This window comes from Leucopleurus acutus, assembly GCF_964270905.1.
Source record: "Leucopleurus acutus genome assembly, chromosome: 8".
NCBI lineage: Eukaryota > Metazoa > Chordata > Mammalia > Artiodactyla > Delphinidae > Leucopleurus > Leucopleurus acutus.
Genome location: NC_139151.1, coordinates 54,394,712 through 54,950,503, shown reverse-complemented (window position 1 = coordinate 54,950,503; position 555,792 = coordinate 54,394,712). Strand labels below are relative to the sequence as shown.

General features: G+C 39.5%; 8 protein-coding genes and 2 pseudogenes across 19 annotated transcripts; 2 read left to right on the top strand and 8 right to left on the bottom strand.

Annotated features, from left to right (window-relative positions):
* Positions 1 to 99,166: 99,166 nt before the first annotated feature.
* AQP11 (aquaporin 11) lies at positions 99,167 to 112,051 on the top strand (the record flags this gene model as incomplete). The annotated part of the gene is made up of 3 exons (XM_082845624.1): positions 99,167 to 99,785; positions 107,116 to 107,232; positions 110,589 to 112,051. 3 exons carry the CDS (start codon positions 99,167 to 99,169, stop codon positions 110,666 to 110,668), a joined length of 816 nt encoding a protein of 271 aa, XP_082701750.1. The 3' UTR covers positions 110,669 to 112,051.
* On the bottom strand, positions 106,612 to 140,200 carry CLNS1A (chloride nucleotide-sensitive channel 1A). 4 transcript variants are annotated; one of them, XM_082845626.1, is made up of 7 exons: positions 140,008 to 140,200; positions 134,514 to 134,650; positions 130,070 to 130,171; positions 129,307 to 129,414; positions 127,370 to 127,543; positions 123,877 to 123,966; positions 106,612 to 106,808 (listed from the first exon to the last, which is right to left on the bottom strand). In XM_082845626.1, exons 1-6 carry the CDS (start codon positions 140,130 to 140,132, stop codon positions 123,899 to 123,901), a joined length of 714 nt encoding a protein of 237 aa, XP_082701752.1. In that variant the 5' UTR covers positions 140,133 to 140,200; the 3' UTR covers positions 106,612 to 106,808; positions 123,877 to 123,898. The 4 variants fall into 4 exon arrangements, with proteins under 4 accessions (XP_082701752.1, XP_082701751.1, XP_082701754.1 ...); XM_082845625.1 differs by lacking the exon at positions 106,612 to 106,808 and adding an exon at positions 117,836 to 121,472; XM_082845628.1 differs by lacking the exons at positions 106,612 to 106,808; positions 127,370 to 127,543 and adding an exon at positions 117,836 to 121,472.
* Positions 140,201 to 149,404: 9,204 nt separating this feature from the next.
* On the bottom strand, positions 149,405 to 315,405 carry RSF1 (remodeling and spacing factor 1). Of its 4 annotated transcripts, XM_082845554.1 has the most exons (17): positions 315,056 to 315,405; positions 275,388 to 275,479; positions 222,993 to 223,085; positions 221,450 to 221,655; positions 201,426 to 201,580; positions 183,611 to 185,361; positions 181,674 to 181,880; positions 177,219 to 177,323; positions 175,669 to 175,748; positions 170,903 to 170,957; positions 169,610 to 169,719; positions 163,401 to 163,468; positions 161,766 to 161,973; positions 159,876 to 160,096; positions 157,400 to 157,588; positions 155,180 to 155,299; positions 149,405 to 154,643 (listed from the first exon to the last, which is right to left on the bottom strand). In XM_082845554.1, the coding sequence occupies exons 1-17, from the start codon at positions 315,240 to 315,242 to the stop codon at positions 154,624 to 154,626; spliced, it is 3,867 nt and encodes a 1,288-aa protein (XP_082701680.1). In that variant the 5' UTR covers positions 315,243 to 315,405; the 3' UTR covers positions 149,405 to 154,623. The 4 variants fall into 4 exon arrangements, with proteins under 4 accessions (XP_082701680.1, XP_082701679.1, XP_082701681.1 ...); XM_082845553.1 differs by having other exon boundaries at positions 149,405 to 155,299; XM_082845555.1 differs by lacking the exon at positions 155,180 to 155,299.
* A 250-nt stretch (positions 315,406 to 315,655) lies between these two features.
* On the top strand, positions 315,656 to 348,821 carry AAMDC (adipogenesis associated Mth938 domain containing). Its single transcript, XM_082844532.1, has 4 exons — positions 315,656 to 315,777; positions 324,053 to 324,202; positions 346,733 to 346,828; positions 348,647 to 348,821. Exons 2-4 carry the CDS (start codon positions 324,071 to 324,073, stop codon positions 348,785 to 348,787), a joined length of 369 nt encoding a protein of 122 aa, XP_082700658.1. The 5' UTR covers positions 315,656 to 315,777; positions 324,053 to 324,070; the 3' UTR covers positions 348,788 to 348,821.
* A 6,097-nt stretch (positions 348,822 to 354,918) lies between these two features.
* On the bottom strand, positions 354,919 to 468,130 carry INTS4 (integrator complex subunit 4). Its single transcript, XM_082844524.1, has 23 exons — positions 468,040 to 468,130; positions 462,162 to 462,356; positions 449,157 to 449,274; positions 443,065 to 443,171; positions 421,409 to 421,594; positions 420,737 to 420,787; positions 416,275 to 416,363; positions 414,991 to 415,111; positions 408,750 to 408,821; positions 406,807 to 406,981; positions 401,937 to 402,142; positions 391,760 to 391,902; positions 389,038 to 389,153; positions 386,461 to 386,594; positions 384,309 to 384,466; positions 376,597 to 376,690; positions 373,666 to 373,746; positions 371,688 to 371,818; positions 366,071 to 366,130; positions 364,155 to 364,314; positions 363,786 to 363,929; positions 358,999 to 359,119; positions 354,919 to 355,254 (listed from the first exon to the last, which is right to left on the bottom strand). The coding sequence occupies exons 1-23, from the start codon at positions 468,091 to 468,093 to the stop codon at positions 355,076 to 355,078; spliced, it is 2,895 nt and encodes a 964-aa protein (XP_082700650.1). The 5' UTR covers positions 468,094 to 468,130; the 3' UTR covers positions 354,919 to 355,075.
* LOC309964867 (cytochrome b-c1 complex subunit 6, mitochondrial-like) lies at positions 379,206 to 379,523 on the bottom strand (annotated as a pseudogene). Its single transcript has one exon. The product of its transcript is annotated as a cytochrome b-c1 complex subunit 6, mitochondrial-like (transcript).
* Positions 417,330 to 418,106, bottom strand: LOC309964687 (peptidyl-prolyl cis-trans isomerase A-like; annotated as a pseudogene). The gene has a single exon. The product of its transcript is annotated as a peptidyl-prolyl cis-trans isomerase A-like (transcript).
* An 8,913-nt stretch (positions 468,131 to 477,043) lies between the features above and the next one.
* Positions 477,044 to 482,555, bottom strand: KCTD14 (potassium channel tetramerization domain containing 14; the record flags this gene model as incomplete). The annotated part of the gene is made up of 2 exons (XM_082843742.1): positions 482,445 to 482,555; positions 477,044 to 477,706 (listed from the first exon to the last, which is right to left on the bottom strand). Exons 1-2 carry the CDS (start codon positions 482,514 to 482,516, stop codon positions 477,044 to 477,046), a joined length of 735 nt encoding a protein of 244 aa, XP_082699868.1. The 5' UTR covers positions 482,517 to 482,555.
* Positions 482,556 to 509,398: 26,843 nt separating this feature from the next.
* On the bottom strand, positions 509,399 to 517,935 carry LOC309965952 (NADH dehydrogenase [ubiquinone] 1 subunit C2-like). Its single transcript, XM_082845817.1, has 3 exons — positions 517,617 to 517,935; positions 512,299 to 512,442; positions 509,399 to 510,453 (listed from the first exon to the last, which is right to left on the bottom strand). The coding sequence occupies exons 1-3, from the start codon at positions 517,783 to 517,785 to the stop codon at positions 510,404 to 510,406; spliced, it is 363 nt and encodes a 120-aa protein (XP_082701943.1). The 5' UTR covers positions 517,786 to 517,935; the 3' UTR covers positions 509,399 to 510,403.
* An 8,129-nt stretch (positions 517,936 to 526,064) lies between these two features.
* Positions 526,065 to 554,949, bottom strand: ALG8 (ALG8 alpha-1,3-glucosyltransferase). 4 transcript variants are annotated; one of them, XM_082845768.1, is made up of 13 exons: positions 554,851 to 554,949; positions 549,760 to 549,838; positions 543,311 to 543,504; positions 540,029 to 540,138; positions 538,732 to 538,799; positions 535,305 to 535,431; positions 534,935 to 535,038; positions 534,019 to 534,139; positions 531,211 to 531,350; positions 529,857 to 529,996; positions 528,407 to 528,504; positions 528,019 to 528,091; positions 526,065 to 526,653 (listed from the first exon to the last, which is right to left on the bottom strand). In XM_082845768.1, exons 1-13 carry the CDS (start codon positions 554,943 to 554,945, stop codon positions 526,422 to 526,424), a joined length of 1,581 nt encoding a protein of 526 aa, XP_082701894.1. In that variant the 5' UTR covers positions 554,946 to 554,949; the 3' UTR covers positions 526,065 to 526,421. The 4 variants fall into 4 exon arrangements, with proteins under 4 accessions (XP_082701894.1, XP_082701895.1, XP_082701897.1 ...); XM_082845769.1 differs by having other exon boundaries at positions 529,857 to 529,962; positions 531,211 to 531,309; XM_082845770.1 differs by lacking the exon at positions 528,019 to 528,091 and having other exon boundaries at positions 526,457 to 526,653.
* Between the last annotated feature and the right edge of the window lie 843 nt (positions 554,950 to 555,792).

The window sequence follows — 555,792 nt, the reverse complement described above, 5'->3', positions numbered from 1 at the left end:
CGGAGTGGGGGGGGGGGAGCAAGCTCCTCGAATGACGTCATCGGTGCATGACGCAAGAGGCTGGGGAATCACCCGGCCGCCGCGTGACGTCATTGCGCCCGCGTCTCACCTCGAGCCCCGCACAGTATACGGGGGCAGGCTCCTTGGACGCAGGAAGGCTTTGGGACGGTTTCTGGGGGCGTTAGTGGTGTGTCGAAGAAGATGGCTCACCCCCCAGTCTTATGGTCCTCTTCAGGTTATAAAGCACCACGGCATCTTTTAGCTCTTTGCCAAGCGCTGAATTTGGAAACTACCCCATCTCCTGGGACCTCAGAGCCAGACATTTATACTGTTTCTTTTTTTTTGGAGGGGGTAAGGGGGTAAAGAAATGATAATGGAGGTTTCAACTGCTGTTACAGACAGAAAAGAATGGGCTTCTTGTCCCGCTTTTCTCCTACCTGAAGGCTACATTCAACGCAAACCTTTTTCCTGAGCTCGGGTTCTGTATTTCCCAGTGCCTCTTCTATTTTCCAATGCAGTGCTTCCATACCCCACTGTACCTCAAATTCCACATGACCCAAACTGAAACAACATTAGTGACGAAGGGTTTGGAATCAGATTGCTTTGCTTCAAATTCCAGCTATACAAATGTTAGTGACAGGACCTTAACATTTCTAAGCCACAATTTCTCTATACGAGTGTATCCTTAACTTGATCTCTTTAAGCCTCAGTTTTACCATAATAATAGCAAGTGCAATTTAGCATGTATTAAGCCCTTTGAAATGTTGGCTCTTCCTACTACGTTTTTTCCCCCAAGCTTGCCACTCACGTTACTTTCTGGTCTTAAGAGAACAGACTGCCATCCATCAGTCCACTGACCCAGAAACCTGAACATAGCCCCCCATTCTTCCTCTCTCAACACTCTTATCAAATTGGTCACCAAGTCCTAACTATTTCTCAAGTCCTTGCCCTTCTCTTCACTCACTACCATCACCTAGACAAATGGAGCAGCTTTCAGTCTCTCCAGATTCAACCCATTCCTACTGGTGACCAGAATGTCCTTTTAAAACCACAGATCTGATGTCTTCCCCTGTTTAAATACTCTGAAAGGGTTTTGTTGCTTTCAGGATAAAATCTAAACTCCTTAACTTGGCACTGTACAACCTTGGTGCTTACACCAGCCTTTCTAGCTTCATCTCACATGGTATATCTTTTGTTCCAGCCACACTGAAATGATACTTAATGTTCTTTGAACACACATTTCTTCATGTATCTAGCCCTTCTCTCTTTATCTCACTGGCCAACACCTATTCATTCTACAAAGCCCAGCTCAAATGTCCTTTTCATTTGTTCATTAAACTAATATTTCTTAAGTTTCCCTGACCCTTCACAATGCTGTAATCTTATAATACTTCCATGCCTTTAATGGCATGTAGCAGACAGCATAGTAACTTTCTTTGTGTATCTGATGCCCCGAGCTCCTTGAGAGCAAGTCATATTCCTATCCGTACTATCCATATCCCCAGTATCTAGAATAGTGCCTGACATATAGTAAGAATCAGTGTTATGAAAATGTATTTAAAATGCTCACAAAGTACTTACCTTGTGCCAGATACTGTTCTAAGCACCCTCTCTTTTAAACCTCTAACAACCCTTTGAGATAGACTACTGTTATCCCCCCGTTTTATTGGTGAGGAAACAGGTACAGAGGAGTTAAGTAACTTAACCTAAGATCATAACCCAGTAAATTAATTCTAATCTAAACTGTTTTTGCATGGTCTCGGTGGTGGGCAGAATAATGGCTCCCTAAAAATGTTCACATCCTAATCCCCAGAGCCTATGAATATATTACCTTCAACGACAAAAGGGATTTTGCAGGTGTGATTAAATTAAAGATCTCGAGATGAGGAGGTTATTCTGGATTGTCCAGGTGGATTCAGTGCAATCACAAGGATCCTTAAACGTGGGAAAAGTAGGCAGAAGAGTGAGGAAGAGGCAGATTAGACTACGTAAGAGGTCAGATGTGAGATGTGATTCAATGTGAGGAGCACTCCATCCACCTTCTGAAGACAGAGGAAGAGAGCTACCAACTAAGGAATAAAAACAACTCCAAAAGCTGGAAGAGGCAAGAAAACAGATTGTTCCTTGGAACCTCCAGCAAGGAACAGAGCCCTGCCAACACTGTGATTTTAGCCCAGTGATACTAATTTCAGACTTCCGGACCACAGAACTGTAAAATAATGAATGTTTGCTGTATTAAGCCACTACAGTTGTGACAGTTTGTTACAGCAGCAATAGGAAACTGACACAGTCTCAAGTCAAGGGTGACTGCTTATGCTAACAAGTGGGAAGGGCTCCTTGTTAGAGGTGCCAGATTCTCAGTTGCATCCACCCAAATGTCTCCATCCCAGGCCTCATCCCACTCCCCACAGGAACGCTGACTTTAGCATAAGAGAACAGTCAAGGGGTCTCTGAAACCCCAACTGTTACATTCTGGGCCTGATTTTCAGCACAATCTGCTCTCTAGCTGCAGGAAAAGAGGGTTTTAAAAAAACCTTCCATGTAGGTCTTCTGGATCTCATACATGTCCTGAATTGATAGGTGGATGACCTGAGCCTGAATTTCTCTTTCTTCAGGGCTTTTAAGATAGTTCCAGTCAATTCCATGAATTATAATTAACATTACTCCCATCCCATTCAAGTGCTAGAGCATGCATTCTCAATAATGACAATATCAGCCTCCAAGGAAGTGAAAACTTGTTCTTAGTTGGGCAAAACGCATCTTAGATTTTATAATGGTTTGTGTCCTCCAAAGCTCAACCCTCTTTGACAAAATCTTATTCCTTAGTATTTCATTTCCCTGGCTAGGGATAACTTATTGAGTTATAATTGATATACAACATATTATTCATTTTAGGTGTACAACATAATGATTTAATACATGTATATATTATGAAATGATTGCCACCGTAAGTTGTTAACATCCATCACCATATACAGTTACAATTTTTGTTTCTTGTGATGAGAATTTTTAAGACATACTCTCTTAGCAGCTTTCAAATATGCAAAACAGTATGTTTAACTATAGTCACCATACTGTACATTACATTTCCCAGACTTATTTATAACTGGAAGGCTGTACCTTTTGATCACCTTCACCTCTTTTGCCCACCTCCCACCCAGAATACTTTAAATTAATTTAATTTTTCTCCCTAGGGGGACAATATTTTTTTAAATGGCTGAGAATCCCTGTGCTAGAGCTATTACATAATCTGGTGTATTCCTTCCACTTGTACTTCCAGTCTTCCACAGGTGAAGAGTTTAGTCGTTGTGACTGCACAGCATATCAGGGGTTATCACTGCTCAACTTATCATCAACAGCAGAGTCCTTGTTGCCATCTGATCAGTGAGTGATTCAGTTCCAGAATCCATCTTGAGGGTGTTCACTCTGAGGTCACTCCTGGTATCAGCTAACTAAGTTTAGATTTCCCAAAAAGCAGAGCCTAAGATAAATACTTGGGTTCAGGTAGTTTATTTGGGAGGTGATCCTAGAAAACAGAAATGAGACAGGGGGAAGGGAAAACCAATGTAGAGTGTGTTATTGAGGGTCTCACTTCTGCCATAACCTCAGAGAAACATATAGAATGTCTCCCAGATTAGAACCATCTGAGAGGACTTCCCTGGTGGCTCAGCGGTTAGGAACCTGCCTGCCAATGCAGGCGACAGGGGTTCAAGCCCTGGTCCAGGAAGATCCCACATGCCGCAGAGCAACTAAGCCCGTGTGCCACAACTACTGAGCCTGTGCTCTAGAGCCCACGAGCCACAACTACTGAGCCCACGTGCCACAACTACTGAAGCCCGCGCACCTAGAGCCTGTGCTCCGCAACAAGAGAAGCCACGGCAATGAGAAGCCCACGCACCGCAACCAAGAGTAGCCCCTGCTCGCCACAACTAGAGGAAGCCCATGCGTAGCAACAGAGACCCAACACAGCCAAAAATAAATTAATTAGTTAATTAATTTTTTTTGAAAAAAAGAGGGCTTCCCTGGTGGCGCAGTGGTTGAGAGTCTGCCTGTCGATGCAGGGGACACGGGTTCGTGCCCCAGTCCGGGAAGATCCCACATGCCGCAGAGCGGCTGGGCCCGTGAGCCATGGCCGCTGAGCCCGCGCGTCCGGAGCCTGTGCTCCGCAACGGGAGAGGCCACAACAGTGAGAGGCCCGCGTACCGCAAAAAAAAAAAAAAAAAAAAAAAGAACCATCTGAGAGATGAGAGCTTTTATCCACAGGCTTCCATCCCTATTTGAATGATGATTGCCCCCAGGGCTGTTGACTCCCAAGGACCTTGTGACTTTGCTTGCAGGGCTACAGGTATCAGAGAAGGTCCTAAGGCAGAATAAGGAAAGATGTAAAGTGTATACTTGAGGTGACACACTAGCACCATGAGGAGAGTTGGAACTGTTTTCCAAAATTTCAGCTGAAATTAGATGTGGGTTAAAGGAATGTGACAAGTACCAGAGATATCTGCCACAGACTAAGTGGGTTTCTTTTATAGTTTCACATTATAAAACCAACTTTAGTAGATAACACCAAACCTATGTTCCAAAATAATTGAACCAATTTACACTTCCACCAGGAATGAGAGTTCCAGCTGTTCCACATGCCCACCAGTACTTGGCATTATCAATCTTTATTATTTTAATCATTTGGTGGGTATATAGTGATATCATATTATGTTTATCTGCATTCCTTTGATTACTAATCAGGTTGAAAACCTGTTCATAAGTTTGTTGGTCATTTGGATATCCTATTTTGTGAAGTGTCTGTTCAGATCTTTTGCTCAAGTTTTTAATATCAACTTTATTGGAGTATAAATTACATGTGATAAAAATACACCTATTTTAAGTGTTTAGCTTGATGATTTATGACAAATGTTTATTCCTTGTAACCACTACCATACCCATTCTGACCCAGAAATTTCCCTTGTGCCCCTTTACTGTCAATTCCCTACCCCCTGCCCCACCCTGGCAACCAATGATCTGCTATCACTGTAACTTAATTTTGCCTATTCTAGAATTTCATGTAAATGGAACCGTATGTACTTCTTTGTGTCTAGTTTCTTTCACTCAGCATAATGTTTTTGAGATCATCCGTGTTGTTCATGTGTCAGTCGGTATTTCCTTTTTATTGCTGAGTAGTATTCCATTGTATGGATATACTACCACTAGTTTATCCATTTAACTGTTGATGGGCATTTCAAGTTTTTGGCTATTATGAATAAAGCTACTATGATCATTCATGTACAAGTCTTTATGTGGATATATATTTTCATTTCTTTTGGATATGAAATGAATGGGTTGTAGAATGAATGCATATTTAACTCTATAAGAATTGCTAAATTGTCTTCCAAAATAGTTATACCACTCAGTGTCCTTTTCACATGTCCCCATCTTTCTTTGAGCACTTCCTTGCTTTTTGGCCCAAGATGTTCCAGGCTCTTCTTGCACTTTCTTTGACCCAGTCCTCAAATAAGTCATGTCTCCAAAGAGTTCTTATTCCTTTCATTGAAGAACAGTATTTACAAGCCAAGATCTATGCACTAACTGAGTTCATTACTGAGGAGAGTCACTGTTCCCAGGTGCTCTCGGTATATATAAGACTCCAAGCAGACTCACTCTCACTCTCCTTCTGGCCTTTGAAAAGCATGGCACCAGGAATTCTATAGCCACAAGGAAATGAATTCTGCCAACAACTTGAGGGAGCTTGGAAGCCTCTGATGATAATGCAAACTGTCAACACCATGTTTGTAGCCTTCTGAGACCCTGAGGAAAGGACCTGCCTAAGTCGTCCACAGACTTCTGACCCACAGAAACTAAGATGATAAATATGCGTTGTTTTAAGCCACAAAGTTTGTGGAAATTTACTGAGCAATAGAAAACTAATACAGGAGGGGTAGGAAAGAAAGCTCCACCAGTTAAAGGCACTCATGAAAGTTTGGGAAGGCAGAAGTGAGGCAGAGGTCATCTTCCTGCTGCCTTGGCTACTGCTGCTGGAAAGAACAGCTATGGAGACTTTGGGTTTTTCTGTAACAGTATCTCACTGGCTACTCACTAACTTTGCGCTTATCTCGAGGTAGTTGTTGTCGCAGCAGCAGCAGCATCCTGACCCCTCAGTTGTATATTCTTGAAAATCAGTAGTTCCATTGGTGGGCTTCTGATCCCCTTGCTCCCTAATTGTACAAAAGGTGGCAGTTCCACTGGCAAGTCAGTTTGGCAGTGTTGTTCTGAGAGTTATTCCTGAAGGTCCAGCCTATACCTTACTCCTCCTAAATTTGCAACAACTTTAAAAGTACCTCATTTTTCTTTAAACCGTTTTCTACTAACAATAGCTTGGGCGCTTTTTGTTTCCTGCATCTAAAGCTTACTGATATACCCATCTTTGCTTGAGCTAGTTTAAAAGGCTTCCTGTTCCCTGTAGCCAAGTGATCCCAATCTAAGATACCAATGAGGCCACTAAAATTGATGGTTGCAACAAGCAGGGGAGGGGAACTGAGGAGTTCAGTGAGGCAGGGCTAGGGCTAATTCATTCAACCAACACATCTCATCCCCTGCTCTTTGTTGGGGCCTGGAAATAAAGAGATGGATCATGAATACCCTTGCCCTCAAAGAGCACAAAATCTAGTGGGGAGACAAACACATACATGAGTAAGTCATAGTACAACAGGTTATGACTTGTAAAGGAATTAGTTAAATGTAGTGAGAGCCCAGAGAAGACAACAATAATTCTGCCTCCCCAGGGGTATTGAGATGGCCTTTGAGCTGGGTCTCATAGGATGAGTGAGTCTAAAAAGAAGGAAGAGAAAAAAGATCCACTACCCACAAGCCTTGCTGAACCCAGAGTAAGTCAGTCACTTTCAATCCATCATTCCATTTAACCTTCACAACATCCCCATATATAGGTATTATCTCTTTTTAATAAATAAGCTGGGCCCCAAAGAGGTTAATAATTTGACAGTGTCACACAACTGAATATAATAGGAAAACAGTCCATAGGATCTACTGTAGAAAATGGATAAAAATACAGCATAAAATATTTATTTCAGGGTATGAAATCATTTGAAGAATCATTGGGAATGCTAAAGACTCCAGGCTGAGCTTTCAGGAGTGACTCCCAAGTCCTACTGGTGGGAGCCACCAACGGAGCTGTTGCCCTCCCACAGAAGCCTCTCTTAAGGCTGCTGGCTCCAGAACCGTGCCATCTCCTGCAGTTCATACCAGCACAAATGGTTACCTTTTGTCCTGCCTCTCTCCCCACTTAACTCAGTTCCAAACTCAAGTCTTGCTAGGATACATCTTATTTGTGAATCCTAGTTGGAAACAAGTCTAGGAAATGTGATTTGGTTTTCCAGCCTCCAGTACAGGAAGACATACCAGAAGGCAGCTGCATGGGATGTTGAATAAATCAATCCATAATTTCTGCCACATTTAGTTTGATAGGCTGAAGAATATTGATTCAAAAAAACAGTAAAATGGGGACTTCCCTGGTGGTCCAGTGGTTAAGACTTCGCACTCCCAGTGCAGGGGGCCTGGGTTCGATCCCTGGTCAGGGAACTAGATCCCACATGCCGCAACTAAGAGCCCACATGCCACAACTAAAGATCCCGTGTGCCACAACTAAGACCCGGTGCAACCAAATAAATAAATAAATATATATATATTTTTTAAAACACTAAAATGATTAATAATGCCAATCATATGTACACTCTTATATACTACCGGTGGAAGTGTAAACTGACATACACTTATTGGAAGTTACTTTGAAAGCATCTAATAATATTTAAAGCATGCATCTACTATGGCCCAGCAACAGCACTTTTAGGATTCTATCCTACCAAGGGAAAAAAAAATAGGAGAAATACATGAAGTTTAAGAATGCTTACTGCAGTACTGTGACTACATAAATCTGGAAACAACCTAATATCCATCAATAGGTGACTAATTAATCGAATGATACATCCATACAGCAGAATACTATACAGGCATTAAACAGAATTAAAAGGATCTGTATGTACTGCCCTAAAAAGATGTCCTTTATTGTTGTTGAGTGCAAAAAAACAAGCTGTAAGAAATTTGTATAATATAATCTCATTTTTTGTTTTTTAAAATGAAGGTAAATGATATATCAGTATAAGTATAGGAAAAATTGCTAGTAGTGCTTACTCTTGGGAATTGGAAAGGGGACGGTAGGGGGACTGGACTTTTACACACTTACATAATTTTTTAAAACTGAGGATTATAGGTCAGATTTGCTTTTCTTGGTTTAATTTTCAGTATTTTTCTTATATATATATATATGTGGGGTGTGTGTTGTGTGTCTTTGAAACTTTTTTCAAAGGATAATCTAATACATTTTTAAATTTTTTAATTGAAGTATAGTTGACATAATATTATGTTAGTTTCAGGTATACTACATAGTGATCTGACAATCAAATACATTACAAAATGATCACCATGACAAGGCCAGTAACCACCTGTCACCATACAAATTATTACAGTATTATTGACTATATTCCCTATGCTGTATATTACATCCCAATGAGCTATTTATTTAATAACTGGAAGTTTGTATCTCTTAATCCCCTATCACTTATTTCGCCCCACTTCCCTACTTCTGACAACCACCAGTTTGCTCTCTGTATCTGTAAGTCTGTTCCTGTTTTGTTTTTTTGTTTGTTTTGTGTTTTGAGATTCCACATATAAGTGCAATTATACAGTATTTGTCTTCCTCTGTCTGACTTATTTTGCTTAATTTAATACCCTCTAGGTCCATTCATGTTGTTGCAAATGGCAAGATTCCATTCTTTTTTATGGTTGAGTAATATTTCATTGTGTATATATACCACATCTTCTTTATCCATTCAGCTATCAATGGACATTTAGGCTACTTCCTAGAAATAAAAATAAAATCTGAAAGGTGTGGTTCTCCAGATGGTTCTCCTGATTCTCCATGTAGGTAGAAAGATCCATGCTGAGACCCAAATCTGCAGGGTCAGTAAGAGTTAATCTAGCTTGACTCTGCCCTGCTGGGTAGAGGAACAAGTCGGGGGTGATATGCATTTGGGAATTGAGTGAACATCTACAAGTCCGTGGAGGGGAAGGTGTGCCCAGGTCCTTATGTCTCCATAGAGATGAGTCTGCCATGAGGGCCTAGGCATGGTAATAGGCCCTAGGGTTATGAAGATAAGTAATATAATCCTTGTTCTCAAAATGTTTACTGCCCAAAGAACAATAATACCAATGAAAATTTATACCTGAAATCATAATTTTTACATAGATCTGTATAGCCCTTAACAATTTACAAAACACTTTTCTTCTCCCTTGATTCTCTCAACAGCCCTGTGAAGGAGCCATGGCAAGAGTCATGTCCCCATTTCACAGATGAGGAAACCGAGGCCCAGAAGAGAAAGTGACTCATTCAAAGTGCATATACCAACTGCATTTTACCAACTGCTTTTATAATCATTAATTAGTTCACTAGGGACAAAGCCAGGCCTAAGAGAAGGGTATGGGGAGAGTGGTACTGGGCTCCAGTACTGTGTGTAGTGTGTTCCTGTGATGCAGCCCATTCAGCTGCTTGATCCAAGAATTCCATCCAACTCAACAACATGTACGGGGCCCGTTATGCTCTGTTCCAAAGGACAAGGCTGTTCAGCCATCAGTATGAGAACAAAAGGATCTGACTGCTAGTCCTACAGTCCTGTGTTATTTTGCATTTTCTGACTTTGCACTAGTGTTCACATTGTTGTATTCAAGTGTTTTGTTTTGCTTCTCACTAGAATATTAATCCCCATGATGGTAAGCATGCTTAATTATTTGGTGTCTTCTAAGACTGTGTCTCTCTCTCTTGTTACTTTTTTCAGCTGCCACCTTCAGTAAAACTGCAATTTATACATGTAATGGAAACAAGTTTTATAAAACAGTACTTATCCTTAATCTGAGCAATGTACCCTGATATTTTGTATTGTATTCTATAGAATTTCACTTTTTACTAGTCTCTTAAACATAATCCAGGGTTGGATTCCGGAACAGAAAAAACATTAGTGAAAAACAGGTGCAAGCCAAGTAAAATCTATAGTTTAGTTAATAATATTGTACCAATGTTAATCTCTCAGTTTTGGTAAATGTGCCATGGTTATGTAAGATGTTAACATTTTAGGGGAAGCTGGGTGAAAATATGTAGAAACTTTCTGAAGTATCTTTGCAACTTATCTGTAGATCTGAAGTTACTCCAAAAGAAAAAGTTTATTAAAAAAAAATACCAAATGTGTGGGGTAGGAGGTGGTGAAACAGGTGAAGGGGGTCAAAAGGTACAAACTTCCAATTATAGAATAAATTAAGTCGTGAAGTATAATATACAGCCTGATGACTGTGGTTAATAACACTGTATTGTATATTTGAAAGTTGATGAGAGAGTAAATCTTAGAAGTCCTCAATACAAGAAAAAAAATGTGTAACTACATATGGGGATGGATGTTAACTAGACTTATTGTGGTGATCATTTCACAACATATACAAATACTACAACATATACAAACACATTTCACACCATATACAAATATCATTATACATGTATCATTTCACAACATATGCAAATACATTGTGTTGTATACCTGAAACTAATATAATGTTATATGTCAATTATACCATAATAATAAATGAATAAATAACTTACATAACATGAAAAATAAAAAGTTCTAGCTTGACAATTTAAACTGATTTCATGACCCACTAATGGGTTGCAATTCACACTTTGAATGTTGTAGGTGTTTGCCATCATTTTATTTATTTATTTACTCTCTTTTTTTTAAGATAGATTTTATTCATTTTATTTATTTATTTTTGGCTGTGTTGGGTCTTCGTTGCTGCACGTGGGCTTTCTCTAGTTGCAGCAAGTGGGGGCTACTCTTCATTGTGGTGTGTGGGCTTATTGCAGTAGCTTCTCTTGTTGTGGAGCACAGGTTCCAGGCAGGCGGGCTCAGTAGTTGTGGCTCACGGGCTCTAGAGCACAGGCTCAGTAGTTGTGGGGCCCGGGCTTAGTTGCTCTGTGGCATGTGGGATCTTACAGGACCAGGGCTCGAACCCGTGTCCCCTACATTGGCAGGCAGATTCTTAACAACTGCACCACCAGGGAAGCCCTTGCTATCATTTTAAATAATGCTGGTGGGAATAGTTGTGGTGATCTATGAAAGCCCATGATCGTTCTTTCTCTGACTCTCATCTCTCCCACAGCTGACCCCTCTCCCAGTCCTTGGCCTTGTCTATCTTGTCTTATGCTCATTTTTGTCTATATGGCCTATCTTTGAAGGGGTCTCCTTGCCTGACTCATCTGTGGGCCTTCAAAGGGATACATGATATATATTTGTTAAATAAATGTCTGAAGGAATAGCTGTGTTTCAACACACTTGCTTGGGAATTTTTCTGCCTCTTCAAATTGTAGGAAATTTTTGTGTATACATAGAAATCTAGTATAAAATCTTTTCTGAAAGCTTTATGTGAAACAAAGATTTCCAAACCTGGCAGAAAGCCTTTTCTGACAAACAACTTCATGACCATCTTTGGGACTTCCTTTTTTTTTTTTTTTAAATTGGGGCATAGTTGTTTTGCAGTGGTGTGTTACTTTCTGCTGTACAGTGAAGTGAATCAGTTATATGTATATATATATATATCCACTCTTTTTTGGATTCCCTTCCCATTTAGGTCACCACAGAGCATTGAGTAGAGTTCCCTGTGTTATACAGCAGGTTCTCATTAGTTATCTATTTTATACATATTAGTGTATGTATGTCAATCCTAATCTCTCAATTCATCTCACCTCCTCGTTCCTCCCTTGGTGTCCATATGTTTGTTCTCTACGTCTGTGTCTCTGTTTCTACCTTGCAAACAGGTTCATCTGTACCACTTTTCTATGTTCCACATATGGAACTTTCAATAACAAAGGAAGAACAGCTCCTCTGAAAAAGGTTTTAAAGTTTTTTAAACTTTTATTATTATTTTATTTCACAAGTGACACACATTCACTACTGGAAAAAAAAATAATAAAAATGGATGAAGGGCTTCCATGGTGGCACAGTGGTTGAGAGCCCGCCTGCCAATGCAGGGGACGTGGGTTTGAGCCCTGTCTGGGAAGATCCCACATGCCATGGAGCAGCTGGGACCGTGCGCCACAGCTGCTGAGCCTGCGCTCTGGAGCCTGCGAGCTACAACTACTGAGCCCACATGCCACAACTACGGAAGCCCGCGTGCCTAGAGCCCGTGCTCTGCAACAAGAGAAGCCACCGCAATGAGAAGCCCGCGCACCACAATGAAGAGTAGCCCCCACTTGCTGCAACTAGAGAAAGCCCGCGAGCAGCAATGAAGACCCAGTGCAGCCAAAAATAAATAAATAAAATAAATAAATTTATTTTTTTAAAAAATGGATGAAAATTAAAAATGAAATTCTATAAGGTCACCTATAATCCGACCATAAATAGCTATTATTAACATTTTAGTGTATAACCCCTTTTATATCATATACATGTAAACACATATACTTTTTTTTTTTTGTTTTTGCAGTAAGTGGGCCTCTCACTGTTGTGGCCTCTCCCATTGCGGAGCACAGGCTCTGGACGCGCAGGCTCAGCGGCCATGGCTCACGGGCCCAGCCGCTCCGTGGCATGTGGGATCTTCCCAGACCGGGGCACGAACCCGTGTCCCCTGCATCGGCAGGCGGACTCTCAACCACTGCGCCACCAGGGAAGCCCAAACACACATACTTTTAAAATAAATGGTGATATTATTCATACAATTTTAGAGGTATCTTTGCTCAGGCTGTTCCCTCATCCCGGAATGCATTTCCTCCTTTCTGTTCTTCATCTGAATATTTCCTGCTCATCTTTTTAGACTCAACACATGCTAACACCTCTGGGAAGACTTTTCTCACCCTCTCTTCTTTCTTCTACCCTAGATGGATTAGGTACTACCTCTTAGGTTTTCCAATGAATCTTTAGTTCTTTATTTTTTCTTTTTAATTAATTTATTTATTTTTGTCTGTGTTGGGTCTTCATTGTGCACAGGCCTTCTCTAGTTGCAGTGAGCGGGGGCTACTCTTGGTTGCCATGCGCAGGCTTCTCATTGCGGTGGCTTCTCTTGTTGCAGAGCACGGGCTCTAGTCTCGTGAACTTCAGTAGTTGTGGCACGCGGGCTCAGTAGTTGTGGCTTGTGGGCTCTAGAACGCAGGCTCAATAGTTGTGGCACACGGGCTTAGTTGCTCCATGGCATGTGGGATCTTCCCGGACCAGGTTTCGAACTCATGTCCCCTGCATTGGCAAGTGGATTCTTAACCACTGCGCCACCAGGGAAGTCCCTTTAGTTATTTCTTTATTACATTTTGTATCTTAATTCATTGTTTACATGTTTGCCTGTCCCAAGAGTCAGAGAGCTCCTCAATGGCAAGGATAATGGCCAGAGTAGGTTTGTTGAATGGTGTGTGGATGGATGAAGGGATGGAAAAATGGGCGGCCAAATGAATGATGCACGGAAAGAGACACATGCATGACTTTTCATCTGCTAAGGAGAGCTTTTTGGCCCTTTAGCCTCAGTCTCAGCTACGTTGCCATGGAAGAGTCATTGGTAGAGGGAATATGGATGATGCCATCATCTTATTACTGGGGCTATAAAGACAACTCGAGTGCTTGTCACCTCCACAAGGAAATCTTCCAAATCCCATCAAAGTTTTGTGCAAAGTCCTGGACTCTGGCCCTTCATTCACTGGAGAGGCAGCAGACCTGCTCAGCCATCCTGAAAACTAAGCATCAGGAGACCCAACTTTCAGTCTCAATTATGTGATAAACTTGCTATGCATGGCCTTGGCCATGCTGCTCCCCTGCCACAGGCCTCAGTTTTCTCACTTTACAATAAGAGGAGTAGACTGAGTGGTCTCTAATTCTCCTTTCAGCACTCACTTTCTATGGTCTTATAATTTACTCACTGTTGATCTCACTCAGAGAAGAGACAGGATAGAGAGCATTGCCCATCTTACCTAAACTGTGCTCACTGCCATTATCTCACCAGATTCCCTTGGGCAAATCTCTACTTCCCAGGGCCCCAGTTTCCTCATCTGGAATGGGAAGATTGAGCCAGATTTTACACACTGAATTTATACCCAGGGTGACTATAAATGCAACTTATGCAAGTCCCCTGATACAAAGAGAATATTCCATTTAAAGATGAACATTCAGAGTCTCTGAATATATAGTAAGATTGCATTAGTTGATGTTCTCTGCTAAATGTATTCTCAGAGGCCACCATGTTGAGCTGAAATAAATGTTTTAGCTTTTACAAAAATCACTCTGATTTTGGGCAAAGCAGTTCCCAAACTCATTGCAGAGTCAGATCACACTGATTTTCAGAGCTTCCAAAAAATAAGAAAATGGCTAACATCAATACTTCAACTGCTGCTAAATTCTCAGTTGCTTCAGAACTTTTCACCTTTTATTCATAAAATGACAAAATTTAGAGTCATCTAAAGGTTGGAGTTCACTATCAATATTATTATAATATCAAGCTTAGACCTACTTTTCCATTAGAAAATACCATAGTTATTACATTAATTATAATAGAAATTATTAGCCATCAATATGAAATTTCAGTAATGAGCAAAAATTTGGGGAAGCGTTTTTCCCCATATAGTAAAGGGTTAATATATACATATAAAGAACAGGAAAAAGAAAGGAAGAAAATGCATAAAACTCTTAACAACATATGAAAAGTTGCTCAATATCATTAGCCATTATGGAAATGCAAGTTAAAATCATGATAAAATACCACTATATACTTTTTAGAATGTAAAATATTAAAAAGACTTACCAAACCATGTGTTGGTGAGAATTTAGAAGAGTGGTGATGTATACTAGGTTAGAAAACAGTTTCTTAAAAAACAGTTTGGAAGTGTCTTAAAAAGTTAAAGGTATACCTACCAAATGATGTAATAATTCTAATCTTAGATACTTACTAAAGAGAAAACATATGAAAGCTATATCCATAGAAGTTCTCTTACATGAATATTCATAGTAGTTTTATTTGTAATAGCCAAACACTGGAGATAAACTTTTGGTGGTGATGGGTATCTTGGTTGGAGCAATGGCTCCACATGTGTATATGTATATCAAAACTTATGAAATTGTACCAATGTTCATCAACAAGTGAATGGATAAACAAATTGAGGTATATTCATACAATGGAATACTACCCAGCAATAAAAAAGAATGAACAAGTTATGAATCTCAACAAATTATGCTGAGTGAAAGAAGCCACATAAAAAAAGAATATATAGCATATGATTCCATTGCTAAAATATTCTAGAAAATGTGAACAAATCTATAGTGACAGAAAGGACATCAGTTGTTGTCTGGGTTTGGGAGAAAGAGTGGGAGGGAGATCACAAAGGGCACCAAAAACTCTGGGGGTGACGGATATGTTTATGATCCTGATTGTGACAATGGCTTATTAAAACTAAACTAGGGCTTCCCTGGGGGTACAGTGGTTAAGAATCTGCCTGCCAATGCAGGGGACACGGGTTCGAGCCCTGGTCTGGGAAGATCCCACATGCCACGGAGCAACTAAGCCTGTGCACAGCTACTGTGCTCTAGAACCCACGAGCCACAACTACTGAAGCCCATGCACCTAGAGCCCGTGCTCCACAAGAGAAGCCACTGCAATGAGAAGCCCACGCACCGCAGTGAAGAGTAGTCCCACTCACCACAACTAGAGAAAGCCTGTGTGCAGCAAGGAAGGTCCAACGCAGCTAAAAATAAAATAAATTAAAAACAAAAAAACCTAAAGTTTATTTTATTATTAACCCTAGTTTAAAAACAAAAGACAAAGGGAATAAGACTCAACCATTCTCAGTGATTATTTGTGAGGAAAATACAATAAGGTATTTTACATGTTTTTGTGGAGGGCCTGCTCTATGGGGAAACTCACACATAGACTTATGAACCAGGAGTATTCATCAAACCAGCCAGAAGTGGGAATGTTAATTTATGTGAGCTGATATGGTCCTGAGTTCATACTGCTCCCTAAAACATTGAGTTGATATGTGCTGCCACCACACACACACACACACACACACACACACACACACACACACCACTGTACTTTCTGGCATTTGGGGCTTTTACAGACAGAACAGACACATCCTCGTTGATGTATCTTGCCCTCTTGACTTTTTCTTGCACTCGCCTTGCAAATCCACTATCCTGCATCAGCCAGCACTTCCATTCTCTGCTTCTACACCTGGCTCTGAGAGTGACTGGAAGGCCTTTGAATGCACATGTGTAAGGTAAGTGAGTCTGACCATAAGTGAGTGAAAGAACTTTGTTCACTTGGAAAAACTAGTTGTAATCACTTCATAAAAGTGAAAACCTGTGAACACAGATTCTTATAGCAAAGATGAATGTATGTAAGTCAGTTCAGTTGGGGACCCTCCTCTGCTGAAAGGTTGAGACAAAATTGGCTTAAACTCCTCTTCTCTCCAACTCCCTATCCTGTGAAAATCCAAAGCCCTCTTCAAGATTTCAGTTTCTTCCCAGTGATCTTCTGTTATCATAACCACCTGGCCTCTAGGCTCCTGGCTCCACACCTCTTCCACTGTTCTGCATGGATCCAGACTCAATCCTATTCTGTTTCAACCCCAACTATTCTGACGTCATCTGTTGTGCTGCAATTTCAATTCTGACACTAAGCAACCAGAGTTATTGTCAGACTCCACAGCTGTAAGGCCACAGTCTCCAACAAGACTGCCCCCACTCCAGACACCAGGAGCAAGGACGGGTCCAGGCCACCCATACTCCCAACCAACTGGCTACAAATCCAGAGGGTTCCTCCAACCCCGCTCAGGTTCTATAATTCAGCAGAATGACACAAAACTGAGGATAGCACTATACTTACAATTAGAGTTTTAAAGGATACAAATCAGACCAGCCAAATGAAGAGACACATAGGGCAAGGTCTGGAAGGTCCTGAACACAGAGCTTCTGTGCCCTCTCCCCATGGGACGAGGGCACCTCACCTTCCCAACATGAGTTCACCAACAAGGAACCTCCACTGAGCTTTGCTGTCCAAAGGTTTATTGGAGTTTCATTGATTAAATCATGGACCATGCACTTGAACTCAATCCTTCTTCCCTCCCTGGAGGTTGGGCTGGCTCAAAGTCCCAACCTTCTAATCAGTGGTTGGTCTTTCTGGTGACCAGTCTCAATCTTGAAGCTATGCAGGGTCCCACCATGAGTGCCCTCATTAGCATAAACTCAGGAGTGATCCAAGGGACTCATGAATAATAAAGACACTTTAGTCACTCAGGAAATTCCAAGGGTTCTAGAAGCTCCATGCCAGGAACTCTGCAAATTATCTTTGGAACTTCTAAATGACTTGAGCAGGGCTGACCCCAGCCTATTCCAGTGATCCGAACAAGTGACGAAACCCAGATAATCCGTACATTCCATCTCCCTGGCCAGACTGCTATTCAGGGATAGGCTTGAGAGAACTCTTGGTGAGTGAAGGACTCTTACCCCTGGGGTCACTGAGCTGGTAGAAAGGTCAGCCTAGCATTGCTAGTGCCCATCTTTGCCAGCACCAGTGAAGAGTCTGCTTGAGAGTGAATCAAGACAAAGGAAAACAAAATCAAGAGATGGAGAGAAAACGCAGATATGGATGACAAAGTTTGACTTCCTGAATCCAACCATGTCTAACTAGATATCTGGGTTTTCCCTTAAGCCACATTGAGTTAAATTTCTGTCATTTGCAATTGCAAGAGTGTTGACCAATACCTTCTTTCTTCCCCCTCCTTTTCACAAGCAATAAACCATGTTCCTCTCTTTGTTTCATGCAAAACAGCTTCCCCTTGTCTGAGCTGGGCATCTGCTGACATCTGTGTCTGCAGGGCATTTCAAAGAGTTTTCATAAAGATAGTTTCCTCTATGTGAGATACATTGGTGTCATCCATTTTTTTCACTCTGTAACAAAAATATTTATACAATCAAGACTGTACTGTATGTATAGTTTCTTATCTGCTTTTTTCAATTTTCAGTCAACAAATATTTATATAAAAACTGTATACTAGTCATATATTAAGCAACTAACACTCTATGTTGAGAATTTTCCCACATCATTAAAAAGATTTTGTAAATGTAATTTATTATTAACCAGCACAGAATATACAAGCACATAGACAGGTTTCTTTTTTAAGATTTTCATTTTTTTAGAGCAGTTTTAGGTTCACAGCAAAATTGAGGGAAAAGTACAGAGATTTCCCATATACCCCCTATTCCCTTATAGATAGTTTTTAAACTGAACGTTTATTGTAAAATATTTAGCTTGTTTCCAAGTTTTATGAATAATGATAGACACATAACACCATTTAAATCTCTCATCATTTCCTTAGAATAGATTCCCAGAAGTAGAATTTCCATAAGAACTTCATTTTTTACCTCCCAAAAATGCAGAAAAAATTTACTAATCTCTGTTGTAGTAAAGCGTTTATCCCCTCTGACCCCACCTTGCCTGGAGAGATCTGGCCTAAAATACCTTCAGGTAGTACAAGAATCACATTCCTTGAGAGCTTCCTGTTTCCTCTGAGTGCCCCTCCTCAGCCGTCCTTAAAGGGCTGGGGACTGACCAGGCAGCAGGCAGCCTGTCAACCTAGCAGACCTCTGGAGGCATAGTACATATAACTGCTTTAGGAACTGCTGAAAAAAATGGCATTCAGGGCAAGCCTGAAAGGGAGCTAGATGCCAAGACAAGAAAGTCAGCACTAACCATGACCCCATTTCCATTCTTAAGTCTCTTTTTCCCTACTTTATTTTCCTTAAGAAACATATGTGATTTATAATGGAAAATTTTAATTTATTGGTAAAAACAACAACAAAATGAGTTTCTCAAATTCAGTGTGGGACTGGAGATAATCTTCTGGTTCCTGGAAAAGCAGTTGTGAGCTATCTAGCTTGTCAATGCTTCCTACAAATCACTGGCTGACTCAGAAAAATACATATGCACTTTAGTCACACGAAGGACAGGGTGATTCCCTCTGGGACCACCACAAAGGGGAATTGATGACTGTCTTCCAGACCTGAAAGAGGGTTCCAAATTGCAATGTGTGAAAATAAGGGGTGGGTCTAAGAACTGTCAGTGGGAGCCTCCAAAACAAAGATTTTTGACTCATTGCAAGAACCTTTTAAGAGGCAGAGTAGCCCAAAGATAAAACCAGCTGCTCCAGGAGGTGATGACCTCCCCATCCTGTGAAGTACTAAAGCACAGACTGGAGGCCAGTTGTCCTGGGTGGTGTGGCAGGGATCCAACTGCAAGGCAGGACAGTGGTTTTCAATCTTTTTGGTCTCTGGACTCCTTTACACTCTTAAGAATTACTGAGGATCCAAGGAACATTGTTTATATAGGTTCTATCTATCAACATTTACTATATTAGAAATTAAAACTGAGAAAAATTTAAATACTTACTAATTTATTTTAAAATAACATTAGTAATTCCTTTCTACATTAACATAAAGAAAAGGTTTTACAGAAAATAACTATATTTACTCAAACAAAAAAAATCTAGCAAGAAGAGTAGCATTTTTTTAAAAATCTTTTTACTATCTAGATCAATGGAACACAACTGGATGATTATATCTGCTTCTACATTTAATCTGTTGCAATATGTTCTTCAAGGTTTGTTGCAATGTGGAATCTGAAACCATATCAAGGAACTGTGACAGAGATCATAGAGCCTTGTGCCCAAAGAGATCACAACTGAACAATAATAAGGGAAAACACTTATTGAGTGCTTACCATTATCCAGGTTATATGTCAAGTATTCTACACACATTACTTCAAACAACTTGATAAAGGAAATTTACCTATTTTTACAGATGAAGAAACGAAAACATAGAGAAGCTGTATACCTTACACCAGGTCACACAGCCTGGTGAAGCCAGGATTTAGAGCAATTTAGCCTAACTGTTCTAATCTTGGCTCTAAATCCTGGCTTACTTTACCTAGCACAGTGTTTTCGAGGTTCACCCATGATATACTTCATTCCTTCTTAAGGTGGAATAACATCCCATTGTATGTATATACCACATTTTGCTTATCTATTCATCTGTTGTTGGATGCTTCTTAGGTTTTAAATAAACAATTACTACGTTCTGTAATAGAGGCAAGCACAGGTTCTAAGACGGAGAGACAGAGGAGGAGCCACCAATCCAGCTTGGGCTGAGGCAACCAGGGGCTGGTGCCTGAGCAGAGACTTGAAGGATCGGTGGGCGACATCCAGGAAAAAGACAGGAAAGGGAGGAACCAAGGGACGTGTAAGAAAGAGAACCATAGCCAGCCCCATAGGGCTGAGTCAGGTTTGTGTGGAAGAAGGGCAAGAAGTAAGGCTAGAGAGGCAACAACATTGACATTACAGAGTATTTAAGACAGGCTGGGTGCTGTGCAAAGCCTCTTAGATGTTTTAACTTATTTAAACATTACAGCACCGTCTAAAAGAAAACCAGCCTTCTTGAGTATATACTGAGGACCAGGCACTGTTCTTAGTGCCTTGTGTGCAATAATAAATTTAATCCCCATAACAACTCGACGTCAGTACTATTATCATTCCCATTTTATAGATGGGGAAGTAAGGCATGGGAAGGATAAAACAATTTTGCCCAAGTTTATGCTGGTAAGCAGGGATGTGAACCCAGGTTTCAGCAGCTATGCTTATATCCTGACAGCTGAGAATATGAGAACAAGGTAAGGAATTTAGACTTTCACTGGACAGGTTTAGGCAGAAAGCAACTTGTCCGGATTTGCATTTTATAATCATTCTAGCGGCTGTATGGAGAGTGATAGGCAGGAAGAAGACTGGAGGCAGAGAGACCAGTTAGTAAGTCAAATGGGAAAGAATGAGAATGGGGCAGGGCAGTGCAAATACAGACAAGTGGAGGGTTGTGAGAGATATTCAGGACATGTAATAGTCAGCCGATGGTGATTTGCTGAAGCAGGGTCAGGAATGATTCCGAGTTTCTGAGAGGATGACAGTGCAATCACAGAGATGGAAGATGCATGGGAAAAACAAGTTTGAGGTTAGGGAGAATCAAGGGGTGAAGATAATGAGATAATTTGGGACATCTGAGTCTTGGTAGGCCCAGGGAGAGCGATCTGGGCACATAAGCTCCATGAAGGCAAAGATCTCTGTTTCGTTGACTGACATGGCCTAGTACCAAGAACAGTACTTGGCATAAGACACCCAGTAAAGACAACCCAGTATGTAGTTGTTCAATGAATGAATATGGGTACAGAGGAGAAAAGAGTGTGGCCTGGAGGTTAGGAAATTGTGTCAGGAGTTGGAGCTACAGAGATTGTCAATAGTACATAAAGTGAGGAGAGTTATAAGGACAGAACTCTGGGGACACAATGCTTACAAGACAGGCAGAGAAAAGCCAACCGAACCTTAGAGAGACTGAGTGGCCACAGAGAGGGAGAAACTAGGAGAAGGGAGGTTGTCAAAGGCATCTCAAATTTTTAAGGTAAAAGAGACTTTGAAGTGCTTCCCAGTTTATAAACCATACTTTCTCAGATTCTTCTTTTACTTTTTAGTATAACATACCTTTTACTAAATTTTTTATTGAAGTAAAAATTACTTTTATGATAAAGTGCAATCATCTTAAGTGTATATTGCGATGAATCTTTGCATCTTTATGCATCTGTGTAACCCCTATCTGGATCACAACAGAGAAACACTCCAGCACTCAAATGTTTCCTTCACACCCCTTCTCAGTCACCACTCTCCTCCCCACTGGAGATAAGCATTCTCCTGGCTTCTATAATCTTCCATCAGTTCTTGAACTTGTATCAGTTCTTAAATTTCATATAGATGAAATAATACAGTATGTATTATTTTCTGTCCGTCTTCTTCCACTCAATATAATAGCTGCGAAATTCATGTAATGTTTTGAGCATCAGTAGTTTGTTCTCAGGTATTTTCAAAAATGTAATTCTCATTGAGGATAATAACATCTACCTGTAAAGGAATTAAATGGGATCATGCCTAGTAGCCACCCTACAAAATGAATATTTATTGATTACCTAGCTTTGGTTTAATATCAAAACAATTTAATGCCCATAGAGGAATCATTATTTCCTCTTTGCAGAATTTGGTGATATTTTGGAGGGAAGGGAAGAATGAAACAATGGTATGCTGGTAAGCCAGTTTTCTGGGGGGGTTGGGGGGAGTCCTTGACTTGGAGAATCTATAATAAATAGACATTCTTCCAAAGAAAACAGACAGATGGCCAACCGGCACATGAAAAGATGTACAACATCACTAATTATCAGGGAAATGCAAATCAAAACCACAACTGTTATAATGGCTATTATCAAAAAGACAAGAAATAACAAGTGGTAGAAAGGATATGGAGAAAAGAGAACACTTGTGCACTGTTGGTGGGAATGTAAACTGGTGCAGCCACTATGGAGATTCCTCAAAATATTAAAAATAGAACTACCAGGACTTCCCTGGTGGTGAAGTGGTTAAGAATCTGCCTGCCAATGCAGGGGACATGAGTTCGATCCCTGGTCCAGGAAGATCCCACATGCCACAGAGCAACTAAGCCTGTGCGCCACAGCTACTGAAGCCTGTGTGCCCTAGAGCATGTGTGCTGCAACTACTGAGCCACATGACACAACTACTGAAGCCTCTGCACCTAGAGCCCATGCTCTGCAACAAAAGAAGCCACCGCAATGAGAAGCCCACGGACTGCAGCAAAGAGTAGCCCCCACTCACCACAACTAGAGAAAGCCTGCACGCAGCAATGAAGACCCAGAGCACCCCCCCAAAAAAATAGAACTACCGTATGATCCAGCAATTCCAGTTTTCCCAAGAAAACGAAATCACTAATTTGAAAAGATATATGTGCCCCCATGTTCACTGCAGCTTTATTTACAATAGCCAAGATATGGAAATAACTATGTCCAATGATGAATGGAGTGATAAAGAAATTGTTTTATATATATGGAATATATATATTCCATATATATGGAATACTACTCAGCCATAAAAAAGAATAAAAAAGAATGACATCTTGCCATTTTTGACAAATGGATGGACCTTGAGGGTATTATGCTAAGTGAAATAAGTCAAACAGAGAAAGACAAATACTGTATGATTCCACTTATATATGGAATCAAAGACCAAAATGCGTGAACAAATAAAACAAAACAAAACTCACTGATACAGAGAACAGACTGATGGTTAACAGAGGTGTTGGGAGTTGAGGGATGGGAAAAATGGGTGAAAGGGATAAGCAATATGGTGACAGGTGGTAACTAGACTTATTGTGGAGATCACTTTTTAGTGTATATAAATATTAAATTATAATGTGCACCTCAAACTTATATAATGTTATATACCAATTTTACCGCAATAAAAAAATTTTTAAACCATCTAAAAAAAAATCCCTGATTTGTAGTGTTTGCTGATTTTTGTAGTGTAATACTCCCATTGTTGCTGATATCAAGCTACCAATGGCTTAACAACTGGCCTGCAGAATTCTTGGAAATTTAACCATGAGCTCTCCAACACCGATATGAGCCAGTTCCAGCACACCACTGAGTGATTCGCAGACTCTCAAGCTCAGTCCAGCTAAGATTCTTGCTCAAGGTCTCAGACCTGGAAAGACCAGCCTTTTAAGACCAGCCTCTTCTGACCCTAATCCTCTCTGCTTTTCCCCCTATGTAAAGGATTCTTTAAAAATGAGCTGGCATCTACTGATGGACGTGAGTCTTACTGATGGGCCTCAAAATGACTCCAAAATTCAAAATTTTATAAACTTTCATTTTCATTAGTCACCTACTAAGTGAATTATCCATTAATAAAATGTGATATTCATAAACTAAAATTGGGCGGCTACTAGAATTTATTAAAGAGTCTAAATTCAGTATTCCACTAAGAAGTCTGTCTGCCAGGCCAATCTTAACCCTGATTTGCCTCCTGCTGCGCATTACCTCACCCAGATAGCTGGAATGCTCTTAATTTGGGGAATGGACTCTCTGTTATCAGAGTATTAAATCCTCATTGTAGTATTGTCTTCAGTTTGTTGTGATTTTCAATTGCTAATATTCTTCCTCTTTAATTTAAAATTACTGTTAGTTTAGCTCCCTCCTTTTTGTTTGTTAAGGTTGTTAAGTGTTAGAGAACACGCAGTGACACATATTTGCACCAGCAGCATTTTTGTCCTATAATTTTCTAATAACTAGACTTTAAGATATGTATACCTCATGGTTCAATCATGACTCATCCATACCCTCATTGCTGAAGCTGATGTAAATATCATCTCTCTAAATTTCATTTTTGCACTCACAGTTCTGTGGTGATGTGTGCGGCTGCCTCTGAAGTGGTGCTGTTTAAACAACTTGCAATACACTCTCAATATAAATGCAATTAAATTACTGGGTTATTATTAATTTACAAGGTGTTGTTTATAATACAAAATTATATGAAAGTACATGTTCCCCCATGTGGAAATAATAAATGTAAATCCAACTATACCTATGCCTATATTCTTATATGTGGGAACAAGAGAAACAGGGAAGTTTACTGAGGTTTAGGAACAATTTCCACATGCCGTACCAGGCAGTAAGGTGATATAGTTGAAGACAGAGGCTTTGGAATCAAAATGACTTGAATACATTTTAGCCATGTGACCTAGGGCAAAACATTTCTCTTTGTCTCAGTTTCCTTGAGTTTAAATGAAGCAAATGCCAACTACCACAGAAAGATATCTTAAAGATTAAATGCATAAAAACAGGCACATAGACCAATGGAACAGAACCAAGAGCACGGAAATAAACCCAGGCACGTTTGGTCAACTAACATTTGACAAGGGAGCCAAGACTACTCAACAGGGAAAGGATAGTCTTTTCAAATAAACGGTGCTAGGAAAACTGGATAGTCACATGTAAAAGAATGAAATTGGACACTTATCTTTACATCATTAACAAAAATTAACTAGAAATGGATTAAAAACTTAAATGTAAGACCTTAAACCATAAAACTCCTAGAAAAAGAAAAACACACGAGGACAAAGCTAGTTGGCATTGGTCTTGGCGACAATTTTTTGGATATGACACCAAAACACACAACTGACAAAAGCAAAAACAAAGTGGGACATCAGACTAAAAAGCTTCTTCAGCAAAAGAAATGATCAACAAAATGAAAAGGCAAACAGTGGAATGGGAGAAAATATTTGCAAACCATATATCAGATAAGGGGTTAAAATCCAAAATATATAAGGAACTCATACAGCTCAACAACAAAAAGACTAATAATTTGATTTTAAAATGGGCAGAGATCTGAACATTTTTCCAAAGAAGACACACAGATGGCCAGCAGGTATATGAAATGATGCTCGACACTCTAATCATCAGGGAAATGCAAATCAAAGCCACAATGAGATATCACCTCACATGTGTTAGAACGGCTATCATCAAAAAGACAGGAAATAACAAGTGATAGAGAGGATGTAGAGAAAAGGGAACCTTTGTGCACTGATGGTGGAAATGTAAATTGTACAGCCACTTTGGAAAACAGTATGAAGGCTCTTCAAGAAACTAAAAATAAAACTATTACATGATTCAGCACTTCTACTTCTGGTGATATGTCTGAAGGAAATGAAATCACTATCTTGAAGAGAGATCTGCACCCTAATGTTTATCGCAGCATTGTTTACAATAGCCAAGACATGGAAACAACCTAAGTGTCTGTCAGTGGATGAATGGATAAAGAAAATGTGACACACACACACACACACACACACACACATTTTTTTTTTAATTCAACCATAAACAGATGGAAATCCTGCCATTTGCAACATGGAGGGACTTGAAGGTATTACACTAAATGAAACAAGTCAGACAGAAGGACAAATACTGCAATATCTCACTTACATGTGGAAAAGTATACGTTTGGCTTAAAGTATATGTTTTAAGCCAAACATATATATATGTTTGGCTTAAAAAAAAAAAGCCAAACTCACAGAAACAGAGAGTAGAATGGTGGTTGCCAGGGACTAGGTTGGGAAGAATGAGGTTGATCAAAGGGTTAAAAATAAATAAATTTTTTTAAAAAATTAAATGAGATAATCATAGGCCCCCAAAAAGTAAATGATGTTTATTATTATTTTTCTCTGTGTGGCCTCCTAGCAAGTAAAATCATAGACTTCCCTTCCCTATTGCTTCTCCAAGATTTCACCAGATACACAAATATTATATTGGCAGGTTGACAATACAATCGGTCATGCAGCCGAGATATATCTTTTCTAGAAAATCTGAGTAGAATTCATTCTATTTTTAAAAACTGGTCACTCTTGTGGACTTGTTTTCTTATCCCACGTTAAGAACTTAAAGGTCCTACTCTTTTCAGCCGGAAGATGCACTATATGCTAGATATAATTGGCAGAGAGTTAACTCTCCAAAGGAGCATTTTTTAAAGAGAAAGCTGTAGCTTCAGGAAGGAAAAAAAGATGGGTGGGTACTGGTTGTAAGAAGTGATGTTGCGTAAGAAGAGAGTAACTCTGTTGAGCACCATAATATGGCAATTCAGACTGAGGGTCATGGAGAGTAGAGTGGTGGTTACCAGGACTTGGGGGATGGAAGTTAGGGGGAGATATTGCTCAAAGGGTATAAACTTCCAGTGATAAGGTGAACAAGTTTGGGGATCTAATGCACAGCATGGTGATTACAGCTAATAATACTCTAACATATACTTGATACAGAGTGTATCTCAAATGTTCTCACCACAAAAAGAAAATGGTACCTATGTTACCGGATGAAGGTGGTAACTAATACTATGGTGGTAATCATTTTGCAATTTAAAAATGTATCAAATCAACATATTTTAAACCTTAAAATTATACAATGTTATGTGCCAATTATATCTCAATAAACCTGGGGGGAAAGTTGTTTTTCTTTTTTAAAGAGTGAGGGTCAAGCGAGGCCTGCACTTTTCACACGTTGCCTCAGGGAACACTCGCCCAATGAAGCTGAGGGTAAAGGCATCACCGCCAAAGGAGGAATGAGAGTGACCTGACACCAGGAGGGAGACCCCAAAGACGCCGCAGCCACAGGAGGCCGGAGTCCTGGCTGCTGTCGTCTTCCCCGAGGGCTTCGACCGGCCCCCTCAGGTCGCGCAACAGATGAGTGCCACCCACCTCATGGACCCTGTCCTGCCTTGTGTCATCAACACAGTTGCCCTGTTGCCAGAATGAGCTGAAGTCTGAAAATTGCTCAGCGGGACCAGGCATAGCACGGGCCTCTTCTCTTGTGGTTTCACTTGCCAATGACCACTATCTTGATAACTCCATGTGACAGACAGGGTCTTGGTGCTCCGGCCTCATGTCAGGCCTGAGCCTCTGAGGTGGAAGAGCCGAGTTCAGGACATTGGTCCACTAGAGACCTCCCGGCCCCTCGTAATATCAATCGGCGACAGATCTCCCAGAGAATTCCGTCTCAACACTAAGACCCTGCTCCACTGAACAACCAGCTAGCTCCAATGCTGGACATCCCAGGCCAAACAACTAGCAAGACAGGAACACAACTCCACCCATTAGCAGAGAGGCTGCCTAAAATCATAATAAATTCACAGACACCCAAAAACACATCACTAAACACGGTCCTGCCCACCATAAAGACAAGATCCAACCTCATCCACCAGAACACAGGCACCAGTCCCCTCCACCAGGAAGCCTACACAACCCACTGAACCAACCTTACCCACAGGGGGCAGACACCAAAAACAACAGGAACTATGAACCTGCAGCCTGTGAAAAGCAGACCCCAAACACAGTAAGTTAAGCAAAATGAGAAGACAGAGAAATACACAGCAGATGAAAGAGCAAGGTGAAAACCCACCAGACCAAACAAATGAAGAGTAAATAGGCAGCCTACCTGAAAAAGAATTCAGGTAATTGAATAATTATAATGATAATAATAACAGTAATGATAGTAAAGATGATCCAAATCTTGGAAATAGAATGGAAAAAATACAAAAAATGTTTAACAAGGAACTAGAAGAACTAAAGAGCAAACAAACAATGATGAACAACACAATAAATGAAATGAAAAATTCTCTAGAAGGAATCAATAGCAGAATAACTGAGGCAGAAGAACGGCTAAGTGACCTGGAAGATAAAATAGTAGAAATAACTACAGCAGAGCAGAATAAAGAAAAAAGAATGAAAAGAATTGAGGACAGTCTCAGAGACCTCTGGGACAACATTAAATGCACCAAAATTCAAATTATAGGGGTTCCAGAAGAAGAGAAAATGAAAGGGACTGAGAAAATATTTGAAGAGATTATAGCTGAAAACTTCCCTAATATGGGAAAGGAAATAGTTAATCAAGCCCAGGAAGTGCAAAGAACCCACACAGGATAAATCCAAGGCACATATTAATCAAACTATCAAACATTAAATACAAAGAAAAAATATTAAAAGCAGCAAGGGAAAAGCAACAAACAATATACAAGAGAATCCCCATAAGGTTAACAGGTGAATTTTCAGCAGAAAATCTGCAAGCCAGAAGGGTGTGGCAGGACATATATGAAGTGATGAAAGAGAAAAACTTACAAGCAAGATTACGCTACCCAGCAAGGATCTCATTCAGATTCAACAGAGAAATTAAAACCTTTACAGACAAGCAAAAGCTAAGGGAATTCAGCACCACCAAACCAGCTTTACAACAAATGCTAAAGGAACTTCTCTAGGCAGAAAACACAAAAGAAGGAAAAGACCTACAATAACAAACCCAAAACAATTAAGAAAATGGTAATAGGAACATACATATTGATAATTACCTTAAGTGTAAACGGATTAAATGCTCCAACCAAAAGACGGGCTGAATGGATACAAAAACAAGACCCATATATATGCTGTCTATAACAGACCCACTTCAGACCTAGGGACACATACAGACTGAAAGTGAGAGGATGGAAAAAGATATTCCATGCAAATGGAAATCAAAAGAAAGCTCAAGTAGCAATTCTCATATCAGACAAAATAGACTGTAAAATAAAGACTATTGGACTTCCCTGCTGGTGCAGTGGTTACGAATCCACCTGCCAATGCAGGGTACATGGGTACAAGCCCTGGTCCAGGAAGATCCCACATGCCGCAGAGCAACTAAGCCCATGTGCCACAACTACTGAGCCTGCACTCTAGAGCCCATGAGGACAATTACTGAGCCCTCGTGCCTAGAGCCTGTGCTCCGCAGCAAGAGAAGCAACTGCAATAAGAAGCCCATGCACCGCAACGAAGAGTAGCCCCAGCTCACGGAAACTAGAGAAAGCCCGCACAGAGCAACGAACACCTAGCAGAGCCAAAAATAATAAATAAATAAAATAAATAACAAAATAAAGACTATTACAAGAGACAAAGAAGGACACTACCTAATGATCAAGGGATCAATCCAAGAAGAAGATATAACAATTATAAATATTTATGCACCCAACATAGGAGCACCTCAATACCTAAGGCAAACGTTAACAGCCATAAAAGGGGAAATCGACAGTAACACAAAAACAGTAGGGTACTTTAACACCCCACTTTCACCCATGGACAGATCATCCAAGATGAAAATAAATAAGGAAACACAAGCTTTAAATGACACATTAAACAACATGGACTTAATTCATATTTATAAGACATTGTATCCAAAACCAACAGAATACACTTTCTTCTTAAGTGCTCATGGAACATTCTCCAGGATAGATCCTACCTTGGGTCACAAATCAAGCTTTGGTAAATTTAAGAAAACTGAAATCATATCAAGTATCTTTTCTACCAACACACTATGAGACTATTATCAATTATAGGGAAAAAAACTGCAAAAATTACAAACACATGGAGGCTAAAGAATACACTACTAAATAACCAAAAGATCACAAAGGAAATCAAAAAAACCTAGAAACAAATGACAATGAAAACACGATGACCCAAAACCTATGGGATGCAGCAAAAGCAGTTCTAAGAGGGAAGTTTATAGCAATACAATCCTACCTCAAGAAACAAGAAACATCTCACATAAACAACATAACCTTACACCCAAAGCAATTAGAGGAAGAAGAACAAAATAAAACCTAAAGTTAGCAGAAGGAAAGAAATCATAAAGATGAGATCAGAAATAAATGAAAAAGAAATGAAGGAAACAATAGCAAAGATCAATAAAACTAAAAGCTGGTTCTTTCAGAAGACAAAAAAATTGATGAACAATTAGCCAGGCTCAACAAGAAAAAAAGGGAAAAGATTCAAATCAACAGAATTCCAAATGAAAAAAGAGAAGTAACAACTGATACTGCAGAAATACAAAGGATCATGAGAGATTACTAAAAGCAACTGTATGCCAATAAAATGGACGACCTGCAAGAAATGGAAAAATTCTTAGAAAAGCACAACATTCTGACTAAACCAGGAGAAATAGAAAATATAAACAGACCAATTACAAGCACTGAAATTGAGACTGTCATTAAAAATCTTGCAACAAACAAAAGCCTAGGACAGATGGCTTCACAGGCCAATTCTATCAAACATTTAGAGAAGAGCTAACACCTATCCTTCTCAAACTCTTCCAAAATACAGCAGAGGGATGAACACTCCCAAACTCATTCTACGAGGCCACCATCACCCTGATACCAAAACCAGACAAAGATGTCACAAAGAAAGAAAACTACAGGTCAATATCACTGATGAATATAGATGCAAAAATCCTCAACAAAATAGTAGCAAACAGAATCCAACAGCACATCAAAAGGATCATACACCATGATCAAGTGGCATTTATCTCAGGAATGCAAGGATTCTTCAATATACACAAATCAATCAATGGGATAAACCATATTAACAAATTGAAGAATAAAAACCATATGATCTTCTCAACAGATGCAGAAAAAACTTTCGACAAAATTCAACACCCATTTATGATACAAACTCTCCAGAAAGTAGGAACAGAGGGAACCTACCTCAACATAATAAAGGCCATATATGACAAACCCACAGCCAACATCATTCTCAATGCTGAAACACTGAAACCATTTCCAATAAGATCAGGAACAAGACAAGGTTGCCCACTCTCACCACTATTCAACATAGTTTTGGAAGTGTTAGCCACAGCAATCAGAAAAGAAAAAGAAATAAAAGAATCCAAATCCGAAAAGATGAAGTAAAATTGTCACTGTTTGCAGATGACATGATACTATACACAGGGAATCCTAAAGATGATACCAGAAAACTACTAGAGCTAATCAATGAATTTTGTAAGATAGCAGGATACAAAATTAATGCACAGAAATCTCTTGCATTCGTATACACGAATGATGAAAAATCTGAAAGAGAAATTAATGAAACACTCCCATTTACCACTGCAACAAGAATAAAATACCTAGGAATAAACCTACCTAAGGAGACAAAAGACCTGTATGCCGAAAACTGTAAGACACTGATGAAAGAAATTAAAGATGATACAAACAGATGGAGAGATATACCATGTTCTTGGATTGGAAGAATCAAGATTGTGAAAATGACTATACTACCCAAAACAAACTACAGATTCAATGTAATCCTTATCAAACTACCAATGGCATTTTTCATAGAACTAGAACAAAAAATTGCACAATTTGTATGGAAACACAAAAGACCCTGAATAGCCAAAGCAATCTTAAGAAAAATGGAGTTGGAGGAATCAGACACCCTGACTTCAGACTATACTACAAAGCTACAGTAATCAAGACAGTATGGTACTTGCACAAAAATAGAAATATAGATCAATGGAACAGGATATAAAGCCCAGAGGTAAACCCACATACATATGGTCACCTTATCTTTGATAAAGGAGGCAAGAATATAAAATGGAGAAAAGTCAGCCTCTTCAACAAGTGGTGCTGGGAAAACTGGACAGCTACATGTAAATGAAATTAGAGTGCTCCCTAACACCATACACAATAATAAACTCAAAATGGATTATAGAACTAAATGTAAGGCCAAACACTATAAAACTCTTAGAGGAAAACATAGGCAGAACACTCTATGACATAAATCACAGCAAGATCCTTTTTGACCCACCTCCTAGAGAAAGGGAAATAAAAACAAATATAAACAAATGGGACCTAATGTAACTTAAAAGCTTTTGCACAGCAAAGGAAACCATAAACAAGACCAAATGACAACCCTCAGAATGGGAGAAAATATTTGCAAATGAAGCAACTGACAAAGGATTAATCTCCAAAATATAAAAGCTGCTCATGCAGCTTAATATCAAAAAAACAAACAACCCAAACCAAACATGGGCAGAAGAGGTAAACAGACATTTCTCCAAAGAAGACATACAGACTGCCAACAAACACATGAAAGGATGCTCAACATCACTAATCATTAGAGAAATGCAAATGAAAACTACAGTGAGGTATCACCTCACACTGATCAGAATGGCCATCATCAAAAAATCTACAAACAATAAATGCTGGAGAGGGTGTGGAGAAGAGGGAACCCTCTTGCATTGCTGGTGGAAATGTAAATTGATACAGGCACTATGGAGAACAGTAAGGAGCTTCCTCAAAAAACTACAAATAGAACTACCATATGACCCAGCAATCTCACTACTGGGCATATACCCTGAGAAAACCATAATTCAAAAAGAGTCATGTACCACAGTGTTCATTGCAGCACTATTTACAATAGCCAGGACATGGAAGCAACCTAAGTGTCCATTGACAGATGAATGGATAAAGAAGATGTGGCACATATATACAGTGGAATATTACTCAGCCATAAAAAGAAAAGAAATTGAGTTATTTGTAGTGAGGTGGATGGACCTAGATCCTGTCATACAGAGTGAAGTCAGCAAGAGAAAAGCAAACACCATATGCTAACACATATATATGGAATCTAAAAAAAAAAAAAACAATTGGTTCTGAAGAACCTAGGGGCAGGACAGGAATAAAGATACAGATGTAAAGAATGGGCTTGAGCACACAGGGAGGGGGAAAGGTAAGCTGGGACGAAGTGAGAGAGTGGCATGGACATATATACACTACCAAATGTAAAATAGCTAGTGGGAAGCAGCTGCATGGCACAGGGGGAATAACTCGGTGCTTCGTGACCACCTAGAGGGGTGGGACAGGGAGGGTGGGAGGGAGACCCAAGATGGAGGGGATATGGGGATATATGTATACGTATAGCTGATTCACTTTGTTATACAGCAGAAACTAACAACCATTGTAAAGCAGTTATACTCTAATAAAGATGCTAAAAAAAAAAGGGGGGGAAAGAAAAAACAAAACCAAAGAAAAATCATATTAATGCCTTTATTTTATTACACGTTAAAGTGAAAATATTTAGGTTATATTGGGTTAAATCAAGTATATTATTAAATTAAAAAAAAAAAAGTAGTGACGGCCACAGAGTCAAGTGTCCTGGGTTGGAGTACAAATACGTAAAATCCAGCCTTCTGTGTGCCTCAGTTTTATCACCTAGAAAATGGTGATAATAATACCTAATAGTAATAACTAATACAGTTGACATGAAAACTAAATAATTTAATATAGGCGTTCCCTCGTGGCGCAGTGGTTAAGAATCCGCCTGCTAATGCAGGGGACACGGGTTTGAGCCCTGGTCCGGGAAGATCCCACATGCCACGGAGCAACTAAGCCCGTGCACCACAACTACTGAGCCTGCACTCTAGAGCCCACGAGCCACAGTAACTGAAGTCCACACGCCTAGAGCCCATGCTCCGCAACAAGAGAAGCCACTACAATGAGAAGCCCGAGCACCGCAACGAAGAGTAGTCCCTGCTCGCCACAACTAAATAAAGCGCACAGGCGGCAATGAAGACCCAATGCAGCCAAAAATAAAATAAATAAATAAATTTATAAAAGAAAAAGAAAATCATCCCCTACTTGTGATTTGGTAGGTTTTGTTTTAAAAAATAATAATAATAATTTAATACATGTAAAGCCCAACAGATGTACTCAGGATATAGTAAACACCCAGTGAATGTTAGCTGTTATTGCTATGCATCAGGTCTGTTCTAGGCACTAGGGCATAATGAAGTATAAGATAGACGAGGTTATTGCATTAAAGAGCGTAACTTCTAGGCAAGGGATGTGTCAGATTTCTTGTTTGTTCTCCAGATCCACTTTCCACACTTCTCCACTCTGCTCAGTGCCTCCAGAGCTGACTGTAAGACCACATGAATGAGTTCCCCTGTCTTCTGGCTTCTAATTGTGTGCCCATGCTACCCACATTTTTTCCCAGAAGATTACAAATTCAGGGGTTCCCACGATCCCCTGCTCAGGTTTGATAATTCACTAGAATGATACATAGAACTCAGAAAAGTGCTATACTTTCTTTTACAGTTTATTATAAAGGATACAAATGAATAGCCAGATGAGGATACAAATGAATAGTACATAGATCGAGGTCTGGTACATAGGAACCTCTGTGCCCAGGGAGTCAGGCTTTGCCACCCTCCAGAAACATGATGTGTTCACCAATTCAGAAGCTCTCTCAATCTTGTAGTTTAAGAGTTTTTATAACCCAATCTCCAGTACCCATCACTATCCAGGAAGTCAGAGAGTGGGGATGAAAGTGGAAATGAAATTGGTTGCTGTTTCAGCTGACCAGCCTCTATTCTAAAGCCATTTAGGAACCTCATTCTGAATCATCTCATTAGTATAAACTGAAGTGTGGTTGAAAGGGGCTCCTAATGAACAACAAAAGATAATCCTATCACTCAGGAAACTCCCATGGTTTTAGGAGCTCTGTGCCAGGAACTGGTGACAAAGACCAAGTATATATTATACCATAGTCTGTATGAAGTTGTATACACATCCAAATCAGGACTCACTTCTCATTTATTTTACTGAAACTTTTAAAAACATCTTTCCAAATTTCAGTTAAAAATGATATATTAGGAAAAAATGATACATTAGAGTTTCATCAACTTTTTGAATAAATTCTCTTCATTTTGTTTGTGCCAGGTTTCTCGTCCAAGTTTTGAAAATATATTTTAGAGTCCTTAAATATTTCTGTATCTATATTGAAAGATTTGAACAATTTTATAACAGGTAAACTCTCACTACCCTTTAACTCTTTAAAGAAAAATCCACATTAGTATGTGTGTTTAAATTATCCCAACTGCAAAACAACACAAAAAAGAAACTGTTATAATTCAAACCATTTAATTAGTATCCTCATAGAAAACAGAGCATTGACAAAATAAAAACAGGATGTTATGAAAAGGAAAAAATATTGGAAATTAAAAATATAAATGCCAAAATTTTTAACAAAAGAGTTGTAAGATGGAAAAGAAATCTCCCATAAAGATGGGGGGGAGGCTTCCCTGGTGGCGCAGTGGTTGAGAGTCCGCCTGCCGATGCAGGGGACACGGGTTCGTGCCCCGGTCCGGGAAGATCCCACATGCTGCGGAACGGCTGGGCCCGTGAGCCATGGCCGCTGAGCCTGTGCGTCCGGAGCCTGTGCTCCTCAATGGAGAAGCCACAACAGTGAGAGGCCTGCATACCGCAAAAAAAAAAAAAAAAAAAAAAAAGATGGGGGTAAAAACCTGTACAAAATGTGAGACAAAAATACGAAGTCTAACATTTGACTAACAAGAGATCCAGAAAGAGAACAGAAATGGCAAGGACGAAACTGACAGAGAACTAATAGAAAAGAAATACTTGGAGCTGAAGGACATGAGTCCTCAAGTTGGAAAGTTCACAAAAGTTTAGCACGATGAGGAACTCAAAGTCCATACTTAAACAGATTGTTGTGAAATAGTAGGACCACAAGGAAAAAGAAGGGAAAATCAGGTCAACTGCAAAGGATGACCTGGATACCAGAAGACTATTGACAATGCCTTCCAAATTCTGAGGGAATCTGACTACAATTTAAAATGAAAAGAGAAAATCACCGAGAATAAAATAACATCCACATATCCACCATTCAAAATAAATACAGTTAACACTTTTTCATTTTTGCTTCAGAAAATAAGTGAAAACAGAGCACCCCATACTCCAAAGCAACCATTCTCATAAATTAGATGTGTACCTCCTAGTCTATGCTTTCACACTTTTACTACCTGCATGTGTAGCTATAATCAATAGATAGTGAGAGTTGGGTATTTGAAAGGTATTTGAATTGAAATCTTATGGTATATATCATTCTGCAGTTTGTTTGCCATCTTCTCTGTTCTATCTGCAAGCAATGCACTGCCAGGGGCACATCCAGGCTTCGTGGGGCCTGAAAGTTAGAAAATTGGTGGCGGTGTGTGGAGGTGGGAAGAGGGAGGTCTCTTTAAGAAAAGAATATTAAATTATGAATACAAAATTATATCTGACAGTAAATTTTTATGTAGAGTGAGAAAAGAAATTACAAGTTTTAAAAAGCTGACACACCTCCATACACTTTTTCCCCTACAGCTTTTAACTGTTTACTTTTTTGATAACCTCTTCATAGGACAATGATCTTATAATTTTCAATAGGGAGAATAGAAAGATAACTCAGTCTTGTCTCTATGGTTGATCAAAATTCATTCTCTGTAGCTGATAGTTTAGAAAAGTTTCTTTCTGCCTCACACATAATTATCGGTTAGGTCATATAAATTGTTAGGATTATTGTCAACTTTGGGAAAGCCCTGATTTTGCACTCTGACATTTTCCTTTTTAATACCAAACTGTTCTTATTTTGTGGCTGCACCATCTTCTATGAGGATACTAATTAGATGATTCTTTTAAATGTTTATTTCATGTTTTGGTCTGTTCCCCTGAGTTATCTCTGCTTCCTTCAGTATTATTATTTTATCTGTTAGTTTATCTTGTCCTTTATGCTTAGTCATCATTGATTGTTTATACATGCTTGAGAATGAGGAGAGAGGAGAGCTTCCTGGGACTTCTGCGTGGGAGGGTGGTTGGGAGGCTGAAAGTTTTGTTTTATAATGAGCAGGCAGAGAACCAGCCATTATACTTGGAAAGTCTACAATCCAGACACAGGGACTTTCCTGGTGGGCCAGTGGTAGAGAATCCACCTTACAATGCAGGGGACGCGGGTTCAATCCCTGGTCAGGGAACTAAGATCCCACATGCCGTGGGGCAACTAAGCCCGTGTGCCACAACTACTGAGCTCACGCGCCTCAACTAGAGAGCCCGCCTGCTGCAAACTACAGAGCCCACATGCCCTGGAGCCTGTGCGCCACAACTAGAGAAGAGAAAACCCACACGCCACAACTAGAGAGAAGGCAGCGTGCTGCAACAAATGATCCCTCATGCCTCAACGAATATCCCATGAGCCACAACTAAGATCCGATGCAGCCAAAAATAAAAATAAAATAAATAAATAAAACCCAGACACAGAGGATAGTCCTAATTCATTCTGTTTCTTTAGAATAAACCACCAACGTTCCTGCAAGCTTTGGGGAATATCCTGGCAACCAGACCCTCTGTACCCAGAGATGGGATGGGAGGATTGATGATTAAGGTTTCAGCTCTATAGCTCACTTCTACATTAGGCCAGTGGTCACAGAAACATTGAGAACACAGCATAAACAACATCCCCTCTTATTTACCTCTAAAACTCCTCTATTTGTAGAGCTCTACTTTGCCATCTTCCTTTCAACATGTGAAGGTAAATCTCAGGAAGAGCTATGCCTCTGGAATTTTGTTTGAGCTGCTCAATGCCCTCAGCCACAATGCCCTTCCTCCTCCATATGCTCACAGCTCAGAAAACACTTCTCAATGCTCATCCTATAGGAGTGCGAGCAAGGTGCAAAGATGTGACAAATAAATGGCACATTTTTAATTTTTAAAAACTAGGTCAGTCACAGACGTGAATAGCACCAAAACACAGCTGCTTTCAAGTTTCTTTTTTTTTTTCTTCTGACAAGGTCTAATTATAAGCTGCAAGAACTAAATCAGAAGTGTGCGTTTGATTATAATATGAGCATCACCTGTGGCAGGTGGCTTTTGCCTTGACTATATGGCTCCCAGTTCAGAGTGGGAGTAGCCTCCAATTTGACTTAGAAACACAGAGCCCTAAACCCACAGAGTTTGCAATTTGTAATATGCATAAAAATGTGGGGTGTTCCACCATCATCCCAACACAGAGGTCAGCTTAAACTGGTTTTGTCTATTCCCACTTTGACAGCAGGGTTAGGATTTCCTTTCAGGACATCATAACCCCTCCAGGAGGCCATATCCCCTCTCCCTATGTTCTGAGGCTGACAAGAGTCAACGTTGCTAACATGTGAAAGGTCAGATGGGGAAGGAAAGCTTGCCAAGCCCTCCAGGGCAAAATAACTCATTCCAAATGAGATACTCGGGGGCAGCCCAATTCTGTAGGCTGAGCATGGTCCACTCCAGACAACAGCATGAGGGACAGCTGGTCACTGAAGCAGTTCCTACTTCATGGTTCCTCCTCCCTTCAAACCTGCCGAACCACCTCCCCCCATTTCAGATCTCTCCACATCTTCCTCTTCTGTGGTCCATGGTGAATGCCACCCCCACCCTTTTCTCATCCTGCTCTGGCCTGTGGTCATTTATCTGGTCTCTGAGCAGGAAAATCTGCAAGGTTGCAAACCAAACTTTATGCCTGGAGCAGAATTTCTAGCCTTTGTAGGTAGATGACTCATGTCTGTCATACGAGCCAGGAATGGGGATGGGAGCCACCATTAGGGATGAAGTTAACAGTTTTGATGATCTCAGTGGCACTAGGAGGACATGGTGAGGGAAGGAAAGATTGTATTTTTTTTTTATGATTCCCTGCTTTTTTTAATTAATTAATTAATTTATTGGCTGTGTTGGGTCTTTGTTCCTGCACTCAGGCTTTCTCTAGTTGCGGCAAGCAGGAGCTACTCTTCGTTGTGGTGCATGGGCTTCTCGTTGCAGTGGCTTCTCTTGTTGTGGAGCACGGGCTCTAGGTGCATGGGCTTCAGTAGTTGTGGCATGTGGGCTCAGTAGTTGTGGCTCATGGGCTCCAGAGCACAGGATCAGTAGTTGTGGCACACAGGCTTAGCTGCTCCTCAGCATGTAGGATCTTCCCGGACCAGGGCTCAAACCTGTGTCTCCTGCATTGGCAGGTGGATTCTTAACCACTGCGCCACCAGGGAAGTCCTAAGATTCCCTGCTTTAATCAACTTTTTTGATCAATTGACCAACTTCTAGTTAGATAAAGGCGTCCTACTATACTATAACTAGCCACAGTTCATTGAGTACCTGTGTCAGCACTCTTACATGCTTTTCATTATTTCTATTCCTTTCATAATTCTTGCAAGGTAGGCACTTGTATCTGCATGTTATAAACAAACTGAGGCTCCCAGAGGCTGATTGCCTCACTCAAGACAACTCTGCAAGTTAAATAATGGAATAAGAATTTGAGTATTAGTCATTTCCACTGGAAGACTAAGAGGAGACCGTGTGCAGGGTCAGACCAATGGGCTATCCAGACTAGAGTCTTTGTGATGATAGCACAAAGAAAGTGTTGAACAAAGGCCTACTTGCAATTCCTCAGCTCATAGGTTAGCTGTGTGCCCACAACATTCCTACCTACTCATATTCACTTGTTAGAAACTAACATTTATTAGGTATTGACTATATGCCAAGTACTGTGCTGAACACTTGACACTTTATCTCATCTGTTTCTTGTTACCACCTATGAAATGAGAATCATTACCCCCATTTTTCTGATGAAGAAATTGATCCTCAGAGTTATTGTGTAAGTTTCCTGAGGTCAAAGAGCCATGATTTGAACCCAACTTGAAGAAATCCCAGAGCCTCCTCCATGTGGCCTCCGTGATTTGGAACCTGTTCCTCTTGAAGGCATTCCAACGGCCCCTTTAGGCTTCAGGACAAATCATTTAGTGACTAAATATAAGATGATCTCTGTGCTGATGCATTCCAGGCCTTCAGGATGAGTTACTCAAATGCTAACTGAGAACTTGGATGACATAATGGTGTCAGTGTCTAAAAACATCTAGAAAAGTTTCCATTTACATTTGTGAAAATCTGCTTCAGCTCACTAAAGGGCAAGTGGAGCCAAAAGCAGGCAGAGAGTCCTGTGCTCGTCTTCAGCTTCTGGAGCCAGGGACTATCTCATTCATCTGTTTCCATAGCCCCCAGCAAAACAACAAGCATACCATAATTTTTGCCATTTGTTGCGTACTTACTATGGCCCAGATAACCCCACTTAATTTCTACAACAATCCTGCAAGGTAGATATTATTATCTCTGTCTCACAGATACAGACTCTAAGGGTCAGAGAGATTGAGCAACTTGCTGCTGAGTCACAGAACTGGTAAAACTCAGGCTACCTCAGAGGAGATCGATCTGGAGGAAGCACTTGAGGGAGGAAAACAGAGAAAAGAACTTCTAATTAGCAGCAGCAGGCCCAGTCATAGAGACAGGAAAGAGCAGTGGTCTTGCTCATACCTAATTCAACAGCAACCTTTTTTTGTTAATACATCTTTATTGGAATATAATTGCTTCACAATGCTGCGTTAGTTTCTGTTGTACACCAAAGTGAATCCGACATTATCAAGCCTTTCCAAAACATTCTATTTAGTTTTCATAGAAATAATAGCTCAATCTCTCTTTACACTCATATTTCACAGATTTACACTTTATTTAATTAAATCATACCATGTGTGCCTGGCAAAAATTGGTTTGCTAGCAAACATCACTGACTCCTGGTAAGCATCTAATTGGTGCTGAGTTATTTAACTTCCTCATGCTATATTTTTCTCACCTGTAAAATGGTGGCATTGTAAGGATTTAATGAGTTAATCTATATAAAAATCTTGTTAAGCACTCAGTAAATGTTTGGGCACAGAAGCACACAGGTATGCCTTTGTTGATAAGTTTTCCAGGAGGAATGGAGAGCATCAGTTAATACTGTGAGTTGGTTACATGGAGGTACCTTAAGAGCTTCTCCTGTATTGGGTGTGATTTTATTAGATAAAAATGCCTGTTGGGGATTACAGAAATCTCCCCCACTCCAAATACTGCCTTTTATTCCCTGATTTTCTAATTAAATGTGCACTTTGTCCTCAGTATACTTGACACATACCTTATCCAAGAGCCTTCTTATTCACAGATCTGGTCTGAAGGCAAAAAACAGAACAAAAGCAAGTTACTCCTTCAACACTTGAATGGCGGCCACAAAAATAAACAAATAACATCCTTTTTATTCTCCCGAAGAGACACTTCCGATGAATTTCTTAATCTCCCTCCACTACAGCAGATATATTCTCAGGACTATCAGGTTGCAAGGTATACACAAATTCCAAGAGCACTTCTGGGAACAAAATATGCCACACTCTCTGGCATTAAAGGACTCCCACTGTTGGTTCCATTTCCCAGTCACTGGCAGCCAGGCATAAGCATCCTAGACATGCCACACCTCTAGGGGAAAAGCTAGAAGGTATGGTCCTTAGAGAAACATGACAGAAAGAGGAAAGCCTTTGGAAGCAGACATGTCTGGATCCAAATTTATGCTTTGCCATTTGTTAGCTGTGTGATCTGGGCAAGCCACTTAACCTCTCTGAGCCTCAGTTCCCTCAACTATACAATCAATAATCGTTGCATTAAATTCTTGAAAATATTTAATGTGTTAAGGCAGGAATGCACCTAGCACAGGGCTGGGCACATAAGAAGCAGTCAGTGAATGGTGGCCATTATTATTGATTATTCTCCAGGATAACTCCAACATTGACCTTTAGGTATAATGAAGCTCTAGAATGTTGTGGTTAAACGCCAAGCTAGTTGGGTTTGAATTGCAGATCTTCTATTTCTGAAGTGGGTAAACTTTGGCAATTTCCTTAACCTCTCTGGGCCTGATTTTCCCTATCTCTAAAATGGAAAAAGTAACAGAACCTATATCAAAGGGTTGCTGTAAAAATTAAGTAAGTTAGTATATATAAAATGTTTAGAATAGTGCTCGGAACATATTAAGCACTATGTAAGTGTCATCTATTATATTAGTACTGTATCATAACTGTCTCTTTAACTGTAGACACCTTGAAATAATGATTGTCTTTTTTTTTTCCTGTATCTCCAGGGTGTCAAAGTGACTGCAACACCTTAATAAATGTTAATGGAATGAATGAAGCATCTCACATGCCATGCTAATTAAGACTTTCTCTGGAAATGACACTAACCCAATTCAAACTAAGGGAGAAAAAAAAGACAATTTGCTCATATTTAAATTATCCAGGAGTTAATCTTGCTTCTAGCACAGTTAGAACCAAAGGGTCAAATGGTTTAAGGACGACTTTCTTTTCAACTGTTTCCAGCATTTCGGTTTTGTTGGCTCTCTCCATGTGAAGGGCATTGTAGCCATCAGCAACCCAAGCTTCACAGCCAGCCACTTTATCAACTTAATGCTTTTTCTCCAAAAGATCTGGCTGAAAAATGGCTAGAATTTAATGGGCCCAGCTAGAGTTATGTGCCCATCCATGTATTAACTTCTGTGTTCAAGGAAATGGGGTAATCCGACTGGCTAAGCCTGCTCACCCCATGTAGAAGAGAAGGGGCAGACCTATGCAAACAGACAGATTTCCTCAAAGTAAAGAGTATTCTATTATAAGGAGGAGGGAAAAGGGATGCTGGGCAGGCAAAAATGCCAGATGCCCTGACATAGGCCAAAAGATGGTGCTCAACCTCATTAGTCCTAGACCACTCCAGACAATAAGAATCTGCCCAGAATTTTTAAAAAATATGCAATTCCCTGGTGGTCCAGTGGTTAGGACTCTGCACTTTCACTGCCGAGGGTACATACCCTATCCCTGGTCAGGGATCCCACAAGCAATGTCGTGTGGCCAAATTTAAAAAAAAGAAAAGAAAAAAAAGAATCTGTCCAGCTTTAATAGGTCTTTTAAGAAAAATATCTTAATATTTCTAAGTAATTATTCACAGATTTCAACCTCCTCACATGAGGCTCTTCCTCAAATCCAATCTAATCTAAATTCCTTGAGTTTCTAGTCAAAGTATTTTTCTTCTTGTTTGTAAAAGGTAAAAAATACAGCTAAGCAAATGCTTTATAATCTAGTCTGAAGATGTTTTTGAGTAGGAGTTATTTTGTAGCCAAGCAGGACCCTACACGGCCTTCCCAGAACAGGACCACCCCATCCCCCCAGACATCCTCTCCCTGCCTCTTGTCCATAGAAAAACTTTAGCCTCCTTCCCTAAGTTTCAAAGAATAAATTTAATCAGAGAAGTGACAAAATGCAGAAAGAAAGGAAAACAGTCAAGTAAGAAAAAATAATAATAGTTTAGCCATTAAACAAAGTCAAGGACTTTTAATTCCTTTTAGTTCCTCCTAAAGGGCTATAGATAATATTCTGAGCCACATCCTTTGAGCTGTTTTGCAGATACTGAAACCCCCACCAGGTGGAAGAAGTTACCTGGATGCTGACCCACAAGCATGTAGACCTCAGACCAGTTGGAACCAAAACGCTGATGATGTTGATTCCCAATTACCTTACCACCAATCAATCAGAAGAATGTCCACGAGCTGATCATACACCCCACAGCTCTCTTTCCTCACCATGTCTTTAAAAATCTTTTCCTGAACACAAGAGGGAGGAGATATGGGGATATATGTATATGTATAGCTGATTCACTTTGTTACACAGCAGAAACTAACACAACATTGTAAAGCAATTATACTCCAATAAAGATGTTAAAAAAAAATCTTTCCCTGAAAGCCATTGGGGAGTTTGGGTCTTTTAAGCACTAGTTGCCTGGACTCCTTGCTTGGCCCCTGCAATAAATGCTGCCCTTTCCTTCACCACAACCTGGTGTCAGTAGATTGGCTTTACTGCGTGCAGACGAGTGGACCCAAGTTTGGTTTGGTAACAATTTCATCAATATGGTGCTACCTGGAGTAGTATGGCAAGCAGAGCCCAGAGAAAAAGCAATCTGTGATCAATTTGTGACGTCTGCCTGTCCCAGGTTCTGGAATGGAGAGGGGCCACACACTTGGCTGAATTTGCATCCCTGAGTTTTGTAATCCTTCATCAAAAAAAAAAAAAAATTTCTTCTTCCTTTACCCAGCACCCTTACTCAAACAGGGCAGGCATGGAGGAAATGTCAGGAAAAGTGGGATATCGGCAACATGCTTGCTAAACTCTTCCAAGTTCCGATTTCAATCTTGAGATCTACTTACAGGACTAAAAGTCATTCCTCAGTGAATCAGCAAAGGCACTGAGTGTGATTAGCAGTTTTTGGATGCAAAAGAACATTGCAAACTGCTCTGTACTCTGCTTGGCTGTGCTGAGGTGCCATTTCAGGTGTTAGCAAAAAAAAGAGACGTGAGAGAGAAAGAACTGTTACACCCACCAACAGCCCTTCCTTTGGCCATGACCACATCATCCAAGGTGTGATCACTGACATCAGGTTGTTTTACCACATAGTGTGAGCTGACAACTAAAGAACAGCAAGTTAGTCTGTATGACAAAAACTTTTCCCATTTATTTGCTCCATTGACTTTCAAGGGTTAGGCTGAATTATCATCCAGAAGATTTGTATTTTGCCTGTTCCCACTACCTTTTCTTAATACAAAAAATTTCAAACAAATAAAATTGGAAAGAATATTATAAAAAATACCCATCATTCAGATTCAACAGTTGTTAGGATTTTGCCACACTTGCTTTATCTATCCTTCTCCTTTTTCTGTGGAAGTATTTTAAAGCAAATCCCAGCCCTCGGGACTTCCCTGGTGGTCCAGTGGTTAAGAATCTGCCTTCCAATGCAGGCGGTGTGGGTTCGATCCCTGGTTGGGGAACTAAGATCCCACATGCCGTAGGGCAAATAAGCCTGTGCGCTCTAGAGCCCATGCACGACAACTAGAGAGCCTGCGTGCTGCAACAACTGAGCCCACGTGCTCTGGAGCCCATGTGCCACAACTAGAGAGTCTGTGTGCCACAACTAGAGAGCCCGCATGTCTCAACTAGAGAGCTTGCACACTGCAACGAAGAGGCTGTGTGCCACAGCTAAGACCCGACGCAGCCAAATTAATTAATCAATTACTTTTTAAAAAAATCCTAGTCCTCACGTTATTTCTTCTCTAGATACGTCACTTCTCATCTCTAAAATATATGAAAGGATTGGTTTAAGATGGCAGAGTAGAAGGACATGTGCTCACTTCCTCTTGTGAGAGCACAGAATCACAACTAACTGCTGAACAATCATTGACAGGAAGACACTAGAACTCACTAAAACAGACACCACACATTCAAAGACAAAGGAGAAGCCACAGGGAGAAGGTAGGAGGGACACAATCACAATAAAATCAAATCCCATAACCGCTGGGTGGGTGACTCACAAACTGGAGAACGATTATGCCACAGAAGTCCACCCACTGGAGTGAAGGTTCTGAGCCCCACATTAGGCTTCCCAACCTGGGAGTCCGGCAATGGGAGGAGGAATTCCCAGAGAATCAGACGTTGAAGGTTAGCAGGATTTGATCGAAGGACTTCGACAGGACAGGGGCAAACAGAGACTCCACTTGGGGAGGGCACACACAAAGTAATGTGCACATGAGGACCCAGGGGGAAGGAGCAGTGATCCCAGAGGAGACTGAACCAGACCTACCTCCTAGTGTCGGAGGAACTCCTGAAGAGGCGGGGGGGTGGCTGTGGCTCACCAGGGAAGGACACTGTCAGCAGAAGTTCTGGGAGGTACTCCTTGGTGTGAGCCCTCCAGGAGTCTGCCATTAGCGCCACCAAAGAGCCTGTAGGCTCCAGTGCTGGGTCACCTCAGGCTAAACAACCAACAGGAAGGAAACTCAGCCCCACCCATCAGCAGACAAGTGGATTAAAGTTTTACTGAGCTCTGCCCACCAGAGTAACACCCAGCTCTACCCACCACAAGTCTCTCCCATCAGGAAGCTTGCACAAGTCTCTTAGATAGCCTCATCCACCAGAGGGCAGAGAGTGGAAGAAAGAAGAACTACAATCCTGTAGACTGTGAAATGAAAACCACATTCACAGAAAGACAGACAAAATGAAAAGGCAGAGGACTATGTACCAGATGAAGGAACAAGATAAAACCCCAGAAAAACAACTAAATGAAGTGGAGATAGGCAACCTTCCAGAAAAAGAATTCAGAATAATGATAGTGAAAATGATCCAGGACCTCAGAAAAAGAATGGAGGCAAAGATTGAGAAGATGAAAGAAATGTTTAACAAAGACCTAGAAGAATTAAAGAAAAAACACCTAGAAGAATTAAAGAACAAACAAACAGAGATGAACAATACAATAACTAAAAAGAAAAATGCACTAAAAGGAGTCAATAGCAGAATAACTGAGGCACAGAATGGATAAGTGACCTGGAAGACAGAATGGTGGAATTCACTGCCACAGAACAGAATAAAGAAAAAAGAATGAAAAGAAATGAAGACAGCCTAAGAGAGAGCTGGGACAATATTAAACACACCAACATTCACATTATAGGGGTCCCAGAAGGAGAAGAGAGAGAGAAAGGACCAGAGAAAATATTGGAAGAGATTATAGTTGAAAACATCCCTAACATGGGAGAGGAAATAGCCACTGAAGTCCAGGAAGCATAGAGAGTCCCAGGCAGGATAAACCCAAGGAAAAACATGCCGAGACACATAGTAATCAAATTGACAAAAATTAAAGACAAAGAAAAATTATTAAAAGCAACAAGGGAGGACTTCCCTGGTGGCCCAATGGTTAAGAGTCCACCTGCCAATGCAGGGGACATGGGTTAGAGCCCTGGTCTGGGAAGATCCCACATGTCACGGAGCAACTAAGCCTGTGCACCACAACTACTGAGCCTGCGCTCTAGAGCCCATGAGCCACAACCACCGAGCCTGTGTGCTACAACTACTGAAGCCCGCACGCCTAGAGCCCATGCTCCACAACAAGAGAAGCCACCACAATGAGAAGCCCATGCACCACAACGAAGAGTAGCCCCCACTCACTACAACTAGAGAAAGCCCACGCATAGCAGTGAAGACCCAATACAGCCAAAATTAAATTAAAAAAAAAAAAGCAACAAGGGAAAAACAACAAATAACATACAAGGGAACTCCCATAAGGTTAACAGCTGATTTCTCAGCAGAAACTCTACAAGCCAGAAGGAAGTGGCAGGACACACTTAAGGTGATGAAAGGGAAGAACCTACAGCCAAGACTACTCTACCCGGCAAGGATCTCATTCAGATTCGATGGAGAAAGCAAAAGCTTTACAGACAAGCAAAAGCTAAGAGAATTCAGCACCACCAAACCAGCTTTACAACAAATGCTAAAGGACCTTCTCTAAGTGGGAAACACAAGAAAAGAAAAGGACCTACAAAAACAAACCCACAACAATTAAGAAAATGGTAATAGGAACATACATGTCGATAATTACCTTAAACGTGAATGGATTAAAAGTTCCAACCAAAAGACACAGGCTCACTCAATGGTTACAAAAACAAGACCCATATATATGCTGCCTACAAGAGACCCACTTCAGACCTAAGGACACATACAGACTGAAAGTGAGGGGATGGAAAAAGATATTCCATGCAGATGGAAATCAAAAGGAATTTGAAGTAGCAATACTCATATCAGGTAAAATAGACTGTAAAAAAAGAATGTTACAAGAGACAAGAAGGGACACTATATAACGATCAAGGGATCAATCCAAGAAGAAGATATAACAATTATAAATATATATGCACCCTCGATATATAAGGCAAATGCTAACAGCCATAAAAGAGGAAATTGACAGTAACACAATAATAGTGGGGGACTTTAACACCTCACTTACACCAATGAACAGATCATCCAGACAGAAAATTAATAAGGAAACACAAGCTTTAAATGACACAATAGACCAGATAGATTTAATTGATATTTATAGGACATTCCATCCGAAAACAGCAGATTACACATTCTTCTCATGTGCACACAGAACATTCTCCATGATAGATCACATATTGGGTCACAAATCAAGCCTCAGTAAATTTAAGAAAACTGAAATCATATCAAGCATCTTTTCTGACCACAACGTTATGAGATTAGAAATCAATTACAGGGAAAAAAAACCCGTAAAAAACACAAGCATGTGGAGGCTAAACAATACGTTACTAAATAACCAAGAGATCACTGAAGGAATCAAAGAGGAAATTAAAAAATACGTAGAAATAAAAGACAATGAAAACACAATGATCCAAAACCTATGGGATGCAGCAAAAGCAATTCTAAGAGGGAAGTTTATAGCAATACAATCCTACCTCAAGAAACAAGAAAAATCTCAAATAAACAATCTAACCTTACACCTAATGGAATTAGAGAAAGAAGAACAAACAAAACCCAAACTTAGTAGAAGGAAAGAAATCATAACAATCAGAGCAGAAATAAATGAAATAGAAACAAAGTAAACAATATCAAAAATCAATAAAACTAAGAGCTGGTTCTTTGAGAAGATAAACAAAATTGATAAACCTTTAGCCAGACTCATCAAGAAAAAGAGGGAGAGGACTGAAATCAATAAAATCAGGAATGAAAAAGGAGAAGTTAAAATGGACACCACAGAAATACAAAGCATCGTAAGAGACTACTACAAGCAAGTCTATGCCAAAAAAATGGACAACTTGGAGGAAATGGACAAATCCTTAGAAAGGTATAACCTTACAAGACTGAACCAGGAAGAAATAGAAATATGAACAGACCAATCACAAGTAATGAAATTGAAACTGATTAAAAATCTTCCAACAAACAAAAGTCCAGGACCAGATGGCTTCACAGGTGAATTCTACCAAACATTTAGAGAAGAGCTAACACCCATCCTTCTCAAACTCTTCCAAAAAATTGCAGAAGAAGGAACACTCCCAAATTCAGTCTACAAGGCCAGCATCACTCTGGTACCCAAACCAGACAAAGATACTACAAAAAAAGAAAATTACAGACCAATATCACTGATGAATATAGATGCAAAACTCCTCAACAAAATGCTAGCAAACAGAATCCATCAACACATTAAAAGGATCATACACCATAACCAAGTGCAATTTGTCCCAGGGATGCGAGGATTCTTCAGTATATGCAAATCAATCAATGTGATATACCACATTAACATATTGAAGAATAAAAACCATATGATCATCTCAATAGATGCAGAAAAAGCTTTTGACAAAATTCAACACCCATTTATGATAAAAACTCTCCAGAAAGTGGGCATAGAGGGAACCTACCTCAACATAACAAAGGCCATATATGACAAACCCATAGCAAACATCATTCTCAATAGTGAAAAACTGAACGCATTTCCTCTAAGATCAGCAACCAGACAAGGATGTCCACTCTCACCACTATTATTCAACAAAGTTTTGGAAGTCCTAGCCATGGCAATCAGAGAAGAAAAAGAAATAAAAGGAATCCAAATTGGAAAAGAAGAAATAAAACTATCACTGTTTGCAGATGACATGATACTACACATAGAGAATCCTAAAGATGCCACCAGAAAACTACTAGAGCTAATCAATGAATTTGGTAAAGTTGCAGAATACAAAATTAATGCAGAGAAATCTCTTCCATTCCTATCCACTAACAACGAAAGATCAGAAAGAGAAATTAAGGAAACAATCCCATTCACCATTGCAACAAAAAGAATAAAATATCTAGGAATAAACCTACCTAAGGAGGTAAAAGACCTGTACTCAGAAGACTGTAAGACACTGATGAAAGAAATCAAAGATGACACAAACCAATGAAGAGATATACCATGTTCTTGGATTGGAAGAATCAATATTGTGAAAATGACTATACTACCCAAAGCAGTCTACAGATTCAAGCAATCCCTATGAAATTACCAATGGCATTTTTTACAGAACTAGAACAAAAAATCTTAAAATTTTTATAGAAACACAAAAGACCCCAAATAGCCAAAGCAATCCTGAGGGAAAAAAAACGGAGCTGGCAGAATCAGACTCCCTGACTTCAGACTATACTACAAAACTACAGTGATCAAGACAATATGGTACTGGCACAAAAACAGAAATATAGATCAATGGAACAGGATAGAAAGCCCAGAGATAAACCCACACACATATGTTCAACTAATCTATGACAAGGATATATAATAGAGAAAAGACAGTCTCTTCAATAAGTGGTGCTGGGAAAACTGGACAGCTACATGTAAAAGAATGAAATTAGAACACTCCCTAACACCATACACAATAATAAACTCAAAATGGATTAAAGACCTAAATGTAAGACTGGACACTATAAAACTCTTAGAGGAAAACATAGGAAGAACACTGTCATAAATCACAGCAAGCTCTTTCTTGATCCACCTCCTAGAGTAATGGAAATAAAAACAAAAATAAACAAATGAGACCTAATGAAACTTAAAAGCTTTTACACAGCAAAGGGAACTATAAACAAGACGAAAAGAAAACCCTCAGAATGGGAGAAAATATTTGCAAACGAATCAATGGATAAAGGATTAATCTCCAAAATATATAAACAGTTCATGCAGCTCAATATTAAAAAAACAAACAACCCAATCAAAAAATGGGCAGAAGACCTAAACAGACATTTCTCCAAAGAAGACATACAGATTGCCAACAAACACATGAAAGGTGCTCAACATCACTAATTATTAGAGAAATGCAAATCAAAACTACAATGAGGTATCACCTCACACTGGTTAGGATGGGCATCATCAGAAAATCTACAAACAAATGCTGGAGAGACTGTGGAGAAAAGGGAACTCTCTTGCACTGCTAGTGGGAATGTAAATTGATATAGCCACTATGGAGAACAGTATGGAGGTTCCTTAAAAAACTAAAAATAGAATTACCATATGACCCAGCAATCCCACTATTGGGCATATACCCAGAGAAAACCATAATTCAAAAAGACACACGCACCCCAATGTTCATTGCAGCACTATTTACAATAGCCAGGTCATGGAAGCAACCTAAATGCTCATCAACAGATGAATGGATAAAGAAGATGTGGTACATATATACAATGGAATATTACTCAGCCATAAAAAGGAACGAAATTGGGTCATTTGTAGAGAGGTGGATGGACCTATAGTCTGTCATACAGAGTGAAGTAAGTCAGAGAGAGAAAAACAAATATCGTATATTAACGCATATATGTGAATCTAGAAAAATGGTAGAGATGAATCAGTTTGCAAGGCAAAAATAGAGACACAGATGTAGAGAACAAATGTATGGACATCAAGTGGGGAAAGTGGGGTGGGGGTGGTGGTCGTGGGATGAATTGGGAGATTGGGATTGACATGTATACACTAATATGTATAAAATAGATAACTAATAACCTGCTGTATAAAATAAATAAATAAATAAATAAATAAATAAAATTCAAAAAAAGAACCTGAAGGTTTTGGGTTTGTTTGTTTTTTTAAATAAAATAAAATATATGAATATCTTCTTATATAGCCACAGTGCCAGTAATACACCTAACAACAGTAGTAATTCCTTGATATCATCTGATTCTTAGACCATTTTCAAAGTTCCCTAATATCTAAAGAAATGTATTTCTTATAGTTGGCTCCTTAGAATCAGGATGCAGGCGAGGTCCACACACTGCATTTGATGGTTATGTCTTTTGAGACTTTTATAATCTAGAACAGTTTCTCCCCCTTGCCCCAAGTTTTTATTTTTCTTTATGCCATTGACTTCTTGATTAAACTAGTTCAGTTGTTCTATAGACTCTCCTATATTCTGAATTTATCCATTTATGTCCTGTGGCATCACTTAAACCTGAGCCTCTACCTCCTGTATTTCATGTAAACTGGAGGTTAGTTCTAAAAGACTGGTTAGAATCAGGTTCTGTTTTCCATAACGGGGCATTTCAAGAAGCACATATTTTCTGGTGGTCCCACTCTTAGGGAAGTTAAGATTGATCAGCAGATTCAGGTGGTGTCAGCTAGATCTCTCCACTGTAAAGTTCTCTATAAGCTGTTTTTCTAGGGAAGTGCCAAGATGTCAGAGTAGGAAGATCCTGAGGTCACTTCCTCCCCCAGGCACACCAAATTGCCACTATTTACAGAGCAACTATTGATGAGAACTACTTGAAGACTAGCAGAAAAGATCTTCTACAACTAAAGATATAAAGAAGGAACCACAATTAGACAGGTAGGAGGGGTGGAGCCGCATTATACTCAAGACACATACCCCCAGGTGGGCAACCCACAAATGGGAGGTTAATTACAATTGCAGAGGTTCTCCCCAAGGAGGAAGTGGTCTGAGCCCCTGCCCAGGGGTCCTGCAACAAGAAGATGGGGCCACCTGAACGTTTGGCTTTGCAGGCCAGTGGGGCTTACTTTCAAGAGAGCCAGAGGGCTGTAGGCAATGGAGACTCCACTCTTAAAGGGCATACACAAAATCTCACATGCTCCGAAATACAGGGACACAGCTCTACCCACCAGCAGGCCAGCTGTGCAGTTTAGCTACTTAGCCTGCAAAATCCCAGGACTGGTGCCCACCAGCTGGTGGGCCCCTCCAGGTCCTGGGACTAATAAGCTATAGGGAGGACTCCAAAATGGTGCCTGCCAGCACCAGTGGCCTCTTGATAGAATGAGCTCCCAAAAAAGTGATGCAAGGAGAAAAGCTACAACCAAAAATACCCAGCAAGGCTATCATTCAGAGTTGAAGGAGAGATAAAGAGTTTTACAGACCAGCAAAAGCTAAAAGAGTTCAGCATCACGAAATGGCTTGAAGCCTTTCATCTAATGCTTTCATCCTTTATTGATCTTTGCCTTAAATTATATCATTAGGATTATAAAATGGTGATTTTTCTAATTCTGTCATTCCTTTCACATATATTAGCTGGGAATTGTGTGTAAGGAAGAACTTTTCCTCATTAATTAGGGCTTTTTGGTCATCCTGAAATGCAGATTGATTGGAAAAGCAGGATAACGTTTACTTATTTCTCTTAAATTGCCAGTTTTCAGAGTAAGGGCTCAAACCCGTGTCCCCTGTATTGGCAGGAGGATCTTAACCACTGTGCCACCAGGGAAGCCCACTGGTTCCTTTAAATGCAGAATGTCATTTAGGGACCACAGTCTGGGCACTAGAGGTTGCCCATTGCCCATGGGGTTTTAATGCTTCTAGGCCTTTCTGAAAAGTATAGAAATAGAAGAAAAAAATCATAAGCATATACTGATATTTCTAATTCAAATTTAATATTAAAATCTATTTAGGGACTTCCCTGGTGGCACAGTGGTTAAGATCCTCCTGCCAATACAGGGGACACGGGTTTGAGCCCTGGTCCGGGAAGATCCCATATGCTGCAGAGCAACTAAGCCCGTGCGCCACATCTACTGAAGCCTGTGCTCCACATCTACTGAAGCCCATGCACCTAGAGCCCCTGCTCCACAGCAAGAGAAACCACTGCAATGAGAAGCCCACGCACCGCAATGAAGAGTAGCCCCCGCTTGCCACAACTAGAGAAAAGCCTGCGCACAGCAACGAAGACCTAACGCAGCCAAAAATAAATAAATAAATTAAAAAAAAAAAAAAGATCTGAACTCCTCAGTCTGGCATTTAAAGCCCTCCCAATCCTGTTCAAAATAAATAAATAAATAAAATCTATTTATATGAATGCCTTTGATTTTATATTTCTCTTCTCTTACACTAAAAATCTTGGTTCCTAATAGCATTAATATTATTACTTTGTGCTACACTACATAAAAAATAGTTTCAAAATACTAATGTAGGGCTTCCCTGGTGGCACAGTGGTTGAGAGTCCGCCTGCCGATGCAGGGGACACGGGTTCGTGCCCCGGTCTGGGAGGATCCCACATGCCGCGGAGCAGCTGGGCCCGTGAGCCATGGCCGCTGAGCCTGTGCGTCTGGAGCCTGTGCTCCGCACCGGGAGAGGCCACAACAGTGAGAGGCCCGCGTACCACAAAAAAAAAAAACAAAAAAAAACAAAAAAAAAACTAATGTAAAGACCTACTAGTGACATAACTATTGAGTGCAGTGTTAGATTTCTTTGCAGCTCTATTCTCCCTTAAAATATATTCCACTACGTATGTACAGCAAATATACCACATTGTAGAGTCACTTGAAATAATTGTCCTCTCTGTGCAGCTACATAATTAACTTCATATACAGTTAAGTTCATTGTTTTTGGTTTGTTTTAAAATCTTAGGAATTGTCCGTTTAAATTAAATTTAATTTTGAATGCGTAAAACACATTTATATGATTCCAAAGTCAGAAATGCATAATAAATATATTCAGAAAAGTCTCTTTTCCATCCTTGTCTCCTCTGCCCTGTATTATGTTGAATTGTATGAAATTGCTAAAGATTAACCATTTTATCAGCAAAAATGGCAATTTCTGTGGTTGAACCATAAATATATCCCCACCTTTCTTACAGAATAGACAGGTGCTACACATACTATTCTCTATTTTGCTTTTTTCGCTTATATATTCTGGAGATCATTCCTTCCCCTTCATTCAGGTGCATTGTCTTCCATGTGTGTATTGATGTACCACGATTTTTATTCAATCAAACCTCTATTACTGAACATTTGGATAGTTTCCAATATTTTGCTATTAAAAATAATGCCTCCACAAATAACCTTTTATGTCATTCCATATTATAACTCAGTCCATATTTTAATTAGTAGGTATAAGGCCACCCTATCTGTAAGTGACCACCCCATGCCATACCCAGCCTAAGTCATTCATTCTGCTAAACATTTGTCCTGGTCTTTTGGTATCCACTGCCTTTTGAACACCCTTCTGATGTTAGGAGAATTTTCCCTTTCTGAGTACCACTAAGTTAGAACGCAAAATGCTCATTCCCGTCCCTCTCCTTTGCAGTTAGGACACAGGCATGTGACTTATGCTCCTCTAATCAGATGCATTTGTGTGAGATTCTGGTGAAGAAAGTGGCAGTGAGAGGGGAAAGGCTGCAGAGTGCACTCCTTTTGCTGGTAAGGGGGTAGCAGAGCTATGTGGTTTGGGGAAACTGGAATGGTCTGTAAGGTTGAGTTCCTGGTACAGAAGTAACACTGATGCCTTTGGCAGCAGTGGTTGCAGTCAAATTGAGTTCCTGGCAGCATATGGTTACTGAGTGGTGACAGGGCATTGGCTTCAGTGTGCTTATTAGGCCAGCTGTGCTACTAATTTGGGGGGATTTTCCTGGAAACTTAGCCTCATAATTGTTTCCTCCAGTCTTCCCAACAATTCTATGAGTTACCCAATATCCTTTAAATAAATCCCTTTTCTGCCTAATCTGCCAGCATCAGCTTCTGTCACTTGTGGCCAGGAAATAATTTATGTAGCAGATGCTGAGAGTCAGAGAGGGTAAAGTTTTAGCTACCACAGGGGCCTGATCATCCTCTGACTTGCACTTTCACCCTTCTTCCTTCCTCCTAAGAGTGCTTGTGAGTTCAGGGACAGAAGGTCTGTGGTCTAACAAAATTAACTGGGTCATTAGGGGCCCAGAAGCTCTTTTGCAGGAAGCTCCTTTGACAGTAGTCAGTCATAAGGAGTAGAAAGTGTTTTCCTGATTGCTAGAGGAGAAGAAGAAAGACAGATGTCAGTGATGGGAAGGAGGTCAGCAGTGGCCCAGCAGAGCTCCTGGGGTCAACAGAGCAGAAGGATGGTGAAACCAACAGACAGAACAGAGGGACTAAATGTTAGGAATCTTACCCTCACTCTTAACATTTCTCAAGTGAATAACTGGGGCAGGAGATCTAGAGAAAAAAATACAACTTCCAGATCATATGATATTGCTTATATGTAGAATCTAAAAAAATGGTACAAATGAACTTATTTACAAAACAGAAATAGTCACAACCAAAACAAACTTATGGTTACCAAAGAGGAGGGTGAGGGAGGGATAAATTGGGAGTTTGGGATTAGCAGATACAAACTACTATATATAAAATAGATAACAAATAAGGACCTACTGTATAGCACAGGGAACTCAGTACTTTGTAATGACCTATATGGGAAAAGAATCTAAAAAAGAGTGGATATATGTATATGTATAACTGATTCACTTTGCTGTATACCTGAAACTAACACAGCATTGTAAGTCAACTATACTCCAATAAAAATTTTTTAAAAAAGAAGATAGAGTCTAAAGAATCTCAACTTGGTGTCACCTTGTGAGTGGACCCATCCGGACCCAGTGACAATCTAGACAAGACCATGTGTATTAAAGCTACTAAACTATTGTCTCTCATAGATGGTAACTATTTCCCCCACCCAGTTTATCATTTGTCCTTTCATTTTGTGTTTGTTGACCAAAAAGTTTTAACAGCATATACTTGATTTTATTGATACTTTTCTTTGTGACATTCTCCATTGCTTTTATGTTTAGGTAACATATTCCCTTTCCAAAAATATGTTCAATATTATATTTTATTTTAGTTTTTTATGGTTTTATTTATTCATATGTAACCCTTTATTCCATCTAGAACTCATTTTGGTATATGGTGTGATCACCATGTGTCTCAGTGGTTGGATAAAGCTGACAGGATAAAAAAAGGCAACTTTAGGGCTTCCCCAGTGGCGCAGTGGTTGAGGGTCCGCCTGCTGATGCAGGGGACACGGGTTTGTGCCCCGGTCCGGGAAGATCCCACATGCCGCGGAGCGGCTGGGCCCGTGAGCCATGGCCGCTGAGCCTGCGCGTCCAGAGCCTGTGCTCCGCAACGGGAGAGGCCACAACAGTGAGAGGCCCGCGTACCGCAAAAAAAAAAAGGCAACATTAGACATTCTTTTCAAATTAAAATAATGTTGTGCAATAATGAGATACAGTTTTGTACCTTAAAAATTATCAGGTGTTAAAAAAAAACAACCTAGTGAAGGTGAGCATGAAGGAAAATGGCACACTTAAAGTGCTGTTTTCAACTTAACCATTCTGTTATGAGTCTTTAGTTAAATAAATAACAAGCAAGGTAAGAAAAAGAAAAAGAGGGAAGCTATTAATTAAAGAAAACGTATACAACCCAATACAAATGTGGACTTTAACTCATGATTCAAATAAGCCAACTTTAAGAAAAAGAGAGACAGTTGGAATTTGAGCACTGACTGTATGTTTAATGACAGTAAAGAATAACCTCTTATTTTGTTAGTTGTAATAATTATGGATATGTTTTTAAACAAGTTCTTATCTTTTAGAGATACATACAAAAAGATCTGATGTCTTGGATTTACTTCAAAATAATGCAGTGGTTGGGAAGAGGAAAGGATATAAATGAGACAAGATTGGCTGTAAGTTGTTAATTGTTGACATTGGGTGGTGGCTATATGAGGGTTTCTTATACTACCCTTTCTATTTTTACATACATTAATATTTGGATTTTTGCATAATAAGAAGTGACAAAAATGGAGATAAAAAAACATAGTGGCAATGACGCAGCAGGGGGAATTGTTAAATATTCCTAGTTAGGTAATGAAACTCCAGTTTCTTGGAGTGGCACAATTGGGCCAGACCATGGCCTCACCTAAGCTGACTGCAACTTACCAGTGTCCATGGAATTTCAAAAACAGCAAATCTTTACTGAGAGACTTCTGTATGTCAGGTCCAATGTCCTTCCACTGTGAAGCAGAAAGAGATATGCAAAGTACCATTTACAAAAATAGTATAATGAAATCATTGCTCCCACAAAAAGTCCATAAGAGTCATCTAAAATAAACATATGTCGTTTGTGGAATTTTTTAAATACATTTTTATTAAGAAAAGAATAAACCAATCAGACCATGTCATATTGCCATTTAAATTGATCCACAAATTTTCTAATTGTCATCAAGACAAACCTCCTTAGCCAGAACTACCTCAAGCCCCAACCCTGCCTCCTTCCCCAGCCCCGTCTCCTGCTTCTCATCCCATACACCTTAAACTTCAGCCATTGGAAGGAACTTGCAGTTCCCAGAACATATCTCATGGAGTCTATGCTCTCCTGGGGAAGTTTCATTCATTCATTCAACAGCATTCATTGGTCTCCTCATCTGGCCCAGGCCCTATGCCATGCTCCATCTCATCACCACCAGGTCTGTCTTTCTCCCCCATCAGTTCATTCTTCCAGCCTCAACTTACTTGCTTGTTTACGTGTTTCTCTGAGAAACATTCTTTGAACCACTCAACCTGAACGAGGTGCCCCTCTTCTGTACTTTCTATATATGAGGGTATATGGCGGGCAGCAGGGGAGGAGAGGGGACATGTCTTATTTCTCCCACTAGACTCTGAGGGCAGGGATAAAATCCTATTTAGGCACAGTATGTAGTTTAAGGTCTGAGTTGTATTAGAAGATCAATAAATGCTTGTGGAATAAATGAGTGAATGAATGAATGAAGCTTCCCAACTAGCATGTAAACCCACAAAGGCAAGAATTTTTGTTGTTTTCTTCTGCTTTATCCTTAGCACCTAGGACAATACCTGGCACATTAAATATTTGTCAAAATAATTAAAGTTACCTGTCAGGGAAAAACGAACAAGGAGTTGTACATTAAGTCTCATGTGCAAACTGCCCATTTGTTGTGGTCGACCCCTCTGTCGCTGGCAAAAGACTGATTCAGGACTAAAAAAGGAATTAGAGACACAAAGTGTTCTGGAGGTCAAATGCAATGAATTGAGTTAGTACCTTGTATTTAAAACCTAACTCTAAGTGCAAGAAAGAACAGTACATTTATTTTTTTTACATGCATTGTTTTAAAAGTCACTAAGCAAAATGTTGATTGCACTTCACCTAAAAGAAAAGTCAGCATTTTGGGGGCTTAAGTAGATTCTCATCTGACACAGGTCATCTTCTATGTGCCCATATTGCCTATGGATCTGGAGAAATATATCCAGCAATGGGGTAGCACATGATCTCCTACATCTGGAACAGCTGGAACCCAAGGAAAGCCATACGTCATGAATGATATCACCCTTATTGATCTAACTTTTAAAAGACAATGGAATAATTTCTTCTTGCCCAAACCTTACTACAGTGGTTTGGACCAGCAACTCCATAGCGGGATGATGGGAGGGCTGCATGGACAAAGGACAATTGTTGAACTCCCACAGCAGAAGGATGGTTTACAAAGTGATCTTTCTTAGGAGTTCTGCCTGGGACTATTGTACACCACATGGCAGGTGCTCTGACATAAGTAAGGCCAAATTGGATTCCATTCGGATTTCTTTTCTTTTTGAAACCATCCTTCTCTAGAATTGTCCTCTCTAAAAGTCACTAGAACAACAGGGGGGGAAAGTGAGATCTTGAACTCCCCAGGGAATCAAGGCAGACTTTCCTTCCCCTTTCTTTACTCATCCACTTTTCCACGGCTGCCATTCACTGGGACCTCATTTGAGAGGTTTTATTTCCCTGTTTTCTCTCAGGATTCTGCCTCAAATAATGTTCACTGGCTTTTCACAAAGAAAACTAGGACTCCCATTTATTTTATCCAATACACCGCTACATTCAACCTTGAAAACAGTATGCATTGCATTATTCTCTAACAGGAACAAATAGCAGAATGGAGCCTGACTATTTTCCATGAGGCTGATTTTTGCTAATCAAACACATTTATTCTCTGAACACTTTCAGTGCCTGTTGAGAAATAAGTGGTACCAGAAAGGGCATATCTTCCAGAATGCAACTTAGAAATGTATAGAAAATAGATAATATTGAGGTCTTCATGTGAAAGTAACTCAGTAACTTGTAGAAGGGCAGTAGGGCCATTTTGTAGTACCATAAAGATACGCACTACACACACTCTTCCACCTAACAATTCTGTAGGATTCTATCTCACAGAAATGCTCATACCTGGGAATAAAGGCATATGAATGGCACACTGATTGAATCACATGTAGGAGCCACATGAACTGACAAAAAGAGACACACTATATATTGTAACGTGATAGAAGTAAATTGCCAAGTAATATGTAATGTAAGATTCCATTTTTGTTTTAAAAAAACCCACACTGTATGTATGTAGATGCATATTCCTATATATATTTATAGATATAAAGAAAAAGCCCAGAAAGATACCAACACCAAACTGTTAACAGTGGTTCCTTCCTCTGGAGAGTAAATTGGGGGAGTATTACTTAAATTATTTTAAAAAAACAATAAAGGAAATAATTGGATTAGTATAAGGTAGTTAACATTCACAGAGTATTTATTCTGTGAGGGGCACATGATGGACACTCTGTATATCATCTCACTTATTCTGCAAATCTTCTGAAGTAGGTAATATTATCCCTGTTTGCGGATGAGAAAACAGATTCTGAGAAGTGAGTAACTTGTCCTACCTAACAGGGTTAGTAAGTAGCAGAGCTGGAATTCAAACCCAGGACTTTCTGACTCCAAGGCCTAAGATCTTCCCATTGGTGCAACAATGCTATCTCCTGTGACATAGTCTTGGCTAAGTAGATGGGCTTATAAACATTGCCACATGGCTGTTGAATGTTGGGTTTATTCTTTAAAACTTTTTCTTATGGAAAATTTCAAACATACACGAGAGAGGAAGGAATAGTATAATGAATCCATGTGCCCATTATCATCCAGAGTCAACAATTATTAATATTCTGCATTATTGTTTCATCTACCCCAACACACACTTTTTAGGAAGCATTTTAATGCAAATTCAAGACCTCATATCATTTCACCATTAACATTTCAATCTCTGAATATAAGAACTTAAAAAAAAACATAATTGTGTTTTGTAAATCAACTATACCTCAATAAAATAAAAAATAAACTTTAGAAAAAAGAACAATGGTGTGATAATCACTGTTATCAGACATAATAGTTCACAATAATTCCTTAATAATATCAACACCCAATCCATGTAAATTTTCCTAGGTTGTCTCAAAATTATCTTTTTGTTTATTCAAAATTTATGTCTCAAATCTTTGTTTCCTTGAATTCTGATTTTCCCCTCCCTTTTTCTTCATACAACTTATTCATTGAAGAAATTGTCATTTGTCTTATAGAATTTCCCATCTTTTTTTTTTTTTTTGGCCACACCATTGCAGCATGGAGGGTCTTAGTTCCCTGACCAGGATTCGAACCTGTGTCCCCTGGATTGGAAGCGCACAGTCTTAACCACTGGACCGCTAGGGAAGTCCCAAATTCCCATCTTCTTGATTTGATTTCTCATACCTCAATGGGGTCATTTAACATGCTCCTATTTCCTTTATATTTCTCACAACATGATGATTAGAGATGTTAAATTCAGGTTCAATTCTTTTGGCAAGACTGTTTCTTAAGCAGTGTACTTCCTACTGCATTTTATCAGGAGGTAATTAATGTTTGACTGTCCTGCTTTTAGTAAATGCTAAGATTGAACAGTGGATTCAGCGGCTGCCAGTCTGATACATATGTTCCTCATCAACATTTTACCTAATAGTTTTAGCAGCCATTCATGATTTTTTTGCCTAGATCCATGATTTCATTAGGAACTTAGGTTCATTTAAAATCCTATAAGGGGGCTTCCCTGGTGGCGCAGTGGTTGAGAGTCCACCTTTCGATGCAGGGGACACGGATTTGTGCCCCGGTCCGAGAAGATCCCACATGCCCCGGAGCGGCTGGGCCCGTGAGCCATGGCCGCTGAGCCTGCGCGTCTGGAGCCTGTGCTCTGCAATGGGAGAGGCCACAACAGTGAGAGGCCCGCATACTGCAAAAAAAAAAAAAAAAAAAAAAAAATCCTATAAGACTTAGGTATTTTTAAAAATCATCCTAAGATAGCAATATTATATCTTAGTTTTGAGTCAAGGTATCAAAAAAAAAATCTCTTTTTATCTATTACCTATCATGGTTCTTTTGTTTTGGGATTTTTTTTTTTTTTTTGCAAGAGTAATTGAGTTTTTAGGCATTTTCCTAAAACCATCAGTATTCTGCAACCCTCTATCCCCCATGTGGGACCATTTTGCTAATTAGATTGACATTTTTATTAACCTATCATTCAGAATTTTTATCATACTTCAATTCCTAAGTAATTCATAAAAAAGAAAAAGAAAAGATATCCTCTTCCTCTATGATAAATACCATAGTAGGCCAGTTAAACATCTCTGAATCATTTTCAATTCCATGCCCAGGGTAACCACCTGTTTACATTAGAAAAGGTTGTTATTTTCAGTGATTTTAAGTCTGTTCTTTTTCATTCTACATTCTTGTGGCTTCTGTCCTGGGCCAACTTTTGAAGCTAAAGAGAGGAAAGGCCCAGGCCCCATCCTCCAAAGATTCACAATCACCTACACTGATAAAATAAAGAAATGTCCAGAAGGTTCTTGGGGTGTAAGGGAAGAGGCACCCAAGACTATGAAATCAGGGAAAGCTTCTCAAAGGAGGAGATGTTTAGCTGGGTTTTGAAGGTTGAGCGGAAACTAACTAGGGGAAGGGCATTCCAAGAAAAGCAAAGCCATACAAAGGCACAAAGGCAGGAAAGACTAGGTCCTTTCAGAGCACTGCACATGGTTTTGTATGGCTGGAGAATAAGGTGTATAGGAAGGGGTACCTGTGGTGGAGCAGCAGCAGGGCCAGGACGTGAAGAGCCTTGTTTGCCATGCTAAAGAGTTAGGAAGTCCCTGAAGGATTTTAAGCAGAAGAGTGACGGAGTCTGATGTATGTTGTATGTTTTTCTCCTCAGTAGATTTTTTTCATTTTTCTTTTTTCTCTGTTGAGGCGAAATTCATATAACATAAAATTAATCATTTAAAGTGAACAACTCAGTGGCATTTAGTACATTCACAATGTTGTACAACCACTACCTCTATCTAGTTCTAAAACATTTTCATCTCCCCAAAAGGAAACCCACACCCATTAAGCAGTCACTTCCCATTCCTCCCTTCCTGCAGCCCCTGGAAACCACCAGTCAGCTTTCTGGTAGATCTACGTATTCCCTCAGTACACTTTTATTTCTAAAAATTATATAAGTAATATGGATTCATGATAGAAGAATCAAAATACAGGTGAGCAAAAGAGGAAAATAAATAATGCTCATAATTTTAGCATCTTAAGTAACTTTTGCATACTGTGTATCCTTCTAAAGAATTTTCTCTTGAGTTTCTTCAACGCATGTACTTTATGGGTCTCCCCAACCTTTGAGATGGAAAAGAATTCTGCTCAAACCTCTGTCCTACGAAAGGGTGTGAAGCCCAAGTCCCTACCAATATCTCTGAGGGTTCTTGGGGGGTTTTGTGGAGGTGACGGTGGGGATATGTTTCTTCTGATTACCTCTAGCTCTGATTTTCTGCCTTGATCTCCACCGCTCATTTCACTTTCTGGGCATGAAATGTCCCTTCTTCATTTCCCCAACCCCTTCTCTCCCCAGAATATGGCCTAAACAAGGTGGTGTGTTGGCAAACTTTTAGGGAAAATTTGGGAGCAAGAAAGGATGGCTTATATTGAAGCTCAGCTTAGAGAATAACTTGAAACTGCATGTTAAGAGAGCAGTTCTTTTAAGAGTCCATTAGTCATTCATATCACTGGAAAATTCTCATTGACCATCCCTCCAGAGGCAGTACAGCAGCAACAGCTGCCCAGCTTCTCTCCCTGAGAAGGTAATGAATATCTTTTTCATTTTCCAAATTCAACCCCCTCTAGCTATAAACTCCAAAGCAATCATTTCCAGTTCTCATCCTCTTTTGCACAAGGCAATTCAAAGCTTCTTCTGCTTTATTCTAAACTACAAAGAGATAAGTTATTCTGCTAAATCAAAATAGTCCCTCCCTATGAGAACTCTGGTGTCAGGTTGTCAAAGTTACAACTTCTTTCCCCCTACTGGCTGCATTTTCATTATTGCTTTGTTATTTTAAATATCTTTCCTGAAATATTTTTTGTTCCTAAATATTCTTCTACATCTTTTGAAACGGCTGCATACATCCCTTGTTTTTGGACACTTAGGTTGTTTCCAATTCTTTATTATTATAGAGAGTGCCATGTTATATATTAAGGAGATATATATATATATATATATATATATATATATATATATATATATATTTTGGCAGTACATTCCTAGTAGTAACATTATTTTTTTGCTGTACATTCCTAGTAGTAGTATTCCTAAACTAAAAAGTAAATCCTGTCTTATGGCTTTTATACCCTCTAGAAGAACTGTATAAGTTTATATATCCAGTAATGTTTGAAAGGGCCTGAATCTCCAAACTCCTCTTAATTATGGATATATTTATTCTTATTTTTTTCTTTATGGTTTAAATTTGCACTTCTTGACTGATAGTGAAGTTGAACTTTTTATGTTTATTGAGCATTTGAGGATTTTTCTTATGTCAAATACCTTTCCTGGTCAGTTGTGTATCTTCATTTTTCTTTTATTGATTTGAAGAAAGTCTTTGAACACTAAGGATACAAACCTTTGGTTAAGGATACTTTCCTCCAATGTCATTTGTCTTTTAATTTGGTTTGTGGTAAATCTTGCTATATGAAAGTTTTATACCTTATATAATCATCTCTATCATCCTTTATACTTTCTGCTTTTAGTTTCATGTGTAGAAAATCATTCCTTACTCCAAATTTTGTAAATATTCCTGTGTATTTTCTTCTACTAACGTTAAAATTTTTAATCCTTCTGGAATTTATCTTAGTGTACTGTGTGAATTTGGGTTTATTTTAACAGTTAGACAGCTTTTTTTTTTTTTTAAACTTCTGGCTGCACCGTGGCATGTGGGATCATAGTTCCCTGACCAGGGATTGAACCCCTGCCCCCTGCACTGGAAGATGGAGTCTTAATCACTGGACTGCCAGGGAAGTCCCCTAGACTGTCATCTTAACACTCCCCCCACTGAATGAGGCACTAGCTTTATTATATACTAAATTCTAATATGTACTTGGATATATTTCTGAGCTATTTTTTTACATAGAACAGTAATATTTTAATTACTCTATCTTGCTGACTTATTTTAATATCTGATAGGAAAAGGCCTTTTCACTACTATTTTTCCTAAAGATGTGCTTGCTTTCTTCATTTGTTGATTTTTCTAAATAAACGAAAACATAGATTTATTTCACATTCTAAAAAACTTCCAGGTGTTTTTGTTGGGGTTTTGTTAAATTTATAGGCTTTGCTTGAGGAAAATTAATATCTTTATAATATTAAATCTTCCAGTACAGTAATGTAGAATGTCTCTCCCTTTATTCAAATCTCCTTTTAGATTCCATGGCAAAGTTTTGAGATTGGCACATTTATCTTTAAGTTTATTACTGGGTACTTTGATTTTACTTTTTTACTTTTATTTATTTATTTTTTTTCGGTACACGGGCCTCTCACTGCCGTGGCCTCTCCCGTTGCGGAGCACAGGCTCCGGAAGCGCAGGCTCAGCGGCCATGGCTCACGGGCCCAGCCGCTCCGCGGCATGTGGGATCCTCCCGGACCAGGGCACGAACCCACGTCCCCTGCATCGGCAGGCAGACTCTCAACCACTGCGTCACCAGGGAAGCCCTGATTTTATTTTTGATTGCCATGATATGGACCCTTTTTTTTCATTATCTTAACTAACTGTTGTTGATACATAAGGAAACTATTAATTTTTAAATATTTCTGTCATAATTGCCAATCCTTCTGAACTCTCCCACTAGTTCTAATAGTTTTTTAAGCAACCTTATAATCTTTAAATAATGATAATTTTGTCTCTTCCTGTCAGATATTTATACCTCCTTCACTTCTTTTTCTCATTATTGCATTGATTAGCACTTCTAGGAAAATTTTAAATAATAGTAATGACACTCAAATTATTAACTTTAATGAAAATGATTCTAATGTTTAACTGCTAAATAGAATACTGGCTGTTGGTTTGAGATCAATATTCACTGACATATTAAGATTTGCTTAAATCAAAAATATATGGTGATATTTATCAAAATATTTTGGCATTCTGTTAAAATGATCATATGATTTTTTCTCCCACATGCTGCAGAACAACTAAGCCCATGTGCCACAACTACTGAGCCTACGCTCTAGAGCCTACAAGCCACAACTACTGAGCCCATGTGCCACAACTACTGAAGCCCACGTGCCTAGAGCCCTTGCTCTGCAACATGAGAAGTCACCTCAATGAGAAGCCTGCACACCGCAGTGAAGAAAAGCCCACACTCAACACAACGAGAGAAAGCCTGTGCACAGCAACAAAGACCCAATGCAGCCAAAAATAAATATATAAATAAACTTATTTTAAAAAATATTAAAGTGCTGATTATTTCTGGGGGGGTAGATACAAATTTAGAAAGGTAAAAGTGAAGAAGCTAGTCAACCAATGCAGCCAAAAATAAATAAATAAATAAATTTATTTTTTATTAAAAGATTAAAGTGCTGATTATTTCTGGGGGGGTGGATAGATACAAATTTAGGAAGGTAAAAGTGAAGAACAGACTAGTCAACCAATGCATGTCCTAAGTGTCCATTGACAGATGAATGGATAAAGAACAGGTGGCACATATATACAATGGAATATTACTCAGCCATTAAAAGAAACGAAGTTGAGTTATTTGTAGTGAGGTGGATGGACCTAGAGTCTGTCATACAGAGTGAAGTAAGTCAGAAAGACAAAAACAAATACTGTATGCTAACACATATATATAGAATCTAAAAAAAAAAAATGGTTCTGACGAACCTAGGGGCAGGACAGGAATAAAGATGCAGATGGACACTCAGGTTGCTTCCATATCCTGGATATTGTAAATAGTGCTGCAATGAACATTGTGGTACATGACTCTTTTTGAATTATGGTTTTCTCACGGTATATGTCCAGTAGTGGGATTGCTGGGTCCTATGGTAGTTCTATTTTTAGTTTTTTAAGGAACCTCCATACTGTTCTCCACAGTGGCTGTATCAATTTACATTCCCACCAACAGTGCAAGAGGGCTCCCTTTTCTCCACACCCTCTCCAGCATTTATTGTTTGTAGATTTTTTGATGATGGCCATTCTGACCGGTGTGAGGTGATATCTCATTGTAGTTTTGATTTGCATTTCTCTAATGATTAGTGATGTTGAGCATCCTTTCATGTATTTGTTGGCAATCTGTACATCTTCTTTGGAGAAATGTCTATTTAGGTCTTCTGCCCATTTTTGGATTGGGTTGTGTTTCCTTAATTTCTCTTTCAGATTTTTCATCATTAGTATAGGAATGCAAGAGATTTCTGTGCATTAATTTTGTACACTGCTACTTTACCAAATTCACTGATTAGCTCTAGTAGTTTTCTGGTAGCATCTTTAGGATTCTCTATGTATAGTATCATGTCATCTGCAAACAGTGACAGTTTTACTTCTCTTCTGATTTGGATTCCTTTTATTTCTTTTTCTTCTCTGATTGCTGTGGCTAAAACTTCCAAAACTATGTTGAATAATAGTGGTGAGAGTGGGCACCATGTCTTGTTCCTGATCTTAGAGGAAATGGTTTCAGTTTTTCACCATTGAGAATGTTGTTGGCTGTGGGTTTGTCATATATGGCCTTTATTATGTTGAGGTAGGTTCCCTCTGTGCCTACTTTCTGGAGAGTTTTTATCATAAATGGGTGTTGAATTTCATCAAAAGTTTTTCTGCATCTATTGAGATGATCATATGGTTTTTATCAATTTGTTAATATGGTTTATCATATTGATTTGTGTATATTGAAGAATCCTTGCATTCCTGGGATAAACCCTACTTGATCATGGTGTATGATCCTTTTGATGTGCTGTTGGATTCTGTTTGCTCGTATTTTGTTGAGGATATTTGCATCTATGTCCATTAGTGATATTGGCCTGTAGTTTTCTTTCTTTGTGACATCTTTGTCTGGTTTTGGTATCAGGGTGATAGTGGCCTTGTAGAATGAGTTTGGGAGTGTTCCTCCTTCTGCTATATTTTGGAAGAGTTTGAGAAGGATGGTTGTTAGCTCTTCTCTAAATGTTTGATGGAATTCGCCTGTGAAGCCATCTGGTCCTGGGCTTTTGTTTGTTGGAAGATTTTCAATCACATTTTCAATTTCAGTGCTTGTAATTGGTCTGTTTATATATTCTATTTCTTCCTGGTTCAACCTTGGAAGGTTGTGTTTTTCTAAGCACTTGTCCATTTCTTCCAGGTTGTCCATTTTATTGGCATACAGTTGCTTGTAGTAATCTCTCATGATCCTTTGTATTTCTGCAGTGTCAGCTGCTACTTCTTTTTCATTTCTAATTTGGTTGATTTGAGTCTTCTCCCTGTTTTTTTGGATGAGTCTGGCTAATGGTTTATCAATTTTGTTTGTCTTCTCAAAGAACCAGCTTTTAGGGCATGCCTGGTGGCGCAGTGGTTGAGAGTCTGCCTGTCGATGCAGGGGACACGGTTTCGTGTCCCGGTCCAGGAAGATCCCACATGCCACGGAGCGGCTAGGCTCGTAAGCCATGGCCACTGGGCCTGCGCGTCCGGAGCCTGTGCTCCGCAACAGGAGACGCCACAACAGTGAGAGGCCCGCGTACCGCAAAAAAAAAAAAAAGAAGAACCAGCTTTTAGTTTTATTCATCTTTGCTATTGTTTCCTTCATTTCTTTTTCATTTATTTCTGATCTGATCTTTATGATTTCTTTCCTTCTGCTAACGTTGGGGTTTTTTTTGTTCTTCTTTCTCTAAATGCTTTAGGTATAAGGTTAGGTTATTTGAGATATTTCTTCTTTCTTGAGGTAGGACTGTATTGCTATAAACTTCCCTCTTAGAACTGCTTTTGCTGCATCCCATAGGTTTTGGGTCATCGTGTTTTCATTGTCATTTGTTTCTAGGTTTTTTTTTTGTGTGTGTGTGTGTGGTACGTGGGTCTCTCACCGCTACGGCTCCTCCCGTTGCGGAGCACAGGCTCCGGACGCGCAGGCCCAGCGGCCATGGCTCACGGGCGCAGCCGCTCCGCAGCACATGGGATTCTCCTGGACCGGGGCACGAACCCATGTCCCCTGCATCAGCAGGTGGACTCTCAACCACTGCGCCACCAGGGAAGCCCTGTTTCTAGGTATTTTTTGAATTCCTCTTTGATTTCTTCAGTGATCACTTGGTTATTTAGTAGTGTATTCTTTAGCCTCCATGTGTTTCTATTTTTTACAGTTTTTTCTCCCGGAATTGATATCTAGTCTCATAGCGTTGTGGTTGGAAAAGATAGTTGATACGATTTCAATTTTCTTAAATTTACCAAGGCTTGATTTGTGACCCAAGATATGATCTATCCTGGAGAATGTTCCATGAGCACTTGAGAAGAAAGTGTATTCTGTTCTTTTGGGATGGAATGCCCATTAATATCAATTAAGTCCAGCTTGTTTAACATGTCATTTAAAGCTTGTGTTTCCTTATTTCATTTTGGTTGATCTGTCCATTGGTGAAAGTGGGGTGTTAAAGTCCCCTAGTATGATTGTGTTATTGTCGATTTCCCCTTTTATGGCTGTTAGCATTTGCCTTATGTATTGAGGTACTCCTATGTTGGATGCATAAATATTTACAACTGTTATATCTTGTTCTTGGATTGCTCCCTTGATCATTATGTAGTGTCCTTCTTTGTCTCTTGTAATAGTCTCTATTTTAAAGTCTATTTTGTCTGATATGAGTATTGCTACTCCAGCTTTCTTTTGATTTCCATTTGCATGGAATATCTTTTTCCATCCCCTCACTTTCAGTCTGTATGTGTCCCTAGGTCTGAAGTAGGTCTCTTGTAGGCAGCATATATACAGGTCTTGTTTTTGTATCCATTCAGCCAGTCTATGTCTTTTGGTTGGAGCATTTAATCCATTTACATTTAAGGTAATTATCAATAATGTATGTTCCTATTACCATTTTCTTAATTGTTTTGGGCTTGTTATTGTAGGTCTTTTCCTACTGTTGTGTTTCCGCCTAGAGAAGTTCCTTTAGCATTTGTTTTAAAGCTGGTTTGGTGGTGCTAATTCTTAGCTTTTGCTTCTCTGTAAAGGTTTTAATTTCTCTGTCGAATCTGAATGAGATCCTTGCTGAGTAGAGTAATCTTGGCTGTAGGTTTTTCCCTTCCATCACTTTAAATATATCATGCCACTCCCTTCTGGCTTGCAGATTTTCTGCTGAAAGATCTGCTGTTAACCTTATAGGGATTCCCTTGTATGTTATTTTTTGCTTTTCCCTTGCTGCTTTTAATATTTTTTCTTTGTATTTTTTTTTGATATATTGATTAATATGTGTCTTGGCGTGTTTCTCCTTGGATTTATCCTGTATGGGACTCTCTGTGCTTCCTGGACTTGATTGACTATTTGCTTTCCCATATTAGGGAAGTTTTCAATTATAATCTTTTCAAATATTTTCTCAGACCCTTTCTTTTTCTCTTCTTCTTTTGGGACCCCTATAATTCGAACATTGGTGCATTTAATGTTGCCCCAGAAGTCTCTGAGACTGTCCTCAATTCTTTTCATTCTTTTTTCTTTATTCTGCTCTGTGGTAGTTATTTCCACTATCTTATCTTCCAGGTCAGTTATCCGTTCTTCTGCCTCAGTTATTCTATTGATTCCTTCCAGTGAATTTTTAGTTTCATTTATTGTGTTGTTCATCATTGTTTGTTTGCTCTTTAGTTCTTCTAGGTCCTTGTTAAACATTTCTTGTATTTTCTCCATTTATTTCCAAGATTTTGTATCATCTTTACTATCATTACTCTGAGTTCTTTTTCAGGTAGACTGCCTATTTCCTCTTCATTTGTTTGGTCTGGTGGGTTTTTGCCTTGCCCCTTCATCTGCTGTGTGTTTCTCTGTCTTCTCATTTTGCTTAACTTACTGTGTTTGGTTTTCCTTTTCACAGGCTGCAAGTTCATCGTTCCCGTTGTTTTTGTTTCTGCCCCCAGTGGGTGAGGTTTGTTCAGTGACTTGTGTAGGCTTCTGTTGGAGGGGACTGGTGCCTGTGTTCTGGTGGGTGGGGCTGGATATTGTCTTTCTGGTGGGCAGGTCCATGTCTGGTGGTGTGTTTTAGGGTGTCTGTGAACTTATTATGATTTTAGGCAGCCTCTCTGCTAATGGGTGGGGTGTGTTCCTGTCTTGCTAGTTGTTTGGCATGGGTTATCCAGCACTGGAGCTTGCTGACCATTGGGTGGAGCTGGGTCTTAGCGTTGAGACAGAGATCTCTGGGAGAGCTCTTGCCAATTGATATTACGTGGGGCTGGGAGGTCTCTGGTGGACCAGTGTCCTGAACTCGGCTCTCCCACCTCAGAGGCTCAGGCCTGACACCAAGCCAGAGCACCAAACCCTTTCAGCCATACAGCTCAGAAGAAAATTGAGAAAAAAGAAAGAAAAAAAATTTTTTTAATAATAAGCAAAAAAATATATAAAAATAATAATAAAAAAAAAGAAGAAAGAGCAACGAAACCAATAAACAAATCCACCAATGATAACAAGTCTAAAAACTATACTAAGATAAACATAAAAATCAGAAACATGTCAGTTGCAGACAGTAAACCCCAAGTCTACAGTTGCTCCCAAAGTCCACCACCTCAATTTTGGGATGATTTGTTTTCTATTCAGGTATTCCACAGATTCAGGGTACATCAAGTTGATTGTGGGAATTTAATCTGCTGCTCCCGAGGCTGCTGGGAGAAATTTCCTTTTCTCTTCTATGTTCGCACAGCTCCTGGGGTTCAGCTTTGGTTTAGGCCCCACCTCTGTGTGTAGGTTGCCCTCAGGCATCTGTTCCCACCCAGACAGGACCTGGTTAAGGCAGTAGCTGATTAGGGGGCTCTTGCTCATTCAGGCATGGGGGGAGGGAGGGGTACGGAAGTTATAATTGGAATGCAGGGTGAGCCTGCAGCAGCAGAGGCCAGCGTGGCATTGCAACAGCCTGAGGCGCACCGTGTGTTCTCCCAAGGAACTTGTCTCTGGATCATGGAACCCTGGCAGTGGTGGGCTGCACAGGCTCCCAGGGGGGTGTGGATAGTGACCTGTGTTTGCACACAGGATTCTTGGTGGCTGCAGCAGCAGCGTTAGCATTTCATGCCCATCTCTGTGGTCCAAGCCGATAGCCGCACTTGTGCCCATCTCTGGAGCTCATTTAGGCAGTGCTCTGCCTTCTTTTGCAAAGTCTGAGGTCTTCTGCCAGCGCTCAGTAGGTGTTCTGTAGGAGTTGTTCCACATGTAGATGTATTTTTGACGTATTTGTGGAGAGGAAGGTGATCTCCACGTCTTACTCCTCCGCTATATTGAAGGTCCCCCCTACTTTATTTTCTTGAAAATTGTCTTTGATATTATCATAGCAATTTATCAATTAAAGTAAATATAGTACAGAACTAATTCTAGAGGAAAAACAAACTGATGAATACCCAAATTACTGCTATTGACTTTCATATGCTTTGTCATGTGTCCAAATTTATGATGGAAAAGCATTGACAGGAAATTTGACTTCTACAGAAAATAACAACAAAGAAATCACCCTATGAACTTAAAATTTAGAATACAACAGAGGGAATTCCCTGGCAGTCCAGTGTTTAGGACTCCGCGTTTTCACTGCCAAGGGTGTGGGTTCAATCCCTGGCCAGGGAACTAAGATCCCTCAAGCCATGCAGTGCAGCCAAAAATAAAATAAAATGAAAGTAAAAATACAACAGAGAAAATGAGGGGTTTTGGTTAGAAAGCTTGAAAAAAAGCATAATTTAAAGCAGTATTCATTCCAGACACAGTACATGAAGAGACCATGACGTTCCTTCAGCTGTCCTAGGGATTTTCATGTGATGACCACAGCATGATGGGGAGGTCTGTAACCAGAGTCCAGCTCCGCTGCTTACTGGTTATGTGTCCTTGGTCAACTTATTTAGGCTAAGTCTTAGCTTCTTTCTTTTTAAAATGGAGATGTAGATAACACACATCATGAGATGGTGGTAAGACTTAAACAATATATGGCAAGTAAAGCAAGCACCTAACACCTTGCCTGGTAGGCAGTCCATGTTCAGCATGTGCTCATTCCCTTATCTCTCCATTCCCTTCCCAGAAATCTGCCATGTAAAAGTGGATCTAACAAATAGAACTACCATATGACCCAGCAATCCCACTACTGGGCATATACCCTGAGAAAACCATAATTCAAAAAGAGTCATGTACTAAAATGTTCATTGCAGCTCTATTTACAATAGCCCAGAGATGGAAACAACCTAAGTGTCCATCATCAGATGAATGGATAAAGAAGATGTGGCACATATATACAATGGAATATTACTCAGCCATAAAAAGAAACGAAATTGAGCTATTTGTAATGAGGTGGATAGACCTAGAGTCTGTCATACAGAGTGAAGTAAGTCAGAAAGAGAAAGACAAATACCGTATGCTAACACATATATATGGAATTTAAGAAAAAAAAATGTCATGAAGAACCTAGGGGTAAGACAGGAATAAAGACACAGACTTACTAGAGAATAGACTTGAGGATATGGGGAGGGGGAAGGGTAAGCTGTGACAAAGCGAGAGAGAGGCATGGACATATATACACTACCAAACATAAGATAGATAGCTAGTGGGAAGCAGCCGCATAGCACAGGGGGATCAGCTCGGTGCTTTGTGACCGCCTGGAGGGGTGGGATAGGGAGGGTGGGAGAGAGGGAGACGCAAGAGGGAAGAGATATGGGAACATATGTATATGTATAACTGATTCACTTTGTTATAAAGCAGAAACTACCACACCATTATAAAGCAATTATACTCCAATAATGATGTAAAAAAAAAATTAAAATATATTAACAATGCAAAAAAAAAAGTGGATCTACCTTTGACTAAGTTAATCATCAGGTCATTAATACAGTAATACCATTTACCACTTATTGTCTGCTTACTAGGAAACTCAGTGCCTGGCACATGGTAGGCTCCCAGTAAAGATATGCTTAGTGGTTGGATAGTTGGATAAATGGATGGATGGAGGGATGGATGGCTTAATTTCTATCTTGAGATTCCTAGAGAAAGAGATACTGTGTTTATTCTATATATTACTAAAGAATACAATTGGGACCAGAAAACACAGTGGCATTCCCTATTAATTTTTTGAGCAGAAAAACTGGGCTTGGCTAAGCAACAATCTGGCTATTGGACAGGAGCCCTTGGGAAGAACAGAAGTGAAAAGGAGGCTTCTCTGAGCAAGACACATACTCTCCAGGTCTTTGGACTCTGCTGTAAAGAGTCACCCTCTTCACCCCTGGGTCTGAGAGGACAGCAGTCTGCCAGAGGTGTGTTGCTTGCTTCCTTCCTTCCCTGGTGTTCTGAGGGTCAACAATGCTTAGGTCATAAGGGAGGTGCTGATGGGCAGGATAGCCCAGAGTAGTGGGGCTCCCACTGATGCCACCAACATCCTTGAGTAATCAATCTTGTATAGAAGGCCTGACTCAGCCACACCAGGCCTCTCACATGCCCAGGCCCAGATGCAGTGCATGTGTTGTTTTCACTTAGTTGCCTTGTAGTGAAAGCTAGAAGGAGGCAGAGTTTCACAAAATCAAGAAAAGCATTCTAACAAAGCTGTCCAAACATTGAAGAGGCTGCCTCAGAAACAGTGGGTTCCTCATCACCAGACCCTGGTCTGGAAGGAATGTTGCTATGGTTGTTGTTATGTTGGAGAGGGAATTCTAGCTTTAGGTTGATGACTGAGATGAGAAAAAGTCCTTCTAGCCTGAGATTTTGATTTCATTTGAGACACGCTATCAAAACTAGGCTTTCTACTGACACCTAGAGGCTTACTTATAAATATTATTACAACTCTGAGTCCGAGGAAAGCTTCTTAGTTCAAATTTTCAACTTCATTTGGGCCTATAGGCTCTCCCCATCTCCAGATATTCCCAGGGGAGGAGTCTCAGAAAAAACTAAGTATTATGATCTTGCAGTAGCACCATATCTTGACACACCTACAGGACCAGGACAGAAACATAGTCAGAGGAAGGTCCTTGTCCTTCCCAGCCTCAAGGAGAAGGAAACAGGTCATATACATGACAAAATAAGTTACCACGTGAGGTGGACTTACCCAAACAGCTAATGTGGGTGATCAGTGCCATGAAAATTGAGTAAATAAAAAGATGGGGTGGAAGGGCTTTCAGGGAGGGTTTGAAACTAGAGCTGGTTCTAATGGAGAAATAACTCAGGAAGGTAAGGCAGGGTAGGAACAGATGGCAAGTGAGTGTAGCTCAAGAGCCTGGGCTTTGGAGTCCAACCGAACTTTGTTAAATTCTTGCTTCTCCAGGACTTCCCTGGTGGTCCAGTGGTTACGACTTCGCCTTCTAATGTAGGGGGTGCAGGTTCGACCCCTGGTCGGGGAGCTAAGATCCCACATACCTCACAGCCAAAAAACCAAACATAAAACAGAAGCTATTATGTAACAAATTCCATAAAGACTTTAAAAATGGTCCACATCAAAAAATCTTTAAAAAAACATTCTTGCTTCTCCTCATTAGCCAGTACTGCAACTAGTCTCTTAGAGTCTCTGACATCAGGTTCCTCCTCTAACAATGGGGATACTCATGCTTTCCCTGAAAGCTTGATGTATGGATTAGAGGTAACACATGTAATTTGGTTTGCTCAGTTTGGGCACATAATAAGCACTCCAATGGCAGCTTGTACTGCTGTGGATTTGACACAGGGATGGACCTGGTATGTTCAGGGAATATAACATGAGACAATTTGACTGGGACAGAGTGTTTGTGTAGAAGCATAAGAAGTGAGCCTGAGGCACGTTATATGCTAGACAGAACCCAGAACTAGGAGTCAGGAGACCTCAGTTTGAGTTCTTGATCTCATTTCACCAGACAAGTCACTCTCACTTTCTCTGAGCCTCTCTTTCCCATCTGTAAAGTGAGATATTAGTCTAGAGAAGTATTTATCTCCCTAGCTACATATTAGAATCATCTAGAAAGCTTATAAAAATTCCAATGACCATGCTGTACCCCACACCAGCTAAGTCAGAACTTCTGGGGCTGGGACTCCAGACAGCAGACTTTAAAAAAAGAAAAAACAACAGCTTTATTGAAGTATAATTGCTATACCAAAAAAAGTACATACTTAATGTATTCAATTTGATGAGTTTGGACATATGCACACACCATGATATCACCACCAGAATAAAGGTAATAAACATGTCCATGACCTCCAAAAGTTTCCTTGTGCCCCATTATTTTGTGGGTGTGTGGTAAGAATGCTTAACATGAGATCTACCCTCTTAACATTTTAAAATGCACAACACTGTGCTGTTAACTGTGGGTACTATGTTGTACAATAGGTCACTAGAATTTATTCATCTAGCATAACTGAAACTTTTACTCATTGAACAACTCCTCATTTTCCCCTTCTCCCAGCCCCTGGCAACCACCATTCTATTCACTGCTTCTATGAGTTTGACTATTCTAGATACCTCATATAAGGGGAATCATACAGTATTTGTCCTTATAACGCTGGTTTATTTCACTTAGAATAATGTCCTCCAGGTTCATCCATGTTGTCATAAATGGTAGGCTTTCCATCTTTTTTAACGCTGAATAATACTCCATTCTATGTATACACCACATTTTCATTGTCCATTCACCTGTTGATGAACATATAGGTTGTTTTCATATCTTGGCTACTGTGAATAATGCTTCAACGAATATGAGAGTGCTAACATCTCCTCGACATCTTGATTTTAATTCTTCTGGATATATACCCAGAAGTGGAATTGCTGGATCATATGGTAGTTTTATTTTTAATTTTTTGAGGAATCTCCAAACTATTTTCCATAGTAGCTGAATCATTTAAATTCCCAGCAACAGTGTACAAGGGTTTCGGTTTCTCCACATCCTCACGAACACTAATCTTTTGGGTTTTTGTTTTCTTTTTTTAAGTTTTTGGCCATACTATGTGGCATGTGGAATCTTAGTTCCCCAACCAGGGATCAAACCCGCATCCCCTGCATTGGAAGTGCAGAGTCTCAACCACTGGGCGGCCAGGGAAGTCCCGTAATCTTTTGTTTGTTTGTTTTTCAATAGCCATCTTAACAAGTGTGAGGTGGTATCTTATTGTGGTTTTGATTTGCATTTCCCTGATGGTTAGTGATGCTGAGCAGCTTTTCATATACCTGGTGGCCATATATATATCTTCTTTGGAGAAATATATTTTTTAAGTCTTGTCCCATTTTTCAATCAGGTTATTTGTTTTTCTGCTACCAAGTTGTAGGAGTTTCTTGTGCATTTGGGATATAACCCCTTATCAGATAAATAGCTTGCAAATATTTTCACATTCCATAGATTGCCTTTTCACTCTTGTGATTGTTCCCTTTACCTTAAAGAAGTTTTTAAATTTGATGCAGTCCCTACTTTCTCACCCCATGCACAAAAATAATTCAAAATGGATTAAAGACATAAATATAAGACCCGAAACCATAAAACTTCTAGAAGAAAACATAGGAGGTATGCTCTGTGACATCAGTCTTAGTAATATCTTTTTGGATATGTCTCTTCAGGTAAGGGAAACAAAAAATAAACAAATGTGAATACATCAAACTGAAAAGCTTTTGCGCAACAAAGGAAACTATAAACAAAACAAAAAGCAGCCTACTGAATGGGAGAAGATATTTGCAAATGATTTATCTGATAAAGGTTAACATCCAAAATATGCAAAAAACTCATACAACTCAATATCTAAAAAACAAACAACCTGCTTAAAAAATGGGCAGAGAACTTGAATAGGAATTTTTCCAAAGAAGACATAAAGATGGCCAACAGGCACATTAAAACATCACAAATCATCAGGGAATTGCAAATCAAAACCACAATAAAATATCACCTCACACCTGTCAGAATGGCAATATCTGTTATCAAAAAGACAACAAATAACAAGTGTTGGTGAGGATGTAGAGAAAAGGGAACACTTGTGCACTGTTGATGGGAATGTAAATTGGTACAGCCTCTACGGGAAACATTATGGAGTTCCTCAAAATATTAAAAATAGAAGTACCATATAATCCAGCAATTCCACTTCTGGGTGTATATCTGAAGAAAATGAAAACACTAATCTGAAAAGATATATGCTCCCATATGTTCATTGCAGCATTATTTACAATAGCCAAGATATGGAAGCAAACCTAAGTGCCCATCAGTAGATGAATGGATAAAGATACAATGGAATATTACTCAGCCATAAAAAAGAATGAAATCTTACCATCTGTGACAACATGGATGGACCTAGAGGCTAAGTGAAATAAGTCAGAGAAAGACAAATATTGGACTTCCCTTGTGGCGCAGTGGTTAAGAATCCGCCTGCCAATGCAGTGGACATGGGTTCAATCCCTGGTCCAGGAAGATCTGACATGCTGCAGAGCAACTAAGCCCGTGTGCCACAACTACTAAGCCTGCACTCTAGAGCCCACAAGCCACAGCTACTGAGACTGCGTGCTGCAACTACTGAAGCCCACGCACCTAGAGCCCATGTTCCGCAACGAGAAGTGACCACAATGAGAAGCCCACGCACCGCAACGAAGAGTAGCTCCCGCTTGCTGCAACTAGAGAAAGCCCACGTGCAGCAACGAAGACCCAATGCAGCCAAAAATAATTTTTTTTTAATTTAAAAAAAAAGAAAGACAAATACTCTATGATTTCACTTATATGTGGAATCTAAAAAACAAAACAAACAGAACAAAACAGAAACATACTAATCGATACAGAGGACGAACAGGTGGTTGCCAGAGGGAAGAGGGGAGGGAGAAGAGAGAAATAGGTGAGGGAGATTAAGAGGTACAGCTTCCAGTTACAAAATAAATTAGTCAGAGGTATGAAATGTAAAGCCTGGGGAATATAGTCAATAATTATGTAATATCCTTGAATGGTTACAAATCATAACTAGACTCCTTGGTGACAGTTTTAAAATGGAGAGAGGGAGTTCCCTGGTGGTGCAGTGGTTAAGAATCTGCCTGCCAATGTAGGGGACATGGGTTCAATCCCTGGTCCAGGCAGATCCCACATGTCACAGGGCAACTAAGCCTGTGCACCTCAACTACTGAGTCTGTGCTCTAGAGCCTGCGAGCCACAACTACTGAAGCCTGCATGCCCAAAAGCCCATGTGCTGCACCTACTGAAGCCCACGTGCCTAGAACCCCTGCTCCACAACAAGAGAAGCCACCGCAATAATAAGGTCGCACACTGCAACGAAGAGTAGCCCCTGCTCGCTGCAACTAAAGAAAGCCTGCACGCAGTAACGAAGACCCAATGCAGGCAATAAGTAAGTAAATAAATAAATAAATAAATTAATTAATTAAATTGATAGAAATATTGAATCACTATATTGTATGCCAGGAACTAACATAGTGTTGTAGTTCAATTATACTTCAAAAAAACCCAAATAAACTTATAGAAAAAGAGATCAGATTTGTGGTAACCAGAAGTGGGGGTTGGGGAGAGAGGACTTGGATGAAGGTAGTCAAAAGGACCAACCAGTTATAAGATAAATATGTACTAGGGATGCAATGTACAACATGATAAATATAATTAACACTGCTGTATGTTATGTATGAAAGTTGCTAAGAGAGTAAATCCTAACAGTTCTCATCACAAAGAAAAAATATTTTTCTCTTTTTCTTTTATTTTGTATCTATATGAGATGATGGATGTTCACTAAACTCACTGTGGTAATCATTTCATGATGTATGTAAATCATATCATTATGCTGTACACCTTAAACTTATACAGTGCTGTAAGTCCATTATATCTCAATAAAACAGGAAGAAAATAAAAAGAAATTGAAGATGACAAACAAATGGAAAGATATACTGTGCTCACAGATTGGAAGAATTAATATTGTTAAAATTGCCATACTCCCCCAAACAATCCACAGAATCAATGCAATCCATAACAAAATACCAATAACATTTTTCACAGAACTAGAACAAATAGTTCTAAAATTTGTATGGAAACAAAAAAGACTATAAATAGCTAAAACAATCTTGAGAAAGAAGAACAAAGCTGGAGGTATCACACATCCTGATTTCAAACTATACTACAAAGCTACAGTAATCAAAACAGTATGGTACTGGCACAAAAACACCTAGATCAATAGAACAGAAGAGAGAGCCCAGAAGTAAACCCACACTTATATGGGCAATTGATCTACAACAAAGGAGGCAAGAATATACAATGGGGAAAAGACAGCCTCTTCAATAAATGGTATTCAGAAAACAGCTATCTGCAAAAGAATTAAATTGTGCTACTTTCTCACACCATATACGAAAATAAACTCAAAATGGATTAGAAACCAAAAATGTAAGAGCTGAAGCCATAAAACTCCTAGAAGAAAACAGGCAGTATGATCTTTGATATCGATCTTAGAAATATTTTTTTAGATATGCCTCCTCATGGAAGGGAAATAAGAGAAAAAATTAATAAATAGGACTACATTAAAATCTTTTCACAGCAAAGGAAACTATCAGTAAAACCAAAGGCAGACTACTGAATAGAAGAAGATATTTGCAAATGATACATCTGATAAGTGGTTAATATCCAAAATATACAAATAACTCATATAACTCAACATCAAAAAAAAAAAAAAAAAAAAAAACCTGGGCTTCCCTGGTGGCACAGTGGTTGAGAGTCCGCCTGCCAATGCAGGGTACACGGGTTCATGCCTCAGTCCGGGAAGATCCCACGTGCCGCAGAGCGGCTGGGCCCATGAGCCATGGGTGCTGAGCCTGCGCATCCAGAGCCTGTGCTCCGCAACGGGAGAGGCCACAACAGTGAGAGGACCGCGTACCAAAAACAAAAAAAACAAAAAAACCCTGATTTTAAAAATGGGTAGAGGACCTGAACAGACATATTGCCAAAGAAGACATACAAATGGCCAACAGGTAAAACGATACTCAACATCACAAATCATCACAGAAATGCAAATCAAAACCACAGTGAGAGACTTCCCTGGTGGTCCAGTGGTAAAGAATCCGCCTTACAATGTAGGGGACGCAGGTTCGATCCCTGGTCAGGGTCCCACATGCTGCAGGGCAACTAAGCCCAAGCGCCACAACTACTGAGCTCGCAAGCCTCAACTAGAGAGCCTGCATGCCACAAACTACAGAGCCCACGCACCCAGGAGCCTGTGCTCCACAACTAGAGAGAAGCCTGCATGCTGCAAAGAAGAGCCTGCGCACCGCAGTGAAAAGATCCCTCATGCCTCAACAAAGATCATAACTGCTATAACTAAGACCCAACGCAGCCAAAAATAATTAAAAAGAAAGAAAACACACACAATGAAATATCACCTCACACCTGTCAGAATGGCAATATCTGTTATCAAAGAGACAACAAATAAGTGTTAGTGAGGATGTGAAGAAAAGGGAACCCTGTGCACTGTTGGTGGGAATGTAAACTGGTGTACCCACTATGTAAAACAGTATGGAGGTTCCTCAAAAAATTGAAAATAGAACTATGATACCATCCAGCAATCCCATTTCTGGGTATTTATCCAAAGAATATGAAAACACTAATTTGAAAAGATATATGTACTCGTATGTTCATTGCTGCACTATTTACAAAAGCCAAGTATGAAAGCAAACTGAGTGCCTGATGATGGATGAATGAATAAAGAAGATGTGGAATATATATACAATGGGATACTACTTAGCCATTAAAAAGAGAAATCTTACTATATGGGACAACTTGGATGGATCTAGAGGGTATTATGCTAAGTGAAATAAGTCAGAAAAAGACAAATACTGTATGATTTTATTTGTATGTGGAACCTAAAAACCAAAACAAATGAACAAACATAACAAAACAGAAACAGACTCATAGATACAAAGAAACAGGCAGTTGCCAGAGGGGAGGGAGGTAGGGAGATGTGTGAAAGACGTGAAGGAGATTAAGAGGTACAAACTTCCAGTTACAAAAAGAATGAGTCACAGGGATGAAATGTACAGTGCGGGGGAATATGATTGATAATTATGTGATATCTTTGTATGGTGAGAGATTGTAACTACACTTATTGTGGTGATCATCTTGTAATGTATAGAAATAGCAAATCACTACATGTGTGCCAGGAACTAACATAGTGGTGTAGGTCAATTATACTTCAAAAGCAAACAAACAAACTCTTAGAAAAAGAGATCAGATTTGTGGTTACCAGAGGTGGGGATGTGAGGAGAGGGAACTAGATGAAAGTGGTCAAAAGGTACAAGCTTCCAGTTATAAGATAATTACTAGATATGTAATGTACAACACGATTAATATAATGAACACTGCTGTATATTATGTATGAAAATTGTTAAGAGAGTAAATCCTACGACTTGTTGTAACCAAGCAGGACCCTATGGAGCCTTGCTGGGGGCAGAGCCCTCCCCCATATCCTCTGCTTTAGGTCCTCTCAGAAGTACCTAGATAACAGTATCTGATGCATGTTTCCTGAGTTGTTTCACAGATGTGAAAACCCCCCACCAAATGGAAGGTGTCAACTACTTGATGACCATGAGCACATAGCCCTCAGGCCTAAGGACTGATAATGTTAACCCCTGTGCCACCACCCTGTTACCTCACCATCACCCACTCAGAATTGTGCAGGAGCTGATCGCATACTCTAGGACACCCTTCCCTCACCTGGCCCTTAAAAATGCTTTGCTGAAACCCTTCAGGGAGTTTGGGGTTTTTTGAGCTCAAGCCACCTGTCCTCCTTGTATTGGCACCTTTACAATAAAGCTGCACTTTCCTTCACCACAACCCGGTGTCAATAGATTGGAGATTGGCTTTACTGCACATGGGTGAGCAGACCTGAGTTTGGCTCCATAACATTCTCATCATAAGGGAAAAAACCTTTTTTTTCTTTTATTTTGTATTCCTATGAGATGATGGATGCTCACTAAATTTATTGTGGCAATCATTTCATGATGTATGGAAGTCAAATCATTATGCTGTACACCTTAAACTTATACAGTGCTATATGTCAATTATATCCCAATAAAACTAGAAGAAAAAATATTTTTAAAAATTATGTGCAATCATAGATAAATGTATTATAGCCATTAGCTATGACTGGATTAGGGTAATGCTAGTTCTGCAATAGGTAGGTAGATAACTAGCTAGATAGCTAGATATTATATAATGCCTACTATTTATTGAGTGGTAAGTGTCAGGCACTTTACCAAGAGCTCTTTATGTGCTATTTAATATTCACAATGAACTTAAGAGGTAGGGAATTTACCGATGAAGAAATTGCACAATACCATGTAGCTAAAGGTGGGAGATAGCATTTTAACACAGATCTCTCTGACGTCCCAGTGGAAACTTGACCACTACATTCTACCGTGTCGCATAACCCCACACATCATTGGAAATGGTTTCTTTTATCCTGCTCACTTGGAGGCAAATGTCAAGATCCCAATGCCTATCAATGGATGTATTTCTGGGAACTTAGGAACTTTTAGACTATTTCTCAACAAGTATTTCTGGTTAAGATAGGTCAGTTTCTAAATATCATCTATAAGTGATATATTACTTTTTATTCAATATTTTTATACTGAAACAGTTGGCCACAGGAGCAGGAGAGGCCCCCAAACCAACGAGTAAGATGTTGACACCTTGTGGCCTTTTTTATAAGGCCAGGTGTGCAGTCCAACACTGAGGATTGATCGCCCAGGACAAAATTCTAACCATGCCGGCCACTTTGCCATCCTTCTGTTGTCTTCCTACCTGTAACATCATTTTGTTTCTCCAAATATAATATTAGGAATGAATCAACACAGCAACATAAGAAAATAATAAGAACTGAAGACAAAATAATAAAGTTATCCTCTCCTACTATTTACTAGTAGCATATCACCTTTATCAAGTTACTCAACTTTTCTGGGCTTGAAATTTTCTTATCTGCAAGATGGGGACAATAACACTCATCTTGTGGTACTGCTTTAAAACAAAATTAAAATATAAATGTAAAGATCCTGGCAAATTGTGGCCATGTGACAAATATTAGTTCCTTACTTCCTCCTTCTCTTTCCTAATCCTTCTTCCTTTCCTTGATTTCTAAGCTCTTCCCACTTAAGATATCCTAGTCTTCTGTTTTCTATTCACTTTCCTAAGTATTTTCTCCATTGTTCTTTCTGTTTCTGACTCCACCCTATCCCCTCCCCCATCACACACACAGAACAGTGTCCATTAGTTAACCCTTACTTGGGTAAGGTCCGGCTCGGTAAGCCTCTCTATATTATCCAGCTAATCATCCCAAAACATCCCCCACTGGATTTCACTGAGCAGTTTTCCCATTACTAACAGCATTTTATGATCCTGAGTCTGGTACCCTCAGATTCTGCTTGTCCCTTACCTCTGACTCTTTCAATCCAACCCTGAGAGACCTGACACACACACCTCAACTCCCTCCTGACCTCACTCAGGCCACGCTCCCTCTCTCATTACTCACTCTGCTCTGCTCACTGGCCTCCTTCCATTTGCTGCTCCATTTGGCTGAAAGGCTGTCCTGGACATTCACACATGGTTTAATCCCCCACTTCTATAAATTCCTGCTCAAATATCACCTTATCAGAGACAACTTCCTTGACATTCTGTGTAACTATATAAAATAGCACAAACACACAAAACCCCAGTTTCCATCCCCTTTACCCTACTTAGTTTTATAGTACCTCTTACCACCCATAATATAGTTGCTGCACTAGAGCAAAGGTAAATGAGTTGGTAGCTCCTTAAAGCGTTCTTCTGTGGGAGGCCAAGGTTCACTGTGTGGGGCATTGGGTCCTCAGTAGTGGATTATTCCTGGAAACATTAATTATTACGTATGTTAGCTGATGATAACACATGTAAGATAAAGCTATAGAAACTCACTTTTCATTCTTGCTGCTGCCACTCCTAAGCACTTAGTCTACCTTCCCCTCCATATATCTTGGAATGTCTGCTCCTTCAGACATTCCAAGATATGAATTTATCTTGGCATTTATCATTTAGGGTGGGAATTCTAAACCCAGAGTTCATGAAAGGGCTTCAAAGGATCCATGAACAACTTGAAATTATTAGTTAAGTTTTGGGGACATATTTGTTTTCTGGGGCAAGATTGACAAGATTCAAGGGGTCTATGACTCCCTCAAAATAAAGATTAAAAATCATAGTCTTAGGAATGACAGCACAATATTCCCCTAACTTAATATGCATAACATTTAATCATTCTGTAGTATTATCCTCTCTTTCTCAATAGCCAAACACCAAGAGTAATGGGATAGTAGCTACTCATTGCTAGCAGACTGGCTGGCACCTAACTGATTCTCAATAAATACTTATTGAATGAATGAAGACTCCATGGTGGTAAGAGCCTATTAATTAGTCATTCTGTCCATAATCTTCATTGAGCAAGACTTGGGTGTCTTGATAGATCCAGTTAGATTATTCACCATCTACAGATAAGGGAAGAATTAATCCTACTGAAAAACACAAATCTCACTTTTAACAGGGGAGAGCCAGTCACAGTGCACACTGTAGGAGAAGTAGATTGAAGATGAATTAGCTAGTTGAACCTCAGAAAGGGAACAGTGAATGGGAAGTTAGGTGGAGTGAAATTCAGAAAGAGGTAGCTCCCATAACCAGAATTCAAAGAGTTTATAATCCTGGCAAGAATCAGGCTTGTCCAGTTAAATCCAATACTAGAAATTTAGGCATATGTTCAAACTACCTGTCCCATCATTAGAGACAAAAGGAAGTTGAAAAGCCAGTTGGCTAAGGTTTATATTTCTAATAGATTAAGTATAATAAAAGGGATTTCTGGTATCTGTGTATTATGTTAGTTTTTTGTTTTTTTTTTTTTTTTTGCGGTACGTGGGCCTCTCACTGTTGTGGCCTCTCCCGTTGCGGAGCACAGGCTCCGGACGTGCAGGCTCAGCAGCCATGGCTCACGGGCCCAGTCGCTCCGCGGCATGTGGGATCTTCCCGGATCGGGGCACGAACCCGTGTCCCCTGCATCGGCAGGCGGACTCTCAACCACTGCGTCACCAGGGAAGCCCTATTATGTTAGTTTTTAAGCTTTATATAAAAAAATACACTCTTTGACTCAGGTCATTAAGTTGCATTTACTGTGTGTGTGTGTATTTTATAGATTTTTGCATCTTATATTGAACAGATTTTAAAGAGATTTATAGATAGCAATAAGTACCCTTATTTTGTAGACCCCCTGTTTTTCAGGCAACAGCATCCTTCACAGTAAATAAAGGGCTGCAACAAAAGCTACAAAACAGTGGTTCTTTGGCTCTGCTTCCATTCATTCTGCAGGAAAGCCAAACTTCCTTATTTTCTCTCAAATTGTTCTGTGAAGCCCCAAGTTCACCTGCAGAGCTCCTGTCTTCACCATTTTTTTTCCAGCTTGCTCTAGCTCTTGCTCTCTGCAGAAACCCCACTGTTTCTATTGAGGCTCAAAGGGCAGATGGACCTCTGGTACCTGCCCACATGTGCCTGCCCCAAGGCTATTAAGGTCCTACTTGAGGCCTTTTCTTTCTAAACCGTTGCTGAGGACTTCACCTTCTCTTAACATTGCCAAAACCACCAGCGCCAACTCCAAGCTCTGCTGAAACTTCCTGGTGTTTCAATACCACTTAAAAAAATTAAGAGCAACTTCTATTTTGTGTGTATGATATATTATTTTTAATAAACTTTTTACTTAAAACACAGACTTTAAAAAACAAAAAGTTACAGAAAAATTACAAATACAGTACAGAGAGTTCCTGTATACCCTATACCCAATTTTCTCTATTATTAACATCTTACATTAATATGGAACATTTGTCATAATTAATGAACCAATATTAATGTTATTATTAGCTAAATCCATATTTTACTCATATTTCATTAATTTTTACCTGATGTCCTTTAGCTGTCCCAGGATCCCTTCCAAGATACATTACATTTACTCATCATATCTCCTTAGGCTCCTCTTGGCTATGACAGTTTCTCAGACTCCCCTTCTTTTTTACGACCTTGACAGTTTTGAGGAATACTGGTCAAGTATTTTGCAGAATATCCCTCAACTGGAATTTGCCTTATGTTTTTCTCATGATTAGACTGGGGTTATATGTTTTGGGAAGGAAGCCACAGAAGTAAAGTACCATTCTCATTACCTCATATCAACGGTACATACTATCAACATGACATCACTGTTGAGGTTAACCTTGATCATCTGGCTGAGGTAGTGTTTGTCAGGTTTCTCCACTGCAAAGTTACTCTTTTCAGTCTTCCCCTCTCCCCCTCTTCCAGACTAGTCTCTTTGAAAGGAAGTCAATATACACAACCCACACTTAACCAGTGAGAGCTATGCCCAGCCTCCTTGAAGGCAGAGTAGCTACATAAATTATTTGGAATTCTTCTACACTGGAGATTTTTATATTCCCTCCCATTTATTTATTTATTCAATTATTTATGTATAACAGTATGGCTTTGTGGATAATTAATGTATACTTTGGGTATAATCCAATACTACTTTATTTATTGTATTGCTTAAATGGTCACTTTGGTCAGCTCTTTCAGTTGGCTACCATGTCCCTTTGACATAGCTCCATCTTTTTTATTTTGTTTTAGAACTTTTACTTTCTGGCACTAAAAGATGTTCTGGCATTACAGATGCTCCTGTATATTCCCTGCCCCAGTCCTTGAATCTACCGTTTCTCCAAGGAGCCCTGGTTCCTTTTATGGGAGAATGGTATTAGAAACCAAGATCTGGGCAGTAGGTGCACTCATTGCTATTGGGGTATTCTTCCTTCTAGGCCCTCCCAGCTGACAACGTAAGGAAATGTATGTGTGTATGCTAACCCATATATATACACACATAACTATAAATATTTCTGTATGTAACATCTGTATCTATATTAAGCTACACAAGTTCATACTGATATCTCCAACTGTAATTCATTACCATATGGAGCCTTCTAGCCTCTTCCCCTTGATTATCTGTAAACTCCCACTCCAACAGTGAGAAACCTAGCTCCCACAATCTGCCATCCATTTACTTAATTATTCAGTTCCAGTATATATATATATATTGAATTCAGATTTGTTAACTTATACCCCATGGGTACATAACTTTTTCAACTAGAGTACAGTGCTGATGTACAGTTCCTTTGGCATTTAATTTTACAGACTCCACTCATTTCCAAAGTTACTTGGGTCAGTACCTTTTCTCCCACCCCTGTCAGTGAGACTGTTTCATAGATTGATTGAATGATTTATTTTAAATAAATTTATTTATTTATTTTTGGCTGCATTGGGTCTTTGTTGCTATGTGCGAGCTTTCTCTAGCTGTGGCGAGCGGGGGCTACTCTTCGTTGTGGTGCGTGAGCTTCTTATTGCAGTGGCTTCTCTTGTTGCGGAGCACGGGCTCTAGGCACACGGGCTTCACTAGTTGTGGTGCATGGGCTCAGCAGTTGTGGCTCATGAGCTCTAGAGCTCAGGTTCAGTAGTTGTGGTGCATGGGCTTAGCTGCTCCGCAGCTTGTGGGATCTTCCTGGACCAAGGCTCAAACCCATGTCCCCTGCATTGGCAGGCAGATTCTTAACCACTGTGCCACCAGGGAAGTCTCATGTTTCATAGATTTATAATATAGTTAGATTATTTTGTCCCATCCTTTATTCCATCTTGGGATCCTCCAATCTCCTAAATTATTTAAAAATTTTGCATATATTAAGGTTCTATGGGTATATGCATGGTATCATATACCCATCATTACGGTATTATACAAAATGGTTTCACCACTGTAAAATATCCTCTGTGCTTTACCTATTCAATCCTCCTCCCCAATGAATCCCTACTGATCTCTGCTAATGTATTTTATGGCTCTATAGTTTTGCCTTATCTAGAATGTTCTATTAATAGAATCATATAGTTTGTAGCCTTTCAGACCTGATTCTTTCATTTAGCAATATACATTCAAGATTCATCCACGTTTTTGCTTAGCTTGATAGCTTATTTCTTTAAAAAAAATTTTTTTGTTTTAATTGTAGTAAAATACACATAACATAAAATTTACCATCTTAACTATTTTTAAGTACACTTAGTGGTATTAAATATATTCATATCGTTGTGCAATTCATCATCCATCTCCAGAACTCTTATTATCTTGCAAAACTAAAACTCTATGCCCATTAAATAATAACTCCCCATTCCTCCTTCCCCAGTCCCTGGCAACCACCATTCTGCTTTCTGTCTCTATGAATTTGACTACTCTAGGTCCCTCATATAAGTAGAATCTTACAGTATTTGTCTTTTTGTGACTAACATATTCCACTTAACATAATGTCCTCAAGGTTCATCCAACTTGTAGTATATGTCAGAAGTCCCTCCCTTTTTAAGGCTGAATAATATTCCATTGTATGTTTATACCACATTTTGCTTATCCATTCATCTGTCAATGGACATTTGGGTTGCTTCCACCATTTGGCTATTGTGAATACCTCATCCCTTTTTCTCAGTGAATAGTATTCCACTGAATGGGTGTTTCCCTTTAGTTTGAATTTTTTTTTTTCAATTGCAGCCCTTTTACCTTATGACAGAAGCATGAATCCATGGAGGCTGAGCTGAAGGCTGATCTAAATGACAGAGACCATGATGCTTTCACCATTTTTTCTCCTTTCTGACAGTGGCTCACATCCTTGAACCAGGCTTGGGGACTCAGCTCTCTCTTAGCATGGCTTCTTTCCTAAGATACTCTAGGAGCTATATATAAATAGAGTCCTGAAGTCCTGCTCCACCAGTCCTCCAGCAATGCTTGAATCCTAAGGAGATATAGCATAGGCTCCAGCTGGGACCCCTGATGGAGAAAATGGAAGCACAAAGCAGTAGTCATTCCTTAGTGACTGTTATAGACCAAATTGTGTTCCCTCCCCCCAAATTCATATGTTGAAGCCCTAACCCACAGTGTGACTATATTTGGAGATAGGACCTTTAGGGAGGTAGTGAAGGTTAAATGAGGTCAAAAGGCTGGACCTCTAATCTGATAGGACTGCTGTCCTTTTAGGAAGAGCAGAAGACACCAAAGATCTCTCTCTTTCTGTGAGAACACAGAGGAAAGCCACGTGAGGACAGAGTGAGAAGGCCACCGTCTACAAGCCAGGAAGAGAGATCTCACCAGAAACGAACTCTGGCACCACAGTCTTGGACTTTCAGTTTCCAGAATTGTAAGAAAATAGACATCAGTTGTTTACGCCACCCTGTCTATGGTATTTTGTAATGTCAGTCTTAGCGGATTTATACAGTGGCAGAACTGCACCTAGTACTCAACCTGATTCCAACTTCAGAGTTCTTTCCATTCAGAAACATTGTGGGTTTTTTTTCTTTTCTTTTTTGATTTCTATCATTTATTTATTTTTTTAAAAAAGGCATATATGCAGAACCAGTGTTTCTCAGACAGACTGCAGTGACTGTGCTTGTGCTATCTCCTAATCCCTTTCATATCCCCTAGGATGATCAGAGAATCAGTCCATAGGTGTCCTCAGACTATAGATGTCAGTTCCCAACATTGAAGATAGGTTGTACAACATCAACATTAACAAGCCCTGATTTTCTGCTGCCATGATGGACTGAGATGAAAAGATTTCCCTGCTCCCAGTCTCTATTTTACTGAAAATAGGGAAGCTAATTTTATTTTTTAAATCTGAGGCTGTCTCATTTTTTCCTCAGATATCTGTTTTATTTTCACTGAAATTCACAAAAACAAAGTTCTAAAATAATTCCACATCAACAACAAAATTCATATTTATTAATTATTGGAGATTGTCGTATTGAATTCTAAGAAGTTACAGAAACATTGCTTTTCTTTTCTTCTATTAGATAAATATGAAAATAGAGATACTCACCTCTCCCACCCCCATGATACCAGCTCACAGGACCTGAGCACTTCAGCTGTTTATAAGTTATCAATACTTTTTTTGTTCAAATAAATGTAAAGTTTGATGAACCTTCCCTCCACACAATGGGAAAAGAGCAACTTTACAGTATAGAAACCTGGCAGACAATACCTTCATCAGGAGCTCAAAAGTAATTAACATCAGTAATAGGACAAACTGAAATCATGTCATCTGATAGGATACAATGTGAAGAGCATCCCATCATTTCTGTGGTATTCCTGTCAAAGATACATAACCTGAAACTAACGTCTAGGCAACATCAGACCAACCCAAATTCAGAGAGGTGCTACAAAATAACTGACCTGTAATCCTCAAAACTGTCAAGGTCTGCAAGTCAAGGAGGGACTGAGGAACTTTTCCAGACTGAAGGAGATTAATGAGACATAATGAGTAAATGCAATGCATGATTCTGAACTGAATCCTTTTACTATAAAGGACAGTGCTGGGACTATTGGCCAAACTTGAATGGAGTCTAAGGGATAGATGGTAGAAATGTAAACAATGTTAATTTTCTGATTTAGTTGATCTTATTGCGGTTACATAGGAGTATGTTGTTTGAGGAAATAAACATTAAAATATTTAGGTTAGTGGGACATCATAATAACATCAGCAACTTGCTTTCAAATGGTTCAGGAAAAAACAGTTCTTTGTATATACTTGCAACTTTTCTGTAAGCTTGACATAGTTACAAAATAGTTTTTTTAATGTAATGACTCAGATCTCTTCCCTAACATTCAGAGTTTTAAAGTTTCTGTCCCTGATAACATCAAGCCGAAGGAATTGCCTTGACAATCTCTTAAACATCCCATCTCCCTCTCTGTTTACAGATGCCACTGCAACGTAATTCTAAATTTTGGTGAGGTTTTCTTCCACCTTCATTTCTCTTTATCTTATGTGAGGCCTCAGTGCAAAATTCATCATTATATAACTTTCATCTGCTTGAACTCCATTTCTATATATTAGCCTTTATTAAGCAATAACTATGTGCTGGCCATGTACTAAGTACTTTTTAGTACTTAACCAGTATAGCATTATCTCATTTAACCTTGATGTCTTGCTACTTCCCTCTTCACACCCCAGCCTAGAGTAGTACCCTGACCACCCTGGGCTTTCTCTCTGGGATTTTACAAACTGCACTGGCTCTGTCTCTCTTTCCTTTCTCTTGACCTTTTAGTTCCTACTTATCCTAAAGGGATCAGCTAGAATGACTCTTTTTCCAAGGAGCCTTCCCTTAAGTCTGAGTAGGACGCCCTTCCCTGTGCTCCTACAGAGTAATGTCCTCTTTTAACCACAGTAGTTTTACACTATATTTTAGTTTTTCTTCTCTCTTTTGTTCCCTCTTGTAAGGTAGGTAAAATCAAGGACTACATCTTCACTGTTATTTCACCAAAGCTAACAGGGTATGTTACACTGAGTAGGTCCTCAAAAAAAAAACACTTATTGAGTGAATAACTGTAAGCAAGGGAGGCTAGATGACTGGTCTCTATTGAGGGTCACCTTGATGAATCCACCATAGTCTAGGGTTATTTCTCAGTGTTGCAGGTCTGAAAACATAAGTGGATCAATATCCAGAGTTGAGCTCTCTCTTCTCCTAAAGTTAAACTTTATCACACTAACAAAATCCAATAAAGGCCTAAAGGAATCAATGAAAAGGGGCTCTCACTGACCTAACGTAGAAATAATAAATAGCATATCAGAAATAATAATGATTAAATGTATTGAAACATATCAAATATATAAAAATCCATGAGTTCATCATGGTAACAAGGTAACTAGTCATAATTAAAGGCTGCTGGGGCACTAACTCATTCTGAATATTAATAAAGGATATCGATTAAATCCTGGATTTCCTTTACAAACTGAATTTTAGAGTGACCAAATTGTTACTACGGGAAAATTCTTCTTTATAGAAGAAATTCAGCTGATAAAGGAAAAGGAATGAGGGATTCAGAAAATCACCAATTTTCAACCCCTAATAAGTTAATAGAGCTATGAAAATAATGGATACTAAAAAGTGGAAGACTGATGGTATATATATATTTTTTTTTTTCTTTTTTTTTTTTTTGCGGTACGCGTACCTCTCACTGTTGTGGCCTCTCCCATTGCGGAGCACAGGCTCTGGATGCGCAGGCTCAGCGGCCATGGCTCACGGGCCCAGCCGCGCCGCAGCATATGGGATCTTCCCGGACCGGGGCACGAACCCGTGTCCCCTGCATCGGCAGGCGGACTCTCAACCACTGCGCCACCAGGGAAGCCCTGATGGTATATTTATAGACCACTTGATCAATCTTAGTATTACCAAAAGTAGAACTATACATTATATGCCTTAAGTACACAGTGACACTTATGAAGTATTTTGCCTTAAAAAAAATAGAAAAGAAAGAAACTAAACTTAATTAAACATTTAAATGTAGCTACCAGTTTGAAGGAAATGCAAGGGATAGAGGAAAAAGTTAAATGACACCATGTAGAAGCAGTCAGCCAAATCCAGAATGTGGGACATTTTACAGAACAAATGACTTGGTTTCTCCAATAAATCAACAACATAGACTAAAGAAAACTAAGAGGTGCAATAATTTTTAAAGAATGGGTTTTGTTTGGATCTTAAACCAAAAGACATGTTTTTAGTCAATTGGAGAAATGTGAATTTGGACTGGGTATTAAATGATATTTAGAAAGTATCGTTAATTTGTTACATGGGACAGTAACATAGTGTTTACATTTTTTAAAAAATATCTTTATCAATTAGGGATGCAGCCTAAAGTATTTATGTGTAAAATGACATTTCAGTCAGGTTTCTAGCAGAAAACAGTAGCAATCAAATCAGGTAATTTAAAGAGAATTTAATAAAAAGGATCCTTTTCAAAGATGCAGGAAGACTGTAGGGAAACTAGAAGGGATAACCCAGTACCCCTGGACTAGTAATAACAACTGTTAACACCCCTAGGCCTAGGGGTGAGGAAAGGGTGTGGTTATCAGAACCCAGAGACAGAGAAGTCTTGTGACAAGAATTTGTGACATTTGGTTGAAGGATACACCTGGCTGCCACAAACCCTCAGAAAGGGAGCCAGAAGAATAGTACCTCAAGGTATTAAGCTCCTGGTGATACTATCCATTAGCAGAACCCAACTAGATGATATTGGATAAGGAAGTCCTTATGCTATTGGGTAATGCAGTCCTTATCTGCATTCTATACAGATAAGCCTCAAGGGAATCAGAGCAGGGAAGAGAGGCAGAGAAAGAGTGGACTGGGAGGGGGACACAAGAGATATCTAGGAAAAATGACAAGATGTATAGAATTTGCTTTAAAATACTCCAGCCTCCTCCCCACCAAAACTGAATAAATGAAACAAAATTGGCAAAGTATCGATAATCATTGAATAGTATATATAGTGAAAACTATATAGGAATTTACTATATATTCCCTCTGCTTTTGTATGTTAGAAAATTCTTATAATTAAAAGTTAAAAAAATGACTTAGTCCCTTAAGCATGAACTGAAATATCATTCAATTATTTAACGTAAATCATATTCTTTCCTGATAGTTGAAATTCTTGCATCCTCTCTCCAAGGCTTCTTTTTCGTGGTATTAAGAAGCATGCGCCAATGTTCACTGCAGCACTATTTACAATAGCCAGGTCATGGAAGCAACCTAAATGCACATCAACAGATGAATGGATAAAGAAGATGTGGTACATATATATACAATGGAATATTACTCAGCCATAAAAAGGAACGAAATTGGGCCATTTGTAGAGACATGGATGGACCTAGAAACTGTCATACAGAGTGACGTAAGTCAGAAAGAGAAAAACAAACACCATATAGTAACATATATATGTGGAATCTAGAAAAAATGGTACAGATGAACCAGTTTGCAAGGCAGAAATAGAGACACAGATGTAGAGAACAAACGTATGGACACCAAGGGGGAAGTGGGGCAGTGGTGGTGGTGGTGTGATGAATTGGAAGATTGGGATTGACATGTCTACACTAATATGTATAAAATAGATAACTAATAAGAACCTTATTAGTTCTTATTAATTAATAAGAAATTAATTAATTAAACTAAATTAAATTAATTAAATTAAATTAATTTAAATTTAATTAAATTAATTAAAACTAAAAAATTAATTAAATAAAATTCAGAAAAAAAGAAGCATGGGCAGTCAAATTAGTACATAACATGAAATCGGAGCAAAAGGAAAAAGACAATCTAGAGGGCTTTTTCAAACAAGTCAACTTCTGTAAAAATCTGATCTTATCCATTATATGTTGATTCAGTTAGTCCAAATTTAAAGCATTGGTGATGCCTTAAAATAATTTTAATTTATCTGCACTCTTCTTCTTCCACCATATTAAATGATATCTTCTCTATTTTTTTTTAATCCTCTCTTGACCTATGTAAAGCAAGGCTAATAATATCCAATGTTTGGCACAAAATAGTGCTCAATAAATATCACATATTATTATAAGATTGTGTTATTGAGGCAGACTGTGTCTTATTAATGTCTGTGGCTCAACAAATATTTTTTTTAACTGAAATTAGAATTAACAGGAAGATAGGGAATTCCTTGGCAGTCCAGTGGTTAGGACACGGTGCTTTCACTGATGGGCCCAGATTCAATCCTTGGTTGGGGAACTAAGATCCCAAGCAAGCAGCATGGCACAGCCAAAAAGATAAGGAAGGAAGGGAGGGAGGAAGGGAGGGAGGGAGGGAGGAAAGAAAGAAAGGAAGGAAGGAAGGGAGGGAGGAAGGAAGGAAGGAAGGAAGGAAGGAAGGAAACATATTACTGAGATAGAAGCAAAAAGTTCTCACAAAAATTTAACTGATTATATGTGACAGAGCACTAGATAAGTATCTTCCATTTTAGGATCCACTGATTGCTATGGACCTGTTTAAAGTTACAGTTTGGGTTTCCTCTCCACATAGGAAGCAGTGTATATAATAATAAGACATAACTGTTTCATATTATATTTAAATAATTCATGGCAAAGATTATAGAGACAGTCGCATTATAAATTTAGGACTTCATTTCTAAGAATCACCACTCAAAATAACTGATAATTTGTGATGGCTACACAACTCTGTGAATATAATAAAACCACTAAATTGTACACTTTAAAAGGGTGAATTTTATGGTATGTGAATTACATCTCAATAAACATTTGTAATAACTCTTTACAAAGCACTTCATCTGTATTCTCATTCGATCTTCACAACAAAACCCTAAATTAGTTATTTACCATAATATTATGATGAGGAAACTGAAGCTCAGAGAAGTTTAATGATTTAGCAATTTCCTCAAGATCTCACAGTAAGCATGGCGTAAGATGCAAACCCTCATTTTCAAATGCTAAATCCAGTGCTTTCACCAAACCTAGTATTATGTACTTCCTGCCTCACAGAAACAGGATATCTCTGAAATGCACAGAAGCAAAGTGGTTAAAATGGGGCCAACATTGCTGAGGAAGCCAGACTCTTCTAATCTTCCAACCTATGGAAGAGTCGTTCTTCCTCATGAAGACACTGGTCTTAGAACTGGAATTTTGAGATCTGGGTTTGCAAGATGCAGCTCTGTCACCCATACCAACAAACATTTATGTTGAAGGAAATGGGGTGGATTAATTAGTGATTTCTTGTTTCTGAAAACAGAGATTCATGTGATGTGAAATAATCACAAGTAATTAATTGGGTTTATTTTGCCCTTGTTCTTTAATTGAAAGAATTACCAAAATCCTTTTAATGACAATGTATATTATAATGTTATTAAAATTTCTAATCGAAGTCCAAAAGGCTAGTTTTCTACATGGCTTGTGCTAGTAAAAGTGAATTATCAGCAGAGCAGTAAACAAAATATATTCACATTAATGAAAACTCAAGTGACTTCTAGTAAAGGGGAGCGATAAAAGCGTTACACTCACAGGATTGATTTAAAAGCAACCTCTTTCAACAGCAGTGAGCAAACAATAGTTTTAATTTACTCTAAATTCTTTCCTGATCAGGCACCAACACAGGAAAGAGGAAAGGCCTTCATCTTTCTACATAGTTGTGTGTTTTCTGAAAAAATTTATATTTTTTAATTCAGAGAATACCTACTGGCACCACAGAAAACTTGGGAGTTAAGAAGAGAACTTTCATTAGTTATTAGACGGCTTCCCTGGTGGCGCAGTGGTTGAGAGTCCGCCTGCCGATGCAGGGAACACGGGTTCGTGCCCCGGAAGATCCCACATGCCGCGGAGCGGTTGGGCCCATGAGCCACGGCCGCTGAGCCTGCGCGCCCGGAGCCCGTGCTCTGCAACGGGAGAGGCCACAACAGTGAGAGGCCCGCGTAACCGCAAAAAAAAAAAAAAAAAAAAAAAAAAAAAGCTCTTTCATTAGTTATTAGAGGACAAATTGAGACTGGGAAGGAAAGCTGAGGAGAATCAGCAAGAATGACAGGGACGGAGTAAAGGGACAAAGTAGGTAATTAAATAGTTAATCCCACTAAAGGGACTGTAAGTAAAGAAAAAATATGTGAGACCTCTATAAGTTAATGATCACTCAAGAAAGGAGGTCTGCTTAACCACGAAACCAAGCAGGCTTGCATAGCAACCGAAGCAGGAGACATGACCCAAAACAATAAAACAATGGTGGCATGAGACTCACATCCTGCCCAGTGAACTCGGTAAGTTAATGACCCCTAGGACATACTCTCTGCACACATAAAAAACAATACTTTATGGAAAAGTGACATTTCAAAGTGAAAGACCCTCACTGTACTGAGACCTGAAATAATTTTTCCATAGTGCCATGACAGTCCTGGCTTGACCATGTAGGGACAAGAAAACTCCCCTGCCCAACCTGCAGGAGGAGGTGATGATGGAAGCTTGACGTCTACTGAAGAATGAGGAAGAAGGCGGTTTTTCCCCCCCTCCCCACTTTTCCTTTGATTATAAAACTGTAGCCCACTAAGTTCTCAGGGCACAGCATCCTTTCGCCTGCCCACTTGTAAGCCTCACAAGCATCCTATTCTAATAAATCACTTCTTATCTACCACTTCGCCTCTGGCTGAATTCTCTCCGTGCCGAGACATAAAGGACCCGAGCTCCTTGGAGCCCCCCCAGAGATGCCACCTAGTGGTGTCAAGAACACCTTCCAAGCGCTCTATCACTTGAAGCTCGGGCTAATTATTCCTCTCATTTTAGCTCTTCTCTCACTTCTCTCCAGCCCTCAGAAATGTGGACTTGTGTTTCAGCAGAGCCCAGGGGAGGCAGAACTGAGGCTGGAGAGTGCTAAGGAATTTGCACCCCTCTCCCCCAACTAAACCATGACACCCATTCCATTGGCAGAAAACCACGACAGGTGCAAGGTCTGAGGAATCTCAGACATTCCCTCCCAGCTGCACCCACAAAGGGCCGCCCAAGGTGGGCGAGCTGTTGGGAGTGGGGGGCGGTGGCAAGACGTGCTCTTTCAACTTCAGCCTAGCACTTCTTGAACACTTCCTGTCTGCCAGGCTCTGTGCTACTTGCCTTCCATGCTTTTTTAAAACAAATCGATGAGGTGGGTCGTCTGATCCACAACTCTACGAGGTAAACGTCACAGGCAGGTGAAAAAAACTAAGGCTCAAGGAAACCCAGCTGCCTGCCCTTCTTCACACAGGTCAAGCCCTGGTTCGCTCTGAAATCTACTCCCCGCAAACCACCACCCAGCCCCACCCCCGACCTCCGCGCTGCACCTCCGTCACTTCCCGTCTTCTCAGTCGCCCCATAAATTAAAAACGAGGTGGTTGGCCGAGATGAGCTTTAGCGGTCTTTCCAGCTCGCCGGCTTTACAGTTTTAGGAGCGGGGAAGGAAAACCCCTCAAGGTTCCCACGTCAAGGCACCTGTCCAAGCGCAAGGGGCGCGCGCCCTCCCGCTTAGCACTGGGAGAAGCGCGCCCGGCGTCGCCAGGGGTCCGGCGGTCCCAAGTCTAGCCTCTCGCAAAGGCGCGCGGGCCGCCGCGCGCATGCGCAATGGCCTCCGGACGCGCGCCTTCCCTCCACTCCCTGCCCCACCCGCGCCTGCTTCCAGTTCCTGAGGGAAGCGGCGAGGGCGTGCGCTTGTCCGGCTCCTGCTGACCTTTGGCCCCTCAGCCCGTGCCCTCACAGAGCTGTCCTCGTCGCCCCTCCTCCCCGGCTCTGGTAACAACACCCTAGCTCAGAGCCGGGGAGGGGAGGAGCCTTTCGCGTAGCGCCCCCGGTGCCTCCAGTAAGCCTAGAGTCGGCCCGCCCCGAGGGGCGTGAGGGGGCGGGCCTGAGGACTTAGGACTCCGGCCCATAGACCGCCTCCTGCCGAGCCAGAGCAGGCTTCCCAGTCTGGTGTTGAGAGAGCCATGACGGCGCTGCGGGGGCTCTGGCCCGAGATGCAGGACACCTGTATCTCGCTGGGGCTGATGCTGTCGATCGTGCTGTTCATGGGGCTGGCCCGCGTGGTCACCCGGCAGCAGCTGAACAGGCCCACTGCCCACGCCTTCGTCTTGGAGTTTCTGGCCACGTTCCAGCTCTGCTTCTGCACCCATGAGCTGCAACTGCTGAGCGAGCAGGAACCCCTGCACCCCACCTGGCCGCTGACGCTAACCTACTTCTTCTCGTTGGTGCATGGCCTGACTCTGGTGGGCACCTCAAGCAACCCGTGCGGCGTGATGATGCAGATGATGCTGGGGGGAATGTCCGCTGAGACGGGTGCGATGAGGCTGTTAGCTCAGCTGATTGGTGCCCTGTGCAGCAGGTACTGCATGGGCGCCCTGTGGAGCCTGGGACTGACCAAGTATCACGTCAGCGAGAGGAGCCTCGCTTGCAGGAATCCCATCCAAGTGGACTTGCCCAAAGCGGTCATCATAGAGGCCGTCTCCTCCTTTATCTTCCACAGCGCTTTGCTGCACTTCCAGGAGGTCCGAACCAAGCTTCGTATCCACCTGCTGTCAGCACTCATCACCTTTTTGGTCTATGCAGGTTTGTTATTCCCACAAAACACTTGGCATGTCCGGAGCTTCTATAACTTGAGGCTCTAAGTTCTTTGCCAAGATACATTTTAAACCATTATGCCTCTGTGAAGTCAATATTGGTATCTCCGTAATTCTAATCATTTTGCAGCTCATCCTTTACCGATAGGGTCGAAATATTGATCCTCCATTCAGTGCTTTTTTTTTTTTTTAACACCCAGAGAAAGCCACTTCTGTGCTGAAACTGAGATCATGTGAGATATTGCCAAGGGTTCAAATATCCTACAAAGGGATTGTTGTAATGGTAGAAAGGAAAGATAACATCAGCTACCTCTTGCCAACTTGGTATAGATCCTTTCTGAGACTCTCACTGAAACATGATCCTGGGTGTCAAAAGTTCCTTCCAATTTAAAGCACAAGCTACCTGATTGGTTAGTAGTAAGAGTGGGAAGTAGAAATTCTGTAGTTCTATTTCTTAGTTCTTTTTCTACAAAATTACTTAATATCATTTATCTCCTTAATAATTCATCTTGAGTTATAAGTGAATTTTTAATGGCCTATCAAGAAAGATGTTTTAAAATCAGAACGTGCTTGAAATCAAAGACGCTTTTTAAAAACTAATAATTCTTGAGAATCTGTTGATTTCTTGTAAACCATTTGTTCACCTTGACAGATCTCAGATTCAGTGGATAATCTGAATATTCCAAATGGGACAAGAAAATCCAAAAAACAAAAGTTTGATGATGAAGTGTGTTATTTTAAATGATCACGACAAAATATTTCATTAGGACTATATCTGAATTCTAAGATGTTTTGGAGGCAGGAATCTAATAAAAGGAATTAGTAAGAATCAGTCTTCTGCCCACTGAAAGGGAAACTATGAGTAGACGCAAACCTCAAGATAAGGAATTTTAAACATATGCTCGACTTCCTAGGTAGAAATGAAAGAATTTCCAATCCATTTCAACTTCTTTAGATCTAGTACCATTTTTTTTGTAGAGGCAGATGGAAGTAAATGGTATAGGAGAGAAGGAAGGATTTATGCATATCTGAGGGGTTGGTGAGTAGTTGTTTATTAAAGTTTTAGGTTTGGGCCAAAGCAGAAACATCCCTTGAAAAAAGTTATGCCACAATTTAGCTCTGTACTTATATAATTAGAAGTGGTAAACATTTAAAAGTTGTTTTAAGTTAATAAATTGTTATACACAGTTCCTCCTCCCTCTCTTGATTATCTTTAAATTGGTATTCTTCCTATTTTTGTACTTTTAATACATATTTATGATTTCATAATAATACTGTATATATTAGCCAATACCTATTTTATAAGTGACAAAGATTTTGAGAGAAGAGAAACAAGATAATAATTGAAGTTATACATAAATATAAGGAGAGTTATTAGAAAGAACCCATAAAATAACAATTTAAGGTGTCCAAAAACACTGCTCTTTTTCTTCCCCTCACACTATTGACATCGACATTGCTGAAATGAGGATACTAATTGGTAGGGGAGGAGGAGAGAGTGAAGGGATCACTACAGCAGTGGTTCTCAACATTCTCTCTGCATTACAGTCACCTAGGGAGTGTCTTAAACATACCCATATCTGGGTGCCAAGATTAAGATTTAATTGCTGTGGGAAGGGGCCTAGGCAATAGTAGATTTAAAATTTTCCCAGGTGATCCCAATATGAACCACTGCTCCAGTCTAGACTTCGCTGGCCATTTCAGTAGCCACTAGTCACATATGGTTATTTAGGTATAAATCAACTAAAATTAAATATTTACTTCTTCAGTTGCTATAGCCACATTTCAAGTACTCAACAGCCATATGTGGCTAGTGGGTACAATATTGGGCAGTGCTGGAGGCTGTTTGCAGGGACAGAACCTAACAATTATTTAGCACTGTTACAAAAATTGATACCCTATTATGATCTTCCTTTTCTGCCAATATAAGGGAGATAAGAATATTCATTGGGCAACATGCCAAACATGTAGGAAATTTATATGAGTTATCCTAGTTAATCCTTACAGCAACCCACTGATGAATACATTATTCCCATTTTTATGTAAGTGAGGCTCAGAAAAGTGAAATGACCTGTCCAAGGTCACACAGCTAGAATGTGCCGGAACCATGGTTTAAACTGACACTAAAGCTTATACTCATTTCATTATCAGCATTTCTACAGCATATTCCTCAAAAGTAACAAAAATATATACATACAATTGAATATTGTTCAGCCATGAAAAGGAATGAAGTTCTGATACATACTACGATAGGAATGAACCTTGAAAACATTATGCTAAGCAAAATAAGCCAGACACAAAGGGACAAATGTTATATGACTCCACTTACATGAAATATTCAGAATAGGCAAATTCATAGAGTCAGAAAGTAGAATAGAGGTTACCATGGGCTGGGTAGCAGGGAGGAATAGGGACTTTTTGTTTAATGGGTACAGAGTTTCTGTTTGGGGTGATGGAAAAGTTTTGGAAATAGTGGTGATGATTGAACATTGTGACTGTAATTAATGCCATGAATATACACTTTTAAATGGTTAAAATGGCATATTTTATGTTATGTATATTTTAGCATAACTTAAAAAAATTTAAGTCACAAAAGGATTCTGTTGCTAAGTAAATTTGGCAAACACTGGATTAAACAGATTTTCTAATTTAAGACTTCACAGAGCCTTTACTATGCGACTGTTTATTGTGAAACTCCAACAAGAGAAGCATGTGGAACACAGTTTTTCAAACTTATGGAATCCTTTTGTCTAGGAGTGTGCAGCAGAAGAGAACATACTTTGGGAAGTGCTGCACGAAGCCATGTCACTCCCCATTGTTTCTATGGATATAAGTCATAACTTTAGATCAGTTATTCTAAATAGAGTGAACTGTTTGGGGACTAGCTGAGTGTGTGTCTTACCAGGCAGAGGTGAGGCTTTTGTAGGAAGGAGTTAAGAATGGATAGGGAAGGAAAGTCAGGGGAAGCATCTGCTAAATCAGGCATCGTTACAAGTTACTTTGATATGTCTTTTTTTTTTTTTTTTAAACTTCTAAGATACTATTAGTACTGGTTTGGCTAAGTTGCATGCTGGGATATTTCTTTAATCACTTGCATTTTGAGGACACTAATACAGGTCACATCAAAAGAACTGATCATTTAAGATTACAGAACATAACTGTCCAGCAGCATAGCCACAGGCTCCTTGGATAGCCAATGATCAAGCGTCTGATTGTGTAGTTATTGATTTAGCACCCTGCACTTTGATGTGCAGATGGAGGCCACTGATGTCATTACCACTTATCATGTATTTATTGACTTCCCAAATAAAGTAAAAAAACCTGTGATTTATTAACATATTAAAGCTATAAAACTATTAATGCAAATTTCAAGCAAATTTTCCTTAATTTAGGTTTTGGGAGAATTTGGTTCAATGACCAGGGTAAGAGAGAACTGCATTCATTTTTAAATTAATTACATATTGGGAAAAAAATCTGTTATTTTAGATATTCAAATAGGCTGTCTTTATTACTGTACCCTGTTCATTTCCTTTGTAGAATTTTTAAATTATATACTTGTTTTCTGATGTAATGCCTGTCTTCCTCCACCAGACAGTAAGCTTTATGAGTACAGAGACTAAAATTGTTTTATTCATTATAAGTTATAACTAGGACTTAGCATGGTGTCACCTGTTACACATAATTACTCATTATTTTTAGAATGAGTGAATGAATTAGCAAATACTCTATTCATTTAAAAATAGAAAGAAGTAATACATATCTGGGTATTCCATATTTTGTCTAAGAGCTTTCAAAATAAGCCTAATATATTGTTTGAAGTAACTGCATTTTTACTTCATTTCATTACTCCATTCAGGAGGTTTTTGTATCCTTCTAAGTCACGAAGAATTTGGGTAAGATTATTTGTCAAAGGAGAAGGGAACTAAGTCCTTTACATATGTTTATTTTTAATACAATAACCATATGAAATAGGTGTCAATTTACAAATGAAAAACAGCTTCAAACGAAGGTCCAAAACTTTTTTTTTTTAATCATGCCAGTATAATATAGTGGTTAAGCACACAGCCTTGGAGTTGGACTGTGTCCATAGGAGAGATAACTTAATTTAGGTCTCAGTTTCCTCATCTTTAAAATGGAGAATAATACTACCTATCTCTTCAGACTATGATGAAGAATAATGTATTCCAAGTTCTTCCCAAAGTAACTGGCACAAATGTTCTGGTCACTGGAAAGGCCTAGCTTCCATTATGAATTAGTTAATTGACATTCTAGCTTTTACGAGTCTTACATGATTTTAACTAGTGTCATTCTGTCACAGAGAATTTGATTCCCTTTAGGAGTACTGAGAAACATTAGTGCCTATAATTATCAGATTTGGGACTCAGTCTTTGTGGTAATTTCACCAAGGTCATACTGTCTTCTAAAACTCTTGGCAGTCAGCCAGCTGGATCTCCCTGTTGATACCTCTTCTTCAACATATGTTATGGCTTCTCCCCTCCAGACATCAATAAGTAGTAACTCATTTTTCAAAGCCATTTTCTGTAAGTTCTGTGCCTGATGGATGATTCTTACTTTTTAAATAATTCACATTTAATTACACAATACATGAATGTGTTATTTTTGTAAAAAATGGAAATATTACCAATGAGACTTTTGATTGCCATCCTTCATGCCTGTCCCCTCTCCTTCCCTGCCTACTTTCTCACCAGTGTAGTCCTCTGTGCGTGCATGTGTCCTTCCAAATTCTTATGTGCATTTATTATACGTATAGATAGGACCCTATAGAAACTATTATGTGTTCATGTTAACATGAAAGGTATCATACTTTACTTTCTGCAGTTTGCTTTTTTTAGTGGTGTGGTTCAATGCTATTATCTTGGAGATCTATATTAGTAAAGAGATTTCACTTATTTCAGTACTGAATGGTATTCCAAATTAATAACTAAGTTGTATATTTAGCTACCTTCTTCTGAATGGACATTTAGGTTTTTCCCAGTTCATTGCTACTATAAATAAACAACCTTATGTGTGTCTACTAGTATACAAGTACCAGTAGTTCTCTAGGACAGTGGTTTTCAATGCGACAGTTTTGCCCCCCGCTGCCCCAGGGGACTTTTGGCAATGTCTGGAGACATTTGTGGTTGTTACAAGGTGGGAGATGGATGTGCAACTGGCACCTAGTGGGTGAAGGCTAGGAATGCTGCTAAAAATCCTACAATGCAAAGGACAACTCCCAACAAAGAATTACCCAGTCTAAAACATCAAAGCCAATGCCACATTTTTGGGCCTTTTGTTGACACAATGGATGTCTGAATCAGTTAACTTATCCTTAAAATAACAGTAATTTATTATTTTTCATGACTTTGTGAATTAGATAGGAAATTCCTGAGATCATATAGCTGGACAGTTGGTATGTCTGGAAGAGCCAAGGTGCTTCACTCGTCCAGCAGTTGGTACCAACAGCCATCTAAGATGCCTCAGTTTTCTTCCCTGTGGCCTCTCATCCTCCAGCTCACTTACATGGTCAGGACATTGTTCCAAGAGAGTAAAAAGTGGAAACCGACGATGGCTTTATTGAGACCTGAACCTAGAATTCACTCAGCGTTGCTTCTCACATTCAGAATTCACATAGCATCACTTCTGCTGCATTCTATTTGTCATTGCAAGTTGCAAAGCCAATCCATATCCACGACAGGGGAATAGACTGTACCTCTGGGTAGGAGGAGCAGCTTCTACCAATTCTACCAGCAGAATTGGTGATGTAAGGGTTAGAAGGTAAGTGTGAAGTAGCTGGAGTTTTAGAATGGTATAAAACTGACTGACAGTGTTCTTAGACCTAATGGAGATACCAAAGACCTAATGGGAAAACTGAAGCAAACTAATTATGAGGGCAATGATTCAGTCTATTTTTATTGATAAATGCCGAAAAAAAATCACAGGTCACTTATATTATCACCGCACATATTATATTATAAAGATCTGTGTGAATCCTTATATTTTTATCCATGGTGTCCAGAACATAAGAACTCAATAATTTTTTGTGGAATTAAGCTGAAATGACCACATGCCAACCAAACAATTCTGTTGGCCCTCGGCAGTTGCAGGTTTAACATTCCAAGATTTGACTATTCAAGAGTGGTCCTGAAGGTCCATGATGTGATGTCATTTATAATTGCTGAGGCATAAATATGAATCATGCTGTGAGGCTGGTATGCTAAAAAGGACTCTTAGCCATGGAGTGAACTCAGTTCAGTGTCAACATCTTTACCTCCACACGGCTTCAATGTTTTCAGCCTATCAGGAGTGAAATCTCATTAGTGAAATCTTATGAAAGGGTCTCTTAATTTCCAAATTTACTTCAGTGCATTTTATAAAGACAATTAACATGCTATAGTGGCATATGTCCACGTAAAATTTGTGAAGATCTCCGGATCTGTAGCTGTGGCTGAGTCAGAGGCAGACAAGTGTGCCAAAGCTTCCACTTGGAACAACCACCAGAAATGTCTCTGTCTCAGGGATACAATTAGAATATGTTTTGAAAAGCTGAGCCACAGTTCAGGTGAGAACCACTGGACAGGCAGTCCAACCTCTTTTGCCTTTCCTTACTTGCTATGTAGCCAGAACTATAAGCTCCTGGGCCCCATCTCAGAGAGAGACCCTGTGCAGAGCTGGACCATGAATCCTGAAAAGTAGTCAACAGTTAGAATTTGTGCTTATCTTTCACGACTACTCAGTCACTTTTTTTTATTTTTAAAAATTTTGTAACCACTTTATTGAGGTATAATTCACATGCCACTCAGTCACTTCTTCAGGGCTCTGCTGCCAAGTAAAAATGGAGTCAATGATAATGCTGTGGTCCATTTTTTGTTTTCAAAGCAAAGGTACTTCTGCTCAAGAGGATCTTGGGGTATTGTACCCATTTTAAATGTACTTTCGTCTTATTTTTATTATTATTCACTCATTTAAGTTGATGAATGTTAAGAAGGGCAGCCAAATCTCCTGTTTTATAAAACTGTAAGAACAATAACAGAGCAGGTTAACTTTCAATGTGCATTTTATAATATACTATAGGAAAAGCATTGGATTAAAATTCTTAATGTCCTTTGTCCCCCCCACCCCCGCTTTTTTGCACCTGGCATATTGTAATCTATAATCTATTTTTATCCTCTATGCCAGGTGATTCTGCAAAGGAAGATTACAGAATAAGAATACTTAAATACCTAAAATGAAATAGTTACATTTAGTAATCCCTGTATTTCTAGTTGCAAGAAAATGTAAGATATATGGTTTGCTATCATTCTGTTTAAAATGTATTACAGGAGGAAGTCTAACAGGAGCTGTATTTAATCCAGCTTTGGCACTTTCACTACATTTCAAGTGTTTTGATGAAGCATTCCTTCAATTTTTTATAGTATATTGGCTGGCTCCTTCTTTAGGTAAGCATATTTGTATTTAATATAATTAAAAGATTAGAATATTTTAAATATGATATGGAATGTCACTGTAACATGTCAATTTCCAAAGCCAGAATAGGGACAGAAAAGAAAAAAGGTAGGAAATGTTATGCCTGAAGTAACATTTTATTTTGTGCAGTATCCTTTAAAACTGTTTTTATCTTCAAAGAAACAAATTACCTAGTTAAGGATAGTCAGTTTGAGGTCTGATACCACTTTAAGAAGCCCTCAGATATGAGGGCAAAAAAGTGAGGAGTAATTACTTCCTTTAAAAAATAATCTTTTTTCTTTGCTAAAGGAATTTGTTTTTTTCAAGTTTGTGAGCGCCAAATAAAATACTATTTAGTTCATTTGACTCATTTTACAGAAGGGCATCTCATGAAACAATGCAGAACTATAATAAATGTAGTTTTAAAATTTTCCACAAGTTGCATTCCTGTTATCTCTATCTGGATCAGATATGTAAAACTCCTCTTTTCAGGTAGGTCAAATAACATAAAGAAGTTATAAAATAACTGTAATCATGATATGCATTTCCTTATGTAAGTTATCAGCATTTCTTGATTTTGTTTAGTCATCTGTTTTAAGCCTGACTACAATTCATAACTATAAATGAATATGAGGATAGCTGGCCTTCTGTTAGTTCATCCTTCTTTTTATCCGGTTTGCATTTTGTTTCTTGTTGCTCATTTCTTTAAAAAAAAAAAGGGGGTGGGGAGGAGGGTACTTATAGGAGAGAACACAGGCATAACAGGTTTGAATAGCCATCATACTTCACTCCTTCCATTCCTTCCATTCGTTTCATTTAGGAATTTTCCTCACATTTAGTATCTATTATGCTCAGCAATATCTATAGGCCTAAACATGAAGAATATCAGAGAAAACCTGTATTTTAAAATGCTAATAATGGTAGCTTTTTCTCATCTATTGATTACTAGTATTTTCCAATAAGTTCTTTAAATTTTCTCTGCTCTTAATTTTTAAGAAGTAAAAAAGGTCACTGAAGTTCATGAAGAAGTTAAAAACATCACTAATTGGACTGGTCTACTGAAGTTTTTATATGGAAAAATTCTCTTAATATGTCTTATTTGAAATGAACATGTATTATTAACATTATATATTTGTTAATGTGCTCCAACTACAATTTTAACAGTAGGCCCATGATACTAAGGAATTATGTCATTCACTACTTGAAAAACAACTAAAAAGTAGGCCTTTCCAAAAGAATTTTAAAAGAAAAAAGAAACAGAAGTCATTGCCATTCTCTGTAAAAAGACCATGACTTTTTTAAACACATTTTCTAGCCTAAATCACTTGATAACTTCTTCCTGGAAGAACATACTGGAAAAAAGTCTCATGACAGATTAAAAAAAAAGGAGCAATTACTTCTGCCCCTTTAGCAAATATACAGACCAGAGAGTAGTAGGGTAGGAAAACAGAGTATATTCTCTTCCTGACAGTGTGGTGCAAACAGGAAGAGAACATTACTTGTTGCCGTTACCAAAACATTTTAAAGAACCACTTATCCAAAAAACAATCCAAATACGTAAATGAAAGACAAATACACTTTTATTTCTTTACTTCCTATCCAAGGGATCTTTTAAAAATGGGATTGGGATCAAACTTTTCTGCAATTATGTATGGCCCTAATTAGCCTGTTGAAAATATACATTCAAAGATTCTTCCTTTGTTAACCTAAGCTTTTTAACCTAGCTTTGTTAAGCTCTGTTAACCTAGCTTTTTGTAAACAGACCCAAATAAAATTTCTGTTCTAGTTTTTCATTTAAAGGGCCATGTTCCTATACTGCTTTCACAGGTTTGTGAATGAGAAACAATATAGAAATAATTCGATAGGTGTGGATAAAAGACATGTGACTAAATGGCAGTTTTTAGAATACTGAATTCTGGCTTGCCACTGACTTTTGTCATACACTGAAATTACATTCCCATTGGGAAAAGGAATGGCCTCAAATGAAATAAGGTCACTATTAAACTCAAAGAAGGATAAGAAAAATAAATTTTATTTTTACAAGAGTCATTCAAAGAGCTAAGTAAGAGATGAGGAGTCAAAGCAAACAAACACTAGGCAGTGCCACAGAGTGCGACAGAGGAGCGTAATTGCAAGATACCTATCTTCTTTCCCTTCTTGACCAAGCAGGGAGCACACTATTCTTGGAAGACATGGTCCTTGTTCTTTCTTGTTTCTCTTCATAGCGGAGATAATTATAATTCCTTTAATGGGCCCTGCCATCTTCCCCAATTAATAAAATGTTAGAAATGTGACTATAAGAATGTATATAGAATTAATTCTCTAGCTTACACATTTCATATAATAAAAATTTGCAAATTCTATTTGCTTCTATGAAACTGCAACTCCATTTTTAGAAAGTTTTAAATGTAATGTCTTATTTTCTAGCTCTGACTTTATAAAGAAAATGTCAAATTTTGTGGATTTATTAACAGACTGTTTCTGACTTTTAAAAAAATCTAAAGCCTTTGTTTGCAAATCAGATTCATCTTTCAAAAATATGTTAAGCTATCCAAATGCTAGTCAAACCTTAAGGTTTCCTCTTGTTAGCAAACAGGAGTAAACTATCAAATCTGCATGTGACAAAAACACATTCTTAATCTAAGTTTAAACTGATTTAGAGCTTTAAGCCTACATACCTTCAGATAAAAACATTAACCACTGCAGACTTCTCTGTTAGACAGTGATTTGAGTCCTGTGCCTAAATCTCCTCTGTCCCTATTTCCCACTGAAAAATTTTAAATCTTAAAAAATGGTTTTTAAAAAAATCACACTGTTTACATATATATACATATATATATATATGCTAGTTTAGATTTATCTGGCATGACCTCAAAAATGAAGATTTGCTAATGTGATTTTTTTAAAAACATATTTATATTTAAGATTTAAAACGTCAACTGAAGTTTTCTTTCAGATACTCTGCTTATTAATACAGCTCTAAAAGCTATTAATCGTTGAGACTAAAATGGAGACACAAGTCCAGAGTTTCTCACTCAGCAAGTCAGTAATGAAGCCAGAACTAGAACTCCAGATCTATTTTATTTATCCTTTGAATTCATTGTTTAGATCCTATTGGTTTTTCCAAGTACATACTGTTTTTAAGGATTCATCGTTGAAGAAAAATAATGTGAGAATATTATATTTTAAAATACCTACATGCTTCATGTAGAACTGATGTAGCTAATTCTCTTAAACATAGCTCTACAAATCTCTAGGTATGTAACTGTATATAATCTTAAATTATAACCACTGAATGATTATGAACTTCCTTAGGGATTGTTTTGTTTTTACTGTATTTTTCTTTCAGGTATATTGCTGATGATTTTGATGTTCAGTTTTTTCCTTCCATGGCTGTATAACAACCACACAATTAATAAAAAGGAGTAACTATTCTAAAAGACTCAGACTAAGTTTCAGGACAGTCAAGATGGATGTGATAAAGATTTTATCACCTAATATTCACACACTGGCTGCACTGGATTCGTCAATGTTATCTTCCTTTGAAGAAACTGCCTTAGAGTTTTCATCACTGGGACTTAAAAAAAATTACTGTGAAAATGAGGTATCCTGTGTTTTTCAGTTAAGACTTGTTCTTTTAAGCGTGTATTAAATGCTGCTAGAAAAGACTCTTTAAATATAAATCTCAAGTGATAATTGTTAATTTTGATGAAAAAGAAATTGAGTACAGGGTGAGAAGGGAAGGGAAGGGAAGGGAAGGTGATGGTAGGACCAAGAAAGAATACGTGTATCATGTGTCACCTGAATGAACAAGATTTTTAACCAAAGTTCAAACAGTCATGCTTACAAAACTGGAGAGAGGATACTTTTCAGCCACTACCTCACACAGTGATACCATCAGCAGTGTCATCTTTCAATAGGAAAGTTGCTTTTGGAAGTAGATTATATACCTACTCATACTCAAGGGGGTTCCTGAATTTTAAATATATTCTAATCTAAAATATTTTCTCTAAATAGACAATCTCACTAGCTTTAGGCAAACTGTCATTCTTTAGTAGAATAAAGCACTCATACAAGGTGTAAGCTTTTCACATTCTCATCGGACTAAACAGCTACCTTATGAAGTAGGCAGGGCATGTATTTTTAATCTCCAGTTTACAGATAAGGAAAGGAAGTCTAGAAGGGGGTTTACTGCTTTGCCCAAGGTCAAATACAGCCAAATACCATCTTTAAACTTCTACTTCAATACAAAAAAATATTCTCCGTCATCATTAAGACTAAAGAAAAATTGAAGATTTTAAAGAAACATTAAATACTTTATAATGTTACAATCTGTTTAGGAATTAACAGCGGGTTTTTTTAGGCTTAAAGAACCTTCAAGTTTTCCTCTATTAGAAGCTTTCTTTTATTGTATGTCTACTTTTTATTAAAAGTTCAGATGATAAAAGGTTAAGTATGTTTCTCTTCAAAGGAATTCCATTATCAGAGTTAAAACTGAAAGCAAAAAAAAAAGCGGGGTGGGGGGCGAAATAAGATCTGTTTGAGTAATAATCAATTAAGCAACTGATAAACTGCCAGGTGATCTAAGTGCTGCTTGGTGATCAGCCTGTGATAGTCACTCCCTTTACACCTGCAGACTGAACCAGACTGCTGCAGGCTACCCAACAAGGCAGCAAGTTTGACAGTCATGGACTTTGACTCTTGAACTTAGGAATACATACCGTAGTATTTTCTATTTTAAAAAGCAGAGTTCATAAAATTGCAACAATGGCTAAATGCAGTCTCTGACTTGTTTTATTTGGCCTGCACAGTATTTAAAACAAAATAACAAGCTAGTTATTTTAAGCTTTTAAACCACACAAAAATCCATAGTTCTAGCTTCTCTTGAAAAAAATCAAAAGATCAGTCAATATTAGGCCTGACTTCTGCTATTACAAGCACACAAAATGACTGGTCCCTTTAAAATAGTCCCTTTGCCACTCCCTATGTCTCTTCCAAACATGAAGCTGAATTTCACTTATTTCATGGCTGTTTTTCTTATAGGAATTTTTTTTTATTCATGTCTCTTTATCATGAGACTGTGGTTTAAGAAAATTGAGTATTAATTTGTGAAAATGCCCAGCCCTCTAAACTGCACTTGTCAGAATTAGAGGTTGTGACTTCTGATGACACGGCTTCCCCTGCAGCCCTCTCAAATGGTAGCTTAGCTGTTTTCTCTATCACACCTCTTGATACCACTGGGCCTGGAGATGGAACAGGTCCCTTTCTCCTCATCTATTCTCTGCTCCCCCCATTAAAAACATGTCATCAGACCATGCCACCTTCTACCTGGGTACTACTTATTGCAGTTATCTACTGTACAGTCCCCTCAATTCCCTCTTGATCCTTTAGGAATTTAGTTCCTGTCTCACTCTCACTCTCCACAACACTACTCCAGCTGTATTTGTTGGTGATTTCAATACTTACAAAGACGATCCTTCAGTATCTTGGCCTCCAGGTCATTGGCTGAACTTGAAAGGCTCTTCAATAATTTTTCCCTTCTCTTCTGCCTCAACTACAACTTTGGTTATAACCTTGAGCTTGTCATTACCAATAACTCAAACTCTTCTCTGATCTCAAATACCTCATTCCCCAACCACTAACCCCTCTCTCCAGCTCACTCGCCCTACTATCTCATCTCCAATGATCCTCTGAACCCCCATGGGGAACTTCTGTCCACCGATACCACCACGTTTTCACATCTTTCTCCCCTCAATTACTCTCGTCTCCTTCAGCAGCTTAAATTACACTCTTGCATAGAATCTTAACTCCCTTGTTCCTTTATCTCATCATACTCACATGGCTTAACCACAATTTGATTAAATCCAACTGTCTGCTTATTCCATGCCTGCACCCAAACATGAAATAGAAGAAAAACTGGAGATAGCAGCAGGACAGCTCTTTCAAAGACTTTTGCTGTAAGCAAAGAAAACGTGGGGGAAATTGGGTCAAGAAAGAATTTCCTTTTTTAAGGTGGGAAAGACATCAGCATGTTTACATGCTGAGGAGAATGATGCAGTAGAGAAAATAATGATGTAGGAAAGGGAGGGGAGATTTCCCAGGTCCACAGTTTTTAATTGGCTAGCAAAGATGGAAGCAAGTGCACAACTGAAGGGGCTGGCCTTAGCTAGAAGCACAGACAGATCATTCATAGTAACAGGAGAAAAGGTAAGAATATATGGGCACAAGAAGAGTTGGTTAAGCAGATGTGATGGTGGGAGTCTGAAGAAGTTCTTCAGTTTTCTTCTTCCCATTTTTTCTTGAAGCATTCTAGTCAGCCCTTCAACTCTACCATTCCACTGAAATTCCTGCCAAGGCCATCAATGACTTCCATGCTGTTAAATCAAGTTCTCATACTTCTTACCTATCAGCAGCATTTGATACAATTTATTGCTTTCTCTTCCTGAATCACTTCACTTCCAGAAAATTATTGCCTTCTCAGTTTATTCTTCCTCCTTTCCCCAAACTAAATGATAGAGTTTCCCAGGGCTCAGTCCTCTGAGCTCTTTTCTATTTATACTTACTCCCTTGGTAATTTTATCCAGTCTTGTGGCTTTATGGCAACTATATCCTAATAACTGCCAAATTTCTGTCTCCAGCTTGTACAACTGTCCTGAACTCCAGACTCATATCCATCTGTAAATGTAACTCTATACTTGGTTGTCGAACATATAACTCAAGTTAATACATGCAGCTCTAGTTAATTCAAACTGCATAGTTTACCCATTCTATTGATGGTATTTGTACTTACTCACTATTAAATCAATGCATGTGATAAACATTCTTGTGCATGTCTTCTTGTGTACATGTGTTTTTCTAGGGTAGTAGGCTTTCATACTTTTCATTATGGCCTACTAGCATAGTTTGGTCAAGCCTCCATCTACTTACTCCTGTCCAGATTATTGCAATAACTTCCTGTTTCTATTACCAGAGTGATCCTATTAAAACAATCAAATCATGCAACAGCTCTCTATTTCAGACTTAAAGGCATATATTCTTCGATTTAACTATAACAAACTGTACACAACTGTTGGTGCAAAATATTAATGTGTTGGGAAAAACTGCACATGAACCAATGTGATTTCTGGGTTATACGGACATCACTGCCTTACTCAGCAATCATTTGTGAGCTAGTTCACATTATTTAAAAACACGCTGTAGCAAAACTGTATTAGAATGCTAGGGCTAGAATAACCACACTTTAAAGCATCCTACATAAGGAATAATTCCTAGCTTCTAAAAGCACACAGGATTCCACAACTTCTTGCTTTTAAAAGACACTGTAAACAAAATGAAAAGACAAGTCACAGACTAGGAGAATGGAATCTAGAATATATAAAGGACAGATCAGTAAGAAAAAAATAACTTAAAACTGGGCAAAAAATATGGAAAAGTCAAATGTACAAAGCAGGAAGGTGTTCAATCTCACTAATAATCAGGAACATGGAAATTACAATCCTGATGAAATTCTACTTCCATATTCATCAGGTTGGCAGAAATTCAGGAGTCTGGAAATATCAAAAATTGATGAGGATATAGAGAAGCATTATTCCCTAATGGTGGAACTGTAAATAGCTACAATCGTTTTGGAGAACAGTTTAGCAAAATCTAGCAAACTTTAAGATTTACGTAAGTGGGGCTTCCCTGGTGGCACAGTGGGTTAAGAATCCGCCTGCCAATGCAGGGGACATGGGTTAGAGCCCTGGTCCAGAAGGATCCCACATGCCGCGGAGCAACTAAGCCCGTGCACCACAACTACTGAGCCTGCGCTCTAGAGCCTGCGAGCCACAACTACTGAGTTCATGTGCCACAACTACTGAAGCCCGCGTGCCTAGAGCCCATGCTCCACAACAAGAGAAGCCACTGCAAAGAGAAGCCTGTGCACCGCAACAAAGAATAGCCTCTGCTTGCCACAAGCAAAGAAAGCCTGCACGCAGCAAGAAAGTACCTAATACGGCCAAAATAAATAAATAATTAAAATTTTAAATCTTAAAAAAAGTAAATAAAGTGCTTAAGTAGGAAAAGCAGCAGAAAGATTCAATTAATAAAAGTTAAAAAAAAACATGCAACCCAATACTATATAGTGTTTATAGCATACATATACATTTAGCAAAAATACAAACACATACATAGTTATGATCAATACCAAATCTGGGATGGTGGTTACTTCTGAAGAGGAGGAAGGGGACTGGGATCTGGGGAATACAAAGGGAGCTTCAACTGTATTTGTACAATTTTATTTCTTAGCTGCATGTGAGTATATGGGTATGTGTTACATTAGTATTTTTTTTTTTAACTGAAGTATAGTTGAGTTACAATATTACATTATTTTCAGGTGTATAGCATAGTGACTCAGTAGTTTTGCAGATTTTACTCCATTATAAGTTATTACAAGATAATGACTATAATTTCCTGTGCTACACAATATATCCTTGTTGCCCGTTTACTTTTTACATGATAGTTTGCATCTGTTAATCTCATACCCCTAATTTGTCCCTCCCTCACTTCTCTCTCCCCTTTGGTAACCACAAGTTTGTTTTCTATATCTGTGAGTCTGTTTCTGTTTCGCATATACATTCATTTGTATTATTTTTAGATTCCACATATAAGCGATATCATATAGTATGTCTTTTTCTGACTTATTCCACTAAGCATAATATTCTCTAGGTTAATCTTTTTAATATGCCCAAAATATTTCAGAACACAAATTATTTATAAAGTTAGGTAACGATAACCAACTTTTCCTTTACCTGCAGAGTTTTGCATTTAAACAATGAATAATTGTAAATTTTTTAATTCTTTGAAACTCTAAACTACAATATATAGCCCAGATCCCTATTCCTCAGATAAAAATTACAACCATGCAGGAGATGTGTTAGTTTTCTAGTACCACCATAACAAAGTACCATAAACTAGGTCGTTTAGAATTACAGAAATTTATTCTCAGTTCTGGAGGTCAGAAGTCCAAGCAAGGTGTCAGCAGAGCCATGATCCCTCTTAAAGGCACTAGGGAAGCATCTGTTCCAGACCTCTCTCCTAGCTTCTGGTAGCCTCAGGCATTCCTCTGCTTGTACATGCATCACTACAATCTCCCATCTTCACATGGCTTTCCCTCTGCCATGTCTGTCTCTGTGTCCAAATTCTCCCTTCTGATAGGGACACCAGTAAATATTATATTAGGGCCCATCCTAGTGACTTCATTTTAACTTGGTCACCTCTGTAAAAACCCTATGTCCAAATAAAGTCACATTCTGAGATGCTGGAGGTCACGACTTCAACATATCGTTTTGAGGGGACACAATTCAACCCATGAACACGGGAAAAATACTCATCTCCCTCCTACCCCAGTCCCCTACTTCTCCCCCAAACAACTTTCTTATGCACATGATACGTATAATCCCCATTGTAACCTCCAGCCCCTTTTCTTCTATACAAATATCTGTGTCTTGTTTTTTAATCTAATGTTATCTTGGAGCTTATTCATTATTGGTACATAGTATATAACCTTTTTTTTTTTAACATCTTTATTGGAGTATAATTTCTTTACAATGGTGTGAGTTTCTGCTTTATAACAAAGTGAATCAGTTATACATATACATATGTTCCCATATCTCTTCCCTCTAACCAATTCTTTTTAAGGGATACAGTTTTCCACTGTACAGAGGTACTGTAAATAATTGACCCAGGCTTAACTATAGACATTGAGGTTGTTTTCAGTCTTTTACAAATAAAGTTGCAATTAATATCCTTGCGCTTATGACTTTTCCTAATGTGCAAATTTATCTTTTAGATAAATTCCTTTAAGTGACGTCTCTGGGTCTCTCATGTGCATTTTAAGCTTTGACAAATATCAACAGTATGTCCCTCAGTTTCTATAAAAACCTTTCTTTAATTATATACAACCCCAATTTATAGTTTTTGTTGTTGTTGTTTCTGTTTGTTTGTTTTTTAAGGTTTGGGGATGCAGTAGACAGCTGTAAATTTTTCAAACCAGCATCCAAGCCTCCTTTCTATTTGGGATAATCCACTACTGTGAGAATCTGGGCAGGGGCAGTGCCCTTCCACTACAGAAGCTGAAGGGGCCAGACAGTCCTGTCTTCTGGCAACACACACAGTGCCAACCAGGACCCTGTGGTGACTCAAAGACACAGAAGCAATTCAATCAGTCTAACACCCAGAGGAATCACAACATCTTATGTAAACCAATCCTAGTTCCTAACCTTTTTCTGAGCCTGGTTTATTTCAGCTTTCATGTCCATTTTGTGAGCTACCAGATAGCCTTTTTTTTGCCTTTTTTTTTTTTTTTCTGCTTAAATTAGCCAGATTTGGATATTTACAACCAGAATTTAGGCTGATAATTTTGGTCATACTTTTATGAACATAAATTGCTACACTACTCTCATATCTGCATTACACGCTATGAAGGCTTAGACTGCTATATTTTGGGGTAATACATATTTGCTTTTCTTCATAATTCTGTCAGCTGTTTACTGCTGCTATTAATATGCCTGAGGCAACCACCCCTTTTCTCCTTTTCTAACCTGTTACATGCCTAGAAACTAGATGAGCAAGTCCATTGGACCTGTTTGTAGAGCAAGGGTAGAGACCTGCAGTGAAGGCCTGAAGGGCCTTCGAGAAAAATGCATAATTTTATCACATCTGTTTTAATTGCTCAGTGGAATTTTAAATATCAGCCATCTCAGATGTATTCTAAGAGCTGAGTTAACATTACATTTGTAGCTGCTTCTTTCTGTTATAGAAAGAATTAACTACTATTGGTAATAATTAACATTTATTGCATCATCTTCTAGACACTGTTGTTAGTGATTCATACAATCTTCAAAATAATCCAAAAATAAAATCCTAAGAAGAATTCGTCTGTATACACTTTTATTTATTAGCCTTCTCATCCAAGTTATGTATTTCTATTTTATCTTCTTAAAATGGTGTTAAAAACAACAATTCTAAGTTCACTGCTCTCTCCCCAAAGTTGTCCTGATTTCTCATCTGAAGTTATTAAGTCCCTGACATTAGATATTGATTTTATTTACGTAGATGGGGCAGACAAAGCGAGACGCTAGTGAAAGTATTTTTCAATTTCAGCTTCTTTGTCAAGGGATGGTAATAATTCTATCAGAATCCTCATAAGAGATTTTCTCAGATTTTAATTACTATCTACTAGCCACAGAAGATGGGTACCAGATGAAGATTCACCCATTCTAGAAATACTTTAAAAATATGATTTGTATGACAATTAACTATATAGTGATTCTATCTGAAATCCTGCAGATAAATAAAATTTTATCTAAAATTTCTCTGAACAATGAGTAATCACACTTGTCTTCTAAAAATAAAGGGCTATATACTATGATCATCTGTGCATAATCCCTCATCTTTAACAATACCGGCAAGATCCCAACAAGAGCTCAAAATACACAATCAACATTTAAACAAGCCTATCTGAAAAGTACCAATATCTGACAAAGTGACCTGAGGGAGGCAGAAATCCACTGGGATATTTTAATGAATACATTTTTAAACTACAGAACCTAGATCAGACGACCACTAACCCTAGCTATGGGGCGAGAATGTCTATGTCTTTTCTTAAAATTTCCTCTACACCAAGAAGCAGTAAACAAAACAATTCCAGCAACCCTAAAATTAAGTTCAAATAGAATCAAGAAATGTTGGCTTGCTGATCATTATGAATTTTATTTTTAAAAAGTGTGACCTGATCTTTTCTTCTTTCTCTTATTTTCTCAAAGCTATGGGTACACCTGCCTACTATTACAGAATGTTACAGTTGACTCTTTTTAAGTCATTTAGACTTTGAAAGTCTAGTCCTCTTATTTTACAAAGATGAGGAAGTAGGTCCAGAGAGGTTAAATATCTTGTCTGCCAAGTCAGAACTAGATGCTTGGTCTCCTGCATCTTAGCTGACTGCATTATCCACAATACCAGGCTGACCACAGCAGTGCCTACAGGAAACACAGTGCACAGAATCTCAACATTTTGTTGATATGTTATCAAAGAGCACTTTATGTTTCACTAAAAGTCATGATTACAAGTATGTAAACATGACTTTAAAAAGGAATTCAAATAGAATTGCTAAGATTAGCCCATAAGAATACCCAGACTGCTTACTGAAGAATGGATAAACGTCTAGCATAGAATTATGAGTGCTGCTGAGATTGGCAACAGAGAAATTTGGGAACTTCCTGTGCTGTCTATTGAAATTTTAGCACTGAAAACCCTGCAGTAAAAAGAAAATGTGCTTCCTTTCAGCTGCTGGTAGATGGTAAGGCTGAATGGTATTTGGGAGCACAGGCTTAAAAATCACAGCTCCCTATCTATGTGACCTCAAGCGTTACTTTACCTCTCCCTGTATAACTCAGTTTCCTCATCTCTAAAGTGGGATCATAAAAGCACCTATAACTCATAAGGTGGTTAAGAATATTATATGCATAATGCATGTAAAGAACCCAGAACAGTACAGAGAAGGTCTCAGTAAATTTCAGTTCCCATTTCCAAGCGGCCTTTATCTTTGCTTGTTGTAACAAATTCAGTATTTATAAGAGTCTGGTCAGGAAAAAGAATATTCGTTTTTTTCAGTCTACCATGCAAGATGAGGGAAACCAAGTAAAAGTGCTGAAAAGAACACTGGGCTTAGTGGTGACACACTAGTCACTAATTAGGCAAGTAACTGTGAATAGCTTTCCTAACCTATTTTTAAGGTCATAAAGTCCGAGTATAGGGACTTCCCTGGTGGCGCAGTGGTTGAGAGTCCGCCTGCCGATGCAGGGGACGTGGGTTCGTGCCCCGGTCTGGGAGGATCCCACATGCCGCGGAGTGGCTGGGCCCGTGAGCCATGGCCGCTGAGCCTGCGCGTCCAGATCCTGTGCTCCGCAACAGGAGAGGCCACAACAGTGAGAGGCCTGCGTACCGCCAAAAAAAAAAAAAAAGTCCAAGTATAAACCTGTAATTACAAATCAGCCTGATAACTACCCAGGTGTCTGTGAAAACAGAAAATTGAGAGTTGAAAAGTATGCCCTGAGAAATTACTCCTGATTCAAGTGGAAGCAGAAATCCCTTTGAAATGTGTTATGACCTTGTCCTACTAAACATCTGGCTGAAGCTCTAACTATACATTTTCTTACTTATTTCATGTTCATGTTCTCAACAAAAGTCAAACAAAAATAAGACCAACAAGATTCTCAGTTTTTGCCAACACTAATTTTTTAAGAAATGTTTCTCATTAATGGTTTTAGGCAAGAATGAAAATGGGAGGGAAGTCCAAAAGGGAGGGGATATCTGTATGTGTATGGCCGATTCATTCTGTTATGCAGTGGAGGCTAACACAACATTGTAAAGCAACCATACTCCAAGAAAAACGAATTAAAAAAAAAGGATAAGAGCACAATAATATAGAAAACCTAGATTTATTTGTTAAGCTATTACAAAGACAAAACAATTATCTGAAGTACTTTGAGAACTTCACCCCAATTTCACTTGTTCTTTTACAGAAACTGACCTAAGAGGTTGGGAATGGAAGGATATAACCTAAGAGGTTAAAAGAGAACAGACTGGTGAAACACGGTGAAAGGAGCAAAGGCTAGGCAAAAGCACTTGTGTTAGTGGTAGTATGTGTGGCTGGGCTGTTTCTGAAGAGGCTCCCTAGAGTTAATTAATCTGGGTTCCCAATTAGTAAAAAGAAAAAGACCTTTAACCCTGCGGAGACTGTGCATAGGCCAGGATTTATCTGAGATATCTGTTTTTCTTTTTTTAAGGAGTAAGGGTATTCTTAGGCCCTAAGGTGTATATCTTGTATTCAGCCCCTCTCTTTCCCATGCAGTCTACCTACACCTTCAAGTGCCAGTGCATTTCCACCATGTAGTCCTGCTAGGTTATGAGGATGCATATAGTGAAGGCAGGAATTATAAGCCTACGGAGGGTACACCTAGACACAAAGTTTTGGAGTAAATGATAAACTACAAATACCCTCTTGGTTAAGTTAATTCACCTTTGTTAATAAAGGTCATAGTTTCTTGTGCTGGCGACAACTTGTTGTCTCAGTATAATCTGTCTCAAGAAAGAACTGGTTCAGGTAAGTTTTGGAGAAGGAAAAAGACTTTCATCAATACCCACTCCACAGTGGAAGAGGCACCAAGTTCTCTCCTAAGGTTATGAGCAGAATCTGAAAAACAAAAGGTTTACAGTGTTTATAATAATAATAGCTAATTTATTAAATGCCTAGTCAAGAGTGCCAGGGACTTAGATATATTATATCTCAGTCTTAGCAACAATCCTGCCAGGTATTTACTATCATCCTCATTTTTCGGAAGAGGTAACTGAGAATTAGAGAAGTTATACGCCTGTCCAAAGGCACACAGCTGGTACGTGGTAGAGTTGTGATTCCACTATTCATGTGCCTTCCCCTCCACCCTATCTCATGCATTGAGAAGTCCTAGCTCCATTATCTTGAAATTTTTAATAGTTGCATACACACTCTAATTATTCCTTGTTCACTCCTCAAAAGCAAATGTAATTTTAAATGATTAAAAATTTACAGACATTGTTTGGAATTGAGGTCAATTATCCAGATGAAGAACTTATATAAACTTTATGAATAAAGTATCTCTCTGCTCCAGCTGTAGCACAAAATGAAAGGAAAACAAATCATCAGCTCATTAGAAAGTTTGGGCTATTTTACAGTTATTTCACCATAAAATTGCATTACAAAGAATGCTAAGAATTCTCGCCAGGAAATGCTGTAACATCCCATTTGTGTAACCATTTGTGACATACCGAATAAGTTTCTCAATCTTATTAGTAGAGTAGTTGGTGTTCTCTGAATAGTCTGTTTTCAAGAAGAAATATGTTAAAGCCAGATCAAAAAATCTGTTTTCCAGTTTCAATAAAAGTTACTGAAAAAAATCCACACGCTATAAAGAATGTAATAAATAAGAATCTGAGAAATAAGGGAAGAAGGCTTATATTGGTACTGAAAGATTTCCCATGAAGTAGAATAGTGAAATACTGACATCTGGAACTGTGAGATCTGAAAATTAATGTTAACAGAGCTCCAGCTAAGTGCAGAGGAGACATTGCTGATTTTAGACTATATGGCTACCAATGACAGAAATAAATGTTGTGGAAATAAATATTTAAAGAAAGAGATATTAAATCACAGAACTCTTAAGATTATTTTTTAATAGTTCCACTGGCATCTAAGAGGAAGGCAGAGTTCCATTATCACAATTCATGGTTACTATAAGAAGCGATGTTATTTTCACAGTGGCAATAATCTGGAAGGTAAATGGAACTTGAAAAACAAGGGATCTTACAACCTAATTGGATGACTGACAATGGTATAAAACTCAAGCCAAAAATACATAAATCTTGCCACGTTATTACTATATGCTTTAATAAAACAAAGAACCTGGGTATAAGTACTCAAAGAATGGAAAACAGCTAGTATTCAAGAAAATGCTATAAGGTCAGCAGTAGAAGGACGTTGTAAAGGGGACAGTGGAACAACAATTTAACAATGTAAAAATCTTAACAGTTTTTTTTTTGGGGCCACGTTGTACAGCTTGTGGGATCTTAGTTCCCGGACCAGGGATCAAACCCAGGCCCTCGGCAGTGAAAACACGGAGTCCCAACTGCTGGACTGCCAGGGTATTCCTGATCTTAGTTTTTAAAGGAAGGACTGCTAATTACTAATCCTAGCTCAGTATGATATAAACTAGTTACATGACCTTCAGCTAGTATTTAACATACAGTTGAGATACTCAAACTGACAAAGGACAATTTATTTCTCAGAGTAGCATGTAACAAGTAAACAGTCAGGAACAAACTTCAGGCAAAGCTCATGAGAATGTGTCAGAGGAGAGAAAATTGGCAGTGAACTCATGTCCGTCAAGAAAAGCAGGAATGAAGCAACTTGGGAAGTGACAGCTTTTGGGCAACTGTACGTGGACTTGATATGGTTTGGCAAATCAGCCTTTAACACTGAAGTGCCCAGGACCTTGGTCCTCCATTATACTCAAAACGAGGGAAACTGATACAAGATTATGATTCAAAGCTTAAACTCAGATTGGAATGACTTCTACTTCCTCCCTCAACTGAAAAGTAGTGAGTTGCAGCAAATCTCTGCTTTGTGTTTTTTGATGAGTATGTTAAGGTTTCAAACATCACAAGTGGGAAAAGGTGACTGAGCAGAGCAGGACATGACCTCAGGCTCTGTTGTTCCCACCTGAGCCAACCAGGGATATCTCTGTTTCTGAACAAAGGGTAATATCCTTCTCCTGATTCACTGAAGATGGGTATGTCTTATTCTTCCATGTACTCTCAATGCCTAGCATAGTGCTTAGCACGTAATAAGTGCTCAATAAATGTTAACCCGAATATCACCATGTTGGCAGATCTTGATTTCTTAGGGAAAAAACCTACACGATTTTAAATAATTTCATAAATGAATAACTAACATTTTTCCACAACTGCTAATTTTATGGAGTTCTCCTCAATTATGAAAATAAAAATCAATTATTTCACATGATTTTCATGTTCAGTGACAAGGGAGAAAATAAACTACTCACCCTAAAGCAGCATCAATCATTTTCAGTGATCAACATCTGCATCCTCAAACTGTCCAGCAACTGTTGGTGTAGCATCTACCTCCATCCCATCTGAAGAAAAAATTAACCACTGAGCAACAGTCTACTAAGCACTTCAGATAGGTAAAGATTCAGCTCAAAGTTAGACCAGAAGGAAGCTAGTGCCCCCTGCTTGTAGGAGTTGCAGTTTCTTTCTCTTTTGAAAATTAAAAGTACCAAGGAACAAACTGAGAAAGAAAAATGCCACCTGTGGATTTAGGCCAAGTTAAAATTAGTCTATATATTTAATATTTACTTCGCAATTCTCAACCTGAACACTGAAAGAACACCAGGTAGGGACTTTCAAATGCAGTAAGCATCCATTGTTCTCTCTTCACAGAACAGTGCTAGGTGTTTACTGTGTGACTTTTTTTTATGATATGAAGTCCTATCTTCATAAGCTTACGACATAATTCAGGAGAGAAGACTAAATAAGTAGAGCGAGGTTCTTACATATCTCTTTTTCTTATCTCATTGAAAAAAAAGGAGAGGGGAGGACAAGAAAAAAAAAAGCCCTCTGGAAAGAGTTGCCTAAAGCTGCTTTCTCCACTTCTTCACTTCCCACTCACCCCTCAACTCTTTAGCCCACCACAAACTGGCTTCTGCCTGCAGCCCACTGGCACACCACCACCTTGATATCCAGCAGGGCATGCAAAAACAACACTTATCTAAAATTAACTCATCATCTTTCCACGTAGAAAATGCTTCTCTCTCCAAAGAGTTTTGCAAAAGGATACCTTTTACCTGCCCAACCCAGAAACCCCTACCATGTCTCTAACTTCTGTTGCTTCTCTCTCTTAAATATCTCTCAAATCTGTTGTCTTTTGACACGCACTGCCACTACGTAATTTAGGCCTCTATCTCTTATCTAATTTAAATCATAAAGTACTTAACAGGGTTTCTCTTCTTTCCTCTAGTATTTCCCTCTGCAATTAATTTTTTGTTATCATAGCCAGAGTCATCTTCTGAAACATTAATCAAACTAAAATTCTTCACTGGTTTCCCAATGACCTACGCATAAGTTGAAATTCATTAACACAGCTTTCAAGTTCCTTTAATATACAGCCCAGTTCACTACTCCACCTTTATCTGTTGCTATAATAACTACCCTTCACACTCAGAGTTCCAGACATATGAACTTTCAGTTCCCCAAAGCTAAATGGTCTCTTGGACCTTTGCACATGACTGATCCTTTTACCTGCCTCTCTCCCCAAACTGTATGCAATCCCTCTTCACTTGGTTCATTTTTATTCATCTTTAGATTCTGGCTTAAATGTCACTTACTCCATGAAGTTTGACTCTCTCCCTGACTATCCAAGCTGAGTGACAGGCCCAGTCTCTGATTCCACACTTCCTCAAGTCTCCCCTATATCTCAATGCTGTATCACAATGTACTATAACTACCTAATTAGTTAATTTATTTTTCTCGCCACTAGATTGTCATTGACAGATATAACCGCATCTCTCTTGAGCACTCCTGTATTCTCTGTACCTGGCACTGTAGCTCAACAAACACCTCTTACATAAACAAACACACAAAGCACTGAAATGCCAGCAGTAGAAATTTCACCATGTATATATCTAAACATTATGTTGTATACCTTGAATATATACAATTTTTATTTTAAAAATAACTTAAAAAAAAGAAAATGCACAGGTCAAATAAACAAATAAATGGCAATAGAGTGATATGGGTACCCAGGACTTTAGAAGATAGAGAATGGTACAGGCTGAAGAAGTTTTATATATAGGCAAGTCTCCATACGCTAATGAGGCTTAGGAATACAAGTCCAAAAATCTCACTTTAGCAACAAGTGTTTGTGACCTTAAAACCACTTGCTACAAAGCATCAAATAAGGAATTTTACAATTAAAAACAACAAAGAAACTTCAGTGATGAAAGATTTTTCACTGTCCAAGGGTACTCTTCAGTTAATCATTATAATAAAAAAATATCTTGAATTCTTTCAGCTAAGAGTTTGGCAGAGCACTAGAAATCACCTGAGCCATCTCACCCTAAAGCCTGTGTTAGAGGCTCACCACCTAGGGCTTAAAATGGAGAGGAGACATAAGGAAAAAGTGTGACCCAAAGCCTAAGTTTTTCCAAATTAAATATCCCAGAACTTCAGGACCCCCAGGTCAGAATGCTATGTGCATGGAGATACTGATCACAACATTATGAGAGAAACTTAAATGTACCAATAAAAGAAAAACTGTGGTAACCCTCTTTAAGAACATTCTCCATCACTAAAAATTAGAAGTATTAAGATTCTGCAGCAACATAAAATACTGAAATGAATATATATAAGATGTAAGAAATGCTCACAACAGTGCCTGGCATATTGTTTTTGCATATTAGTTCATTTAATCCTCTTACCACTTACTAGCTATTGCCCTCAATCAAGTTATGTGACCTTTCTGTGCCTCAGTTTCTTCATCTGTAAAATGGGGATCATAACAGCATCTACCAGACGGTTCTTGGAAGGATTCAATGAGCAAATACATATAATGTGCTTAAATCAGGACCTGGCAAATAAGAGCACTATCTAAATGTTTTATTGAGGGTAGCAGGAACAAGACTGGAGACAAGTAGGGCAGAGACACAGCTGTCTCTTCAGAGTCAGAGAGAAGAGTTTGAACTTCATATGGTGAGTATCAGACAATCACTGAGGGGACATCCTTATACAGGGAGGACACAGAGTGTTCTCAGAAGATTAATATGGCACAGTGAGCTGGAGGAAGGAATGACTGAGGCAAAAAATTTACTATTGTAAATCCAGTGTGAGAAGAAAAGGGGCTAGGTTTAAAGGATAGCAGTAATTATAGCAAAGAGATCTGAAAAGTCATTTAAAGGAAAAATCCATAGAATTCAGTATTGGACTGGATAAGGGAAAAAATGGTAAAGGCTGAGTCAAAAGAAATACGTTAAGATTCTAACTGAAACAGGACACTTAGAAAAGGGAACCAGTCTAATAGGTAAAATATTTACAAAGCGGCTTACAAATATGAGACAAATGAAACAGTTAAAGCCACTTGTGTAAGGTTCAAATGTCTGTCACTAAAAGAAATCCCAAGTTTCTTGAATGCTGTCTAGCCCTCTTAATCAACTGACTAGTTTTGCCCATAATCATGCAGGAATTCATTTAAAAAATTAAAATGGCAGCATCAATGTGTGCCTGCACATACACTTACATAGCAAGCAAACAAAAAGACTGGAAAGATATGCAGCAGGAAAGTAACAGATGTCTCTCAATTAGAATTCTACTTGATTTTTCATTTCTTCTTTGCCTGTGCCCATTAAAAATTTTTTGACTATGAACATAGACTGTCTTTGTAGTTAGGGAAAAAAGTTAAAAAAAAATTTTACATAGAATTCCCATTCTATGTAATTCTACGTTTGTTTCCTACACTATAAAGAGTTAATTCTGTGTACTCACCTTCATAATCTCTTACTGAATCTTCTGTCCGGACTCCAGCCATGTTATACTGGCTGCTCACAGACTGAGAAAGCATTCCTTCTAATCTCTCCAGTGTGGCTTGGCCTTCTGCTGTTAAATGGGATAATCCTTCTTCATAGGTATAAAATGTAGGGATGTCCCCCTGCCCTTGTTCTAAATAAATAAAAAGCTTTTAAGCTACTAAAAAACAATTAGAAAAAAAAAAAGATAATCAATAATGCACTTACTGAAGGTAAGCTAAAATGAGAAAAGGCTTCCAGGAAAACACTCAACATTCATTTAACATACATATATCAGCCATCTGTTGAAGACAGAGATACAAAGAAAATGTCTCTACTCTCTAGGATGAGAAGGGATTCCAAGACATAACAAGCCAGTAAACAGCAATTCCCAAAGAATCAAATGTCCAGAGACTAGAAGGAAAAGAGGGTGTTCCTAAAGTTAGGGAGTCTTGTATTATCCCAAGGTGGGAATTTTACATGTGAGTATTTTTTACTGATAAAAATACATGCTCCTTTTAAAAAATCAGAAATTCTGAGGACTTCCCTGGTGGTCCAGTGGTTAAGAATCCATCTTGCAATGCAGAGGACGCTGGTTCGATCCCTGGTCAGGGAACTAAGATCCCATATACCGCGGGGTAACTAAGTCCATGCACTGCAACTACTGAGCCTGCACCCCACAACTAGAGAGCCCGCATGCCTCAATTAGAGAGCTCGTGCACTGCAACTAATGAGTCAGTGCACTCTGGAGCCCGTGTGCCACAACAAGAGAGAAGCCCATGCGCCACAACTAGAGAAAAGCCCACACACCACAATGAAGAGCCCGCACACCACAACTAAGACCCAACGCAGCCAAAAATTTATTAATTAATTTTTAAAAAATCAGAAATTCTGGAAAGTACAGGATTAAAAAAATTAAATTGGGACTTCCCTGGTGGCGCAGTGGTTAAGAATCCGCCTGCTAACGCAGGGGACACGGGTTTGAGCCCTGGTCCGGGAAGATCCCACATGCCGCCGAGCAACTAAGCCTGTGTGCCACAACTACTGAGCCTGTGCTCTAGAGCCCATGAGCCACAACTACCGAGCCCGCATGCCTAGAGCCGGTGCTCCGCAACAGGAGAAGCCACTGCAATGAGAAGCCCGCACACCCCAACGAAGAGTAGCCCCCATTCGCCACAACTAGAGAAAGCCCACGTGCAGCAACGAAGACCCGATGCAGCCAAAATAAATAAATTTATTTAAAAATTTTTTTTAATTACCCCAAAATCTCAGCAAAGATGAGAATGTATTTAGATATATAAAGGGAAATCCCAGAAATGAGTGTTCTCAGGCCAGGAAGTGGTATATATGGAGGAAAAGGCTTCAGAGAGCCAAACTTGTATACATGAGACTAGTGGGAAAAAGAAAAGAGAACAGCAGGCACCTCAAGTAACAAGACTCTACACCAAGCTAGTGACTGCACTATGCTCTGGGGAGGTAAAGGGAGATATTCTTAGATCAATCAAGTATGGTTGTGGGAAAAAGAAATTACTTTGGCAATGAGGTGTTAGATGGAATATGTTAAAGATGTAGATGATACAGGTTCCAAGCAATGGAGAGAGAAGGTTTGTTTTCTGAGAGCAACTTCATCAACTTAAAAGACTCTCCTGACTACCCACTATCCTATCATTTTCCTTCCTTCCATTTATCTCTATCCACTTTCTCCCCTGAGTAATCTCTTATTTTTTGCTCTCAAGCCTCGGAAGCCCATGAAATTTTCTAATTTGGCTGAGACATGAATTGTGCCATTTGCTTTTATTAAAAACCAAGCTATATGGATACTTAGAGATATAAAGAACTATAATCCCATATCCTATACAAATAGATGCTTAAAATGAAACACATACACAAACACTTTAAAAAATCCACTTCACTAACCATGTGCTTCCACATCATATTCTTCTCCATCGTAATCATCTGAATCTTCATCCTCAGGATCTGGATGCAAAGCCTGGCATTCACACATTGCAGTGAACATGGCCTCCACTGAACAAGTAAATTAAAAATTCCTAATTAATTTTTTTCTGACCAATGTACAATAAAAATTTAATAAAATAACCATCAGGGCAAATAAATTTAATGAGTAGACAAGAGGTATACTAGGGTCACAACATTTACAAAACCTGCCAAATTCCGAGGAGAATCAATCTTGAAAAGTGCTTGATAGCAATGGACACGCCACAAAATAATAAGAGTTCATTTCAAAACATTATTGACATTCCTTCATGCCTGGCTGGATTTTTCTAAAAAAAAGTGTCAGTGTCCTGGTCAGACCACTGGCCTCAGGGTGAAGCCCCTCAGCTGGCAGGGCTCTTTCCAGCTATCCTGGCATCTTCCACTTTAGAAATGCCATGAGTCCTCTGTCCTCTTTCCAGTGAGATTCACAGTCAACAGCATCAAGTCCATAAAAATAACATATTCCTCCACTCACAAAACATACCAGGCAACACGGCATCTACTGTACTATCACTTCATTCACAATCTTTATATTAATAGTTATCTGGTCCTCAGTGATATTACAGATGCTAAAATGAAGAAAAAGCAACAGAAGAGAGGTAATGAGGGTGAAGGTAAGTGTGTGGGGGGAGGGATGAGGGAATGCTTCGTACTTAAAGGGAAAAGAACTCCACAGAGTACTCACAGGCTGATCTGTCACTAGGCACAAATCTAAATTCAGCAATAGGTTCAATATCATCATCACTGTCTTCCTCTTCTTCATCAGCAACAGATTCTTTTGATTCTTCTAGAAAGGGAATAAAAAATAGCTTTTTAATGATGTTTATTTGTTTTCAAAAATAGAAGCCTAAATTAAAGGATGCTTACTGATATATCTAAATACTGCAATTTTTTACTTCAAATTATAAGAACATTGTTATTTTAGAGCTAAAAAAGACTCTGGATAGTCTCTCTGGTCTAGTCACACTGTACTTTGAGTCCTAGGGATTCCAAGCCCCAACGTCATGGTGGGGGTGAGGAAACCTGTACAGTCAGGCCTCTATCAAGTAGAGTTCTATTGTCATGTCTGTTTCTTTCACCTTGAAACAAGGGGTTCAGCAGCAGTTTGTAAACCACTGATGTGATTCATCACCAACAATTCACAGATGAGAAAACTAAGGCCCATGAAAGTTAGCTGACCCAAAAGATAAATTAACAAAGTCTGTTGGCAAGAAAAAAATACAAATGTTCAATAAAGAGAACTAGCACATGCTGCTGGTGGAAGTAGAAATTGCTAAAACCATTCCAGACATGTGTTTATCCTACTACCCAGAAATTCCTCATTTAAGTACATATTATGTACACAAGGAGTTTGTATGTGAATGTTTACTGAACTACTATATGTACTATAGAAAACATAAAAAGTAAATGTTAATTAAAAAAAGGAAATAGATGTATTGTAACCTGGTCATACTATGTTTGAGAGATAGCAGCTGAAAATGACTAAATGTGATTTATATGTACCAAAATGAAGACATTTTAAAATATAAGTGAGTGAAAGAGCTCGTTGCAGAATATATATAATACCACTTACATTAAAATTTTAAACACAAAAGAGAACCATTATAGTGCTTATGGGTATATACATATTCAGTAAAAATCTAAAAGCATAGACAAGAAGGACATACACCATCTTTAAGATGAACTCTGGAGACAGAGTTAGGAACGAAATGGGGAGGGATACAAAAAAGATTTCAGTAGTATTAATATAGTTTATTTCTTTTAGACTAGAATAATTATGAAAAATGTTAGAATTTACACTGGACATTAAATAATGGAAATTTTTTATTATTCTGTACTTTTCAATGTTTGAATTAGTTCATAATAATAATTTTTTTAAAAATGGTCAATAAAACACTTAAAAAGACCCCCAAACCACCAAAACATGTTCAACCAATCATCTTAAAAATGTAACTTTTGGGGCTTCCCTGGTGGCGCAGTGGTTAGGAGTCCACCTAACGATGCAGGGGACACGGGTTCGTGCCCTGGTCTGGGAAGATCCCACATGTCGCAGAGCGGCTGGGCCCGTGAGCCATGGCCGCTAAGCCTGCATGTCCGGAGCCTGTGCTCCGCAACGGGAGAGGCCACAACAGTGAGAGGCCCGCGTACCGCAAAAAAAAAAAAAAAAAAATATATATATATATATATACACACACACATATATATATAAAACTTTTGTTTAGCATATTACAGTTACCATTTTGAAAAAATGTTAATTCTCCATATAGATGAAGATAAGGTAGAGAGGTATTGAAAGTATAAACTTTCTGGAAAGCAACTTGACAATATATGTTAAGAGCTTTAAAAATATTTACTTTTAATGCAGCAATTCTACTCATAGAAATCAATAATAAGGGGGTATCCACTAAATTTTTTTTACCTTTGTTAAGTCATACAAGTTCACTGCAGAATAATGAAAAAATACAGATAAGCAAAAAAGGAAAAAAATTTCAGTGGCCACTGTTAGCAGTTTTAAATAGCAGATTTAATAGGACGTTTTCTGTCCTGTTTCTAATGTTATTAAATTGTCAAATATAATAGAAGTGTCTTCTGTAAAAAGTAAAATACAAAAATATTGCAGAGTTCCAAACAATTCTAAGGAGTTGAATACATTATGGTACTACCAAACTTTTTCAATGCATTTAAAAAAACAGAATAGTATCATACTGTAATTATTATTCTATAACTGAATGGATATCACTTTTCAAATTATAAAAGTAACTCAGACCCAGCAATCCCACTCCTGGGCATATACCCAGAGAAAGCCATAACACAAAGAGATACATGCACCCCAGTGTTCACTGCAGCACTATTTACAATAGCCAGGACACAGAAGCAACCTAAATGTCCATCAACAGACGAATGGATAAAGAAGATGTGGTACATATATACAATGGAATATTACTCAGCCATAAAAAGGAACAAAATAGTGCCATTTGCAGAGACATGGATAGACCTAGAGACTGTCATACAGAGTGAAATAAGTCAGAAAGAGAAAAACAAATATCGTATAATATCGCTTGTATGTGGAATCTAGAAAAATGGTACAGATGAACTTATTTGCAAAGCAGAAATAGAGACAGATGTAAAAAACAACCTTACAGATACCAAGGGCGGAGGGGGAGCAGGATGAACTGGGAGATTGGGATTGACATATATACACTACGATATATAAAATAGATAACTAATGAGAACCTACTGTATAGCACAGGGAACTGTACCCAGTGCTCTGTGGTGACCTAAATGGGAAGGAAATCTAAAAAAGAGGGGATATATGTATATATATAACTGATTCACTTTGCTGTTACAGCAGAAACTACACATTTTAAAGCAACTATACTCTAATAAAAATTAAAAAAAAAAAAGTAATTCATGCTGGTATAAATATAAGTAAAAGAGTCAAGACGGATTCAAAGGAAAAAGTCCCTACCCTCTAGTCCTCTCCCTAGAAATAACTACTATTAATTAATACCTTCTTTTATATCTGCAGGAATCTATCTTAAGGCAGTAAACAGAAATGTAATATAGCATTTCTATAATTAGGAAAAGAAAATACTACCATGACAAACACTCATCATCTCATGCTAGATCATAGTAGTGTGTGCCATACTGTCTCCTTAAAACTTTCTAAATTTTCAGAAATGGGAATGTATTTTTAGTCATTTTAAAAATAATCTAATGTTCTCAACAATAAGCCGATGGTCCACTTTAGAGGTTAATGGAGGTAAGCCAAAGAGGAAAAAAAAGTCTGAATCAGGACGAGAGGAACAAAGGCTGGGAAAATAGGATCCACACCTGTATAACAATATAAATGTTCATCTTATATCTGAAACCCTATTAAAATCTCAAACTGAAGGAGCAATAGCTCAATAGGCAAATTCATGGGATTGTCTCTTATGTGCTATTTCAAAGAAAAGCAACCCACTATTTTAAAAGAAAAAGTTTACTAAAGATGTGACAATTGTCTTTGCAACCCCTAAGTTCATTTCTACAAAAGATGAACATATTAAACTAACACAATATACTATATAAACTTCTTATTTAGTTATACTTACAAAATTCAAGCACAAGATTCTATTTCGTGCCTAACCTGTTTCTCATTCAGAATTCTTACAACTTATTGTGGACAGCCTAAAAAAATGGATTTTTAAAATCTTTCTTGCTTCTTCTTTCATCAACTACACTAGATTTTTATGAATCTTTGTATTTTATCCAAGACTTGGGAATCCTGTACCCTAGGGTTTCTCAACCTTGGCACTACTGACATTAGGACTGGTTAATTTTTTGTTGTGGGAGCCTGTCCTATGTGCACTGTAGGATGCTTAGTACCATTCCTGGCCTCTAACTAGATGCCAGTAGCACTCCTCTCCACCTCTAGTCATGACAATCAAAATGTCATTGCCAAAATGGGGGGAGGGCAACATGTCCACCACTGAGAACCATTTCTGTAACAAAACAAAATATGTTCTATCCTAAACTCTTAGAAGCAAAGTACACTGATCCAAGCCTCTAAGGGTGCCAAATATAAATGTCTTTACAAAGAGAAAGAATGAACAGTTAAACTCAAGAGGAAAAACTAGAAATACAAACGCACAATAGCTAAATAATTCTAAGTGCAAGTATATGGAAAATACAAGGCAGTGCCCATGGGCTTCCCTGGTGGCACAGTGGATAAGAATCTGCCTGCCAACGCAGGGGACATGGGTATGATCCCTGGTCCGGGAAGATCCACATGCCACGGAACAACTAAGCCCGTGTGCCACAACTACTGGGCCTGCGCACCTAGAGCCCGTGCTCCGCAACAAGAGAAGCCACTGCAATGAGAAGCCCGTGCACCACAGCAAAGAGTAGGCCCCGCTAGCCGCAACTAGAGGAAGCCCATGTGCAGCAACAAAGGCCCAACACAGTCAAAAATAAATAAATAAATATATTTTTTTAAAAAGGCCAAACTATTTTACTGTGCTGAAATTTTAAGAAAGTATTATCCAAAATAAGTCAATAGATTATTACATTGATTATGATCAGAGACTGCTTTTTGAAATATAATATACTACCAAAGGAAGCTCAAGGTTAAATAGTACCATACATACCTCCAAATTTGGCATTCACCATAACATACAAATGCTCTCGTGGATAGGCATTTAGGTCCCTGGACACCGCATGCAAACTAATGGTGGGGTATTCCAGTGAGAATCCTAATCCGGAGCCATCTAACCAAGACAGGCGGCTGAAAAACATGTTTTAAGTAGATTATTTTCAGAACTTAAATCCTAATTTAACGTCCTAACGTTTATAAAAGTTCAGCTTGGACACTTTTATACATGTGAATAAATTCAAGCATACTGTTTAGAAATATTCCTAAAATAAGAAAATTCAACAGCAGGAATTGAATTTCTTTAAGACCAATTCTGTTATTTTCCTCTACTCAAACAGATTTGAAATGCAGTTTTTCTTAAGTCACAGAAAAGTGACTGTGTGTTTCTATGCCTTTTTATGCTTGTTCGTATTTGGAATGTCTTCAGGCACCTTTTTTGCTTTTGCAAATCCTCTTCATCTGAATAAGTGTCAGCCTCTCCAAGAGCCCTCCCTACAATTATTCCAGTCCATAATGATCTCTTCTTTTTCTAAACTGTACTTATGCTCAGTAATATACTATTGAGCACCTAACTCTGTGGTAAAGAACCTTATATGTACCCTGACAGAACGTGAGCTACTCGACAAAACTTGTCATATTCCTTTATTTAACATTCTTCAAAACCACTACCATAGTGCTTAGCATGTAAGTATGCAATAAATACCTAGGAATCACTAATTTCTTCACTAATCCTACATTAAATGATATACACATGAAATGGCTGTAATCATACCACAAGCTGGAAAATAATCATCACATTGAAAGGCAGACTTTATGAAGCCTTTCATTTATTCTGCAGCTTTAACAGAAAACCACAAATAAGCAACATCTAGTTTTCCCTCAAAAGTGGTCTAATGCAAATATTTCATTGGTATAACAAAGGAAATATATCAAGAAAATCTGTACGTTGAGTTTTGAGCAAGGACTGGCTAATTTTTTGGTAATACTTCACCACTTAGCAGGAAAAAAAGTAGGAAAAAGATGCTTAAGAAACCACAAAAAAAATGTTAATGCAATATAGTGGTTGCACAGGGCTGGAGGAAAATAGAAAGTGACTGCTAATGGGTGTCAGTTTTTGCAGGGGGAATGAAAATATTCTAAAATTGATTGTATTGGAAATTCCCCGGTGGTCCAGTGGTTAGGACTCATCACTTTCACTGCCAGGGCCCGGTTCAATCCCTGGTCGGGGAACTAAGATCCCACAAGCTGCGTGGCGTTGCCAAAAAAAATAAATTAATTAAAAATTAAAAATAAATAAAATTGTGTTGATGGCTGCACAACTCTGTAAATAGATTAAAAAACATTTAATTGTATACTTCAAATACATGGATTGCATGCTACGTAAATTATCTCAATGCAGCTTTTCTTTTAAAAAGAGGTTAACGCAATAAAACCCCCATATCGTTCTATTTTCTATACAACTCTAACAAGCCTGGTGGTCTTATTTCTAATGAAGCAAAAACAAATACAATAGTAGAACCTAGGACTCCCTTGTGCAGGAACAATGACAGTACAGCAGTTTGAGAGCATTCATATCCGATATAAGGCAAGGTTGAACTTTATACCTTAGTCCCTAAAGGAAATCAATGTCTAATAGCACAAGTGTGTAACACTTGACCCTCACTTATCAAAAGCAAAGGCAGAATTAGATTGTGGTAAAATTGTACAACTCTGTAAATACATTAAAACATAAGGAACTGTACACTAAAAAAAGGAAAAGCGAAAAAATATGCACTGTCATTTAGAAAGATTTCCATTCAACATGCTTATTAAAAAAAGAGAAAAAGAAAACCTGGGAAGCTTAAAGTGATAAATCTTGAGATGCTTAAAGTTGGTAAAAGCTCTACAAATGATTTTGCAGAATGACTCATCCCATTGGGTCCAAAGAAATAGATTTTATTATTGTAATTGGATTGTGTGTGTTCTATGGGCCTTTCCTCCACTGTTTTCCTCTTAATGTGGAGAAGAAATAGTGCTTATGTATCACAGAAATATTGCCAGTCCCTTACTAAAACTGTATTACTTTAAGCAAATAAACTCCTTTTTCTCAGCTCAATAACCCCCTGGCATTATCACAAGTCAGAAAGGAGTATTCCAAATTTCGGTGTCCAAAATGATTTGAAATACCAAAGCCACAAAACTTTCTTTAGTGACTCAATTAGGAGATGGAAAAACTGAAATATAAGCATAGATTCAGTGCCTATAAATTATGGCTTTCACTTTAAAAAGCACATAATAATTACTCTGTAGTTCCTTACTGCTGGCAGAACACAAATGCTACCTCACCACAGCATTTCCTATGGAGCTCTCATAACCTTATACAGGAACATGGATTATGTACTCTACAGAAGAAAGTTTCAGTTAAAAGCAACGTTCACTCTGATTACTAAGTTTTCATTTTTATTCATTCTCTTTTCATATATTCTAGAAGAAAAGCCCTCCAAACCAAAATATCTAACTATACCCAGTCCCAAAGAAACCATGAGTCACATAAGGGAAAATCAAGAATTAGGAAGCCAGTACTGGTGGCGCAGTGGTTGGGAGTCCGCCTGCCGATGCAGGGGACACAGGTTCGTGCCCTGGTCTGGGAGGATCCCACATGCCGCGGAGCGGCTGGGCCCATGAGCCATGGCCGCTGAGCCTGCGCGTCCGGAGCCTGTGCTCCGCAACGAGAGAGGCCACAGCAGTGAGAGGCCTGCGTACCGCCAAAAAAAAAAAAAAAAAATGAATTAGGAAGCCAGTAAAGGTGCAGAGGAATGTTTTGCTAACCTCCAATGCTTTGCAGAAGAATATCACTGTACTTTATTCCTGGCATGGGGAGAAAAACAGGACAGAAAGGTAAGAGAGGTCTTGAATTTGGACTGGCTTAATTATTTGGTTTTAAATTAATTTTGGAATAAGATATAAAAAGAGCATAATTTATAAGTTTAAGATACCTATTTTTAATTTAATTAAATATTTTATTTCACTTGTTTCAAATGATCTATTTTGAATGATTCATGCCTCTGTTCCCTTATTTGGAAAAAAGTCAACTTTCTATGAAAACTAAGCTTTGAAAATAAGCCCAAGAGTTCTAAATCTCTCAATACACATCTGAAAAACTACCTAAAACCAAATCAGATCCTGTTCCTCTTTGCCTAAAATCCTAAAATAGTTTCCCCAAAACCTTTGGGCTATAAGCTAAGCTCATAAACATGACTCCCTCCTTCTCCAGCTTTATTATGTTTCCACTCTTTCTCCCTCGGTCCCTCAGATGAAGAACTGCTGAACTGTGTGTGTGCATGTGTGCACACAGATATATACCCTGGCACACACAATACTGTTTCTCACCATTCCCTCTGAACATCCTGTTTCTTCTAATTAGAATGTTTCCTCTTAGCCCCACCTCATTCCCCTGACTGTTAATCCTCATTTGTCACATCCTCTAGGAAGCCTTCCCAGTTTGTTGAGATCTTGAGTCTATCAAGATTTGGAAATGCTAGGTGGGAAAGAACAAAAAGGGAAAGAGACCAAGGAGGTAACGCTAACAATCAGTAGAGGGATGAACAACAGTGTCCAAGGTACTGGTAATATTCTATTCTTAACCTGGAGGTGTTATGCAGGTGTTAGTTTAATTATAATTCCTTAAACCATATATTTATAATTTATATTCTTTTTGTATGTATATTTTATAAAAATAATTTCTTAAAGAAAAAGATTTGTTAGTGAAAGGTTGAAATAAGTAAATTTTTTAAACAGATAAGAGCTAAAAAGGAGTTTGTACTTCCTCAGTGTGATAACTGTATTGTGGTTATACAAGAGAATGTCCTTATACTTAGATTTTTGCTCAAGTATTTACATGTGAAGTGATGACGTGTGTGCAACTCTCAAAAAGCTCAGAAAAAAAAGAGAAAGAGGTAAATGTGGCAAAATGTTAACAACTGATGGATCTTTGCAAAGGAGCCATGGGTATTAATTAACAACGCTTGCAACTTTTCTTTAGGTTTGAAAATTTTCCAAATGGAAAGACAAGTATAGGACCTTCCCAAAACAGGATTTATATTATAGAAGAGCGAATACACAGAGAAGCCATGGAGAAAAAGGGGATTGAGTAGGGGCTAGGAACATATCTGTGTTCCACTTTCCACCCCTTAAAAGAAATTGCTCTTCCAAGATCACTGAAAGTCTCCTTGTCAATACCCAATAGATGCTTTCCAGATATGATTTTATTTGACTGCTCCTCTCACTTTTCTCAAGTCTATTCTTCTATAACCTACCTCTTAGTGTAGATGTGTCCCCAGGGTTCTACCCTTGGTCCTCTTCTCTTCTTGGGTATCTAATCTATCCATCTTTAACACCACTCTCCCAAGAAACATGCTCATATGTGCAACTAATCCACACATATACAGACCAAACTCATTCCCCAAACTTGCTTTTCCTCCCATCCATATTTCCTATCTCAGTGACTGGCCAAAAGCGTAAGCTTTGCTCAGTGACTAGATTTCCTTCTAAACCAAGGGTTCTTTACATCTTTTTGTGCCCTCTGTGGTAGTCAGAATTTTGGCCCCCATGACTCCAATTTCCCCTGGTGTCAAACCTGTGAATGTGTTATGTTACAAGGCAAAAGGGACTTTGTGTATGTAATTCAGGTTACTAATCAGTTGACAATAAAATAGAGAGATTATCCTGGATTATCTGTGTGGGTCCAATATAATCATGTGACCTCTTAGAAGCAGAGAATTTTCTCTGGATGTAGATAAAACTGATGCAGAAGTCAGAGAGATGTGAAGGACAGAAGGATTCAATGTGTCACTGTTGGCCTGAAGATGAATGGAACCGTGTATCATGGAAATGGGAACCTCTATTCTACAATCTCAACATTTAAGACAAGTCTATCTGACTGTGAAAGTACAAAGTGCCCCAGGTACCCAAATAAAAGGGCAATTCCTTCTAGGAATGAAAATGAGAGTCAGGTCCCTCTGGATATAACCCCAACCTGCGTGGCGTTGAAGGTGTTCCTCTCCCCACCCATACCTACAGAAGAAAACCTACACTCCTTAACCAAATTTTAAAAATACTGCACAATCTGCTCTAAACCTACATATCCTGCTCAGGGTAACACCTCCTGCTCCTGTTCATCGAGAAGGCAGGCACACTGATGACTCTAACTCAGGGCCTGGAAACTCAAAACCTTAAAATGAGATCTTGAATAAAGAGCAACACCCCACCAGACCTCCGGTAAACAGGCGGGTAAAAAGCATAATGAATGAGGAGAAAAAAAGGCTCCGAACAAACGACACTGGAACAGTCAAATCTTACCCCCAGCAGATGCACCCCCAAGGGAACGCGGAGCACGCGCTCCCCCGCCCCGCAGCCCCAGAGGTCTTGGTGTCGCCCCGCTCCTCCGCACCGCCCGCGCCCTGGGGGAAGGAGGTGCGCAGGAAGCCAGCACTGGGGACCAGAGAACCTACCTCTCAGCGATATAAAGGGTGCCGGTGCCGAAGCTTTTCCCGTTTAGCACGGCCTCGGTATCTGGCTGCTGCTGCCGGAGCCCCTCAGCCGACCCAGGCGGCGGGAAACTTTTGAGAAAGCTCATTGCAACAAGGAGCGCAGAGAAACCAGTCAGCAGCGAGCTAAAGAACAGCACTCTAGCCTCGCCGCGTCCCGCCCCGGAAGCGGTAGCAATTACTCAGGAAGAGCAAAGTCTTTGCCCCGGAAATTCCAGCGCCATCTACCATAGAAATGAGACATTCTAGGACAAACTCTCGGAGGCCTGAGACGACCGAGTTTGTCACGTGACTCCTTTTCCTCTCTCCCTCCCATTTCTGAGGCTTCAGGCTTGTAATAACGGACTGTTGTCTCTCCGACCTCCTACCTCAGGGTCTTCACAGCAACCTGTGAGAGAGGAAGCACCACAAATAATAAATTACTTTTTCTGCAGAAGGGGAAACGGAACCGTGAGACAGGGAGTCCTTGCCTGAGGTTGCCTAGGAAGTAGAGAGACCACACTGATTTACAGGTCGGAGGTCTCCTAACTGGGTTCTACCCGTCTCACCTGCGTCCGCCTCACCTAGGCCTGTTCACGTCTCAACAGCCACGCCCCAGACATCAGTCTAGGTCCCAAGGCCGTCCTAGTGCACGAGCCACATATCCCCTGGTCTCAGACGGGCAAACGAGCGCAAAGAGGTAATTAATTCTAGGTGAAGAGCTAGTTATGTCAGTAAGCAGATGGGGCGCTGAAGGGAAAAGAATTAATCCACTAGATTTGGAATTTTTTGCTTTATTTCTTCGTTAGGCGCCGAAGAGCAAAGTAATAAGAGCAATAAAAACTTCTAAAATAATCTTAATAGTAGCTAATGGTAACTGGGTGTTATGTGTCAGGCACTGTTCTAAGCACTTTACCCTTGTTATTTCTTCATTTCCTCTTAGTGACAACGATGTGGCAAAGATGGAGTTGAAAGAAGGCGAACTAGTGGAAAGTATGTACCAGGAATAGATAGATCCTGAGATCCTGAGGCTTCCTTACTGACATGCGGACACATGGTGGCTGTCAGCTAGGCCCTCTGTGGGAACTATCAGCTGGAACACATTTACATAGCCTCTCCCTGTGGCCTGAGCTTCCTCACAGCACAGCAGCTGGGTTTCGAAGTTGAGTATCCCAAGAAATAGACTGATAGAAGCTGCATGGCCTCTTCTCACTTAGCCTTGGAAATTACAGAGTGTAACCACAGGTAGGATATGCTGGATTTTTCATCTTTTTTTTTTTTTTAATGAGCTTTGTAGTACTATATATGCCTTGAAATGCTTGCATCCCTGTCTAAACATCTTGACTGCAGGTTTGGGACAAACTTTGAGGCAGAGGCACCCAACCAAACTGTGCCCAGATTAATGACCAACAGGAACTGTGAGATAATAGCTGCTGGGTTTTTGTTTGGTTTTGTTTTGTTTTTTATTGACCGCACCACGTGGCATTCGGAATCTTAGTTCCCTGACCAGGGATCTAACACGAGCCACCTGCAGTGGAAGTGCAGATTCTTAACCACTGGGCCATCAGGGAAGTCCCAAATAGCTGTTGTTTTAAGTCACTGAGTTTTGGGGTAAACACACCAACAGATAATTAATACACTAACTAAAGAGAAGAGAAAGAGAAAGAACCTTGAACAGTATTAGCCACTGTGCTGCTCCTTAAACACTTGACTTGGCAAGCTTATCCATGCCCATTATTTAAATTACCCTGTGTGAATCATTCCCAAATCTGTATCTCCATCCCAGAACTGTCTCATGAACTACAGACATTTACACTCTACAGCCTACTAGACATCTCCACTTGGAAGTTCCACAGGAACCTGTCATTCAACTTATCAAAAATTGAACTTATAAAGTATGGACTTTGGGTGATAATGTGTCAATGTAGGTTCATCAGTGGTAACAAATGTACCACTCTGGTGGAGGATGTAGATAATGGGGGAGGCTATCATGAGTGGGAGGGAGGTATATGGGAATCTCTGTACCATCCCCTCAAACTTGTCGTGAACCTACAACTGCTCTAAAAGAATAAAGTCTTAATGAAAAATGTTGCATTTACGGGAGTTCCCTGGTAGCCTAGTGGTTAGGATTCCGGGCTTTCACTGCCGTGGCCCGGGTTCAATCCCTGGTTGGGTTACTAAGATTCTGCAAGCAAAAAAAGCAAAAAACAAAGTTGAATTTACAATCTTCTCAATTCTGTTATTTCTTCAATGTCCTGTTTTATGAAAAAATACCACCTTCCATTTAGTTGCTCAGGTTAGAAACCTCGGACTTAGCCTTATTTCCTTCCTCTCTTTCACTCTTCATATCCAGTAATAATAACAATTATTATTATTATTATTATTATTTTAACAAGAAAATAGCAACTAACACTTACGGAGGGCTGTGTGCTAGGTACTAACTGTTTTAGGCACTTTGTATGTATCAACTCATTTAATCTTCACAGCAACCCTAGGAAATAAATGCTGTCATTATTCCTATTTTACAAATAAGAAAACAAGTAAGAAGGTTGAAGTAACTTGTCCAAGGTCCATAGCCACCAAGTGGCAGAGTATGATTTAGAACCTAAGCTGCTGGGCAGCACAGCGTACACCCTTCAACCACTACATTCTAATGCCTCCAATCAACCAAGTCCTGTCATTTCTTAACTCCTATCTCATGACCTGACCCCTCACTCTTCCTCCAGCCCACTTCAAGCCATGTCACCTCTTAAGTAAACTGTTGTAAGAGCCTCCAAATTGGTCTTCATTCAGTGAACCCAGAGGCCCCATAGTCTTTGGGATAAGAGATACAGGAAGGATTATAATCTTGTGTGGTAAGTGTGGTACTGAAGTCTGCACAGACCCAAGTGCTATGGGATTGCTCTGAATGAGAATCCAGAGAGAACTTCATGGAGACCTGGGACTTGAGAGTGAGGAGTTCAAAGACAGAGAAAGAAAAGAAGGAGTGGAGGTGATTCCACTCAATGGTACAAAAGAGGCGTGAGATGCTTGAGAACTGCAAGAATTTGTGTGTGGCACATGATGGCATGGTGGGGCTAGAAAGTAGGCAGGGACAATCTGGGAAGGGCTATGTACAGCAGGCCCTTGGCATTCATAGATAGCCTGCCACAAATTATCCCTCAAATCTGTAACAAGTTCTAAGACAGATGGTGAGGTGATAAATGAGCCCAGGTGACATATCTTAGTGTATAGTATTAACATTTTAACTGTATTAAGTCTTCCAATCCATGACATGGGATGTCTTACCATTTATCTGTGTCTTCTTTAATTACTTTCAGCAACATTTTGTAGTTTTCAGTGTACAAGTCTTTCACTTCTTTGGTTAAGTTTATTCCTAAGTAAAAGATTATTTGTATTTCTATACATTAGCAATGAACGACCTAAAAATAAAATTAAGAAAAACAATTCTATTTATAATACCATCAAAATGAATAAAATACAAAGGAATATATTTAACAAAAGAAAACTACAAAACTTTCTTGAAAATTAAGGAAGACCTAAAATAAAAGGAAAGACATCTCATGTTCATTTATTAAAAGACTTACTATTGTTAAGAAACCAATATTCCCTCAAATGATCTGCAGATTAAATGTAAGCCCTATCAAAATTCCAATTGCCTTTTTGACAGAAATTGATACACTGAACCTAAAATTCATATGAAAATTCAAGGTACCTAGAACAGTCAAAATAATCTTAAAAAAAAAAGCCAAGTTGGAGGACTCACTTCCTGATTTCAAAACTTATTGCAAAGCTACAGTAATCAAAACTGTGTAGTAGTGTCATAAGTGGAATCAAATTGAGAGTCCAGAAGTAAACTCATACATTTTTGGTCAATTAAGTTTTGACAAGGATTCCAAGATAATTCAATGGGGGAAAGGACAGTCTTTTCAATAAATGGTGCTGGTACAACTGGATAGCCACATGCAAATAAATGAATTTTGATCTTTACCTCACACCATATACAAAAATAACTCAGAATGAATCAAAGATCTAAACATAAACTTATAAAACTCTTACAAATATATAACATAAATCTTTGTAACATTGCATTAGGCAATGGTTTCTGAGGTAAAACATCTAAAGCACAAGCAAAGAAAACACCCAGAAAAAAATTGGATGTCATCAAAATGAAAAACCTTTGTGCATCAAAGGACAACATCAAGAAAGTAAAAATCTAACCTGCAGGGGCTTCTCTGGTGGCGCAGTGGTTGGGAGTCCGCCTGCCGATGCAGGGGACGCGGGTTCGTGCCCCGGTCCGGGAGGATCCCACATGCCACGGAGCGGCTGGGCCCGTGAGCCATGGCCGCTAAGCCTGCGCGTCCAGAGCCTGTGCTCCGCGGTGGGAGAGGCCACAGCGGTGAGAGGCCCACGTACCGCAAGAAAAAAAGGGGGAAAAAAAAAAAAAACCAACCTGCAGAATCGGAGAAAATATTTGCAAATCATATATTTGGTAGGGGTGTGGTATCCAGAATATATAAAGGACAGTCAACAATTTAAAAGACAGGTAACCCATGGGAACATATGTATATGTATAACTGATTCACTTTGTTATAAAGCAGAAACTAACACACCATTGTAAAGCAATTATACCCCAATAAAGATGTTAAAAAAATAAAATAAAAGACAGGTAACCCAATTTAAAAATGGACAAAGGATTTAAATAGATGTTTCTGAAAAGAAGATTTACAGCTGGCCAGTAAGCACACGAAAAGATGTTCAACATCGTTAATCATCAGGGAAACGCACATCGAAACCACACTGAGAAACCACTTGATATCCACTAGGAGAGCTATAACAAAAAAAGACTGACAATAAGTGTTACTGATGTGGAGAAATAGGAACCTTCGTGCATTGCTAGTGGGAATGTAAAAAGATGCAGATACTGTGTAAAAGAGTTTAGCAGTTCCTTAGAACTTGAAACAAAGAGTTACCATATAATCTAGTAATTCCATTCCTAGCTATGTACTTAACGGAATTGAAAACATATGTCCACACAAAAACTTGTACACAAATGTTTATTATTCATAATAGCCCAAGAGTAGAAACAATCCAGTATCTCTCCACTGATGAATGGATATACATGATTTGGTATATCCATAGAATAGAATATTATTCATCCATGAAAAGGAATGAAGTGCTGATTCATGCTAAAATATAGGTGAAATCATGAAAACATGCTAAATAAAAGAAGTTAGACACAGAAGGCCACATATTGCATAATTCCATTTATATCAAATGTCCAGAATAGGCAAATCCTTACAGACAGAAAGTAGGTTACTGGTTGCCAGGGACTCGGGGGGAGGGATGGTGAGTGACTGCTAATGATATGGGGTTATTTTGGGGGGTAACAACAACCTTGTGAATATAGTAAAGACCACTGAATTGTACACTTTAAAATGGTGAACTTTATGGCTTGTGAATTATATCTCAATTTTAAAAACTAAGAAGAAAGATTTAAAAATAAAATTGACAAGAACATTTATTTTGGAAACCATTTCATAAGCACATCCAGACTATTAAAAGTGGCTGTGTCATGGAGAGGACAGTCATCCTGAAGGCTGCTTCCTAGCCTTCTCTCCCCTTCCAAAGTGCCTTCTCTGGTTGTGGATCCCTGCCTTTCATCCTTGCCTCTTTGGCACTGTCCTGACTCTGCGTGTAGTACCTCCCAGTAAAATTTCAGCCTTGCCTTCTCAATCAGTCTGAATCTGAAGCCAACTTTCTGATTTTCTAGAATTGAGTCAGCTTGCTTCTCCTTGATGTTGGTAAGCCCTACTTAACCTCACAATTCATCCTTAAAAAAAAAAAAAGATGCAATTACTGGCATCCCACTAGCAAGCAATAATGCCAAAGAGAAAAGAAAATGGACATTTCAAAAGAAAAACATGAAACAAGTGCAGGGAAAAGGGAGGACCCTCTCCCATATTGTAAATTTCAGCTTTCTAGAACAATTGTTCCTCATGATGGAGTTCAGGTATGTTCTTGAGAAGCCTGCTAGGGTCCTAGAGTTTCTCTTCGGAATTTCTGACATTTCAGTGAGAGTTTTCAAATATAGTTTAACATTTCTATAACCTATTTTAAAGACTGGTAGTCAAGTAGGAAACAGATTGGATGGGAGACAGGATGACACTTGTTTTCCATGATAAGGGAGAGTTTTGTATCGAGAAAGTGAATATAGAGGGATGGAGGTCAGAGAGAAATCAATGAGATGGGAAGACCCAGAGCAGGCAAGAGGGAAGGGGCCAGATCAAGGACACAGGCAGAGGGGATGTGGCAAAAAAAGAGGTGACATCTGTTCCTTGGAGACTGGAGAGAAGGACGGGTGCTCGAGTGTGGATAAAGTGGCTCTGAAATGGGCAAAGAGGAACAATAAGGAAGCTATACGTGACCTATACCATGAACTAGTAAGTTCCTAGTTGACTTTGTTTTGGGGATGACTTTACGTGTAAAACTAATGTTGCAAATATGAATTCACATTTCCTTAGAGTGTTTTTTTTTTCATTTTAGACTTTTAGGACCTTAAAGAACTTATGTGAAGTGACTGAAGAATCAAAACGACACACAAGCATTCATCTCACCCAACATTTAATTTAGTTTCACTAGAAAGTTTTCATTACTTTTTATAATTCTACCGCTACTAAATGATCACAGTATAGTAGACCAATTCTTCAGTTTTTAAAAGAAAAGAACTCTTTTACATTCTCTGGTCTCATAACCTGAAAGGGATGTGGGTCGACAGTCATGTTCTGGACCCCACTGTCAGCTCCAGAAAAGAGCTCTCTCAAGGCTGCCACAGCGCTGTCACCCTTAGCCTCCAACACAGCATCTCACTCGTATTTGACCAATTCAGTTTAAGTGAACATTTCAAATAAATCACTAAGAAGCACTGTAGCTGGTCATTTCTTGCCAGCATAGATCAGCTTTCACTCCACTAAGTGAAATTCTGATCGAAAAAGTTCTTTACCTAAATAGTTTATCAATATTTTAAATCAGAATTGCAAATAATGAACTCCACTAGTTTGCTGGGGAAAAAAAATGAGTTTGTTGTGCATCCTACTGTATTCCAAGAGTAAGGAAAATCTATCAAATCAACATTTGTAGATGAGAATTATACTCAGGATTGGAAGGGCCCCTTAAATGTCTAACCCCTTTTTATTTATTTTTATTTTTTTAACCCCTTTTTAAATGTGTTGATCTATTACAGTCCTGCCAAATGGCAGTTCAACTTAAACCCAAACATCCCCTATTGGTGACAGTTCACATCCAAGTTATTAGAGAACTCTGTAAAAAAGAATTTCCATAGAATAAATAGAAAGCTTTTGCCTATGGCTTCTGCCCTCTGGCCTAGTTCTGTGGCTCCCACAGGGCCACACAGAACAAGTCCAAGGCCTCTTTAATGTGTCCGTTCTCCAGAGGCTAAAGATAGAAATCAAGAAAGCTTTCTAATATCTATAATTCACATCCTTGGCAAATAGCCTTAAACGTTATTTTGGAGAAATTGATGCACTTGCAAATTTACTTTCTAGATAGTAAGGGAACAATTCATCTATTCCTGAGGTGATAAAAATTTTCAACCTTCATCAACTGTTATTGAAAATTCTTAACTTTCTATGTGCTACAAAGTTTAAAATAAACTAAGTTTGCAAACACATCATGCTAAATACGTCAAATTATTTAATTTTTTTATTATCACAATTGACATATATTAAGTGAAAGAAATGACAGAAGTATTATAATAAAACATTTTGAAAGAAAATTTACACAATTAGGCCAATAGCCATCAAATAGCTTTGGGCCTATCTTAAAACACCAAGAGTTTTGATCAGACTATAGTGAGACACTGAACATTTCATTAACAAAAATATTGGCATGAGCCACAATGTATTCTGGTTGTCACTAACAAGGAATATTGTATTTAAACAACTATGCACTGCAATTCTAACACACTAGGTGTTCATACACTGCAGTTAACCCCTGAAGCTTTAAGCTACCAGGAATTCCTATATTTTCTATGCACAAAATTTACTTTGTGCATTATTGGAATCACATTTCCAGTTTTCAAATCTCTTCCCCCCCCCGATACATGCAGTATGTCATACGTGGCAGAGAGCATGCCAGCTTCTCCTGTTTAACTAATAGCACATTCCTTATTACCTCAAGAGTTTTATGCTAATCTTGGAGTTTCTGCTTTAGCTCTCATCTCCTAGAAACAAAATAAAGCATTCTGAGAACCTATTCCAGGAATAATTTTTTATGCATAGGAAAATAAAGCAATCCAAGAGGCATTCTGATTAAACACTCCCTGGATCCTAGCTACTACTTTAAAATTAAAATGAAAATCTAACATAAGCCATCTACAAATTCTTATCTGGAATTTGTATTCTTTGCCTGGAAATAAATGATTCCCAGGCTTCATTTCTGAATGGATGAGGAGAGCAAAGAAACTGACATCCTACATTAACTGACAATAGATACAGGTAACTTAGGTAGAAGTTTATGGATTTAATTCTTTACAAGAATACACTTGCGCTACAAAGGTGAGAAATTAGAATGGTAAATTATCAGATGGCAAAAAGTAATGGCACTTAAACAAAGGTGTCAATATAACTTATGGTAAAATGTGCCATATAAGGCTGCTAGAATCAGCAGATTTACAAGATTTCAAAATACTTTTTATCAAGTAAGAAGGGAATTGGAATTTGAACCTGATATCCCTTCCTGCCATGCCTCCAGCAGACAAATATTCCTGTGGAATTAAGTCTACTGAATTGAGTCTACAAGAACCAAATCAAACAATTCTAGTTTCTCCTTCTTTTACAGATTGAAAAGAAACCAAGCTCTGTTCCACTCCCAACCCCCCCCATCCCAGCACAGGACACATCCTTTCAAGCTGTATACAAAACCTCCTGGCATGTTTGGGCAAGCTATAATTCAGATACCATTATCAAGACTCTACTTTGATACGAGAACAAAACATCAGACCAACGTTGAGAATACCCTAGTTAGGCATCACGAAAATCACGCACTTAAAGAATATGCTGCTAACTGCCAAATTTGGGCCATTATAGCTGTTCTTCAATTGAAAATTTACACTAATATAAACTAGATCTGTGTATATATGTCTACATGTGTGTATATGTGCGTATGTGTGTGTGTGTAATTTTCATGCAATGATCTTAAAGCTTTGGAGACAGGGTTATTAGCCTAATTTCAAGGCTTGTCCATATAGCAGTACTGATGTGCACCAACTCTGCTAAAGGGCAGGATAATGAAAAAGACCATGGCACAAATTTTTAAACAATTTTAGGTTTAATTACATAATGCACCTGTAGATGTTCTAGCATAAACACAATTGTAAAAATCTACATCCTATTTTAGGGTACTTTTCCACCTCCCCTCCCTTAAAAGCTGTACATTTATAAAAAAATGTGACTCTCAAGCAAAATAAACTTTTTTTTTTTTTTGCAACATACAAAATAAGTTAAATGATTCAGAAGGTCTTGAGCCATTAAGTTTCCCAATGATTGTGTTCTGGGCCATTCATAAGCACGACATGCAGCTAGCTCCTGGTCTAAGAACAGAACTCAATAAATACATGTCAAACAAAATCCCAAACACTTGAATTAGATTTCTTTAGAAACTGATGAAAGTCAAGAAAATATATAGTTAGGGTTAACAATTCCATTCTTAACTTACATCATCCAGTGGCAAAATGAACAAGGCAGGTCACTCAGTCCCTAGTGCATTTTCTAGCTTGTACCGGTTTGGCAAAAAACACAAATGTAGTTCCTTTAAAAATGTTTTTTCTCATTCAAAATGTCTAAGGAGCTTAATTAATAAATTTCTACTTGTCCAATAATTTGTTATGCCCTCTCATATAACTTATGCATAGGATAGACATCTTAGTTATTAAAATAAAAATCTTTAACTGAAATCACTACAATGTGTCAGAATTGGGTTTGCAGCATTTCCCAGAGCAAAATGGTATAAACATAAAATGAAAAAAAATTGAGCTTACATGACAAAAATGAAAAAATTCACTAATGGAATCATATCCTAATCAATTTCCGAGAGGGTTTATATGAATTTTTAAAAAGTGTCGAGTGTACCATCTAGAGTAGCTATATACCAAGAGCACTACATTTTTGCTTATTAATGACTGCTTGCTTGCTGGAGAATGACAATCTTCAATATACGTTACATAGTTACTTAGCAATTCTTGGCACTCAAAATGTTAATGATAATTTAAGAGTGAAATATTTTGAAAACAAATTATTAAGTATACACATAACAAAATAACTCAGTTTAAATACATTGATAGCAAAGGGTCTTGTCTTTCAGGATTGGTATAAAAACAATGAAGTAAATCAGCAGTTAGCTTGCCACTTCCAAGGTAGGTTTACAGGTACAAACTGGGAATGGTGGATAAAATAGGAATGGAATTTATTCTAAGAAAGTTTAATAACAGATATTAAGCAGAGGACTAGGTAGATACAGAAGGTATGCAGTCTTGGCATTCTTGCTTCTTGGGAGAACCAGGATGTTAAACCAAGAAGAGGAACTTCACTATTTTTCTCTAGGCTTTGTGTAATTAAATGATGTTCATAATTTCACATCAGTTACAATTATGTCTTATTTTTTATAGTGTCAAATAATTTCAAAGGGTTCATTTTTATTTCTTCTAACATCTAAGATATGTATATACATATTAATTTATATATATATATACACACATACATATATATGTTTATTCCATTTAAAAAAAGATCTGGGTCTTTGAATACTTGTCCTATCACTGTGAGGCAATGCCATGAATCAGGGACCTGTTTGTTCCACTGTGTTGGTGAAGGGCAGTTCACAACTTTTTCTGAATATTAAACTTGTAAATTCATTAGGTTCCTTTCAATTGTATGGTAGAACTAGCGAACGGTTAACATCTCTTATCCCCACAAACATAAGCTAAAAAGGCATTCCTTGTGACAGAGGAAATTCCATCAGTCCCACTTAAAAATAGCTACATTTCCCCACCTTTTAAACTCTAAATAACAGTAAACACCTACATTTTTCTTAATATATGTTCTTTGCCCAAATGCATATTATGGGATGGGTTCTATCAACCAAAAAGTAAAAACTGGAGTTTGTAATGTCCTGTTAATTTATTTAAAAATCTTTTTTTCAACAACTTCTTTAGCATTTGAAGTCCTTGATTCTTTGGTAGATCATTTAAAAAAATTATCAGTAGACATGAATTTATTCTAAATGAAACTCCTTTTAATTCTCGGAATCTGCAACCTTGACCAACTGGAAAAAGATGTGTCAAGGAAACCTGACCTCAATAAATCAGGTATATTCTTGAGAATGTCGCTGCCGTCATTCTCTAGTAATGTGCCAACAACAGAAAATGTTTACACGAAACACTATTTCATCAGCACAAGTCTACAAAACCAAAACATGTTATTTGCAGTCTCAGTTCTTTTCACGTATTTTAATTCAAAGTTTCTGCTTTGTGAAAATTTGTCTAGTTTTCAACCCTTTACAGAAACTGCAAACTAAATATTTTCAGTATTAAACTACATCTCCCCTTAATATATTTGCTATAGACTGTGGAGTTTGATACTGGGAGTCCAATTTGTATTTCCAAAAAGGGGGTTTAAAGTATTAAAGCACTCTATTACATGGCAGCTATTGGGAGCCTAAATCCATGGTTAGTACTCTAATTACAAGGATCCAAAATGTTCTAAACTCTAGATGAATTGCTGCTTTCCTATACGCTGTCCAGTTCCTAATGACTGAATTATGTCTTTGGAAATAGAAAATTCACTTTTTCCTACATTTTGTTCTTTTTAAACTTCTTCAAAGCATGTTCAGAGTTAGTATTTCAGCAACCACAGACTCTTTGAGGGACTGAATCTAAACACCAAGCAGCAGAATTGTTCTTGAACTGTTCAACATTTAATCAGCCATAATTAACCTACCTGCATGATAGCAATTTGTAACTATCAGGTGCTTAGATTGCACTCTTTGTAGATGAAGCATAGTTAACTGGTTTAATCAGAATGTGAAGGGAATTCAAAGGGAAACACTATCAAGTTCACAAACACTGAATTCAAGTTTGGTAAATAACAGGCAGCAAAAATGGTATCAATGTCAGTGGGACATTTGCTAAATAGAATACTCAGTCCTTACTAAGATAAAAATTACCTTTTGCTCTCTATAGCAGAAGAGTAAAAAGAACTCCTTATTTCACATTAGGCATCCTGTAAAATAAATAATCTACCCATTTAATACTACTTCTTGTCATTTGCTTAACTGAAGAAAACTAATAGGCTGAAGCAGAAGCTGGTGTGTCCAGAGGTAGAGAGAGGGTACATGGGAGTTTCTGCACCTTAGTGGCTTTACCCAGCGGGACTAAAATGGTAGCGGGAGACTGGGGGCAGGATAGGCCACCTGCTCATTCTAACCACTTACCTTGCATTAATAGGAATCCTTCTATTGCCTGCCTGTTTTAGATAGTTAAAAAGGCCAACATTCTTAACTGACTTTCAAATAAACGAAACAAACCTAGCCAGAAAGCAGGCTTGGTAAGTGAATGTGGCTCCTTACATAGCCCTACTTACTGTCTGTGAATATAAGCCCTTCCCTCCCTTCTGGTGGAACACTGTCTCAAAATAAAAATCACAACTTGCTTGGAACCACATGCTATTGGTGCATCCTATTTTTAGGCTGCTTTCATTCTTTTATTTTTTATACAGATACATATACACTGCTAGAATCAAAGCAAAAATATCAATGGGTAGGTACTACAGAACTAAAGTGAAACAAAACAAAAAAAACCAAGAACCAACAAGTGAAAAACAACAGCTATAAACTTTCAAGGCCAAAAGATAAGATTTAAGGGCAACACCTGTGGAGAGAGGAAAAGGAGTATAAAGTTTCTAGAGAGGTATTTATAATGCAAGTCTAATGCCAGCTTTTTAATAATAAAAAAGAGAAGTGCTTTACTACACACTGACTAGCACATATAATGCTTAATTTGGAAAGAAAAATTAATGAAGTTCCTTGGGCCAGCAGCAGATATGGTGTGTCCATTGCCGGCAACAGACACAGCACTGGAACAGAAAACCCAATCCCAGGGCAAAAGTATTCACAGAAGTAATGGCTGAAGGTTTCAGAATTTGACAGGCAAGGTTTAATCACAAGTGCTACACTTTGTACAATGTTATTTATGGCTCTGCCTGAAATTTTACAGCTGTAACAGAAACTAAGACAAGTTCATATTTTAGTGTCAATTACATGTTAGATATTTAGTTAGTTACAAACCCCTTTTTCTTGAAACAAAGGGCTTTATCTTTCTTTAAAGTGTTGAGATGTTTGAAAAGGATGTCATACCTATTGAGTACATTGGCGGTTTTCAATCAATTCTATATTGGTCGTGTGACTATTAATGAATTTTAATAGAAGTCTAATGGCCAAAGGCCAAAACTACATTCAAACCCTGCTAATATATCCAGGCAGATAGGAAATTCCAACACACACACACACACACACACACACACACACACAAAAACTCAAACTAAAAACCTCCCAAAGGAACTGCTTTGTTTGTAGACTTCAATTTGAAGTAGATACTAAGGGCAAGAATAGACCAGTTAAAATTCACCTGAAAATCCTTTCCCCTTCTACAAATGTGCTAAAATACTGCGGTCAGCTTAGCATCCATCTCTTCATGTATGTTATGTATAGATGTACTTGTTTTAAAATGATATTTCAGATGTTTAAATATTAAGTGGCCAGAAGACAAGAGTTACACTATCTGCAAAGTTTACAGTCCACCCGGTCCTTATGAAAGACCACACTCATTTCACTAATAATTCTCCATGACAGCATATTAAAGGCCACCTCATCACCACTGCATAAAGCTGGTTTAAAAAATTTTTTACTAGCACAATCTGGTTGTCAAAGCTTCATTATACATTTTACTGCACAAATGCTTTTCAGATGATTTTTGTTTTAAACAACAAACTCCGCTATAAGAGAAACTTAGGTTAGAGTTTTTTACGATGGTACTTTTTCAGTCTCTTTATTAAGTGTGGTTATCTCCAATAGTAAACAAGCTGATTTCATGAATGCTGTTACTAAATGACTTATGTATGATGTTATCTACAATTCTCAAACTGCAATAATACAGACTTGAACTTTTAAGCAGTTTGTTAATCATCATCTATGCCATGAATGTTTAAATATAATATATATTTAATATGAAAAAGCTAAAGCACAAGTGCTTTCTCCCACCCCTAATTCTGTTTTTGGGCCCTCACAGATTCGGAATGCATTCTTATCCACCCTTTTCACAAAGTCAGGAGAGCTCAGGAAATATAAAGTCAAAAATATACAAATCTTTGTTGTTACAATAAGATTTTTTTCCCACGACTGAAATTACCAAGGACCATGAACTTGGAAAAAGAAAATCAAAAGGAATTTACAGCAATTTATCTTCAAAGTTCAAAACTGGTCACTTCACAGAAAGACTTCAAGGTCTGTTGAAATTTTTCTTCTAAAAAGTCATTCTGTAGTGGAGTTTTCTAGGAAAAATAAAACAGCTTTTAATAACTGGCCCGCTGGTGTGAGAGCTACCGTGGAATAAATTAGCACAAAAATGGAAAAAAGTCTTATAACTGTTCACTGTTACAGACATAATCAACAAGGTCAGTCACTCTCAAAAGCTCATCTTCCTCCTCTTCTGGTGCCCCTGCCTCCTGCCCACCACTTGTCCCATTGGGGGCCAGGCTTGCACTGGTTGTGCTGTTGTCCTTGGGGGTCTGAGGCTTCTCAGTTGGCTTGCCAATCAAGTTCTCAATGGCTTTGCCAGGACTCTGTCCATTGGTGGAAGGTAAGTCCACTAAGCTATAGTCCAAAGGGCTCCCCACCTTGCCTACATTTTCAAAGTCCTCTTCCTCATCACTGTCTATCCGATAGGGCTTTTTGGTGCTCTCTTGTTCTGAGGGCAGAACCCTGGGCTGGCTGTCATGGGCAGGCTGATCTGCATCTCCATGAGCATTGTCACAACTCTCCTCTTCGTCTGTCTCGATCCGGTGTAGCCGTTTTCGGGATGGTTTACCTTCCTCTTCCTCCTCATCTGCTTCTGAATACTCATCTGTGCTTCGACCCCGCTTTCGAACTGACCGCTTTGATTCTTTAGCTAGCTCATCATCTTCAGAATTCTTGGATATATAGCTCTCTAGAATAAACAGCACATTTAAGCCATTGGCACAGTTAACCATTAACAGAGCTAAGTAATTCTCCTTTAACAGATTTAAGTAATTCTCCTTTTCCTCCCCATATTCATCCCATGTCCTGCTTTCAGACTTGCTTGTACATAACTATTTCGCTTCAATAACTGGCCTTATTTCTCTCCTCTCAGTCCCGCAACAATGCCCAATGTGATTCACAGTATACTTTGCCCGTGATTTTAGGAAAGAGCAGAATCCTTAAATTAAATGAAGATAGGCTGGTCACAAACTAAGCAACTCCTTCCCACTAGCCCTCAAATTAGGGAGTCATGTAAACATACTGATAAGGAAAGAAACTAAGCACCCAATTCAGGACATCTGAAATACTGCGCTAACTCTTATTCCATGTTATTCAATGTCCTTGGTGGTCCTTAAACGTCTTCTCTTGTTTATACTTGACTCACCTGGTCTCATCGCTTTGCATACCATCCATATGCCAATGACTCTCACATTTGTTTTAGGCAACCAATCCATAGGTTCCAGACTCATGTATCAAACTGCCTGCTCAACATCTATGCCTGGATTTCTAAACAGGCAGAACCAAGCTCCTAAACTTCTTCCTCAAACCTGCGCCATTCTGGTCTCCACCACCTTAGTTATTGGCAACTCTATTCTTCCAATCGCTCAGTCATCCGTGATTCCTTTCTTTCTCCCATCTAAGCCAGTAGTAAATCCTATGGGTCTACTTTCAAAGTATATCCATAATTTGACTGCTTGTCACCCCTTTACTGCTACTGCTCTAGTCTCACCCACCATTATCATCGCCTGGCCTATTTCAATGGCCTCCCAACTAGATTCCTAGATTTCCTCCCTGTCCCCTTCAATGTACTGATAATACAGATACCATAGCAAATTAAAATGTAAGTCAGATCATATCACTCCTCTGCTCAAAATCCTCCAATTATTTCTCATCTCACACAGAATAAATTCCAAAGTCTATACAATGGTTTACTGTACTATCTAATATGGTACCCACTCATCACATGTGGGTATCAACATTTTTTTCAGGTCTTTACTAAAATGTTGTCTTCTGAGTGAGGCATTCCTTTGGTACCCTATGTGAAATTTCACCTACGCTCCTTTTCTCCTTTACTTTTCTCCGTAGCATTTATCTCCACCTAATATATCATATATTCTGCTTATTCATCATGTTTATTGTCTCTCTTCCCCCAACTAAAGTAAGAGTTACATGACAGAGTTATATGTTTTTGGTTATTCTTTTCACTCTTCTATTCCCAGTGCCATGGACAGTGACTAGTTCAGTATTTATTTTTAATAGCTGAATTAATGAATTTATATCTGTCTTTAATGACACATGAAGATAAATATACATTCACCCAGATGTTTATCTCCCTCCTTTAATCTCCCATATCCAAACATTTTTTTCCCATGCTCTCCTGGCTTGGGCTCAAACTTAAATGACAAGGATCTATGAAAGCAAATAATCTTCAAAACAGCCCATAAACAATGGAGAATTAAATATACAAAAAAGAAATGGGGGAAGGTAAGGGTTAGACTCATTTAAAATGAACTTGGGAAGAACTCTGGAATAACTACAAAGACTAAACGGATATCACAATTTCATATTTTAGATCTTTTCCTGTACTTCTGGTATGGGACACAGCTAAAGCTATTAAGAAATAAAAGTTTACCAACTAAAGCTCACTGTTACGGTGGAGAGAGACAGTAGGCACCCTTGGTTTGGAACTGTTCAGGTATTCAGGACATAGGAGGTTATTTCAAAATGAGGGCCGTAAATAATAAGGGAGCAGAAGAAATCTTGTTCAGATCATAATTTTCTGATACTCTTCTAGTTTCAATGAAGAATTTAATTATTACAATGAAGACCTTAAAAGTTAGTATCTTATCAAGTATCAGTTATTTAAACTATAAGTTGACCAGGCATAAAATAATGGGTTTTGTCTCAAAGATATTACGGGTTATATTAAATTTCTAAGAAATGGTACAGAATCATCATCCTGAGTTCACTTTATAATTTGTACTGCTGCCTTGTCCAAACTTCTGTAAACTGGAGAGCTATTCCTTACCTTCACTCTCTGAGCTGGAAAGCCTACGCTTGTGAACTCGTCTGATTTCTTTACCACGTCGTAAACTCTTCTGGGAACCATCACTTTCTGAATCTTCTTTGTAGTTAATTTGTCTTTTCTGGTTCCTCCTTGACCGCCTTCGACGAGTTTCTACAAAATCATCACTAAAACCATCACTAAAATCACTTTCTGTTAAAAAAAAAAAAAAAAAAAGAGAGAGAAAGGAAAAAGAAATCAAGCACATTTTTAAAAAAAAATTTATTTCTGGCCGTGCCATGCAGCACATGGGATCTTAATTCCCTGCCCAGGGATTGAACCTGGGACTCCTGCATTGGAAGTGCAGAGTCTTAACCACTGGGCCAGCAGGGAAGTCCCATCAAGTACAAATTTTAATTCCACTAAATAGAAAAGTAGTTAGCTTAAGTTATAAAAATATAAAGCTATTAGGCAGAGTTCAGTCATAACTTTTAAATGAACAGTAACTTTCATGTCTCTCATTTTCTTCTTAATAATATGAGTACATCTGGGGGGGCTTTAATGCCAAACCTCACAAATGTATCCTATTAGCAGTCAATCCTCAAGAGTAAAAAATGTTTTACAGGGAATTCCCTGGCGGTTCAGTGGTTAGGACTCGGCACTCTCACTGCCAAGGGCCTGGGTTCAATCCCTGGTGGGGGAACTGAGATCCTGCGGTGCGGCCAAAAAAAAAAACAAAAAAAACAAAAAAACAAACCCTTTTTACATAATCCTTATCTCATACAACCTAAAGCTACCCAGTGAGCTGCATGGCTGCCACAACTGCTCTTCTTGGTGGATAGTTACTATTATGCCTCATGATAATCTGCTGTTTCTATATATATGTAGCTGTATGGCTACAGTCATAGCTTCACAATGTACTGCAGAGGTTAAACTTTCTAACCACAAAAAACTGATAAGCCTGTTTCAAATAAGTACAGAACTGGAGTTATATGTTTGCCTTTTTTCCACACGGAATTAAAATCTGCTAAATACAGCTCATGGGACTACTTTAACTTTCAAAGCACTGCTAAATAGCACTATTCTTGTCATGTCACCTCTGATCAATAAACCAAAGTCACACTATGGCATTGTGTCAGAGCAGTTTTTCAGGAATGCTAACAAATTCCACTGAATCATCATATCTAGCTTTGTTTTCTAATGGATTTCAAATATTTCAAAACAGCTAGCCAGTAGTTTAAAGGGGTCCCCACTGGCCAAATCTAGGGCAAAGTGTATCAAAATAGTGATGGTAACATATCATATCCACCGACTGAAATAAGAATCTGTAAGTCCACACTGATACAAAGAAATAAATATATAGGGGAGAAGAGAAAGCTCTTCCTTACAGAACACCAAGTATTAAATATAAAAGGAAGGAAGGAGTTAGAAAACTCATGAATAAATGCTAAAGCTAGTGGGTGAAACATCTGATAAGGAACAGGATATTTACAGTCTCAAAATATCTTCCTATGAATTATTTATTAATTACAAAGGGAAAATAATAGAGAGACCTGGAGGACATACATTAACTCTGTGATATTCTTGCCAAAAATGTGTAACTAGAATCTAATCACAAGGATACAAAAACACAAATTAGGTATGTTTTACAAAATAACTAGTGTGTATTTTTCAAAAATGCTACAGTCAACAAAGTTTGAGGAATATTACAGATTAAAGGAGACTAAAGAGACATGAATAAATGCAATATGTAATCCTGAACTATATACTTGACCAGGAAAAGATGTTTATATAAAGGACAATATTGGGACACCTGATAAAATTTGAATGTGTACTGTTGATTAGATAATAGTATTTTATCAATAAAATTCCTGATTCTGATATTGTTCTGTAGTTATGTAGAACTCCACAAGCCTGGCCCAAGTTGGGGATATAATACTCCTGTCTGTGGCACTTCCTCAGTAAGACGACAGCTACCTATCTGCTAATCCCATAAAGCACTCCTATCTGTTCTTTTACCTGCTGTGCCTCTCACTATTTATTTAGTTAATAGAGATAAGCATAAGCTATAATAACATCAACCACTGATAATTTATAAAAACTAAGAATCATAATCACTGATCATGATCTAAATGTTAGAGATAATTGGTGATCTTTCTCTAATAGCTAGACATCTGAGAAAAATGTTCTCAGATTATTAAGAATGATTCCCAAGAAACACCATGAAGGTAAAGTCTAGGCATGGAAACACTTGGCACCAAAAGGATTCATCACAATCCTAAATGAGTCTGGCATGAAGTTAACATATCCATCTGCATCTACCTTCTCAGATGTGCTTTATGTGAAAGATTTAATTAGTGGTGAATCATAAGAATAGAACTCAAAGTTTCATCAGAAAGCTTATATTACAATTGAATGGAAATTTATTTTAAGAAATCTTAATTCCAGAAGTCGTAAGAATTTACTGACTTGGTGAGATGTGGATACAAATTATTTTTACCAGAGTCTCTACTATTCTCCTCAGATTCCTCCTCTTCATCATCATCGGAGTACTTTTTCTTTGGAGTCTTTCTCCGCAAACGCCTGCTTTGCCTCATTGGCCGGGAGGGATGTCGCCTTAGTCTTCGGCTACAGAAATCAGTGTCGCTGTCATCATTAGATGGTGGGTCTTCTTCACTTTCATCTGGGTTCTCATCAGATACTACAAACTCATCTTGAGATCTGTCCAAGAGAAACCAAATGAATTATGATGGTACACTTAAAACCGTGAACCCATTTTTGAGTTCTGAGTTCAAATTCTAACAAGTCCAGTGAATTATTAAGTAACGTTTCATGTAAAATATCCAGTTAACTGTATCAGTTTCCCTGTTTATAAAATGAAGAGATGTTTTGCCCCCTCTCCTTTTTTTTGAAGGAGTTATGAACATGAATGGATGCTGATTTTTGTACGTAAATTGCTTTGGCCTCTTGGGAAGTCCTCCACATACCTCAAATTCAACATGCCCAAAACTGACCTCATTACTTCCTAACCTACTCCTCTCTTCGGTTCCCTAGCCTGGTATTTGGTACTGTCACCCATCCAGTAATTCAAAGCAGAAACATGGTATTTATCCTAATTTCTTTCTCCCTTTTCATTTCTCACATCTAATCAATGACTAATTCCTCCCGAGTCTATCTCATAAAGATAATATCTCAAACCTGATACCTCTTCTCAGTTCAGGCTCTCATATCCCATCTAAACTACTACAGCAATTCCCCAAAGTCTCTTTAATCTCTACACTCATTTCCCCTCAGTAAATCCTCCGAACGAATGCCAGGATGAATCTTTCTAAAACATAAACCTCATATTAGTCTGGTATTTAAAACCATTCAGTGGGTTTTCATCATCTTCAGGAAAGAGTCCAAATTCTTATGCATGACAAACAAAATACTCCATCATCTGGTTCCTTTTTATGTCTTGGCCACATTTCCAGCAGGGCACTTTCCGCTGCTTCCTCAATTCTTCTTATCCTGACACACCAGGAGTTTCCTAAATATTCTATGACGTTTTATGCCTGGCTGCCCCGGACAGGATTTCTCTGCTTAGAATACTTTCTTTACTTCACTGCTTCTAATCTCAAATTCATCAATCTGCCCAATTCATTCTTCACATTTCAGATAAAGCTTTATTTCTACTCTGAGGCTTTCCTTGACCTCCCTGGATTGATCTGGCCCTTCTCTGTACCCTGACTTATGTTTTAGTAGCGATCATGCAGCATGACTTTTTTGTGGTTTATATGTTTGTTTCCTCCACTAAACAATGAGAGGAGAAACTCTGTGGTATTCTTTCTATACCTGTTCTGCAGGGAAGCCTTTCCTGATCTTCCATACTGAATTACTTGCCCCAACCCAAACCCCTATGGGTCACGAGAGAATAGTTTCTAAATACTCATACCTGTCCACTTCTCACATTTGACTGGGAACCTCTCATGGTCATGGTGGCAGAAGGTGGCACAGAGGTACACCACAAATGAATGCTAACTGCTGTTCATGAAATTTAAATACAATGTTGAATATTAAACCAACAAGCATAGGGACTTCCCTTCCCTGGTCCAGTGGTTAAGACTCGGCACACCCAATGCAGGGGGCACGGGTTCGATCCCTAGTTGGGGAACTAAGATCCCACATGCTGCATCGTGTGGGCCACCCCCAAAAAACAAACAACCCATAAAACTTCGTTTTAATCTAGAAAGAACCAAAATCAGCATCGCTGAATTTGTTTAAAGTATACTGAAAACAGATTGTCTGTGTGCATGAAGAACAAAAGCTCCATCAGAGCAGGGCCGAGCTTATCTGGTAGGCCTGTTCAAGCCTGGACGTAGAGAATGGGATCTACTGACAGACCACGCACCCATCACTGATCTTGAATTCATCCTCACTCTCTTCTTCATCCAGGTTGCTGTCACTGTCCAGATCATTTAGTCGCCGGCGTTTCTTCCGGCGAGCAGCAGCTGCCCTCTGGGGTCGTTTATTTTCTTTTCTTTCTTCATCCAAAATAGTAGAGATATCTTTTCCACGGTGGCCAGTGATAGTGGAGATATCTTTTCCTCGGCCAACTCCTGAGTCCAGGGGGAAGGGTGTAGGGCAGGTGAGGGGAAGAGAGGGAGGGAGAGAGAGAGACAAGTATATGTTTATTAAAAGCTTCCCTTTAATATCTACAGATTGTCCTTAGCAGATTTTCATTCGATTTCTTTATTTTCTTCCTACAGATATGCAATTTTCTCACAACTTTAGCTGACAGAGCTCTCTTTTGTTTATTCTACTAAATAGAAGTTTACTATGTAGAGAACTTGCTTCTTCAAAAATTTTGGTATGATTCATGTACTATAATATTCACCCTTTTAAAGTGTATAATTCATAGGTTTTTAGTATAGTCACAAAGTTGTGCAACCATCACCACTAATTCCAGAGCATTTTTATCACCCAAAAAAGAAACTTCATACCTATCAGCAGTCACTCAAGAATCTCTTCTTGGGGCTTACTGGTGGTGCAGTGGTTGAGAATCTGTCTGCTAATGCAGGGGATGCGGGTTCGAGCCCTGGTCTGGGAAGATCCCACATGCCACAGAGCAACTAGGTCCGTGAGCCACAACTACTGAGCCTGTGCGTCTGGAGCCTGTGCTCCGCAACAAGAGAGGCCACAATAGTGAGAGGCCTGTGCACCGCAATGAAGAGTGGCCCCCCTTGCCACAACTAGAGAAAGCCCTCGCACAGAAATGAAGACCCAACACAGCAAAAAGTAAAAAATAAATTAAAAAAAAAAAAAGAATCTCTTCTTGAAAGCTGTCTTTTGGATGTGGCTTTAGAAAGAGGCCAATCCATTTTTAAATTTTTTTTTTAAACTGTGTTTGCAGGGCAGAGAAAGTGAGAATTTAGCAGCAAAGATATACATAAGGCACACATGTCTGGAAAAGCTAGTGACTTCTTCAGTTTTACTACAAACAGCCTACTTATTATTAATCCTTTCTAGAGCTTTCATAATAACACTGGAGCACTGGTGATTTCCTACATAGCTCTTCAATTAAATTATCTTCAAATTCTTCTATTTTAATGTCACCCATTAAAGACTATGAAATTAATAAACTGATTTTTAATTTAAAGCAATCATTTAGATTCTGATTATCCATAATTTTTGTGACTTTGCAGCAGCAGTGATCTAAAAATGGAAAGACAACAGCAAACTTTTCTGTTTGGAAGCAGAAGAAAATTTTTTAATCTAGGGAAGAACATTTAACCTAGGGAGGAACATTTATGTTTCATATCAGATTACAAAATACTACTACTTTTAACATAATTAGAAGCTCTGAGTCTATACATTGACACCGTGTCCAGAGATTATTTTCAGTCTCAGACAGTTAACATCAGTAGTGATCGTGATACATACTGAGGAGAATAAGAAAATATGCTTGCTCACTGCTTCTAATCAGGGCATTTTAGTTAACATATTGGCCGAGTTAGATGAAAAAGAGAGAATGATAAACACATACCTCCTCCATCAGCCTCTTTAATATCATCTTCTATAGCTTCATCAATTGCTTCGTCAAACTCATCAAATCTAAAATACATACAACAATCACATTACAGCCTGTCCTGGCATACGGGTTAGGAAAATTGCCTCTGAAGTGAAAAAGGGCTGAATGTGAAACTGCTCTCTGCTACTTTGGGGCTGTGGGACTTGGATTAGACCATCTCAGTCCTGTTAACCTCAATTACTTTGGTAAAACAGAGTTTTGTAAATCAGTATCTAATTCTAAGTTGTTTTTCATTTTCAAAGATCACCTATACCAGGCAGCAACAAATATTTTTGTAATGGGCTTTGTAGACTATACAATCTCTATCGTAACTACTCAACTCTGCCATTGTAGTGCAAAATCAGCCACAGACAATATAAGTGAACGAAAAGTAGCTGTGTTCCAATATAACTTTATTTATAGACACTGTGATTTGAATTTCATGTAATTTTCAAATAATTTTATCCTTCTGTTTCTTTTTTCAACCATTTATAAATGTAAAAACCACTCCTAGGTCACGTGCTATACACAAACTGGCAGTGAGCTGGATTGGCCCACAGGCCAACCCGATTATACAAATCATATGACAAGGTAAACTGAACAAAATTCGTATTCCAGAAATAATACTAAGTGTGAGAAGTATACTACTGTTGTTATTAAAGATTATATTATTATTATTATTACTGAAATTCATATACAGATGGTCAGAATTTTAAAACTAGGTAAACATACTTTATCTCACAAGGGCTATTTCCTCCAATTTAAAGCAAAAAACCAAGACTAGATGATTCCTAAGAGTTATTCACATACAAAACTCCTTTCACTTTAGAACTGAGGTGACCAAAAGATAAAGTGACTTGAAGATCATGCTAAATATGGTAATTACTAGCCACATGTGGCTATTCATATTTAAAATAATTAAACTAAAAAATGCTGTTCCTCACTAGCCATATTTCAAGTGCTCAAGTGCTCAGTGACATATGGCTACGGATTGCCACACTGGACAGCAAAGTAACAGAACATTTCCATAACCACGGTAAATTGGACAGCATTGGATTAAAGTTACACAGTGATTAACAACAGAGTTAAGACCAATAGCCAGGACTTCCCTGGTGGCGCAGTGGTTAAGAATCCGCCTGCCAACGCAGGGGACACAGGTTTGATCCCTGGTCCAGGAAGATCCCATGTGCTGCAAAGCAACTAAGCCCGTGTGCCACAACTACTGAGCCTGTGCTCTAGAGCCCGCGAGCCACAACTACTGAGCCCGTGCGCCACAACTACTGAAGCCCGCAAGCCTAGAGCCCATGCTTCGCAACAAGAGAAGCCACCACAGTGAGAAGCCCACACACTGAAACGAAGACCCAACGCAGCCAAAAAGAAAAAAAGAATAAAATCAAAAATCCTTAAAAAAAAACCAATGACTAATAGCCAAATATTTTGCCTTTTGAGTTGAGAAACTCATTACAGCTATAGATTTCCTCTCTAGGAAAATATATACCTACACAAGCATAACATTTTACATATAATTTCAGAGGATTCACAAGTTTCAGGTTAAGAACTCTTCTACATATTTTTACATGCAACAGTTTACTTCCAATTTTTTCATGATTATAAACAATGCTATGAAAAACATCCTTATAGATATAGCTTAGCTTTTCCTTAAGATAAATTCTGAGAAAGTAAAAATCGGTGTATCTATTCATCAGGCTAGAATAACAGATTCAGATACAGCCAGATATAAAGTTAATGGAAAACAGGATTTCTCCAAAGGATAAGATGCAGCTGTAAAGTGCCATAACAATCTATTTCTTTGAGCCACTACTACTTTCTTACTGAGACACTCTGTTTTCTAAATTCAGAGACCATCAGAACCCTTGGACGAAGGAAATTATAGCAGTAAGAATGAAACACCCACCCCTGCCTAGAGGATCTAAGTCACTATTAACACAAATAAGCAGCCTTGATTTACATTCCAGATTCAGAGTTTGGATAAGGGGTTGGACACAACACTCCACACTCTATCTTCATTGTTTTCAAGTAAACAGGACCCTGTGTCTACCATGCCGTACATATATGATACTGACCCTTTCACAGTCCTGCTTTGCTTTGAGCCTTACTCTTCATTTAAATTTCATCTAAACTCTACCATTCCTCAGTATCTTTTCATAACTCTATCTTTTCTTTTGTTTGGTGAGATGCCCCTTGGTTCCACTATGAGATTTTGTTGGATTATAGGTTTGTTCCTGGTATTCTTGCTACAAATAAAATTGTTGGCTTAAAGGCATACAAATTGTTCTTCAAGGGTTGTAGCAATTTAAAATACAACCATGAAGTGAATTTTACCATTAAGATTTTTTTGCTAATACGGAAAAACAAAATTATTTTGTTCCTTAATTTTAATTTGAATACCCAGTAAAGCCAATATTATTTTCATGTTTACTGGTCATTTTTACTTTTTCATTCGCAAGTACTGGTTTGTGTCCTTTCCCCATTTTATTAGCCAGTATATTCATCTTTCCTTACAGATCTGTAAGAGCTTTTTATGTATTAAAGATTTTAACATCTTTGTCATATGTTGCAGTTATTTCTATCCAAAGTGTATTCCTCGCCCCCCCCCCCCTTTTTTTGGGCCATGCCGTGGCATGCGGGATCTTAGTTCCCCAACCAGGGATCAAACCAATGCTCCCTGCAGTGGAAGTGCTGAGTCTAAACCACTGGACCACCAGGGAAGTCCCCAAAGTATATTTCCCCTTTAACCTTTGCTTATTTTTTCAAGTTTTGAGACAGGAAAACTGACACTTTGTCCTGCTATCATTACAAATATGTGCCCATCCCATCCCCAGTCAGCATCCCTCTCAAATAAACAAACACAAATCATGCTGTCTAGTTCTAGTCTTCAAAATACATGGAAACTTAATTTTTCTTAAGGAACTGATTTCCTAAGAAAAATGGCTTTTTATCCTTGACTTCAGAAATGTTAATGTCTGAAGTATGCAACAGTCTTTGCAGACACCATGTGGAAAAACTATTTCCACTATGAAAAAAACTATATACTCACTGTTATTTTAAAAACTCATAAGCCATTCCTTTTGAATTTTAACTCCTTTACAAAATTTCTTTGCAAGCAAACATTTTCTTTTGTAAGTGCTTTTTGTCTGAGTCTTTCTTAATTTTATATAATCAAATTTCCTTTTCACTATTTTTTCTGTGTTTGGTGTTATACTTAAAAAGTTGCTCCTTACATAAGAATATGTATCTTCCTTACCTCCTTTTGGGAACTAGGCAGGGTATAAATAAATGAATCACACAATACATATTATGATAAAAAACATAGTTTATATTACTGTTATATAATTTTAAGATGAAGGGATCATCTGGGTTAGTTCACCATCATAGGTATGTCAACCAAGACCCAGGGAAATGGACCAACCACTCAAAGATACATGGCTAATTAGTGGCGTGGTGAGGGCTATAATCTGAAGTCTTCTGGCCCCCAATTCAATGCTCCTTCCAGTCAACTTTGACATCATCCTCTGTTAGGAGCTATAAGAATCCGATAAACAATTATTAAATGATAGTAGTGATGAAATTTTTTTTGGGGGGGAGGGTTTCTTTTCTGTGTTGATATATTAAGTGCTTTAGATTTTATCCTCACAACAGTCCCATTGCAGCCCATGTACAAAGTAAATTCTAGGTGTATTTATTAGCGCTTGAATATGACAAATAAAATTAAAAAAATATATATTAGAGGCTTCCCTGGTGGCACAGTGGTTGAGAGTCCACCTGCCGATGCAGGGGACACGGGTTCGTGCCCTGGTCCGGGAAGATCCCACATGCCGCGGAGCGGCTGGGCCCGTAAGCCATGGGCTCACTGCTGAGCCTGAGCGTTGGGAGCCTGTGCTCCGCAATGGGAGAGGCCACAGCAGTGAGAGGCCCGCGTACCGCAAAAAAAAAAAAAAAAGAAAAAGAAAAAATTACTAAGAAGCAGAAGGAAAAAAGAAAAACTGAGAAGAGACATACAAATGCCCAACAAGCACATGAAAAGATGCTCAACATCACCAACCATCAAGGAAATGCGAATCAAAATCATGAGACATCACCTCACATCTGCTAGGATGGCCGCCATGAAAAAAACAAAAGCAGACAAGTGTTGGCAAGGACGTGGAGAACCCAGAAACCCTGTACACTGCTGGTGGGAATGGAAAATGGTGCAGCTGCCATGGAAAACAGCATGGCGGTTCCTCAAAAAAAACAAAAACAGAACAACCATATGATCCAGCAATCCCACTTCTGGGTATATACCCAAGATGAAATGCTAATAAAACAAATTTCTTCTCCCACTGAAAACCACAATTACATCAGGATTGAAAGACAATACAGTTCCCCTATGATGCTTGTTCTGATAATGTAAATTTGTTCCAACATAACTGATATATTAGGAAATAATTCAAGCATAACATGTATTTCATACTTGCTTATATATAATTTTCCTTGTGAGAAACACTAGGTAAATGTAGAAAACTGCACCAGCTGTGTAGGAATACACAAAACAAACACGTGCACACATCTCACAAATATTTACCAGCTACCCAAGCTCATCATGTGTGTTATAAGCTAGAGCCATCTGCATCTGGTATTACAAGTTTCTGGCTGATTTCAAGTAACTCTCCTTCTACCACTACACAATAATTTACAAACTGCAACTCTCCTCACAATCACTTCCACAGACAAGCTTCAGGTCTTTTTTCAACATAAAATGTCATATTTATTGTAGTACTTGTTATCTCTTAACCACTTAAGATGTGTCAAATGGTACTCCCATTGTTATCTTTTTTTTTTTAATGTGTCACTAATGAAGTTTTTGAGTGTGTGACCCTAACTCCATATTTCCCATAAGCCCTATAGTTTTTGTGCAATTTTTCACACAATGGTAATTTTTAGGAATGCATTTGTTGTGTTTTAGTAGAATTGACTTTAACACTTGCACTTTCCATTAGTAGGTTTTGACTTCACTAGTTTTAATGATTTTATTAAAAACGGTACTTTTAAAAAGTTTTTTTTTTTTAAGGAATAAGATGGACACCATTCCCCTAAATATTAAGGATTTTACTCTTACTGATCCTACTGCATTTTATTTTATTTATAACAGTTTATGGAAAAACCCAAACAAACTTTTCGGCCAACCCAAAATAAAGTTTTAACAATAACAACAGAAACTACACAAGGGGAACTCTTTCATGATCACTGACAAAAGTTTATAAACAGGAAACAAGCTTAAAGTTCTATAAAATCAACTCTGTTTTCCATCTCCAGTTATTCAAGTTAAAAGACTGTTTTGGTGTTGTCTAACAATGGTCTAAAATAATTAAAATATCATTTATTTATTATTTGAGTGAGACAGGGTGGTTTCGTGGAAAGAACACTAGACGAACAAACAATTAGAAGATAAGGTTTTAGTCTAGGTTTAGCTACTAACAGAGTGACTATGGAAAAATCTCTCTCTGATATTTCTGGTGGCAGATGGTAAACCAGACTATATTTATTGAGTCTCTCAATAGGTACTGATGGAGCACCATGCTAGCTGTAAAGAACAGAGGGATGCATAACACGGACATGGTACTTACCTTCATGTTAACAGTATAGTGCGGGAGAGCAATATTAATCAAAAAATTAAAATCACGATTGTTACAAATATAGAAGTACTTTCAAGAAAAAAGACTGGTTGCTATGAGGGCATATAATAGAGGGGTTTGATTAAGAGAGGATTGTTAACAAGGTAAAAAACAGGAGGGAAATTCAAGTAAACAGTCTACACAAAGGGACCGAAAGAAGACAGTGTGGCTAACCTGAGAGAGTAAGGGAAAATGTGGATGAGGTGGAGCTGAAAGGCTAAGTGCAGGGCAGGCTATGCAGTGCCTGTGGGCCTTGTTAAAGGCATCGGTTCTTATCCCCAGAGCTACAGAAATTGGACAAAGTATGTTAAACAGAAGAGGATAACACGAGCAAATTACATTTGGAAAAGATGATGTTGGCTGCTCTAAAATTCTATGATTCTAAAGACGGCAAGTAAGAAATATATATACAATTTCTAATCATCACTGTCATTGTAATGGGAAAAGCATATACTTTGGGGTCAGGTTGTTTCAAAAACATTTTCCACTCCTTCATTCTCACAGATTTCATACCTGTAACTTATACATTTCCGTGTTCTTGTTGACCTCCTTTCAAGCAAGTTTGCTTTGGATTTTTTGGAATCTTTTTTCTTTTCTTCATGATCTTCAGAAAAATCTGGCTCCTGGTTTAAAAATATGATAATAAGTATATAGGTTATTAATCACAACAGAACAAAGTTCCTTGGAATTAATAGCTTTCTAATGTCTATCTAGGCAGCACATGTGAAAGGTTTAAAAAAAGTGAAATGATTCCCATAAAACTGAATAAACATGGCAACACTAAGTACAGAGATTAAAAAGAATATTGGTGATCAAAGGATGAAAACACTTCTGTATTAAACTTATGCTTTTGTGAGTTTATAATTACCTCTTTTAAAACAATCATGATGAAGTCTATCCACCGATAATGAAACTTAACACACATAAATCAAAAGATATGCTGAATAAATGAAATAATGGGTTTAGAAGAAGAAAGGGGCAAGGTGCTCCAGAAAAATAACTAACCAAGACAGGTTATTTCAGTGTGTGATTTAATTAAGCCTGAATGAAACTGCATATGAAACTAAGAAAATTTCTTCATTTCAAATAAATATCATGTTACATATACTTTCACTCATGAGATAGCTTTCTCAATTATAAATTAGATTAATAACTGCAAAACAATGGTATCCCTTCAAAGAAACTGAACTGTAAGAACACAAATTGAAGTTTCTGATAACCCCCAAAGCAGGGAATTAAAAACCAAATCTCCCTGAACTATTTTTTAGTCACTTCACATAAATAGCACATAAAGAAGCTAAAAACGTATTACCCAATTTAGGGTACAAAAAAAAAAAATAGAACATAAACTCCGTGGGGTGAGCTTTAAACTTGGTTTGGATGTGATATTACATTTTGGGGCTATCTGCATACACATAATTTTAATCATGAGGGAAATGGGTGATTTCTTTTTTTTTTTCTTTTGTGGTATGCAGGCCTCTCTGTGGTTGTGGCCTCTCCCGTTGCAGAGCACAGGCTCCGGACACGCAGGCTCAGCGGCCATGGCTCACGGGCCCAGCCGCCCCGCGGCATGTGGGATCTTCCCGGACCGGGGCACGAACCCGTGTCCCCTGCATCGGCAGGCAGACTCTCAACCACTGCGCCACCAGGGAAGCCCTGGGTGATTTCTTTAAGGTGCTAAATTTTCATTTTTAATAAAATAGGTATACTATATATTTAAAACCACTCATATTACATAAAGTGAGTTAAATTTTAGAACAATTTTGGCAGTCTCCTCTTTAAAAATGCTATAAGCCAGAAACTTACTTGTGGAGGAATGATGTTTTCAATACTGATACCCACATACACCAAGCGTTCTTTCCTTTAAGTAAAAAACAAAAAAGCACACAAAGTGAGATTTGCTAAAAATAAAATTGTTATGAAAACATTACTAACACAGATAATACTAAAATTATGATTCATGGTAACAGCAGAAGCTAGGTCACAGACATGTTAGTTATTATCCATGAAACTTATAATATTGGTATCTGTGGCAGGCACAACACTTCCTAAAGGTATGAAAACTTAGCTTTAGAAGTGACTTATGCCAGGTAAAATAAAACCTGTAAGTGAAACAGACAAGGAAATCTGATGAAGAGAGTCATGCTTGTGACTCACTGATGAAGTGATTAGATGGAACACCAACTCTGGACAAACTGGATCTTTGTTATGCTGGAAGTTCTCAGTAATATCGTATGTGAATGATTCTAAGACCATCCACTTCTTGTTTGCAGAGAAGAAAACCAGCAATACAGCCATATGTCTCTGCACTCTAGGATGCTTACAACAAAGATATCTTCAGAGCCAGTTAAGACTTCTCCAGAAAATGTGGATTTATGGACACTAATGACATAGAGTTTCATTTCAAAGAAATCTTTGTTGATTTTAATTCAACAAATTTTACACAACGAATTGCTATACAGAACAGAAGCTTTCTCTGGTTCTCCCAAAGTTAATTCAAATACACCAAGAACAGCTGAGCTTTTACATACATGCCAGTGTATGTTCAACTAAACAGAAATAGTAACCACTCGTCCTCCCTTTATTTGTGATGTCCCATATAGGACATTAATGATCCAGTTGTGTGGGTCCTTTAGAACACAGCCTTTACTGCCCCATAAACCCTGGGCTAACAAGAATTTTATAGTCTTTTTAAGAGATGGGTTATGAAGCTATTAAATAAAACTGGCATGTAAGAAAATAAAGTTATTTTAATCAAAACATTTAAAAAAATTAGTACAGTTAATGAACTAAAAACTAGGAAAGGAAGAACAGTACTAGCTGAAATTAATAGGAAAGGCTACGTGGATAATTCAAAACTTCAGCTCTCTGTTATTAAATATGTTTGACATGTCCCTCTTTACATTAACCAAGTTTATTGTGGTATCAGTTTCCTCAAAAGCTCTATTTTCACTTGACCATTATTTCTCTTCTCAACTCAATGGAAAAAACACTTAGTCATGTTCCATGTTAGGTCTTGACTTGTGTCAGGCTTGGAAATCGAAAGGTAAATGAGACATAGTTCTTGCCCTCACAATTATTTAACAGCTAACTGTAGTCCATTACGAACAGGTATAATGGAAATGAGAAAAAGGAATGGATTTTCTCTGAAGAGCTGAGAAACTCGGGAAGGCTTTAAATAGGTGGTAATATCTGAGTAAGATCTTGAAGGTAGGTATGATTTCTCATCAAGGCATTCTCTTGCTCAGTAATCTTATGGAAAGTCACATCTTCCATTCTATCTCACCACCTAGCTCAATGATCATATTGGGCCCAGACCTTATTATTACCAATAACCACACCCTTTCTAAAATTTCAATTTCAAGGAACCTGTTCTCTGACTTCTACTGACTCACTTTCCAGCTCACTCCCTCTGTTACACTGATTTCAACCATTCCCTGACTCCAGTGGGACCTCTATCCATTGACCCTACCCTTTTTTCACTGTCCGGCACTCCCTTTGTGTCCTTACTTTCCCCCTTACCTGGCTTAGACTCCATGGTCCATCATTACAAATACTCCTTTGCATACACTCTCAAATTCCTTGTCTCTTTCTCTCCTTCCCTCTGTTATATTACCTGGAAAATTCCAACCCTGATTAAATCCAACTCTCTGCTAGCAAAGCACTAGTAATAGTACTTTGGAAGTACATAGCTATTTGAATTCGCAATAATTTCTGGCACCAAGTCCAGGAAGGGACATTTACATATCAGCTGAATGGACTTCTGAAACATGAGATTTCACAGAGCATCACAGCTCCAGCTCTACAGACAGTTGCTGGCTAGTTACTAATTACTCACTGACACATCCTTCTTTTCCACCATACCGTAGAGCCACATATCATACACCTCATGTTGATTACACTGCCCAGCATAAAGCAGGTGCTCAATAAATGTTCATTAAATGTTGACTAAAAGAACAAACAAGGGGAAAGATGCTCTAGCACTATGACATAGACAGTAAGCAAGGCTCTAAGTTGTTAGGATGAATGCTAGAGAAATTATTTCACAGATTTGAAACAGGATGAATAAAAATGCTCACTTTTAAAAAGAGATGAAGTCACCTGTATTTACAGTTAATATATTATTTACTTTAGAAACATACATATTTTGCTATTTAGAGCTCCTAATATATACATATATTAGGAGTTATAAATAATGAAAGCTTTGTTAACCAGATTTTTGGGGGAATTCACAGACAACAGTAACAGTTAACTTGCCTTGTTAGAATGGTCTCGCATAGGATTTAGTGTGATGTAAAGGCACAATAACAGATGTCCTCTTAAAGGATGACATTTAAGTAAAGAGGATTACCAAGGATAGAAGAGAAAGTAGATGAACTAGTAAATGGGAGACCAATAATATAAACAAATGTGGCACATTTTAACATAAATTTCTAAAACTGAAAGTATTTCTTAACTGCAGCAGCATATTCTAAAGTGTGTGAGGCAAGAGTAAAATATACGTTCACCAATCTTTCCACATAGAAAATGTACAAGCATCACAGGCCTCCAAAGAATAAACGGATATGATGTGAGTATGAGACAAACTCTTAGTGGTTTACATTCTTGGCTTTTAGAGAGAATCTACTTTCTTCCAAGTCCTTAAAGGGTGAGCCTATTAGCTATCTACACTGCTAAGTCAGATCAGCTTCAGAACATGAACTCATTTCTCAGAAGGGCAGGCAGATTGCAGGAAGACCGAGTCTAATTTTTAATTATGATTTAATTTGAAGCATCCTTAGATAGATCTTTTCCAGTGTCAAAAATTATGACAGGAGCAGTTCGTACATCAAAATAGTCCTAATAACTGTATACAGGACTGTTAGTTCCTAAATATAAAGGTATTTAGACAACCAATTAAAAAAAAAGTACTACTTTTATCTCCTAGTGAACTTCAGAGATAAACTTTGCCTTTAAACTAAGCAGCATACATCATGAGCCAGAGAGAGCTCAAGGTGAGCAGTAAAGAGGAAAAAGGATCTAGAAGTTGAACTCATTTTTAAGGTTCAACTTGGCACAAAGTGTGTGGACTATGGAATGAGCAGACTGTCTCAACGCAAACTAAAGTTTTGAGGGGAATACTATGTGACAGGAGGTAAGAGTTAAAGTAGCAGCAAATGAAGGAGCAATCAGGAGACACTGCTTAGATTTTTCTCAGATGGGCATCAAGTCCTACTGATTAATCCTCTGAAAATTCTCTTCAACCTCTCCACTGTATTATCATGATGACTGCTCTACTTCAGGCCTCACTGGCTCTCACAGACTTTATTCCAACAGCCTCAACTCTAATTCCTTCTTCTTACTGTTACCAGGGCATTTTTTCTGAAATAAAAGTCTGATTATGCACATCCCTCCTTTGATGGCTCCCCCATGCCTCTAGAGAATAATTCAAATTTCCTAGCCAGTTATGCAAAGCTGTTCACAATTTGGCCTCAGTTTCCTTTATAGCTTCATCCCCCACCATTCTTTTACACTCTCTCTGCTTGTACTGTGCTCTTTGCCTGAAATATCCTTTCTCTGCATGCCCACCTATATAACCCCTAGTTATCTTCCAAGGACTTCCCTGATAACCCCAACTCCTAGGAGAACTAAAGTGCTCCTCCACAATGTTCTAGTATTGCTCTAAATATACCTCGATTTGTCTACTTTATTGAGTCACTGGTTCATACATCTGCATCCTCTGGTAGAAGGTGAGCTCCAGGTAAGCAAGAGCTTTGTCTTACTCATCTTTTCTCTTCAGTTTGGAACACAGTAGGAATGAATGAATGTTTAGCAATAGACTAATCAACAAAGGTACATATAAATATAAATATATACAAACTTACTGTCTTGATTTTGAGCCCCCTTTAAAGATTAAGCTCAACTCCAATCTTACCTCCTCCAAGAAGCCTTCTTCAACTGCTTTAGACCACACTGCAGTGGCATATTGAAAAGGGAGGCATTGCTTACAGTCAGTAGGACACAGTTCAGCATTTAAATGCTCTTTATTTCACCAGTGTTAATTCTGCCCACCCAAAGAGATGACATGGGTAACTAAACTGTAGACCAGTTCTTACAGTTTTCTTACTCCCTACATACTTAGCTACATATACTCCACAATACTTGGGTCAATACTTATTCAGAGTAGGTTCTGATATACATTTTAGATCAGGGATTGGCAAACTTTTCCTGTAAAAGGACAGATAATAAATTAGGTTTGGGTAATAAGGTTGCTGTTGCAACTACTCAACTCCACTGCTGTAGTGCAAAAGTAGTCACAGGCAACATATAAACAAATGAGCATGGCTATGTTCCAATAAAACTTTATTTATGGACAATGAAATCAGAATATACAATTTTCATGTGCCATGACATATGATTTTTGGTTTTTTTCTAATCATTTAAAAAAGAAAAAAACATTCTTAGCCGGGCCATATTTGGCCCACAGGTCAGAGTGTGCCAAACCCTGCTTTAGACAGACACATTAGTCTATACAGGAAGACAATTCTGAGGTCAAATTCCCAAGTAAAACATTAACACACATATCACAATACCTGCGTTCAGCACGCTCCTTCTTCTTTAAGGCAACATCCAAATCCTGCAATTGTTCCTCTAATTTTTCACACAGTAGTTTCTGAAAAAATAAAACACATGAGTGTCATTTTACACACCTTTCCACAATCATTTATCTCTTGCCTATTAGCTACAGATACCATGCTATTGAGAGCTGATAAGGGGCCACGTAGTGAACACTGAAATGTTCCTTATATTTAATTAAATAAAGACATGCTGCTTCAGTTCATCCACTGAACTGAAGATGAGCAGGGTATCTTTAAAGTAACACACATGTTAAAGAAACTTATAGCTTTGCCGAGAAACATGTTCAATGCCTATCTTGCTGGCAGTAATCAATGTTTAAAATAGCATTTGGTTCACTGTATATACATGACAGTGATTAAAAAATTTTTTTAAATCCTAAGACATTTTTAAGGAAGAAGGTTTATGTACAATAAAATACAATGGTGCCAATCACTATTTTTTAAAAAAGAGAATGGAAAAGAATTTACAAAACCATGCCACATGGTTACTGGGTCAAAAGAGAGCTGAAGAATGTAACTGCTAAAGTGATGCTAAGCCAAAAACATTCCACTTTACTAAGAAATGCAACAAAGGCCATCTTTTTTGTTTTTTGGCTGCACTGTGCGGCTTGCGGCATCTTAGTTCCCCAACCAGGGATCGAACCCATGCTCCCTGCAGGGGAAGCGCGGAGTCCTAACCACTGGACTGCCAGGGAAGTCCCAACGCCATCATTTTTAAAGTAAAATGAGATTGGGCTTGTGAGAGAAAGGACCTCTTGGATGCAAAAAAATACCCTGCTCTTCAGTTTTAAAAGAAATCCACCTGAATCGAGATACGAGAGAAACAGAATCCATGTTTCTATTCATAGTAACATTATAATGGTGCATAATTCATAATACCATCTATAAAACTGACAAAAAGAAGGTAGGCAGAAATGAAAAAGAGAATGAAACAAAGGGATAAACAAAAGGAAGAAACTTATTTCTTCCCTTGTATATTATCTTAATTTGGGGGGTTTTTGTGCCTTTAATGAATGTGAGAAAAAATAAACCAGAGATTATAATTCTACAAAACCCAGAGGTCTTCTAAGAATTGCTTTGGAAAAAAAATAAAGGGAAGACCTAAAAGACACTAATAAAAGGTAGTTGTTTTTTTGGGTTTTTTTTGCGGTACGCAGGCCTCTCACTGTTGTGGCCTCTCCCGTTGGGGAGCACAGGCTCCGGACGCGCAGGCTCAGCGGCCATGGCACACGGGCCCAGCCGCTCCGCGGCATGTGGAATCTTCCTGGACTGGGGCACGAACCCGTGTCCCCTGTATCGGCAGGCGGACTCTCAACCACTATGCCACCAGGGAACCCCTAAAAGGTAGTTTTTATCAATAGTCTCTAATTTCACAGAAATTTAAACAAGAGATGAACAATATCTACAAATTGAAGATTAAAATGTTTAGTGGCTGTCAAGAAATATTATTAATTTAAACATAAAATCAAAGACTGGAAAAACAAAACTGTGCTGGGTCATCATACATGTTGGCAAGGGGGGCAGAACCATTCTCCATCTGGGATGATCATGAGAGGAGGGCGAAGGCAGGCAGTGTGGTATCCACTGTCACAAGAGTCGCACAGGAGAATCTGAAATAAACCACAGATTGTCAACCTAACTCTATGACTAATATTCAATGACTCAAGTTAAAATAAGGACATTCTATATTTCTTAGCATAAAACTAAGTAATATACTATACTATACTCTTTATCTGCATATAGCATAATAATAAAAAAGCTCTGCTAATTAGGATCCTAACATGTCTTTTTTTTGGGGGGGGCCTCACTGCACAGCTTGTGGGATGTTAGTTCCCTGACCAGGGATTGAACCCGAGCCCTTGGCAGTGAGAGTGCGGAGTCCTAACCACTGGACCGCCAGGAAACTCCCAAGATATAATTTTTTTTAAAATTTAGAACCAAAAAAAATAAAATGTTAAGCTAATAAATTAAGTGAAAAATAACAAGTCTTTTCTGAACTAGAGTTACAATCCTTTTTTTGTACGCCATGAGGAATATAACACATTCTTTATAACAGAGTTTTATAGCTGAAGTACCATAAACTTCCCTACCACACACAGGATTTTTAAAATACAAATAATTTCCACTGTAAATAGCATCTCAATTACGTATCTGTAAGAAACATTCATGGCTCCTTTTATCATGTAAATTCAAACATGAGAGGAATGGAACTACACTAAGGACAATTATGTTCAAATAAAAAAGCTATGAATAATTAATCTTAAGCTGATTATTTTTTGCTATTCGAGTTTCAGATGACCAGTTCTCTAAAACTTAAAATGGTACACACTCATGAACTTAAAAAAATCATTTATTTTAAAATAATTTTAGATTTATGGAAGAGTTGCCAAGATAGGACACTAATGTTAATATCTTACATAACCATGGTACATTTACCAAAACTTAAGAAATTAACATCAGTATAAAACTATTAACTAAACAACAGACATTATTCGGACTTCACCAGTTTTTCCACTATTGTCCTTTTTTTGATTCTAGGATCCAACCCAGGATATTACACTGCATTTCATCATCTCTTCTTAATTTCCTCTGATCTGTAACAGTTTCTTGGTCTTTCTTTGCTTTCCATGACTTTGACAGTTTTGCAGAGTACTACTCAGATATTATGCAGACTGCCCTCAGTTTGGGTTTGTCTGATGTCTTCTCATGATTAGACTGAAGTTATGGGTTTTTGAGAATACCATAGAGGTGAAATGCCCTGCTCACTACATCATATCTGGGGGTACATGATAGTGTAACAATTTGATAACTTACTGTTCAAACTGTACAATATGACTTATTACTGGTGATGTTAACTTTGATCACTTGGTTATAGTAGTGTCTATTGTTTTTCATCACTGTAAAGTTACTTTTCACTTTCTATACTCTATTCTCGTTAAAAGTGATAACTCCAGCCCATACTCACGGGGAAGGGAATTAAGCTCCACTTTCTGAAGAGAGGAGTATCAAAGAATTTGTAGAGATAAGTTAAAATCACCACAGTAATTAATAAATATTTGGGGGGAAGATATGTTGAAGTTATGCTATACCCTGGTTTTCCTTACAGCTTCCTTACAGCTTCACCCACGAGTTTTAGAACTCATCAGTGGATCTTGCTGCAATAATTATTACTGGGAATTCCCGGGTGGTCCAGTGGTTAGGACTCTGCGCTTCCACTGCTTGGGACCTGGGTTCGATCCCTGGTCTGGGAACTAAGATCCCACAAGCAAAACAAAACAAAACAATTATTACTGTGGTGTTCTAATGGTGATTTTCTGTTTTCCTCATGCCCTCAACATTTGCTATTTGGAATTCTTCTGTAAAAAAAAAAAAAATGTCCCTCCCCCATTACCCCATTTTTTTTGTTTATTCAATTATTTATTTTTATCAGAATGAACTAATGAATATTATTTTATTCTTTGGGTTATAATCTAAAACAAATATTTAATTTATTGTTCAAATTGTTCTAGCCATTGATATACTAGGAGTTTTCAGGTTGGCCCCTGTATCCTTAGGACTCATTTGCATGCTTTTATTTTTTTTTAAAGCACTTCCTCACTTTCTGGTAATACAGGATACTCTAGGCACATCTTACATTTTCCTTGCCCAAGCCTTAGAATCAGCCATTTTCCCCAGAAACACTGGTTCCTTTATTGGAGAATGGTATTTAGAAATTGAGATCTGGGTGCTGAGTGCTCACTGCTCCTGGGTATCCCTGATTCTAAGTTCTCACAGAGGACAGAGCTAGGAAATACATGTATGTATAGTACCCCATGTATATACATATATCTATATTAAAATAAGTATGAGTTCATACTAATAACTCACCATCTAATCCAGCACCACAGGGTTCATTCTAGCCTTCAGCCTTATTTGTAACTCCTTTAACAGTGAGAAAGCTGGCTCCCATTATCTACACTTTATTTATTTGTATATAGTTTTATTTGTATATAGTTATATATAGTTTCTGAATTGCTAACATGTACCATGGGGAGGGTTTAGAGTGGGGGATGGAATGTGCACACATTTTAAAAGTGGAAAACTCCCTTCTCCGTTTGCTACCAATAGCCAGAATTCAATTTAAGTTATATTAACATTATACTTCAGTTATGTGATTGATTGCTTACATAGGCATATGTGGACTAACCTGGGCACCTGATTCTATTTATCACATCATTTCTATGTTAAAACATAATCTAAATTTCAAATAACAAAGTTAAAAATAAACTTTTAGAATTCAGTTTATTTCTAAAATGATGATTGTCTCTATTCTTCAAGAAAGGTAAAAACCCATTAAAATAAATACTACTATGTGAGATTTCCAAGTTTCAGGCAATGATCCACTTATTTTCACTAAAACATCTGAAAAACCCAATAGAGTTCTATACTCATCTATGAATTTATTGCTTTTCTGCTGTAAGCTCAAAGAGAACAAGGACCACATCTAATTCACCATCATTTCCCTACCACTTAACACACAACAGCTGCCTAATATTTTTATTTGAGGATTATCCTTAAATATCTAGCATAAGAAATCCACCATATTTGGGATCTTCAGTTTCCAATGTCTTTCTCTTTGGCACAGTAACCAGCAATGGGATTTTCAGAGCAGTTATTAAGATAACCAAACAAAAACCCTATGTGTGTTCCAAGAAGGGCACAACTTTCTCCATCTCCTGGGTGTCATTTCTGCTCACCTCATTTTACTTTTCATTTCTTCACACCCCTTTGTCATTGACGTCTATTGCTGCCCCAGTCAAAATGCATTCTCTCAGTATAAAAAAATATTAGGAAATGGTAGGGAAAGAACACAAATATTGATTTTTACTTGATTTAGGGGCAGAAAAGACCACTATCTCAATCTTCTCTTTGCCTTTCTCCACACGAAAGTCTTTACCTAACTTTTATAGTTTGATGATCATAAAAATGCTTAGAAGGGTCTTCTCAGTGTACTTCTGACAACTGTTCTTCTCGGAGCTAAAGTTATTCTCTGGGTCTAAGTTACATCTTTTACTTGAACCCTCTGCAACTACTGGGATTTGATGAACTTCACTGATTTGGTTTCCAGATACGATTTTCACATGTAGGAAGAAAACAGCTTTACCCCAGCACACAACAGATTATCAGGAACTGTGCTTGGCAACTTTACATAACTTATTTCTGCTCCCATACAACTCAACCTATGTGGAAGTTTCTTTCTTTATGTCTCTTTCTGCTTAATAGGTGGACCTTGCTTTTAAAGTCAAATCTATTCAAAAGAACAGAACGGTTGCATAGAATTGAGCATAACAAGAGTGTTTCCTCAATAGGTTCTTTAGAAAGCACTTATGAACTGCAAAAAATACATATATAGGTTAGGAACTGGTTTTCCTGATTTAGGCAATCTTTGAAGAACTTACTTCCTAAATAAGGAAGTCCCATGTAAATCTGTCACTATTTTTCTGAATATATCTAGTCTATAATTATCCTCTTAAAATTTTTTTTACAACTGTCCACTTTCTAAAGTTTAAAGCCCTACTAGGTTACTACTTGACTTACATGTTTTTACAGAAAGGCAACAGGCCCTTCAGGTCTTACTTATTTAAAGCTGCCACTTCAGAAATATCATTATAAAGTAACTTAAAAGAAAAGAAGAAAACTTTAAAGGAAAAAAACAGAATAGAAATATTTGAATAAACTAATTGATCTGTGAGAAGAGATTAGAAGTGCATGCTTAAGTAGAGGAACTATCAATATAAAGCCAGGTAAGAATGAAAGCAAGATCCTAATCCTCCCTAGAGTTGGGTTATTATCTGAGAAACAGAAATAAAGGCTATTTTGCACACATAAAACTGAAATCATGATCAAACCCAGAAGTTAGGCTGCTTCACACCACAGCATGCCAATAATTTGAATACTGTCCATTTAGATCAGGTACATACTAGTTCAGGATGGTTTGGAAGGCCACATTTTTTGCATGGTTCATCATCATCTGCTAGGATGGCGTCTTCACTTTCCTTTTCTTCCTCCTCTTCCGAAGCTGCAGATGATTTTTCATTGTCAGACCCTTCACTTTCATCATTGCTGGAATATTTCCACCTGCCACGTGTTCGAGAACCAGTCCATCGAACTTTGCCTTTGGGTTTTACCTTGTATAAAATAAAACATTAGGATAATCTGATGTAATAAGAATGTTAAAAAAAACACTTCTGATTACATGTGCATTGTAGAATATTTAGTGAATACACAAAGAAGAAAAGAAAAATTATTGTGGCTTCATCCACAGATATACCTACTATTAAATTTTGGTATATATTTCCATTAATTTTTTCTACTTTTTGGAAGGGAGAATTATAATGAACATTCTGTCTTACAACTATTTTCCCTAGTTATAAAATAGTCTCCTAACATCATGTGTGTGTGTATATATATGTATAAGCCATCACATAGCTATATTTATCTAATCCACTACTAGACAGACATTTAGGTAGTTTTCCATTTTTCACTTTCATAAACAGTGTATCCTTGCAAATACAAACTTTTACACACACTTCTGTGGTTAGGATAAATTCCTCGAAGAGGATTCTGGGTCAAAGATCATGCACTTTTCAAAGGCTCTATAATAGAGCGATGACTATATTGTTACATAAAAAATTTAATTCCCGTATTAGTGATGAATTTAAAAAATTTAATGGGTCGAAAATGCATACAAAAATCCTGACAAACTTAAAAAATATTATTCAGAGAATAACTTTATAATGTTGGGAACTGCTTTTTATTGGCTGGCTTCACAATATTTTAAGTCATATTTCTGTTCACTCCTACAGTGTAAGTCCCCACCAAAGACCAAAATAATTCTAACAACAGAAGGGGAAATTTTTTTTAAGTAAAAATTTAGTATTTCAGTGGACAAAGGATCACTTGCAATTAAGAACAATCTGACCACTTAAATATATCAAAAACAAAAGTAGCACTTTGAATTACAACAAACTCCCATAGGCTAGCCAAAGACTTGTACTAGATTTTGCTTAAAGTAAGAGGGTCATAGAAAAAAAATTCTGGCTCTATGACTAATGATTAAAATGGGGACACAGAGGCACTCTCAAACACTGGCAATGAGAAGGTACATTAACTGGGCCTTTTTTGGAGGGCAATATAGAGAAAGTCATCAGAACTTAAAACACATATGTCCCTTGACCCAGCAATTCCAATTCTAGGGGTCTATTCTAAAGAAATACTCACTCATGTCCAAAAGGATCTTCAATGCAGCACTGCCTGTAATAGTGAAAAATTGGAAACGACCTAAATGTCAATCAAGCAGGGAGTGGTTAAATAAACTGAGGTACACCCACACTATGGAATACTACGTGGCTGCCAATAACCAAAAAGTAGACTATATCTACTGATATGTAGAGTTCAGACACACACTGTTAAGTGAAAAGCTCATAGAAAAATAATTTGATTCGATCTATTTTTTAAAAGAATGGGAAGTATTTACGAACATGGACATGAATATATGGAAAAAGGACTGCAAAGAGATGAAGCCCAAACTGTTAATAGTGTTTCTAAGGAATTTTCATTTTTCAATCATACAGGTTAGGTATTACTTGGATAGTTTACAATACAGAGAATATATTTCTATATTGCCTATAATAGAGAAAAAGTTTAAAAGATGACAAGATTATACAGTCTGAAATTTAATGTCTGGAGATAACTACTACGAAAAAACATCTCAGATATAGGAAGAGAGGCTTTTTTGTGGTGGTTGTTCTTTTAGTTATCTTTGAATGAGTTAATTTAGCCAAAAGCAAACAGCTACAAACACTCAGAGCCAAGTATTTCTAAGAAAAATTAAAACTCAGAGTAGAAGAAATTTTACCTTGGTTACTTTAGAATTTGTATCTTTCTCTGTTTTTTTCAAATTTTCTTTTTTCTCAGTTTTTTGCAAAGCTGTTGACTCTTCTTCCACTTCATCTTCTTCCCCTCTTTTTTTATCAGCTTTCTGATCTCTGATTTCAGCTACTTTTGCTGTGGGTCTAGATATTCTTGGAGACCTCCTTAAAGTACGACCCACATTTGTTTTCTCTTCTTCCTTTTCTGTCTTCTCTTGCTTGGTTTCTGGCTCTAGAATTTTGGGAGGAGAATCTGGCTTCTTCTTCCGACTGGATATCCTAATTGTTAATTTGATACCCTCTTTCTGCCTTTCAGAGGTTATTTCTGTGTTCTCTGAGGCAGTGGTTTCTTCTTCAGGAATCAACTTATATTTAAATTTGCTTTTTTGCATAGAACCCTTTGTCTCAGAAGGATCACCTGTGCCAGAGGTCTGGGCATTGTCCAGATCATCCACTTCTACCTTGGTGGATTCAGCATCCACTTTTAAAATTTCTGGGTCTATTTTCTCCAAAGACTGACCTTCAGTGGAACTGCTATTCTGACCCTCTACCACTTCTTTTTCTGAGGTTAGTTTCTCACAGTGGACAGTCACGTTAGATGATGGAGAAGTTTCAGCTGTCTCGGGAAACCCTGCGTTTACTGATTCTACAGTACTCTTTGGAACCTCCTCTGGTATCGGACTCAATCTTTGTGTGTCTTTATCAAGAAAAGTCTTTTTGGACTTCTCTAACTTTTCAAGACATTCTAGGACTGGTGGGCGCTTATCCTTCTTACTTTTGGGAGACCTCTCTTCAACTCTCATGCTACAGGATTCAGTGGTAGATAAAGGTAGATCCTTTGCTATTTCAGAAGTCTCAAGAGGAGTTTCCATTTCTGGAGGACCAGTTTCCTCTATGTGCCCTTTGTGACTCTGTGTCTCTAAGGCTGATATTGAACTATCTGCATCTTTCCCTAAAGTGACCACTTCTTTCTCAAGATCACCTATTTTCATACTCGTTATGACAGAATTTAAAGACTCTGCTCCATTTCCCTCCATGATGACACTTCTGTCTTTAGAGGGGCTACAGCTATCTTCCTTTGTATCATAAAACTTCATCTCCATCTGTTCTGTCTTAAAATTTGGAGTTACCCTTTCATCACTAACTTCTCCATTTACCAGCTGTTTCCCTTCATGACCAAAAGTAGTGATTGTAGAGATCCTTTTACAAGTCTCTTCCTCTTGTTTTATTTCATCTTTCAAAAACTCTTTTGTTGGAGTAACTGATTTACACAAAGGTCCTTTGATTGGACTGTCAAAATCATCACTCAGTTTAATTTCTCGTTTTTTTAGTGGTATCTTGGCCTGCTGGTCATTTTTAAGTTTCTCGGTTTCTTCAGTAGACTTCTCAGTGATTTCTTGAGAAGATTTAACATTGCCAGCAAAATCTAGCCTCTCAGGCTCTGGCTTCTCCATGCTACCTTTGATATCTCTAGGATCTGCTCTACATTCCTTCACTTCGACTTTTACGGGTTTGACATTTTCCTTGAAGGAATCACTTTCTTCTTTGATACTCTTTTTTTCTTCGCTTTCTGGCAAAGGTTTTTCTAGCTTCACTATGACAGGCAGTTTTACAAGTTCCTTTTCATCTTCTTTTTCTATTTTCACAGTAGTCTCTTCTAGAGCATTGGGTGTAGAACAGTTTTCTGAATCTACTCGCTGCTCAACATTTTTCATCTTTTCACTTTCCTTCCGTTGCTCTAAAAATCAGAAAACGTTCACATGAATCTAAGCATTCAAGATTATAAAATATATAAGGCAAAACATAAAATATATATCCAATCAAAGTTTCTCTATTAAAAGAGGTGGCTTCTGTCACTGGACATCTGACAATAAAAAATAAAATCACACAGTAAAGAAAATTACCAAACTCTGAAGTACAACTTTTAGATATTAAAAAAACTATTATTTAGAAAAACTCAGGTTTCTGCTTTAAACTTTTAGCTTCAATGTTCTCAATGAAATGTAAATATTTATGCATCTCAAATAATTTATTCAAGCTCCAGTGATGGCTCAAAAATATGAAACTAAGAATATATCATAAAACATTTCCAAAAGACCATATTTGTTTTAAAACCTGACAACTGTTCTTTGCAAGTCACTGAGCACTTCATTTAACTGAGGTAACATGAGCAAGGCAGTGGGAAAATGTTTTATGTTTTATCAGGTTATAAAAGTAACAATTCTGTACAGAAAATGAAAAACAGAGAAACAAAAAACATGCCCATAATCCAAATACCCAGAGGCAATCACTATTAATATTTTATTTTAGGTTACTTCCTTCTAGTCTTATATATTTTTGAGAACACTGGGATCATGCTGCCCCATTTTTCTCACTGAAACATTAGCATTTTCTTATGATATTAAATGCCTTTACAGAAATTGGACTTAATTATGTAACATCCCTCAATATGGTTATATTACAGTTTACTTTATCAAATGCCATTACTGAACATTTCAGAAGTTAGTATTTTATAATGAAACTGTGTTTATCTGTCAACTCCTCTTTTTACCTTATCGGCTATATATTTCCAACTTTCATGGAGTATCTAATAGTGCAAATTTAAATATAACAAAAGTATGGAGCTTCCCTGGTGACACAGTGGTTAAGAATCTGCCTGCCAATTCAGGGGACACAGGTTCGAGCCCTGGTCCGGGAAGATCCTACATGCCGTGGAGCAACTAAGCCCGTGCACCACAACTACTGAGCCTGCGCTCTAGAGCCCGCGTGCCACAACTACTGAAGCCAGCGCACCTAGAGCCCAAGCTCCACAACAAGAGAAGCCACTGCAATGAGAAGCCCACACACTGCAACGAAGAGTAGCTCCCACGCACCGCAACTAAAAGAAAGCCCGCGCTCAGCAACGAGAACCCAACACAGCCAATAATAAAATAAATAAATTTATTAAAAATAAATAAATAAATATAACAAGAGTCATATTTAGTAAATACCATAAATCTTTGAATGGAATTACAGAGAATGCATATACGCTTTAAACTTGTGCTCAGGGAATCTGAGCAGTGTTTTCGGAATTCTTTAACTACTAATTTTACCTAAATTTTCCTCACCCTATCCTTGCAACTGAAAAACCTCACTTCTTAATCAAGTTTTACCAAGATAGGAATTAAAAACTTTTTTATGAACAGATTCTTGCCAAGTTGATACACCAGTTTCAACGTTTTCGTGGGAATAAAATGTAATAGACAGAAGTGAGATGAAGTAGGACATATTCTTTAAACTGAGAATTCAACATTTCTTTTAAAAAGTTAAGTACTTTTATTACAAACCACCATTTCTTTTATGTTCAATCATACTGCAAATAAAAAATTCAAGAACCACTGATAATTACTGAGAACCTGAGATTAGAGTATTGTGCCTCCCTCTTTAACTGTCATATACTTATTTAACATATGCATGTCACTAAGAAAATTAAAGACATGGCAGAAATTATCTAGTTTGAATGTCTTCCCTTTCCCATTGATTAAGTAGGTTTAGTAAATTCCTATTCATTGAAATTGGTTAATGTATCAGGAAGTCTAATTAAATAAATATCTTGGTTAACAATTAAAATACAGATTACCATCTTTATAAATAACTTTAGCCTAATACAAAGTATACTAAACACAATTTCATATTTTTTCTATATATTTTGGTTCAAAAAGCAACTCAGGGGCTTCCCTGGTGGTGCAGTGGTTGAGAGTCCGCCTGCCGATGCAGGGGACACGGGTTCGTGCCCCGGTCCGGGAAGATCCCACATGCCGCGGAGCAGCTAGGCCCGTGAGCCATGGCCACTGAGCCTGCGCATCCGGAGTCTGTGCTCCGCAACGGGAGAGGCCCGCGTACCGCCAAAAAAAAAAGCAACCCAGGATTCTCACTGTGACTCCCATCCAAGCTAAAATGACACTTTGCTTTTGGGGTGGTGAATGAATAAGTCCTTTAAACTGATTTTGATTTGAGTAACAACGTGGCAAAATAAAATGAAGAGTAACATTAGTTTCAAGACTCCTAGGTTCAGTAATCCTAATTCAGCTAGTGGTATATCTTTAGATATGTCACAAACCCTCTGATCCTCATTCCTTCATGTATAAATAAAGCAGCTGGACTAAGTGACCTCAACAATTATTCTTCACTGGCTTATATTTCTCTTAACCCCAAAATATTCAATATATTTTTTTGACTTAGCTCTTATAAGAGAAAAACATAACAACAATTATATCTCTAGCTCCTGTAGATCACATGGATGTATCCCTAAAACCGAAGACACAAAAATCATGAAATGAAATGAAATTTTAAGCACAATCATAATTGGTAAAAAGGTCATTCAGTTATACAAGCATTTCTAACAAGTTCTGTCAAAAGGAAACTAACTGTAAAGGAAGATGCAAATAAGTTTAAGAGAGGAAATTTGAAGTAACAAGACTCAAGGAAAAATTCACCTCTAAAATCACAATGCAACAGCAACATTGCTTGACAAACTTAAGGTGATTCAAGACAAGTGTTACTTACTGTGGGTTTTTAAAGCACATTTACTCAACAATTATCTATTAATCACCTATTATGGACTTTCCCACCCATCCCAATCACTATGTAATGAAACACTGAATGTCTATGTAAGTTAACACTGAAGGACATTGCTAGTTACCTATCCAGTATCAATCTCCTCTTCTTTCTTACTACTACAACTCTAATTTTGTTCAAGAAAGTACTTGCCTCTTCAGATACCTTATAGCTAAGGGTCATGTGAACCAATTCTGGCCAATGAGATGCATGAGGAAATCTGGGTGAGACTTACAAAGTTCAGTTGACCTATGCCTTCTGCCTCTTCCCCTGCTTTTTTTTTTTTTTTTTTTGTGGTACACGGGCCTCTCACTGTTGTGGCCTCTCCCATTGCGGAGCACAGGCTCCGGACGCGCAGGCTCAGCGGCCATGGCTCACGGGCCCAGCCGCTCCGCGGCATGTGGGATCTTCCCGGACAGGGGCACGAACCCGTGTCCCCTGCATCGGCAGGTGGACTCTCAACCACTGCACCACCAGGGAAGCCCTCTCCTGCTTTTTGTCCAGAGCCTGCACACAATACCTGGAGAGGGAACAATCAAAGCCACATGCTAAGGATGGCAGATTAGGAAGGGTACTTGACGGCTTCATGGAGCTGCTGAACCAGACCTGAACTGCTTACCACATGACTTTTTATTACAAGAAAAAAATTTAACTCACACTTGTCAGAATGGCCATCATCAAAAAGAACACAAACAAATGCTGGTGAGGATGTGAAGAAAAGGGAACCCTCATACACTGCTGGTGGGAAAGTAAACTGGTGCAACCACTGTGGAAAACAGGATGGAGGTTTCTCAAAAAACTAAAAGTAGAAATACCATATGACTCAGCAGTTCCACTCCTGGGTATATATATCTAAACGAAACAACAACACTAATCTGAAAAGGTACATGCACCCAATGTTCACAGCAGCATTATTTACAATTGCCAAGGTATGGAAGTAACGTACGTGTCCATGAACAGATGAATGGATAAAGAAGATGTGGTAGATATATGCAATGGAATACTACTCAGCCATAAAAAAGAATGAAAGTTTGCCATTTGCAGCAACACAGATGGACTTGGAGGGCATTATGCTAAGAGAAATAAGTCAGACAGAGAAAGACAAATACTGTATGATATCACATATATGTGGATTCTAAAAAATACAACATATAGCATTATTGATATATATCAATAAATTTAAAAATCTTTTATTTTATGTTGGAATATAGTTGATTTACAATGTTGTGTTAGATTCAGTGTACAGCAAAGTGATTCAGTAATACATACACATATATCTATTCTTTTCCAGATTTTTTTCCCATTTAGGTTATTTTAGAATATTGAGATCTGTATGCTATACAGTAGATCTCTATTGATTATCTATTTTATATATAGTAGTGTGTATATGTTAATCCCAAACTCCTAATTTATTCCCCTCCCCCACCTTTCCCCTCTGGTAACCAGAAGTTTGTTTGTGAGTCTGTTTCTGTTTTTTAAATAAGTTCATTTGTATCACTTTTTTTTTTTTTTTTTTTGCGTTACGTGGGCCTCTCACTGTTGTGGCCTCTCCCATTGTGGAGCACAGGCTCCGGACGTGCAGGTTCAGTGGCCATGGCTCATGGGCCCAGCTGCTCCGTAGCATGTGGAATCTTCCCGGACCAAGGCATGAACCCGTGTCCCCTGCATCGGCAGGCGGACTCTCAACCACTGTGCCACCAGGGAAGCCCTCACTTTTTTTTAGATTCCACATATCAGTGATATCATATGATATTTGATCTTTCACTGTCCAACTTACTTCACTTAGTATGATAATCTTTAGGTCCATCCATGTTGCTGCAAATGGCATTATTTCATTCTTTTTGTGGCTAATATTCCATTATATATATATATATATATGTACCACATCTTCTTTATCCATTCATCTGTTGACGGACATTTAGGTTGCTTCCATGTCCTGGCTATTGTAAATAATGCTGCTATGAACATTGGGGGGCATGTATCTTTTTGAATTACGGTTTTCTCCTAATTTATGCCCAGGAGTGGGACTGCTGGATCATATGGTAGCCCTATTTTTACTTTTTTAAAGGAAACTCCATACTGTTCTCCCTAGTGGCTGTACCAATTCACATTCCCATCAACAGTGCAGAAGGGTTCCCTTTTCTCCACACCCGCTCCAGTATTTACCGTTTGTAGACTTTTTGATGATAGCCATTCTGACTGTGTGCGGTGATACCTCATTGTAGTTTTGATTTGTATTTCTCTAATACTTAGCGGTGTTAAGCATCTTTTCATGTGCTTTTTGGCCATCTGTATGTCTTCTTTAGAGAAATGTCCCTTTAGATCTTCTGCCCATTTTCTGATTGGGTTGTTTGTTGTTTGTTTTTTTTTTATATTGAGCTGCATGAGCTACTTGTATATTTGGAGATTAATCCCTTGTTGGCCGCATCATTTGCAAATATTTTTTCCCATTCTGTGGGTTGTCTTTCCGTATTGTTTATGGTTTCCTTTGCTGTGCAAAATCTTTTAAGGTTAATTAGGTCCCATTTGTCTATTTTTCTTTTTGTTTTGGCCACACCCACGGCATGTGGGACCTTAATTCCCCGACCAGGGATCAAATCCATGCCCCCTGCAGTGGAAGCAGAGTCTTAAGCACTGGACTGCCAGGGAAGTCCCTGTTTTTATTTTTGTTACTCTAGGAGGTGGATCCAAAAATATACTGCTGGATTTATGTCAAAGAGTGCTCTATGTTTTCCTCCAACGGTTATATAGTTTCCGGTCTTACATTTAGGTCTTCAATCCATTTTGAGTTTATTTTTGTGTATGGTGTTAGAGAATGTTCTGACTTCATTCTTTTACATGTAGCTGTCCAGCTTTCCCAGCACCACTTGTTGAAGAGACTGTCTTTCTCCATGGTATATTCTTGCCTTCTTTGTGGTAGATTAATTGGCCATAGGTGCGTGGGCTTATTTCTGGGCTTTCTATCCTGTTCCATTGATCTGTATTTCTGTTTTTGTGCCACTACTATACTGTTTTGCTGACTGCAGCTTTATAGTATAGTCTGAAGTCAGGGAGCCTGATTCCTCCAGCTCCATTTTTCTTTCTCAAGATTGCTTTGGCTATTAGGGTCTTTTGTGTTTCCATACAAATTTAAAAACTTTTTTGTTCTAGTTCTGTTAAAAATGCCATTGGTAATTTGAGAGAGATTACACTGAATCTGTCGATTGCCTTGGGTAGTACAGTCATTTTGAGAATATTGATTCTTTCAATCCAGGAATGTGGCATATCTTTCCATCTGTTTTGCATCATCTTCGATTTCTCTGATCAGTGTCTTACCATTTTCAGAGTACAGGTCTTTTGCCTCCTTAGGTAGGTTTATTCCTATGTATTTTATTCTTTTTGATGTGATGGTAAACGGGATTGTTTCCTTAAATTCTCTTTCTGATCTTTCATTGTTAGTGTACAGAAATGCAACAGTTTTATGTGTATTCATTAATGAGCTCTAGTTGTTTTCTGGGCTCAAAATATTGAAATCATCATTTGATATTACCAACATGCATTTAATGGACAAATAATAGGAGCTGCCTTCACTAAAACATCAGTACTATCATTTTATTGCATGTTAAAGGGATACGAACTGGTGCCAATTCTTTTGTAACTTATTTAAAAATTGATGATATCAACATGGTTGATATCTGCCAAAAAGGTATCAAGAAGTTGTTTATAATTAAGTATAACAAAATAAAGCCACAGGGCACTTCCCTGGTACTCCAGTGGTTAAGACTCCACATTCCCAATGCAGGGGGCCTGGGTTCAATCCCTGGTCAGGGAATTAGATCCCACATGCCGCAACTAAAGATCCCACATGCCACAACAAAGATCCCACGTGCCTCAACTAAAAGATCCTGCATGCCGCAACTAAAAAAAAAAGATCCCACATGCTGCAATGAAGACCCCACGTGCCACAACTAAGACCCAGCGCAGCCAAATAAATAAATAAATAAAAATTTAAAAAGTAAAGCCACCCACAGAAAACAAATGAACCACTTAATAAATTATTAGAAGGCAAACAGGAAATAGAACCCTGTCAGCACCCGAAAAGCCACACACAAGCCTTTTCCCAATAGTAATTCCCTCTTTAACAAGTATAACTATTACCTTGACTTTTATATTAATCACTTCCTTATTTTGCTTTATAGTTTAGTTTTACCTTTTACTTTCTTTTTTAGGTCTCTTTAACCTACTATTGTTCCTCCATCCTTTATTTTTTTTGCAATTTATTTGAGTCACCAAATCAAGTAATTTGATGGTGACTCAATTATATAATTTCTGGATTTTGCTGACTGCATTCCCATATTCCTCTGTCCTTTTTTCCCCTGTAAGTCATCACTTTAATCTATAGTCTGCATCAGATTCAGGTTCAATTTCTGTGGCAAAACTACTTCAGTGGTGGTATGTTCTTTATCAAGAGGCATTAATGTGTGATCATCTCTTTTAGTGATGTTAAGAGATGTTAATGCTGAGTATCTAAAACCTTTTCTTATTAGGGATTACAAAATGATATTCCCATTCTGTCAATCTTCCATTTGTGATTATAAACCCTATAAAAATAAACTTTACTAATTTATTATTTTGTTATACAGTGGTACAGTTAATACTGAAAAGTCAGGATTAAAGTTCAATTCTTTTTGTTTATTTAACAATTTTCAAAATAATAATTTGGTCTCTACTGGCATCCTCCAAAGGTAACCAGTTTTTCTATTAGTATTATGATGAAGTCATGGATTTAAGACATATTCAATGTGTTTTAATCCACTACAGTTATTATCCTTGTGATGCTTAAATTGTCCCATCTTAGACAATGGACACCTTTTTAAGTTGGCTCTTGAGTCTTTCTGAAATGACTTTGATACAGTCCACACTACTTGGAATGACAGGATGTTTCTTGGCTCATTATGCCCCAGAACTGGAATCAGCCACTTTTCCAAGACGCCTTGGTTTACTTTAATGGGAAACTGTATTTCAAGACCACGATCTGGGTGCTAAAGGATGCTCACTGCTACTGGGTTGGCCATTGTTTTTAAGTCTTTTCAGTGGACAGAGCTAGAAAATAATAAAATTAACCCATGAGTTCATAATGATAGTTGTTTTCCTTAACTTTTCTGTCTTACATCTTATTTCTTTTTCCCACACTGAGAATCTTGGTTTTCAAGGATACCACAGATGATATAATTAGAATATCAGTTACTTTTTCCTCATATTATGCATGTTTTCAGAATAACAATGACACCACCATCACCAAAGTGATTTAATGAAAGGTTCACAAGTTTTTGCATGTACTCTTCCCATTCTTTCTCCATTTGTTTTGTCTTACTATAGCTCCACTGTGAAAACACACAGCCATTAAAGACTACATGTTCTCTATATCTGTCATTTAGATTTAGTTACATGTAACTACCAAGTTAATGCTCACCCAACATTCTTTTTTAAATCTTTATTTTGAAATAATTTTAGACATATAGATGTGTTACAAAAATAGTTCAAGTACATCATCACCCTGTTTTCTCTAAGTTAACAACTTACATACTCACAGCACAATTATCAAAACCAGGAAATTAACATTAGTAAAATACTATTAAACATAAACAGATTTTATTTAAATTTTGCCTTTTCCCCCAACCCCCCACCAGATCCTTTCTGTTTGAGGATCCATGTCTCATTTTGTTCTTGTGTTTCCTTAGTCTCCTCCAATCTGTGACCATTCCTCATTCTTTCCTTGTCTTTTCTGACCTTGACAGTTATTTTGGAGAATACCTCTCAATTTGGTCTTGTTTGATGTTTTCTCAAGATTAGATTAAGATATACATTTTTGATGAAAATTTCACAAAAGAAGTGTTGTGCATTATATCAGAGGCTACATGATGATGTACATACCTTGATCATTCAGTTACGGTGGTGTTGGCTGCTCATTCCACTGGAAAGTTAACCATTTCCCCCTTTGTAACAGGTAAATGTCTTGGAGAGATACTTTGAGATTGTGCTAATATCCTGTTTCTCCACAAATCTGCACCCACTAATTTTAGTGTCTGTCAGAGATCTTGCCTGCAACAATTACTACTGCAATATTTCCCTAATGGTAAATTTGTATTATTCTCATTCCTTCTACACTGCAGGGAAATGTAGTCCCTGCAGTGCAAAAGGAATTAATTGACATTCACCTGCAGGGAAGACCTGTCCCTTCACCTCCATTTATTTATTTATTCAATTAGGTACTTATATAAGTAGGAACTTATAGATATTTCTTTTATTCTAAGATTTAAAATCTATCATCATATAAATTTGTTGCTAAAACAGTTCTGCTCTCACCACTGAGAGCTCCTTCCAGTTGGCACTGTGTACTACTGAGATGCCTAAATTATTTTTTGAATATGTCCCTAATTTCTGTCATTCTAAGATATTCTAGGCTTATCCTGTATTTTCCCTGCCCATCTCCTGAATCAATCTTGTCTTTAAGGGGCACTAGTTCCTTTTAATGGAAAACAATATTTTGAAATAAAAATCTAGAAGCTAACGGTGCTTATTACTACTGGGGTATCATTGTTCTTAGATTCCTCTCATGAACAGAGGTAAGAAATACATGTATGTATATTAAACCGTACAAATGAATACATTTATATTTATTTCTATATCATTGAGGTTTTGTTAGTCTTTTTGGCTATCTGAAGCTCATTCACTAGAAGATCCCTATAAAAAGACTCATGGGAAATTAGGTCTTCGATAGCACTTTACCTGCAGCCTCTATGTAAAAGTCAGTTTGGCTAGACATAAAATCTCTGGTTCACATTTTTCCCCCTTAAATATGTTATGGCATTTTCTTCTGGCATAAGTCATTGCTTTCAAATATAGTGATGGCAGTCTTATATTCTTTCCCCTATAAGTTACCTGGTTTTTTTGTCAGGATTGCCAAAGTACTTTCTTCAAAGCCCAATAATTTTACTAGAATATGTCTTGATGTTGGTTGTTCTGGGTTGATTTTCCAAGGTACACAGTGTCTTTTAAATATGTAGTCTCATATCCTTTTTCTATTTCAAGAAGTTTTGTTAAGCATAGTCTTTAGCATTTTTGCCTGATCCCTTGCTTTGGTTCTTTTTTATGGGCCTCTGTTGGATTTACATTGCGTATCTTCAAATCCTTATCTCTTCCTCTCAAATCTTTATCTCTTTCTCTCAAATCTTTATCTCTTTATTCATTTGTTTTTGTTTTTAACTTTTTTAAAAAACACACACCTTTCCATCTGCTATTTATTAAGGGCACTAATTCTTGTGTTTGTTGACTGAGATATTATTCATAGATTTTTGAAAAATCATAACTCTACCACCTATTAAGTTTTCATATGTTTAGTAAGAATGTCTTTTGGGTAGGCTTTCATTCTCTGCAGTGATGTTATTCTACTTCTTATTCTCTTTTGTTATTATAATTCTGTGGGATTTGACCTGGATCTTTTTAAATTTTTTAGTTGCTCATTTTTACGGCAAGTAGACAGTTTTTCTAATTTCACAGCTATAGAGCTCTGCATTTTTTATATTAAAAATTAAAGTGATTTATTTTATGAGGTCACCTACCTCTAGCCTTCTCTCATACTTTTATTTGCACCTTCTTTTTTGCTTGTCTCCACTGTCCTTATTGTACTTAATTTAGATCCTATTCCCAGCAGATTGCACAAAGCTGTGTGGAGTTTAGTCCTGGAAGGGAGCTTTGGCTGGAGAAGTTTGAGAAGTCATAAGGCCTAGAGTACCCAAGTCCCTTTAAGATCTTAATTTCACATACTGTTTATAGTTTTTTATTTTTGCCGTCAATATGTTCCTTTTATAGGGGAATCTGTAGAGAGTCAAAAACCATGCCACTGACATTTTCCAAAAATTATGAATGATAACTTAAATTATCACCTTCTGATTCTAGGCACAACAAACTCAATCAGAAAAGAAAACTTCAACAGTTTCTCTAATCATGAAACGTTTCTTTTTCTTTTCTTCTTCTTCCCTTCTCTCCCTTCCTTCCTTCATAGAGTGGAATGAAGAGCTAGTATAATACTAAAAACTAAATAATGATGGTATTCAATTACAAAAATTATATGAATATCCTGAACATAGATGCCCTGTATACAAAACTATTCTTTAAAATTCTATCAGGCGGGGCTTCGCTGGTGGCGCAGTGGTTGAGAATCTGCCTGCTAATGCAGGGGACACGGGTTTGAGCCCTGGTCTGGGAGGATCCCACATGCCGCGGAGCAACTGGGCCCGTGAGCCACAACTACTGAGCCTGCGCTCTAGAGCCTGTGCTCCGCAACAAGAGAGGCCACGATAGTGAGAGGCCTGTGCACCGTGATGAAGGGTGGCCCCTGCTTGCCACAACTAGAGAAAGCCCTCGCACAGAAACAAAGACCCAACACAGCAAAAATAAATAAATTAATTAATAAACTCCTACCCCCAACATCTTGGGAAAAAAAAAGTGTTGTGAATATCATAAACAAATTTATTAAAAAAATAAAATTCTATCAGGCATTTTCAAATTGATAGAATATTAAAGAATGGTTTTGTATATATAGGGCATCTACATGCAGGATATTCACATAATTTTTGTAACTGAAGGTCATCATTAAGTTTTCAGTACTGTACTAGTAAACTTTGGTTTACTAGTTTGGTTTACAGTAATTTATCCTGTAGCTATTCTCTCCACTCTGTCAATATTACTTCAGGAAGGCAAAGTAAACAATATTAATTATTCTCCTTAAGACTGAATTCAGGGCTTCCCTGGTGGCACAGTGGTTAAGGATCTGCCTGCCAATGCAGTGGACACAGGTTCGAGCCCTGGTCCGGGAAGATCCCACATGCTGCGGAGCAACTGAGGCCACGCGCCTAGAACCCGTGCTCCGCAACAAGACAAGCCACCACAATGAGAAGCCCGTGCACTGCAACAAGAGTAGCCCCAGCTTGCCACAACTAAAGCAAGCTCACGCACAACAAGGAAGACCCAATGCAGCCAAAACTAAATAAATAAATTAAAAAAAAAAAAAAAAAAAGACTGAATTCAGAAAACCTATTTTGGAATGCAGGCCATAACATCCATTTCTAGATACCAAATGTAGTATAGGAAAGTGTGCCAGATTATCCCTTAACTGCTACATTTCCTATTGAACCAATTTCACAAAAAATGAATAAATCAACTCATAACCTGCAATATCAAAAATGTTTCCATTATATCACCAACCCAATAAATTGGAGTCTTTGGGAAATATTAATTGATAAGGTAAAGATCCTTCCCTGAATGATATTAAAAGTTTTAATCCCTCCCCCCACCAAAGCTTCTTAGCATCACACCATGACTAGGCCATCTATGTTCCATGGGCTAAGAAAAGCTTTTTTCCTTCTCCTGAGAACTTGACTGTTGGTTAAGTTCTGCTCCTTTTATAAACCAAATACTGGAATGTCAACTCAATCACTAGGCCACAGAGCTCATGTTATCAATAACATCTTACTGACGAACTAAATCTGGATTGAGAAAAGAAAAAAGTAAGGCACTGAGAACAGTGTTGGCACATTGTGATGATATACGTGTCAGCTATTTTATCCACTACAACGTAAGCTTCACAAAAGCAAGGATTTTAGTCTGCCTCGTTTACTAAATTCCCATGCCTAAAATCATGTCTGGCACATAGTAGGTACACAATAAGTATCTGTCGAATGAATAAGAATTATTTTGCTGTTAGAATAAGAGAAACAGAAGAGACACTATCTAAGAGAAAGAAAAAAACCAGAGAACTAAATGTCTTGCTCCTCCCCTCCTTTGCTTTTCCAAGAGATGTCCTGCCCTACAGACTTTCTTTTAATTGTACTGAGAGTCAGAACATCAGCATTCACTGAGAAATATTTTCAGAAACAGCTGTATGAAAGCCTTTGTTGTCCAGTTGGCCCTCTGCATCCTCAGATAGAAAATATTCAGGAAAAAAAATCCAGAAATTCCCAAAAAGCGAAATTTGAATTTGCCATACACAGGCAACTATTCACATAGCATTTACATTGTATTAGGTATTATAAGTAATCTATGGATGATTTAAATGAAGTACACGGGAGGATGTGCATAGGTGGTATGCAAATACTATTCTATTTTATATAAGGGACTTGAGCCTTCTTGGATTTTGGTATCGGCAGAGGTTCTGGGAGCAATCCCCAGAGAGACCAAGGGATGACCATATTTGTTTTCAAGGTTAGGAGAAGACTGCCTATTTATAACCTTGATACTCAAACTGTGGTCCTCTGACCAGCAGCATCAACTTGGCCTCTGTAAAAATGGTGCATCAGGTAAATCACTAGGTAAACATCATGCATATTAAAATTTGAGAAGTACAGTTCTAGATCACTCTAGTTAAGGGCGTAGGCTTTACAAGAATCAGAGTTCAAATCTAGACTCTGACACATGATTATCTATATGACTTGGGCAAGCTTATAACCTTCCAAATTCCTTCATCTGTAAAACTGAAATAATAATAGTAGTACCTCAAAGAGCTGCTAATCCTTTTATTAAGAGGATTAAATAAAAATGCACATGAAGCATTTGGTAGGCTGCAAAAAAGCAGGACAGGCCCAATAAATGTTAGTTGGTGTTATTGTTGAAATTCCCCCCAAAATAAGGCCCCCAACAGTGAAATTTTGAAATTAAATACAAGAAAGAGCTTTACTTTATTGAGGAAATAGTTTGTTTTTCTTTCTAATTTAAACTATACAATGACACCCCCCCTTCAAAATCAGTGTAAAATTTAAGTTCACTTAATAGGAATAATTGCCTCTTAAATTTCTATTGCCTTGACCTCTTTGGTCTTGATTTAAATACATTGGAGAAGAAGCAAACACAGGAATGAATGACCAAATGAATATTAAGTCTAAACTCAGAACTAATCCTTAGGGATGCTACTAAAAAAATCTGGAAAATTCAATAACATTATATAGTAAACTTGAAATTTGCTAAGAAAGTAAATCTTAATGGTTCTCATCACAAGAAAAAGTTTTTTGTAACTTTGTATGGAGACAGATAATTACTAAATTTATTGTGGTGATCATTTCACAAGGCATACAATGTCAAATCATTATGTTGTACCCCTGAAATGAATAATAATGTTATATGTCAATTATACTTCAATTTAAAAACATCTTAAAATTCAATAGTGGGTTTAGAGTACTTTAAAATTAAGTTTTACTGATGTAGGCTACAAACTGAATTTTAAGATATAGAAAAGAATTTTTCAAATCAGAAATATGGCTTATGAGTAAGACCACCAAAGATATTTGAAATCATATAAACACTGGTCAAAGGAGGACAGTAAACAGGATTTTTGCTAAAAGCAATGCTTAATATGTACGAACATTATAGCCTACATTAAAAGGCATAATTACTTGTTTTTATACAATGCTTGCAGCTAGGGGATGACTTTATGGTTAATTCCCTCAAAGCAGCGAATAAGGTAAAAACATATTGCTTTCAGATTCTAATCAAAACAGTAAAGGAAAACTAACAGTAGAGGAAGAAAGCATAATAAGGAGAGCAAATTCTCTCCCCTGTCATTAAAAGGTATGTTATCAACAAAAAGTATTAACTAAAATGATGTTAGACAAAATTTCAGTTGGTTTCTCTGCTTCTAGAAAAGTTAGGACTTGGTTCTGTCCTTCTGAAGAGGTTACGATTTGATCTGGTCAGTTAAGCATATTAGGAAGCTCAATCAGGAAATCAAGTTTAATAATTATAATTCTTGGAGACTTAAGGATTTGCTAAGGGCAACCCAAAACAAAACAAAGAAAACCAATCCACACCACACACACACAAACAACTGAAGAATTGGCAAAGAACTTGAATAGATATTTTTCCAGAGAAGATATACAAATGACTAAGTACATGAAAAGGTGTTCAACATCATTATAGTCATTATGAAACGGCAAATCAAAACCACAGATAGGGCTTCCCTGGTGATGCAGTGGTTGAGAGTCCGCCTGCCGATGCAGGGGATACGGGTTTGTGCCCCGGTCCGGGAAGATCCCACATGCCGCGGAGCGGCTGGGCCCGTGAGCTATGGCCGCTGACCCTGCATGTCCGGAGCCTGTGCTCCACAACGAGAGAGGCCACAGCAGTGAGAGGCCCGCGTACCGCAAAAAAACCACCACAGATACCACCTCACATCCATTAGAATGGCTATTATTTTAAAACAAAGAAAAGAAAAGGAAGTGACAAGTGATGTGTACCTTGTGAAAAAACTGGAACCCTTATGCATTATTGGTAGGAATGTAAAATGGTGCAGTGGCTGTAGAAAATGGTATGGCAGAGCCTCAAAAAATTAAAAACAGAACTATCATCAGATCCAGTAATTCTACTTCAGGTATATACCCAAAAGAAGTGAAAGCAGATATCTATACACCCACTTTCATAGCAGCACTACTCTCAATAGAAAAACGGTAGAAGAAACCCAAGCATCCAGTGACAGATGAATACATAAAATGTGGTAGATACACACAATGGAATATTAGCCTTAAAAAGGAAAAATTCTGATACTTGGACAATATGGATGAACACTGAAGACATTAAGCTCAATGAAAATGAGACAGTCACAAATGGACAAATACTACCATGATTTCTCTGAAGTAAGGTTCCTAGAGTTAATCAAATTCATAGAGAAAGAAAGTAGAATGATGGATGCCTGGGGCTGAGGGGAGGAGGAAAGGGGAATTAGTGTTTAATGAGTACACAGTTTCAGTTGGGGAAGGTAAGTCTGGAGATGAATGGTGGTGACAATTGCACAACACAAATGAACTTAATGCCATGGAACTGTACACTTAAAAATGGTTAAAATGATAAAATTTTGTTATGTATATTTTACCACAATAATTTTTAAAAAGTTCACTAATATTTTGTACTCTTAAATTAGTAACAGATATTATGTTTTGATGATATGAACATTTTTTATTTAAATGTTTTAAATGTTCAATATAAAAGACCAAAGTCCTCAATGGTTTTTTGCCGCTGTTTCTTTTTTTTTTTTCATTAAATAAAAGGAAAATGTACCTCCTTTTACAGGAAGGGTTAAAAATTTTCAAATTGAGGGAATTTCAATTTATATAGCTGGGAAGAGGAGTAGAAAAGAGAAGAAATTACAAAACAAAGCAAAACAAAACACACAAAAAAAACCTTGTTTAGGTGTTTCTTCCTCCTTTTTAGTCTCCTCATCCTCTAAGCTGGGACTTTCCCGGGAAGAGTTGTCCTGTTGGCTAGAGTTTTTCAATAGTACAGGATCAATTTGTGCTTTCAGGAGCGCAAGAGTCTCAGCCAACTCGTTTCGATTTCTAAAAAAGTGGAAAAAAAAAAAAGACAGCATAAAAATCTTTCTTGTTTTCTAAGACCTGTGTTGCCAGGGGTTGGGGGGGAGGGTCAGAGAATTGGGAGCCTGGGGTTAGCAGATGCAAACTAGTATATATAAGATGGATAAACAACAAGGTCCTATTGTATAGCACACGGGACTATATTTAATATCCTGTGATAAACCATAATGGAAAAGAATATGAAAAAGAATATGTATAACGGAGTCACCTTGCTGTACAGCAGAAATTAACACAACACTGCAAATCAACTATACTTCAATAAAATTTAAAAAATCTTTCTTCTGTTCTAAAGAGATTTCAGAATATATCTACTAGAAATTAAAATTGAAAGAAGAAAAACATATTAAGAACATCAAAAAACACTAGTACAGGACTTCCCTGGTGGCACAGTGGTTCAGAGTCCACCTGCCGATGCAGGGGACACGGGTTTGTGCCCCGGTCCGGGAAGATCCCACATGCCGCGGAGCGGCTGGGCCCGTGAGCCATGGCCTCTGAGCCTGCGCTCCGCAACGGGAGAGGCCACAACAGTGAGAGGCCCGCATACCACACACACACACAAAAAGAACACACAAAAAAACACACTAGTACAGCTAACCCTAATTAACCTTAAATTTTAAAATTAAGTATTAGGAATGAATACATATTAAAATAAACTCTTCCCCAAAGAGGGGAATAGTCTTAAGACTATTCTATTGATTTGAATGGCAATGCAAATCTCTTTGGTTAAAAAGAACAATAGGAACAAAAATTAAACAAAAAGCTAAGTTGGATAATTTTTTTTAAATACTATGCAATGTCTAGGGAGTACAAAATCAATGGAAAACTTCCTTGAAGAAGAATTTTTTTTAAACTAAATGATTCAAGTTTTTGATTCATATGGGAATAAGAACTCTTTTCCACCTACAGAGAGAATAATATTTGAAACTGCTAAGGAAGTCTACTAACACAGTTCAAAAACCCAAAATTTTAAGTTATGGATGCTGCTTTGTCAATTAGAGTTTACAACTACAGGAAGGGAATTCATTTTGAATAAAAATTACAAGAAAATCCCAAATAAATAAGATACCAATCTACAAATTATCTGTTTTTTCTACCAAATCCGCAGGTGTAGTATGGTCAATTTTAATGCCACTTACAAACAAGAAAACTAATTTAAATATTTTCCTGCTCAAATAAACAGGGTGTAACAGTGAAAACAAAAAGGAAACCCTGGACTAAGAGTTGAGAAACTTAGTTCTAGATCTGCTACTAAGTTAATTAAACAGCACCATGATCTTCCCATCTGTGTCATCAAAGCACCGTGCATGCACCTCTAATTCTATGTAGTTAGTATTAAGATGAAACTACTTGTTTTCTTATCTGTCATGCCACATATGTCCTCTATCCTCTGTTTCCACCTCTGTGCTAGCTGCCTTATGAAGTAGGCTCTAAAAAAATGTTTAATGAATGAATAGAATCCCTGTTCCTAAACTAAATGGCGATGTACCCCTGGACAGGTCATATATCTTCATTAGCCCTGAGTTTCCTTATCTATATAAGACTAGATTCTCTCAAGTATTATTAAATTGGCTTCCAAAGAAAGTAATAAAATTGCCAGTGATTGACATCTTTCAGAAATTAAAATGACAACCATTTTGTCATTGTATATGACAATGAACACAGGTTTATACATATTAAAAATATTGTGCATGGAAATGAATACATGTTTATATATAACTATCACATTAGCATATACAATAAAATGAATAGTTTTAGGATTTTAATTACCTAATAGTAGAAGGTCAGATTAGATGCACTTTCAAGATCATGTCTGGTACTACATCCACTTTACAAAAAAGGAAAATTAAAACCTAGATATGTTAAATAAATTAATTTTTGGCTAAGTTTCTATCTCTGAATTTCAGTAGACCAACCTGATTCTAACCTAAGCCTCTATCCACTTAATGTTATTACTATGATATTTCACTGAGAATTCTATTTGTTATTTTTTGAGGTCATGCTGGGAACTGCATGACCTCAACCCATTTGTTATTTTTTGAGGTCATGCTGGGAACTGAAAAAAATATTGAAGTATTTCACTATACCTATTTTTAAAAGCTGCTGAACATTACAAGAGTGCCAATATTGCTAGAAAATCCATGTCAATTACTTCCACTACTCTAAGCAACAAAAAAATTTAGCAGAAAAATTAATTAAGAACTCCCCTAAAGGCTTTTAACCTGACTACAGTATTAAAATGCAAACCTAAAATAGCCATTATATGAAAACAGAAAACTACCCATCTGGATTTCTCCTGTTTCAATCTTACAATTAGATTTAGTATGCTAAGTAATTTTTAAAAAACCCTAAATTAGAACTAGAGGGTATTTTAATAAATATACATATATTAAAATTATATCCAAATTTCTTACAGGACCTTTTATTTTTAGTACGATTTTTAAAGGTTACTTTCCATTTACAGTTATTACAAAATATTGGCTATACTCTCCATTGTTGTACAATACATTCTTGAGTCTATCTTACACCCAACAGTCTGTACCTCCCCCTCCCACTGGTAAACACTAGTTTGTTCTCTATATCTGTGAGTCTGCCTATATTTTGTTTTATTCACTAGTTTGTTGTATTTTTTAGATTCCACATATTAGTGATATCATAAAGTATTTGCATTTCTCTGTCTGACTTATTTCACTTAGCATAGTGCCCTCCAAGTTCATCCATGTTACTGCAAATGGCAAAATTTCTTTCAAGACTGAGTAGTATTCCATTGTGCGTATATGTGTATGTGTGTTTGTGTATATAAATATATGTAAACCACAACAGATTCATGTATGTTAATTTTGTTTCCTGCAACTTTTCCAAATTCACTGCTGAACTCCAGTAGTTTTCTGGTAGCGTCTTTAGGATTTTCTATGTACAGCACCATGTCATCTGCAAACAGTGGCAGTTTAAGGCAGTTTCCTCCTTTCCAATTTGTATTTTTTAATTTCTTTTTCTTCTCTGATTGATGTGGCTAGGACTTCCAAAATTATGTTGAATAAAAGTGGTGAGAGGGGGGATCTTTGTCTTGTTCCCGATCTTAGAGGAAATACTTATAGCTTTTCACCATAGAGTATGATGTTAGCTGTGCGTTTGTCATATACAGCCTTTATCATGTTGAGGTACGTTCCTTCTATGCCCACTTTCTGGAGTGTTTTTATCATAAGTGGACGTTGAATTTTATCAAAAGCTTTCTGCATCTATTGAGATGATTATACGGTTTTCATTCTTCAATTTGTTAATGTGGTATATCACACTGATTTGCAGATATTGAGAAATCCTTGCATCCCTGAGATCAATCCCATTTGATCACAGTGTATGATCCTTTCAACGTTGAGATTTTTTTTTTGGCTACGCCACATGGCATATGAAATCTTATTAGTTCCCTGACCAGAGATCGAACCTGCACCCCCAGCAGTGTAAGTGTGGAGTCTTAACCACTGGGCCAGAGAAGTCCCCTTTTAATGTATTACTGGATTCGGTTTGCTAGTATTTGGTTGAGGATTTTTGCATCTTTGTTCATCAGTGATATTGGCCTGTAATTTTCTTTTTTTATGATATTTTTGTCTGGTTTTCAGATCAGGGTGATGTTGGCCTCATAGAATGAGTGTGGAAGTGTTCCTTCCTCTGCAATGTTTTGGAATAGTTTCAGAAGGATAGGTGTTAACACTTCTCTAAAGGTTTGGTAAAATTCATAACTGACCCACTTTGCTGTACAGCAGAAATTAACACAACACTGTAAATCAACTATACTCCAATAAAAAAAATTAATTAAAACCAAAAAAAAAAAAAAAAAGGGGGGGTTTGTAGAATTCTCCTGTGAAGCCATCTGGTCCTCTACAGGACCTTTTATTTTTTTAAATAAATTTGTGGGGTTAAAAAAAAAATTTATTTATTTGGTTGTGTCGGGTCTTAGTTGTGGCAGTCAGGCTCCTTAGTTGTGGCATGTGCACTCTTAGTTGCGGCATGCATGTGGGACCTAATTCCCAGACCAGGGATTGAACCCAGGCCCCCTGCATTGGGAGCATGGAGTCTTAACCACTGTGCCACCAGGGAGGTCCCTACAGGACCTTTTAAAATAGACTGTGGATTCTAACAACCGTTCAGTTGTTTTGCCCTCCCTCTCTCCATTGTTTTCTTTTCTTTAAAACATTTCTTCACTGAAGCATATTAAATCAGATATATTCCTCCAAAATGCCATGTTCTCTTATGATCTCAGGTGTTTACATTTCTGTTCTCTTCAGTCCAAAGTGCATTTCAGACTAACTCCAATCATTATTTCAAAGACAAACACAGAATGGATAAACGTGGTATATCCATACAAGGGGGAATATTATTTAGCCATAAAAAGGAATGGAGTACCGATTCTTACTACACAGATGAACCTTGAAAATATTATGCTATCTGAAAGAAGCCAGACACGAAGGCCACATATTGTATGATTCTATGTATATACAGTGTCTAGAAAGGCAACTTAGGGAAACATAAAGTAGACTGGCAGCTGCCATGGGCTGGGGAAAGGGAAAATGGTGAGTAAACGCTAATGCACAGGGTATGGGGTTTCTTTGTGGGGTGAGGAAAATGCCCTGGAGTTAGATAGTGGTGATAGCTTCACAACTTTGAGAATATACTAAAAATCACTAAATTGTATTTTTTAAAAGCGATGGTGACTTGGACAAGAATGTAGTTATGAAAGGAATGAGGAACATTTAAACACTGGATCCATTTTGCATAGAGAGCTGACTGGATTTGCTGCAAGAATGGATGGGAAGTGAGAGAAAAAGAAAAGTTAATGATGTGCCTCCCAAGTTTTGGATCCAAGTAAACATGGATGTTCTTAACTGTGATGGGAGAAACATATTGAAGTGGAAAGGCTGGAAGCTCAAGTTATGGGCAGACTGACTGATGTTGACTTAATGGATTCTTAACTATCTGTACCTAAAGTTAATCTAGACTTGAGTGAAGTAGAACATACCATCCTAATTGTATAATATATATATAATATATATATGATTGGAATATATAATTATATATTCCTATCATATAATGTGGAATATGATTTTTCTTAGTCTAAGGGATGTTCAGAGTTAGAATTAGTGGTAGGGATAAACCGTTCAGAAGCAATTGACCTGATAGCCCATTCAATTAAAAAAAAAAAAAAAAAAAGGGCTTCCCTGGTGGCGCAGTGGTTGAGAGTCCGCCTGCCGATGCAGGGGATGCGGGTTCGTGCCCCAGTCTGGGAGGATCCCACATGCCGCGGAGCAGCTGGGCCCGTGAGCCATGGCCACTGAGGCTGTGCTTCCGGAGCCTGTGCTCCACAACGGGAGAGGCCACAACAGTGAGAGGCCGTGTACCACAAAAAAAAAAGACAAAACAAAAACACAGCCAAGCATAGGTATCATCTGCCAAGTATGGGTTAGGTATCTGGTTCCTCCATAGCACACTGGAGTGATCTCCATCACAGATCACATTTATGACACTATATTACCATTTACTATTTCCCTGTATCTTTCTACCACAATATGGAGAGCTTAGGAATGGCATCATGTCTTTGTACCTCCAGAGCACAGGACAGTTAGTTATACAGGAAGTCTTTAGCAAACACCTGTAATATATGATTCCAAGGTTTACCAATAATTTTCCATCTTTTTCATGCAAGTCCAAATTACTGAGTAGACAAAAAGGAGGATAACTGAGTATGACAGTATTCCTTAAGGGGGCCAAGAAACTGAAGGAAGGTATTAATGAGTGATATCAAAGAAGTTAACATTAGTGAGTGATCACTATGCTCCAGGAATTACTCCAGAAGCATTACATGAATTAATTCATATAATTCCAATATAATCTGATTAAATAGGTACTATTATTACCCCCATTTTATAAGACTAGGAAAGTGAGAACATGCAGAAAGGTACAGTAATTTGCTTATGGTCACAGTTAGTACATATTAAAGGCAGAACTGAATTATAGACAGTCTGACTTCAGAGACCATCTTTTCAATCACTGTGCTATATTAGCAGCATGTCTTGACAGATTTTCTAATTATGGGTTCATGAAAACTCGGTATACTATTTAGAAATCAGCTCTTTGAAAATGATTGTCAAACCACTATCAATACTTAAAATATTTTTATTGAGGTATAATTGACATCCATTGAAATGAACAGACCTTAGGTGTTCAGTTAATCAGTTTTGACACATGCATACATCTGTGTAATCCACACATCTATCAAGATAAGGAATATTACACATCACCCCAGAAAATTCCCCCCTGCCCTGTCCTCCTACTCAATCCCTCTCCTCCACCAAAAGCAAAAATGAATTACAGTTTTGAACACTGTAACCATAGATCAGTTTAGTTAATTCCAGAACTTAAATGGAATAAAACAGTATGTACTTTTTGGCTTCTCACACATGATAATGCCTTTGAGACAAATCCACAGAGTTGCATGCATTATAGGTCATTTCTTTTTATTGCCTAGTAATAATCCATATATGGGGACCATTATGAACAAAGATGCTATGAACATTATTATACAAGGTTTTTTGTAAACATTTGGTTTCATTTCTCTAAGATAAATACCTAAGAGTGAAATCACTGGGTTATAGGGTAACAGTTTGTTTAACATTCGAACAAATGGCCGAAGTGTAAGTGGTTATACCATTTTACATTCCCACCAGCAAGGTGTTTAAGAGCTCCAGTTGGTCCACATACTTGCTAACATTTGGTACTGTAAGTCATTTTCATTTTAGTCATTCCAGTGGACGTAAAGTAGTATCTCATTATGGTTTAAATTGGGAATTCTCTGATGAATAATGGTATCAAACATTTTTTCATGTGAATATGGGCCATATGTATATATTCTTTACAAAGAAACTGTTCAACAGTCTGCATAAAACTTTATCTTTCTTAGCAGACCTAGTATAAAAGCACTTTCAGCAGTCGCTTTCTGATTTTGAAGAATCGCCTAATGAAGTCTGGTCTAAGATGTGCTAAAATTCTCTGATCATTAATAACCAATAACTACCACTTCATGGTATTCATATATTTTGCTCATCTTTTACATTCCTAAAGAAAATTGCTTGACATATCCCCTAGCATAATATCACTTATAGCATGTTATTTCGTCAGACATAGAAAATATTTTTCTGTACTTTATCCTCTTTCATTGAGGACTAAAGTAGTGATGAAATAACTATAACAAATACTATTTTTTCACAGCAATTATGTTTTGAACATTAGTTGAAATGAGTGGGACACTGGCTAGAGCTCAAACATTTTTGTTTGTTTTTTACATTTTTGTTTTTGAAACATAATACTTGGTTATGCCATACATAACTGCCGGTTTGATAGGTTAAAATGTTCAAATGTTGGCAATTTCATTGCCAATGTTGGTTAAATGAAACTTAATGATTTTTACTATTTTGTAAGTAACTTACTAAATCTAAGTGTTCAAACTTAAAATACAATTATATTTCAGTTAACCACTTCCTATCTATCCATCTCATATACATTTATATTATAAATTTTACACACACAGGAATGGAAATTGCAGAAGTTTTTAAACTATGATGTTATAGCATTAAATTTAAAAAAAACTTAAGAACTTCATTTTTTTTTCTTTTTTTTTTTGCAGTACGCGGGCCTCTCACTGTTGTGGCCTCTCCCGTTGCGGAGCACAGGCTCCGGACACGCAGTCTCAGCAGCCATGGCTCACGGGCCCAACCTCTCCGCGGCATGTGGGATCTTCCCGGACCAGGGCACGAACCCGTGTCCCCTGCATCAGCAGGCGGACTCTCAACCACTGTGCCACCAGGGAAGCCCAAGAACTTAATTTTTTAAGAGCAGTTTTAGGGTCTAAGCAAAATTGAGAAGGTACAGAGATTTCACATGTATTCCATGGCCATGCACAGCTTCCTCCATTCTTAAGATTATGTTTGTTACAACTGATGAATCTATCCTGACACACAACTACCACCCAGAGTCCATAGTTCACGTTACGGTTACCCTTAGTGTGGTACATTCTACGGGTCTGGACATATATATACCAACACTCATCCATCATTACAATAGTATCAGACAGAGTAGTTTTACTGCTCTGAAAATTCTCTGTGCTTCACCGATTCATCCCTCATTCCTCTCTAAACCCTGACAACCACTGTTCTTTTTACTTTCTCCATAGTTTTATGTCTTCCAGAACGTCATATAGTTGAAATCATACAGTTAATTTCAGACTGCCTTCTTTCTTTTATTAATATGATTTAACCTCCGCGTCTGTTCATGGCTTGACAGCTCATTTGTTTTGTTTTAGACAATATACCATCGTCTGGATACACCTCAGTTTATCCATTTACCTACTGAAGGATATTCTTAGTTGCTCTCAAGTTTTGCCAAGTTATGAGTAAAGCTGCTACAAACATTCATGTGTAGGTTTTTGCATAGACGTAAGTCTTCAACTTCTTTGGGCAAATACCGAGGAAGATGATTGCTGGATCATATGGTAATGTTTAATTTTGTAAGAAGCCAGCAAACTGTCTTCCAAAGTGGCTGTGCCATTTTGCATTCCCATCAGCGATGAATCAAAGTTCCTATTGCTCCATATTCTCACCAGCATTTGGTGTTATCAGTGTTCTTGATTCTGGCCACTGTAATAGGTGTCTAGTAATACCTCACTGTTGTCTTAATTTACATTTCCCTGATGAAATAGGACATGGTGCATCTTTTCCTGTGATGATTTGCCATCTGTCTGATAAGGTCTTTGGCCCATTATAAATCAGGTTGTTTGTTTTCTTACTGTTGGACTTGAAGAGTTTTTTGTATATTTTGAATAACAGTCCTCTATCAGATATGTCTTTTGTAAATTATTTTCTGCCATTCTGTGGCTTATATTTGCATTATGCTGACACTGTCTTTCACAGAGCAGAAATTTTTTAATTTTAATGAAGTTCAGAATATCAATTCTTTCTTTCATGGATTGCACCTTTGGTATTGCATCAAAAAAGTTATCATCAAACCTGAGGTAATCTAGAATTTCTTCTATGTTACCTTCTTGGAGTTTTATAGTTTTGCATTTTACATGTTGGTCTGTGATTCATTTTGAGTTAATTTTTGTAAACGTTGTAAAGCTCTGTGTCTAGATTCAATTTTTTGCAAGTGAATGTCCAGTTGTGCCAGCACCATTTGTAAAGACTATCTTTTCTCCACTGTATTGCCTTTGCTCCTTTGTCAAATGTAAGTTAACTATATTTATGTGTGTCTATTTCAGTGCTCTTTATTCTGTCCGACTGATCTACTTGTCTATTCTCTTGCCAATACCACACTCTCTTCATTATGATAGTTTTATAGTAAGTCATGGACTCAAGTACTGTCAGTACTTCAACTTTGTTCTTCTACAACACTGTGTATTCTAGGTCTTTTGTCTATAAGTTTTAGAGTCAGTTTGTTGATATCCACAAATAAATTGCTGGGATTTTGATTGGGATTGCGGTGAAATCTACAGATTAAGTTGGGAAGAAGTAACATCTTGACAATATTGTGTTCTTGTCCCTGAACATGGAATAGCTCTCCATTTATTGATTCTTCTTTGATTTCTTTGATTAGAATTTTGTTTTCCTCGTATACACTTTTTCATATTTCGTTAGATTTATACCTAGGTATTTCAGTTTTAGGGGAGCTAATGTAAAGGTACTATGTTTTTAAATTCAGATTCTACACATTCACTGATGGTATATAGGAAAGGGATTGACATTTGTGTATTAACATTTTATCCTGCAACACTGCTATAATCACGAATTAGTTCCAGGAGATTTTTTGGTTGATTCTTTCAGATTTTCTACATAGAAAATGACGTCATTGGCAAAAAAAGACAGTTTTATTTCTCCCTTCTCAATCTGTGTATCTCTTATTTCCTTTTCTTAACTTACTGCATTAATTAGAACTTCCAGTATGATGTTGCAAAGGAATGAAGCGAGCAGATACCCTTGCCTTGTTCCTGATCTTAGTGGGAAAAACTTCAAGTTTCTCCTCATTAAATAGATGTTACATGTAGGTTTTTGTAGCTTTTTTTAAAAATAATTTTAAATTAAATATTCAGCTAACAAATCTATTAGATGCCCCTTAACTTTTGTTGAAAGCCAAGTACTGGAAATCCTCCAATTCTGATTAGGATTTATTCTCTGCCTCCATAGCAAATCAGTTTGTTTGTTTTTTGGGTTTTTTTTGGCCGCGTCACATGGCTCGCGGGATCTTAGTTCCCCATCCAGGGATGGAACCCAGGGCCCCAGCAGTGGAACTGCAGAGTCCTAACCACTGGAACGCCAGGGAATTCCCAATATATATATTTTTTAATCAAGGAAGTTTCCATCTCTTCCTACTTTACTAAGAGTTTTAATCATGAAAGGGTGTTGAGTCTTATCAAATGATTTTTATGTATGTATTGACATGATCATGTAATATTTTCTTCTTTAACCTGGTGATGTGTGAAAACTGGTTTTCAAATATTGAACCAGCCTTGTATATGTGGGATAAATCCCACTTGGTCATGGTGTATTATACTTTTTATGCATTGTTGGTTTTAATTTGCTAATATTTTTTGAAAATTTTTGTCTTTATGTTCATGAGAGATACTAGTCTATAATTTTCTTTCTTTATAATATCTTTGTCTGGTTTGCATATTAAGGTAATACTGGCCTCACATAATTAGGAATTATTCTGTCTCCTTCTATCTTCTGAAAAAGACTGAAGAAAATCGGTATAATTTCTTCCATAAATGTTTGGTAGAATTCACTACTGAACCCATCTGAGCCTGGTGTTCCATTTTAGAAGGTTAATTACTGATCCAATTTCTTTAATAGAGACTTGTGCATATTACCTATTCTTCTGTTGTGAGATTTAGCACATTGTCCTTTTCAATTAATTGGTCCATTTCATCTAGGTTATCAAATCTTTGGGAATCCAGTTATTCACAGCATCAGCATTCCTTTATTACCCTTTTAATGTCCATGGGATATACAGTGATGTCCTCTTTTTCATTTCTTTTTTTTTTTTGCGGTACACGGGCCCCCCACTGCCGCGGCCTCTCCCGTTGCGGAGCACAGGCCCCGGACGCACAGGCCCAGAGGCCCTGGCCCACGGGCCCAGCCGCTCCATGGCACGCGGGATCCTCCCGGACCGGGGCACGAACCCACGTCCCCTGCATCGGCAGGCGGACTCCCAACCACTGCGCCACCAGGGAAGCCCTCTCTTCACAAAGCCTTCCCCAAAATGAGAGACCTATATGGATAAAACGGTTCACTACATTTGTCCAAAATAGTACTAGTATGTCAAGTTAAAGCTAACTGAAATACCGTCGTGTCACAGGACACATTGAGAATCTATCGAAACAATGGTACTTCCCCGGAAAATACACACATTAATTACAACTAAGAGCTACTACTTAAAATATAAAGGATTCCAAAGGTGCATGAAGCTCATCTAGAGATGTCAGAGCTGTACTATTCACTACCATATTCCCCATTGCTCAACACAGAGCCAGTTACACAAGTAGGCATGTGATAGAAATCTATTAGTTTAATAAAATAAAGGAACATTAGTGTGACAATCAGGTGTTTAGAATTTGGCTTTAATTACCTGAAATCAGAGTCAAAAACCCAATGTTTTATTAATGATCCCAAATATTACTGCATATTTGGGAAAAGTTGCCTGGCAAATTTGCCCTTTTTTCTTCCTGCTGATAAATATTTCTTTTATAAAGAAACTAAGTTTCAATCTTTGGGGATAGAAGTTGTAAGAAAAGACAATAGTTTAACTGGGAGAAAAGGAACAAATTTTTATCAAGCATGTACTATGGCCCTAGTATGATTTCTCTTATAGTTCTCAGAACAACTTAACAGGGAAGTATTATCATCTTCATTTTAGGAAAGAGTATCAGAGAAATTAAGTAAGCTGCCTACAGATGATAAGCAAAGGAACCCAGATTAGATTCAAACAGTTATTAACTATAAAATCAATGCTCTTTCTCTCACATCATGCACTGGGGTATAATCTACTTAAAACAGTGTAAACTAGAAGTTGTTTTAAGCGTGTATGACTGATTAATAATAACCATAATTTTTTTCTGCCATATGTTCTTCATCTACAAAGCAGAAGACAGTATGTCTTTAACAACTATGCAAGTTTGATATAGGAATTAGCAGTGGTGGTAAAACATAACGAACAGAACCTCATTTAATGTATGTTTTCATAGGGAAAGATGGAGAGTATATTTTATTTCAGGAACATTTTGTTGATCTTAATTTAGTAAATTAACTACATGGAAAACCATATTATAATATGAGGAAAGGATGCTTATAAAACAATCCCCCAACAGCTCATTTAATGTTTATCCTTAGGCTTATCCTGAGTCTCCCTGACCCAAACAATTATTAGGAATTTCTACGAATTATCTCTTCGAAACATTAATAAATGACCACTGACAAAAAATTGCTAAATATGAGCAGAAACAAAGACGAGTTACAGTTAAAGGAGTTTTTCATAAGCCAGTGGATATATATCTATTACTTATCCCTACTGTAGTTATAAATCCCGATATTTTCAAACTTAATATAAATTGTGAGAATTAAAAGAATAAATTCTAAATAATTCATTACCAAAAACAGAAAATTGGACACACAAAGATTCTGAATAACAGTCCCAGTCACTTATCAATTTAAAAGAAAGTTTTATTTTAAGGTTTTACATTAAATGTTTCCATTCAAATATATTTGTCAGTACAAATATAAGAAATCAAGGTTTTTCGAAAAAGATTAGGGGAAAGGGTCCAAGATGTTGGACCACCAGAGACCTCCTGGCCCCATGTAATATTAATTAGTGAGAGCTCTCCCAGAGATCTCCATCTCAACACTAAGACTGAGCTCCACCCAACGGCCAGCAGGCTCCAGTGCTGGATGCCCCATGCTGAACAACTAACAAGACAGAAATACAACCCCACACATTAACAGAGAGGCTGCCTAAAGTCATGCTAAGTTCACAGACACCCCAAAATACACCAGCAGATAAGGCTCTTCCCACCAGAGGAACAAGATCCAGCCTCATCTACCAGAACACAGGCACCAGTCCCTGTGCAAGAAAGCCTACACAAGCCACTGAACCAATCTAACCCACTGGGGGCAGACACCAGAAATAAGAGGAACTATGAACCTGCAGCCTGTGATAAGCAGACCCCAAACACAGTAAGTTTAAAAAAAATGAGAGGGCAAAGAAAACATATGCAGCAGATGAAGGAGCAAGGTAAAAACCCACCAGACCAAAGAAATGAAGAGAAAATAGGCAGTCTACCTGAAAAAGGATTCAGAGTAATGAGAGTAAAGATGATCCAAAATCTCAGGAAGAGAATGGAGAAAATGCAAGAAACATTTAACAAGGATCTAGAAGAACTAAAGAGAAAACAAACAGTGATAAACAACACAATAAATGAAATTACAAATACTCTAAAGAAATCAACAGCAGAATAAATGAAGCAGAAGAACAGATAAATGACCTGGAAGACAGAATAGTGGAAATAACTACCGCAGAGCAGAATAAAGAAAAAAGAATGAAAAGAATTGAGGACAGTCTCAGAGACTTCTGGGACAATATTAAATGTACTTACATTCAAATGATAGGGGTCCCAGAAGAAGAAGAGAAAAAGAAAGGGTAAGAGAAAATATTTGAAGAGATTATAGTCAAAAACTAGTCAATCAAGTCCAGGAAGGTCCAGGAAGTGCAGAGTCCCATTCAGGATAAACCCTAGGATAAACATGCCAAGAAACACATTAATCAAACTATCAAAAATTAAAAAAAAGAAAAAATATTTAAAGTAGCAAGGGAAAAGCAACAAAAACCTACAAGGGAATTCCCATAAGGTTAACAGCTGATCTTTCAGCAGAAACTCTGCAAGCCAGAAGGGAGTGGCAGGATATATTTAAAGTGATGAAAGGGAAAAACCTACAACCAAGATTAGTCTACACAGCAAGGATCTCATTCCGATTCAACAGAGAAATTAAAACCTTTAAAGACAAGCAAAACTTAAGAGAATTCAGCACCACCAAACTTTACAACAAATGCTAAAGGAACTTTTCTAGACAGGAAACACAGAGAAGGAAAAGACCTACAAAAACAAACCCAAAACAATTAAAATGGTAATAGAAACATACATATTGATAACTACCTTAAATGTAAATGGATTAAATGCTCCAACCAAAAGACATACAATGGCTGGATGGATACAAAAACAAGACCCATATATATGCTGTCTACAAGAGACCCATTTCAGACCTAGGGACACATACAGACTGAAAGTGAGGGGATAGAAAAAGATATTCCATGCAAACGGAAATCAAAAGAAAGCTGGAGTAGCTATTCTCATATCAGACAAAATAGACTTTAAAATAAAGACTATTAGAAGAGACAAAGAAGGACACTACATAATGATCAAGGGATCAATCCAAGAAGATAAAACAACTGTAAATATTTATGCACCCAACATAGGAGCACCTCAATACATAAGGCAAATGCTAACTGCCATAAAAGGGGAAATCGACAGTAACACAATCATAGTAGGGGACTTTAACACCCCACTTTCACCAATGGACAGATCATCCAAAATGAAAATAAATAAGGAAACACAAGCTTTAATATCAGTTAAGTCCATCTTTATCAGTTAAAGATGGACTTAACTGATATTTATAGGACATTCCATCCAAATACAACAGAATACACTACCTTCTCAAGTGCACACGGATCATTCTCCAAGATCATAGCTTGGGTCACAAATTAAGCCTCAGTAAATTTAAGAAAATTGAAATCATATCAAGCATCTTTTTCAACAAATATGCTATGAGACTAGATATCAAATACAGAAAAAAAAACTGTAAAAAATACAAACACATGGAGGCTAAAGAATACACTAAGAAATAACCAAGAGATCACACAAGAAATACAAGAGGAAATCAAAAACTACATAGAAATAAATGACAATGAAAATACGACAACCCAAAACCTATGGGATGCGGCAAAAGCAGTTCTAAGAGGGAAGTTTATAGCAATACAATGCTACCTCAAGAAACAAGAAACATCTCAAATAAACAACCTAAATTTACACCTAAAGCAATTAGAGAAAGAAGAACAAAAAACTCCCAAAGTTAGCAGAAGAAATCATAAAGATCAGATCAGAAATAAATAAAAAATAAATGAAGTAAACAATAGCAAAGATCAATAAAACTAAAAGCTACTTCTTTGAGAAGATAAACAAAATTGATAAACCATTAGCCAGACTCATCAAGACAAAAAGGGAGAAGACTCAAATCAACAGAATTAGAAATGAAAATGGAGAAGTAACAACTGACACTGCAGAAATACAAAGCATCATGAGAGACTACTGCAAGCAACACAATGCCAATAAAATGGACAACCTCAAAAAAATGGACAAATGCTTAGAAAAGTACAACCTACCAAGAATGAACCAGGAAGAAATAGACAATATGAACAGACCAATCACAAGCACTGAAGTTGAAACTGTGACTAAAAATCTTCCAACAAACAAAAGCCCAGAACCAGATGGCTTCACAGGCGAATTCTATCAAACATTTAGAGAAGAGCTAATACCTATCCTTCTCAAAAACTTCCAAAATACAGCAGAGAGAGGAACACTCCCAAACTCATTCTACAAGGCCACCATCACCCTGATACCAAAACCAGACAAAGATGTCACAAGAAAAGGAAACTACAGGCCAATATCACTGATGAACACAGACGCAGAAATCCTCAACAAAATATCAGCTAACAGAATCCAACAGCACATTAAAAGGATGGTACATGAAGATCAAGTGGGGTTTATCCCAGGAATGCAAGGATTCTTCAGTATATGCTAATCAATCAATGGGATACACCTTATTAACAAATTGAAGGAGAAAAACCATATAATAATCTCAATAGATGCAGAAAAAGCTTTTGACAAAATTCAACACCCATTTATGATAAAAACTCTCCAGAAAGTAGGCATAGAGGGAACCTACCTCAACATAATAAAGACCATATATGACAAACCCACAGCCAACATCGTACTCAATGGTGAAAAACTGAAACCATTTCCTCTAAGATCAGGAACAAGACAAGGCTGTCCACTCGCACCACTATTATTCAACATAGTTTTGGAAGTTTTAGCAACGGCAATCAGAGAAGAAAAAGAAATAAAAGGAATCCAAATCGGAAAAGAAGAAGTAAAGCTGTCACTGTTTGCAGATGACATGATATTAAACATAGAGAATCTTAAAGACTCTACCAGAAAACTACTAGAGCTAATCAATGAATTTGGTAAAATAGCAGGGTACAAAACTAATGCACAGAAATCTCTTGCATTCCTATACACTAACAATGAAAAATCTGAAAGAGAAATTAAGGCAACGCTCCCATTTACCACTGCAACAAAAAGAATAAAATACCTAGGAATAAATCTACCCAAGAAGACAAAAGACCTGTATGCAGAAAACTTTAAGGCACTGATGAAAGAAACTGAAGACAATACAAACAGACGGAGAGATATACCATGTTCTTGGATTGGAAGAATCAACACTGTGAAAATGACTATACTACCCAAAGCAATGTACAGAATCAATGCAATCCCTATCAAATTACCAATGGCATTTTTCACAGAAGTAGAACCAAAACTCTTAAAATTTGTACGGAGACACAAAAGACCCTGAATAGCCAAAGCAATCTTGAGAAAGAAAAATGGAGCTGGAGGAATCAGACACCCTGACTTCAGACTATACTACAAAGCTACGGTAATCAAGACAGTATGGCACTGGCACAAAAACAGAAATATAGATCAATGGAACAGGATAGAAAGCCCGGAGATAAACCCACACATATATGGTCACCTTATCTTTGACAAAACAGGCAAGAATATCCAATGGAGAAGAGACAGCCTCTTCAATAAGTGGTGCTGGGAAAACTGGACAGCTACATGTAAAAGAATGAAATTAGAACTCTTCCTAACACCATACACAAAAATAAACTCAAAATGGATTAAAGACTTAAATGTAAGGCCAGATAGTATAAAACTCTTACATGAAAACATAGGCAGACCACTCTATAACATAAATCACAGCAAGATCCTTTCTGACCCACGTCCTAAAGTATCGGAAATAAAAACAAAAATAAACAAATGGGACCTAATGAAACTTAAAAGCTTTTGCACAGCAAAGGAAACCATAAACAAGACGAAAAGACAGTCCTCAGAATGGGAGAAAATATTTGCAAACGAAGCAAGTGATAAAGGATTAATCTCCAAATACACAAGCAGCTCATGCAGCTCAATATCAAAATCAAACAACCTGGGCTTCCCTGGTGGCGCAGTGGTTGAGAGTCCGCCTGCCGATGCAGGGGACATGGGTTCGTGCCCCGGTGAGGGAAGATCCCACATGCTGCAGAGCCGCTGGGCCCGTGAGCCATGGCTGCTGAGCCTGCGCTCCACAATGGGAGATGTCACAACAGTGAGAGCCCCGCGTACCCAAAAATAAATAAATAAATAAATAACTCAAACAACCCAATCCAAAAACGGGCAGAAGACCAAAATAGACATTTGTCCAAAGAAGATATATAGACTGCCCACAAACAAATGAAAGTATGCGCAACATCAGGAATGATTAAAGAAATAGAAATCAAAACCACAATGAGGTATCACCTCACACTGGTCAGAATGGCCATCATGAAAGAATGTACAAACAATAAATGCTGGAGAGGGTGTGGAGAAAAGAGAACCCTCCTGTGCTGTTGGTGGGAATGTAAATTGATACAGCCACTATGGAGAACTGTATGGAGAGTCCTTAAAAAACTAAAAATAGAAGTACCATATGACCCAGCAATCCCCCTACTGGGCATATACCCTGAGAAAACCATAATTCAAAAAGAGTCATGTACCACAATGTTCATTTCAGCACTATTTACAATAACAGGACATGGAAGCAACCTAAGTGTCCATCAACAGATGAATGGATAAAGAAGACGTGGCATATATATATACGTTGGAATATTACTCAGCCATAAGAAGACACGAAACTGAGTTATTTTTAGTGAGGTGGATGGACCTAGAACCTGTCATACAGAGTGAAGTAAGTCAGAAAGAGGAAAACAAATACTGTATGCTAACACATATATATGGAATCTTAAAAAAAGGGTTTCTGAAGAACCTAGGGGCAGGACAGGAATAAAGACGCAGACATAGAGAATGGACTTCAGGACATGGGGCAGGAGGGGAAGCTGGGATAAGGTGAGAGAGTAGCACTGACATATATATACTACCAAATGTAAAACAGATAGCTAGTGGGAAGCAGCTGTATAGCACAGGGAGATCAGGTCGGTGCTTTGTGACTACCTAGAAGGGTGGGATTGGGAGAATAGGAGGGAGACGCAAGAGGGAGGGGATATATGTGTACATATAGCTGATTCACTTTGTTATACAGCAGAAACTAACACAACATTGTAAAGCAATTATACTCCAACAAAGATGTAAAAGAAAAAAAATTAATTAAGAATAGAGAGACTTCCCTGGTGGCACAGTGGTTAAGAATCCACCTGCCGGGCTTCCCTGGTGGCGCAGTGGTTGCGAGTCCGCCTGTCGATGCAGGGGACGTGGGTTCGTACCCCGGTCCGGGAAGATCCCACATTCTGCGGGGCGGTTGGGCCCGTGAGCCATGGCCGCTGAGCCTGCGTGTCCGGAGCCTGTGCTCCGCAACGGGAGAGGCCACAGCAGTGAGAGCCCCGCGTACCGAAAAAAACAACAACAACAACAACAACAACAACAAAACAGAATCCACCTGCCAATGCAGGGGACATGGGTTCGATCCCTGGTCTGGGAAGATCCCACATGCCACAGAGCAACTAAGGCTTTGCGCCACAACTACTGAGCCTGTGCTCTAGAGCCCGCGAGCCACAACTACAGAAGCCTGCACGCCCAGAGCCTGTGCTCTGCAGCAAGAGAAGCCACCGCAATGAGAAGCCCACGCACTACAACAAAGAGTAGCCCCTGCTAGCCACAACTAGAGAAAGCCTGCGTGCAGCAATTAAGACCCAACACAGCCAAAAATAAATAAGTAAAATAAATAAATAAACGAAAGAAATTAAGAATAGAAAAAAAAAGATAAGGGCAAAAAAAGTAGAATGTTCCTCAGATTTCTTCAGACCTCAGTAAAGAAATGTATGCACAGGAAAAACTGAAAATATAGTTAAGTGTCAGATGAATTAGCCACATTAATGAGTAATAAACAAATAATGCCTAGTAGAAAACTATATAGCTAAACAAAAATCAAATAATGTTTTTCTGGGAATTTCCTGGCAGTCCAATGGTTAGGACGCTGGGCTTTCATTGCCGAGGGCATGGGCTTGATCCCTGGTCCGAGAACTAAGATCCCGAAGCTGTGCACCACAGCCAAAAAATATATATATAAAGTTTTTCTTACATTTCTTTCCAACGATGAGTTTCTGTGTGCATATTACCTATGCATCATTATTTTTCAGATTCCAGCTTTCCAAAGTACAAGGTATTTGTCCTGATATGGACCACACTGCTAAATATATTTATTTGACAAATAATTGAGCACCTGCTTTGGGTATTATGCTGGGCACTAGGCTAGGTCCTGGAAATTCCCAATCCCATAAAAAGAAAAGGATCACCCAGCTTTAGAGATTATATTCCAATAGAGAAGAGATCAAAGTAAGAAACATGCAAATAAACATTAAAAAAATTCCAATAAAAGATACCTGACGATGCACTTCCATGAAGAGCCATCTTGATCATCTTGTTCTTCTATATACATTCTGACATTGTGATCTTGATCCAACTGGTACCAGTACATGAGGCCATCTTTGTCACGGCCAATTGGCTGGAGACGCATGGTATCAGCATCCTCCTCATTGATAATATTCTTGAATTTGAGATTGTCATCAAACTGACACTCACAGAGGTACTGGAAAATAGTCATGACATGGTTTAAAATACCCCATAAATGTTTCTCCATGAAAATAAATGTGATATGTTCAACCAAGGAACAGATTTGGGGATAGAAGAATACTTTTAGTTTTATCCATCTTTCACTTTCCTCTCTCCCCTTTTGTACACTTATTTTACAGTAACCAACTTTAAAACATAAATTTCTAAGTTAACATTTAATTTTTGTATTACAGAAATTTATAGGTTTAACCCAACCAATGACACAAAAGTGAAGTTATATTTTAAAGCAATGAGTCTGTTTGTACTAAAGTTTCCCAAATTTGTTCATGGTATAAAATTTTCAATCACTCCTTCTCTCTTAAAGCTTTTAGATGAACTTCATTCTTGAAATGGCTATCTACTTTTGAAAGCTTGAGACATATACAGTTTTTAAGGAAGGCAGTCTTATTGATAACTTACTCTGCGGAATTCTCTTTAAAAAAAAAAAAGACATCACCAAATTGGAAGAACTGATTTTTAATTAAAATTTTTGTGTATGATTAGTGTATAAAGTCAGATTTCTTCCCTGAACCTATCTGCCCAGGCAAATAATACATGACGTTCCTATCATAGCCTCTTTGCCTTTGCCTGTGGTGTCTAGGCCCGTAGACTCTCTTCTATAAAGGTAGTTTTCCCCTTCATTGTGCTGACCACATTGCTAATAATTAGGGCCAACACTCTGAAGCAAGCAAGGAGAAAAAGGGGAACTCAAACTTGAAAATAAATCTATACTTTGAGAAGACCTATTTTAATTAAGTAGGTTTGGTTATGTGAGACTTTTATTAAGTACACACTGGCATGCCCCATGTCATCTGGAAAACTAATGATCAAATTACTAATTTATAAATCAGTAAAAGATTAACCACAGTTTACCGTATTTGTTAACAATGACTGTGAAGGCTGCAAATAATGCATAAAATTAATGTGGGGTTTACCCATTCTACTATTGTCCCTACAAGCAGAGATCATTAAACCCAGATATACTTGTATATTGAAAAATAACCCAGAACAGTAATTTAAAGAACAGTTTTATCACCAAACAATAAACAAGAAAAAGAAAAATCTATTGTCCTTTTCCGCTAACAGTGAAAATGTCTACTTGGGGACTTCCCTGGTGGTCCAGTGGTTAACACTCGGTGCTTCCACTGCAGGGGGTGCAGGTTCGATCCCTGGTCGGGGAACTAAGATCCCACACGCTGCAGGCGTAAGCCCCCCACCAAAAGTCTACTTTCTAGTTATTTCCCAATTCAACCAGAAGGAGTCAAAAGTGAATTTTTTAATTAAAATAACTGTAACAAATAATAAATTTATTACCTTTAAGAGTGCTAACTTGCATTCAACACTCATTTCAAGATAGCCTTTCTTCTCCATCTCCCATGCCCAGGTGCTGTTAAACTCTTGACATATCTGTCAGAGAAAGTTAAAGTCTTAATACATAAAAGCAATTTAAATCTACATTGGTAGTTCTGTTGTACAATTATGTTAACAGTTTTGTTAATATATAAAGGAAAAAGTTTATACCAAACACAACTGAATCCAATCCCACCCTGAAATGCCTATTACTTAAATATACCAGAAATGTTTACTACTGTCTGATGATTGAATTTAAGGTAAGCAGTGATCCCTGCAGCTTTCTCCTCTGCTCTCAAGAATTTTATATACACTTTTGTGGCACATTTTCCCAAATGCAAGTAATTATCTGATTCCACCTCTCCAAACAGCCTAGAAGTTCCCTGATGGCAAGGACAATAGTTTATTCATCTCTATGCCTACAACAGAAGCAAGCTAAAAAAACCATGCCAAACTGTAGGCACATTTTTATTCAAGTAACTCTCCAACTCAAAATCCTCCTAATTATGGGTAAAGATTCCACTGCTTGGCATTTGAGACCTTCTATAATGTGGCATTAACTTAAATTTCTAGGCTTCTCTTCTCATACAAACATTGCAAGCAAACCAGAGACACGTTAAAAGGATGAGGAAAGAAGATCTGGATAACCATTCCACTTATCAGGCGATGCACCGTGGGCTTTATGACCTCTGTGAGCCAGTTTCCTCAGCAATAAAAGGGGAGCAGTAATAATACAGACCTTAAAGGTTGTGAAATAGGTATAAAAAATGATAAAAAGTACCTAGAAACTTCATGCTCTTTTTCCAATCCAAGGAACAAAGAGTATAATGAAGGCCAAGGGAGAAGAACCAATACAAGGCACAAAATTATCTGGGAGCTTGGGCAATTAGCTAGAAACACTGGCAGGAGAAAAACAAACAGGTAAGTGAAACTGCTTTATATAACCACCTCAACCTAGGAATAAGACCAGGCTGGCCCTCCTGGGAGGGCTACCCTTTTCCTCTCCTGTACCAGTGTCATCTTTTTTTTTTTTTTTTTTTACCAAGTTAGGACAGAATGCAGTATGGCAAGGAACTATATCATGGGGGATCTTCAAAGGCAAAAAGGAAGAATAAGCTCTCCATTCTCTGGAATACCATACTTCCTCTGACTGATAGCACTACATTTTGTAGAGAAAAAAAATTGAGATATACAGAATAAGGGAAATTTCTGGAATATTATACAAGGAAGACCTCAAATGATTATATTAAAACCTAAAGGTCAACATGTGAATAGACACTTTGCCAAAGAATATATATAAATGGCCAATAAGCACAGGAAAAGACAGTCAATGTCCTTAGTCATTAGGGAAATGCAAATCAAAACCACAATGAAATACTACTTCATACCTGCTAGGATAGCTGTAATCAAAAAGAAGGATAGGGGCTTCCCTGGTGGCGCAGTGGTTGAAAAACCACCTGCCAATGCAGGGGACATGGGTCCAAGCCTTGGTCCGGGAAGAACCTACATGTTGTGGAGCAACTAAGCCTATGCGCCACAACTACCGAGCTTGTGCTCTAGAGCCCACGCACCACAACTACTGAGCCCACGCACCACAACTACTGAAGCCTGCGCGCCTAGAGCCCATGCTCTGCAATAAGAGAAGCCACTGCAATGAGACGCCTGCTCACCGCAACGAAGAGTAGCCCCTGCTTGCCGCCAGCTAGAGAAAGCTCACGCAGCAACGGAGACCCAATGCAGTCAAAAATAAATAAATTAAATAAATTTTTTAAAAAAAGGATAATAGCAAATGATGGGAATGTAAAATGGTGCAGCCGCTTTGTAAAAAAAAGTTTAGCAATTCCTCAAAATGTTAACACTGAGTTACCACATGACTTAGCAATTCCACTCCTCGGTATGTACCCCCAAAAAATGAAAACATCACAGTACAATAGCCAAAAGGTGGGAACAACCCAAATTTCCATCAACTGATGAATGAATAAAATAATACATGGAATATAAATACAATGGGATTTTATGCATCCATGAAAAGGAATGAAGTAGTGATATATTGTACAGCACGGATGAACATCAAAACACGATGCTAGGGCTTCCCTGGTGGCGCAGTGGTTGAGAGTCCGCCTGCTGATGCAGGGGACACGGGTTCGTGCCCCAGTCTGGGAAGATCCCACACGCCACGGAGCGGCTAGGCCCGTGAGCCATGGCTGCTGAGCCTGAGCGTCCGGAGCCTGTGCTCCACAACGGGAGAGGCCGCAACAGTGAGAGGCCCGCGCACCGCAAAACAAAAAAAACAAAAAACCCCCCAAAAACCACGATGCTATGTGAAAGAAACCAGACATAAAAGGTCACAAATTTATGGAAGTTTGTATATGGAATTTCCACAGGAGTCAAATCCATATAGACAAAATTCATTAGCAGTTGCTAGTGGGTAAGCAGAGGGAGGAACAGACAGTGGTGGCTATGGGCAGATTTCGTTTCAGAGTAACAAAAATGCTCTATAATTATGATAGTGTTCTACAGTTAAGATAGAGCACATCCTTGTGAATATGCTTAAAAACACTGAATTGCATATTTTTAAAGAGTGAATCTCACGGTATGTGAATAATATCTCAATTTAAAAAAATCAGACAGAGGGACAGCCAACAACACAGAGCCAAGCATATGATTTGGATGAAGCATTTCTTGAGTGCTCTACTGTATACCATACCCCTAGAAGATGTAGGCTAAAGCTGAGTGTGGGGAAGTTCAGTTTCACCAAAGGGGCTGAGAATGACACAGCTCCAAAGCATGGCCGACAGCTCACAGCGTCAGACACCAAATATAGATGAACAACTGTTGATTATCATTTACTGTGTGAAAGGGGAGGAAAGAGAAAGAGAGGTAGATATAGAGATAATTAAGATATAAGCCTCTGCTTCCTCACTACTTAGCTTCAATTTACTGAACTTCATTTACAATGCTTAGGGTGTAAAACCTCTGTTGTGCTGATATTCAGAGATAAACACGCTATTCATTTTCTGTTTCTTTAAGGGCAATGTAGACATACTACTGTGCCATTTGAGGTACTCCCCCACTCACCAAAGGCACATTAATTAGATTTGCCCAAGTAGCCCTAACCTGTTGTTACCATGAAGTAAATACTGCAAATAAAACCTGCAAATAAAAAAGGTACTCTAAATGACACTTAAATAATTCTTATGCAGGACTATATAATCTCACCAAGAGTCAGCAAACTTTTTCTAAGGGACAAACAGGAAATAATTTAGGCTTTGTGACCATATGGCCTCTTTTTCAACTATTCAACTCTGCTGTTATAGTGCAAAAGCAGTTACAGAAAATACATAAACAAGTAAGCTTCACTGTATTACAATACCACTTTATAAGGAAATTTGAATTTCATATAATTTTCATATGTCAACCATTCTCCCAACCATTTAAATATATAAAACCATTCTTAGTTTTCAAGCCATACATAAACAAGCAGCAGGCCAGATTTGACCCAGGGGCCACAGTCTGCCTAGAGAACCAGAAATTAGCTTTGTTTATCAGAGACTGTCTAGACAGTTATTCTTGGGACCTTAAAGCAAGGGGATCCCTAGTAGACTGGTAATTCACATTAACTCCCCATGTTCCAACTTGATTCTAACCAAGCAGCCTTGTATCAATATATAATAATAATTTGGTTTTGCATGCAATTCCTCTTTAGAGAATGTTCCAATATCCAAAACATTCATTTATCACCATAAGTTATAATTCCATAATACTGGTTTTAAGTTTGACTCTCTCTAAATGTAGTTAATGAGCGGTCACATCTTGTTGCGACCCCCTGTATGGTGCCTAAGGAACAGTCTTTCTAATACACACACAAAATCAAATGTCCCGGACCTGCAAGGCTGAATGCCATTCAGCCTGGGAGACCTCTTGGCTGGCTGCCCGCTATCACTCCAAAACTCCCTGTGTCTGTTCTTAACTTCTTCTACACAGAGAAAAACAAGGTTGAGGATGAAAAATAAAGGGGAGGGGGCGTGGGGGGGCATTTAAAAGTTCACATCACCTCAATATTTATAAGAAAGGTAGTTTCACATGATCTCAGTGAGATCATTAACATATTAATCTTAGATTCATATACACAATGGAAGTACCAGTAACTCTTCTCTTTTTGGCAGTTCGAAAGATAAGGCATTAAAAAGGAGGAGGGGTACAGAAAAACTGCAAAAACTCTCAGCATGAATACCCAAACACCTGCACTGAGAAAGCAGACCAAACTCTAGCATGGCTTCTATCAGCCTAAGGACACGTCCCTAGCCAACCCTGCTCCTCCCTCACTGCTGTCTAGAAAACTCAAGGTTGCCAAAAGAATTTATTGTTTGTTCCAGCCAATACCTGATCTAGGTCCCTCACCTCCTTTTTTTCTTTTTAGCATGCTGCGCAGCTTGCAGGATCTTAATTCCCCGACCAGGAATCGAACCTGGGCCACCGCAGTGAAAGCGCCAAGTACTAACAACGAGACTGCCAGGGAATTCCCCCATTAATTTTAAAAATAAACTTAAAATTGTAAATCTTTCCTCTGTCCCTCTGAGATGTGTATGTATCTCCTACAAGACAGGGTGTCCTCAAGGACCTGAAAGCCATTCCTTTTGTATGTAATCATCAGACTCTGTGGGAGGGCAGAAGTCTAGTAACTTGCATAGTTAGCAGGCACAAAAGCCCAAATCAAGCTAACTTTGACCAACTCTCATACCAGGTGTTTCTGATTTTTGAATTTCCCTAACCCTGCTTGACCCCTTTACTCCCTCATTACCATCTCCCCAACTCCCTCATTCTCCCTTTAAAACACCAGCCACCTCTGGGCAAATTGAGATTAAGCTCAAGCTCCATCTACTACTGTAACCGAGTAGGACCCCATGGGGGCCTTCCCAGGACAGCCCTTTCCCCCATATCCTCTGCTTTAGCTCCTCTCTGAAGTACCTAGGTAACAGTATTTGATGCACATTTCCTGAGTTGTGAAAACCCCCCACCAAATGGAAGATGTTAACTACTTGATGACCATGAGCACATAGGCCCAGGCCTCCTGGAGCCTAAGGACTGATAATGTTAACCCCTGTGACTCCACCGTTCCCTCACCACCAGCCAAACAGAGAATTGTGCATCAGTTGATCACATACCCTGGGAACCCTACCCTCAACCTGGCTTTTAAAAATGCTTTGCTGAAACCTTTCGGGGAGCTCTGGGCTTTTTAGGGCTTGAGCCACCTGTCTACTTGCGTGGCCCTGAAATAAACCTTTCTCTGCTCCAAACTCCGATGCCTCGGTGTGTTTGGCCTCACTATGCGTCGGGCACATGAACTTGCACTAACACTACCACCGTAGTTATTGAATAAAATCAGTCATTACAGCCTTTAACTACTGTCTGCCATTGTTTACCTTTGATGGGGGAGTCCCTGAATATCATTCAGATGAAAACCTTTATTTTAACTGAGAGACATGAAATTTAAAGAGATTCATTTATCCAGCGATTCCACAAATATTTATTGAGTACTTGTTCTATGGCAGGAACTAGCCTAGGACCTGGAATACCACGGTAAAGAAAACAACCAACCTGCCACCATGGAGCTTATATTCTAGGAGGCAGTCAAATAGGTGAACATAAGAAAATATCAAGTAGAGACAAAGGCTATGTTGAAAATAAAATAGAATACTGTGAAAGAGGAAAGTCTGAGTGCTACTCTGCATTGGGTGCTCAGGGGAGGCCTCATTTAAAAAAGTTGACATTTGACACAAAAAGTTGAGACATGACTGATAAAACAGAAATCAGCCACATGAAGACCTGGCATACGAATATTCCAGACAGAAGAAACAGCAAGCACAAAGCCTTAAGGTTTGGCATATTATAAAACCACAAAACAAGATCAGTATAAGTGAAGTAGAATAAGAGGGAGAGCAGCAAAAGATAAAGTTGAAGAGGTAACCAAAGGCCAGATTTATGTAGGCCAGGGTATGAAATTAAAATCTAATTTCAAATGTGATGGATTTTTTACAATTTTGTGTGTGTGTGTGTGTGTGGCGGGGGGTGGGTGGGGGGAGAGCATAGCTCATACAGAATATTGTGTTAAATGGTGGAGAGGTTGTGTTGAAAAGAGAACACTCCTACACTGCTGGTGGGAATGTAAACTGGTGCAGTCACTATGGAAAACAGTACGGAGGTTCCTAAAAAACTAAAAAGAGTTGCTATATGATCCAGCAATCCCACTCCTGGGCATATATCCAGAGGAAATTCTAATTCGAAAAGATACATGCACGCCTAATGTTCACAGGAGCACTATTTACAACAGCCAAGACATGGAAGCAACCTAAACGTCCCTCGACAGATGAACAGATAAAGAAGATGTGGCACATATATACAATTAAATACCACTCAGTCATCAAAGAGAATGAAATAATGCCATTTTGCAGCAACATGGATGGACCCAGAGATTATCCTACTACGTGAAATTAGAAAGAGAAAGACAAATACCATAAAATATATCACTTATATGTGGAATCTAAAATATGACACAAATGAACTTATCTATGAAGCAGAAAGAGACTCACAGACATAGAAAACAAACTTATGGTTACCAAAGGGGATAGCAGGAGGGATAAATTAGGAGTCTGGTATTAGCAGATACAAACTACTATATATAAAATAGATAAACAACAAGGTCCTACTGTATAGCATAGGGAACTGTATTCAATACCCTGTAATAAACCATATGGAAAAGAAGATGAAGACCATATATATGAATCTCTTTGCTGTACACCAGAAGCTAATACAACACTGTAAATCAACTATACTTCAATTAAAAAATTAAAAAATATTGTGTTAGTGTCAGGCATATGCCCAGGAATGGGATTGCTGGATCATACGGTAGCTCTATTTTTAGGTTTTTGTTTGTTTGTTTTTTGTTTTTGTTTTTTGCTGTACGCGGGCCTCTCACTGTTGTGGCCTCTCCCGCTGCGGAGCACAGGCTCCGGACGCGCAGGCTCAGCGGCCATGGCTCACGGGCCCAGCTGCTCCGTGGCAAGTGGATCTTCCTGGACCGGGGCACGAACCCATGTCCCCTGCATCGGCAGGCGGACTCTCAACCACTGCGCCACCAGGGAAGCCCCTATTTTTAGTTTTTTAAGGAAATTCCATACTGTTTTCCATAGTGGCTGCACCAATTTACATTCCCCCCAACAGGGTAGGAGGGTTTCAATATGATGGGAGGATTTTACATGGGGGAATAATTAGATCGGATTTATGTTTCAAAAATGGCTGCTGTGTGTAAAATAGATTGCAGAGGGAAAAGAATGGAAACTAAGAAACCAATTTTAAGGCAAGAGATAATGATGACATGGCCTATAGTGGTAGTAGTGGCAACAGAAAGAAGTAGACAGCTGTATTTCAAAGGTAGAATTATCAGGACTTTTGAAAGAACAGATATGGAAGGTGAATGGAAAGAAAAACCAAAGGTGACATCTAACTTCCTTGCCTTGAACAAATGGAAGGATGAAAGTGCTTTTAACGAAGATATAAAGGAATACCTGAGAGAAAAGAGATCTCTTTCGTACCTAATGAGTTTGAGGTATGTATTAGACATCTAAGAAATATCCTTCTCAAAGTTAGTGATTGAGCTGAATCTTGAAGCTTATGACTCCTGGTTCAGAGATCTTTCCACTGGATCATATACAGTCTTTTTTTGTGTGTGGTATGCAAGCCTCTCACTGTTGTGGCCTCTCCCATTGCGGAGCACAGGCTCCAGACGCGCAGGCCCAGCGGCCATGGCTCACGGGGCCAGCCGCTCTGCAGCATGTGGGATCCTCCCGGACCGGGGCACAAACCCGTGTCCCCTGCATCGGTAGGCGGACTCTCAACCACTGCGCCACCAGGGAAGCCCCATATACAGTCTTTACTTAAACCTTTTCAAATCTGAGTCAAGAAGAATTTTTTGGCTGAGCTCTGAGAAGTCATCTTTGTATCCCTAGCTTGTGACAAAGTATGAGACACACAGCAGGTACAAAACAAATATCTGATGAATACATGAAAGACATAGAAAAACAATGTTTTTACCTTAATTTAAAATACTATTATTTTAAGATAACCACCAATAACTTCTATAGGCAACACAACACATCTCAGAGAACATTATAAATTCTTATCAGGATAATAATAAGAGCTAACATTTATTGTGTGTTTACCATGTGACAATACTATTCCAATTGCTTTAAAATATTAACTCAGTCAATTCTCACAAGCCTTAGATGGGTGTACCGTTATCCTTAGGAGGTTCTGTGCTTCAGCCAAGAAATAGGAGTTAGTATCTCTAGTAATTTATGGTGAAATTAGTAATACATTTAAGACACCAATTAGGTCAGTTATCACCAACCAAGCTATGGAAAAAAGCTAGACTGAGAATTAGAAATCATTCAGCTCCTTTATTATACTCAAATTACACCTCACCAAGTCCCCCTGATCTAATACTTAAATATGTCCGACTATTTTGTATATAATATTCTTTCCAGAGGACTAAATGAAACATTTACTGAGCACATTTAGTATTTGGAGGGCAAAGATAAATTAACAGACAGTCTCTGCTCTAAGAAGTTCAGCATTCAGAGAGCGAGATGGTCATGAAAACAAATAATTATAGAGGCAGAAAGCAGTCAGAGTCATCTACAAACTGAGTAACTGATATATCTATGAACTACTATGAAAATACAGAGGAGAGAAACCCTTATACAGCCAATGGATGAAGGGCGATCAAAGAAGTTTTATTCAAGTGGTGACATTTATGCTAGGACCTAAAGGATGAATGAGGTTTTACCAGAAAAAGAGGTAAATAAAGAGTATTTCAAGAAAAACAGATTATGAAAACCAATGGGGATATGAATATTTTGGTATGTTCTGTCAATGTGAAGGCGAATAGAGGAGCTCTTCATGCTGAGCCCTTAGAATCCTAGATCATGAGTGCTGGGGGGTGGGGGTGGGTAGAGACAAGGCCATGAAAGTAGGTCATGGCTCATAAATATGAGGATTCAACAAGCATCTGGAAGTACTGATGAAAAACAGTTCTATTGCACTGCGCAAGACAGACAGGAGTATAGATTCCGAGGTCAAGGAGACCCACTAAAGCCTGTTTTGCAATAATTCACGGGAAAGGTGATGAAGCTGCAGCTAAGCCTGGCAGAGGATACTCAAGGAAGATTCAGATTGTTAGTACACATATCTTACAAAGCAACAACAAGCTTTCTGCCTAGTATATTACCAAGTAAATGTTTTACTATTTACAGTAGAACTTTCACAAACATTATTTCATTTGGGGTGGATGTTCTGTAAAACTACAAGATTTTTGAAAGCAAAAACAAAGTCTGATTCATCTTTCTATTTCCTACAGTATCTCCCAAGTTCAGGGCCTTGCTAATAGTGGACACTCAGTATTTACTGTATCAATGTTCTCTGATATAACTACAGAGTCAACTTACTATTATGACGGCCTATCTGGGAACACTGCCTATAAGAATGTATATTAAGAGTTATACAGAATGGATGTTTCTTTAATTCCTTAAAAATATACAGGAAATAAAAGACTGTCACTTATTTCAAGTTGGAAGGTGTTGAACCACCATGGAGAAGACAACTGTTTTGCCTGTTTGGGGGCTGGAGAGGGTGGGTGGGGGTTACTGTTATACTTACTTTAGTGCTGACTGTATGCAGGTAAATGGACAAGGTCTGTCGTCTGTTTAGGGACCTGTTTTGTATTCTCCCAACCCTACACCCATTTTTCTTTCTTTTTTTTTTTTTTTTTTTTTGCAGTACGCGGGCCTCTCACTGCTGTGTCCTCTCCCGTTGCGGAGCACAGGCTCCGGACGCGCAGGCTCAGTGGTCACGGCTCACGTGCCCAGCCGCTCCGCGGCATGTGGGATCCTCCTGGACAGGGGCACAAACCCGCGTCCCCTGCAACGGCAGGCGCACCCTCAACCACTGCGCCACCAGGGAATCCCCCTCTTTTCTTTTCTTTTTTTAAGATGTTGGGGGTAGGAGTTTTTATCAATTAATTTATTTATTTTTGGTGTGTTGGGTCTTCGTTTCTGTGCGAGGGCTTTCTCTAGTTGCGGCAAGCGGGGGCCACTCTTCATCACGGTGCGCGGGCCTCTCAGTATCGCGGCCTCTCTTGTTGCGGAGCACAGGCTCAGTAGCTGTGGCTCACGGGCCTAGTTGCTCTGCAGCATGTGGGATCCTCCCAGGCCAGGGCTCGAACCCGTGTCCCCTGCATTAGCAGGCAGATTCTCAACCGCTGCGCCACCAGGGAAGCCCCTCTTTTCATTTTTGAATGTACTTTTTTTGTTTTTAAACTAAGGTTGTAGAATTCCAATTTTTTTTTCAACCTTGGAACCTTAAGTAGAATGCCCTCAAACGGACGGATTTTAGTCCTTAGAGAGTCAGTGTGTGTGTTGCTGCTTATTTAAATACAGTTCAGATGGGGCCCCAAGAGTGCCAAGGTCCTCCCTCTGCTTTCCAGATGCGCTTCTTCTTCTAAAACCAGGAGAGGTGAGCACCTGAGCAGGGAATCGCAGGTGACTTAATTTAGTTCATCGGTGCCTACTCTGAAGTGCTGGGTGTCCGTTCTTGAAGAAACAAACTCACCGGAAGGGCGTGTTTCCTTATTATATACTAATAACTTCTCATATTAATTTGTACCAGAAGCTCCTTGACTGTGACTTATGCCAAGTAATTATGAAGATTTTTTTTTCCCCCGAGTATTGAATGAAGGCTACCAAGTTGGAACAGGCAAGTCCTGGAATGTGAAAGCTTTAATTTATCTATGTCATTCATGTGTTATTTTTGTAGCTATAATCTCTATTTTCTTATTTGATGACCGCTGAAGTGTTCCTAGGCCCTGTCGTAAACCTAAGAGTTGATGTATTGGTGCGAGCAGCTGGAAGTTCAAGATGTTGTTGTGATTCTTTTTTTCTTAATCCCCCTTTCGTACATGTGATATTAAGCAGATGATGAAGCGTTACTCTTGAGATTTTAACAAGGAAGGAGAAAGAAAGACCCACATTTCTGGGGGAAGTCTTTGCCCCTCTATGTGGAAAAGTGGATTGAGACTGTTCTCAAGCCTGTCTCTTGGTAACTGCACCTGACTTTAGGATCCAAAAAAAATTTTTTTTTGTTTTGCCAAGTTGTGCCTTTCCTTCTGGAATTGTAAGTGAACACAATAATAGTACCTATTTACACTGTGAAGTGGATATTGTTACAGAAAACACACCAGAGGCTTTCTCAGTTGTTAAGCTAACAATGCCTTGTGAATGTATGATCTACGGAGAAACCCCTGTAGTTTTTACCTGCTGATGCCGTCTGTCAGAGAATAAATTTTGGATGGTTCTTTTTTTCACCAAAAAAAAAAAAAAAAATATATATATATATATATACACAGGAAATATTTCGATGGCAAGATTTCTCTAACAACATGGTTTTGAAAATCAAAAGAACACAAAAACCCCAACAACTGACAAGAGAATAGGTATGTATCAGTTAATTAGTTCATTCCACAAACAGGATAAACAGTCCATTATTAGGACTTTATTGTATGCCAGACACTGTGCTTGAAATCAGGATAAGTAAGACATTACAACTCCTGCTAAAGGAACTCTTAGTGGGACAGGCAGCTGGAATCTGTTAACCTACAAATTTGGCACATTTACACATGTCAAAAATTTGAGAAGCTACTCTCAAAAGTAGTCTTTTCTGAAGTCTTAGTTAAGGAAAAGGTACCTTGCAAGTATCTGACAAAAATCCAGCAAGAAAAATAAAATCTCTACCATAGCTATTTTGTATCATAGGTAAGAATAACCATATACCTAAAATAGGCCTAAATGGAAAGTGTGATTGGTAAGTACCTCTTTCCAAAAGATCTACTTTATATCAATAATCTAAATAGAAAGGGAAATAAGGCTTTAGTATAAAATAGATTGAGATTCAAATCCAGGCTCTAACAGCAGTGTGATCTTGTCTAGGTCAATCACCTTTCTAAATTTCAGGATCTTCACCTGTAAAATGGAGGTTTTGTTGCTAATAAAAGAGATGAGATTAGGAAGATCAGATACTCACAGTGCCACAGCTACTTATATAAATGCAAACCTGAAAATGGATCCAGAAAAACACCACAAGAACCAACTGGAACATAGCAGAAAATACACAGAGAATTAAGAGCTGGTAGGAAGTATATTGGTATTCTTCAAACTGTACATAAACATTGTTTCATGACACTTTTGTTTCAGATATATTAAAAAAACATGCCATATTTAAACAAAATTATTGGTGACTGATTTAATTCCCTACTTTTATTTTCTGGGTAATTAACCTTATATTATACTGAATGGCTTGCCTTGTTATACTCTGTATCCAATATGATAGTGAATATATGTTGAAGCTAAGATCACTGCCAGATCTAGAGAAAAGTCCCTAACTGCTGCCTTTTTAAATACTGTGAAATATATACGAATTTAGTATACAGAGATATAATGTTTACATATAAATAAACATAAAATTTGCCATTTTAACCATTAAGTGTATAATTCAGTGGCACTTATCAGTCACATTCACAATGTTGTATAACCATTAACACTTTTTATTTGCAAAAGTTTTTTTTTATTATCCAGACAGAAACTCTTTTTTTTTTTTTTTTGGACATGCCATGTGGCTTGTGGGATGCTAGTTCCCCGAACAGGGATTGAACCCCGGCCCTCAGCAGGGGAAGCGCAGGGTCCTAACCACTGGACCTCCAGGGAATTCCTTCCAAACAGAAACTCTTTACACTTTAAGCAATAACTCCCCATTCTCCTCCCACCCTGCAGCACCTGGTAATCTCTAATCTACTTTGTCTCTATGAATTTGCCTATTCTAGATAGTTCTTATAAGTGGAATCATCCAATATTTGTCCTTTTGTGCCTGGCTTCTTTTACTTAGCGTAATGTTTTCGAGGATTGCCCATGTGGTAGCACATATAAGAACTTCATTCCTTTTCAGGGATGAAAAATATTGCATTGTATGAATACACCACATTTTGTTTATCCATTCATCTGTTGATGGACACTTGGGTAGTTTCAACCTTTTGGCTATTATGAATTACGCTACAATAAACACCGGCATACAAGTACCTGTTTGAGTCTCTGTTTTCAATTCTTTTGCGTATATAGCTAGGAGTAGAACTGATAGGTCCCACGGCAATTCTTTGTTTAGCTTTTTGAGGACGTGCCAAACTGTTTTCCACAACAGCTGCACCATTTTGCATTCCCATCAGAGTTTCAATACCTCCACAATCTTACCAATACTTATTTTCCATTTTTAAAAAACAGTCATTCTATTAAGTATAAAGTAATATCTCATTGTGTTTTTGATTTGCATTTACCCAGTGACTAAAGATGTTGAGCATCTTTTCATGTGCAAACTATTAATCTTTGTATATCTTTAGAGAAATGTCTACTTAAAAATTTTGCTCCTTTTTAAACTTGGGTTGGTCTTTTTGTTGTTGAGTTTTAGGAGTCCCTTATATAGTCTAGATATTAAGTTCTTATCAGTCATACGATTTGCAAATATTTTCTCCCATTTTGTACGTTGTCTTTTCACTTTCTTCATAACGTTATTTGATGCACAAAAGTTTTTAATTTTGATAAAGTCCAATTTATCTATTGTTTTTCTGGTTGCTCACATGCTTTTGGTGTCAGATCTAAGACTCTACTGCCAAGGCCAAGGTCGTGAAGATTTATCCCTATATTTTATTCTAAGAGGTTTATGATTCTAGCTCTTTTAATTAGGCTGTTATTCCATTTTGAGTTAATTTTTGCATATGGTATGAGGTAGGGTATCTACTGCATTTTGCAAGTTGTTAAATCTCAAGAAATACATATTTCATACTACAAGCAACAATCAAAAGAAGTTCTAAAAATACTACAATGAATTCTCAATACATCTTATATACTCCATCCTCTCATTTTCAGCTCAGACAAGAATCAAGACACATACACATCGGGCTTCCCTGGTGGCACAGTGGTTGAGAATCTGTCTGCCAATGCAGAGGACATGGGTTCGAGCCCTGGTCTGGGAAAATCCCACATGCTGCGGAGCAGCTAAGCCCATGCGCCACAACTACTGAGCCTGCACTCTAGAGCCCACAAGCCACAACTACTGAACCCGCATGCCACAACTACTGAAGCCCGTGCACCTAGAGTCCATGCTCCGCAACAAGAGAAGCCACCGCAATGAGAAGCCCATGCACTGCAACGAAGAGTAGCCCCGCTCACCGCAACTAGAGAAAGCCCGCGCGCAGCATGAAGACCCAACGCAGCCAAAAATGAACAAATAAATAAAAGACACATACATATTATCATATTTTTCAATGGGTTCCTAAAGCTTCTTATACATAGGAAATTTTAGGAGATTTTATTTTTACTTCCCAGGTTTATCTTAGTAGCTAAAGCAATGAGATATAACTTTAAATTGGTATTTTTATGTAACTTCTTTCAAAACACACTAATACTACAATTATAGGTATGTTTATTAAATAAACAAATGTGGTTATGAAGGAGCACTACTCCTGAGTATATAATTGAGAGGTTATGACCAACACAAGTGTGCACACTTGAAAAAAAATCTCTGGAGGGGAAAAGCAGGTTTCTTAAGTCAACTACAAGGGCACTCTTGCCACAGGTCTTCCCAGCCATAATTAAGGCACTGATCCCTTCTGACTGGAAAAGCCTGCAGGTATACTATCAACATAAAACATTCACTGGAGCACCTGAAGTTCACTAGAAAACTAAAGAAAATGCAACCCAACATTTCCATATCCACAAGTATAAATAATTTGGCCCAAGTTGCTAACAACCAAAGGAATGCCAGCCACAGGAAAAAAAAAGTAAAACTGCCATTGTTTCTCTGATAATTTATTATTAATATTTAAACAACATTTGCTGAGTTCCAACTATTTGACAAGACTATGCTGAAAAGTATTCACATATACTTTCATGAGAAAACAGAGCAAAGAAGTAACTAAACTTATGCACCTAGTAACTAGCAGAGTTCAGGTTTTTCCCCATTAGAAATCCAGTGCTCTTCGTACACCACCGCATGCAATTCATTTATGAGGGTACATTATGGCTGCTTACACATTACCACAGAGTAAATGGTACTCTTTAAGGAACATTTTGCAAAGTTAAAAAGTATGTGAAAATGCTTTCCAATAAATAAAGCATTAAGTATTCATTCTGTGGCAACAAACTTATGTTCAACCCTTGCTTCATCATCTACTATCCATGTGACCTCGGGAGTTATTTATTCTCCATGATCTGGGCTGTACTATGAATTAAATGATAATGTACTTAAAATAGCATAGGATCTAGTATATAGTAAGTTCTCAAATATTAGCTCTTATCATTATTATTAAAATAAAAGCTTTGGAGAATTGAAACCCTCATAAATTGCTGATGGGAATGTAAAATAGTATAGCAACTATGGAAAACACTTTGGCAGTTCCTCAAAAAAATACCATATGACCCAGTAATTATACTCATAGGTACATAGAGAAATGAAAATACATGGCCACACAAACACTTGTATACCAACATTCATAGCAACATTACTCCTAACACCCAAAAAGTGAAAAAATCCAAATGATCATCAATTGATGATGAATAAATAAAATGTGGTATAAACCAAACAATGGAACAGTGTTTGGCAATAAAAAGGAATGGAATACTGATATATACTATAATATGAATAAACCTTGAAATCATTATGCTAAGTGAAAGAAGACACAAAAGGCCACTTATTTTATGATTCCATCTATAAGAAATGTCCATAATAGGCAAATCCATAAAGACAGAAAGTAGAATGGGGGCTGCCAGGGGATTTGAGCAGGAAGGGGTTTGAACGGAACGGATTGCTAATGGGTACAGTTTCTTCTTGGGGTGACGGAAATGTTTTGGAATTAGATAGTGGTTATGGTTGTACAACACAGTGACTATAGTAAAACTCAATGAATATACTAAAACTCAATGAATATATTTTAATATGGCAAATTTTATGTTGTATTATTTTATGTTGTATGAATTATATCTCAAATAAAGTAAAACACAAATTAATATTAACAAGGCAAATAAAAATGAAAGGTAACAACCTTAGTTTACTTTTGACAACAGTATTTATGGCAGTACAGAAATAACTAACCCTTGTCAAAATATATCCAAATTAGCAAATGACAAAAGATGACCCTTATGACTTGCTAACACATGACAAGCTTCCTAAGGAGTAAAGGAGTAAAGGCAATGGGCTTTACTGAAATTGTCATTTAGGTTAAAGGCATCTATTGCCAAATTTATTCACTTTCCAAAGAGTTCTAAACCTGTTACTAGAAACCAAAGGACAGAGATTATCTCTTATCTTCCCTTTACTTTTGAGGGACAAATGAGGTCATTTTCTGTTAAGTGGTGGATAGACACCCCAGAAGAGACACATTAGGTTATTTTCTACTGAAGGTCATTATCCCTCAAGTATTGAGCACCAGCACATACTCTTTGCTTATTGTAATTAGCATATATTTTTTTAATATTTTAACATTTCTTAAAATCAAGAGCCTTTTAAAATCCATGGTAACATTCAATGTGACAGTATTTCTTTTTTCATTGAAAAACTGTCTCTAAATCACTGGTTGTGGCATGCACTGAAGAAATCATAAAATTTAAGAAAAATAGCAATAATAAATTACCATCTGTCTCTTAGAAATAATTCTGAGGCTAAAGGAAATCCACTCCTTTAAAGGATAATTTATTAAAAATTAGCTTTCCCATTACTTTTTAGGGCCTCTTTATTGCTGTTTTTGGGCAGGAGGCAGGGCAGCAGGAAAGCAGAGGCACAGATAATGAATTTGTTGAAGGCACATATCTGTTTATTGCCATGGTGGTATTCATTATCCACGGCTAAGGTGTCTGAAATTGCTCACATGGTATCTAAAGTCATTAACAACCACAGGAAATAGAGGAGTTTCACGGAGGCATAAGAGTTCACTGGCAGAGAAATTTCTTTGTGACTCACCAAAAGGAATCTGAAGCTCAACAAGGCCAAGGCCTATCCAATGAAGCAAGACGTTAACGGGTCATCGCAGAACTGCTATTTTAAATTTCTACTCACTGGGTTTCTTTAGGAGGGTAACTCCACCTTAAAAGTAAAAAGTCACCAGCTAGATTTTCAGGTTCCTTTACATTCTGGATGAAATTGGGAAATATATGTTAGCAAGTGCAGGATATAGCACAACAATGAATGCCGTTCTTGAGGTGAGCTGTTAGACACCTCTCTCTTTCCCTCTCTATCAGTTACAAAGACTTATTGACTCTACCTCCCAAAAAGCTCTCACATAAACACTTTTCTTTCCATACTTACTGCCAAAACCTTAATTCAGGCCCCTTCATTGCTCAGTTGGATTATTACAGTAACTTTCTTTCACGTGAACCCTAGGCCTCCACTCACTCCCTTCTCTCTAGGTACTTTATATTATAGTGAAGCCAAGCTATTAGTAATTTCCTAACAAGCTTCTGCTCATTCTACAGATCTCAGTTCAACTGTTTTAGGGAGACACAAACAAGACAAGACAAACAGATGCCAATGCTGATGATTTGTGGTGGCAGTGTAGTCTGCTAAATCTAGACTGGGCACGAAAAGCTTAGATTGGTAACATCTGCTATGAGCCAAGGAACAAGGCCTAGCAGATGTCAGATATTTGCTCTGGATTTAAACAGAATTTTATATTAATTATGTTCCACTGACTTCAAAAGGAAAAGAAAAAGCTCTCCATAATACATATGCACAATGGTACCACTAGGAAAAAGATAAAAGGTCAAGAGGCATGTTAACTGGGAAGGTAAAAATTCCACTAGAAAATTAATGTAACCAACTAATACAACTAAGAAGTAAATACAGAGTTAAGCTTATTAGCAGCCAAATGAAAGAAAACTGAAAATGTTTAAGTGATTAATTCATCTAATATTGAGGCATAAAAGATGCAAAAAGCATTCAAGATGCTTAGAATTTACAACAAAGACAAATAGGAGGGGCAATACTAGCGGTGTTTTAAAGCACTGGATTCACAAAGTCCTGGGCTTCAATGCTGGTTCTGCCATATCTAGCAATGAGAGACTGGTCCAGTTATTTAGTTTCTTAAAATCAATTTCCTTGTGCATAAAATGAGGATAATATTTACTTCAAGACAGAGCTATATAAGGAAAATATTAAACACAGTGCCTGGTACATAGTGAACATGCAATATAAAAAACATAGCCGGGCTTCCCTGGTGGCGCAGTGGTTGAGAGTCCGCCTGCCGATGCAGGGGACACGGGTTTGTGCCCCGGTCCGGGAAGATCCCACATGCCGCGGAGCGGCTGTGCCCATGAGCCATGGCCACTGAGCCTGCGCGTCCAGAGCCTGTTGCTCCGCAACGGGAGAGGCCACAGTGGTGAGAGGCCCGCGCACCGCAAAAAAAAAAAACAACCAACAAACAAAAACATACAGTAGCTTCTAAAATGGAGTTACACATAAATCCATGGAGGAACATCTTCCTGAGAGAAGAAAGGTCTCAAGAAGAAAGTAATTCTTGAGGTGAAAGCTAAAAGATAAATCTTTGCCAGGAGAACAAGTTGGTGGGAAGGCATTCTAGGCAGAAGATACAGTACATGCAAAAACTCTGAAGAATGAAAAAGATAGTATTTTCTGTGAATGACTCAGAATGTGAGTCAAGTAGCAGGGTACACAGGAGTGAATGTCATTAGATGTGGCTAAATCATTAAGAGCTTTGAATGCTAAGACATAGTTTAGATTTTTAGAAGAAAGAGAATCACTAAGTAACTGTAAGTGATATAACAGTTACTTTTAAACCTTTGTGTTTAATGACAGAATCATGGCTTGGGCTCACCAAGTTGGTGGTGACGTGAATACATCATGGATTCAGTATGTATAAAAGGATTGAGGAATAACAGAATTTAGCTTTTGATATATGTTGAGTTTGATTTGCTTACATCAAACCAGTTCACTAAGCAGTCAGTTGGATACAAATGTAGATGTTTGTAATCCGGTATAAGAGATATATGTATACATATAGCTGATTCACTTTGTTATACAGCAGACACTAACACAACATTGTAAAGCAATTATACTCCAATAAAGATGTTAAAAAAAGAAAAGCCTGAGCTAGAGCTAGAGCTTTGGGAGTCACCGTCTGTAAAACTTTTTCTAGTAATAAACTCTCAAGGAAATTTATTGCTTAGACTCCATACAAATACATTTGTTCAATAATTCAACATGCTTAGAGCTGGGTAAACTGTGGTCCAAAAGGTAGACATAGTTCCAATCTGCTTACGAACCAGCAGACAACTAATATGAGAGATAATAAAAACAGGCAAAAGCAGTTCTGCAGCAGGTACAGATGCATTCTTTGCTCATCCTTGTCCTTTTTATCTGTCCAACACCAAGTGGCTTTTTGGTATTCTAATTTCATAAACGACAGAACTAAGAGAAATAGGTGGTTAATGTGTTTTCTAGACCAGGTGTCCAACCTTTTCTATAAATGGCCAATAGTAAGAATTTTAGGCTTTGTTGACCATACAGTCCATTAAACAGACCACTGAACTTGGCACTTGAGCATGAAAGCAGCTGTAGATCATCGGTAAACAAACAGATGCAGCTGTGTTCAAATACTACTTTTTCACAAAACCAGGCAGCTAGCTGGATTTGGCTACAGTGTGCCAACTCCTCCTCTAGACTATCAATAGCTTCCTTAACAATGCAGAAAGAATGGCTAAAGAAAAAAATTCCTGATATAGCTTTTGGCCACAATAAAACTTGTACTTTGATTTTTAAATTATATTTTTAGAAAAGCTATAATGTAACATAACTTTACATTAAAAATGTTTATTGTCAAGTATTTATCAATTATACCCAGTATCCATACTATTATCAGGTTTCACATAAAATGTTCACTCCTGGTGATTTGGAGAAGAAAATAATATACGCAAATAATTATAATGTTCCTTTTTAAACACAACTTAAGGGACTTCCCTGGTGGTCCAGTGGGTAAGACTCCACGCTCCCAATGCAGGGGGCCAGGGTTCAATCCCTGGTTGGGGAACTAGATCCTGCATGCATGCCACAACTAAGAAGTCCACATGTTGCAACTAAAAAAAAAGTCCTGCATGCCTCAACAAAGATCCTACATGCCGCAACTAAGACCCAGCACACCCAAAATAAATAAATACTAAAACAAAAACAAAAAACAACCTAAGGATTTCTTTCTTTTTGCCCATAAAGAGAACTTTATTGTTTTTAAGGCTATAAAGTCAGAAAGATCTAGGTTGGTAACTTGGCTTTGTGTCCTTTGCAAAGTTATTTATAATCACTATTCATTCATTCATTCAACAAATAATAATTAAGCACCTATGTGTCAAGCACTGTGCTAGGCATACCAAGGGTCAGCAAACTTTTTCTGTAAAGGGCCTGATAGTAAATATTGATATTTAGGCTTTGCTGGCCAAGAGGCTAAATCAAGGATCTTATACAGGCACCTATGTAACAAGAGAGAAAACATTTCCACAATATGTTTTTTTTAAATTGTATTTTATTTATTTATACAGCAGGTTCTTATTAGTTATCCATTTTATACATATTACACAATATGTTGTTTTGTTTTTTTAATCTCCAACTTTTTATTGGTCTTGCTCCATACCACTGATGCAGCTACATACTGGTGATTTTTGAATGTCCAGATTAAGAGGGAAAAATGTGTTTGAGGGGTATTCCACCCATGGGTTCCCCACTGTACTCTGAATCTTACCAAAGTCTGCTGGGGAAGCTGTACATGTCTTTAGTCTTGCTAGGTCACGTCTAGAACCTTAAGGCCTGAGAGCACAGGCTAGAGGATTCAACCCTGCAGGCAGGAGGCCACGAGGAGAAGCAGCTATTCAACGGAAGCAGATTTGCTTCCTGACAGTCAGTGAGGACTCACAGTGTCCTTGGCCATGCCTCGTGCCAGCTCCTGAACTGTTTCTTCTCTGCCTTGATTGAAGTTCCAGCTCGTATTACAGCCTGGCTGCTACTTCGAACCCTACCCAGGCGTTATGTCATAGCTGGAGTACTGTTCTTGGGAGGAGGTGTGCTTCTCTTAATTCAATTGGTACCTTAGCTGGGTGGTTCTGCCTCACGGTTTCTCATGAGGTTGCAGTCAAGCTATTGGCTAGGGCTGCAGTGATCTACAGACTCAACTGATACGGAAGTTGCCGCTCACAAGCTCACTCACATCAGGTCAGAGTGCCTCAGTTCTTCATTGGCTGTTGGCAGGCGTCTTCATTCTTTGCCATCACCTGGGACACTCAAAGGGCTGCTTACAACATGGCAGGCAGCTTGCTGAGCCTAGCTTCCAGCTTGCCCGGGTTCCGTGCTGGGCCAGCGAGCTTGGCCTCAGACGCTGCCAAGGTCGCGAGCCTTGCGGCCTTCCTCAGCCCAGCCAGGGCTCCTTCAGATGTAAACTCAAGTATGGGCCCACCGAGGCCCGCCGAGGCCGACTCCGCCCAGGGGCTGCCTCCACAATATTTTTGATGAAATTTAAAATATAATAACTACATGTGAAATGTGATATGCTATGTAGTATATCATATACATTATATGTTATGTGTAATATATAATAATTAAGTACAATTTTTTTGTAATACAGGTGTATTAATGAGAAGAAGAGAACTATTTGGGGGACAGATAATAGTTTACTTAATTGGAATTAAAGCAAGTACTCCCTCTTTCAATGAACTGATTTCAAATGTTCTTTGCAAAAAAGTATTCTTGGCTCACAAGCCTTATAAAAATAGGCAGGGGGCCATAATATAAGGACTTTTGATATACATAGAAGTGAATAAGGCACACAGGGTCTAGCTCTCGTGAATTCTGGTGAGGGACAGAGATTTTTAGAAAGGCAATTACAGCTTCCTAATCTGTAAAATGGGGATATCAATATATGGATCTACTCTGCAGGGTCTGGGTAATAATTTGCATATGCATATAGAAGGTACTTTCTCCTCCCTTTTTTATAAAGGACTGTATTTAAGGGTATTAAAATGTAAAGACTAAAGTGGCCTAGACAGCCAACCAACAGATACAAATTTGATTCCCTAGTCATTAGGGAAAGGACATTTCCATGCTGAGCATATCTTGATTTGTCTTCCTGTTTCATTTAAAGCCATCTATTTTTACCTTCAGAATTTAGTAACAACCTACCATTCCAGTAAATACTTTAAGAGTTTTTGTGGTGTGGTACCTTCTATTAACTAAATTACCTTAATATTAGCTTTTATATATCTTAAAAATTAGGTAAGAATGTAAGCTTCAATAGTATCTTCAATATTATATTTATCTTTAATAATAGTTTTCTTCTTGAAGCCAATATGTGAAGATGATAGTTTTGAGTGCATTTCATACATTACTTCATTAAATTCTCACAATTCTGCAAGATAAACTGTTAGTTTCTCCATTTAATAAGACTGCATTTTCCCAGTTTTACAGATCAGTCAGCTTGGGTTCAGACAAGTGACAAAGTTTCCTGACATCAACAGTGCTGAGAAGCCAAGAATGGAGCCCAGATTTCCTAACATCAAAACTCTGTAACTCTTTCCAGCTAACCTATTGGGTTGGCCAAAAAGTTCAGTCGGGTTTTTCCGTAAGATGCTATGGAAAAACCCAAATGAACTTTCTGTCCAACCCAATACCTCATTTAGTACCAAAAAGTAAATCTGTTTCATGTTTAGCATCAGGTTAGATTTGGAGTAAATAATTAAATGCACTAATCTGAGAATTTCATGTTCTATTTCTGGCTTTTACAGGAAAAGAGCACATTTTTGATGAAAATGAAAGATGTAAAAATATTTTTGCAAGGAATTCTTTTAAACTTCCAATCATATGTGAGTTTTCTCATCAAATTATAAATCCTTCATTCATACAATAAATCTGTATTAGTTTTCTACTGCTGCATAATAAAATGCCACAAATTTAACATTTTAAAAAAACACCTATTTATTATCTCACAATTTCTATGGGTTAGAAGTCCTGTGTAGTCCGGCTTGACTGGGTTCTCTGCTTCGTCTCATGAAGCTGATATCAAGGTGTTAGCAGGGCTGCGCTCCTTCTGGGGGCTCTGGGCAAAAAAAACCACTCAAGCTCATTCAGATTGTTGGCAGAATTCATTTCCTTCTCATGCTTTCCACATAACCCTCCACCTTCAAGCTGGCAGAAGTATGCTGAGTCCTCACACTGCATTTATCTTTGACTTCAATGTCCACCTCTTCTGCTTGTAACAGCTCATGTAATTTACATTGGGCCCATTTGAATAATTCAGGAAAATCACCCTATCTTAAGGCCAACTGATTAATAAATATAATTATATCCATGAAGCCCCCTTTGCCAAATAACATATTAAAGAATGTAACATCAAGGAACAAAGGCCATAAGGGTCCAACTTTTGTCTACCATACAACTCATATCAACTGTTCTAAATGCCTTTCATAAAAAAACCACTGAGTGACCACTTCTCGAAGTATGCTTTCATGTCGAACACTTCCTATCTCACAACTTTGGTCTACTTATATCTTCCACATTATTTTCCTAAGCATTGCTCTTTAGAAAGAAGGAAAGCAATCAATGATTATTCATTTTTTATGAGTCAGTCTTTACTACAAACACTGAAAAGATGAGAAAATTTTGAGTATATCTGCATACCCGCAGATGACTTTATTCCTGATACCACACCGCACTTCTGCTTGGCACTTTATGCATTTGTATATCTGTTATTTTCTTCCTTCAATGAACTCCAGACTCAAGAACATCAGTGTCTTATATATCCCCTGTAATACCCTACTGAGTCCCTAACAGAGCCGGCCATCAAAAACTATTTACTGATTAGGTGGGTGAAAATCTACTAGCTTTAGTAGCTGTGGTTTCTTAGCTAACCACATTTATGGTTAGAAGCCGCATTTAAATGACTGATTTTAAGGAATCTTCCAGCTTTTCTACTAGATGATTCTGTCTTGTGTACTACTCATGAAATGTTCAGGGGTCAAAGAGAAGAGCCAGCAAAACAAAATAAGAAACCACACAACCAGAGGAAGAAATCAAGAAAAGCTGAGAGAGATTGAAAAAGGTTCAAATGTGGAAGGCTGATAAAGTATTTACTTTAGAAGAACTAAAGAATGTCCACTGGATTTGATAACACAGCAAGGCTCATTTTGACAAGACTTGGTTTTGGTGGTGTGGTGGGGTCAGAACCAGATGGGGAAGATTCAGTAGAACTGAAATATTGAATACAGCACATGTGGGCAATTCTTTTTTCTTTTTAAAATCTTTTTTAGATTCTATACATTTTTTAACTGATAGAAGGGCCTTTATTTCGTTTTTATTTATTTACTTTTGGCTGTGTCGGGTCCTTGTTGCTGCGCACGGGCTTCCTCTAGCTGTGGCAAGCCGGGGCTAATCTTTGTTGAGGTGCACGGGCTTCTTACTGTGGTGGCTTCTCTTGTTGTGGAGCACAGTCTCTATCTAGGTGCACAGGCTTCAGCAGTTGCGTCACGCGGGCGTAGTTGCTCCGTGGCATGTGGGATCTTCCTGGACCAAGGCTCGAACCCATGTCCCCGGCACTGGCAGGCGGATTCTTAACACTGCGCCCCCAGGGAAGTCCCTGTGGGCAATTCTTAAGAAGCCTGACTATAATAATACAATGAAGTTATAAATTCAGGATTACTATTTTTAAACAAAATGTTACTCAAAAGTTTCCAAATGGACATTCTATAAATTTTAACAGAATAGCATTTTATTTCAAAGAAGAGCATGGAAGTAGCTGTTATTATTACAACAATCATGGTGGAGTGGAATTTCACATTATGTTAGAAGTTATCCCATCAATAGGGACAAGAGAAAAATTACCACGTGGTTTCTCCTTCTAACATTTTTATTTTGGAGGTAACCACTTACCAAAAACTATGCAATAATGTGAGTGAATGGGATAATTTTTCTTGCCAACAGAGTTTTAACATACATTGAAAATAAAATAAATCTTTTGTTTACCTGAGAAATTCCAGCACATTACTGGTGAAACTCTCAATTTGCATTTCCATGAAGTTTACTTTTCCAAGTACTTTCGCACCTATGATCACTACATGATGATTCCAATATTGAGATTTGGGGCATTCTTTTTTCTCAGTATTATTTTATGTTCTACTTGGAAGTGCCGAGTCACAGAAATGTGAAACTTATTTATCCAGCAGAGCTGGAACTCTTTGATTTCTTTTTTTTAATTGAAGTACAGTTGATTTACGATGCTATGTTTTAGTTTCTGGTGTAGAGCAAAGGGGTTGAGTTACACACACACACTTTTTTGAAAAATTAATTAATTAATTAATTTTTGGCTGCACTGGGTCTTCATTGTTGTGCACTAGTTTTCTCTAGTTGCGTCGAGTGAGGACTACTCTTCTTTGCAGTGTGTGGGGCTTCTCACTGTGGTGGCTTCCTTTGTTGCAGAGCACAGGCTCTAGGCGTGTGGGCTTCAGTAGTTGAGGCATGTGGGCTCAGCAGTTGTGGCTCACAGGCTCTAGAATGCAGGCTCAGTAGTTGTGGCACATGGGCTTAGTTGCTCCACGGCATGTGGGATCTTCTCCGACCAGGGCTCAAACCCATGTTCCCTGCATTGGCAGGCGGGTTCTCAACCACTGTGCCACCAGAGAAGTCCCACATATTCTTTTCTATTATGATTATAGGATACTGAATATAGTTCCCTGTGCTATACAATAGGACCTTGTTGTATATCCAGGAGTATCTGCTAATCCCAAACTCCTAATTTATCACTCCTCCCCCCATCCCCGGTTATCCCCTTTGGTAACCATAAGTTTCTTTCCTATGTCTGTTTCTTTCTGTTTCATAAGTAAGTTAATTTGCGTCATATTTTAAATTCCACATATAAGTGATACCATACGGTATTTGTCTTTCTCTTTCTGATTTACTTCACTTATCTCTGGGTCCACCCATGTTGCTTCAAATGGCATTATTTCATTCTTCTTTATGGCTGAGTGCTATTCCATTGTATATATATATGCCACATGTTCTTTATCCATTCCTCTGTTGATGGACATTTAGGTTGCTTCCATGTCTTGGCTATTGTAAATAGTGCTGCTATGAACACTGGGGTGCATATATCTTTTAGAATTAGAGTTTTCTCTGGCTATATGCCCAGGAGTGGGATTGATGGCTCATAGGGCAACTCTATTTTTAGTTTTTTTAGAAACCTCAATACTCTTTTCCATAGTAGATGCATCAATTTACATTCCCACCAATGGTGAAGGAGGGCTCCCTTTTCTTCACACCCTCTCCAGCATTTGTTATTTGTAAACTTTTAAATTATGGCTATTCTGGCCACTGTGAGGTGATACTTCACTACAGTTTTAACTTGAATTTCTCTAATAATTAGCAATGTTGAGTACCTTTTCATGTGCCTGTTGGCCATCTGTATGTCTAGGTTTTGGGGTTTTTAAAAATATTTATTTATTTGGCTGCATCTGGGTTTAGTTGTGGCACACAGGCTCTTCACTGCGGCACGTAGGATTCTCTCTAGTTGTGGCGCACAAGCTCTAGAGCAGACAGGCTCAGCAGTTGGGGCTCGCAGGCTTAGTTGCCCCGCAGCATGTGGGATCTTAGCTCCCCAACCAGGGATCAAACCCACATCCCCTGCATTGGAAGGTGCATTCTTAACCACTGGACCACCAGGGAAGTCTCTGTATGTCTTCTTTGGAGAAATGTCTATTTAGGTTTTCTGCCCACTTTTTCACTGGGTTGCTTGTTTGTTATTGAGTCGTATGAGCTGTTTGTATATTTTGGAAATGAAGCCCGAGTTGGTCATGTCGTTTGCAAGCATTTTCTCCTAGGCCATAGGTTGCTTTTGGTTTTGTCCATAGTTTCTTTTGCTGCACAAAAGCTTATAGGTTTGATTAGGTCCCATTTGTGTATTTTTCTTTTATTTCTATTGCCTTGGGAGACTGACCTTAGAAAACATGGGTACTACTTATGTCAGAGAATGTTTTGTGTATGATCTCTTCTAGTAGTTTTATGATGTCATGTCTTATATTTAAGTCTTTAAGCCATGTTGAGTTTATTTTTGTTTATGGTGTGAGGGTGCGATCTAACTTCATTGATTTAAGTGTGGCTGTCCAGCCTTCCCAACACCACTTACTGAAGAGACTGTCTTTTCTCCATTGTATATTCTTGCCTACTCTGTCAAAGATTTATTTACCACAGGTGTGTTGGTTTATTTCTGGGCTCTCTATTCTGTCCAATGATCCATATGTCTGTTCTTGTACCAATACCACGCTGTTTTGATTATTGTAGCTTTTTAGTATTGTCTGAAATCTGGGAGGGTTATGCCTCCAGCTTTGTTCTTTTTCCTCAGGATTGCTCTGGCAATTTTGGGTCTTTTATGGTTCTGTGTAAACTTTAGGATTATTTGTTCTAGTTCTGTGAAAAATGTCATGGGTAGTTTGATAGGGATCGCATTAAATCTGTACACTGCTTAGGGCAGTATGGCCATTTAAAAAGTAATAATTTGTCCAATCTAATAGCATTGGAAATCTTTCCATTTCTTTGAATCATCTTCAATTTCCTTTATCAATTTTTTTTTTTTTTTTTTTTTTTGCGGTACGCGGGCCTCTCACTTTTGTGGCCTCTCCCGTTGCAGAGCACAGGCTCCGGACGCGCAGGCTCAGCAGCCATGGCTCACGGGCCCAGACGCTCCACGGCACGTGGGATCTTCCCGGACCGGGGCATGAACCCATGTCCCCTGCATCGGCAGGCAGACCCTCAACCACTGCGCCACCAGGGATGCCCTTTATCAATGTTTTATACTTCTCAGCATATAAGTCTTTCACGTCCTTGCTAAGGTTTATTCCTAAGTTTTTATTTTTGATGCAATTTTAAAAGGGATTTTTTTTTAAACTTTCTCTTTCTGATATTTCATTGTTAGTGTAAAGAAATGCAACAGATTTCTGTATGTCAATCTTGTATCCTGCTACCTTGCTAAATTCGTTAATCAATTCTAGTAATTTTTGTGTGGAGTCTTTAGGATTTTCTATATATACTATCATGTCATCTGCATATAATTACAATTTTACATCTTCTCTTATAATTTGGATACCTTTTATTTCTTTTTCTTGTCTGACTGCTGTGGTTAGGATACCTTTTATTTCTTTTTCTTGTCTGACTGCTGACTTCCAATACTATGTTGAATAGAAGTGGTGAGAGTGAGCATCCGTGTCTTATTCCAGATTTAGTGGGAAGGCTTTCAGCTTTTCACCACTGAGCATTATGTTGGCCGTGGGTTTGTCATAAACAGCTTTTCTTTTTAATTAAAAAAAATTTTTTTTAAATCTATATTTGGCTGCGTTGGGTCTTCGTTGATGCACGCGGACTTTCTCTAGTTGCAGTGAGCAGGGGCTACTCTTCATTTTAGTGCACAGGCTTCTCACTGCAGTGGCTTCTCTTGTTGTGGAGCATGAGCCCTAGGGTGCGCAGGCTTCAGTAGTTGTGGTGCACGGGCTCTAGAGCACAGGCTCAGTAGTTGTGGCACATGGGCTTAGCTGCTCCGAGGCATGTGGGATCCTCCCAGACCAGGGATTGAACCATCTCCCCTGCACTGGCAGGCAGACTCTTAGCCAGAGTGCCACCAGGGAAGTCCTAAACAGCTTTTAGTATGTTGAGATATGTTCTCTCTCTGCTACTTTGGTAAGAGTTTTTATCATGAATGGATGTTGAATTTTATAAAATGCTTTTTCTGCATCTATTGAGATGATCATGTGGTTTTTGTTTTCTTTTTTTTTTTTTTAAAGTTTTTAATGTATGTATGTATTTATTTCCTGCATCAGGTCTTAATTGCAGCACACAGGATCTTTCATTGTGGTGAGCAGGCTTCTCTCTAGTTGTGGCTCACGGTATCCAGAGCAAGCAGGCTCATTAGTTGCAGTGCACAGACTTTCTAGTTGTGACACATGGGCGCCAGAGTACATGTGTTCTGTAGTTGTGGCATGCAGGCTCAGTAGTTGTGGTGCACGGACTTAGTTGCCCCATTGGCATGTGGGATCTTACTTCCACGACAAGGTATCGAACTGGAGTCCCCTGCATTGCAAGATGGATTCTCAACCACTGGACTACAGGAAGTTGTGGTATTTGTCTTTTTTGATGATGTGGTATATCACATTAATTTGCATATATTGAACCAACCTTGTGACCCTTGGATGAATCCAACTTGATCGTGGTGTATGATCTTTTTTTATGTGTTGTTGGATTTGGTTTACTAATATCTTGTTGAGAATTTCTGCATCTACATTCATCAAAGATATTGGCCTGTTTCTTTTCTGGTATTGTCTGTCTGGTTTTGGTATCAGGGTGATGGTGGCTTCACAGAATGATTTTAGGTGTTTTCCCTTCTCTTCAATCTTTTGGAAGAGTTTGGGAAGGATCAGTACAAGTTCTTTGTATGTTTGGTAGAATTCTCCAGTGAAGCCATCTGGTCCTGAACTTCTGTTTGCAGGGCTGCTTTTTTTTTTTTTTAACAGATTCTATTTCACTTCTAGTGATCGGTCTATTCAAATTGTCTATTTCATGTTGATTCAGTTTTGGTGGGCCATATGTTTCTAGAAACTTGTCTGTTTCTTCTAGGTTGTCCAATTTGCTGGCATATAATTATTCATAGTATTCTCTTATGGTTTTTGTATTTCTGCTGTATCGGTTTTTAATTCTCCTCTTTCACTTCTTATTTTGTTTATTTGCTTCCTCTCTCTTTCCGTCTTAGTGAGCCTGGCCAGAGGGCTGTCACTTTTGTTTACCTTTTCAAAGAACCAGCTTTTGGCTTAACTGATTTTTCTACTGTTTTTTAAATCTCTATGTTATTTATTTCCTATCTGATCTTTATTATTTCCTTCTTTCTGCTGACTTTAGGTTTTGTTTGTTCTTCTTTTTCTAATTCTTTTAGGTGGTAGGTGAGGTTGTATATATGAGATTTTTCTTGTTTTTTGAGGAAGGCCTGTATTGCTATTAACTTCCCTCTAAGAACTGCTTTTGCTACATCCCATAGATTTTGTATGGTTGTGTTTTCATTATCATCTGTCTCGAGGTATTTTTTAATTTCCTGTTTGATTTCATCGTTGACCCATTGGATTTTAGTAACATGTTGTTTAGTTTCCTCGTAATCATTTTTTTCTCGTTTCTCTTTCTGTGATTGATTTCTAGTTTCATGCCATTGAAAAGATGCTCAAAATAACTTCTATCCTCTTAACACATTATTGACTGGGGGATTTTTGCAGAAACTATCGCTTGTGGCCAGCAATTTGTTATGTAAGTGAATACTGAAATACCACATCTGAGTAGATATCAACAACTTTTTTTGGACTTAATGTATTTATTTGAAACTTTGTATATGTTGTAATAAAGCATTCTAATATTTTGTTAGAGTGTGATAGGCAGTATAGCAGGGACCTCTGTGCAGGGGAACAGAACATCTATTACAAATATACCATGTATCACTGTGCTTTCCCCTGAAAGAGCAGGCTTTACACTTCCAGCAAGCAGTTTTTTTTAATCCTGTAGGTATTATTTTCTCTAGAATATGGACTTTTAATTTACCTGATAGTCCACAAGGTGGATCTTTGTGGGGGCTCTTTTAGAAACGCTACAAGAAGGACCAGGTGTAGGACTAACACTACATTCACCAGAAAAGTCAGTTACCCATTCTCTAGCAATTGCTAACAAAAATTGCTTGTAAGTCATTTTATTCTGTGCATTAAGGCTGCAATAAATTTTAAACTCATTGAATAAACCACAACTATTCAAAGAGAAACCCACTTTCTTATACCATTTTTGAGTTTTCCAGAGGATACTGAAGTTTTCCAGATATTGATTGGATCAATTAACTCCTTTAATATATTATACTCTAATATACAAGTGGGCTTAGTTATCTGATGGCCAGTCCTCCTGTCTTCCTTTCCTGTAGATGCTGTGGAGGCATCATGAATAGCTGTCACCATGCGGACTAGCCTCTTGTCTTTCCATATGACAAGAATCACTTCTCCTTCCATAAGAATGTCATTTCTCCCCTCTGTAGATTTTTATATTTCTCCTTTAATTGGTTTGGTAGACCACGATTCTATCTTACAGTCCCACAAACTCTGGTTTTATTTTTCAACAAAGTTTCAGATGTGGACACACTGTTGTAATAATTGTCTTGGTAAATATGGTGCCATGAACCAAGATAAGGTTGTAGGACCAATAATATTGTTTCTTGCAGTTTCTTTCCTTCACCTGTGTAAATCACAAGGTTGCATATATATATCCAGTTTCACTTTCACTAACCATCATGACCAAAATTCCATATTTTGTAAGTTTTCCAGGATTATATGTTTTGAATCTGAGTTGTCCTATTCACTTACATGTTTTGAATCTGAGTCGTCCTCTGAGTTCATGAGGCAATGAACTCAGATTCACTGCCTCATCAAGTGATAGCTCTTGTTTGGGTATATAGATTGATTCAAATTTTTGGAGAAAATATTCCAAAAGAGGTTTAACTTTTGAAATTCTGTCTGCAGGAAGTGGAGTTTCCAAGTTATCATTCAAGTGAAGAAATGTCATTATTTGTTCGAACCTTCTTCTCATCAAAATCTTTGGGAAGATAGGTGTTTCAAGTAAGGGATCAGTCAACCAATATTCTTTCCAGTGTGACTTCCTTATTTGTCCCATCAAAATTATTAATCCAGGCTTCCCTGGTGGTGCAGTGGTTGAGAGTCCGCCTGCCGATGCAGGGGACACGGGTTCGTGCCCCGGTCTGGGAAGATCCCACATGCCGCAGAGCAGCTGGGCCCATCAGCCGTGGCCGCTGAGCCTGCACGTCCGGAGCCTGTGCTCCGCAACAGGAGAGGCCACAACAGTGAGAGGCCTGCGTATCGCAAAAAAAAAAAAAAATTAATCCAAGAAACTTCTTCATGCCACTATTAGTTACATCAGTCCATTTTAAAGCCTTATCATACTTTTTATATAATTTTTCATTCTGTTGGTGATACAAGTTTGACTGAGAAGCGACCAACTTGAAAAAGTCGTTACCAAAAATTACTTCTGTTATATCACAAACTTTGCAGGTTATTACATTCAATAGTTACACCTGACACACCTGTAAAGCCTTCTAATTTTCATGAAATGCTGTCTTCAATCTACTCTTCTGTAGCAGCAAAGGAGTGTTCTCTAGCACCGTGAGCTTCATTTTCACTTTCCTTATCAGAATCAATCACTAAGGCTTTGTCTTTCTGTTGGTCTAATAGTTAGATTGACTATTGAATTGAAGTCGACTACTGATTAACTATTGATCGACTGAATCAGAACTATATTCTGAAGAACTACCATCTTCTGAGACACTAGTATACACGTCACTCAGACAATCACAGAAAGTAGCTGCATAAAATTCACTGAAAAATTCTTCTTCACTTAAATTTCGCGACGCATCGTTTTTTGAAAATTTTATGTCAATAAACTTGCGTTTATAAGATACACAAGGTTGGACCAAAAACCTAACGGAACAAAATGTTTATGATAATGACAATGATAAGTTGTATAATGAATACTTGATCAATTTTAAGCTCCAACAACTTCACATGGTGATGTTAATTGTACCACTCTGTAGAACGATATTGATACATCTCTGGTCAATAACGTTCAGGTAACAAAAGATGTATTAATACATCTCCAGTCAATCATGTGTTAAAATGCTGAGGCTTGTTTTGTGTCCTAGCTTGTGGGTAATCCTAGGGAATGTTCCATGTGCACTTGAAAAGATTTTTTGGATGTAATGTCCTAAAATTAACAACTAAGTCGAACTATTCTATTGTATCATTTAGGATTTCTGTTGCCTTATTGATTTTCTGTCTGGAAGATCTGTCCATCTATGTAAGTGGGGTGTTAAACTCTACTATTATTGTATTCCCACCAATTTCTCCCTGTATGTCTGTATTGATTCACAGGTGCTTGTGTGCCCCCAGAGGTTGTAGAGGCAGAGTCGTGCCTGCCATGAGCACGTCGAGGATGAGGCAGGCCCGCCCTTCCTTAGAGGGCTCACGTTACCAATGGGGCTTCAATGGCAGACCTTGGCTCCTTCCTGTGCAAACCCCCAGTTGTGGCTCAGACCACACTCCATTCCCTTCAGGCTGTTTCTGTACAGCCAACCCCAAGCCTCTCCCTGTGTCTGTCCTCTGAAGCCCAAATTTCAGCACCCAGCCCCCATGCACACCAGCAGACATGTGTCTCAAGCTGGGGAGTGCAGTGAGATGTCCAGGATCTTCTGTGCAGGCCTCTCTCTGTTCTGCCTGCCCCAAGCTAGCTGCTGCACTCTCCTCTGAGCCTCTGAAGCTCCCTTTCTGTCATGGCTGATCTCCACGCTGGTGAACGGACTTCTTAGGGTGAGGAAACCTTTTCTTTTTCACCGCACCCTCCCAGGGGTGCACGTCCTGTGCCAATTCCCTTTTTTTCCCTTTTGTCCTACCTGTTACATGGTGATCTTTCTTGCCATTTTGGGTTTATGAGATCTTCTGCCAGCCTTCAGTAGGTATTCTGTGAGAATTGTTCCACATAATGATTATTTCTGATGTATTTGTGGGAAGAGGTGGGCTCCGCATCCTTCTCTTCCTCCATCTTAATCCAGTCCTGAACGCTCTGATTCTTAATCCAACACTTTTAAACTTTAGTCTAGAAATCACTACAACCAGACTCTACAATAATTTACTGAAGCATACCATACTGTAATCAAAATTTTAATGACCCTCAAGTCAATGGGAATTCCTGACTGTCTGCATCATTTAAGATTCTATGAATCTAAACTACTAAGAAATTAAGAGAGATCTAGAATCCCAAGAAAGACAGCTTATAGGGATGAATCTCCATTTCACAAAATAAATAGGCTCCTGAAAAGTTGTACATGAATGCAATAAATTCTTATGTTGAAGGACCTACATAATGTATGAGTAGTTTTCAACCCCACTTCCCTTTTTATTAATCAGCATAATCACTTTCTTCCAACAAAATATTTCATTAGTTTTTATGAACCGAATTGTGTCCCCTCAAAATTAATATGTTGAAGCCCTAACCCACAATGTGTCTGTATATGGAGGTAAGGGCTTTAAGGACATAATTAAAGCTAAAGGAGATCTTAAGAGCAGGGCCACCCTAATCCTACAGGACTGGTGTCTGTGAGACCAGAGATTCCACCTCCCTGAGCACACCCACAGGAAAGGCCATTTGAGGAAACAGCAAGAAGGCCTTCTACAAGGTAGGAAGAGAGTGCTTACTTACTAGGAACCAAATTTGCCAGCACTTTGCTCTTAGACTTCCAGCCGCCAGAACTGTGAATAAATTTTAAGCTACTCACTCTGTGGTATTTTGTTATAGTATCCCTAGTGGACTAACACTCGGGCCCAGAAGCAATTCCGGGGAAACCCTATGGCTTTATGAAAAACAAGCTGAAAACTGCTGTGCTAAAAGGAAGTTCTCAATCTAATTAATGTTTTATGTGCACAGAACACAAAATTCTCGAAGAAAACTAAGATTAAAAGCGTATCTATACCTGTTCTGTAATCTCAAAACATGGCCTATTTATACATTAAAACTAATTTTTAAAAGTTAAATCATTGCAACTACAATAAAACTCCAAGTCGACAAATATATCAATGGCTAAGTAGATGAGGGTACTTGATTATCAGTAACAGAGATGTTTCTCATTTTGTCTCTAAAAGCTAATTGCTTAGTGTTGTAAAATAAAACCGCTTAGTGTTGTAAAATAAAACTAACAGACTTTTAGGCAAAATGTACAAAAGTGCTCTACGAGTTAACAGACTATATATATGTTCACTAATATAATTAAAAGTTGGAATATTTGCCAAAAAATAATGATAAAGTGGGGACAGATTTCACATTTCATGAGAAGTACTATCTAATTCAAGTTAGTAAAAATGTGAAAGGACTAGTAAAACAGAAAAGCATTAATTCTGAGTGGCAGAAATATGGGCATTATATTATCCTTAGTTTTAATCTATGCATTCTACATTTTTTAATATTAAAAATAAAAAGAGGCTGTGGGAAACCTGTTTCTAACCTCATTTCATGGGAATACCACAAGGTCCTCCAAACTGAGGAAATCCAAGAGCAATTTCTGACTCTTAAATGAATACGAGTTAGTACTCAGACCTATGTGAGACATAATTATATGCAGTGCAATGTCTCTCAATCTTAGCTTTTCTAAGCTAGACCTTAGGGCTACCTAAATTAGGAACAATGGGATTCTTTAAGACAAATGTGTTAAAGTTTTGCTGGCATCAAAGAAAGCTAAAAGTATAAAATACCCTTAGGGGGGCGGAGTGAAGATGGTGTACTACGAGGACATGGAATTCACGTCTCCTCACAACCAGGGCACCTACCAGGCACTGCGGGGAACCATGGACACCTAAGGGGATGGGAGGAACCCCCAGCGACTGGGTAGGACGTGAGGCATAGGGGGAGTGAAGGGGGAGGAGAAGTGGAGGTGGGAGAGGACTGGCGCCCCGAGGGGGTCGCTGGGGGAGGGGAAGGGATCCCACGCACGAAGGGGGAAATTGGGGGACCACTGGGAGGGCAGAGGATAAAAAGGGAGCGTGGCCAGGTTTCCCCTGCCCACTTGGACCCCCAGGAACCTGTTGCGATCCCGGGCCTGATCCTCTGCCCACCTAGGCCCCCTCCAGCAGAGCGGGTCCTGAGAGAGTGGGAGGGAGGGAAGGGGGAGCAAAAGTAAAGGATGGACTTTGGGACCAGCATCCCTGAAGGATGGCTGGGGGAGGGAAGGAGTTCCTACACCCAGCGGGACCCACCCATGGTTAGGGATCCAGTTGCCACAGGGGAGATCCTGGGGGAGATGGTGGGGAAGGGGCACGAAGGAAGGGTAAAGAATGGGGTCAGTGCTTTCCCATCCACTTAGGCACTGGGGACCTGCTGGGCTCCTGGGCCTCATCCTCTGACCTCAGAGCCTCCCTCCTGAAACATAGATCCCAAGCCTTGCTCCTACACCCCTACCCAGGGCCCTCCCTCTACACTCGGAGACCGCATCCAACACGCTGGGACTAAACCCCACCCCCACATACTCAGTCAGGGCCCTACCTCCAAACTCCAGAACCGCACACCCCACCCACACACACTCACTCAGGGCCCTACCTCCAAACTCCAGAACCACACACTCGAGAGGCCCTCCTTTCAACCGGCTGCTTCTCCCCTTCCACACAGGTCCTAGGCAGAGACCCTGCCCCAGGCTCAAATGTCACGCCACCAACTGCCTAGGTCCTGCCCCAGCCTAAACCACGCCTCTGCCTAAGTTCCACCCCCTGCCTAAACTCCGCCCCCAGAGCCAAAGCTCTTTTCTTTTCCTGTTAGATTGTGGTTCTGTTTTACCTTGTTGAATCACTGTTGTTGATTCATTTATATTTTTATTTTTCCTAATAAATCTCTTATTTTTGCAATTTTATTTTAGACTTCATTAGTGATCTCTCCTTTTGGCTTGTCTCCCCACCCACCCACCCTTTTTTTTCTTTTTTCTGTCGTAGTTTTATTTTACCTTGTTGAGACTATTTCAACCACAGTTTTATTTTTCCTAATATATTTTTTATCTTTCTAATTTTATTTTGTTTTTTAGTCTTTGATATTGTGCTGCTTTCTTTTCTTCCTTTTTTTTTTTTTTTTTTTTTTACCACACCATGAAGCTTGAAGGATCTTGGTACCCAGTCCGGAGGTCGGGCCCAAACTCCTGTGGTGAGAGCTCCGAATCCAAACAGCTGCACTAACAGAGAACCTCAGACCCCAGGGAATATTAATTGGAGTGAGGCCTCTGGGAAGTCCTCATCTCAGCACCAAGAACCAGCTCTATCTAACTGCCTGCAAACTCCAGTGCTGCACGTCTCAGGCCAAACAACCAGTAAGACAGGAATACAGCACCACCCATCAAAAATAAAATAAAATAAAATGACAAAAAAATATGTTGCAGACGAAGCAGCAAGGTAAAAACCTACAAGACCAAATAAATGAAGATGAAACAGGCAACCGACCCCAAAAGAATTCAGAGTAATGATAGTAAAGAGGATCCAAAATCTTGGAAACAGAATGCAGAAAATAAAAGAAACATTTAACAAGGATCTAGAAGAACTAAAGAGCAAACAAACACTGATGTACCACACAATTACTGAAATTAAAAATACTCTAGAAGAAATCAACAACAGAATAACTGAAGCAGAAGAACAGTAAGTGAGCTGGAAGATAAAATGGTAGAAATAACTGCCAGAGAGCAGAATAAAGAAAAAACAATAAGGATTTGCCTCAAGATGCTGAAGGAGAAGGACGTGCTCTCACTCCCTCTTGTAAGAGCACCAGAATCACAACGAACTGCTGAACAATCATCAACAGGAAGACACTGGAACTCACCAAAAAAGATACCCCACATCCAAACACAAAGGAGAAGCCACAAAGAGATGGTAGGAGGGGCGCAATCACAATAAAATCAAATGCTGTAACTGCTGGGTGGGTGACTCATAAGCTGGAGAACACTTCTACCACAGAAGTCCACCCACTGGAGTGAAGGTTCTGAGCCCTATACTGGGCTTCCCAACCCGGGGGTCCAGCAACGGGAGGAAGAATTCCTAGAGAATCAGACTTTGAAGGCTACTGGGATTTGATTGCAGGTCTTCGAAAGGACTGGGGGAAAAAGTGACTCCACTCTTGGAGGGCACACGCAAACTAGCGTGCACATCAGGACCCAGGGGAAGGAGCAGTGACACCACAGGAGACTGAACCAGACCTACCTGCTAGTAGTGGAGGGTCTCCTGCAGAGGCGGGGTGTGGCTGTGTCTCACCGAGAGGACAAGGACACTGGCAGCGGAAGTTCTGGGAAGTACTCCTTGGCATGAGCCCTCCCAGAGTCCGCCTTTAGCCCCACCAAAGAGCCCAGGTAGGCTCCAGTATTGGGTTGCCTCAGGCCAAACAAACAACAGGGAGGAAACCCAGCCGTACCCAACAGCAGTCAAGCAGATTAAAGTTTTACTGAGCTCTGCCCGCCAGAGCAACAAACAGCTCTACCCACCACCAGTCCCTCCCATCAGGAAACTTGCACAAGCCTCTTAGATAGCCTCATCCACCAGAGGGCAGATGGCAGAAGCAAGAACTACAATCCTGCAGCCTGTGGAACAAAAACCATGTTCACAGAAAGTTAGAAAAGATGGAAAGGCAGACGGCTATGTACCAGATGAAGGAACAAGATAAAACCCCAGAAAAACAATTAAATGAAGTGGAGATAGGCAACCTTCCAGAAAAAGAATTCAGAATAATGATAGTGAAGTTGATCCAGGACCTCGGAAAAAGAATGGAGGCAAAGATCAAGAAGATGCAAGATATGTTTAACAAAGACCCAGAAGAATTAAAGAACAAACAAACAGAGAGGAACAATACAATAACTGAAATGAAAACTACACTAGAAGGAATCAATAGCAGAATAACTGAAACAGAAGAATGGATAAGTGACCTGGAAGACAGAATGGTGGAATTCACTGCTGCGGAACAGAATAAAGAAAAAAGAATGAAAAGAAATGAAGACAGCCTAAGAGACATCTGGGACATTACACGCAACAACATTTGCATTATAGGGGTCCCAGAAGGAGAAGAGAGAAAGGACTCGAGAAAATATTTGAAGAGATTATAGTCGAAAACTTCCTAACATGGGAAAGGAAATAGCCACCCAAGTCCAGGAAGTGCAGAGAAGTCCCATACAGGATAAACCCAAGGAGAAATATGCTGAGACACATAGTAATCAAACTGGCAAAAATTAAAGACAAAGAAAAATTATTGAAAGCAGCAAAGAAAAAAAGACAAATAACATACAAGAAAACTCCCATAAGGTTAACCGGTGATTTCTCAGCAGAAACTCTACAAGCCAGAAGGGAGTGGCAGGACATACTTAAAGTAATGAAAGGGAAGAACCTACGGCCAAGAGTACCCTACCCGGCAAGGATCTCATTCAGTTTCGATGGAGAAATCAAAAGCTTTACAGACAAGCAAAAGCTAAGAATTCAGGACCACCAAACCAGGTCTGCAACAAATGCTAAAGGAACTTCTCTAAGTGGGAAACACAAGAAAAGAAAAGGACCTACAAAAAAAAAAACCCACAACAATTAAGAAAATGGTAATAGGAACATACATGTCGGTAATTATCTTAAACGTGAATGGATTAAATGTTCCAACCAAAAGACACAGGCTCGCTGAATCGATACAAAAACAAGACCCATATAAACGCTGTCTACAAGAGACCCACTTAAGACCTAGGGACACATACAGACTGAAAGTGGGGAATGGAATAAGATACTCCATGCAAATGAAAATCAAAAGAAAGCTGGAGTAGCAATACTCATATCAGATAAAATAGACTTTAAAATAAAGAACGTTACAAGAGACAAGAAAGGACACTACATAATGATCAAGGGACGAATCCAAGACGAAGATATAACAATTAGAGATATATATGCACCCAACATAGGAGCACCTCAATACATAAGGCAAATGCTAACAGCTATAAAAGAGGAAATCGAGAGTAACACAATAATAGTGGGGGACTTTAACACGTCACTTACACCAATGGACAGATCATCCAAAATGAAAATAAATAAGGAAACAGAAGCTTTAAATGACACAATAGACCAGATAGATTTAATTGATCTTTATAGGACATTCCATCCAAAAACAGCAGATTACACTTTGTTCTCAAGTGCTCACGGAACATTCTCCAAGATAGATCACAAATTGGGTCACAAATCAAGCCTCAGTAAATTTAAGAAAACTGCAATCATATCAAGCATCTTTTCTGACCACTACACTATAAGATAAGAAATAAATTACAGGGAAGAAAACGTAAAAAACACAAACACATACAGGCTAAACAACACAATACTAAATAACCAAAAGATCACTGAAAAAAATCAAAGAGGAAATCAAACAACACCTAGAGCCAAATGACAATGAAAACACGACGATCCAAAACCTACGGGATGAAGCAAAAGCAGTTCTAAGAGGGAAGTTATAGCTATACAAGCCTACCTCAAGAAACAAGAAAAATCTCAAATAAACAATCTAACCTTACACCTAAAGGAACTACAGAAAGAACAAACAAAACCCAAACTTAGTAGAAGGAAAGAAATCATAAAGATCAGATCAGAAATAAATAAAAAAGAAATGAAGGAAACGATAGCAAAGAGCAATAAAACTGAAAGCTCGTTCTTTGAGAAGATAAACAAAATTGATAAACCATTAGCCAGACTCATCAAGAAAAAAAGGGAGAAGACTCAAATCAGTAGAATTAGAAATGAAAAAGGAGAAGTAACAACTGACACTGCAGAAATACAAAAGATCATGAGCGATTACTACAAGCAACTCTATGCCAATAAAATGGACAACCTGGAAGAAATGGACAAATTCTTAGAAATGCGCAACCTGCCAAGACTGAATCAGGAAGAAATAGAAAATATGAACAGACCAATCACAAGCACTGAAATTGAAACTGAGATTCAAATTCTTCCAGCAAACAAAAGCCCAGGACCAGATGGCTTCACATGCAAATTCTATCAAACATTTAGAGAAGAGCTAACACGTATACTTCTCAAACTCTTCCAAAATATAGCAGAGGGAGGAACACTCCCAAACTCATTTTATGAGGCCATGATCACTCTGATAATAAAAGCAGAAAAAGACACTCAAAAAAAAGAAAATTACAGATCAATATAACTGATGAATATAGATGCAAAAATCCTCAACAAAATACTAGCAAACAGAATCCATCAACACATTAAAATGATCATACACCACGATCAAGTGGTGTTTTTCCCAGGAATGCAAGGATTCTTCAGTATATGCAAATCAATCAATGTGATACACCATATTAACAAATCGAAGGAGAAAAACCATATGAGCATCTCAATAGATGCAGATAAAGCTTCTGACAAAATTCAACACCCATTTATGATAAAAACCCTCCAGAAAGTGGGCATAGAGGGAAACTACCTCAACATAATGAAGGCCATATATGACAAACCCACAGCAAACATTGTTCTCAATGGTGAAAAACTGAAAGTGTTTCCTCTAAGATCAAGAACAAGACAGGGTGCCCACTCTTACCACTATTAGTCAACACAGTTTTGGAAGTTATAGCCATGGCAATCAGAGAAGAAAAAGAAATAAAAGGAACCCAAGTCAGAAAAGAAGAAGTCAAACTGTCACTGTTTGCAGATGACTTGATATTATACATAGAGAATCCTAAAGATGCTACCAGAAAACTACAGCTAATCAATGAAGCTGGTAAAGTAGGAGGATACAAAAGGAATGCACAGAAATCTCTTGCATTGGTATACACTAACAATGATAAATCTGAAAGAGAAATTAAGGCAACGCTCTCATGTACCACTGCAACAAAAAGAATAAAATACCTAGGAATAAACCTACCTAAGGAAACAAAAGACTTGTATGCAGAAATCTATAAGACACTGATGAAAGAAATTAAAGATGATACAAGCAGATGGAGAGATATACCATGTTCTTGGATTGGAAGAATCAACATTGTGAAAATGACTATACTACCGAAAGCAATCTACAGAGTCAATGCAATCCTTATCAAACTACCAATGGCATTTTTCACAGAACTAGAAGAAAAAACGGCACAATTTCTGTGGAAACACAAAAGACCCTGAATAGCCAAAGCAGTCTTGAGGGTAAAAAACGGAGCTGGAGGAATCAGACTCCCTGACTTAAGACTATACTAGAAAGCTACAGTAATCAAGACAATATGGTACTGGCACAAACAGAAATATAGATCAATGGAATAGGACAGAAAGCCCAGAGATAAACCCATGCACATATGGTCACCTTATCTTTGATAAAGGAGGCAAGAGTATACAATGCAGAAAAGACAGCCTCTTCCATAAGTGGTGCTGGGAAACTGGACAGCTACATGTAAAAGAATGAAATTAGAACACTTCCTAACATCATACACAAAAATAAACTCCAAATGGATTAAGGACCTACATGTAAGGCCAGACACTCTCAAACTCTTAGAGGAAAACATAGGCAGAACACTCTATGACATAAATCACAGCAAGATCCTTTTTGACCCACGTCCTAAAGTATCGGAAACAAAAATAAACAAATGGGACCTAATGAAACTTAAAAGCTTTTGTACAGCATAGGAAATCATAAACAAGACAAAAAGACAACCCTCAGAATGGGAGAAAATATTTGCAAACAAAGCAAGTGACAAAGGATTAATCTCCAAAATATACAAGCAGCTCATGCAGCTCAATATCAAAAAAACAAACAACCCAATCCAAAAATGGGCAGAAGAGGTAAACAGACATTTTTCCAAAGAAGATATACAGATTGCCAACAAACACATGAAAAGATGCTCAACATTACCAATCATTAGAGAAATGCAAATCAAAACTACAATGAGGTTATCACCTCACACTGGTTGGAATGGCCATCATCAAAAAATTTACAAACAATAAATGCTGGAGAGGGTGTGGAGAAAAGGGAACCCTGCTATACTGTTGGTGGGGATGTGAACTGATACAGCCACTATGGAGAACAGTATGGAGGTTCCTTAAAAAAACTAAAAATAGAACTAGCATATGACCCAGCAATCCTACTACTGGGCATATACCCTGAGAAAACCATAACTCAAAGAGTCATGTACCACAATGTTCACTGCAGGACTATTTACAGTAACACGACACGGAAACAGCCTAAGTGTGCATTGAGAGATGAATGGATAAAGAAGATGTGGCACATATATACAATGGAATATTACTCAGCCATAAAAAGACACGAAACTGAGTTATTTGTAGTGAGGTGGATGGATCTAGAGTCTGTCATACAGAGTGAAGTTAAGTCAGAAAGAGAAAAACAAATACCGTATGGTAAAACATATATATGGAGTCTAAAAAAAATGGTTCTGATGAACCTAGGGGCAGGACAGGAATAAAGACACAGACGTAGAGAATGGACCTGAGGACACGTGGAGGGGGAAGGGTAGGCTGGGATGAAGTGAGAGAGTGGCGTGGACATATATACACTACCAAACGTAAAATAGATAGCTAGTGGGAAGCAGCCACATAGCACAGGGAGATCAGCTCGGTGCTTTGCAACCACCTAGAGCAATGGGATAGAGAGGGTGGGAGGGAGACGCAAGAGGGAGGGGATATGGGGATATATGTATGCATATAGCTGATTCACTTTGTTATACATCAGAAACTAACGCAACACTGTAAAGCAATTATACTCCAATAAAGATTCTAAAAAAAAAAAGTACTCTTAGAAGAACTAAAATCATAGGCGCTAAAAATTGGTATCTCATAATAGTATCCTTTTAACATGCTTGAGTACCTACAATTAGCAAGGCATAATATTAGATGAAAACACTGAAAAACATGCATACTTCCCTGATTTCAAAGAACTTGCATTTTGATGTGTGTGGGGGGTGTGGAGCGGAAGCAGGGGAACAGGAGAGCAGACAGAGACACACACACAGACGTACATACACAAACACACTCATGTGGCTGGCTTCTGCTAGGACAGTGTTCGTTCATTTATCCAATTACTGATTCAACAAATATTGACTGAGCAATCGCTATGTGTTAGGCACTGGTTCAGGTGCTAAGAATATAAGAGATTGACAAAAATCCTTGCCCTCACTGAGATTTGGTTTTTGTGGAAGAGACAGACTTAAATAATAAACTTGGGATTTTTCGTTCTATGAATGAAATAAAACAAGGTGATAAGATGAGATTGAAGGGCAAGACCTACTTTAGTTATACACAAAAAAGCAAGGAGCAAGAAACAGCATGACCATTCTGGAAACCAAAAGTATTTCTTCATGGCAGAACTACTGTACTCTATGTACTACCACACAGTACATACTGATGTGGTAAAGAGAACAGCAAGAAAAGAATCCAGAGAAAAAAATAGCAAGGCCCATCACATAAAAAACTTTGTTCCCATGTTAAAAAATTTATTTTCCATTCAGAAGACAACAAGGAGTCATAATTAAGGGCTTAAAACAGAAGAGAAAGATCAATCAGATTTTCGCTTTACCATTTTCACTGTGGTAACTGAAATAGACACGGAAACCAATCTGAAGGTTCCCACATTAATCCAGGTGAGAGAAAATGACTGCAAGCAGGGTAGAAACAAAGAGGGTTGAGTATACTGAGTTGAGAGAGATTTAGAAGGCTAAATCAAACAGGGCTTGGTTGATATGAAGTCCAGAGTGACCACCAGCTCTGAATATACAACAGTACCATTTACCAAGTCAAGGAACAATAAACTCTAGACTATTAAAAAAAACACTATAAAAGTAGCAGATCTATCCAAGTTCTGGTTCTCTTTTACTAACTTGGATACATGGCCAAGAATAAGTATCTCCCTTTGGTTCTTAATATCTTCATCTGTTAAATGAACAGTTCAGAGAGAGCGGCCAAGATTTAGTTTGGGAAATGATAAAGGAATCAAGGATGATACTTATATTTCTGGTTTGAGAAAATATGTGGTATTGATGCTATTTAACCAAGGGTATCAGTCAGGATAGTAGGGTTATGCTGCAGTAACAAAGGACCCCCAAATCTCAATGATTTACAGCAATGGCTGGCAAACTCTGGCCCACAGACTATTTGTTTTTGTAGATAAAGTTTTACTGGAACACAGCCATATCCATTTATTTAGAAACTGTAGTTGTGAAAGAAAATATAAGGACCACAAGCCTAAAATATTTACTATCTTACCCCTTAAGAAATAGTTTGCTGAACACCTAGGTTTATAGCAACAAAGTTTATTCTTGGGCTACACTGTATCTTGATAACAGGTTGGTAGTGGCTCTGCTGCACATTATCTTCACCCCCAAGTGAGCAGCATTTATCTAGAAAATTATCAGTCATCATTGCAAAGGTAATAAAACACATGAAGAATATACATTGCTCTTAAAGCTTTTTCCAGAAAGTGTAACTAACATACCACTTTTCCTTCATTTCACCGACCAAAGCCTAATCACATGACCATGCCTGAATTTACCAGCAGGGGGATGTATAGTCCTCCCAAAGGGAAGGGAACCAAATATTTTGCAGTTGTCCCACACAAATCTGGCCACCCTGTTCCATTTTCCTGAGTTTGTGGCCACTAAAGAAGACCTGACATTTTCTAACCTCTTTTACGAATAGGTATAATCATGTGACTGTGTTGTTTCTAATGGAATAACAGAAGTAACATACGCAACTTCTGCTTTGCTTATTAAAAGAAAACTGCATGCCCTGAACTTACTTTCTTTCTCCTTTCTGAGGCTGAAGTACATTGTACAACACAGGAAAGCAAAATGTCCTAGGGTACAACAGTGAAATAAAAGAAACCTGGGCCTCTGAATAACCTCATGGAACACAACTGTCTCAAGAGTCTAGACCAGTCATTGTTATGATAGAGAGAAATAAACTTATTGCTTTTTTTCTCCCCTTTTTGGCTGCGCTGTAGGGCATGCAGAATCTTAGTTCCTCGACCACGGATCAAACCTGTGCCTCCTGCATTGGGAGCTAAGAGTCTTAACCACCGGACCACCTGGGAAGTCCCAAGTTATTGCTTATTTAAGCAATTATATTTTGGAATCATTTTGTTACAGAAGTTTAGTCTCTACACTGACACAGATTCACTTTATTTTTTGAGTAAAGATGTTCACTATGTAATTGAGTATACTGGCCTTGGAACTAAGAAGATTCAGGATGCAAATATGACTCACTGGCATACGCGGTTTAAAGCCATGGGAATAAATAAGATAATCCAGGGAGCGTATATGAAATGAGACTAGAGGAGAGTCTAAAACAAAACTCTGTAGTACAAAAACCTTCAGGAGCTTAGATAAAAAGAAAGATCTGGCAAAGGAGACTACTAGGGATAGAAAGAAATCCAGGAAAGTACTGTAGGAAAGAAGGCAAAAGAAGAATGTTTGAAGGAAAGAACATGTAGAGAAACTAGGAAGATATGTAATAAATAGTGTCACCTGAATTTAGTAATAAGCGACACTGTTCAAATGCTTGAACTGAAAAAGAAATTTTATTGGAATGGAATTATGCAGAGGAGGAAATTTTCAATGGACTAAGGAGTGAATGGGAGGTAAAGAAACAGACTAGCAAATAAAGAAAATTATTTCAAGAGGTCTGTAAGATAGATAGCTTCTATGTGGCCCATAATGATCTTCACCTCCTGGTATTCATTCCCCTTATGTCATTCCCTCCCTTGTTCCTTCACCCCACCCACTTTGGTTATGAGCCAAATCTAGTGATTTCATTCTAACAAATAAAATATGGCAAAGGTGATAGTACGTCATTTCCAAGATCTGGCTACAAAAAGACCATGAGTTCCATCTCAGGCACTCTCTCTCACTCACTGGCTCTGTTGCAGTATTTTAAGCTGCCTTATGAAAAAGCCATGACAAGGTACCCAATCCTGTCAACAGCTATGTGACTGAGCTTGGAAGTGGATCCTCTTCCAGTTGAGCCTTCAGAGAAAACTGCAAGGCAAGCTGACAGCTTGACTACGTACAGCCTAATGACAGACACTGAGCCAGATTCCTAACACAAAAAAATTATGAGATAATAAATGTTTGATGTTCATTGTTTTAAGCTGCTCAGTTTGGGGGTAAGTTGTCATGAAAGCAACAAATGACTTATATAAAGGGGAAGAAGAGCAGATGGGTGGCAGCTGAAGGGAAATAAAGAGTTAATGGAGAGTTTATAGTTCTTTACTAAAATAGAAGAGACTTTAGCATATCAAAAAAGGATAAGGGAAAAATACACATTTATACATGAGTGTATTTACAGGGCAGTGAAAGTCTTAAAAAACAGGGAAAAAAGGACTGTAAATATACATATGAAGTTAGCAAATCTCTATAAATATCTAAGTAGAAAAATTATTTTTTAATATTGAAGAAGGATATAATATATGTTAAGTAAGGGCAAAAAAAGTCTCAACAAAACTAGAGGGATCAAAATCAAACAAAGTATGTTCTCCTACACAATGGAATGAAATTAGAAATCAAAAACAGGAAAAAATTGGGGAAATTCACAAACATGTGGAAACAACACACTACTAAATAACCAACGGGTCAAAAAAGAAATCACAAGGGAAAAGAGAAAATACTTAGAAATGAATGAAAACAAAAGAGAACATACTAATTTATTAAATGTAACTAAGCAGGGATTAGATGCAATAGCTGAAAATGCCTATATTGAAAAAGAGGAATACCTCAAATTAATAACCTAAACTTCCATGTTAGAAAAGAAGAGTAGGGACTTCCCTGGTGGCACAGTGGTTAAGAATCCACCTGCCAATGCTACAGACACAGGTTAGAGCCCTGGTCCGGGAATATCCCATGCCGCAGAGCAACTAAACTGGTGCGCCACAACTACTGAGCCAGCACTCTAGAGCCCGCGAGCCACAACTACTGAAGCCTACACGCCTAGAGCCCCGTGCTCTGCAACAAGAGAAGCCACCGCAATGAGCAGCCCACGCACCACAACGAAGAGTAGCCCCTACTCACTGCAACTACAGAAAGCCTGCACGCAGCAACAAAGACCCAACGTGGCCAAAAATAAATAAATAAATAAATAAATAAATAAAAAGAAAAACAGAAATTCAATTAAACCAAAAGTTGGTCCTTAAAAAGATAAAATTTTACAAACCTCTAACTAGACTGGCCAGGAAAAAAGAGAACACTAAATCAGTAAAATGAGGAAAGAAAGAAGGAACATTACTACAGACTTTGCAGAAGTAAAAAGAATTATAAGTGAATACTATGAACAACTGTATGCCAATAAATTAGATAAGCTAATAAAATGGACAATTTCCTAGAAAGGCACAAACTACTGAACTTGACACAAGAAGAAATACAAATCTGACTAAATCAATGACAATTAAAGAGACTGAATAAACAAACAAAAATTTTCAACAAAGAAAAGCCCAAGTGCACCTGGCTTCCCTGCTAAATTCTAATAAATACCTCACAAACACTTGCAAAAAAAAACAAAAGCAGAGGAAACACTTCTCAATTCAACATAAGAGGCCAGCATTACCGAGATAGCAAAACCAGACAAAGACACCTCAAGAAAAAAAAAAAAAAATACGGATATCCCTTATGAACATAGGCACAAAAATCCTCAAAAATAAATTAACAAACCAAATCTAGCAACAGATAAAAATGATTACGGACCATGACCAAGTGGGATTGGTTACAGGATTGCAAGGTTTCAACATATGAAAATTAATCAATGTAATATACCACATTAATAGAATAAAGGACAAAATTTGTGTGGTTAACTCAATAGATGCAGAAAAAACATCTGACAAAATCCAACAGCTTTCATGATAAAAACACTAAACAAACTAGGAAAAGAAGAGAATTTCCTCAACCTGATAAAGGACATCAATGAAAAACCCTCAAATAACACCATATTAAAAGTTGAAAGGCTGAAAACTTTCCCCCTAGGATCAGGAACATGACAAGGATGTCTGCTCTCACCATTTCTATTCAACAGTGTACCAGAGGTTCCAGCAAAGCAATTATGCAAGAAAAAGAAATAAAGCGTATCCAGATTGAAAAGGGGGAAGTAAGCCTATCTATGTTTGCAGATGACATAATCTTGTACATAGAAAATCTTAAGATTTCACAAAAAAAGCTATTTGAGCTAATAATGAGTTTGGCAAAGTTGCAACATACAAGATCAACATACAATCATTAGTCATATTTCTACACAATAGCAGTGAATGATATGAAAATGAAATTAAGAAAATTCCATTTACAATACCCTCAAAAACTGCAAGATGCTAAGGAATAAATTGAACAAAAGTATAAGACTGGAGTCAGAAAACTGCAAAACATTTTTGAAAGGAATTAAAGACCTATATATTTTGAAAGACATCCTATTTTCATGGATCAGAAAACTTACTACTGTTAAGAAGCCAATACTCCCCAAATTTATCTATAGATTATATACAATCCCTATGCAAATCCTAACTGGCATTTTTGCAGATACTGATGAGCTGATCCTCAAACTCATAAGGAAATGAAAGTGATGCAGAACAGCCAAAACAATTTTGGAAAAGATGAACAATTTCAAAATTTACCACAAAGTTGCAGTAATCAAGACTATATGGTACCAGCATAAATAACAACATGTAAGTCAACAGAATGAAAACTTCAGAAATAAACTCTCACATTTATGGTCAATTGACTTTCTACAAGGATGTCAAGGCAATCCAGTGAGGGAAAGAATGTTTTTTACAAATGGTAATAGAACAAATGGAGATCTATGTGCAAGGAATATAGTTGGACTCCTATCTGAGAGTATATTCAAAAATTAAATGGGTTATAGATCTAAATTTAAGAACTAAAACTACAAACTCTTAAAACAAAATATAGAATTAAATCTTCATGACCTGGCTTGGGCAACCGTTTCTTATATATGACACCAAAGCACTAGCCACATTAGAAAAATATTGGACTTAATCAAAATGAAAACTTCCATGCATCAAAAGATATTACACAGAAACTGAAAAGACAACACACATAACGGGAGAAAATATTTGCAAACCATATATCTGGTAAGGGTCTAGTATGCAGAATATATAAAAAAACTTTAAAAACTCAAAAACAAGAAGACAACCAATTAAAAAATGGACAAGTATGTGAATAGACATTTTTCCAAAGAAGATACACACAAAGTCCAACAAGCCCATGAAAAGAAGGTTCAACATCCTTTAATCATAAGGAAAATGTAAATCAAAACCATAATGAGATAGCACTTCATCCCCACTGGGAGGGCTAAAATCAATCAATCAATAATAAGTGTTGGTAAGGTGGGATGTGGAAAAGTTGGAACCCTCATAGGTTCCTAGGGAAAAACGTTGGAGCTGTTTTGGAAACAGTCTGGCAGTTCCTCAAAAAATTAAACAAAGAATTACCATATAACCCAGCAATTCTACCCTAGATATATACTCAAAAAACTGAATCACCTGTCTACCCAAAAATCTGTACACAAATGTTCATAGCAGTACTATTTATAATAGCCAAAAGGTAGAAACAAGGCAAATATCATAAACTGATAAGCAGATTAAATGTAATATTATCCACACAATGGAATATTATTCAAGCATAAAAACGAACAAAGTTCTGATACATGCTACAACACAGATGAACCTTGAAAACATTTTGCTAAGTGAAAGAAGCCAGACACAAAGGCTACTACAAATTCTGATTCCATTTATATGAAACCGCCATAATAGGCAAATTCATAGAGTCAGAAAACAGATCAGTGGTTGCTAAGGACTGGGGGAAAGGGGAAGTAATTGCTAATGGGTATGAGGTTTCTTCTGGGGCGATGAAGATGTTCTGGTTTGGATACTGGTGATGGTTGCACAACCTTGTGAATATACTAAAAACACTGAATTGTACACTTTCAAAGGGCAAATTTTATGTTATGTGAAAGTATCTCAATTCAAAAAAATTGAGCTAGAACCTGCAGTTATGACCATAAAACTAAAGGGGTTTATAAAATCATCTTGTCCCAATTATCACATTTTATGAAGAAACTGAGATACAAGGGGGCAAAAGGAGATTATCCGTGGACCCAAATTTTGTTAACAGTAGAGTTGAGATGAGTATACAAGATATTTCTACCTCAGTTCTCAGAACATATACAAAACAAACCAACCTACTTTAATAAACAGATTTACAAACAACTACACCCTTTAAAATGTTATGTTAAAAACTACTGTCCTGAAATTCTAGCACCTCTCTTTAAGGTCCAGACCTAGATTGTTAATAAATATTTTGTTAAAGGCAAAGCAGCAACTTCACTGGTATCCACCCCCTGCCCCACTGGTATGTTTAAAAGGACTTTAAACAGTTAAAACTTTGCTCATTTATTATCCACAGTTTAATATAGTTCAGAGATTTAATTAAATATTAGTTAATCAAGGCTTTTAGAAAATCACACAGCATCAAATTTTTGAAATGCTGAGCCAACTTTCCAGGGCTTCAAACTTGTGCAAAAGTATTGAAATATATCTCATCTCATATTGGGCTTTTCAAAAGTTAAGACACTCCTACCACTTGCTGAGCGTTCAGGTCTATGCCTCCTCTCCCTGAATCTGGGGAGAACTGTGGTTGCTTCAACCAACAGAGTACAGTGAAAGTGACCTTTTCCAAATTCCCAACCCAGAGAGTCACTGAGCTGATTAAAATGATTATTGTTTTATGTCACTTAATTTAGAGTGGTGTGTTACGCAGCAAAGATAACTGAAACAGCACATGTGATTTTTTATGATAAGAACAAGCAACTCCTGTTCCCTGATGGTTCCTCTTTTCATAACACTCTACAATCATATGCACACGCCTGCAAAAGCAGGTATGAAAATACATGTATACATAAACATACATTTTTAAAAAGACGATAAGAAAATTACAGGTTTTCAATCACCTAAAAATGTAACCTAATATTCTAGTATGTTAGAGTTCAAAATATCACCCCCCGCCCCTCACAAAATTGTGTGGATCTCAGAAGTTTGGATGCAATTCCATCCAGACAATTTTCCTGAATGGTCGTGCCCTTAATAGGGTTTATCCTAAAGCAATCATTTTCTGATTACCCAAGTTGTTCTCATCAAGGATAGGTAAGGCTTCATTAAGGAAGCCTTCCATACTGACCTAAAGGTCTTTGGACATTTTACTTTTTAAGTAAAAGACAAATTTTGGCTCTGTCTACACATACTATGTGATCTCAAAGAAAAATGACAACTTTGTTGAGCCTCATCTATAGCTTAACTGAGTTGATCAGGACGATTTTAAGAAATCATGAAAGAAACTGAGAGAAAACATGAAAAGTCCTGAGCACAGTGTTTGACACAAAAGATAACACCTCTGAAATCTAACTTTGGGACTCTAGACTATTGCTTAGTAGCTGCAAAGAAGAATCACATACCTGTAGTAATCATATAGATTTCTGAGTCATATTTTGCAACTTTTAGGAGACCATTTTAAAAATCAGAGCATATTATGAAACATAACATCGATTTATGCTAGATAGAATATAGAGAAGGTGATTTACAAATATTTACCTTGATCAAATATTTTTCCCATCTATCTGCTGTAACAGATTTGCCAATCTTCCTCATCAACTTCAAATGGAGCTCCACCAATTCTTTAGGTACTTAAAAGGAAGAAAAAATACTGTTAGCCAGCAAAATAAAACATTTGTAACGTTTAGGATCATAAAAAAAGAACTTTCTTCAATGCTGAATACTTTTTCAAAATAGATGTTGATTTTGTTATCTTTTAGAACTCTGAATCAGAAAAGACTAAACTAGGGCAAGAAATAACTGAAAACTACTTTTTTAAACATGAACAAGAATATTCATGTTTTCTTTCAAAACATCAACAATTAAGAGTGAACTCTAATGTAAACTGCAGACTTTTGGGTGATAATAATGTGTCAATGTAGGTTCATCAATTTCAACAAATGTACCATAGTAGTGTGGGATGTGGACAGTGAGAGAGGTTGTACATGTGCGGAGGAAGAGGGTATATGTGAACTCTCTCTACTTTGTGCTCAATTTTTTTTGTGAATCTAAAACTGCTCTAAAAAATAAAGTCTATAAAAAATACCATAAAGTAAAATCACTTAACTATACAACTAAAATTTCTACTGTGTTTCTCATACCACATATTTGGTTTCTTGACTGAGATTGCAGACCAAGACACAGATTCACAGAATCAGAAAGGAATCAACGAATATAAATTCCAAATTGACAGATATCTCAGAAATAGAGTCTAATTGGTTTTCAAGCTGTTGAAGAAAACTACTCTTCTGACCCATCCCTTATCTAATGTGCTAAACTCCTCTATAGCATCCCTATAAATCTCTGCTTGACAAACTACAGGGACAGAAAATTTACTTAACCTTCCAAAATTCTAATTATTAGAAAGTTACCCTTACACAAAGTAAAAAATCTGCCTCCCTACACCTTCCTCCCATTTCTTGCTCTTATTCTCTAGTTTCAAAGAAAATACTTTCAATTCCTCTTTTATTGGAAACTTCAAATATTTGAACACAGCTGTATCTTTCCTCAAGTTTTCTCTTCCAACTGTAAACAACCAGAGTTCCTCCAAATATCCCCTGGACATCATCTGATTATATGGTATAACTGTATTAATTAGACCTGAGGGAAATGAAGGACACACACATTTAGCATTTCCCAAATACCAAATACTGCTAGTAACCTAAGAGAAATTACATTTATACTATCTAAAAAGTTTCCCTAATCAAATACATTAGGGAAATATATATTTATTTTTACCACAGAACTTCCCGAAGTCTTAATTGATTAGTCTTATATAAATAGTCTTATAACCCTATCTTGGATATAATCTGCAGCATTCCCTAATATATTTGATCATGGAATCTTTTTCTGTGAAACACACAATACCTTGTAGTGTACAAGTGCTCTGAAGTACAGGTTGGGAAGTGATGGACTAATTTTTTTCATTCATTCTTTCAGATTCTTTACGCTCCAGTAAAGCCACTTCTAACTTGAAATGACCCTGAAGCATAAAAACATTTCACTATTCAACAAATTTCTGTGGGTCCACTATTAGTAAGCAAGAAATAATCTCTACCTTTAATGAGCCTACTTAAGGGAGTCTTCTCTGGGGCGGGGGGGTGGGGAGGTAAATGGTGGGTGAGTTGGAGGTAAAGGAAAGAAGCAGGGGAGGGATGATTACAGATGAGTAAACAGACAATCAAACTAAGCCAAGACCAGAATACACGGGATTGAGGGTGGAGTGGAGAAAAGGGGGAAAGGACACTGCTTATGAAAGTAACAAATACAAAAGGCTGAAAAACAAAGTGAGCATGGAAGTGGAAGCACTCAGAAAAGGGGTATGATCATGAAGAATCTTATAAGAACAGGCTACAAAGTTTACATTTTATTAAAATGTTTAAGTGAGAGTGCTCTATAATTTAGAAAGATCTCAAAAACTGAACTGTAGGAAAACAGATAGCTTTTATTTGCTTATTTGTTTTAGGAGGTGGTGTGCAGGGTAGAGACGATATAAATTCAGGAAAATATCAATCCAGAAAGATGGGAGTAACCTGAAGGCAGAGGTGGTACCAAGAGAAATGGGGAGATTTGAGATATGTTTAGGAAACAAATAATAAAACTTAGGGACTGGCTGACTGAGCAAAGGGAAAGCATCAAGAAAAACTGAGGCACTGACTTAGGCAACTGAGTAGATGCCAATGACAATACATCAGGAAGAAAAAGACCTGGGCTCAATTCTCAGCTCTACTACTTAAGACAAGGAGACCATGATTCTGGTCAAGTTCTTTAAACAATGACTCTCAAATTCCTCGTCTGTAATAAAGGGTTGAACTGGCTATCTTACAGTTTTAAAAACAGGAAACATTATACAGGGCTTCTCTGGTGGCGCAGTGCTTAAGAATCCACCTGCCAATGCAGGGGACACGGGTTCGAGCCCTGGTCTGGGAAGATCCCACATGCCGTAGAGCAACTAAGCCCATGCGCCACAACTACTGATCCTATGCTCTAGAGCCCACAAGCCACAACTACTGAGCCCACATGCTACAACTACTGAAGCCCGCGTGCCTAGAGCCCCTGCTCCACAACAAGAAAAGCCACCGCAATGAGAACCCTGCACACCACAACGAACAGTAGCCCCTGCTCGCCACAACTAGAGAAAGCCCGCGCGCAGCAACAAAGACCCAATGCAGCCAAAAATATATAAATTAATAATAATTAAAAAAAGAAAACATTATACAAAGCTAAAATACCTTTATTTTCACTTCTGTCATGACATTTGGGGAACCAAGGTCAGTTTCAATTTTTTTCCTTTTCCCCAAACATAGTAGTCTTAATGATTCTACCTTTCTACATCTCAAACCTGCTCCCTATCTCCCCCAATTTCTCTATGATATCATTGCACCTTCTCACTTCAGAAAAACAGGTATGGATACTCTCCTGTAACCAAAGCAATCTTCAAAACAAAAATACTGCTTTCATGTCACTTCCCAGTTCATAAATATCTTTGATGGCTCCTAGATACTTACATAAACTCATCTAGATTTCTTACCCCAGCCAAAGAGTCCCAATATTCAATTTCAACCTAACTCTCCAATCCTTCCCTCTTACTTCTGCACTTAAATGCTTGATTCAAGTCATTCTGGCCTGTTCACTATCCACTAAGCATACCCAGTCTACAACCTATCTGGGCTTTTATTCAAGCGCTCCAGTTTACTGTTTTCTGCCACTTGAATCATATTCATCTTTTAATGTTGGGTCAATAAAAGCCCTAAAAGTCTCTGAGATACCTTTCCAATGATTCCAGCAACATCTTTTTCCTGGGAATGCCCACAGTATTCATATTATCTATATCACTCATTTATCAGGTAAAAGCTCTGCACCTGTGTTTTATGTATATCCTCCACATCACAGACAAATGAAATCACAAAAAGTTTTGATGCAATTGGTACTATTTTTAAAAATCCAAGAGGACAAAAGTAAATATATGCAAAAAATGTTTTTCATCCCACTTCGCAAATATAATCATTCTTGATTTAGGCATGTAGAAGTAGATTTCCTTATTAGAGCATTGGCTGTTACACAGTACTATCCAATAAAAATATAAAATGAGCCACATAATTTCAAATTTTCTATTAGTTCATTCATAAAAGTAAAAAAAAAAGGTCAAAATTAATTTTAACAATTTATGTTATGTAGCGCTATATAGCTCAATGTTATTTCAACATACTATCAGCATTTAAAATTTCAGACTTTTACTTGACATTTTACTTATTTTTTAAATTTATAACTCAATTAAAATTATACATCATTGACATATGACAGTATTACTTTCAGGTGTACAACATAATGATTTAATATTTGTATACACTGCAAAATGATCACCACAATAAGTCTAGTTACACCCACCACCATACATAATTACAAATTGTTTTTCTTATGAGAACTTTTAAGATCTCCTTGCTTAGCAACTTTCAAATATGCAGTACACTATTATTTTTTTTTCTTATTTTTTTTAGTACACTATTATTAACTGTAGTCACCATTCTGTATATTACCTCCCCATGACTTATTTATTTTATAACTGAAAGTTTGTACCTTTTGACCGTCTTCAACCATTGTACACTTTTGGGGTGATACCTAGTATTCAAAACATATCATTTTACCCTTATAGCATATCTCAATTCACCCTAGCCATATTTCAAGTGCTCAAGGGCCACATATGGCTACTGGCTACTGTACTGGATCACATAGAGCTAGCACATTTAAAACTAAAATTTAGAACTCACGATTTACTAACAATTTACTTAATTTTTTTTTTTTTTTTTGGTGATACAACTGACATATAACACTATATTTAGTTTCAGGTGTACAACATAATGACTGGATATTTGTAAATACTGCAAAAGGATCACCACAATATGTCTAGTTAACATCCAATTTACTTATATTTTTTTGTTACAAATAGAACTGACAGGCTAATAACCTTATGGACACTTGTAGCTCTTAATATTTTGCCAGTCAATAAGAAGCAGACAAAAACTTCAATAGAAAAGTTAAATTGAAAATATTATAATTCCCATACTTTGCATTCTCTAAACAGTGCAGTCTATATCTGCACTTTTCAAAACAGCAGCCATTAGCTACATGTGACTATTTAGCACTTGATATGTGGCTAATAAAACTAAGGAACTAGACTTTTAATTTTACTAATTTTTAATTAACTTAAATAGCCACATGTGGTAAGTGGCTAGGGTTTGGGGCAGTGCAGCTATAAAATATCAATCACATTTTTTAAACACATGATCATTTTCTATAACACGCACTGACGATCTATAAATTCACTTATTTATCACCTGGAACATTTCCTAAGTAATTTCATTTTGAGAACATTAGGTAATTATTAACTTCCTTCTAAGAATTATCTATTAACCAATTTCATGTCATTCTGAAAAATACAGGTTTTGTCCCAATTGAACCAAGATCTCTACCTTTTCACATGACAGATTTGATATATAACCTTTAACAGACACGTTTCTTTCACAAGGCCTCAAGAAGGTGAAAGGTTCTGAAGCAGAAGAAAAGGTCAGGTGCTGTGTGAATTCATGAAGGGCCTGCCAAAATGATGCAGGTATGAAACAGCAGTAAGTGGTTAGGATCCCAGAATGTATTACTGATCCAATCACCCAAAGATGTTCTATAGTTTTACATTTTTCTAAGCATCTTTCCAGCACCAAGCCTTAAGAATGCTGCTGCTTCTGAAATTCTAGTTTTATTATGTACAATTCTCTTTTTAATGGTAGAAATTTACAGCTGGTCATAATAACTAAATTACATAATTCCTCTCATTGAAGTTTTTTACTTAAACTTCCTCTACGGTTGTAAGCAGCGATACACTTAGAGTCACAACACAGTTGATTTTATGTAGGCCATTGATAAAAGAACACTGATTTCAGATACAGGGATTTAAGTATAAGCTTACAAAAAGATTTTACTTACTGCCAGTTTCTACAAACTCTGTTGGGGGAGCACCGTTTTAACCATAATGACACTGGTCCCACAGTCCACTTGATCCTTGAAGTAACTATTATGTTTTTATATACCTTATCTGCAAAAAGTTCATTTAATCAATCATCTTAAAGTTTTCAGAAAAGCAAGAAAAAAAAGAAGTCTCAAGACTATGAACTAAAACTTTGGTCATTATCTGAAAAGCTACAGTTTATAGATGCGAGATGCCAGGTAAGTGTAATATAAATCACTAAGCTCAGCTTTCCATTATTACCATAATGGAAAAAAAAAAAAAATCCAAGAATAGTTGTTATGTAAGCAGGCAAACCAAGGGGTTTCTAATGCTCCATTTAGGTTTTGGATTTCATTTAGAATCATACTGCTGTTCCCATATAGGTAAAGAAACACACCAAACATGGCTCAGATTATTTCAGAACCAAAGCCGTGAAAACATCTCTGCTACAAAGAAAGTAATCAGTGTACTACTATAAACATCAGTATGGCTGGAGGCTCGAATAACCAGCATTCAGCACCTCTTCCTGAAGGAGAAGGTAGATGTTTATGGGGAGGAAAGACCTCTAGGTAAGATGATGTGAGCCACCCTCACATCAGTCAGTCTTTAAAGGGTTACTCTTTCCTTATATGTACTTGAAAAACAGCATCCTGGCAGAGGGAATCCGAGGTACTTGAGGCAATGGCTTCCAATAACATACGCCTCCAACTCTAATCAGATAATTCTATTTCCCTTCTCTCTTTTCTCTCTACTCAATTTAATAATCATGGGAGGGGTGGGGGGATGGGTAGGGAAGGAAGGAAAGAGAGACCCAAAACAAATTTTAAAAGAAAGAAATAATGATATCATGGTATTTAAGGAAGAGGAGGGATTTTTTTCCCTCAACATCTTTTCCTCCAATTATTTTAAATCTAGTGAAAGGTTGAAAGACTAGTACACCCGTCACCTAAATGCACCAATTGCTAACATTTTAGGTAAACATTTTTACACAGGATAAAACCATCAGCGAAAGGCTCTCTAATAAAAAAAAAGAATGAAAAGCAGCAGCCAACCAAGTCAAGGAAGGGAAGAACATGCCAGGCACAAGGAAATGCCTGTAGAGAAGACCTGAGGCAGATAAAGGCTTCCAGTGTGGCAGGAAAGAGAAAATGGTAAAAGATGCCACTGAAGAAGTAAGCAAAGGTCATATCTTATAAAGCCTTGAGGTCCGTATAAAGAGTTTTGATTATATTTTGAGTGTAATGAGAAATCAAGGGAGGAATTTAGGAAAGTTTCCTGATCGAAGTTTTTAAAAGATCATTCTTTGTCTAGGCTCTGCTTCATAATAACCTAAGCAGCAGAGGACAGATGGAGTTACAGATGAAACAAAATTACAAAATTTCACTGAATCTAGGTGATGAGCATGTGAAACTGCATTATACAGCTTTCTAACTTTGTATAAGTGGGGAATACGACTAGACTAACTAGGAGACTAGTGCCATACTTCAGGCAAGAGATAATGATGGCTTGGACTAAGGTGGCAGCAGTGGAGATTTAGAGAAGTACCCTCAAGGAAAACTGCAAAATCTAGGAAATTTCAAAATTTCTAAAATATTTTCTAACAAGCACCTTCACCAATCTCAATCTGAGAAAGTAACTACTATATTTCTGTCTTCTATGTGATTCCTATTGATTTGTTCATTTTTAAAAGCAGAAACCACAACTTTTTGTTTGATTAGTCATGATTTAGAAAGACAACATATACACACAGACATTTAATAATAAAGTTAAATAAATTTATGTGTACCGTGTCTTATTTCTCATACTCTTCATAATTTCAAATGTTCATACTGCACTTAAAAGCCTGCACTTAATATTTCAACTAAGTATTCTTTTTTTTTTTTTTTTTGCGGCACACGGGCCTCTTACTGTTGTGGTCTCTCCCGTTGCGGAGCACAGGCTCCAGATGGGCAGGCTCAGCGGCCATGGCTCGCGGGCCCAGCCACTCCGCGGCATGTGGGATCCTCCCAGACCGGGGCACGAACCCGTGTCCCCTGCATCGGCAGGTGGACTCTCAACCACTGCGCCACCAGGGAAGCCCAACTAAGTATTTTTTAAAACTGCGTTACATGTATATTATGAAAAGCACTAGAAAGAGTCAAGAGAAAGAGGTGCAAACCTCAATTTTCTCATCCATAAATGGAGTTGTACCAGATGATCTAAAGTCTTCCAGCTCTAATATTCAATGTCCAAGTCTAAGTATTGAGGCAGGTATTTATTTGCCTTAGAATAACACAGCAGTCGTCATAGGATTTAGCATTTTTGAACTGAAAGCACACTCTCTGATAAACTAGAAAACTTAGCAACTAAGATGTGATGTCAATTGCTCAAGGTCGAAGAGAGCCCAAGCAAGATCCCAGACCTTCCAATCCAAGGCTCTTCCTAATGTTTCTTAAAGTACCAAATGGATGGAGGAATAGTTCAGAAGACCTGACTTATGAATCAAGCCACCCTTTCAGCACAGCTCAGTATCTGGGTTTTTATCTTTTACCTTGGGTTGTTCCTGCCTATGCACTCTGAGGCATTAACCATTTCTAAAATGTAATCCAGCTTTCTGTAACAACAGAAAGACTGCTACTCCTCCTCCTAATCCATTCTTTCTTTTTTCAACAGCTTTATTGAAAAGTAATTTACATACCATACACTTCATCCTTTTAAAGTACACAAATCAATGGGCTTTGGTATGTTTTATGATTAATGTTTAAATTGTGGTAAAATACAAATAACATAAAATTTGTCATCTTAACCATTTTAAGTGTAAAATTCAGTGGCATTAATAACATTCACAAAGTGGTGCAACCATGACTGCTATTGCTGTTTTCCTATCCGTTTCCATAGTTAAAAGTTTTGAAACAGTCACTTCACTTCCAAATTGCTTTCTGGAAAATTTACAATTATAAAAGTAAAGTTCACTACAGTATATATTCTCCATGGGAGCAATACTGCACCCAAGAGGGCAAAAACTGATCCTTGAGGAGGGCAAAAAATCTCAGATATGGTTTACAGTTCTCAGCAACTTAACCCTACCTGACAAAATCTTACCCCTTAGTATTTAAATTCTCTTGCTAGGGAAAAATTAATTTTAAATTAAAGTTTTCTCTTTAGGAGTGTGATCATGGGAAAAAGAAAAAAAAAAGGTTGAGAAACACTGTGCTTTAGAAGTCAAAAGCAAACACTGTTACTCAAAATGTATAGCACCATCTTTAGACAATGCTCAACCTGCGAAAGAGGCTGTATCCACTGAAACCAAAGCCAAGCTGCAAACTGCCTTGCTACCCCACAAGAACTGATTTTATCCATAATGTTAAACACAATAATGGGAAAAATTATGTTACAATTTTAATATTTAAATAAAGCAGAAAACCAAGCATGCTGGCTAAAAAATTGTTTTAAATTTATCCCCAATACTGATAATTAAGAGAGAGTAAGAACTAAGTATAAAACAGGAAAAGAGGAAGAAAATAAAGGTAGGCTCTTTGACATCATATAGTCTTAACTACCTTTACAGTCTCACTTTGTAATTACCTATCATCTATCTCCTCTTCTTCCTCTCTGCCACCCTTAGATGTAAGCTCCAAGGTAAGGGTCAGATCTATCTGCCTTTTTCATTGTTGTATTCCCTCCACCAAGCACAGTTCCTGGCTCATTCAACTATTTGATGAACTAGAATGGGACAAGAAAATAAAGGACAAGGAAAGCAACAGGGAGAGATGGAGTGAGGAAATTTTAAAAGTTCTCAGACAGCTAGAAAAAAAGAAAGTTCCTTTAGGTGTGAAAGAAAAATTATCTGAAAAGTATGTAGGAAAGTAATGAGGGAGATGAGATGAAAAAGATGGCAAAAGTGGCTTTAGAATTTCAGTTCACTGTGTGAGCCATCTGGTGACAGCACTAACCCAAAACAACTTATTGGCAGGGTTTTATTTCCCCTTTTCTCTCCCTTTTGAGGAAAGGGATGGAAGATGTGAATGCTCCCATGGACATTTGTATACAGAAGTCAATAATGAAGTCCACAAGTTTAATTAAATAAATACCTATATAGTGATTTCCTAACACCAGACCTCTATAAAGTGCTAGATTTCTATCCCCATCATGTATGTTCCGTAGTATTTAAAAACTTAAAAGCACACTAAAAGATGCCTTTATGATTCAATACCACGATTTTAGGTGTTAGGAAATCAGTTTGATGTTTCTTTTAAAGACCATTCTGCAGATCTATGAACTTAAATTAAAAGAACTATATCTCTTGGGACTTCCCTGGTGGCGTAGTGGTTAAGGATCCGCCTGCCAATGCAGGGGACACAGGTTCAAGCCCTGGTCCGGGAAGATCCCACATACTGCGGAGCAACTAAAGCACGTGTGCCACAACTACTGAGCCCACGAGCCACAACTACTGAGCCTGCGTGCCCTAGAGTCCGTGCTCCACAACAAGAGAAGCCACCACAATGAGAAGCCCACACACCACAATGAAGAGTAGCCCCTGCTCACTGCAACTAGAGAAGGCCCATGTGCAGCAAGGAAGACCCAATGCAGCCAAAAACAAAATAAATAAGATAAATAAATTGAAAAAAATAACTATTTCTTTATGAAATTTATGTCATCTTTATTCCTTGCTAACAAATGATCATACTTTTCTTTCAATCAACATTCATTTGACAAGCAGAGATAACGATATAAGTAACATACCATGTCATCTTACAGTTTCCTAAAATCTTGGCAGAAAGCATAACAAATGAATTCACTGTAACTTCTACAGTTATTTCAATAAATGAGAAAATGTACATGAAAACACTTTATAAACCATAAAGCAATAAACAAACCAAAGTTACTGTTATTCACCACCAGATGGTGATCATGTCTTATTTAAAGCAAATGCTGACACCCTATTCAGGGGCCAGCCAACTGACTATTAAAAATTATTAATAAGCAAACCAGGTTGTCTGAATAAAATACTGGTGATTTAAGTATGTTCAATTGAAACATCAGCAAAACAATAAAAAACAGGTTCTGCCTGAAGATTTCTAAAGGAGCTGATCTCTTCTTATTCACATTTGATACAATTTAAAGAAAAAGACAACAGGGCATGTTTTCTGGCAGTCTTATATGGGTTATTTAACCATTCATACCACCTTGATCCACCCTAACGTGTTATTTTAAAGCAAATTCCAGATATCATGATTTCATCCACAAATATTTCACTGTGTATCTCTAAGGGATAAGGACTCTTTAAAACTAAGCGTAATAATATTATTACCACCTAAAAACTAATAATTCTTTAATGTCACAGAATTTCCAGTCAATTAAACAATTTTAAAACATTTTCAATTAACCAAGAAATAAAACTGTATTTTTTTGTTACCTCTGTAGCAGATGCTGGCAGCACCTCACCTTTATCCCCTCAGCACTTATGATTCCAGTACAGGCCAACCTGCAAGCATGTGCAAGTCTTCACATGAGGGTTTTTTCTGACTACAGGGTAGGGGAGTTAAGCATTCCTGAGGGCATCCCTAAACCAGTAACTGAAAGAGCTCCTTAACCCCTTTGCTGGGATGAATCTGAGATATAATCTACACTGTCTTTCAGCTCAACAGAGGATTTAGTCCCAGTAGCCTATAAAATAACATACTTGAAAACACATCCCATATTGGCTTTTTTTCCCCCTTTCCAGTATCACTTCCCCTGCCCTTGTCAGTGTTTCCTGGCATCAGTTTCCAAATAAACTATTTGCACTCACATTTCTGTCTCAGGGTCTACTGCCTGGGGAATCCAACATAAGACAACCTCTTAATTTTGAATGAAAGCTATGGACATCCTAAGAAAACGTAAACATAAAAATTTCTGTAAATATGTTCAAAGAGTTTAGAGACAACCCAAAAGACATACAAATATCCCAGTTTAAAGAACCCTTTCTCCTACAGGTTCAGGATAGTCAAGATCTTAATGTGTTCCACTGAGATTGTTCAGTTATGTTGAAAAACTAACATCCCCACCGCTTACTCTTCATTGTTGGCAAAGAAGCATCATTATCTCAATCCTCAGTTCTTATGTGCGTAACAATCTAACTGAAAGTACACCAACTGCAGGCTTAAGTGTTACACTTTAAAGAAAAAAAAAGTTCCTAGAAGGAATGGTTTACTAAGACTGGGTCCCTTGAAAAGCCACAAAATGTGATATTTATGAGTATTTTCATTTATATATGACTTTTTTTTTTTATATATGACTTTCAATGGATATTTTTTTTAAACTGCTGCTGGTCTCAAACAACAATTCAAGTAAGAGTAAAGGACTTGTGAAGATTTCTTTTGAAAAATCAACTTGGGGTGGGGGGTACTTCCCTGGTGGTCCAGTGGATAAAAATCGGCACGCCCAATGTAGGGGGCCCAGGTTCGATCCCTGGTCAGGGAACTAGATCCCACATGTATGTCGCAACTAAGAGTCTGCATGCTGCAGCTAAGAAGTCCACAGGCTGCAACTAAGAAGGCTGAATACTACAACTAAGAGCCTGCATGCTGCAACTAAACAGGCCGCAAGGAAGATCCCACGTGCCACAACTAAGACCTGGTACAGCCTAAATAAATAAATAAATATTAAAAAAAAAAGAAAGAAAGAAACCAAAAAGAAAAATCAACTTGGGGCGGTCATACTAATAGTATGATAAAGTCCCCTCTAGCTAACACACACTCCTCCTCTACCCTTCTGAAAAAAGTTCTATGCACTCAGTTTCCATTTTCTCACCTGTGCCATTTGCTCCAAACCCACCACAATCTGACTAGTTAAATTAAATGGATGCTTTAGTCTTTGCCTTAATTTGGCAGCATATGACAGCAGTGATCACAACTTCATTTTTGAAACTTGGCCATCCTGTGACACCACTTTTTTGATTTCTCCTCTTATTTCTTTGCCCTGTTTTGGATTCATTTGCAGGCCCACTTCTGCCCTTTCCTTGAAAGCTGGTTCTATTTTAGGACTTCATTTCTTTTGTTCCTAAGATATCTCATTCATCCCTTCATTTCAACTTAAATATGCTGTCTCACTCTACTGATTATGGATATGTTCAAGTAACAGAAAACCTTACCAGAGTGGCTTCACAAATATAATGGGTTACTTTTTCTCATACAGACTTCTCTAGAAGTCCAGACTAATGAGTTGCTAGTTTTGGTTTAATGGCTCAACAAATCCACCATATTCAACTTCATGGAATACCCAAACATTCCATGCTGTTTCTAGTCTTTGTACCTTAGCATGTGCAGCTCCCTCTATCATCAACCCACTTCTATTCACCCTCAGAGTTGTTTGGTCGTCACTCCTTAGGAAATCATTCTTTTATCCATTCTTTGATTATTCTTTTATCTTATCAGGATTAAGTGCCCCTGCTGGATATTCCAAAATGATTTTGCTTATACATCTCACTGTATCATAAATGCCTGTCTGATCACCTCTATCCCACATTAAATAGGCCTTTATCTTCAGCACCTAGGACAGTGCCTAGTGCATACCATACATTCAATAAGCACTTATTGAATGAATAGATGATGTGGCCTTTAAAAAAATCTATTTTATTAGAGAAATGCTAATCAAAAACTACAATGAGGTACCCACCTCACACCAGTCAGAATGGTCATCATTAAAAAGTCTACAAATAATAAATGCTGGAGAGGGTGTGGGGAAAAGGGAACCCTCCTACACTGTTGGTGGGAATGTTAATTGGTACAGCCACTGTGGAAAACAGTACGGAGGTTCTTCAAAAAACTAAAAATAGAGTTAGTATATGATCCAGCAATCCCACTCCTGGGCATATACCCAGGCAAAACTATAATTCAAAAAGGTATATGCACCCCAATGTTCACAGTAGCACTATTTATTGATACAATAACCAAGACGTAGAAACAGCCTAACTGTCCATTGACAGATGAATAAAGATGTACTACATATATACAATGGACTACTACTCAGCCATAAAAAACAATGTAATAATGCCATTTGCAGCAACATGAGTAGACCTAGAGATTATCATACTAAGTGAAGTAAGTCAGAAAGAAAAAAACAAATACCATATTATAACACTTATATGTGGAATCTAAAATATGACACAAATGAACTTACCTATGAAAGAGAAACAGACTCACTGACATAGAAAACAGACTTGTGGTCGCCAAGCAGAGGGTGGGGGAGGGATGGATTGGGAGTTTGGGATTAGCAGATGCAAACTATTATATATAGAATGGATAATGGGCTTCCCTGGTGGCGCAGTGGTTGAGAGTCCGCCTGCCGATGCAGGGGACATGGGTTCGTGCCCCGGTCCGGGAAGATACCGCATGCGGAGCAGCTGGGTCAGTGAGCCATGGCCACTGAGCCTGCGCGTCCGGAGCCTGTGCTCTGCAACGGGAGAGGCCACAACAGTGAGAGGCCCGCGTACCAGAAAAAAAAAAAAAAAAAAAATTAAAAAAAAAAAGAATGGATAAACAACAAGGTCCTACTGAACAGCACAGGGGAACTACATTCAATATCCTCTGATAAACCATAAAGAAAAATAACATGGAAAAGAATGTAAAATAAAAGTTTAAAGTAATTTATTCACAAACATGAACTCATAACCCAAGCAACTGGTTGATTAGCAAATGAATAAACAATAATATACGTTTCTTGCTCATACTTAAAGAAGCAGACAGAGAAACAGATAAATTTCTAAAACCTTTAAAGGAAACATGTAAAATAGACTATCCATCTTGGCAATGTGCATTTATACCAAGCAATCAACTATACCCATGCTTATCAATTTACAAATTGCCAACCATAAACTTGCCTTTATGAATGATTAAGTTTCCTAATGTGACAAGAGAAGAAACTAAGATAAGCAAAAAACAAACAAAAAACAACAAAGAAGAGACTATGACTAAACAAATGGTTGCCTTGTGACCCTCTTCCTGGACAGTGACCCCACTTTTAACCTGAGGCAACCACTGATCCGCTTTCTGTCACTAAGATCTGTCTTTTCTAGCGTTTCACATAAATGGAATCATATAGTATGTACTCATTTTGTCTGGCTTTTTTAGCTCAGCATAATGTTTCTGACATTCACTCACGTTCTGCATATATTAGCAGTCTGCTCCTTTTTTACTATAAATAGTATCCTATTATATGAATATATTTGTTCATCCAATCATCTGATGAACATTCAGGTTATTTCCAGTTTGGGGCTATTACAAGTAAAGCTGCTATGAACATTTGTGTACAAGTCTCTGTGTGGACATACATTTTTATTTCTCTTGGGTAGATAGTAGTGGAAACTGATAGGCTGTATAGTATATGTAGGTTTAACTTAATAAGAAACTCCCAAACATTTCGCCAAAGTGGTTGCACTATTTAATCTTCCCACCATTATTGTATAAGAGTTCCAGTTGATACACATCCTCACTAACATCTGAGGTATAGTGGGTCATTTCAAAAGAATGTATCTTCTGCCATGTTGGGTAGTGTTCTAGAAATGTCAGTAACATCCAGTTTGTTGATAACATTGTTCATGTCCTATATTCTGACTGATTTTCTATCTAGTTGCACTATCAATTACTAGGAGGAGTGCTGAAATTTCCAATTATAACTTTAGATTGTGTGTGTATCTTTCAGTTCTGTCAATTTTTGCTTCACATATTTTAAAGCTGTTACTGGGGGAAAAGACACTGTCAGAATCATCACATCTCCCTGATAAATTAACTCCTGTAGCATTGTTCTGAAGTTTCCATTTTCTGATATTAGTATAGCTATCCCAGCTTTCTTATGATTCGTTTTGCACAGTAGAGCATTTTCTATTCTTTTATTTTTCACCTGTAACCTTCTAATTAAAGTGGATTTTTGTAGCATATAGTTGGGTCTTGCTTTTTTTATCCAGTCTGACAATCTCTTTTATTTAACTTTAACTAAAACACCACAGGTGGCTAGTGTACAGCCCGTGAACTAAGAATGGTTTTACATTTTCTAAAGGTTGGGGGTTAAAAAAATAAATAAATAAAAGGAAAAACAGTATTTTGCAACACATGACAATTACATAAAATTCAAATTTTAGTGTCTATATAAAAAAAGTTTTAGTGGAGCACAGCCATACTTATAAATTTATGTAATATCTATAGTTACTTTCATTCATGCTACACTGGCAGAACTGAACAGTTTCAAGAGATACTGTACTGATCACAAAGCCTAAAATATTCTTAATATCTGGCTTTTAAAAGAAACTTGCCAAACCCTGATTAAAACCATTTAAATTTAATGCAACTATTGATATAATTGGATTTAAATCTACAATCTTACCATTTATATTCTGTATATTCCACCATTTCTTTGCTCCTTTCTTCCATCTTTTCCTGTTTTCTATTGGATTAACTGGGCACACTCTAGCATCTCATTTTATATCTACTATTGGCTAACTAGGCATACTTCTTTATTTTAATATTCAGTGGTTGCTCTAGGTTTTACAATATACATCTTTAACTCTATACAGTGTACCACCAATGATATTCTCTCACTTCACAAAAATGTGAACACTTGTTACCCTTACAACACCGTAGTACTTCTATTTCCCTGCTGTCATCCTTAATATTATAGATGTGATACATTTTACTTCTACAGATGTTGTAAAACTTACCATAAATTATGATTTTTGCTTTAAACAGCCAATTATCTTTTAAGATGTTTAAAATTAGGGAAAATGTATTTTATATTCAAACATATTTATCATTTCTTGCACTCATCATCTCTTTGTCTAGATCCAAGCTTTCATCTGATCCATTTTCCTTCCATCTAAGATGTTTCTTATTGTATATTTCAACTAGCTAGTAATAAATTCTCTGGTTTTATTTCTCTGAAACGGTTTCTATTTCACCCTTGTTTTTCAAAGGATATTTTCCTGAATATATAACTATACACTGACAATTTTTTTTTTCTTCCAGTACGCGGGCCTCTCACTGTTGTGGCCTCTCCTGTTGCGGAGCACAGGCTCCGGACGCACAGGCTCAGCAGCCATGGCTCACGGGCCCAGCCGCTCCGCGGCATGTGGGATCTTCCCGGACCGGGGCACGAACCCGTGTCCCTTCCATGGGCAGGCGGACTCTCAACCACTGTGCCACCAGGGAATTCCCTATAATAGTTATTTTTAACATCCCTGTCTGCTAGCTCCATCACCTCCGTCATTTCTAATCTGTTTCTTTGGGTTGATTTTTCTACTGGTTATAGGTTATCCTGGACGTGCTTCTTGCAATGTCTAGTGATTTCTGCTTAGATGCTGGAAAATATCAAAGTCACACTACTGTTTTTGAGTATTTGCAATCACTCCACAGAGAGCTGGGATTTGTTTTGGCAGGCATTTATTTACAGATCCATTTATCCCTCTGAGGACTTTTCTGTCTTTACTACATGACAAATCCAGTGGGGTCTCCACTGAATGCCTTGGGTGCTCCAAAAGACCCTTCACTCTGGTCAGAATTAAACGTCTCCTGCATAAATTCGGTAAATGTTCTGCTAGTAATTCCCTGGATGTTCACTGCCTAGCCTTATAGCGTTTTACTTTATGCATTCATGACCTAGTATTCAGCAAAGATTCAACGTGGCCCCTATAAACATTTCTGGAGTTCTTTTGTTTGCATAGTTCCTATCTTTTCAGAAACTGGCTGTGCAACTTCTAGCTGCCTAAGTCTCTCCAAAATCCAATCTGTGTCTCCTCAACTGAGTGAGGCTTGCAGTCTCATTAGGCTCCCTCTCCCTGCTTCTTCAATCCCAAATTTGCTTCCAGACAGGAAGCCATGGTAGTTGTAGAGCTCATATTCCTACTTCCCTTCTCTCAGGGACCACAGTCCTACTCTGCCCTATCTAATAAAAGACGGTTCATATATTTTGGTCCAGTTTACTATTTGCGACAAGTGGGTAAAGACTCCTTATTGCTCCATCACGGCCAAAGATGAAATTCCTCATTTTTTAAAACAAAATGAAAGACATATGTATCTGAGCAGATCATACAAATTTAAAGAAGAATGAATTATAAATGAATCTATTTTTCACATGTCAAGTACCTAAAAAGAAACAATAGGGGTATCAGATACTGGTTTCTAACATTTCCAAAACAAGAAAAGGGAGTATTGGATCCTTAAAACTTTAGACGTGTCTCCATTATGAAGAGGCTCACAAATTAATAACTTGCCCAGCTCACACAAATATCAAGTGGCAAGGCTAAGATTCTAACCCAGCTGACAGTAAACACCATGTTTTCACTCTACACCACATTGCGTCCCATTATTTCTCAACACAAATACTACATTTTAAGAAATCTGGTTTGCCAAACTGAATTTATTAAAATCTCCTGTGTTTTACTTAGCAAAAGTTACTATTAACTATCAGTAATAATATCTGATCAATGTGGGGAAAAGATATTACCACAGGGAGTTGAGAATATTTCATATAAAAGCAATGATCGGACTTCCCTGGTGGCACAGTGGTTAAGAATCCGTCTACCAACGCAGGGGAGACAGGTTCGGGTCCTGGTCCAGGAAGATCCCACATGCTGCAGAGCAACTAAGCCTGTGCTCCACAGCTACTGAGCCTGCACTCTAGAGCCCACAAACCACAACTACTGAGTCTGCATGCCACAACTACTGAAGCTCGTGCGCCACAACTATTGAAGCCCGTGCACCTAGAGCCCATGCTCCACAACAAAGAGAAGGCACCGCAATGAGAAGCCCGCGCACTGTAACGAAGAGTACACCCCACTAACTAGAGAAAAGCCTGCGCCGCGCAGCAATGAAGACCCAATGCAGCCATAAATAAATAAATATATAAATAAGCAATGATACAAATGACTGAATTTTAAAAAAAATTATAAAATAATGAAACACTGTATAGCATAGGGAACTCTACTCAATACCCTGTAATGGCCTATATGGGAAAAGAATGTCAAAACAGAAAAAAAATAGGAGTGGATATATACATAACTGATTCACTTTGCTGTATACTTGAAACTAAGACAACATTGTAAACCAACTATACTCCAATAAAAATATTTTTTAAAAAAGAAACAAGTAAAAATAAAACAAAAAATGAAAAAGAAAGAAAAACAGCAATGATACAATGTCATTTTTAGCCTATGTGGCATTTGGACAAATAGATATATATTTTTTTAAATCTAAAATTGGCATTTAAAAATACCTTAAATGATTTGTGGACCTTTGGTTATGATTCACTCAAGCTAGTAAATCCCTAAGGAACACATATATTTCCTATTTCATAGGTGGACATTATGTTCATTATCCAATGTTGGAAACCCCCTAAAATGTAAATTCCTTTAAAATATTATCCATAAGACCCAGAAAAGGGGTTAACATAGACACTCAATGCACACTTGGGGAATAAAAGGCCCCCATATTTCCATTCTCAAAATGATGGAGGTACATTACACCAAGAAGGTGGGCTGTCCCTCTTCCACAAATCCCTTAAAATGACAGTAAAAAACAAACAAAGAAAAACAAAGAGATAGAGAGAAAAAAAGTAATAGGCTTGTGGTTCCAATAAATATTAAGTAACAGAAACGGTATTTACCTTATGCCTAAAATAACTAAACAACAGAACAAAATACATGAAACACTGGTACTCGAGACATTACATAAGAGGTGACAAAAGACAATAAACAATGATACATGAAAGATTAGAAACAAAGATGATAAACACTAAACTGCTCCAGTGTATTACTTGGGTAAGGAGGCAAAGAGGGAGCACCCGGTCAAAACCTGGCAATTTCCCTCTGTCAAAGAGGTGAAGCTGCGAGTCAAAAAGGCAAATTAGGGTCTTCCCTGGTGGCGCAGTGGTTGAGAGTCCGCCTGCCAATGCAGGGGACATGGGTTCGAGCCCCGGTCCGGGAAGATCCCACATGCTGCGGAGCAGCTAGGCGCGTGAGCCATGGCCTCTGACCCTGTGTGTCCAGAGCCTGTGCTCTGCAACGGGAGAGGCCACAACAGTGAGAGGTCCTCGTACAGCAAAAAAAAAAAAAAAAAAAAAAGGCAAATTAGAGATATGAACTAGCGTTCATGGAGTAGAGTGACAAAGAGGTGAGAGGTGCAGAGACCACTCTGGAAATCCACAAACAGTCCCTTCTGAGTCTTCAGCAAAATACTAATCAGTGTATGTATGTGAGGAAACTACCCAAGGTCAAGGAAAGAAGCATTAAAAGGAACAGAGGAAACAATGCCCAACACCCATACAAGTCTTATGAGCAAGTTCTATTCCCCAACAGCCAAAATGGAAAAAGGTCATATTTCAAATAGCATTGGCTGGAACACAGGTCAGCAAATTACATCCCACAGATCAATCTGCTCCTCCTCCTGTTTTTGTACAGCCCAAGAACTAAGGATGGTTTTTACATTATTAAACAACTGAAAAATAGTCAAATGGTAACATTTTGTGACAACTGAAAACTACATGAAATTCAAATTACAGTGTCCAAGAATAAAGTTCACAATATGCTCATTCATTTAAATACTCTCTGGCTGCTTCCACACTGTAACAGAAGGGATAGGTAGCTGAGAAAGAGACTGAGTAGCCCACAAAGCCTAAGATATTTACTGACTCTTTACAGAAAAATGAGTCTTGTGTCAGTTGGAAGAAAACTAATCCTAGAATAAACACATATCCCATCCCACCTAACAAAGCTTAGAGGGAAGATATTAAATAATCAGTTCCCAAGTAACTGAATCACATCCCACAGTTTAAGAATACTATAGGTGTACAAAAATATCCGGCATTTAGCGTAGTTAAAATTAACAATGTCTAGTATCAAATCAAAAATTACCAGACACAAAAAAGAAAGCAGAAAAATTAAACACATAATGAGAAGGAAAAACCAATTGGATCTGACTCAGAAGTGACCAAATAATAGAATAAAAAGGGACAGGAGAATTTATTATATGATTATAAATTACTATAATACATGTGATTAAAAAGCCAGAGGAAGAACTGAACATGTTAAGTGAAGACATGGATAATATAAAAAAAGACATAAATGAAAATTCCAGAAAGGAAAACTACAGTGTCTGATGTTAAAAATACACTAAATAGCATAGAGGCTAGACTGGCTATCCCTACTACCCACCCTCCCATTAGTGAACTTAAAAACACAGCAATAAAAAACAAACAAAATGATGGTGAAAAAGGACTGAAAAAAGATTCAAAGAGAATCAATAAACTGGGAGGCAATTTCAAGTGGTCAAACACACACATAATTGGGAGTCCCAGAAAACAGAAATAAAATTATTTGAGGAAATGATAGTGAAAAAGAAAAATTATGAAAATACATGTAAGTGTTGTGGCATGCAGCTGAACAAGTACTTATAGAGAACTTTATAGAACTAAAAATCATTAGTGTGTGTGTAAAACCAAACAAACAAACCAAACAGAAACAAATTCATAGATAGAACAAATTGGTGGTTACCAGAGAGGAGGGGAATAGTGGGATTAGCAAACAGGCGAATAGGTGAAGAGAATTAAGAAGCACAAACTTCTAGTTATAAAATATATAAGTCATGAGGATGTAAGATTCAGAATATAGAACATAGGCAATATTGTAATAACTTTAAATGGTGACAGGTGGTAACTAGACTTATTGTAGTGATCATCTCATAATGATATAAATGTCTAATCACTATGTTGCACACCTGAAACTAAGGTAACATTGTATGTCAATTATACTTCAACTAAAATTTTAAGAAAAGAGCAAACGAAAGAGGCCAGGTTCAAGATGATGATGTAAAAAGATCCTGAATTCACCTTGTCCCATGGTAACAACAAATCCACAACCACATATGGAATAATTCCCTCTGAAAGGGACCTGAAAACTGGATGAAAAGAGTCTCCACAACAAAGGCTAAAAGGACAGCACTGAGATGGGTAGAAGAAACAGAGAAACGGTGACACCAAAGGAAAAACCACACCCCAGCCACAATCCACAACTGGGAAGGATCACAAAGGTATGGTTATTTTCCCTGAAGAGCGAGGGATTTGAGTTCCACATTGGGCATCCCAACTCCTAAATCCTGAATAGAAGAGCTCCCAGGACACCTGGCTTTAAAAACCAACAAGGAACAGGTCCAGGAAAACTACAGAACTACAGGGAACAAAAAACTTGCTCTTAAGGGGACTCCACACAGACTCAGTCAACTGAAAAACCAGTGCATAAACATGAGCTTGAAAAGTACCTGGACCAGAGGGGAAGGGGACCCACTCACTAATTTTAAAGCATCTACCTGAGAGGGAGGAACCACTTGGGATACACTTCCTAGGGACTGAGACAGTGGTGGGAGCCACTTTGGAGATCTCCATCTAACCTGTTAGTGCCAGTGGGCATGGCCCACCAAGAGCCTCACCCACCTCTTGTGCCTTCTTCAGGCCTGAAACCCAGCTAGATGAAAACCCCTCCTACCAGCACCCAGCAGCCAGTCCCCACAGCCATTCTCAGGACCAGCGCACCAAAGCAGCAGCTGCAACTCTGACTCAGTGGGAGGGTGCAAGCAGCCCACATAGGGGTGCCCACTGAGTGCTGGGGTCTAAAGGCCAGGCAGGACTGCACTTCTGAGCCCTATAAAATGTCTCCTACATAAGGCCACTCCTTCAAGACTAGATATATAGAAACAAACAGAGAGAATCACAGAAGACAGAGGAATTTGTTCCAATCACAAGACCAAGTCAAATCTCAGAAAAAGAACTAAACAAAATAAAGATAAGCAATCCACCCAATAAAAAGTTCAAAGTAATACTCACAAAGGTACTCACTGAACTTGGGAGAAGAATGTATGAACAAGTGAGAACTTCAACAAAGAGAAAGAAAATATAAGAAAGTACCAAACAAACTTTTGGAAAAAAACTTATAACTGAACAACATAAATAAATACCCTAGAGAGGTTCAACAGCAGACTGGACAGGTAGAAGAACGAATCAGCAAGCAAAAAGAAAAATGATGGAATTCACCCAGACAGAGCAGAAAATGAAAAGAAAAGAAAAGAAAAAAATTTTAATGTAAATTGGTGCAGCCACTATGGAAAACAGTATGGATTTCCTCAAAAAATTAAGAATAGAATGCCACATGACCCAGCTATTCTACTCCTGGGTATTTTTCCGAAGTACATGAAAACACGGATAAGGAAAGATATTTATGCACCCCTATGTCCACTGCAGCATTATTTACAACAGCCAAGATATGGAAAAAACCTAAGTGTCCACCAAGGGATGAATGGATAAAGAAGACATGGTATGTGTACACACACACACACACACACACACACACACACACACACACAAATGGAATACTACTAAGCCATAAAAAGGAAATCTTGCCATTTGTTACAACATGCATGGAACTTGAGGCTATTTCGCTAAGTGAAATAAGTCAGACAGAGAAAGACAGATACTGTATGATTTTACTCATATGTGGAATCTAAAATAGGACAAAATAAAATCCAACAAACAAATGCATAGATACAGAGAACAGAACAGTGGTTACCAGAGGGAAAGGTGATTGCAGGGATGGGCAAAATGGGTGAAGAGAGTTAACTGTATGGTGATAGATGGTAAATAGACTTGAGGTGGTGATACTCTGTATTGTACACAAATGTTAAACTACAATGCTGTATACTTGAAAGTTATATAATAAAAAAATGAGAGAAAAAAATAAATCAAAGCCCTATTTTAAAAAAGAGAGAAAGGGTTTACCTGGTGGCACAGCGGTTGGGAATCCGCCTGCCAATGCAGGGGACCCGGGTTTGAGCCCCGGTCCGGGAAGATCCCACATGCCACGGAGCAACTAAGTCCATGTGCCACAACTACTGAGCCTGCGAGACACAAGTACTGAAGCCCACACGCCTAGAGCCCATGCTCCTCAACAAGAGAAGCCACGGCAACGAGAAGCCCGTGCACCGCAATGAAGAGTAGCCCCCGCTCACCACAACTAGAGAAAGCCCGCACACAGCAACGAAGACCCAAAGCAGCCAAAAATAAATAAAATAAATAACTTTTAAAAAAAGACGAAGCAGCAGAAGAAAGGAAATAATAAGCAGCAGAAATCAATGAAACCAAAAGCTGGTTCTTTGAGAAAAATTAAAATAATTGATAAACCTCTTGGGACTTCTCTGGTGGTCCAGTGGTTAATACTCTGAGGTCCCAATGCAGGGGGCCTGGGTTCAATCCCTAGTCAGGGAACTAGATCCCACATGCCGCAACTAAGATCCTGCATGCCGCAACTAAAGATCCCACATCCCGCAACGAAGATCCCACATGCCACAACTAAGACCCTGCGTAGCCAAATAAATAAATATTAAAAAATTTAAAACTAAAAAAATAATTGATAAATCTCTATCCAGACTGAGCCAAGAGGGAAAAGGAAACACAAATGGAAAAAGGAAACACAAATTAACAGTATCAGGAATGAGACGCATTACAGACAGGAAAAACATAAGAATACTATGAGCAAATGTATGCTGATAAATTTTGTAACTTCAGGAAAATGGAAAAATTCTTTTGAAGAAACAAATTACCAAGGCTCATCCAAACAGAAACAGATAACATGAATAATCCCATATCTATTAAAGAAACTGAATCTGTAGTTTAAAGCCTTCCCATAAAGAAAACTCCAGACCTAGATGGTTTCATTGGTAAATTAAGCCACAGATTTAAAGAATACCAATTCTATACAAATAGTTCCAGAAAACAGAAAAGGAGGAAATACTTTCCAATTTCTTCCATGAGGCCAGTATTACCCTGATATCAAAATCAGAAAAACACATCAAAAGAAAGAAAACTACAGACTAATACTGCTCATGAACATAGATGTAAAATTTCTTAACACAATTTTAGCAAACACATATAAAGGGTAATTGATAATGACTATTTTAGTCTGCTCCGACTGCCAAAACAAAATACCATACAGACTGTGTAGTTTAAACAACAGAAATATATTTTCTCACTGGTCTTGAACCTGGAAGTCCAAAGCAAGGGAGCCAGCATGGTCAGGTTCTGGTGAGAGTTCTCTTCCTGAAGACAACCAACTTCTCAATGAATCCTCACATGGCAAAGAGAAAGAGAGGAATCTCTCTTCTTCTTGTAAGAGGTCACAGTCCTATCAGGGCCCTATTCTTGTGACTACACTTAACCTTAGTTATCTCCTAAGACCCTACCCCAGACACAGTCTCATTGGGGGTTATGGCTTCATCATATAAACTTGGGGGAGACACAATTCAGCCCATACCAATGACTTAAAAATGGGGTTTATCCCCAAAAATGCAAGATTAGTTTAAAAAAGTCCATCAATATATTTCACATGAACAAACTTAAATGAAAAAATAGACTACCCCTATAGGTGGTCACAAAGCACCAAGCTGATCTCCCTGTGCTATGTGGCTGCTTCCCACTAGCTATCTATTTTACGTTTGGTAGTGTACATATGTCCATGCCACTGTCTCACTTTGAATATTGCATTTTTCACAAATTGAAAGTTTGTGGCAAACCTTCATGGAGCAAATCTATTGGCGCCATTATTCCAACAGCATTTACTCATTTACTGCCTCTGTGCCACATTTTGGTAATTCTCACAATATTTCAAACTTTTCATTATTATTATATTTGTTACGGTGATCTTTAACCAGTGATCTTTGACGTTACTATTGTAATTGTTTTGAGACAACATGAAAAGCACCCACATAAGAAGGCAAACATAATCGATTATTGAAATGACAAATAGGGATGCAGAATATTACGTAAACTCAGTTGATAAAGCAGCAGCAGGGTTTGAGAAGATTGACGCCAATTTTGAAAGAAGTTCTACTGTGGGTAAAATGCTATCAAACAGCTTTGCATGGTACAGAGAAATCGTTTGTGAAAGAATCAATCGATGTGGCAAACTTCTTTGCCTTATTTTAAGAAATTGCACAGCCACCCCAACCTTCAGCAACCACCACCCTAATCAGTCAGCAGCCATCAAAATTGAGGCAAAACCCTTCACCAGCAAAAAGATTACAACAGGGACTGCCCTGGCAGTCCAGCGGTTAACACACCGTGCTTCCAAAGCAGGGGATGTGGATTCAATCCCTGGTTGGGGAACTAAGATCCCACATGCTGTGCAGTGCGGCCAAAAACAAAAACAAAAAGATTACAACTTGCTGAAGGCTCAGATGGTGGTCAGCATTTTTTAGCAATATTTTTTAATTAAGGTATGTACATTGTTTTTTTAAAGATATAATGTTATCGCATGCTTAAGAGACTACAGTATGGTGTAAACATAATTTTATACTCACTGGGGAACCAAAAAATTCATGTGACTCACTTTATTGCAGTGGTCTGGAACCCAATCTGTATCTCCAAGGTAAGCCTGTATACCAGCTGGTATCAGAATAAAATCCAACCAAAGATTTTTGTGAAGTTTGACATGCCAATTCTAAAATTCAGATGAGAACGTAAAGGGCTAAAAATAACCAACAGCATTTCCAGAAGAATATGGTGCGAGAACTTGCCTTAGCAGATAAAAGGACTTACTTTAAAGCTATAGCAAGTAAAACCACGTGAAGGATACACCAATGTAACAAATAAAGAGCCTAGAAATAGACCCACGTATATGTGGAAACTGGTATACAAGATGTGGCATTACCAATTAGTGAGGGGAGAAAAAAAAATTACATAATACAAAAATAAATTCCAGGAGGTTTAAGACTACAGTTTGAGAAACAAAACTTGTAGAAGAAAATACAGATGAACATCTTATGCCTCAAAATCATAAAGAGAAGGGTTTCTTAAATGAGATATGAAAAGTATAAATGTAAAAATAAATAATTAACAATTATACTATGCTAAAATTTTAAAGTCTGGATCAACAAGATACTATAAAAACAGTATTAACATAAAAATAAATATAAAAATGACAAAGGATTGACATCTGAAATACATAAAAAATCGCTACAAATCAATGAAAACAACAAAGAAAATGGAGAAATGCTATAAAAAGGCAATTCACGCAAGAGAAAAGTGAATGGCAAAAAAAACATGAAAAAATGTTCAACCTTATCAGAGCAATAAGAAACTAATTCACAACCACATTATCAAATATTTAAAAAGTCTGACAATGCTATGATTTAATTACCTGGATAAATGGGAACCCTCATACACTATTGGCAATGTATAAATTGATAAAGCTAATTTGGAAATCAATCCAGCTATACCAAGGCTAAAAGGAAAACAATGGACCTTCTGTATCCTTGGATGCAGAACCTGCAGATATGGACGGCAGACTGCACTAGGCCATTTAAATAAAAGGACTTGAGCATCCTCGGATTTTGGTATACAAGGGGGTCCTAGAAACAATCCCCCATTGATACCAAGGGATGACTGTATACCCTTTAGCCCAGCAATTCTACCTCTAGGCAAAGCTGCTAGAATATTCATTACAACATTACTCTTAATAGCACAAAAACAAACCTAAATATCCACCAATTAATAAAAGAATTACAGTATTTTCATGTAATAGAAAACCATACAGCAGTTAAAGTAAATAACTAAAACAGTAAGGCATTAACATGGATATGTTTCAAAAATACTGTTGAGAGGCAATAAAGGAAGCTGTAGAGGAATGCATATAGTATTATATTGATTATATATAAAGTTTTAAAGCCTATAAATCCAGGGCTTCCCTGGTGGCACAGTGGTTAAGAATCCACCTGGCAATGCAGGGCACACGGGTTCAAGCCCTGGTCTGGGAAGATCCCACGTGCCGTGGAGCGACTAAGCCCATGCACCACAACTACTGAGCCTGTGCTCTAGAGCCCGGGAGCCACAACTACTGAAACCCAGGTGCCACAACTACTGAAGCCTGTGCACCTAGAGCCTGTGCTCCGCAACAAGATAAGCCACCACAATGAGAAGCCTGCACACGGCCACAAATAGTTGCCCTCACTTGCCTCATCTAGAGAAAGCCCGTGCGCAACAACGAAGACCCAATGCAGCCAAAAACAAACTTATAAAAAAAAAAAGTATAAAAAAAAGCATATAAATCCATACAATGTATTATTTATAAAAGTATAAAAGTGTTCATGGGCACAATAAACTCCAAAATTCAGAACAGTGGTTGCCTATGGGAACAGACAAAAGAGAATCAGAACAGGAGTAATATACAGAGGACTTCAAATAAATTTGTAATTTTATCATCTTAAAAAGTAAATGTAAGGGAATTCCCTGGCTTTCCAGTGGTTAGGACTCCGCACTTTCAAACACACACACACACACACACACACACACACACACACGGTAAAAGCAAAAGCAAGGAAATTGAAAGAAAAAAGCACACCCTAAAAAAATCTCAGAACTCTGGGGATTAAGAAATAAAATCATAAAAATCACGAAGAAAAAGAAACTCATAAACGAAAAGCATCAGACTGACAGATTTCTCAACAGCAACAGTGGATCCTAGAAGACAGAAAAGCAGTATCATCAAAGCTCTGGGGGAAATTATTTGTGAATACTAGAATACTGTATTCAATCTAAATGGGCAGTCAGAACAGAGAACAAAATAAATATATTTTCAGACATGCAAGAACTCAAAATTCACCTCTTAGAAATCCTGTTTGAAAAAGAATGTACTACAGCAAAAGAATGAATCTAAAAGGAAAAATGTGGGAATCAAAAACAGTGGTGAGTGAAAAAAACTAGTAAAACATACAGTTTAATTTAAATAATTGTTGAGAAACATAAATATAAATGAATTACAAAGACTTCCCTGGTGGCGCAGTGGTTAAGAATCCGCCTGCCAATGCAGGGGACATAGGTTCAAGCCCTGGTTCGGGAAGATCCCCCATGCCGCGGAGCAACTAAGCCCGTGCACCACAGCTACTGAGCCCCAGAGCTACTGAGCCCGCGCGCCTAGAGCCCATGCTCCGCAACAAGAGAAGCCACTGCAATGTGAAGCCCGCGCGCCACAACTAGAGAAAGCCCACACGCAACAATGAAGATCCAATGCAGCCAAAAAATTAATTAATTTAACAAAAAAGAATGACAATATGGAACTAAAATCCCAGCTAATTAAAACATGACAGGTTGGGTGTGGGACAGGATCAGGGAGGAAGCCTGTTAAGATTCTTAAATTGCTTGAGTTATTAAAGCAACTTACTGAGGACACAGGGAGGGGGAAAGGTTAGAGAGTAGCACTGACATGTACACTACCAAATGTAAAATAGATAGCTAGTGGGAAGCAGCTGCATAGCACAGGGAGATCAGCTCAGTGCTCTGTGACCACCTAGAGGGGTGGGATAGGGAGCGTGGGAAGGAGACGCAAGAGGGAGGGGATATGGGGATATATGTATGCATATAGCTGATTCATTTTGTTATACAGCAGAAACTAACACAACATTGTAAAGCAATTATACTCCAGTTGAGATGTTAAAAAATTAATTAATTAATTAAATTAAATACAAAAAAGGCAACTTACTGTGTTCTAGTATCACCCTCAGAAAAAAAATGGAAAAAATCTCCCAATATTAATTTCCTTGTAGATACAATTATTTACATTATTGATAATTCTAGCTTAAGAAGTATACATAGTAACATTTTGTCTTTCAAAATGATGGAGCTATCCTTTACTAACTAAATGGCATGAGACAAGACTTAAACTATAACTCAAGGAACAATACAGGTTTGAGTTACTACATGGTGTCTAATAGCATGTGTAACAGTTGGAGAGTCACTCCTAAAAAGGAATTCAACTCAAAATTTCTGTTAAATAATCTTTCAAGATTAATCAAGAATTACTCATCAACTATCAACACACACAAAGGACATATATTTACTTAAGTATTCTCATTATATAATGGACTCAATCCACACTACATATTTAACATATCTATTTATTTAGAGTGGCATTTCAATTTATTTGAAGTTCCATCTCTTTATTTGTGGGGAGGGGGAAACAGAATGTCTAACAACTAACAAATCTTTACCCAGCAGAACGTAGCAATCTCTAAAATTACAACAAATTTTTTTTGCAAATGAAAATGACAAAATATCTCAGTTAAAAAAAGCTTTACTGGGCTTCCCTGGTGGCGGCAGTAGTTGAGAGTCCGCCTGCCGATGCAGGGGACACGGGTTCGTGTCCCGGTCCGGGAAGATCCCACATGCCGCGGAGCAGCTGGGCCCGTGAGCCACGGCCGCGGAGCCTGCCCGTCCGGAGCCTGTGCTCCACAACGGGAGAGGCCACAACAGTGAGAGGCCCGCGTACCACAAAAAAAAAAAATAAGAACTTCAAGTTACCCCTGGTGGAGATGATATAAAACAATTCAGAGAAATTGAGCTGAGAATTTTTTTTTATTTAAAAAGTAACTAGCAGAGAAGTAATAATGACTTTTCCCTGAGATGACTTCAGACAGGTAAAAGAAAAAGTGGATTTTAAAACTATACTCTGAGGATTCCTATAAAAAGTAATAAGCTTAGAAGACAGAGGTTAACACATATGCTTTGGCATGCACTTAAGACCTGGTACAACCAGGGCTTCCCTGGTGGCGCAGTGGTTAGGAATCCATTTGCCAATGCAGGGGACACAGGTTTATGCCGTGGAACAACTAAGCCCATGTGCCACAACTACTGAGCCTGCAAGCCACAACTACTGAAGCCTGCGCGCCTAGAGCCCATGCTCCACAACAAGAGAAGCCACCACAATGAGAAGCCCGTGCGCCACAACAAAGGGTAGCCCCCGCTTGCCACAACTAGAGTAAGCCCATGTGCAGCAATGAAGACCCAACACAGCCAAAATAAATAAATAAATAAATAAATAAATGGGGGGGGAAGACCTGGTACAACCATATAAGCCAAAAACAGAATTGGTAAAGAGTAGCCCCCGCTTGCCGCAACTAGATAAAGCCCAGGCGCAGCAACGAAGACCCAATGCAGCCAAAAATAAATAAATAAATATAGAAAAAATAATAATAAAAAATAAAAGTATACTTCCCATTTAAAAATAATAATAGTAATAATAAAACCCAAGATGGAGAGGACCTGGGAGGAAAGTCGGAAGGAAGGAAGGAGGGAGGGAGGGAGGGAGGAAAGGAAGAAAGAAAAAGAAAAAAAAAAACAAGTGGAGAGAGGGGGATTTAGTAGTACAGTGGACCCTTGAACAACAAGGGTTTGAACTGCATAGGTCCACTTACAGACAGATTTTATTCACTACAATACCACACCATCTACAGTTGGTTGAACTATGTGATATGCAATTGGTTGAATCTGCCAACGCGGAACTCCATACAGAGACAGCCGGATGGCTGACTGTGAAGTTATATGCGGATTCTCCACCACACTGAGGGTTGGCATCCCTAAATCCCCTGTTGTTCAAGGGTCAACTGTACATATCTGTATAACCAATACCCAAAATGAAAAGGAGAGTTACACCATGACAAATCTCTAGCAAGCAAAGGATAAAAAGAAAAACTAAAAGTACATCAAAATAGCCATCATTACTAATTTGAAATATGTGACATTTTTTCTTTCAACCAACATTTTGGGCATCTACTATATGCTAAGTACTATGCTAGAAACAAAGTGAATAAAGCAAAATGAATTCTTTATGGAGCTAAGTCATTGACATGTTGCCTTTATTTCATGTGCTTTTTTTTTTTTTTGCTTTAAAGAAAAAGAATATACTTCTAAGGAGCTTATAACTCATGTGTCCCAATGTGATTTTCTCACATGGTCTGAAGTTCCTCAACCACAAATCTTTTGGAAAGCTAATGCCTAAAGTTTGGTTGCAATTTCCTAGACACACCATATTATTTCACACTTCTGTGCCTTTTCCCATGCTGTTCACTACCTGGAATGCTCTTCCATCTCCTCTTCAATCATCCGAATTTCCATAATAACTACAGTGATGATATGATATCCCCTGGGAAAAGTTAGGTATTTGCTCTTTTATATTCCCAATGCACCTCCTCTCTTAAAGCAATGAGAAGCCCACACACCGCAATGAAGAGTAGCCCCTGCTCGCCACAACTAGAGAAAGCCCGCATGCAGCAACAAAGACCCAATGCAGCCAAAAATAAATAAATAAAATAAATAAATTTTTTTAAAAAGTTAACTTTAACTAAGATTTAATTCTAAAATGAAGTTTTAGGGCTTCCCTGGTGGTGCAGTGGTTGAGAGTCCACCTGCCGATGCAGGGGACATGGGTTCGTGCCCCGGTCCGGTAAGATCCCACATGTCGCGGAGGGGCTGGGCCCGTGAGCCATGGCCACTAGGCCTGCGCGTCCGGAGCCTGTGCTCCACAGTGTGAGAGGCCACAACAGTGAGAGGCCTGCGTACCGCAATAAATAAATAAATAAATAAAATGAAGTTTTAGGACAGAACATGGCATTATAATAAATTGGGAAAAAACTATTCGTCTCATTAACATTACCCCTGCCCTCAAGGAGATTAAAGTCTCATAGGCTAGACTGTAAGTGCAAAAAGTGTTATGAGTATTTATTTATTTATTTTTGGCTGCGTTGGGTCTTCGTTGCTGTGCGCGGGCTTTCTCTAGTTGCAGCAAGCAGGGGCTACTGTTCATTACTGTGAGCAGGCTTCTCATTGAGGAGGCTTGTCTTTGTTGCAGAGCAAGGGCTCTAGGGGTGCGGGCTTCAGTTGTTGTGGCTTGGGGGCTTAGCTGCTCCACAGCATGTGGGATCTTCCCAGAACCAGGGCTTGCACCCGTGTCCCCTGCACTGGCAGGCAGATTCTTAACCACTGTGCCACTAGGGAAGTCCCTGTTATGAGTATTGTGATATAAAATCTACACAGGACACTGTGCGGTAAAATGGCAGAAATGGTTAATTTAACCTGAGAGACAGAGAAAGCAGGAAAAATTTCACATGAGCACTTGGTGCTTAAAGAGCAGATTAATGATGGGCAGGAGTACAGTGAGCAGGCCAGGGAAGGAAGGTGGAAAGAGAATATTCAACTCAGGTAGAAGGATGAAGAAAAGGCATAAAGATGTGAAACAACCTTTCATACCTTCAGAGACCTGCAAGCAGTTCAGCTTGACTAAAACAGAGTAGTAATGATGATAGAAAAGTGAGGTTGAATATAAAACGGGATAAAGAAATAGACTCAAGACATGGAATAAAGTATGTGAGAGACTGAGGTCTAAGTTGGCTCCTTAGTTTCTGATCTGGGTGACTTGGGTGGATGATGGTAATATTCATGGTGAGAGGTAAATCAAGATTAAAAGTAAATAAGGCAGCAACTCAATTTTTCTTTTATAAAGCCTCTTAGAAAACTAGTTTTCTTAATTCTTTTTTTGAGATATAATTGACATATAACATTATATTAGTTTCAGGTGTACGAAATGATTCAATATTTGTATACATTGTGAAATGATTACCACAATAAGTTAACATCCATCACCACATAACTATAATTTTTTTCTTGTGATAAGAACTTTTGAGATTTATTCTCTCAGCAACTTTCAAATACACAATGCAGTATTATTAACTATATTCACTATTATACATTGTATAATTATACATTGTAAAATTAACTGTACATTATATCCCCACGACTTATTTATTTTAAAACTGCAAGTCCGTACCTTTTGACCACTTTCACCCATTTCACTTCTTGGTATAAGACTACTCTTTTTTTTTTTTTTTTTTTTGCGGTACGCGGGCCTCTCACTGTTGTGGCCTCTCCCACTGCGGAGCACAGGCTCCGGACGCGCAGGCCCAGCGGCCATGGCTCACGGACCCAGGCGCTCCGCGGCATGTGGGATCCTCCCGGACTGGGGCACGAACCCGAGTCCCCTGCATCGGCAGGTGGACCCTCAACCACTGCACCACCAGGGAAGCCCTAAGACTACTCTTAAATAATTTGTTTTGTGATTACCAAAGAGATACATAATTAGTATTGAAAAGGATATGTGAAAAAATATGATACAAAGAAAAAACAACTTATAATCCTACCATCCAGAAAATTATTAAGATAAACTTGTACAAATATAGGGGAAAAAGGCATACAGATAGGATAAATACAAAGCTAAACAAATTATAAAACAAAGTTCACTAAAAATATGTATCATTACAGAGTGTACACTATATTTGCTCATATAATAACATTTTTTTAAAAAATCACTGCTTCATTGTCTATCTTTGCTGCTAAAATATGGGCTCCATAAGGACAAGGATCTTATCTATCTTGCTCACCAATGTATCCCCAGTGTATAGTGTACCTGGCACACATTAGGTAATCAATTAACATTTGTTGAAAGAATCAATCTTTTTTTTTAAATGAAGCCCCAGATTACTCTCTCAAGCAATATTTGATACTTCAAAAATTCTAACATAAAAAGAAAACAGAAAACACGCTGATACCCTTTGTAATGGGATCTGCCACACAGTAAAAACAGAAAAACAAAAACACCCAGGCACAGTATATTAAGGCTATATCCATCAGGTAGAGAGCCAAAGAAATTTTCTCAAATCCAGGAACACACATAAATACCTTTCTTGAATACATGATTCAGGCTAAAATATACTTTGGGTCTGAATTTGGGTTCTTACTTTCCCACACTATATGAGGTTGTACATCTCACCATAAAGTTGTCATAGAGATAATTTTAGTCTATTAACTTATAGACTAGAATTCATAGACTACTAACTCCCCAGAGAGGGGACTTCCCCGCTGGTGCAGGGGTTAAGAATCTGCCTGCCAATGCAGGGGACACGGGTTCGATCCCTGGTCCGGGATGATCCCACATGCCGTGGAGCAACTAAGCCCGTGTGCCACAACTACTGAGCCTGCACTCTAGAGCCCACGAGCCACAACGACTGAGCCCACGTGCCACAACTACTGAAGCCTGCGTGCCTAGAGTCCGTGCTTCGTGACAAGAGAAGCCACCACAATGAGAAGCCTGCTCACTGCAACAAAGAGTAGCCCTTGCTCTCCACAACTAGAGAAAGCCCGCGCGCAGCAATGAAGACCTAACGCAGCCATAAATAAATAAATAAATTTATATATATAAAAAAAAAATCCCAGAGAAAAAAATAAGCATTTGAATGATGATAGTAACTCAAGCTCAGCTTTGTTACTTCTTACTAGATTAGAAAATCCTTAAAAGAAGGGCCCATGTTTAATGTCTTTTTAAAATAATCACCATAGGGAATTCCCCGGTGGTCCAGTGGTTAGGACTCTGCGCTCTCAATGCCAAGGGCCTGGCTTCAGTCCCTGGTCCGGGAACTAAAATCCCACAAGCCGCGTGGCCAAAAAAAAAAAAAGGGTATTTTAAAAAATACATAATCACCATAATGTTTACTGCACTTAGAATATAGCAAATATTCAATATACAAATTAAGTAAATGAAGTAGCTAATAAATGCTTACCTTCCTTACTAGCTGAGAATTTAACAACACTGGTAAATTTCAAGGCAAACTCTTTAGTAATTTAAAAAAGAAGAAAGTCAGTTTTCATTAACAGGCCCAATTTTAGCCAGTAAACTCCTGTCCCTATTACCTCCAGTTCTGGGACAATGCCAACAACCTCCCTCCGAACGTCCATAACTTTTGGTTACCTCAACTCTGTGATATACCAAAAATGATGGAAAAGAAATACCTTTCTCTCCTTCCCTCTAATAAATGTCTAAAGAATATTTCTTCTTTCAAAGGTGGAAGAGCCAAAACTAGACATTTCGACCAAACGAGGTTGTGGTTCCAGCAATGCTACCACCAACAGCCTACCACTGTAGATCCATGCAACTCCTGGCACATGTACCTGGTAAGATCTTTTGCTCAAAGCAACAGATGGTGACTCTAGTTATGGTAAAGTCATCTTTCTACTTCATGAATGAACCTAAAAACTGCTGTCACACAATTCGATTATCACCAACAGAAGAGAACATATTAAGTTACAATCACAAGTCCAGTTAAAAAAATAAGGTATATCCTTTTTTTTTTTTTTTTTGCGGTACGTGGTCCTCTCACTGTTGTGGCCTCTCCCATCGCGGAGCACAGGCTCCAACGCGCAGGCTCAGCGGCCATGGCTCACGGGCCTAGCCGCTCCGCGGCATGTGGGATCTTCCCGGACCGGGGCACGAACCCGTGTCCCCTGCATCGGCAGGCGGACTCTCAACCACTGTGCCACCAGGGAAACCCGGTATATCCTTTTATACTTGACATTTTGACTGCAAGAGTTAAACTTCAATTCATTTAAAAATGCGAAACACAAATCAAAACTAAAATTACACTAAAAATTAAAAAATCAAAACAAACCAAAAAACTAATGATTCAACTTGTTTAATACTATACAGTAACTCAGTCAACCTTATCCATACACACCTTAATAGACTGTTATTAGATACATATAACTTCTCAATCAGTACCCATACAAAGACTATGTTTAAAGAATGAAAAACTATATTTTCCTCTTGAAGAAGAATGCCCTCTGGAGGAGAGGGAAGATACTTGGGAGCCTTGGATGTTGGTAATTCCACAAAGTCAATGTCCACTTTTGTTTACAGTCATACCTCCTGATCAACCACCTCCCATCAAGAGGAAGCTGGGGAGGTCCATACAGAGCACAGAATTGGGAGGGCTACAGTAGACTGAGGGAGAGGGAATAAAACATACCTTCAGTTGGCACATTCTTTTCCTATTCTAACTAATATCAATAACAAATCTAAGATTCTACCAAAAACTGTATAATCTTGGGCACTGGACAGCTGAATCAATCTCTTGAACCTTAGTTTCTATGCCTGCCAAATAGGAATAATAGTACCAACCTCAGAGAATAGTTGTAAGAAATAAGGAGCTGATGTTTGCACATAGTAAATGCTCAATAAATGGTAGCTTATATCCTTAAGACTAAACAAGTAGTTTATAAAACCAAATTTAATAATTGACACTGTAGAGGATGAAGAGCATTCTAAGCCGAAGCCATAATGTCAAATTAAGACTTATAAACAAAAATTTAAGGGAAACATCATAAAGGGCCTAAACAAGGACAATATAGAGAAATACAGCCTTGTTCAAAGATGTCATAATGTCGATATACCTACAACAATGACTAGGTAAAAAAGAATTTAACTGGCAACTCAGAAGAATATACTTTACAAACCTTTTAAGGAATAATCGCACTAGGAAAAACCAGAAGTTTTATAAAATAGGATTATTGAAATGGCACTAAGAACTGCCTTTTAAAAATACTAAAATGTATATAGAGCAAAACTCCTTTGATTATAACAAGACTTTTCCCCAAGAGCACAACAGCTCAACATTACACTGTTTTCTCACTACACTCCTTTCTCACTACAAGCTAAAAATTTAACATTTTCATTCCAAATGTACTTTTGTGTCTTCTACCTCACAAATATCTTTAATAAAATTTGTAATACAAGAATATTTAGGGAATTCCCTGGCGGTCCAGTGGTTAGGACTTGGCACTTTCACTACCAGGGTCCAGGTTCAATCCCTAGTTGGGGAACTAAGATCCAGCAGGCAGTGCGGCATGTCCAAAAAAAAAAAAAGGAATATTTATAAGTACTTGGTTTATGAAAGGATTTTTGAAACATTTCATTTGATCCTCAGATATTACCTCTATTTACTCAAGAAACTGAGGTCCATAGAAATTAAGTAATTTGCCCCACAAACTACATATTATTACACTATTCAAGAGGTTGATTCAGCTGCCTGGAGATTATCAGCAAAATATTTAGTTCAACTAAAACCAACGTCTTTTAACTCTTTCTAGTACACCACAACTCCTTCCCCAAGACTCAGTCCAAATCTTCTTAGTTGGAGCAGTATTATCAACTACTACAAGTAGGTTAACCATCACCAAAGGCCTGAAAATCTTTTCCCTGCACAGTAGCAGCATTTCACCTGCAGAGACTTTTCACTTGCCAAGGATCTTGAACTGCGTAACATTAATTATTATTCTTGGATCACCTTATGACAACATCTATTATTATAGTTGAAACTATACCAACAGTAATGCATGGCTGAACCCACTGGTATAATCTCTCAACTCGTATTACTTCTCATTTTTTACTTAGCTAGTCGCCCATTGTTCAATCCTAGATAGAAAAGTAACATGAAGTATTAGACTGACTCTGGTATTTTTTCTTGTTACTAACAGAAGCCAAATGCAGTGGCCAAAATACTTAAAAGGAATGGAGAAGCAAGCAATCTTATATACCACCCAAAATATAATGCCAGGACAGAAAATTTATGCCTGCATTCCAACTTGGTCCAAATACATTCCAAAAACAATTTACCAGCAATCCCTTTCCTCAAATTCCCACATTTCTCTCTTATAGATACATTACCATCATTTCCCAAGGTATCCTAAAAGTAACTTATAAGGCACTCTCCTTCATAATGACCACTCTCCTTCATAATGATCATTTCCGTAAAAGAAATGTAAATACAATTTGATAGCCATCAAATTGCAATTGAAATTACTATATTGGGGAGTTTAACTTTTCAAGAAATTCTGCAGAAGTCTTTATATAATATAATCTTTTATTTGCCAGAATTTATGAATGGTAGAGGAGATCTGGGCAGGTAAGAAGAGATATATGCCTGTATCATAACTGCTGTATTAATTTGAGTCTTTGGTAGCCATAATATAATTTTCTCTATAGGTAATATTTTGAACAACTTCACACTTGGGCTCTTCCTAGCTATGTAAATATATTCTGTTAACAGAAACTTCTTCATTTCCATGGAGAATTAAAGAGCGGTCCTGATTTCTTGTAAAGGAAATAGCTATCTGTTTTGCACAATACCCAGTCCACTGTGGCCACCTAATACGGACAAAAAGGGGGGAAAAAAAAGACCTATTTGGAAACGTTTCTTCTCCAGCCAAGGGCTGTTCCCAGATAAAGGCAATGCTCAGAGTACAACAAAAAAACCCTTCTCTGAAAAAAGAAATGTGCCAGAAAGCAGAGGCATGGATCGGGAATAAATAGGGAGGGAGTGAGTGTATGCGCTCAATGAGGGCTGGAGGCAGCAGGCGCAGCGCGGAGATGCTCCAGCGAAAAGAACCACCAGCCGCCGCCGCCGCAGCAGCAGCAGGAAGTTTCAATGGGGCCGGGCAGAGCATGCGCCCTGAAGCCGCGCGGTGGCCTTATGTGGAAGGAGCACCACTTGCGAACACCAATAATAGACCGGCGGCACCAGAGAGAGAAACATGAGCAACAAGCACCTTCTTCAACTGTTTCCCCTCCGTCTGAGCCCCTCCTCCACCCTACATACTAACCACCCCACCCTACCCTGCAAATGGGAGGGCGACTTCTTCTTCCCCTAAGCCTTATGCCAGGATGAAGGGGGAAGGGACTGGAAAAGTGGGGAGATGCTCTTCTATTATTTGGGGGGAGGTGGGGAGGAGAAAAACTATGGGGGAGGAGAAATTAACCCTCTACCCTCCAAAGTGGAGAAGCTGAACCGACTTCACCCCCCAAAGCGAGAATGGAAGAGGACCCCCTCCTAAGGAGGAGGAGCAAACCTCCGGACTCAGAGGAAGGAGTTTGGGGGGTTAAACCAGCCCTGGAGGGGAAAGGAAAAGAGACCAGAGCCGACTCTCTCGGGGGAGTTCCCACTAGAGGGAGGGAGAGATGAAGTGTCCGCTGCCCCCGCCCACCCAGGTGGAGGGAGAGAAAGGGGCGCCCCGAGAAGATGAGCCCAGCCTCCCCGGAGATGGTAGCGAGGATGGTGGGAGGAGGGGAGGGAGTGAGGGAGGAGTGGAGGAGAAAAGCGCAAAGCTGGCCGGAACCTGCGCTCCCCTTCCCCCGCCACCGAGAGGGAGAAGGATTGGGGGGCCCGGTCCCCGCCGCGGGATAGCAGTCCCAGGGGCGGCCGACCAGCACAATGACCCCTCCCCGCCCCCAGCCCAGACCTAGCCCGCGACGCCCCCACCTCTGCTGGGCGTCGGGCGGAGTGGCTCTATGGGGCCTCCGCCCCGCCTCCCCACTGCCCAAGACCCCGGGGGCTGGGAGGAGAAGATCGGCCGGGCTGAACTGCGCCCCAGCGGGAGGCCAGAGCCGCGGAGGTCCGGGGTGTCTGTGAAGAGCGGAGAGAAGGAGCATGCCAGGGCCGCTTCCCGCCGGGCGTTCGGGCCCCTAGCTTACCTTCTCCGTTGCCGACGTCCGGCGGCGGAGCTTGCAGCACCCGCTCCAGCTCGGGGAACGGCAACTCAGGCAGGTCGAGCAGCGGCCCGTAGCGCTCCAAGAAGGAGCAGACTACGGCGAAGTTGGGGCAAGAACCCGGGCAGCCCGGAGGAGCCATAGCCACCGCCGCTGCCGCCGCCGCCGCCATTTTGAACTGGAGGATGGAGGAGGAGGCGATAGGGGGGTGGGGGGAGTTGGGGTGCCGAGGAATGGCAGGGCAACCTTACAGACGACAGGAGGCGCTAGCAAGTGGGCGCCCCTGTGGATCCGAGCGTCTCAGGCACGGCGCAGCGATCCCACAATACAACGGCGGCCCGGAGCAGTCGAGAACCTAGTCAGACGTAGGAAAGAGAGGCGCCCCGTGCCTTTCGCTTTCTGCTCTCTTTCCGCCCCCCTCCCTCGCTCCTCCCACTTCGGGTTCGCCACTGCCTCGTGTGACAAGGGGAATGAAAACAAGGGCTGCGGGGCAGGGAGGCGGGCTGGAAGCTGGAGAGGCGGGAGTTTTAGGAACGGTGACCAATAGGCTTGAAGAGGGCGGAGCTGCACTCGATAACAGGCCAAAAGACTTTTTCAGGGCCGCGCGAGTCGTGGGGGGAATCGCCTAGCCGGGTCCTCGGGAGCAAAGGTGAGAGGTAAAGCAGGGAGCCGTTCGAGATCGCTGCTCCTTGGAGAGAGGGCGTTGGGTAAGTTTGGGGGGGGCACTCCCGGGACAGAAACTGGGGCACCAGATGGTGGGGGAAGTTGAGGAGAGTGAATAAGAAGCAACAAAAGAGCAGAATAGGGGGGAAAAAAACGATTCTGAGAAAAAGGTGGAGAAGGGAAAGGTGGAGAGGTGCCCTGAATTAGGGGTTGGGTTGGAACCTTTGTATGGAGAAGTCTCAGTGAAAGTCTGCTGAGGGATACTGCTAAGGTACAAGAACTGCACCTGTGCTGGAAAGCAGTGTCTGAAAACTCTGGGGGACGAGGGCCTGATGGAACGAGGCTCTGCCGGGATCACTAGTCTGCGGAGTTGGGGCCCTGCTAGGAAATCAGGGTCTAAAGGGACCAGGCTCTTCACAGGGACCAAGGTGTGAGAGGACAGGGCCCTGCTGTGGTTTCCAGCGTGTGAGGGAGAGGGGCTTTGTTGAGGCACGAAGATCTGGGGACCAGGCTCTGTAGCAGCCCAAGATCAGAGGGTGGACCAGGACTGCACTGAGGGTGGACATGGTAGGAAACTTTGTGCAAGGGCAAAAAGTTTGTTACAAGACAGGGTTCCGCTTCGTTGGGAGAAGCAATGAGCATTCTCCCACAAAGAATCTCGGAAAAACCATCAGTAATGCAAAGTAGAATGTGCGGCTTGGGATACAATGTGCATTTTGGTTAAGAGCCTGAGCTTTGCAGTTGAGCAAGACTTGATTTCTAACGGAACCGCCTCAGGACATTGCGGAAGATTTTTTATTTCTTTGAACCTCTGTAAAGTCGGGGTGATAATAGTACCTACAACATAGGATTTTACTAGATAATTCACAGTACATTGATTAGCACAATGCCCTGGCACACTGTAAATACTTTAAAAATATTAGTTGCTACTATTGAAGAAAATTCCTAAAACTTAGATAGAGTTCAGCTATTTGTAATTGATAGTTTACTACTTTAAGCCAAAAATTTCAGTGCGCATTTAAAATTTATATAGTATCTACTTACTAAAAAGAATTTCAAAGTATAATATAAACCATTTAAAATAGGACCATTTATAATTAAAGGAAAATAAAGAAATATATAGGCAAGTAATTATATTGGGAACAGAAAAACTGATTACCACAATTAAAAATTGAATTTTCTTCTGCATTTCTAGGTAAAAAAGGGAAAAACTGTAATGTTCTATATCAGACTTATTGTCTAAAGAAAGAAAGAATACTCGTTTATCAAGAGAAAAAAATTCTATATTATAAGAGGACTTTATTACCTAGAATACTGATTCTTAATCTCAAATAATATACAAACCCTTTTGGGGACTTCCCCATCAGTCCAATGGTTAAGACTCTGCCTTCCAATGCAGGAGGTGAGAGTTCGATCCCTGGTCGGGGAACTAAGATCCCACATACCAGTGGGGTGCAGCAAAAAACTTTAAAAAAAAAAATTACAAACCCTTTTTATTAATTTATTTATTTTAAAATTTTATTTATTTATTTTTGGCTGTGTTGGGTCTTTGTTGCTGTGCGCGGGCTTTCTCTAGTTGTGGCAAGCAGTGGCTACTCTTCGTTGCAGTGCGATTATGGTGGCTTCTCTTTGCTGTGGAGCATGGGCTCTAGGCATGTGGGCTTCAGTAGTTGTGGCATGCAGGCTCAGTAGTTGTGGTGCTGGGGCTTAGTTGCTCCACGGCATGTGGGGTCTTCCCAGACCAGGGCTCGAACCTGTGTCCCCTACTTTGGCAGGCAGATTCTTAACCACTGCACCACCAGGGAAGTCCCTACAAACCCTTTTTAAAGGAAAAAAATGTTCTTTTAAAATTTACAAATACTGGGAGGGGGAGGAATTGGGAGATTGGGATTGACACATATACACTATAGATACTATGTATAAAATAGATTACTAACGAGAACATACTGTATAGCACAGGAATTGTACTTAATGCACTGTGGTGACCTAAATGGAAAGGAAATCCAAAAAAGAGGGGATATATGTATATGTATAGCTGATTCATTTTGCTGTACAGTAGAAACTAACACAACATTGTAAAGATATGCCAATAAAAATTAATTTTATAAAAAAGAAAAATAAAATTTACAAATGCTCTTGAAAATATCAGTTTAAGAAATACTGATGTAATTAAAGTCTATACAGCAATATGAATGTACTTCATGCCATTGAACTACACACTTAAAAATGGTTAAAATGGTAAGATTTATGTTATGTATATTGTGCCACAATAGAAAAGTTTAAAAAGTGCTCGTTTCGGCAGCACATATATTAAAATTGGAATGATACAGAGAAGATTAGCATGGCCCCTGCGCAAGGATGACATGCAAATTCGTGAAGCATTCCATATTTTTATGGGGATATATGTGTATGTATATCTGATTCACTTTGTTATAAAGCAGAAACTAACACACTATTGTAAAGCAATGATACTCCAATAAAGATGTTTAAAAAAAAAAAGTTAAAAAAAAAAGAAAGAAAAGTCTCACTTTAGGAAAATGTGATGAATTATCATAGCAAAAGAGAAGTCTTAATTTAATGTGTAGTAAAATATTTTAAACAACACTGAAATGAAACAGAACTAAACTAAAACATATATTGTATACCAGGGAATATAGTCAATATTTTACAATATAATGGATGTAAATATAGTATAACCTTTAAAAATTGTGTTTTAAAAGTGTGAATCACTGTGTTGTACACCTGAAACTTATATAATGTTGTTCATCAACTATCCCTCAATTAAAAAAATAAATAAATAAACTGAAATATATTGGTAGAACTCTCAAACTCCCAAGTATATATATCTCTATACCTGAGGCCCCGAAGACCCCAGTTTAAGAAAAATTTGACCCAGAACTTATCAGTTTTGCAAAGATACAAAAATCTTCATAAGATCATAACTTAATTGACCTTAAATGAAAGGCAGGTACACAATATTAAATAAAATCATATCTTTGTGAATGAATTTTGATGGAAAAAAACCCTTCAAACCAAAAGAAAGATTTAGTTATATCGTTTTCTGAACACTACCCCCCTGCCTCTTTCCTTTCTCTCTCTTCGCTTTCAGCTTTTCCAGCACCTCACCTGCTCTCCCATGGGATTGTAAATATAACTTTCTAAAAAAAAAGCTTTATATAATTATTTTCTTTTCTCAGTGCTGACACTGTTACTCAAAGCGGGGACTGATAAATAAGGTTAGAGTTTCTGCTTTTGTAATCAAGATTGGCATTAGAACAAAGTCCTTGGGCATCAAAAGTTATATCCACCCAAAAGATGAGAGATGTTGTACTACAAAGCAAGGTTTAGGTCATACCTTCACTAAGTCTGTTCTTGGAAAAAAAATAAATGATAAGCACCGTCTCTTCTTGCTTTGGGCTAAGAGAATTTGTGGGTTACAAGAATTTAATCCCAATTTACGTAGTTAAATAATTGCATTATATATATCAAACTAAAAGGTAAAGATAGAAAAAATAAGTAGCTTTAAAAAAAACTGTAATTGATTTATTGCTACTTCCATAAAGAAGCCTTTAAATAAGCATTAAATTACCTACACTCAGTCTTTAATTATGAATAAGAAATTTCTTAAGATAGTTCAAATTTCACATTCTCTTAGGGGAAAAGACAAAATAGTTTTGCATTCAGAATTAGTGACTAGTTTATTCAAAATACCAAAAAGAAACAAAATGCTCATCAGAAGAAAAATGGGTAAATAAATTGTGATATAGTCTTTCAACAGACTACTACTCAGACTGATACACACTTGATATATATTACAACATAGGTGAATCTCAAAAGCATTTTGAGTGAAAGAAGAAAGACACAAAAGAGTAGGTACTGTAAAATTCCATCAATATGAAGGTCTGGCTAATATATGGGAATAGAAATCAAAAGCTTCTTTTGAGCTTGGAAGGGGATTGACTAGAAAGGTGCACAAGGGAAATTTCGAGATACATTCTGTTTCATGACTAGCAAGTTTATACATTTGTGAAAACTCTTGAACTCTAAAAGATATTTCTGCATTTAATTGAATGTAATTATGCTTTGATTTTAAAATTTAATGGCTTAGCCTTCAATTTTGTCAAATTACATTGATAACAGTCTGCCGTATAATGGAATAATTTATACATATTTCTGTCTCCCCAACATATTATCTTTGCATTTGTCACACAATTTTTTTTACAGATATTGTAAGCCTGGCAAATGTATATTGAAGTGAACTGGATTCAATTGTGGAGCCAGTTTGGGAATTCCTAATTAGTAATGAGCAAATTTACTTAGGTTTGTTTAAAACTCACTTTTACAAGAAATACTTCTAGAAGTATATGGATATATGTAGTGAAAAAACTGTTAAATGTCAACAGAAGTAGGAATCTATGGTCTTCAAAATAGTTTCATAGGAAAATATATGAAAATAAAAAGAAGTAATAAACAAGATTTAATCCAGCCATTTTCTGGTTCTTTCTCTTAATGATAACTGAATTCTCTGTTGCAATAGAATTGTACTCATTGAAGAAACACTTTTAGAAGTGCCTTACCATCTTTTTTCTTAAGAGTTATGCATCAGTCTATTCTTATTTCTTAAGAGCATGGCTGAAACCAATTTCTCTGATGAAATAATTATTTTTACTGAAAGAAAAATTATGTTGGCTTTTTTGTAGAAATGTGTAAGTTGGTCCTAATATTAATATGGAAGTGCAAGGAACCCAGGATATCCTAAACGGTTTTTTAAGTGATGAACAAAGTTGAAGGTCTCACACTTCCTGGTTTCAAAAGTGACTACAAAGCTACAGTAATCAAGACTGTGTAGTACTGCCATAGGATAGCTACTATGGACCAAACTGTGCCTCCCCAAAATTCATATGTTGAAGCCCTAATCCTCAATGGGGCTATATTTGGAAATAGAGCCTTTAAGGAGGTAACTAAAGTTAAATGAGGCCGTGAGGATTGGGGCTCTAATGGGACTGGTATCTTTATAAGAAAAGGAAAAGACATCAAAAGTGCTCATGAACAGAGAAAAGGCCATGTGGGGACAAAGCAAGAAAGAATCCATCTGCAAGCCAGGAACAGAGGTCTCACCAGAAACCAGCCCTGCTGGCACTTTGATCTTGGACTTCCAGTCTCCAGACTATGAGAAAATAAATTTCTGTTGTTTAAGCTACCCAGTCTTTGTTATTTTACTACGGAAACTCTAGCAGACTAGTACAGAAGTCTCTCTCAACCCTCATAACAGTTCGTTACAATTTCCTTATACCACTTTTCAAAAGTTACCTTGTAATTTTTAAAAGTCACCTTTAAAAAATTGTTAGTAATTTGCATATGTCTTCTCTCCTCTAGTGTAATATTAACTTCTCAACAAGAATCACGTTTTATAAATTTGTGTCTTCCTCCCATAGCACCAAAGATAGTGTGTTTATGTCCTTTGTTATATTACACATTTTAAAAATAGGTTAGTAGTTATTAATATTAGGGAGAAATATCACTTTGTTATTGTCTTTATTTGGAGATTAAATACAGTTTAAGGACATGTATATAGGTACCATATTAACAAGGGGTAGACTGTGATGGTTAATTTTGTGTGTCAGCTTGGCTGGGCTATAGCACTCAGTTATCCAATCAAACACTAATCTAGGTGCTGGCTATGAAGGTGTTTTGTGGACCTAGTTTACATCTACAATTAGTTGACTTTTAAATAAAGAAGATTATCCTCAATACTCTTGGAAGGCCTCATTCAATTAGTTGAAAGGCTGCAAAAGGAAAAGTGAGGTTTCCTTGAGGAAGAAGAAATAACACGTCAATACTGAAATGACAACTCTTGCCTGAGAGCAGCCTGCCAGCCTGCCCTGCACATTTTGCACTAGCCAATCCCCACAGTTGCATGAGCCACTTCTGTGAAATAAATCTGTTAATATATATAGTCTACTTGTGCTGTTTCTCTGGAGAAACCTGAATCAAGCACCTTTTAGCTATTGTATTTATCAATGCTAGAATTCCCATTTGATTCTTTTTTGAAATGTCTCTATTGAGATTCTATATTCATTGAGTCATTGTCATAATTTTTACACTGAAGTATAGTTTTCTTTAAATATTTATTTATTTATTTTTGGCTGCGTCGGGTCTTAGTTGCAGCACACAGCCTCTGTAGTTGTGGCATGCAGGCTCTGTAGTTGCAGCACACGGGCTTCATTGCCCTGCGGCATGCGGGATCTTAGTTCCCTGACCAGGGATGGAACCCGCGTCTGCTGCACTGGAAGGTGGATTGTTAACCACTGGACCACCAGGAAAGTCCCTGAGGTATAGTTGATTTACAACATTATATTAGTTTTAGGTATACAACATAGTGATTCAGTATTTTTACAAATTATACTCTACTAAAAGTTACAAGATAATGGCTATAATTTCCTGTGCTATACAATATATCCTTGTTGCGTATCTATTTTATATAGAGCATTTTGTATCTCTTAATCCCATCCCCCTAACTTGCCCGTCCCCTGTTTCATCATAATTTTGATTCTTTATGAATAGTTTCCTTTAGTTCTTTGAACATATTTAGAGTAGCTTCTTTGAAGTCTTTGCTAAATCAAATATATGGGAGTGCTCAGATACTGTTTCAGTTGATGAGTATGAGTCACATTTTTTTGTTTCTTTGCATGTCTTGTAATTTTTTATTGAAAACTGGGTATTTTAGATAATGTATTATAGAGTCTGGATTTGGATTTTCCCCCTACATTGTTGTTCTTAGTTTATTTGTTTCTGTTTAGTCACTTGCCTAAACTAAATCTGTGGATTCTGTCTCCCATGCAATGTGTGGCCACTGAAATCTGTATTAAGGGCTTTTTTTTTTTCTCTTTTTTTTTTTTTCGTCCGTGCTACATGGCTTGTGGGAACTCCCCAACCAGGGATTGAACCCTGGTCCCAGAAGTGAAAGTGCCAAGTCCTAATCACTGGACCGTAAGGGAGTTCCCCTTGTTTTTACTTTTAAGCTTGGCTTCCTAGGGGGTCTCCTCTGTGCCTATATGTCTTAGTGTACAGCCAAAGATTGTGTTCAAACACCTCAAGCCAGTAAGACTTAACCCTCTCTACTGATGGATCAGTGTCTGTGCTGGGGAGTACATTCAATGTTCAGATGTTTTTATCTCTTCCCTGGCTCTTACATTCTTCTGAGTCCTTCTGAGCCCCCTCACCTCTTCACTTTGCATGTTCTATAGGCTCCATTGGCCCAGAACATTTCCATGACTTAGGCCTATTCCTGTCTTTGATGCATATGCTCACAGCCTTTGCTCCACTCTGGATAGAGAGCTTATCAAGCACCTCTTGGGAATTCCTTTTAAATCCCTGTCTACTCTGACAATCCATTGCTTGTTCCAAACAGGCTTACAATATTAAGGAAGCAGAGCCACCTGCCACCCATATTTACTTGCCACTGAAATCACCAAGTTAACTGAAAATGCTCTAAATCAAGTGAGCCTCCTCTGCCTTAGCAGCAAGACTGTTGATTTTCATGCCCTGCCCCAATCAAGTTGAACCTCTGTGCCAACAGAACTGTTGTAGGGGCATGGGAGTAATCCCAGGCAAGAACAACAAAACATCTTACTGTTCTTATCTGAAATTCAGTGGTTTTCATGAATAAGCGTTTTTCAGTTTGCAATATATCTTTAATATTATTTCCAGAGTGCCAAATTTTTATTTTGACAGTTTTGTCCAGCTTTATACCTGCTTTTTGGGAAAGGATTTGTCAACTTCCTCACTCCATCATGCTGAAGTAAATCTCCACCTTTAATTTTATCTCTCAAAAATATCCTGAGGGGCTTCCCTGGTGGCGCAGTGGTTAAAAGTCCGCCTGCCGATGCAGGGAACACGGGTTCGTGCCCCGGTCCGGGAGAATCCCACATGCCACGGAGCGGCTGAGCCTGTGCGTCTGGAGCCTGTGTTCCGCAACGGGAGAGGCCGCGGCGGTGAGAGGCCCGCGTGCCACAAAAACAAAAAAAAATCCAGAGAATTCCCTCCAGCGTCTGAGAAATAATTGTAGTATCTAGTTTCCATGGTTGGATGATTCAGGATCCCAAGAAAAACATTTCACTTTTTAGACCTCTGGAGAAGAAGTGACAACCACATAAATGAGAAAGATGCATCTTAACTCATAGAGGACCAGGGCTTACTATATCTTGTATACAGCATTATAATTTGAAATACATTCTGTTTATAGTATAGCTCCTGTATTTTGAAGCTGTTTCAACCTTACTTTAAAACTGATTTAGTGTATTTTTCTTTTAATTTCAGAGTTCAGTTAAGTTCCTTATGTCTTCCCCTGAAATTGCTTCCCTCTCATGGGGGCAAATGAAAGTACACGGCTCTACTAAAATCTATAAGGACTGCAAAGTGTGGCCAGGGGGAAGTCGGGCTTGGGATTGGAGAGAAACAGGAACTGAGGTAAGCTATTAGTGTATGGTTGACACTGCATATGGTTGACACTGCATAAGGTTGACCAAGTGATTTTCAAACTCCTAAGCCATAATGACAAAGTTCCAAGTAAAAAGTAACTATTTCTTTCATTCTCTCTCTCTCAATATAATACACATACCATTAAACTCACCATTAGAGTTTTAAAGTATGCAATTCAATGGATTTTTTGTCATAACCTTGTACAATAGCTACCACTACTAACTCCAGAATATATTTATCACCCCAAAGGAAACCCCATAACCATTAGCAGTCACTACCCATTCTTCCCTCCCTCCAGCTCCTGGCAACTACTACATTCTGTTGCTATAGATGTGCCTATTCTAGATGTTTCATATAAACAGAATCATTCAGCACATACCTAGGATTGGAAATTCTGGGTCATATGGTAACTCTATGTTTCACCTTTTGAGGAACTGCCAGACTGTTTTCCAAAGTAACTGCACCATTTTACATTATAGATGTTAGAAATGTATGATGGATCCAATTTTTCTAAATCCTTCCTCATCAACTCTTATTTGTTTTGCTTTGTTTTTATTATACCACCCTAGTTGATGTGAAATGCTATCTCATTGTGATTTGAAATTTCATTTCCCTTATATTGCAGCTCCTCAAGTATTCTCAGTGTGCCATGCCCAAAATAGGGTCTCCATTCCATGAGTGGAGGTTGGATAAAAGAAGGGAACCCCCTACCTCTCCACCACACTCACTTGGGACTAAGCTTCAGCAATAGATAGCTGCAGGCAGTATGAGAAACATTGATGTCCTGATTCTCCCAGGAAGAAAGCCTTACAGCTGGTAGCTGAGAGAAGAAATAGCCCTATGTTCTTGGTTGCAGCAGTCTGGAGTGGAGTCTCACCTCACTGAACTAGGAGGAGGGAGGCAGGCAGCAGTCTTTCTTGAAATATCACAGATTTTCACCTTTCCTACCAAATATTTATATTTTTTCTTGAATACGTATTTCTTAATTTGCTGTTTCCTCTTTGAACCTTTTCCAAAGTCTTTGCATGATTGGGGTTAAAAAAAATTTTTTTTAGGTTATGTTTGTTGGTTTGTTTGTTTTAATAATTTACACTTAGGTGCAAGTAATGGAGCTCTTCATCCAGTAGTGATGGAAGTTGATCCTTCCATTCTGAAGGATAGTTTTGCTGGATATACAGTTTGTGATAGACAGTCTTTTTCTTTCAATACTTTGAAAATGTCATCCCACTTTTTTTGGCATTAACTGGTTACTAATGAGAAATCAAATGTTATTAAGATTTCTTTGGATTTGACAAGTCACTTCTCTCTTGCTGCTTTCAAAATTCTCTCTTTATATTTAACTTTTGACAATTTGACTATGATACATCTACATGTGGATCTCTTTGAGTTTATCCTACTTGGAATGTATTGAGCTTCATAGATGTGTAGATTGTTGTTCATCATCAAATTTCAGATGTTTTCACCCATTATTTCTTCAAATATTCTTTCTGCCCCTTCTATCTCTTCTCCTCTGTGAAAACTGTTAGGGAGTATGTTGTGTGTTTTTTGGGGTTTTTTTTTTGTAGGGGTTTCCGGTGTCCCACAGTTCTCTTGAGGCTCTGTTCATTGTTTTCATTCATTTTTCTATCCTTTTTCTCAGATTGGATCATCTCAATTTACCTATCTTTCAGTTTTGCTGATTCTTACCTGCCATTGTACCCCTTTAGTGAACTTTTCATTTCAATATTGTACTTTCCAGCTCCAGGATTTCCTTTAAAAAATAATTTCTATCTTTTTATTATTATTCTCTATTTGGTTAGATACTGTTCTCACACTTTCCTTTAGTTCTTTAGATATGGTTTCCTGAAACAATGACAGAAGTTTCCCTATATGCCTGAAACCAATAGGTGTTCCACTTTATGGTAAGGGGCTCTGTATGCAATTTGGGGTATGTAATCAATACTTAGCCAGACAGTTTAAAACTCTGCTTGCTCCTTGCTTATGCAGACTCTCAAGGGTACCCAGAATTGTGATCTTAGGGCCTTTTCATGTCATTCCTGAGCATGTGCACAATCCTGGACATGTGTTTGGCCTTTTCAATACCAAGGTTCATACCTGAGCTTTTCAAAGCCCCCATAAACATCTCATTTCTTATTTTTTTCATTTTAGTTTATTGGAACCTCTCATTTGCCCTGTTGTCTACTGCCTCAGGCAGCTGCACTGTTAAACAATTGTCTGTGACTGTTTTTGACAAGCTTTTCTGGGATAAAAGATGGTTTGCACTGGCAAGCTCCAAGTCAGATCAAATAAAGAGAGCCTATGAGTGGGGCCTTCCAAGGAGCCACCAGACAGGTCAAATAATGACAGTTCTCTGGGAATGGGCATTTGAAGGAGCTTTAATCCATTAGGTGATTGCAAAGCTGGTAGTTTTCACTGTGATTCCAGGTTGTTGCTTTCCAAGGTGACCACAGAAGTGGGGATGGGATAGTGGGGTGTGTTAAAGTTCCCCACTGTTATTGTGTTACTGTCAATTTCTCCTCTTACGTTTGTTAACATTTGCTTTATATATTGAGGTGTTCCTATGTATTTACAATTGTTATATCTTCTTCTTCGCTTGATCCTTTGATCATTATGCATATGTCCTTCTTTATCTCTTATAATAATCTTCATTTTAAAGTCTACTTTCTCTGATAAAAATATTGCTACTGTGGCTTTGTTTTGATTTCCATTTGCATGGAATATCTTCTACTGTCCCCTCGCTTTCAGTCTGTATGTGTCTCTAGATCTGAAATGAGTCTCTTGTAGGCAGCATATATACAGGTCCTGTTCTGTATCTATTCAGCCAGTGTATATCTTTTGGTTTGTGCATTTAGTTTGTTTACATTTAAGGCAGTTATCAATAGGTATGTTACTATTGCCATTTTGTTAATTGTTTTGGATTTGTTTATGAGGTCTTTTTTCCCCTTTCTTCTTTTGTTCTCTTCTCTTGTAATTTGATGACTATCTTTTTTTTTTAATTAATTTATTTATTTATTTTTGGCTGTGCTGGGTCTTCGCTGCTGCACACAGGCTTTCTGTAGTTGCAGTGAGCGGGTGCTGCTCTTTGTTGCAGTGCACGGGCTTCTCACTGTGGTGGCTTCTCTTGTGGAGCACGGGCTCTAGGCACACAGGCTTCAGTAGTTGTGGCACGTGGGCTCAGTAGTTGTGGCTCGCAGGCTCTAGAGCGCAGGCTTGGTAGTTGTGGCACATGGGCTTTGTTACTCTGTGGCATGTGGGATCTTCCCAGACCAGGGCTTGAACCTGTGTCCCCTGCATTGGCAGGTGGAGTCTTAACCACTGCACCACCAGGGAAGTCCTTGATGACTATCTTTAGTGTTATGTTTGGATTCCTTTTTCTTTTTTGTGCATATATCTATTAGAGATTTTTGTTTACAGTGAGGCTTTTGTGTAGCAGTCTGTATATATATATATATGCTTAAGTTGCTGATCTCTTAATGTCCAATGCATTTTAGATAACCTGCATTTGTACTCTCTTCTCCTCACAATTACTTTTTTTTTTTTTGGCCATGCCACACAGCATGTGGGATCTTAGTTTGCTGACTAGGGATCGAACCCACACCCCCAGCAGTGGAAGCACAGAGTCTTAACCACTGGACCACCAGGGAAGCCCCACAATTACTTTTTTTGATATTATATTTTACATCTAATTGTTTTGTGTATCCCTTAACCACTTATCGTGGTTACAAATAATTTCACTACTTTTGTCATTTAACCTCCCTACTAGCTATATGTTTGGATGACTTCCTACCTTTATTGTATGTTTGCCTTTACCAGTGAGCTTTTCCATTTCATAATTTTCTTGTTCCTAGTTGTGGCCTTTTCTTTTCTGCCTAGAGAAGTTCCTTTAGCATTTGTCGTAAAGCTGGTTTGGTGGTGCTGAATTCTTTTAGCTTTTGCTTGTCTGAAAAGCTTTTGATTTCTCCGTCAAATCTGAACAAGAGCCTTGTTGGGTAGAGTATTATTTGACTGTAGATTTTTCCTCTTTCATCACTTTAAGTGTATTGTGCCACTCCCTTCTGGCCTGCAGAGTTTCTGCTGAAAAATCAGCTGATAGCCTTATGGGAGTTCCTTTGTATGTTATTTGTTGCTTTTCCCTTGTTATTTTTAATATTCTATCTTTAATTTTTGTCATTTTGATTACAACATGTCTTAGTGTGTTCTTCTATGGGTTAATCCTGTATGGGACTCTGCGCTTCCTAGACTTTGGTGATTATTTCCTTTCTCAGGTTAGGGAAGGTTTCAGCTACTATCTCTCCAAATGTTTTTTCAGGCCCTTTCTCTCTTCTTCTGGGATCCCTATAATGCGAATATTAGTGTATTTGATGTTGTCCCAGAGGTCTCTCAAACTGTCCTCATTTCTTTTCATTTTTTTTTCTTCTTTCTGTTTGGCAGTGGTGATTTCCACTACTCTGTATTCCAGCTCACTGATCCATTCATCTGCTTCATTTAATCTACTATTGATTCCTTCTAGTGTGTTTTTCATTTCAGTTATTGTATTTGTCAGTTCTGTTTGGTTGTTCTTTATACTTTCTAATTCCTTGTTAAAAACTTCTAATTTCTCACTCTGTGCATCCATTCTCCTCCTGAGTTCCTTGATCATCTTTACGATCATTACTCTGAACTCTTTCGTGGGTAGATTGCCTATCTCCATGTCACTTAGTTCTTCCTCTGGGGTTTTATCTTGTTCCTTCATCTGAAACATATTCCTCTGTCTCCTCATCTTTTCTAAATTGCTATTTGTATTTTTATGTATGTGGTAGGTTAGTTATGTTTCTCCACCTTGGAAAAGTAGTCCTCTGTAGGAGACATCCTATGTGTCCCAGGATTACACTCCCCTTTCGTCACCCAAGGGCCAGGGGCCAGCTGGTCCCAGGGTAGTGTCTAGCCTGCAGCAGGCTGCAGGACTATAGTTTTCTTAGTTCTGATGTCTGCCCACTGGTGGGTTGAGCTGGGTCTTGGCCCTCTGGTGGGCAGGGCTGTGTCTAGAAGCTGTCTAGAGGCGGCTGTGGGCTCAGGAAGTCTTTAGGCAGCCTGTCTGCTGATGGGTGGGGCTATGTTCCCATCCAGTTTGTTATTTGACCTCAGGCATCCCAGCAGTAAAGCCTACAGCCTGTTCCGTTCTGCCGGGTCTTGATGTGCCAAGGTGTGTCAGCCTCCAGGAGAGCTCATGCAAATGAATGCTCCCTGATGTTTCTGCCACCATTGTCTATGTCCCCAGGGTCTCCCCCACCCCAGGAGACCCTCCAAGACCAGCAGGTAAGTCTGGGCCAGTCTTCTATCAAATTACTGCTTTTACCCTTGGTCCCAGGGTGTATGAGATTTTGTGTATGCCCTTTAAGAGTGAAGTCTCTATTTCCATCAATCCTGAGGAGCTTCTGCGTTCAAGTCCTCCTAGCCTTCAAAGCCAAGTCCTCTTCATAGTGCCAGACCCCTGGGCTGGAAGGCCTTAGTGGGGCTCAGAACTCTCACTCCTGTGCAAGAACCTCTGTAATATAATTAATCTCCAGTTTGTGGGTTGCCCACCCGGGGAGTACAGGATTGGATTATATCGTGTGTCCACCCCTCCTACCGGTCTCATTGTGGTGCCTTTGTTTTGAACTGCATGCACTCATTGTTTTGATCCAGACACCTAGTTGTTTGTTAGCTACCAACCTGGATCTTAAAGAAAGGAATATACCTTTCTTTATAAAAAGAAAGGATTGGTAAAAGAAATGAGAGGGCTTTGAGATATAGAAGGGACAGAATGAGAGCAGGCTGAGGAATAAGAAGCTATAATGCTTGGTGAACCAAATGACTCCATTGGATTGTTTCATAGAGTAAAGCTAGTGTGGTGTAAGAATAGGCAGTGGTATAGTTGAGGGTGTCGGGTGTCTGCAGAGTTCAGTTTACATTTTATTCAGTAGATAAGACATAGCCACTTCAGATACTTAAGCAGGAGATTGATTTGACTGACAAAGATTATCCAGACTATGGGTTTAAGATATATTGGAGTACCAACTTATGAGTGTGCCACACTGGAGAGATATTTTTTCTTCAGAAATGGATTTAACACTATATATTATATTTTTCCCATATAAGACTACATGAGTTAGTATTACCCTTAACCTCATTCTGTATTTAAGGAAACTTAATAAGCACAGAGTTTAGAGCTAGAAAGCTAGAAAAATGTGAAATCAAATAGTATATTCAGGTCAGATTCTAACTTTCTTCCCTGTTCCTTTCTACTACATCATGATTCCTCTTATAAACTTCAACACTAAAGACTACAAAACTGTGAAGTTGCCAGTGATGATAACAGGAAAATAGGAAAAGTTTGCTGTAGGTTTAGTTTTCATCTTGTTAAGTTTCATTTGTCAGTAGAATAAACAAGAGGAGGTGTTCTAGAACTAGTTGGAGAGAGAAGAACTAGGAAAGATGAGAGGAAAAGCTAAGCTGTTGACTAGAACTTACCTGTATAGAGGCAAAAGGACATCAAATCAAAGCTATTAAGCCTCAGAGTCCTCATCTATAGAATGGAGATAGTAATATTACCCACCTCACAGAGTTGATCTAAGGGTTACTGTATGTGCTAGATATGGTGTAGGCACTCAATAAATTAAGCTGTTATTCTTAAGTTAGTAGTAGGATGGGTGGATATGAAACAGCAAATATGAAAACTATTAAGAAGGTGAGAGGGTTGGATTGGGAGTTTGGGATTAGTAGATGCAAACTGGTATATACAGAATAAATAAACAACAAGGTCCTACTGTGTAGCACAGGGAACTATATTCAATATCCTGTGATAAACCATAATGGAAAAGAATATGAAAAAGTATGTATATATATGTATAATTGAGTCACTTTGCTGTACAGCAGCAATTAACACAACATTGTAATTCAGCTATACTTCAGTAAAAAATTAATTTAAGGGCTTCCCTGGTGGCGCAGTGGTTGGGAGTCCGCCTGCCGATGCAGGGGACACGGGTTCGTGCCCAGGTCTGGGAAGATCCCACATGCCGCGGAGCAGCTGGGCCCGTGAGCCATGGCCACTGAGCCTGCACGTCTGGAGCCTGTGCTCTGCAATAGGAGAGGCCACAACAGTGAGAGGCCCATGTACCGCAAAAAAAAAAAAAAAAAATTAATTTAAGAAAAGAAGGTGAAATTGGCAGGATAAGGCAGTTTATTAGATTTAGCAGGCAAAGGAGAATTCTAGCATGGATAAATGGGTACATGGTAGTGCCATTTATTGAGATTGGGTATATGAAGAGGAGGAACAGATGTGTTTGTGTTTGGGGCAGAGGCTGAGTAGAGAAAATGATTAATTCTTTTGGAATATGTTGAGCTTGAACTTACAATAGGGCATCAAGAGATACCTAGTAGATATTTAGATTTATAGGTCCAGGCACTGTCACATTTTAACTAGATACCTTAACCAAGTTATATAGCCTGACTGTGCCTCAGTTTAACCATTTATAAAAGGAGAATAATAATGTCTGTCTGTCATGGCTTCATGTAAGAGTAATAAATGGGTTGGGAAGAATAAATTTGAAAAATGCATGCCACTTACCATCATGCAAATTCATTCTTTCTCTCACTCAGTATTTCTCAGTGTGATTCATGGATCTCTTGCATCAGAATCACCTAGAGCTTTGTTTAAAATGCATGTTCTGTATCTCCTGCACTCTTCCCAACTACTGAATCATAATCTCTTGGGGATGGGACCTGGAAAATAATATATTTCACGTGGTTGCTTTGAATACTAAATATGTTCATCTTTGTAAAGCATCTACCACAGTGCCTGTCACATAGTAGACACTTGATCTTTTTAAGTTTTTTCTTTTCTCCCTTAGTTACCTAGCACCACGCCTAGCACATAATACTGCTCTACAGTATGTTTCTCAACTATAGAAATGACTGCATTAACTCTTTTAAAAGTCTTGGACATGAAACACTCTGATTTGTACATCAAATGCTGCTTAATAGGGAATCCTTGAGGGAATTAATTGCCTGAGAGTGTTTAGGGGATTTCTTTTTACTTTAGAGTACTACAGTTGTTTATGCCATGAACTGATGGAGGTATTATCTCTAGTTATTTTTCATGCTCTAAATATATAGTAGTATTGTTCAGCTATTCTTTTTAACGAACTACCCAAAACTTAGTGATTTACAATAATAAGTGTTTATTATCATGCTTATAGGTCTAGCTGGAGCAGCTCTACTCCAGGCTGCAGTTGGCAAGGTGGCTGGGTACTCCATATGTCTCTTATCCATCTTAGACCAGTGAACTAGCCAGGACCTGATCTTCTCATGGTGTTATCTGAAGCTCACAAACATAAGCTCCACTGAGCAAGTATATTTCAAGGCTTTGCTTGCCCCAGGTTCACCAACATAAGTTCCCACATCAGTAGGGCACAGAAGTATATTCTGCCCATACCAAGAGGGCAAAAAGAGTGAATATTTGCTGAACAGTTATCCAAACTATCAGAATATTCAATCACATGTTGTACATCTGCATATGAGTTGTTCCTTGGGCAACTTAAACCAAACATATCCAAAGCTGATTTCATTTCCTTTTCCCTACCTCCCCACCCCCCACAAATATCCAGGTACTTTCTTGTGTTCTCCGTCTCCATTAATGGAATCACTATCCACCCAGTCACCTAGAAGAGAAACATCAGACAGAAGTTTTATTTCTCCAGTTTTCTCCTCCACCATATCCAACAAAGTACATTTGTTGACTTGGCCAACATAAAGCTAGTCATGTCACTGCTCTGCTTAGAAAATTTCAAAGGCTTTCCATAGACCTCAGAATTAAGCAAATACTCCTTAGGATAGTGTTCAGGGCCATTTTTTTAAAACAATGATACAGTTCCAAATTTTTCCTTCATTCTCATCCCCTATATTTCATAACACATCTGAAGACCTAGCTATTCCATACCAAATACATATTCCCTTACAAACCTACCATGATCTTTGATTCTCTGTACCTTTGCTAAAACCACTTCCTTTTATTTATTGTTATTTATTTATTTATTTATTTGATTGCGCTGGGTCTTAGTTGTGGCAGGCGGGCTCCTTAGTTGTGGTTCACCAGCTCCTTAGTTGCAGCACGTAGGCTCCTTAGTTGTGGCAGGTGGGCTCCTTAGTTGTGGTATGCGAACTCCTAGTTGCGGCATGCATGTGGGATCTAGTTCCCTGACCAAGGATCGAACCCAGGCCCCCTGCATTGGGAGCACAGAGTCTTATCCACTGTGCCACCAGGGAAGTCCCTAAAACCAGTTCCTTTACTTGAAATGACCTGCTCCCCTTGGTACCTGTTGAAATCTTATATATCCTTTAATTCCTAGCTTTTGTTTTATCTCCTCTATGAAGCACTTCCTGATAATCCTTGTGAGAATGAGCTGCTTACTCCATTCTCAGTATTCCTATAATACTTTGTGCCTCTGTTTTAGCACTTAGTGCAGTTCACCTGTATAGTACTGAGTGTGTATTTACGTGTTTCCCTCACTAAGTGGTGAACTCCCTAAGGGCAAGAACTATGCATTTGGCACAGTGCCCATAAAGTATGGGCTCAATAAATGTTGGCTGCATTGAATTTTTAATTATAAATGTCATTAAAAATTTTTTTTTATACTTTGTGACATTCCTTCTGAGGTAGGTTAATGTTGTGATTCCTTTTTTATCAGTTTAAGGGTGGGAAGGGGCAGATGATATAGTGATTGCAGAATGGAAATATCAAGAAAATTTACTGTCTTCAACCACTGTCCTTGAAATAATAATTACTACTACCTACTCCCAAATCTCTACCAATCATTAAACAACTGCTGTGTGCCTGATCAAATATAGCATTTCCAGGGTCACACCACTAATAATTTTTGGAACCAAGATTTGAACCTGAGTCTTACTATAAAGCCTATACTTTTCTCCTATTGCATACTGTCCTCACTCATTTCTATCTTAAAGCAATAACTATCTTATTGGAGAAGAGTTTTCTATGTGGAAACATGCATAGGTCTTTCATTTATATATCCTTTTGTTAGGCTGAAAGGGGACAAGGAGGAAGATATGACAAAAGTGTAAATTTAAAAGAAAGCCAAACCAATTAGCAGGCACCTAAAGAGAACCAAAGGAAATGTGGAAACTTTACCCCACCTATTTAAAAAAAAATTTTTATTGACATGGAGTTGATTTTAGTCCCACCTTTTAATTTTAAACAATATTAAACCTATGAAACAGTTGTATGAATATTACAATAAATAGCCGCACACCCTTTCTCAAAATCTTCAATTGTTAATACTTTGCCATGTTGGTGTTTTCTCTCTAAACACACACACACACACACACACACACATTTTTCCCCAATCATTTGAGTGTAAATGGCAGATATTTTAGCATTTTTTTCCTAAGAACATAAACATTCTCCTACATAGCCACAATATCATTCTCACAAATAAGGATATGATCCTTGATACAACATTACTATTTAGTATACAGCCTATCTTCAAATTTCCCCCCAAATGCCCTCTATAACTATTGCCGATTTTGTGGGTTTATTTTTATATATAATACAGGCAATAGGTGTAAAGTATAACATAATTCTCAGAGTCTTGTCCATTTGATCAGACTAAAGGTTCCAGTACTTAGGACACAAAAGGAAAGATAGATGAGCTGAGCTGTCCCTAACCCTTTCTGCTTTTGTGTGTGTTTGTTTTTGCTTGTGTTTTCCCATTTACCTTCTAAATGTGGTTGACCTGAAAAGCCTATTGAACCTCTCCTGCCCCTTTTTCTATTTTGAAATATTTTGAACCTATATAACAAATTGGAAAAAAATAATAAACACTTGTATACCATCAGCCTAGATTTACCAGTTTTTAATATTCTGGCACATTTACTTTATTTATCTTTCGGTGGCTTTCTCTCTCTCTCTCCGAATAACTATATTTGCTGAATCATTTGGAAGTAAGTACTGACTTAGTAAGTCAGTACTTACTAAATACTTCAGCCTGTATCTAATAAAACAAAGGCATTCTGCCTTACATAATCATAATGTTACACTCAAGAAATCCAACATTTATATAATATTAAATAGCATCAACTCCATAGTCAAATTATAACAATTGTTCCAATAAAATAATATCTTTTATAGCTGGCTTTCCTTTCCAACCCAAGATCCAGTCAGGTGTCATGCATTGCATTTTGTTGTCGTGTTTCTTTACTCTATCAATAGACAGATTTATTGATTGAAGTATAATTGACCTACAATACTATGCAAGTTTCAGGTGCACAACATAATGATTTGATATTTCTATACATTACAAAATGATTACCACAATAAGTCTAGTTACCATCTGCCATCATACAAAATATTTACTCTGTTATTGACTATATTCCCGATGCTGCACATTTCATCCCTGTGACTCATTTCTTTTGTAACGGTTAAGTTTGTACCTCTTAATCTCCCTCACCTATTTCACGCATCTCCCCCACCACCTCCCCTCTGGCAACCACCTGTTTATTCTCTGTTTATGAGTCTAATTTCTGTTTTGTTTTACATGTTTATTTGTTTTGTTTTTTAGATTTCACATATAAGTGAAATCATACAGTATTTGTCTTCCTCTGTCCGACCTATATCACTTAGCTTAATACCCTCTAAGTACATCCTTGTCGCAAATGGCAAGATTTCATTCTTTTAGTGTTTTCATTTTCTTTGCAAAAATACACAAGTGGAATTGCTGGATTGTCTGGTACTTCTATTTTTAATATTTTGAGGGACCTCCGTACTGTTTTCCATAGTGGCTGCACCAAGTTACATTCCCACCAACAGTGCACAAGGGTTCCGTTTTCTCCACATCCTCGCCAACACTTGCTATTTGCTATCTTTTTGATAACAGCCATTCTGACAGATCTGAGGTGATATTGCACTGTGGTTTTTATTTCTATTTCCCTGATGTAGCTACATCAAACTAAAAAGCTTTTGCACAATGAAGGAAACTAACAACAAAATCAAAAGTCTTTGGAAGAAAATATTTGTAAACAATGTATCTAATAAGGGGTTAATATCTAAAATATACAAAGAACTCATACAACTCAACACCAACAAACAAATAACCCAATTAATAATTGGGCAGAGGTCCTGAATATACATCTTTCCAAAGAAGACATACATATATCCAACAGACACATGAAAAGATGCTAATAGCTTTCCTCCAAGAAAAAACAATAAGATTTCCATAACATTGACATGTTATGGAAAGCCTCTTAAAGAGGAACAGAATCAGACACTCACTAAGGGTAGAGAGCCTTAGTGGTTTGCCGGGAGGGATCGCAAGAAGCAGAGAGGGAGCTGGTGGCAGGGTGAGGATGCCTCAATAACAGGCTGATGCTTCAAACACAGACCTATGCGCAAGGCTGTAAGTAATCACCCACCAAGGCCTGGATCCACAGGCTGTTGCAGTTATCTTTCATGGCTCTGTATGTGACACCCTGGGCCTGCAGTAAAGCACGCAACAGCCAAATTGAGTTCCACTGCTCCAGCAACTCTGACGGGCTCCTGCTGTCTGCAGTCTCTGAATCTTGAGAGGATTATGGTTTTGCACTCTTTTATGACCTTTCACTTCATTGAGCAGTGGCCTTGTTTCCTTATACTAGAATGTGAGCTCTTACAGCCTGGGGATCATGGTGCTCCTCAAAGTAGATGCTATTCTTTGGGGGTTTTCTTAATAAATTTATTTATTTTTGGCTGTGTTGGGTCTTCGCTGCTGCACGCGGGCTTTCTCTAGTTGCGGGGAGCGGGGGCTACTCTTCATTGCAGTGTGTGGGCTTCTCATCGCGGTGGCTTCTCATTGCAGAGCACGGGCTCTAGGCGCATGGGCTTCAGTAGTTGAGGTATGAGGGCTCAGTAGTTGTGGCTCATGGGCTCTAGAGTGCAGGCTCAGTAGTTGTGGCACACGGGCTTAGTTGCTCCACGGCATGTGGGATCTTCCCAGACCAGGGATCGAACCCGTGTCCCCTGCATAGGCAGGCAGATTCTCAACCACTGCGCCAGCAGGGAAGTCCCTATTCTTTGTTAAATGAAGGAATCATTCAGTATTTCAGATAAATGCATTTACTTAAGGCAGGTGAAGCTCTCCAGCCCTGATTTGTAATTCTGTTAAATATTTACCTTGGTCGTTGTACCAGAAAAAAAAAATGTTAGTTCTTCATACCATAGCTGTTCAGCTCAGGGTGGTTCTAGGATTGATCACAGAGCTGTGGAACTAAAAAAGCATCTAATCCAATCGTTTTATCGGTGCATTCTTTAAGAACCAATTATTGTAATCAAATGAAAAAATATCCCCATTTTTGTTTTGCCTTTTAAAAATGTATAAACCTAGGGACTTCCCTGGTGGTCCAGTGGTTAAGAATCTCCCTTCCAATGCAGGGGATGCAGGTTCAATCCCTTGTCGGGGAACTAAGATCCCACATGCCATAGGGCAACTAAGCCCGCACGTGCCACGACTACTGACCCCTCACACCATAACTAGAGAGCCCACACACTGCAACCACTGAGCCCACGCACTCTGGAGCCTGTGTGCCACAATGAAAGATCCCACATGCCACAACGAAGATCCTGCATGCCGCAACTAAGACCTGATGCAGCCAAATAAACAAATATATTTTTTTAATGTATAAACCTAAATTACTTTAGAGATAAAGAATCTAATCTCCCCCAATCTCTTCTGATCTTTGTGGAGAATAGGGAAAACTGGAGGCAGAGATACTGTTCAGAGCTACCTGGCCACTAGCTCTGCATCCCCTCCCACAATGAGGAAGTACCGTTGCTGCTGATCAGTTTGGTTCACTCTTTGACGTGCAGGTGTTCTAATTTAGAACACTCTGATATTCCCTTAAGTGTAAGCTCATATAGTCTTAGTGTAAATTCCTTAAGAAGATGCTGATGAAGTTAAGTCAGAACATAAAAAGGTGTTAGTGTGAGAGACTGGCTATGTTATCAGCTCTGGAACACTCACTGAGTGAAGAGTGTCAGCAGTAGTTGTACACCCCACAGGGAATCAAGAAACATGGAGAAAGCCAGAAAAGATGGGCTGCATCTGTTCCTGCTTTGTGTAGCCACCTGGCTTATGCTAAACTTTGTTTCCTTGGCTAAATAAATCAGGAAGTAGTGAGTAGGTATGTGTGCCTATATGTGGTCTCTTCCTGCTAATCTATAACCTGCCAATACTACAGGGTTATTTTTTTTTCAGGGTTATTTTTTAAGCTGTTTATTTTGAAATAATTTAAGACTTACAGAAAAGTTACAGGAATATTAGAATTCTCATTTTTACCCAGACCCAAATGTTAAGTTTATCATATTTTCTTTATCATCCTCTTCTCCAACAGACTTTTTTCTGAACTGCTGTATTCTACCCCTTTGTTCCTAAATACCTGTGTGTATTTCCCCAAAAAACAAGGACATTCTCTTACAACACAGTGATGAAAATCAGGAAATTAACATTGATACAATACTACTATCTAATAAACAGACCTTATTAATATTTTGCCAATTGACCTAATACACGTTACATTTATTTGTCATATTAATGGAATCATACAGTATATAGTCTTTTGAGACTTGCTTTTTTCACTCAGCATAATACATTTTAGATTCATCCATATTGTCATAGGTATCAATAATTTGTTCCTTTTTTATTATTGAATAGTATTCCATTGTTGGATTATAACACAATTTGTTGATGAATATTTGGGTTGTTTCCAGTTTGGTTTACTACAAGTAAAGCTGCTACAGATGACTGTAGTTAGTAATGCTATACGATATATATGAAAGTTGTTAAGAGACTAAATCCTAAGAGTTCTCATCACAAGAGAAAAATGATTTTTTCTTTTTTTCTTTTTTTGTATCTATGTGAGATGATGGATGTTAACTAAACTTATTGTGGGAATCATTTCATGATATACATAAGTCATATGCTGTACACCTTGAACTTATACAGTGCTGTATGTCAACTATATCTCAATAAAACTGGAAAAAAAAATCTAGAGTAGGATATGCTGCTTCTAAGTTTAGGAAATAAGAGTTAACAACGCCTCCTCCCACCCCCAACAGAAAGCTGCTATGAACGTTCATGTACAGGTTTTTGTGTGAATGTGAGTTTTCATTTCTCTAGGATAAATACCCAGGTATGTGATTGCTGAATTGCGTAAGTACATATTTAAGAAAATGCCAAACTGTTTTCCTGCTAGAACATGAAGAAAGTGATATGCAGTAAGACTGGTGAGGCAGCTGGGAACTTACAGACCATGTTAAGGAGTTTGGCAGTTATTTTAAGGGCAATGAGAAGCCATTGAGTGCTGTTAAGCAGAGGAGTGACTTGAGTGGATTTGTGTTTTGCAAAGATTCCTCTAGCTACAATTTGAAGAATGGTTAATTGGAAAGGGCTAAAGTGGTTTTATGGAGACCAGTTAGAAAGTTACTGCAACAGGCTAAATAAGAAGTAATGACAGCTTAGACCAGGGTAGTGGCAGTGGAGATGGAGAGGAATGGACAGGTCCAAGAGATAGTAAGGAAGTAAATTATTATGTCCAATCTTTTGGGGAAAATGTTTAACATTTCAACATTATACTTAATGTTTAGCTAGCTGTAGGTTTTTCTTAGATGTCCTCTACCTAAGGAAGGTTCCCTTCTAGTTTAGTTTATTTTTAAAATATTAATAATTATTATTATTTATTTTTATTGAAGTATAATTGACCTACAACACTATGTTAGTTCCAGGTGCACAACATAATGATTTCATGTTTCTATACATTACAAAATGATCACCACGATAAGTCTAGTTACCATCTGTTACCATGCACTATTATTGACTATATCCCCCATGCTGCATATTTCATCCCTGTGACTCATTTGTTTTTTGTTTTTTAATTAATTAATTTATTTATTTTTGGCTGCATTGGGTCTTTGTTGCTGTGCACGGGCTTTCTCTACTTACTGCGAGCAGGGGCTAGTCTTCGTTGCAGTGTGTGGGCTTCTCATTGTGGTGGCTTCTCTTGTTGCGGAGCTTGGGCTCTAGGCACACAGGCTTCAGTAGTTGTGGCACACGGGCTCAGCAGTTGTGGCTCGTGGGCTTTAGAGTGCAGGCTCAGTAGTTGTGGTGCACAGGCTTAGTTGCTCTGCGGCATGTGGGATCTTCCTGGACCAGGGCTCGAACCCATATCCCCTGCATTGGCAGGCGTATTCTTAACCACTGTGCCACCAGGGAAGCCCGACTCATTTATTTTGTAACTGTAAGTTTGTACCTCTTAATGTCCCTCACCTATTTCACTCATCTCCCCCACCACCTCCCCTCTGACAACTATGTGTTTATTCTTTGTATCTATGAGTCTATTTCTGTTTTGTTTTTTAGATTCCACATATAAATGAAATCATACAGTATTTATCTTTCTCTGACTTAATTCACTTAGGATAATACCCTCTAGGTCCATCCATATTGTCACAAATGGCATTATTTAATTCTTTCGTATGGCTGAGCAATATTCCATTGTATATATGAACCACATTTTTAAAAAATTTTGTTTATTATTTATTTTTGGCTGCATTGGGTCTTCGTTGCTGCGCGTAGGCTTTCTCTAGTTGCGGCGAGCAGGGGCTACTCTTTGTTGCAGTGTGCAGACTTCTCATTGCAGTGGCTTCTCTTGTTGCGGAGCACAGACTCTAGGCACACAGGCTTCAGTAGTTGTGGCGCGTGGGCTCAGTAGTTGTGGCTTGTGGGCTCTAGAGTACAGGCTCAGTAGTTGTGGCACACGGGCTTAGTTGCTCCACAGTATGTGGGATCTTCCTGGACCAGACCTTGAACCCGTGTCCCCTGCATTGGCAGATGGATTCTTAATCACTGCGCCATCAGGGAAGCCCTGAACTTTTTAAATTAAATTTTATTGGAGTATAGTTGCTTTACAATGCTGTGTGAGTTTCTTGCTCTACAACAAAGTGAATCAGTCATACATATATATATATATATATCCACTTTTTTTTGGATTTCCTTTCCATTTAGGTCACCACAGAGCACTGAGTAGAGTTCCCTTTGCTATACAGTAGGTTCTCATTAGCTATCTATTTTATACATAGTAGTGTATATATGTCAGTCCCAATCTCCCAGTTCATCCCACCCTTCTTCCCCCCTTGGCAACCGTAAGTTTGTTCTCTACATCTGTGACTCTATTTCTGCTTTGCAAATAAGTTCATCTCCACCGTTTTTCTAATTTCCACATATAAGCGATATTATACTATATTTGTTTTTCTCTTTTTGACTTACTTTTCACTCTGTATGACAGTCTCTAGGTCCATCCACGTCTCTGCAAATGGCACTATTTTGTTACTTTTTTGGCTAAGTAATATTCCATTGTATATATGTACCACATCTTCTTTATCCATTCCTCTTTTGATGGACATTTAGGTTGCTTCCATGCCCTGGCTATGGTAAATACCGCTGCAGTGAACATCAGGGTGCATGCATCCTTTTGAATTATGGTTTTCTCCAGATATATGCCTAGGAGTGGGATTGCTGGGTCATATGGTAACTCTATTTTTAGTTTTTTAAGGAACCTCCATACTGTTCTCCATAGGGGCAGTACCAATTTACATTCCCACCAGCAGTGTACAAGGGTCCCCTTTTCTCCACACCCTCTCCAGCATTTTTTGTTTGTAGAACTTTTTTTTTTTTTTTTCGGTACGCGGGCCTCTCACTGTTGTGGCCTCTCCCGTTGCAGAGCACAGGCTCCGGACATGCAGGCTCAGCGGCCATGGTTCACGGGCCCAGCCGCCCCGTGGCATGTGGGATCCTCCCGGACTGGGGAATGAACCCGTGTCCCCTGCATTGGCAGGCGGACTCTCAACCACTGCACCACCAGGGAAGCCCTGTTTGTAGAATTTTTGATGATGGCCATTCTGACCAGTGTGAGGTGACACCTCATTGTGGTTTTGATTTGCATTTCTCTAATAATTAGTGATGTTGAGCATTTTTCATATGTCTGTAGGCCATCTTTATGTCTTCTTTGGAGAAATGTCTATTTAGGTCTTCACCCATTTTTTGATTGGATTGGTTTTTTTTCTATATTGAGCTGCATGAGCTGTTTGTATATTTTGGAGATTAATCCCTTGTCAGTTGCTTCATTTGCAAATATTTTCTTCGATTCTGAGGACCGTCTTTTCATTTTGTTTATGGTTTCCTTTGCTACGCAAAAGCTTTAAAGTTTAATTAGATCCCATTTGTTTATTTTTGTTTTTATTTTCATTACTCTAGGAGGTGAATCAAAAAAGATCTTGCTGTTATTTATGTCAAAGAGTGGTGTGCCTATGTTTTCCTCTGAGGGTTTTTATAGTGTCCGGTCCTTAATCCATTTTGAGTTTATTTTTGTGTATGGTGCTAGGGAGTGTTCTAATTTCATTTTTTTACATGTAGCTGTCCAGTTTTCCCAGCACCACTTATTGAAGCGACTATCTTTTTTCCATTGTATATTCTTGCCTCCTTTGTCATAGATTAGGTGGCCATAAGTGCATGTACCACATCTTCTTTATCCATTCATCTCTCGATGGACATTTAGGTTGCTTCCATATCTTGGCTATTCTAGTTTAGTTTTCTGAGAGTTTTCTTTTTTTTAATCATAAATACATGGTGAACTTCATTAAATGCTTTTTCTGCATCATTTGACACAACTGTGTAATTTTTCTTCTTTACTTTGTGGTGAACTACATTGATTTTTAAAATATTGAACCAACCTTGGATTTGCTAATGTTTTGTTGACGATTTTCATTAAATGTTTAAAATAGAATTCACCACTGAAATCATATGTGTCTAGAATTTTTTCTGTGGAAGGGTTTTAAATTATAAATTCAATTTCTAACATCTATAGGACTATTCAGATTTTCTGCTTCTTGTGTTTTAATAAGTTGTGTCTTTCAAAAAAATCTGTCCATTTCTTCTAAGTTGTCACATTTATTAGTGTAAATTTATTCCCAATTTTTAAAATTATTCTTCTGCTATCTGTATGATCTATAATAATGTCCCCTTCATTCCTGGTATTTATGAATTGTGTCTTCTCTTTTTTTCCTGATCAGTCTTACAATGGTTTCAATTTTATTAATCTTTTGAAAGAACCACCTTTTGGCCTTGTTGATTTTTCTGTCATTTGTTTCCCATTTCATTGATTTACATACATATATTCATTATTGTCTGTCTTCTGCTTGCTTTGAATATGATTTGCTTCTCTTCTAGCTTTTTAAGGTGGGGGCTTACACCATTGATTTTAGACAATTATTTTTCTATTATAAGTATTTAAAGTGATAAATTTGCCTATAAGCATTATATAGCTGTATTCCACAAATTTTGATGTATTTTTCCTTTACCCTTTAGTTCAAAATACTTTGTTGCTCAATTTCCAATTATTTATGGCTTTTCTAAATATCTTATTGTTATCAACAAATCTATTTTGTCAGATATCATATTCTCTGTTATTTCATTTCTTTGAAATTTACTGAGACTTATGTCAGCATAAGGTCTTAGTGACTGTTCCATGTACACTTGAAAAAACAATGTGTATTCTGCAGTTGTTGGGTGTAGTAACCTATAAATGTCTATTAGGTCAAATTAACTGACAGTGTTGCTAAAAGCTCCCATTTCCTTAATTAGACTCTTTGTCTATGTGTTTTATCATTTACTGAGAGAAGGTTGTTAAAATTTCCAACCATAGAGCTGGATGGACCTAGAGTATGTCATGCAGAGTGAAGTAAGTCAGAAAGAGGAAAACAAATACCGTATGCTAACACATATATATGGAATCTAAAAAAACAAAAAAATGGTTCTGAAGAACCTGGGGCAGGACAGGAATAAAGACGCAGACATAGAGGATGGACTTGAGGATGTGGGGAGTGGGAAGGGTAAGCTGGGATGAAGTGAGAGAGTGGCATGGACATATATACACTACCAAATGTGAAACAGATAGCTAGTGGGAAGCAGCCGCATAGCACAGGGAGATGAGCTCGGTGCTTCGTGACCACCTAGAGGGGTGGGATAGGGAGGGTGGGAGGCAGATGCAAGAGGGAGGAGATATGGGGATACATGTATATGTATAGCTGATTCACTTTGTTATAAAGCAGAAACTAACACACCATTGTAAAGCAATTATACTCCAATAAAGATGTTTAAAAAAATCCAACTATAGTGGTTTTGTCTCTTTTCTTAGTTGTTATTTTTTTTTTAAATATTTATTTATTTATGGTTATGTTGGGTCTTAGCGGCAGCATGCAGGATCTTTCCTTGCAGCGTGTGGGCTTCTCTCTAGTTGTGGCATGTGGGCTCCTCTCTAGTTGTGGCTCCAGAGTGCATGGGCTCTGTAGTTGTGGCACAGGGGCTCTTTAGTTGTGGTACACGGGCTCAGTAGTTGTGGCACGTGGGCTTATTTGCCCTGCCACATGTGGGATCTTAGTTCCCAGACCAGGGATCAAACCTGCATCCTCTGCATTGGAAGGCGTTTTCTTAGCGGCTGGACCACCAGGGGAGTCCCAGATATGTTATTTTTGTTTTCATATATTTTGTAGCTCTTTCACTAAGAGTGTACAGATTTGGGTTGTTATGTTTTTCTTAATGAATTGGTCCTTTAAGTATCATGAGATGAAACTCTTTTATCTGTAGTAATACTTCCTATCTTGATATTAATATAACCACACCAGCTTTCTTAGTGTTTGCATTTTATATCTTTCTTTATCCTTTTACTTTCAACTTATGCCTTTATATTTCAAGTATATACCTTGTAAGTAGTGTTTAGTTTGGTCTTGCTTTTTAACTCAGTCTTTGCCTTTCATTAAACTATTTAGTCCACTTAAAGTTAATTACTGCTACAGTTATGTTTAAGTGTTAACATATTGCTATTTGTTTTCTGTTTGTCCTCATGTTTTTTATTCCTGCCTTTTTAGGGGGGTTAATCAAGTATTTTTTAATACTTCAGTCTGTCTCCTTTATTGTTTTTTTAGCTCATGTGTGTGTGTGGGTGACAGGCAATTGCCTTAGGGAAGATTCAGGTTACACCTAAAGTAACAATTATTGTGTGCCTACAGTGGGCTGGGCACTGGGCTTAAGCACAACTCTGTGGTCATTAGGGCTAGTTCTTTCAAGTTTCAACGTTGCTCCCTAGGTTACAGTATTCTAATAAAGTGCATTAAACAAAGGTTAACATGTTTCTGTTCAAATCCCAACTGTGCTACTTAGTAATTGTGTCATCTTAGCTAATGTGTATTTTGTGAGCTTCAGTTTCATTATCTATAAAACAAGGAGAATGGATGCTTTTGTGCTACTATTAATGCAGATCACATGGAATAATTTCTATAGCTGTATTATGAAAATTGCAACTTTAAACATGTAAGATATTATTCCAGGATTTAATAAAAATACTCATATTTGTTCTTCTACCTTTTATAACAAATTTCAATCCTATCTTCTCTAAACCATCAGCTTTTTAGACTGAAAAACCCTTCTTTCTTTGGTACATTTGTTGTTGTCTTGGTATATTCAGCAGCTCTTTCCCTAAACCATGTCTAACGATGATTAGAATGTACCCCTTCTACAACCACTGCATCAAGGCATACTCCTAGTCATACTTCAAGATGCAATTAAAACAGCATGTCTTCCATGACAATTTTCCACTCTTATTCACTCCCCAGTAGTTGGGCTGGTATTTACCAAACTCTAACTCCTGTATCCCCTTTGCTGATGTGGAAGCAGTTCAGAAGCCACCATCCTTTAACGTTGGATTAATGTTCATTAAACACCTTACCTTAAATATCCCTGGGAGAATCTGGGAAGACTTTACAGTGATAGGTTTTAAAGCATCAAAGTTTTCCTGGAGTTAAGTGGGAAAGGGGCTCAGAAAAAGGAAACGGTATGGAGCTTTCCAAGTTTTGGCATGGTGTGCAGGTGCTTTCTTCTCCCACGTCATCTCTTTCCACTCACTTGTCACTTACACTTCAGTCATATGGAACTAACTGTAGTTCACTAGGTTGCTCTTTCCTCTGAGCCTTAGTTCATGCTATTCCCTGTATTTGGTATGCCTTGTTCCCCTGATTTCCTTTAACCTGGCTAATTCCTGTTTGTCCTTTAGGTCTCAGCTTAAATGTCACGTCCTCTGGGGTGTCTTCCCTGACCCCCTGCCCTGACTCCCCAGGTCTGAATTAGGTGCCCTTTCTGTATGTTCTCACTACACCCTGAACATTACTTCTTTGTAGCACTTGTAAAACTACTGAAATTTCTTTGTAGTCTTCTGTATTTTTCACTAGACTTAGAGCTCCATAAGGGCAGTACTGTATCTTCTGCTATTCCCAGGGCCCTAGTGAGGCTTGGCCTAGAGTAAACCTCAGTAAACATTTGTTCGGTGAATGAATGACTCTAACAGGAATGCTGACCGCAAAGAAAGATGAAAAGAGCAGGTAGCTGGTATACTTTCTCTTTCCATGTCCAGCATTCTCCTGGTGTGCAGCCTGCAGATGTGGAGGAAGTTGTCGAGAAGGGTGTGCAGATCCTTGTCATTGGCCGAGGGATGAGTGAGGCCTTGAAGGTAGGTATTGGTGAGCACAGCATTCCTGAGGACTTCTGGTAATCTCCTGGATCTTTACCTTAGAGATATGTCCTTCTTGGAAGTTCATCTCTATATATCATGCACCCTCATTTTGCTGAGCCAGGGGATGGCCCAGGATAAAATAGTGGCTGCGCACTATTCTTCCTCATCAGGGTTGGACTCTCCAGTCTCTAATCATAGGCCTGTGCTGTTTCAACTATTTTTCAGAAATTCCTCAATCCTGGAATTTCTTTTAAGCTCTACAGCTATCAATATTTGGCTCTTTAGATTTTTACAGTACTTTCCATTTTTACAGTACTTTTAATTTTTCTTTTCTTGGGCACATTCAAGTTAAGCCTTTTTCCCCTTTCAGAAAAAGAAAGTTTATTTTTATTGTACTTACAGAAATAGTACATGCTTGTTGTAAAAGAGTCCATGCGGAAATGTAGAATTAAAAAGGTGAAAGATTTCCCCTTCCCAATCGTAACTGCTCCAATGCTCTCTCTATGCATCTGCAAATATATACACACTTACACATACTGATATACATGTTTTTACATAAATAGGATCGCTCTATACATATTGTTCTGTAACTTTTTATTCACTTACATTATTGCATTATGGACAGCCTTTCACATAAGTTTATAGAGATCTACCTCATTCTGTCCTTTATATAGATGTCGTAAAATCCAGTTCCCTACCAATGGAGGTGCCCTTTAGTTATATTTTTTAGTTTAACCTAGTTTTTTCCTCCATTAAAATGATCCCTATCTGTAAGACTACTGTTATTATAAAATTGTTCAAACATATAAAAAAGTAATGTAGGACATTTTAAAAAACATTTCACTCAGAGCTCCTTCTGACAAGGCAGAGTCTAATTAAAATCTATTTAAAATAATATTGAAGGCAAGCCAGAGTTGAGAAAATGTCCAATAGCTGCCACTCTTGAGAATCTTTTATATAAATTCATTTACAAATATTTATTCAGCACCTTCTATGGGGCAGACACTATTCTAGGTACCAGGGACAACAAGCTAAACAAGGCAAACAAGGTTCATGGCCCTCATGGATAATAAAAATGTAGACAATTTCAGATCATAGTAAGTGCTGTGAAGAAAACGGTGACTTATGAGGGGCTGCTCTAAATGGGGTGATCAAGAAAGGCCTTTCTGAGAAGATGTTTGAGCTGCAGTGTACATACATTCATAACATTTCATCCTCACACCAACCCTTTGATTTTAAGTATTATTGTCCCCATTTTATAGGGGAGGAAATTGCAGTTGAAAGACTTTCAAAGGTCTCTTGGTTAGTACATAGCAAAGTTAGAATTTAGACTCAGGTTGGACTGACTCAAACATTTAACATTTATCTGGATTTGAATCAGTCAGGTTGGACTGACTCAAACATTTAACATTTTACATACCTTAGCTGAATTCATTCTCATACCAACCCTGTAAGCAGGTATTGTTATCCCTATTTACAAACATGGAAACAAAGGCTCAGAGAATTTAATTCACTTACCCAAAGTCACAATGCTAGTAAGGACTTAAATTCAAGACTGACTCCAAAATCCATGCTCTTTCCAGTTTCCATATCACCTGAGCTGTCTGCACGTGTTTCATGGTACTTCTGTTAACTTCTTAGAAGGTTTTTGACTCCTTGGGACTCACTGCCAAATTCTGGGCTGGTGACACGCTGGGTGATTGAGGAGTGATGGTTGTCACTGTCCAGTTCTGTAGAATATACTTGCCTCATAGCAGGAAAAGAAACCCTGGGGGCCTTTCCCCCTGATTTACTCATCTTTTTCCTTCTTCCCAGGTACCCCCATCAACTGTGGAATACCTCAAGAAAAAAGGCATTGATGTGCGGGTCCTCCAGACAGAGAAGGCAGTGAAGGAGTATAATGCCTTGGTTACCCAAGGCATCAGGGTGGGAGGGGTCTTCCATTCCACCTGCTGATGGAGCCTTAAGAGAATAAATCACTAAGCAATGATGCCTGTGACTGTCACTCTTACCTCTGTCCACTCCAGCCCCCCCAAGCATTTTTGAACAGCTGCCCGTGCCAGGTCCTGTGCTAGGCTTTGGGATGCATGGATGACTTAGGGAAGGTCCTTGTCCTGGGGGGTGGGGGCTGAAAATCAGGGGAGGGGACAGAAGTTTACCAAAGTTTAATATTGTGGCACATGTTAGGCCAGAAGTAAGCGAAAATAAAGGCAAAAATAAAGAAAGCCTTCTGACTTGAAGTTTGAAAGCCAAAGAAAAGTTTCAGTGCATTAAAATCACATTGCAGTTGATGCTTTGGAATGTTTAGTCATCAATTCAACCAATTTTTATTAAGTACCTTATATGCCAGGCACTGCTATAGGCTCCAGAGAAACAGCAATAAAAGTCTTGTGCTCATGAAGCTTATATTCTAGTGGGCAAAATAAACAAGTAAACAAATACATAATATAAGTAGAATGTTATGAAGAAAAATAAAGCAAGATAAGAAAGAGAGTGACAGGGGCTATTTCAGATATGTGGTCAGGGAAAGTGTCTTTGTGAAATGACATATGAGCAGAGCCCTGAATGAACTGAGGCAACACTTCAATAACAGTAAAAGGAGCTATGCCTTGATACTAGGGTTCTAGGCAGGCTGTTCTACTAACTAAACCTGAGCCTTGCCAGACAGTTCTCTCTGCCTCAGATTCCCTCACTATAAAATGATGGGGCTGGACTAAATGCCTTTTAATGGTCCCTACTGGCATGGATAGCCTTTGCTCTATTAAATACCAGGTGGCCTTTGTGAAGCCTTAGAGTAGACTGACAGAATTATAATAGTAATCAGCATTACCTTATTTTTCATTTTTCCCCCTCTTTAAAGAGTTATGAGTATCAGCTTTGGTGTCAGATAGCCTTGACGTTGAACTGTGGCTTTCACGGCCACTCACCGGTTGGGCATTTATTTAATCTCTCAGAGTTTCACTGTTCTCATTTGTCAGATAGGGATCATATTAGTACCTGGAGTTATCATAGGTGTTAAGTTGGGTAATTCATAGAAAGTCTTGGCACATTGGCATGTAGTAAGGACTCAATAAACTGAAACCATTGTATCTTTCTCCTAATGGGGCTGCTGTGTAAAGCTAACTGGTTTCCTTTTATGGTTCTTAATATATCAGCTTATAATTTCACAGATTCATAGAATGTTGGAGCCCAAAGGAATTATCTACTTTATTCTCTCATTTATTCAGTACTTCTCTTTTATATTCATTTACTGAGAGTCTCTTACTAATATTCTTATGACCAATTATTGCTGGATCCTAGGGGTACAGGAATGATATAGTTCTTGCCCTCAGGAGTTATGTGAGAGACAAACAAATAAACAAGACAGTAATGATACAGTGTGCTAACATTATACTAGTTACAAGGTCCAGTGGTGGCACAAAGGGTGGACTAACTTATCCTACCAGAATGGGAGGAAAATTAGGGAAGACATCACTAAGGACATAACACAAGTCTTAAAGAACAAGAAGAGGTTCATTTATTCACCAAACATTTGGGAACTCTTTATTTATTAGGTATGGTGTCTATCTATCATGGTGATAACTAAATAAAATTGCTCCACCCCAGCCCCTGTTGAAGCCACAGCCCAGAAAGCTGATTTTTGCTCCACATGATCCTGTTGCCTGACTGGCCCCACTGGGCATCTGACCTCAGGACAGCCAATCCGTAGACTGAACAGCAACTTAAGATGTGGCCTGGCAAGAAAAGATGAGCTAAGCCCATTGGAATGGAAAGTGATCTAATTTCTAAGCTTACCCAGCAAGAAAGTGGCAAAGGCAGGATTAGAACCTAATGCTGTGTCCTGATCTCTTTCTATCACCTTAGGAGGCCCGTGGGAGAGAGATCCTCACAGACCTGAGACTCAGCCTAGAGGTCTGAGAAGGTCTTGCTCAGTGCCCTTTCTACAACCAGCCATTTGTCAGATGACAGGATGTTTCTAGATCTCAGTTCCCTCAGCTCATAAAGCCAGACACTTATATAGCTAGGAAGGATGTTTGATAAAATTTAGACTTTCTCTGGTTGATGCAATAAAAAAAAAATTTTTGTCAAATGTAAGATGAGACAGCTCCAGTGGCTGTTGAATTAGGTGTGGGTGTAATCAATGTTCCTAAGTGAGTTGTCTCTACATTAAACAGAACTTAGTACAAACTTCTTTGAGACAGAAGTACCTGACAGTGAGGTTATTAAACTTTGTATAGAACCTGCTGACAGCCCCTACTTCTGAATCTGTTCTGCATGGTCAGTGCTGGAAATTTGCAGAGCCTGGAGAGAAGCTCTTTTTCCATGACACTATACTTAGTCCCATGTCTTAATCATTAAACCCTTTGATTCAATTTGTAAGTTGCTTGCACAGCCCTCACTCTGCCCACACTTAAATTTCTTCTAGCTTGAGCGGTTCCTAAGACGAGCAGTCTGCCAAGTGCTAGGTGTGTACCTTCTCCATAATTCTGTTTGCTGAGGTCAATCATGTCAAAGCCAAATATAAAGTCCTTTCAGAAACCTGACTCTCAGGGCTGGGTTTTGCAGGCATGTCATGGTACAGCTAACCTTGCTCTCGATTCACGGGCTCATTCCTTCTTTCCTTGCCTGGTATGTGCCGGGAGGTATGCTGGGGATACAACACAGACATTCTTACGGTCTAGCTATTCACAGACTGGTTGGAAGAAACAGACATGTAAATATGCAGTAACGATGCAGAAGTTTCAAACTGGCACAAATCTACCTGGAGACAGGTTTTGTTTGTCTCAGAGTAATTTTAACATTTACTTTATTTAGTTACCAAAATTTTTAACGTGGTTATTTTTCACATGAAAATGCAGGTTTCTGACTTCTCTGGAAGAATCAGAAAATCTGACATCACCAGGCCCATACCTATGAACAACTGAGTGGAGCTGAATAGCAACTGTCTTCTTCTGATAGACAATGTGCTGATTCCTCAAGTCTCTGTTATCTTCTTCCAGGTCACTTGACACCCCCCCCCCTTTTTAAATTTGTACAAGGATTATTATTTTTCATAATTTTGAAAAATACATTCATGAAAATTACCTAGGATGCATTTATTAGATTGACAAAGCCACCTGACCCCTTTTTTTCCCCTGCCTACCTGCTTCAGGGGTTGGCATTTGTGAACCTGCAATAAATACCACACTTGAAGAATGTATAGGAGGCTGTGCAACGCACCAAGCCCACAGGAGACACAGATAGGTTGCAGAATGAGGCTCAGTCCTGAAGAATGAAAAGAAAAGAACCATAGGAGACAATCTGAAGAGCACATTCCAGGGCTCAGCAAGTGCAAAGGTGTGAAGCAAGAGAGAGTATTGGGAATAACTACAGATAATCCTCTACAGCTGGAGAAGTACAGCATGTTTGGGACACGGAGTATGAGGCTGGAGAGGACACAAGGGGCATAAAGAGCCTTCAAGGATAGGAGTTTAGACTTTATCCTGGGGCCAGAAGTGACCCACTTAAAGGGGGTTAAAGCAGGGGAATGGTGTGATCAGATCCGGGTTTTAGAAAGATTACTCTGGCAGCTGTGTGAAGAGTAGACCGAAGGGGGCAAGGCAAGATTTGAAGCAGGCAGCTCATTAGGAAGTTACTCCCATACCTTAGGAGTGATGATGAAGGCTGCATCAGGACAGAAACACCGAGTCAAGAAGAGAATTGAAACATTTAAGGAAGCAGAATCTAAAGGACTTGATGGCTGGTTTTATATGAGGCATAAGGATAGAGTCCAATGTGACACAGTTTCTGGCTTCGACGAGGTACATGGTTGGCCACTGAAAAGGCATAACAACAGATCCCTGTCATGAAAACCATATTAGACTGAGAGGCCTGGGTTCCAGACTTGCTTCTACTAACCCAGTCTCTCTGGGCTTGGACATTCACTTATAAATGAGGGTGCCACACCGGAGCCATCTTTATGCTCCCTTCCAGGTCTTTGTCAGAAAAATCAAGATTCTCATAATTCACAGAGAATTCAGAGTAAAAGGAATTTAAAAGGTTAAGCCCAACTGTTCATATGATACTTGAATTCCTTTACAGCAAACTTGTCAGGAGCTTGTTCAACCTCTGCTTGAACACATCCAGCATGGAAAACTCCTTATCTCCTAATGCAGCCCATTCAATTCTTACGCTCATTAGTGTAAGAATAAGGCTGCTCCTAATGCAGCCCATTCAATTCTTAAAAACTCATCCTGATACTAAGGTAAATTTTGCCCCTTCGTGTTTTTCTCCACCTTTGGTGGGAAAAGTACTATTTTGGGTTTTAAGACCTAGGGATCAAATCCCGCCCTTGCCCCTTAGGAGAAAGACATTACCTCTAAGTCTCCGTTTCCCCACCTGTAAAATGGGGAATGACCCAGAGGGATTTTTATAAAAGGAGTAGTGTTATCTGAAAAGGATTCAGCATATTCTTCCCTTGGAAGGCTTTCTATAGCTATGGCATCAAAGGCTCAGTTAGCAGCGATGAGTCTTGATGTTTTCATCTGTGCTTCAACTCAGTAATCATCATTAGGTGCTTTGTGTCAGGGCCATGGTATGGTTCAGCCTGGCTTTAAGCTTCATTTTATCTCCAAGGCAGGCAATTTTCTTTAGGGCATCTGTTGACACATGAGAGCCCACTGATGGCACATCACTGAGATGTACTAAACAGGCGAGCACACGAGAAAAGTAAATCCCATGGAGGTGATCTTCTTCCCTTAGTCCCTCTATAGCAGTTATAACCTCCCAGAGCCAGACTGCCTGGGTTCAAATCCCAGCTCTGTCATTTACTAGTTGTGTGTCCTAGGCCAACTAGGCAGCTCCAACACCGTAGTCATCAGAGATGTAGTTCACAATATTATTTCTTATAGTGGATCCCTCTTTCTCATAATCCTGGTTTCTTTACGTTCTCTGAACTTCAACTGCCTTGTTTATAGAATAAATGTAACAGTACCTACTTCATAGGGTAGTTTTGAGGATTAAATGAGTTAATTCATGTAAATGGCTTACAACACTGCTGGGCACACATTAGGTATATTAAACCAAAAGTCAAACATGCTTGAATTCAAATTCCAGCTCTGCCTCTGAGTAATTGTATGCTCTTATTATTTTTATTGGCTTTCCAAGTACCAAATATGATCAAGACTGGCCACAGATTCAGATTTGCCAAGCATTATTAATTAAACCCATTCAACAACACTTAAGGTATAATTACCTCTGTTTTACAGATGAAAAAACTGAGGCACAGAGAGAAATTTGAAGGTTCTTTTCCATATGGTATAGCTCAGGCCTTTGGAATCATCTTGGATTTGAACGAGTAAAGGTATTATTACACTTTTCCTACCAGTGACTTAACCTCTTAGTCTCACTTGGCTGTTGCAAGGATAAAGTGACAGGTAAAGAACATAGCACAGGCCTTCATGTGGTTCACATCTCTGGAGCCTTTACTGTTCTTAGACTCCTGCTGCACCTTCAGCTCACACGCAGCTCCAACGCTAGAGTCATCAGAGTAGTGGGAAATGACTTTGTTTCTTACACTAGGTCCCTCTTTCCCATAATCCTGGTTTCTTTTGTAAAATATGGCCCTTCTCTCATATTTTTGTTCTAAGGATAACGGCAGGCAAGATCAAGAATTTCCCTGAGGGATGAAAGTGATTCATTCTTCAGCTGTTCATTCAGTCCTTGGCCAGCTATTGCCTGAGTTAAGGAAGGAGACTCTCAGCAAGATTACGAAAGTCTAGGGCCCTTCAGGAACTGTCGGTGGTGAAAAAGTACAGCTGTGAAAGCTGCTTTGGAGTTGGCCCTGGCAAACAGACTATTGCTTTAAGAAATAAGATTATGGCTCCAATAACTGGTTCTTTGGAAGGGGCTAGAAAATTGGATCTTTTTGTTTCACACCCGAAGAATGTTAGGCCTGCGGTATAAATGTTGAACCTATAGCCACACAGATTTCTTTAAGGACCAGGAACTAGAACAGCTTGGTGTCTCAACTTTACTGGGGGCAAGGCTAGGGAGGTAGGGGGTGGGGGATGGGACAGACTTGAAGGTTTTTGTTTTCTTAATGCACAATAATTTATCCAATGTTTGATACCAGATAAGACTATAAGGGTCACATGTTCTTCCTTATGCCTATATACCATGTCCGGGTGAAATGCTCCAGGCTTCTGGCTCACTCTGACCCCAAGAAGGGCCTTCTAGGCCACGGCTGTAAAGACTACTTGTGACTCAGCGCCTTGCGGGTTTGGGCATTATGTAAACTTTTACAGACTTGCTGAAGGGGATGGTGCCCTCGATGCTGGTTTCCACCTGGGATGACATCTCACCACCCTCAATCCAGGGGGATTTTGGAATGCGTGAACTGGAGTTGTAGGCCAGCAGCAGTCTCACTTCCACCTGGCACGGTTCTAGAAAAAAAAGACAAAAATCCTCTGATGGGGCAACGCCTAGGAATTGGGATGAAATGTCAAGTAAAAGCAACATCAAAGATAGAAGCAGTAGGGTTTCAAGAACATTTCTTCATCTGTCTGCGTCCCTCCTTTCCCCCATCAGCATACAAAAACACTTTTCCAGCCTGAATATTGTGAGGCTGTTCCTAAGCCTGCACATGTACTGCTGCTTCTCTGCCACTGCTACCTCCTCCTCCGGTCTCTTGGGCTCCCCGCAGCTCAGAGCCATGCTGCTGAGATGTTCAGAGAGCAAGCTAAAAAGGCCTCTTCCACAGAGGCCTTCCAGCCTCAAGACAGAGGGTCACAAAGTACATGCATGTGGCTAATTCTTGTACCCAGATAATCATGCCTTTCTGCACAGCTGATCTCAGGCCTGAGGGCTACATGCACAGTGGACTCTACTGCATTAGCGGAGAGGAAGCCTTTCATTAAGGAAATAGTTCGGACAGAAAACTCTCACTACTGAACAGGAATATATTTCAGGGACCTAAAATCACGTCACTGAACCTTCCGTTCTTTCATGACATGACATTACAATACTGATCTGGTGTCTTCATGTGGCAGGCCCCAGCAAAAATAAATGAGACCTCCCTCAAATTGCTGTTTGGCTGAGGAGGCAGACAGTTGCACTGGAGCACAGTGCACACTCGAGTCCGTAAGAAGTACTGAGGAGGGAGCTCAGGAATGCTTTGGAATGGAACACCTGCTCTGTGCCAAGCCCATAACTCCAAGAGTTCTTACCCTGCCACACCATGAAAGAAAGACTGTCACAATCCCAAAAAAGTCCCAAGACTCTGAGAGGTTCTAAGTGACTACCCAAATCCACACCAGTGGCAGAATTTGAGCTTAGTTCATAAATTGAAGCAACTAATCTTTCTATTCACCATGTGGCTTCCATAAAGAAGGGGGAGAGGATTTCAGAAAAACCTAAGGGCAAGTGCAGAGGCCAAGAACACCGCTAGCTTGGGTGTCCTCCTTGATTTTGTGTGACTGGGTAATCTCATGAAAGGTGTAAGTATTAAAGATAAGCCCAAGGCTAAGAGGTTTACAGGGCAGGAATGAGGGCTGGATGGATCTAAATGAACAAGGGCAGAGGTCCCAGGACTTCTCAATGCCTCCCCAGATGTGTTCCTGGTTACTTCCAGACTTCTCCCTAGGGATCAGAATACAGACTAGATTGCTGTCCTCCAGGAAGGGAAAGGCTGGCAGGCAACCAGAGCAACCTAGCCAACCCCAGAGAGCAACCAACCTCAGCATCACCTTTTCACATGGGGCCTTTTACCAGCCTGGAGTGTATCTGTAATGAAACTAGCACTGCTTTCTGGTACTAGGCTCCAGTATCAGCTCTCCCACTACGCTCTCCTTTCTTGTCCTAGATGGCTATTGCCAACCCCTAAACCACAATCTAGCCCTGGCTCTCACAGCACTTTCAGGAGCCAAATACTGGTAAGGTCAGAGGACTAAACCCAGGTCAGAGGACTAAACTCCATCTGGTCATTATGCCTTTTCTCACCAGCACGTGGGAAGAGTGGCAATTCAAGCCACTGCCAGCAGCGGAAGGGAGCAGGGAGAAGAAACAAGAGGGAAAAGACAGTGGGAAAAAGAGACAAAAGATCATCTGGGACAAATCATGCAACCTATTTATCATGCTTGGAAGAATATGTCTTTATGAGGTATATATTATTACTCCAATCTTAAAGCAAAATGAGATAGAGAGGTTAAATAACTGTCTCAGGATCACACAGCAAGTAAGGCAGAATTTGGAAACTCGTCTATGCAACTCAAACCTTGTGATCTGGCAGCATTCTGTCTCCCAAAGGAGAGGCCCTTGGTAGGGAGCTGAGGGACTAGATGGAGGACCCCTTACCAATACCAGGCACCATCTCCTGGATTAGGAGAAAGAGGTGCTGGCACCTTCAGAATGAGAACACATTTTCACTTTAGTGTCCCAGGTCAGATGGGAGGATGGTACAGTGAAAAAAACAAGGGATTTAGGAGTTAGGAAATCTGTGTGCCAGCCTCAGTGCCATTACTATTCAGCTACATGGGCCTTCACTTATGCATCTACAAAATTAAGAGCAGAATACTAATTCCCACCACAAAGTTGTCTAAGAATTAAATGAATTTTCATTGCAAATTTAAAATCCTATATTCAGTTTTCATTATTTGTTGAGCACCTACTCCATGTCAGGCACTAGGGACACAGAGGTTAAAGATGACGAGCAAGTTCCCTGTTCTCAAGGAGCCTACATTCTAATCGGAGAGAAGGTCAATAAACAAATGAGAAAACATCTGACACTAATAAGTGCTGAGCAGAGAATTAAAATAGATGTTTGTAATTGTGACTAGGTAGCAACCTCTCAGAGGAGGTGATCCTGGATGAATTACAATTCTTCAGGCTCAGGACAGCCCGAATTGTAGGCCTGGTTCAGGCAATGACCTGCTGTGTGACCAGGGGCAAGTCAAGATGCCCCTCAAAACCTACCTTTCAAGCTCTTCTGAGCTCTAACATGTTGTTTTGCTTCCCTCAGTCTTAACCCTGTAAAACAACGCTGTCCCACAGCATTTCTTTCCCCATATCTAGGATCCCTTCACCACAAGAGATTAAAACAAGGAACTCTACGTTTCTGTGGACTTGCACTGTGGCAAACAGTGCAGAACATTCCAGGCAGCAAGGATGTGGATTGAGGGACACTCAGGGAGGCAGATTCTCTGTACAAACATTGCTGGATCTGCTCCCTCAATTTTGCCAGGCCCGCTGGACCCCCGAAGGGGCTGCCCTGACACTCAACAGCACCACTTCCTCTTTGTGAAAACTTTATAAAGTCATCTATACCTGCCTAACACCCTTGACAGAGGAAAACCATTAATAATGGCAATAAACAGTTACTCATGTATTCAAAAATACAGTGAAATAAAATTCCAGAAGGCGTCCACCTATTTCTAAAAGAAACCAGATCTGGTGGTATTGAACACCTTCTCCAGTAACAACCATGCTTCTGAATCACCTTCAATGACTTAGGCAACACCACTGAGGCCAATTCTCTCCCACATTTTAGGTTCTGCAGACTGAGTCTTTTTCAGTTTCCAAAGCAGCCTTACAGGCTTTGGAAGTGTAATGTCATTGCACTTGTATTCTCTCGTTTTATTCTTTACAAATGAAAGAAAAATACTTATGTAACCTCCATGTCTTTTCTCAAATTATCAAGGTTCTTCTCAGTTGCTGTATGGGAGGGTAAAATAGGAATAGATCACCTTACTTTGCATTATCGCACAAACCAGCCCATGTGGGAAGGGAAGGCAAGAACAGTTGTCATTTTACTTGTTCTGGGGGAATGAACTGTATTGTTCATATACAAAAAAGAGTGATTTTAAATTTCTGGTAAGAAATATAAAACTTTAATTTCCAGACAGAATAGTCCTCAGAATTAAGTAGTAAAGAACTGTTATCTTAATTTGAAAGGTAAAGAAACAGATTCAGAAGGGAGAGTAGCTTGTCCAAGTGTACACAGCAAGTCAGTGGCAGTGTTAGGATAAGAAAATAGTCTCCTGGTGTCCAGCCCACAGTTCTTTCAATGAGACTCCATTCTACTGCTTTCAGGCTCCTTAAGAAATCAAGTTCAACCCTCAGCAGGCCTGGTTCAATCACGTATTTTTCAAACTACAAAAAAAAAAAAAAGCCTTGGCCCACTGACTCTTTACCTGTCCAGGCAGTGTGGGAGAGGTACACCTGAGTGATAAGCCGGTGCCGCCCTGGGCCGGGATTCCGAAAGTCTGCCGGCTTAGGGTGGATCATCTGAGCTTGGCCATCTGGATATGAGACCTAAGAGGTGACAGAAATGAGAAAAAGAGGCAGAAGAGCCATGAGCTTTTAACAGAATTGCTGGTGACATCTGCTGTGAACCCCAAAACAGGAGGAAAAGAAGACACTACCCTTCATACAAAACTGCTCCTGGAGGGGAGGACAACACTGTCGAAATATCTCTACCCCCTCCCCAGTACAAAGCAGTATGTGATAAATGTTTCCTGAATTCATGGTGAATGAGGGACAGGAATAAAGTGCCTCTGTTAAGTACATGGATAGGTTAAAATATTAATCTTGATGTGAAAAGCCTTCTCAGACACCCCCATCAGGATGACTCTCCTTCCTCTGGCTCCAAATCATATCATGGCCCAGGATCCATCACCAACTACCAAGGATTAAGAATAATTCTGTAACTCTCCACCAGATCATAAGCAGCTAGGAAGCTGTTTATCTGTCTCTTTCTACAGAGACAGTGCTCAGTGCTCAAATCACTGGCCAGTTCTTCACATCTTACAAGCTGCCAAAGAGCTCTCCTCAACACCCAGGGGGACCTCACAGCTATCTGTGTAGAGGGCCTATTATTATACACTGCACACTGTACAAATGAGCTAAATGAACAAATGACGCATATCCTACAAACACATAGGTCCTGGGCTATGGGAATACACTGGTAGGGGTAAAGTAGGGACCACACAGGTCTTTCAACTTTGAAACTCTGGGGAGGCATGTCTCAGCCCACCTGCCCCATAATCTCATCTGTCCGGAAGTGTTGGGGCATGGTAGCTGAACTGGACAATGCTTTCCTACTGTCAGAGCTGTCCCTGACTAAGCAGCGAGTTCCCCATCTCCCAGCCTGCAGAGGTATCTAAACAGTCTGGCCATGCATGTAGTAGAGCTACTCTGAAGGTGATCTTTCAGTAGAGTGTAGCAGGTGATCCTTAAATAATCTATACCTGCAATCTCATTTCTGCTCAATTGGTCAGCGAACTTTTTCCAGGGACAATGTGAAACAGGGGTTCTCAACCCGGGCTGCACATTAGAATCACCTATGAGCTCTTAAATAAAAAATACTGGTAGTCATGGGCCCTACTCTCAGGATTCTGATTTAACTGGTGTAGGCTGAGGCCCTGTGCATCAGTACTTTTTAACACTTTCTGTATAATTCTAAAGTGCAGCTAGGGTGGAGAACCACTAACTTTGGGGCTGAGAAATAAAACATTGCCCACCACATCAGTAAACAAAGGATTTTGGGCCACCAGCAACCGCAGCCGCCCTCCAGCAGTGAGCCCTGAGGGAACTGAGGAAGGAAACAAGGAATGACCGCAGTCATTAGACTGCAGCCACCCCAAATGGTGCAGCTTGAGGAAACTCGGGGAAGAGGAAACACAGGATACTGGCCCCAGAGAGATGAGGTGCATATCAAAGGAATGATTTCAATGAGTCCAGACTCTTGCATCTTCCCTTATGTAGAAAAGTGCCAAATTCCTTAACTTGAGATATCTAGTTTTCTTTTATTAACAGTAGTCTTTTGTTCCGGCTACCTGGTGGTGTTGCAAAAACTCCTATATATCCTGGTTTCCCCCTTCCTCTTCGGAACAGTTTTCTCAGCATTTATCTGAGATGCTGTCTCCCAGGCTTGCGACAATCTATACCTGCAATCTAAGAACGTCTGCCAAAAAAAACATAACTCTCAAATTCTACGTTGTGCATTTTTTTTCGGTAGACAGGGGAAAACAAACCAACAAACAAAAAACTGCCGTCCAATAAAACTGCAGCTCAGAGTTAGTTCTCTGTAGGTCTCATGATTTCTAATAATTCCTGCTGGGAAGCCAGAAGATTTTTTTCCTCTGCTGTCACCATAGGTAAATATTAATCGTCTTCAGGGCCTAATTCATCCTGACTCTCTTCCAGGAAGCCGACCCTGCCTGCTCCAGGCTATTTTTCTGTACTTACTGCAGGTGCTTGCATCCCTAACTTTTATTCATATTCCTTCTGCTTGGAATACCTCTATCCTTTGCTCTTAATCATCTTTTATCTCATCCATGTAACAGTATCTCCACAAAGTCTTTCTCTTCCTTAGTCACACTCTACAAATTAAGGGCTTCTCCATAGTATTCTTTATAATTTATATATATATATGTATATATATATATATATACATAATATATATTATATATATACATACATAATATACACATATTATATATTATATATTATATAATATATATATTATTATATACATATATATGTATATGTATATATGTGTATATATATATATACATATGTATATATGTGTGTTTGTGTGTGTGTGTGTGTGTGTGTGTATATATATATATATATATATATATATTTAAAGTATATTGCAGAATGTTTTTATAGTAGCCAAAACTGGAAATAACCCTGTAGGGGAGAAAAATTAATTTCCCCTCTACCCTTCTAGGTTCTTGGCTGAGACCCTGCTATAATAAAAGGCAGATTAACAGGAGAAAAACAAATAGAAGTTAATAACAAATATGTCTCCTCTATATAAGGAAGAGACCTAGGAAAACTGAGTAACTCCCTGAAACTAACCAAGCCATCACCTTAAATACCATATTCAGCTAAAAACAAAAGAAAGATGTTGAAGAGGAAGGGAGCCTGTTATGGGAGGTTATCAGGTAAAACACAATAATCAAGGGTACGAGTGTTATGCAAATTTAAGTTGGCATAGTTTTCACTGATGAATTTCTAGAGATTTAGTCTTGCTTCCCTTTCTGGTACCGAGAGGGGGATACCTTACAAATGGAGATTTCCCTTATAAATGTAAATTTCCCTCACAAAAGGGCAATTCTACTCTGTTTCCAGTCTACAGCCTCTCAAAAATAATCATCCCAAAATAATCCTTAGGCCAAAAAGGCTTATTTTGGGGTGGCGTATTATGTTCCCCTTCATTCCTGCCTTTGAAACTTCTAAGAAGCTTCACAATCCAGAAGCTAAGTCGGTAGATCGGTCCATTATCTCACTGAACCAGTCTCTTAGTCTTTCTTTTTTTTTTTTTTTTTTAATCTTTATTTTCTTTATTTATTTCGTTGGTTGGTTGGTTGGTTGTGCTGGGTCTTAGTTGCGGCTCGCGGGCTCCTTAGTTGCCGTACGTGGGCTCCTTATGTAACAGAGAAGAGCCAAATCTGGCTACATGTTGGACCTGTTTCTTTTACTTTAACCTTTGCTTTCCTGCTGTTGTTCACTAAAAGGATACTGTCTATACATAACGGCCTGCCTCGGGGAACCCTGTCCCTCTGCCTGAATGTTAAACCAAAGTGCCTTTGTTGGGGGAAGCATCCTGACCCTGTCCACCTGTGGGTGGCTGCAAGAAAGAAGAAATTAACACATCCCCTCCCTGAGGCTAGCCATTCCAGGGGACATTTGCAAAACTTATGGCCTTTTTACTTTACTTCCTCACCTCCTCCCCCTCTCTGTTCTATAAAAGAAACTGGCATCCAAACCCAGATAAGATGGTTTTTCAGAGACACTAGTCTGCCATATTCTTGGTCTGCCGGCTTTCCGAATAAAGTCGTATTCCTTGTCTCAACACCTCATCTCCTGATTCACTGGCCTGTAGTGCAGTGAGCAGAGCGAGCTTGAACTCAGTAACACTTAGTTGCGGCAGGCGGGCTCCTTGATTGCGGCAAGCGGCTCCCTAGTTGAGGCACGTGAACTCTTAGTTGCGGCATGCATGTGGGATCTAGTTCCCTGACCAGGGATCAAATGCGGGCTCCCTGCATTGGGAGCGCGGAGTCTTATCCACTGCACCACCAGGGAAGTCCCAGTCTCTTAGTCTTGAGAATAGGTCAGGTTATTTAAAAAGTTAGGTCTCATTTCAGGAGGCAGTGTTGCAAGTGGCTCCCAAAGTTAGATCTATGTTGTGTGAGCAATCAGGATTTAATAAGAGGCCATAACATCCTTAATTCATCCTGTGCCTGTTGGAACTGATGACTGAACTTCTGTTTTACAACTGCCTGTCCATTTGTCTGTCTCTCACTGAAACTAAGCATCCTCAGGGCACGAATTCTGACATGCTTGCCTAGCACTTAGCACGTGCAATAGAGTAAGCGTGGATGGATGGAAGGGAGGGAGGGAGGGAGGGAGGGAGGGGGTGTAAATGGGTAGGACTCTTAGTGGGGCTTAACTACTGACTGTTAAATTGCTTAGTGCCTATACTGCACCTCTCCTGTCTCTCTAGTACATCTATCTAACTTGGAAAGAATACTCCCTAGTGACTACTTTTTCCCACCCATAAACTGTATTCACCAAGCTGACCCACCTACAACTGGAAAAGGACTTATTACAGTTTGCTTATAGCCCTGAAAATACCAAGTCTTAACTTCACATTATAAGAATAGAAGCGGCCCTGTCATTTAGTGAACCCTTACTGGGGACCAGGAACTTTATACACATCACTTCATTTCAATGTCAACTATTCCTATTTGTCAGTTGCAGAATCTAAGGTTCAGAGTTTAAAGTAACTTCCTCCAGACCATACTCAGCAGTAGAGCTGGGATTCACGCCCAGGCTCTTGTCCATAAAAACTTATCTCTTCTCTCTCCCCAGTTTCTGTCCCTCAGGTAGAGATTACAGGGGTGCTAAAGTTAAAAGTTCCAACACAAAGTCAGTTTAGAAGCTCCATGGGAACCAAAACCTGACAGACCTGGACCTTCACAGTGCTCTGAGGATCCTGAACATGTTCCAGGGTTGCATCGACATCCAGGGCCACCACCAACCCAGAGGTAAACCGCAAAGGGTTGTCTGACTCGCCCGCTGGCTCAATAATGGTGGCTGAGGCTTTGTGGATCTGTAAGCAAGAAGAAAATATGATTCTAAAGCCAGGTCATCTCTGGGTAACAAAACATGGTCCTTGCCTTTCTGTCTCCTTATCTAATGGGTGGACACATGTTAGTCAATCAGAGGAAAGGCCCTAACCCAGCTCCTCCACTGGTCAAAGAAGATCACCAAGATGAGCAGTTTTGGATGCTCTCTGGATGGATTTCGCCTGAAGGGGTATGACACAGACACTGACCTGCTCTGGAAGGGGGAGGTGTAGGAAGGTACTCTGCCGCAGCATGGTATGTAGAATTTTGACCACTTCTGCAGGTTTGGATGTCGTAAGTCGGGGCATGAGGTCAAGAAGTTTGTCCACAAAGCTGTCCTGCAGGTGGGGCAAATCAGCGATGAAACACCTGAAGGAACAAACAGAAGCAACTATGCATTCATTCACCACAGGCTGAGCCCCAAACTTCTGCCAAGCCCTGAGGTAGGAAAAGTGATGAACTGGAGGAGTTCATGGTTACCGAGGAAAGCCATGCACCTATGTAATTATGCTGTAGTGACATGACCATCATAATAGCCTTGCTTATTAAATACCTATATATGCCAGGCATCCTCTTAAGTGTTTTACACTACCTTATTTAATCCTCCCAGTAGTCCTGTGCATTGTTAGAATTATTATTGTCATATTACAGATTCATTAGTTAATATAACAAATATGTCTTTAGGTCTTACCAAGTACTATTCTAGACACTGAGCAAAAGAGAAGAAAAAGCCTGTCTTAATGGAGCATCACTGATAGGAACATTGAGATTCAGAGAGGATAATGTTGTACTGAGGCTTAAAAAAAGTTAAGTAACTTACTCTCAGCTCTGAATGATTCCACAGTACTCTGCTTTGTAGAAGGAGATAGTCAAAAAATATTTCACTGAGGGGTGTTATCAGTATAGGGACTCAGAGGCTGAATTAAGAAAGAATGTGCAGCCCTTAACAACAGATCCTCATCTGTGGCAAATCAGAGCTGTCATCTTTCCAAAAATCTCTCCAACCCAACTGTGCAAAAACAAGACTCTCCACCTTAAAGAATCTAAAACCATGTCTAACTAAATCAGTTTGCTGTACACCAGAAACATATACAACATTGTAAACCAACTATACTTCAATTAAAAAAAAAAATCTAAAACCAAAAGTAAGGCATGGGCTTCGTAGAGATTTGAAGTCAGGATCTAAAGAGTCAAGCTAGATTGTATCATTTACTAGAGAGCAGCTCCTATTGGTGAAGAGTAGTATTGCAACTCAGCCCTATAGGAAGCCATCATCACCCAAATGAAAACAGCCTGAAAAGTATAGAGTCATACAAACCTGTAGGGCCAGGTTTGGTAAAGTTCATGGGGGTAGAAGCAAGGAGTGAAAAAATGAAATATTAGACTTAATAAATATTAGATTTTAAAATCCTATAAATGCCTTCTTCCCTGTATTGTATCGCCAGCATACCACAGGTCACAGTCAAGGTCACTACCTCGACCCCCACTGTTTCACCAAGCCTTCCACTCATTGACTGCATATGTTTTAGCTGATTTACTTCATAATGAATCCTGAGAAAACATATCTATGCTACAAAATAAAAGCTACCTATAGAATGATGGAACAATTTTTGTAGATTAGACAGAAATATGCAAGTTTAAGAACCATGGTGAAGAAAAAGAGACAAGCTGTGATTTTTCAACAAGAGTTTGAGTTTTCTCACATAATATTTGTCTTTTTCTGGCCCAGCTGAGTGCTGAATCAAAAACATTCCTAATGTTTTTATTATTATGTTGTATGTTTAGCTAACCTAAGAAGTTTATATACCAGTAAAGAAAATACAGTTATCTCTCAGTATCTGTGGTGGATTGGTTCCAGGACCCCTTGCAAATACCAAAATCCACGGATGCTCAAGTCCTTTACATAAAATGGAATAATACAGTCAAACCCTCCGTATCCATGAATGCAGAACCCATGGATACTGAGAGCCACCTGTATACAAATTAGGGCACACTGCATGTATCATAATAGCTTGGCTACATGGGCTAAACCAAAGATTCTGGCTTGTGATTGCTCTTGTTTCCCTGTAAGTACAATCTTTACATAACCAAGATTTAATAAGCTAGAAGGTGATGAAATACTTACCTCTGAAAAAAGTCCACTTCCTGTAAAAATTTTTCACACATCCCAAATAAGGGGTCAACTCTGTAGAAAAGAAAAAACAACAAAACAAACAAAAACCCATGTAATTTGCTTGTGAAATCTGAGAACTGAGGAGTAAAGACCAAAGTTCCAGAAACCTGAGCCCACAAGAAAAGACGATGAGCATATTATACTATAAAAATTATCCGTAAGAGAAACAGAGGACTCCTAATGGACCTAGGGGGAAATATTTGCCAGGATCCCAAGACCTAATTAAAACACTGCAGTGCCCATTAGGCTCAATGTACATTCAAATTCAAAGACTATCACAGGCCACACTTGGCACCAGATTCAGTAAGGATATAGGACAGAAGCACAGCTTACAGGCAGTGCAATGTCATATTCCTCCTCTGCAGGAGTCCTTGGCAGCAGCCCATTCAACCATCTACATAGCTGTCTGGGAGCTCTGACCTTGCCACTGACAGCTCAGGTTCAAGGAGATGAGATCTACATCAGGTTAATGTGGAGACCATCTTCACTTAGAAGCCTCATGCTCCATAGGTGCTAGTATCTCTTGAAGTAATCCAAAGGCATACCTTCCAGGGTCCCCACAGGGATATGCTCAGTTACAAGAATCACTGCATTCAATGAAGCCCAAAGCTATGGTGTCTGCATTAGGTAATTATAGTTCACTGATAGTTCCTTCTAGTGTACATGTAATTTTCTCAGAGATCATTTTTACCATAGCAGTGTCACCTAGTAATAGAGTTGATGCGATCAGCTTACCAGGGAATAGATCTGGAAACCAAAGGTCAAATTTTCATGCAGAAGGGGAAAAAGTTTTGTTACTACTTTGCACACAGACACAGACTATATGCTTTCTTCTCTATCTTGGCTTCTTTGGTCAAGTAGTACTTAGAGTATTTCATTTCTGTAAAAACTTAAATGTATACCTAGATAAGCCAGGCAACATGCCAGGCCAATATAACTTACTAATCACACAACAGATTTTTCCTTTGATCTTTGTGCATTTTATTTATTATAATTTCTGCAGGGAATGTTCCACTCTTTTTCATTAATATATTATTAATTGAAGGAGTAAAGTTCCAGTGAAGAAAAAACAAATACTCTTTCCTTATATAAAAACATGTAAGAGAATGGTATCAAGGTTCTTAATAACCGAGTCAAGTTTTTCTACTAAACCGTAAGCTCCATGAGAGTAGGGACTTTGTATCATTCATCATGTATTTCCTGACACAAGCAGCTATGCAATAAATATTTGTTGAATGGATAAATGATAAATGGCAGATGGAAATGTACTCTACAACCAACATTAATTTGAATTATTTTCCTAAAAAGCAGGTAGCACTTGAAACTTTCTTAACTCTGACAAACTACTAGAAGTGGAACTGAAATTTGCTGGTGAGGTTAACCAACCAAAGACCACCTAGGATGAGAGGGCTGGAAGGGAGAACTCCAGCTAAGCAGAGACTGAAATGAAAGCAATTTGGCCAAGTAGCACCTTTTTTGGCTTGCTCACGTACAACCCACTTGGAGAATTTCCAAGCAGTAAAATACAAAAAGATTTGGGAACTCTTCCCCAACCCCCAAGCAGAGTAGGTAGCCTCACCTACATGGTACGTACATGAAGTAGGCCTCTAGCACTAAGAATCCCCACTTTCAATGTAAGAGTGAGGCCCACTAGGGGAAACCAAACATTGACCTGTAACTATCGGGGAAACCTATACCAGTTACCAATTTAAACTAGTCTAAACTTTCACTTATAAGTATTCAAAGACAATGAAAAATTATTAGATGTTATAAGGATGATAAGGAGCTGTAAAGGAGACCAAGCAGACCTCAGTGAGGTAATGTCAAGGGAAGAAAGCACAGAAAGCTTTTTTTAAAATTCTAATAAACAACCTGATTAAGATTTAAGAGGAGATTTGAAAGGATATCGCATTGATAAAGTGAGAAAAACTGCTACAAAAAAGGTACACAGAAGAAAGCACACTTGGAAATAATAATAATGAAATCAACTCAACAACTGAAGAACACTAGAATGAAAAATGATGAAAACTGAAATGGTAAATTAAAAGAGTACGTTGAGGAATTTACTCAGAATATAAAGTAGAAAAAGAAACTGAAATTGTGAGAGAAAAGATAAGATATAGGGAAAATAGATCCAGAAGATACAATATCTAGTATGGCAGACTGGAGTGGATGGAAGAAGTAGTAATTAAAGAAATAATAGAGGGAAAAAATCCCTGAGATAAAACAGAGCTGAGACTTCGAAGTCCCATTAAAAGTCAGTAAGAATAATGAAAGGAAACACATAACTAGACATATCCTGATGAAATTTCTGAATTCTAAAAAGAAAAAGAAAAGTTTACAGCTTTGAGCCATGAAAAATAAGCTAACTACAAAGGAAAGAGAACCAGACAGACATCAGACATCCTAACTGTAACATTAAATACTAAAAGGTAACATAGCAATATTAACAGAGTTCTGAAAGAATTCCAATTATGTATAAGAGCAAAAGAAAGGCAGTTTTAGATATGCGAAGTCTCAATGAGTATACTACTTATATACTTACTCTGAAAAACAATACTAGCGAATGTGTTCCAGTCAGATAAATGGTGAATTAGAACAAGGAATTTTAAAAGGCAATTGTGATACAAAAAGAACAGTGGTGGGTAAGCTGGAGCTAAATTATTTTGATAATGTACTTATAAAGAGTAATGCTATTTTAAGAAAGAATTCTTAAAATAAGAGATACGTTAAAAACCATAATCCAATATATTGTACAGCACAGGGAATTATAGCCATTATCTTATAATAACTTTTAATGGAGTATAACCTGTAAAAATACTGAATCACTATGCTGTACACCTGAAACTAATATTGTATATCAACTATACTTCAATTTTAAAAAAGAACAATCTGAGGGCTTCCCTGGTGGCGCAGTGGTTGAGAGTCCGCCTGCCGATGTAGGGGACACAGGTTCGCGCCCCGGTCCGGGAGGATCCCGCATGCCGTGGAGCGGCTGGGGCCATAAGCCATGGCCGCTGGGCCTGCGCGTCCGGGGCCTGTGCTCCGCGGTGGGAGGGGCCACAGCAGTGAGAGGCACGCGTACCACAAAAAAAAAAAAAGAACAATCTGAAACTAAATTCTAAATTATTTAACAGCATGAAACAATCAAATAAAAATACACTAAAACTTTCATTTTGATTAGATATGGTCCTGATAGAGATGATCATAAATTCTATTTTTTAATGCTGAAAAATATAAGGTCAATCTGTTTATTAAAAATGTAAGGGTAGGGATTCCCTGGTGGCGCAGTGGTTAAGAATCCGCCAGCCAGTGTAGGGGACACAGGTTCGAGCCCTGGTCCGGGAAGGTCCCACATGTCGTGAAGCAAGTACACCCGTGCGCCACAACTACTGAGCCTGTGCTCTAGAGCCCGTGCTCTGCAACAAAGAGAAGCCACTGCAATGAGAAGCCCGTGCACCGCAACGAAGAGTAGCCCTCGCTTGCTGCAAAAAGAAAGCCCGTGCACAGCAACAAGGACCCAACACAGCCAAAAATTAAAAAAAAATTATATATATATATATATATATATGAGTAAAAATACTATTTATACAACTAAAATGAGCTAACATTTGTCAAGTGTTTACTCTTAATGTGTCAGGCAGTATTTTAAGGGCTTTACATATAATAATTCAATAATCCTTACAATAACCCTATGACAGAGAGGCAAGTACTATTATTATCCCAGTTTAAACTATGGGAAATAAACTGAGACAGAAGTTCTTAAGTAACTTGTCCAAGGTCACTAAGTTTGCAAATGGTGGAGTCAAGATCTGAATCAAATCAATGAGGCACCCCAGCCCTCTTAATCATTATGTTCTACTGCCTCTCACTTGAATAGGTTAAAATTAGGGTACAGAACTTTCAAACCCCTGGAAGAAGAAAGAAACAAAACAATAAAAAATTTCCAGCAAAAATCAAGGAAAAAGAAAAAGAAGCAGGTATGCATACAAATGGAAAATATAAAATAATATAGCATGAGTAAACACCAAATATATTGGAATCTTTATACAATGACATGGAAATACGAAATATTGTTGGATGAAATGAAAATATGGCAGAACGGCCAAGTATATTATGATTCGATTTACGCTAATACACGCATTTATAATCTACACTTTTAGTCATTTGTTTTACAAGGGGTAGATTACCAGAGAACAGAATGTTCACTTAATCTGCAATATTTAAAGTTTTACAATAATCATACATAAACTGAAAAAGATATTTATTTTCTTTAAATAAAAATGCGTAGGGCTTCCCTGGTGGCGCAGTGGTTGAGAGTCCGCCTGCCGATGCAGGGGACACGGGTTCATGCCCCGGTCCAGGAAGATCCCACATGCCGCGGAGCGGCTGGGCCCATGAGCCATGGTCGCTGAGCCTGTGCGTCTGGAGCCTGTGCTCCGCAACGGGAGAGGCCACAACAGTAAGAGGCCCGCGTACCGCAAAAAAAAAAAAAAAAAGTGTAGATGCCAGCACAAGCACCTATCTTTTCTCAGCTGTGACTGGCACATAGCAGGAATTAAACATTTGTTAAATGAATGTATGGCTATCTCTAAGATTAAATTACTACCTGAGTTTATCAGGTCACTATCAAGATAAGCAAAGAAATAAAATAATACAATGTTCCTTTTAATGTATTTTTCAGTGCTTAACACTCACTTATTTCTCTACACTATTTTTAGGCTGACACAACTGGTGGACTGAGCATCAAATGTGTCTCCTGTCTGATGACGAGTTTCCTAAGTACTATATTACATTAAATCCGTGGTGCCATTATTCTTAAGATGCACCTTTATTTTATGAAACACCAAGAAACAAAAACACTTTCAAACTACGGCACACCATCAAAATATCTGATTTCAGAGAAGTAAAATTTTTAAATGTGCATTTTAGAATCAATGAAATATAGCAATTCTCATTATCAGAAAGTCTAACAGCTACAATTATAATGAGCTCTTACTATGTACTAAGTACCATGCTAAGTGCTTTTACATGTATTATCCCATTCATTTTTCACAGAAACACCATGAGATAGATGCTGTCATGGTTCTCATTTTACAAACAGGAAAACAAGGCACAGAGAGGCTAAAAAAAACCTGTCTGTAATCAAACAACAAGTAAGTAGAGAGTCAGGATTTGAACAAAGTAGTCTCACAGCACCATACATTCTCATAATTTGTCTTTACTGCCTAAGATAGAGCACTAGTCCCATCAGAAGAGAAAAAAAGTGGTTCTGGCACTATATTCTTAAAGAAATCTATCAAGGACTATACAGAATGCCTTGCTGCCAGATGAAGCCCTATGTTGTGTTGTAGGCAATGGAGAGCCACCAAAGGGTTTTTCCAGGGATCTAATCTGATCCAAGAATGTAACTTGGAATATCTGAAAAAATGAAGAGCTTGTATATCCCTTAGGTAGTCTTTCCTAAATATTATTTCACGCATCATTAACCTTGGTGAGATCTCTGAATGCAGTTGTAAGTGTCTTTAAAAGGACTCAGCCACCCTTTTTCACCAACCACACATCTTACCCTCGAGCAGTCCGTGCTGTTACTATAAGTTGCAAGGCTTTGGCCTGCAGCCTCATGTGATGGATAATCACCACCTGCTTGTTCTCCACGCCACTATACATGAACTCCATTTTGTAGGTTTCTTCCATGATCTATAAGGAAAAGGTAAGTAATAAGCAGCAAAAATATCATTATAGTCTTACTTAAGAACAAAGAGCAGCACAGGATTCTAAGTGAAACCAGATCTGAACAGAGTGCTTTTTTTAATGCCTATGTTTTAATTCTGAACTGAGATTTTAAGTGCCTATGTTGAGAGAAACTAGTGTAATTTGAGAGAAATTAATATACATGTTGAGAGAATAAATTATTTTGTCAATTAAAAAAACAAACTTCCATCTGGTAATATCATCTTAGTTGATGATATAAAGATATGAAAGTTTAAACACTGATAAAACTGTAAAGCACTGCTTGTAACTAAAGCAAATTCACTGTGATGTGGTGGCAAATGAATACGTATGGAAACGTAATCTTCAGGAAAAGTCCTCAAGAACTTAGTATTAGGAACCATTGACCACCTGTTAGCCATCGAGACTGTTCTATGGGCCTGGTGTCTCAGAGGGATTTTAGGGAGGGAATCAGTGCAGAAAACAATGTCAGTGACCTCAGCTCAAGCCCAGTGCATCTTAAGCTCTCGCTCTGTTCTATCCAAGTCAGCGACTCCCCCCCCAATGATGCTTCTCTTTCCCTTCCCTTTCTTCAATGGGAGGCAAGTAATGATGGTAGGCAATGATGCTTGCCTCCCATTGAAGGCTTTGGAGTCAGAGCCCTGTCAGCTGTCTTCTACAACTGACAGTAAGATAAGTTTCCTAATTACATGGTGCCTCAGTTTCCCTATCTGTAAATGCAGAAGAAACAGCACCAACATCATAAAATTTAAAGGATTAAATGGGGTATGGAAGGTGCTTAGCACAGTAACTGTCACACAGCAATGGTAATTCCTTTCTCTTTCTTCCAGACTACTGCTCCCTGTCCCATCCCTCCCAACATGGCCTATTGGTGTTCTGTTGTCATTAAGTTCTACTCCCCTACAATAAGCCACATGGCAGGTCTGAAAGGGAGTCTAGATTAGATGAGAGATGAAGCAGAGTAGCGGAAAGAAAACAGACTCTGGGTATCAGAGTACCTGAGCTCAAGTTCCTGACTTACTACCTATAGCTCTACGAATATAACCTTGCTGAGCGTTGTTTCATCTGTAAAATGGACTTAATACTTATTCCAACCTAATGGAATTATTATGAGGGCTAATTAAAATAGACCTGAAATCATTTAGTGAACTGTAATGTAACAATCATAGTCACCATCATTATCTTTCTACAGGGTTGTAATTAGTCATATACAGACTTACTATTGGGAAGACATGACCCAGAAGAGTTCACCAAATCCCAATACCCAAGAATGAAGGGAAATTGCTCAAAACTAGAAAGAAATAAACTTAAGGCAAGTAAAATTAAATGCTACTTAATGAACTGAGGAGGAAAAAAAGGACCTTTAAATATTCAAGAGATGGTTAAAGAAAAGAGAGAGAAAGAGAGATGGTGCAGGCTAAAAATATAACCACCTCAAAACGAATTCAGCTACATTTTCAGATGAAAGATTCATGATAGTATTTATTGGATTTTAGTATATCTGAAATACAAACTAATAATATTTTAGAACACAAAAGAAATCTTAGAAATCAGGGAGGTTAAGTAACCTGCTCAACACCACCCAACAAATTAGAGGCAGACATGGGAACAGAACCCAAGTCCCCTGACTCTAAAGCCAGTGCTGTGTCCCCTAATTATGCTGCTTCTCGTATCACTAACTTCTGACACAGGCTAAAAATGGGGAGGCCACAGCAGAGCCTTGTGAAGGCCTCTGACTCTAACTTAGACAATGCAATTTCTGGACAGAGATCTGGACAGAGATCCACCTGAGGAGAAGGTCTCAATAAGCTTACCTGTTTTGCTGCTGCTGAGGCCAAATCACTCTGCTTCAAATACAAAGGGGCAGCCACATTCCACAGCTTTTCCTGCAAGGCCTAACAAACCAGGAGAGGACAGAACACAGAGGTCAAAAAGACTGCCATATAATTTGAGACTTAAGTGTCTGTTTTGCTTTGAAAATTTACCGTGATCAAGACTTCCTCATTCTTATTCTTTTAGGCCAATAAGCCCAACCTATTACGGACAGAGAGGAGACCAATGATTTGGGCCAAATGAACTCCTCCCCATTCAATTCTTGGCCCAAAGACCCTATGTTCCAGACCAGAGCTTGCAAGCAGAGTGCAGGAGCCATGAAGGCCTCACCAAGAATGTCCAGGCAAGCCAGGCTTCTGAGGCTCTGGGACCTTCTTGATCCCAGAGTCACTGGACTAACCAGACTGCCTAGACCCTTCTTCCCTGACTTAGTTCCTTTTTCTTTGCTCCATGCTCTCTATCCTTTGAACAGCCCCATCACCTTACCAACATACTCGAACAAGAAATCAAGAAGCTTTCCTAGATTCCTCCCTCTCTCAATCTCTGCACATTCAAAACTATCACTTAGAGCCATGGATTTTACCTTCCATCTCCCTCCTCGCCTATCCATCCATACGGCCATCTCATCTAAACCTCTGCTATAGTCTCTTATTTTCACAGCCCTTCTTAATTACAGACATAATGACATTGCAGAAAACCTAGACTAACACTATACAACAGAAATATAACACAAGCCGTGTATGTAATTTTACACTTTACAGTAGCCACATCTTTAAAAGTAAAAAGAAACAGGTGAAATTAATTTTAATATAGTTTATTTAACCCAGTATAAATAAGATATTATTTCACTATGCAATCAATATTTTTTAAATTATTGAAATAGTTTACATTTTTTATACTAAGTCTAAGAAATCCAGTGTGTATTTTACACTTACAGTACATCTCAATATGAACATTTATTTACTTATTTTTATAAATTTATTTATTTTTTATTGGGTCTTTGGGTCTGCATTGGGTCTTCGTTGATGGGCGCGGGCTTTCTCTAGTTGCGGCGAGCGGGGCTACTCTTCCTTGCGGTGCATGGGCTTCTCACTGCGGTGGCTTCTCTTGTTGCGAAGCACGGGCTCTAGGTGGGCGGGATTCAGTAGTTGTGCCATTTGGGCTCAGCAGTTGTGGCTCGTGGGCTCTAGAGCGCAGGCTCAGTAGTTGTGGTGCACGGGCTTAGTTGCTCCGCGGCACGTGGGATCTTCCCAGACCAGGGATCGAACCCGTGTCCCCTGCATTGGCAGGCGGATTCTTAAGCACTGCACCACCAGGGAAGTCCTCAACATGAACATTTAAAGTGCTCAATGGTCACACATACCTAGTGACTACTGTATTTGACAGTGGCAGGTCTAGATTATAGATATAGAAATTGTTTAATAACCCAAATCATACTGCCATTAAGAGTTATTGTTTTTAAATATTTGCTTCCAATCACTTCCTATATGCATGTTTTTTTATATAGTTGTAGTCAGAAAGCAGAAGTAATTTTGTGTGCTTCTTTGGGTACATAATATTATGTCACATTTGGTCATGTTCTTATATAATTCTTCATGAAGATCATTACTGCTACAGAATATACTGTTGAGTGGACGTGCCACGATTTATTTAGCTCCTCCCCTATTATCAAACACTTGCCTGCCTTGGGTTCTAAGTCTGGGTCCCTTACCTACACTTCTCCTACACGACGCTGAATAAAAAACATAGTTCTGTGTTCTTTTTAGGAGTAATCTCTTCTGTTTTCCTACTAAAGAAAAGTGGATTCTTTTCAAAGGCCTTCTTGTATTGCTATCTAGAAGACAACAAGCCAAGGAAGAAGGAAGAAGACCAACACTGACATGGCACTCACTGTGTACCAGACACTAGACCAAGGGTTTTCACATGCACTGCTTGCTACCAATCCTTACCTGGGTAGAGTTATTATTAGCCTTGTTTCATAGAAGCTTGGAAAAGCCAAATAACTGTGCAAAGGGACATGAAGGAACTTTGGGGGGTAATGGAAATCTTCTATATCTTAACCATGGTGGTGGTTATACAGGCATATATATTTGAAAGAATCTATCTAGCCAAATAAGGACTGTTTAAATCCCAAACTACTTCAGTGTACACACTCATCTTCACATGCATACACACACCTACAAAACCCTAAGCTCACATATCTTACAGTGGCAAATAACTTCTGACGCCTCCATTTATTCTGACTTTGGTCAAATATCTTTAATACCTTTGAAGACTAACCACATTTAGAACTAAAGCCAAGTTAAGTCTTATCAAGTTAGAAGGGCTCTTCTAATTTCTAAGCCTAAATTTATAGCAGAACTCTGCTGCAGAAGCTGACAGTTATTGAGCTAGTTTAACTGGTTTTCAACTCAGGGAACTGAAACAGCTTTTGGGTACCAATTTTGTGTATGTATATATATGTACTCTAACTACCTAGTATGAAATGACAGCAAGTCATTAGCTCTTAAGAGCAATGAAATCAACCTTTGACTAATTTGGCTCTGACCAAATGAAATTAGCATTTAGAAATATATAAATATATAAAATACAAATGTTTATATAAGATCTTTGCTAATCAAATTGTTAAAAAACAATTAAAATCCTTGGTATTCTAATGCAAATGGTTATCCAACCTGCTCTAATTATATGATAAAGGAATTCTCTCAAAATTAAAAAATTCAAATTCCTATATGAGTTAACAATTCTTTAATTAGAGGCAAATATAATTATACTACAGAGTACATAATTTCCCCATTGCTAAGCAGTTGCATAAAACCAGTTATTTTTCTACTTATAGCCTCAAACACTGCTGGGTCCATTAAACTGCATTCTTAGCAACACACTCATGAACAAAATGGATTCAAACCAACCTTGATGAGAAGAAGCTGACACCTAAGATAGGTAGCAGAGAAGTCGGCTACTCCTGCCAATTCAGACTGAAGTTCTCCAAGTCTTTGCAGATCCCTGTAGTAAATAAAAACCCAAGCCAAACACAGAATAAGAATAACACCAATTAAAGATCATGTCAAAAGCTTTTTACCACTTTATACCTAGTAAATTGGTAAAAAAAATTTTAAATGACAGCACTCAATGCTGAAGTGGTTATAATGAAACTGTTTCACTTACACTTTGATAGCAGTTTAAGCTGCTATAATTCTTCTGGAAAACAGAACTGTACTACGTTATAAAAGTCACACATATAGTCAAAAGTTTTGATCAGTAGCTTTATGCTACGAAGTAATTCTAAGGGAAACATTCAACAGAAATGAAATACTTTATGCCCCGCAATATTCATTGTTATGTTATAGTAAAACCCAGTAACTACTTAAATATCCAATGGTAGAGGAATTATTAAATAAATTACTGTACATACAGTCAATGGAATATTCTACAACCATTAAAATATAATATGGTAATAAGGTATATGATCTCAACTATGTAAAAACCATATATATACATATATATATATATACATACACACATATATGAAATATGAAAAAACAGAGCAAACTGTTTTCTAGATAGAGGTATGTTTTATATCATCAGAAAAAAAAAATTTAAGGTATCATAGTGGGCTCCATTGGCTGTCTACCTAGTTAGTAATTTTCCACTTTTTCCTTACTAAGTGAACCCTGATTTTGTTCAAGAGAAGGTGCCCCAAACCTAGTTCCAGGTAGAGTCCAACTGGACTAAGCTAATTAGCACACATCATCTTCCTGGTTAGGTCACCTAGGTTGGCCTTATGAGTCCTAATGGAAGGACTTATATTCAATGCTTGAAGCAGGTCTGATGGTGGTCTATGAATCACTCATTTTCTCTTTCTCTCTCTCTGTCTCTATCTCTCACTAGACTGAACAAGAATGTTTTATAGTCCTGATTACCACTGGCAGTCATACTGTAACTCTAAAAGAAAAAAAGCCTTGGGATAAAGCAAATGTTGAGGACAAGAAAAATCCAAAGAGAGAGAGAAACTGGGTCCTTAATGATATAAATGAACTACTTAACCATACCATACTAAGAAATGCCTCTGATTTCTGTTCATATGAAGAAATAAATACCCATTATAAGTTAATTTGAGATAAGGTTTTCTGATTCATGCTCACAATTAAAGCATGCTAACTGGACATAGGTATAGACAAAGTGATTGCAACCATATTAAATACATCTGCCTGTGGACAAGAGTACAGAAAGTGGTACACACACATAAAATAGTTGTGTTCAGGGCTGGGACTACTGATTTGAAACATTTAATTTTTTTAATAGGTTATACATACCTAGTTATAGAATTACACCAATAAGGAATAGAATTCAAAAGATACTAAAGGATAGATAATTAAATTAGTCCACTTTCCTATACCTGTGTGCTGCTAACCAGTAACCTTTTCCAGAGGCAACTACCATACCAGTTTCTTTTAAATTCTTTTGGAAATATGCTACACATCTACAAAAAGTAATGTTTTTCTTTTCTTTCTTCTTTTTTGGGGAGGAGAGAGAGGGAGAATGAGAGAGAGTGCGAGCAAGCAAGCTAACAATCTCAGAAAAAATTCATAGAAAGCTGCTTTGTTTTTTAATGTCGTATCAAAATTTCACATAGAAATGATAACTGTGGGAAACCTAAAGATCTGGCTCATGAGGGAAGTTAACTGTTTCAGGGCTGGGATACTATATCAGGTTTCATAGCAGCCTGTACAAAATTGTCCATTGGACTAAGCCCCTCCCTCTTATTTCAGGCAACTTTCTGATAGCTAATGCTGCCTCCTGAGAACCTTGATACAAGAAAGGAGATGCCCTGGAAAGGGGCAAAAATGAATTATTTCCAAAGTGACTGAAGAAATTGGGGTCTGTGGCTTATATACCGACTCTTTTGAGTCTTGGTGATTTGAGCTAATCCCGGAGAGCCTGCTCATGTGTGGGAATCAAGCACAATAAAAGGCAAGACCCTGCGCTAGCTAACCATAACTGTAAAATCCTATTTTGGCGGCCAGCTGGTCTCTCCCTTTCGCATCTCTGATGTCTCTCTTGCAGAAGATGGCCCTGAATCACTCTACATCTGAACCATTTCATCTCCAGAAAGATTCTGCCTTCTGCTACATTATAGAGAACACTGACCAGCTGACTATACGTTAGCTGACTGCCCCCATGTGTTAAGTCATTCTACCACCCTTGCCCTGTAGCATTTGGTCTGAATTGCACAAAACAAGATGCAACCCAACTAGCCATGGGAAATCTGAACTATTATACAAACAAAAATAGAAACTTGGCAGCCCTGCTCAAAAAGCTCTGTGTCCCAGTGTTTCCTCTCTGTATCTCTTTTTTTTTTTTTTTTTTTTGCTGACCACTGGACTTTATTAAGATGGAATCACTGATAATTACACGGAAGCTACCTGCCTAAGCCCAAATCCTTGAGGTTCACATGAACTTAGTTATACAAATAAGAAACAAATGGCATGTTCAAAACCATAAGGAAATATCCCGACGCTCAGGTGATGAAGGCTGGGGTGAATGAATCGGCACACTTATTCCAAGCTTTAAAGAGTTTGTGGGCCACGCAGTGGTCCCTTGCATGCAAGAAGTCAAAGACCTCCTCTGTGCAATCCTCCTCTGTCAGTGACCTGGAGGATACATGCTCATCACAGAGCTCTAGCCGCTCCCAAGCCTTTACACATTTCTCCAGCTGCCCGCATTGCTATCTCGCTGCTGTTAGGGGATCCACTAATTCCTCCTCCTCCTCTTCCTTCTCCTTGGGATCTCTGGATCCAATTAGCATCCTTTGCTCATCCTCCAGCTCCATGTCTGGCTGCTGTTGTGGACTCAACATGAGCAGCAACAGCGACACCTATTCTCTGTATTTCTTTATGCCCACGATCCTCAGGAAGCCTCAGTTTAGACATCCATCAGGAGACTATGGACTCTTTAATGAAAAAGGTACAAAAAAGCACCTCCTATGTGCACTGTACTAGATGTGCTAGGTGTTTCCTTATTTGAGCTCATTTAATCCTTACAATGTGAACTGCAATTACAGGCATACTTCGGAAAATTGTGGGTTCAGTTCCAGACCACCACAAATAAAGCAAATATCACAATAAAGCTAGCTAGGCATGCAAGTTTTTTGGTTTCCAAGCATATAAAATTCATGTTTACATTACACTAGAGGTTATACTGTTCTCCACAGTGGCTGTACCAATTTACGTTCCCACAAACTGTAGGAGGGTTCCTTTTCTCTATACACTCTCCATCATTTAGTATTTGTAGACTTTTTGATGATGGCCATTCTGACCAGTGTGAGGTGATAGTATCTCACTGTAGTTTTGATTTGCAGTCTCTAATAATTAGTAATGTTGAGTACCTTTTCATGTGCCTGTTAGCCATCCATATGTCAAACTATGTTGAATAAAAGTGGTGAGAGTGGGGCTTCCCTGGTGGCGCAGTTGGTTGAAAGTCTGCCTGCCGATGCAGGGGACACGGGTTCGTGCCCCAGTCCGGGAAGATCCGTGGTGAGAGTGGGCATCCTCTTTTTCCTGATCTTAGAGGGAATGCTTTCAGCTTTTCACCACTGAGTATGATGTTGGCTACAGGTTTGTCATATACGGTCTTTATGATATTGAGGTATATTCCCTCTATGCCTGCTTTCTGTAGTGTTTTTATCAGAAGTGGATGTTCCATTCTATCAAAAGCTCTCTGTTATCTATTGAGATGATTATATGGTTTTTATTCTTCAATTTGTTATTGTGGTGTATCACATTGATTGATTTGCAGATATTGAAAAATCCTTGCATCCCTGGAATCAATCCCACTTGATCGTGAAGGATGATCCTTTTAATGTATTGTTAGATTTAGTTTGCTAGTATTTTGTTGAGGATTTTTGCATCTATTTTCATCAGTGATATTGGCCTGTAATTTTATTTTTTTGTGATACCTTTTCTAGTTTGGGTATCAGGGTGATGGTGGCCTCATAGAATGAGTTTGGAAGTGTTCCTTCCTCTAAAATGTTTTGGAATAGTTTCAGAAGGACAGGTGCTAACTCTTCTCCAAATGTTTGATGGAATTCACCTGTGAAGCCATCTGGTCCTGGACTTTCGTTTGTTGGGAATATTTAAATTAGTGATTCAACTTCAGTACTGGTAATTGGTCTGTTCATATTTTCTATTTCTTCCTGGTTCAGTCTTGGGAGATTGTACCTTTCTAAGAATTTGTCCATTTCTTCTAGGTTGTCTATTTTGTTGGTGTACAGTGGTTTGTAGTAGTCTCTCATGATCTTTTGTATTTCTGTGGTGTTGGTTGTTAACTTCTCCTTTTCATTTCTGATTTTATTGGTTTGGGCCCTCTCCCATTTTTTCCTGATGAGTCTGGCTAAAGGGTTATCAATTTTGTTTATTTTTTTTTAAAGAATCAGCTTTTAGTTTTATCAATCTTTTCTATTGTTCTTTTAGTCTCTTTTTCATTTATTTCTGCTCTGATCTTTATGATTTCTTTCCTTCTACTAACTCTGGGTTTTGTTTGTTCTTCTTTCTATGGTTGCTTTAGGTGTAAAGTTAGGTTGTTTTGAGATTTTTCTTGATTCCTGAGGTAAGTTTGTATTGCTATAAACTTCCCTCTAAGAACTGCTTTTGCTGCATCCCATAGGTTTTGGATTTTTGTACTTTTGTTTTCATTTTTTCTCCAGGTATTTTTCTGATTTCCTCTTTGATTTGAAACAAGTCTTTGGATTTTAAATCTCACTATACCAGATCCTTCATGTCATACAGACTGTTTATGCAGAAACAGAGCAGTGTGACAAGATGGAAGGGCTGGAAAAACCTATGTTCCAGTCCAGGGCTTTGCTGTTCCTTGTCTTTGACAGTCTTCTCCCTTCTTCACTTGACTAACTTCTAGTCATTCTTCTGGTCATTGCTTAAACCATGAAAGGAAGGGTTAGGTGCCCCCTTCTGTCTTCTAGAAAACCCTGTACTTAATGTATTGTGTGGAAAGCACAATACTGCATTGCCTGTTTACCTAGCTATTTCCCCAACCAGGCTGTAAGATCCCTTGCAGCAGAGACTATGTCTTGTTTACTATTGTGTCCCTTCTGCCTAGCACAATGCTTGGCGCTAAAAAACCATATAACAAATTAATGAACTCCAGCTCCCTCACTCATTGTAAAAATTGGATAATTCTCATGGAATTGTTTTCAAATTCAATGAAATAATGTACATAAAACAGAAGAGTGGGCACTTAATAGACAGCAGCTCTTACTATGATCAAGGATAGTGGAGCCTTATAAAAGATTAAATCCATGCAACTGAAGGTGAGGTATGACCAGAAGAAAATGCCATCTATAAAAATATTAAAAGTCTTCATTCCTGGTTAAGCCATCATAACCAGAGTTTTCAACAAATATTTACTAAGCTCCTAAATAAGGCACCCAAAATACAGTGGTGAAGACAAAGTAGTTATGTCAAGTTCTAAAAACAAACCAAAACAATCATCCCCCCAGGGTCCTCACTGAACTACAGCAGTGAGGTGAAATCTTATTTGGGTGACATGGCTGCTTAGATTACAACAAAGGACAATGTGTTTGACGGTGAAGTTTGTTTGATACTAGTACTAACAAGTAAACGGCCAGAGTCCTAATCAGAGAAACTTCTGTATGAAATTCTGACTAACATTTCACTTTTCAGCAACTACGGAAAAATGTAAATTCTGAAGAACCCCAGGGATCATCTGACGTACCTCCACTGATAAAAGAATCCCCTTCACTGCTGCATATCAGAGAGCAACAATTTTAGAGTCAAACAAAGCTAGATTTAAATCCCAGTTCTGCTACTTCCTAGCAAATTGCTTCATTTCCCCAAATTTCTATTTCTTCATTGTAAAATGGTTAACAACATCTAACTGCAATAATATTTGTAAAACACAGTAGGTCATCAGTAACTGCTGCACCATCGGCTTTCCTTTTCGGATCTTTCACCATCCTGGCCACCTTTCTCAGAATGCACTTACCTAGAAACATAGTGCCCGGGACTGACCACAGCACTAGAACTGCGGTCTGACCAGCCCAAAGCCCAACAGGACTATCACCTCATAAAATCCAGATCATAAGAGTGACTCAAACCTGGGTGCCTACTGAGTACCTACTAATAGCCAGCACTGCAGGTGATGACCAAATTGGTTTGCTTTTGTGCATTTTGTACCTTCTCAGTGCCAACTGGATAGAAAACTGTCAAGGACAAAACTTAAATGTTTATTTAGGTGTGGCTGAGTGGGGAAGTAGAGCTTTTTTTCCTGGGCTCAGGGCCAAAAACTTCAGTAGCAGCTTCTAAATTTAATCACGTTGGTGAGGGAGCAGATGAGAAAGAAAATGTGATCCAGGCATCACTTCAGGGTCAGCAAACTTTTTCTGTAAAGGGTCACATAGTAAACATTTTAGGCTCTGTAGTCCATATAGTCTCTGTGGTAACTACTCAATCTACCACTGCAGCAATGAAAGCAGCCATAGACAGTACCTAAACGAATGAATGTGGCTGTGCTTCAATCAAACCTTATTTACAAAAGCAGACAGATATTGTCTTTGCTAAAGGCAAATGGGGGGCTTCCCTGGTGGCGCAGTGGTCAAGAATCCTCCTGCCAAGGCAGGGGACACGGGTTCGAGCCCTGGTCCGGAAAGATCCCACATGCTGCAGAGCAACTAAGTCCATGTGCCACAACTACTGAAGCCCGCACGCCTAGAGCCCGTGCTCCGCAACGAAGAGTAGCCCCCGCTCGCCACAACCAGAGAAAGCCTGCGTGCAGCAACTAAGACCCAACGCAGCCAAAAATAAATAAATAAATTCATTTTAAAAATTAAAAAAAATAAAGGCAAATGGGTTTCATTTCTTTTCAAATCATTCAGGACATACTAATAGGGCCTGGCAGACTCTGCTGATTGTTCTCGATATCCTTCCCTTCTTCCTTAGTAACAGAGTCACTAAGTGTTAACTAAGCACTGCTCACCCAGAACAAAGACTACCTTTCCTAGCTCCTTACAGCTAGATATAGCCATGGAACTTAAGTTCTAGTCAATGGGACACAAGTAAAATTAGAACATGCAACTTTGGGGAAGTGTCTTTAAAAGGGAGTGGTTGTAGAAATGATGCCCTTCTGCTCTTTTCTTTTTCCTAGAGGCTGGATTACAAAGGGGATGGTTAAAGTTTGGATCTTCAGCCAAAGGCCACTTGATGCAAAAGATGGAAAAATAAGAAAGAATGAGTCTAGGTCATCAGCCATCTCAGCTCTGTCCGCCTATGAGAAACAATTAACCTTTTATCCTGTTTAAGCCACTGTTAGTTGCATTTTCTGTTACCCTAACTAATATAAGGTAAGAAAAATTGAAAACAGGTTCTTTGTAACTCTTTCTAGTTTTGTACTAATCATCAATCTTGTCATGAACACAAAGCTTTTCTTTGTAATATGCTTAAACCACAATCTAATCCAAATAAAAACATCAGAAAATCCTGTCAACACAGTCAGAAAAACTAGCCTATAACCAACATTAGAAATCAAAAGGATCAAGCCAAGCATAACAACGTTAACTGTGTCAAAGGAAAGGGATGATCAATCACCTCACCTGATGGTGAACTCTAGCAGCTCCTGAGTTCCTTGAGGGTCCAGGTGTTGAAGACTGTATACCCTTTCAAGGCTCTGCTGCAGGAACTGATGGGAAGGATCCTCATGAGGCATGATATTGGGAGAAAGAGCTGATGACACTAGTTTTCTACCTGGTAACTAAGCAAACACAGTGGGGTTACAGCACCATCAAATTCTCTGGCTTAAAAAAAAAAAAAACCAACTTCTGTGGCTCAGTTTTTAGTAACACGAAGAAACCAGGAAAAAAATGTGAACCAAACAAAGAAATGGTAAAAAAAAAAAAAAAAGCTAGATAATTCTGTAAACAACCTTCTTCTCCTTCCTCAGCTTAAGTGGGAGAAAGGGAAAGAGAGAGAGAAAACGAACATGGTCTACCGAATACAGCCACAGCTGCAAGGAGAAAAAGAAAAGAGAATGGTATAACATTATTTTCTATTGCTAACTGAAATAAATGGGCTAACCACAGAAATAGGACTAAAAATTAATCTGTAGTCACATTTATTTTTAACCTTTATTTGATCATTCACTTCATACAAGAGTGATGATTTATTCCCAAATAAGTTTATATAGCATGTTGTAAAAATGTTTTTTATGATGATAATTATAATCCTTGTTCTTACTGTTTAAAGTGGCTACCTTTCAAGAAAGGGATGAGGAAGGGAGAGCAAAAAGGATTTTACTTTTAACTTTGTATCTTCTATATAGTTTAAATTTTCTAACCATGTACATATATTATTCTAAATAAAGTCATTTAGAGCTACTTAAGCAGGGATGAGTAAATACAAATAAAGAGCTTAGAAAAGTGCCTGCACACAGCATTCAGTAAGTGTTAGCTATTATTATCATTATGGTTCATTAAAATTTTTTTCTTTCTATATCTCTCGGTTTAAAAATAATAAAGAGTTTATTATTAAAAAATAAACTTGGGAGTTCCCTGCTGGCGCAGTGGATAACACTCTGTGCTCCCAACGCAGGGGCCCCGGGTTCGATCCCTGGTCAGGGAACTAGATCCCACACGCATGCCGCAACTAGGAAGCCTGTCTGCTGCAACTAAGACCCGCAACCAAAAAAAAAAAACTTGCTGAGAATCATAGCTTTATGTAATTATTAAGATATAACACAATCTTATCCTTGATTTAAAATATGTTGTTCCAGATTTCTTCTTCTTGCCTAATATAATCAATAACCCAGGGATATTTTTTTAACATCTTTATTGGAATATAATTGCTTTACAATGGTATGCTAGTTTCTGCTTTATAACAAAGTGAATCAGCTATACATATACATATATCCCCAAATCTCCTCCCTCTTGCATCTCCCTCCCACCCTCCCTATCCCACCCCTCTAGGTGGTCACAAAGCACCGAACTGATCTCCCTGGGCTATGTGGTTGCTTCCCACTAGGTATTTATTTTACATGGCAGTGTATATATGTCCATGACACTGTCTCACTTCGTCCCAGCTTACCCTTCCCCCTCCCCATGTCCTCAAGTCCATTCTCTACGTCTGTGTCTTTATTCCTGTCCTGCCCCTAGACCCAGGGACATTTAAAAAATGAATCTTCTTAAAAGATTCAGAGCAGGGACTTCCCTGATGGCACAGTGGTTAAGAATCCGCCTGCCAATGCAGGGGAGACGGGTTTGAGCCCTGGTCCAGGAGGATCCCACATGCCGCAAAGGAATTAAGCCTGCGCACCATGACTACTGAGCCTGCACACTAGAGCCTGTGAGCCACGACTACTGAGCCTGTGCTCTAGAGCCTGCGAGCCACAACTACTGAGCCCGTGTGCCACAACTACTGAAGCCCACGTGCCTAGAGCCTGTGCTCTGCAACAAAAGAAGCCACCGCAATAAGAAGCCCGCACACCACAACGAAGAGTAGCCCTGCTCTCTGCAACTAGAGAAAGCCCACGCAGAGCAATAAAGACCCAAAGCAGCCAAAAATAAATAAATTTATTAAAAAACAAAAAAAGATTCAGAGAAAAGTACAAAACAATAGAAGAAAGCCCAAGAGAGAAAGATAATTAATGAATGTGTTTCCAGAGAATACACAGTCTGCTTTCTGCCACTTAACAACCACACGGACTAAAAATCAAAAAACCAAAAACAAGGACGAAAGATGTTTTCAACATACCCTCAAAGCAGGAACAAGATGAGAAAGACTGTCTCGGAGGTAGGCATAGTGTCTGAAGGTATGATCTGAGAACAATGCAGGCATTGTTGGACAGGTTTTAGCAGCATTGAAAATAAGAACCAAAACTGCAATGTCTGATAAATAAGTGGGTTAAGTAAACTTGGAGGTATAAAAGGTTGAGCTTGGCCAGAATTTGGTGCCTCTACTTCTAACCCCCCAAATTCCTGTTAAATGACTACAATTTTCTAACAAAGAAATGCAAATTCAAAGAGATACATCACCTCACTCCAAATTACCCCAATTACCCCTCCAATTACCAAAGAAAGGTTTTTTAAAATAATGTCTGCTGCCGAGAACACTAACAAATAGGAACTTCTGGTACAATGCCTACTAAAGTATATACTGGCACAATCCCTTGGAATAATAATTTGGTACTAGATATGAGTCTTATGAATGTTGAGTAATTCCACATCTCAAAATCAAATGGCAGAGAATCATTTACAGTAGCAAGTAATCAGTAACAACCTAAATGTCCAAAACCAGGAGAATGATTAAATAACTTGTGTTTCATCTACTTGATGGAGTATTACACAATAATTAAAAATTATCTTTATAAAAGACTTTTAACATTGCATCATAAGCATTTTGTTATAAGTGAAAAAAGCAGACTCTAAAATGTATAGACAATATGACAGCAGCTATCTATCATCAAATGTTTGTTGATGAAATAAAATGTTAAAAAATAAAATGACAGCAAAATCCCAAACCCAAGCTTTTAAAAAGGGAGGAGGAGGGCTTCCCTGGTGGCGCAGTGGTTGAGAGTCCGCCTGCCAATGCAGGGGATGCAGGTTCGTGCCCCGGTCCAGGAAGATCCCACATGCCGCGGAGCGGCTGGGCCCGTGAGCCATGGCCGCTGAGCCTGCGCGTCCGGAGCCTGTGCTCCGCAACAGGAGAGGCCACAACAGTGAGAGGCCCACGTACCGCAAAAAAAATTAAATTAAATTAAAAGGGAGGAGGAAACACACCAAAATATTAAGTCAATTACATTGGCTATTAAGACTCTGGGTGTTACATATGAAATTTCCTCTTTCTACTTTTAAAAGTTTTCTTTCTATGTATATTAATTTTGTAACAGAGGGAAAATCAGAAATTAAAAACACAAGATAAACATACCTTCCAATCTTCTGTATGTATCTCTATGGCAGAGTGTGCTATTTGCCTACCCAGTATCCATTGTTCCCTTTTTCCTTACTAATAGAATATTGATTTTATTCCAAATATCCTCTAACTTCCTGCCTAGAACCTGGACCTGATGACTGGAGCTCTAGCAATAATTTTGGACAACTGAATATGGAGGAACAGAAAAATGCAAGGAGCCTAGATCACCAAGAATAATGTGGAAATTATTATTTCTGCCCCTATACCAGACTGCTTACCTCCAGACTTCTTTTACATTGAGGGAAAAAAAAAAACTGTAATTAACATTTAAGATACATTTGGGGCAATCTCTGTTATTCACAGCCAAACATATTTCTTAAATAACACAATTCTCCAACTACCCAGAAAAATATCTTAACATTAGGCTTCCAAAAATGTTTAGTATTTTTTTTTAACGTGAAAGGGGCTTCAGATTTCAGGGCACTTTAATATGTCCTGTGTGATTTGTAATAACACCTAGCCCACAAGCCTCTCTGATGAGCTGAATTTCAAATAGTCATAGTATTGCACCTTTAGAGGTAAGGTCAGGGATGTGCCTTTTTTAGATGTAAACACAGAGTCAGGCATTGGTTAGCACATCAATTACACAGATCTTTTAAAAAATTCTCCAAATGCCCTGTGAAAATAAAAAGAATTAAGAGAGAATACAATGGTCATCACAAAAGACAGTTATTTGGCTGATCCCTGTATCTCAATAAATACCCCACTAAACCTCACCAAGGACGTGCTATAGAGTGAAAAGAACCACGGGAGAGTATGGATGTACTGATGTAAATGTATTCCCATTACTGGAAAACAACCCGACAGCATGGCATGCTGCCCAAAGCTATCACAACTCCCTTGAACTTGTATCAGGGCTAGAGTAATCATGCAGCCTAGCTCAGCCCATCCCCTCCTTCAGGCTGCAGATCAAATTAAGCACAGAGTAAGACATAGGGAGAAGTCCACAGGCTTTAAAACCAAAGATGTCTGTCTGGCTTTGAATCCCAGATTTGCTGCTTAGAGAGGTACTTAGCCTCTCTGAGCCTCAGTTCCTCATCCGTAAGCAGGGAATAATACCTCCTTTCCAGGTTGTTTGCAGATCAGTGATAAAAATGTATGAAGCATTTAAACAGTATGTGGAATGTAGTAGATGCTCAATAAATGGTTAAAAATTTAGTATTAAATGGCAAAGTTGAATTACTGTGAATATAAGAATAAAAGCTGAGGAAAATAACCATTAGGCTCCCTCAGGATATACTTTTAACTAAAAGAAATGAGAAAGAAAAATAACAACAAAACAAAACAAAACCCTCAGACCATCCAAGCTATACTGCAGAAAAAGATGCCAAAATTCCCTGCTAAATCAGCAGAGGATACAAGCTGGATCATCCATGTCTGGTTCAGCTGTGTCAAAAAACGGGTGGGTGCTCAGGAGCTCAGGCACCAAGGGAAGCACCAGGGTTGGATGCCGACTTCCCAGAAACTTCAAGCATCTGAAACAAGCAAAATGAGAAACAAGCAAACCTCTTTTTTAAAAAGTACTGAGAATTGGAATCAGAAAACCTGACTCAGAATTACAAATTCTCAACCATCTACTTTTGTTACCTCTATGACTTCAGATAAGTCATTCAATTATTCCAGAACTCAAGTTAATTCATCTAAAAACTTGGTTATTATGAAGACAGAGAGCTGATATGACAGATATTACTACAAGTTATTTAACTAACAACCATTTCCCCCAGCTTCCTTGCCAAGAGAACCCTGATTTTACTCAGGTATCAGGTAAGTAGCAAAGTGCTCAATGAAGGTAGGACTAGCCCAAGGGCTCAACCACAACTGGTCTAAACTCATCATGGCAATCCCAAGCCCATTTTACAGAGACTGCTTTGCAGGCAGTCAAGTAACCCAGTTCTGGTCAATGGGACAAGAGGGGAAGTCTGCTGCGGAGCTTCTCAGGAATGTTTTCCTAATCAAATGAAGTGCATACAAATGAACATATCTATGAAACGGAAACAGACTCACAGATACAGAGAACAGATCTGTGGTTGGGAAGGGGGGTGGGGGAGGGAAGTACTGGGAGTTTGGGATTAGCAAATGCGAACTATTACATATAGGATGGATAAACAAGGTCCTATTGTATAGCACAGGGAACTATATTCAATATCCTGTGATAAACCATAATGGGAAAGAAAATGAAAAATAATATACATATATGTATAACTGAATCACTTTGCTGTACAGCAGAAATTAACACAACATTGTAAATCAACTATACTTCAATAAAATTTTTAAGAAAGAGAAGTGCATGGAGGGAATGTCCTTTTCTTTCTGTCTTAAGATATTGTCTTATTAGGTAGCCATATTGCAACTATAAGGAGAAAGCCAAGAGAACTGCAAAGAAGTCAACCAGAGTACTAGCCCTGTTAAGCTGTTGAATGACCAATCCTGAAATCAACTTTCTGACTTCTTGTTATGCAAAAAAAATTAGACCTTACTGTTTAAGCCACTTTTAATCAGATTTTCTGTTACTTGTAGACAAAAGCATTCTAACTGATATCCTGGGTGAAGTTCTAGAATCAGGAGAGATCTGATCTGAAACAGGAAACTTAATAACTCTGTGGCCTTGAGCAGATATATGTTTACCTACAAATGAGATTAAATATACCTCATACAGTTGCTATAAGGATTAAATGAGATAATGAGTGAAAAGTACTTAGCAAGGTGTCTGCCATTATATAATAAGAACTCAATTAACTATTAGTTAGCTATTATTAATTGGCTATTAGTTAACTACTATGACTACACGAAGGCCCTTTATAAGTTATAAAGAACTACATGTGTGCTGGTATTTATGCTTTTTTGTTATTTTTAATTAAGTTCTGGTGTAGAAGGTGTGTTGAACTGAAAATAAATATAAACCTTAATTTAATGGCCTCACTGAGTTTATAATCTAACTGAGGCAAAGATGACTAACACTATAAGGTAATGAACTATCAAATGAATGATACCCTGCTTTCTACCTGTCAAAGGTAGAAGGGATCACTATGATCGGAGAAAGCTGCACAAAGAAGATGAGACTTCACCAAGGACTGGAGAATAAGAAGGTCAGCAAAAGAGAGAAAACAAACCCCATGAACAAACTGATGGCTATATGGGGTATGAAAGGCATCACATTTAAAACACTTGATACTGTTAGGTAAGTACACTTTTCTCCAGTTCTGTCTTAAAGAACTTAATTCACTAGTTTTCTGACCTCTCTCAGCCCATTTACTCACTGTGCCTCAGGGGACATTGTATCCCCACAGCCCAAATGACTGAGTGCTCCTTGAAGACACTCAATAAATGTACAATGAATTGAGCTGAATTGGACTGAACAAACATGAAGAAATGGCAAAACAGAAAACCAGGTATTGAAAACGTTACCTAGAGTAAGATTCCCTGGCATTTTTAGTTCTTAGTATGTCTTCCAAGCACCTGATTTGACCCACAGTTTTTCGACTTTTAATAACAATTTTTTGTGAAAATAAATCAATCATATATTTGCAGTGATCTCATCACATAAGCTCATTGAATTATGTGGAGTACAACAACGCACATTTTATATTAAATGTATGCAAGTAGCTCCTCAAACAGCAATTCATGAACAGTGTTAAGCTTGACTCTAGCCAGTAAAGCTAGAGGTAATCAGGGGAAAATATGATTGTGATTTTCCATCTGAAGACCAAATACTCACCCTCCCTTTAATCTCTACAATGATGGAAACAGACAAAGAGTGACTAACACTCTATAAGAGGAAAAGGAAATCTGATCGACTCATCTCTGTACCTCCAAAACTTACCACAGGGCTTGGCACGTAGTAAGCACACAGCAGGCACATAATATTTGCTAGGTGGATGGATGGACAAATGAATAACCTAAGATGTGACATTCAATTTAGGAAACAGACTCTTGAGAGTATAGTTATGTTGAATCAGGTTTCTAAATTGAAGACAAAATTGAAGGCCATACCCAATCTATGATGATCCACTAAATAACGTCAACATTGTACATTTACCATATTATCAGACTCAGCGAACAAATGAGCAAAAAAAATCCTTACTTCCATATGGAGTCCCTATCAGTAGGGTACTTGGTTAAATTTTTCAGCAGCTCCACCAGTGCAAGATGAATCCCTTCTTTGGTTGAAACATTAGTGCAACATAAGAGTTCATGAAGAGCCTCTCTAATATCTCTGGATGAATCCTTAAAAAAAAGAAAAAGGTAATAATAATAATAGCAGTCACTATGGATTAGCTATTATGGAGGAGTATACAAGTTAAAGTGGGAGTACAGGGTAAAGAACTTCTCAATTTTCAGAAAGGGGAGGGCCTAGTGTTCACAGAGGAGGAAAAATTTGAAATGATATTTGAAGAATTCATTCATTTGTTCATTCATTAATCGGTACACTCAACATTTACTGAACACTTATTAAACAGTCAACATTTATCAGCACCTACTATGTACAAGTGCTAGGGATATGGCAGTAATTAAAATTGAATCCCTGCTCTCAGGAGTTTCCTTTTAGTGAAAAGACAAAAATGAATAACTAAATATATAGGTCACATATGAGAAACTATAAAGCAGGTTAAGGTTAAGAGTGCTAGGATAGGTGGGGTATTTTACATGGCATAATCGAAGGGAACAGCAAACATAAGGGCCATGAGGTGAAAGCATGTTGAAAAATAGCAGTGTGGCTACAGCAGAGTAAACAAAAAGAGAGTAGGTACCAGATGATGTCAGAGAGTGGCCTCTTCCCTCCCCAACACTTTCTGCTCAACCTCACTAAAATGATTAGAAAAGCTCACCAACAACTTCTTAATGCTAATGTAAATGAAAACATATCAGTTTTACTCTTATTTGATATCTCCATAGCATTTTTTGCCAGATCTTTAAAACTTTTTAATATAGACAATTTGAAACATATGTAAAAGTAGAGATAATTCCCCAGTTTTAACAATTAACTCATAGCCAATCTTGCTTCATCTATACATTTACCCACTCCTCCCAGATTATTCTGAAGCCAATCAGAGAAATCATAGCATTTTGTTGGTAAATATTTCCATAATATCTCTTTTTAAAAATTAGTTTTTAAAAAAACCCACAAAACCAATATCATGCCTAAAATTTTAATAATTCTTTAATAGCAAATATCCACTCCATAATAAAATTTCCCTGACTCAAAAAGTTTTTATTTGTTCTAATTAGGCTCCAAGAATGTCTGCACATTGCAATTGGGTAATATGTCCCTTAAGTATCTTTTAATACGTAAAATCTCTTTACATCTCACTTTTTTTTCCCCTTGCAATTTCTCCCCTGTATATCCTGAGATGGTAGTTTGATTTAGAGGTTTAATCACATTCAGGTTCAATTTTTTTATAAGACCACTTCACAGGTAGTAGTGTGTACCTCCCTCAGGAACTATATTTTTCTTTTTTCTATTAGTAACCACTGAAGATCACTGCCTAGATCTGGTAATTCATTAAAGTTGTAAAACAATGATATATAAATTCTATCATTCTTCTTCATTCATCAACTGGAATACTTCTACAAAGAAAAACTTCCCCTTATCAACTAGCTGGTTGTCTTGAAGTTCCATCTGTATAGGAAAAGGAAGGATAAATGCTTGACTCCTTAATTTACCAGTTTTCAAAATAATGAATTGATTACTAAGCATCTTCTAAAGGTGACTAATGCAGTGTTTTGTTTTTGAATTATTATAAATTCATGGGTTTCAACATATTTGCAGTTGTAATCCTTAATGATATGTTTCACCTTTGGCCAGTGTGAGTCTATTTAAGTTATCTCCTGGGTCTTTTTTTTTTTCGGTACGCGGGCCTCTCACCGTTGTGGCCTCTCCCGTTGCGGAGCACAGCCTCCGGACGTGCAGGCTCAGCAGCCATGGCTCACGGGCCCAGCCACTCCGCGGCATGTGGGATCCTCCCGGACCAGGGCACGAACCCGTGTCCCCTGCATCAGCAGGCGGACACTCAACCACTGCTCCACCAGGGAAGCCCTCTCCTGGGTCTTTTTGATATAAGCCTAGAGGTAATAGCTAATACCTAATGTTTGCTTTCTGTATGACAAAGACAGTACAAGGTCATCTTGTTACGTTTCCTACACCACACTTGGAATCAGCCATTTCTCTTTGGAATTTTGGTTCCTTTTAGTGGGAAATGGGATCTCCAAAGCATTTTTTTAAAAGTCAGGTTTGAGAATTCCCTGGAAGCCCGGTAGTTAGGACTCCACGCTCTCACTGCCGAGGGCCTGCATTCAATCCCTGGTCAGAGAATTAAGATCCCACAAGCCACATGGCTTGGCCAAAAAAAAAAAAAGTCAGGTTTACTGACATATAATTTACATTCTGTAAAATTCATCCTGTTTAGTGTACACTTCCATGAGTTCAACAAATGAATACAGTTATGTAACCACCATGACAATCAAGATATAAAACACTTGCATCACCCAAACACTTCCCTCGTGTCCCTTTGTAGTCTACCCCTCACCCCCAGCCTCTGGCAACCACTGATGCATTTTCTGCTACAGTTTTTGTCTTTTCCAAAATGTCATATAAATGAAATCACAGAGTATGCTGCTTCTTGTGTCTGGCTACTTTCACTTAGCATAATGCATTTGAGATTCATCCATGTTGTTATGCATATCAGCAGCTATTCCTTTTTATTACCGAGTAGTAATCCATTGTATAAATGTACCATAGTTAATTTATCCATTCACCAACTGAAGGATTTTGTGTTGTTTCCAGTTTTGGGACTATTATAAATAAAGCTGCAATAAACATTTGCATACAGGTCTTTGTGTGAACATGAGTTTTCAGTTTTCTTTAGTAAATACTTCAGAGTGGTACTGTGGGGTCATATGTTAAGTGTATATTTAATTTTATAAGAAGCTGTCACAGTAGTTTCCAAAGTGGCTCTACCATTTTGCATTTCCATCAGCAGTATATGAAAAGTGCCAGTTGTTCCCCATCTTCACAGCACTTGATATTGTCAGGGTTTCTTTTGTTTGTTTGTTTGTTTGTTTTTACCCATTCTAACAGATGAGTTGTTGTAATTTCTCACTATTGTTTTGTTTTTTGGGGGGTTTTTTGGCCATGTGGTACAGCTTGCAGGATCTTAGTTCCCTGAACAGGGACTGAACCCTGGCCCTCAGCAGTGAAAGTCCAGGGACCTAACCACGGGACTGCCAGGGAATCCCCTCACTATTGTTTTAATCTGCATTTCTCTAATGACTAATGATGTTAAGCATGTTTTCACATGCTTATTTATGATTTGCCACTGCTATCTTCTTTGCTTAAGTGTCTGTTCAAATCTTTTGCTCATTTTTTAATTGGGTGGTGTGCTTTCTTATCATTGAATATATATTCTTTTTCTTTTTCTTTTGGCCGTGCCACATGGCTTGTGGGATCTTAGTTCCCCCACCAAGAATTAAACCCAGGCCCTTGGCAGTGAAATTGAGGAGTCCCAACCATTGGACTGCCAGGGAATTTCCTGAGAATTTTTAATATATTCTTTATCAGATGTGTGTTTTGCAAATATTTTCTCCCAGTCTGTGGTATGTCTTTTCAAAAAAAAAAATTTGTTTGGCTTAGATAAACAGAAATTTATTGTCTGAGCTCCAGAGGCTTGACGTCCAAAATCAAGATGTAAGCAGAGCTGGTTCCTTCTGACGGCTGCGACACAGAACCTATTCCACAACCCCCCTCCTAGCTTGTGGTAACCTTACATTCCTTGTATGGCCTCGTAGATGGCATTCTCTCTGTGTCTTCACATTGTCTTCCCTCTATGTGCGTTTCTATAGCCAAATCTACCCCCTCCCTTTTTTTGGTACAGTTTATATATCAAAGCCATTATATGTGTTTGATTTGGTCCCATTATCTCTTTACTGTCGTCAAATATATATAACATAAAATTTACCACTTTAAGTAAATGTACATTTTAAGTGTACAGTTCTATGGCACTAAGTATATTCACATTGTTGTGCTATCTTTAAAATTTCTTACAAGTGTTTCTTTGAAGAAATTTTTTTATTTGATAACCAGTTTAACTAGTTATTTCTTTCATAGATTAAGTTTTTGGTGTCATATCTAAGAAATCTTTGTCTAAGACAAGGTCACAAATATTTCTCCTAAAAGTTTTATACTTTTAAGTTTTACTTAATACATGAAAGAAATCAAACTAAAAAATTTAAAAGACACATCCATAACTATATAACAAAAGCTAAGAATCAGAGGACTCTTCCTTGAAGCTCAGTTGGAAACATGCCTTCTTTATTCTCCAGGCACCCTCTTTTACCCTGCAATTCTCTCATTTCTTTACCTTATACAATTGGGGAGGCCCACTTCTCAATAAACACATCTGACCATGTCATCCCCCCATTTAGTAACCTCATTTGGCTTCCCCGCCACCCCTAGGATAACAGAGTCTCCTCAGCATAGCACACAGGCCCTTTACAATTGGTTCCCTACTCACCTCTCCTGTTTCACCTCCCACCCCTTCTCCCTCACAGCCACATGTGAACTTCTCAATGTTCCCTGTCCAGGTCGTGCCATTTCACACCCCACCCCCCCATCCCCCGCCTTTACCTGCGGTCATATGCTATCCTTCTGGTGAGAATGTCATCCCTTACCTTACTTTTGATACGATCTTGTAATTATGGTTTATATTGCTGTTTTCTCTATAAAACTGAGCAACTAAGAGGCAAGAGGACTGTCCATCTCAACATCCTCAGAGCCTAGTACAGAACCTGGCTCAGGAAAAATCAGTAAATGTTTCTTGAATGACTTTCTGAGGCATACCTGAGAGACACTGCAAGTTTGGTTCCAGACTACCACGACAAAGCGAATATCACAATAAAGCAGGTCATAAATTTTCTGGTTTCCCAGTACATACAGAAGTTATGCTTATACTACACTATAGTCTAGTTAAGTACGCAATAGCATTATATCTAAACAAACAATATACATACCTTAATTTAAAAATACTTTATTGTTAAAAATGCTAACCATCAAAACTGAGCCTCAGCAAGGCATAATCTTTTTGCAATAGGAACATCAAAGATCACTGATCACAGGTCACCATCACAAATACAATGATAATGAAAACGTTTCAAATACTGAAAGAATTACCAAAATATGACACAGAGACATGAAGTGAGCTGCGGGCAAAATGGCACCAATAGGTTGGGGGTGCAGGGGGAAGAAAAAAACACAGGACCGATAGACTTGCTCCATGCAGGGTTTCCACAAACCTTCAATTTGTAAAAAATGCAACATCTTCAAAGCGCAATAAAATGAGGTATGTCTATATTATGAACTACTACCATATGAAGCGCTTTACATGAATTCTCTCATTTAATTCTTAAAAGAAACGTAAGAATATGTGAAATTATCCTCACTTTAGAGATGAGAAAACCAAGAACCAGAAGGATTAAATAATTTGTCCAAAATTGCAAGGCTGCTAAAATTCTTTAATAGCTTTTAGTTGTTCTAAAGGCTCTGCATGAGCTGGTCCCACCAACCCCCTCCAGCCTAATCTCATACCACACACTAGCTCTGTTACTGCCAGGCCCTCTTTTGGCCCCTCAACTGTGTCATGTTTCCACCCACCACAGTTTCTACACTTCCTGCTCCTCTGCCTGAAATGTCTTTACACCTCACACTCCCAACTTCTCCTGCCAAGTTAGTGCCCTATTCCTCCTTTAGAGTTCAGGTTCAGAAGCTTTTCCTGATTACTGTACCCCCTCAACTCCTAAAGACCAAGTATCTCCATGATATACCCCCATGGGACCTCACTTCTTTCTGTCGTGAGCTCCTTATTTCAACTTATATTACATCTTCATTCGTGTCTTATTTGTCTGTCTACCTCATACCTAAATTCTAAGGTCCATGAGAGCAGGGCCATGGCTTTTGCTCACTATTGTGTCCCCCTTCGCACAGTGCCTGGCACATAACAGATGGTCAATAAATAATAAAAACAAACAAACAAAGGGAAAAAGGGACCAAAGAGAAGAAATGACAGGTTGATTTGGATCTGTCTGGCTCTGTATGTAGCAGACTTAAATAAGATATAATGCTTTCCATATGAACAAATCTCCACCACTGATGGGAGGCAGCTATATGGGTGTAATGGAGAAACAAGTGTCAAGTAATAAGAAAACAATTTTGACTTGTGTGTTTCTTAAGAACTTCCCAGTTATACAATTAACCTGTGTAGATTTGTTTTAGGAAATGTTTACTAAGCATCCTCTATGGGTAAGTCACCACATTAAACCCTGAAAGGATACAGGAAAGGGTACAACATGGTCACTTAAGGACTTCAGAATCTCATCAGGGAGATAAGACAAACACACTAAACCTGACATAAATGGATAAAGTGTGAAAACTAAAGTAAGAGACACATGGACTTGGAACTCAATAATTATGCCTTAAATGAAGGAATGAGGGAAAAAGTCAATTTATTTGATATGAACTTCAACAATGAGATATGTTGGGGCTTCCCTGGTGGCGCAGTGGTTGAGAGTCTGCCTGCCGGTGCAGGGGACACGGGTTTGTGCCCCGGTCCGGGAAGATCCCACATGCCGCGGAGCAGCTGGGCCCGTGAGCCATGGCCGCTGAGCCTGCGCGCCCGGAGCCTGTGCTCCACAACGGGAGAGGCTACAGCAGTGAGAGGCCCGCATATGGCAAAAAAAAAAAGAATGAGATATGTTGAAAGCGGTAAATTGTTATGTTATCCTTCTGCATAAAATTTTCCAATGGTATCGCGTAATACTTAGAATAAAATCCAAACATCTTACAACAGCCTCCAAGGTACTCTACCTGCCCCTACCCACCTCTCAGACCTCATCTCATACCACTTCTCTACTTTCTATGTTCCACCTATACCAGCCTTCTTACTCCTGTTCTGGAAGCACACCAAAGCTCACCTATGCCTTAGAGCCTTTCTACCAGCTACTGCCTCTTCCTGAAGGTCCTTCCTCCAACTTTCACATGGCTGGCTTCCTTTTGTCATTTAAGACTCAGCACAGGCCCCAGCCGCTGGGTCGACCAGCTGTCCCGGCGGACTTGCGTTCCATAGCCCCAGCTGCCTGCTCCTTATTTGTGTCCTGAAGATTAGTGTGCCAAGTTCGTCTGTTTATTAAGATTAAACATGTAAACAAGAACCAAAAAAAAAGACTCAGCACAGGGACTTCCCTGGTGGCGCAGGGGTTAAGTATCCACCTGCCAATACAGGGGACATGGGTTTGAGACCTGGTCTGGGAAGATCCCACATGCCGGGGAGCAACTAAGCCCATGCGCCACAACTACTGAGCCTGCGCTCTAGAGCCCGTGAGCCACAACTACTGAAGCCCACGCGCCTAGAGCCCGTGCTCTGTTACAAGAGAAGCCACCTCAACGAGAAGCCTGCGCACTTCAACGAAGACCCAACACAGACAAAAATTAATTAATTAATTTTTAAAAAAGACTCAGCACAAACACTGTCTCCATAGAAAGGCTTTTACTAATCCCTAACTTTACAGTGAAACTTCCCATTCCTCCATCACTATTTACCTTCTGTATAAGACTTATCACTCTCTGAAATCATATTGTTTACTCTACCTGTCTTTAGAATATATGTCCCATGAGAGCAGGGAATCTGTTTTTGACCACTACACCTCCAGTACATAGACAGCACTTGTTGAATTCAGGTAGTAGCTCAATGTAAAAGAAAGGAAGAAAAGAAAGAAAAAAAAGGAAAGGAAGGAAAGGAAGAAAGGAAGGAAGGAGCAAAGAGACAAATTAAGGCTGGAAGGGTCAGGTAGCTAAATTTCAACACAGTGAAGTACAGAGGCACAATAACTATATAGAGCAGTGAGCAGTAGGGTAGAAGAACAGACAATGAGTTTATGTAAGTCTAAAATTCATGGACAGAACTCCAAGTCAAGGAGTTTAGGCCTAAACAAATTCTTTGTGAGTTTTAAACAAAAGTGCTCATAAATAAGCCTATCATGGCCCTATGAACAATTAAGTATGTCAAATTATAGCTTGGGATATAGCTCAGCTACTTAACGTTTACTGAGCATCTACTTGTGTAGATGCTACAAAGCACTGCGAATTTAAGAACGAAAAAATCAAGACTGGCGCCTTGAGAAGCTCACAGTCTTGTGGAATAAAGAATTAAACAAACAGAACACCTACTGATAAATGCCACAGTAGCATAAACAGGGTGTTACAAAAATACAGATGAGTGCTATTTAGCCCACTCAGCAGTACAGTTAGTTAAGGAAGGCTTCCTAGATATATTACCTAATGTGGATTCTGGGAATAAGCAGAAGTGTGCTACATGAAAAGTGGCAGTTTTGCAGGCAGAGGAGAACAAGTTACAATGAAGGCAAAATGGTGAAGAAAAGCAGGATGATTAGCGGAGTGACTACAGCATAAAGTTCAAGGTGAGGAATGATGGGAATGAAAGCTAAAAGGAAAGGGGCTAGGCTATAGAGACCAACCATAGAGAACAACACAAAAAATGAAAACTTATCTTCCTAGGAAAAAATACGAGGGACTTAGCTGGTGGCGCAGTGGTTAAGAATCCGCTTGCCAATGCAGGGGACACAGGTTCAATCCCTGGTCTGGGAAGATCCCACATGCCGTGGAGCAACTAAGCCCATGTGCCACAACTATTTAGTCTGTGCTCTAGAGCCCGCGAGCCACAACTACTGAGCCCACTCTCCTAGAGCCTGTGCTCCACAATAAAAGAAGCCACTGCAATGAAAAGCCCACGCACCGCATCTAAGAGTAGCCCCTGCTCGCTGCAACTAGAGAAAGCCTGCGTGCAGCAACGAAGACCCAACGCAGCCAAAAATATAAATAAATAAATTTATTTTAAAACATATGTGAAAAAAATTATAAAGATTTATAATTCAGGAAAAATCTTAAGAGAAGTGCTAAGCAACTGAGAGAATGATAAAGACCTTCAAAATCAAAGCACCTAACCTGTTTTCTAAAGTATGTAGCAGAAATCTGTAACAAGTGCTAATATGTAAACATCAAATTGCTATCCCTTTCACAATATCTAAAAAAGGGGGGTGGGAAACCAAAGCCCAACTCTCATTTATTAATATTTTGAAAAACTTCAGTGACTTCCCTGGTGGTCCAGTGGTTAAGAATCTGCCTTCCAATGCAGGGGACGGGGGTTCGATCCCTGGTCGGGGAACTAAGATCCCACATGCCATAGGGCAACTAAGCCCACACACCGCAACTACTGAGCCCATGCACTCTGGGGCCTGCAGGCCACAACAAGAGAAAAGCCCGCGTGCTGCAACAAAAGATCCCACATGCTGCAACGAAGATCCCATGAGCCGCAACTAAGACCCAATGCAGCCAAATAAATAAATAAATAAATGAAAAACTTCAGAGCTCGCAAATAAAATCCAGACACTTTAAAGAAACAACTGAAGAACCACAAAGAGTTGTACAGCCTGGGAGGCAAATCTGTGTTCGTCCTGGCACAGACACTTATCACCTGTACAACCTCAGAGAAATTACCTTTTTTCTGAAAACTCCAAGGTTGAATGAATTGATCCCTAAGATCCCTTCCTGCTGTCTATGATTCACTAGAAGAATTAAATCAAATCAAGGCTGAAAAGAATTCTTCATTATTTAGCTCCTGCCTTATCTGTAGCCACTTCCCTTCCCTCCTCTATCTCTCAACTCTATGTTATATTACAATGAATTCCTCCCAATTCCTTGAATATATCATATCCACTCTTACTTCTGGATCCTTAGACACTGCTCCCTCTGTTTGGTATCCTTCCACCCTACTACTATCAGTGCCACTCCTTCCCAAGAAAATGTTTCATACGCCTGAATCTAATATAATATAGTAAGTCAGCTATACTTCATTAAAAAAAAAAAAAGAAAGAAAGAAAATGCCTCATTAAGTCCTACTCCTTCAAGTATCCACTACAGCATTCCTTCTTTCTTCCCTATCTCTTCAACCTTACCCCAGGCAATTCAGGTTAGATACTCTGCATTCCCAGAGCATCCTATCCTTCCCTGATCATAGCAATACTAAGCTTTATTCTAATTTCCTGTTTAATAGTCAGTCTCCTCCACCACGAAGGAGTTGTATGATGAGAAGGCAGAATTGTGCTGCCTCTACACAATTTTATCATCAATGCCTGGTTTAAAAAAAAAAAAAGTGGTGCTCAGTAGGTATTGATGAAGAAATGCATAACAAACTCACCTCTAACACAGCCAAGACAGTGTCAAGCTGATCCTCTCGAAGGGTGATATTGTTAGAGATTTTTCTCATGGTATGTATGGACTGTAGACGTACTTCCTCAATTTCATCATTAAACATGTCAACCAGGAAATCAAGGCACTTCTCAGCAAAAGAGGGTGAAGACTGGGCCAGCATGCAGAGCGCCTCTACAGCAGCAATGCGGACCTCTAGAGAAAAAGGGCCAAACAAAACTGCACGTCAAGTTAAGATCCATGGGAAAAATGTAAGAAGGATTCCTTCTCATTCAGGTTTGTGTTTCCCTCTCTACTCCTGTTACTTTACAAACTCTCTCTGGGAGATCTCCTCCATGCCTGCAGATTCTGCTACCACCTTCACATAGACCTATGAACAAGGATGTTGGTACCACAGGGACTAAGGTTTAGATCCTGACTCCTTGAAAACTCAGCTGTCTTATTATCTCAGTAGTCCAACCACAGTAAAGTACTTTTTAAAAAAGCACTTTTAAAATAATATTATTAAGATTAAAACAGGGTCGATATCATTATTCTCATTCTACAGATAAGAATCAGCAAAGTGGATAAACTTGCCTTAAGTGAATGAGAGCAGAGATAAGACTAGGACCCAGGTCTGCTAATTCTAGACCAGCATCATATAGTGGTTAAGGGTACATGCTCTGGAATGATAGAGGCCTCACAGTGAATTGTGAAAAGTAATCCATCCACTAACTTTGACGGTGATCTTGAATAAGTAAATTAACTTCGTAGTATCAATTTTCTCACCTGTTAAATGGAGATAATACCCATATCCTTACAGAGTAGTGAGGAGGAATAAACGACATAGTGTAGGTAAAGCACATAGCACACTGCCTGGCATATGTTAAAAGCTCAATAAATATTAGCTACGATTTAGGTACACATCTTGTAAGCACCTTGAAAACAGAGGCATGTCCTCTATCTCTTTACATGCTCAGAACATGTAACAGTAAAGCCACTGAATCCAGGAAGCCCTTCATTCTTTCACTAACACTGTCGCCTGAACGTGTACTATATGCCAGGCCCTGTGCTGACTGTTGGGATACAGAGATGAGAAAGCTATAGACCATGGTCGCAAGACTTCCATACAAGCTTGTTTTGTTCCAGCGGTTCCCACAATAAAATGTACAGTTTCAAAAAAAGAAAAGAAAAACACTCAAATTGTGGTTAAAACTCTCCAATATACTTTGGTTTTTGTATAAGAAAGGTTTTATAGACACCTTAAAAGCAGAGTTACTACATAAAAGGGAGATGACTCAGATTTTTCTTGGTACTTATAAATTCCTCTTTTTCATCAGAAGGGAAGGATTTGCTCTACATCACATCTATGTAATTTAAACAGGAAATTGCTAATAATTACAAAGCAAGCCAGAGATGGACCCAAATGTTTTAACTGCTAACCCTGCTTCTTAGGGCTTTATCCATTACATTGCATTGACCCATGTGTAACTCTTGCAAGTGTATCAAGGGAATCACAGAGAAACTTCAGATCAACATGAGATAATCAGTATGACCTGACCTGATGCAATTCCAAGCAGAAGCAAAGAAGCTTTGTTTTTTACTTTGCATGCTACAGGTAGCTACAGGTAGCTACAGGTAGCTAAATTAGCTAAATTAATTTAGCTACAGGTAGCTAAATTAACAATTTCTACTGGACTTTTTGGAATGTTGAAAATATATAACAGTCTCCTTAAGGGTCCAGGGCAGAGAAAAGGAATTAGCTTGCTCGAGAATAAAAAAAAGACTGATCCTCTGGTGTCTTAACATATGTAATCAGATCCTAGTTTTGCTACTTACTAGCTTTATGCTTAGTACTGAAGGTACAAAGATGAAGAAGAACAAGACTGTGTCCCAGCCGCTACAGACTAGAATAGTTAATTGCATTACAGAGTGATGAATGATACAATGGAAGAGCACACGTAGTATGAAGAAAATGCAGAAGAGGCACATAGCCTACTCAACAGGATCAGAGGCAGCTTTTCAGAAAGTAACCCCTAAAATAATACTTGAAGGAGTTGCTAGGCCAGAGGAAAGGAAAAAGGCCTTTCTACGCAGAGGAACCACATGTAAAGGCCCAGAAAGGAGGGAGAACATGGAACAACTAGAGGACTAGAAGTAGGTGTGGTACTACACTACAGTCTATAGCCAATGAAATAAGGCTCCATTTCACTCCCAGCAAATGTGTCCCTAAAATCCTGATTTACCCAGAATTTTATAGGTATGATTAGAGAGCTGCCATACCTGATGCTGGTTATGATCTAATCACTTTCCAAAGTTAAGTTCCTTTAAGTAAACCTTAGTGACAAACTAAAAACTGTAGAAATCAACCACATAAACATTAACAGTGATTAAATTCAATTGCAGAAACTAAACAAAGCAAAAATGCTAGGAGAAACAAAATAAAATAGGTTCTAGTTACCTGTCTTAGGATAAAATGGGTTTTAATAACTGGAATTCCTTATTATCTAACACTATTTAAATTTTTAATTCATATATCAAGTTCATGGAGAACATAAGCAGAGGTAGCTGTAATTAATTTCCATATATACAGAAAATCTTACAGCAAATTGAATAGGGTAACCCAATTCTAATATCTACTAATAGAAAAACTGTCTTTCAAAAGTAATTTTCTTGCCCTTCTAAGAAGTTCTATTCTGAGGTATCATTTTTATAGGCATTTTAAAGACCTGAGCTCTAATCCTCTGACACAAATTTACTATAAAATTTGGACAATCAATATTATCTCCCCACATCTGTTAGCCTCACTGAAAATAGGCTGGAGCCAATCATCTCAAGGCACTGACAGTCTGTGATCTATGTGAAATGGAGAGCATCATATTGAAGAAATCGTTAAGAGCTTTGCAAGCACTTCCATTACTGGCTAAAATGGAGTAACAAGGGCTAGATTTATCTTTCTATCTGAAACAACTAAAAACAGAGACAAAATATATGAAAGAAAAGTATTCAATACACTATACAACAGGCAATAAGAGGTAGTGATCCCTGAGAGACAGGAAATAAATGAGGTGAGCTTTATGATTATACCAGTTTACTGTCTGTAGAGTTTCCAGGTTGTAGGTCGCCCTGAGTTGAGAAGACAGAGCTGGGAGTCTGGAAAGGCCAATGTGACTAGAGTTCATAGGGCAAAGTACCAGAAAGGAAAGACATGCACAGAGAGAGCAAGCCTAGGAGGTCTGCAGAGGGTCCTCCTCAAGTCTTCAGGCAAGTTCTGTTCTGTGAAGAAACTATCCAAGGCCTGAGAAAGAACCACTCAAGAGGGTTCGAGGGAACAATCTCCAAAGCTCACACATGGTCAACAATAGTTTTTTCAGAAGAGTTTGTTTCACTAGTGATGAAAAATAACCCCTAGACTAAATGCTACTTAGGTCCACCCAACAAAGCTTAAAAACAAGACCTGAACTAACTGCATTCTAGAACAAAGTTCAAGAATACTCATAGGAATATAACAATGTTCAGCACCCAATAAAGTAAAATTCAGAGTGTCTGACATCCAATCCCAAATTACCAGGCATGCATAGAAGCGGGAAAATATAATCCATAATGAGGAGAAAAATCAATCAATCAAAACCAACCCAGAAATCACACAAATAACAGAGCTAGGAGACAAGGACATCAGGATAGTTACTGTAAATACATTCTCTGTTGACAAAGCTAGAGAAAAGATAAAGCGTATTAAGTAGTGATACAGAAGATACTAAACAAATGCAAATTCTCATCAAACTTCTAGGGATGAAAACTACAATGTCTGAGATGAAAAATATACTGGATGGAATTAACAGCAGATTAAACACTGCAGAAGAAAAGATTAGTGAACTCCAAGACAAAGCAATAAACATTATCCAAAATGAAACAAATAGGAAAAAAGATTACATGGAAAAAAAAGAACAGAGCATCTGTGAGCTGCAGGACAACCTCAGTAGCCTAATATATATGTAATTGGGAGTCCCCAAAGGAGCATGGGGCCAGAAAAATATTTAAAGAAATAACAGTCAAAGATTTTCCAAATGAAAACCACAAACCCATAGATCCAAGATGCTCAACAAACTCCAAGTATAAGAAACATGAAGATCATCTCCAATCACATTTTCCATAATTATACCAAGGCATATTATAATTAGATCGTTTAAAACCAGTGATAAAGAGAAAAGCTTAAAAGCAGCTAGAGAAAAAAAGATACATTATGTACAGAAGAACAAAGATTTAAAATGACAGCAGAGTTCTCAACAGAAAAACACAAACTGGAAAACTGTGGAACAAGATGTTTAAAGGACAAAAAAATAAACAAATAAACCACTATTAATCTAGAATTTGATTCCCAGTGAAACTATCTTTCAAAAATGAAGGCAAAATAAAGGCTTGATTAGTCATTAGTTGGTCAGACTAACCTGGGTTTAAATCTTGCTTCTGTCTCTTACTAGCTAGTGACTAATAAGAAAGTACAATTGTTATCAGTATAAATATCAACTTTTACTACCATTTATTAAGTGCTTACTATAACTGGGTTATGTATCATGTCATGTATATGTAATGTCATTTCATTATCACAATTCAGAAACACTTGCTATTAACCTTGCTTTACAAAAATGCTAGAATTTGAACCTAAATTGACTGAACCCAAAGTCCATACTCTTAACCACTGATCCATACCATGTGAACCTCAGCCTCTTCTGTTTATAAAATTAAAATAATAGTAGATAGTTCACTGAGTGACTATAAGGATTAAGTGAGACAACCTGTATACATCACTCAGTACAATGCCAGATACATAGCAGCCACTCAGTAAATGGGCACTGTTATTTTTATGAAGTCATTCTTACCATACATTTCATCTTCCAATCCATGAACAAAGGCTCCACAAGCTCCTGACTCGATCAAGTTCACAGCCCCTGTATCTACTTCTTCCTTGGGAGCATCATCTCCCCACTTCCTGCCGCTGGAAAACTCTCCTGAAGTGTAAAGTTCCTTGGCACGTTCATGTGCAGTGCGTTTCCTCTATAGAAGACAACAATTACCACTTGATAGAGATTCATGAGAACTAAGTTGCACCCCAAGAACATGAGAAAGTAGGAAATAAGATTGCTCTCTGAGAGTTACATTTAAAAAAAAATACTCAGTAGATCAGAGCAGAGAAATGCAAATTCAACTTGAAGTTAAGACCAAGGTTCTCAGGTCATCAGTAGCTGATAGTAACCTTATTAAAGACAGTAACTTCATTAAAGATAGCACAAGAATGTTGACTGGACAAGTGGTTATGTTTGCCATGGCAACACAGGAAAGGAAGAACCAGAGAGGTAAATAATGGCAGTGTCCTTCCAAGCACCATCCTGGGTAGACAATACACTGGCCCTAGAAAATAATTTTTTTCATCCCATAGAAGTAAGCCTCTATTTGACAACACTATGCTCACCAAGCAAGTGTCTAGTAAATTTACTTTCTTCACAGATTGCCTAAGGGGGAATATACTAGTCAGCTAAAGTAAATATTGAGTCTACTTGACAGTTACAGTTACCTTCATAAATGAATAAACTGGCATAGATATCAGCCTCTGTGAACCTTCCTGGTGTGAGCCCACATCCTCATGGCTGATCATCTCAAAGGCACTGATGAAATATAGCACCTCAGCCTACAAGGATGTGGGTCAGACGCAGAAGTAAAGTTTGTACCTTGCGAAGTGTCTTAGAAACCTTTGCATTACCCATCCCTCACCATCACCATGAGCGTGTCCTTCTTTGTACTTCCACCCCAGTATACACAAAGAACACTTAAGCAATCACTGACCTCAAATGAAGGGAATGTCCTTCAAGAAAGCCATGTGGGAATGTTTCATGAAGCACAGATATTAACTCCCCAACCGTTCCCAAGAATTCATCTTATGGAATAAATCAAAACAAGAAAAGATCTAATATCCATGAAGGTGATTCTCTATATGTGATTTATAATGGTGGAAAAATTAAGGAGAAACTGTAAATGTATAATAAAGGGCTAAAAAAATGATGGCACATCTACTTAACAGAATATTATGCTATCAGTAAAAACGGTAAGTATGAAGTTAATATGGAAAAAAAAGCATATGAGGTAGTGGTAAATATAAAAAGTAGACTACAGGGGCTTCCCTGGTGGCGCAGTGGTTGAGAGTCTGCCTGCCGATGCAGGGGACACGGGTTCGTGCCCCGTTCTGGGAGGTTCCCACATGCCGCAGAGCGGCTGGGCCCGTGAGCCATGGCCACTGAGCCTGCGCGTCTGGAGCCTGTGCTCCGCAGCGAGAGAGGCCACAACAGTGAGAGGCCCGCGTACCGCAAAAAAAAATAAAATAAAAAATAAAGATAATGACAATAAATGCTCCTATCATATTCTCAGACTCATATTTGTTCTTGACAACTATGTCAGACAACTATCACAGTCAAAGCTTAAGGGCATTCTGTTACTGCTCAGAGAAAGGATTTACTCACTCTTCCATGAGAACTGCTGTTGAAAGGAGTCACAAAGACAAAGACAAAGTCACAACTACAAAGACCAGACCTTTGTAGTTTCTAACAAATAGAAAGTTAATCTTGCCTCTTGTAATTGTACAAGTACTTTTACAATTGTAAAAGTAACTTGTAATTTGGTTCAATTTACTAAGATTTTAAATTAAAATGTAATCTAGTCATCCTAATTAACAAATTTATGGGCTGTAAAATTAAATCAACACAACTTGGCATATAGCTACACTGATTTTGGTTTCAGAAACCCAGTTTAAACAACAAAGAATTCAAGTTACCCTCAGATCTGACATCAGCTTCTTGTCAAGCGTCTGTTCCAAGAAATGAGAACTGACTTGCTCCATAGAGCCCTATAAAAAGGAAGAATCCAGAGCAATTAAACAACTTTTAAGATCTGAACAATATCTTCAAATTCAAAGTTTGCCGCCAACTTAAATGCATAAAGATAACGTTATTCTTTTTTTTTAATTTTAATTTTTTTTATACAGCAGATTCTTATTAGTCATCAGTTTTATACACATCAGTGAATTCATGTCAATCCCAATCGCCCAATTCATCACACCCCCACCACCCCCACTTTCCCCCCTTGGTGTCCATACATTTGTTCTCTACATCTGTGTCTCAATTTCTGCCCTGCAAACCGGTTCATCTGTACCATTTTTCTAGGTTCCACATATGTGCATTAATATACGATATTTGGATAACATTATTCTTGATAGTAAAGATCCCTATGGGTTTTGAATCATCAGGAAAATAATAAAATCACTAGCAGCAGCAGCTAGCACCTATATAGAGCTACTAGGTGTCATGCACTGCTCTAAGTGCTTTATACATATATTAATTCATTTAATACTCACTACAACCCTATGAAGTAAATACTAATATTAGTCACGTTTTATATAAGGGGGAAAGAAGGCACAAAAAGATGAAGTAATTCATTCAAGGTCACAAACAGTGTAAATTACAGAGCTGGGCTATAAACCCAGGCTCCAGAATCCTTTGCCTTAACTACTACTCTCCACTGCCTCTCCATTCCTTTTCATTCCATCCTTTCCATTCATTTGTCCATTCATTCATTAAACAAATATATACTTAGCAACCATTCCATTATATGCCTAGAGTTACCAGGAACAGGTACACAAAAATAAAAAGACATCAACTCTACACTCAACAATCACACACTAGTGAGGGAAATTGACAAGTAAAGAGATTACTGCATTATGGTATGAAATTTTATAATATACATTTATAAAGGGTGCTATGGGAACTTAAAGAAAAGCAGTATGGGGTGGAGGCAGAGAGAGGTACATCTGGGGAACTGGAAATCACAATTAAATGCATAAAGAAAATGTCATGTGGGAAACATCAAGTGGTTCTATGAATAGAACATAGGACGGGGGTACTGAAAATGAGGCAAGACATGTCGGTAGAAAGCAGGTCATAAAGGTCTTTGTTTGCTATGGTAAGGAGTTTGCCTTATGAATAATAACTCTATAGATAATTTCTATTAAATATTTAATGAGCTCAGTAATGTACAAAGACTTGCATTTTAAAAATGTAACCCTCCCAATAATCCCATGAAGAATGAGCATCCTCACTTTTTATTTATTTTTTATGAGAAATTGAGGCTGAGAGATTCAGTAACTTGCTCATTTCAAATAAGAGAGAAACATAATCAGATTTATACTCATAAACATCATCTTGGCAGCAATGTGGCTAATGGACCAGAAGGAACCCAAAACAAAGCAGAGACACAAGTTAGGAGGCTATTTAAAGCAGGTCCTAGACATTCTTAAGGAATATATTGGAAATCTTCTCTAATTCCCAAGTTAATAAATATGGAAATGTTTATACAGGCTCAGACTTTTTCTCCAATCACATTTTCCATATCAAGTTACATGTTCTTTGGGAGTACTCTTACCCAAGTTAACACCTTTCCTACAATTCTAGAAGGGCAATTGTGCTGTTCACCTTAAGTAGTTTCAAAACCACTTTTTCTTATCTCTACATGGTATAGAGTTTGTTACATAGGTCTGAGCCAAATCTAACATTCATTTTTTTAATGCAAAACATCAATTTTATGAATAAAAACTACACATTTTTAAGAACTCCTCACTTTCTCTTTAGTCTTACCACCAACATTAACAGTTGTCTTTTTTTTGGCCGCACCATGAGCCACGTGGGTCTTAGTTCCCCGACCAGGGACTGAACCCGTGTCCCCTGTATTAGAAGCGCAGTATCTTAACCACTGGACTGCCAGGGAAGTCCCCAACAGTTGGCTTTTTAACAGGCACTTTGTTTTTCTACAAAGAATGAAAGTTTTAATGACTTCACAGTAAGTTACTGGAACCCACAGTCTCAACGTCCTCCTCCAAAGCCTTCAACTGAGCTCTCTCCCAACACAGTAGCAAAGAGGGGGTACTATTCAAATTCTAGCCTCAAAAAATTGCACATCATTATTTGTAACAAGTTTCCAGTGTTATGTAAGAATAGCTGAAGCTTTCCATTTTAAATCCACAAAAAGCAAGAACCTTACAGCATAATCCACTTGAAAAATAGTAAAACCTGAACTGTTACAAGCGCAGTGGAAATAGAGAAGGGATAGATTCAAGGTATGTCGAGAAGGTAGTACTGATAAGAGTTGATGACTCAGTGGATACGAGACACAGAGAAAGAATTCTCAAATGCCTCTGGGTAAATGATGGCACCATTTACGAAAGCACAGAAGGAGGAAATCTGGACCGAAAAGATAATGAGTTCATCATAAAGTGCATCTCACCAATCAGAAAAACATCTACATTCCTGTATACTTTGACCAAGACACATATATTCAGGTAAAAGCTCTCCAACTGTACTACTACCCCTACTTAACAATCTATAACACTAAGAAAACTGATATTTAACAAACAAGTGCGTCAAACCTGCTCTCAGAACAAAAACTGCTCAACTAGTATAATAACATAAGTCTATGCACTGTTTGCCTATTTCAATTTTAAGCTCCTAGCCTCTATTCATTAGGTGATGAAAAAGAGAAGCAGACCAAAAAAAAAAAAAAAAGATGGACTACTATGTGAGACATAAAACTGCCGCTGACTAGGACAGCTACATTTGCCCTGGGAAAGACTAGCCCTGGGCAGAGTTACAAACATAAAAACCTACAGTCTACAATCTAACTGTCTGAAAATGTTATAATTTTTAAGGTCAAAGACTTCCGGAGCCTTACTAATAAGGTTTAAATGATTTAACATCTTAAAAAGAAATCATTAAACTAAGGACCCTATTCTAGATAGGATGCCAATTACCATAATTAATTTCAAAGTAGTGATTGTATTCTAAATAGTCCCATGGAGCTATATTCTTGAAAATCAAGTTTCTTTGCTCCATCAGGGAAGTTACAGATAACTGAAAACCAAACCTTTACATGGTTTTGAATTTTCTGATACATCCCATATCTGAAATTTTTCATCCTGCTATAAGCCAAGGAGAATGGACTCTATTCTTTCTGTACAAGATGGCCTTAAGTCTAAAGCCTTATCATTTCAGCTAAGTTCTTGAAAACCTGGCTTCTACGTTCCTCCCAAGCTTAATCTTGTCACACATCATCAAATCAAACATTATCCCCCACACCAAGAAGTACTAAAGTGCTTGTAGTTTAACAGGATATTGTAGTTTAGTATGATATTAGCATGCATGAGAGTGTACTCATGTATCTCTGCTCATATTTTCTCCTTCTCTACTTCTTTACCTAGCTAACTCATACTCATCAAAGTCAACTGAGAAACACCTCGTCCAAGAAGCCTTCTGTGCATGTGTTAGGTGCTCTTTCCTAGGAGTACCGGTATTGTAATTGACTGATTGCCTATGTCAACCTACCTAACTATCCACTTTTTTTTTTTTTTTGCAGTACACGGGCCTCTCACTGTTGTGGCCTCTCCCATTGCGGAGCACAGGCTCCGGACGCGCAGGCTCAGCGGCCATGGCTCACCGGCCCAGCCGCTCCGCGGCATGTGGGATCCTCCCAGACCGGGGCACAAACCCGTGTCCCCTGCATCGGAAGGCAGACTCTCAACCACTGCACCACAAGGGAAGCCCAAAGAATAGTTTTTCTGTTTTTTTTGTTTTTGCAGTACGTGGGCCTCTCACTGCTGTGGCCTCTCCCGTTGCGGAGCACAGGCTCCGGACATGCAGGCTCAGCGGCCATGGCTCACGGGCCCAGCCGCTCCACGGCATGTGGGATCTTCCCGGACCGGGGCACGAACCCACGTCCCCTGCATCAGCAGGCGGACTCTCAACCACTGCGCCACCAGGGAAGCCCTATCCACTCTTTTGAAGGCAGAGATTATGCTCAGAGTTTGCTGAATTGATGAATATGTCGTCTAAAGACCATATATGGTTTACCTGATCACGGATTTGTCTACTCAAAAACTGGAGCAGGGGAGTTTACCTCTTAGCTTGCACAGAGGAACTAGTAAACCAGCAGGGCCTTAGCTGCATAACTGCAGCTCCCAATATATAACTGTACCCGCACTAGGAAGGAATTCTACATGGGCTTTAGAGCATGAAGTATCATTTACTATCAATGTGGCCTTGGACAAATTATACTTTTCTAAACCTTAGTTTTATTATTTATAAAATAAATAATATAATATCTACCTCAAGGAGTTTAAAATAATTATAAACAAAAAGTGAGTATGTATATAAGTGTATGTACAGGCATATATTTACATGTGCCTGTATATGAGGAAATGGGTGTATGTGCATGTGTATGCATGTATGACTAAAAGTGCCTAGCTTAGTGGGCTAGGAACTCTATAAATAGTAACAATTATTATTATTAGCAAGAATAGATTATTAATTACTTTTGAAGTATAATCATACTTGTGTAATTTAGAGTTGTTTGGATTTGAAATCACTTAAATAACATAAAGCACTTGAGTCAAATTATAGTCATCTAAGTGAAAATCTTTTCAATTCACCACTGTGATTCATTATTCATACAGCTTTACATAAATGAATTTTAGATTCTATGGGGTACAAAACTAAAAAATTTGGGGCTTTCCTGGTGGTGCAGTGGTTGAGAGTCCGCCTGCCGATGCAGGGGACACAGGTTCGTGCTCCGGTCTGGGACGATCCCACATGCCGCAGAGCGGCTGGGCCTGTGAGCCATGGCCGCTGAGCCTGCGCGTCCGGAGCCTGTGCTCCGCGACGGGAGAGGCCACAACAGTGAGAGGCCCACGTACTGCAAAAAAAAAAAAAAAAAAAAAAAAAATTTGAATGACTCTGCTTTAAGGATTACTTTTCTAACTGCCTACTCAGATGATAACATATCATTGAATTATTCCTCTAAAACATCCCCTCACACACACACAGCACACTGTAGATGCTCAGTACACGCTGAATGAAGGAATCTGATGAATGACTGGATTGTTCTGAATTTTAAAATATCCACAAATCAAAACAAGGCTTTAAAATGTGAATTCAAAAATAAAATCACTAACAGCTGGCTTGTTTAACTCTATATTTTATTATGGACAAGAAATATAATCTGTAAGCAGGAAATACTGAAATCATCCAAGTTCCTTATTTTTCCATGAAAGTGCTTCACATAGGTTTCAGCAGTTACCCCCAAAATACTGGTCAAAGGACTAGGGGTATCACAGGATCTGTGTCCAGTACAATCAGGTCCAAACTTTTTAGCCAACAATCTTACTAAGACTGGCATAGTTGGGGGCCCTCAAAAGAGAAGTTATCAAAAAGAATTTCAGGGGGCTTCCCTGGTGGCGCAGTGGTTGAGAGTCCGCCTGCCAACGCAGGGGACACGGGTTCGTGCCCCGGTCCGGGAAGATCCCACATGCCGCGGAGCGGCTGGGCCCGTGAGCCATGGCCACTGAGCCTGTGCTCCGCAACGGGAGAGGCCACAACAGTGAGAGGCCCACATACAGGAAAAAAAAAAAAAAAATGTTCTTACAAATATAGAGTCCCCAAAGGCAAAACAGTAGGAAAGAATGAGGCTAAAAGTCAGATTAGCATCTGAATCTCATTCTACAACTTCCTATCTGTATAAATTGAATAATTTACTTAAATTCTCAGAGCCTCAGCTTTCTCACCTGGGAAGTGGGAATAATAGCACCTACCTTGCTGGGTTACTGTAAGAATAAATGGGATAATAAAGCAATTATACTCCAATAAAAAAAAGAATAAATGAGATAATTAAGCGGCCTCATAGCAAAGTATCTAGGCCATACCGGGTGCTTAGTAACGGTAACAATTATTTTTATTATTATGTTTCTTTTTCTCTAGACTTTGGTTGTCTAATATGCTAACAAGATTAAATAGGATTATCTTTAAAATTCTTTCTAGTTCTTAAAGACTACTTCTCTATTGGAAAGTGAACAATTTCTTTCTATTTTAAGAAATACTAAGGTTTATAAAAGCGCATTACACCTGTCTCTATCTAGTTTCTCAAAATGTTTTACAAGTGTAACAGGTAATATGCTCATTAAAGAAGATGTAACTTACCAATAGCTTTGAAGCTTGAACTCGAACCACCCAGGAGCTATCACTGACCATGTGACAAATTTTTCCAAACGCATCATCAACTAAGCGAATTTCTTCATTAGAAGAAGGGATTGGGACAATGCTAAATTAAAAGAAAAGAAACCACAAGTGACAAAACATGAGCCTAAAATTGCAGGTTCAGTAAACTGAGAATGACCAATGAAAATCAGCACAAATAGAAATGATAATTGAAAAATTCATCCTATAATGATGAAATACATTTCAGAGTAACCAAATCAGTCTGGGATTTGTTTATTTTTAGTTGCAATGCAAATTTGTGTCTTGAGTAAAAAGTGTTTAACACTGAAGATTCAAAGATTTATGAGATACCAAAAACAGCTACCACAGAGTTATCTTTAAGTTTATTCTCTCTTATAAATTGCATTGCTGTCAATATAGCAAGTCTCAGAATAAACCAATATAAAACATACTTGCAAATCTGGTCCTAAATGAAAAGACAATTTCCAGCTAGTCTTTTTTTTTGCAGGGGGTGGGGGGTGGTGTCTATGGGGGGTGGTGTCTATAGCTTTATTAACTCATTCTTGTTTTTCAATTTCAGTAGGTAGTTTAATGAAGAGGAAAAAACACTTCTTTTTCCTATAAAAGGAGTTCTATAAAACAGAATAAATAATACCTGTCTCTCCACCTCAAAGAATCACTGTGAGATAAATTATTTAATTACTGTGAAAAAAAATTTTTTATTTTTGGCCGCACCACACAGCTCGTGCAATCATAGTTCCCCGACCAGGGATTGAACCCAGGCCCTCAGCAGAGAAAGCACCAAGTCCTAACCACTGGACCACCAGGGAATTCCCTATGAAAATATTTTTAACCAGGAAAACACTACATAAGGGATCATTATTCTCAAATTCACCTGGTATCTTTAGCTGGCATTTGTATTTACTAAAATGTGCCCCAAACCATTTCAAAGACTTTTTTTAAGGGTTGGGCAGAGGTGGAGTGGAGAGCATTTGAGAAAGACCATCCAATCTCTTCATCTATAGTTGAGGAGGTTGGGACCCAGAGAGGCGAAGTGGCTTTCCCAGCATACACAGAAAGTTCAAGGCAGAGCTGAAAAACAAGGACCAAGCATCCTGATTTTCAGGGTCCATGCTTTTCCCCTATTCCATACTGCCTTCCAAAAATCTAACCAACATTCCTTTTCTGGAGGTGGGCTTTCTGCATGGTGGGAGGAGAGAAAAATGGCTTAGCAATGAACAAAAGCTGGCTTACACCCACACTGACCTTTCAGGATAGAGCTGACTGACAACCCAGATAAGCTGGACTGCAGCACTGCGCACTTGTTCATAGTCATCAGAGAGCAATTTACAAGCCTGCAAACAAGGATTCCAAAAGTCTGTTAGTTCTGTGTCCTCCCAGGTGATGTTCAAACTATTTTCAAAATGAAGATACGGTGGTTGGATAAGGATACCAATCAAAACACATATGGGTGATTTTAACTTCTTGAACCTTTGCCCAACAAAGAATTCTTGGCCTCTGCCAGCTGCTCTGCCTGTGTTCTGTGTACCCTCCCACCCCATGTCTGAAAGGAGAACCACAGATTGATAGATAGCACAAAAGCCATCTAGAATAGCATCAATCATAGCAAAGCTTGCTGGGAGCCCACAGTGCTACCCTGACAGGCTCAAACACCAAAGATGAGTTTTTTCCCTATCTGTAAAACTAGAGCACAAATTTCTGACTGACAGTCCATCTGAAAATTCAAGCACTCTAAATAAATGTACAATTTTAACGTTAAGCTGCCAAAAAGAGGCCAAATTTTCCTTTTTTACTTTAGTCTGAAATGGAATATCCCTACTCCACCCACAGTCATAGCTACACCCTAGACTTCAACAACACCCAGAAAACGGTTTCTGAAATTTTAAAATCTTATATTCCATGCTTTGACCATATATGCTACTCTACCAGCTCTTCCATCGCCATGACTTAACCCATCACACCTGCTCTTCATCCCAGTTAAGTTACCTATCCGTTTAAGCAGGGTCTCTCAACCTTGCTATTATTGACATTTTGGACTAGATAATTCTTCGTTGTGAGGGGCTGTCCTGTGCAATATAAGATATTTAGCAGCATCCCTGGCCTCTACCCACTAGGTAGTTGTAGCACTGCACCTTTTTCCTCTCCCCAGCAACTGAAATAGTCAAAAATACCTCCAGACGTTGCCAAATGTGCCCTGGAGGGCAAAATCACCTTGGTTGAGAACCACTGCTTTAATTCTGTCCTTTCTTTCCAAATAAACCACCTTTTCCTTGCTCTATACCCGTCCTTACTTCAGTCTCTTTTTGTTGTTGTTGTTTAGTTTTTATTTCATAACCATAAACTTAACTTTGCAATTCAGCTAAACTTGGAGGGGAATAAGGAAAATATGGAACCCAAAGAAGTGCAATGAGAGCACAAAGATTACAGTATATTTTGAGCAGATGGGGATGAAGGGGTGCTCTCCTGAGCTACAGAAGGAATGGTCTGGTGGTTAAGATAAAACACAAGTCAAATTTATTATTAGATTTGTCCACAGTCAGCAATGGTGATCTTCTTGCTGGTCTTGCCATTCCTGGAACCAAAGCGCTCCATGGCTTCCACAATATTCATGCCCTCTTTCACCTTGCCAAAGACCACATGCTTGCCATCCAACCACTCAGTCTTGGCAGTGCAGATGAAAAACTGGGAACCGTTTGTGTTGGGGCCAGCATTTGCCATGGACAAGATGCCAGGACCCGTATGCTTCAGGAGGAAATTCTCATCATCAAATTTCTCCCCTTAAATGGACTCGCCACCAGTGCCATTATGGCATGTGAAGTCACCACCCTGGCACATAAATCCCGGAATTATTCTGTGAAAGCAGGAACATTTATAACCAAAGCCTTTCTCCCCAGTGCTCAGAGCACAGAAGTTTTCTGCTGTCTTTGGAAATTTGTCTGCAAACAGCTCGAAGGAGACGCGGCCCAAGGGCTCGCCATTGACGGCAATGTCAAAGAACACGGTAGGGTTGACCATGGTTGGGCAGCGCGGGAAGTTCCGATGTGGCGGCGTCTGCAAAGCCACTTCAGTCTCTTGACAGCATTGTCTGCATCATCATACACAACCCCCTCAGGATTTCTGCTACAGCTGCTCCACAAACCTAAGACTTTCTCTAGTCTTCACAAGGGCAGCAGAGCACTGGCAAAGACCTCACTCTCTAGGGGACTGGTGATTCATGATCTCAAACCTTATTAGTCCTACTCTGAAATCTTTTACACTCCTGCTTTCCACTTGCATTTCCCAAGGCAGCTTTTCTTTTTTTCAGAAAGGTGGCTAATGAGCCTTTTTTTTTTTTGGCTGTGTTGGATCTTCGTTGCTTCATGCGGGCTTTCTCTAGCTGTGGCGAGCAGGGTCTACTCTTCGTTGCAGTGCGCAGGCTTCTCATTGCAGTGGCTTCTCTTGTTGAGGCTCACAACAGTAGTTGTGGCTCAAGGGCTCTAGAGTGCAGGCTCAGTAGTTGTGGCACACAGCCTTAGTTGCTCCACGGCATGTGGGATCTTCCTGGACCAAGGCTCGAACCCGTGTCTCCTGCATTGGCAGGCAGATTCTTATCCACTGCGCCACCAGGGAAGCCCCAAGGCAGCTTTTCTTAACCTTTTCCTCGGGACTTCTATACTACTACCAGCTATAAGGCGACCTGTTTATCTGAGAAAAATCAAGGTTCTCAGGCACAAACCCACTCAACTACTCCACACCAGTTATAAATTCATTTATTCCTGTATTCTCCCACCCCTTGTTTTCTCAATATCTGAGGGAAAAGGGTCCTTTCTAGTTCCTAATCCTTCTACTTTTGCTATGGATCCCACCACTTCCTCACATGACCATCCCTTACCATCCTCCAAAATAGATCCTCTTTGTGATTCTCTATGATAGCATCCTATTGATTTACCTCACAGCAGTACTCATATGCTATAACTGTGTTTGCTTACTTGTTAATTGCCTGTCTTACCTATGACAATGTGAAGGGCATGGGTCCTATCTATTATAACATGCTTGGCATTATATAGCCAGCATTAGGTACTCACTAACATTTGTTGGATGAATCAGCTCATGAATCTGATTTTCTGCCTCAAGGAACTTACTCCAGCATTTATTCCCCTTTGTCTCTTCTATCATAACACCAGCTCTCCCTTCAACATATAAACATACTTAGCAACTGTCTTTAAAATACAGGGAAAAAAACAACAACAACCCTTAATCCTATGCCCCCTTCTACCAACTTCTACCCCACTTTCCTATCATAGTCAAGTTTCTTTAAAGTATAGTCATAGTCAATAGACTTTAAATGCCTCACCTCAAAAGACCCTGATCTGGCTTCCCCCAGTCCCAGCACTCTACTGAAATTGCTCTCTTTAAACTCACTAGTGACCACTTTGTTGCTAAGTCCCATGACCAGATTTCAGTGCTATCCTAAATGACCTTTCACCAGCATTTGACACTGCTGACTGTGAGAATGCCCTCTTGCCTTTTCTGGAATATATTCTTCCTCCTCCTCCATCAAGCTGCTCCTCAGTTCCATTCTAGGGCTCCTTTCTTAAACGTTGGACCTCACCCCTGGCTCCATCCTCATCACTTCCAACCTTCTTACTCTCCCTGGGTATCCCCATGACCCCTAGATATTGATGGCTCCAAATATCCACCTCCAGCTCTGATCTTTCCTGAGTTCCAGACCTGGAATTCTCCTCATAAGTATCCCATCAACCCTTCAAACTCAAGATAATCAAAATGAACTCATTATAGTAACTAATTCTACCTCATATCTCAAATCCTCCCCCATCATTCCATCCTCACTCCCTTGAGGTCCACAGCACTGCTTGCCTAACCAACTGACACAGTCTTATGTCACTAAACATCTGAATCATCGGACTAACTCTTTTTCCTTTGAGTCCTTACTCTACAAGTTTCCTTTAATTATTTGGTTTCCCACACAGTTTTCCTATAGGCCACACCAACATAACCATTCTGAACTCATTCTACTTCATTCGTAAAAGAACGTACTTGGTTTACGCATCAGTCATAGGGGTTTGGCTAATTATCCTCTTCCTCTAAAAGCTAAAACCACTCTCAGTACGCTAACAAAAACTGGTCTCTGAGCGTGGATTTAGATTTCTTGTCTCTAGATACATCCAATTATTCTACAAGAATAAATGTAAGGGCTTTTGGTTAGGCACTCGGTCAGCTTCTCCTAATGATACTATAATTTCATTGTGCTTTTCCTTACCAATGCTATAACAATCATGTGATATCTTTTCATACGATCCCATGGTCTTGGTCATCCTCCTCCAGAAATACTCCAGTTTCTCAAGTGTGGTGCCCTGAATTGACTTCAGGTTTGAAGTCAATTTCAGTCAACCAAACAGAGATCAACAAGACTACCACTCTCCTTACTCTGAACACTACACTTCTCTTTGTATACTCTGGCATTCATACTGAGCTACCTAAATCCTCCCAAATGTCCTCCTCACATGCACTAGTGCTATTCATTACATATTCCCCATTCTCGTCTTAGAATGTATGTTTTGGATACAACTGCACATTCATCACAACACTGCCACTGTTAGCCAGCTGAAGCTCTGTGTTTTCAAATTCCGACCACCAGCGTGCCACCCTCCCAGTTTCACGATTTCTCCACCTCCCTCCTCTTCTAGACAGCAATCATTTAAGGTACCTGAGTATAAATTGTTTGGTATAATTTCAGTCCTCTTTCATGGAGCTGCAACTAGATAATAAAGATACAGTTTAAGTATTCTGAAAAAAAAATCAATATTTCCAATGTCTCCCCACAATCTCATATATTTTTCCCCATTATATCACATTAACATGGTTCCCTCTGACCAAAATCAGTGCTATATAAATAAGAAACCTGGACTTTTCAGTAGAAACACTCAAACACTTAATGAATCTAACCCATGGACTGTCCCAAGGGGATATCAGAAAAAATACGAAATAATGATAAGGAGGCTGAGGAAGAAATGGTTAGCACCATCTCCCCCTAAAGAGCAACCCTCCCCCATAACTTTCACCTATACTTCTGAAATACAAAGGTATAACCTGTACCTACTGTACTATAATACCAAGTAACATCTCTCCCATGGACCTGGGATACAAGTTGTACCTTCCATGTTTCAGAAATGCAGGTGAAAGCTACCAAAGAAGCCCAAAGATAAGCAACTGTTGTAAAGGAATGTGTGCCTCTGAGTTCTGTGATGCCACCAACACCTTCCTGAAAGTGTGCATAAAGTATACCCTGGGGGGGATTCAGAATGTATCCAAGGTGGCATTAGCCATTAACTTAAAAAAAAAAAAAGTATCTCCATTTAGTTTCCATCATCACGTTTACCATGGCTTTTATAGCTGCTGTTCTGACACGTGGGTCCTGGTCACTGAAGTAATCCCCTATAATCTTCTGGACGTCTCTGACAGCTAGGCCTTCTGCATCTTTTGTGACACTTTTCTCCAAAGAACCCAGGTTACCAAGTAATTGCAGGCACTTATTTCTTACACCATGTGAGGTATCTGTCAGGTGCTACAAAAAGAAAAGAGAGAACAAAAGGACATGATTAAGGTATCTTAAAAATAAACAAAAACACAGAAACAAAAGCACTGAATCAACTTTAGGAATGACTTCAAACACTACATTCTCACTAGTCTGTCTAGTCTCATGGGTTTGTTGTTGTTGTTGTTTTTTGTTTTTTTGGCCATGCTGTGTGGCTTGTGGGATCTTAGTTCCCCAACCAGGGATTGAACCCAGGCGCTGGCAGTGAAAGTGCCTAATCCTAACCACTGGACGGCCAAGGAATTCCCTTCATGTTTTTTGAGTATGTGTCTTCCAAAAAGAATCATGAGTCCTTAGAAAACAAGACTCCCATTTATTCAACATTATACTCCCAACAGCAAGCACCTGGCCTTGTAAAGACTAGGTACTTTAAAAGTGATCCCTTTAATTGCATTTTATTTACTATCAAATCTAAAAACAGAAGAAAAATTCATAAATTTTCAAACTTTTAATATTCATACAGAAATATGCAAAAATATTAAATGTACAGCTCAATGAATTTTCACAAAAAACACACCAGTAAGAAGCACCCAGATAAGGAAGTAAAAGATGACCAACTCTCCCAGTAACTACTCTACCACCATCAAAAATAGCCACCATCAGGCTTCGTCCTCCCCAGCAGGAAGCTAGGCCCTTCCTCTTGGGAGCTGCTGTAGTATCCTCTCAGGCATCAAATTGTACTGCAATGTCTTGTTTTCACAAGTCCATCTCCTTTAAGACTGTGCTCCTGGGCTTCCCTGGTGGTGCAGTGGTTAAAAATCCACCTGCCAGTGCAGGGGACACAGGTTCAATCCCTAGTCCAGGAAGATACCACATGGTGCAGAGCAACTAAGCCCATGCACCACAACTACTGAGCCCATGCACCACAACTACTATAGCCCACATGCCTAGAGCCTGTGCTCCACAACAAGAGAAGCCACCTCAATGAAAAGCCCGCGTTTCTCAACGCGGGATTAAGCTGAGCTTGCCGCAACTAGAGAAAGCCCATGTGCCGCAACTAGAGAAAGCCCATGTGCAGCAACGAAGACCCAATGCAGCCAAAAAAAGAAAAAAAGGACTGTGCTTCTTTCAGAATCTTTTATACGTTGAGCACAGAGTACAGAGACTAAATATGGATTATAAAGGGCCTTCTTTGGGGGGTTCTTAGGAGAACCGAAAGTAAACTAATTTAAATTAAGTGCATGCAAAGCATCTGCAGTGTTGTGAGATTTCCATAAACATTAGCAGCTATTGTTACTCTTACAATTATTATTAATAATAAAATTTGCTTCCTTCCACCTAAAAAATAAAATAAAATAAAAAGCCAGCATCACCAAAGCAATCTTGAGAAAAAAGAACAAACCTGGAGGAATCACGCTCCCTGCCTTTAGACTATACTACAAAGCTACCATGATCAAAACAGTATGTTAATGGCACAAAAACAGACACACAGGACTTCCCTGGTGGCTCAGTGGTTAAGAATCTGCCTGCCAATGCAGGGAACACAGGTTTGAGCCCTGGTCCGGGAATATCCCACATGCCACAGAGCAACTAAGCCCATGCACCACAACTACTGAGCCTGCGCTCCAGAGCCCGCAAGCCACAACTACTGAGCCCATGTACCACAACTACTGAAGCCCACGTGCCTAGAGCCCATGCTCTGCAACAAGAGAAGCCACTGCAATGAGAAGCCCGCGCACCACAACAAAGAGCAGCCCCACTTGCCACAACTAGAGAAAGCCCGTGTGCAGCAACAAAGACCCAACACAGCCAAAAATAAATAAATAAACAAATTTTTAAAAAGACAGACACACAGATCAATGGAACAGAAGAGAGAGACAAGAAATGAACCCACACACTTATGGTCAATTAATCTACAACAAAGGAGGAAAGAATATACAATGGGGAAAAGACAGTCCCTTTGATAAGTGGTGCTGGGGAAACTTTACAGCTACATGTAAAAGTATGAATTAGAACATTTTCTCATACCATATACAAAAGTAAACTCAAAATGGATTAAAGACCTAACTGTGGGACTTCCCTGGTGGTCTAGTGGTAAAGAATCCACCTTCCAATGCAGGGGACGCAGGTTCAATCCCTGGTCAGGGAACTAAGATCCCACATGCTGCAGGGCAACTAAGCCCGAACACCACAACTACTGAGCCCATGTGCCTCAACTAGAGAGTCCTTGAGCTGCAAACTACAGAGCCCACGTGCTCTGGAGCCCACACGCCACAACTAGAGAGAGAAAAACCCACACGCCACAACTAGGGAGAAGCCTGCACACCACAATGAAGAGCCTGCATGCCACAATGAAGATCCTGTGTGCCTCAACTAAGACCCAACGCAGCCAAAAACAAACAAAAAAAAAAGACCTAAATGTAAGATTAGAAACCATAAAACTCCCAGAAGAAAACATAGGCAGAACACTCTTTGACATAAATCATAGAAATATTTTTTTGGGTCTCTCTCCTAAGGCAAAGGGAACAAAAGCAAAAACAAACAAATGGGACCTAATTAAACTTAAAAGCTTTTGCACAGCAAAGGAAACCACTGACAAAAAAGACAACCTAGTGAATCGGAGAAAATATTTGCAAATTACATGACCAATAAGGGGTTAATATTCCAAACATATAGGCAGCTCATATACCTCAATATCAAAAAAAACCCAAACAACCTGATTACAAATTAGGCAGAAGACCTGAACATTTTTCCAAAGACATACAAATGGCCAAGAGGCACATGAAAAGATGCTCAACATCGCTAATCATCAGAGACATGCAAATCAAAACTACAACGAGACATCATCTAACACCTGTCAGAATGGCAATCATTAAAAAGAACACAAATAACAAATGTTGGCAAAGATGTGGATAAAGGGGAATGCTTATACACTGTTGGTGGGAATGAAAATTGGTGCAGCCTCTATGGAAAACAGTATGGGGTTCCTCAAAAAATTAAAAATAGAACTACCATATCATCCAGCAATTCCACTCCTGGGTATATATCTGAAGAAAACAAAAACACTGCTTGGAAAAGATACATGCACCCAATGTTTACAGCAGCATTATTTACAATAGCCAAGATATGGAAGCAACCCAAGTGTCCATCAACAGATAAATGGATAAAGAAGATGTGGTGTACGTGTACACACACACACACACACACACACACACACACACACACACACATAATGGAATACTACTCAACCATAAAAAAAATGAAATTTTGCCATTTGCAACAACACAGATGGATCTGGAGGGTATTATGCTTAGTGAAATAAGCCACACAGAGAAAGACAAATACTGGGTGTTATCACTTATAATGGAATCTAAAAAAATAAAACAAACAAATGAATATTACAAAACAGAAACAGACTCACAGATATAGAGAGGAAACTAGTGGTTACCAGTGGGAAGAGGAAGAGGAGTAAAATAGGAGTAGGGGATTAAGATGTACAAACTACTATGTATAAAATAAGTAAGCTACAAGGATATATTGTACAGCACAGGATTATAGCCAATATTTCATAATAATTTTAAATACAGTATAACCTATAAAAATACTAAATCACTGTGTTGTACACCTGAAACATATAATACTGTAAATCAACTATACTTCAACAACAAAAAATAGCCATTATCTTGACTTCTAACATATATTTTGTCTAGTTTTCTACTTTATAAAATCAAATAGTGTCTGGCTTCCTTTGCTTAATATTATGTTGGTGAGAACCGTCCATAGTATGGCATTATAGCAATGGTTTATTCATTCTCTACAGTACAGTATTCCATTTGTGTACACACCATAATCCATTTATCCTTTCTACTGCTGACAGATATTTGGGTTATTTCCAGTTTGGGGCTGTTCTAAATAATGCTCTCTGCTTATTCTTGAATGTGGCTTTTGGTATACATGTTCACATTTCTGCTGAATATACAGTAAGAAGTGAAATTGCTGGGTCACAGGACATGTATATGTTCAGCTTAAGATGAGACTGCCAAATAGTATTCCAAAGTGGTTATACTAATTGAACTTATTTACACTCCCACCAGTGATATGTAAATGTTCCAAATATGCCACATCTTTGTCGACCCTTAGTACTGTCAATCTTTTTCATTTTGGCACTTCTCACCATCATTTTTAACAAATTTTCAGTTATCTCTCAATCCTAGTCCACTGCTACTGAAATAGGCTATTTGCACAATGCAATAACAGGAACTGAAAATACTTTAATGAAATGACTAATTTAAGGGCTGGGCAAGAAATATGTAAGAAGAACCTGGGACACCTTGTGCCAAAAAGCAAGGAAATATCAAGGACTAATTGAGTCCAGATCAAAAGGACACAGAAGCCAATCTGTAGGGGTTCCCACTGTCAACATATATATGACACCAAAAGGAAGCAATCAAATCCAGAATGTAGGACATAAACAAGACCAATGATCCAGTTTCTTCAATAAATCTGTGGCAATTAAAGGAAAAACAAAAGAGGCCACTGTTACTGATTAAAAGAAATTCAAGAGACTATCCAAAGGTAATACACGCTAATCCAAAAAAAAAAAAAAACAAAACCAACTACAAAAAGATATTTATTGCAATTAAAAAAATTTTAATATGAACTGGTATGAGATGATATGGAATAACTGATAATAACTGCATCATGGCTATATTAAAAACATATCAGTTATTATCAGTTAGAGACATACTTAACTATTTATAATTTAAATAACATGTCAGGGATTTCCTTAAAAATATTACAGCAGATTACAACAAAAAGTGGAAGGAAAAAACATGAAAAAGATTACAAAGCATAAATAATTGTCAAATTTACACCAAAAACTGGAAAGAATAAGTAAATTTGAAAATTTCCATATTATAAAGTATATATAGATTGAAAAAAAAAGACCTAGCTTCAAATTTCAGCTCTGACTCTATATATGTAACATTGATCAAGCAACTGGACCTCTTAGGGTCTCACTTTCCTCATTTATAAAGAAGGAACAATAATATCTGCCTTACCTAACTTACAGGTGTATCATAAGGCTCAAATAAGAATATAAATGTCAAAAAAAAACTTTATATACTATAAAGCATAATATGACTATTAGCTATTATTACTATAATCTAAAATAATGAGATTACTGCATGTAAAATTGTCAATACAAAAGAGTATCTTCAGATATTCCCTTCAAGTTCACAAAACAGTATCTTTGGATATTCCCTTCAAGTTCAAATTTTCCAGGATTTTCTACCCATAAATGAAATCACTGATTGAAATCACACAAGTTTCCCTCTTGCTCACTCTAGCACTGGGACATACAGTCTCTGAAAGTACCCTCAGTAATCATCCATCTCTCTCATTGTGCCTTCACCAATTCCCTATTTTATAGGATGATAATGATTAAGTGATATGTCTAATAACACAAAGATAACTTAGTGGAACAGTTGATACTGGAATCCAAGTCTCCTGACACTCCATCTAGAGCTCTTTTCCCTATCCAGCTTCAGAAATAAATAATGTCATGATTTCTAAAACTTTGCTTACTATGTTCAGAGTTGGGCATTTGAACCTTAAATACTTAAAAGCTCTACAATACCTGTTTTCTTTACATACATTTATATTGCTACTCCCAAGTATCACTATTCTCCAGCCATGACAAACTGCCTGGGTTTCTAATTACTGCCTGATAAACACAGTGATACTAAATTAATACCCCCTTCTTTTAATCATCTTTATTGGAATACAATTGCTTTACAATGGTGTGTTGGTTTCTACTGTATAAAAAAGTGAATCAGCTATACATATACATATATCCCCATATCTCCTCCCTCTTGCATCTCCCTCCCACCCTCCCTATCCCACACCTCAAGGTGGTCACAAAGCACTGAGCTGATCTCCCTGTGCTATGCAGCTGCTTCCTACTAGCTATCTATTTTATATTTGGTAGTATATATAAGTCCATGCCACTCTCTCACTTTGTCCCAGCTTACCCTTCCCCCAGCCTTGTCCTCAAGTTCCTTCTCCAAATCTGCGTCTTTATTCCTGTCCTGTCCCAAGGTTCTTCAGAACCTTTTTTTTTTTTTAGATTCCATATATATGTGTTAGCATACGGTATTTGTTTTTCTCTTTCTGACTTCACTCTGTATGAAAGACTCTAGGTGCATCCACCTCACTACAAATAGTTCAAGTTCATTTCTTTTTATGGCTGAGTAATATTCCATTGTATATATGTGTCACATCTTCTTTATCCATTCATCTCTTGATGGACACGTAGGTTGCTTCCGTGTCCTGGCTATTGTAAAGAGAGCTGCAATGAACATTGTGATACATGACCCTTTTTGAATTATGGTTTTTTCAGGAACACCCAATTCTTATGATTAGCAAACCAGGCCACTGACACTTTGTGGAAGTAACATACACACATTCACACATATACAAAACTGAACAGGAAGATACATCAAATAAGTAAATATATTAAGGATAATACTGTCTAAGAAAGAAGTTACAAATACTAGAAAAACACTGTCAAGTAAACACTATAGTGTTGGGTTTGACTTACAAGGAGAGATGAGAACATGATTTTCCTTACATACAGATATAGAAATAAAAATACAGATATATATGTTTGTATATGATATATATAGACATTACATTAGAATATATATATCTAATATATATATATGTGTATGTATCTCCGCTAGCTCTCTCCACTGAGAGGGCCCAAGAGTAGCAACACCTCAACAGCAACGAGCACACTTAGTGCCCAGAACTTGGTTTCAAAATACATTTCGCCACTAAGAGGAACCAGGCTTCTTGGAGAAAAGCTCATTCCAGGGGTAGACTAGAGAAAGTACAAGGTGGGCCTGAAATATTTTATTGTGCCAGAAAGAAATGACGCATTAAAAAAAATATACAGTTGACCCTTGAACAACATGGTTTGAACTGAGTGGGTCCACTTATACACAGTTTTTTTTCAATAGCAAATACTACAGTACTACACAGTTCGTGGATGGTTGAATTGTGGATGTAGCACTGTGGATACAAAGGAAGTGGGTATACTGAGGAACTGCATATATGGAGGGTCAACTATAAGTTAAATGTGAATTTCTGACTATTCAAAGTGTCAGAGCCCCTAACCCCCAAGCTGATAAAGGGGTAACTGAAGAGAAAAGTCAAAAGGACACAGAAGCCAGGCTGAAGGGGTTCCCACCTGGCAAAATCAGGGAACTTGAACAAGATGAATAATGACAGTAATAGATTATAACATTGAATAAACAAGAAATCTGAGTCCATAACTGATATAAATAAATAAATTGAAAGTTGGAGGACAATTTACATAGTTTCAAAATAGTAGTACCATGCCACAAAATACTTATTAATTTCAAAAAGAAAGAGTAACTTTATAGTGAAGAAATCTGACAGACAACACCTTAACCAAGTGATCAAAGTAAACATCATCACCAATGGGAACAAATCAAAATGGTGTACCGCCTAATAGGATACAATGAGAACAGAACAGCATCAAGTCTGTGATATTCGTGGCAAAGGTGGAAAACTTGAATCTAATTATGAGAAAATATCAGACAAACCCAAATTCAGGAATATTCTACAAAATTACTGTCCTATAATTTTCAGAAGTGTCAAGTTAATGAAATGAAGTGAAGACTGAAGAATTATTCCAAATTGAAAAAGACTGGGGCTTCCCTGGTGGCGCACTGGGTAAGAATCAGCCTGCCAATGCAGGGGACATGGGTTCGAGCCCTGGTCCAGGAAGATCCCACATGACCCGGAGCAACTAAGGCCATGCAACACAACTAGTGAAGCCCACGCACCTAGAGCAGTGCTCTGCAACAAGAGAAGCCACTGCAATGAGAATCCCGCGCACCGCAAAGAAGAATAGCCCCTGCTCGCCTCAACTAAAGAAAGCCTGAGCACAGCAATGAAGACCCAATGCAGACAAAGAAAAAATATTAAAAGCAGCAAGGGAAAAACAACAAATAACATACAAGGGAATCCCCATAAGGTTAACAGCTGATCTTTCAGCAGAAACTCTACAAGCCAGAAGGGAGTAGCAGGACATATTTAAAATGATGAAATGGAAAAATCTACAACCAAGATTACTCTACCCAGCAAGGACCTCATTCAGATTCGACAGAGAAATTAAAACCTTCACAGACAAGCAAAAGCTAAGAGAATTCAGCACTACCAAACCAGCTTTACAACAAATGCTAAAGGAACTTCTCTAGGCAGGAAACACAACAGAAAGAAAAAACCTACAATAACAAACCCAAAACAATTAAGAAAATGGTAATAGGAACATACATATCAATAACTACCTTAAAAGTAAATGGCCTAAATGCTCCAAACAAAAGACACAGACTGGCTGAATGGATACAAAAACAACACCCGTATATATGCTATCTACAAGAGACCCACTTCAGACCTAGGGACACATACACACTGAAAGTGAGGGGATAGAAAAATATATTCCATGCAAATGGAAATAAAAAGAAAGCTGGAGTAGCAATTCTCATATCAGAAAAGTAGACTTTAAAATAAAGACTACTACAAGAGACAAAGAAAAACACTACATAATGATCAAGGGATCAATCAAAGAAGAAGATATAACAATTATAAATATATATGCACCCAACATAGGAGCACCTCAGTATATAAGGCAGTGTTAACAGCCATAAAAAGGGAAATTGACAGTAACACAATCATATAGGGGACTTTAACACCCCACTTTCACCAATGGACAGATCACCCAAAATGAAAATAAATAAGAAAACACAAGCTTTGAATGATACATTAAACAAGATGGACTTAACTGATATTTATAGGACATTCCATCCAAAAACAACACAATACACTTTCTTCGCAAATGCTCATGGAACATTCTCCAGGATAGATCATATCCTGGGTCACAAATAAAGCCCTGGTAAATTTAAGAAAACTGAAGTCATATCAAGTATCTTTTCCAACCACAACGCCATGAGACTAGATATCAATTACAGGAAAAAAACTGTAAAAAATACAAACACAGGGAGGCTAAACAATACACTACTAAATAACCAAGAGATCACTGAAGAAATCAAAGGGAAATCAAAAAATAACTAGAAACAAATGACAATGAAAACACAACAACCCAAAACCTATGGGATGCAGCAAAAGGAATTCTAAGAGGGAAGTTTCCAGCAATATCTCAAATAAACAACCTAACCTTACACCTAAAGCAATTAGAGAAAGAAGAACAAAAAATCCCCCAAGTTAGCAGAAGGAAAGAAATCATAAAGATCAGATCAGAAAGAAATAAAAAGGAAATGAAGGAAACAATAATAAAGATCAATAAAACTAAAAGCTACTTCTTTGAGAAGATAAACAAAATTGATAAACCTTTAGCCAGACTCATCAAGAAAAAAAGGGAGAAGACTCAAATCAATAGAATTAGAAATGAAAAAGGAGAAGTAACAACTGACACTGGAGAAATACAAAAGATCATGAGAGATTACTATAAGCAACTCTATGCCAATAAAATGGACAACCTGGAAGAAATAGACAAATTCTTAGAAATGCACAACCTGCCAAGACTGAATCAGGAAGAAACAGAAAATATGAACAGACCAATCACAAGCACTGAAATTGAAACTGTGATTAAAAATCTTCCAACAAACAAAAGCCCAGGACCAGATGGCTTCACAAGCGAATTCTATCAAACATTTAGAGAAGAGCTAACACCTATCCTTCTCAAACTCTTCCAAAATATAGCAGAGGGAGGAACCCTCCCAAACTCATTCTATGAGGCCACCATCACCCTGATATCAAAAACAGACAAGGATGTCACAAAGAAAGAAAACTACAGGTCAATATCACTGATGAACATAGATGCAAAAATCCTCAACAAAATACTAGCAAACAGAATCCAACAGCACATTAAAAGGATCATACACCATGATCAAGTGGGGTCTATCCCAGGAATGCAAGGATTCTTCAATATACACAAATCAATCAATGTGATACACCATATTAACAAATTGAAAAAGAAAAAATATATGGTCATCTCAATAGATGCAGAGAAAGCTTTTGACAAAATTCAACACCATTTATGATAAAAACCCTCCAGAAAGTAGGCATAGAGGGAACTTTCCTCAACATAACAAAGGCCATATATGACAAACCCACAGCCAACATCGTCCTCAATGGTGAAAAACTGAAAGCATTTCCACTAAGATCAGGAACAAGACAAGGTTGCCCACTCTCACCACTCTTATTCAACATAGTTTTGGAAGTTTTAGCCACAGCAATCAGAGAACAAAAGGAAATAAAAGGAATCCAAATTGGAAAAGAAGAAGTAAAGCTGTCACTGTTTGCAGATGACATGATACTATACATAGAAAAACCTAAAGATGCTACCAGAAAACTACTAGAGCTAATCAATGAATTTGGTAAAGTAGCAGGATACAAAATTAATGCACAGAAATCTCTGGCATGCCTATACACTAATGATGCAAAATCTGAAAGTGAAATCAAGAAAACACTCCATTTACCACTGCAACAAAAAGAATAAAATATCTAGGAATAAACCTACCTAAGGAGACAAAAGACCTGTATGCAGAAAATTATAAGACACTGATGAAAGAAATTAAAGATGATACAAATAGATGGAGAGATATACCATGTTCTTGGATTGGAAGAATCAACATTGTGAAAATGACTCTACTACCCAAAGCAATCTACAGATCCAATGCAATCCCTATCTAACTACCAATGGAATTTTTCACAGAACTAGAACAAAAAAATTCACAATTTGTATGGAAACACAAAAGACCCCAAAGAGCCAAAGCAATCTTGAGAATGAAAAACGGAGCTGGAGGAATCAGGCTCCCTGACTTCAGACTATACTACAAAGCTACAGTAATCAAGACAGTATGGTACTGGCACAAAAACAGAAAGCTAGATCAATGGAACAGGATAGAAAGCCCAGAGATAAACCCACACACATATGGTCACCTTATCGTTGATAAAGGAGGCAGGAATGTACAGTGGAGAAAGGACAGACTCTTCAATAGGTGGTGCTGGGAAAACTGGACAGTTACATATAAAAGTATGAGATTAGATCACTCCCTAACACCATACACAAAAATAAGCTCAAAATGGATTAAAGAACGAAATGTAAGGCCAGACACTCTCAAACTCTTAGAGGAAAACATAGGCAGAACACTCTATGACATAAATCACAGCAAGATCCTTTTAGACCCACCTCCTTGAGAAATGGAAATAAAAACAAAAATAAACAAATGGGACCTAATGAAACTTCAAAGCTTTTGCACAGCAAAGGAAACCATAAACAAGACCAAAAGACAACCCTCAGAATGGAAGAAAATATTTGCAAATGAAGCAACTGACAAAGGATTAATCTCCAAAATTTACAAGCAGCTCATGCAGCTCAATAACAAAAAAACAAACAACCCAATCTAAAAATGGGCAGAAGACCTAAATAGACATTTCTCCAAAGAAGATCTACAGACTGCCAACAAACACATGAAAGAATGCTCAACATCGTTAATCATTAGAGAAATGCAAATCAAAACTACAATGACATATCATCTCACACCAGTCAGAATGGCCATCATCAAAAACTCTAGTAACAATAAATGCTGGAGAGGGTGTGGAGACAAGGGAACATTCTTGCACTGCTGGTGGGAATGTGAATTGCTACAGTCACTATGGAGAACAGTATGGAGGTTCCTTAAAAAACTACAAATAGAACTACCATACAACCCAGCAATCCCACTACTGGGCATATACCCTGAGAAAACCATAATTCAGAAAGAGTCATGTACCAAATGTTCATTGCAGGTCTATTTACAATAGCCAGGAGATGGAAACAACCTAAGTGTCCATCATCAGATGAATGGAGAAAGAAGATGTGGCACATATATACAATGGAATATTACTCCGCCCTAAAAAGAAACGAAATTGAGCTATTTGTAATGAGGTGGATGGACCTAGAGTCTGTCATACACAGTGAAGTAAGTCAGAAAGAGAAAGACAAATACCGTATGCTAATACATATATATGGAATTTAAGAAAAAAAAATGTCATGAAGAACCTAGTGGTAAGACAGGAATAAAGACACAGACCTACTAGAGAATGGACTTGAGGATATGGGGAGGGGGAAGGGTAAGCTGTGACAAAGCGAGAGTGGCATGGACATATATACACTACCAAACGTAAAATAGCTAGTGGGAAGCAGCTGCATAGCACAGGGAGATCAGCTCGGTGCTCTGTGACCACCTAGAGGGGTGGGATGGAGGGGTGGGATGCGGGGGTGGGAGGGAGACGCAAGAGGGAGGAAGATATGGGGATGCATGTATATGTACAGCTGATTCACTTTGTTATAAAGCAGAAACTAAAACACCGTTGTGAAGCAATTATACTCCAATAAAGATGTTAAAAAAAAAAAAGACCCAATGCAACCAAAAATAAATAAAATAAAATTTTAAAATAAATAAATATATACAATTTATGGATAAATAAATATACAGTATTGGGGAATAAAAGACCGAACGCCGCCAAAAAAAATCAATTAATTAATTTTTTTAAAAAAGAAAAAGACTGATGAGATATGTTGACAATCAATGCAAGATGTGATTCTGAACAGGATTCTTTTCCTATAAAGGACATTGGAATAAATACTGAAATTTGAATGAGGTTTGAGGATTAAATGGTAATATGTTGATGTTAGTGTCCTGATTTTGATAGTCATATTGAGGTTATGAAGGAGAGTATCTTTGTTTATAGGAAACACAAACTGAAGTATTGAAGAGTAATGGGGCACCATGTTAGCAACTTACTCTAAAATGGTTCACAAGAAAGAAAGTTCTTTATTACTGTGCTTGCAATTTTTCTTCAAGTTTGAGAGTTTGTTTTTGTTTTTTTTTAAGGCCACACCACATGGCTTGGGGGATCTTAGTTCCCTGACCAGGGATTGAATCCGGGCCCTCGGCACTGAAAGCACCAAGTCCTAACCACTGGACCACCAGAGAATTCCCAAGTTAGAGATTGTTTTGAAAAATGAAACTTTACGGCTTCCCTGGTGGCGCAGTGGTTGACAGTCCGCCTGCTGATGCAGGGGACGCAGGTCTGTGCCCCGGTCCGGGAGGATCCCACGTTCCGCGGAGCGGCTGGGCCCGTGAGCCATGGCCGCTGAGCCTGCGCGTCCGGAGCCTGTGCTCCGCAACGGGAGAGGCCACCACAGTGAGAGGCCCACGTACCGAAAAAAAAAAAGAAAGTTTAAATATACACAAAAAAGAATAAACTAACCATACTGTTTCATAAACATTTGAAAAATATTATATTATTCATAAGAATAAGTGTACTTTAAGACCATAAAAAGGGGGTAGGTATAGCTGACGCATACCCACACCGGTGCAGAGAATGCCTGGAGGAGGTGTAGGAGGCTTTGCAAAGAAAGTGGATTTCCTAACTTGTTTCCCCTCTTGTTTGAGAGGCAAAGAAACACAGTGGAATGAACACAGACTGGATCCAGACCTAGGTCTGATTGTTGGAGCTGCCACTTAGTATCTATGTGGTCTTCACTAAGCCCCTTAAGTTTTGAGAAATCCTTACTTTGTAATAATAGGAATAATATCCCCTACCATGAAGTTTTATGGTGAGTGGATTAAAATGAATTCATTTAATAATTATTGTATGTAAAATCAGCTAATAGTGTCCCAGATATAATAGACATTCAGTAAGTACAAATGCCTAGCATAGTGCCTGGCACTTGGTATGTACTTTTTTTTTTTACATCTTTATTGGAGTATAATTGCTTTACAATGGTGTGTTAGTTTCTGCTTTATAACAAAGTGAATCAGTTATACATATACATATGTTCCCATATCTCTTCCCTCTTGTGTCTCCCTCCCTCCCACCCTCCCTATCCCACCCCTCTAGGTGGTCAAAAAGCACCGAGCTGATCTCCCTGTGCTATGTGGCTGCTTCCCAATATATCTATTTTACGTTTGGTAGTGTATATATGTCCATGCCACTCTCTCACTTTGTCACAGCTTACCCTTTTGGCATGTACTTTTTTTTTTTTTTTTGCGGTACGTGGGCCTCCCACTGTTGTGGCCTCTCCCATTGCAGAACACAGGCTCCGGACGCGCAGGCTCAGTGGCCATGGCTCACGGACCCAGCCGCTCCGCGGCATGTGGGATCTTCCCGGACCAGGGCACGAACCTGCGTCCCCTGCATCGGCAGGCGGACTCTCAACCACTGTGCCACCAGGAAAGCCCTGGCATGTACTTTTTAAAAAACAACCTGCTTAAGAAGAGAAGGGAAACAGGTGGGGAAAAGAAGGACAGGTAGTGGCAAAAAAGAGAAAACAGAGAAGGGTCAGAGGTAAAAGTGGGCCAGCTGGATGAAACAGCCCTGCTGATCTGGAACACACAAGCATAAACTTTCCAGTGATAGCTGTCTAATAAGAGGGCAGTCTGTCAGGAAAGGTACTAAGCACCTGTTAATGGTTCACATCAGAATGCTCTAAGGGGAAATTCCTGAACTAAAGGGACCTGAACTTTCTGTGTGAAGCTATGTTCTGTGTGAAGTTAGACTAGGCAGGTAGGCTTACTTAGAGGAGAGAACAAAGGAAACCTGGAGAGAAAGCTCAGGTGCAGAGGGTGGGGCTCTCAGAGAGGTATTGTCTCCTTATAAAAATGTCTCAATCAAGCATTTTAGATCAGAGTTAGTTCATGCCTCCAAGTTATTTAAGCTACAGAAATGTGAAACATATACTTTTAAGTGATCACAATGTCATGTATAGTAAGGGCTCAAAATTATCCAACAAAATAACACACTGAAACTGAGAAGTTAAGAGAAATTTCCAGATATGAAGCTGACAATGACTCTCTGTCAGAGTTAATACAGCAAAGTTGTTCTTTTTTTTTAAACTATTTTTATTTAGTATGGAAGCATCATTTGTCATAACTGAACTGTTAACTGAACCACCAGCCCCTGGAAGACTACTGCAATTGTTACAAATACTTTATTTGATTTTCAAACAAATTAAAACATTCTAGTTCCTATTAAGGTAACCAAGGCAACACGGATTCATAACCAGCCTATTACTGCACACTGAATGTTAGCCCAAAAGAGATCATAAGTCTAAATCACACCCTCAGGGCAGCAATTACAGTTTTATGATGTCCTTCCCCCACATGTCACTACTTACATCACGGCTATCATCACTAATAGCTGCCTAGTGTCTGCTCTGCAGATGATGCTATTTTGGTGTTATACCCAGGCCATTAAAGTGCCATCATTTCTCTATTAATGGAGTGAGTAAGCAATCCACATCCCTGATAATAAGAGCAATCCACGTCAAAAATAAAATAAGCTAAACCAATCGGTTTAAAACTATTGCTACAGGAAAAAAAAATCAATGATTAAATATATCAAGAAAATCTAAGACTGAGGTTAAATAAGACAAGAATACCTTACTGACTCACTCAGTTTCAATATGGATATTTTTTTCTTTTTTGGGAGGGGGAGGGAGGCGGCACACTGCACAGCTTGTGGGATTTTAGGGCCCCGACCAGAGATTGAACCCCGGCCACGTCACTGACAGCACTAAGTCCTAACCACTGGACCGCCAATTCCCATCAATATGGATTCCCATTAATATGGATTGTTTTTAAGCACAGATAAAAATTCAGTGTACTTAGCAATGGAAATGATTCTAACAGACAACCTCTCCTAACAAACAACACATAATATCTGTTTATCAAATTTGATAAATGTTAAAATGCTGTATGTTTCTATCTTTTGTTAAATGTTATCAAATTTGATAAATGTTAAAATGCTGTATGTTTCTATCTTTTGCCTTAAGAGCTTGATGTTTTGATACTTTTGCCACAGAATTAAAGGAACAGAAAAGAAACAGAGAGAATGGAAGAGAAGGTGAGATGGAAACAGAAAAACAAAGAATTAAACTAGGCTCTAAGGAAACCATATAAGCAAAAATGACAAGATATTTATTCTTCTAGAAAAATCTTCACAGATAGGAAAGAAAGCAGAAGACCTCTAATTTCAGTTGTGCAAACCCTACACAAGAAAAGACTGAGTAATTTCCTGGCCAAATCTAAATCTCATCATCTCTCAAATGAAGACTAGCTGTACAATGTACCTCAAAGGATTACTAACAGGATAAAATGAGATGAATTTTGAAACGTTAAGAGTACCCAAAAGCATGACTTTCTTCCTACTGTGAAACAAAAAATATGGCAGATTCACATCTTACATTTTAAAAATATATAAAGGAACAATATGAACTTCAAAAAAATAATAAGGATAAAGGACTTCCCTGCTGGTCCAGTGGTTAAGAATCCACCTTCCAATGCAGGGGATGTGGTTCAATCCCTGGTCGGGGAACTAAGATCCCACACGCCATCAGGCAACTAAGCCCGTGTGCCACAACTACTGAGCCCCCACGCTCCTTTTCTTTTCTGTCAGGTCAGCGGAAATAGCCTCTTCTCACTTCTGATACTAGTAATTTGAGCCTTCTTTTCCTCCTTTCCAAAACTAAAGATTTATCAATTTTGTTGATCTTTTCAAATAACAAGCTTTTGGTTCTCTGATTTTTCTCTAATGTTTTTCTACTCTTGATTTCATTAATTTCTCCTCTAGTTTTTCGTATTTGCTTCCTTCTGCATGCTTTATATTTAGTGTGCTCTTCTTTATACAGCATCTTAAGGTGGAAGGTTAGGGTACTGGTATGAGATCTTTCTTCTTTTTTACTATAGACACTAATTGCTATAAATTTCCCTCTTGGCATTGCATTAGATGCAGCCCAGTTTTGGTATGTTGTGTCTTCATTTTCACTCATCTCGAAGTATTTTCTAATTTCCCTACTGACTTCTTCTTTGACCCATTGGTTAAATAGGAGTATGCTGTTTAATTTCCACATATTTGTGCTTTTCCTAATTTTTTTCTGTTACTCATCCAATTTCATTCCATTGTAGTTGAAAAATATACTTTGCATTATTTCTATCAAAAGAGTGAATGTTATTGTATGTGAATCATATCTGTATGGCACACTGTATGGCAAAAATCACAGACAAAATAGCACTAGGCAATAGAAACAGTAACTGTAGCTATGAATCATAGTCTTTATTTATGCGAATTTGCAAAAATTTGTGACAGATATGCCATTTCCAGGTAGTTCAAATTTTTACCCTATTACAAATGGTGAAGAAATGCACAAAAACTCCATATGAGAAACTGGAAAACATGAAAAGCTCATTCTCAAGAGAGGCAAATGAAGAACAAATATGAGGTCTCACTAGTAATCTTTTAAAAAGGAAATTTAAAAAAATGAAACTCCATTTTCCTCCTACCAAATTAACAGGTTTATTTCTTGTTTAAATCTTAATCTCTTGTTTAATATCCAATGTTAGAAATTCTAACAGGTGAAATTAGGCACTCTCATATACTGTTGATGGGCATATAAACTGGAATACTCTGGAAAACAATTTGGCAAAAGTATCAAAAGCCTTACAAAAAACTCTAAATGCTTTCATCTAGTAATTCTACTGTAACAATCTGTGTTTAGGAAATAACCCTAAATACAGAAAATACTTTAGACTAATCACATTCACTGTACTATTATTTACAATTTTAAAAAATGGCTACAATATAAATGCCCAATAATAGGAGAATAGTTAGGACAAACTATGGTTTAATTACTGGACAAAATATCATGCAACCATTAAAAATATTTATAAAACATTTACAATATAAGGAAAATACTTTTGTTACGTTAGTGAAAAAGCAAAATTGAACATAGAATATGATTACAGCTACATGTGTAAAAAGAAAAGCAATCGGGCTTCCCTGGTGGCACAGTGGTTGACAGTCTGCCTGCCAATGCAGGAGACACGGGTTCGTGCCCTGGTCCGGGAGGATCCCACATGCCGCGGAGCGGCTGGGCCCGTGAGCCATGGCCACGGAGCCTGCGCTCCGCGACGGGAGAGGCCACAACAGTGAGGGGCTCGCGTACCACAAAAAAAGAAAAAAAAAGCAATCAATCTGTATACAGAAAAAAAATTCAGAAAGCATATATCAAAAGACCAATAATAATGGTTGCCTTTATAATGGTTGAGTGTAGTTCTTTCTTTATACTTTTTAGTATCTTTCCAAAGTTCCATGAGAATAAATTTTTATAATAAAAGGTTTATTCAAAACAAATTTAAGAAACTGTTACTTCTAGCAGAACAATCCACTGAGTACAACACCTCTCTCACAAGCAAAACCTCCCAGGTATATATACACTCTCACATGGGAGATACACTTACTCTCTCAAACACATAATCCCTAGCTTTTTCCACTTAAGCTTTTTTTTTTTTTAACATCTTTATTGGAGTATAATTGCTTTACAATGGTATGTTAGTTTCAGCTTCACAACAAAATTAACCAGTTATATATATACATATATTCCCATATCTCTTCCCGCTTGCGTCTCCCTCCCTCCCACCCTCCCTATCCCACCCCTCCAGGCGGTCACAAAGCACCGAGTTGATCTCCCTGTGCTATGCGGCTGCTTCCCACTAGCTATCCACCTTACGTTTGGTAGTGTATATATGTCCATGCCTCTTTATCGCTTTGTCACCGTTTACCCTTCCCCCTCCCCATAGTCTCAAGTCCATTCTCTAGTAAGTCTGTGTCTTTATTCCTGTTTCACCCCTAGGTTTTTCATGACTTTTTTTTTTTTAAATTCCATATATATGTGTTAGCATACGGTATTTGTCTCTCTCTTTCTGACTTACTTCACTCTGTATGACAGACTCTAGGTCTATCTACCTCATTAGAAATAGCTCAATTTCGTCTCTTTTTAAGGCTGAGTAATATTCCATTGTATATATGTGCCACATCTTCTTTATCCATTCATCCGATGATGGACACTTAGGTTGTTTCCATCTCTGGGCTATTGTAAATAGAGCTGCAGTGAACATTTTGGTACATGACTCTTTTTGAATTATGGTTTTCTCAGGGTATATGCCCAGTAGTGGGATTGCTGGGTCATATGGTAGTTCTATTTGTAGTTTTTTAAGGAACCTCCATACTGTTCTCCACAGTGGCTGTATCAATTTACATTCCCACCCACAGTGTAAGAGGGTTCCCTTTTCTCCACACCCTCTCCAGCATTTATTGTTTCTAGATTTTTTGATGATGGCCATTCTGACTGGTGTGAGATGATATCTCATTGTAGTTTTGATTTGCATTTCTCTAATGATTAGTGATGTTGAGCATTCTTTCATGTGTTTGTTGGCACTCTGTATATCTTCTTTGGAGAAATGTCTATTTAGGTCTTCTGCCCATTTTTGGATTGGGTTGTTTGTTTTTCTGTTATTAAGCTGCATGAGCTGCTTATAAATTTTGGAGATTAATCCTTTGTCAGTTGCTTCATTTGCAAATATTTTCTCCCATTCTGAGGGTTGTCTTTTGGTCTTCTTTATGGTTTCCTTTGCTGCGCAAAAGCTTTTAAGTTTCATTAGGTCCCATTTGTTTACTTTTGTTTTTATTTCCATTTCTCTAGGATCCACTTAAGCTTTTAATACTGTACTTCTCAAAGTGTTCTGGGTTTGTTTATTGTTGTCATTGTTTATTAAGATAAATGAAATACTCTTTCCTGGGGTTCAGAAATGGCTTTCTAATTCCATGAATATAACCCTTCCACAATTCAAACATATGTCTCCTTATATTCTCAAAATAAATTTACCAAAAAGATTAAAACTAAAGCCAATTGTCAGAACACTCTTTGACATAAATCACAGCAAGATCTTTTTTGACCCACCTCCTTGAGAAATGGAAATAAAAACAAAAATAAACAAATGGGACCTAATGAACTTTAAAGCTTTTGCACAGCAAAGGAAACCATAAACAAGACCAAAAGACAACCCTCAGAATGGGAGAAAATATTTGCAAACGAAGCAACTGACAAAGGATTAATCTCCAAAATATACAAGCACTCATGCAGCTCAATATCAAAAAAACAAACAACCCAATCCAAAAATGGGCAGAAGACCTAAACAGACATTTCTCCAAAGAAGATACACAGAGTGCCAACAAACAAATGAAAGGACGCTCAACATCATTAATCATTAGAGAAATGCAAATCAAAACTACAATGAGGTATCATCTCACAGCAGTCAGAATGGCCATCATCAAAAAAATCTACAAACAAGAATGGACTTGAGGACAAGGGGAGGGGGAAGGGTAAGCTGGGATGAAGTGAGAGAGTGGCATGGACATATATACACTACCAAATGTAAAATAGCTAGCTAGTGGGAAGGAGCCACATAGCACAGGGAGATCAGCTCGGTGCTTTGTGACCACCTAGAGGGGTGGGATAGGGAGGGTGGGAGGGAGACGCAAGAGGGAGGGGATATGAGGATATATGTATGCGTATAGCTGATTCACTTTGTTATACAGCAGAAACTAACACAACAATGTAAAGCAATTATACTCCAATAAAGATGTTAGCAACAACAACAAAAAAGTAGTCAATTCTACAAAGTTTAGGAACTGGTGTTATGCACAAAAGACAGCTAATAAAAAGCTCCAAATTAAGTCCAAAGGCACAACTGGGGTTCCCTGGTGGCGCAGTGGGTGAGTGTCCGCCTGCCGATGCAGGGGACGCGGGTTCGTGCCCCAGTCTGGGAAGATCCCACATGCCGCGAAGCGGCTAGGCCCGTGAGCCATGGCCACTGAGCTTGCGGTGAGCCATGGCCACTGAGCTTGCACATCCGGAGCCTGTGCTCCGCAATGGGAGGGGCCACAACAGTGAGAGGCCCGCGTACGGAAAAAAAAAAAGGCACAACTAATGTACATACAATTTTTTATAATCAGAGAAACAAAAAAATTTCCAAAACACTTGTGTCTAGTTGGTCTGTTTATTAAGGCAACAAAGTATCATAAAAAGAATATGGACTTTGGAATCAGAAAAAGGAGTTTATGCCCTGGTTCTGCAACTTCCTAACTGCGAAAACTTGGGGAAACTAAACTTCTCCAACCTCAATTCCCACCTTAGTAAAAGAGGTATAATAGCACCTCCCTAAAGGACTATGAGGAACAAATGAAAAACTGGGTACACAGTACTGTAATAAGCAGAGTGCATGTATTAGGTACAGGATACATGGTAGTTCCTATGATTATTTTCATTTCTTTTGGGAGGATGAGGAAGCTCATTTTATAACAAGTTACTCAACTTTATTCCTAATCCAACATCAAGAAACAAAAAAATGAGGCAGCTCTTAAAACCATTAAGAGTCCTTGGCAATTCTCAGTTATAGATTTAGGATGGAGGTAAGCAGATCTTACAGCTCATATCACCTCTCCAGATAATGCAAAACTGTTCAAGAAAGATGCAACCCTATGTCTAACAATTATATTCTTACCTTGCAGGCTACATCAACTAATCGCATCTGGATAGCTTGATTGTCTGGGAGTTTAGTGCCAATTGCAAGCAAAGTGTCCAACAGCTGAGCTAGGACTTGATGAGACTCTAGAAAGGAAGATGGAAAGTTGGGTTTTAGAATTGCAAAAGGAGATCACTATAGAAACTAAATTTACTTGGGTAAAGAATGTAGATTTTTGTCAGCTGGGTTCTACTATTTGATCCCTAATTCCCTTCAACTAAATTCCTAAAGGGATCATGTCTAAAAAGTTGAGTCCTCCACAGGATGGCGCATAGTGCTCCAAAAATGTTTAGTGCTTGACTAATTCAAGGGCTTTTCATTGCCTTCAAGATAAAGTCTAAATTCCTTAGTAGGGCATGCATACATACATACATATATACATACATACATACATACCAGTCCCGCCATGATGTCTAGCCCTCCCTACTTTTCTAGCCTCATCTATTTAAGGTCTCCTCTAGCACCCTTTTCCCCAATTACTTATAATTTGCTCAGGCCAACTTCCCTACCTAGAATGCCTTCATCTATATCCAACTCCATTTTCAACCCTACTCCCCAGGGAGCACCTACTAATCCTGAAGTGTCACCTCCTGTATGGTACTTTTCCTTCTTCCCCTAAAACAATTAACCATTTCTTCCTCATGCTTCCACTGAATCAGCTGTAACACTTTACGATACTTATTTATTTGTATATCAGACAAAACCAGGAGACTGAAAGATCCTTAAGGGCAAGGACTGTGTTTTATTCACCTTTGTATTCTCAGAATCTAGCGCCACTCATTATATGCCCAACAGATGCTTAATAAATGGGCAAACAGCCAATTCTAAGTGAATCACTATCAATCACCTTAGCCAGATTCTCTTCTTTGTCTAAATTCTCTTCTTTGTTCCAAAATACGGCTCTTATGGTATGGTAGTGTTAGTGGTATACAAGAGGATTTAGGTGGCATTAGGAAAATCATTTTTATATTAATAACCTTGTACAGGCATACCTTGTTTCACTATGCTTCACTTTATTGCACTTTGCAGATACTGTACTACATTTTTTACAAATTGAAGGTTTGTCTCAACCCTGCAACAAACAAGTCTATCAGTGCCATTTTCAACAGCACTGCTCACTTCATGTCTCTGTCACCTTTTGGTAATTCTTGAAATATTTCAAACTTTCATTATTATATTTGTTATGGTGATTTCTGATCAATGATCTTTGATATTACTATTGCAAAAAGATAATGACTCACTAAAGGCTCAGATTATGGTTAACATTTTTTAGCAATACAGTATTAAGGTAGTACATTCTTTTTAGACATAATGCTATTGCACACTTAATCGACTACAGTATAGTGTAGACATTACTTTTATCTGCACTGGGAAATCAAAAAACTTGTGTGACTTGCTTTATTGTGATATTCATTTTACTGTGGTGGTCTGGAACAGAACCTGCAATATCTCAGAGGTATGCTTGTACATATTTTAATGAACAAAATAAAAATTGCAGTTATTATGTTGATGACATTAATTTTCTTTTACCTTTACTAATATAGTCTCTTTAAATTAATTTTATTTAACTAAAAAATAATTGTCCACTTAAAAACATTAAGTAAACCATAATATAGATGTGAAACAAATATGTCAAAAATGGTATGATATATAAATGACAAAAGCTCAGAAAACACTGGTTAAATCATCTCTTACTAAGACTTCCAGTAAAACACAATAGACTGAACACATCTGTTTATCACTAATTCTTTCCTAAAACCTCATTAACATATAAGCGTAAAGAAACTTTAAAGGTATAAACTTACAAGGATAAAGAAAACAGGAGAAGAAAGGTAAGCAGATGAGAAAAGTCAACAAATTTTTCAGAGATGGAAAGCAGTTAAAAAGTCTATGGCAGCTCGGTGCTTTGTGACCACCTAGAGGGGTGGGATACGGAGGGTGGGAGGGAGGCATAAGAGGGAGGAGATATGGGAATATACATATATATATAGCTGATTCACTTCGTTATAAAGCAGAAACTAACACACCATTGTAAAGCAATTATATTCCAATAAAGATGTTAAAAAAATACTTAGTATGCCAATAAATAAATAAATAAAATCAAAAAAATAGTCTATGGCAAAACTGAGAAATCTAATACTAAATGCCTACTGAGGAGGGTGTCGTGACAGAGCAAATAAATTCTAGCCATACGCCCAGAAAGATTCAGGAATTGTAGATTTTTAAAAAGACAACCAGGGCTTCCCCGGTGGCACAGTGGTTGAGAGTCTGCCTGCCGATGCAGGGAACTGCCCCGTTCGTGCCCCGGTCCGGGAGGGTCCCACGTGCCACGGAGTGGCTGGGCCCGTGAGCCATGGCCGCTGGGCCTGTGCGCCCAGAGCCTGTGCTCCGCAACAGGAGAGGCCACAACAGTGAGAGGCCCACGTACCACAAAAAAAATAAATAAATAAAAAGACAACCAAAACACACCCCAAAACAGGGATGAGGCAGGGATTTGTTTGAAGCGTCTATAAGAAGTAGTTGGACCCCTGCCTCCTTCCCTATCCTATATAACCAAATGACCACTGAAATAGGAGGTTTGTTCTCTATAAAAATTAGGACAGAAAGGATCTAATTTGGGGAATACTAGGTGAGGACAGGGAGGAAATATAATGAAGAAGAGAAGATTAAGAGATAATCAACATATTGAAAATGAGACTCCCTCCTTCTCCCTAGCTCCCTTCAGTTGCTTTGGCTAAAAAAAAAACATAGCAGCCAGGCATTTCTCTGTCTTCCTAGCAGGAGAGTCAAAAGCTGATGGGTGCCACAGAAAAACAGCAAAAAACACTAATATTTAACAGTTCTCCAAAGACATAAAGGATCATCTTAGACTGGAGCCTACCAGCTGACTCTATTCTTTATTCTGTTCCTCTGCAGTTATTCCCACCATTCAATCTTCCAGCTCACTTACTTAATGTTCTGCCTCAGTTATTCTACTATTGATTCCTTCGAGTGCATTTTTCATCTCAGTTATTGTGTTGTTCATCACTGTCTGTTTGTTCTTTAGTCCTTCTAGGTCTCTGTTAAACATTTCTTGTATTTTCTCAATCCGAGCCTCCATTCTATTTCCGAGATTTTGGACCTTCACTATCATTACTCTGAATTCTTTTTCAGGTAGGTTGCCTATTAACGCTTCATTTATTTGATTTTGTAGGTTTTTACCTTGCTCCTTCGTCTGTAACATATTTTTCTGTCGTCTCATTTTTTCTGATGTATGGGGCTGTATTCCTGCCTTAATGGTTGTTTGGCCTAAGGCGTCCAGCACTGGAGTTTGCAGGCAGTTGGGTAGAGCCGGGTCTTGGTGCTGAGATAAGGACCTCCAGGAGACCTCACTCCAATTAATATTCCCTGGGGTCTGAGGTACTCTGTTAGTCTAGCAGTTTGTGTTTTTTGTTTTTTTTTTTTACGCGGGCCTCTCACTGTTGTGGCCTCTCCAGCTGCGGAGCACAGGCTCCGGACGTGAAGGCTCAGCAGCCATGGCTCACGGGCCCAGCCGCTCTGCGGCATGTGGGATCTTCCCGGACCAGGGCACGAACCCGTGTCCCCTGCATCGGCAGGCAGACTCCCAACCACTGCGCCACCAGGGAAGTCCAGTCTAGCAGTTTGGACTCGGCACTCCCACCAAGGAGATCAGCCCCAACCCCCGGTCTGGGAACCAAGATCCTGCAAGCCACGCAGCATAGCAATAGAAACACACACACACACACACACACACACACACACACACACACACAAAGGAGCAGTACAGGGGCTTCCCTGGTGGCGCAGTGGTTGAGAGTCCGCCTGCCGATGCAGGGGACACAGGTTTGTGCCCCGGTCCGGGAAGATCCCACATGCCGCGGAGCGGCTGGGCCCGTGAGCCATGGCCGCTGAGCCTGTGCGTCCGGAGCCTGTGCTCCGCGATGGAAGAGGCCACAACAGTGAGAGGCCCGTGTACTGCAAAAAAAAAAAAAAAAAAAAAAAAGGAGCAGTACAATAACAGAAATAAAAAAATAAAATAAAATTAGAAGAAACAAAAAATGTATTAGGAAAAATAAAAATATAAGTGAAACAACTACAACAAGGTAAAACAGAACCACAACAGAAAAAAAAAAAAGGGAACAAGCCAAAAGGAGCTGAATAACAAACTATAAAGAATAAAATAAAATCAGAAAAATCAAAATATAAATGAATCAACAACAACAAGGTAAAACAGAAACACAACCTAAAAAAATTTAAAAAATTAAAAAAGACCCTTGGCTGTGGGGGCAGAGCTTAGGCAGGGGCAGAACTTAGGCGGGGGTGGGGTTTAGTGTGGGGAACCTAGGCGTAGCACCTGTGGGGAAAGGCAGCACGGCCTGAGGGGGGCCTTGGTGTGCAGAGTTTGGAGTTCAGAGGTAAGGCCCTGGGTGGGGGTGTGTGGACGGAGCTTAGGCTCAGCACTGCTGGACCTCCGAGGGCAGAGGATTAGGCCCAGGACCTCAGCAGGCTCCCCACGGGCCCAAGTGGGCAGGGAAATGCTGGCTGTGCTCCCTTCCATTCCTCCCCTCTCCCGAGGGTCTCCCCTGTCCCTGTTGATCCGCTAACCATGGGTGGGCCCCACCTGGTCTGGGAACCCCTCCCCTCCCCCAGCCGCCCCTCAGGGGCACCGGTCCCATCCCACCTCCACTTCTCCTTCCCCGTCACTCCCCGACATGTCACACTCCCCCTACCGAGTCACTCAGTGGTTCCTACCATCCCCTTCGATGTCTGTGGTCCCCCACCAGTGCCTGGTAGGTGCCCTAGCTGTGCAGAGATGCGAACTCAGCGTCCTCCTACTCTGCCATCTTGACTCCGCCCCCATCAAATTGTTTTATGGTAGTAGTAGTAATACTTTTTAAATTTCTCCCTAATGTCATTACATTGGCATTTCAATAAATGCCAAAAAAATTTTTTAAATATATTTTGATTGTTTCCTGTGAATTAAAAGTCTTGGGTCAAAATTCAATATAGGTAAAATTTAAAGTTCCTTCTAACAAAATAAAAAATTCTCAACTTCAACCCATGGGCCACTTATAAAAGATATTTGTTATCATTAAACAGTTGTACAGTAAGTGAATTTAGATTGTCTCTTGAGTTCACTGGACCTTTATTACTCTCATAACCTCAAGTTGATAGACTAAATGTTGTCCAATATTTAAATAATCATATTTGTTTAAATATGTATACCCTAAAATGAAATAAAACTGTTTTTTGAAACTACAAACAATTCAAACAAAACTATAGTACTTTCAGGAACAGCCACAAAGGATTTCATTTTATTTAATTTTAGAATAAATATCAAGGCAATGAGGCACTAACCCTATAAGAAAATCTTGTATATAAATAAAACTAGATAATCAAAGAAAAAAAATTTTAAGGTAAAATAGTTTTCCTTTTCACCTAAACACTGAGAATAATTTTAGTGGGCATCAACAAGGAACAAACAGAAAAGGCAACAACATATGAGACTTGGGAGATGTTGCCTTTATAGGAAGTAAACTGTGGGGGACCCCATGACCAGGGCAGCACCAGGGCAGTTTCTGAGTTAGTAGGCACAGTCAACAAAACATCAACTCTGTCACATACTATGTAACCTTGAACAAGTTAGTTAACTTCTCTGAGCTTCAGTTTCCCAGCCTATAAAATAGGGACAATAGTATCTTTCTTATGTCATATGTAAACTATCTTAAGTATATGGCACTTAGTAGAGATCAATAAATGATAGCTATTAAGAGGCAAACCTGTATTTTAACTCTAGTGTAAATATATGTACATGGTTTTATTGAATCACCCTCAAATTCCTTTTCAATAACCACCAACACAAGAAAATTTTGTTCTACATTGTATATAAAAGGAACTAAAGATTTCTGATCTAATTATACAGCTTTTTCTTTTTTTCTGGCCAGGCCTGCAGCATATGGGGTCTTAGTTCCCCAACCAGGGATCAAACCCATGCCCCCTGCAGTGGCAGCTCAGTCCTAACCACAGGACAGCCAGGGAATTCCCTATATAGCTTTTAAATTGCAACTTACTTTCATTCTGCAGGATGTTAATGGCATCATCCATAATGCAGTCTGGTGAAAATCCTGCTGTCTTTGACAGTAAACCCAACAATGATGCAATTTTCAGTCTCACAGATGCATCATTCTCCTGAAACAAAAGCAGCTATTGTTACATTGATGCTCTACTCTCAGGAACATGGGAAACTAATATCTCAAAACAGAGTCAACAAGTATTTCTTAAGCTTTATTTCTGAAAAATTAACTTTATATGCTTTGGGGGCAGAAAGTTTTTCTCAATCTGTATGTTACACCTAAATACTGCAAAGTGAATGGGAATATTTTATGCCTTCCTGATGTCATTAACTTCTAAGGAGATGTGTGCTTTTGGGATTAAAAGTAACTTTCCTCCCCTTTGCAGTAACATTAGACATGAGTTGCAGCAACTTGGACCACCAACACTGCCAGCACTGGGCACTCAACACTGCTGTCAGCACCACTGTTTTTGGAGCCCCAGAAATTGGGTGCTGCAGCTACTACTGCTATCACCAGAAAGAAGTTTTCGTTCTACCTGTGTTTTTTTGGATCACCAGTTCCTGATCAGAAGTCTGGGGCAGGTGATGGGATTTCCCAGGTGGTCCAGTGGTTAAGACTGTGCTCCCAATGCAGGGGGCCCAGGTTCAATCCCTGGACAGGGAACTAGATCCCACATGACACAACTAAAAATCCTGCATGCAGCAACAAAGATCCTGTGTGCCACAAGTAAGACCCGGCACAGCCAAATAAATAAATAAATAAATATTTTAAAGAAAAGTCTGGGGCAGGTGAATCATTGCCTGGGTCTAGGTCCTGGGTCTGGGGCCCAGGGCAAGAGAGACTAAGACATGAGTTAGCGTGGCCCATTTAGCTTCAATATCGGGAGGTGGTCTCTAATTTGCACCAAGATTCCTATGGTAAGAAATTTTTCCCAAAGACCGAAAGGAACATGTCTTTTTGTTCATCACCATATCGCAAGTATGTAGCACAATATCTGGCACTAAGTAGACAGATGTTCAATAAACATAGGTAAAATGAAAAAAAAAAAAGTACCTTGCCAACGCTAAGATTAAGCAAGCATTTCTGTCCCAAGGACAAAATTACTTAAATGTATGCTCAAAAGATGAAGTGCCTTCTAGATGTGACCCCAGTTTCTAAGGAGGTAACTGGGCACAACAAGAAGGCCTGAAGCAGGAGAAGGGACAAAAGATATGCAGTCAGAAGACCCCGAATCCTGGCACACCACTTACCATATGTTCAACCTTGGGAAAGTCATTTTCTTGGGAACTTAAGCTGTGGAGTGCAGCAGAAGGAGAAAGGGCTTTGAAATTGGCCAGATTGAGGTGTGAAACCTGGACTCACTTATGTAATAGCTATATGTCTTGAACAGGCTAATTAACTTCCTAAGCCTCATCTGTGAAATGGGGCTAATAACAACCTCAAACAGCTACTGAGAGGAAAACAACTCACACAGAAATGGGCATACAGAAGGCAATCAAATATTAATGCCCTTCCTTCCTTCCTCTATGATCATCAGTCCTTTCATGTGGAGGGTAATAAAACCTGAACTGAATCCCTATGAATATGGTACTCCGATAGGTACCATAAAGAGCAAATAAAAAACACGTGAAAAATAAGGATGCAATCACCAAGCCCAGAATATGGGAAATTCCACAGGGTAAAATGCCTGGTTTTTAAACAATAAATATCATGGGAAAGAAAAGGTGGTGGGGGGAGGGAATGCTATAGATTAAAAGAAACTGAAAAGGACAGCTAAACTAACGAAATGCAACATGTGAATCCTGCTCAAACAAACCAACTGTAAAAAGACTTTAAGACAATCAGTGAAAGCTGAACATGGACTAGGTGTTATACACTATTAAGGATTATTGTTAAGTGTCATTTTTTTTAAGTCCCAAAAAAAGTCCTAATTTGTTAAACACAGATAATTAAATGTTTATAGGTAAAATGATATGTTGCCTGGGATTTGCCCCACCCCCAAAAAAGTAGGGAAATGCACCAAACAAGAAGAGCAAATGTTGATAATTGTTGAAGCTAGATGAGGAACACTGGAAAGCTCATATTATTTTCTCTCCTTTTGTGTATGTTTGTAAATTTACAAAAAAAAAGTTAACTTTTTAGAAAAATCACATGAAAGTACTTATTCTATCTAAAATGCAAATTAATTTACTCATTCAACAAACATTCAAGGAGTACCTACTATGTGCCGAGCATCATTCTAGCTGCTGGGGATACAACAGTGAATAAAACAGAAGCAATCCCTGCTCTCATAGCGCTTATATTCAAGTGGATAAGACTGGCGAAAGAGGGAATCCTCTGGTGGTCCAGTGGTTAGGACTTGGTGCTTTCACTGCCATGGGCCCAGGTTCAATCCCTGGTCGGGGAACTATGATCGTGCAAGCCGTGTGGCTCGGCCAAAAAGAATAAAAAATTTAAAAATAAAGACTGGCAAAAGAAAATATGTAATTTCAGATGGTAAGCATTCTGAAGAAAAACGACGTGTGTAAGAGGTTAAAGAGTAATGTGGAGAGGTTGTTATAGACAGGACAGTGAGGGAAGTCCACTCTACGGATATGACTTTTGAACGGACACTTAACTGAGTGAGACAGAGAGCAATAGGAAGTTTTAGGGAAGCAGCATTCCAGGCAGAAGAATGTTGCAAACCCAGAATATGGAAGATTCTAAAATGCTGCATTTAAGAATGCATACATATCTGTTACAGTGATTCTCTCCAGAGTAATCTCTGGAGAGTGTATTTTGTTTTCTAACTTTTTTATTTGCAGAGGCAAGTCTCATTCTTTATTTTATACACTTCTATACTGCTTGAATTTGTTATAATAAATGCTACAGTTGGGGTTTTTAAAAGAATGTTAAATTTAAAACTCCGCACAAACATTCATAACCCTTCAAAAGCTTCCAGTTTCCTATGGAAAGAAGCCTGAGCTGCTGAGCATGACACAACGGCCTGCCAAGACTGTCCCGTATGTCAGCTCCCACAATTCCCCACCAAGCTTGATGCCATGAGGCTTCAAGTTTCTGTACTTCTGCTCAGATTGCTCCTCTGCCTAAATTGCTCTCCCTGCCTCCCACAGCCACTCCCTCCTGCCCCTCAGGTGTCAGCAACCCCAGGAAGTTTGTCTCTGATGCCTGAACTGGACAAGAGTGCCCTTCCGCTTGGATCACCCAAGCAGCCTGGTGCAACCCTTTATCATGCCCCTCACCAGTGCACTGTAATTATCATAGTGTATTATGTGATTGTGTCTGTTTCCCCAACCAACCTGTGAGCTGCTAAAGTGACAAGCAGAATGCCCAGAAAGCACTTCGTACATTCTGATAAAAATAAAGGGAAGAGTATAGGAAAAGGAAAAGCCACGTGTCCTACTTAATTCACTCGGTGAATTAAATAATTCATCCATCATCTGTTCAACAGGATTTCCTGAGTACTTACAAGGAGCCACTGTGTTTGGCCATGGGGATACACTGCCCTCATGGAACTTTAAGTTTTAATGGGCAAGGCAAACAATTGTCAAGTAATGTCCAAATACATAATTACAAAGTTGTACTGTAAAGGAAAAATAAAGAGTTCCATGAAAGCATATAACAAACACGGACTTTAATTTGAGGCAGAGAGAAAAGAATAAATGAATGCTCTCAGTCATGAAAGAACACCACAGCTTCCAGAACTGAAAAAGGGGGCAATGTGGCTAAAATGTAGACTACCATGAAATGCGCTACAGAGGCAAGCAGGTGCCACAACTTTTTGAGAATTATGGCAAGTGCCTCTGATAGTGCCCAGAATGTAGCAGGAATTCAATACATATTTGTTCACTGTTGAATAAACAAATGAATAGTCTTTGTCCTAAGAACAATAAAAATCCTTTGAATAACTATAACGAGGAGAGTGACATAAACAGATTCAAATTTCTGAAATACCAAACCAGCCTCAATATAATGATTGGATTGGAAGGGGCAAAAGTAGCCAGAGACAAATTAAGAGTAATTGCGGTGCTTGCTTTGGCAGCACATATACTAAAACTGGGACAATAGAGAGAAAATTTGCATGGCTCCCATGCAAGGATGACATACAAATTCATGAAGCATTCCATATTTCTGAAAAAAAATTTAATCCTTTGAGCAGCAAAAAATAAAAAAAGGAGTATTTGATTTAAAAAAATTATAGAACAGCAAAAGAATTTGAATGGTTCCAAAGAATTATTCATCTTTCCATTCATTCTTTTAATAAATTAAATAAAACTTAATACACGAAAAAAAAAAAAAAGAGTATACCGCTATAGTCCAGCAAAAGGCAATGCCAAGACTCCCACTTACGTTAGGGGCAGGCTAGATAGTACAGAACAACCTTCCCGCTAAGGAAAACTAGAATAGTATTACAGATGCCAAAAAAGAAAAACATATGTGTGTGACTTCTCAAAGGAAACAATACAATGATATATTTAAAATACTAAAAACAAACAAACAAATAAAGAAAAACAGCCAACCTAAATTCTACACACAGCAAAAACATCGTTCAAGAAGGGAGGTAGGGGCTTCCCTGGTGACACAGTGATTAAGAATCCACCTGCCAATGCAGGGGACAGTGGTTCAAGCCCTGGTCCAGGAAGATCCCACATGCCATGGAGCAACTAAGCCCGTGCACCACAACTACTGAGCCTGTGCTCTAGAGCCTGTGAGCCACAACTACTGAAGCCCGAGCACCTAGAGCCCGTGTTCCACAACAAGAGAAGCCACCGCAATAAGAGGCCCACGCACCGCAACAAAGAGTAGCCCCCACTTGCCGCAACTAGAGAAAAACCTATGCACAGCAACAAAGACCCAAAGCAGCCAAAAATAAATAAAATAAAATAAAAAGAAGGAACGTAAAGGGAATTCCCTGGCAGCTCAGTGGTTAGGACTCAGCACTTTCACTGCTGTGGCCCAGGTTCAGTGGCTGGTTGGGGAACTAAGACCCCACAAACCATGCAGCATGGCCAAAAAAAAAAAAAGAATGGATGTAAAACTTAAAACTTTTCCATACATACAAACACAAAGAATTTGTCACTGAGTGCCACCAGTAAACTCACAATAAATGGAAATATCAGAGGGTATTCATCAGCCAAAAGGAAAATAATTCCAGATGAATAAACAGTCACAGATACAAGAAGGAAAGAAAAGCAATGATAAATACATGTGGGTAAATGATAAATACATAGGTAAACTTAAATGAATATTGCCTGTAGAAAATAACAGTGTCTTCCAGAGTGAAAAATGGAGAATTAAAACATAAAACTTCATTCACACATGTAAGTCAGGAAGGTGGATAAATGAAGTTAAAGTCCTCACATTGTTCAAAATAGAAACTGTACCATTTAACACTTGACTTTGATCAGTCAAGAATTCATGTAATAGCTAGGTTATAACCAGTAAAAGAAGTGTAAAAGAATGTATAACTCCCAAGCTAATAAAAAAGGGGTGGAGGAGAGAATTTTTTTAAAAGAGTCAATGCAAAAGATGGCAAGAAATGACAGAAAAGAAAAGAACACTGAGCACGTAAGACAAATAGAAGGCATTTAATAAGAGGGTAGATTTAAACCAGCATATATCAATAAACACGTTAAATGTAATGAACTAAATGCTCCAATTGAAAAACAAACACTGTCAAGTGAAATTTTTAAAAAACTAACTACATGTTTTTTACATGGGTCATAAAATAAAATGTTATAAAAAAGATGAAAATAAAAAGTAGAAATAGGTATACCACGTAAACTTTAATCAAGGGATAGTTGGTATCATAATATTAATATCAAACAAAGCCGTTATATGCTGATTTGATTATTTGTAAAGAATCCAAAATCTACACATAATTTATTAAAATTGTTAAATGAGCTTAGCAAGGTTGTTAGATATAGGATTTAATAAGCAAAAATCAATTGCATTTCTGAATATCCATTCTGTACTGTTAGAAAATAAAATTTTTTAAACATATCATTTACAATAACAAAATACTAACTACCTAGGAATAACTAACAAAAAGATGTACAAAAGGACTTTCCTGGTGGTGCAGTGGTTAAGAATCCGCCTGCCAATGCAGGGGACACGGGTTCGAGCCCTGGTCCGGCTCAAAATTTATAAAGAAATTAAAAGACCAAGAACAATTAATATATACTTAAAGAAGAGGAAGGTGGGAGAAGTTGTCCTACCAGATGTCAAGATTTATTATAATGTTATGCTAAGACAGCATGGTATTGGCATAAGAATAGACAAACAGTAGAAGAGACAGCCCTGAAACATACCCACCCATATACAGACACTTAATTTACCAGAAAGGTGGTACTACAAAACAATGGGGAAAGGACATTCTTTTCAGTAAATGGTGCTGGGACATTTGGACTTCCATACACCAAAGCATTACACACACAAATCAATTCAATGTATGAAAAACAAATAATAAGCTTCTAATAATAATGTAGCAAAATGTCTTAATGAGCTCAGGGTAGGTAAACCCTTCTTATATCAATCAGACAAGAAAAGTACAAAATATAACTCAAAAGACTGTCAAATTGGGTTACATTAAGAACTTATTTTCATCAAAATACAACATTAAGGGACTAAAAAAGGGAGAAGATACTTGTAACATGTATAACCAAAGAACTTGTACCCAGAATATAAAGAATTCCCACAAAGCAATAAGGGAAAAAAAAAAAATTGTAAAATAGGCAAGAGACATACATAGGTATTACCCAAAAGAATATCCAGTTAAACGTATTAAAGTTGCTCCCCTTTATAGTAATCTAAGAAATGCAAATTAAAGCCACAGTGACTACACATCCACAGGAATTGTCAAAATGAAGAAAATCGGGCTTCCCTGGTGGCACAGTGGTTGAGAATCTGCCTGCCAATGCAGGGGACACGGGTTCGAGCCCTGGTCTGGGAGGATCCCACATGCTGCGGAGCAACTAGGCCCGTGAGCCACAACTACTGAGCCTGCGCGTCTGGAGCCTGTGCTCCGCAACAAGAGAGGCCGCGATAGTGAGAGGTCCGCGCACCGCGATGAAGAGTGGCCCCTGGGCTTCCCTGGTGGCGCAGTGGTTGAGAGTCCGCCTGCCGATGCAGGGGACACGGGTTCGTGCCCCGGTCCGGGAAGATCCCACATGCCGCGGAGTGGCTGGGCCCGTGAGCCATGGCCGCTGAGCCTGCATGTCCGGAGCCTGTGCTCCGCAATAGGAGAGACCACAACAGTGAGAGGCCCACGTACCGCAAAAAAAAAAAAAAAAAAAGAGTGGCCCCTGCTCGCCGCAACTGGAGAGAGCCCTCGCGCAGAAACGAAGACCCAACACAGTCAAAAATAAATAAATAAATAAATAAATTTATTTTTTTTTAAAAAAATGAAGAAAATCAATTGCAGCTATTGGAAAGTATGGGGAACAACTGGAACTCTCACACAGTGCTAATACGAGTGTAAACTGGTATTACCACTTTGGAAAACAGTTGGCTCAGTAATTCCACTCCAGGGTATACACTACACAGAAATGCAAGCCATGCACACCAAGAGACTTGTATAAAAATGTCTGTGGCAATATTTCTTATAATAGCTAAAACCTGGAAACAGTCTAAATGTCCATCAATAATAGAATGAATAAATAAATTATGGTATACTCATACAATGAAATCTTTTTTTTTTTCTTTTTTTTTGCAGTACGCGGGCCTCTCACTGTTGTGGCCTCTCCCATTGCGGAGCACAGGCTCCGGACGCGCAGCCTCAGCGGCCATGGCTCATGGGCCCAGCCGCTCCACAGCATGTGGGATCCTCCTGGACCAGGGCATGAACCCGTGTCCCTTGCATCGGCAGACGGACTCTCAACCACTGTGCCACCAGGGAAGCCCGAAGTCTTATACTGTAGTAAAAATGAATGAACTACAGCTATAGTTAATAATATAGATAAATCTCACAGAATTTTGAGCAAAAGTCCCACAAAAAAAGATACATACAGAGAGGGAGGGAGGGAAAGAGGAAGGAAGGAAAGGAGTGTTTTTTTTTTTTACCAAATAAATCTGTATTTAGTACAAGTTTAAATGGTAAAAAAAATTTTTAAAGGAATTTTTTACCCCAAAAGTCAGGAGAGTAGTGGTTATCTTTGGGAAAGGGGGGAGAAATAATTAGAAGGAGTTTTGAGGGGGCCTATGGGAGGCTGATTATATTCCATTTCTTGACCTGGATGGTAGTCACATACGGTGTTCATGTTGATCAATAGGCTATATGAGGTTTTTCTACGTATTCTTTACATGTTATATTTCATAATAAAGCTTAAAAATATGATAGTTGGGACTTCCCTGGAGGTCCAGCGGTTAAGACTCTGCACTTCCACTGCAGAGGGTGCGGGTTTGATCCCTGGTTGGGGAACTAAGATCCTGATGCTGTGTGGTGCAGCCAAAAAATTAAAAAATAATAATAATAAATTAAAAATATGACAGTTGTTTATATTACTGAGGTAATGGAAACAGAGAGGTAGATGGACTTAAGAGATATTTAGAAGGTAAAATCAACATGAGTTGGAGAGGAAGGGAATATGGAGAGAGGAAAGGGTGAGGGTTATATTTAGGATCCTTCTTGGGTTTCTGATTTAAGGGTCTATATTGTTGGTGGTACACTTCTTGCTATAAGGTAAACTGGAGAATGAAGGGAGATACCAAATTCAGTTTTGAACACAAATAAAAGCCAATTCTTTATGGACTTCAAATCATTAAAATAACATCATCAAATCAAGTAATTGTCTTTCAGAGACAATAGATTAGTCAAATACCCTAATTCTGCAGTGAAAGAGGACAGAAAAGATACATAGTCTTTCAATGGTCTGGAATGGAGTCACAGACCTCCAAACACAAGGGAGCAGCACAGAAAACAGAAGTACTAAGTCTAGCAGATAAGAGGAAGGCAAGGAGGAAAGAGAGTATCTGACCTAGTAACATTCTTTCTTCATCTAGATACTTTACTCAAGTTCTTCTACTTTCGGAAATTATCCCCTGGTACCCTTCATGCCTAAGCTTAAAACTGCCTCGGGGGAAGGCCTCTCTAATAATTGCTCTTCTCACATTAAAACTGTCCTTGTTCAGGCTTTCCTCATCTTGCTGTAGACTTATCAGTCTCCTAGTTGGTCACCCTAACTCCCGTCTTGCCCTCATTCAGTTCCTCCATCCTCCATACCGCCCCCGAGAGTGACATGTCTAAAACAAAAACCCCCAAGGTAGAATACAAGAACCTTCCATTAGACAGGATTTCTAGTCTAAAGTAAAGAGTTCTCAATTTAAAATCTACACCAGGGACTTCCCTGGTGGCGCAGTGATTAAGAATCCGCCTGCCAATGCAGGAGACACGGGTTCGAGCCCTCGTCCGGGAAGATCCCACATGCCACGGGGCAACTAAGCCCGTGTGCCACAACTACTGAGCCTGAGCTCTACTGAGCCTGAGCTCTAGAGCCCGCAAGCCACACTACTGAACCCAAATGGCACGACTACTGAAGCCCGTGGGCCTAGAGCCTGTGCTACGCAACAAGAGAAGCCACCGCAATGAGAAGCCCGCGCACCGCTACGAAGAGTAGCCCCCGCTTGCCGCAACTAGAGAAAGCCCACGCACAGCAACAAAGACCCAACGCAGCCAAAAATAATTAATTAATTTAAAAAGTAATAAAATAAAATAAAATCTACACCAGCCAAACTACCTGTATTTCTTCTAACGTGATAAGTTATTTCACATCTCAATGCCTTTGCTCACAATTGCTCCTTCTTTCTAAAATGTCTTTCCTCCTACTTTCCAACTGCCCATAATCTGATTAAGATTCATCTCAAGCATCACTACTCTATAATGCCCTTCTAGGCCCGTGCTCCCAAGTACAATTGATTACCCTCTTCTTTAAAGTTATATCATAACCTGTCTCAGATTTCGCAGCACCTATAACATTGTATTATTATCCATTTTTTGTCTAATCTACCCAACTAGACTCAGATCAGGGATCATATATTAATCTCTGTATCATCAACATGAAGCACAAGGCCTGGCACAGAATTAGAATTCAGAACACTTAGAGTGAATGAAAAAAATAAACAAATGAATAACTCAAGCCCTTACCATCTATATATCACATATATATTTGATCTACCAACTATACTACTGGCCCTTAAAGGACAAAGAACATGTCTCACAGTTCCCAAGATCCTCCACAGCAACTAACACAGTAGTATAAGTGAAGAACCCCTCATGTGAAATATTAACAAGTTCAGCTACAGAAAACCTTGGATGAGAAAAGCAGAAGCCAAAGTAGTTATCTACTAAAATACAAGATACCACATTTCTGTATAAAATAGAAGAATAAAAAAACACTATAGTCATCAATCTAGAACTGGACCCATTTATCATCCCTCCTCCTTTCCTCTGGGGCTAGAATCTGCTAGACTAATGCACACAGCATGGCCTGGTTAAAGAGCTTGGGGTCTGACATCAGAATGCCTGAGTCCAATTATTCTTTTAGACATGGTAACGGTATTGTGATTATGTTTTTAAAAAGAGTCTTTATTGTTTAGAGATATAAACTGAAATTTATGAATAAAATGATATGATGCCAGGAATTTGTTTTCACAAGAATCTGGTAGAGGGTGAGAGTGGAGGAAATGGAAGTGGACAGTAGGAGTGGGGGTGGGAATAAAACAAATTTAGAAATAAAATGATAATTGTTGAAGATGGGTAATGAGTACATGGGAATTAAACTATTCTCTCTAATTGTATACATAGTTGAAATGTTCCATGACAAAAAGTTGAAAACAAAATTCCATACAGTCCAGCAATTCCACCCCTGGGTATTTATCAGAAGAAAACAAAAATACTAATTCCAAAAGATATACGCACTCCTATGTTTGTTGCAGCATTATCACAGCCAAGATTCTGAAGCAACGTTAAGTGCCCATCAATAAATGAATGGATAAAGAAGACGTGATTTATATATACAATGGAATATTACTCAGCCATAAAAAAGAATGAAACCTTGCCATTTGCGACAACATGGATGGACAGAGAGGGTATTATGCTAAGTGAAATAAGTCAGAGAAAGACAAACACCGTATGATTTCAGTTACATGTGGAATCAACAAAACAAAACAAATGAATAAACACAACAAAACAGAAAGAGAGTCATAGATATCGAGATACATAGGTGTTTGCCAGAGGGGAAGGGGTTGGTGGAGAGGAGAGAAATAAGTGAGGAAGATTAAGAGATATAAACTTCCAGTTGCAAAATAAATGAGTCATGGGTATGAAATGTACAGGGTGGGGAATATAGTCAATAACTATTTAATATTTTGTATGGTGACAAATCATAACTCAACTTATTGTGGTGAACATTTTGAAATGTATGGAAATACTGAATCACTATACTGTGTAACAGGAACTAACACAGTGTTGTAGAAAACAAGGCATTTTACAAAACAACTGACCAAATTTCTTTAACAGGTCAATGTCACCAAATAAAAATTGTTCTAGATTTTTAAAAAAGCAAATGCCATGTGGAGACAGTTTGCATTTCGATTTGAACAAATCAACTATAACAAGATATTTGGGGAACAACTAGAGAAATGTGAATATGGACTATTTGTTAGATGATGTTAATTTTACTTGAGATGCTTAGATGGTTGTATTTTTTAAGTGTCCCTTTTACTGAACTATTTAGGGAAAAATATTATGATGCTTTAAAAAAACTTCAGGAAAACAAACTGAGCAAATTTGACAAAATATTAATAACTATTTAATCCCAAAGATGGGTATTTGGCAGTTCATACAGTATTCTCTACTTTTCTATAAGCTCAATAATTTTCATACTGAAGTTTAAAATCCGAAGTCATCTGTGATTCAAATATTTGAAAATTATTTCTTCTTTTACTTCAGATCTTACTTACAAATAAAAACTGAAAAATAAACCATTTTGCAAATTTCATTTTCTGCTTAAAATATTTCCTCTATTTAACTATGCATGAATTGATGTTTTTTTCTAACCCATGAAAATAGAGAAATAAAATGCCACTTAGGGGCTTCCCTGGTGGCGCAGTGGTTGAGGGTCCGCCTGCCGATGCGGGGGACGCGGGTTCGTGCCCCGGTCTGGAGGATCCCGCGTGCCGCGGAGCGGCTGGGCCCGTGAGCCATGGCCGCTGGGCCTGCGCGTCGAGAGCCTGTGCTCCGCGACGGGAGTGGCCACGACAGTGAGAGGCCCACGTACCGCAAAAAAAAAAAAAAAAAAAATGCCACTTAGCTAAAAAAGTTAAAAAAAAAAAAAGGGCTATTGCAGTTAGATATGAGGGCCTTGAATTAAAGCAGTAACAGCAGAATGAGAGGACTATATGCCAGAGACAAATCTGGTTACAGAAGGGTCATGGTTGAAGTTAAGTCCTCCTTTGTGCTCCAATGCACTCTCAGTACTCTGAGCAATTTGATGCATTTTATCATTCACATCTGTTTCCATCTAGATACTGTAACCTTTTTTTTTTTTTTTTTTGACTGCATTGGGTCTTCTTCGCTGCGCGTGGGCTTTCTCTAGTTGCCGCAAGCAGGAGCTACTCTTCATTGCGGTGCATGGGCTTCTCAATGCAGTGGCATCTCTTGCTGTGGAGCACGGGCGCCAGGCGCACAGGCTTCAGTAGTTGTGGTGCACAGGCTTAGTTGCTTCACAGCATGTGGGATCTTCCCGGACCAGGGCTGGAACCCGTGTCCCCACTCTGCCACCAGGGAAGCCCCTGAAAGCTTCTGATAATAGGATCTTTTTGGACCTTTTGGATCTTTTTTATCTCTGTATCCACAGTGCCTAGCACATGGAAGACACTCAGTAAAAGACTGTTGAATGAACACTTATTATTTATTTTGCATATTAACCTATTCTGCAGACACATGATACAACTCCTATACATACTCCCATACACACTCTCATCAGGTCCTCAAGACCTTCTTACCTTGTAATAATGTTCCAAGAGAATCCTGACTACTCCTTCCACACTTTCTGCCTCCACAGGCTTCCTGGCAAACTGAAGTAGGTACTGCAAAGCATCTGCTGGGGAGGTAGCCTTACACAGATCTATGTGGAGTGCTGCAGATTTACTTGGTTTTGTCAGTCGGAGTTTCTTAGTAGCAATTTCCTCCTGCTGTTGCTGCAAGAGGGTAGGAAAGATAAAACATGAAAACTTGACTGAAAACAGAGAGTTGCAAATTTAACTTTACCTTGTTTGATGGAAATAATTTTTCCTATACCAAAATAATGTATTTAGGTAACAGACCCAGCTTAAACAAAAAGCAGTGTTATGAACTGGGAAAGGAGCCAACTGGAGACAAAGCTATGAGTCCCAATTTTGCTTTTCACTAGCTCCTACAGCTGTGGGCAAGTTATTTAACTTCTCTAAGTCTCAGTTTATTTCTCTGTAAAGTAGGTCCACGAATATTTTGTTCTGCCTATCTCTTAGGATTGTTGTAGCTTTAGGGTTAAGAGGACACACAAAGGATCTGCTCCACTCCTTATTAGAAAAGAAATCTCAATTCGACAAATATATTCAGACTGTGCTGAGGAACTTACTAGGCTCACCTTGCCTCCTAAGAAAACTACAACTGATGGGAATGGTCTGCAGCTTACACTGAGGAAAAAAATCTTCCTCTCATAACAGATGACTATTTTCACCCAAATCATTCTACCTTTGTTAGAAGGATGGTCAGTATAGGAAAGAAATACATTGCCATATGTCTAGCAAACTGCAGCTACTTAACAAATATTTACTGAATGATTGATTTGGAATTAGAAGTTGTCTCTGATTCCAACTCTGCTGCTCTATTCTAAGTATGTCATGATTCACATTTTTATCATCCATAAAAAACAGAAATGATGACCTACCACTAGTCTATCTCAATCAGGGATCCTCATCTGAACCACAGAACACACAAAATTAGCTGAGTAACTATTTTCTCAACTTTCCCAAGGATGGTGCCTAACTAGAACTATTCTAGATGCATCTGTTACATATGATGAGTGCCAAAAAGTTCATGTAAAAGGGAACCTGTTACTCCAGGGCTTACGTAAGGCCCTGGTGTGTAGATATAGAGAAGATCACAACAGAAGATAAAAGTTGTAATCAATAGTAATCATCAGAAAACTACTAGAGCTAATCAACGAACTTGGTAAAGTTGTAGGATACAAAATTAATGCACAGAAATCACTTGCATTCCTATACACTAAAAATGAAAGATCAGAAAGAGAAATTAAGGAAACAATCCCATTCACCATTGCAATAAAAAGAATAAAATACCTAGGAATAAACCTACATAAGGAGGTAAAAGACCTATACTCAGAAAACAGCAAGACACTGATGAAAGAAATCAAAGATGACACAAACAGATGGGGAGATATACCATGTTCTTGGATTGGAAGAATCAACACTGTGAAAATGACTATACTACCCAAAGCAATCTACAGATTCAATGCAATCCCTATCAAATTACCAATGGCATTTTTCACAGAACTAGAACAAAAAATCTTAAAATTTGTATGGAGACACAAAAGACCCTGAATAGCCAAAGCAATCTTGAGAAAGAAAAATGGAGCTGGAGGAATCAAGACTCCCTGACTTCAGACTATACTACAAAGCTACAGTAATCAAGACAATATGGTACTGGCACAAAAACAGAAATATAAATCAACGGAACAGGATAGAAAACCCACAGATAAACCCACGCACCTATGGTCAACTAATCTATAACAAAGGAGGCAAGGATATACAATGAAGAAAAGACAGTCTCTTCAATAACTGGTGCTGGGAAAACTGGACCGCTACAGGTAAAAGAATGAAATTAGAACACTCCCTAACACCATACACAAAAATAAACTCAAAATGGATTAAAGACCTAAATGTAAGACTGGACAGTATAAAACTCTTTGAGGAAAACATAGGAAGAACACTCTGACATAAATCACAGCAAGCTCTTTTTAGACCACCTCCTAGAGTGATGGAAATTTAAAAAAAAATAAACAAATGGGACCTAATGAAACTAAAAAGCTTTTGCACAGCAAAGGAAACTATAAACAAGATGAAAAGACAACCCTCAGAATGGGAGAAAATACTGGCAAACGAATCAATGGACAAAGGATTAATCTCCAAAATATATAAACAGCTCATGCAGCTCAATATTAAAAAAACAAACAACCCAATCAAAAAATGGGCAGAAGACCTAAATAGACATTTCTCCAAAGAAGACATACAGATGGCCAAGAAGCACATGAAAAGCTGCTCAACATCACTAATTATTAGAGAAATGCAAGTCAAAACTACATGAGGCATCACCTCACACCAGTTAGAATGGGCATCATCAGAAAATCTACAAACAAATGCTGAAGAGGGTGTGGAGAAAAGGGAACCCTCTTGCACTGTTGGTGGGAATGTAAATTAATACGCCACTATGGAGAACAGTATGGAGTTTCCTTAAAAAACTAAAAATAGAATTACCATATGACCCAGCAATCCCACTACTGGGCATATACCTGGAGAAAACCATAATTCAAAGACACATGCACCCCAATGTTCACTGAAGCACTATTTACAATAGCCAGGTCATGGAAGCAACCTAAATGCCCACAGACAGACGAATGGATAAAGAAGATGTGGTACATACATACAATGGAATATTACTCAGGCATAATAAGGAACGAAATTGGGTCATTTGTAGAGACATGGATGGACTTAGAGACTGTCATACAGAGTGAAGTAAGTCAGAAAGAGAAAAACAAATATCGTATATTAACGCATGTATGTGGAATCTAGAAAAATGGCACAGATGAATCAGTTTGCACACAGAAATGGAGACACAGATGCAGAGAACAAACGTATGGACACCAAAGGGGGAAAGGGGTGAGGGGTGGTGGTGGGATGAATTGGGAGATTGGGATTGACATATATACACTAATACATATAAAAAAGATAACTAATAACCTGCTGTATTTAAAATAAAATTCAAAAAAAAATTTTTCCTTAACGCTTGATGCATCATAATGATACCTTTGAGCAATCACCTCTTTACAAATTTACACTTCTACAGAGAAGAGACTAGGATTATTCTAGACAGGAACATGGCATGGCATAATAAAAAGACCAAGGGCTTTGAAGTCAGAGGAATTTGAGTTCAATTACCACTTACTAGCTAGAGGAGGCCTTCTCCTTCTTCTATAAAAAGGAATACAATACCTACATCATAGGAATATTTAAGAAGTCTAAAGTATAATGTCTTTATTGTGCAAACACATAATAAGCACTAGATACATATCAGTTCTCTCTCCCTCATCTTCATAGCAGAGGAAAAATAACAGAAGCAGTAAGATCTCATTTAATCACTCCATGGTAACCATGCATGAACAATGAAGTGAAGAAATGAGCTCTTCTCTTGAAATCCTTACCAATTTCCATCCTATTCCACACAAATTTGATCTTCAGTGTTATCTGGGCTGCAGTTAGGTCAAAAGATTGGAAAGATTTTTTTCCCTAGGGAGTATATAAGGAGAAGGACAGACCAATATCTGCTATCATTCAACCATCTATATAACATTTTAGTGAGCCAGGCCTTATGGTCTATCCAGGGAACATAGATGAACCACGCATCATCTCTGCCCTCGAGGAGCCCAAACTGGTGGGGAGATATGTACACTAGTAATTATAGTAGCACTCAGTGATAAGTACAAATAGATGAGTGCTACAGAAGCAGGGGAGGAGAGACTAAAGCAAAAATATAAGTCCACTGAGTGGAGAACAAAGAGAGGGAAGCATGACATCCGTTCTATGTAAAGGAGACAATAGATACAAAAGTTTGGAGAGGTGCAAACACGTGGCATGCTGGAGGAGGGGTGAGTAGTCTTGGTAAGGGGGAACAACAGAATACTGGAAAGAAAGGAAGTGACATTTCACAACAAAGTGAAAGTAGTTAATGCCACTGAACCCTACACTTAAAAAATGGTTAAAATGATAAATTCTGTGTTATATATATTTTGCCCCAATTTTTTAAAAAGGGGGGCAAACGAAACAGAGCCAGGAAATCCCAAAAAGCAAGCCACAGAAGAGGGAGCTCTGTGAAGTCAGAAAGCTTTCCTGAATGTTGACTCATTTTAAAAGTTGAGGAAAACTAATTTCACATAAAAAGGAGCAACAAAAGAGTGTAAAGGTAAATATCAAAGTTATTTTCAGAAAAAAACAAGAATAAGAAGCAAACTAACTTCCCTACACACAATGGGAATACGTCACAAAGTGTCCACAAAACAAAAAAGGCAGTGATACAGCTAGAAGGAATATTGTTAAATCACAAAGAGCTAGGAAGTTTGGCTAGGGAGTTTTTACAAAAAGAAATAGCTGTTAAAAAAAAGGGTTGGGGGGGGCTTCCCTGGTGGCACAGTGGTTAAGAATCCGCCTGCCAATGCAGGGGACACAGGTTCGAACCCTGGTCCAGGAGGATCCCACACGCCATGGAGCAACTAAGCCCGTGCACCACAACTACTGAGCCTGCTCTCTACAGCCTGCAAATCACAACTACTGAGCCCGTGTGCCACAACTACTGAAGCCCGCGCGCCTAAAGCCCGTGCTCCGCAACAAGAGAAGCCACCGCAGTGAGAAGCCCGCGCACCGCAACGGAGTAGCCCCAACTCGCCGCAACTAGAAAAAGCCCAAGACCCAACGCAGCCAACAATAAATAAATAAATAAATTTATTTATTTTAAAAAAACAAGTAGCTGTAAAAAGAGGAAGACTTGATTTGTCGATGCAATTACCTCTTTGCACTACAATCACAGATATGCCGTTCCGTATCTCCCACTCGCCTGTCAGTTCTTAAAGGACAGGGACCCTACTGTGTATTGGACTTTGTAGCTCAGCACCTTTTACCATACCTAATACATAGTAACCACTCTTTTACTCAGTAAACTCTTGTTGAAGGAATAAATGAAATGTTTAAGGATCAGTGTCCTGCTGGATGGTCTAAAGCTTGCTACTCCACAAGTCTGTGGATGGAAGGATGCTACTGACTGGCATCAATTGAGGGCTTCTCAGAAGTGCAGATTATTGCCTCACCTCCCCGGCCCGATTTACTTACTGAGTAGAATCTACATTTTAAAAAGACCCCAGGTGATTTGGATACACAAAGTCTGAGAAGCACGACACAAGGTATGACGTGGGATCAACCTCTACTTCAGCTATATATATGAGGAAATACAAGGAGAATCACTAACTGCTGACACGGGTTTGGCCCACCAGTCCTTAAACAATTCTAAAGGAGGAAGGTATTGCCCTCCTCCCTAGGTGAACTGTTCCACCAATGGAAAAGTTCCACCCCTATGAAGCCTGTGACCCTCGCCTGCTCTGACTGGGTCTTGAGGATTTCTATAGGCTCCTCTTCCAATCCCTTGAGCTCTGCATACAGCCAACTTGTCCCTGGGCGCTTTTTTTGTAACGGGAGTTGGGAGGCAATTTGCCACTAACTGGCTCACACTCCACCAGAAGCCTCAAAGTCCTCATCTGTAAAATGAGGATGCTAATGTAATACGAATAAAATGAAGTAACGAATAAGATATTTTCGTAGATTGTAAAGCGCTGTTTGTTTCTTCTAATAATTTTTTAGTGTCAGACTGCACGTATTAATGCTGACAACAACAGCGGCAAACGACACGCCCACTAAAGTGTAGCCTCAGAGACGCTGCCTACCAAAGCAGTAGGCATTCAACCCAGCTTTGTGGCGCCTGGTCTGGCAAAGTGCCTGGAGCGTGGAGAACCTTCCCCTACTCCAGACCGGTGCCGGGACCTTTCCTTCCAGAGCTTACCTGAACCACCTTAGTGAATTCCTCGTACACCCGCTTCTTGAGGTGCGCCGCCATGGCCGTCCGCGGACCCTCTCAGCTTCCGTACCCGAGGAGGGAGGTGGAGCGGAGGAGTCCGGAAAACCTGCCCAGGCCGGAGGAACCAGCCACGGTCCCACAAGGCAGTGGGGTTCCGGAAAAGAGAGGCCGCTTCCGGCTGCTCGACTGTCCTGTCGCTGTGCCGCTGGATTTGGTCGCCTACGCCACCTGCGCCGGAGAAAGGTAAGCCAGAGCGAGAGCGTAGCGCAGGGGGCGGGGCTTCTAGTGGGAGGAGCCGGGTGGGAAAGGCTAAAGGAGCCAATGGGGGATTTGGGGAGCTTGCTGTTGATCTGAGTGACGGAGAGACTGGCGGGGGAACTGAGCCCAGGGAGGGAGGAAGTACTATCGGGTAAAGGGCAGAGGTGGAGCTTTCCAGAGCTAGAGACAAAACTTGGAGCTGTGTAAGGATTTTGACTCAGGAGATAAGGGAAGGAGGTCAAACTGACGTTCGCATGATCCGTTGCTGTTCACAGTATTTGCCAATCTGTATGTTGCCTTCACTCTCCTCTTGGTCAAGCCATTACTGGAAAAGTGGTTCACCTTAGTGAACCCAAAAGGCAGGACTAAGCCAAAGTTAGGAATAAGGAAGGATATATTACTTGCAGCAAGTAAGGAAAACAAAGAATCTTCCCCAATGCATTGTCTCTCCAAACAGGAAAATTGGGGAAGCGTTAAGCTAAGGGAGCGTGCATATTCATGAAGGGGCTTGAGCAGAGGAGAATTCATCGTAGAATTGGGGCAGAGGTCAACAGAGTCCAGGCTTTAGTTGATTGAAGTCAGGAGGGTCGACATCATCATTCCATCCTCCACCTAGGTCTGGAGCCTTAGTTCCTGTAGAACCCAAAGACATGTATCAGATTGTTATGTATATGCCTTAGGGAGAAACTTGTTTTTTTTTTTGCCATGGCTCATGGCATGCGGGATATTAGTTCCCCAACCAGGGATCGATCCTGCACCCCCTGCAGTAAGCTCTGAGTCTTAACCACTGGACCACTGGGGAAGTCCCAGAAACTTGTTTCTTGACTGCTTTTCCTTTGTTCCTGCATTCCCTCACTTAATTAATTACCGAGACCTATTCAAGGACAAATGTGGTCAGGCTTAGATCACAAAATGGCTTAGGCCAAAAATTGCTTCCGTTATGTCAAGAAAGCCATGCCTGGTTCTTTCTCTGGGGCCCCCCTACCCTACCTGCTTACAGAAGGCTGGATGCCACCACCCCCACCCCTGCGCCAGCCTAGGGTACTTCTCCCTGCTTTCTCACTCCAGTTGTTCAAAAGCTACCTATCCTTTAAGGACTCAAGCCATCCTCTGACAGCTAGGGGAGAGTGGAAAGAATTCTGAGGCCAAGGGTTAAGCAACAAAGCTTCAGACTGCACAACTCAGATGGGATTGAACCCAGCCGAAACTCACACTTGGATTTGAACCCATGGGCTGGGACTTTTACTCAGCCAAAACTCTGACTGGGACTCAAACCCACTATCTTTTAATTAAAATTGCTCACCTGGTGTCAGGACTTACTGAAGCTCAGGTTCTTTATGTCTTAGCGCAGAAGGAATTCAGCGAGAGGCAATGCAATATGGAAGACGTGGATTATTTAGAGAGGTACAACATCCCATAGACAGAATGCAGTCCATCTCAAAAAGTGAGAGCAGTGGTGGGAGAAACACACTCCACAGAGTGTGAGCCATCTCAGAAGATGAGAGGCCCTGAAATATGGGGTAGATGGTTTTTGTGGGCTGAGTAATTTCATAGGCTAGTGAGTGGGCGGATTGTTCAACTGTTTGGGGAAGGGATGGGGATTTCCAGGAATTGGGCCACTGCCCACTTTTTGGCCTTTTATGGTCTGCCTTGGAACTGTAGGCGCCTGTAGGTATGTCATTTGGCATATGCTAATGTATTACAATGAGCATATAATGAGGCTCAAGGTCTACTGCCATCTTGAACCTAGTTGATTCTAACCAGTTTATGTCATATCCTCAATGGCTATGTCATTCTTTTTGTTTGTTTGTTTTTTGGCTGCACCACGTGGCTTGCAGGATCTTAGTTCTCTGACCAGGGATTGAACCCAGGCCACAGCAGTGGAAGCCCAGAATCCTAACCATTAGGCCACCAGGGAACTCCTGGCCATGTCATTCTTTTAAAGGTTGTGCCCTGCCCCCTTCCTTCCTATTTCACTACGACTAGCACTTAATGAACAAGTAGCCTCAACTACAATTGCACTAACACCTAGCCTGACAAAGATGTAGTGACAGTGGAATGAAATAACGCAGAAACATTTTGCACAGTAAAGTATGGTTCACGGGGCTTCCCTAGTGGCACAGTGGTTGACAGTCCGCCTGCCGATGCAGGGGACACGGGTTCATGCCCCGGTCTGGGAAGATCCCACATGCCGCGGAGCGGCTAGGCCCGTGAGCCATGGCCGCTGAGCCTGTGCATCCAGAACCTGTGCTCCACAATGGGAGAGGCCACAACAGTGAGAGGCCTGCGTACTGCTGGGCCTCTGCTGCCCGCATCAGCAGGCGGACTCTCAACCACTGCGCCACCAGGGAAGCCCTATTTTTTTTATTATAGCTACATCTGAGTAAGTGGGGTAACTGGCAATACTAAGAAGTTTCTTTGCTATACTTTTTTCATCATAAAATAAGCTCCTTAGTCAGAAGCAATGTGTGAGATACCATGAAAATGAATAAGGTATCCATGAATGCTAGGGCTGGCAGAAACATTGCAGTTAGGTATCATTAGGGTTCTTCAGGAAAACAGAACCAATAGGATATATAGAGATATTAGGATACTATAACAGAATACCATATACTGAGTGGCTTATAAACAACAGAAATTTATTTCTCACAGTTCTGGAGGCTGGGAAGTCCAAGGTCAAGGTGCTGGCAGATTCAGTGTCTGGTGAGAGCTCACTTCCTGGTTCATAGATAGCTGTCTTCTCTCCGTGTCTCACATGGTTGAAGAGGCAAAGGGGCTCTCTGGGGTCTGTTTTATAAGGGCACTAACCCCATTCATGAGGGCTCCATCCTCAGGACCTAATCACCTCCCAAAGGCCTGACCTCCTAATACCATCACACTGAGGATTAGGATTTCAACATATGAATTTGGAAATGGAGGTGGGGGGTGGGGGGTGACACAAACATTGTCTATAGCGGTAGAAAAGTCAAATCTGAATCTGGGATATGTATCTATTCCTATGTGGTTAAATCACCACTCCCTCCCTGATGGAAAGGATAAAGCATATGGTAGCATGATTTGTAAAAAATTGCCCCAATTTTTACTCTTTCTGTATGTAAATCCTTTGAAGTGTAGCTCTAGAGCTGCTTCCATTAAGAGATGGAATCTCTATCCCCACTCTTTGAATTGGGCTGGCCTTGTGCCTGGCCAGTAGAATACAGCAGAAGTTACAGTGTGCTAGTTTTGAACCTAGGCCTCAAGGTCCACCCACATACCAGTTCTTCAGGTCTATTGTTTGATTTTGGAAACCTACCATTGCCATGAGAATAAGTCCAACCTAATCTACTAGAGAGTAAATGACCACATGGAACAAAGCCAAGTTGACCCAGCTGAGGCTATTTCAGACCAGCCTCACCCCAGCTGATCCCCCATCTGACTACGGATGCATGAGTGAGATAAGACCAGAAGAACTGCCCAATTTATAGGCTATGAGAAATAATTAATGGTTATAGTTTTAAGGTATTAAGTTTGGGGGTCAAGAGGTTGTCATGTGGTTAGACAATTCCTAAGCTGCTAACTTCCATAGAGTCAGCTGGTAAGGAGAAAACAAGCCCAAATAGATTTAGGCGGCTTATCATTCACAGCATAGCAGGCAGCATGAATTTCATGTTTGTATTAGTTCTCCTTGCCCTCTAAACACCATGGGAGCAATGCAGGTGAATGCCATGCACAGTAGATCTGTAACACAGATGAAGAACACTGAGCTTAGGAAACGCTCAATCTTAAAGAAGGAATGCTAGCAAACCTGCCCTCTGGAGAGAGACAATATTGGTTTTTTTTTTTCCCCAACATTATCTTTATTATACCGGTCAGGAAACAAATTTTCCTGCCAACCCAGTGGGAAACATTTTTATCACCCTGAAATGTCTCCAGGATTGGAGGGTGAAACTAGCTTTATTACCCTGTAATGAAATAAATCTGCATCCTAACCCTAGGCAGCTTTGCAAACATCCTCAAAGCTGTCAATGCCATTTGCTTAGAAATGCCAGCATTTCTCCCAACAGTCTGTTACAGTGCAATACAGCTAACTGATTTGCAGGATTATCTGCCTACCACCAAGAAGCATCTAGTCCCCCGGTGGGAATAATACCATATCAGGGACTCAGTGTTGGTCTCTGCTGTTGGACATCCATCATTGACCAGATCAGCTTTGGCAAGAGGAACTATACCACAGAGCCCACGCACAGACTCCATCCCTACCATCATGGCCACCTTTCTCATGACTCCGTTGAGCTCTGGGGAAAGAGGCTGACTAGCACGCACAGTTTTTTTTTGTTGTTTGTTTTTATTTTTATTTATTTAGGTTGCGCCGGGTCTTAGTTGTGGCATGCAGGATGTTTTTTTAGTTGCGGTATGTGGACTTCTTAGTTGCGGCATGCATGCGGGATCTAGTTCCCCGACCAGGGATGGATCCGGGGTACCCCCCCGCATTGGGAGCACGGAGTCTTACCCACTGAACCACCAGGGAAGTCACAGGAATGCACAGTTTGGATCGTTGTGTCCATTTATGTTTTGAAAGCCTCTTCTAGAATGGGTGCCCTCTGGTGGGCATTCATAGGAAACACAAATATTTTCACCATTCCAAGACATTCATCTACATACCAACATCCCAGGCCTTCTTGTCCCCAATCTTCCACTCTCATACTTTCCAAGGCTTAGGCCAACCAGGAAGGGGCCTGGACATGCAGTACCTAGAGATCAGTCTTCCAGGACACTGAGCACAGCAGAAAAGGGAAAAGAATGAATGGAAAGGGGGGCAGGGAAGACAAGGAAAATAAGTAGAAGAAAAATAAAAGAGGTGCTCTAAGAAAACAATGAAACCTGAAAACCTGGCACAGTGCTATGAAGTAGGGTGTCTCCATGAGGGCAATCTCAAAGGTTTTACTGTATGTTTTTCCTTTGGATTATAGTGACAGTTATATTTAGCATTCAGTTTTAAGTTTTTCTCCTCTGACTCTATAATTTTCTTTAGTTAATCCCAACAGATCTGAAAAGCCACAAATACCCCTACAAATGAATAGAGGTGGTGTTGTTTTTTTTTATTGAGGTATAGTTGATTTACAATTTTATATTAGTTTCAGGTGTACAGCATAGTGATTCAATATTTTTATAGATTATACTCCATTCAAAGTTATTACAAAATAATGGCTATATTTCCCTGTGTTGTACAATATATCCATGTTGTTTATTTATTTTATACATAGTAGATTTTATCTCTTAATCCTATACCCCCCTTTTTTTTTTTTTTTTTAACCCTTTGGCCACACTGCACAGCATGAGGGATCTTAGTTCCCCCAACCAGGGACCAAACCCACACCCCCTGCAGTGGAAGCAAGGAGTCTTAACCACTGGACCACCAGGGAAGTCCTTCCCATACCTCTATATTGCCCCTCCCCCTTCTTCTCCCCACTCATAATCACTAGCTTGTTCTTTATATCTGTGAGTCTGTTTCTGCTTTGTTATATACATTTGTTTGTGCTAGTTTTTAGATTCCACGTATAAGTGATAACAGAGAGTATTTGTGTTTCTCTGTCTGACTGATTTCACTAAGCATAACACCCTCTAAGTCCATCCACATTGTTGCAAATGGCAGAATTTCAGTTTTTTATGGCCAAGTAGTATTCCATAGTATATATACACACATATCTTCTGTATCGATTCATCTGTTGGACACGTAGGTTGCTTCTATATCTTGGCTATTGTAAGTAATGCTGCTATGAATATTGGGATGTATGTATCTTTTGTTTTCGTCAGATATATACCCAGGAGTAGAACTGCTGGGTCATATGATAGTTCTATTTATAGTTTTTTAAGGAACCTCCGTATCATTTTCCATAGTGGCTGTACCAATTTATATTCCCACCAACAGTGTATGAGGGTTCCCTTTTCTCCACATCCTTGCCAACACTTGTTATTTGTGGCCTTTTTGATGACAGCCATTCTGACAGGTGTGAGATGATGTCTCATTGTGGTTTTGATTTGCAATTCTCTAATAATTAGTGATGTTGAGTATCTTTTCATGTGCCTGTTGGCCATCTGTTCATCTTCTTTGGAAAAATGTCTATTCAGGTCTTCTGCCCATTTTTTAATCGGGGTGTTCAGAGATGGTATTTTGAACATTACTAATGTGCTTTACTTATTTTGCTATTTCAGAGGAAGGGAGGAGATGGTATTATTGGGAAGGCAACCAAACGTGTCAATTTAATTTATGTATTTCTAATTTATATCTTTTATGATATTTCTTTTTTTCATAGCCCTGTAAGCCCCACCACCTTAAATCCTTTTTAGAGCAAAGATTTAATTAAATTGTACTGAATTAAATTAATCTCCTCCCCAATAATTTTAAGCCATCTATAAATGCAATTTTGCTATATAACATTGCATTATATAGATGTAACTAAGTTGGCTTATTTCCAATTGTTTTGCTATTGTAAATTAAGTAGGATAAAAATAGTATGTTATCTTAATTGTATTATAGATTGGGAGTGGGGGGCCGGGGTATTGGAATTGCCTCCGTTTAATAAAATAGTTTGGTAAATTGCTAAGGAAGAGAGTCAGATCCAAAGGGATGCAGGCTAGAGCCAGAGCAGTAAAAGAGGTAGCTAAACTGGAACATGGTCTTTTGGCAAATGACAAGAACACAAGGGGGCTGGTGGAAATTTGGCATGCCTCGAAAGCCTCATTTTGGAACTGGCACAACTGTCACTTCCACACGTATACCATTGGCCAGATTAAGTCATGAGGCCAAGCACGAACTCAGTGGGGTGGGGAAGATTACTCCCACCTACAGAGAAGCATGGCAGGAATAGAGAGGGAAGAAAGAATAGGACACAAATACAATCTACTAGTGAAAAGCCCCTAGTGATGGGGGTGACTAAGGCACCCTTAAGAAGAAATATGCCCAATATTCAGTTTGAAGTTGTTGGCATTTCTGTGTGGTAAACTCCCCTTACTTGCCTGTATTTGCCACAGTCTGCTATGTGCACAAATAGCTGATGGGAGTGGCATTTGTAAAAAATAAGAAAAAGATCTGAGTGTTAACTCTGGGTAAGCATTGCGTAGAACAGCACAACAGGCTTAAGACATCTAGTTGATCCCTATGCTGAATGAATCTAGCAGAAACAGAGAACCAGAGCTGACCATAAGAAGACAAGCCCTCTGGGAATGTGCAGAAATCTTGGGGAGGACATTGATCTTTCCATAATTCATGAAACTGAGATTTTAAGCAATCCTATTTAGATCTTATGGAGCAGGGTATCTCCTTGGAATCAAATCTCAAAAGTGTAATTACTGATCAAAGGGTATGAACTTTTTTCAGGCTTTTGATGAGTAACATTGAATGACTCATGATGTTAAGTTCAAATAGATATTCAGGATTTTTCCACTTTAAATTGTCAACCATATTAAATACCAAAAAAAGAAAAAGAAAAAGAAAATATAGAACAAGCTTTGAAAATAAGAAAAAAAATATACAAGCAGATGCAGTTACTGAATTAAAACGCTCACTGAAAATAACTATGTTCTGAGCGATTTTATGTTTAAATTTGAAATTCTCTGATTCAGTGTTAATTCCTTAAAGCTTCACAGTTAAACCTGACCTTCAGTCCCAGGGAACCCAGGATGGCTGGTAATCCTACTAGGTGGGGAACAGGGGCCATCTATCCCAGACCTGAACTTGGAGAAGGATGAATGTGTCCTCTTTAGAGTTACTTAATGTGTTTGGTTGAGAAGCAGAACCTGAGAGAGTCTCTTGTTTAAGTGGTTTATTGAGGATGTGTTCTCAGGTGAGGGGGAGGGAGGGAAGCAGGGTAAAGCAGAGGAAGACCACTAAGCAAGAATGTGGTGTTCAGTGAAGACTGACTTCAGCCTAATCCCACGAGGAGCTCTAGAATAGGAACTGCACCTCCTTGAGGTGAGGGATCAGTCTGCTGTACCTCCACACAAGCGAGATAGCAATTCTGTTCTTGATCAGATCTCAAAATTAAAGTGCATCAGAATTACCTGGAGGACTTCTTAAAACAGACTGCTGGGCCAACTCCCTGTTTCTGATTCAGTTGGTCTGAGGTAGGGACTAGAGAATTTGTATTTCTAACAAGTTCCCAGGTATTGGGGATGCTGCCGGTCTAGGGACCACACTTTGAGAACTACTGCTCTAGATAAGAGGACAGCTGTGACGCTTTAGCAGCCAATACCCACAGCATCCAGGAAAGGAGATCTGAGCGCCGTCTACTCCAGGTATACTAACTTGGCATCTTCCTCATGAAGGCACATACCAGGGCTAGAAGATTGGACCACAAGCTGAGGCTGGGTAGATTACATTTTTAGGTCTGTCTAGACTCATGACATCCTATTATTTTCCTGTTGTCATCCCGCATCTCCAGCCAAAGCATTGTTGAAACATTCCAGTTCACCTCTGCCTTGCTATTAGACTTCAAGGGAAGGGTCTGGCAGGTACATGAGGCTTTAAAGAGGAAACAGCTGCACCTCTCTAGGCAAGTACAGTGGAGTCAGTTGCAATGAGTGGAAAGTCCTCAAAGGGGAAACACATATTTGGGGGCAAGACAAGTAGACCACCTTGGAAGTTTTTGATGTCTGTTTGTTTTTAAAATTAAAGGAAGATGGCTTTGGAAGGCAACCTTTAATTTCGTAAGTCCCACCAGAGCTCGTAACAAACAGCCCCCACCCCTGGGGATCACCACCAGCTGAAGCTGAAGGTATAGAAGTAGTCGGAGACCTTGGCCGGTAATGGACTGTTGTGTGAATAGTGTACCTGGTACCCTTGGGCCTTAATGTCCATGTTCATGCAATCCAGGAGGTCCCTGATATCCAGGGCTGCCTTCCAAGGCCCGAATTTGACCACTGACCTCTTGTGCGCCTCCAGGGAGCGCAGGGCGTCCGCGCAGTTTGCATCATCCTTTTCGTTTTGTACCAGGCACACCAGAACTCTAGAGCAGCGCGCCGCCACGGCCTCAGCACGCGCCAGGCGCACCATAAGCTCCAGGTTCTCACTGTAGCCTGGCACCTGCAGCAAAAACTGCTTCCGAGCTACCTGCTCACCAAAGATCTGTGGCATGTCCTCCAAGAGTTTGATTAAAGGCTTGATTTCGTAGAACTGAGCCTCACGGTACACCTCGGGGATGTGCTGTGTGGGCAGCTGCCCACTGCGCAGATATTCCAGGATGGGTCCAAAATAGGTGCCGCAGCGATCGATGAAGAAGCGTCCCTCCGCATCCAGGCAGGCCTTGGCAGAGCTGGAGAACATCTCTGCCAGCTTTGAGCCTGGGAGTTTTCTCAGGGTGCCCAAGGTGGTGGTATAGAACTCACCCCCAACGTTCAGCTCCACTACAGGAGATTCCTGGGGGCACAAGAGGCAGAGTGAACCCACAGCGCCATCTCCAGGGAGCTCATGATTTATTCTCATCCAAAGAACAATACCCTACAGAATTTAGGGGAGCCATAATGATTGGCTTCAGCTTATTGGAATGTCCATCTTACTGAAGGGGGTTATATTTATGCTGTACAGCTACAGAGAGTAGGCATTTTAAGGAAGAAAAATATTTTAGTTTGATATAAGAATACCCATTCAAGCATTTGCATTTTCTCATTTAGGTCACAGAATATTAGTGGAAGCAAGTCACATGGACAATACCTCTAAAGCGTGTGGCCTGTGGCAAGGCTTTTTCCCTCCCTAGGCCTCAGTTTCCTTGTTTATAAAGTGAGGATATGGGGACTTCCCTGGTGGTCCAGTGGTTAGGACTCTGCGCTTCCACCACAGGGGACACTGGTTCAATCCCTGGTTGGGGAACTAAGATCCCACATGCCATGTGGCACGGCCAAAAAATAAATAAATAAAATATAATGAGGATATGGAGCTATTGTGAAGTCAAGAGTTCCTGACAGGGATGCTTAGATATAAGATACAGTAAAAAAAAAAAAAAAAAAAAGTAGGTGGGGGGAGGTTGGGGGGTGCAAAACATTTTCAACCTTTCAGAAAGGCTAAAGAAATCATACATGTATTCATTCAGGAATCATTTCTTTGGTACTTACTGCATGTCCACATCCGTGCTGGAAGTGGGGATAAAAATTCTTATTTCATATAGAGCAGAAGTTCTGATTAGCAGTTGGCATGACTTTAATTAACAAATGTAATTTGTTTGATGGATATTTTTTCAAAATATGGGCCCATGGGATTAAATAACAAGAATATCCTTGGTGGTGACAAGGTTGGTAATACCAAATACAACAGGCGTAAAACTGCCCCATAAATGGTAAAGTATGGTGCAAACGTAAGTTAGATTTAGCTGTTCATCAGAATTTTTAGAGGCCTCTTCTCTAGATCAGACCTTGGGCTGAGCACTAAGGATGTGGGTGAGACCCATGTGATATCTGCCTGGAAATGCCCACAGGCGAGTGCAGAGAGGGACCTGGAAAGAGACTGAGGGTCGGGCTGCATCTGGGGAATGCTGCCACACAGACCTAACAAAAATACCATAATACTCTATAGCAATTATTACACATGAGGTGATACACCGGTTGTTATCCTTACAAACCCAGCTTCCTGAACAACTTCCATCTTTTAAAATTCACTCACTCATTCAATAAAACACGTATGTGCCTATTTTGTGCCAGGTAGCTGGGACACAGTGAGGAACAAGCAGGACACAGAACCTCCCCTCACAGTCTAGTAACTGTGCAAAGTGCTTTACATACACTCTGCAACTCAACCCTCATAGTAATCCTATGATGAATGTATTAAAGCCCCATTTTCCAGATGAAGAAACTAAGGCTTAAGGAGGTGAAGTTCAAGTTGCTTAAGACCAACCAGCTACTAAGCGATAATGTCAGGATTTGAACTCAGGTCTGATTTACCACTTAGTCATTACATAAATTGATTTTCAACCTTCAAACACCTCCACTCTTCAATCCCTATTCATCCAACAGACTGTAGGGAGGACCTATTCCACCCACGCCTCCTCTGAAGCAGATGGACAGGACAGGTCCCTGCCCTTGAGGAGCTCATAGGGGAGAAAGGGAAACAGATGGCTTAAATGTGTAGGTGCTGATGGGGAAGACTCAAAGGTAGAAGGGATTGGCTCTTTTTGTAGATGTGTGTTGGAGGTTGTCAGGGAAGGTTTCCTAGGGGATGTGATGGCTGCTGCTGTGGAAAAGATCTACAGTATTAGGGGGAAGGCTGGATTTCCAAACTGGAGACTCCACTACAGGTCATCACAGGGCCAGGGATAGGGACAGGACTCAGGAATGTCCTTCAGTCAGATTTAGGTGTGACTTCCTTTTCAGCTTGTCTGTGGGCTCTACCTCTAAGATTAAAGTACTGGAATTAAGAGAACTCAAGGCAGTCAAACTGCTGGGGAGAACTGAGTTGCCATGGCAACAGCTCCTACCAAGGGACAGTTCTGCTAGCTGGAATGGAGAAGGGAGAAAAGAGGTTGCAGTCTGACAGCAGCCAAACAATACAGCCCTGAGAAAACTAAGCCCAGAACCTGTGACGCCCTCTTCTTCCCATAAACCTCAAGGCTCCTTGGCAAGGCTGTTTAGTTAACCCTAAGGTGGCTCTGTAAAGCAGGCAGTTAAATGTGAATTTGCAGACTTTAACCCCTGAATGGATCGATGATGGACTCTCATCACTCCTGTACCACTGAGAGCTCTTAACGTCCCCACATTACAGGCGAGGAAAGCTCAGAAAGAGGGGTCACACAGCTAGGAGGTGAGGAAGTTGGAGCCGGGATCAAATCCGTATCAGTCTGACTTCAGGACAGTGTGGATGCCCTATCCCCACCCTCCCAACATCCAGTCGCACCGCTGCCAGTAATTAGCTATGTTCCTAGGGCATCGCACTTCCTTCTCTGGGCCTAAGTTTAGTCATCTATCAAATAGTGAGGCAAAATCGATGAAGAGAACTCTAAGACTCTCCAGCTTTGAAAGCTTAATGAATCCAATCACTTCAAATGTTGTTTCTGAAGCTCATTTCCAGATGCTACACAAAATAGTCCCCTGCCCTGATATTCGCAGCCCCATTTCTTTATCAGCCAAGACCTGGGCCCTGTTCCCAAGCTTCCTAATTATGTCCCTTTTCCCTCCATGTTTTCTAAAAACTCCAAATCTCTTTGGAAATCCCAGACCTCCTACCTCATCCATAAATACTACTGTGTGTGTTTCGAGCAGATAAAGACTTCTTTTCCATCCCTCTTCCAGACCACCTGCCGTTCCTCATGGCCCCTCTTCCCCACCTGTTCTACCAGTCACCCTGCTGAAGCATTCCTGAGTGGGCAAGCCTGACCCAGGCCCTGTGTGCACAGGCCGGGGAAATGTGGTCTTTAGTAGCCTCTGCTGGGTACCAGGCTACTGCTGGCCACGAGGACACAGGGATGAATCAGGCCCAGCTCTCATCCCACCAAACATTCATACATTTCCTTAGGTCACACTTAGTCTAGTCAGTGGAGGGACACCCCCATTCATATGTCTCCCAAGCCCAAGATCTCTCCCCACACCACAACTTTGACCTTTTCCCACTGTACCCTATCTCGGTCGTCTGAGCCAGAAACCTAGACTCTAATCTTGCACTCTGCTCCTGTCCTCAACCTCCCCACACACAGGTAATCAGTCACCAAGTCCTGGCCATTCTAAATGTGTGGTCAGTTCCATGGCTCCCAGCTCCCTCGAATATCCTCCCCCAATCCAGTCTCTATTCTGAAACCAAAGCAGTTTCTCTGAAGCGGAAATCCAATCTGGTCACCACCTGCATTAAACACTTCAGTGATCCCACATTTCTTTACAGGTTAACTCGAGACTCCTTAACAAGGTTTACAAGGTCTTTTGCAACCCTGGCATTCAACTACCAGAGCCAACTACTGCTCCCCAACACCAACCCATTCAGAGCAGGCTGGGCCCCACTGCCCCCAGGACTTCACTCATTTAACACCCCCAGTCCCTTCAGTCAGCCCACTCATCCTTCAAGGTAATTCCTCCGGGAATTTTCTGGATAGGTTGTCTCCTTGTGATTTCAGAGGGCCATGTACTTCCCCTTGTCATGGTAGTTACGTCTCTTGTAATTCTGTTCCTTCATCTGTATCCCACACTAGATTGGGAGGATCCTAAGGGAGGACTATCTCAGATTCATCTTTATGTTACCAGTACCTACTACAGTGCTCAGCACACCAGGGATGCTCCGTAAGTGTCTGCTGAATTGAACTGCACTTACCCTCAGCACTGACTTACAGGAGCGCCTGGTATTCTGATAAAGGCCAATCTTGCCCTACTTGGCATCATGCACGGTGCTGGCTTCCTCCTTTGCCCGGTAATTAATTAAGACATTTATTGGGTACCTTGAGCGGCCCCTGCCTCTGAGCAGGTGACATTGTCACTAGCCAGGAACAATGAGGTTATCGTCATCCTACTGAAAAGAGCCACAGTCGCCCCACTGCTGGATCTGCTTTCCCTTCCTACAAGTCTTCAGGATGGCACGTAGCCGGGGAGAGGTTAAATGTTCTGATCCTTGAGTGCTCTGGGCTTTTTCTTGATCCTCCCCCCACCCCCCGGGCCCCCTACCCAAGCCCTGGGAGGGAACGGGCAAGCAGGAGGACTCAGGACCCAGCCAGAGGTCAGGGACAGACTAGAGAGGGTGGGTGAGGGAATGAATGATACTCTGGCCAGCCCTCAGTTGGGTCTACTCCCACCGGCAGGAGGGGAGGGGCAGGGGAAGAGGAGGGGCAGGGGAAGAGGAGGGGCAGAGGAAGAGCAGTGGACTGGGGCAAGCCAGGGGACTGAAAGACGAGACGCAAAGAGAAGAAGGAGGAGACAAAGGCAGCCAAGCAGGAAAGAGGGCATAGAGGAGAGACTGGAGTGAGCCGGAACCGGAATCGAGGCTGTGGCGCGGAGGGAGAGATCAAAGCGTTAGGAACTGACCAGGTGAAAAGAGAGCGCCCAGCCGCAGGCCGAGACGGGCGCGCCGGAAGCTGGGGAATTCAGACCCGCGGGGAGGGAAGGACGCGGGGCCCTGGAAGGAGTGAAAGAAGGGAGAGGCGCGGGGCCGGAGCCGGCAGGGTCTTCTCGTCCACCCAGGGCTTCGCACTCACCGTCCGCCGGCCCGCGGGGGTCACGGCCCGGCGCAACGGCCGGGAATCGGGCGCCGAGGTCAGGCTCATCATCCTGGCCCCGCAGGCGCTGGCGCTGCGCAGCCAGGCTGCCGCTCGCCAGTCCCGCACAGCCCGCCACGTGCGCGGTACTTGTGGCTGGCGGAAGTGCTCCTCGCTCCCGCCCCGGGGTGGGGGGAATCTGTACCCAGGGTGTGGTTAGAACCCTGATTGGGCTGGAGTTGGAGGCCTTGCGGTGAAACCTTAGGCTAGTCACTGTCCCTCTGTTGCCTGGTGTTGCGGGACAGCCAAATGGGGGAGGCAGAGGGAACTGACATTGACGACCTTGAGACTGTCTCCACTCACTACAGTCCTAGGGGTAAAGGATGAGCGACACCCATTTTACAGGTAAGAAGAGTGAGCTTCCAAGAGATAGGGCGGCCAGTTATTCACCTCAGATCAGCTGCTGAAAGTGCAGAGCATGACCAGTGATGAGAAGAGCTAGGTACCTGTTGTGTGAGTTATTTTGCTTGTTAAAACATAATCCTTATGAAGGGGGGCATTACTCTTCGGTAGTATGGGCCTGCATAATGACCTTCCAAAGAGGACAGTATGGAAAGAGGAGGGGAAGAAGAGTAACCGTACAGTGGGGAAAATGACAAACACAACTTCAGCCAGGTGATCAAGACCAACATCAGAAGTCATAAATCATGATGATAGTATGTATCCTTGATATGATGTGATGAAAATGGCACTTTGCCTCTGTGATCTTCCTCCCCAAAACCCATAACCCCAGTCTAATCATGGCAGTTCCTCAAAAAAAAAAAACTACAAGTAGAACTATTATATGATCCAGCAAATCTACTTCTGGTTATATATGAAGAAAATTAAAAGCAGGACCTCCAAGACATATTTGCACACCCATTTCATAGCAGCATTATTCACAGTAGCCAAGAGGTGGAATATCCATCAATGGATGAATGATGCATAAGCAAAAGTGGGATATATGTACAATGGAAGGCTATTCGGCCTTAAAGAGGAAGGAAATCCTGTCACATGCTACAGCATGGATGAATCTTGAGGACATTAAGTGAAATAAGCCAGTAACAAAAAGACAAACACTGCATGATTCCACTTATATGAGGTACCTAAAGTAGTCAAATTAATAGAAACAGGAAGTAGAAGAGTGGTTACCAGGGGCTGGGGGGAGAGGGAGAAGGGGAATTGTTTAATGGGTAGAGAGTTCCAGTTTTGCAAGATGAAAAAGTTCTGGAGATCTGTTTCACAGCAATGTAAAAATATTTAACACTACTAAACTATACCCTTAAAAATGGTTAAGATATAAATTTCATCTTATGTGTTTTTTAACACAATTTTTTTAAAATATGACTTTTGGTCATAAACTAATGGTACAGAAACTTGGAAAAAATAATAACAATAATAACCAGACAATATCTGGTGAAAAAAAATAGAGCTTTGGAGTGTGACAACTGGGAATGGAACGCTAGACCTGTCGTTTACCAGCTGTGTGATCATCCGTCACTTCCCCTCTCAAAAGAGCCCAAATTTCCTCTTTGTAAAATACATGCAAATACTTACTTTCTGGGTTGTTGTGAGAATTAAGAGGAAAAAAATCTATCGTGTTTCCCAAACTTCCCTGTTGCTAAGACTCTCTCAGAATGCTTGTTGAACATCATTCCAGAGTACTGAAACCAAATTACCAAGGAAGGGCCTGGGAACCTGCATATTTAACAAGCATCGTATCATCTTGGAAATTTGGGAAAAACTAGAATGATGCATTTACTGGCCTAGGAAGAATGGGGCTCAGTGAATGTCTGTGCCCATTCCCCCGACTCTATGACAACACCCTTCCAGCATCAGCCCATCCAGCCGTGGATAACTTTCCAATCTTTTCTTCCTCCCCATGTGGGTTGTCACTCCATTTAATGTTCACCCAAGAGTTACTGATACTGACCTTAGCTAGGAGTTAGGGGCTGCGGACACAAGTGTGCAAGACATGTCTGTTCCAAAGATATGAACACAAATAACTTTAATAAAAGAGTAAATGAGCATATGAAAATATGCTGGAAGTCCATGTTACTGGAAATCCTCCTACTAAAAAGCATCTCAAAATATTGAAAATATTGAATATATGTATGTCTATATGTCTGAGCTCTCAAGAAAGTCAAGGAACTTCTCTGAGGTGCTCTAAGATGTTTGAACACCAACTCCATGGACTCCCCTGGGATTATCTCCAACCCTGAGTAACCTAGAACTTTTATTTTCAGGGGAGAGAGAGTAGGAGACAAAGTCTGGGCCACTCACAGGGTTGGATGTCAGATCAGAGACTATAAAAGGGTAAATTATTAAAAATCCACCACTCAAATGTGAATGCTGTGGAAACATCTATCTCATTCCTCGGTTCTGGGTAGAGAAAAGTCTCCCCTGAAAAATTCTGGCAATAAGCTAGAGCTCAAATAGATCCAGGGTCCAAATATTCATTTTTTTCATGATCAACAAGAGCAACAACAACAAGGAACTTAATTTAAAATGGACCTGGATTGGTAATGCCCCAGATGTCTGACAAAATGAAAACCCTTCCTGGAGGTAAGTGCACAGTCAAACCAAGCCTCAAAGAATTCACACAGATAGCAGTCCAACAAATGCAAGCTCAGAATCAAAAGTCACCACAAAAGGACACAAGGTACAGTGAGCAAGAGTCAATAGATCCACAAGCACCTCAAATACTGAGATTACTGGGTATAGAATATAAAATAAGTGTTTACTGTGCTTAAATAACTATAGAGAAGGGTGTATTTAAAACCTGAGTGAAGACCAAGAAGATATGATCAGAAATGACCAGGCAGGCTTCCCTAGTGGCGCAGTGGTTAAGAATCTGCCTGCCAATGCAGGGGACATGAGTTTGAGTCCTGGTCCGGGAAGGTCCCACAGGCCGCGGAGCAACTAAGCCCGTGCGCCACAACTACTGAGCCCACGTGCCTAGAGTCCGTGCTCTACAACAAGCCACCACAATGAGAAGCCCGCACACTGCAACAAAGAGTAGCACTTGCTCACCGTAACTAGAGAAAGCCTGCACACAGCAACAAAGACCCAATGCAGCCAAAAATAAATAAATAAAATAAATAAATTTATATTAAAAAAATGACCAGGCAGATTTGAAAAAAGCCAAATAGATCTTCTAGAAATGAAAAATAAAATAACTGAAAAGTTACTGAAAATTACTAGGGGTTGAGAAAATGCAATCAAAGGGAGCAATGTTGTACTATTTTTCATCCATCATTTTGGCAAATATTGAGAGGAATAACAATGTGCCAGAGTGGGTAAGGATGTAAGAAAAGAACTCAGACTTCACTGATTGGATGTGAACTGCTGTGATCTTTTTTGGAAAGCAATATGGCCATAGCTACTAAAATTTAAAAAAAAATACAGATATCATTTGACCCAATATTTCCACTTTTGAGAATCTATTGAATAGAACTAAAAGCACTTCTCTGAAAGGATATATGAACAAATATGTGTATTACTGTTTTGTTTGTGGTGGCAAAAATTAGAAATGTAGACATATGGTTGAATAAACCATGGTTTGTCCATGCCGTGGAATTCTATGCAGCTATTTAAAAGAGCGAGGTAGATCTACATCTGTTCACTCATCCATGATTTATTAAGCAATTAAAAATAAATATCAGAGCAGTGTTTACTACGGAAATTCAATAAAGACAAACATAAACCTCCTCATATAAATTTATATCTATTTATCTGAGCGTATACTCAGAAAAGTGTAGAATGATACACAGTGGGTGTTACCATGGGTTATTCAGTAGGACGGGATAGAAATGAAGAGGGGAGATTATTGATTAAGAAATGTTTTTCTTAATACATGTTTGTATTATGTCACTAGTTGCAGTGAACATGAAAAAGTATAAAAGAGCAAAAGTAAGAAAGAAAAGGCAATAACATAACAAAGAAGAAAGCATTACAAAAGGAAGTTAGCTTTTCAGTTTGAGGGGCCTGGAAAGGCTTCATGGAAGCGGTGGCACATAAGCTGGGTCTTGAAGGGGGGAGAGATTAGTTGAGAGAAGCCTGCGGGGGTTTCCTCCCAGCAGAGGGGTCACCTGTGCCAAGAAAAGGAGGAAAATGAAAGGAAAATGATCATGTGTTGAACACCTGCACTGAACACAGACTCTTGTATCAATTCTTCCAAGCAATTAGACTTACTGTACAGGTGAGGGAACCGAGGCTCAGAGAAGTTCAGTGAATGGCAAAAAGCCACACAGCTGGTAATTGGCAGAACCAAGCTTAAACTCCATGTCTTTCTCACTCCAAAATTCTTTTTCTGTGACTGGAAAGAATTGCTTTGTATCTGACTGCTATGATCTGAAATTCAAAATTCATGTTGAAACCTAACCATCAATGTGATGTTAGGAGATGGGGCATTTGGGAGGTGATTAAGTCATGAGGGTGAAGCCCTGAAGAATGGTATTAGTGCTCTTATAAAAAAATGAGACCCCCAGAGAGCTCTCTAGCCCCTTCCTTCCACCGTATGAGGACATAGCAAGAAGATGGCCATCTATGAACCAGAAAGCGGGTATCATTAGACACCGAATCTACCAGCACCATGATCTTGCACTTCCTAACCTCCAAAATGGTGAGAAAAAAATGTTTGTTGTTTATAAACCACCCAATTTACAGTATTTTTGTTATAACAGCCTGAATAGATTAAGACACTGGGCAAGGTGTGTACCTTGAACATTATGACTTGCAAATGGGATTGAGCCATGGGGAGGCAGCTGTGATCTCCTCAAAGCAGGCTTCCCTGCCCGCTGCATCTGGGTTAGGGAGCTTCCCATGGGCCAGCTCCACACGACACGTGTCCCCCCTTCCCCTTGCATTGTCTGACTCCTCCCAGAGGGTTGATCAGCCGCATGGGCGGGGATGATTCCATGGGGAGGCCGAGTTCTGAAGGGTCATCACCCCAGGAAGGAGGGCCGGACAGTTGGAGGGACAGTGGGCACTTTTGACAGCACCAAGAACCCTGGGCGCCATTTCCTGTTTTTCCCCCAGCTCCAGCTGCCCTGAAACAACCTGCACTCCTATGCTTTCTTGCTTTTGTTTATGTTGTTCCTTGTGCTCAAAATGCCTTTCCCCACCAGCTTCTTCTCTCTGGAAAACTCCTACACAGCTTTCAAGACCCAAGTCAAATGGCCCTCTTCCTTTTATATCCATTAGCACATTTGACCCTCACCATTCAAAATAGGAATTAGCACCTCCATTTTATGTATGAGGACCCCAAGGGTCCGAGAAATGAAGTGCCTCTTGAAGAGTCCTTCAGCACCGGGAGACAAGAGACCGACTGGGGTTCCAGTTCTGGCTCTACCATTCGTGTGTAATCTTGGCCAAATCCGTCTCCCTCTCTGGGCCTCAGTTCTTCACCTGTAACGTGGTGGGGGTTGGGATATTGTTTGAGATGGTCTCTGGGAAACTGTCTGGCTTGATGCTATGGCAACAAAAGAATTCAAACAGTCCCTTGGTGTTGCCTAAAACTGGATCTTGTTTCCCTTTGGCCTGAATCCAAGAGCAAGCACTGCTTCCCTCTGCCCTCCTCCCACGCACCCTACTCTTTGTTCTTCTTCCTGAGACAAAGCTGCCAGCCCCTCTCCTCTCCAGGCTGCTGGGCTTTGGGCCAGCCAGCAAAGTGGCAGCTGGGACTCAGATGAAAGGGCCCTCAGAGGGCTGCCTGTGGCAGAGTGCCCAGCCCAGCCCAGCCCAGCCCAGGCCTGGCAGCCCTGGGCCCAGCTGTCGCTTGAAGCATCCTGCCACCACTCCCACACAAGGCTCCCTTTGTGAGTTCCACAGTGGGGGAGACCCCTGCCAACCCACAAGAACCCTCTTCCCTTCCCTCTGCTCCATGCCTGTTTGAGAAATATCCAGGTCTTTATAGAATGGTCCAGGACCGAACCAGACTGGTCTGACTTTGGGCCAGGTGCTTTGGAGAGTTTTGTTCCATTTCACCTTCAGAACAAATAGCAGGTAGTGCTGTTCCCCTTTAGAGATGGGGTACATAGATATCTGAGGGCCTACTATGTGTCAATCGTGGCATCAGGTACTGGGAGTTAGACAAGAGCATGTGTTTCTCCCGCCCTCCCTCCCTCCCTCTCTCCCTTCCTTCCTTTCTTTCTTTCCTTATTCCTTCCTGTCTTTCTTTTCCAAACACTCTCTAGGGGTCTTTCTTATTTCTTTTTTAAAAAGGAAGTCATGGGACTTCCCTGGTGGCACAGTGGATAAGTCTCCACGCTCCTGATGCAGGGGGCCTGGTTTGATCCCTGGTCAGGGAACTAGATCCCACATGCATGCCGCAACTAAGAGTTTGCATGCCACAGCTAAGGAGCCCTTGAGCTGCAACTAAGGAGCCTGCCTGCCACAACTAAGACCCGGCACAACCAAATAAAAATAAATAAATAAATATAAAACTAAAACTTAAAAAAAATAAAAAAGAAGTCATGGGACTTCCCTGGCAGTCCAGTGGTTAGGACTCTGTGTTTCCACTGCATGAGGCATGGGTTTGATCCCTGGTCAGGGAACTAAGATCCCACAAGCCATGTGGCATAGCCAAGAAAATAAAATAAAAAATAAATTTAAAAAAATTAAAAAAGAAGTCAGGTATGGAGGACAGATTGTGTGGCCTGGGTTTAAGTCCTGGCCTTGACATTAACTGCATGCTCTTGTGTAAAACCTTTTGCTACCTGTCAAATGGGGTCACTAGGCTAGGTAATCTTCAGGTCCCTTTAGTGACAGGTGGGAACGGGTGGCCCAGAGACATCTACATTTCCCTAACAGGCCACACTCAAACGGAGGAGACTGCTCACCCTGGCCCCAGTAGCAATCCCTGTCACCCGAGTTTATGAGCACCCTGACATAAACTGTAGTGGACATGTGTAATGTTTCCACCCAGCTTCTGTTCTCCCTCCTTCTTTATACAGAACTACAGTTTTCCTCTGGGGACCACCCCTCCTTTACTCTCTACTGCCACTCTCATCTTGCCACTACATACAGCTTGAGAATGAAGCTGACATATGAAGGCAAATAGAATTGAGAGACGAGATACCTGTTCCTGGCCATCATTTGAGCACTGATCAAGCTATGGCGAAGGCCCTACCACTGGAGTTTCTAGTTAGGTGACCTGGCGTTATTCCCTTTTGATGTAAGTCATTTTACATTGGATATATCTGTCACTTACATTCTAAAGGGGCCCAAAGGTGGAGGGTTCTGTACTGTGGCTCTGCCAGTTGTCCCTCCAGATCCTCTCCACCCTTCCCCCCACTGGCTCTCCACCCTGGGAGGCTGATCCTAATGGGCTATAGGTGCAGGCTCCCATGCCCTCCAGCTTCCATCTGAATTTGGCCAACGCGAGGCCTAGCAGGAGATCAGAGGGAAAGGGGAGGCTGAGATCAGACTCTATTCCCTGGGCATCTCCCTGCCCAGTCCCGGTAAGTCAGCTGCGTCCCTCAGGCACCCGCTTCACACAGCTATTCTCTTTGCTTCTGGTAACCACTGTCTTCCTCACCCTTTTAGGTCCCCACAGTTAGCTGCCCTGAAGGACTGCACTATTTCTTGCTTCTCTCCGCAATCCCTGCCTTATCTCTGTAGAGTCTTTTCATGAACCTCTCCTCGAACCCCCAGCTTGAGGAGGCACCTGTGTCCTGCCTCTGTGTGTTCTTGATGGTGTATGTACTGCACATGCACGTGTGTGTGTGCGTTTGAATGTGTGCATGCATCATCTCTGTGCCAGTCTCTCGACGGTTAATCGAGAGCTGGTAGAGGAAGGGAACTGATTTTTACGAGAGACTCCAGGCAGGGCACTTGATATACATAGTTGGGCTTCATCGTCACAATTCTATAAAGTAAGTGTTTTTAACCACATTTTATAGAAGATAAAACTGAGACCTTAACTGGTAAAGGGACTCACCTAAAGTCCCACAGCTGAGTAAGTAGTGGACCCAAGATTTGAAACCCATCCACATCTGGCTCCTAAACCTGTGCCTTTTTGCCACTCTGGGTCCTGCTTTCCAAAATGCCTGGTTCATTCTTATCCTTTAGGTCTCAGTTTATGTGTGTCACCTCTCCCAAGAGGCCTTCCCTGACCACTCTACTGGAAGGAAGTCACCACTGATATTCTTTTTCATAATACATTGTGCTTCTCCTTCACGATGTGTATTTATTTATTTAATGTCTGTCCCACTGCTTAGATTCTAAGCTCCATGAGGGCAGCCAGTCTCCATACTTGTTTTGTTCACCACTCTTTTCCTAGTGCCTAGCACAGCTGCCTGCTCTATACCAGGCCCCAGATAAATATTTGTTAAATGAAAAAAGGGCGAAGAAAAGGAGCAAGCATTTATTAAGGGCCTGCCCAGTGTCCGGCATTTTATGTGGTTTTTCTCGTTTCTTCTTCACAACTATCTTACAAGGCACAGGTTGTTGTCCCATTTTGCTGACCGAAGTTAGAGAGGGAATGTGACTTTTCCAAAGTCACACAGCCTAGAGCCGGGGTTCAAACGCAGGTCTCCCTGATGTCACAGCTGTGCTTGTCCCCCATGCCCTTCTGCCCTTGGCACGGGAGCTCACAGTGGGGCAAGGAGGAGGAGGCGCTGATCAGTGGAACCGACATGAATCATTCTTGGACAAACAAACTGCAGAGAGCAAATAGTGGCTGCTGCAGCCACTACCCTGGGACCAACCATTCCTAGACCCTCCCAGCCCAGCCCAGAAGCAATCATCTTTCCTGTTTGCCCTCAGGCTCTCAGCCCAGTCCTACGTGGTCTGTGATCTTCTCCAAACACCCTGTTGCTTGCCTTTCTTTGCAGGGCTGCCCATGGCTCACCAAGTTCCCAAGGGACGACCCTGAACTTCTGGGTGTGTGTTGTGTCCCGGAGCCCTGCTGCAGGCCAGTTCACTTGTCAGTCAGGCGGCACCTGGGAGGATCTTTTCCTTCCTTCCTCCTTTGCTCTCAGACCCTGTCCACTTTCCTCTCTAAAACCATTGCTACCCAAATGGGGGGCTTCTGAGACCCTGAGTAATGTTTTTGTTCTTGGCCTGGGTAATGGTTACACAGGTGTGTTTACATCTTGTGACAATTACTGGGTGCATTCCTCTGTATTTAAGTTATACTTCAATTAAAAGTTTTTTTAAAAAATCATTGCCACCCACTCTTGCCCCTGGCTCCCCCTACCAGACCAGCTGTGAAACAGGGATCATCTTTCCAGCTGTTCTCTCTGAATACTCCCCAACACATACCCAGAGACCCTTTTCTTTCTTTTTATTTTTGGCTGCATTGGGTCTTCGTTGCTGTACGCGGGCTTTCTCTAGTTGCAGTGAGCGGGGTCTACTCTTCATTGCGGCACGCGGGCTTCTCATTGCAGTTGCTTCTCTTGTTGCAGAGCATGGGCTCTGGGCGCACGGACTTCAGTAGTTGTGGCACACAGCCTCAGTGGTTGTGGCTTGCAGACTCTAGAGTGCAGGCTCAGTAGTTGTGGCTCATGGACTTAGTTGCTCCACAGCATGTGGCATCTCCCCGGACCAGGGCTCGAACCCAGGTCCCCTGCATTGGCAGGCGGATTCTTAACCACTGCGCCACCAGGGAAGTCCCACCCAGAGACCCTTTTCATCTAAGGGTTTCTGACTGAATCCTGCCCAGCAAAGATAGTATAGGTCAACATAGCTGACGTGGGCAGTGCCCCAAGTCCTGGGACCTCCAGAATCCTTGGGTTCCCGCTCCTGGTGGGCAGCTCCTCCCTCTCTGAGCCATCACTTGGAGCCCCAAAGGCCTCTCTCTGGACTAGTCTGAGTGAGAGCTTGGTTGCCCTCCCAACTCCTCCCCAGACCCTCTTTTTCAGGTCATGCTGGCAGCTGTTGTCTTGCAGGGTCAGTTTTTAGGTGCCCAGGCACCATGTAGGGCTAGTTACTGTTTACCCATTGTCACTGAGAAGAGCATGTCCCATGGCCTGTACTCAGGACCTCTGCCAGCTCATCATCCTTGGGTTCCTGGAGAGGAATTAACTGCATCCCATCCACCTCCTTGTTCACTGGCTGCCCAGCCCCAGTGTGCAGACCCCAGTTGATTACCCCAGATGGACACCTTCTCACACAGCCCCAAGCCACCCTAACCCAAGGAAGGGAGGGGCCCTGCCCACCAAGTGGGTGGTGGTAGCAGAACTTCCTGCAGCTGAACACAGTGAAAGTGTCAGACCAGGCTTCTGGTGGCCAGTAGCAGAGGCCAAGGCCAGCTCTTTAAACCAAAAGGAAATTTCCACAATTATCAGCGTTCCTAGGGGATGGGCACCAGGAGCTCAGGGGGCCCAGTGGCAGGAGCCTGACTAGGATTACACTGCAGAACTGAGTGGCTTCTGCTGCTGTGGTCACAGGCAGGCCCCTGGCTATACCAGGGGCAGGTAGAAGAAGAAGTCAATCATTCAGGCTTCTGCAGCGGGAGCAGGGACTAGCAGTTACCTACCCTGGCAAGACTTGAATGGGAATTTCCCCTAAAGGGAGAGCATGGGGCTAGTGCGGAAGGGGTAGAGTCTAGACATCACATTGCCAAAAACAAAAACAAAATGACTACCTCTTAGCACAGGGTTGAACTGAACTTGGAGAAGACTTTGAGCTGGGCAGAGGCAATGCCACCCCCATTACACACATATCCACTAACAACTTTTTTTTTTGCAGTACGCGGGCCTCTCACTGTTGTGGCCTCTCCCGTTGTAGAGCACAGGCTCCGGACGTGCAGGCTCAGCGGCCACGGCTTATGGGCCCAGCCGCTCCGCGGCATGTGGGATCTTCCCGGGCCGGGGCACAAACCCGTGTCCCCTGCATCGGCAAGCGGACTCTCAACCACTGCGCCACCAGGGGAGCCCCACTAGCAACGTTTGAATCATACCTTTTCTTTCTTTTTGGCCGTACCCCACAGCCTGTGGAACTTCCCCGACCAGGGATCAAACCTGTGTCCCCTGCAGTGGAAGCGTGGAGTCTTAACCACTGGACCACCAAGGAAATCCAAATCGTACCATTTTAAAGATTAATTTGAACGTTTTTTTTTTCCATCTAGTATTGTGAGGATTTCTCCCATTTTATTAAGGGCTCTTCTATACACCATTTGTAATGGCTACATCACAGTGCGTTGTAAGAATGTATTATAAATCTATTAAGCCATCAGTCCCCAACCTTTTTGGCACCAGGGACCGGTTTCGTGGAAGACAATTTGGTTCAGGCAGTAACGCGAATGACGGGGAGCGATGGGGAGCGACAGATGAAGTTTCACCTGCTCACCCCGCCGCTCATCTGCTGTGCAGTCTGATTCCTAACAGGCCATGGCCTGGTATCAGTCCGCGGCCTGGGGGTTGGGGACCGCTGTATTAAGCCACACTTCAATTCTGCCTTCTTTCTTTCTTTTTTCTCCTTTACTGTAACTAGCCCTGCAAGGAGCATCCTTTCTAGCTAAGACACTGAGCAAGGAGTATGCACCTTTTTTGAGGATCTCTTCCTTGTTGCCAAATGACTAGGAAGGCTGTGCCCACCATCCAGGCACACAGGGTACAGCTGCTCCTTAGTGTATTTTTGCCCCTGTTCAGAGTCTGACCCCACCCACCAACCCCCAGGGGGCTGCGGGCGAGGCCGAAAACGTGAGCTGGCTTACAGGCAGGGCCTGAGAACCAAGCCAGGCCACCTCCACCATCAGTCTTCCTGAGATCTGATAAGCATCTTATTCTTGAGTGATCCAAAATACCAGCTAAGGAACTCACCCCACGTCCTGCTCCGTGCTGTCTTTTCTTTCTCCCGTCTTCTCTTCCTTCTTGCTCCCCCCTCCCTTTTCTCTCTCTCTTTCCTTTCTGTGTCTTCCCTCTAACTCTGGTCTTTTTGCTTTCCCTTCCTCTCTACTCTTTTTCCTTCACCTTTTAATTCCCCCCTGCCCCGGAATTCAGCCTTGTTTCTGTCTGTTTTCTCTTCTCTCCTCTCTGTCCTCCACCCACCACTCCTGTTGTGTGAGTCATAATTTCCCCAGGGAGATAAGGCAGCCTTTTCCTTCATGGGCCTTGATTTGAATGAGAGGTGAGTTTGACTCCCACAAAAGGCAAAGCTAACAGATCACAAAATTGGGAGCCGCACGGTACACCAGGGTGACTCAGGGCTTCCAGGTTGGGAGACACACAATTCATCAAGATTTCCTTAGAGGCTTGGTCCCCCCAAGGGCCAGCACACTGTGCCCGATGTCCTCAGGGCAGCCTTGGTGTATTGACGGCAGGCTGTGGGTAGGGACATCAGTTTATGATGTAGCGCCAGGGAAGAAACCCGATCTCTGAGGGCAGATGCTGGGGACCCAGGAACACAGCAGATCCAGGCCCCATGGCCATGTTTCTCATTGTGTGTTCTCCCATCACAATGATCAGGTAGGATTTTATAAAAATTCAGGTTGCTGGGCCCACGTGCATTCTTATTAAACCAGAATATCTGGGAATGGGGGTCTGAAACCTTCATGCAGAATGTGATGCACAGGCCGATAAGTACCTGTTAGGTTTTTGAATGCACACACCCTATGTCTCAGCAACCCCACTCCTCAACTTTCTGCATGAGGATATTCGTTGTAGCATTGTTTGTTATCCAAACTTGGGAACACCCTAAATGTCTATTAGTAGAGAATGGTTAAATAGATGATCATGTTTCCTACTGTAGAGTAATATTCAGTCATTTTTTAAAAATGGGGCATTTGGGACTTCCCTGGTGCTCCAGTCGTTAAGACCCCACGCTCCCAATGCAGGGGGCCCAGGTTCAATCCCTCATCAGGGAACTAGATCCCGCATGCCACAACTAAAGATCCCACACACCTCAACTAAAGATCCTGTATGCTGCAACTAAGACCCATGCAGCCAAATAGATAAATAATATTTTTTTTAAATGGGGAATTCATAGAGACAGAAAGTACATTAGAGGTTACCAGGTGTTATGAGGGGAGGGGCAGGGGAGCATGGGGAGTTATTGCTTGATGGGTACAGAGTTTCTGTTCGGGATGATGAAAAAATTTTGGAAATATAGTGGTGATGGTTGCTCAATATTGTGAATGTAATTAATGCCACTAAATTGTACACTTAAAAATAGTTAAAATGGCAATTTTTTGTTTTATATATATAAATAAATTAATTAAATACACACAAGTTTTAAAAAATGGATGAGGTAGAATCATATGCAGTAATATGGAAAGATACCCAAGATAGACTGTTAAGTGAAAATGGAAATTGTAGATGAAGATGATAGTAAGAATTATAAAATTGTGTGTGTGTGTGTGTGTGTGTGCGCGCGCACGCATTTGTGTGCCAGGAAAAGTCAGTAAAGAATCATATCACCCTCTTAAAAGTGTTTGTCACTAGAGGTGAGATTGGTGGGACATACAGGAGAAGGAAGATTCTTTGTCCTTTCTGTGATATCCAAAATAAGTGCTGGGCACTGGTCAGAATGGCCATCACTAAAAACTCTACAAATAACAAATGCTGGAGAGGATGTGAATAAAAGGGAACCCTCCTGCACTGTTGGTGGGATTCTAAGTTGGTACAGCCACTATGGAAAACAGTTATGGAGGTTCCTTGGAAAACTAAAAATAGAGCTACCATATGACCCAGCAATCACACTCCTGGGCATATATCCAGACAAAACTCTAATCCAAAAACACACATGCACCCCTATGTTCATAGCAGCACTATTCACAATAGCGAAGACATGGAAACAACCTAAAAGTCCATCAACAGAGGAATGGATAAAGAAGATGTGGTACATATATACAATGGAATATTACTCAGCCATAAAAAAGAATGAAATAATGCCATTTGCAACAACATGGATGCAACTAGAGATTATCATACTAAGTGAAGTAAGTCAGAAAGAGAAAGACAAATACCATATGGTATCACTTATATGTGGAATCTAAAATATGACACAAATGAACCTATCTATGAAACAGAAACAGATTCATGGACATGGAGAACAGACTTGTGGTTGCCAGGAGGGAGGGGGTCAGAGGAGGGATGGAGTGGGAGGTTGGGGGTAGCAGATGTAAGCTGTTATGGAATGGATAAACAACAAGGTCCTACTGTATAGCACAGAGAACTATATTCAGTATCCTATGATAAACTATAATGGAAAAGAGTATTTAAAAAAAGAATGTGGGGCTCCCCTGGTGGCGCAGTGGTTGAGCGTCCACCTGCCAATGCAGGGGACACGGGTTCGAGCCCTGGCCTGGGAAGATCCCACATGCCACGGAGCAGCTAAGTCTGTGTGCTACAACTACTGAGCCTGTGCTCTAGAGCCCGTGTGCCACAACTGCTGAGGCCCGCGTGCCTGGAGCCTGTGCTCCACAAGAGAAGCCACCACAATGAGAAGCCTGTACACTGTAACGAAGAGTAGCCCCCGCTCGCCTCAAGTACAGAAAGCCTGCGCACAGCAACAAAGACCCAAAGCAGCCAAAAATAAATAAATAATTAATTTAAAAAAAAAGAATGTATATATATGTATAACTTAATCACTTTGCTGTACAGCAGAAATTAACACAACATTGTAAATCAACTCTACTTCAATTTTTAAAAAGTGCTGGGATTATAGGTGATTTTTACTTTCTTTTTGGTGTTTTTCATATAAAAAATTTAAACACTCAGCAAAACAAATACCATCCTTGTTCTCAAAGAGCTCAGGATCGAGTGGGGAGACAGATACAGATCCAGGTAATCATAACAAAACACTATTCGTGGCAAGGGCTGTGGAAGCACAGTGGAGGTAGTGGAAGGCTTTCTGGAGGAGGTGACATTTTTGACTCTGGTCTTCAAAGACCTCAAGGAATCAGCCAAGTGGAGAAGTGGAGCTAGAACTCCTCTGGTGGAAGGAAAGGCAAAGTTGCGAGAGAAAGCGTGAGGTTCTGGAAGTGTCTGTAAAGCTCAGGAGCTGAAATGCAGCTTGCCTGCTGGGAGTAGCTGGAGAGTGAAAAGTCTTACCAGGGGAGTGACAGATTTGTATTTTGGGTGGATCCTCTGGCGAGGTCTTTTCTGGGTTGAGGTTAGAGACATTGCTCTCAGGCAAAGGCTGGAAACTAATAAGATGTAAACAAAGACTTTCCCATTCACCTCGGAATTTCAGCTGAGGCCCCAAAGGCCAGACCTGCTAAACTTAAAGTGAGAGGCTGAACCACCCATGCAGAACTCCGGAGGAGGGGAGAGGGCAGGACTAAAAGCCATTGCTCAGCTAACCTGACTGCCACGGAGAGAAAGTCAACATCCCCCAGGAACCGCCGGAGAGAAGACTCTTCCGAGAGAGTTGTCAGCGCATTCACTCTGCCTGTCCCCCAACCACACCTTACCAGGGAGGGGAAGGAGCTCTCCCCCGTCACCTCGAACCAGGGGAGAGAGGCTTTGGGAGAACGCTTTGGGGAGCCTTGGAGGTGGGGCTGTGAGGTCTGGAATCTGATGAGTGGGGGGGGGGGGAGCGCTTCTAGTCAGGGGGCTGTACTTCCAGCTGTGTGTTTCTCTTAGGGCACCTGTAGATCCCACAGTAAGGAGAAGGATGAGACCTTCTTGGAAAGCACCCTGTGGAAGAGGGCTTCCGCTCAGGTGAGAGGGGACTCCCGCAGAATGAGGCTGGAAGTGTGAGGAGGGATGCAGAAGCCAAGGGGCTGTAAACGGCCCCAAAGAGGAAGCACCCCCCTTTTTTAGGGGTACTGTAGCTGAATGGTGTGGTAGGTCTCCCAGGAGCCTATCAGAAGTGTTCCTGAGAGAAAATGTCAGTATCTGGAACCTGCCAAGACCAGAGGGCTCTATCGTAGGTAGACCTTCCTGGCTGAGACTACCCCACCCCCTCCCCCCAGCTCTGGAGTGCCAGAGGCAGCCGGGGCAGGGGCAGGAGGAGCAGAAAAGCGAGGCGAGAGAGGCTGCCCAGGCCCCTCCCCAGCCAGCAGGTGTCCCAGCCAGAGGTGGCCAGAACAGGGGCAGTTTTGCTTTAACACTGGCGTGCACGTAGAGTGCCTGACAATAAACGGGAGGCTCTCGGAAAGCTAGGGGACCTGCGGAGATTTCATCCGGGAAAAGTAAAGCATGAGTCCGCAGAATCGGTTCGAAAGGGCAGTGGTAGGAAAGAAAGAAATCGGCTCCGTGCTTTCCAGCTGCTGAGTCAAACCCCTTTCTTTAATAAACAGCTACGAAACCTTAATGACGCCTATCTGGTGAATGCGGTCTTAAAAACGATGAGAGGATTTTCCTCCCACTGTCTCCCGCATCGGCCAACCCTTTTTATCAAAGCGAGACGGACAATTACCGCTTGGAAACTCGTGTGTTTCCGCTGGCGACGTGTCTCGTCGCGCTGGCGGGGGCTCAGGGACGCAATAGCTGGCTCGGGCGGCGGCGGCGGCGCGGGCGGAGCACCGGTCCTGGCCTGCCCTGCAGCGTCCCCTGCTGACCGAAGCTGCAGCGGCCGGCCCCCCCGCCTTGCGACCCAGCTTTGGGGCTGGAAGCCGCCCTGCCTTCCTGGAGTCTGCAGGCTTTGAGGCGAGACAGGCATTCGGGAATTGAACGGTCAAACGAGAGGTGTACACTTGCCTCTGGGATGAGAGCCTATCCGATAGGGGAGGGGGCTGATATGGTCAGAAAGGTCAGCCGCGGAGGGTGAGGCTGGGCAAAAGGGCTGAGGTGGGAAGTGGGGGTAGTGGCGTTTGGGCGAGTGCAGCATGCTGAGGAGTCACCGGTATTCCTGCTACTTAGTGTCTCTGGGCATTTGCTCAAGCTGGTACCTCTACCTGGAAAACATTTCCCACTTTCCTTTTCCGTTTTCTTTCTTTTTTTTTTTTTTTTTTGGTTCTAATTAATGAATGTATTCACAAATATGAGAGAATGAATATATAAATATCCATGCACCCATCACTCAGCTCGAGAAATAAGACCTAACAAATAGAAAGTACCCAGGTACTCCTCCCTTTCACCCTCCTTCCCAGAGCTGGCTCCTTAAGTTGATGTTTTCATTCCCATGTAAGTTTTTTTTTTTTGTTTTTTTTTTTTGTTTTTTGTTTTAGGGAAGTCGTGTGACCCTATGCCCTCATACTTTGAATCATCAAGACTAAATTTCATTGTCTAGAATCTGCTTTAAAAATTCAGTGTGTCTATGACCCTCTAGGACTGAATGATAGGAGTCGTTCTTACATTTGGGGTTGGCTGTGCAATTTATTTTTTTTTTCATTTTAACATCTTTATTGGAGTATAATTGCTTTACAATGGTATGTTAGTTTCAGCTTCACAACAAAATGAATCAGTTATATATATACATATGTTCCCATATCTCTTCCCGCTTGCGTCTCCCTCCCTCCCACCCCTCCAGGCAGTCACAAAGCACCGAGCTGATCTCCCTGTGCTATGCGGCTGCTTCCCACTAGCTATCTACCTTACGTTTGGTAGTGTATATATGTCCATGCCTCTCTCTCGCTTTGTCACAGTTTACCGTTCCCCCTCCCCATATCCTCAAGTCCATTCTCTAGTAAGGCTGTGTCTTTATTCCTGTTTCACCCCTAGGTTCTTCATGACATTTTTTTTTTCTTAAATTCCATATATATGTGTTAGCATACGGTATTTGTCTCTCTCTTTCTGACTTATTTCACTCTGTATGACAGACTCTATGTCTATCCCCCATGTAAGTTTTTATTTACTGTATATGTAACCATAAATAACATATAGATGCATGAAATCAGGAAAATTGTAATTTATTATATTTAGAATATAGATATAGAATGTATGCTATATGTGTATACTTTAATATAGTATATGTATGGGGCTTCCCCGGTGGCCCACAAGTTAAGAATCCACCTGCTAATGCAAGGGGACATGGGTTCAACCCTTGATCTGGGAAGATCCTACACACCGCAGAGAAATTAAGCCCGGGCACCAAAACTACTGAGCCTGCGCTCTAGAGCCAGTGAGCCACAACTACTGAGCCCGCCCACCTAGAGCACATGCTCCACAACAAGAGAAGCCATCAGGCCCCACTTCTAATTCTAGTTCTCTTGCTGTTTCCACATCTGCAGTTTTTTCCTCCACTGAAGTCTTGAACCCCTCAAAGTCATCCATGAGAGCTGGAGTCAACTTCTTCCAAACCCCTGTTAATGTTGATATTTTGACGTCTTCCCATGAATCAAGAATGTTCGTTCTTTTTTTTAAATAAATTTATTTATCTATTTATTTATTTATGGCTGCATTGGGTCTTTGTTGCTGCGCGTGGGCTTTCTCTAGTTGCAGCAAGTGGGGGCTACTCTTTGTTGTGGTGCACGGGCTTCTCATTGCGGTGGCTTCTCTTTCTGCGGAGCACAGGCTCTAGGCACATGGGCTTCAGTAGTTGTGGCTCGCAGGCTCTAGAGCACAGGCTCAGTAGTTGTGGCGCACGGGCTTAGTTGCTTCGCGGCATGTGAGATATTCCCGGACCAGGGCTCAAACCCGTATCCCCTGCATTGACAGGCAGATTCTTAACCACTGCGCCACCAGGGAAGTCCAAGAATGTTCTTAATGGCATCTAGAATGGTGAATCCTTTTGAGAAGGTTTTAAATTGAATTGGCCCAGATCCATCAGAGGCATCACTACTTGTGGCAGCTATAACCTTAGGAACTGTGTTTCTTAAATAATAAGACTTTAAAGTCAAAATTATTCCCCGAATCATGGGCTACAGAATGAATGTCACGTTAGCAAGCATGAAAACAATCTTGTTGTAGATCTCCATCAGAGCTCACAGGTGACCAGGTGCGTTGTCAATGAGCAGTCATATTTTGAAAGGAAACTCTTTTTCTGAGCAGTAGGTCTCAACAGTGTGTTTAAATTAGTCAGTTAACCATGTTGTCAACAGATGTGCTGTCATCCACATTAGAGCACAGGCAGAGTAGATTTAGCATACTTCTTAAGGACCCTAGGATTTTGGGAATGGTAAATGAGCATTGACTTCAACTTAAAGTAACCAGCTGCATTAGCCCCTAGCAAGAGAGTCAGCCTGTCCTTTAAAGTTTTGAAGCCAGGCATTGACTTCTCTCTAAGTATGAAAGTCCTAGATGGCATTTCTTTCCAATATTAGGCTGCTTCATCTATATTGAACATCTGTTGTTTAATGTAGCCATCTTCCTTAAATGTCTTAGCAAGATCTTCTGGATAACTTGCTGCAGCTTCTATATCAGCCCTTGCTGTTTCACCTTCTATGTTATGGAGATGACTTCTTTCCTTAAACATCATGAACCAACCTCTGCTAGCTTCAAACTATTCTTCTGCAGCTTCCTCACCTCTTTCAGTCTTCATAGAGTTGAAGAGAGTTAGGGCCTTTGACTTAAAGGAATGTTGTGGCTGGTTTAGTCTTCTATCTAGACCACTAAAACTTTCTTCATATCAGCAATAAGGCTGTTTTGCTTTCTTATCATTCGTGTGTTCACTGGAGTAGTACCTCTAATTTCTTTCAAGGACTTTTCCTTTGCAGTCACAACATGGCTAACTGGTACAAGATGCTTAACTTTTGGCCTATCCCAGCTTTCGACATGCCTTCCTCAGTAAGCTTAATCATTTCTAGCTTTTGACTTAAAGTGAGAAATGTGTAACTCTTCCTTTCACTTGAACACATAGAGGCCACTGTAGGGTTATTAACTGGCCTGATTTCGATATTGCTGCATGGCCTGAGGAGAGGGAGAGAGATGGGGCAATGGCTGCTTGGTAGAGCAGTCAGAACACATGCAACATTTATCTATTAAGTTTGCCATCCTATATGGGCACAGTTTGTCATACCCCAAACAAATTGCAATAGTAACGTGAAAGATCACTGACCACAGATAACCACAACAAATACAGTAATAATGAGTGACTTCCCTGGTGGTCCAGTGGTTAAGACTCCACACTTCCACTGTTGGGGGCACAGGTTTGATCCCTCATCGGGGAACTAAGATCCCACATGCCACGCTGTGCAGCCAAAAAAAAAAGAAAAAGAAAAATTTGAAATACTGCAAGAATTACCAAAACTTGACACAAAGACATGAAGTGAGCAACTGATGTTGGAAAAACGATCCTGATACAGATTCTGAATAGCCAAAGCAATATAGAGAAAGAAGAACAGTCCTGAAGTTATCATGTGCCCTGACTTGAGACTATACCCTAAAGCTACAATAATCAAAACAGTATGGTGCTGGCACAAAAACAGACACATAGATCAATGGAACAAAATAGAGAGCCCAGAAATAAAACCACACAATATGGTCAATTAATCTATGACAAAGGAGGCAAGAATATGCAATGGAGAAAAGACAGTCTCTTCAATAAGTGGTGCTGGGGAAACTGGACAGCTACATGTAAAAGAATGAACTTAGAACATTCTATAACACCATATACAAAAATAAACTCAAAGTGGATTAAAGACCTAAATGTAAGACCTAAAACCATAAAACTCCCAGAAGAAAACATAGGCAAAACACTCTTTGCTATATATCATAGCAATATTGTTTTTGGATCTCTCTCCTAAGGCTCCCTAGGGGGAGCCCAGTAAAAGTGTACTGAATGAAAACAACAGAGGAAGGAGTGAAGAAATATCTGGGAAGCACACCAAGGATAGACAGGTCCCCACAATTTTCATTCATTCATCCTTTCAGTCAACAAACCGAGGAAAATTTCCTGAGCTCCTGGGGTCATAGGGAAGAGGTAGACCTGTCTCTTGCCCTCAAGGACCCCAGGTAGAGGAGAGACAGACATGTTTTCCATATGAGTGACTACTTTTGTCTGGTCACAGAATTTTAAAATATAATAGCTTTATAGTAAATGATATATATGGCAGGTGAAGTCCTTCCAGGGGAGTGAACAAAACATGGTTGAAAATATAATTTGGAGTCCCAGGTTCCTCATCAATAAGGTAGAGGTTGAGTTGCAGGAGTGCTAGAGTATATCCAGCTCTGCTAATCCAGACCTTTGTGACTGACTGACTAGGGAGCACTTTGTTGTCCTATCAACCCCCCCTCTTTACTACTCAGCAAGCTCAGAAGCCTGTAGGCTGCCCCGGGAGCCAGTTGCATCAGCTGGAAGAGGGCTGGGTCTTCCCAGAACGGGGGGAGGGGTATGATAGGGAGGAAGACCAGAGTGGAGGCTGGTCAGGAAGACCTGCCAGCTTCCTGGGTTGACGCCAGTCAGCCACTCACAAGGAGCCTTTGTAACAGTGGAGTTTGCAGTGGATTCCCCAAGCAGAGATACTTCTATTCCCAAGGGACAGAAAAGGCCTGGGCCTCTTAAGGTAACCTGAGGACTCCAGGGCCCTGCTGCTCCCTCAAATAGCTCTTTCTTCGCTGGTCATTTGACTCTTTTAATTTAATTTAATTTTTTTTTTTATTTTTGGCTGTATTGGGTCTTCGTTGCTGCGCGCGGGCTTTCTCTAGTTGTGGTGAATGGGGGCTACTCTTTGTTGCGGTGCGCGGGCTTCTCACTGTTGTGGCTTCTCTTCTTGCGGAACACGGGCTCTAGGCGTGAGGGCTTCAGTAGTTGTGGCTCGCGGGCTCTAGAGCTCAGGCTCAGTAGTTGTGGAGCACGGGCTTAGTTGCTCTGTGGCATGTGAGATCTTCCCAGACCAGGGCTCGAACCCTTGTTCCCTTCATTGGCAGACGGATTCTTTTTTTTTTTTTTTTTTTTTTTTTGAGGTACGCGGGCCTCTCACCGTTGTGGCCCCTCCCGTTGCGGAGCCTAGGCTCCGGACGCGCAGGCTCAGCGGCCATGGCTCACGGGCCCAGCCGCTCCGCGGGACGTCGGATCCTCCCGGACCCGCAAGAACCTGCGTCCCGTGCATCGGACTCTCAACCGCTGCGCCACTAGGGAAACCCCAGATCATTTGACTCTTGATGCCTCAGAATCCTCCATTCAGAGGATTGTAGTTTTTTAATTTGAAAGAGCCTCTATTGAGTTCAACTCCTCGATTTACCCGGTTGGAAACTGAGGCCTAAAGAGGTAAGATGACTTGCTTAAGGTTCCCTAGAGAGTTAGTTGTGCCTTTAAGGAGAATATTTTATGATTGGTAGTACTGGCTGTTCCCTCTGCCTGCAAGACAGAGCTTCCAGAAGCTGAGAACATTTACATCTCAAATGTTTCTTTTTTCCCTGGGGCAATTACCATGCTTGGAGTGAATTCCTGACCCGCCGCCGGTCCCGCTGAAATAGAGATTCAGGAGGTCCTGGGCAGGGCCTGAGAATCTGCATTTCTGATGAGCTCTCTGGTTATTGGATGCTTCTGGTCTGTAGACGACACTTGTAGTAGCAAGGCTCTAGCTTATTAATTTATTTTCTTCCTAGTACATGTCATGATGTGATATTATCATATTTATCTGTGCATGTGTTCATCATAGCTTTCTTCTCGCTAGATATAAACTGTCTGAGTGGGGCACCTTGACCTCCTCGTGCCCTGTTACATCCCCAGGCCCAGCACAGCACAGACACACTGCAGGCTCTCAGTGCATGAAGTCCCCCCAGTGACAGAGGGAGTCTGGTTCTGGAGGGCAGGGACTTTGTCCAGTTTTCTCTTGATTCCTCATGGCACAGCAGGGGGTCAAAGTACACAGGAGGGGCTCAGTGACTCTTGACCCCCTGTGTTCTCCAGTAGGTCAGAACTGGAGTGACAAACAGCCTGAGGTCCATGGGCATCAGGTGACATGAGTGTGTGTATGTAAATCATTTTTAAAACTAGAAAACTTGTCACAACCTAGGTCTGAGTCCATTCTGCAGCTGCCTGGGCTCAAGCTCAGCCAGGGTTACTTGGAGTCTGGCTTTCCCAGGGCACTTGATCAGCTTACTCCTGGCACCACGGTCACATGGTGTTCCTGGCCTGGCCCTTGGGGGCCTTGACCCCAGTCCATCTGGAACCAGTTCAGTTTTTCCAACTTGAGGCATTCAGATACCCTGAGGGTGAGGTCACAGGCAGCTCCGCAGAGGCCATTCCAGTAAAGTGCCTCACTCGGTGTCAGTTTCCCCACCTGAGGGTGGGAGGGAAGTCTGGGGAAACTGAATGATGCTTGAAGTCTAGCCCAGCTTCTGCTACTTCGCTCTTCTCCATTGCTACTTCCACCTGCAGTGGCCCAGCTGGACAAGATAACCTCCCAACCCTGAGACGTGGCAACTTGAGAGCAGGGACACCTGAGTTCAGTGGGCCCTTCTGAACCAAGGGCTACCTCTCCTGCCTCATCGCACCCCCTGAGAAGACCTCACGCCCTTGTCCTTTCTTTCCTGCCTGCCTCCTCTCCCCACTCCTAGAACTTGTCTGAGCGCAGCCTGTGCCCTTAGATCCCTGATAATTGGAGCCAGCTGGCAGCTGCTGAGTCAGCAACATTTTATCTTTCATCCACCAGGTGGGCATGGAGGCAGTCTCAGTCTGTAGCCTGCTGGCTGCATGACCCTGGCCACGCAGACCTTCCTGTCCCTCCTTCGCAGGGCTACTCCATCTGTTCTGCACTTGTTTACTCACATTGCTCATTTATTCCCCCAATTACAAATTGGTGCACTCACTCACTCACACGTACAGCACCCCCTCAATCCCTGGGGCCGGGGCCAGGGCCAGGAGCATTTCTGGGAAAGGACTGGCCTGAGATGGGATTACGATGCACACACAGAAGCAGACTGACACAGCAGGACACAGGGGCCCTGTGCTCAGCTGGAGTCCCCCAAAGTCTGAGCTGGGGAGGACTTAACAAAGGTCAGCCCCCTTGCTGAATAAATTCTATTTATTCAAAGGTAAAGGTAGGCCCAGGAGGCTGCTGATGGGGCTGATGGGGCACTCCTGACCTGCCCACCACGCCGGGTCAGCTCTCCCAGCCCTGTCTGCAAGCAGGACATCATGTTTTCCAGTTCTGAGTCAGTGACTCTGGAGCTGGGTTAAAAATGAGAGACGTAGAGCAGGATAATAATATCCTTAGTGACCCAAACATGGATTCAGAAGGAGTTATACAACTAGGGCTGGAAAGGCCTTCCCTCAGAGATCTCCAAACTCTTCACTTTATACTTGTGGATGCTGGAGCCCTGGAAGCCTGGTCACAGGTAGACCTGGAAGCAGCCCCAGAACCTAAACCACAATGTCCAGCCTACTGGTCTCTGGCTAAACACACTGCCCAGCCATCCTGGATGTTTAAATACACAGGAAGCTCCATTTTCCTGAGGAGAAAACATTTTAAGAACGTTTTCCCTTCCCTGGCAGTCCAGTGGTTGGGACTCCATGCCTTCACTGCCAAGGGCGCAGGTTCAATCCCTGGGTGGGGAACTAAGATCCCGCAAGGTGCACGGCGTGGTGTTTTCCCTAGTAAAAGTCAAAAACAAACAAACAAAAAATGTTTTAGGGCTGGAAATGAATTAATCAAATGTTTACTTAAGTAATCTATTAAAATTAAATGTTTTCACTTAATCTATTATTTTAGAAAACCTGCTCTTTTCCACTCATAGTTTAGGATACAATTTTATGAAAATTCTTCTCCCAGCTGACTGGTGGGGAGGTAATGTTGGGCTAATGCACCTTGCTAACAGTTTGTCTGCAGTAACATATTGAGGAAAGCACCGTGCATGATGAAGACTGTCAGGACAGAGTACGGCACACCTCTCCTTCTGGAATTCTGGAAAAGAGCTTCACCTTAGAGTCAGGCCCATGAGCTGGCTTTGAGCACCTGCTGTGCCTTGGCCATGTGTGGCTGCAGCCACTTGGGGTCCCTTGCCAAAGTATCAAAGTCCTCACTACTTCCTCCTGCCAAGTCAGGGACCCTATTTTTCAAGGTGACTGGACATTATAACCAAAGACCCTGGAGTGTATCAAAAAGTGAATCTAACGGTCATCATTCAGCCAGCATCTACTGAGCATTTGCAGTCCTGGGAGCCAGGACAGGTACAAAAGGAACTGAACCGTGTGTAGCAAGTCCTAGAATGGAAGAATAAAGGAGGAATTGGGAGCATAGCATAGGAAAGGGGAGTGGTCAGGAGGCAGTGTGTGTTTATTGAGGTCTTGCAATATTCCAGATATTTCACAAACACCATCTCTAATCCTCATAACTACTGGTGGGTAGGATTTAGCACTTGTTCCAACTCCTCCTTGCCTAAGAACTAACAGTGTGTGTTTTAAGGTTAATTTCTTGAACTTCCTAGGCTTCAGTTTCCTCCTCTGTGAACAGACCCCATAGGATTATTGGAAGGATTGAGTTCTGCTCTAAGCACTTTGCATATATTAACTTAGTTTAGAATAGCAAGCCCTCAATGGATGTTTGCTCTTATCTTTATTACAACATAGGAGGAAGTTGAAGCTCAGAAAGGAGCAGTGACTAGCCCAGGGCCACACAGCCAGAGGGAAGAGCTGGCCATGTTCTCTGTTCTACTCTGCGACCTGCAATACAAAAAGGGTTAAAAGGGGAAGCTTTGCCCTCACAGCAGGTCCATGGCTGGACTCGGCTGCCCTTTGTACCTTGGAGAGGCAAGGCCAGCTGTCCAATGCAGGATGACCCCAGGTCACCTGTGGCTGTGTGCCTGGCCAGCCCATGAAGGGGACTTGGAGAGAGGGAAAACCGTCACTTTCTTCTGAGGTCTGGGGAGCTGGGCTGAGTCTCCTCCTGTCATGTGTGAGACCTTGGGCAAGTACCTCCCCTTGCCTGCGTCTCCGTGTCCTCATCTGAAAAGGGCGACACTAATGTTTTTCTGCCTCATATGGCTGTTGTGCGACTGAGCAAGTTAAAGCTGGGAGATGGGTTTTCACACTACCCTGTTGTGCTAATATAAGCAGAGTTAAGGCCCATGACTTTAGGGTGGGGTGAGTATTTTCATGTAATGGGGAGGGGCCATGAGGAGTTAGAATCCAGTTCAACATAAAGATGAACTTTCTCATAGCTCTGGCCACAGGAGAGGAAGGAAGTGGTCCAGCGGATGATTATCAGTCAGGAGGGTGCAGAAGGGGCTTCTGCTCTGGACTGGGAGTGAGGGTGGCCTAGGTGATGCTCTCCTCCTCTCTCCGTCAGGTACCTAGTAAATCTTTTCCCTCAAGGTGGTGTTACAAGCAGGTAACTGAACTAGAACTTGGAAGGTCTTGTTCACTTGACTCTGCTACTAACTTGTGCAACTATGAGCCTCTCATTGGGCCTCGTTTTCCTAGTTATTAATAAATATAGCAAATGCAGTTTGTCAACTGTGATAATGTGGCAATGCAAGGGATTATTATCTTCCAAGACTGTTGGTCAGAAGACTAGGTCAATGGTAAAGAGGAAGCATTGTAACTCATGGAATTACTGACTAGAGTTGAGAGGGACCTCAGCATTCATCTAGCATCTGCACAGATAATATATCTGGGGACTGTGCTTTGTCTCCTAACACCTCAAATTTACAGATAAGGATATGGATCCTGTTACCTTATATAACTTCCCTTTTTTAAAAAAAAAATTAAATTTACTTTTTTATACAGCAGGTTCTTATTAGTTATCTACTTTATACATATTAGTGTATATATGTCAGTCCCAATCTCCCAATTCATCCCACCCCCACCCCCACCCCCCTGCCACTTTCCCCCCTTGGTGTCCATATGTTTGTTCTCTACATCTGTGTCTCTATTTCTGCCCTGCAAACCGGTTCATCTGTACCATTTTTCTAGGTTCCACATAGATACGTTTGTGCCCTGGTCCGGGAAGATCCCACATGCCGCGGAGCGGCTGGGCCCATGAGCCATGGCCGCTGAGCCTGTGCGTCCAGATCCTGTGCTCCGCAACGGGAGCGGTCACAACAGTGAGAGGCCCGCGTACCGCAAAAAAAAAAAAAAACCAACTCTGAGTGAGTGGTTCACACTCTTACACCTGCTGAGCACAGGTGAACTATATTTATTGCAGTAGCAATAAAAAATAAGACCTTGTATTTGTACATATCTTTATTAACCTCTAAAGTACTTTCTCAGACACAATTTCATTTTTAAGTAGGACTCGAGAAGAGAGATGGAACCATCTGATTTGCCCATCTGCCTATATTCAGACTGCCACCTAATTTGAAATCACATATAAACAAACACTTTTATTAATCTCCAAAACCTAATCTGATTATAAAATCTGACCCTGGAAACAAAAACTTTTTGGACAAGCATTTGGACTTGATAAGCCATAAAGAGTAACCTCATTCTAGTTAGGTGGGATCTCTTACTTCTAATTGCACCAAGCTCCACTGTGGACAGAATTAGCTACTGAGCCCACTTTCTCCAGGATGATCCATCTAAGAGCTGAGACCCCGTTGCCGTGTCAGCTGTTCTCCTGGTCTTGAGTTTCCTCCTTCTCAACCACCCTCTATGTTGTTGCAGAGAGCTCAGTAATACAAACATGACCATGTTATTCCTATTTAAAATCATTTAGTGACTTTCCACTACCTACAGAATCAAGTCAAAATTATTCTGCACGACTCACAAAACCTTCCATAATCTGGCTTGCTTGGTTTCACTTGGCATTAGAACTGGAGCAGGCAAAACTCTTCTGTAAAGGGCCATATATTAAATATTTTAGGCTTTGCAGACCATTAGGTCTCTGTCACAACCACTCAACTCTGCTGCAGTAGCATGGAAGCAGCCATAAACAGATAAACAAATGAGCTTGGCTGTGTCCAGTAAAATTGTATTGGCAGTGAGCCAGATTTGGCCCACAGGCTATAGTTTGCCAACTCTGAACTAGAACCCCATTTTTAAATCTCCCAGATGGCTTCTTAAAACTAGGTAAATGGAGACTGACCATTCTCTGATGAACTATTTTTCTTATGACAAAAAGGAGTCAGAGTGCTTATGATGACCATTTTAATCACAAGGTGTTAATGTATAGATTAACATAAACTTCAGATGTCACAGAAACAGTTCCACAAAATCCAGAAAAAACCAGTATCAGTGAAACCGGAGCAAGCATTTTGGAGACTTCAACGCACTGGATAGAATTCTTCAAGAATTTTACTGTAAGTTTTCTTATCTATAAAAAGAAAGATCACAGAAGATTTTTAAATTGTGTTTAAAAAATCATATTTCCTAAAGAAAAATTAACACTTAATATTCTTTTAAGAACTGCCTTATTTTCTAGTCCTCAACCATGGCTTGGCAATCACTGAGGCATTTTGTTCCACTGAATGAAGAATAACTTTGGAAGAATCTGTGGTGACATCCAGATGGTTATCTGGAGGGGCAAAGGGCTGCCAGGGGGATCCTAGCTGAAGGGGTAAAAGAAGGAATGAATAGGGAGGGGCCAGGAGCTGAGGCGTTCAAGCTCTCCATGACTGCACTGTCCGTGCAGAAGGCTCTTGGCACACCTGCCAGTAATCTGCTGCTCAGAGAGAATGAGCCTGTGAGGCTACACTCACTGCCAGAGGGAGCTAGTGGAAATGTGGAGGCAAAGAGCCAGAGGTCTGGGACTGAGGACTAACTAATACTGGGTCTCCCTCTTAGAAATCAATATTCCCAAGATTCCTTTTTCAGATCTAACATCCAGCAGTTCTGAGTATTTCCCATCCCTGATACACCTACTATTCATGGCTTTGTATTAGTCTTTGAGCTCTTCATTGGCAAAAAAAAGTTGCCTTTCTGATCCACCATAAACATGACATATGTGACTGAAGGCTAGGGAAATGTTAGAGTAATACAATTTCAGAGCTAAATAGGACCCTACACATCATCATTCAGTCTGATGAAATTTAAATGCTTAATATTATACTTTTACATAAATAGGAAAATCTAAAAATCTATATATTTACAAAATTTCAAAAATTTCCTACACTCATTCACGTATGTACACATCTATATTGTGTATCTGTATAAAATATGAACAAGAAAACAGCTGTATTACAGTTATATTCACAGCTGCACAAAGATAAGTAGAGTATGCTAAGGAAATTCCTGTCTATAGCTGGATGAAGGCTTCATTAAGATGATGAATCTTGAGCAAGAATTTGTTGGGTGCGCAGAGTGGAAATGGGGCAAGAGGAGGACTAAAGAGGTATAGCATGTACAAAGCGATATAGGGCAGGTTCAGGACAGCATTTCATGAGGCAGGAGATGAGGCAGGGCTCTATGTAGTTCAGGCCAGCCATTATTTATTAAGTGCCTACAATGTGTAGGCTCTGTGCTGGAGGCTGGAGAAACAAAGATGAAGCTACAGTCCAGTGAGGGACACAACACAGCCTGTGTGTGATAAGGGGTGGATAAGAGGTATGAGTTAAGTGTTTCTACCAGGTAATTAGCTCAGCCTGGGAAAACAAGCCATCCTAGGGAGTCTTGATTTTATCCAAAAGGCAATGGATAGCTATTTTAAGCACATCCATATTTATCCACACAGATGTGATTTCTGGTAAGACTAAAGGCAGAGGCAAGCTGGAGGCAAGTGCAAGAGCCCACACAAGAGATTACCAGGGCCTGAACCAGGGTAGTGGCAAGGGTAGAGAGGAGAGTTCAGAGCTGAGAATTATTTAGGGATTAGAACGGTTAGACTTGATGACTAATGGGAAGTCAAAGACACAGACTTGAAGGTGATTCCCAGGCTTCTGGCTGGAGAGCCTAGGTGGACAGTGTGCCATTCACTGAAGCAGGACACAGAAGAACAGAAGGTCTGGGCAAGCAGAGGGGACATGAGTTGTCTGCTGTCTGAGGGACACAGAGGTACTCAGCCAGAAACTGGATATATGAATTCAAGAGAATTCTGGTCTATAGACAAAGATGTGGAAGTCAACAGAATACAGAAGGCACTGAAGCCATAGGCATAAATAAGATTAACCAGGGAAAATGATACAGAATAAGAAAGAAGTTTTCTGCAATTAACTTGAAATACCTTTTTCAGGAAAATCCTCTGGATGTGACTTTTCATATGCAAACATATCATGGTCCCTCAGAGCACACATACAGTCTTGACGTTTTAAAAGATAATATCCGACAAAAATAAAGGAAGTAACATATAGAAGCTGGCGATGCAAACCTGAAATTGAAACAAATCCCAAAGAAAGCGAAAATCAGTCACGTGTATTAAAAAATCACATTTTTCATTTTTCAGATATATAATTTATTTCTTTTGACATTCTTTTAAGAAAAAAGGCTTTTGTACATGGGTATTCTTTGGGACATCTTCCTCAGGATATCTGGCAACTATGAAAAGCAACATTAAGTCTACAAATATAACTATCAACAGAACCCAAGATTTTTAAAATTCAGGTTTTATAAGTTTCTTCAAGGAAAAAGGTGGATAAGTACAAAAACTTGAATGGCAGACTGAAACAGAAAAAAAAGTTTTTCTTTTTCAATAAGTTAACTTTAGACCTACACTAGCTTGTATTCCAGGACATGTTCAGAAGATGACGAGTAGAGGTAAAGTCCTCTACAGATGGTGTAAAAGCAATCTGGTTTGTCTCCATATACCAATTTATTTTTGCATATCTAGTGGTTACTAAAACAGTACACTGTATGACAAATATATCTCAATTCTCTTTTGTACCTGCTAAATTTTGTAATTTTGCATATATTACTTATTCAAAAACTATCTTTAAAAAATCATCCTACTGGGACTTCCCTGGCGGTCCAGTGGTTAAGACTCTACGCTTCCACTGCAGGGGGTATGGGTTCGATCCCTGGTTGGGGAACTAAGATCCCGCATGCCACGCGGAGCAGCAAATAAATAAATAATAAATAAATAAAATCATCCTACTAAAAAAATCATCCTATTATAAGACTGGAGAGGATCACATGATCTAGGAAAGCCAAAATTTAAAATGTGAAGGGGAGATGCAAAGGTATAAACTTTATATACAAAAATTTTTTTTTGCAAAAGGCTAAGGGCAGGTTTTCTAGCTATGCCTCAGAATTCTATTCCCAGCCCTCTTCTTATCCCATAGATGTTCCTTTGGAGAACCTTTTATTCCTATAGTTTTATCTATTATAATCTATAAGTAACGTCCAACTCAGGCACCCATGCTGAACAACAAATATAGCCAAATATTTGACAGATACGTTTACCTGAATACCCCCAAACAAACTCAGTTCCTTCCTATTCATACCTCTTTTTCTTAATTCAGAGAATACGACCATTTACCCAGGAATCCATGTCCTGGGTAATAAACATAGTAATTATCTTTTTTTCCTACCCTCTTCTCCTACATCCAGTCACTGTCAATCCTACCTTATAAATATTTCCTTTCCTCACTTCAGGGAACTTGTGCGCATTTACACTAACTGGTCTCCCTTTCACCTCATTTTCTACTCCACACTGATCCCAGCTTTTACCCTGTCATTAGAGGAATTTCTACTAAAACACAAACTAGTCTGTCAGTCCCTTCTTCAATTATGGTCAACAGGACCCTAAACTCGTGCATATGATCTCCCAGGCCTTTCATGAACTGCCTCTTCCACCTTCATCTTCTGACACTCCCTGATATGCACATTGTGCCCAACAATACTGAACTACTTTTAATTCCTCACATAAACTAGGCTCCTTCATGCTTCTATATACCACGCACTGATTACTTCTCTGTCCAGCAACTTCCTGATCCTTCAAGATTCAACTCAGACATCACTTCTTTTTTTTTTTAATATTTATTGATTTATTGATTGATTGCTGTGTTGGGTCTTCGTTTCTGTGCGAGGGCTTTCTCTAGTTGCGGCAAGTGGGGGCCACTCTTCATCGCGGTGCACGGGCCTCTCACTATTGTGGCTCACGGGCCCAGTTGCTCCGCAGCATGTGGGATCTTCCCAGACCAGGGCTTGAACCCGTGTCCCCTGCACTGGCAGGCAGGCTCTCAACCACTGCGCCACCAGGGAAGCCCCAGACATCACTTCTGCTAAGAAACCTTCCTATAACTTTCCTAGAGTTAAAAGGATGAACTCATCTCTATTAATATGTAAATTGCTATAGTAATTATTTCTCTCTCTACTATCAGGCAAAGTCAATGTTTGATTCATCTTTGTATACCAGCACACAGAGAGCACTTAATAAATATATAATAAATGGATGAATGGCCTTGGGCAAATCAATTTACTACCTCTAAAACAAAGATAATACCTAACCTATCTTTTTCACAGTAGTTATTATAGTGTTTTGGAAAAATTGTAAAACAATAAAAATACAAAGTATCACTATGACCTGGGACTGGACAGGGCCCAGACTCTTCTGCATTCTCCCTTAGCCCAAAGAGCCACTGCTTCCCCTAATGGGCCACCTGTAATACAGCAAACCAAAATGTGCTGCGTTCTCCCATGTGCCACTGGACTACACAAAGACTCAGACTCTCTGTGCTTACTCATATCCCTCACAGAAGATTTAGATGGTATCAGTGTCCTAGCCCTAAAGGCATGGCTTGGCCTCTTCCCAAGTCCTCATTTCCCTAGCCTCTTCTCTTTCAGCAGTGGTCTCCCTTTCACCACATATACAACCCTCCCACAATTATTTTCCCCTTCTTTCCTTTACTCAGTGAACCTAAACTTGAAAGCCATGATGCTCTTTGCAGAATGCCATAAACTACTGATATATTAAACTAGAAATCAATAAAAATTTAATTTTGTGGATTACACTTAGATACCAACTAACTCTAAATTTAGGGCAGGTAAGGGGTAACCAGAAACAAGGGTTTAAAAACAGGTGATGGGAGAAAAGCTTAAGAAAAAATTGTATTTAATATTTTCTGCTAACTTGAAAAAGATCTGCACAACTTGATTTCATTGACAGAATATTCCAACTACCTACAGAATGCCAGGTACTCTCCATGGCCATAGTTGGAAAATCCACTGTGTATTTCTCTTCCCCACTCCTCCTATGTGCATAAAGTTGTACCACAATTCACCTTTTTAATATGCCCATCTGGTTTGTAAGTCTTTGGATGGTTGGGACAATGTTTTATATTTCCTTGTAATCTACACATTCATTCAATAAATACTCATTGAACATTACTATATGCCAGACACTGAACTAGATAAACACAGTATGCATTCAATAAATGCTACTGAGGAAAACTATTTCAATAAAGTCCTCAAGACCTGAATTTTCCAAAGCAACTAAGGGGAAACCCAGGGAACTCAGGAACTTTGACCCCTAGGCCTGGACTAAGTGCTTTACATCCATTATCTCACCTAGTTCTCACAGCCACACAAAGAGGTAGACACCATCCCTATTTCATAGATGAGGAAACTAAAGCTCACAGAGATAAGTAACTTCTCCAGAATCAAATGGCTAGTAGGGAGGAGGTGGTGTCAAATCCAAAAGCTTGTGCTCTTAACTACTATGCTCTTCTGTCTCCCAGAAAAGGCACAAAACATTCTTTGACAACAATGAGGTGAGATTAAGTGATACATACTTCAAATCTCAGCCAACCGTTTCTTCCTCTGGAACAGGATCCCTCTGATCTGAACCTCCTTTATGCTCCCAAAGCACTCTCTGCTCACCCACCTCTATCAAAATACCTGTCTGTCACACCTAGACCCAGATCTGTTTGTCTCCCTGACACAATTAGGAGTTCCTCAAGGGCAGGACAGTATTCCTCCCCCCATACACCCAATGTGTAACACTGCCTGGCACAGAGAAAGAGCTCAGTTAAGGTTGAACAAATATATGGTAAACTGTTTGCATAACAAGAGCTAAGGAAAGGGAAACCTGTTAGGCACCTTCCGTGTGCTATAGAATCTCACTTAATTCTCAAAAAAAAAAATATGCAAAGATGAATTATTCTCACTTTATAGATGAGGAAACTTGAGCTCTGACCAAGTAACTTGCCCAAGGTGACATGGCTGGGAAGCAGCAGAGCAAGGCCATTTAATTCCAAAATGGAGCTCCTTCCATTACACCAAGTGACAGGCGTGGGCAAGTGTGGAGTGGTGATAAGAAGGGAGAACACCCCATAGTTCCTAGTGGCAGAAATGGACAAAGATCACTCCTTTCTGTGGAGTGGGGGCATGTCCAAAGCACACAGGATCTCAAGTCTATTTGAGCACTAGAAATGCCAAAATTTGGTGGGTTGGGAGTCGACCTCCAGGCACACATACAGCTGGAAGAAGGCAAAAGAGGCACAAGTGAGGTGATTCCTGCTTGCCTGGACCATTGTATTAGCTTTCTTCCTAGCTGGGCTCCCTGGCTCCAATCAGTTTCTAACAAAGTTGACCTTTTAACACAGGTCCAATCACTGAACTTCCTCTGATAGCTTTCAAAAGCATGTAAGGTTCCCGTCTGCCTAGAGGATAAATTGCCAACATCCACCTAAATCTTTGTTGCCTTATCGCCCTACTCGGCACTCACTCATCAACTGGCCCCCATTCACTCCCACTAGCCTCCCACGGGCCTGGAAGGCTCTCTCCAAGTATCCGTCTGACATATCAAAGCTAAATTCAAACACACCTTTTACAAAGTTTCCCTCTCTTCCCTTTGGAAAGCCATAGACTTTAGCACAGTTAACTGTGTCACTTACTATCACTGCTGGTCTCAGACAGGTGAACACTGATCTACTAGGAAACATAGCCCAGTGGTTTAGAGCCTCCTACTCAATGTGAAGTCCCCAGACCAGCAGCGTCTGGGAGATTGGGACCATCAGGCCTCTCTCCAGATCTAATGAACCAGCATCTGCATTTTAACAAGATCCCCAAGTTATTAGTATGCACATTAAATCTGAGAAGTGCTGGTTCTGAACAGCACTCTCTTTAAACTCTGAAGTTTAAAAACAGACTGTGCTACTTAGGACCTTGGGCAAGCTGCTTTAATCTAAGGCTCTGTTTCCCCATTATGGATAATACCTCTCCCCCACCTCACCACCCAAGGTGTCTGAAGACTAAATGCTATAATGCACGCAGTGTCAGTAGTGCATTGCATCGATTGATCGCTCATTTTTGCACACCCCACAGCGCGAACTGAGAGGCGAGCAGGCAGTTCAGTCCGGGGTCCTTCACAGACTCACTGCGAGGTCGTGGGTTGCACTGCATCTCAGTTTCCTGAAATGACACTCTGGCCGGCCCGATTCTGAGAAGCTCACGGGGCGCGGATACCTGAGGGAGGCGAGGCGGGGCCTGTTAACGCGAAAAGGCCCGGAAAAGCGGAGGCACCTCAGGCAGCCTAAGGCAGGGCCGGCCCTCAGCCCTACGGCCCCCTCTCCTCCCAGACCATCCCGCCCGCGCAGCCCTCACCGGCCGACGCCACCGGCCGCCGCCGGATCGCGTTATCAATCAGGCCGGAGCAGTAACCCAAGAAGCCGACGTAGAAGAGCCGCGGGTCGGTTAGCTTGGGCGGCGGCAGGCTCCGGGCCTCATTCGGCAGGAACTGTAAGGGCACTCGGCCCGGCCGGCCGTTCATCATGGTGAGCCCGTTCCCACTTGAGGCCTGGCCTCTGACCTCCAACTACAAAGAAAATCACCAAGATCACGGCCGGGACCCAAGCCACAAGCTTTCACCTCCGAGCGCGGTGCTGAAGGGCATGGCGCGAGGCGGTGCGGCGCCCAAACACTTCCCCTTGCACGCTGCTGCCGGAAACGCGCACGCGAGGTTCCGGGCTACTAAGTGTCCGGCGTTGCTCGCTTGCCGGCCGGCGCTAACTCCACGGAAGGGATGTCAGGGCTTGGTAGCGGGGGTCGAGGAGTACGGGAAACGAGCCATACTACGAGAAGACTAGGAGATATTGATTTTTTTCGCCCAACCTCCCTCACCCACAATTGCCTCTCCTTTTCCCGCCCCAGAATGTTCTTTCAGCAAGAATTTATCTTTGTATCCAAAACCCACAAGTGGGCTTGATGGATAGTTTTAAGAAACGTAATTAATTGAAATAAAATAAAAGCTAGTTTTCATTTCCTGCGTTTCCTGTCATTCATTCGCACAGGCACACCCTCCACAAAGCCTAAAATTAAGGTCCAGCCAGCCATAAAGAATTTGGAGAATCCCAGGACTGGATCACTTAGCTAAACTCTCGAAATTCAGCCTGGTCTTCAGGTCCTTGCACGTCGCTGAGGGACGAGGTGTTTCCCAAAGATTTGAGGACTGAAAAAAAAGAAGGAATCTATAACATTCTGCCAAGTAATTGTCCAGTCTCTGCTCACCTGCCTCCAGGACTGAGGAGCTCCGATCTTCGAACAGCTCTCTGTTTAGACAGCCCTTCCTGATAAGGAGCTAAAATGTCTTCAACATTTTATCTAGAGGAATGCTGATTAAACTAGAGGTTAATGCGAAGCTATATGCATCAGGTATTGATCTCCAAAGTGGAAGAATTAAGTTTCAGTTAATAAAGGATGAGGCTTTTATGCCTACAAAAAGCAATATCAGATCCGTAACATTTCAAGTTAGGATTTTCCAAAGGAACGTATTGGAACAGTTTCCTGGAAGGCAGCAAATGTTTCAGAGGTTCACAGTCTTTGACCCAGTAATTACGTCTGAGAATCTGTCTTATGTAAATACTAGTATGACATATGCACAGTCTTTTTTTTTTTTTTAACCACAGTGTTCCTTTTAAAATTATAACAAAAGGGGCTTTCCTGGTGGCACAGTAGTTGAGAGTCCACCTGCCGATGCAGGGGACACGGGTTCGTGCCCCAGTCCGGGAAGATCCCACATGCTGCGGAGCGGCTGGGCCCGTGAGCCATGGCCGCTGAGCCTGCGCGTCTCGAGCCTGTGCTCCGCAACGGGAGAGGCCACAACAGTGAGAGGCCCGAGCACCGAAAAAAAAAAAAAAAGAGAGATAATGCCTAGCATAGTACCTGACATATAGTAGGCTCTCAACAGAAAGGACCACAATGTGGGACTTCCCCTTTGTGTATCACTTGAAGGGCTGTCACAAATGGGAATAGAACCTCATTATGTATTGTTCCAGAGACCAACTGGTAAAAGTAAGAGGAAGAAAAATATTAATTCAGCATTAAATGCCCTAAGAAACAGCTGCACATGTAGGAGAGGCTGCTTTATGAGATGGTGAACACCTCGACACTGCCTAATCAGCTACCTATTCATTCAGGAAAACTGTAAAAAATAAATCCTCCTCGAATGCTCTTCTGAGAGTCTCTAGGATTCTAGGATTCCATGATGTTGTACATAGGTATATTATGGGTCCTGTCCTTTTCACAGTTGTTTCTATATATACTATACTGTTTTTATTTCTGACTCCTTTAAACAAAGAAGAATAGGGAGTGTTGCTCATTGACCAGTTCTGTAAGGACTAACCTGCTGCAGTCACTGATGGACAGTACACTCTCTGCTTCAGACAGAGGAAATTAAGACAACAGGATGCTCTGTGCTTTGGACAAACAGTTCCCTTATAGTTAGATGTATATCTTAGGAAGAATTTTTTTTTTTTTGGATGGCTTGAATTATATATATATATATATTTTTTATACAGCAGGTCCTTATTAGTCATCAATTTTATACACATCACTGTATACATTTCAATCCCAATCAATTCATCACACCACCACTCCCACCCCCCAGCTGCTTTACCCCCTTGGTGTCCATACGTTTGTTCTCTACATCTGTGTCTCAATTTCTGCTCTGCAAACTGGTTCATCTGTACCATTTTTCTAGGTTCCATATATATGCATTAATATACAATATTTGTTTTTCTCTTTCTGACTTACTTCACTCTGTATGACAGTCTCTAGATCCGTCCACGTCAGACAAATGACCCAATTTCGTTCCTTTTTATGGCTGAGTGATATTCCATTGTATATATGTGCCACATCTTCTTTATCCATCCGTCTGTCAATGGGCATTTAGGTTGTTTCCATGACCTGGTTATTGTAAATAGTGCTGCAATGAACATTGGGGTGCATGTGCCTTTTTGAATTATGGTTTTCTCTGGGTATATGCCCAGTAGTGGGATTGCTGAGTCATATGGTAATTCTATTTTTAGTTCTTTACGGAACCTCCATACTTTTATCCATAGTGGCTGTATCAATTTACATTCCCACCAAAAGTGCAAGAGGGTTCCCTTTTCTCCACACCCTCTCCAGCATTTGTTGTTTGTGGATTTTCTGATGATGCCCATTCTAACTGGTGTGAGGTGACACCTCACTGTAGCTTTGATCTGCATTTCTCTAATAATTAGTGATGTTGAGCAGCTTTTCATGTGCTTCTTGGCCATCTGTATGTCTTCTTTGGAGAAATGTCTATTTAGGTCTTCTGCCATTTTTGGATTGGGTTGTTTGTTTTTTTAATATTGAGCTGCATGAGCTGTTTATGTATTTTGGAGATTAATCCTTTGTCTGTTGATTCGTTTGCAAATATTTTCTCCCTTTCTGAGGGTTGTCTTTTCATCTTGTTTATGGTTTCCTTTGCTGTGCAAAAGCTTTGAAGCTTCATTAGGTCCCACTTATTTTTGTTTTTATTTCTATTACTCTAGGAGGTGGATCAAGAAAGATCTTGCTGTGATTTATGTCAAAGAGTGTTCTTCCTATGTTTTCCTCTAAGTGTTTTATAGTGTCTAGTCTTACATTCAGGTCTCTAATCCATTTTTTTTTTTTTTCTAATCCATTTTGAGTTTATTTTTGTGTATGGTGTTAGTGAGTGTTCTAATTTCGTTCTTTTACATGTAGCTGTCCAGTTTTCCCAGCACCACTTATTGAAGAGACTGTCTTTTCTCCATTGTATATCCTTGCCTCCTTTCTCATAGATTAGTTGACCATATGTGTGTGGGTTTATCTCTAGGCTTTTTTTTTTTTTGGCGGTACGCAGGCCTCTCACTGTTGTGGCCTCTCCCGTTGCAGAGCACAGGCTCCGGACGCGCAGGCTCAGCGGCCATGGCTCATGGGCCCAACCGCTCCGCGGCATGTGGGATCTTCGCAGACCGGGGCACGAACCCGTGTCCCCTGCATCGGCAGGCGGACTCTCAACCACTGCACCACCAGGGAAGCCCTTTCTAGTATATTTTTCATTTCAGTTACTGTATTGTTCATCTCTGTTTGTTTGTTCTTTAATTCTTCTAGGTCTTTGTTAAACATTTCTTGCATCTTCTCGATCTTTGCCTCCATTCTTTTTCCGAGATCCTGGATCATCTTCACTATAATTATTCTGAATTCTTTTTTTTGGAAGGTTGCCTATCTCCACTCCATTTAGTTGTTTCTCTGGGGGTTTATCTTGTTCCTTCATCTGGTACATAGCCCTCTGCCTTTTCATCTTGTCTATCTTTCTGTGAATGTGGTTTTTGTTCCACAGGCTGCAGGATTGTAGTTCTTCTTGCTTCTGCTGTCTGCCCTCTGGTGGATGAGGCTGTCTAAGAGGCTTGTGCAAGTTTCCTGATGGGAAGGACTGGTGGTGGGTGGAGCTGACTGTTGCTCTGGTGGGCGGAGCTCAGTAAAACTTTAATCTGCTTGACTGCTGATGGGTGGGGCTGGGTTCCCTCCCTGTTGGTTGTTTGGCCTGAGGCAACCCAATACTGGAGCCTACCTGGGCTCTTTGGTGGGGCTAAAGGCGGACTCTGGGAGGGCTCTCGCCAAGGAGTACTTCCCAGAACTTCTGCTGCCAGTGTCCTTGTCCCCACGATGAAGCACAGCCACCCCCCGTCACCCCAGGAGACCCTCCAATGCTAGCAGGTAGGTCTGGTTCAGTCTCCCCCTGGGTCACTGCTCCTTCCCCTGGGTCCCGATGCACACACTACTTTGTGTGTGCCCTCCAAAAGTGGAGTCTCCGCTTCCCCCAGTTCTGTTGAAGTCCTGCAATCAAATCCCAGTAACCTTCAAAGTCTGATTCTCTAGGAATTCCTCCTCCCGTTGCCAGACTTCCAGGTTGCGAAGCCTGACGTGGGGCTCAGAACCTTCACTCCAGTGGGTGAACTTCTGTGTTGTAAGTGTTCTCCAGTCTGTGAGTCACCCACCCAGCAGTTATGGGACTTGATTTTACTGTGATTGCGCCCCTTGTACCATCTCACTGTGGCTTCTCCTTTGTCCTTGGACGTGGGGTATCTGTTTTGGTGAGTTCCAGTGTCCTCCTGTCAATGGTTGCCCAGCAGCTAGTTGTGATCCAGGTGTTCTCGCGAGAGGGAGTGAGAGCACGTCCTTCTACTCTGCCATCTTGGTTCCAATCGGAAGAATTTTAATGAACCCTGATTCTTGCATCTTCCTTTACATAGAAAAGCACTAAAATCATTAAGCTGAGATATCTGTTCTTTGTGACTTGCAGTAATCTTTTACCAAGATGTATACTTGACTGTATGTATTCCCTAGCCCAAAAGTCACATATATACTTGAATCTCCCCCTACCTCTTCAGAGCTGTTCTCTCAGAGTTACTGAGAAGCCGTTTCCTAGGCTATAGTCCTTGGTAAGGTCCCTGAATAAAACTAAAACAACTCTTATGTTGTGTGTTTTTCTTGCAGTCAACACTACTGAGACTGAAAAAAAAATTTTTTTAGTACATTTATTGACATTTCTATAAAGTGGGGATGCTGAATATGGGACTTTATTGTGAGAAACTAACGGCTATATTGATTCAGGTTTTTGAGGTTTATAAAATTGTTCTAAGTTCAGTTGCCATTAGCACAGTAGCCCATTTCTTTTTCTTTGGCTGCATCAGGTCTTAGTTGCAGTGCATGGGCTCTTCGTTGCGGCACACGGGCTTCTCTCTAGTTGTGGTGCACCAGGTGCACGGGCTCTGTAGTTTGCGGCATGCTGGCTCTCTTGTTGAGGTGCTCGAGCTTGGTAGTTGAGGCGCATGAGCTCAATAGTTGTGGCATGCGGGCTTAGTTGCCCCATGGCATGTGGGATCTTAGTTCCCCGACCAGGGATTGAACCTGCGTACCCTGCACTCGAAGGTGGATTCTTTACCACTGGACCACCAGGGAAGTCCCAGTAGCCCATTTCTTTGAAGCACGAAAAAGGGGGTAGATGGGTCAAAATAATTTTTTTTTACCATGATCATACTGGAAGAGCAATTTCATCAAACTACTTGAGTAAAACATCTTTTTCAAAGGTTATATTTTAATAGAATTTTTTTTCTCCCATTAACTGCAAACAAGCTGCATGGACTATACATAGGGGGCAATTCTCTCTGACACTGAAGTGCTTCCTCCACAAAGAATAGTTTCTAGGTGGAAATCATTAACAAGGAAAACTATGACAGTGTTGGGCTGGAAAGAGTGCATCTTCCATAGTTCCCTTCCAGTTCTGGCTCTATCCCCTCAACCCAGGGAAAGATACGGTGACCAAGAATACCAAGTTCCTCCCACTTTTCTTTTTCTTCGTCTTGTTAAATTTGGGTACGTTGCAAATAAATTAAAAGCAGGTAAAAAATGGGTTTCTTATACATCTTGTTTAAATTTTGATAGTAACCGTTGCTTGTTCTTGACTTAATTCTAGATTTCAAAACATTTTGAAACGGCACTTTCATTTATTTAGTTAACTGCTGAAACCTAGGAATTTACTGTTGAAAACCACTCATGTTTTTGCAAAGTTTAAATACATGAATACTAGGGAGGAAGTCTTTGTTGGTGTCAACAAGCTTTTCCTCAGTCTCTGGAGCCATTGCCCTCCTGGTAATATAAGGGGTTGAATTGCTTTAAAGACTATATTTAGAGTTTGAATCCTTAAGTCAAACAAAAACTTACATGATGCCTAATATATAATAGATCAAAGCATATTTGCTTTGGTTGAAGATGCTTCAGGGCCCAGAGCCTCTGAGGCAGCTCTCAAGAACCTCCAAGGCCCTGCAGAACATTTTGGAAACCTCCGCACCAGATGAGCTCTTCCAGTTCTGACATCACATCACTTTGACAGTAACAACCTTCAAAGCATAATTAAATTTGGCCTTGTTGAGAGGCATCCAAATTCATCTTTTTTTGTTTGTTTGCATACCAATTGGCAAAGATATGAGGAACTACATTGGGTGCCTTGTGTTACTGCTGGTGCTACTAAACATTGAGATTTTAATCATGGCCTGTGTGGTGTTTTTCATTCATTCAACTGTGCCAAAAACTGGGACTATCAAGACAAGTGTGGTTTCTGCTGTCAAATTGTTAAAGTCTCCTGAGGAAAACAGATAAACAATTATTACAGCCGTTAATAGTAGAAGTAGACCCCTGGCCTGGGAGCACATGGTGGGGTACTCAATTCTGGGGGAGGGGGAGAGAAGGTAGAGGGAAAGGACTCGTCAAAATATCAGATATTTATTTATTGGCCGCACTGCGCAGCTTGTGGGATCTTAGTTCCCCGACCAGGGATTGAACCTGGGCCCTCAGCAGTGAAAGTGCAGAGTCATAACCACGGGGCCGCCAGCGAATTCCCTTAAATGATAGTTATTGAACACGTAATATGTGCTAATCAGGGTTCTAAATTTTTTGTGATTTTAGAAATGAGGACATTGAGGCAACGGATGGTTAAATAACTTGACTACAGATAAAAAAATCATGGAGGCAAAATCTAAAATCAGGCTGTGTGATTGCAGGGCCCCTCCTCTTTTTTGTGTGTGTGCGCCAGGGAATTCCCGCAGGGCCCCTACTCTTTTTTTTTTAATATTTATTTTATTTATTTATTTGGCTGCATTAGGTCTTTGTTGCGGCACATGGGATCTTCCTTGTGGCATGCGGGATTTTTAGTTGCAGCATGTGGAATCTTAGTTGCAGCAGGCAAACTCTTAGTTGTGGCATGTGGGATCTAGTTCCCTGACCAGGGATCAAACCCAGGTCCCCTGCACTGGGAGCACAGAGTCTTAACCACTGAACCACCAGGGAAGTCCCAAGGCCCCTATTCTTAATCATTACACTGTATTACATTTATATTTATAGATACGGTAGCAGTGAAGTTGAATCTTGAAGAAGTTCAGACAATCAGATGATAGGGTAGAAAAGTCAGTAGAGAGAGGAAAGAAAGGAAGTGGCAAAAATGAAAGGAAGCAGAAGTACGAAATAGCATGGCACACTGGGAAATCTAAGTTGTTGGGACAGCGGGAGTATAGGGTGCAAGGGGGACTGTGGTAAGGAAAACAGGCTAGAGGGGCCGTACTTCCCTCCCCCTTTGGCAAAAATCCCCATCTTTATCTTTGAATGAGACTCAAAAGAAGTCTGGGAAAATAGAGTGAATTTAAGAGATGGGATAGCTGGATTAGCATCCCAGGATTCTATTGACCTTGGTCTCTCTCTGATCTTCTTAGGGGACAATGGGTAAATAAAATGTGTGAAAGTTCCTAGTGTCAGCTAGATAAATGTTGGTTGAATTTGAATGTGCAGCAGGTATTAGGCAAACGGGGGTCTTGGATAAAGTGTATGAAGTACTCTCCAGGTGGGGGGAGGACAAGACTGGGCTGCAAAACACCCTTAAGTCTTTTCACATGAGGAAAGTTTGAGAAGGAGTAGCCTTATCAAAATTGCAGTACTTGCTTTTAGAATAAATGAACTGTACAAGATGTCCTTAACTAATGTAAGAGTAGATGTGGTTTATAGTGTCTGCTGACAGGCCAAACAGTTCATTAAATATTCTCCCTGGCTTTGTGAGTATAGTCAATGTATAATTTCAATGAAAAAAAAAATCTCCTGGAACAAGGTGTACAGAATGGGGACAGTGTGCACCACTTGCTTGTATGCATGCCAACAGGAAAATGTAGGAGCTGGAAATGATCCAAAAATTTTGTGTGCAGAAATACAAAATGGTATTTTATTTATATTTCCCTTAGCATATAATTCTAATTATGCTTTATACCCTGACAATGGTTATCATAGGCTACAGATAATCATGCTGTTGATCAGACTCCCTCCTTGCCTAGAGCAAGCAAAGCAGTCTCAATGGTCTCAGACAATTTTAATAGGGGAAGGCGAGATTTGTTTCAGATGTGTTTCACTGCTTATGGAGGACAAGTGGCTTCTCACCATGGTGACAATCAGGTTGCTAAGCTGGGCAAGGCCAAGTTTAGAAGAATGGTCCTCAAACAGATTTACTGAAATGAATGGCTCATGCCACCAGCAACTTTCTTCAAGTTCTGATTAATTTCCCATGAAATAATTGCTTGGAATACATCCAAGCAGTTCCTTTATTCATTGCTTCTTTGTCTTGCCAACAGGAGGGTCAGTCAATACTGAAACATACAGTTTGAACCAAGCATATGTGATGCCCACTGTACAATACACTGAGGTCAGTAACAAAGGGATAAAGGGGTACTTCAGCTTCCAAGAGGTGAAAGGGAATACAAATTCACAGAAGACTTCCAGAGGCCCCAGGCCAAGGAGGTAGAAAGTTTCCATCCAATTAAAAAGAGGTTTTTCTTTTCTGAAGAAAAAACGAGAGGAGTCTGATTTTAGATGAGTCATTCTGCTTTTGCAAACATTTCTCAGCTAAAGCTTCTCACCTGCACTGTCGTGATGTGAAGTACAGATAAAGCTAGAGTCAAACGAATGAATAAAATTTCACATTTAAAAAAAATGATAAAGATATATCATTACATTAACTCAACAATCCAAATTTACCCAACCATCATCTATGTTGTCACTTAGCTGAAGTTGCTGAGAGAGAATTAGCTATGCATTTGGAAGAGGAAAGGGGGCTGGATAGTGTGATATTGGAATAAGAATATGGTAAACAATGCATAATTTTTTGTTTTGGTAAAATAATATAAAATTTGGTATTTTAACCATTTTTAAGTATATAATTAAGTAGTATTAAGTATATAGACAATGTTGTGTCAATATCCACTTTCAAAACATTTCAACACCCCAAAAAAGAATCTCTGGAAACATTAAGCAATAATAACTCCCTATCCAGCACCACCACTGCTCTCGCCGGTCCCCATACCTACTAATTTACCTTCTGTCTCTATGAATTTGCCTAGTCTAGATAGTTCATATAAATGAAATCATACAGTATTTGTCCTTTTTGTGTCTGGCTTATTACACTTAGCCTAAGTTTTCAAGGTTCATCCATGTTGTAGTATATATCAGAGCTTCATTTCTCTTTCTGGATGACTAATATTCCATTATATGTATATATACTATTTTGTTTATCCATTCATTTGTTGATGGACATTTGGGCTATTTCTACCTTTTGGCTATTGTGAATAAAACTGCAATGAACACTGAGGTACAAGTATCTGTTTGAGTCCCTATTTTCAGTTCTTTTGGGTATATACCTAAGAGTGGAATTGCTGAGTCATATGGTTATAACTGAGTTTTCATATAATTAAGCATTTGAGGTTTCATGAACACAATCAGATATAATCCATAAGCAAGCTTTAAAAAATTATATAGGTAACATTAAGTTTAGAAAAGAAAAAAATTCCACCCATAATTCTAAGATATGTAAGAATTTTTTACATATCTTTTGGTTTTAAGCATCTGTATTTATGTGGTTTTACTCATAATGCGTATTTTACATTCCATTTTTTAGTTTTCATATAAAGTTTTAATTTAAGCTGGGTAGTCCCTCCTCAAATATTCCCCCAAACTAAAGCCATGACCTATATTGCCATGTGAGAGTGATGGAATATGGGTAATTTCTCCTGCTATCTGCTGATATTTTGTAATGTTGTGATGTTACTATGTAAACTTAAAAAATAAAATTTAAAAGGCTTATCAATCATTTAGGAGTAAACATTTCACAAGAGTAAATATAATTTTAAATGCACTTTTTTTAGCTTACCTGAATAGAGTCTTCAGTGAGGAAATACTATAGATGGTAAACAGTAACATGAGTAAGATTTTAATGGGAAGTTCTGTTAAAAGAATAAAAAAGTACATATGATAATTAAGTTGGTAAGAGAAAGGTTTACGGTACTTAAGGGAATATAATCACAATGACACAGCTATATAGTGCTAGGAACGCTTTCGGAGCTTAACTGTACATTTTTCTGACATGTAAAGATACTGAGAATTAGGGACATGTTGGAGGTTTTATTTAAAAGAATGGATGAGCTCTCTCTTTCTAAGAGATTTTAAGGTTGTTTAAATCAGATAGTATTGATCAGACAGTAGGCTCTGATGAAAAGGCATGGCAATTAAATAGATCTCTCTTAAAAGAAGCTATTTACCTGGTGCAGTGAAGAGCAGAGGGAAGAGGGAATAATGTCCTGTTGTGGTCAGAATCAGAAAAATTGAAGCATCTCCTGCTTTTCCCACAGACAAGAGGCTAAAAATAAAAATTCTTATAATAATTCCTTAAAACATCAAATGAAGCTTATACTTGCAAATAGCTGGGATAACCTGCATCTAATATTATTTCTAGAACTGGCTTATGCATAAAATAACATACTGATCTTTGCTACAAGTCCAATTCAGTTGAGAATATTAATTTTTTCAGTGGGAAACTTTAAGCAATACAAAGAAGAATGCATCACACTGAGTCATGGAACATTCAAAAAAGAATCTTGCCTCTCTGAGTAACTGCCTCCTCAAAGAAAGGAATATTGTGGGATTGGGAGCTGCCTAGTGGTGGCAGCTAGAGAAACAGGACTTGGAGTTTTATTTCCAACCCTATAGTCCTTCTCTTGGACAATGCCCCATACCTGCTGGTGTTTAATAAGAATTCTAACCGAAGACGTTAGAAGTTTTTCTCTATTTTTTAATTTGCAAACTCCAAGTTGCTAAATGAACCCAGACAAGCCATATACTGATCTGACAAATTTGATTAATGTCCTTTCAGAGCTTAAATGATTTCTCTCAGGATTTAAGAAAAATCTTAAGAAAAAGGCTAATTCTATTACCATCTATCTAATTGGGTTTCAGTTGTATATAAAATGGACACAACTGCATTTAAAATGCCTTTTTTTTTTTTTTAGCATGACACAGTGAAAAGATCTTAAGATTCAGCATGATAAGATTCAGGTTTAAGTCCTAACCCTGCTATTTGCTAGCTGTGTGACTTTGGATAAGTCACTTAAACTTCGAGACCCAGTTTCTGCAGATGTGAAGACAGGGGATGATATCCATTTATACTAATTATCTTAAAGGTTGTTGTGAGGCTCAAAAGAAGGAACGCAAAACAAAACAAAACAAAACAACCCCCGCCCCCAAAAACCAACTAACAACAAAAGCAGTTCTGAAAACTCTGAAGTGCTGTACGTGTTAGGTATTATTCCATAACGGACTCAATCCTTACTTTGACTAACAGCACTTAACAAGGAACTTGTGGGACCTTATTTTCACAGGTGTGATTGACACCAAAGTCCATGCTTTTTCCATACTATGCTGCTGTTCAATAGCCAGAAGTAACAGCCTGGTATCATGGCGCTTAATCACTACGGTACCCCTTACCAAAAAATGCAGGAACAATACAGGCAGTTTTGCATACCTTAGAACCCTCACAGGTGCCAGGATCCCAAGTTAAACATTCCCCATTCTGTCCTGGTATAAATCTGTTCCCACGTGTCTTTGCCTTTGCCCGTCCCACTGAACATGTCAAGAAGCGACAGATCAAATGGAAAACAATAGGATCACTGTGAAATATGCCAGAAATGTTGACTGACTGAGCTATCTGCTTACCTCATTGGGAGAACTGCAAGGAGTATGGCTTTTTCATGGACGTGCCACCCAAACATGAAGGAGCTCAAGGCACAAAGAATTAGACATCGGAGAAAGCCTCTGGGCCCTTGAGGTTTAAACCAAAGACAGAAAACAGAGGGCTAGAAACAACAGGCAAAGATAAAACTTCAGTATCATTTAAAATAGGCTTTACTGAAACATTGTTCAGGTGAATATAATTTACATCATGTCTGAAAAACAATAGCTCTTAAGACTATTCTCCATCAAACTGGGATAATTCGCTTTGTGAACAGTCCACCAAAAGTTAACATAAAAACAACTACTCAGGAAAAAAAAACGCATTTGGAAATATATATTGAACACATTAAAATTAATTCTATTCATCAAAATTAATATGAAATGATAATTAAGTTCTAGGATATCCAGTATAACTCCTAACTACACCTTCATAATTAGTTAATTAATAGTCACTGAACATATTAGGTCAAACTACAAAAGTTCATCGATATTGTAGAGCTAATAATAAATTAGATCTTAGCATATTAATAAACAAACACCTAACTTTGTGGGCTGGAGTGTAATTTACAACAAAACCATGGCCTTCCATATGCAGCTTACAAGGCTGAAGTTTTAGGAAGAGAGTTTTAAATTCAGAACATGTGGATAAGTAGGCCAACAGAGCTTAACTACCTTCCAGTACTGCCACGTAGTTAAGTGGGGTCAGGTGTCTTGTGAGTAGATTTGATTGTTTAGAAACCAAAATTAAAACTGAGTGTAATTAGATATGATTAAGTTATTTATCCTGAATTTTACTAAAATTGTATCATGAAATTGAGGGCATCATGATCACTAACAAATAAAAACAGCTATGAATGATGCCTATAATAGCATCTGATTCATATAAGATTCTTATCTGATGCTCAGACAGCCTCAATTCATTGACTCTCTCAATTCATTATCATCGTCACAAAATAGCCATGCAGTACAGACAAATTTAGAGTTTTTATCAGTTAGCCATGTATGAAGACAAAAACCTGATGTCCCTACTACATTGTCCTCTTTCTCCATGGTGTGGTCCAAGTTCCCTCCCCTGGGCTTTTCTTTCTTCCTCATCTGACGGTGAACAGATGGTCTATTAGCTTCTGGTGAGAACCTCTCTCATAGAGGCTTTACTAGTAATCCTTCCTTACTGTTCAAAGTTACCCTAAGAATAGGAAATGCCTCTATCTGCAGCAGGATTACAGCCATGGAATTTATCCTACAGTTGGGAAAACTTGCAAGTTAAAATTCAACCAGCCACACAAAAGAAAAGCAGAGAAAACTCAAGAAATGAGGACCACGTGTGAATTCTTACCAATATGGCAATCAGAGTGCAGATAAGGGTGGCCAAGGGTGTCACTGAGGGAAGGACTGTGTGTTGGAACTGCTGAACTAAACCACTTGTCATTGAGGCCTTCGGAATCTTGCTGGGGTCAAGAAATTTCAGTTCTAAACCTACAGAGTAAAAAGACATTTTATTTTGTTTTGTTTTGATTAATGGCACACCATATTTTACCAATCAATTCCTTGAGGAAAAAAAATAAATCTACTAAATCTTAAGACTGTTTCAAGGTCAAGATTTCATTAACTCGGTCCTGCACCATTCTACCTAAAATGCCTCTAGTTTAGACTGCAGCTGTCTGTATTGGAACAGGAAACCTTGCTGGCGGGCAGCATGAACAGCAATATGCTCTCACCTCTAAAAATGAAGCAAGCTTTCTAAAATACAGGTCTACCATGTCACAGGCCAGCTTTGAATCCTTCCTTGCCTATGGGATAAAGTCCACATTCCTAAGCATAGCACATATGTCTTCCATGATCTAGCCCCCTCCCACCTCTCCAGCCTCATCTACTCCACCTTGTTAAATACAGCTTGGCCACAATGAGCCGACATACCACTGACACCTGTGTCCTTTTGCACAGACTACTGCCTTTGCTTAGAATGGCCTACTCACTTTGTAAAGTTAACTCCTAATTCACTTACTCATCTGAGAAAGCTCCTAACTCAGGAAGTAGAGCTGATTTTCTTGTGGGCTAAGGTCTGTTATACATGTCTCTGTGTTCACCACCCTGCACTGTATCTGTATGTACGTTCATTTCCTCTACTATACTCGGTTCCTTAAAGGCAGGAATGACAATTAATTTATTTCTATCCCCAGCACATAGGAGTTCAAGAAATACTTACTAAATGAACCAAGTCTGAGGATAATGATGCAAGTCCCAGCCCCCAAAAAGCTAACAGAACAGTCAGGGACAGTCTGAGCACCTGAATGGCCCTGTCTAATGCCATTGAAAATTAGTGAGATGTGGGAAAGGTGTAGACTACCAAAATGTTTTCTATTCATTCACCTTGTCCCTTTTTCCTTCAGCCTGCTGATTCTCTCTTAAGGCGGATAACTATCTGCCTGAAACAGAGTTGCCTAACCTGCCACTGACTTTCCATTCACGACCTCCTTGAGGAGACACATATACACGGTGAGGTACAACAGTTTCCTGACTCAGATAAGGCAAGCGACCCTTGTACCTCATATCATGCTGGTTGTTTAAAGCTTTTAGAAACGTTAAGAACTTACTTTATAAGATGCCATGTACATCAAGGCCGGACTCAGTGGGTGAGCAATAATACCAAATTATGATTTCCTGTAAGTACGCAGCCAAAACGGTAATAGCAGCCACCACGCATTAAGCATCTACCATGTGCCAAGGGCTTTGTAGCCATTACTTTTTGCCCCCCGAGGCACAGAGAGATGAGTAATGTGCCTAAGTCACACAACTAATAGGTGGAAGAATCGAACCCAGTTCTGTCTGGTTCCAAAGCCCCTGCTACTGACAGCCTAGCACTTCTTTATTGTTGCATTTGTTTCTCACACAGGTTTTTACGTTTTTAAAGGTTGTAAACAAAATCTTATGTGGCCTAAAATATTTACTGTCTGTCCCATTACAGAAAAGTTTACCTATCCTTCTCTTGATCCTGCCATTCTCCATCAAGCTAGGCTGTGTTCACAAATGAGAGGCTGTGAGTTGTTCCACACAATTATTTTCAGAACCATCTAAAGGTTATAAATTCTTTTGCATCACACCTCAAACTTAAAAGCATAGCCTAAGTTTTCCCTTTCTTCTCATCTCATGTTAAAATGCATGGCCATCATTTTCCTTACTGGTTCAATACCCAGAGTCACAACTTACACATTCTTCTTTCCTGCTTCTTCACATTTTTAAGTTTAAAACTAAGGCTATGGGCTTCCCTGGTGGCGGAGTGGTTGAGAGTCCGCCTTCCGATGCAGGGGACGTGGGTTTGTGCCCCGGTCCGGGAGGATCCCACGTGCCGCGGAGCGGCTGGGCCCATGAGCCATGGCCGCTGAGCCTGCGTGCCCGGAGCCTGTGCTCCGCGACGGGAGGGGCCGCAGCAGTGTGAGGCCCGCGTACCGCAAAAAAAAAAAAAAAAAAAAAAAACTAAGGCTATAACTACTGAATGTTTTGCTTAAGGTAAAATTACCTTTTTTTTTTTTTTTTTTGCGGTACGCGGGCCTCTCAATGTTGTGGCCTTTTCCCGTCGCGGAGCACAGGCTCCGGACGCGCAGGCTCAGCGACCATGGCTCACGGGCCCAGCCGCTGCGCGGCATGTGGGATCCTCCCAGACCGGGGCACGAACTCGTGTCCCCTGCATCGGCAGGCGGATTCTCAACCACTGCGCCACCAGAGAAGTCCCAAAATTACCTTTTAAAAATGTCTAAAAAGTTAATTTTTTTCCCAAGGACAGGAGCAACAACCTCACTGCCACAAAGAGCTTTTATAAGGAGTGCAGTCTGTTTCCTGCACTGAAGTCTCAGCCCCTAGAACCACTCTGCTGTTCATTCTGAAAGCTGAAACGCAGGGCTGGAGAACAAACAGCTCAGCCACATTCAAAACACAAAACAGGTTTTTCTGTTTGTCAATGTGACTAGTCCTTTCAATATTCATAGTCTAAGTAAGAAGGCTTAGGGAATTCCACGGCGGTCCAGTGGTTAGGACTCGGTGCTTTCACTGCCGGGGCCAGGTTCGATCCCTGGTCGGGGAAGAAAGATCCCACAAGCCGCACAGCACGGCCAAAGAAAAAAAAAAGTAAGAAGGCTTGCTACCATACCGATGATGCACAGCACTTTGTCCAAAGCACTGTACAAAGCCCAGAAGTTTGGGGCCCAATATGCGTGGCAGAGGCCCCTCTTGAAAGGGAAGAGTCGGGAAAAGACTTGAGGCAGTTGGTTCTGTTGAAAAGAGATTAAACAGTGATCAATATTTTCTAAATTCAAAAAGAGAACTAGGGTACTGTCTATGGCATAGCGTGTAGAAAGTTATGAGGTCTGAGTTCTGGTTTTTATACAAGGAAGTAGTTGTGTGATCCTGAGCAGTTCACAGAACCTCTTTTTTGTCCAACCTTCTCATCTGTTAAGTGGGACAAGATACATCAGAGTACTTTGAATACCAGTCCAATACTATAATAATGGAAGAATTTATAAGGGGCAAAGGAGAACACAGACTGCAGCTTTAACAAGTTTACTGAAGAGAAGGGGATGGCAGGGAAGGCTTGATGAGAGATGCAGTGTTTCCCAATTTTAGCAGAAATTAAAACTAATTAGTTGAATTCAGCATGAGGGAAGAAGTGAAAATAAAAACACCTGTTGAACATCTGTAACATTCTAGGCACTTTAGAATGTTTTCTGTCAATGAATGACTGTGAAAGCACTGTGAGTACTGATTTTGAGGTTACAAATAAAGTACAGCAAACAAGCAAATTAGCAAATATGGAAATCTGTGACTAATTATTAGCAACTCTGTGTGTGTGTGTCTGTGTGAGGCATATAGTTAAACATTCAAATATATGCACATACATATTTGCATAAGCACAGAAATGTCTGAAAGAATAACATCCTATCTTTGGGGAATCATAGTGGGAAGGAGTAAAAAAGGAGTAGTTTTCCTTATTTTATATATTCCTGGCTTTATTATTTTTTTCTAAATAACAACAAACATGTATTCTTTATAACAAATAAAAGACTTACCAAGGCTAGAAAAGGACCCAACGAAAGAGCAGAAACTAGGAAAACAATCAGTCCCAGGGAAATAAGACGGAGAAAACTGAAGCTGTTCCATCGGATGGACCCATCTACAGAAAAGGAACATTATCGTTAACCAGGAGCATGGAAAGCCGTAACTTATACAATATGCCCAAACTAGAAGTATCCCATGATAGTACACCAATCTTTATGATGTGGCAAGAGCAGAGAAAAATCAGAATGGGTAAAGGGTTTATAGGATCAATAGCTGAGAGATACCCGTTGTGCCTCATAAAACTCTCTCACAAAGCAAGCCACCAAGTCAAGGTAAAATAAAATAAAGCAAAAATAAAATAAAACGATCACTAAAACTTGCCTGGTTTATTTGCAGTGAAACAGTAAGATCGCAGTAAATATACACCGTAAGCTGGTGCTACGTAGAGGTAGATGTGCTTGAAATGTAGGAGAACAGCAAAGAGAAATGCTCCTTCCATATGCCTTTTCTAGGAGATTTAAAAGGTAAATAATTCAAAATTCAGGGTAGACTAAACACAATAATGTAGTATCCTGGATTGGATTCTGGAACAGAAAAAGGATGTTAGTGGAAAAACTGGTGAAATCTGAGTGTACCAAGGTCGGTTTCTTAGTCTTGATGAATGTACCATAAGATGGTAACATTAGGGGAAAATGAGTGAGGGGTACAGGAACTCTATTATCTTTGCAACTTTCCTGTAAAGCTAAAATTATTTTAAAAAATAAAGTTTATTAAAAAATAAAAACACTGGAGACTGGTTGCACAACAGTGTGAATATACTTACCATTACTGAACTGTACATTTTAAAATGCTTAAGATAAATGGGTGAGGGGAGGAAAGAAATAGGTGAGGGAGACTAAGAGATTAAGTACAAACTTCCAGTTGCAAAATAAGTGAGTCATGGGTATGAAATGTACAGTGTGGGAAATTCAATAACTATATTGTCATATCTTAGTATGGTGACAGATTGTAACTAGACTTATGTGGTGATCATTTTGAAATGGATAGAAATATTGAATCACTATGTTGTGTAACAACTAGCAGAAACAAACAAACTCTAAGAAAATGAGATCAGATTTGTAGTTACCAAAGGTGGGGAATGGGGGAGGGAGAACTGAATGAAGGCAGTCAAAAGGTACAAACTTCCAGCTATAAGATAAACAAGTACTAGGGATGTAATATATAACATGATAAATATAAATAACACTACTGTATGTTACATATGAAAGTTGTTAACAGAGCAAATCCTAAGAGTTTTCATCAAATTTTTTTTCTATTTCTTTAATTTTGTATCTTTATGAGATGACAGATGTTCACTAAACTTACTGTGATAATCATTTCATGACGTATGTAAGTAAATCATTATGCTGTGCACCTTAAACTGTATGTCAGTGCTGTATGTCAATTATATCTCGATAAAACTGGAAGAAAAAAATGGTTTAAGATGTTAAGTTTTATCTTATATGTATTTTACCATATTGAAAAAAACACATGGTTTTGAAGATATACAGGCATATGTCGTTTTATTGCGATTTGCTTCATTGCGCTTCACAGATACTGTGTGTTTTACAAACTGAAGGTTTGTGGCAGCCCTGCATTGAGCAAGTCTATTGGCGCCACTTTTCCAACAGCGTTTGCTCACTTCCTGTCTCCGTGCTATATTTTGGTAATTCTTGCAATATTTCAAACTTTTTCATTATCACTATGCTTGTTATGGTGATCTGTGATCAGTGATCTTTGAGGTTACTACTACAACTCACTGAAGGCTCAGATGATGGTTAGCATTTTTTAGTAATAAAGTATTTTTAAATTAAGGTATGTATATTTTTTTAGACAATGCTATTGCACACTTAACAGACTACAGTATAGTGTAAACATAACTTTTATATACACTGGGAAACCAAAAAATTCACATGACTAGTTTTATTGCAACATTTGCTTTATCGTGGTGGTCTGGAACTGAACCCACAATATTTCTGAGGTCTGCCTGTATTTGGAAATACTTAACAAATGAAATATGATGTCTGGGATGTGTTTCAAAATAATCCTCTGTGTGTGTGTGTTTATATCACTGTACTATTTTCTCCATTTTTGTATATAATTTAAATTTTCTATAATAAAAAGGTTTAAATGTAATATAAGGAGAACAGAGGCAAGTGATTCCAGCCAGCTTTTATACTGAGCCTAGTCGGTTTATAAATTCATTATTTCAACAAATATTTATTAAGTACTAAGTTTGATGCTGAAGTACAAGATACATCATCATAACAACACACTACAAATTCTCCTTAAGGAACCTAGGGAAGTTAATTACCTTCACCCTCTAATAGTTATACAATAGCTGGAGTTGATTTCCAGAGAGGATCTGGGAATGAGAGTACCAATGATTACACATAAAGCTATGCTAACAAAGAATCACTTAAATCTTATATTACATATTAGGTAACATAAACTACAATCAGGCTGAAGGCACCAAGTGTTGTGCCAATAGTACCAGATCTAACAAACTTCCTAGGAGAATTAAAGGCATTCTGATTTAGGAAAAAAAAAAACCACCTCCAAACTGAGTTGACTATAACTAAAGAAGTCTACATTCTACCTACCTCACAGGAATTCTGGAAGGATCAAATGAGATAATGGTCCTGGGGTCCTGGGGTTTGGAAGGATCAAATGAGACACTGCCAAAGGGAACATGAAAGGCCAAGTTCCTCCTTTCACTGTCTCATAAGGTGTGGTCTAGAATAGATGCGTTAGGAATGATAAGGCAAAAACAATGGGATGCTTCCAAATCTCTCCACCGGTTTTATTATTTATTTAAGATTCAGAGAAAGTCTAGCTGGTCTATAGCTAAAGTTTAGTTCATTTGTTCAACAACCATCCAACATTCATTCATTGAACACCAATTATGATCCACGTATAATGTGGCTTTTTATGGTTAAAAGAAAAAAACTTATCCACACATTTATAGTTGCCAAAGAACTTTAAAATAGATTATTGAATTTGATCTTTCCAAAGTCCCTGTGAGGTAGGTGGCCCCATCTTATAAACAGAATGTATCAAGGGTAAATTTTATTTTATGGATGAGAAAACTGAGGCTGAGGGGGTTGATGGTTGCCTTGGGTTAATGGTTCCCAAACCTGATGGCGTATCAAAATTCCCTGGAGATTCCTAAAACCCAATCCCAGAGATTCTGATTCAGTGTACAGAGGAGTGTCCCAGAAATCTGAATTATCCTCCTCTATGAAAGGAGGAAACATTTAACAACTTCACAGAATAGTTACAAGGTTTACTCAATAATATATTACATATAACATACCCAATCTGAAGCAGCCAGTGCTTTTGAATAACCCCTGTCTGAGTCACACAGCTTAGTAGGGTTATTCAGGATTTCAACTCAGGTCTTCTGGTTCCAAATTCCATACTTTCCATTACACTATGCTACATGCTGCTGACAGTTAAGGCCCCACCATCACAGTTACTACATAGTATAAACTGCTGAAGATTTCATTCCTGGATAAATGGTCCCAACCAAATATAGAAACTCAAGTTTATTTTAGGCCTGCCACACTCTAACAAGTTTTTAGAGTATAATTTTCTCATCTGTAAAATGGAGGAAAGTATTATTAAAAGAGAAGATGGAATTTGTGAGAAATACTCAATAAAAGTGTCTATAGCACTTGGCAACTCAAAACAGTTGGTCAAATAAACTTACCTATCACCTTTACAAGCTAAAAACCAAACTAATATAATTAGCCTATTTCGTGTTTACCTGAAATAATCGTGCAATAGAGAGTAGCATTAATCCAGATAAAAAACCATTGTACTGGAAATGAATATCTGGACTTAGGTCAAGGAAAGAAAACAGAGGATGCCAATTTCACAATGAACTGTGCCAGCAGACTAAGTATAAAAATTGCAAATGCTTCCGTTATAGGTAAATTAAAGACAAAAATATTACTACCAGTTTGGACTTTTCATAAAAGTGTTTTCTATAAACAGCCAAATCCTGGACAAACTTTTAAATTAAAATTTATGTTTAAGAAGAAAACCAGGAAACTTTCCCAAATTTTCTGTACCTTAAACAGCCAGCAACTAAAGGAGTTTTTTGTTTTGTTTTGCTTTTTAGAATCAGGGATAAGAAAGGAAGGGACCTAACAGCTACTGAAGGCCACTGCATGTAGCATTCCATTGTTTACAGTACACATACAGTGAACCTGTGAGGTAGTTAGAGCTCAGAGCATTAATCCACTCATGGCCTAACACTACTTGAATTTCATAACTGAGATTCAAGACCAGGTCAGACTTAAACCGAAGTCTCGGTGTTTTCTTCCACACCTGGCTACCTCTATGAAAACGGTAGAAATTCGGCTTCTATCATTCGGATTTTAGTTACATTCAGGAACCACCCCCACCCCACCCCCGCTTTTTCTTTTAAGATTTTTTTGATGTGGACCATTTTTAAAGTCTTTGTTGAATTTGTTACAATATTGCTTCTGTTTTATGTTTGGGTTTTATGGCCACAAGGCATGTGGGGTCTCAGCTCCCCGATCAGAGATCAAACCTGCACCCCCTGCATTGGAAGGCGAAGTCTTAACCACTGGACTGCCAGGGAAGTCCCCCATTCAGACCCTTTGGATTTAAGAACTTTGCCTATTAATATGTCATAAGTCAAGATGGCAGAAGAGCATGAAGGCCTGTCTGTTTCCATATGGACACTGTGATAACGCCGTTTCCTATAAAAGGTATTTAGAATAATGTGTTATAAACTATTTAAGATATGTGTATTAGATTAATCTAAAGACAGTTACCAAGTCCCAGTATATTGCTTTACTGGCAGTTTAACTGGTTCTTGCACGTCACCACTAACTCTTCAGGGACAAAGTGCTCTAACAATCAGAGTCTGATGAAGTTGGGCAGAGACCACAGTTTGGGGAACTGACCAACCCACCCCACATCCACTTTCAAAAGCAGCTCACATTTCAGAATCACCATTACAGAAAGAATTAATCTTATACTTAGTATATATCAAATAAGTAAGGGAACAGTACATAAAACGTCAAGGATACGGTCTACAATTAACAACCCGAAGTTCCACAGCAGTAATACTGATAGAATGAACTTTGGCTTCTCTGTAAGTTCTCTGCCTGCTTTTTTCCCATCAATGCATTTACAGCACCTATATTGGAACATGAGGAAAGAATCAGAAACAAATTTAATCTTCATTAGAACACCATAATACTTCTACAGAGTACACTCTGATATACTCCGATGTGTTTGATTAGCCATTCCTGATAAAGTATCCATGCCATTCTTTTTTTTTAATGTGGAACTATTTTATTTTGAAAATGATGATTAAAAAGTGACACTGAGGCTGAATAGCAGTCAGAAAACCCAGGTTTATATCAACCCAAATATGAAGAAAAAAAAAGGAAGAAAGAGATGGAGGAATGAAGGAGAGAAAGGATGAAGGAAATGAAGCTAGTATTTATGGAGTACTCAGTGCACACTAGATGCTTTCATTCAGAGTATTAAATTTACTTCTCAAGGACCATGGGAGGTTTTTTTTAAAAAAGGAGGAAAGGGACTCCAAGAGAATTTCTTGTAGTCCTTCAATATGACTGCACCCAAAACACAGCTCTAATGTTGCCAATTATTAATAGGGAGGAAAAAGAAAGGTGATGGAGTCCAGTTCTGGTGATGCTGACAATTTTCCAATTAAGGTGCCCTTAGGTGTCACCTCTCCCAAGAAATTCCAGTGGGTTGGAAAAATTTTAGTTGCTTCCCTGTCAGTTTATTAGATTAGACACAGGGATTGGGGTGTCCATGCCATTCTTGACTGTTTAAAAAGGTGGTAGCAGAAAGAAAGGCCTCAGGGCCAGTTCCACGTCTCTTTCTCAGCTATGCTGATTTGAAACAAAAGTCTTCATTTTTTCTTTTTTTTGAAAACAAAGTCTTCATTTAATAAAGCAAACAAACAATAAAACCATCCACCAAAAACCCAAATGTAAGGATTTTGAAAATTGAGAGGGCACACACTATTTTAGTCCTTAAAACTAAAAAATGCAGACCAGAATGATATAGCACTCCAAATTATATATTACGATACGAGCCAAGTTAAGAATAGACCTGTGAAGACTTCCCTGGTGGTGCAGTGGTTAAGAATCTGCCTGCCAATGCAGGGGACACAGGTTCAATCCCTGGTCCAGGAAGATCCCACATGCCGTGGAGCAACTAAGGCTGTGTGCCACAACTACTGAGCCCATGTGCCACAACTACTGAAGCCCACGTGCTCTAGGGCCCACGTGCTGCAACTACTGAAGCCTGCGCGCCTAGAGCCCATGTACCACGACAAAAGGAGTCACTGCAATGAGAAGCCTGTGCACCGCAACGAAGAGTAGCCCCCTATCGCAGCAACTAGAGAAAGTCTGTGTGCAGCAACAAAGACCCAACGCAGCCAAAAATAAATAAATTAAAAATATATATATATTAAAAAAAGAAAAAAAGAATAGACCTGTGATAGTTTGGGAGAGGGTGGTGGAGGGAATTGAAAAAAAAAAAAAAATAGAGCCACAAACCTGCAGCTCTTGATTGCCCAAATAATTTTAAAAACTCCTATGAAAAAATGTTTGTTATTTAAAGGTAGAGATATTAAGTGACAATACCAGGTGACAAAACAGTATGATCCCATTTTTATTTTATAAAAATTAAATTCAGATACACGAAAGAGGCTGAAATAATATGCACCAAAATGTTGATAGGGACAGCTGTAAGTGCAGGAGTATGGGTCATTTTTACTTTGTGTGTATGTATAATTGCTTTCTGTTTTCCAAAATTTTGACAATGAAAAGGATGTATTATTCTATAAAAAGATTTTTTAAAAATGTGTTTCATTTGAATATCAGCAAATTCTAAAACCAAAGAAATCTAAAACCAAAAGAAGACATAATAAAGATGCAACTAAGGGGCTTCCCTGGTGGCGCAGTGGTTGAGAGTCTGCCTGCCGATGCAGGGGACACGGGTTCGTGCCCCGGTCCGGAAAGATCCCACATGCTGCGGAGCGGCTGGGCCCGTGAGCCATGGCCGCTGGGCCTGCGCGTCCGGAGCCTGTGCTCCGCAGCGGGAGAGGCCACAGCAGTGAGAGGCCCGCGTACCGCAAAAAAAAAAGAAAAAAAAAAAAAGATGCAATTAAATAGGGGTTAGCAAAAGGTGTCCTGCTTTTCCTCCATGGAGCCTCAGTTTCCTCATAAATAGAGATAGTAACCTTACAGGGTAATTGAGAAAATTAAGTAAGTTACTAATCTATACAAAGTGCCTTGTTTCAGATTTTTATCTTACTTAACTATTCCCTCTACATTGTAGATGGAAATGAATTCTACTCCCTCTCTCTGCCTGTATACACTTTCCCTGAGAGTGTGAATTTAAACATTTTGAGTTAAAAGGAGTACATTTACATATCACCTTCCCTTTCAACTCTTGCCAGGTCATAAAGAGAATGAAGGTCAGGGTGCCAAACAGCAGTTATTCCACGAAAATGAGCAGGGGTTAAAACATCCCCAAGGGAGTCTTTACTGAATGGGGCAAGAGTTCAGTCTAGAAGGCCTCACAAACAGAAATGATCTATTTATGGCAAAGGTCACTGAATGGACACCAGTTATTGCTCTGTCACAATCACACCAGCAGGCTTAAGTCTTAGGACAGAATAGAAACCAACATCAACTGGGAAATCACTACTTGGAAGTCACTGTGCACAATATTCTACGTACGTGTACTCACCTACTTAAAAGTAACTTATAAGTAAAATATGCGAAACATAAAAATATAAACATAACTTAAAATTAGTGAAGAGTCTTCATGAAGGAAAGAATCCAGAGACTACAGCTGAAAGCACTCAGTAAGATTTCTTGAGTTTACTACAATGGAAACTCCATTGGTGGTTAGCATTATGCATATGTATGCATGAGTGTGCTGTGCTGTATGTAGGTATGTGTATCCCAAAGAACAGGGTAGGTCATGGTAGCCTCTGGTAGTCTGCTACAAGGAAGGAAAGAGAAGCATGTAGAGCCACTTGGGGCAGGAGAAACGGTCCTGGAACTCACTTGGGACTACTTTTCACAACATTCACAATCTCTTGTTCTACCTCTAACTTGTAACCCCACCTTAGCCCCCATTTTCTTCCACAAGATTCAGTTAGACTGCTTGCTGTAATTACTCATTGTGAAGTTTGAAACACAACCATTTTGGACTGTTCTAGCATTTGCTATTATATGAACTTTGTTTGCCCCAAATGAGGAACAATGCTATAATATTTCCTCAACACCTTCCACAGGAAATGACATTCTCAGACTTACTCATGGACAGCATACACAAAGAGTGTATCTGTAAAGATGACGGAAAATCTCTGGAAGAGTAAGGTCCTTGAGCTGCAGTAATTCAGATTACGGACATTCAGCATCTCTTGATCAAAATATTTGGCAACATGTGACAGGGCATACTCAAACCATGCAAAAAAGGGGGGGTAATCCAAGGTCCACTCTGAAGTTGCCTGTGGTAAAAATTGAAGATAGAACATATCCTAAGTAACTGAATAAATAAAGAAGGTGCAAAGGTTGGAAATTTTCATTCTCTCATCTTTAAAAACACACATGATGAAATTATACTTAAAATATGCCATAAATAGAAAATTTTCTGTTAAGTCTGAGCAGAACACCAAAACATGTTTCCTAAGTTATTTAATACAGTCTTCAATTTCCTTAGAGTCAACTATACTTCACAAGAAGTTAATTTGAAAACTTTTAATAATAAACTTGGTTATGACATGGTTCTACTCATCTAAATATAAAAAGGGAGCTAAGGCATAACGAATGATTTACTAGCTTGAGTTCAAGATCTGTCCCAGAGATTCAATTTCCCTGTCTGTAAAATGAGATATTGTGAGGACTAAATAAGTTAATACATATGAAATACGTTTATAAACGAAAAAATGCTACACTGATGCTACTTATCTTTTGTTCCACTAGGTCATGAAATCCTTGAGAGCAGAAACCACTCTGTCATTTCTGTATCCTGAGCATTTAGTAAGTTCCTGATATATTATATAATCAATAGTTAAATGAATGAATGGTCACTAATGATTAAATGAAAATATAGATCATATGAAAAACATAAACTTTATATAAAAATATAAAGCATATAAACTTTATGATGCTATATTTTGTTGTTTTATTTCAGTTTCTGCATTCATACAAGGATGACAGTACCTAGTTCATGGGTTATTAAATTTTACATATAGGGCTTCCCTGGCGGCGCAGTGGTTGGGAAGCCGCCTGCCAATGCAGGGGACAGGGTTCGGGCCCTGGTCCGGGAGGATCGCACATGCCGCGGAGCAACTAAGCCCGTGCGCCACGGCTGCTGAGCCTGTGCTCTAGAGCCTGTGAGCCACGAATACCGAGCCTGAGTGCCACAACTACTCGAGCCCGCGTGCCTAGAGCCCGTGCTCCGCAGCAGGAGAGGCCGCAGGAGAGGCCACTGCGATGAGAAGCCCGCGCACCACAGTGAAGAGTAGCCCCCTATTCCCACAACTGGAGAAAGCCTGTGCGCAGCAACGAAGACCCAGTGCAGCCAAAAATAAATAAATATTAAAAAAAAATTTTTACATATATCTATATATATACACACAGTATTGAACCAGATATAAACTAAGTATCAGTAAAAAGTGTTAATTGTTATCATTTAAAACATTATTACTATCCTCATAGCATGTCCCTAAAACTAAACCTGACCTTGCACCTAGAAGAGCTGAGACAGTAATAATCTCCCTACTCTGCATTTGTTGCTCTTTTCAATGGAAAACTCCTCTCCTTCTGGAAGTGCACTAAGGGTTCACTAGGTACTAACTGAGTGCCCACAGGGACTACTATTTAGGGTCTCTCTATAGTATAAAATGAGGCAAGGGAGACTCAAACTACTTATTAGCTCTTTGTTCATGATAAGGATGAATGAAAACTTTAGGTCTCAATAAGAAGTAGCCTATTTACTCCCCCTGCAGGTATAAAATGCAAAGGCCAACCCAGAGGCTCTCTGTCTAGGGCACTCAGGCTATGAACCCCCCATTAAATTTTCCTTTATGAAAAGTTCCTTCTCTAATCCCAAATCTTCAATGTGGGGTGATGAGCCACTGAACTATGGAAAGAAAAATTAGAAATTCTATTTTTTACTCTTATCCTTCTTAATTTCTATTTTTAAAAGTATATTAATAGGGCTTTGCCTTTATAATTTATAAAGACGTCTTGGGTAGTGAATGCTCAAAAATGATTTCTGGCTAGGGAACATATTTTTTAAAAAGTTTTGAAATTACTGGTCCATATAATTTCAAGAAATTCAACATGAATCTAGACTTTATTAACATCTGTGGTTTCCAGCCACAGTTTCTATGTCAGAGCTCACTCTACCCTTAAAGAGCCATTTATTTTATTGGAAGTCTAAAAGATTTTCCTACTTTATTTTATTGACATATTTATTACTTTAAATAAAATGGGGAACAGAAAGCATGAAAAGAGTTGGGAGAAGGAACAGGTGCTGCCTGAGATGGTCATTTATCCAAAACAAAATGTCCCTGTCCTTCCCTTGCCATCCCCAACCCCACACCACTCAGGCACCCTCTGTTATGTTGGTCCTTCTCCCCAAAAAGACTTCCTAAACCTAGCCCAGAAGGCCCTCCTGACATCAGGGATTTCCAGCTGGGGCCATCATCTTACCTAAACAGCTTTTGGGAAGCCAGGAAAGTGATTAGCTAACATTTCCTCCCAAGTGAAGAGTTCTGTCACTTGTATGTGGTTGAGCTGGGGCTCAAATCTGGGTCTCCGACTCCAAATCCATTAGCTCGGGAAGCTACCACAACAGAGCTGTTTCTTCAAGTACAAAAACATCCAACCTCATTTTTACATATGAAGAGGTAAAAATTAATAAACAGAAACCTCAATTAAGATAGAATCAGAAGGCCAGAAGGGGGAGGTATCAGGTCCTAGGAGGACAGCAGAGCCCAAAAGCAAGAGGAAAGTCTCTTCTTTCCTGCAAAGAGCTCAGACTGTCACAACTCAGCCAATGAAAAGCCATGGACTCTGTTTACTCTAGCCCTCCCAACTTCCTTTTTCCCTCTTTGAAAGAATTCTCCTTCCCTCGCTATGCACTACGCAGGGACTAGCACATGACTCGCTATGGTTGCAGACCCTGAATTGCTATTTTCTGCTGAACCTGAATAAACCCATTTTTGCTGGAGAAATAACTGGCAGTCTACTTGTTTTAGGTCAACAAAGATTCAAAACAATTGTGTTCATTCCACAAATATTTATTATGGGTCTTTTTAATGTCTTTCCCAACCAATCGACCAATCAATTTAATTTGAGGCCAGAACAGAAAGGTAGGCTAGAAGTCAAAGCTAAGAAGGGCTCTACAAAGCAATCCACTGCTCACATGTCCACTCTCCTTAGTATGGCAGAAAGACCTTCCAGACCTGAGGCATGTGCCTCTCCAGCCTTATATCCTACTGTGAACCTCGCACTTGAGTTTTTGTTGATTTCTTTTGTTGTTATTTCTTTTGTTGTTATTGCTGAGGAGGGCAGGAAGAACAAAGAATTTTACCATTACTAGAATCTCTTTTACATAAACCTCTTCTATCTAAAACAAGCCAATAACAGGAGACAGCTCTGGCCTAAATACAGTTTTAGGAGTACTAAGTAACAGGTAGTAGTGAAAGTTATAGGACTAAATGAGAGAACAGCCAGAAAGAATTATAGAATTAAAAGAAAAAGGGCAGCAACTAACACAACAATGTAAAGCAATTATACTCCAATAAAGATGTTAAAAAGAAAAAAGAAAAAGGGACCACAAAGAGAGGCAGAGGGAACCAGCTTTTGAAAGAGGTTGTAGATGAAGAAGAGTTAGCAAAGGAGACTAAGAAGGGATAGTCAGAGAGCAGGGAGGAAATGGTGAGACAGGAGACTGCCTTTTCATTTACAGGATGAAGGTCATTATATTAATAATGCTAAGTATTAATAACCTTTAATAATATTTAATGAGCACATTTGTTCTAAGTACTACGCTAAGTACACCACATACATGATATTCATTTCATCCTAATAATTACTTATTATCATTTAATAGCTGGGGATATGGAGGCTTTGAGAGGTCAAGTAATTTGCCCACAGTTGCCCAGCATAGGTATTAAGTGGCAGAGCTGAAAGTCAAACCTAGGCAGTCTGAAATCACAGCCCAACCTCTGGACAACTAGGCCACACAAAAAGTTTCCTCACTGGTATGCATAGATACATGCAAATGGAAATACTTCACACTAAAGAAACTACTTAAAGTTCCTTAGCATTCTTATGAAATACTTGTAGTGTTGTTCTGTGAGAAGGAACTTGGTCAATTAGGTCAATTGTTCTCAAGCTTTTTCAGTGCAAAGGACTATTCTGACCTGACCAAAACCCCCCAAAAGCAACAACAAACTCACAGAAAACTTTACAGCTTGTCTTAAAAAAATCTTCCTGACAGCAGAGTGCTGTTTTTGATCAAGTCATTTTTGAGCTGATGTCTGTTTTCCATGAAGTATCCTATGCAAGTTAGTAACTCATACCAGAAATAAAAATACAGACATGGTTTTTCTAATAATAGAATAGAATGGTTTGTATATTACCAGACACCTACACATCACATTTGATTATTCCTGTCCTCATAAATCACAAAATGTTAGGGAGAGACAGGATCTTAGAAATAATTCATTCCAAATCCTCATATGCCAGATGAGAAACCAAGGCTCAGAGAGATGAAATGTATTTTCTATGCTGATGCAGAGCCAGGTCTTGAATACAGTTTTCCCTCTTTCCCAATCCAATGTTCTTTCAAAAAGCATGTGGCAAATATTATAATTTCCCATGTATAATTTGGGAAACTCATTTTGAAGTAAAGGGGTTCCCTAATAGTTCCAGAGGGCAGAACTGAATGAAACTGACTCCTCCTAAAACCAAGTTCCCTTGCAGAGTTTATGATTAACCTCTCTATCCAAAATGTTATTCCCTTTCTTGTCCCATCATGTTCTCCTCAGGAATTGAGGAGTGTCAAAGAAAAGTGGGGACTGAAACCGAGTAAGACCCTGCGGGGCCTACCCAGGTATAAGACCCTTCCTGTCCCCCACTTCTTGTTTGGCCTTCCAAAGAGCAAACTCAAGTAGTTAATGATTAGAACAATAGAGTCACAGGACTCCTAGTTCCTCCTGAATGAATATAGACAACAATTGGACTCATATCTTTGAGTTGTTCTGAAGAAACTAAGACCCCTGCATAGTGGAGGATGGTGACTATATGCTGACCACAAGCACATAGACCCCAGACTAGAACCAGAAGGTTGATGATTAAGATTCCCAAAACAAGGACTTCCCTGGTGGCGCAGTGGTTGAGAATCCGTCTGCCAATGTAGGGGACACAGGTTTGATCCCTGGTCTGGGAACATCTCTGTGCGCCTGTGCGCCACACTACTGAGCCTGTGCTCTAGAGCCCGCGAGCCACAACTACTGAGCCAGCACACCACAACTACTGAAGCCCACGCGCCTACAGCCCGTGCTCCGTGACAAGAGAAACCACCGCAACGAGAAAGCCCGCGCACAGCAACGAACACCCAAAGCAGCCAAAAAAAAAAAAAGATTCCCAAAACATCACCCTATGACCATACCACCAACCAATTAGAAAAATGTCCATGCGCTGATCATGCACCCTGAGACCCTCACCCCTACTGTGGCCTTTAAAAACCCTTGCCGGAAAGCCATTGGCAAGTTCACAGTCATCAGCGATGGCAGCTACCACCTGATGGTGAGCTGGTGAGCCCTGAGGGAACTCAGAAGGGAAAGAATACCTGCCACCTAGCAGTCATCAGACTGCAGCCACTCGCTACTGTGAGCCCTGAGGAAACTCAGGATGTGAACATACAGGATACTGGCCCCAGATAGCTGAGGTGCATATCGAAGGAATGATTTCAGTGAGCCCAGACTCTTGCATCTTCCCATATATAGAAAAGCGCTAAATTCCTTAACTTGACATATCTGGTTTCTTTAATTAACAGTAATCTTTTGATGTTCCCGACTACCTGCCCTTTGTTGCAAAACTCCTATATATTCTGGCTCCTCCCTCACCCCCTCGGAGCAGTTTCTCAGAGCTATCTGAAATGCTGTCTCCCAGGCTGCAGTCTTCATTTTGCCCCAAATAAAACTTAACTCACAACTCTGACGTTGTGCATTTTTTAAGCCAACAAGGTCTTTTGAGAACTAGATGCCTGTTCTCTTTGCCTGGCGCCCTGCAATAAACGCTGTATTTTCCTTCACAATAACCCAGGATCAGTAGATCTGCTTTGTGCGTGCCAGGCAAGGGGACCGAAGTTCGGTTCGGTAACATGAGTAAAGACTATAATTTATTTATTTATTTATTTTTGCGGTACGCGGGCCTCTCACTGTCGTGGCCTCTCCCGTTGCAGAACACAGGCTCCGGACGCGCAGGCTCAGCGGCCATGCCTCACGGTCCCAGCCACTCCGCGGCATGTGGGATCTTCCCGGACCGGTGCACGAACCCGCGTCCCCTGCATCGGCAGGCAGACTCTCAACCACTGCGCCACCAGGGAAGCCCAAGACTATAATTTTAATAAAGATTTATTCAACCTATGATCACAGGGAAAACTGTTTGAATATCAATAATACTTACATGATTTCACACATCATCTTAAAAAAAAACCCAAAAAGGTGAAAATTAAAACTTACCTCATAATACCACTGTGATATTGGCAAACTGTGGGTGATAGCAAGCCAGTTTCGGTGCACTTCAAAATCTGTGGAATGGCTACTCAAAACAATCAGATGAAGAAAATGAGATTTCATAACATTTATCAATCTCACATTTCTAAAATTAGGCTTTTAAATGGACCAACATCCCCTACATAGTCACAGCTCACTATCCTATAAAGACACAAATAGGTATTTTACATATTTCTGAAACACCTCATTTACCTAGAGGCCAGACCTCCTTCTGGAAAAGGTGGGGAACCTATTCAGTAAGATGTTGTGGAAAAACCCAAACGAACTTTTTGGCCAACCCAACACTAAGTGAAAAGAGTCTCTGAGTCATCTAAAGCAGTGGTCCCCAACCTTTTTGGCACCAGGGACTGGTTTGGTGGAAAACAATTTTTCCACAGAGTGGGCAGGGTGGGGGGATGGTGTTGGGATGATTCAAGCACATTATATTTATTGTGCACTTTCCTTCTATTATTATTACATTGTAATATATAATGAAATAATTATTCAAATCACCATAATGCAGAATCAGTGGGAGTCCTGAGCTTGTTTTCCTGCAACTCGATGGTCCCATCTGGGGGTGATGGGAGACAGTGACAGCCAAAGTTTGTTGCTTATGTCTGGTCTACTCCATAAGATGCAGCTTAATTGTCACTTGCCACTCACTGACAGGGTTTTTTGTTTTTTTTTTTAAAATAAATTTATTTTTATTTATTTATTTTTGGATGCACTGGGTCTTCGTTGCTGTGTGCGGGCTTTCTCTAGTTATGGCGAGCAGGGATTGCTCAGCAGTTGTGGCGCAGGGGCTTAGCTGCTCCGCAGCATATGGGATCTTCCCGGGCCAGGGCTCGAACCCGTGTCCCCTGCATTGGCAGGCAAATTCGTAACCACTGCGCCACTAGGGAAGTCCCACTGACAGGGTTTTGATATGACTCTGCAAGCAATTGATTTATTATGGTCTCTGTGCAGTCAAATCTCTCTGCTAATGATAATCTGTATTTGCAGACACTTCCCAGCGCTAGCATCACCGCCTCAGCTCCACGTCACATTATCAGGCATTTGATTCTCATAAGGAGCACACAACTTGGATCCCTCGCATGCGCAGTTCACAGTAGGGTTTGCGTTCCTATGAGAGTATAATGCTGCCGCTGATCTGACAGGAGGCGGGGCTCAGGCAGTAAGGCGAGCAATGGGGAGCGTCAGGTAATTGTCCGTGGCCTGGGGGTTGGGGACCCCTGATCTAAAGGGCTGACCAAAAGCCCATACATTTTCTTAAGGGAGGCTCTCAGGCTACTGCTCAGAGGTGACTTATTCTTGTTCACAAACAATTCTAATAAGATTCATTATCTGGCAAAGGCCTCACACAGAAGCTGGATCTTCAAGAATGAGCAGGAGTTCATCAGACAGAAAAGGTGGGAAAAGGCCCCTGCCCTGCCTTTCTTATGTCTCCAAATTCTGTTTACTGGTCCCCCTCTCACTATATATAAATATATCCAAGTATGTCCCCTATATATAGGGGAGGAAAATTATTTGCCCTTCAACCCTTCCAGGTTCTGTGGCTGGTCTAAGAATTAAATTGACCTAAGACAGAATAACAGGAGGAAAAAAAAGACAATTTAAATTACATACATATGTACAGGAGCCCCAAAAGATATAAGATGAGACTCAAAAGGTGGCCAGGTGATTGAGCCTTATCTACCATCATGAGAGCTAAGGAGAGGGGTAGGGGTCTGGGGCTTCAAAGAGGGGGGAAGGCAACTCTTGGGAAGGTGAGAAGAGAATGTTTGGCAAGCAAAGGTTGCTCTGCCTTGAAGCTAAGTCTCTCAGATGAAAAAGTGATCTCTGGTAATAGTTACTTTCCAGGTACAGGCCTCCTTTCTAATGTAAATTTCCCTCGAAAGTAACTTTTACTGTTTTCAGAGCTTCTCCTATGTCTGCAGTTCCTCAAGATAATAAGTCCCGAAAAATCCTTACACCAAAGAGGCATATTTTGGGGTGGCATATTCTGGTGCCCTTCACTCCTCTTTAGCAGGACTTTATTTTTCTGTTTATTACTCTGCTTTACTTCCCCTCCACATCTTACCTGATATGTGGATGGGCTCAATACATTCTTGTTGAATTAACCACTCACCAAAGTCAACAATGAGTTCCACAGCAAAACCTGATTTACCTTTTCTAGTGTTTTACACAACATTTCCACTGTGACAACTCTCTCGTGAGTTTCTTAGCCAACCCCTTCCATGTCTCTTTCATGGCTTCCCATTCCAGTACTCATCAAGCAAATGCTGATGTTCTTTCAGGTTCGGTTCTTGGTCTTCTTCTTATGCAGTTTACTCTGCTCTGCACAATCTCATTCACATTTATTGCTTCCACTAAGAACTGTGTGATGATGACTCCCGAATCACAGTATACAACCTTGGTCTCTTTCCTGAGTTCTAGAAGAGAGACATCTCCAACTTCCTGCTGACAGCGTCACCTGAATTTCCTACAGATTTCTCAAAATCACAATTCACAGCTGATCTGATGACCCAGCAATTACATTTCTAGGTATACACTTGTAGGGGAGCAAAATATGGCAATGCAAAATGTGTCTTTTTGGCATGAGGACTGATTTAAGCTGATTATTTTTAAGAGACAGAAGACTCAGGAAGTCTTTCTTTTTACCTCCCTCTTAGCTGCCTAAAGAATTTATATAGGGGCTTCCCTGGTGGCGCAGTGGTTGAGAGTCTGCCTGCCTATGCAGGGGACGCGGGTTCGTGCCCTGGTCCGGGAAGATCCCACATGCCGCGGAGCGGCTGGGCCCGTGAGCCATGGCCGCTGAGCCTGCGCGTCCGGAGCCTGTGCTCCGCAGCGGGAGAGGCCACAGCAGTGAGAGGCCCGCGTACCGCAAAAAAAAAAAAAAAAAAAAAAAAGAAAAAGAATTTATATAAAGGGCTTGTTCCCAGAAAAGAGCTATAACCCCTGATATCTGCAAAGAATATGGGCTACGTGTGGTGAGGGAAACTCACCAGAACCTAGAGATCACAGTCCACTCTTATCTCTTCATGGCCCAGCAAACATATATGTGAATTGCCTTTCTCCCCTTTGAAGTCCCAAACTACTACCCCCAACATCCTCTTTTGTCTTTAGCTGAAGATGGTATTTAAGTTGAGGGGCTTCAGCCATTTTGGTGAGTTACTCCATTTTCCCGAGTCTCTCCCATGTACATGTTATTAAACTTTTGTTTGATGATTTTCTCCTGTTCATCTGTCTCATGTCAATTGAACTCTTAGACCAGCCAGAACCTGGCTAGAAAGGTAGAGAAAATTGTCTTCCTCCCCAATAGAGGGAGGAAGTTTCTTCCTCAACAGAAACACATACATATGTTCTAGAAAAGACATGTACTGGGTCTATCTTCAGGCCTACAATTATATGTCAGAGACCTTTCCCGACACTCAATCTAAAGTAAGTCCCCCTTGTTAGCTGCCTTATAGGATCCCATTCTTTCCTTTCATAACACTTAAGACAGCATTGTTATGTAATTACATATTTGTGTTGATTTATTTCTGGGACTGGTATCTTCACTAAACTACACCCTTTATAGGGTTAGGGATCATATCCATTTTGTCTTCCCCTCTAGTAGCTTGCCACAGTACCTGGTTCATAATAAAGCAGTTAGTAAACATTTTGGTAAATACTTTTGCATTTATCCTGTAGCTTCCCTCTCACATCCCAGGGGTTTCCTGTTTGAGAAGCAGAGCATTAACTACAACTACATACATTCTTAATCCTGGATCAACAGCAGTATTCAAGGTAACAACCCTGAAGACACATTTCTAGGCTGAAGTAACTAAAGCAAGGAACATCACCTTATATCGACGGATTAAAAAAAAAATCCCTTTCATTCTGATTTGAAAGGAATTTCCTACATTTTAGAAGGATTTTTCCAATTTGCTTTTAAAAGAGAAAGATGTTTCTTATTTGTTTTCAGTTCTGCAGAAAGTTCAACTGACCAACGCCTTCTTTTCCCAAGTCCCTGTAAGTCATTTTGCTGAACCTACATATACACTTCATTGCTTATATACACATCAGTATGGATTTACCTATACATACAGCTCTTCCATACCCAACGAAAGGTCACCAAGAACTTGAACCAAAGGATACCAATAAACCAAACACTAAACTGGGAAGGGAGCAAAGGAATGAGGGGAAAAGTCAAGGGAGAGGAAATAGGAAGGATGAACAGATGTGGAAGCCAATATTAATAATATTAATAAATACAGAGTACCCATTGTATACACATTACCACTGAGTGGTAGTTTCCTAATGGGATCCCATGCTTTCAGTCTTGGGTCTGCATCCATTTGTCGCACAGCAGTCTAACCCTGTGTGACCTGACTACTGCCTACCTCATCCTGTGTCACTCTCCTCCTCCCTTACTGCTCTTCAGCCACAATGCTCACTTTCTGTTCCTGGAATGCTCTGAGTTCTTTGCTACCACAGGGCCTTTACACTCACTCTTTCCTATGCCTGAACTACTTTTCACATTGCTTATTTGTTTTCATCCTTCAGCTTTCAACTCAAACATCACTTCCTAAAAGAGGACAGTAAAGCCTTGCCCGGTAGCCACTCTCTACCTCTTTTACAGACCTCATCGCAATCTGAAACTTTACTGTTTGTCTATCTGGCCCCACCAACTTCCCCAGAAATGTCTTTCTCAAATGCCTCTCCAGGACTTAGAACAGTGCCTAGCACAGGAGGCAGCTGATAAATACTATACTGGCTGAATGAATGTTGGAGGTGGGTGTTGTTTATCTGCATGTTAAGGAAAAGGACCTTAAGCTCAGAAACATTAAAGTCAGACAGTGCCAGCCCTGACCCCAGCCATCAGGGCTATGATCTAGTGGACAGGTGAAATAACACTCAAAAGGCGGAGTGGGAAGCATAGCAAAGGGGTAGCAGCGACCGCATGACTTCAAGTTCCCTTTCCTCCTCTCACCCAGGAGCATCCACGCTTCTCTCTCCCGCCCTGACCGACCGCGGGGCCTCCCCGCCCAGCCCCGGGCAGTGCGGGTCCCTTACTAGGTGGGGATGAGAAGGCATTTGAGAAGAGTCACCCCGAGCGCCAAAGCCGAAAACCAATTGCCACCACCTGTCGCAACTCCGAGCGCCGCCATTGCTACGGCGCCACCCGCTGTCAATCAACTTGACCCGCCTCCGCGCTCCCGCGCATGCGGAGAACACCCTCTGAGGCGGCACCCGTGAGCTGCGCGCATGCGCTCAGCCGCTCAGCTGCTCGGCCAGCGGAAAGCCAGGGATGGACCGTTTAAACTTCCCGCTCCGGGTTCTTTCCCCGCTCCGCCTCAGTCTCCGCCAGGGAGGGCTACCCCGAGTCTGCGCGGTTTGTACGGCGACAAGTTTCACGTGCTACTTTCTGCTTTGGTTCAAATAGTTGCTGGGCGTCTGCTCTGGGTGTTGATTTTGCCTATTGTTGGGGTACCTGGTGAGAGAAAACTTTTTTTCCTGGAGACGTTCACATATTAATGGAGGAGACAGAATTATAATCCCAGAGTAACAGTAGATAAAAGTACCTGAGGATACTGGAGGCGCCTAATCCCGACACCTGGAGTATTAGCTCCAGGCAGAGAATGGGCTGGGCAAAGGTACAGATGGGAAAACATTCTGCGCTTCTAGAACTCTGAGCTGGGCTCTGGGAAAGTACCTGCCTGAGGGGAGCCCACTGTGGAGGCAGGCTAGAGCCTAGTGCTTCTTCTGTCTGTACACTTGGGGGATCTTGTTAAAGTTCAGATTCTCATGCAGTAGGTCTAACAAAGTCCTACATGGTGTGGATACTGCTGATACCTGGGCCGTAAGAGCCGAGGCACAAGGAATGGAGCTAGTCTTGTCACCCTCTTGTACTGTCTGATTTTGCACAAATGAGTAATCTTTCTTTTCTTTTTAAAAAAATATTCATCGGGGTACTGTTTATTTACAATGTTGTGTTACTTTCTGCTGTACAGCAAA

Excerpts from the sequence above, each read along its gene's own strand:
- AAMDC (XM_082844532.1), top strand. The coding sequence starts at position 324,071 with ATGTCTTCCCCTGAAATTGCTTCCCTCTCATGGGGGCAAATGAAAGTA. Across the intron at positions 324,203-346,732 it reads GGAGAGAAACAGGAACTGAG|CATTCTCCTGGTGTGCAGCC; the intron begins GTAAGCTATTAG and ends TTCCATGTCCAG. Across the intron at positions 346,829-348,646 it reads GGATGAGTGAGGCCTTGAAG|GTACCCCCATCAACTGTGGA; the intron begins GTAGGTATTGGT and ends CCTTCTTCCCAG.
- CLNS1A (XM_082845626.1), bottom strand. The coding sequence starts at position 140,132 with ATGAGCTTTCTCAAAAGTTTCCCGCCGCCTGGGTCGGCTGAGGGGCTC. Across the intron at positions 127,544-129,306 it reads ATATGATGTGGAAGCACATG|AACAAGGGCAGGGGGACATC; the intron begins GTTAGTGAAGTG and ends TTATTTATTTAG. Across the intron at positions 123,967-127,369 it reads TTCAGTAAGAGATTATGAAG|ATGGGATGGAGGTAGATGCT; the intron begins GTGAGTACACAG and ends TTTTTTCTTCAG.
- LOC309965952 (XM_082845817.1), bottom strand. The coding sequence starts at position 517,785 with ATGATGAACGGCCGGCCGGGCCGAGTGCCCTTACAGTTCCTGCCGAAT. Across the intron at positions 512,443-517,616 it reads GCGGCCGGTGGCGTCGGCCG|GTTTGCATCGCCAGCTTCTA; the intron begins GTGAGGGCTGCG and ends TTTCAATTTCAG. Across the intron at positions 510,454-512,298 it reads AGAGGATTTTCCTGAAAAAG|ATAAGAAAACTTACAGTAAA; the intron begins GTATTTCAAGTT and ends TTCTTTTTATAG.
- INTS4 (XM_082844524.1), bottom strand. The coding sequence starts at position 468,093 with ATGGCGGCGCACCTCAAGAAGCGGGTGTACGAGGAATTCACTAAGGTG. Across the intron at positions 386,595-389,037 it reads AGACATGGATGATCCAGCTT|ACATTGCAGTTTTGGTTCTT; the intron begins GTATCCTCTGCT and ends CTTATTTATCAG. Across the intron at positions 373,747-376,596 it reads GTCAGCTTCTTCTCATCAAG|GCCTTGCAGGAAAAGCTGTG; the intron begins GTTGGTTTGAAT and ends CTGGTTTGTTAG.
- RSF1 (XM_082845553.1), bottom strand. The coding sequence starts at position 315,242 with ATGGCGGCGGCGGCGGCAGCGGCGGTGGCTATGGCTCCTCCGGGCTGC. Across the intron at positions 201,581-221,449 it reads TCATGGAAGTGCATCGTCAG|AAATCGAAACGAGTTGGCTG; the intron begins GTATCTTTTATT and ends CCACTTTTTTAG. Across the intron at positions 181,881-183,610 it reads CAAATTCTAAAGTAACCAAG|GTAAAACCCAAAGGCAAAGT; the intron begins GTAAAATTTCTT and ends ATTTTATACAAG.
- ALG8 (XM_082845768.1), bottom strand. The coding sequence starts at position 554,945 with ATGGCGGCGCTCGGAGTTGCGACAGGTGGTGGCAATTGGTTTTCGGCT. Across the intron at positions 540,139-543,310 it reads TTTGTGTATGCTGTCCATGA|GTGCTGTAAATGCATTGATG; the intron begins GTAAGTCTGAGA and ends GTTCCAATATAG. Across the intron at positions 535,039-535,304 it reads TTTCACTGCAAATAAACCAG|ATGGGTCCATCCGATGGAAC; the intron begins GCAAGTTTTAGT and ends CCTTTTCTGTAG.